The sequence below is a fragment of the Pogoniulus pusillus genome, chromosome 31, assembly GCF_015220805.1.
Source record: "Pogoniulus pusillus isolate bPogPus1 chromosome 31, bPogPus1.pri, whole genome shotgun sequence".
In the NCBI taxonomy this organism is placed as follows: Eukaryota; Metazoa; Chordata; class Aves; order Piciformes; family Lybiidae; genus Pogoniulus; species Pogoniulus pusillus.
In genome coordinates this window covers 5248405-5825120 of record NC_087294.1, presented here as the reverse complement: position 1 = coordinate 5825120, position 576716 = coordinate 5248405, and the positions used below count along the sequence as shown (strand labels likewise).

Genomic DNA, 576716 nt, shown 5'->3' with positions numbered 1-576716 from the left:
CCATCCTCTTGGCACTCACTCCTTACATAAACATTCATGAGGTCACCTCTCAGTCTCTCTCCAAGGTGAAGAGCCCCAGCTCCTTCAGTCTCTCCTTGTAAGAGAGATGTTCCATTTCCTTAATCATCTTTGTTGCTCTGCACTGGACTCTTTCAGTTAGTTCCCTGAGGTCCTTCTTGAACTGGGAGGCCCAGAACTGGACACAATACTCTAGATGTGGCCTCACCAGGGTAGAGTAGATGGGGAGGAGAACCTCTCCCAACCTACTAACCCCAGCCCTTCTAATACACCCCAGAATGGCACTGGCCTTCTTGGCCACAAGAGCACACTGCCAGCTCATGGTCAACCTCCCATCCACTAGGACTCAAAGATCCTCTTCCCCTTCGTTGCCTTCCAACAGGTCAATCCCCAACCTATACTGACTCCTACCAACACCTCCGATTCCCACACACGCTTACAGAGCTCAGTCACAACACCCCCGCTCCGGAGGGAAATAGGTTTTCCTCAAATACAGAGGGACAGATGTCATCTGGCATGAATTAGGGACACTTCCAGGCTGTCCCTGGTGCTGATGCACACCTGTCCAAAGATTCAGTACAGGCAAGGCTGGAGGCATCCCCAAGATCACTCTCCTAGTTTATGAAGTACTGATGTGCCCTCTAGACCCCAAAACATTTAGTGGTATCCCAAACAGCTACCTTAAACAAGACTTTGCTCAGGCAGTTATCTTTTGAACTTCAAAATGCAGATTTCAGCAAGTTGCAAGAGTAAAACTGGCAGGTTCTGCATTGCCCATATGCACCCTCTCAACAGAAGTATCTCTTCCCTCCACTCTGCAAAGCTGCCGCTCACCCTAAGACTCACCACAACACAGTCTTGCATTACAGATTTCCACCTTGACATTGACCAACTTGTTTGGGAGGAAAATGCACCCTTTTTGTAAACACAGTACTGAACATCTGGATCCTGATCCATGCATGTTGCCCTTCCCTAATTCCTTAGCTGCTGACTGTACCTTAGCTGAGCTATTTTTGCTCTTAAGTAGACAGAAATGGACTCCAAAACAGTGTGTAGCTTGACTTCTGCAATGACTTGTATGATCTATTATAGCATAAATACTAGGAGCAGAGGTTTTTATAGTAAACAGCACAAGGAATGGTAGCTCTGAGAATGGTCACTTAAAAACTGACACACAAAGAAAGAAAACTAAGGTTCAAATCCAACAGTCAGTGATAGCACTAGACCCCTACTGGCTCTCTATACAAGAAGGATGTGGACAGGGTGGAAAGGGTACAGAGGATGATCAGAGGACAGGAAGAGCTGTCATGTGAAGGAAGGCTGAGAGAACTGGGTTTGCTCAGCTTTGAGAAGAGAAGGCTTAGGGGAGATCTCATAACCATGTAGTAGTACATAAAGGCTGGCTATCAAGAGGAGGGAGACTCCCTTTTTACAAGGAGTCAGATGGTAAAGACAAGGGGCAATGGGTACAAGTTGCTACTGGGGCGATTCAGACTGGATGCCAGAAGAACATTTCAGCATTCAAACTATTAGACAACAGAATCAATTACACAGACTCCCAAGGCAGACAGTGGCTTCTCCTGCATTAGACAGTATCGAGGCCCAGCTTGACAGGGTCTTGAGCCATCTCATTTAAACTATATGCTTACCCTGAAAGGTTGAACTAGATGATCCTTGAGGTCCCTTCCAACCTAGTATTCTATGAATCCATAGCAGAATCCAGCACCTATCTATAGGAAATCTCTGTAAGATAAGGAAGGCAGAAATACTGCATGATGATGGTATTTTTGTGCCTAACTCAAACAGATGAATAACATCACGTGTAAATCAGTAAGGTGTTGAGAAAGGAATCTTATTCCAAACTCAGGAATTGTGTAGTAGAATTGGGGATTGAAGATCTCAAGTCCCTGCCTAGCCTGCTAGTTGCTAGACTATATTTTCTTTGGTAGAGAATTCAGCAAACACAAGTTAGCTGTGTAGTGTTGTGCTTGTCTGACCACACATCACAGACAGTAAAACATGGCACCTTAATAAACTAAGAGGTTTATTCCATGCATGTGGTGCTGTCATTTTTACATTCAAATCTCAAGTGCAAACACATTCATTAAAAGCAGTTTTACATGTGAAATAAACCATACTTTGAAGCACAGTGTCATTCTAGCCTTCAGAGTAGCTGCCCAAGCAAGCACACTCCATGCAGATAAACCAAATCTTTCATACTGCACTCAGAAAACCAAATTCCATTCAGAAAGCAAATTTTCACTAAAGTCATTGAGAAGGGTCAAAGTCAGGGTCACCTGAGTAAAGAAAGATAAAACACACATTTTTGAACAGCCAAACAAGCTCTCTACAACACAGAAGTGTTGTTGCATTGGTGCCTCCAAAGAAACATGTACGATGGCAACACCGCTGCAGTGTGGAACTCACCTTGGTAAGACTGATGGTGCATTCAACCCGCTCCCCACAGCCAGTCTTGTCTACAGCTGCAGACAAGCCTTTGCTTCTCACCTCCACAAACACCACAGCCATTGTGACTTGTGATCTCTCTCTACCAAAGCAGCAGCATGCTCACATGGGACAGGCTGTGTGGGACTACAGCACAACCAGGCAAGGAAATCCATTCCTGAGGCAGGAGCCAAGACCACATACCTGCTCAGGATGTATTTTATACAAATTTCAGTATTACCTAAGGGCTGATTTCTCACATAGAGTAGCTTAGGGGAAGGCACAGAATGTTTGTGTTTCAGTAAGACAAACTGGAGATCATACACACAAGACTCATAGCATAACCAGAGCTAAGAGAAAGTAAGGCTGTAACAATGAGATGATTCTATTAAAACTCTGCAATCTTAATCTATTCAGACTAAAACTTTGTTTTTATCAGCCTGGCTGTACATTCATCTTCTTTCTTGAAAAACATGCTTCAATCTAGGAGAAGACTTCTTGCAGATGGACTGGCAATGAAATATAAATACAACATGAAACATGACAAATGTAATGTGGAATGTGTTTCCCTCCTTTACTCATTGAAGCATAGCTCCCACCTAGGCATTTTCATGCTGAGCAATCCTTGTAGTTAAATAATTAGTGCAAATTTAATCTTTTTTTAACTTGCTAAAATGGTGAAACAGAGGTGGTAATTATTTCAAGGTTTGCTGCAATACAGAAACAACTTGATAACCAGAAGATACTTCTGGGTTTGAAGGGACAGGTCACTGCCTGCACACATAGCTACATCCCCTTCCCACTCAACCATCACCGCCACTCGCAGCAATTACTTCCTTTCATCTGGCAGCCCCATAGTTGCCTTGGACTCTGCTCACTCAGATCACACTTATTTCAACAAAAACTCCACCCAGAAAGCAAGGCCAGCCCATACCTCCCACAGCAGGTGGTGAACAATCCTTGCTCCCCACGGGTGTCAAGCCCAGCAGTGCCTGTGTGCCGTGGCTCCAGCCTGTGCCTGCACAGACACAGCTCACCGCCTGGCAGCCCTCAGCCCATCCCCATTCAGACCCCAGCCAAGGCCAGCAGGTACAGGCTATTGGCAGACAATGTAACACAGCAGACAGCCAACATCCCCCTTTGCAGCTATGTTCATCTCATGGACTCTACCAAAATGTGGGGTGAAAACTCCCTGGGACTCCAGTGCTCCCTCCTACCTTCCTGGCCTTGGGCATTTCAGCTCTTTACAAAGCAATAAGGACTTATCCATAAAAGTAAGAGAAATTCAAGTCCATTACTCTTAAACCCTCCTAGTTAACCAGATAGGGAAAAAAATTGTGCCCATGTTACTACTAATAGCGTGCACAAAAATGTCAACAATAATATAACATTCACCTGCATTAAGCAAGTAGTGGAGCTGCAGAAGGGACATAAGTATTAGCAAGCCAAAACCCAATACAGACTCAAAAGTAAAGACTACAGGAATGGGCTGCCCAAGGAGGGGTTGTGGAGTCTCCCTCTCTGGAGATATTCAAGACCCGCCTGGACGCGTTCCTGTGTGATCTGTTATGGGTGATCCTTAGATGATCTCTCCAGGTCCCCTCCAGCCCCTAACCTTCTGTGATACTGTGTACTGGAGCTGCTACAAACAGAATGCATGTGATGAACTCTATTTGGTTATCACCATGCAGATTCAGGAAAAGGTCTTACTCCACCGACCAGATCTGGCTGTCCTTATGCACCACTGCTTAGATCCCCCAGCTCTCAGCTTCTGCCAGTGTAACAGTATGTTGGTGGCTCAGTGGAAGCAGCAGTAGCCAAAACAGCAGCCGAAGCCAGCGGGAGAAGGGGGGAGAACAAACTGTGCTTCTAGACATTAAGTTCTTGATGCTCCAATGAAATTATATTAATTTATCTATTGTTGCCATTTATGTGGCCTATCCCTGGAATGTTCATTTCTCCCCTATGTCTGAGCTAGAGGATCAGCTCAAACGGCCACACAGTAACATCACTACATAGAACTAAGTCATTCAGAACAACAAATGAAAATTCTCCTGAAAACTGGAATTTGCTGTTAAGTTCTCATAAAAATAGCAAGCTCCTCCTGAAGGATGCTGCACTGACAGTCCATGAGAAATCCTGCATTTCTTTGGAAGATAAAGACATAATGAGAACACTGCAGCCCCCACTTCCTTGTAGTGCCTTTTGGGCATCCCTTGGCCATGACCTGAATGGCCTCCCATGTGAGAAAATACATGCTTCCATCTGTGCTTGCTCATCTCCTGCTCTCTGCGCTGTGATTATCAGCTGTGGTGCTGCCTACAGAAGCCACTTACAGATGTAACTGTTTCTCATGACAGCATTTCAGCTCTTGTCTGTAGCAATGAATATTCACCCTCTGCGTACCTAAGCACGCAGGGTTAATGTTTAAGGAAACACCACAGATATCAGCACTCATTCTTATTTGTTGCTAATAACAGTAAGAGGCTCAGAATACAGCAGTAAACAACCCCACACAACAGTTCACAGTTACTTATCTATATAACTCACAGTTATAGATGAAAGGAAGGGAAAATATAGAATTATTTGGCCAAAATGAAAAGGAACAGGACAGTTCTAAGGGGAATTCAGGAGCACTAAACCATTCCTTTCCTAAAAAATCATTATTCCCACTCCTTTCCCAACAAGTCATCATACTCACTCCTTTTCCAAAGATCTGTTATTCTCACATCTCTATTTCCTGATATTTAGTATTTGTATCCATGCTACTAAAGCTAAAACTCAGCCCTGGCTTAACAACTCAGCATGACTTTGAAGATTAAAACTGAGTAATTGTCAAGGAAATATCACTAAAGGAAGATTTAACTTAAAATCAATTGCTTTTATTCTAATGTATCCATACAGTCATTTGCTTCCCCTTTCCATAAACTGGTTGCAAACTCTCCTGAGACAGAGGACTATTGTATTGCATACATGTCTAATGACCCTATAGGGGCATATTTAAAACAAGAGATTTATATACCACTTTATAGGGGCAATCACAGCTCATCAGGTTATTTTATTTTACACATGAAATCAGTTCCATTTAAAAGACTTTCCCCATTTATTATTCTATAGTGGTTTTCCAAGGGAAAAACAATTGGGAAGATCTGGGGTGGGGGGAGGGTGTGAGGAATTTGGCATGCACATACACAAAAACCTCCAAGGACTGCACATGCCTGAGCAAATTCACTCTTCTGACATTCCCATCCCACGACTTCGTTTCAAGACACATCCTCACAATGAATAACTGGACCCTGTCTGTACAGCTAAAAGTACCAACACACAATATTTAATTTCAAAACCCAACCATGTCCTATCCCACAAAAGGTTAAATGCCACTATTTCTTTGCCTTTTCTTGCTTTTCCCTGCTTACAAGCATCTCACCAGGCATGATTCATGTTGCATAACTCTGGCTTGTTATAAAAACAACAGTTATTTAGGTAAGTAGCGTGATAAATTAATGAGGTAAATCAGAACTTGGTCATTACAGAACCCAGACAAAAGCTGCTTCTCAAGGAAGATGCCTATGCAACATTAAACAAATTAATAAGCAACAGCATTGTTTACATTCAAAGTTAATTACATCTTTCAAATCCAGGATGCTGCAGTCTGGACTACTCGGTGCTTCTTCTCACCCCACAACAGACATAATTCCTACTGCATACACGTTTTAGGTTCTTTTTAAACAGTGACCCACCCCCCCCACCCCCAATAATTAGAGAATAACAAACAGCTGAATACTCAATCAATTAATCTCACTTGCCAGAACGCTGTATTGCTTTAATGTTTTGGCTGACTTTGATGAGAAGAAATCCTCCTCCCTGAGTCAGCTGCAAAATGCTTGTGTTTCTCAATAACCATTCTTACTCATATCCCTGTTTTGGTTACAAATAGTAAAATCAGCAGCCAGAGAGGGTTAAGCAGGTTTCCTGTCAAGGCTCTGCAAGAATCGAGGCTCTGTAAGAACCAAGGCTCTGTATTCCCAGCAAGGTAAAGAAATCTGTCCAGACTCAGTACGTTCAGCATTATTCAGCACTATCGGGATCGTATTCCAGGCTCTTTCAATGCCCACCTGACAGGGTTGTCCTCTATATTACGCAACTGATGTGGTGTCCCCAAGGCAAAGCATCACCTGACCATCCTGGTCTTTGCAGCTGAGCTGTATCCAGTGACATGCTCCATGGAGCAAGCCATTGCCACATAACTATCCTCTTCTCAGTCACTTCTCCAGGGGAAAAAAAAAAGAGAATAAAAAAAAAAAAGACTTTTAAACTGCTTGTATTTCTGGCATCATCACCACAGCACAGCAATAGGGAGGGCTGCACCAGGAAGGAGGCAGCAGCGATGGGGGCCCTGTGTGAGCACCAGCTGGCTGTCGAGCCCAGACCTGAAACTAGGTCTCAGCCCACTAGACTGCAGGGGAAGAGAAGAAAAAAAAAGAGGCAGCACTTTCTCAGAGCAGGAAGAAGGGGAGGCCATGAGCGTTTCCTGTTGTGCAGCTGAAACAAGCAAAGACGTCATTACATTTACACTCCCTCAGGGTGTCAGCAGATTGAGGGCCAAAGTTCAGTCATTTCCAATGCACTGCAAGGAGGGAGGTTTTGGAGGAGAAACCAGCAGTGGCTTTATTGCTAACAGCAGTTCTCTGCACTTGCATAGCAAAACAGCTAAGCAGCGTGTCACCAGGCTCAGCTGCAAAGTATCGGATGTGACTAGGAACAATATTTGCTCAGGAGCCGTGCTGCTCTTGTTTTCCTTGTGCAGCTTGTGTAGGAATATTACTACAGTATAGAAATGCACTCAGCTCTCGCTATAGTCCATACGGCTGCGAGCATCTGGAAAACCAAGGCTTACGTATTTTTGGATCCTGTGGAGTAAACATGTTTTGTGAATGTGTTTCAGGCACAACCGGAGTGTAAAACTACAGGAGTCCCTTGTCAGATATGGCTGACAACCCAGCAAAGCGAATACAGATGCTTCTTTGCAGCTCTGTCTCTGCCTTTCCAGAGCACGTAAGAGCCTAGCTTAAGGAAAAGACAGAGGAGTTGGGTAGGGGCATGTGAGAGTTTAGCGTTTGCTGATCAATTGTCTCACAGGCTGCCCATCTGACCCGCAGTAAAACGAACATACTTACCTGGCAAGTGTAGGGAGAACCTGGATGGCAGTCCCACCCACTATTACTATCTGCTTGAACCATTAGAAAAGCTTTTTGTAATGGTAAGAATGGTTAAGAATCCAAACAAGATCATCTGGGAGGTTTCAGTCTCCACCACTGGCAGCTTTAAAGAGCAGTCTGAACAACCATCCATAGGAAGTAGTTTGGTCATAGCTGATACTTCCCTGGGGCAGAGAGATGTGCAGGCTTGCAGTACACTCTCTCTCACAAGACACTTTCTAGACCCATTTTTCACTAGTTTCTGAATAACATGTGAAGATACCATGACAAATACAGTCATTCCACAGTACACAGGTCCCAGCAACAACCTCTAGTGTCCAGGCCACTAGAGTTTTCCTCTGTGCACTGAAGAAAACAGTAGCAATTCTCCACTCACTAGAAGCCAGTTTTCAGACAGAGGTACTTCACTTAACAAACCTCAATGAAACAGCCTACAAGCAGATTGGAAAATGCTTTTCCAGGTTTTCATCTCATACCACCATCCCTAGTTGAAGAGGAGCATTTTTGCTGTGTTTCTGCAGTTATCACTCTGTGGTCATACTGAGAACAGACATCAGCCTTTCAGCCCTAGTAACTGAGAGAATCTGAACTAAAACTAGGGAACCACTACTGTGTATCTTGGAGTCATACTAAATAGTATCTTTCACGGGATATATGCAATGCCACTGGCCTACCAAAACTCCTCATTTTACTAAAAGAAGGACAAAGAGAATATTTTTTACGTATTTTATTCTGCCACTACCTTGGAGAATTGATCCTGAAAGTTCTTCCTAGACCACTAACCATTAGGACTTTTTCTCAATATAAATAAAAATAAAGGCAGACAAGAGTCCTTGATGTTGGCAATGATTTGCAGTACACAATACATCTCTGAGGAAGAAAAGCTGATTGTAACTGCATCAAACCAAAGCAGCATTAGCTTCAGCAAAGACAGTTTGGATTAGTTCAATCAGAGCACAGCGATCATAATCTGACCCTTAAAAATATGGATGCTGGATCAGAATCCAACCCATATCATACACATCAATGGGTGTGAATAATGATGTTCTCTCAAGAGAATGAAAAAAGGGATGAACCCTTTCAAAGGACTCTAAGAATGTGCCCACGACGCACAGCACCTACGCAAGACACAAGAGCCATTTGATTTTCCAAAATCTGACCATAAAGTACCACACTCACTCAGATTAAGCTTGGTCAACCAGTTTTAGCCTCATTTGCAAGTTGTACTTTTGACCATACTGAGAAAATTGCTGCACGGCACAACAGCAGCATGCAGCCAGGCTGTGCAGCCATTCAGCACCAGCACACAGGTATTTTTCACCCATCTGTGGCTGCCTCCTGCAATAGTGTCTGTTAAAGAGCAGAAAATATAAGGAATAGCAGCAGTGTTTTCACACATCCATCCACATCCTGAAAGTTAATCTACAGGTAACTGTAGCTTACTTTTACATTAGTTGAAGAATGGTACTGAACTATCTCTACCACAGTTTGAGGATCTTTGCAGTACATTTTTGAGTCCAAATATGGCCCCCATATTTTAAAATATGTGCAGAGTCTTTTCATTTGAAGTCTGAAACTTAAAGCAAAGGGACACATGCAAACTGTGCACCAGGCTCACTATCATTGCCCTTGGTATGCTGATGAAAACACATGCTTTTCCACACCAAAACAGAAGTTGGTTGTGGCAAGTACAAATGCATAGGGAAACAACTCAAAGTAGGCTACCTGAAAATATTTAACACCTTTATAGACTCTCACAAACTCACAGAATCACAAAATATTAGGGGCTGGAAGGGACCTCAAAAGATCATCTAGTCCAACCCCCCTGCCAGAGCAGGATCACCTACCCCAGATCACACAGGAACACATCCAGGCAGGTCTTGAATATTTCCAGAGAGGGAGACTCCACAGGACAGCCTGTTCCAGTGTTCTGGAACAGTGTTCCTCCTCATGTTTCCCTAAAACTTCCTGTGCCTCAGCTTCCACCCATTGCCCCTTGTCCTGTCATTGGGTATCACTCAGCAGAGCCTGGCTCCATCCTCCTGGCACTCATCCTTAACATATTTATAAACATTGATGAGGTCACCTCAGTCTCCCCTTCTCCAAGGTGAAAAGACCCAGCTCCCTCAGTATGTCCTCCTGAGGAAGATGTTCCATTCCCTTAATCATCTTTGTTGCTCTGCACTGGACTCTTTCAAGTAGTTCCCTGAGGTCCTTCTTGAACTGGGAATCACAGAATCATAGAATCAACCAGGTCAGAAGAGACCTCCAAGATCATCCAGTCCAACCTAGCACCCAGCCCTAGCCACTCAACTAGACCACAGCACTAAGTGCCTCATCCAGGCTTTTCTTCAACACTTCCAGGGATGGCGCCTCCACCACCTCCCTGGGCAGCCCATTCCAATGCCAATCACTCTCTCTGTGAAGAGCTTCCTCCTAACATGAACTGGGCACAATATTGCAGATGTGGCCTCACCAGGGAGAACAGAAGGGGAGGAGAACCTCTCTCAACCTACTAACCGCAGTCTTTCTAATACACCCCAGAATGGCATTGACCTTGACCACAAGAGCATAGTTATAGTTTTAGCCTTTACAATCTATCTGCAATGCCTAGAATAAATCCACTACATTGTATCACTCAAATGTATACATGGGAAGGAATGTTTGAGAAGTGGAAAACCCACTGAAATTTTGTGTTGAACTGCCCCATCATAAGCATTCCTTCAGCCCATCCTATAAACAGATAATTAAAATATCCTGTGCCCTTTTCATGAAGAAAATAAAAATCACAAGGTCTAAGCTGCCAAGAACCTTATAGCAGGCAATTATTTATCTTCAAAAATACATGTGGCAGAAAACAGAAGTGGGGCGCTTGGTTTTCCACTGTGTGAGCCTGATACCCAACCTAAATGTGGCAGTACATGGGATGCAGCATTAAAGAGTGCCCATCACTGAAGGACACAATCCAAGCACCCCTAAAGTGGTAGTGATGGGAAATTCCTGAATTATCCCCCACCATCTGTCTTATCTACGACACTCAGCTGTCCCATGCCATGCTCTGCTGCCCCAGGGGGGGTCTCCGCCACCATCGCTGGTCTCTGTCCCTCCACACATGAGGATGTACAGCCTCAGAAGCTACTGGAAAAACACTGTATTGCAAAGAGAAAAACATTTCTGTGATTATGTTGTAAGGGTTGAATATAGGATGAAAATACAAACCTTACATTTCAAATTGTATGATCCCATGCATTTCAGGTGTGTGTGAGTGTCCATAGACATAAGGTGTGAAAGTTTCAATGCAAGCATGCAATGTGTGTATACAATCATGTAGGTGTAAGTGTATGCATGGTAACACATACACACACATAAAAAACACAAATTAATGTAAGAAACTGATATGGCTAAGAGGAACCCAAACCATGTGATTGTATCTTTTATAAATAATGACTTACAGAGATTCTTTGGACAAAATACATTAAGTCTTGGAAGCTAAGTGGGAGAAAAGCTAAGTGGGAGAAGCTATGCAGGAGAAAAAGCCAGTTGTTATTTTGGGCCTTGTTCACATATTTAGTTTATTTCAAGTGCCTACTTGAGATAAAGCAGTATCTAATATTAATTATCTATTCAAGACAAAGCAGTATCTACTATTAAGTATCTATTCAAGACAAAGTACTATCTAATATTAAGTATCTATTCAAGACAAAGCAGTATCTACTATTAAGTATCTATTCAAGACAAAGTACTATCTAATATTAAGTATCTATTCAAGACAAAGCAGTATCTACTATTAAGTATCTATTCAAGACAAAGTACTATCTAATATTAAGTATCTATTCAAGACAAAGCAATATCTACTATTAAGTATCTATTCAAGACAAAGCAATATCTACTATTAAGTATCTATTCAAGACAAAGCAGTATCTAACATTAAGTATCTATTCAAAACAAAGCAGCATCTAACATTAAGTACCTATTCAAGACAAAGTACTATCTAATATTAAGTACCTATTCAAGACAAAGCAGATCTGAAACTAATGCTTAAGAATCTGCAGTTTTCAGCAGGTAACTTAATTTCATGAAACCAAAAGCAAATGCTAAAAATATTTGTTGCTTTCATGGAAACAACAGGAAAACACTATAAAAATCATGAAAATATTAAATCAACTTGACTGCTTCTGTATCTCATGAATTCAAGAAGATCCTAGGCAACAATAATATTTAGAATAAATATTTTTCTTATGGGAATAGTACTTTCACTCAAATTGACCAGATCATATAAATAAAACAAAAAAAAAAAAACAACACAGCAAAGATTAGACACAGAAAACACATCTAGACCTAAAAACAAAACTGTACTCCAGTGAGTACAAAAACCTTAAGACTTTCACTTTTCCTTTCAAAGATCTCCTTTTGCAGGCTGTTTTTCCCTTACAGTATTTGGAACTATAATAATTTGAGTTCCAATGACAAAATCCTGTTCCCTAAAGTCTCAGAAAGCACACACTAATCAGTGTGAAATAGTGCACAAGTACACAAATATAAAGATTCATCTAGCAAATGCAAATCTGATATCAGTTCCAAGTTCTGCACTTATGCTATATGCTCACATTAAAAAAAAAGGGAAGATAAACAGCAAAATAAAGAAAAATCAGTGACACAAAAATACAGTGGGTTTCTACATAATATACCATCTGTCCCATCAGAAAACCTTGCCACAGCAAGCTACAAAGGCTACAGCTGCGAAAAGCCCTGCCAGAAGAACCAAGTGCTGTAATGAGCAGCTTCAGAAGACGTGTAAAACCATACCAGCCACCACAGTAAGGAGTCAGCTGCCACACGCTCTGTGGGAACTCACTGTCACCCAGTCCTCCAGGCTGGAGGAACGCAGGTTGCCACGGTGTCCTCAGAGAGCTCCCCAGACCTTGTAAACCCAGGGTCAGAGATTTACAGTGTACCAGTAAAGCAGGGCAGCAGCAAGAAGGAAGTACTAGTTGTTTGAGGTTGTGGTGTTTTACGATGGCAAAAACAGGATAGTTTTGTTTCCAGAGTTACAAACAGAGTAAACTGGATTTCCCCAACTCCTCCGCAGACCACACCTCCACTGGTGCTACTCCTTGCTCTTGTACTACAAATCTAGTATATGCACACAGAAATAGTTTGTGGAACATGGGAATGAGCACCCTAGTGTGCCTGCTACCCCTGAGGCTCATTAAAAATAGGAGCTGCTGTTGCACGCCAGATGCTTGCTCACTGTTGTGTGCCTTGCAGCAAACAAAGCGCAAGTCTTCCAGCCGCTCAGGCAAAGAGGCAGGCAGCAGAGACCCAGATCAAAGAAGTACTAAGGGGTGCTCTGTTATGGTTAGCAAGGCAAATTAAAGTGTGCATCCTCCTCATGCCAGCTGGCAAAGTCTCAGGTACTTGGGAGTATGTACTAAGAATTTACTTCTGCCACTTCTGTAATTATTCATTAGGCATATGTTAAAAAGGTCCTAGCTACCTTTCCAGCCCTTGGTTGCAATAACACATCAAATACAGGCTGTAGAGCAAGGTCTGAGTTCTTTAAGCTATGCTTGTAAAGCCTTTGCTTTTGCTTTTCATCACCATCCCTGCAACAGAACGACAAAATTGCAGAACCCTGGGCAATCAGGAGACCATACCTGGACTGGAGGGAATTCATGAGCCAACACATTATCATAGCTCTCATTAATAAAATAATAAACTGTGCAATTACAGTGGGTTGTACACATACCTCAGGGTATGCAGCAAGGCACAAATTTAAAAATGGAATGTTTCCAACAACCAACAGCAACTTAAACAGGCAAGGACGCTTATCAAACAATTAGGTTACCCAAGAACTACTCCAATGACTGCCCCGTTTTGCCCAAGGTTATGCATTCTAAAACCATGTCATAAGCTTTGGTTGATCTGGGCTTTTTCCTCTTCCTTCTTTATTTTGCTCGCAGTATTAAAAGTAAGAAAATAGCTCATCTCCTCTCTAATCAACTCATCAGGTGCAAGATTCTTTCAAAATTACATTTAAAAGTGGGCAAGTGCAAAGAGAAACCCAGTTATCAGTGATAAGCAAATTCAGTTTGGTGCTACTAAGCTTCAGAAGGAGAACTAGATACATAGGACAGGCAGATTACACTAGAAAGAAAATCACCCTGGAACCTTGTAAACCTATTGTAAATATTGTTTTCCTGTATCTTTTCAATGCTGAACTATACCAGAAGCAGGGCAAAAAACCAAGAGACAACTCTGAAATCATGTCACTTGAGACAAGAAGATACCAGATCTCATTAACAATACCAAAATGATACCATGCAGAAACTGAAAGTTTTTCATATCTTAATAAGCACTTCCAAACTCAGATACTGGCATTTCACTAGAGAAACAAGCATACAGCACAGGTAAGGTACAGTCCAGGTTCCAAGGTCACAAACTCTGCTGAAACTGTGATGCCCTCAGGAATTCAGCAAATTCCTTTCTCAGAAGGTTATAACTACATATACAGGAAAAAAAATATAAAGAAAAGGCTAAAACCACAGCTCTAAGCCACTGTCCATTCCAACACTTGCACCTTAGACTTCATGCATTTTATATCCAAATCATAATGAAAGCACCTTGGGGTCGATAATATGTTCTTCCTTTTCCTTTCCAGATTACTTTATACCATCTGGCAATGAAACAATTATTTCTGTTGAGAGTGCCTTTTGTAGTATATCTCCTCTGCCTGAAGCATCCAGAGGCTGTTTCCATGTAGACAGGTTTTTCAATATTCTCACCTAGTGTTACTATATCCAATGAAGAGCAAAACCTCACATGCTGAAGGTTTCCATTTATAGCCTGAGACAGTCACGAGGAACACTACTTCAGTAGTAAGCAGTACAAGTTCTATCTACAACTGATGGCAAAATCCTGGCCTCATGAAAACAAAAAAAAAAAAAAATTGAAAAAAAAAAATTCTGCACTTCTGTTGAAGTCAGGATTTGAACCAAAATGAGAGCTTTCATTTTATTCACAAGAGGCAAAGCTGTTCGTATGGTAGCACAAGGTGTGCTGAACAGAGTTTTGTGTCATCTTCTCAGCTGTGGGGCACCAATGACAAGAGTGTGAGATAAGGGCAAGATGGTTTTGCACTCAACACCACTGGAAGTGAAGGTCAAGGAACAGTAAGTTTTGGCATGATGCCATTTACACAGATAGTTTGTTCATTGCTTGACTTTCTTGTCACATTACCTTCTGGTTGGTGTATACTACAGACTACCTCACCAAAGGAAGCCTACTAATGAAGCCTTCTTACTCCAGCTACAGGAGGCATCATACTCACAAGCTCTTGCCCTGCTGGGGGATTTGAACCACCCCAACACCTGCTGGAAAATTAGCATGGCAAGCTTTAGGCAATTTGTGAGGCTCAGGACTGCCTGAGACAGTCAATAACACTTTAGAAACATCACATGGGCAGATTCTGATAACACTGCATCACAGTGAAACCACAGCACTTCATCATGAACATAAAAAAAGCCACGTTAATGCTCTAACAAAATGTGGCTATGTATATGCACTTATGTACACACCTGTGAAATAAATGCTAACACATAACTAATACAAATACATTTAAAGTAATTTATTTTATATTTAAATGATAGCAGAAGTTGAACCAGTCAGTGACAAGTGAGCCAGAGCTGCAATCAGGAGCCTTCATGAAGTTATTCCAGGTACACTGCACCGTGAAGGAGACAAAATATGACCAGAAGCAAAAGCCATGATCACACAAACATACAGTAACTGTATATGAATGCTTAGATATTTCTTCGTGCAGTAAGGCAAAACTAGAAGGAAAAAACCTTGCAATTTTGGCTAAGATAAAAGCACAGATGTCATCCCATCATCTGGATGTGATACAGTCTGAATTATGTAATGAAAACAGCAGTGTTTTCTACTGTGTGAGCCTGTAAATAGCCAGAAAACCTATTTATTACACTCTTGACTTGTTGGACAACCCACTGGACTGAGAAAAAGCTAGTAAAATTTGGTTACATTTATTCCCATGCTTGTTACTTAAGTTGGTTGAACTATTGGCCAGGATCAGATGATACTGCAACTAAATTACATCAAAACAGTGCCAAGGTAGGTATAGGCTGGATATTAGGAAGAAGTTCTTCACAGAGAGAGTGATTTCCCATTGGAATGGGCTGCCCAGGGAGGTGGTGGAGGCACCGTCCCTGGGGGTCTTCAAGAAAAGACTGGATGAGGCACTTAGTGCCATGGTCTAGTTGACTGGATAGGGCAGGGTGATAGGTTGGACTGGATGATCTTGGAGGTCTCTTCCAACCTGGTTGATTCTATGATTCTATGAATACTTGCAAGCATTGAGTAAAAGAAGGCAGCAATGTATTTTGCGTGTAAATTACCTGTGGAAGTGCCAAAGAATGGAAGTTAGAGGATGCCATCACTGTATGCACACCTCATAGAAGGCACCAGCTTAGTTATTCATCAAGATAAACTGCTATGAGTTGCAATGGGACAGGGGTTTTAAAGGCTGTACTACTAAAATTCTCTAGGCTTAAGACTTAACGCTTGAGGAAGACCTGATCTGATAAAAATAACTTCTTGTAGGCACTTGTAATTGTCCTCTAGGCCTCAATCTCAATCAGCATGCATCTAAAAACATGTATTATACATCCTTGGTTTCTTCTTCAGTTACTAAGGTTATGAGAAAGATAATTAAAAGGATTCTCTCCTAGTCTCTCCATTTGTGGAAAATATGCTGCACTAAAGCTTTGGAGAGGTGTGTGGAAAGAATTTCACAGTCACATGGGTCTTTATTGCCATGGAGTGGGGGAATCAGAGGTTCTTCGCCTTGCACACTAATTATTTTTACAATGGCATGTGTCCAGGTCAACCTGCCATCATAGAAGTTCAAGGTTTGTCAACTCTGGATGCTGAAATCTGTACAACCACAAAGCAAAGCAAGAATTTCCAAGGCACTGTATAAATGCACTCTGTCCTTGCTCCAAAAGAGAAGTTTTGGAGGATCCAATATGCTTCCATTTCCTTGTTTATTACTTTAGCACCTCTCTGCCAAGCCTGCTCATAAGAAAAACATACAGAATTGTGAGTTTTCATCCACAAAGTGATCACTAAAGGAATGGAACCACAGAATAGCTATGTGGTAACAGTTTTCAACTATTAGTGAGCTGAGCTAGAAACAAAGCAGAGAAAATGAAGGTATTACACCTCATCCTTTTGTCTCCTGACACTTGACAGACCAAAGCCCTGTCAACGACACATCAAGCAAAAGAAAGGTGCTACAGGAAGCTTCATACTGCTGTATCAGTTCCACCTTACAACCTTACTCCTTTACAAAAACACAGCTGACTCAAAACTGCTCTGCTAATTACTCCAGAACATGTGGTAGTTTTACTAACACATGGATGATTCTCAGATTTTTCACCAATAATTAACATTACCCACTATGCAAAATTAGGTCAAAGATAAGTACAACTTGTGTACTTTTTTAATGAGTAATTAAGTAAATCAGAATTTTCTTTAACTATGGCATGTATCAAGCATGACAGATAACTCACTAAACCAATTTTATTGCCCTTTCTATCTCAACATTTTGCCACTATACCAACCTACTGTAGAGGTAGCAACACTGTATTTGGCATCACCTAAGCCCTACATCCTTGGTTTGTATTTCACTACCATCATACTGACATCACCACTTCCTACTCAGGTGTCTTATAGAAATGACTCCTACCTTTACACTTATCACAAATTTCTGCAGAGGTATTACCAACACTTTGCTAAGCCAGTATCATGATTCAACTGCACCTCGTAAAATTAAATACATGCAGTTCATCCATCATTTAAGCCTTAAGAAAACAAAGGTTCTAGCCAAGTAGCACTGTGAAAATATCCACTGGCTTTTAAAGGAATTTTGCAAGTATTGTAGGACCAAGTACAACATAATGGAATAGGCTGCTGTTTGACACCATTAAAGAATTCACATAGCTTTGCAAAGATTTTAAAGCACTATCTCATTACCCTCAGAGCCTAGTATCGAGTCCTCTCCTGGTGATCAAACTAGACTATCATATCACACAGTTGGACATATCAAGATGTCCAACTTTATGGTCTCAAAGTTCATAATTAAATCCTACCTTTACCAAAGTTTAGCAACTTTTACTGACTTAAATAAAATAGAGAATTTGGATTAGTAGCCTATGAGTGGCCAGCCAAAAATAAATGTATTTTTCCAATGAAAAAATATTTTACCTCAGCCAAATCCATGGAAAAAACTCTCAAAATCAGCTTCAGAAACTGTGTTCATAAACCTAACTGATCTTAAATAAGAAGTCAAAATTAGTCTATCTATATTGTTACATAAGACCATGAATTGTACCCAGTTCTCTCTTCTGCAATGCTAAATAGACCAGTTTTAGAAAATTCAACTCTCTTGATGAACTGCTTTTCAAAAATGTCATAGGGGACTCAAACACTGTCACCATCCACAGGTGTCAGTTAAGCAGGGACCTGAATTACTCTCTAGAGCATCCTTTTTTCATTGCTAGTAATTGGACAGAAGGAAATAAAATTACTTTCAAACTCTACATAAATTGACAACATTTAAAGCAAATGAAGATGTATTTTCCAGCTAACTGAGCTATTTTTGTTTGCCTTTGAAATACAAGGAACATGAAATTCCACATACTTTTAGGACTTTTGTGAATAGACTACACTCAAGTCATGCTGAGCTATGAAGACTATTAATAGATGTTAGCAACTTAGCCTCTGTTGAATACTGACTTTGGTCAGACCTAGACAGTTTTGCTCCACTTGAAGTGTCACATCTTGTTGTCAAGGAAGGGCAACACCATTATTTCATGCAAACACTACATGTTTTGTTTTAATGCAAACCACAAATACAATACCCATAAATAAAGGCACTGGAACATTTATCTTGTTTAAATGAAAGACAAAAAAAAAAAAGAATAGTAATAAATTTCTAAAACACTGTAGTAAGACTAACTCTGATGATCCTGATCCTGTCCTACTGGAATTTTTTTTTTTTATATAAAGCTCTTTTCCATCTAATTGTAGATACTACTCCACAGGAAAACCACTCATTATTTCAACAAAATGAAGCATTCTGCTCTACTGTTATCTGAGATGATATCATGTCCAACAACATGTAATTAGACTTTTCTTTTCAAGCTTTTAAAATGTCTTACTAGAAAACACCCAGTATCACTTGATGAGGAGTGCACCCAGACTCTGATCGAGCTCAGAATAGGGAAATTCCAGGCAACCAACTAGAGTTTGGGAAGGATTAAGGTAGTCCAGTCAAGACAGAAGCAATACTAACCTCTATAGCCAAAATAGTCTAAACTTCACAATAAATTACAATTAAACTGTCTTTTTTTTTCCATGACTATTTTTCCTATGAAGGTCAAACCCTACTTCACTGCATTACCTTTAAAATGTCACCCAACACTCTAATTTTCATTCCCTTTAGCTTTCACTTTTCTATTCAGCAGAACTATACATGCAAATTATCTAACTGCTTTCCTTTGTATGGAATTTCCAATAAATCACTATCTAAAAAAGAAATCTTCTGCAGCAATCAAACCTTGAACTCCTCCTGTATGACAGAAGAGCAATTATAGCACACCTTCAAAAAAAAACACTGTACATGCCTTTCTCCCCCCTTGGCAGTTGACATAAATCAGAGATTTCAGCCAGAGCTGCAGCAGTTTATTAAAATTTACTTGAGTTGCCGTGAAGTAAATTTACTTGTTAAGAACAGAGATATTTTTTAACTGTTTACTATTTTTTGTGTAGACTGAAATTTCTTGTATATTAGAGTTGCATTTTTCAGTCCCTGTAAGCATATTAGGACAAAACTCAAGAAAATCTCAAGAAAAAAAATCAAACCAGTAAAATAATTTCCTGCTAGGCACAAATTGGGGTGCAACAAAACAAACCCATGGGTGCATGAAGTGGCCGTAAGATGGTTAACAACTACACTATTACATTGCTTATGCTTTCCTTGTCATTTTGAGAAAGAACTTTTCTGTTGAGACCAAGTCTACACTGACAGAGATAGAACATGCATAAACAAGATCAGAGAATTTGATGTAATCACTATACAAACTAGTTGTGCATAACCATGCACAGGGGGAGCAATGCCTATCATTCTGTGATAATTACATCAACTTTGGTACTCTGTATAAGTTTCAGAATACTACCATCTAGGTGGTGCATTTTTTGGTAGGTATGTCCTAACATCCCCATCCACAGAAAATGGAGGGGGGAGGAAAAACAACAACAAAAAATACAACCCAAGACATAAAAGTTTTTGCTTACTCACATATCATCTATGAAAAAGTAAATGGCAATATTCAGTTTCAAGAAACAGTTAAGGGAGGCCTGCCCAGGACAGAACAAGGAAATACAGAAATATAAGCAATGTTACAACCATGAACAGTTGTGTTTCACACTCCACTGCTATTACCCTGGCATACAGAGAACAGAGAGTGAGCCTTTTGCAGATGTACAAATCTACCTGAAAGACAAATGAAAATAACCACCCACAATTCACAAAGCTTTCTCTGAGCAAAAAGAAATTCTTATGACTGTATTAATGATGGTGAGAAATTAATCACAAGACAACAACAAATAAATAATAGACAAGAGACTTTTAATTTGACAGGCAAAGCTTGTATGTCTTCTGAGTATTTCACACTGGGGATTTGGAAATGCCTGCATCACGTAGTTTCCCTTACCCATAACCATAATCTCTCACCTCTTTTCTGTGCTCACAGCCTCTTGAGAGAGACTGCTGGGGACAAATTTAACTGGGAGGAATCCGCTACAATTGAGTACTTTGGGTAAAGTCAATTGTTTAATTTATGAACAAAACTTCAGAATGCTAAAATTAAGAAGTATTTGGTACCTTCCATTTGCTATATCAGTAAAAACCTCCAAAATCACATGTTTTTTTTGGTGTCAGACCACCACTTTTACACATCCTAATTCCACTTGAGAATGAAAAATATGGCCCAAATTAATCAATTGTTTAATATTTCCTGCTGAAATAGAAGAGTTGCTGCAAAGGCTTATAAAAAATGTTTAAGCTCCAAAAAGAGAAACAAGACTGTAGAAAGCAGCTATTTCCTATTAAAATGGCACAGACAGCTTGAAACTTTTGTTCTTCTGTGATAATTCTGTGCAACTTTAATTAAGTGTAGCATCCAAAATTACTGATTGAAACTTGTGAAAAATACTATTCTCCACTTTCCATCTAGTTGACGCTTCCCCTTGCTGTTTCTTCACTTCTTCAGGAACTGCTAGACAGTTCCTTCTACTGAAGGAAAAAAAAACATAAAGTAAATTATAGGAGAAAACCAAGGAACTTCAAAATTGCTATTTTAATCTGCAACATACTATTTCGAAGATGATGTTTAAGAAATCTGATAAGAAAAAATAACCTGCCTCTTTAAAGAAAAGAATTTTTAAAGCAGTTTCTTCATAACTTATCAGACCTTTTCCAAGTATCAACGGTATGCAACCTCTGCACTCAACACTTCTGTGGAACTCTCAAGAGTATTAGCAATTAACTCTTGGTGAAGACTTAGCCCATAAGATCCAGTAATAATGCATTCCTCCTACGAAGAGTAACAATAATTTAACTGTCAGATTCACCTCTTCTCAATGACTAAGGTAAGATGGATAAAATGTTCTCTTCTCTTTACCTTGTGTGAAGGCCACTGACGTGAAGAACCAACTTTTGCAGGGCCTGATTTATGTTAGGACCTAAGACAGGCAGAGAAAGTTAGTACTCAGCTCTGGCAATTTACCTGAAATTCTTATGCAGAATCAAGTAAGAACAACACAGAAGTGATACTTGCTGGGCTCTACTTTACAGAGTTGGGTGATTAACTATCAATATAGCAAACCACAACTCATTACACAGCCTCGCCATACTCAAATTTGGAAGACAACTTGCCATATTTCATAATGCAAGTCACATAACTGTCACTTGTACACTGTACAGTAATACTTCTAAACAGCAAGCATTTTTCTCTTTGATGGGTAAGCATTGCAGTATTTTAAGTAAACCACCTCTGCCAGACACACAGCTCCTCTATTTCCATTACCTTTCTCAATATGATTAAATTTCAAAAGTAGTACCAGTAACTAGAATCACAGAATGGTAGGGACTGGAAGGGACCTCCTCCATAGATCAAGTTCAACACCATTAAATCCAATTATCGCTGATGAAGACTGGAAAATTATGAGGACAGGGGCACAGAAACTGCAAGCAATTACTTTTGTTTTTGTTTAAATCAAATTCACCTTATTACAAAATAAAAAAAAAAGGGGGGTGTCATCTGATCAGTGAATAAGCAACCAAAATGCTATATATGTCCTATAAACGTCTTGCTTTAAAAATTTCCAGCTTAGTTACAAATCTGAGGACAAGTGTCATAAGTTCACTCATGCAACTGAGTCCAGCTCATGGCATTTGAAATAGTTAAAAGTCAAAATGGAATGGCTTTGTAGGGTGCCACCACATAAACTAAACATGATACACTGCCAAACGCTCAAGCAGACACATGTACCATTATGCAGCAAGGACCACATGAATGCATATGGCTCTCTGTTTTGTCTTCATAGTAACAAGAAGGTTTGTAAACAGATCTCACATATGAGGCAATCTAGTCACTTGAGAATCTAAAAATCTGCCTTTGTAAAGAAGCATTCTGCACTGTTGCCACACAACTGGACTTAGATACATAATTCATAATTACGAGTCCTCTTCATTTGTGCTTTGGGATAAGTGCTGCTCAATTTTACTATTCTCCATAGCAATGATTTTTTAACATGTCACCTCAGCTAGGCTGCATATAAATGCCATGCTCAATAGCCATTGCAAAATGAAGTCAACAAACCATTAAAATTTTGGATTACTCTATCAACAAAAATGACACTCTGACTTTGTACCATATCACTGCTACCTTCGCACAGCTGAAAACCACAGCAACGTTTAATGTATTTACAGATGACAGCAGCACCTTATTTGAACTTGCATGAAAAAAAAAATCATCTCAACCTATTCTAAACACTAACTTTTTTATTTTTAATAATGAAAAAAGAGTCAAAAATCCATCACCAACCCACCACCTGAACAAAATTTCAGATAATCCACACATGAAGTTTCAGAAGTCCTGACTGGAAGGATAAGGAAAGATTTAACGTCTAACTGTAAATAAATATAACCCCCAGGATACATGTATCTACATAAATATGTCCACATGTTGCAAACCTAACAGGCAGAGACTCTCCTATCTTTAAAAACAGATGCATTTTTTTTTAGCATGTCTGCATATCATTTCCACTATCAAAACACTGAGGATTCTACGCCGTGTCCTGGTAACACGAGGATCAAATTCCTCTGGTAGTCAGTGGCAACTCACAACACCACAATTCAAAAACTGGGCCTGCTGAATTTGTACCGTGTTAGACCAGTAGTTCTTTTAATTCAGCAACTGCTGTAATTAATCCATGTCCCCAGAGCTTCTAATGATGATCGGAGCCCCCTTGTGCTAGGAGCTGCACAAACATGGAACAGCAGGTACCGTCTGCACACACAGCTCCATGGAGTGACACAGACCTAGCGATTAATGCCTTGCTTTTGCCACCCTGACCACCTCATCTACTTCTTTCATAACAATTCACAGTATTGGAAAAAAAAAATGTCCTAAAGAAACAAACATAACATCTTCGACTAAATAAGCACAATGTGGTTTCTGTATTACATAATAAAGTACAAAAAAAAAACCCAGGCAGGTTTTATACTAAAGCTGACTTCATTCTAAAACGAAAGAAGGGAAAATACTTAGCTAAGTATTTCTGCTGAAACTCAATAGCGTTTCTTCTAGTTGAATTTAAAAGGATACTTAAGAACTATCATAGAAAAACCTTAATTTATGCATTTAAGGCATGAAGGAAAAAGGAAAAAAAAAATCACCTCTACATAACGTTTGACCATTACTGTTAAGTAATAAGAAAAAAAAAAAACCAGAGGACTCTTTTTTCTGAGAAATCAAGCTCAGAGGACTTTTATCGTTGCTCCGAGGCAAGCCCTGGCCACCTGTCCGCAAAGACAAGGCCTGCTGGCCGGCGGCCGGACGGCCGAGACCCGGCACCAGGCAGGCTAACTCAGCGGGGCCGCCCGTGGGTCGAGGCTCTTCAGGGCACCACCTGGAGCACAGACATTATCTCCTTCCCTTCCGCCTAAGGCTTCCTCTCACAGATAAGAAGGCCGTGCCGCCCGACAGTTCCCAGCGGGGAGGCCGGAGGGGGCTGCCTCGGTGCGGGGCATCATCCGGGCTAAGCCGGGGCTTTCCCCTCCCCACTTACTCCCAACGACGAGGACGCAGCAAGGTAGCCTGCGGCGTCCCTGCCTGCCTGCCGCCGCGGTGCCGGCATGAGGTATCCTATGCGACAGGCGCGGACGTGCCGCTTACATAATCAGCGACGGCCGCACACGTACCCCGCGTTACATAAGGGACCGTGCCCCCGGCAGCCCCCGCGCCGTCGGCCCCCGCGGCAGCCCCGCAGGCGGGCGGCGGGGGGAGAGGGAGGGCCCCGGCGGTGGCCCCGGCCGAGCCCTTCGTTAACCCCCTTCCTGTGGCGTTTACACGTCATGGAACATTCCCGGAACGGGCCAACGTCCCACCCACTTCAGGGAACAGTCACCGCGGCGCTGCGCGCACACGCACGCTCGCACACAGGCGCACCCCGGCGCGGCGGCGGGGCTCCCCGCACACATGCACATCCCCTGTGACCGTCGGCCCCCCGGCCACCCCACGTGAGGACCTGCTGGCACACACAGTCGCACCACCACCACCCCCCGCTACTCCCAGCGTGCTGCCGGCCTCATCGCAGGGTAGCCTGGGCTCCCCGCCCTCCCCCCCTAAGGGTGCCCCCCCCCCCTACAGGGCACTGGAGGCCGCCGAGAGAGCCCCGGTGGGGCGGCCCCCCCCCGCCAGTGCCTCTCCTCGGCGGTGACCAAGCCCATTCCTCGCCACAGGAGGGGATTACGCAAGGCTGCCTGCTCCTCATCTGCATACACTTACAAGCTGGGTATTCCCCACATTTCCTAACGGCGTGTCACCGGCAAAGGCCTGTCTCCGGCCCCCCTCCGGCGCCAGCTCCGAGGGAAGGGCCGCCGGTCGTGGTGCCCTGGGGACGGTACCGGTGACTGCCAGTGCCCAGAGCCGCCGCCGCCGCCACAGAGGTGACTTACCGGTCCGACGCTTTTACAGCTCCACTGGCTTCCCCCGCCGGCGCCCTCCCCCGCCTGCCCTCCATTTACCCCTGCAACCCCAGGACCGGGGGTCGCCCAGCGGCGTTAGCGCCGACAGCTGCTCGATAGGCACTCGGAGTGCTGTCATCAGACCCCCCTGCTCGACAAGCACCTTCTCCGCCGCGGCTCCAAAGCTGGCCCCACGGCGCTTTGGATCCCGGGCTCCGCCACCGGAGTGACCCCCCAGCGCTGGCAGCCACCCTCAGCCGGCAGCTCGGCGCGGCTGTCAGCTGGTGCCGGTGACAGGGGACGAGCGGCGGGCAAGAGACGGGCAAGGAGTGGGGGGGCTGCCCGCAGCAGCCGCTGCTGCTCACCTGGAAAGTCACCGAGGAGGAAGGAGGGAAGCCCTCCCGGTGCCCTTGCTGTTGTTGTTGCTGATCCCGCCGGGCGCTCTTGTTGCTCCTTGGCTAAGGGCTTGCCTGGAGTGAGGTGGCTCGCGGCGCTTCTTTATATAAAGACAAGAGATATTCCAGCGGCCAAGGGGCGCCCGTTTCACGCATTTATCTTAAGGCAGGTCATTTCTCTCCCTCTTTTTGGAAAGGCTCATCACCATCACCCTGACAGTGGCGAAGGGGCTGGTGTTGCACAGGGGAGAGGCGGAGGCCCGGAGCCGCAGCCCGCCCCGGCCGAGGCGGGAGGGCGCGCTCCGCGCTGCAGGCAGCTCCACCGGGCTATTCCTGGCACCACTTCCCAGAACACAACTTACAGGGCGGCGAGCGCGGAGCGAGCGCGGGGAGCGCGCCGCCCGTGACGTCACCGGGTCCCCCCGCGCGCCGGCGGGGAGCGAGCGGGGCGCGACCGGCAGCGACCGGCCGCGGGGCGATGGGCGCTGCCCGCCCGCGTTGCGTGTCTGTGTGTGCGTGTGTGTGCGAGGCGGCGGGGGGAGAGGTGCGCTGCCGTACAGCCAGGGAGGGGAGGGAGGAGGCAGGGCTTCGGAGGGCGAAGCCGCGGCCTCTCCCCGCCGGCGGAGATCGCCGCTCCCCCTCCCCCTCGCCGCCTAGGGAACTCCCAGGAGAGCCAGTTCCGACTTGCCGCTCACAAGCCGCGCGTCGTCCCGGCCTGAGAATTTCCTCCGGGAGCGCGGGATCCTCCTGCCACCCCCCCAGTCCCTCCCTCCGCTGCCTTTTTTTTTCTCCCTCCCCTCCCCCGGCCCCTCCTTCCCCTCGCTCTTCCCTGGTCAAGATCACATTATCTGTCAGGCAGAACAATACCACGTCGGGGCTCCCCGTGCCGGCCGCTGTCCCTGCCTGCACAGCTCGCCTGCCGGCGGCGCCCACTCAAGTGCCAGCAGGCGCCCCCGAAGCTGACCCTTGCTCGCCACTTGGTACACGGCCCTTTGCAAGTGTTCGCGCAGCACACTGCCACGGCGAGACTCCCCGCTGCCCCGCAGGGCTGGGAGCTCCCCCGCAGCCAGCCGCCCCGGGCTTTGCCGCATTCACAGGCATTTATTTTAACAGCATCTCGCCGCCAGCGCCGCGGCGAACCGCGTTCCCCGAGGGCGGGCGGGAGGACGGACGGTGCCAGCGGCAGCTCGGGGTGACGGCCACTTCAGGCCGGCTAACGGCTGCGCCGGGGTTCGCGCCCCCATTTCCCCCCGCCGCAGCTCACGGGGCCGCCGGCAGCCAATGAGCGCCCGGAATGTCCAGCAGCGGGGCGGGGCCGGGACAGGCCGGGGTCGGGGTCGGTGTCCCGCATCAGCCGCCCCTGCGGTCCCCGCAGCCAGCCCGCCAGCGGCGCAGGAGCGCCACAGCGGGAATGCCCTCTCGGGGGGGGCGAGGCGGCGCTGGCGCCTCCTGAGACCATCTCACCGCATTCTCACGCCTGCCAACCAACTGCTGCTGTTCCAGCTGTCGCTGAATCGGGACCCGGCGCCGGTACCGCACTGACACCTGCGCTGGGTCCTGCTGCTCGCAATGGCTCTAAGTTAGCTAAACCGCGGCGAGATGATGGGGAAAAGCGTTTGCCTTAAATTTCCCATGGCAGCTGTAACACTCACCCGGATGATTCCGTCTTTGAGCCACTTCGAGGGTCCCTTTTCCACTTCGTCTGGGTTGGCTTCGCAGTGGTACAGAGGCGAGCTCGGCTTTGCAGTCAGAGCGAAGTTATTTTCTTTTGGGGAAGCCACTGAACTGCATTTGAAGACTACTGTAAGGTGATTTGAAGTGATGTCAACTCACAGTGCTGGCACTATGACATAAGAAGTCATACTAGCTCCTGAGATTATCATGCTGGTTCACCTCAAGTAAAGAATTTTAGCCTTGTGGATGAAAATGAAAGAATATGCATATAAATCCTGAAAGCAGTAGTTCTTAGGCAAAGGCAAAGAAAACAGTATTTTACAAATTGAGTAGTTAAGAATTTTAGATCCTTCCTGCAGCTTTTAGGGAATGCTAACAATTCATTGCTTGGAGTTGGCAACACAGAGGCATAAAATCTATTAATAAATATCCTGTCACCCTAATACAGTCCTTGCCCCCTGTGGACTTTGGTGGCCCTCGATTCAGGCTCACAGCGATTCCTTGTGCCCAGTCCAGGAGCTGTGTGACAGTCTTGGGATTTCTTGGGACTGACCTCAAGTGATATGGGCACAAGCTACCGTGATAACGGTTTCTGTTGCATAAAAGGTTTGCACCTTCCAGCAGTGCTAAGAGGACTGAACCACGGGTGACAAAGAGTTGCACACTCTTTGTTAAGCCTGTAAATATGTCTGTCTTTTTTTTCTCCCTGGGTTTCAGTATAAGTGACACTGTCATTCCTGACACCAAGTATTGTTTGACTGGAATTATTCTGTCTGAGTAAACATATTGACCTTGGGCTTGTAATCTTGATGTCATGTCAGAATAAGTCAGTGGAAGTGCTTAAGGATTTGTTTAAAATTGAGGTTTTCCCATCCTGCTGCTGTTCACAGCCACTGCATTTACCTTTGCCCCCAAATGATGTTACAGTATCACAGGATCAGTATCACAGTATCACCAAGGTTGGAAGAGACCTCACAGATCATCAAGTCCAACCCTTTACCACAGAGCTCAAGGCCAGACCATGGCACCAAGTGCCACGTCCAATCCTGCCTTGAACAGCTCCAGGGACGGCGACTCCACCACCTCCCAGTATCTTTCCCTCTGGGAAGCTGCAGATGCCTGACCAGCACATTTGACTTCTTGCTGTATGCCCAGCCTTCTCTGCTTATCTTCTGTCTCTTACAAGGCTTCGGAAGTTCATTTTTATTGTCAAAGAAACCAGCCTGCAGAAGCTGCTGTAATAAGGTCCAATGTTTTAAATTATATTAAAGAAAATGTTTAATGACAATTATTCTCAAAGCAAAGACAAAAGACAAAATAAAATCCCGAACAAACAAAAATCCCCCAACTGTTTCTCTGTAATGCTTTTCAAAATAAGGGTCTTTTCCCAGTTATGTTATCTCAGCATCTGAGCCACAGCTGTTGCCTTCACTGTGGCTCCACAAGGTACATGGCTGGAGATACGAGGCTTGGGCACCTTAGTATTTCCAGGGAAGCTACACGTGCTTAGCAACTGTTGTACATAATTGGTTTGCCTCAAGCCCCATTTTGACAGACTGCACAACTTGCAGCAGCAAGAATCCTTACAGCTTGAAGAAGACTTCCTCCAGGCAAAAATGCAGGGAGGTCGTTGCATAGTTCCTTCAGCCTACTCCTCACTTTGTGCAGCGTTGTAGGGGAATAGGTATAACTGAGTGTAAACTGATCTTCATCCCTCACCGATGCCACTTTCTCCTCCTACAGGGATCATAAGGCAAGAGCACTGTCCCACAGAGGGACAGCACCTGCGTTGCCCAGGTGGTTTTCCTTGCAAACTCCTGCCACTAACTCCACAGAGAAGCAGCAGATATACGAATCTTTTCCCTACTTGTGGCAACAACATAGCTTAATAATGATGTCCTTACATTATACCACTCGATTATTTCCCTCTAGATTTTTGTTTGTTTTCACATTTACATCCAGTATTTAATAAAACTATCACTCTAGCTACACTGAAAACTAAGAGAGCTTTCAGGTGTGAGATTTACATCTGTTATTTAAGAAAAGCTTTATTTTTTTTCCCCAGATTAATCAGAAAATAAGTCATTCTTGCTGCTTGGAAAGCACCTTGGCCAGCACAGCTGCTACTAGTAGCAAATGCAATGCGGAATGATAATATTGAGCAATGACGTTCACAGTTTATTAAACACTATAAATTACTCTGAAACTTTGGTTTGATCTCATGACATACAGAACCCACCAGTTTTCTAAACTATGCTGCTCCCAAAGTAGGTAATAGAAAGCATTACATAATTTTTCTATAACCATACATTTGACTTGAAAAGTTAACCACTCCTAAAATAGCTAACAATTTTAAAGCAATTCATCCTTTCTTTGGGGAAAAAAAATTTACTTGATCCCTAAACCTGTACCCCACTCTTCATTATTTCATCACAAAGTTGTTATAGATGGAGCCAAGCAAGAAGAGAAAATTCCTTTATATGAAGAAGATTTATACTATCTTTTGATTTCAATGTGAGCAGTGCAAAGCAAAATGGACCAAAGGTGTCCACATTTCTGAAAGGTTCATAAATTAAAATCAGTTATGTTATTTTGCTGTTTAGCATCCTCTTTATCAAGTTTTGATTAAGAGCAAAGATCTATGGGAGACTCTGGGAATGGCTTTCCTCAAAAATAGACAAAAACTAATAGTTTCCTATCAGTGTTGTTCAAAATGAATCATGCTTATATGTGTAGAAGTTTCCTTCAGTTTTCCTGCGCCCCTTTTTCTGACTGCCTGGACTGCTATGACTCTTGTTGTCCTTGCCCCTTCCACCCCCACGACTGTCTTTTCTAACTCTCTAGTTACATTGTGCTTCTTGTGCTTCCTAATAAAACTGCAAACCACTGAAGGCTGGCTTTCCAGGGCTGGAAGAGAAGTATGCTTCCTGTTCTGTTCTTCTCTTTGGAGGACCTGCTCTTTCCCTGCTCATTAGTGAGAGAAAGACCCTGAGCTGGATGCTGGGGTGATGAGTGGCCAGACAGGGTGAGGGTTCCTGCCACCAGCTCCTCTTCTGTGTTTCCAGCCACAGCTTTGCACTTTCCCAATTGTATCCACTGATTTTATTTTGCTTAAGTGACTTCTTACCTTATGAGAAGAGGAAAAGACACTGCCAGTTCACCCTCCCAATGCCTCTCCCTGTGCGTTCCTTGAATCTTAGCTGCTGTATCTTGTTTGTCTACTCTCTTACGTAAAGGAGAGTAAGCTCTCCTCACAGGGGAGTGTGCCCATGACTCCTCCACAGAACACAAAGAAGTCACAGTGAAGCACTTCTTTGTGCTTACAGCTTCAAGCTCACACAGTATCAAATGGTGAGAAGGAGCAGGAAGCCAAGGTGGTTAAGTTGAACAAGCCTGTGTGTAAATAACTCTGGCAGAGGGCCCAAAGCAAAGAGAGTACTGTTTTCCTGGTAATGAACAAATAGCTCTGTTCCCTGAAGGAAAAAATATTTTTCTGCTATGTTAAGCTTTTTCTCAAGGAAAAATAAAAGGGGGAGGGGGGAAGTTGTTTTCTGCACATAAAGTATTTCCAGATGCAGAACTAACAGGCTGTGTTTATCAACAGCTTGATAATAACATGTCATCACTTGACCCTGGAGGGGGGGGGGGGGGGAAATGAAAAAGGCAGAATTTTCTGAAATCATGTCCATTCATGGGAATATTTTTTAATGCCCATGAATGCTGAGGAAATATTTTAAAATAAAATTCAATTGTTTTTACTCATTTCCATTTTTTTTTTTTCATTAGCAAACTGAACAGGAAAATCTACAATGGTGAGGAACTCAGCCAAGTGATTATATGCACTTCTCATTGGAGATGAATGAGCTCTGTAAGTGCTATGGCCAAATCCTCCTTGATGGTCATTTTTGATATCACAACTCGTTTAAGTCTTTGAAAGACACTTTTAGGCATTTTGAAAACATGTTTTGCATTGCTAACAAGTGGATCATATTATCAGGTATTAGGTATTTCTCTTTAAATAAAAAGGATTTGCTCCTATGTGTTTTGTATACTGCACTCAATTCTCTCCCCCACCTTGACCTACTTTTTCTAGGAGCAGCTGAAGTAAGACCCTGCGAAAGACATGGAGTGATTTAGCAACTTCTGAGTTATATATAACCTGAACAATTAAGCAACTTCATTTTCTAAAAGCTTACCTATTTATATTTCCATTAGAACTGATAGCCTTCCAGTTAGCATTATTCTCATACAGGCAAGTTTCAATTTGCATCATCTTCCAATTCAGAGAAATCTCAAGTCCTTCACGTGCAAGGAATTTCATGTGTGGACTGGAGAGAGACAGAAGGGCAAACTACTCTTAGTGACAACTTGGAAACAGAGTAAAGGAGAGTATCTTGGCATCTCAAATGACAGAGGGCACTTTGAATAAGAAAAATGACATTAAGTAAATTGCAGCTACCCAGAATTTGGCCATACTATCCTATCTGCTTTACTCTTCTGGCACATGTCATGGGATCCTTCCTAACCACATTGGTTGCCCTTCTGGTTTTGCATCTCGGGAATCTTCCCACAGGCCAGCGCCCAGAGCGTCCTTCAAATACCTTCCCTCATAACTGATTCAGAGGGAAGTGTGCCACCTACTGAAGGACTTCAGTCACTTTCTATATGTCTTGGACTTCCTTAAGTTCTTTCCCGTTTATAAACTTTCTGGACCTTCACCCTGCTGTTTTGAATTAGAAATTGGTATTTGGTTTATCAAAGTTTGCAAACTCAGCAATTGGAAGGTCGTGCTGATGGACATGGTCAAGTGCAGTCCAGGTTAGTTCTAATTCACAGGTAAGCAGTGTCATCTGAGATGAAAATAAACCCTCTCTCTCAAAGCAAATATAGGAGTTACCCCTACATCACCACTTTTGACAGAATTGGAAGAAATACCCAGAATTAGCTCCATAACAGTAAAGAGAAGTATTAGATTCCCAAATCTAATCAGTATAAAACATGGATGTGTTTGCAATATTGGAATACATAGTATTTATCATTCAGGTATTAGTTAGGCTTTTTTTACAAATCACAGAATCACAGAATGTTAGGGGCTGAAAGGGACCTCGAAAGATCTAGTCCAACCCCCCTGCCAGAGCAGGATCCTCTATATCAGATCACACAGGGATGTATCTATGTGGGTCTTGAATATGTCCAGAGAGGGAGACTCCACTACCCCCCTGGGCAGCCTATTCCAGTATTCTGTCACCCTAACAACATAAAAATATTTCCTAATGTTTCCATGGAACTTCCTATGCCTCAACATCAACCCATTGCCCCTTGTCCTGTCAATGGGCATCACCCAGCAGAGCCTGGCTCCATCCTCCTGGCACTCACCCTTTACATATTTAGAAACATTCATGAGGTCACCTCTCAGTCTCCTCCTCTCCAAGCTAAAGAGCCCCAGCTCCCTAAGACTCTCTTCATAAGGGAGATGTTCCACTTCCTTCATCATCTTTGTGGCTCTCAGATGGATTCTTTCAAGCAATTCCTTGTCCTTCTTGAATTGGGAGGCCCAGAACTGGACACAATATTCCAGATGTAGCCTCACCAAGGGAGAGTAGAGGGGGAAGAAGAACCTCTTTCAACCTACTAACTACACCCCTTCTAATATACCCCAGAATGGCATTGGCCTTCTTGGCCACAAGAGCACATTGCTGGCTCATAGTCAGGCTTCCATCCACTAGGACCCCTAGGTCCTTTTCCCCTTCACTGCTCTCCAACAACTTTTTTTACTTCCAAAGAGTTGTTAGCTTCAATGGCTCACCTTCTTCAGTTAATTGTTTGGTTGAACAAACTCAAAGGAAACTTTACACAGTTGTTGTCATAACTTGTTAGACACACCTAGAGAGTGTCCTTTGGTTGCCAGTGTCTTATGCCACTGAGTTATTCATGAAAAGTAATGCAATCAGTTTTGCTGTCAAAAAAAAGTTGAAACAGGTGTAAGTGTTGTTTCAGTTCCTGTGATAGTGGAGCACTGTTGAGGAAGCAGGGAACTAACGTGGCTGAGTCAGGAATGTATATAAAAATAGAATTATTTTCTTTTCCTGAAACCTGCCCCCAGAACTATATACAGAAATTAATTTAGTTTTAATTAGCAGATTCAGTTTGATTGAGAAGATCTTACAAGGATACCATAGATAAATTTGACTATTTTAGAAGTCAGGAGATGGAAAAGGCTAAGCTACTAAATGTAGCATTCCCCACTATTAATCAGGCTGAGCCAAGAGTTTACTACTCACAGGTGAGTCAGGCTGGCTGAGAGAAAGGGCAGGCCAGATGCTGTCAGCTCTCTCTCTTTCAAAGGACATCTGAGGCTCCTTAGCTTGCTTAAAGGGTGCTTATGGTGGGAGCCGTCCAAAGCAGGGACCATCCTGTCCCTCAGGAGCTTGTCCTTCGCAGTGCCAGGGGACTCATTCTGCAGGAACTATCCAGGTGGGGGAGAACTCTAAGGTGGGAACCCCAAGGCAGGACGTCCCCCAATATTTCTACCTTTCCTAGACAAAGAGCAGAGTTAGCACTGCCTGGGCGCAAAGAGCACAGCCAATGCCCAGCTCGATCCCAGCATGGGCACTGCAGGGGCAGCTCTCATGCTGGGAGGGCCCTTTGCTCCCCCCCCTTCACGCCTGCAGGGCAGGGGGAGGGAACAGGTTTTTCATGTCTCTCCTCTTCCATTCATACTACAGAGGGAGAGGAATTTTGGGGTATACAGGACTCCAGGACAAGCATAAACATGTGGACATGGCACATGTCCACATGTTTGGAACATGGTTTAATGGCTATGGTGGTCTTAGGATGAAGGTTGGACTCAATGATCTTTGGAATATGATTTAATGGCTATGGTGGTCTTAGGATGAATGTTGGACTAAATGATCTTAAAGGTCTCTTTCAAATGAAACAATCCTATGATTCTCTATTAAATTACAAATCATGATGAGAAGGTGAGCCAGAAGTGAATGCTCACTTTGATATTCTCAACATCTAAAAAGCAGTAGGATACTGTTGGTCATGCCCTCCCTTTAGGAAAAATACCAATTTTAGCAGATTTTAAAGGTGTAAAAAGAAACACTTCTTGACACAGCACACAGGTAAAGCATGGACCTGAGGGCAGAAGAATGCTATGGAGTTACAAAGCATGAATGTCTTCAAACCCAGATTTGCCGCATTATCCATGAGACAGTCCATTATCAGCTATTAAAGCAATGGCCCATACGCATGCAGATGTGCAGGGAGTCAGTCCCTGAACCACTCACTTACTGGCAGAAGTGGATGTATCATGGAAAAAGTATAGGAGACAAAAAGAGTAAATTCTTTCCCCAAGCAATGTAACTGGCCACAATTTGAGGACAATAAATTATACACAGCTTTCAACCAGCTGCAGTAGTGGCAGCTCTTATCTTCCTATCCATTTATGGGGTTTTCTTTCAGTCACAATTAGTCTCTCTTTCTGCAAACATGTGGCCACTTTGGGGCTTTTTCATGAGTTTCAGTCTCAGTTATTACATGGAGAGGCATCAAACTTTCAGTTCATCCTCAAGCTGTTAGATTTTCCACTTTGACAACAGAAATACATTAAAACATCTCCAGCAGGATACCGATTTGTCACGATGTCACTAATTCTAATAGCTCAGAGATCAATATAAACTCTGTTTTATGAATACCACACATTTATAAATGTGAAATACCCAGAGACCAAACTTTGTATGAGCTGATTTTTCTTTAACTTCTAATTATTTTTGAGCCACTGTCAGCCCAATCAGGTGTTGAGCATATGTTCTGCATTTCAGGATCCATATACCATTCATCTGTATTAAAGAGATATGAAAGGGATATGAGTCATTAGTCATAAGCAGGAAGCATGTCTCAGAAAAATTAATACATGACCAGTTGCCAGTAAGTAGCAATCTGCTACATATACCCAAAAAAAAAAAAAAGGTGGTTGTTGGGTTTTGTTTTTTTTTAAAGGTATAAAGCTACATATTTTAATGATAGTCCTTAAATGTTAACATTGTAAACTGTAATGGAAACAACATTCCTCTAATGGAATATTTAATATCACTTAAGACCCTCTAAGGACAACAATTCTTTACATCGATGAGAGATGGGTAAATTGCATAGAGTCAGTATTGTACAGTCAAGTCTGAAATGAAGCTGCTATGTAAAGATGTATTTGTTAAGTGCATAAATAAACCTAGAGGTTTCAGTGATGCTCTCTTGGCCCTTTACAGTTAAATGTTTAAGTTCCTAAACCTCACAATCCTGTACTTTCCATCTTTTCTTACAGACAGTCACATTTCATTACAACACCTCTAGGAGGAGAGGTGTCATTTGGTCAGAATCACAGAATATTAGACGTTGGAAGGGACTTCCAGAGATCACTGAGTCCAAGCTCCTGCCAAAGCAGGATCACCCAGGGTAGTCTGCACAGGAATGAATCCAGGCAGGGCTTGAAGGTCTCCATAGAAGGAGACTCCACAACCTCTCTGAGCAGCCTGTTCCAGTGCTCCATCACCCTCACTTACAAAGAAAGTTTCTCCTCATGTTGAGGTGAAACTTCTATGTTCGAGTTTGTATCCATTGCTCCTTGTCTTATTGCTGCTGACCACTGAAAAGAGATTTGCTCCAGCCACTTGACACCCACCCCTGAGATATTTATAGACATTGATGAGATCCCCTATCAGTCCTCTCCAGCCTAAACACTCCCAGGTTTCTCAATCTCTCTCCATAGGGGAGATGCTCAAGTCCCCCAGTCATCCTCATGGCTCTCCACTGGACTCTCTCCAGTACACTAAAAATCAGTGCAATGAAATCAGTACATTAATAAAACACTTTCCCATCTCCAGTGACTATGAATATGTATGTATACAGTTTTCTTGCTTTTTAAGATGTATTGGATTTTTTCATATGGGTGAACACTACTACATTTAAACAGATTGCAACCATTGGATATTGTTTGTAAGCAATTTTATTTGTGGTCTCAGTATATTTATGAGGAATCACTGGAGATGAGAAGGAAAAGAAAAAAAAATGGAGTCAGGTTGTCTTTTTGGTCATTAAAGACACTGACAGAATAGTTTTAAAGCATTTTTTGCCCTAAAGCTAAAATTTGAAATTGCCAAGGTTTTGTCAAGGAACTGGCTAGAAGGTTGAAGATGAGACAGCAGTGTACCCAGGTAGCCAAGAGAGCCAATGGCATCCTGGCCTGTATCAGGAACAGTGTGGCCAGCAGGACAAGGGAGGTTATTCTTCCCCTGTACTCAGCACTGGTCAGGCCACACCTTGAGTGCTGTGTCCAGTTCTGGGCTCCTCAATTCAAGAGAGATGTTGAGGTGCTGGAAGGTGTCCAGAGAAGGGCAACAAAGCTGGTGAGGGGCCTGGAACATAAACCCTATGAGGAGAGGCTGAGGGAGCTGGAGGTGTGCAGCCTGGAGAAGAAGAGGCTCAGGGGTGACCTCATTGCTGTCTACAACTACCTGAAGGGACATTGTAGCCAGGTGGGGGGTGGCCTCTTCTCCCAGGCAACCAGCAATAGAACAAGGGGACACAGTCTCAAGTTGTGCCAGGGGAGGTCTAGGCTGGATGTTAGGAGAGAGTGATTGGCATTGGAATGGGCTGCCCAGGGAGGTGGTGGAGGCACCGTCCCTGGAGGTGTTCAAGAAAAGCCTGGATGAGGCACTTACTGCCATGGTCTAGATGACTTGATAGGATTGGGTGCTAGGTTGGACTGGATGATCTTGGAGGTCTCTTCCAACCTGGTTGATTCTATGGTTCTATGAACTGATGGACACCAAAATGTATAAACACCTGGGCTTACAGCATGGCCATCAGTATTTCTGGCCCAAGGTCCCTCGACTATAGAAATTACTAAAAGAGCAAATTAAAGTTCTGTGGCATGTTTATTTAAACTATAAGCTGTATTTCAACAAGTCAGAATTTCAGAAACTACATACAAGTTGGCAGTAGTTAACCCTGTGTGCTGTGACCAATGAACACAGAAGACCCACTCACAGCCATCTAATAAATTAAAGGCTATCTTTCTGTCTTTCTTTTCTGCACCTTTAAGTTTCAGAGCAAGAACCAAAATACACCTAAAGGCAGCTGATGACTGTAGGCAACAGATGTTCCCAAAATGTGATTTCATCAGAAGAATAAAATGGGAAAATATTCTGGCAGCTGGATATAGTAGGGAAGTGGGAGGTGTTGTGTGTGTCTGGGGGGAAAATCGTGGACTCCATGAGGTCATATAAAACTTCAGACAAATTAAATATAATAGAATGGTGTGTTAGAGGATGCAATACACAGATCAAAATAGGTGGCTGTGTTAACAGTAAACCAGGCTGGCAGATTTGCTAGTCCTCAGTGCTAGTCATCCATCATCATCCCAGCAGCACTTTGGAGACTGCACAGATAATGAGATACTGACTCCATACACTGTAGTACCCAAGCTATCACAACAGAAGAAGAACAGTTGTGGAAAGGACAACAAACATCTGAGTCCTGAGAAAACACAAAGTTTCAAGTTTGGCTTCAGTGAAGTGCTGTCAGTACAATCAAGGATAAAACCTTCTTCTGATTTAACAAATAGTTGTGACAGCAAATCAGGGAGCTGGTGACCTAAACTTATCTTTAATCAGTCTCGGACTGACTAGCTGACTTACAAAGCAGTACTTATAAGGTTTTTGTTTCCCTTATCTGCCTCTCCTAGGCCACCATTAGAAATGCTGCAGAAGTAGATCCTCCTCTGTACCACAAGGTATGGAACATTCTGATGCCAGAACAGGCTGGTATGGAAGTCTGAAGCCAAGCACATTTAAAGATATTTAGGCTTTTTAATTTGGTTGTTATTACTTTTCAACCAAGAACATGGAAGACAACAAAGATATAGGTATGATAGTCAAGGAACCAGGCTAGGGTCCATTCTCTGTCCCTGAAGACTTGTATCTTTAATACCTGGCACATTTAATGCCTTCCTAAAACAGAACAGTGCCAGCCCTACACAGTGCCTGGTGGGAACAGCCCTGAGCCCATGCTATTCCCCAGCCTGTGCTCAGGTCTATCTGACAGACTGTTATTTGGCACAAACCAAAACCCTGCCAAGAAACACGTTCACTGCTGAACAACAGACCAACAAGCAGAGGGCTAAAGCCATGCCCTGGTCCTGTGTCATCAAGACAAAAGTAGCCTAGGAAAATGAAAAGATGCACAATCAGAAAGCCAAGGGATAAATGGCAATATACAAAAAGGGAAATGAAGTGCATTTGGCAGGGAGTATAAAAAAAAAGTTATGCTGAATGGGAAGAAATACTAAGAAGTAAATTATCTTGATTCAAGAAGCACTTAAGTTAAAGCATATGCTTCAAGATTTTCTTACCAATGGAGTGTGTGCCTCAAGTTAGGCACAAATTTGGGCATCTTGCTGAGCTGAGGCTCTGCAGTGAAGTTTCACAAGCTGAAGTGATGTAAGTCCGTGCTGTCACTGAGGGAGATGAGCTTCCCCTTCCTAATGCCCCTAGCTCTGTTGTACCACCATCTCTCCTCTGCTGGCATTAGTACTTGTGTGAGCTGCACTGTCAGTGGCACCAGCAATGCACTTGCAATGGGAGCTGGAGCACATGAGGTAAGGTCGAAACTGTCTTCTTCCATGTCTGCAACTGAGCTGTACACAAGCTGAAGACCTTTGTCAAACTGCATTCTTTGAATCCTCATTCACTCTGTTCTTTCTCCTTTGGAAAACCTAAAGAGAGATTTTAAACTTGGATGGGCTGCCTGAGCCTTTGCAACCTCTTTCTGAAGTAGTTAAATAAGCACCACAAATCTGTGCAGACATGGTGTAAGAAACAGATCCATCTACATGGCTGGAAAAAAAATTAATTTGCATTTTCAGGACAAACATGTCTAAAAATTGTAGGGTTTTTTTCCTGAAGAAATGCCTGACAGATGGCTCGAGTGAGGAGTGGTGAGATGCTCAAATGGTACCAGTTTCTTAGTGTTCAGCTACCTATTTACAGTTCCTTTTGCACACATGAAACATTGAGAGCATTTCATAAGCTTCAACTTTACCTTTTAATGTATAAGAAAAAAAAAACAAAACCTTTCAGATGGCCCATGCTGATATGACTGCAATGATAAATTCTTGCTCTCTGTCATTCACTATACTGTGCATGTACAGGCCAGACTGATTAAGGAAGTGGAACATCTTCCTTATGAGAAGAGACTGAGGGAACTGGGGCTCTTTAGTTTGGAGAGGGGGAGACTAAGGGGTGACCTGATGAATGTTTCTAAAGATGTGAAGAGTGAGTGCTAAGAGAATGGAGCCAGGCTCTGCTGGGTGATGCCCACTGACAGGACAAGGGGCAATGGGTTGATGTTGAGACATAGGAAGTTCCATGGAAACATTAGGAATTTTTTTTTACACTGTTAGGGTGACAGAACACTGAAACAGGCTGGCCAAGGGGGTGTGGAGTCTCTCACTTGGATATGTTCCTGTGTGATCTGGTATAAGCAGGTGGGATTGGGCTAGATGATCTTTCAAGATCCCTTCCAACCCCAAACATTATGTGATTTTGTGATTCGTCATTCTGTGACTAGATCATTAGTCAGAAAGAGACAGTAAAATAGCACTAACCATTTAAAACCTATTAATCTGGATAGCACCATTAGTGTAAGCAATAATTCATTATTACCAAATTAAGTCCATTATAAGTATCCTGAGCATCCAATCAGGTTAGTAATTAACTGACTACAGCTCTCTACATAAATGACTGTTTTGCTTGATGGAACACATTTTGTACTGGTATACATTTAACCTGACTCCTAGAGTGTTGTACTGTTATTTTCAAGACTGATAAACTGACTTCTGTGACATTTAGAACAGCTAAAGATTTTATGAAAGAATAGTTGAATGTTTTCATAGTTTTTGTGATTAGTTTTGTTTCTCTTCAGGGGCTGTGAGATATTTTCAGTTTCATCAGTCAGACAATTTGCTAGATCACCATGGATCTTAACTACATATTTTTTCCTCCAGAGTTTACAAGACCTAGGTTAAAAAGAAGGATAATGGTGACCAAGTATAATCATTGGAAAAAGTGGGATGCTAAATGGATGTTCCGATCACAGAATCACAGAAGCATCCTGGTTGGAAAAGACCCTTGGGGATCACCAAGTCCAACTGCTAACCCTACTCTACAAGGCTCATATCCACATCCAAATGACTTTTAAACACATTCAGGGTTGGTGACTCAAAAAGCTCCCTGGGCAGCCCATTCCAATCCCTGATCACTCTTGCTGTGACTTTTTTTTCCCTAATGTCCAGTCTAAACCTACTAAGTCACAGCTTGAGGCCATTCCCTCTTGTTCTAGCACTATCTGTTAGAAGAAATCAGCACCAACCTCTCCACAGTGTCCTTTCAGGTAGCTGTAGACAGCAATGAGGTCTCCCCTCAGCATTGTCTTTTTCAAACCAAACAGCCCCAGTTCCTTCAGTCAACCCTCATAAGATTTATTCTCCAGGCCCTTCCCCAGCTTCATTGCCCTCCTCTGCACTTGCTCCAGCACCTCTACATCTCTCTTGTATAGAGGTGCCCAAAACTGAACACAGTACCAGAGCAGAGTACAACAGGACAATCACCTCCAGACTCCTGCTGGACACAGAATTTCTCATCTCAGCCAGGATGCCATTGGCTTTCTTTGCCACCTGGGCACAGTACTTGTGCATATTCAGTTGCTTATTGATTAGAAGCCCCAGGTCCCTTTCTGCTAGACAGCTTTCTAGCCACACTCCCCCAGGCATTGCTTGGGGTTTTTGTGACCTAAACGCAGGTGACAAAGACTATCATATTGTCATTGTTCCCATGAAGTCATCAGACACCAGCTAGCACTGGCTAACCGAGGGTGTGCTACTCTCTTGGGACAGAGTGGGATTCAGACTGCGCCTCAAAAAAGGCTTCAGAAAGGATGGAATAAAGTCAGAGATTTACTAAGGAGAATTTTAAGAAGAATGGTAGTTTTTTAACTGTTTAACAGAAATGCAAATTTTTGTCTTTCTAAGGACACAGGCATTCTTTTTTGTCCATTAACAGATGTGCTAGTTTGAGCCTAGCTAGAAGGTTTTGGTGAGAAGAACTAGATTACAAGCTGTGAAAAGGAAACAATGGTGAGGTCTGCTTCACTCATAGGCTTGCTGAGATGTATAAGAACAAGAACATAAATATAGATAACAGATTCACTCTCTGTCTCTCTAGGGCTAAACTTCTCTTTCTAACGTAATCTGCAGTCTGTGTGACTAATTCATCTGCTTCCTAATCCCCCTGGTTGACGCTCCAAGCTACCTTGAGCATAAGCCAAAGTCTTGGGTAAAGTAGATGGGTGGGAGAAAAGGTGAAGGGCAGTTGGGATCCCCTCCTGGGGACTCAGGTTTCTGGGAGGGCTGTTGTGTTTCTGTATTACCTTTTCCCTTGTCTATTTCTGTCTATAACTGCATATACTGTAAATATCTGCTTGTATATTGTGCTAGGCTGTAAATAACAAGCTTCAATTTCCAGAGCTGCTGAGCCTAGTCGGGGTGATTTTCCAAAGTGCAGGGGGGCAGGGAACACCCAAACCATCACAACAGACTATTTTAAAAGCCTATTATATCTTCTAAGTGCTATATAGGCCAAGTATTGTATATATGCATCTGGCAAAGTGCATGGTAAAACATAGAATTCAGTTACAAATCAGCTTTCTGCCGGTGGGAAGCTGAAGCTAAGTAATTATGACAGGCAAGAAAATCAGGACGAGCAGACCTCCCTGGTGCCCTCTATGAACTTGCTTACAGAGCAGGTGCAATGTTTGCCTTCTTGGTGCATTTCCACCACTGCTGTAGAAATTAATAACTGGTTATGAATTATTAACATTAATTTAGGTCTGAATCTAATTTTTTTGCTATTAATATTTGAAATTTCCCTGAGATTCTTTGGATTTTCGACCGACAGGAAGTAGTTGCACAAAGGGTATTTATAAACACAGAATTAAACAGTTTAAACAATCAGAAGTTGGAAAAGATGAAGGCAAAACCAGGAAAAATTCTAACTATGCTTATGGAGTCTTTTCATTGCATTAACTCTAGCATATTTACTCACAATATGTTGATTCCTGAGTAAGTTTCCTGTACAAAGACACTTCCAAACCCACAATTATGATCCTGGGGTAAAATACAACATATTCCAGGCAGAGGGAAGGAGAGAAGAACTGGGTTAGTGGCAAGCTGCTGTTGCAAGCTGCAGATGCGTGGCTGCCATGATTCCCAGAGAAATGAGCTGTGAAAGGGGTGCTGCTCCCAGCAGAGAGCCAGTGCAGGAAGGGCATGGTTTCCAAATCACCCTCTATTCGAAAGTGAAGTTGGCCAATAGGCACTGGCAGCATTGTTCTGGCTAAGGAATCCAAAGCTTTGTGCCTCCTGTGACCACCTCCACATGCTGAGGGGCAGCACAAGACACTTGAGGTGTTGCTGAGCTGCTAGCCCTCAGAGCTTTGCTGAGGCCAAACCCTCCATTGTTTGCTCACCTACTCAACTCCTGGACCTGCAACAGGAGGAGAGCAAGGGTTAAACTGGCCTAGCAGGATTTATGCCCTACCAGCACAACCACACATGTTTTGATGGGGTTTCTGTATAAGGTGAAAAGTATAATCAAGAACTTGATTCTATTTATCAGAAGTCAAATGTCAAAAAAAAATGGCTGTCACTGTCATCAAATGCCTCTCACATAAACATATATATAATAAAAATGATTTACCAGTGCTGTTCCTAGGGCAGCAGAGCTAAGCTTTCACAGGGACCAAGGTCTGATATGCTGCTCCTGTCCAGAGATAAGAGATTTTTATCACAACCCTGGACTTTCTTCATGCCACTGGAGAAGAATGTAGTAGGATCAGCATCAGGTTTAACTGGCCCCAAGTCTCAGTCTGACATGTCACTCCACAGAGGAGATCACAGGTAAGGAACCAGAACAAATACTCAAGGCCCCAAGACATCAGGAGTGCATGAGATAGCCTAAGCCACAGCACTGCTGTGCTGGCATGGGAAGGACAGCACTGTGCAGCTTTCATTTGCCAACTGCTCCCATTTTTCTGGTATTGGCCATATCTTGGTATGCAGTGCAAGTTTAAGACATTGTGATTGTCTCCCAAATTACTGACAGGGTAATAAGTTATATACACTAATCAGAGTAGTTGACAGAAAAGATACACAGGACACGTTCGAAGGATGTGAATAGTTGCTGCTCTTGTTCAGCCTGAAACAGCTTTCCTCTGCTGAATGCAATATGAAAACCTGACAAGTGGACTGTAAGAGCTGAACATAGCTCAGTGTTACAAGACTGACAGTAAGATATGCCTAGCACTTTAAGCTGACCCCTCACCATTTTTTCCAAGGTTCAGCCATCACAATCATTATTCTAAAAGTCAGATTGTTTTGTGTGAATTGTCTTTGAAATTCAAGAAGGAAAGACTCTAAAGGAACCAGAAGCAAAAATCTACTGACTTAAATTTATGGCCATCTCTTGGGCTCATTTTTTTTCCCCTTAGGCATGGGTAAATAAATCTGAGTATAAGAGATGTAGCTTTCACCCACAAAATGAATAGATTAAGTAAGTGAATTATTTTCTGACAGTCCTTTGAGGATTTTTTTTTTTGGGGGGGGGGAGTTCTAAAGACTGTTTTCTCTGCTAACAATCTTACATGTGCCTCAAACCAGCATAGATGTGGGATTTTTTTTTAACTTTCCCCTCTTTTAATTAATCATTTAAGGGTTAAAATTCTCACCCAAGATACGAGCAACACACATTCAGTTCTTTGCCTTACTACAAAGATAAAAAGTCATGGATACACATGAATGAGGCAGAAAGTAGACTCAAACTAGCTCTCAGCTATCTTCATGTGAGTGCCTGAATGACTAATCTATAGGGTAGCTGAATTATCTGCTGCTGGCACTTCTTCCTTCACATAAAACAAGCTGTCAGCAGCCAAGGTCACAAGTAGCCTTCAGTCTTACTGCAGAGATGAAACCCAAACACTAATATCCCAAAAAAATATTTATAGAAAACATACAGTCACAAAAAATAACTCAAAGAACCCTTCTCACCTAAATACATCCTCTAGAATACTGGAGAGAATAAGAAGTGGCAAGTGCAAATTCTAGTCTGTTCTGCTGCTGGGAAGAACTGAACCAAACTTTCTCATATACTTAGAGATTGCTTTAACCTCTGGATTAGTTGGAAGAAGGAGCTAATGTTCCAGTTGCTTGTCTCCATCCTTTGTTCTGCTCTGGCCTCCCTCAGTCATCTTTCCTACAATATAATGCTTCAGATCAAACAAAATGGTTTTTCACATTTATTTCTGTATCTCCTTACAGAGAAGCAGTTACAGAGTAGCTCACTCTCCATTTGCAGCCATAGGCCTCTCACTATGAACACTAGGAACTGGGGGGGACCATGCAAAACAGGATAGCAGGATTTTAATAGTGTAATGCCCATTAAAAAAAGATTAAATGCAGTAGGCTATCCAAAGTAGGAAGCACTTTAGGAACATAACCCAGTAAATGCAAAGGTACTCTGCAGGGAACAATTAAATCATGAATGAGACTGCTAAAATCTACAAGGGAAGAATTTTATTTCACTAAACCATACACATGTATTTGTAACAACACCATAAGTAAATACCATTTCTCAGTAGGTAAAAAATGGTGTTACACAGATTTCAACCTACACAGAACACCCTTTATGTATGTGCTTATTGAGTGCCCTTAGTGCCATGGTCTAGATGACTGGATAGGGATGGGTGATAGGCTGGACTGGCTGATCTTGGAGGTCTCTTCCAACCTGGTTGATTCAATGATTCTATGTTATACATGTGATCAAATACCTTACTCTATAAGATATGCTCTACTATATATAGATGTAAGTTGCAGCACAAGAAGTCCTGCCTCAACACAAGCGGGAACTTCTTTACTGTAAGGTCACAGAACAGGCTCCCCAGAGAGGCTGTGGAGTTCCTTCTCTGGAGACATTCAAGGCCTGTTTGGATGCATTCCTCTGTGACCTGAGCTAGACTGTATGGTCCTGCTCTGGCAGGGGGGGTGGACTCGATGATCTCTTTGGGTCCCTTCCAACCCCTGATATTCTGTGATCCTGTTATCCTGTGATATAATGAGGAATGGCATCGTTTGTTGGTCTGTAGTTTCACAGATGTCTTTTAGAGCCCTTTTTGTGGGTGGAATTTTCAGTCAGTCTGGCATAGTGGCTGTTTGTGAGACAATTTGGCCAGCAGTTTTGCAATTTCACATTTGAGTTCCTTCAAAATCTTGACTGAATGCCAGCCTGCTCTGGTGACTTACTGATACCTGTCTATTTGGTTGGAATCCCTGTTCCAACAGCTAAATCAAATGGAAACAGACTTGAAACAACTCGCCTTTGTTCCAGTCATAGAATCATAGAATCAACCAGGTTGGAAGAGACCTCCAAGATCATCCAGGCCAACCTCTCCCCTAGCCCTAGCCAGTCAACCAGACCATGGCACTAAGTGCCTCATCCAGGCTTCTCTTGAACACCTTCAGGGACGGTGACTCCACCACCTCCTGGGCAGCCCATTCCAATGCCAATCACTCTCTCTGCCAACAACTTCCTCCTAACATCCAGCTTGTACTTCCCCCAGCACAACTTGAGACTGTGTCCCCTTGTTCTATTGCTGGTTGCCTGGGAGAAGAGGCTACAACCTCCCTTCAGGTAGTTGTAGACAGCAATGAGGTCCCCCCTGAGCCTCCTCTTCTCTAGGCTGCACACCCCCAGCTCCCTCAGCCTCTCCTCATAGGGTTTGTGTTCCAGGCCCCTCACCAGCTTTGTTGCCCTTCTCTGGACACCTTCCAGCACCTCAACATCTCTCTTGAATTGAGGAGCCCAGAACTGGACACAGTACTCAAGGTGTGGCCTGACCAGTGTTGACTACAAGGGAAGAATAACCTTCCTTGTCCTGCTGGCCACACTGTTCCTGATGCAGGCCAGGATGCCACTGGCTCTCTTGGCCACCTGGGCACACTGCTGGCTCATCAGTAGTGATATATTAAAATGGAAATATATGCAAAGGAAATAGGTCTACTGATTCTGTCTGGCTATCCACTAATAATCTGTATTGTGCTGCAAACACTGGATAGAATCCTGATGGCAATTTGTGACAGTAGTAGTGGGGCACCTTTTGCATCGCACACCTGTCACAGCAATGCCAACCTCCTTAGGAGACAGTAAAACCGAGCTAAATTAAGAATGATCAGGGAACCCCATTCACGTTATTGAAGCATCACACAGCAAGTGCAGGAGACAGGTGGCATAAGTGCTAAAACAAAGATGGAGAGAGTATGTGCTGCAGGGAATCAATCTACTGCATTAACTGCTAATGGCACACTCAGTGTTTATCCATTATTTATCACATAAATTAGCGTGTACTGTCTAGACTGCAGAGGTGCTTTCATAACAGAGTTACACTGATTACTGAAAATTAAAAAAATGAGCTGATCTTAATAAATTAATTGAAAATTAGCAAATGGTAACAAACTCCACATGGCGTATGGGCTCAACCTAATAATGCTGGGGTTTGGTTTGGTTTTATGAAAATTACTTGAGCTATTTGAGCTTAGAGCATAATGCAAAAGATGAAAAAAAAAGGGCAGAGGATGCAGGATGCAACCACTTCCTGCCACTATCACATACTTCCATTTGCATGCACACTTTCATCTTGAGCTGCTTTTTATTTTGCTTTAATGTTCTGCTCGTTTCTTTATTTCCAATTTCCAATTACTGGCACATTAGTGAAAACTAAGAATGTCTGCTAGTACTGAGAGAAGAATGATGTTACTCAAACTTTACTGTTTTCCATTTGTGGCATTGAAAGTATACTTTAGGCACTGGTTCTAATGTTGTAGTAATGCCAGAATATTTGCCTGGAATAAATAAGTTGCATGAGCTCAGGCTTGACCATGTATCATTATCCATGGAAGCTATATCACAGTATCACCAAGGTTGGAAGAGACCTCACAGATCATCAAGTCCAACCCTTTACCACAGAGCTCAAGGCTAGACCATGGCACCAAGTGCCACGTCCAATCCTGCCTTCAACAGCTCCAGGGACGGCGACTCCACCACCTCCCCGGGCAGCCCATTCCAGTGTCCAGTGACTCTCTCAGTGAAGAACTTTCTCCTCACCTCCAGCCTAAATTTCCCCTGGCACAGCTTGAGGCTGTGTCCTCTCGTTCTGGTGCTGGCCACCTGAGAGGAGAGAGCAACCTCCTCCTGGCCACAACCACCCCTCAGGTAGTTGTAGACAGCAATAAGGTCACCCCTGAGCCTCCTCTTCTCCAGGCTAACCAATCCCAGCTCCCTCAGCCTCTCCTCGTAGGGCTGTGCTCAAGGCCTCTCCCCAGCCTCGTCGCCCTTCTCTGGACACGCTCAAGCATCTCAATGTCCCTCCTAAACTGGGGGGCCCAGAACTGAACACAGCACTCAAGGTGTGGTCTAACCAGTGCAGAGTACAGGGGCAGAATGACCTCCCTGCTCCTGCTGGCCACACCATTCCTGATGCAGGCCACTAAGTTCAGAAGAAGAAAGGTAAAATTTTCACCTAGGGACCACTGAAAGTGTTAAATTAGGACACAAATTTAGATGGTTAGTTGAATCAGGAAACTGATTATAGACTAATTGTAATAAAAGTAGTACAGGGTTATTTAGGTATGTTAATGTATTCAAGGAGGATAAAAGAACTCTATCAAGTTGAGTGGAAAAAGATGTAGTAATAAGTGTTACTAATATCTTCAAACTCTTAAGAACATGATTTCTACATTAAGATGTTTCATTTCACAGACTAGTGCTGAATGTTAGTAGTTTGCATTTACCTGCATTACACCCTATCTTCATCAGAGATTATTCATTTCCAAGAGACACACCACTGCCTTGCAGGTAACAAGGTTTTAACTAGGCACCTTAGCCCTGAAAGAAACTTGTGCACTTCTTCCATCCAAATCCATCACACCAGTTCTATAAGAGGCAAGCTGTTGTCCCAGAGTAAAAAGGTGAGAAATACATCATTTCCTCAGCTTCCATCAGGTATGTCTTAAAGTATAAAAATCCCTCCCTCTATTTATTGCTGGAAACACACATGATATCATTTACTTTGGTAAGAAGGACACCTCTTGTATTAGCATGCCAACAACAATGAAACAAACAAAATTAACATAATACAATATAACTCTCATACCTCAGACAGTTTAGGCTCAGAAACTGTAAAGAGAGAGGACAGTTTTGTAATTAATCTAAGCCAGTCAAAATCAAATGGAGTCTTCCAAGGATTGGGTTCTGAATCCCACTGTGCCATCTGGGCTGCTCATAAATGGCAAAGCTGCTACATCAGTAGCTGCCTAAGTACATGTAAGACTTGAAGATGCTTGAAAATAAGCTATACTTTTTGCAAAAATGTTAATGGACAGAAATAATTTGTACAAAAATGAAAGTCTTGTGTATTTTCAATTTTCCCTGGCAATTGTCAATTACTAGAACACCTAGCCAGATTTACCAGCTAATATACTTCAAAAAGGCATCTAAGGGCCTTCAAGGTATCCTGACTATCATATTTACAGTATTACTTCCAGCAAAGACATCCTAATTCAGACTCTTCTTTGGTTTGATTGCAATTCATTAGCTAGTAATCGTACTATTAAGCCTTGTAATAGTCCTGTTTCACATCTGCCTAAGCAGCCATCTCTTCATGATGCATCGTCCTCCTATAAACACAAAACAATGGCAGTGACTTGTGGTTGGTCCACACAGTTAGCAGTTCAGGGGCAGCAGCTGTGGCAGCCAAACTTTTCCCAAGCATATGAAGTACTAGTTTTCCTTTGCAAACACCCATTATTCCAGTGTGTCCTCTCATTATGTATATTGTGCAACAGTGCTGGCATTCAGAAAACCAAAGGATTATGGCTATTCCATTCACTTGGAGAGAAATTCCCATCATATGGCTGTCTCAAAATATTAATTTTTATTCCACTAAGTGGGTAGCAATAATCATAATAAGAAAAAAGGTGGTTATGAGAAAGTCCAAAATCATTTCAATGTGTTCATTTATTCACACACGCATTTGTAAAGACTTACTTAGGAGCTCAAATACTCAATAGTTTACAATTGGTTTCTATCTGAATGTTGATTCAGGCATAGAGAGTGTCATCAGTAAGTTTGCAGAAGACACCAAGTTAAGTGGCAGCATTGATTTGAATGAGAGAGGCTCTTCAGAGGGATTTGGATAGCCTAGATCAATGGGCCAACATTAATGGGATGAGTTTCAACAAGGCCGAATGCCAGGTCCTGCACTTGGGTCGCAACAACCCCAAGCAATGCTACAGGCTTGGGGCAGTGTGGCTGCTGGCAGAAAGGGATTTGGGGGTTGTAACAGACAGGCATCTGAATATCAGCCTGCAGTGTGCCCAGGCGGCCAAGAAGACCAATGGCATCCTGGCTTGGATTGAAAATGCTGTGGCCAGCAGGAGTAGGGAGGTGACTGTCCTCTCGTACTCAGCTTTAGTGAGGTCACAGCTCAAATACTGTGTTCAGTTTTGGGCACCACAATACAAGAGAGATGTGGAGATGCTGAAACAAGTCCAGAGGAAGGCAACAAAGCTGGTGAAGGGCCTGGGGAATAAATCTTATGAGGAGCGACTGATGGAGCTGGGGATGGTTTGTTTGAAAAAGAGGAGGCTGAGGGGAGACCTCATTGCTGTCTACAACTACCTGAAGGAAAAAGTTTTTCACAGAGACAGTGGTCAGGCACTGGAATGAGCTGCCCGGGGAGGTGGCTGAGTCACCAACCCTGCATGTGCTTAAGGGTCGTTTGGATGTGGTGCTTAGGGATATAGTTTAAGGCAAGGAGTTGGACTCTGAGGGTCTTTTCCAACCTGGATGTTTCTGTGATTCTGTTGGTCTTGACCTCCTGCTTCTCCCTTACTTTTCTCCTTTAAAGCATATTATCCCTCTATCCTCTGCAATTAATCTCAGATGATCATCAGACTATAAAAACATACAAAGCTGAACAAACAGTAGAGAAAGTTATTCATGGTAGTCTCCCTAAGCACAGTTTGCAATTCAGTTTTTCTGTCACATCACTACGTGTATTTATTTCATTTTCCACATACATTTTCAGGCTTTTACTGTGGAATTTTTTTTTCTTAAGCTGACCCAAGAAGAGGCTTTTAGTTATGGAGTTACAGACACATGGCAGATTAATGTGAGGAAATTACAGGAATAGTTTTCTGTCTAGTATCCATTATGGCTTTATGTGTCTAAGAACAAGATTTGAAAGGAGGCTGGGAGAGTGTAAAGGACTGAAGAAGGAAGGAATTTAATCCATCTGAATAACCATTAAGATACCTTGCCCAAAGATTTCTTGTCCATGGTTTGCTCTTCCAGAATATGAATCAGCTTTGTCCAAACATTTTTGATAAGAGAAGGGACAAAACCCAACAAATCAATAAAATAAATCAAACACAAACAACAACAATTTTAAAAAAATCAAAAGCAAGCATCAGGATCCAGGAAAACCATCCCATGGATCCATCTGCAATGTAATAGTATCACAGTATGCTAGAGATCCCCTGCCATTGCTAGCCCAGAGAAACAAGAGCTTTCAGCAGCAGACTGTACCAAGGCAAAGATACCTACTGAAACACAGTTCCTACAAGTTGTGGAAAAGACATTTTGAGAATCAGCATTAGAATAAAAAGTTAGATAGAGCAGCTTCCAGCTAGTGACAGAGAGGCCCTGGTTACTGCTGTAATGTCTGGCAGGTATTAAAAAGCTTTAAGCGTGGTGTTTCGCTGAGAGTCGCTCCTACCAAGAGAGGAGGAGCTAGTAACAAGGAGCATCTCCTGTAGTGCAGCTAGCAGATAACAGCAGGCACCTCCAGGATTGCTTGGCAGCCCAAATGCAATGCAAGCTTCTGCAAAGTCATCAAAGCCAAACTTTTGGCCAGAAGTTTTGAGGTGCATATTTGGTTGATGTTACCCACGCTAGCCAGTGCTGCTTCTGCTGTGGAATTAAATGCTGTTGTATTAGATGGCTATTACTGTTCTCCCTTAATCAATTAAACCTTACTGCAGCTGAACTAGAAAATCATTCACCCATTCACAGTAGAAAATAGTGTGGTTTTTAATCACAGAATCACAGAATTATTGAAGCTGGAATAGACCTCTGAGATCATCAAGTCCAACCTATGACTTAACAACACCACATTGACTAGACCATGTCACTAAGTGTCACATCCAATCTCTCCTTAAACCCCCAGGGATGGCGACTCCACCGCCCTGGGCAGTTCATTCCAGTGTCTAATTACCCTTTCTGTGCAGAAGTGCTTCCTAACATCCAACCTAAACCTCCTCCTAGTCTTGCTGGCCACACTATTCCTGATACAAGCCAAGATGCCATTAGTCTTCAGTGCCACATGGGCACACTGCTGGGTCTTGTCCAGCCAGCTGTCAACAGCACTGCCAGCTCCCTCTCTGCCAGGCTGCTCTCCAGCCACTCATCTCCCAGTCTGTAGCGCTGCATGGGGTTATTGTGGCCAAAGTGTAGGACCCTGCACTTGGCCTTGTTAAACGTCATACCAATGGCCTCAAACCATTGACCCAGCCTGGCCAGGTCTCTCTGAAGTGTCTTCCTACCTTCCAGCAGATTGACACACCCCCCCTAACTTGGTGTCATACGTGAACTTACTAATGGTAGACTCAATGCCCTCATCCAAGTAATCAATAAAGATGTAGAATAGAACAGGACTCAGTACTGATCCCTGGGGGTCACCACTGGTCAGGTTTCCCCAGAAGCCTGAGCTATACCTGGGTGGTATAAGTACATGTTTGTAATTTTAAAATATATGAAGAAATAGTTCTTACTGAGATGAACTTTCACTCAGGACACAAAACAAGGAAGTTTTACTAGTCCAGTCCTAGGGATGAGAATTTGGGGTAAAAACAGGATGGAGATACATAATTTTACAACTTCTAATTGGCAATTTGGGGGTAGGGATTTGTTTCAATTCCAGTAACATGCATATTATAGTGATACTCTCAAGGGATTAAGGGTGAGTTATATCTTAGTCACGTATGTACCTCCATTTACACTACAGCATCACTGATGTTAGAAGTGACCTCTTGAGATCATGTATCTAGTTGAATCCCTCTGCTCAAGCAGGGTCAACTACAGCAGATTGCTCAGCACCATATCTCCACAGACTCTTCAGGCAACCTTTTATCATGTTCAACCATCCTGACCATAAAAAGCATTTTATTATGTGTTTTTCTATCAGAACTGTCACCTTTCAAGAGGGTGTAAGAGAAGACAGACAGACAGTACATAGTTACATGCAGGGTTTGTAAACATTTGTAGAAATTTTTTGTCCTTCTTTTGCACATATTTACTAAATCCTGCTTTTATAATGTTCACCAATATTCCTGAACAATATTGCATATTCATCCTGTTCAAGAATTTGATGAAATTTGAGCTCTTAAACCAAGACAGACAATAATTGATAACTGCACATTGCATGTACCTAAACCATTTCCCAAAGGCATGCAACAGTGGCAGAATGTTTCCTCTGGTTCACAGGGTGCCACATCACTTGTGGGAAGGTAAAATACTGCTGGTCAGTATAGAATCATAGAATCAACCAGGTTGGAAGAGACCTCCAAGATCATCCAGACCAACCCAGCACCCAGCCCTAGCCAGTCAACTAGACCATGCCATTAAGTCCCTCATCCAGGCTTTGCTTGAACACCTCCAGGGATGGTGACTCCACCACCTCCCTGGGCAGCCCATTCCAATGCCAATCACTCTCTCTGGGAAGAACTTCCTCCTAACATCCAGCCTATACTTCCCCTGACACAACTTGAGACTGTGTCCCCTTGTTCTGTTGCTGGTTGCCTGGGAGAAGAGACCAACCCCCACCTGGCTACAGTGTCCCTTCAGGTAGTTGTAGACAGCAATGAGGTCCCCTCTGAGTCTCTTCTTCTCCAAGCTAAACACCCCCAGCTCCCTCAGCCTCTCCTCACAGGGTTTGTGTTTCAGGCCCTTCACCAGCCTTGTTGCCCTTCTCTGGACACGTTCCAGAATCATTTATTATCCAAGTGATAGTTCATCCAGCTGAAGGCTGCTATATTAAATATATACCTATCAGGGAGCATTTATAAGACTTTTTCTTTGGCACAGGAAAGCTTTTTCTTTTTTTCTTTCTCAATAATTTTTAACTTGCAATGTTTCAATGTTCATTGTGAAAATGCCTAATTTTTGCATGTCTGCCTATGTGGGAGTCACATTCCCACACATCCAAGTACACTTACTTTGTCACAGCTTGTACACTCTGTCTCAGATATTAGAAACTGCAGTACCAGGTGCATTGCCATGAGCACATTGTGATGAGGCAGTATTACCAATTTCCTATGAGTTTAACCATATATTATTATGCATTATTATTGTTATTGATTTGGAGGCAATTGCTTGTGGCATAATTCCTGGTAAAGGGTTCATTTGCTCTCCTCAGAGCCTTCTCTTCTCCAAATTGAACAAACCCAACACTCTCAGCCTGCAAAATAAAACCAAACAAACACCAAACAAAAACCAAGCCCACAAACAAACAACAACAGAAAGCACCGCCAAAAAAATCCTTAGCATTCTCATCTGCTAGCCTGCATAGAAAAGATTAGAGCTTAGACTCCAAGATGTTGCACTTTATTATGCCAAGGTGGCAAGTGGCAAAACTGTGACACTACTATTTATATTAACAATTGGATGGGAAACTCATCTTTTTAGTTCTTTTCCATTCAGTTCTCTGACAGATTTGCAGGCATTTTGCTTCCCTTTGCTAGAGTAGACAGCATTTATTAACACTTCCCATCCAGACATGCCACTTCCTCCTTTCTAAAGTAATTTCTACTGAGTGACAAGTATGACCCATGTCACACTCCCATTTTCAAGTATGTGACTTATGAAAATTCAACTGAGACTTTTCACAGCTTACATGTAAATAGTTTTAAACATCAGGATCTGAAAAATCACAGGCTAGCACTTAATACCATATTTTAGCTGTTCATATTCTACCTTACTATAATTTATATGTTTAATCAAAAACCTGATATGTAAATATTTTATGAAGTATCAAAACATTGCAATCATTTAGCACTATAAAGGGAAAATTAGTAAACTTCTCATTTTCACTATGCTGAAAAAATATTAACCCCAAATTTAGAGGAAAACAAAACTCATTGCAAATCCATTTTAACCAGTCACAAAAGACTTTGGTGCTTGTCTCTCAATAGACAGAATATATAGCCCACAGTTACACAAAAAGGGTAACAGCAATCAACAATCTAATTACTCCTTACTATCATACTGTCCAGAGATTCAACAGATACTTCTTTGAAAAGGACACAGGCACAAAGAACTCATCCACACTTTCTTTCAGATGTCTAGAAATGTGTAGTAAGAGTCTTTCATCAAGAAGAATCTAGGCTGAACCCAACATTTAAGTTAGCCTGCCCTGAGATTTTGACTGAAAGGAAAAAAAAACAGGGAACAAGAGTATTTATACACTCATTTAGGCTTTCACCTTGGCTTACAAAGCTGAATGAAAAGTTGCCCTTTGTAGGAGGTTAAGATTTTCTGTGAGCTTTGCTGAGATTTCAATGGAAGAGCATTTAGCAGAACTGAAGAGCATTTAGCCCGAGTAGTTTTTCACTTTTTAAAGTGTTGAGGATGATGTAACCCTGTAGAACATTTAAATACATGTGACTAAAAGGGAACTGAGAAAAGGTGGTTACTGAGTTATGCTAATGTCTGTGGTGCCTTATTAGTGACACAGGAGTGACCTAAGGAGTGAGATACTGCGCATTGTAGGAGAAGGTGCAGTTAGAAAAGCAGGGAACAGACTGCAAAAGGCTTAGACAGTCCCAAACTATTCTGCTCTGAGGCCTGTAAGAGACATAAGGGTGTGCATGGATATCTGTCAGCCATACTGCAGAGCTTAACTTGCATTTAAGAGTTTACAGACAAGTTCAGCAAGACTTGCACATGAAGGTGGCTTCTGCAGTAGTTTAGATTCTATTTTAGAAGTAAATCTTCTAATTATCTGGACTGATACTGTGCTCTAGTTTATAACAACACAACTTCAGAATGCAAGTTGGACTCCTTTTGAAAATAAAGGGAAAAAAAAAAGATGTACTCCAGGAGGCACATTCCAGCCTCTAATGAATATTCAGTCCACAGGTCCAGAGAAAAACTATTCTGAATTGAAGCCTCCTACAGTACATATAGTACAGACATCAGGCCCTCAGCAGCAGCTGCTTTACAGTTTCACTCATATTGGGTCACATGGCTGATGTTATTAGCCTGGTCTCCCGTTGTATTGCAGACCATTACATTTCACTCAGCTACCTTCTACACTGAACCCGAAGGCTTCAATGAAACCAAACCCTTTGAGCCTTTAAGACTAAAACACCTGCCACAAACACCAGGAGGGTTCACTTGTCCCCAGTGCTTGTTGGGGCTGTGAACTGATATGTAAGGTAAGCCAGAGGATCTGACAGGAAATTCATGTTCTATAGTTTAAAGGTGGGGGGGCACACTTTGCCCACACCTGACATACAATTCCTCTGCATAAGCAGAGATATTAAAACTGTTCTAATTTTATCTAGGATAGCTGCTAGCATGTGTTCTCCTAAAAGCCCTTCATTTTTGCTGAACTTGAGTACACTGGATTCCAAATGAAGAGCCTTTGACTCTATATAATTGGATAAAAGCAGAAAACACATTGCAGAGTTACTGATTTTTTGTGCTGCTTCCTTGCTTAACTATGATGAATGATCTTACCATTCAAATATTTGTTTCAGAAGATAAATATATGGAGGTGGTGTCTATTGAAACAGTTTGTCTATTCAAGTCCAGATGTAACTGCTACTGGATATTTTTCTTTTAAACCCCCTCCCTTTTCTAGATCATGGAGCAATTTAATACTTACGCTGCAATCGAGCACTTCACGACTCCTCCCTCTCAGGATGTAGAAGTCCAAGCACAAGACTCCTTCAATTGCTTCTAGCATCAGGGATACCTTTTGTGATCAACCTCCTGCTGACAGAAATGGTCATTCCTTGTAATGCTTTCATCCAGGGATAATGAGGTCCTCATTTTACTATGGTTGCAGGTACTGGAAAGTACACCTCTAGCAATTGTGTGATGAACAGAAACACCAAGGACTTGTCAGTGCCTCAGAAACACACATAAAACCACAAATCACAGAGTCATTGACTGGTTTGGGTTGGAAGGCACTTTCAACAGTAACTCAGTCCAACTATACTGCACTGAGCATGTTTCCAAGGATGGGGCATCTACAATCTCTCGGGGTGACCTGTTTCAGTGTTTCATCACCCTCACTGTAAAAAAATTCTTCCTCATGTTTAGTTTAAATCTATCCTCTGTTGCTTTAAAACCATTACCCCTTGTCCTGGCACATGCACTGCAAAAAAAGGCTGACATCATTTTAATAAGCCCTCTTTTAAGTAGTGAAAGGCCACTACAGGGCCTCCCCAGAGCTTTTTCTTCTCCAGGCTAAACAACTCCAACTCTCTCAGCCTTCCTTCATTGGAGAAATGTTCCAGCCTTCTGATCATTTTTGTGGCACTCCTCTGCACCCACTCAAACAAGTCTATGCCTTTCGTGTGCACAGGACTTCAGAGCTCAACACAATACTCAAGATGATGTCTCACCAGAGTGGCAGAATCACCTCCCTGGCTATCCTTCTTTTGATGCAGTCCAAGCTACAATTGCCCTCCTGTTCTGTGAGGACACATTGTTGTCTCATGTCCAGCTTTTCATCCACCAGTATCCTCAAGTCCTTCTCTGCAGAAGTACTCTTAGACTCTTCATACCTCAGCCTGTATTGACATCGAGGACTGCCCCAACACAGGTGCAGGACCTTGCTCTTGTCCTTGTTGAACTTCTGAGATTAACACAGGATCACTTTCCAAACTTGTCCAGATCCCTCTGAAAGGCACCCCATCCCTCTATCCCTCTGGTGTGTCACCTGCACTGCTTATCTTGATGTCATCTGTAAACTTGGCAAGTGCACACTCAATCCCACTGTTGCCTGCATCAAGGCTGTTCCCGGTGGGCAAGCTGCATGGACAGTGGACATAAACTGTAAAGCAGTTGCATGGACACTGTGGCCAGAGGCCCCATTTGGCTAGGATGCTTCACTCCGCTTCCTGCTGGGCGACCTCCCACTGCACTCAGCCCCATTGGGCTGCGCTGTCCTCACACCTGCTTCAGCAGCCTGATACCTACTCCAGTAGGCCCCTATAGGGCTGCCGCAGCCTGGCACCTGCTCCAGCAGCCTCACACCTGCTTCAGCGGCCTGATACCTACTCCAGTCGGCCCCTATAGGGCTGCGGCAGCCTGACACCTGCTCCAGCAGCCTCACACCTGCTTCAGCGGCCTGATACCTACTCCAGTCGGCCCCTATAGGGCTGCCGCAGCCTGACACCTGCTCCAGCGGCCCGACACCTGCTCCAGCAGCCTCACACCTGCTCCAGCGGCCCGACACCTGCTCCAGCAGCCTCACACCTGCTCCAGCGGCCCGACACCTGCTCCAGCAGCCTCACACCTGCTCCAGCGGCCCAACATCTGCTCTGGCGAGCGCTGCTCATTGAATCCGGCGCAGTCAGTCGGTGAGGAGGGGACCCGGCCTGCGCTCCGTCGTCCCCCAGCTACTCCCGGCGGGGGTCAAGCACTGCGGCAGGGCTGCCAGGGAGGCAGATACGCTGTACTTTTAGCCTGAACATGCGGGCAACCAGCTTCTGCACATAACTTACTGCCCCTGCTCACAGTCCTGCCCTGCCAGGGGCACCGGCTCCCTTGGGTGGGCCGCGCTGCCGCAGCTCCGGCGCCGCACCGGCCATCGCCGGCGGAGCAGCGCGTCAGGGCCGGGTCGGGCGATGGCAGCGGAGGGCACTGCGCTCCGCTTCCTCCTGAACGTCCCGGCCTCTGGCTGGTCGGTCCGGCCGCAGAAGTGCGGCTCCGGAGCGCGCAGAGTGCGCCGGTGCAAGCTGCGGCCAGCAGCGGCGGCACCGGCGCCGCCAGCCGCCCCCTGCCACGCCGCCGGCCTCGTGCCGCTGCCCCCCGCCGCCGCGCAGCGCGAGCCCTCCGCTCCGCCCCGGCCGGGGTCGACCGCGGCGCGGGGGCGCTGGGAATCCCGCCCGCGCGGGCGCGCCCCGCCACGCACACGCACACTGTGCCCCAGCGGACGGGCGCACAGGCGCGCACACACACACACACACACAGACACACACACAGAGACACACACACACACACAGGCGGAGGCGCACGCTCGGAAGTGCACTCAGAGGTGGCTCACGGCCCGCCGCCACCGAGGCCGCCCCGGCGTAGCTTGCAACATGGCGCTGGTGCCCTGCCAGGTGCTGCGCGCTGCCATCCTCCTGTCCTATTGCTCCATCCTGTGCAATTACAAGGCCATTGACATGCCTGCGCATCAGACCTATGGAGGCAGCTGGAAATTTCTGACCTTCATAGACCTGGTAAGTGTCCCCGGCACCCGTGGCCCTGCCCCCTCCCTCAGGCTGCCCGTTGAACGGCCGCGGCCCTGCGCGGGAGGTCCCGGAGGCGGCGGTCCCGCTCGACGGCAGCGCCATGAGGTGACCTCAAAGCGGGGACGGCGACATGTTGTAACTCCAGGGCCGGCCGTGAAGAGGGGGCAGCCGGACACCGCGGCAGCCGAGCCGGGTGGTTTGAACCGAGAAAGACACACAATGCCGAGGGGCGGCTTCGTGTCAGCGGGGATGGTGCACCTGACGGCCTGTCACCGCAGTGCTGATGCTGTGGTCCGCCTTCGCTAATGGCTGACAGTAAACAGCAGAACCAGCTGCCCCCAGCATTTGGCTCCATTGTGCTGTCAAAACAGAAAACGTCCTGCTCCTTTTTCCCCTTCTAAGGAATCCATCCCTGACAGCTGCAGATGTGTGAGAGTGACACAAATAATGCTGGGTAACACAACTTGATGAATCCACTTAGTTTTGTTTACAGATCCATAAGCGAGCATACAAAACAAAAGACAGTTCATTTCAGCTGTTTTCATAAGCGACCAGATCTGGAGCAGGGATAACCATACTGGCCTGCTGGAAAACACCAGCTGCTGGTAAGGGGCTGGTTTTGCTCTGAGCTTCCCAGCCGTGTTACCTCCGCTAGTGTTCCCCTAGTGCAGGGCGGGAGGAGAGAGGGTGGGAGGAAGACAGGAGATAGGAGGAGAAGCTCACATCTAGTGCCTGGATAGGAAAAAAAAAAAGGCAGAAAGCATTGCAGTGCTTCCCAGTGACAAAATCTCTCTGAGAACCTCATTGTAGGTTCACAAGTATTGCTGCTATTGCTACTTCAGTCAGTAAGTTGCATTTGTGAGTTTGGAGACTCATCTCAAGCACTATCAAAATGGCATGGCAAGTGTGCAAATATCTGTATCAGGGCTAAGCAAAAGTTTGCTGAGGTCTATGTGTTATTTTGAGAGAAGAAGTACCTACTGTATTTTGCATTTAGCTGGGAATTTCTGTGTTAAGTGTCAAAAGTTTGCTGGATCTGTGAGGATCTGCATCTGTACCTAGTGCTTGTGCTGTGATTATTAAAAGGCCTGATGTTTTTATGGAAGGTAAACCAGAATCTACATTACTGAATAGTACTGTCAATAATATTAATAGATAATAGTGGCAAATCTCTGTAAGTTGCTCTCTTCTCTCAGGTGGCCAGCGTCAGAACAAGAGGACACAGCCTTAGGCTGCGCCAGGGGAGATTTAGGCTCGAGGTGAGGAGAAAGTTCTTCACTGAGAGAGTCATTGGACACTGGAATGGGCTGCCTGGGGAGGTGGTGGAGTCGCCGTCCCTGGGGCACTTTAAGGCAAGGTTGGACGTGGCACTTGGTGCCATGGTCTAGCCTTGAGCTCTGTGGTAAAGGGTTGGACTCGGTGATCTGTGAGGTCTCTTCCAACCCTGATGATACTATGATACTATGATACTATGACACTGTTGACTTTAGTGACAGTTGAATTGGAAGCAAGCAAACTGAAGCTAAGAGTTGATCTTGTCTTTGAGTCTCCTTTACCCTTTTTATCTGTTCTAGCCCTCACAGTTGCTTGAGGATTAAGTGAACTAAGGCTGTCATACAGTGAAAATAACACTTGACAGTACATGATATTCATCATTTCCCCAAAATTACAGCCTACTGTCCCTGGCAAGTGCATGTGGACTTGTCCATCAAAGCAGGCATGTGGGTCAGGCTACTTCTATCATGACCCAAAAGGTTAAGGTAAATATGTGGTGCTTTCTAAACTATCTAGAACAGTTATGAACTGCAGCTAGTCATTGCTCTCCTTTATGCAGTAGTTGTCATGTGTTTCTCATAGTCAAGTCCAGTAGTGGATAAAAGGTTAGCAGTTCCATACAGTTCTCAAACCTTCCAAATAACAGGCAATTTAATACCCTTCCCAGTGACTAGCCAGCATATAGAGGTCTCCACTTCTGACAATATTTACTTATGTCCAAAAGGCCCTGGCAGCATCTTATCTAAGAAAATCTGTCTTTCTCTCTCCTGGGACAACTTGGAGACGTGAAGAAACAAAAACTTGGATTCCCGAGTAGGGTACCAGGAGGCATGATTGGAGGATGTTAGGCAGTTTTCCAAAATACTGTAGATTGACTTATGTCTTGAAGAGCTCTTCCATAAGTTTTAGTTTCCTCAACCATGTGCAGCGTTCCTGTGTCAGTCACATTCAAAGGCTGTCTAGACAAAATATCATCAATGCCAGAGTCTTGGCAGACATGTTCTTGCTACAGATTGTACCTCCCCAAGCAGAGATTTCATCTTTGACATCACAGAAGCACGTAGAAGTTCTTTCTGTTTCCAAAAACTGCTAGCAGTTTTTTGAGACATGCGAATTTATAGCTTGAATCTGAAAAGTAGTTTGGATTTTTTTTTCATCTGTTCATTTGTAAAAGGACATTCCTTCCCTGGCTCAAAACTAGATGAATGTCTAGGAGATTCAGGTAGCTGGCTTAGCAGAAGTGTTGTATGAGAACGTATACAGTTATGTGCTGGTAATGCAATTTTGAATCTAATGAGGGAAAACTAGTAGTTTGGACTTGAAAACACAAAACCACAGGTGTTCTGAATGTGTGCGTTGATCTGAACAGTAGACTGACAGCCCTCATGCTGTTTACCAAAGTCAAGCATTGTGAGGAAGTTGTTTAATGCAAAGCTGAAGATTGTAATGTCTCTGTCTGTCTATAGTATTTTGGATGTTCATACCTAAATAAGATATTTTTAAAGCCAATATTGGTGTTTAATCTATCCTGTCATCGAATTAAGAAAGAACACAAGCACAACTGATGACTTCTTTTAACTGTTGTCATTCTGATGGTATTTGGAGGTGGTAGATATTTATCCTCTTTATTCCAAAGACTGTAATGATATCTGCCTGGTACCCCTTTTGTCGTTTATAGAGTGGGAAACTGAAGTACAAAGAGATAAAAAAGTTGCAGCCAAGTCAGTGGGCCCAGGAGAGCAGATTGTTGAACTGAACATTCAGGCTAGCTTAAAGCTACAACACATTGCTTTCATTTAACCTCCCAACACAAACCAAGCCATGAAGTTCCTGTGAGATCAGCAAAGATGGGCTATTTCAAGACACATACAGAAATTTTCTCGTGTACCTGCCTTTGTTATGCTCAGATTCACATTTTGTGCTTTGGTAGTGAACCGCTGCAGGACTGCACAGTCCTGTGCTATAACCCACCAGTTCATTGCTGAGCTAGAGTGAAAAAAGATGCCAGTACAAAATGATTCTTTGCAACAGGTTTGTCAGCTGTGTAAGTCTCTGAGAAGTTTTCCCTACTTGTACCACTTTTTTGTACAGTTGTGTATGTACTTGAAGTAGCTGGATTAAATATAATAATATTTGAATTAAGGTAAGTAGGCCACCCTGCATATGTTACAATCACACACCTGCCTTTGGAAATGCACGTTTGTAGAGGGATCTGTTGCACTAGCTTGTGTAAAATAGCAGGATCTTTGCTATTGCAAGGAGTTAAGTTTCGTCCTTCTGTTTTTCTTACTGTTGTGAGACAGATTTTTTGTTTTGGAATAGAGTGGTACCTGTGGTTGCTGAAAGAACAACAATTCTACTTCCTGTGTTGGTGTGTGTGATTATTAGAAAACTAGCTTAGAGTTGAAATAAGTATGCATCTCCTTAATAAGGGGTGCAATGGTCTAAATAACTTCTAACATTCATTGTGCAGTTTCTGTATAAACTTTATGCCTTAAGAGAAGTTAAAGCAAGAAAATACTGCTTGACTTTTTTTTTAAATGTTAAAATCTTTCAGGTAGGCTGAACAGGGTAGTTACAGATACAGGAAGCAAGGCTAGATTTTTTGGAAGTAGTCTCAAGTGTTATGTTTTATGATTATGAAGTATGATTAATGGCCCTATTTTGAATAACAGAGTGTTAATCTGGTATTGCATCAAGAAAAGTGTGTCCAGGGGGAGGTTCTTCTTTCCCTCTACATTGCTCAAGTGAGACCACATCTGGAATACAGAGTCCAATTTTGGGATCCCCAGTTCAAGAGCAACAGGGACCTGCTGGAAAGAGTCCAATAGAGAGCCATGAGGATGACTGGGGGACCTGAGCATCTCCCCTGTGGAGAGAAACTGAGAGACCTGGGTCTGTTTAGTCTAGAGAATACTGAGGGGAGATCTCACCAATATCTATAAATGTCTGAGGGGTGGGTGTCAAGGGGATGGGGCCAATCTCTTTTTGCTAGTCAGCAGCAATAAGACAAGGAACAACAGGTACAAACTTGAACATAGAAGGTTTCACCTCAACACAAGGAGAAACTCCTTTGTAAGTGAGGGTGACAGAGCACTGGAACAGGCTGCCCAGGGGTGTTGTGGAATCTCCTTCTCTGGAGACTTTCAAAACCCACCTGGATGCATTCCTGTGAGAACTACTCTAGGTGATCCAGCTTTGGCAGGAAGGCTGGACTTGATCTCTGGAAGTCACTTCCAACCTCTAATGTTCTGTGATTTTGTATTCATACAACTTCATTCATGGCAGCCAGAGCTAGAGAGGAATTGATTTTATTCATGAATAAATTTACTTGGCCTTATACTTCTGTTATTCTCTTGAAAGAAATATCAGGATGTCTGTGTATGAACTTTTATACATTGTCTGGCAGATTGATTTCTACAAAAGACAGGTATAAGCTCTGTTTCCAGCACATTTTTATGTTTGCAGAAAAATGCATTTAAATTAAGTTCAGTAAGTCATCAGAATTTAGTTGATTTCATGTCTTTGGAAGTTTCAGAGGGATATGTTAACAATAGAACTAGAAGCTGGAGTTGATAAAGTTGTCATTGAATTATACAATGCAGTTAGTAGACCGCAACAAAAGAACACATCTTAATAATCCATGGCTGAAAATTATAGGCAATTTGTGGCAGATTTGGATTTAGTTATGCTGATAGGGGATATAATGACCAGAATATGTCAAAGACCAGAAGATAAAGAATTAAGGAAATCGGCTGTACCATTGGTACCTGAATCTGAACAAGTTTCACTGCTGTGTGGATTAAACTTACCACAATACTGGACGAAAGTGAAAATGTTCCACACTCTATGGAATATATCTATGACTTCTTTCCAGGATTTCCTTTACTAAAATTAATTTCACCTTCTGCTTTCCTCTTTCATCATCTGTAAAGTTAACTAACCTGATACTCCAGTGTTTTATGGCTTTTGTGTGAAAAGATTACAGAACTGTAAATTAGTAGTATGTCTTATTTCCAGAGGTAATTCATCACCATGTCTAAATATCTCAGTGTTCTTACTATAACAGAAAATAGAGTCAACCTGTTTACTGAGAAAGAAAGAGTTTGCCTCTTGGTGGAGTCGTCGTCCCTGGGGCAGTTCAAGGCAAGGTTGGATGTGGCACTTGGTGCCATGGTCTAGCCTTGGGCACTGTGGTAAAGGGTTGGACTTGATGATCTGTGAGGTCTCTTCCAACCTTGGTGATACTGTGATACTGTGATAACAAGACAGGGTTTCTTATTGGTGCATAATGTATTTGAAAGAAAAGACAATGATACTCGTAAGGGAGCCTGTTAGTAAGTGTGTGGTTTAGAACTTTCTTTTTCCCTTCCAGGCTGTGAACATGTTGACAAAACAGTTAGGTATGGTGCTATTGATGCAGTAATACAAATGTAATAGCATTTATGTGTCTTACTCATACAGCTGTGTTTTCCATTTGCTTTTGGTAGCACTACTACAAATTGAGTGGAATTTGAGTACTACCTTGAAGAGTTCCATTTTCACATTGCATTAGCATGTCCTTATTTTACAGCTGAACTTAAATATATTGATTTGAGAATTTTTAGGAAAGTTATGGCAGTCTTTAAGTACTTATGTTTGCAGTAGGATTGGCAAGGGAAAGGAGAGTGGAGGAGAGGACCATTGGAGTCACTTGCTATGATGATAGATTGGACTCATGTCAGTAGTACTATTTTATAACTTGGAGTATGTAAGTGATAAGTATATTTCAAAGCAGAGTGAACTCTCTAGAGGTTTGCCAGAACAGTTGCAAATTGCAACAGCTTCAAGCAGTTGATTTACTAGTCTTTCTGTTCTCCTATGAAAAAAGAACTGTTTTTATTACAAGTTTAGCATGGTGATAAGGATAATTCATATAATCTTACATGCCTCTATATGGCAAAATTGTTAAATTATTTTAAACAATTGAACAAGGACAACACATCCTGTGTTCTGTGCTGAAGTTGAAGTTGGGGTTCTTTGCTGCCCTAATCTGTTGTGAATGTAGGTATACAACAAAATGTTCAATCAGTGTATTTTTGACCTTACATTTGTGTTATTGTACTGAGACCATGTAAGTTTATACAAGAAATTTTAAGAAATCTATCTGAATTTGTAATAAAGAACTATACAAAAAGCTATTAGATAGTATTTCTAGCTAATATAGAAAATCAGAAACTTAGTCATTTATATTAAAAATATTTTTAATGAAAATCAAATTCCATTTGAATCTTTGCAGTTACATCAGCCTGAGGATGTACAAACATTTGTAGGTTAGAAATCCATGTAGTTAGGTGGAAATTTCAAATGTACCAATATGCTGTCATATATAAAAAAACCCCAAAGTTGTTATAACATAAAAAGAGGAGAAAAAAAGGTATTACAAAACCCTGCCATTCCACAGAAGTAAGTTTGCAGTTTTGAACAAAATGCAATACAATAAAGCATAATAAAACAAAGTTGGAAAATAGGCAGTTCTACAGTGCACAAAAAGTTATGTCATGTAGATTCCTTCGAAGGGGTTACAGAGTGTGTATTTACCTGAACAGAATACCGAAAGCATAACATCCCAGATTCTTTTCATTGCATGCAGTCAAATTCTTCTGTGCTGCAGCTTTCCATGTGTAATAACTGGAGTTTTCAGTGCCTGCCTATTGTAACGCAGTGTTTAAAAACATTTCCTTAATTGTGCTACTTTAATAGAGACTCAGATGTTGGGAGGAGCTCTGCATGGGTGGAGAATTTCTTGTCACTGGGGTTTTAATTGCTAGTGCAGCTCCAGTCAATAAATGTTAAAAAGATCAACAGCAGTGACTGATCTGCATGCTTTCTACATAATCAAGAGTGAAACAAATACTGCTGTGTAATAACTTCACATTGAGCATTTCTGTATTGGAAATAAAAGCAGTGTTGTTGGTCACAATACTGACAAGAAAAAGGTTTCAGATTTCTCTCAACATAAGTTTTTATTCTTTAAGTATCTGAATCTGAGGCCTGGGCTTCTTTACCTTGCATGTCCAGGTGTATATATGACATATGAGGTAGAAATGAATTTGACAATGACTTGGGTTATTTATCCAGAATCAAGACAGTCAGCATTGATTCACCAGGGGCAGGTAATGCAAAATGAACCTAGTGGCCTTCTGTGGTAGAGTGACTACAGCAGTGAACAGGGGAAGAGCTGTGAATGCCGTCTGTTTAGACTTCTGTAAAACCTTTGACACAGTCCTGCACAACATCCTTCTCTTTAAAGTAGAGATAGAAGGGTTTAACAGGTAGACTGTTCACTGGATGAGAAGTTGGAATGTCACATCCAGAGAGTCATGGTGAATGGCTGCAGATGGCGACTGGTGACAAGTGGTGTCCTCTCAGTGGTCCATACTACAACCAGCGCTGATGAATATCTTCATCAGTGACATCATGGAATCGAGTGCACCCTTGGCAAGTTTGCAGATGACATCAAGATAAACAGTGCAGTTGACACACCAGAGGGACAGGGTGATCTCCAGAGGGACACAGACAACCGTGGAAAGTGCTCCTCTGGGAACCTCATGAAGTTCATAAAGGCCAAGTGCAAGGTCCTGCAGCTGGATTGTTACCAATACAGGTTAAGGAGTGAAGGATTAAGAGCAGCTCTGCAGACAAAGACATGTGAATGAAAAACTAGACATGAGCAGGCAATGTGTGCTTGCAACCCAGAAATCCAACTTTATCCTGGGTTGCATAAAAATAAGTTGAGCCAGCAGGTCAAGGGAGCTGATTCTACCACTCTGGTGAGACCTCACCTTCAGTCTTGTGTCCAGCTTTGGACTCCTCTGCACAGGAAAGACACAGACTTGTTGGGATGGGTCCAGAAGGGTGCCACAAAAAGATCAGAGGGTCAGAACACCTCTCTTAGGAAGAAAGGCTGAGAGAGTTAGGGTTGTTCAGCCTGGACAAGAGAAAGCTCTAGGTAGACCTTGTAGTGGCCTTTCAGTACTTAAAAGGGGGCTGTAAGAATGATGAGAACAGCCTTTTTAGCAGTACATGTGGTGACAGGGCAAGGGATGATGGTTTTAAACCAACAGAGAATAGATTTAAACTAAATACAAGGAAGAATTCTTTTAGTGAGAGTGATGAAACACTGAAACAGATTGCCTTGAGAGGTTGTAGACGCATCTCATCCCTGGAATCATTCAAGATGAGGTTGTACGGAGTGCTGAGTGACTTGATCTAGTTAAAGATGCCCCTGCTCACTGCAGGACAGATTACCTTTAAGGGTGCCTTTCAACCCAAACCATTCTATGATTCTATTTTGAAGACCAAAGAGAAGCATACTCTTTGTTCACTCTTTGAATGGGGTATTATGAAAAGATTTCTTCCTTCTAATGAAAACTTTTCCAGATTTTGCCATGTGTGCCTGCATTTATTCAACTAATTAATTTTCCCCCTATACTGTGTTTTCCAAATCTCAGTTTATTATTAGTCTTCAAAGTCCTATGGCCTGTCTTCTATTTCTATCTATTATGTAAGGTTTTCCAACTCACCGTAGCTAAGTCTGCTACCACTGGAAAAGATGTGTTTAACTTTTTAGTGGATAGAGAAGTTAAAAGCAAAAAAATCATTTGGAAGCTGAAGCAAAGCTTCCAGCCTTTTCAAAGAGAAAGAAACTAAAATATATAAGCATGTGTTCATAAGATTTAAAACCAAGTCCCTCTCCCAATTAGAACTGTGCTTATGCATTTAAGGGATTTTCGTCAGCACTTTGCCAGGTACTTGAGGATATTTTACGCTCTTAGCATATAGCTGTCATTGCTTATTGGGTTCTTTTGCAGTATGCTGGAAAACCTAGATATTCTATTGTTTTGGAAACATATTAAGATCATGTGAAATACTGGGAGAAAATCAGAAACTGCTATCAGTTTTCTGAAGGCTCCTTCTGGCAGCTTCATTAGGTCCACAAAGTTTTTTTTTCCGAGTTTGAAGGCAACATTTGAATGCCTCCAGTTGCAGTCCCTGAACATTTTACCTTGCCACTGCCCTTGCAGGCATCCTGTTTATAGTAGCATTTCCAAATACTTGCCAAAAGGATGCCAATTAGATGATTAATTCCATTTTGCTGCAGTTGTCAGGCTAGTTGTTTCAAAGGGTTTGAGGAGTCTTAGAGTCTTCAAGCTTAAAACTAAATGAATACTGCTGGAATTTTGCTAGCTGAATATTAGGTGTCCTGGTAAAAAAAAAATAGAGTACAATGCTCAAAGGAGCAGAATGTTGAATCCTTTGCTACATCCTTGCTAACTTGTAAAGTGAAGTGTCAGAGTAGTGGGTTTTTGCTATTAAAGGAGAACGATTTAAGAGGCTCAGTCTTACCCCTACAAGTACACTTACCCCTGCTCTACACTTCAGAATGTTTCAGGTAGTTGTGAAGAGATTTTACAGCGAATTTTTGTTTTACTGTTAGGAATTGATTGACTTATTTTTTATTTTGGCTGTCTCTATAAGTTTTTTTAAATCCAGCATACCTGAGGGTAGATTTACTTTTTCCTTTTTCCTCCTCTATTTGCATATATTTTATCAGGTGTCCTGAAGCTTTCTGGTCCTGGCAGCACGAAAGTAACAGATCATTACTTATTTTTATTGCTAGTATTATTAGAATTCAGTAGGAGTGGGAGTTCCACATGCAGAGCACAGGTGGCATATGTTCCTTGATGTACTTGATCAGATGCAAAAAGAAGAAAAAGAAACTGCTAACTTTAAATGCTGCTATATAAATTGATAAAATGCCTGAATGCAGAAGGGATGCTTTTTCTGTGAGATGCTTCACAAGCTTGTGGCTGAAGTGGTGGAATCATTTCATACAGGTAGTGTTCAGGCTGTTATCTCTGTGTAATCACAAAACACTGCAGTAGGACCCTTGACCCTAGAGAAGATGCAAGTGGTTTGTGGCCAGTGCTTGTGCAAGTTCAGTTCAGTAAAGGGTGAAAGCAGAGAAGGTGCTAGAGAAAAGGAAGATGCAGCAGATGACAGCACTTTGCACCTGGGGTTGAGTAGGTGAGAGGAATGTACCACGCTGATCAGCCTTGTGCTGTGACAAACTGATTATCTAGGTATTTGACTGCTGGGTATGAGGACAAGGCGAGGTGAAACAAGGGGTGGAGCTATAAAGTGGCTAGCGTATCTTGGCTAAACCAGCATGTGTTATCTCCCTCAGATGCCCTCCCCTTCCTTGTCCTCTCTCTCGTTTCTTCCTCCCACACACCCCAGAGTCTCCATGCACACAACTCACACACTGGTGGTACAGCAGTACTTTCCTGCACCTAAGCTGATGTAGTGTGCTTCTCCTTAACAGAGGGTGCTTGCAAAACTGTGTCCTTAGAAGCCATATGCACTGACAGATGCACAGGTCCCTATTTGCTGTTCACTTAAGCTTGCAAACAAATTGAAACACCATGCTGTGAAAACTTTCTTGACCTGAGTTTGCTTGTTATAGCTGTGTTCCAAGAACTGTGAACTTGTGTGTGAATTAGACACAAATATCTACATTCCTACATCAAGTTAGAGGCCTGTAGCCAGTGGTGTTCCCCAGGGACCAGTACTGAGTCCAGTTTTGTTCAATATCTTTGTCAATAACCTGGATGAGAGCATTGAGTGTACCTGCAGCAAGTTAGCTGATGATACAAAACTGGGAGGGGGTGTTGGCTGACAGCCTGTGTGGCCTTGTAGGGCCCCAGCTGGGGAGGGAGGTTTCGGCTTGCCTTCAGACTGACTGAAGGTGGAAGGAGTGGAGGATTCTAGAAGGCCAGTTTGGGCTTCATAGGTTTTTGTACTTATTCTACCTGATTGCCTTTTGTACTTATTCTCTTGTAAATAGAATTTCTCTTAAACTTCCAGTCAGTGTGCAGTATCCTCAGTCTTACTCCTGGAGAGGGACAGCCTGTCAGGCTGTGCTGCCATCGATGAGATGTGGACCCACTGGAGTGCTGGATGAGGGCTAACCATATGAAGTTCAGTAAGGACAAGTGCAGGGTTCTGCATCTGGGGAGGAATAACAACAGGCACCAGTACAGGCTGGGGACTGCCCTGTTGGAAAGCAGGTCTGTGGAGAAAGACCTTAGAGTCCTGGTGGACTGCAGTTTCTGCGTAGGCCAGCAATGTGCCCTTGTGGCAAAGAGAGCCAATGGCATCCTGGGGTGCATCAGGAAAAGTGTGGCCAGCAGGTCTAGGGAGGTTCTTCTCCCCTCTACTCTGCCCTGGTGAGATCACACCTGCAATACTGTGTCCTGTTTTCAGCTTCCCAGTTCACGAGAGAGAGGGACTTGCTGGAGAGAGTCCAGCAGAGAGCCATGAGGATGACTGGGGCACTTGAGCATCTCTCCTATGGAGAGAGACTGAGAGACCTGGGTCTGTTTAGTCTGGAGAAGAGAAGACCAAGAGGAGATCCTATCAATATATACAAATATCTTAGGGGTGGGTGTCAAGTGGATGGGGCCAATCTCTTTTCACTGGTTAGCAGCAATAAGACAAGGAACAACAGGTACAAACTTGAACATAGAAGGTTTCACCTCAACACAAGGAGAAACTTCTTTGTAAGTGAGGGTGACAGAACACTGTACCAGGCTGCCCAGGGGTGTTGTGGAATCTCCTTCTCTGGAGACTTTCAAAACCCACCTGGATGTGTTCCTGTATGAGCTACCCTAGGTGATGCTGCCTTGGCAGGGAGGTTGGACTCGGTGATCTCTGGAAGTCCCTTCCAACCTCTAATGTTCTGTGATTCTGATCTAGGTCCCAGGAAGTGAGTCCTAAGAATTCATGAGTCACAAACCAAGCCTCTGCTGTGTGGATCTGCCGCACAACACTCTACTTTTAAACTGGACATTGAGGAGGCTGGAAGGGATTTAGAGTGTTTGGAGGTCAATGTGCATCTTTGTCTATGTGCTTGACATAGTAGTTATTTACTTATGCTGCCACAATTTGAAAATAAGCTGTTCATAAAAGCTACTCTGTTCTATTATGTCTCCATACGCAGTGCACATCTGAGAGTAAATTGCCCTGCTACTACTAAAATCAGTTTAGGTGATCAATTAATGAACCATGGATAGAAGATCACAGTGGTTTGAGGTATGAAACACTCTTAGATTCTGAGTGTTAAAGAACTCTTACCTAAGAGGCGAGAGCAGACAGCTTTTGGGTCAGCTGTCTCATCACCTGTCATGGCTAGAAAGGGATATTCCTGTACTAAGAAGCTAACAATGTTTCTAATACTAATGTATCATTATAGAAGACTAATATTCAAATTTGCTTGACTTAATGTCAGTATCATTTCAGAAACTAAACTCCTCAAATATTCCAGAGGTTGTACTCTGTAGCATTAAGTCATGTATTCTCATGGGGCAGAAGACAAAAATTATATTGCCAAATTAATTCAAAGCTGCTTTGAACCCTGTAAGGCTGAGTTAAAATTGCAGGATACATTTTATGAGGATGTGTTTTAGAAAAGGGTGGAGGGACCTCTTGTTACTTTGGGCAGTTGAACCAGTGGGATCTGAACATACAGGCAAAACATGAATGTCTTTGGAAGTGTGCAAGGGATGATTCTACTTGTCCACTGCTGGCTTTGAGAATGAAAGTTCTCCCGCTTTGCCCTGGTCTGTTCATGATCCTTATCACCCAGTCAGGCTGGAAATAGAGCCAGCACTTTGTTTTCTGCCCTTTTTTCACAGTATCACAGTATCATCAGGGTTGGAAGAGACCTCACAGATCATCAAGTCCAACCCTTTACCACAGAGCTCAAGGCTAGACCGTGGCACCAGGTGCCACGTCCAACCTTGCCTTGAACAGCTCCAGGGCTATTTCATGATAGGAACCTCCCTGTGCAATACCCCTTTCCCCATTCCTTCTTATCTCTTCCTCCCCAGCAGTCTCCTTGATCTTTCAGCTCTATATCCCAGACCAGTTGAACACTAAGTCTTCTTCCAGAAGCCTGTGTTTTTCTGTCTAATGCTGTTTTTCTTATCCCATACTTACTGTCTGTACTCCAAGTGCATTCACTGTCTTACACATCCTTGCCCTGCCCTTCCCAAATACCAGACCTCCTCAGTATTCTTCTCTTGTTAAGGTAGTCTGTGTAGACCCAAAGCAATGAAGAATTGGGCATCTTCCATCAGAAAAGCTTGGATTTGGTGTACTAGTAGCCTTAAAGAAACTACTTTTGGAATTGTGCTTTTATGTTAAAGACTCTTAGCTTTGCTCTCTGTTTTTGAACAAGATTTTAAACATCCTGGTTACAGAAAAAAACCCTCCCCTAAGTGTTAAGCATAATGGAGCATGATCATCATGTTTATTTTGGTGCTGGAATCTTGTCACTTCTGGTAGTCTGCTACTCGATTTTTTTATTATAACTTTTCCAGTTCAGAAACAAGTCATTGATAGAAATTGAATTTAGGGTGAAAAATCCAAACAGTGTATGAAATCAACAATCAGTGCTTGTTCAGACATTTTTCCATCTTCTTGTGGTTTTTTTGCAACTTCCAAATTTTAAATAAGATACTGAAATTATTTTAATTGCATTTTGTATTTCTGAATAAGAAAACTTACCTTCTCATGGTCATTGTGTTATTGAGATCTACTGCATTCAGTGAGATGAATAAAACCATTTTTAAATCATTGCTTAGTTTGTTGGTTATTACTGTGGTTAACAGAAGAAACGCTTTTCTTTTCATATGAACAGGTATTAGTACTTACTCTTTGTTTCTGTGGGTGGATTGGGAGTGTGTGCAGACACACCTGTTACAGTTTGGAAGCAGGGGGAGAGAGAAATCTTTATTTTACAGTGGTAACTCTCTTCACAAACCTACCCAAAAGTATATTTATCATTGTTAGGGGCTGCCTGATAAAGACATGTTAGGCTTGGCTCTATGCTCCCACAACCAACCAGTAGCTGAATATATATCCAGTAGGCAGGACTTTTCAGCACCTTGCAAGACAAGACCCTAAAGTACTGATTTTTTTTTCTTACTGTAACTGTAAATTTAGAAAATGTGAATTTGTAATTTGTTCCAAATGGGGGGAAAAAAGTTAATCTCACAATTTCACATGGAAAAAAATAGAAAAGGTATTTCAAAGTAATGATTTCAGTGCAGTTATACTGACTGAATTAAAAAAAACCCACTTTATTAAGTGGACACTTGGACAAAATTACATTACAAAGGAATCAGCTGTTACAGTGACAAATGCAGAAATTCTATGCCAGCTGCATTAGAATCATAGAATCATAGAATCAACCAGGTTGGAAGAGACCTCCAAGATCAGCCAGTCCAACCTAGCACCCAGCCCTAGCCAGTCAACTAGACCATGGCACTAAGTGCCTCATCCAGGCTTTTCTTGAAGACCCCTAGGCACAGTGCCTCCACCACCTCCCTGGGCAGCCCATTCCAATGCCAATCACTCTCTCTGTGAAGAACTTCTTCCTAACATCCAGCCTATACCTACCCTGGCACAACTTGAGACTGTGTCCCCTTGTTCTGTTGCTGGTTGCCTGGGAGAAGAGGCCACCCCCCCACCTGGCTACAATGCCCCTTCAGGTAGTTGTAGACAGTAATAAGATCATCCCTGAGCCTCCTCTTCTCCAGGCTGCACACCCCCAGCTCCCTCAACCTCTCCTAATGGGATTTGTGTTCCAGGCCCCTCACCAGCTTTGTTGCCCTTCTCTGGACACCTTCCAGCACCTCAACATCCTTCTTGAATTGAGGGGCCCAGAACTGGACACAGCACTCAAGGTGTGGCCTGAGCAGTGCTGAGTACAGGGGAAGAATAACCTCACTTGTTGTTTTATTCTCCTTTGGCAAGAGCAAGACTAAGGAGCAACGTAGTACTGAAAGCTGCAACTTACGCATAAATGTTACCCTTGTCTCATAGGAATTGTACCTGCGTTGTGTGAGATAGTAAAAGTAATCTCTCTTTTGTTTTGGGGTTGTTGTGTGTGTTTGAGGGTTTGTTTGTGTTTAGGATTTGGGTTTGTTTTGTGTATGTGTGTATGTTTTTTGATTGTTTGGTTTTCTAAAAAATACTCAGTGATTGATAAGTGTTTCAAAGAAGTAACCAAATAATAACCATATGGTACAAGGAAGGTCCACTTTTTTCTGTCTTGTGCTCAATGATTCTGACTGGAAGTATTTATCAGACATAGAAGGGCAGTGATGGACAGAAAATTGTTTTATTTGATGCTTATTTGCATGGTGTGCCTGTATCTCAGTGGTGTATTTTCAGACAAGATCTCTTTGGCTGGGTTGTGGTGCTGACATGTGAGCCCTCATTCTGAATCACTCCTGTGTCTTCTGTACTGTTCAGGGTGCTGGCCTCGAGTGTATATATCTTGTGTGAGAGAAGACATATCCTTGATATTCAGAATTCCATAGAGTAAAGTGACCTTTTTAAAGAACTCTTTCTAAGCCAGGTAGGTGAGGATTCAGAGTTATGAATCAAACCTGCAACAGCCCCATCTTTTATTAATATGTCTCCTGATTTACTGCAGGAAGCTACTGAAATGATTAAGTGCACCAGCAGTCTGCTTAAAATGCCTGAACGACCTCCAAAGCACTATGACAAATATCAAAGAAAAATTTCAAAAGCTGTGTGATCAGCTTAAGGAAAATTAAGGCCATATCTCAGTTTGCTGGAAATGCTGTTAAGAGGACAAGTGGTGACTGCAGAATGGCAGAAGACCTAGGCCACATTTCTTTCCATGTGACCTAAAATGAATAAGTACTCTGGGCGGAATGTATCTTTTCACTGGAGGGTGCTTTGCAGTTTTTCCTCCTTAGTGATATTCCCAGAGGAACAGCTGAAGAGTGCCTGTTCCAAACAGCCAGTCTTGTCTGTTATCTTTGTGGATACTTGGTTTTGTACCACCTCCTTCCTTCTCCCATCTTCCAAGAAAGAAGTAATGCGCATGTAGACAGAGATCTTCTAATTCCTCTTTAGGACAAAACTAATAAATCCTGGTAGCAGGTATCTTACTAAGAATAAAACTGCTTTGTAGCATCATTGCATCTTCTTTTACAAGATCTCAAAGCACTTAGGAAACATCTCACTAAGCTTCACAGCATGCCTGTGCAGACAGACTCTAAAAACCTGCAAGCCCAGCGTGCAAGAAACTGACTGGACCTGTAATTGTTAGAATCCTCAAGAAATTATTTTAGTTGTGTAGTCTGTGTTAAAACATCATTAATCTCAGGTGGTCCAGGAAGTGATTGGTAGGACAGGGGCTGCCCATACATTCAGCCCCTGGGATTTTTTTACGCTATGGGCTAGGGCTGGAGTTGAGAGCTGCTCTTTAAGCGGCACTGTCCAGGTAATCCAACACCACTTCCAATCTGCCCTCTCTCATCCAGTGATTCATTTGATGCTACTTCTGTCCGCAAAGAGATGAGAAGTGTGTGGACATTCCCCTCAGATGCCAATGAAGGCAAGTGCCTTGATGGAGCAGGAGCAAACTGACTCCACACTAGCTCCTGTTTTGGCTCCACTGTCTGCTCTCTGAGATAAGAGCCATATCCTATTTTAGCCTCACTCCTTCCATTATTGCAACAGTGTTCTCAATCCATGACTACCGAGCTGCTGCAGAACAAGAGATGGAGAGAGGCTAAGCAATCCTATCTTAGCCTCACTCCCCAGTATTGCAACAGTGTTCTCAATCCATGACTACCCAGCTGCTGCAGAACAAGAGATGGAGAGAGACTAAGCAATCCTATCTTAGCCTCACTCCCCAGTATTCCAACAGTGTTCTCAATCCATGACTACCCAGCTGCTGCAGAACAAGAGATGGACAGAGTCTAAGCAGTTGTTTATATGGTTGATATAAGAAAGTTCATTTGATGATACAGGAAGAGAAAGCTGAATCCAGACTGCTGTTGAGGGATTAAAGAAGTGAAACAGCTATTTAAGTTTTGGTAGAGCATAATCTGCTGCTGTGGGTACAGAAGTGGGTGATTGCTGCAGCAGAACATGAAGAGGGATAGCTGTAGCAGGGACAGTTGACCTTCAGGATGAAAACAGGAGGTCCCAGGCTGGAGATCTGGCCCCTGTGTATGCTGAGTTCAGAGCATTCTCAGTGTGCAACAGCCATGGAGATTATTGCTGTATTTCTGAACAGAAGGAAGTGTACCTACACCAGCATAAGTGACATGTTGACCCTACTGAGTGTGTCCTGTGATGTTAATCCTGTGTGAGCAGTAGGTGTTCATCCAGAATAGCCAGTCCTTCAGCAGCCTGGACAAGTACCATGAATCTTCACATGCTGCCTGTGAACACTTTCTAGCTAGAAAGAGGGAAAAATGACTGTAGGATGGCGCTGAGCTACACAGTGAAGATGTGGATTGGCATGAGGGCTTCCGTGCACCTGACCCACTTGTGAAACAGCCTCCTTTCTGAAATAAACAGCGCGATATTGTGCCTCTTTGAGTGGGACATGTATTTCTGTTGGCTGGAAGGAAGGTACAGTTGTCAAGCCCAGATGGAGGCTTTGAAATATACATGATAGTGGCATCTGTGTGTGGGAAGAATGACTTGAAGTGTGTTGAGGAGGAGGAGGAAGCTTGTTTACTGTGCTACTGTCTTCACGTAGCTGTAGAGTTGAATGGGGAGAGGAACGAGGAATACATTTTGTGCTGGTGGACTGTTGCTTCACTACACTGGACCATTTTTTCTCCAATATTCATTATTTGTTTGAAAATTCATGAAGGATGAGTGAGCTGCAGGGGAAGAGATTGCAAAGAAGTATTGTCAGTGTTTCACCAGTGCCAGATCCTCATGGATTAAAACTCTGTTTTGCTGTGCTGAGGCTTTTTTGTGTGTAGGGTCCAGGACCGAGGTGCCTGGGTGCACATTTTGGAGAAGGGCATGTTCTGGTAGCCTTCATGATCCTGAATTTCATTTATGGTCTTATTTATTAGTGTATTTTGTAGCCTGTGGGCTTGTAAATGCTTAAGCCTGTGTGCCATTGGCATTTGTTCACTGGGGCCCTCTTTCATTGCTGTAGTTGCTGCTGGTTGGCAGCAGTGCTCAAGGGATAGCCAGCAGATAGGCCTCAGTTCGGGGGGCAGTTGTGTGCAGTTTGCCCTCTTCCTTCTGGGGCAGGCAGGGCCATGGTGGGCAGATCAGGAAGGCCTCGTGGGCAAGCCCTGCCTGCAGGCAGCCTGCCACTTGGTTTCTGGGCACCTGCCTTTGTGCAGGAGAGCAGAGTCAGGCTGCATGCATCCTCTCCCTGTCCATAAAGTCAGGCCATGGTTGACAGAATGGGGCAGCTCATGAGGAGACTCAGCTTTCATAGCTGTGGAGTACTTCACCTTTTGGAATAAAAGGCAATACAAACCCTAACCCAAAGGTTAGAAAATATGGCAATTGCTTGACTCTTTTGTGGGTTTTTTTGAATATTTACCTCTTAAGTTTATGATTTTCAGTCACCTCATTAATGAACACCTTTTGGGGAGGACAGTATAAGCTCATGGCTTACTCTTTTTCTCAGAAGAATATGAATACATTTTTCCCATTCCCATCCCAGAGCATGGAATTAATCTTTCTGAATAGTTCCCTAGAATCTCTTTCGGCTGTGGCCTGGAAAGGTCTTTGACTTAATTAAATAAAACTGGTCTGAAAAGAAAGTCTGAAGATGTACTCTATTACAAGACTATAAAAAAGGCATGAGTGAACTCTAGAACCAAAATTCTGGAGAGAGAACTTCAGAGAGTCAGTTTTGATGTCAGGCTGTTTTACTCTGTACTACTGCTCAATTTGTTCTGCAGTGGACTTAGCGCTGCAAGACTAACTTTGCTCTTTTACACTCAGATAAGGTTGTGTATATGCCTGTTAAATACAGTAGATAGCTTTCAGATATACCCAGTTTTGGAAGTATCTGCCGTTTTAATCTTTAATCATATGATAATGACTTCCACATTTTTATCATTTGAAGATCTACATAAGTGATTTATCTGGCTTGAGCTATCTGCTTACAACATCACAGTGTCACAGTATCACCAAGGTTGGAAGAGACCTCATAGATCATCAAGTCCAACCCTTTACCACAGAGCTCAAGGCTAGACCATGGCACCAAGTGCCACGTCCAATCCTGCCTTGAACAGCTCCAGGGACGGCGACTCCACCACCTCCCCGGGCAGCCCATTCCAGTGTCCAATGACTCTCTCAGTGAAGAACTTTCTCCTCACCTCAAGCCTAAATTTCCCCTGGCACAGCCTGAGGCTGTGTCCTCTCGTTTTGGTACTGACCACCTGAGAGAGAAGAGCGACCTCCTCCTGGCCACAACCACCCTTCATGTAGTTGTAGACTACCTGCTTGCAGTGAAGCATTCTTCCCTTTTTATTTTCTGGCAGGTCTGTTAACAAACTGTGCTTTGGACCTTTTCCATCCACCAATAATGTCTAGGCATTTTGTAAAGAAACATAGCAACAAGAGGCAGTAACAATACTCATCCTATACTCATGCCTGATCTGCCTTTTCCACAGCTTTAGTCTTACGTTGCCTCAATACAGGACAACAATGTAAAGAGCCAAAGTTAGTGATTATCAAATGTTTCATATGGCCAGTTCTCAGGAAATTGGATAAATCTCTAAAAGCCAGTTTTCCTGAAATCCTAAAGGAACTGCATTGATCAAAGTGTAGAATCATCAAAAAGGGAAATTTACAAGTGTTTGTTTCTGTGTGGGACAAGCACATCTTTACAACACTTCAAACAGAAGATATTGCTGCAAATGGAGTGTGAAAAAAATATCTGCTTAATTAGTAGTAAACAATCATGGCAGCAAAAGAATTTTAGGTGTTTATATTCTTGATTAATCATAGTCCAGATTTGCTTATGACAGTTTTACTTTGAAAATTATGCTACTTCTACTGTTTTTTTTACTCTTCCAAATGAGGGTTTATCTTTGTTAGTGCTTGAACTTCTGTGCATTCTTCATCTGGTTCTAAAGCCTCTAGTTTGCACCCAGTGTTGCTATTTGCATCTAAGTAGTATGAATGCACATCATTATAATTTGATATTGCTAACATCTTCTCTTTACTTTGTATCTAGACATAGACAAGATTAAAGGTTCAAGGCATAGAAAATCAGAACAAGGCTGCTTCATTCTTGAATGTTAACTAGAAATACTTATTTAATCTGGTAAACAGAGGAACTGAAGCATGGGGAAGACTATTAAATTTATAGTGCAACTTTCTTCCTTGTTGCCAGGGTCTGTAACTGATTCCCCCCCACCATTACAGGCCTATCATGTGGGCATAGCTTTGTTAGCAAGAGAAAGATGCAAGGGATGTTAGTTTGTGCATAAAGTATGAACTTTCAAAGATGTCTATGTGAAAGAGAGAGGTTATTCAAATCTTGAAGAATTTCTACCAAAGACAAAGGATTATTTAGTGAATATTGTTCAGTGACAAGTTTTGACTGTCTTCTTCCAAAATACCCTTTAATATGTTATCACAGGATAGTTAGTAAACTATCTGGCAATAAAATTACCTATCATTGCTTCACTGGATGATGTCATGAAGTATAATAAAATCTGATCTTCCAGTCTTTTGTACCCTGTAATACAAATTCTAGGAGGTTTGCTTTTCAGTTTCTTTTGGAAATCCTGGTCATAAATGCTGAAAGGTTTTACAAACATTGCTTTAATACTTACTAGGTGTGATTTTTCTTCAAATAAACTAGTAATACAATATTACTTAACTGTGCTAAAGAATATTTCTCATCTTAATGTGTAGGGTGTGGAGCTAGCATCCACATATTTAAGCAAATCTTCTGTACATCATGGAAAAATAAAAAAAACCCCAAACAAACCAAAACAGCAAATCTGATTTCACCTGTCAGACTTGGTTATGGATCCTCAGTATAACTTATCTGAAAGTCCTTCATATAAGCTTATTCATTTCATGCCACATATGAATAGAAAAAGTGAGATTTTTTCAAAAGCTTTGCTGCAGTTAAAATTAGGCAACTGCCAGCTTCAGTGGAACAGAAAACTCGAGGAACACTGCATACTTGTGAGATCCTAATCAAAGAGGGAAAAGTAACAGGATGTGTAATGACAATGGCTGAATCTTGTTTGCAAAGTGGACTGTGTGTGGCTTAGACAGGGCATGGTGCATTGTAAAGAGTGAGGTAGCAAGAGTCTCTTCTACCACAGTCTCCTTGGTTTTGTTCTCTCTTCTAGCTGAATATATCTCTGCACCCATAATAGATGTGATTATGGTACCTTGAGCAGGTGTTAATGTTCCAGGTATTTTCTCTAGTGTTAAGGAGTAGTAATGAATGGTAGACTCCTTTTGAGGCTAGGCAGTTTTCAAGGTGTACATATATGAAGTGTTAAATTGGACAGGACAAATCAAAGGTTTGATTTCAGCTTTTACCATCAACAGAGAAAATAACTGTGTGACTACACCCGTATCTAGTCTCTTGCATTTTGATTGACAGAAGACAAAGAGAAAATAAAACATAAACATTCTAGTTTATTAGTGTCTTGTCTTCACTGCACACTTGCCAATGACAACCTATACAAATTTAAACCCTTGAAACTGTCCCAATTGATAAGACCTTCAATCATATACCATTAGTTGTTGAAAAGAATCATAGAACCATAGAATCAACCAGGTTGGAAGAGACCTCCAAGATCATCCAGGCCAACCTAGCACCCAGCCCTATCCAGTCAACTAGACCATGGCACTAAGTGCCTCAGCCAGGCTTTTCTTGAAGACTTCCAGGGACGGTGACTCCACCACCTCCCTGGGGAGCCCATTCCAATGCCAATCACTCTCTCTGCCAACAACTTCCTCCTAACATCCAGCCTAGACTTCCCCCGGCACAACTTGAGACTGTGTCCCCTTGTTCTGTTGCTGATTGCCTGGCAGAAGAGACCAACCTCACCCGGCTACAGCCTCCCATCAGGTAGTTGTAGACAGCAATGAGGTCCCCCCTGAGCCTCCTCTTCTCCAGGCTGCACACCCCCAGCTCCCTCAGCCTGTCCTCATAGGGTTTGTGTTCCAGGCCTTTCACCAGCTTTGTCGCCCTAAGACTACCTGCAACGCCTTTTTTAAAGAAGATATCTTCAATACAGATGTTTAAGATACAATTTTTTAATCAACATTCTGCACCTGAGTTGAAAACTGAATTGGTGTTAGTTTGCTGATACCAAGATGTGGAAAAATCCAGGAAAAAATACTGTGGTGATGACTTTGCCCAAAAATGTATAGCATCACTAACGTGAACAGAAAGTTGGGTGCAGGATGTCAGTAAGAATTCTTTGTATGACTGGGAAACAGTAAAATACAAAACTATTGGTTTCAGTGTCTTTTGATTTCAGAGAGATAGAAACAGATTTCAGACAGCCACCAGAGATGTGAAAGGTCAAGCTGTGACCAAACAACAGCTTTAAAAGGCAGTACTGGAACATAGGTGTGTATGTTCCAGCATCCTGACCTGTTTAGACAACAAGAGGTAATGAAGTAACCAGCTACTTGTCTTAGTTCTTTCTGTCAGTAACAGCTGCATATAAAATAGCAATCAGATGGTACCAAGTACATGTTAGTGACAATCTGATATACAAATATAAGCTCAAATCTTCAGTGGGTCTGTGTCCTTTGTCTTCTTTTTTCTCTCCCCAAATTGGGTAATGCATCTTAAGAGACACCTAGGAGACCAGCTGCTACTGCTGCAGTGTCTGAGCACCAGTATCATGTGAAGCTTAAACTTGCAATGACTGTAGAGGCCTTCGGTGAACTCTGAAAACACTGTAGAAGTGTCCAAAATTTTGTGATCACATGGAATAGTCCTAGAGTTACCAGTTTTGAAAACAAGTAAGAAATTCCAAAGTCCTTAACATGACTACACACTTTCCTTGGGTGAAGCCCCAGGTTGATGTTATAAGATTACTCAGGTAGGAGAGTAAACCATGAAGTCATCTAGTCCCATACTTTACTCACATTATGCTCAACCCTGACCTGGGTTTTCTAGGACTTTGTCCAGCTGAGTCCTGACTAGTAGGTTGAAAATATTCATTCTTCAATATGTGAATACTCCTCTGCACTTAAATATCCATCTCTTTCTGTCGTATTGTAGAACTGCTCAATCATGTTGTCTGCTAAGGATCTCACTGGTGATAATGTTTCTTACATGTGTGGTAATATAACACCCTCAAAATCCAGTATATGTCCTGATAAAGCATATTGTTGGATTCTTTTTTCAATATGGACTGCATACTCAAGTTTTTCAGTAGTTCTTGTTAGAGCTAGAGCATGTGTTATTGAAGTTTTTAAGAGCAACACTGCAGAACTACTGAAGGCAATATTTAAGCACCAGAGTTAAGAGTTTGCTTCAGTATTGTTTTATTGACAATACTAGTCTTCTCTGCAGATGCTTCTTGTTATTCTTTAGTTTTGTTCAATAACTATTTCATTCACACATAATGAAGAGAACTTAATCCACCAGGATACCAACTGGGACTTAAAAAGTAAGAAAGCTGGTTTTCCTCCCCCTCGCCCGTGAATAACAATGAGGTGTGGGAGGATAATAGCTACTACCTCTGAAATCTTGTGTGGCATGGTGAAAAGCACTAAATCTAGTTTCATTTACTACAAAAAAAAAATTACAGTTGTTCCATGTGTTAGATTTAAATACAAAATGTATTTTTAAAAGCTTTTCTTTACATGTGCAACACATTCAAAGTAGGTTAATTTATTTAGTTAGAACAGTTCAAAATTCTGCTTGGAGAAATTGTACCATATTCCAGCCTGCCACCAGTCATACTAATTGTCAGAAATAAAGTAAATGCACTGTTTTCTAGTATAATAAAATATAAAGAGCATAGATTAAAGCAATGCTTTTATTTCTTTAGGAGAAATGTTTGTTCTTCTGTTTCTGGGTTGTGGCCCATACAAGTCTGGTTATGTTCCATACCACTACAGAGTCCTGTGTGTGGTTGACTGGCAGGTTGCAGTCAGGGTGACTCTTTGAGATGCTCATGTGGCAGCAGTGCCTCAGGCCTTTACTTCTCAGCAGTTTTCTTCATCCAAAACTGAGAAGTCATGCAGAGTGTATCACTGCTTATTAAGTATATCTGGCCACACAGAAACTGCTTTTGTTTTCCTTTGGACCAGCTACAGTAGCATTTGCTGTGTCTTTTTCAAACTGAAGCAAAAGCCATGATTTGAGCTACAAAGAAGTGAATTGCTGTGAATTTGCTTGCTTTGCTTTTTACTTTTCCTATGCAACAGTGAAATTAACAGATGTACTAATTCTGCTTTCTTCAGAAAGGGCCAGTTATAGGAAACATCTCAATTGTCATTATTGACACACAAGGAAAACCTCTTTCATTGTTGATTTTAGAAAGATTATCATTAAGAAGAATAAAGAAGTGCAAACCAGGGAAGCACACTGTATTGTTTCAGAGGACTGAGACAGATTGTATTAAATCTATCCAGGAAACAGTTGGTGTCTGCTTTACGATTTTCTGTTGATTCTGTTAAAGAAAAAAACAAAACAAAACCTAACAACTGTTCCTCCCCCAAAAAAGAACCCAAAAAAACAACCACTTGATAGAAGTATTACAGTATACAATCAATCTATACAGCCAAATAACCTATGATGATACCTTTAAATAGACTGGCTTCTGACAGTTCCATGTAAAAACCCCTTTTTGTGTGACATTTGGAACCATATAAACATGAGATGAGAAGTAAGTGGATATCTCTTTAATCCCTTATCAGTTTCAAGTTTCTCTAAAAGATGGTAAAGGTCTGATAATATCACAGAGAAAGTCTGCATCTTAAGCTAGCTGTCTTTGCATCTAGGAGCAAAATTAATGCAGGTTTTCTAAGTGCTGTAAAGTAAACACAATCATAGAATGAAGTAGGTAAAGTCCTTCCAGAGTCTGATTTCTTGAGTAGTCATTTAGAGGGGAGAGCCCCTCTAATACTGTCTTCATCTTCAGGCCAAAAATCTGGGAAGTAGGAACAACAACAACAACAAAAAAAAACAGAATAAAGTGTCTGTAGAGAGATATTTAAGGTGCTAGAGAGTGTGTCCGGAGAAGGGCAATGAGGCTTGTGAAGGGCCTGGAACATATGACCTGTGAGGAGTGTCTGAGGGAGCTAGGGTGGTCCAGCCTGGAGAAGAGGCTGAGAGGAAACCTCAGCACTCTCTACAGCTACCTGAAGGGAAGTTAGAGCAAGGAGGGGGCCAGCCTCTTCTCATTGGTGGCAAGTGAGAGAACTAGAGGGAACGATTTGCAGCTGTGCCAGAAGAGGTTTACACTGCATATTAGGAAATATTTTGTCACTGAAAGGGTGACTAAATATTGGAATGGTCTGCCCAGGGCAGCATTGGAATCACTGTCTTTGGAGGTATTTAAGCAGCACATGGACTTGACACTTGGGAACATGGTTTAGTGTTGACCCTTCGGTGTGAGGTTGAGGGTTAGACTGGATGATCTTTGAGATCCCTTCCAAGTGGATGTTTCTGTGATTTATAATGCCATAGTAACATTGTGATACACAGATTGAGTAGTTTAAGTTTAAGACACAATATGGAAGTCATGATATGATTATCTATCTTTTAGCATAAGAGGATGATAAATCCTTACCTAAAATACAGCCATCTCTCCTGCAGATTTTTTGCACTTACTGACTATGTATTGATGTGGTGTCCTTATCTTGGCGTTAATATTGCAACTATAGACATGAAATTCACTGTGTTATAGTTTCCTATTAATAACCATAAGATATTACTGCTTTTAAACAAAAGATGTGTTTTGACTGCACCCATAGCTGGACAAACTTTGTCTTTTAAAAAGAAATTTTTATTAGAAAGTTTAGAAGTTTTGTTTAGTACATATGTGCAGGTTAATGACTGGATGCTAAATATTGTAAAGCAGTATTTTGTTGGTGTTTTCCTCCATAAGATTGACTGATACAATAAAGCAACACAATAAAGGCAAGCTGCAGTGTTTGAACTTCGAGTCAGTGTGAATCTTCAGGGTTATTGCTTTGTTTCATTGTTCTCCTCTCAAAAGAGAATGTTTTCCTACCCATATTAGATTTGCCATACTTGTAGGTTTTATTGCATTTGTTAAAAATGGGTTTATTAACCAATAGTAACCCACTTAAATGTCATGAGTATTCTAAATTGGGTATTTTGGAAGAAGATCCAGGAGTCAATGTTTTGTGTTCCTCAGAAAACCTGTCACTGTGTTGTAACTGCTGCTGTGCTAACTACTAGCTTCTTTATAATGTAGTGTTAACTTTGACTACACTGTGTATGTGCTCCCTAAATAAATAAGGAAAACAATTTTTCAGAGAACTAGTTCCACTGTAAGTTAACACCCTTACTACTCTGAGTGCATATATGTGTGGATATCAGGAGAGATCCCTGCTGCTGAGTGGTATCTTGTTGGAATGAAAGTCATCAGCTACGTTTTCCAGTGCAGTATTACTCTTCCTAAGTTGACATCAGATCTAGTAACTAAATGCAGTTGAGCAACAGGAGGATTAACAAATATAATTTGTATGATCCATACAGTGATTTCACAGTTGTCTGATTTTCAGAACTGCTTTGAACTTTGTGAAGCGGATAGGAGACATTGCTGGAGCTACGATGGAGCTTTGCAGTGGACCTTTGCAGTCAAAAGGCTAGGCACTCAGCTAGTTTGTAATTCAGTGAGACACAATACATTATCTGTTTTGACAGTCTTCATGGTTAGATAGTCTGGCTCTTGTAATACCTGACTGTGTTTATAAATAGAAATGAAGAAGTCAAATGGTCCAGTCTTGACAGCAGAATAATACAGGGGTTTGGATATGCCCAGAGCTCTTATGTGCCTCTTCCATTCAGTGGAGTGAGAAGAATAAGGTAACTGATTGAGTCAAGTGGAATTTGAAAACACCTCTGGCTTGTGTTTTCCGTGAACTTTCAGTAATACACAAAGAAATGTGAGATATCTGTGCTCTGCTCCAAGGCCTGTAAAATGTATTTGTTTTCTGAGCAAGTAAAAACAAGTATTTTAAAAGCAAAATGATAGACTGAGCATGCAGAGACATACTTAAAGAATGGCTGTCGAGTTTGCACGTTGTGTGGAAAAGGAGGATGGGACAGAAGATCCGATTTCTGATACCTATTTCTAGCTCCAGATAAAGTATTTTAGCAAATAGTTTTCCCTGTGAAATCTAGACAAAGGGCTGGAACTTCAGTATAAGTCTCCACAGGCATCTATGGCTCTCTCCTACGCTAGCACAACTTAAGAAGACTGAACATCCTGCTCTTTGGTATTGTCAGCAGTGTGCATCTTCTCGAAAGCAGGAATTATTCTTTAAGCTCATTTTGGTTTGAAATGGGTGCAGAAGGTGAACCCTTCAACAAGTAGTATACTTTGTGTCATGTAAAAGTCAATACCAGGAATTTGTCTTTTCTTTCTGCCATATGTTAACAGTAAGCAGTCCTGGGAGGTAAGGATTGACTCCAGAAACATTTATGTCTTCTTTGGGCTTCACGCTGCAAGCACCAGTCTCACATAACAACTGACCAAAGTGACTTTAGTGCTGCATGTATGTGCCTTACAGGAAGGGGATGGGCTTCCAGAAATACTCCTTTCCTTACTATACCCATTTATGTTTTTTCCTTGAATACCACCCTGCTTTCTGAGCTGCTCCTTGGAAGTGGAGTGTTGTGTGAGAGCCAGGTGTCTAAAACCCCTTTGCAGTGTCACACCTGAATGTCCCTAATCTAAACCAAGCTTTTCTGAAACGTACACCAAACAGCCCTGTGTGGTAGTTATTAGACAGCACCCAAGTTGGACTTCATCAAGTGCTTGGCCTTAGTTTTGTGACAGCAGAGAGGTCCAGACTCCTGATCAGGCTGTGTTGTGTGAAGTTTATAACGTGTCTGAGCCAGGGTTCCTGGCTGATCTGAAGCTAGAGGTTGAACATGACCTGGTTTCACTGTTAGAACTGAATGTCTCAGGACAGGCATGCTGACAGAACTGATCAGCAGCTGTGCTCTGGGCCTCTGGTGTGAAGTTTCATGTTGCATAATTACAGATGGTCTGGACAGGAGAGGTCCTTGTTCTGTTGCAGTGGTGTTTGTGCCTAGTTCTGCAATGGACTACAGCCAGATTACAAATAAACAGGCATGGCAGAGAAACCACCAAGATTTATGAACTTTATCTGTATGACCAGCATTTTTGTATTGTGAGGAACAGGGCAGAATACTGGAATGTACTATTTATTAAGTATTTGGGGAAAAGAGTCTGTATTCTGCAAGCCAGAATTAGAGGCACCTTACATAAAATCTGGCAGCGGTGTCGGATATATTTACTTGGAGTCTGGAATAATGTTTTAAACCAGTGTGTGATGTGACTGTGGGCAGTTTGCATGGTGGTAAGCTCTGATTTTCTTAGGAGACTGTTCTGCTCTGTGTCACACATGCACTGGTTTAACTGTTAGCTAAAGGAACTGATCTATTTTGGTTTTTTGCCTGAGGTACCACTCTGGTGTTGCTGTTGTCACCAGTTCTGGTGTTACTGTTGTCACTGTTGTGACAGTATAGCCAGTTTCTGTCCAGATAGGAATCTCTGTTGCAAGTGCCCTTGCGACAACATTTGGAGGTTGTTTGGATGAAACTCCCCAGATTGTGGTCTGGTGAATTCTTGCAATCTAGCTGGCCTGTGGCCCACGTGAACTCTCCAGGACATAAATGATGAGTTTGTACTTAAAATCCTCTCAGCTATTTGCAAAAAAATGGTCCTCTCCAATGACAGACATAGATAAAGCGTGTCTGTCAGTTCACCGTGCTGGTATCCATCTTCCTGGGCTGGGAAGCAGGCACAGGGAGCAGGTTAAAGCCTCTATAATCCAAGGGGAGATGGTTAGTGACTTGCTACACTACTTAGCTGCACACAAGTCTGTGGAACTGGGTGGGACACTAAGGGGTACTGAGGGAGGTGATGGAAGTGCTCACTGCTTTCAGTCGTTTACTAGCAGTCCTGGCTAACCGGGGAGGTCTCAGTGAGCTAAAATACAGCAAATGTGACATCTCTCCACAGGAAGGGCAGAAGGAGGATCTGTGAAACTATAGGCATATCAGTCTGACTGCAGTGCCAGTGAAGGTTGTGGAGCCATCACATTGCACATCCAGGACAACCAGATGATCAGGCCCAATCAGCATGTGCTTATGAAAGGCAGGTCCTGCTTGACTAACCTGATCTTCTGTGACAAGGTGCTTAGTGGATGAGGGAAAGGCTGTGGGTGTTGTCTTCCTAGATGTCTGTGAAGCCCTTTGACGCTGTCTGGCACAGAATCCTCCTGGAGAAACTGGCTGCTCATGGTTTGGATGGGTATATTCTTTGCTGGATATAAAAAACATGCCTAGGTGGTTGAGTCCAAGGAGTGGTGGTGAATGGTGTTAAAAGCAGTTGGTGAGTAATCACAAGTGGTGTGCCCCAAGGGTCAGTATGGAGGCTAGTTTTGTTTCGTGTCTTTATCAGTGATCTGGATGAGAGGATTGAATGAATGCTCAGTAAATGTGCAGTGGAAGTGTTCACCTGCTTGATGATGGAGAAGCTCTACAAAGGGATCTGGACAGGCTGAATCAATGCTTGAGAACAGTGATATGAGGTTCAGCAACTGCCAGGGTGCTAGGTCCTGCACTTGGGTCATAACAACCCCATGCGATGCTACAGGCTTGGGGGCAAGTGACTGGAAAGCTGCCCAGTAAAAGGATCTGGGGCTGTTGTCAACAGCCGGTTGAACATGAGCCAGCAGTGTGCTCAGGTGGCTGAGAAGGCCAAGAGCATCTTGACTTGCATCAGCAATAGTGTGGCTGGCAGAACTAGGGAAGTGATTGTGCCCCTGTACTCATCACTAGTTGGGGAGCACCTCAAATGCTGCATTGAATTTTGGGTGCCTCACTACAAGAAGGACATTGAGGTGCTGGAATATGTCCAAAGAAGGGCAGTAAAGTTGATGAAGAATCTGGAGAATAAGTCAGGGAACTGGGATTGTTTGGTGTGGGGAAGAGGAGGCTGAGTGGAGACTTTATTGCTCTCTACAACTACCTGAAAGACGTTTGTAGTGATGTAGATGTTGGTCTCTGCCCTGGTATCAATCGATAGGACAAGAGGAAACGGCCATGAGTTCTACCAGAGGAGTTCTAGACTGGATGTTATGAGAAAGTATTTCATTGAAAAGGTTGTCAAGCACTGAAACAGGCTGCCCAGGGAAGTGACTGAGTTATCATCCCTGGAGATATTTCAAAGGCATGTAGATGTTATACTCAGGTTTAGTGGTGGACTTGGCAGTGTTAGGTTAATGGTTGGTTCCTACCTCAATGATTCTATGGTTTACTTTATGTCTGCAAAGCAGGACCTGCCTGGTTCATTCCCAGGACTGCCTGGAGCTCACTGCCTCCCCAGTCCCCATCATGTAGTCGATTTTTCTCTCAACAGGGACTGGGCCGTCTGGGGAGCCCTGTCGATCTCTCAGACCTCTGGTGAATCCAGGACTGCCTCAGGCAGGTTCCTGTAGCTGCCAGTCAATTATCTCATCTGAACAGAAACTAGCTGGGGAGTTCCCGGGACTGCCCAGGGAGTTCCTGGGTGACTCAGCACTCCCAGCTTGTGCAGGGGCACAGCCCTTGTCCCCAGCTGCACTATAATTACAGCTGCAGTGTTAATTCAGAGGGCACATGCATACACTTATCTGGTGCATGCAGGCATCAGCGTTGGAGTACTGAGAGGTTAAAGCAGAATCACAGAATCATAGAAACATTCAAGTTGGGAAAGACCCTCAGGATCACCATGTCCAACCGATAACCCAACTCTACAGGGTTCACCCCTAAACCGTATATCCTCAGATATCACCTCCAAATGACCTTGAAGCACATCCAGGGTTGGTGACTCAGCCACCTACCTGGGCAGCTCATTCCAGGGCCTGACCACCCTGTCAGTGAAAAGAAATTTCCAGTGTCTAGTCTGATAACCAGTTGATGCTTTGGACATATCTTGATTTCATCTGTTCAGCTGAGCAGTAGGCTTTGTCTTTTAATAAGCATGAATGGGTTTGGGTTTACTTTTTTGTGCTAGGCTGCCTTATCTACAGGCTACTACTTGCAAAGTGCTTTTCCTGCCAAGAGGAACTCAAAGCACCATGCTCCCAGTCAGTAGCACCACTCATTGACCTTGTTCATATGGAGCAGAACAAATGATGGAAAAATTAAAAAGATTTATTCAGTCTCTGTGTGGCTCAGAATCAGGATTTGCTCTTATGAACTAAGGTGTAGGAACAAACGAAGTGGGAATGGTGTATTGGGCAAGCCAATATGTTTGAGACCTTAGTAACTCTAGCTGGTTTGCACAAGTAGGTCAGCTAGTCAGAATGGCAATTGTGACCATTAGAAAACTTTGAAAGACACAATGAAGCAAACAAAGTCTTTGAAAATGACAATGAATATAACCTGCTTGAGAAGAAATGTATTTGGATTTCTGCCAACAATAGTATGGCTGCATTTGGTGGGAATGAAAAGGTCCTTGCTGTTTCTCCAATAACGCTGGGAGTGTTTCCCTAGTAAGAAGTGGGAATGGCCATCATGGCAAGTGTGAGTGCAGATGTGTGGAAAACAGCCTGGTCTAATGTCTGACTACTTAGCAATCAAGGCACCAGATTTCATCCCCTGGATCTCCTACTGCCTTGCTGCCTAACCTTGGCCAGCTTGGTTCTCACTGCCTCATTTTCACCAGTGGCAACCAGGAAACAAGTCTGTAATTTCCTTTGAGATTTATTAATGAGAAAGCAAACGAAAGCAGGGAAATGTTACCATCTGGAAATGAAATGTCACACACCTAGTGAATGCTCAACCTCCCTTGTACTGCTTCATTTACATGTAGTATGCTTGTATCAGGAGTTTTCCCAATAAAATACTGAGAATTACTTTTTTCTTCTTTTCTTTTTTCCCCTGAAATACAACTCTTGCCTTGCTTGGAATGTTGAGTTAAAGGTTGGTGTTGTTATGAAGACAGTACAACATGTTAGATCACCTTTCATGGAGCCACATGCTTTATAATTAACATCAAAAATTATGTCCTTCACTGCCTCCCCCCAAATGCAGCTTGAATCTCAACATCTTTTGTTGTGGTCTAATTTCAGAACAGCCTTATCTAAGTGGTAACTTTATTTCTGAGTATACTTTAGCTGTCTCATCAATTTTTCTTCATCTGCTGCAGTAGTGAGCCAAGAGAAACGTTGCTTTAAGCAAAAGCTGAAGATGATTCTGATTGGAAACCTGAGCTATTTGTCACAATGTGGGTTTGCAGCTGACTGGGTTTGTGTGTTGTAGGTAGGCTGGATGGATAAAGAGGTGGGATAAAGCTCTTCAGTGCTTCCTTTCCTTCCCTTCCTGGAGAGAGGGAGAATTACCCAACTGAGACAATATCACTTAATAGCTTGACTTGCTGAACTGGTGTGAGAAGTCATTCATCGCTGCTTTCACAGTGTTCAGGAAAGAGATTAAAACCTTTTATTTCCTATAGCCATGCTAGGACAGCACTGAGACTGCTATGTCACAGAAATCTGTTGTCTTTCTCACTCGCATTTCCAAATCTGTCATCTTGTTGCTGAGATACATCAGTCATGGCCCTTTCTAAATTCAGTGATTTAGAAGGCTGCTGTTCCCTTATTAATTAAAACAGAAAGAAATAAAACCCCAAACCAGTCTCTTTTAAAAACTTCTATGTAGTTTTGTTTTCAAATTTGAGCTGTCAAAATTGCTTCCCTCTAGTGGTTTTCAAACTGTATTTCTAAACATGAATGGTGCAGCACAGAAGTTTCTGAAGTTTTAAGAAGGCTGTTTTTTCATGAAAGTTCTTTACTTAATAAAATGTAATTTCTTTCAAGCATAATTAACTTTAAAAGTGGTAGGGACTTTCCAGCCATCATGAACCCTATCCTAAAGTTCTGTTTAGCCCAGACAACTGCAGAGCAAGTCTTGGCTTCTCAGTTAACTGTCCCAAACATCATCTAGGGATCTGCCATTCTTGCCTGGAAAACTCCAAGGCCACTGCTGCAGAGTGCACCAATCACCCTACAATGTGTAATATTACCATTTAAGCCAAAATAATCACATAGCTCTCTGTGCAGTGAATAATCCTAATAAGATTAATCTTTAGCAAAGAAAAGCATAAAAGATATAACCTAATAAAATAGTAATCTATTCTGAATAAACTGTATTATACATGTTTGCTGAATGGATTATATAAGTTTAATGAAATTACACTGTCTTAAAGCAGGATACAGTAAGTAGTAATGGCAGTTTTTCTATATGCAGTGCAAGAGTGTAAGGAGGAAGATGGGGATTATTAGAAGATTAGTTTAGTCAAAACAATTTAAAATCAAAATGATTAAAGATATAAATAGAACAATAATTTCTTAAATACTGTAACAATGAGGTGCTGGAAGGTGTCCAGAGAAGGGCGACAAAGCTGGTAAGGGGCCTGGAACACAAACTCTATGAGGAGAGGCTGAGGGAGAGCTGGGGGTGTTTAGCCTGGAGAAGAGGAAGGTTGGGGGGGACCTCATTGCTGTCTACAACTACCTGAAGGGAGGTTGTAGCCGGGTGGGAGTTGGTCTCTTCTGCCAGACAACCAGCAACAGAACAAGGGGACACAGTCTCAAGTTGTGCTGGGGGAAGTACAGGCTGGATGTTAGGAGGAAGTTTTTCCCAGAGAGAGTGATTGGCATTGGAATGGGCTGCCCAGGGAGGTGGTGGAGTCACCGTCCCTGGAAGTGTTCAAGCAAAGCCTGGATGAGGCACTTAGTGCCATGGTCTGGTTGACTGGCTAGGGCTGGGTGCTAGGTTGGACTGGATGATCTTGGAGGTCTCTTCCAACCTGATTGATTCTGTGATTCTGTGAATGAACTTAGTGCTTCTGTGAATATATTAGCTCAGATCAAAGTATGATACCCAGACATCTCTAACTCAGAAATATCCAGAAAATACCTAGACTGTTTACAGGAAGAAGGAAGACTGGATTGTCATAGTGTTGGAGAGGAAGGACATGGGTATAAGAAAATGTAACACATTCTCAGCATCTGGTGCAGTTATTGTTCAGATTGCTTTAGTGTATTCTGTATTTGTTCATGCCATCTCTTCATCCAGTACATGGCAGTGGATTCCACACTGTTAGCACATCTGAGCCGGGTGGCATACACTGTGTCATGCTGAGATCATGTTGGAAATGTCATCTATGCAACACAGCTGATATACAGTAGCACTTGAAAATCAATTCCTTAGTTGTCCACTGTGGCAGCCTTTTATTGGGAGTATTTTGCTTATGTAAAAGAATAACTAAACATGCTTTTTTTGCCTTTAAAAATGAAAACATTTCCAAGTGGTTTTGAAATTTACAAAGTTTCAGCTTAGCTTGTTGTAGTAGGGAATAATTTGTTTGTCCATATAGAAGTACTGAAAAGAAAACTGCTTTTAAAGCTGTCTTAACACAATGACATTACCTCTCCAAGACTTGGGATCTAGATTCTTTGAAGCCTTTACAAGACAGTCAAGAATCATGCTAAGACAGAACAGTCTAAGACTTAACCTCTTCAGTAAGAGTAACCCAGTAAGGGCTTTTCCTGGGCTAAATGCAGAGACAAAGGAAGAGGTGCTAGCACTATGGTTATACTATTTATCTGGGTGTTTTTTAATTTCATGTACTGAAAGTTGTGAATTCTAATAGATGCTGAAATGCAGTGCTATGAAAATTACATTTTAGGCACATTTTGGTTTTCTGATTTGTTAATTAAGTTGCATAGTCTACACAAAAGATTGCTGTTTTGTCTCTCCAGACTGAGACACATCTTGTGGTGGTCCAGCAGGCAGAATTGTAAAATGCATCTCTCTTCTCAGACACACAAGGCCTCATGAGCTTACACAGCTTTGTCCCCATTCACAGCTAAGTGATTAGACCTATGCATACAGATACTGTATTACAGTGCTTAAAATAATATTGCTTCTTGGTTTTATTTCTTTATGTCTCTCTTTCTTTGTGACTTGCCTTTTCCTTATCTGAAGTCAGTAGCTTCGCTGAGACAAGAATTTATACTGGATTCTGTGTTGTCCAGCATCTGCTTGCTGTTAGAAACCAGAGATAGAGCAAGGGGAGGAGAAATGACAAGAATAAAAGCAGTGTGTCTCTGAATAACACTGGAATGGCTATGGGCAAGAAGAATCACTAGCTTCATATAGTCAAGAGCAGTAAGATTTAACAAACAGCTACAGCCCATGGCTTTGTTCTGTAAACACAGTTCATTTTCTGTTAAAAATACCTTGTTATTCTCTACTTCACTTGGGCTTACTCTGTATGCTGCAACTAGAGGTAACTGAGCTGTTGCTGCAGGATGCAGACTGTCCACACATGCCAGTGTATGCCCAGACCAAGCATGGTCCCAAAACAGAGTCCAATCAGTTGTGTTTATAGCAGGCAGAGAGATTAAAATCAGACTTAAATTACTTGAGAGTTATTAAAGTGCAGTCTTCTTAATTGCTAAAGCTTAATGCAGTCACACATCAAATAATAATGTCTAGAGGCTGGAGGAATGGAAGCTGAAATGGCACAAGGTAACAAGAAATGGTAACAGATATTCTGAAGTTAAAAATCATATTCCTGTGGTTTAAAAATGAGCATCAGACTATGTTCTGTATATCACACTGTGAAATCTGAAATGCATGAGAAATTATAACTTTCAGCAGTTTTGCATGCTGGTAGAGCTAAACTTTCATCTTCCTGTGGAAAGCTATGGGTTGTCTTAAGCATGAGTGGTTGCTTTGATGAGTCAGGTCATGTCTGCCCCTCACACATGAGCTGGTGAGCTGTTCCCAGGGAGAGGCCTGCTGCCTGGGGCTGAAACTGCCCTGGTGCCCTGCTCCTGGCCAAGAGTGAGATGAACCCTGACTGCCTCCCTGCCACTCCCAGTCCCCAGATATCAGCCAGATCTCCCAGATACTGTAGTGTTAATTAATCCTCTGATAGCACAGACTCTTAAATCTCTTTCCTAAATGCAGTCTTACCTTTAAACAGTGGAGGCTTACCTTGTAAGTGAGGTACAGACACCTAATGTGTGCACACACATGAACATGCACTTCATGTAAGCCCTGACACATAGTATTTTGGAACATGTAAAGGTTATTTTCCCATGCTCTTCTGTTGTTTTGTTGTTTTTTTTCCTTGCAGATTTTCTGAATGTGTCTCCCATGGGTTATTCTGGCTTGTCAGACTACTCAAATGCTCTGTTTCCTAGAGGGGTACATGAAATAATTTGTAAGTGCTGTTAGTCTCAAAAAATAATAACTTGAGGACAGTGTATTCTCTATTTTCAAATGCAGGCAGAGGAAAAGCTACCCATGAATAACAGTAGTGCTTGCACAGACTTCTGCATTTCTTCTACCCTGAGCTCTAAGGAATGCTTTGGTTTACGGGAGTGAGCTTGAAAGAGAATGAGTCCACAGGCAATGAAATCCTAGATTGAGTGAATGTAATGGGAGTGTTCTGCCTTGGAAAGAGTAGTGACAGAATTTCCATTGACCTCAGTTGTGCAGAGATTTAGTCTGCCCTGTGAAACCCCACAGCACAGGAGAGAGGGGAGTGCCTGTGCCCTAAGGAAAAGTTAATGAGGAAATAACGTTTTCTGTCTGTCTCTAAGAAGTAAAATTAGGGGCAATATGGGTATGTCATTAGCTGCTCTCCTGCAGTGTGCACCTTGTGGAAAAACTGTCCTACTGAAGCAAGACTTTATTTCCTTGTAGGAGACAGACATGTACAAGCAGTTTACTTTGACCGTTCTATTTTTATATAAACGTATATGAATACCTATATCCTGGATAGGTGTCACTGCTTCAGAAGGTTTCTGAGCTGCTTGATTTCATCTTCTGTTCATAGCTATTTTCTCCTGAAACAACAAGTGTTTTCACTGCTCAGAGTTTTGTATTACTAAAATACCTGTAGGTAGAATCATAGAATCATAGAATCAACCAGGTTGGAAGAGACCTCCAAGATCATCCAGTCCAATCTAGCACCCAGCCCTAGCCAGTCAAACAGACCATGGCACTAAGTGCCTCATCCAGGCTTTTGTTGAACACTTCCAGGGACAGTGCCTCCACCACCTCCCTGGGCAGCCCATTCCAATGCCAATCACTCTCTCTGGGAAGAACTTCATCCTAACATCCAGCCTGTACCTCCCCCAGCACAACTTGAGACTGTGTCCCCTTGTTCTATTGCTGGTTGCCTGGAAGAAGAGGCCACCCCCCACCTGTCTACAGCCTCCCTTCAGGTAGTTGTAGACAGCAATGAGGTCCCCCCTGAGCCTCCTCTTCTCCAGGCTGCACACCCCCAGCTCCCTCAGCCTCTCCTCATAGGGTTTGTGTTCCAGGCCCCTCACCGGCTTTGTCACCCTTCTCTGGACACGTTCCAGCACCTCAAATCTCTCTTGAGCCACTTCTGTTTCTTGTTATCACAACATTAGGGGTGCTTACTGTAGTAGCAACTATAGTAGCAGTGGCCCCTGTAGGCTTCAATGGAGCAAACAGGGTCAGCAGTAAGTTAGTTTTTATACCTGGTTTAACGATTTGCTTTGTTTTGCATACTCTAGTTACAAGTTTTTGCCTCTGTCACTGTTCCCTGTTACAAGGAAGGGATGGCTGCTTCCTGTCAAGTTTGTATTTGCCATCTTCCGAATCGCTGGTTTTCTTCAAACTCTACTTAGAGGCAAAATTGTAAGATATTTCCTCTGAAGTAATGTTTCTGGTAGAGATTCACCACTTGCAGCTTTTCAAAAGAGAGTCCTAAATCTGAGGTAACTCTAGGGCACTTTGGAGAATATTGTTTAAAGGGAGTTTCTACTCCCTTGCTGTGAGTTTTTCACATCTCTCAGGCAGCATTCGCACCAAGGAGCATGGACTTGAAAAATTCATTTCATACCATTAAGCACCAGGAGCTGTATGCTGCACTTCTCCTCTGCCAGACCCTCAGAGGGTACAAATAGTTACTGACTCTGTTCAGTTTATGCTGCTGAGACTCATGCAGCTCTGGAAAGTCTTTAGTCTAATCCTAGATGTTGATAGGTGTCGGAAGAGTTTTCTTGCACATTGTAGAAAGGAAAGGAAGAATTGGAGTGAAAGTACATAAAGGAAAGGAAGAATTGGAGTGAAAGTACATGCACTATGTTTGTGTAAGTGGGAACTGTTCCTCCCTGAACACTGTATGGTTTTTCATTGGCTGTGAATGTGCTCAGTGTGTAATTGTCTCATTTCTATATGAATTTTTGTTTGTTAATTTTTTTGTAGGATAGTTTACTTCATACCTGCTCTCTGAAATCTTCAGGTACTTTCTTTCCCTTTGAGAGTTTTATTATTCCTTGTGGTGGCCTTTGTTCTCATGGGGGACTTCAAGTTCCCTCATGTTTGCTGGAAATATAACCCAGCAGAGAGGGATCAGTCCCAGAGGTTCCTAGAGTGTGTGGAGGATAACTTGACACAGCTGGTGAGGGAGCCAACTAGGGAATGTGCCCTGCTGGACCTGCTCTTTGTGAACAGAGAAGGACCTGTGAGTAATGTGACAATTGGAGGCCATCTTGGGCACAGTCATCATGAAATGGTAGTTTTTGATTGTTAGGCAAGTAAAAGGGAGCTCAGCAGAACTGCCACCTTGGACTTCCAGTGGACAGTCTTAAGCCTTTTTCAGAGACTGGTTGCCAGACTCCCTTGGCAGGCAGTCCTTTATTGGATGCAAGGGAGAACATAGTGGTCAAGGATGAGGAAAAGGCTGAGGTACTCAATGCCTTCTTTGCCTCAGTCTTTAGTAGCAGGACTATTTGTTTGCTGGGTACTCAGCTCCTTGAGTTGGAAGATAAGAATGGAGAACAGAAAGAAGCCTGCGTGAGTTGGTTAGTGACCTGCTGCATACACAGGTCGATAGGATTGTATGGCATACTCCCAAGGGTACTGAAAGAGAATTGACAGAAGTGCTCACCAAGCCACTCTCCATCATTTACCAGCAGTCCTGACTGACTGTGAAGGAAATTGGCAAATGTGACACCCATCTACAAGAAGGGCTAGAAGGAGGACCCAGGGATCTGCTGACTTGTCAGACTGATCTTGGTGCCAGGGGAAGTCATGCTTCAGATCATCTCAAGTGCTATTATGCAACCTACTCAGGGCAACCAGGTGATGAGGTCCAGTCAGCATGGGTTCGTAAAGGGCAGGTCCTGCTTAATGAACTTTATCTGCTTCTATGACAAGGTGACCTGCATAACGCACGAGGGAAAGGCCATGAATGTTGTTTACCTGAGCTTAGCCTTTGCCACTGTCTCCCACAGCATCCTCCTGGAGAAACTGGCTGCTCATGGTTTGGAAGGGTGGACACTTCCCTGGATAAAAAATTGTCTGCTTGACCAGGTCCAAAGAGTGGTGGTGAATAAATCCAGTTGGCAGCTCATCACGAGTGGTGTTCCCCAGGACTTAGTTTTGGGGACAGTCTTGCTTAATATATTTACCAGTAATCTGGATGAGGGAATCGAGTGCTGCCTCAGTAAGTTTGCAGATGACAACGAATCAGGTGGCAGTGTTGATCTTCTTGAAGATAGGAAGGCTTTGCAGTGGGTTCTGGACATAAAGGAGTTGCTGAAGTACATCCAGAGAAGGACAGTGAAGCTGGTGAAGGGTCTTGAGAAGAGGTCTTGTAAGGAGCAGCTGAGGGAACTGGGATTGTTCAGTCTTGAGTAGAGGAAGCTGAGGGGAGACCTGAAAGGAAGTTGCTGTGCAATGGGTGTTTGTTTTTTCTTCCTAATATCAAGTGATAGGACAAGAGGAAATGGTCTTAAGTTACACCAGAAGAGGTTTGGATTGGATATTAGGAGAAATTTCTTTACTGAAAGAATTGTCAGGCACTGGAAGAGGCTTCCCAGGAAGGTGGTCAAGTCACCATCTCTGGAGGTGTTCAAAAACCATTTAGACACAGCAGTTCAGAACACGGTTTAATGGCCACGGTGGTATTAGGTCTATGGATGGACTCAAGGATCTTAGAGGTCTTAACAGTTCTATGATTTGCTGGTCCTATGATATCATTCTGTTTTCCCTTGACACGATATGTTCATAATAGGATAATGGGAAGAGAAACTGTTTGGTTTGTGATTGATTAGTGGCTGTACAATCTGAATTCCCTTGGAAAGTGGGTGTGTGATTGTTCGAGTCTCTGTTTCTCTGTAGAGAGAGCATTTCAGGGAATCGTGGTTAGAGCAGCAAACAATCCATTAGTCACTTGTCCAAGCCCTGCCAGCATAACACTGCTCCCTGCAGTATGTTATTGAATGTTTTGTCCAATATTGGTTGGAATGACTCAAGCCATGACTCTTCCACCACTTCCTCTGAGAAACTATTTCATGGTCTAATAGAGCTCAGTGTTAGGAAATATTTCCTGGTACTCAGCCTAAACTTTTTAACACTCAGATTGATCTCATCACTGTTAGGTATGTTTTTTTCCCCCCAGTCCCATCTTAAATCTTTTTTTCCTTCTTTGGTATTCACACTTTTGAGTGAATAGTAGCTGGTATCATATCTCCTCTTAAGTCAAGCAAATGCATAATTAGTTCTTCTATTCTTTCTTTCCAAATAGGCCATCTGTTTGGTGGAAAACAAGAACAAGTATGGGAAATTTTTTTTCCCTACTAAGTGCTTATTTCCAAAAAACAATGTAAAAAGGTGCAGTAGGAGTTGATGTGATGATGTAGCTCCAAGGAGCCCCAACTTTTATCTAAAATGCTTTTTTCAGGGATTATGTAAGAGATGGTAACTTTTCCAGGCAGTCATTTGAAGTAGTAATATCCTTTTTTAGCATAATACACAGCTCTAGCACTAGTAGTCTGTCACATTTCATGGCTTCAGGGAATGTTTTGTAATGTTGCTTCATCTATTTATCAAGCAAATTATATGTAGCTGCAGCCTGGAGAGGGGAGAGCAGTGGCAGCAGAATTGCAAGCAGATCGGGGGGCCACTTGAACGTCTGTTGTTCACAGCTTTACAGCCAGCATTTGCAAGTGTTTCAGTCATACAAGGAGGTTTGAGAAAGGGAATGTACTGAGATCCATCCACTGGTATATATCTCTGCATTTCCTTTCTTGTTTCCTTCCTGCCTGCCTCATGGTTTGTCTTTCATCTCATTTTATGGGTAGCAAATGCTGTGGCTTTGGAGCCAAGTTCAGTGGAGTAAAACAGGAAGGAGTAGCAGCAGTTCAGTCCTTGGCAGGTGGCATGTGTCTGAGGTGAGGGTGGAAAATCCCACCTCAGTGGTCCTTCCACTTTAACCAGTTATCCCCATACATGAGAAGCAGTGAACGTTCACGAGTTCCAGTCTGGAAGCAAATCTGGCTTCTATGTGAAGAAACTCTTCTTATATTTAAGGGTCCAATGTTTTGCCACTCTCCATGTCAATTCTGTGGGCAGTATTCCTCGTGTGTGCTGATGTGCAACCTGCTCTATGCCCAAGGTCTGGTATTTTTTTGTGTTCAAGAATGTGTTCTCATTCCATGCAGGTTATCCAGGCTGTCTTCTTTGGTATCTGTGTCTTGACTGACCTGTCCAGTCTTCTCACTAAAGGAAATGACAGTCAAGAACAAGAAAGACAGCTGAAAAAACTCATTTCTCTCCGTGACTGGGTGATGGCTGTTCTAGCATTTCCTGTTGGAGTGGTAAGTATGGCATTAACGTTCATGTCTTTACAAACTGGCTGAGGAATGCTGTTTATTGATTGTTTTCTGCCTGAGAGGCTCTCCCACCTCTACACAATGTAGAAAGTTAAAAACGGTAGAGATGATTTTAGTGCTCCCATGGTTTTGGCAGGTGTAGGGGAGCACTGGTGGTGTTGAAATTATGTTTTGTTCTTTAGTAAAAACAACAACTTTACAAGAGGAACTCGATTGTGCAAATGATTCCAAATGTGCTTTGTACCAGCAGCACCTGGAGAGTCAGTTTGGACTTCTTCTGCAGCATGTGTCATCACCACGAATAGGGAAAGTGCTGACTGTGTCATGTTTCACACTATGGTGACCTGACCAGAGTTCAGGCTGTTAGCCATTTAGTCACAGGCAAGAAGAGAGGTCAGAATCCAGGTTACTTCCTCTTAGTCCTAGAGGAGGTTGAGATCTGACAGAGAAACAGTGTAGGGAAAAAAAAGGTTTGTCAGTAATGTACAAAAGCACACAGAGTTATGGAAAAATCAGGGTTTATTTCACACATCTTTCTGGAGATAAAACTATTTTTGGGGTCAGATCATGCTGCACTGGGACGTCGTATGTCACTTTCAATGGCAAAAGGTGCCATTTACATGTCTTGATGTGATTTGTCCCTGTTATGAAGGGGACTAGTTGAAATCTGAGTTTGGGGTAAAATGCAATGAGGACCGATTTAAAAGTTATTAAATAATTTATTAATTCACACAAAATAATTCCCCCAAACTTATTTACAACTCTCCACACAAGTTCTTTGAGGCAGTTAGCAGAACTATTTTACAGAATGTCTCTATACAATGGAATTTTGAAAGGGTTTAGAAAATGTCTTTAATAGAGTCTGGCAGTTTCATTCATTGCCTGTGAGGTCAATTAAAATCCTTTAGCAACTTGAATAAAGAATGAAGAATACTCACTAGTCCTAATGTCCATGGCCCAAAACATACGAAGGAAAATATTCAACACAAGTCCTGTGGCAAATTCCATGTGGGCTGCTAAGTGGAATCAGCTGCTGGCTAAGGTGGTTGTGGTGGCTGAGGTGGCTGAGGTGGCTGAGGCGATGGGCGGGCGAGTGGCAGGTGAGCAAGGAACGAAGGAACCCCCATTTACAGTATCACAGTATCACCAAGGTTGGAAGAGACCTCACAGATCATCAAGTCCAACCCTTTACCACAGAGCTCAAGGCTAGACCATGGCACCAAGTGCCACGTCCAATCCTGCCTTGAACAGCTCCAGGGACGGCGACTCCACCACCTCCCCGGGCAGCCCATTCCAGTGTCCAATGACTCTCTCAGGGAAGAACTTTCTCCTCACCTCCAGCCTAAATTTCCCCTGGTGTAGCTTGAGGCTGTGTCCTCTCGTTCTGGTGCTGGCCACCTGAGAGAAGAGAGCAACCTCCTCCTGGCCACAACCTCCCCTCAGGTAGTTGTAGACAGCAATAAGGTCTGCCCTGAGCCTCCTCTTCTCCAGGCTAACCAATCCCAGCTCCCTCAGCCTCTCCTCGTAGGGCCTGTGCTCAAGGCCTCTCCCCAGCCTCGTCGCCCTTCTCTGGACACGCTCAAGCATCTCAATGTCCCTCCTAAACTGGGGGGCCCAGAACTGAACACAGTACTCAAGGTGTGGTCTAACCAGTGCAGAGTACAGGGGCAGAATGACCTCCCTGCTCCTGCTGGCCACACCATTCCTGATGCAGGCCATGATGCCACTGGCTCTCTTGGCCACCTGGGCACACTGCTGGGTAATGGCCAAAGCTAATGGCCTCATTGGCCACACAATCACCCAATCACCTCTGGCAATCACCTAAGTAGACCCAAAAATGGAAGAACCCACAGCTGTTGTCTTCCAAAAATGGGGGGCCCATACGCCTTGCATGTGACAGGGGCATGATCCTATGAAACCCCTCTCATGCGACCAGACTAAAACAGACTGGGTTGCCTGGGTTTCTTTTGTCCTGTTTTCCCACCTCTGGCTGCAATGCAGGCAGGCAGGTAAATAAGACAGGACATGCTCAAGCCCCTTTTATGCCCTTTAGGACTATTCACCACAATCCCACACACTGAAAAGAGCTGAAAATCCAGAATTCCATAGGTTTTTACAAGGAAGTGTGATCTGTGTCAATCTAGTGCTAAGTTGAGGTTACATAAAAACATATGAACCTTTCATTAATGTGTTGCTTTCATTGTAAGGGTCACAATAAAAAAAATGAAGTCACTGGAAGTGATTTTTGTCATGGTAGGCCTGCTAGAAGGTTGTCTGGTGTCTCTGAAGTTGAACTGTTTCACAGAAGTTGATCTCTGTCAGTTAACAGCAGTTCACACACCGTATCAATCTGTCCTTTTGACTTTGATGTATTCAGAGATGCTTCATAAAAAATGTGGTTTCACCATTTCTGTGAGCTTTCACTATATGTGAAGAATCACAGAATGCTTTTGGAAAGCTGGAAAGTGCAAAGCATATGTGAAGCACTGTGCAGGTATTTCTTTCATAAAAACCCAGCTGGTAGCCTTCCCTCACTCGACTTTCTGGCTTGCCTCTTGAGAGCTGGCACAGTTCATGTCGGGGTAACAGACTGCAGTTCTCCAGCTCTGATGGAAGAAAATGAATCAACTAATACAATTTTTTTTAATCTGTGTGTGAACAAGTTTGCAAATACATGTTTTATGGGTGCAGAAATTGAGGCTGCATTTGCATTACAAGGGAATTTGTGAATTAGAAGTAGTTGTGATTGTGATTGGCAACAGATGCTTTTCCTACTGTGTTAGTGGAAGAAGGAAGGAAGGAAGAACACCACCACATTATTGTCTTTATAGGAAGATCTTCAGTACATTTTTCAATCTAAAAGTGTGAGCATGCAGCAGAGCACACCCTCCTTGCTTCTCTCATGCTGCTCAGAATTCTGAGGTCTCTTCTGCCTGTTTTAGCTTCACATCGTCTGTGTGCCTCTCCACCCTTGCAGTGCTCCTTCACTTTGCTTTGGCAGTTCTGCACATTCCTTTCAGACATTGTTTCCCTTTGCATCTGTAAGGGAGGAATCCCAGGTAGTCATTGCCTGTGCTAGCAGTGCTGCTGCAGCATATATGAGTTGGTTCACAAAAGACATGTTGCATACCTATAGCTAGCTGCTTTCCCAAGGGTTTCATGTAGAAACAAGATCTGTCTTAAACTAAAAAACCCAAGCCTCATACTCATTGGGCTCTCCATTTCCAAAGGCCACCTTTCTGTGGTGAGGGGGAGCAACTGACTACCACACACTGTTTCACTTTGCTTCTTGCAGTGAAAGTCTAAAAGTACTGCTTTCATGATTGTTTCTTCTTCTGGCTAATGGGAGACAAACAGCAGCACTTCATAACTTAACACTGGTCTTGGCTGCTTCCTGAAACCTGATTATCTCCAGTAGCACCCACCACACTGCAGCTACCACTTGCCAAAGCCTTGGCCAGTGCTGGAGGGGCTGCCAGCTATGGAGAGGGTCTTCTTTGGTGGAATTACAGGTAGGAGGAGTTCAGGGCCTGAAAGTAGAAAACATCTTAACACTTTGTTCTCTAAAGAGTTGTTTATGTCTAAGAAAATGCCCAGTGAAATTTTAGTGTGCCAGAGGTGCTTGTTAGAGGGAAGTTATTAAACATCAGAATGTCTGCAGGAAAAGAAGTTGAAGTTCTTTCACTTACTGTATTCTCTCAACAGCTTCCTCACACCAAAGGAAAAAAAGAACAAAAGTTCAAATGTAGGCTTGATTTTTTTGAGACTCACTTACCTCTCTGTGGAGCTTCTTGACAGTTTCCAGTGGTGACACAAGGGAACCTTCACACATAAGAGTTGGACGGATGTGAATAAAATCCTTGTTGGGTTTCTAAAGTAACAGCAGCGGTCGTAGTTAAATACTTTGTCAGTTACCTTAACATCTAAATTATTTTTATTGCTCAGTGTTTTACACAAGGCATGTTTATGTTTAGGGAATAATACAAATACTAGGGAAACATTTTGAAGCCCACAAAGTGTAGTTTTTCAGGAGTAATTCAACACATTTTTTTTCTGCATTTCCTGCTTACTGGAGCCCTTGAGATGACTTGTTCTGGAAGAACAGATGAGAAAAGGGGTTTCTATTCCCAAGTCAAACAATGATGTGTGAAAAAAAAGGTAACAAAGTAAAGTATTTCATTTTTAGTACTTCCTAAGAAAGTATTATATGTAAACCATCTGGGAAGTCTGACCACCAACCTCCTCTCACCTTCCAGAGGAGAGGAAAGAACCAGCCCGAGGGCAAACAGTCTCCTTGGGTGGCTTTGCAACAAAATAAATCTTGGAAAATCTTTGCAGCATATCACATCTCTCCAGTGCTGTGTTAAGCATTGTGTATATTCAAGGGCTTAGATTCAACTGAATTGCTGACCTGCCATTTTGTACAAGGGCATCAAGACATAAAAATGAACCTCTCTGCGAGTCATAATGACTACTGTTTACCTTATCAAGTTCAACAAGGGCAAATCCTGCACCTTGGGAGGAATAACCACATGCATCAGTACAGATTAGCAGCTGACCTCTTGGAGAGCATCTCTGTGGAGCAGGATCTGGGAGTGCTAATGAACAAGTTCACCTTGAGCCAGCAGTGTGCACTCATGGCTGAGAAAGGTGTTTTAGGATGAATTAAAAAGAGTGTGGCAAACAAGTGCAGAGAGGTTCCTCTCCACCTCTGCTCTACCCTGATAGCGCTGCATCTGGAGTATTGTGTCTAATTCTGGGCTCCCAGGTTCAAGAGGGACAGAGAGCTACTGGAGAGAGGCCAGTGTAGTGTCATGAGGATGATTAGGTGGCTGGAGCATCTTTCATATGAAGAGAGGCTGAGAGACCTGGGGCTCTTCAGCCTGGAGAAAAGAAGCTTGAGAGGGGATCGTATAAATATCTGAAGTGTGGAGGTCTGGGTCTGGGCTCTTGGTAGTGGCTGGTGATAGGACAAGGGGCAATAGATAGAAACCAGAACACTGTAGGTTTCATTTGAACTTAAGGAGGAACATCTCTACTTAAAGGGTGACAGGGCACTGCAGCAGGCTGCCCAGAGAGTTTGTGGAGTCATCGTCTTTGAAAAATTTTGGTACCTTCCCAGAGGGTTCCTGTGCAACCTGATCTGGGCATACCAGTTTTGGCAGGGGATTTGGACTGAGTGATCTCCTGAGGTCCTTTTAACCTGGACATTCTCTGATTCTGTTGTTACTCTTTTTAATAGAATGCTCAATAGAATCGTATCAGAAATCAACAGACCAATTTTCTATGCAGTAAAGCCTTATTCCACAAAAAGCCTATGGACAACACTTCTTAGCTCTTTATTATTTTGGTATAAGCCTGAGATACCATTTAAATGCCTAAAGAGATGAGGAAACATCCATTGAACAAAAATGCTTGCATAGTCATTTTAGGAGTTCATTACCAATTCTCATCTACATTGGCTAACCCCCACCCACCACCCCCTTATCAGTGTAGTAATTTACACTGCTAGGGAAATGTGACACTCACTAGAAAATCAGAGACTGCACCAGTGGTTTAGACTATTCCTATGTTTATCTTTTTGTTTCACACAAACACGAAGCTGCTGAGTTTCTGTGGTTAATTAGTGTTTGTGTAAACTGTATATGATTTTATCAATATGTTTCTTGTAATTGTTACCAAACAAGAGGAAGGAGAGATAAAGCAGACATTTCTAGCTGTTTGAGACTGTATTTAGTAGAAGTAGGAAGCAGATAGAAAATTGATGCTGCTACGTATTAGAAGAGAGATTACTGCCTAGAAACCCACAAACTCTACTGTTGATCTTTTGTATCATGTGGCTTTAATAGCTCCTTTTGGGTCTGAGTTTAAACTAGCTAAAATGTTCTGATGTTTTCCTGTGCTGTATTCAGCAGTACTTTAAATACCTACCACAAGTGAGCTGCTCCATATTTTCAAGCAGTTTCTGTGATCTTCTTGCAAATTCCAGGTTGCCTTTAGTCTGCAGTGACCCTAAATGTTGTAAATAGCAAATAAGGACTCTTCTGTCCTTTTATATGTTGTTTAACATTCTGTTTCACCAAGTGATCTTTGGAAAGTTGGCTCCTGTGTAGAGAACTGTAAAAACAATTGCTGGTGCCTATTTTCTTCCTTGAATTTCAAGCTTCAAGTTTGTCTAAGGAGAAGGTGGAAGGATGACATTTGAGCTGTTTTGCCTGGGGAACAAAATATTGTCCCCTTGAAAGATGTCTGCAGCATATGAGCAGCTTATTCATCCTGGTGTGTACCATGACAGTCTCCACAACAATGATAAACTGTGCCACAAAGAAGACAGTGTGAGCATCAGAGCTCTGATTTTTAATCTAGCCTTACATTTAGCTTTGCATTAAGGCTTGAGTTCTGATTGAACCTTACACAGTCAGTGTAAAGAAGCAGATCAGTTGTATCATCACAGAGTCACAGAATTAACCAGGTTGGGAGAGACCTCTAAGATCATCAAGTACAACGTATCACCTGGCCCTTCTAATTAACTAAACCACGGCACTAAGTGCCTCATTCTGCCTCCTCTTAACACTACCACCAGCTTTGCATTTCATAGAATCACAGAGTCATCCAGGTTGGAAGAGACCTCCAAGCTCATCCAGTCCAACCCAGCCCCATCCAGTCAACTAGACCACGGCACCAGGTGCCTCATCCAGTCTTTTCTTCAACACCTCCAGGGACATCATGGTCTAGTAGTGCTCGACCAGGTGTGATCTTGGCAGAGCCCTGCCCAAACAGTACCAGGGTGTAAGCATAGAAGAGATTTAAAAGTATCAGACTAGCAGTTGGTTGTCAATCAAAGTAAACAATATCAGAAGCAACCAAGGTAGCTAAGTAGTAAGTCCTTGTTATAGTTATCTGTGTCCAAATAGTTCATTTGTGTAGTTCATTTTAAGCCATAGTGTAATAGTGTCATGGATTGAGTTGGAATTTGCTGCTGTAATTCAACACCATCCTACCTCATGCCAGCTTCAAAATGAAAGTACTGGCTAGAGCAAGGTACTGTGGGGCTTGAAGTTCAGGTCGTAACATGAGAGGTTTTATGCTCTGGTTGCTGCTTTTGGATTCTGGGATTTGGGTGTTGTCTTTTCCATGGGAATGGCAGCTGAACAGATTGGGGTTCAGTAGCTTGCTGGCTTGGAGTTTAGTTCACTGACCTCTGCTGCCACTTTATGCATTTTGCTGTGCTGCTTCTGCAATAGGTGAGGTAATTGTGCCTGGTAGTATCTTTTTTTTTCCTCAGTAAAGCTTTTTATCTCATACTCTTTATCTCAACTTGGAGGTTTTTAACGTGTTGCTTTCCCCTCACTTCTGTGTTAGAGGGAAACAGGCCGGTTAACCTGTTGAGAAATAGTTAACTTTTGTAGTTTCTTTCATCCAAATGAACTAGTTGCAAGGAAGGGTAAGGTAAGCTATCCAGACACTGGAAGGAATCTTCCCCAGGGCGTTGTGTCAGTCTCAGATCAGGTCATCCCCCAAGATAGGCTACTTCTGTAACACCTTGGGGTTTGCGCACTTCCTTTACCTTATGTCTGCCTTGTGATAGTGCTTTGCTAAGCAGTGTTTGCCGTCTGTAACTCCAGATGGCTGCAGCTAGCTACGTTGATCCTGTTCCATCCATTGGCTGACTTTTGTTAAGGGACAGATGGCATGTCCCCTCTTTTCTTGTCTTTACCTCCTTGGCAAAGCCTATTGTTTTATTTTACTCCACACAAAAGTCACAGGTTGGAACATGCCATCTTTTTTGTGTTCTGTGTAACAAGGTTCAACCACATCCTAGGTGATTTTTTTGTGCTTTAAGATTTCCCTGGAAAAAAGCTCTATCAGCTTCGGTCTTCATTCATCTGAGAATATGTTTTTATGTCCCAGTTGGGCTTAGCAGGTTCTCAGAGACCCACTGTGATAATACATGACTTCTAGGAAGCCTATAGAGAAGAGGATACTTTGCTTCCATTTCCCCTGCTGTTCAGCTATTCATATCTTGGCACTTACATGTCAGCAGGTGCGTAAAAAGCTAGGCTGTGCCAATGCCAAGGCTGGCCCAGAAGAGAGGTTTCTTATGGAGTACTTTACACTTGCAATGTTTTTCAGGCTGTCCATCATAACTTTTTTTTTCCCCTGGCCTCAGTGCTCTAGTCAAATAGTCCAGGCTTATTCTGAGCAGGTACTGATAGCTATCACTACAGAGGGACAAGTGTGTTGGAAACCAAGAAACTATGTACTGTATTCACACTGAGGGAACAGTGTGGCTGAAGTCTGCATATCTGTGGTTAGAACAAGGTACCATTGATAAACTGCAACCTCAATTTTAGCTTTCCAAAGTCAGAAGCATATGAAAAAAAACTTGCCTGCACTATCACACACGCTAATAATTTGCTGACCTTGCTGGGCTCACCTTGTATTTCTTGCACTTTCTTTTACTGACCCTCCAAATTAGCTGTTAAGTCATCAGCCACGTCAGTTTGGATGTAACTTGAATACTTCCCTGCTGATCCCAGTGAAAGTCCTATCTGTTACTTGTCAGACTTTAAACTTGGACTTGTTACTACTTGTGCAGAGATCCCCAAAAATGGACATTGAAAAACTCCTGGCCCAAGCATTGGGTTTTATGTCTGTAAACAGTAAGACTTTTATTACTAGAAAACTATTACGCTTTCATGGTATGAAAACAATATTACTTACTTTGTTCTTTCCCCAGCTAAGGTAAGCTAAAACTATTATTTCTGTAGTTTTTTGGTGGGTTTCCATTGTCTTGCTTTTCAAATACCAGGCTATCTTTAAAGAGTTTGTGGAGGCTTCAGCCTAGTGGAATCTTTGTCTAAGCCATCCGTCCTTAGTCTAGAGGCTGTAACAGTCGTGCTCTGGGCTCCTGAAGAATGGTCTCTGACAAGAACCAAGCCAAACTTCAAACTGACAAATGACCTCTTTTCTATGAATCCTAGTCCATGAATTGTCTAAAGAGTAGTTAAAGAAAACTTCTTTTTTCTTTTAAACAGTGTTATTTTGATGGCTGTGATGCAAAGATACAAAGATGAGTTTATAGGCTTCTGTTCAGGACTGAATGTTTCATATTTATACGTTTTATGAATTCCAAGTGATGTTTTACCTGATTTTCCATTTGTTTTCTATCCTATTGGTGAAACATTATTTATGTGCCGCATCTGCTACCAGAGTATAGTACTCAGTTGTATTTTGGCTACAGGCATGTGTGTCAGAAAATCAGAAGAGTCAAAACTCCTGCAGATGCTAACCATAATCCAGATTCCCACTGCTGGTTAAAGGATGGTTTTATCAAAAACCAGTAGTGTCTGTGTCTGTCCATAAATCATTTACTAAGTGCCCCATTTTGCTCTCTGAAATGTGTAGCTAATTGTCCAGATGCATGTGTTCTAAAATGTCTTGTCTTTTTTTCTCCTTCATAGTTTGTTGTGACGATGTTTTGGAGCATCTATATCTATGACAGGGAACTGGTTTACCCCAAACTGCTTGATAATTTTATACCAGCATGGCTAAATCATGGAATGGTGAGTAAAGTAATGCAAGCACTTCCTTGCAAAAATAGAAGTGTAAGGCACTGATACCACTGTGCATGCCTCTGCATATGCTTAGAGCTAATCCCCTCAGAAGTAGTTAAGAACATTGTTTGCAAGCAAGAATAACATCTTTTCCTGACTGCTTGAGTCATGTTTGAATTCCTGTTAGGTTGAAATAGTGAATATTTAAACTGATGTGTGTCCTGCATCCCAAGCTGGTTGTGGAGATTGGCTCTTCTCTGTGATAAGGTGTCTTTCACAGAGCAATGTCACCCTGGTCATGAGGAAATTTAACCAAGAGAGACTCTCCCACAAAAGAGAAGTTCTGGATTTGACAGATCTTGTTTTAAAATGACAGAAACAAATCTTTGCCCTTCTACCAAAGTAGAATGAAAACATTTTCCTTAAAGTGCTTGTTCAGAAGATCTCACTGTGCTTTTTGGACTTGTATATTTTTGAGGATATACAAACAAACAAACAAACAAATAAATAAAACAAATTGCTCATTTCTCAAAGTCTACCAAACTTGTGTAAGAAGTATCTCAGTGGAATTCCATGCATCAGTGCAAAGTTTCAAAATTGCTGGTTTGGTAATCACAGAAGCAGTGTCTTGAGAAGAAATCTGACCTTTTTATCCTTCTCTGCTATGTCTGATATTCATTTTCTCAACTCCATGTTGAAATGCTAAGGGAAAGGTAAAACCACACTTTGCCTTCAGGTCGTTACTACTGTTTATGCAGGATTTGGAATCAAAAAGCATCATGTTTGTTTCTCCAGTTGAGTCTGCACAAAATGTTCCATTATTACATTGTTTTCCATATCAAGGCATGGCAAAACACTTGGCAGTGCTGTTGATCAGTAGATGACAGCAGGGTGCAAGTACTGTATCACCAGAGCAGATCAAGATTGGTCCACTACTGCTGGGCTTGATAAATTGGCCCTTTATGGAGTGGTGCAGATGGCAGTGCTGTTTATTTATTCTCTAAGTTGTATGTTAAAGGAGCACTATGAGAATTGATGATGATGAGAGGACCATCAGCTTCTGCTAGATCCTCTAAGTTTTTATGATATTTTGAAAGGAACAGCATGATATTATGTGTGTAGAACTGAGGAAAGAGTCCATGACTCCTGCTGTGTTTCTTCAGACTGTCGTCCCTTGAGTTTTGAGGTTGCAAACTGAACACATGGAAATGTTGCCAAGTCATACATACATTGATTTTTTTTCCCCCATCACCATGCCATTGCCAGCTCTGATGACATTTCTTCCAGGTGACATTCCACATACTGAAAGTGCCTAATCTATAACATTTTTCAGCAGTGTACGTTGTGAAGCACTTGACAACAAACAGCCTTATGTATTCAGGAAGTCTCCTCTGTGCCATAACCAAAAAGCAGTTCAAGCTCATGTGGCTCTGTAGAAATGTATATTTACTGAACTATTTGACAAGGGCTTTTATTTGAGAGTTTTTGACATAACAGTTTCCTGAAAGGAATTGTGTGCAACCATGTTAGACTTTTTTTCAACTTGAAATAGTTAGAAGGCAGTTTTGAAAGTCTTCTGTAAAGGGTTTGCTGTGTCAATGTCTGTTTTAATGAATTCCTTTAGCTCAGTCACTGAGAAGGCTTGTGGCTGATGGGCTTTCCACCACCTTTCAGTCTAATTCTTTCTGATGTTTTATCCATCTTTTTAGCCTCACCAGTTTTCATACTAGTTAATTCTGATGCATTATCTGTCATAATAGGAAGGGGCTTTTAAACTGCTTTGCTGATGCTACCATCTCCCTTAGCTGCAGTTACAATTTTGAGATGGAATATTTTAGAGAATATGGCAGAGGTCCACTTGGTGAAAGGGTAGGACCTCTGGGAATGCAGTTTTAGAGAAGCTGGGATCCCTGGCTGTTGTTTTTACAGAAATAAACATTTATTCCCATCTTTTCCTGCACATTTTAACAGCAGCTGTGCACATAATTTTTCTGAATGTGAGGGTGGCTGTGTTGGAGCCTAACATCATACAACAAAACTCACACATGAAATTCATTGCCTTCACCAGAGAGAAATCTGTCAGTGAGAGGTGTGTTGCTTTTGCTCATGGAGCATTGTTGATGAATCCCTATCCTCTGTAAGCTTTCCTTACAGTGCCTGGTGCAACTCCTGAGGACCTCTCTTGTGAACACTCCAGGGTTTTCTCACAGCCATTTCCCTTAAATGCATATTTATCACCAAAAGAGCCACACAGAGGAAAATGTGAAATGATGCCTTTTCCACAGGAAAAGATGCCTACTTTAACTGAAAAGTTGTATTTCCGAGTTTATATCCAGATGTATTGTGACCAACTGTAATAATCTGCTCAACTGTTAACATGAACCTTCAAAATCCACATCCAGAAAAGGAATTAAATAGTCATGAAACCATGGGTCTGATAATAGCAGTTATATTTCCATTAGTAACATGGGCATGTCTCAAAACATTTGAGAGTGTTCAAACTTTACAAGCATGTAGCCAGGTGGGGGTTGGCCTCTTCTCCCAGGCAACCAGCAATAGAACGAGGGGACACAGTCTCAAGTTGTGCTGGGGGAGATCTAGGCTGGATGTTAGGAGGAAGTTCTTCCCAGAGAGAGTGATTGGCATTGGAATGGGCTGCCCAGGGAAGAGGTGGAGTTGCCGTCCCTGGAGGTGTTCAAGCAAAGCCTGGACGAGGCACTTAGTGCCATGGTCTAGTTGATTGGATAGGGCTGGGTGCTAGGTTGGCCTGGCTGATCTTGGAGGTCTCTTCCAACCTGGTTGATTCTATGATTCTATGATCTTGAATGCCATATGAAGTAATGGCTTGAAGGGCTGGTACCATTCAGTGCATTAGCACAAGCAGAAATGGTTTGGGCAGAAGTGTCCGCTGCTTTGTTAGGTAGTAATAAGGAATTCTCATCCCCCTGTTTCTTCTCTCCCTTTCTCATCCTTTGTGAGTACAATATTGTCTACAGTTAGAAAACCTCTGTTTTCTTCAATGCATAACCTGTCTTCCTAATACACAGAGATATCACTCTTTCATAGCAACACTTTTTCGACATGTAAGCAATTCCTCTCTAGAAATGGGAAATATAAGGGAAAGGAACCTCAGAGCTATGCAGTCCCCTTACCAATTCAGTGTTAAAATTGTTTGTGGAGTTTTGTAGAAAGCCAGAGAAGCTCATGCTTGTGCACAAGGCTAAAAGCCACAAATTATTCACTATAAAATTGCCCAGTGTCAAGAATGCTATTTCTGTTTTATACATATATATACACACACCCTAACAATTAAAAATAGAATTCTCTCTACAGAAAAAAATGGTGTGAAAAGTAGTGGCTTGTGGAACTGGATGGTACCTCATGCATAGAGACTGTACACCTGTGAAAGCCATCACTGATAGAGTTGTACTGTGCCATTAAACTGATAAATTTCAGCATCTCAGTCAGTTGGCTCATCCATTAGCAATGGCATCACTATGACTTGAGGCATGACCAGGGGAAATCAATGGCAGGGTTGCTGTCAGTTTTAGCCAGACAAGGATTTCATCTTTGTTTGTTGTGTGAAGGAGCACATCTGAGTAGCTGCAGTTAAGCTTCTGTCAGTAGAAATAGCTACCTGTTTAAGGAGAACCATTGAAGTGTCAGGTTTGCTTCCTGTATTTATTAGTTACGCAGATTAATTCATCTTTGCTGGCTATGATTTTAGTTGCCAAAATACTGAACTCTTCCATCAAAGATGTCATTCATGTTCTTGAGACTGTCCTGCACTTTGGATCCACATCATCCCTTAGTTTCACAGTTACATTTTCCTTGGGAAATATTATTTCTCTTTTCCCAAGGTCTGTCTGATCTCTGATCTGATCAGTACTGGATATTTTTCATTAAACACTAACTTTTGTTGTTTAAAACTAGTGTGCCATACTAATAGGATGGTTATCAGCTCATTCATTGCACCTTTTTGTGTTGGGATTGGATGGGATGATGCATGGATAACATTGTTTACCTAGAAGTTATGTTCTCTTCAATATTAGCAGAGACTATAAAGCTAGAGGTTGCCCCTGTTCCAACCAATGCCCACACAAAGAGATCTGCAGACTGAATTTAAGTTTGAGCATTGCTGATTTGGAGCCAGGTTACATGGCTGGACTGCATGCAGTGTCTGTCCAAGTTAGCATACCACTGTAGCGAGAATCCTTCTCTGTTTTTCACAGACATTGTCCCAGATTCTTTTCAAAAATCTTTTGTTTGTGGCAAGGAAAGTGAAATGCAGACACAGAAATTACTTACTGAGGATTTTCATGGCTTTGGAGGTCAAAAACAAGGAGGTGCTTTAATATGGAAACTCCAGAGGTCAGAGAAGTGGGAAAAGGAATATGCTCTGCCTCTGTGGACTTGGAAAATTGATTACTGTATGGGTTCTGTGCCACTGACATCTATATGAGCTCTTCCAGGGTTGTATTCTGTTCTTTTTATGCTGCTTTGAGAAAACAAAGATGTTCCTAGAAAGGCATAACCTCTGTACTGTCTTCAAGAGAATGTGCAAAATCTGGGACAAAGATCAGACTAAGACAGGTCATGGAGAGGAATGAGTCTAAGTGATATATCTGTTTCACAAGCTGACTCTTTTCTTGTTGCTGGCTTCTCAGATGAAAAGCTCAGCCCACCAGAGAGTGGTACAGAATCCCTCTGGCCGTCTCTTCAGTTGTTTTTCTCCCAGGCAATCTTCTGTCCAGTGGCCTTGCTTTGTTTTTCCCTTTGTTTTTCTATTAGGAGGCTTTTTCCATGATGGCTCAAAAAGTAGAAAAATAGGAAAGCCATGCAAAGATCAAAATTCACTTGACATAAAAAGAATGAAAGGTCCAAAACTGGTGAGTACTTTTTCAAACTCATTTCTTCATCATTAGTTGGGTCAGTTGCTGCAGAGCACTTGCTGTGATGTACAAACAAGGAAGATGTCCTTTCTTTCAGCAAAATATATCCTTCGAGTGTGGTGCCCTAAACATCCTTTGCAGAAGTGACTCATCTGAAACAGTGCATTCTGCTTCTTGTGGATGCTTTCCTAAGACAACAGCATCCCATGTATGGGCTATTTTTGTACAATGTGCTGCACCTTGCTAATGCCTCGTGGTTATGTCTAGTAGATATCCTTTTCAGAGATTTGTTTCTAAATCCAATTTAAGGCTTTTAAGGATCTTCCAACTCAAGACTCTTCTTAATTTATCTGTTAGTGATGAATAAAATTGTCAGTCCTCCAGGAAGGAGTTCTCACTTTTTACATAAATGCAAGGTTTTCTGATAAAAGCATAGAGAATTTTGTAGTTTCATGTCCAACAGAATGCCCACTACTAGTTTGCTATCATTTCAGCATCTCCCTGATGGAAAAAGCAACAATTGAAACAGTTTCCTGGAGTCTCAGAATATTTGAAAACCTTGTGAAAACAGCATTACTGGATTTGTACTCTTCTTGTATTGTTGTGCTGCAGTTACGTGGCTCCATCTGATATCTGTCCTTACTATCTGCCAATTCTACTGCTGGAACATGAATGCAGCAGTATCAATTACCCCTTACTCTGAGGAGAAAAAGAGCAACAGCTTTGAAGACTTTTTTTTTTCATTGTCTGGTACTTAGATGAAACTGGTAACATGTCAAAACCTGTGCTAGCATAGTGCACCAAAACTGAGAGAAGTTGCTAGGTAAAGAAGATCTGAGCAGGATCCTCTGGGAGCATTAGGAAAACCCCTTTACCTATTACAGTAACAGCACAGCAGATTTGGTGAAGTAGGAAGCTGGCCTGAAACCACCTTATGTATCTGCCAGAGGAGATTCATCAGAGTTAGGTGAAGAAAGTTCTCTAATTGAAGACAGGTGCTGAATGTTTCTGATTATTTTCTGTTTCCAGTGATCTAGAGAAAATGTACACAAAGGCCAAAAGATCCCAAGACGTAGTGATGAGGGACATTGTATGAAATCTCTTGGAGTAGTTAGTGACAGCTAAACGTGTCAGCTCTGTTCTAGACATGAGTACTGCAAATCTGAGAGCTGAAATCCTCAGATTAGATCTTTTGCAGAAGTTTTACATTCTTGTGTTGACAGGGTCATGTAATTCAGTGTTACCACAGAGCATGTAGTGTTGTTACAAATTATGCAAAATTAATCATCAGTATTAATGTTGATATCCAGGCAAAGATTGTTAATAACTATGAAAACTGTTTATTAACATTAGATCTCACCAGAAAACTTATTCACAGTGTTCAAAATGCATGGGTTGGATACTTATACACACAGGGGACAGGCAAAACTAGAACACTTAACTAGCAAATGCAAACATTTAAACTGAAGAGAGAGGTTCTTCGTTTCAATTATACCTCTTGCCCACCAAGAGACTTGAGAGGCTCCTTTCTGCTACTAAGGCAGAAAGGCACAATGGAATCCAGTTACTTAGAGAGAGGCTTTGAGTATTTACTCACAAAATTAGCCCCTGACTCAGGAGGCTAACTACAGCTTCAGACAGCACCCAAACACTTTCAGAGAGTTCTGTCGATGCCTTGTCAGCCACTGAGGCTTCCAATTCTTCCCAGGCTTCACAGGATGCTGGGGAAAGGAGGCAGACGATCTCTGACCTTATTCTGGCCCTTCTGGACAATCTGTGTGTTCCTTCCAGAGATTCTCTTCTTGGCAGGTGTAGGCAGGATGCAATAAGGCAGTGAGACTGCTGCCAGAAGCAGAGAGCAGTGGCAGCAGGCAGCAGCAGCAGCAAGCAAGCACAAATAAAACAGCAGAGCGCATTGTGTTACCTGCTCATCTCTTTTTATCAGTACAGCCCGAGAGTAATGGCCCTTTGGACACAGAATAGCCAATCAGAACGGCAGTTAGCTGAGCTTGACCAGATTAGGTGTAGCCATAGGCTTGCTTTACCCAAATGTAGGGAAACATAAGCCTTGCATGAGGCAGGCACGAGCCAAGTGTACGTGTCTTGTTTACCACGGGGTGTAAACAGGAGCGAAACAACTCTGGGCAAGCTAGAGTCCTTAGTCTCAGTGGCTCCAGGTTCTTTGTCCTCTTTCCTGCAGTTGCTTCTCCCCATAGCAGAAGAAGGAAAAGCAGAAAAACATATCTGGGCAAGCCAGGACATGGATAAGCCTATTATGGCCTGCTTAGGCCAACCATGACAAGTGTCAACACCAAGTCAGGGAGTAACTACTGAAGGGGAGAAGAGGGCAGACTCAGAGAGCACAAAAAAGGAGGGTAAGGAAAGATAGTTGCATGAGAGGAAAAGACAGGCAGGAGGAGAAAGACAAATCACAAAGTCAGCTGGTACTGTTCCACCTCCTACCTAAAAAGAACCCAAAACTCCAACATACAGATGAGACAGAGGAATAAAAAAAGGAGCCACAGAATTATGTAGATATGCTGCTGGAACAGACTCAAAGTGCTAAAGAGGACCTGGAGAAGGATGAGGAAAGAGGCATCAAGGAAATCAGGAAAATGAAGGAAATGAAAAAGAGAACAATGTTTTCTGACTGTATCCTTCCATCGTTTCCCTGGGAAAACTTCCCTGAGGTCTATTAATTAGAGGAGCCGAGAGCAAGGAGATGGCTTATTAATGCTGCTGTGAGAGGAGGAGAGTTGCTTTTGTTGCTGTTGGCTGTAGGTTTACAGGGCAGATAAACTAATATTTGCACAGTGACATACCAGGAGCTTCAAATGCTTGTGAAATGTTTAGGATAAAAACAGTATGAGCCCTGTGTTCATACAAAATGTACCTGTGTAATACCCAGAGAATGGCCTTGATGTCTTTGCATCTCTTTATGCATTACCCAACAATGCTTTGCATTATGTTTACTGTCTGACCCTCAAAACTTCAGCCCTGCTGTTGAAAATAAGCCCATTGAGAGCGTGTCATATGTTTTCATATCAGCTGTGAAATGACAGTTGCATTGCATATTAAACCATGTATGCCATTTGCTAAGAGTTGAAGTCGTGCTGGAAGATAACATTTTTGAGGCACCAGCAGTAAGGAAGGTGTACTGTCTGCATTCCAAACCACCCTTCTTTAACAGACAAAAAAGCTAGGTGTGAATCTGGAAGGGTTGGACTTAATGATCTATGAGGTCTCTTCCAATCTGGGTGATACTGTGATACTTATGATAATAGCAATGGTGCTACATGATTTATCAGGTACATGGTTTGAGGGCTGTAAGTGTAAAGATAGGCTCAACTTTAAAAGCAGTGCAAGATGCATTAATAACTGACATAGATTTTTTTGGTAAAAAGCTGTGTACCCTCCCCTCTTCTCTCTGAGTTTAAATCACTTTGTCTTTTGCCATAATAGATTTCTGGGGTGTATTCCAGGAACACAGACAGATAGGAGAATCAAACAATAAGTGATACATTATTATGATTAGTGATTAGTATATTGGAATGGTATCTTTTATCAAGAAAAGAGAACATTCCACTTGAAAACAAGAATGGATTGGGGTGAGTACACCTTGAGTACTGTGTCCAGTTCTGGGCCCCCAGTTTAGGAGGGACATCGAGATGCTTGAGCGTGTCCAGAGAAGGGCAACGAGGCTGGGGAGAGGCCTTGAGCACAGCCCTACAAGGAGAGGCTGAGGGAGCTGGGATTGGTTAGCCTGGAGAAGAGGAGGTTCAGGGGAAACCTTATTGCTGTCTACAACTACCTGAGGGGAGGTTGTGGCCAGGAGGAGGTTGCTCTCTTCTCTCAGGTGGCCAGCACCAGAACGAGAGGACACAGCCTCAAGCTGTGCCAGGGGAGATTTAGGCTGGAGGTGAGAAGAAAGTTCTTCACTGAGAGAGCCATTGGACACTGGAATGGGCTGCCCGGGGAGGTGGTGGAGTCGCCCTCCCTGGAGCTGTTCAAGGCAAGGTTGGACGTGGCACTTGGTGCCATGGTCTAGCCTTGAGCTCTGTGGTAAAGGGTTGGACTTGATGATCTGTGAGGTCTCTTCCAACCCTGATAATACTGTGATACTGTATTGCATATGTTGAGGATTTCATATGTCAGTTGCCAGCTTTAGTTTCTGTACTGTAAAATGTCACATGTTAAGTCACCCTGGAGGTGATCACTACAAAAAGCTCTGTTGCTTTAGCAGGCCACACAAGCACAAGGAAGGATGCAGATATTCACTTGAAGTTATAGTAGTTTAATATACATTCATTGACTATCTTTATGCCATACGATTACAGTAAAATGCAATGTGTTGTATCCCTGGGCATGCTGGTTACTCTTCATTGGCACTTCCTCAGATAATGGACATAAAATAAAGGGGAATTGTACTACCTTTTTTGTACCCACTTTACTAAACTGTGCTACTGGTGTTCACACATGTGGCAAATATGACTTAATCAGACCACAAATATTTTGCAGCATTCCATGGTATCTCATTTATTTGTTTAATTTGCTGCTATAGCAACTGGATTCCATCCTTTCAGATTCTCTTTTTTTTTCACACAACCTATGATCTACTTGGTTGGAGCTTGGCAGACAATTTTTCCTTCAATTGAAGTCATATGCACTAAGTCAGTGACCAGATTTTTACCTATTTATCCTTGTTGGAAAGTGGGTTATTTCACATGGACACAGTACCAGAAGAATCAGCAGACCTAGTGCAGGAAGGCTGAGCCCAAAAACTTACATGTTTTTTCCAGCCCTTGAAGTTGGAATAAAAAATGCTAGTTGTCCCTGTGTCCTGAGATTATTATTGCTACAGCAATGCTAATAGAAGGGACATATTTTGACATCATTTTTATAACAAATTACCACTTTCAAAAAGTAGCTTACTTCTTTGTTAATTGCTGTCTTTTTGCATGTCTTTGTATTTGGAAACGAACATCATTTCTGCAGAAATCATTTTGCATTCAGATGATTAATATGTTGAAGTTGTGCCACAGCAGTAATGCTGATCAGCAGAGATAAAGGATTTGGGGACAACTTTGGGCATTACTTTTGCTGTTAGTGGGCTGTGAGCTTTGACATAATCTAATGTCTGCACTGCTGTTCAGTTTAATCCCCATAATTTTACTTTCTCACATAGATACAGGTAAATAAAAGTAGTGTACATTCTTAGTAACTCCTCAAATCAAATTCAAGAGACTCAGATTCAGGATGCAACATGAAGAGTATCTTTGACAGACATGTAAGCTGTTGCCGTTACTCATGCAGGTCTACAATTAACCCTTTTACCTTTGGCACTGAAGTCCCAGCCTGATGCCTTACTCAGGAAAAGCCATCACCTTTCAGAGGTGTCTGTTTCAGAGAAACCTTAGGGATAACTGAGGTGACTCTTTCTTTCCAACACCACAGAAACAAGAAAAAATCTCAGACTATGAAGATACCTCAAAATGGCAAAGGCAGACCAATAGCTAATACTTATTCTTACATCTCTTTTATGATATTAACTGGTATTTTCTAACTCTTCACAGATTGCTTTCTCTTCAAAACAAAACTGCATATTTGAAGTGCTGTTTAAACTCTGATTTTCAATTTCCAATTTATTCCTAGTTCTACTGCCGTTGTACTGAATTACCAGAGAGAAAACAGGCAGTGTTTAACCTAAAGGACTTTTTTAAGTCTTCATTATCTGATGTCTGTGTTTAGTGGTGCTTTGTAATGATAGAAAAGCAGTTCTGGGTGTTACTGGGTTTATAGCACTGTGTCTAATGCTGGTTAATGAAGTGTCCCAGGCAGGACAACTGCTGTGTCAAACGATGCTGTGTGTGCCTGCCAGCTGCTCCTTACCATGCTTGGAGCTTGTTGGGTGCTCAGAGGCAGTTCCCTTCTGTGAGCCCTACTGCCCCATGCACTCAGTTGCAATGGACAGACCTCTTTCAAATTATTTGGAGGTTCATGGATGCACAAGCAACTAAGAGTCAGAGTTGGTATTATTTTGCATTCTTCTGCAGAACAGAAGCAACCTCTGCTTCAAATAATATTAGTTATATGCCACATGAGTATTTACCAAATTAAGTGCTCCTGCTATCTCATAAAATACCCTAGTCTGACATGGTTCATGGTACAGAAGTTCAAATACAGCTAGAAAGGAAATTCTTTATCAAAAATGGTTATAATAATCAAATCACATCCTTCTAACAAGAAGCAATATTATTTGCATTGTGGGTCTTTTTATTCTGTTTCTTTGAACATTACCAGCTATCTATAAACCATATATGTAGAGTTCCAACTTGCTGAGTTGCTATCATGCACATTTTTGTGGCTTCCTTTGCAAATACAGTACGTAATCTAGAGTTTCGTAATGAACTTTTAATGGGAAGGATGAAATATGTATGTCAGTCTGCTGAACTTGGTATTTTAAGGCACTTTTTAAAACAAAGAAATGGGAACTGATACCATTTTCTATAAAGGAAACATGCATCAAAATGTCTTTTTACTAATACACAGATTTACTGGTGTTTCCATAAACAAACAGAATGGTGTTGGCTGCATATAGCTGCAAATCATTCTAAGAGATTAATATATCTATTCTTAGATCATAGAATCATAGAATCAACCAGGTTGGAAGAGACCTCCAAGATCAGCCAGTCCAACCTAGCACCCAGCCCTAGCCAGTCATCTAGACCATGACACGAAATGCCTCATCCAGGCTTTTCTTGAACACCTCCAGGGACGACAACTCCACCACCTCCCTGGGCAGCCCATTCCAATGCCAATCACTCTCTCTGCCAACAACTTCCTCCTAACATCCAGCCTGTACTTCCCCCAGCACAACTTGAGGCTGTCTCCCCTTGTTCTATTGCTGGTTGCCTGGGAGAAGAGGCCAACCCCCACGTGGCTACAATGTCCTTTCAGGTAGTTGTAGACAGCAATGAGGTCCCCCCTGAGACTCCTCTTCTGCAGGCTGCACACCCCCAGCTCCCTCAGCCTCTCCTTATAGGGTTTGTGTTCCAAGCCCCTCACCAGCTTTGTTGCCCTTCTCTGGACACGTTCCAGCACCTCTACATCAGAGGCTAAGGTGGATGGTGGCATGTTGGTCTTTTCTCCTGAAGCAGAGAAATGAAAAAGAAAAGGGAATTTGAAGGAGAAAGAAACCCATGTGTCAGAAACTAAGAGAAAAAGTGATATCCTTAGAGATTAAGGAGAAGAAGACAACAATCAAAGTAGAGGAAACCAAATACTGAGGTGATAATAGTAGTCAGCTGGAGAGAGCCATAGAACACAGAGGTGATAATTGTGTGTACTGTACATCACTGAGAAAATAGCTTGAAAGGGAAGTTTAAAGTACCCGGCGTATATTGAAAATGTGACTTCATTTGTTCTAGACTAACTGGCAGAAATTTGTCTTCACTTTGTTCCTTATGACTAATGTTCAGGATCACTTTTTTCAGAGTGAATTTTTCTTCCCTCAGTGTTTTTCTGTATGCAAAAGTCAGAAGTGATACACTCACTTCATTGAATAACCTCAGAGTCTCTGAATCTTCAGGTCTCACAGTTTGCCTGAGCACTGTGCTGCTGTCCTCTCTGGGTTTTATTAATCCATCATGCCGCTCTGGTAGGATTAATATAGTGTGTATATTTATCACAGTATCACCAAGGTTGGAAGAGACCTCATAGATCATCAAGTCCAGCCCTTTACCACAGAGCTCAAGGCCAGACCATGGCACCAAGTGCCACGTCCAGTCCTGCCTTGAACAGCTCCAGGGACAGCGACTCCACCACCTCCCCAGGCAGCCCATTCCAGTGTCCAATGACTCTCTCAGTGAAGAACTTTCTCCTCACCTCAAGCCTAAATTTCCCCTGGCACAGCCTGAGGCTGTGTCCTCTTGTTCTGGTGCTGGCCACCTGAGAGAAGAGAGCAACCTCCTCCTGGCCACAACCACCCCTCAGGTAGTTGTAGACAGCAGTAAGGTCCACCCGAGCCTCCTCCTCTCCAGGCTAAACAATCTCAGCTCCTTCAGCCTCTCCTTGTAGGGCTTGTGCTCAAGGCCTCTCAAGTCTTATATAGGCTTATAGTAGTGTATATATATATAATGTAATTAATATATATTACATATAGTCATACATATATATGTAAGAATATTGGTACCTACTACGTTTTTAAAGAACATCTTCAATAATTTTATTTAAGCTAAACACTCTTGATACAGATATGGAATGCTTAGTCCTCACATTTCTTTCAGCCTAAATGACCAAGGCTGGTAAAGACTGGCAGAAAAAAGTTGCAGAGGAGAAACTCTCTGTTTATAAGGGAGAAACTAAAATGTGGAATTTTTAAATTGCCTGTGGCTGTGGCCACTTTGTTAAAGGTTGATCTGCTGAGTGAATCTGTATCTGCATCATTGGCCAGTGCTTTTATTAAAAGATTATCTTCTGTCTTCAAGCCAGGCAGAGAAGACAAATTCCCAGCAAATGAACAAGCATTCACTCATATTTTAAACTCATACTTGATTGGGAGGAAGAAGTGACTCAGTTTTTGAACTGGATAGATGTTGTTCTAAGCCCTGCTTCACTTAGTTACATAGGCGTTGCATTGTTTTTGTTTTGCTTGCATTACTGGAAGCACAGGTTCATCTCACTAACTGCTTTTGTGTTTGTTTGCTTCTAGTATAGCAACTACTGTCAGCTTACTCCAAATCATTTGAGTTTGGGCGTACATTTTCTCCGTACGGAGAAAAATCCCTTAGGTTTCCACTCCTTCTCTGTTGGTGATTGATTGGAGGAGAAAGATTCTGACTTGTAAACAGAAGGATGATTTAAGGAAGATGAACTTGGAAATTGAAAAGGTATCAAAGGAGGAAAGGTCCTCTCATCTGCCCTATGACTTGGAATTGGTTTTTCCTTTTGTAGTCCAGGAGTACTGCTGGAACCAAAGAGTGGGGTGTAACCACTAGTTTAAATCGAGGGAAATAGGGAATCTTGCTTGCAGATCTCTGAAAGATCTTTCTGACGTTTTATTTATGGAGTCAAAGCTATTTCAAAAGTCAAAAGCTGCAGCTGCACTTAAACGGCAAGTGGAAATAAAAATACCCTTACGACAGAAAACAACTTGTGCAAAACTGTGTCACTGACAGTGAAGTGTAATTAGCAGCCACGAAGAGCTGTACTTCAGTGATTTTGACGGAGGTAACGTGTGTTTACTGGACACAAAGTTACACCAGGATGCGCAGTAACACGTAGAGGCTCGCACCCGCTTCGGGAAGTACCTTTCTTCGGGCGAGAATTCAGTGTTTACCAGTCCTGTCTCAAATCTGAACTCTACAGCTTAACTGGCAGTAATACAAATATTCACAGCTGTATAAAAAATGTTATTTAGTTCACAACAGTAGCTATGGTTACCTGCAGACTTTCATTGCCTTATTCATGTGTCATTTTTTTTTCCTGGAAATACCATTACCCTGTAATATAATACTGTACAGCCTCCTGGTAGGTTTTACAGTGTAAGGAAGAACATCTTGTGGTGAGACCAAAAGCATATTATATCAAATCAGCTTGTACATGGAAGATCCCACCTATAGATTCTGTAATATCACAGTATCACCAAGGTTGGAAGAGACCTCACAGATCATCAAGTCCAACCCTTTACACAGAGCTCAAGGCTAGACCATGGCACCAAGTGCCACGTCCAGTCCTGCCTTCAACAGCTCCAGGGACAGCGACTCCACCACCTCCCCGGGCAGCCCATTCCAGTGTCCAATGACTCTCTCAGTGAAGAACTTTCTCCTCACCTCGAGCCTAAACTTCCCCTGGCACAGCTTGAGGCTGTGTCCTCTTATTCTGGTGCTGGCCACCTGAGAGAAGAGAGCAACCTCCCCCTGGCTACAACCACCCCTCAGGTAGTTGTAGACAGCAATAAGGTCACCCCTGAGCCTCCTCTTCTCCAGGCTAACCAATCCCAGCTCCCTCAGCCTCTCCTCGTAGGGCTGTGCTCAAGGCCTCTCCCCAGCCTCGTCGCCCTTCTCTGGACACGCTCAAGCATCTCAATGTCCCTCCTAAACTGGGGGGGCCCAGAACTGAACACAGTACTCAAGGTGTGGTCTAACCAGTGCAGAGTACAGGGGCAGAATGACCTCCCTGCTCGTGCTGGCTGCTGCTGCTGCTCCTGCTGCAGCAATATAATACTGTACAGCATCCTGGTAGGTTTTACAGTGTAAGGAAGAACATTTTGTGGTGAGCCCAAAAGCGCATTCTATCAAATCAGCTTGTACATGGAAGATCTCACCTGTATATTCACTGCTTGGCAGAGGAGGGCGAGTCTGAACACCATGCGACTGCAGTTTCAAAATATAAATAGGAATATGTAAAACTCCTTGGCATTAAAAGGTCTCTGACACGGTTTTAAGTACACAACTTTTAAACGAACTAGCCCCTGCTTGGTCCTCTCACAGGTGACACAGACTAAGCAGTTCTCGTCAGTACATGTCAGAACAGCAAATTGTTCTCATTTACTCATGCAGGGAATGTGAGCCTCAGCAACCCCACAGTGTCAGTAGGGTAGAGAAGTGCTTTGATTTTACTCCTCTCCTTACTTCTGTCTGTGTAACTCGGTGCACTCAGTGCAGATGCACTGTGCTTAAAACTCTAGTGGGTTTGCTATGAGAAAAGTGCTTTGATTTTACTCCTCTCTCTCCTTACTCTGTCTGTGTAACTCGGAGCACTCAGTGCAGATGCCCTGTGCTTAAAACTAGTGGGTTTGCTGTGAGAAACGTGCTTTGATTTTACTTCTCCCTCTCCTTACTTCTGTCTGTGTAACTCGGAGCACTCAGTGCAGATGCGTTGTGCTTAAAACTCTAGTGGGTTTGCTATGAGAAAAGTGCTTTGATTTTACTCCTCTCTCTCATTTCTGTCTGTGTAACTCAGTGCACTCAGTGCAGATGCACTGTGCTTAAAACTCTTCTGGGTTTGCTATGAGAAAAGTGCTTTGATTTTACTCCTCTCTCTCCTTATTTCTGTCTGTGTAACTCAGTGCACTTAAAACTCTAGTGGGTTTGCTATGAGAAAAGTGCTTTGATTTTACTCCTCTCACCTTACTTCTGTCTTAATTCAGTGCACTTAAAACTCCAGTGGGTTTGTTATGTTTGTGGCAACCAGTCTCTTAAGCATTACTGCAGCAAAACTCCCAACTGTGTTCTAACCTTTGCTAATAAAATAAAATAATCTCTGATCTTTCCAGATAGATAATGTTGCAAACAGATTAATTAAAACTTTACAAGATCATTAAAGACAGTTTACTTAGGCTTATCTATTCTATTTTTCTTTTTAATTGAAAGATACAGCATTCATTCTGAAGGAAGAAACCCACCTATCTCATTAAATTCAGAACAGCAGCAAAAGGAATAAAGGATATTTTCCTTAAATTGCAGAATTTATCTGAACTCTTCCAGTGCAAGATTCCTTACTGCTGTTACTAATGTAGAATAAACTTAATGGGCTAACTGCAGAGCATGGTGTTTAAGATCCCGTTGTTTGGCATTTCCATGTGCACAGTGAAATCTAGGAATCTGATAGGCATTGCGCAGAGGTTGAGCAGAGTTTCTGAAATGAAATGCAAAAAATCACTGCTGTAGCCTTACAAAACCTCGTTGAAAGCATGGCAGAGTTTTAATATACTATCCAGACCTGTTTTCAGTGCGTCTCCCACAGCAAGGAGGAAAATGGCATTAAGATGAAAATTTCTGTAGCGAAGCCGGCTGTTACCACAGTCTGGCTTCTGTTACTGACGTAGCACTGCCAGCTTGCAGCTATTTATAGGCATTAGCTTATATCTATCCATGCATGCACATCTACTACTCTCTTCAGAAGCAGTTACGTTCCTGAAGAAATTGGTCTGAGGTTTCAAGGTTTATTTTTTCGTTCAGAGGTCAGTTGCTTCAGCTCTCCTTATTACCAATTAGTAGGGATTTGGCAGGCGATCCCACCCTGCCAGATCCCTCTTGCATCAGCTTTCCTGCATTGGCCTTCAAGCTGGAAGACTCAGTTGTAATGTTTTCAAGTTTTGTTTTAAATAGTTTCTTACAGTACAGAACTCTTTCCATCCTCTTACAATTTTTCACATCTTTCCCTCCTTTTCTAAAGTGAGAATGTTCTGCAGAACTCTTCAAAAGCATTACTTGGTTCCATTATCTCAAAGCTACAACTTGTCTCAGTGGGGGAAAAAAAAAGAAAAGAAGTCCTCTTTGTCAGAGATCACAGCAAACCTTTGGTTTTCTTCTGACTGCAATGAAGTGTTTTGGTGCTGTGCATGATTCATAGCAGAAATAAAACCTGTTCTCTTTCATTTTCCTGGTGATGAATGCTGGGCAATAAACCCTTTCCCCAAGAACCAGTCCTTGCTAGGGGCAGAGATATTGTTTCAGTTTGCTGCGCCACCGCACAACTCAAGCCTTGTGTGGTCTGCAGCGTTCTCGTAACACTTCATGCCTCTATGCACCCGTCCATAAATTAGACACTAGCTAGCCAAGTGCAGACTTTCTGCTTCCAGCACTACACCACCTTTATCCAGGCCATAAATCCCCAAATGAGATATACTCCCTGGCAGAGGGAATGAGAGCACACTCCCCTGACATAGTTGCTGCAGTAGCAGCAAGCCTCAGGCTGCAGCCTTTGGGGTACATTATGTCTTTTGCCACCTCATGCAACATAGTGATGTAGCACCATGGGCAGGAAAAAAGTTCTGCTAGCTGCTAAAGCTGTAGTGATGGGCTCAAAACTAAATCAAACTGAGGAAGCAAAATAACAGAGTAAATATTTGACTGATATAAAACATCATCTCTCTCACTGTTGCATTCTCAGTTCTAGAGATTATTTCTCTGCCATATGGTTCAGGCACATCAGTGATGTCATGAGGGAGGATTTTTCCTGCTTGAATAGAGTAGGAAGCATTCTGCAACTATTAAGTTGGGTTTTTTTCTTTGCTAGTGGTGATGTTTAGTAAGTATCTGTGTAATGTTTTGGTTTCTCACTTGTGTTAATTTTACTTTTGAAGAGCATTTAATTTACCCTTCTTGCTTTCACCTAAGATTAACTTGAATTTGAAACAAAGATGCTTCTGCAGAAGCATTTTTGCATCAAAGAAGTCTTTGATAAATTCATAACTGGCCTCCTCTGTAAGGTGGTATATTTTACTAAGCAAGACTTGGGTCGTTTTTCTTCCATATGAGCAACTAAAGCCATTTTCCCAGCTCCATTCAGTGCTCCTCTGCCTTACTTACCAGATTTCTTTCTTAATGGAGCTGCAGAAAAGTACATATGCATGTCTCTCTATCTCTCAAGCTCTTTCTCACTCCTGCAGTGTTTTGGCCCTCAAAGATTTGAAGCAGTGTGTTCAGTTTCTGTTAATATCATTCTTTCAATGCAGCAAATTATAACTGCAAAAGCAGAGGCTGCTGTAAGCTGTTGGTATCCAAGGAAAGTCACTGCCTCACAGCATCAAGTTTGAGTTTTTGCTGGGACTTCTACCACTCATGTGTACTTAAGCTCTCCTAAAGAGAGGAGATGTCATGCTTAAATTGTTTTCAGCTTTTGGCCTTTTCAGTTCTGAACTTCTAACCACTAAAGTATGAGGTTTCCCTGGTATTTATTTCAGAGGACAGGTTGAGGTGAAATGTCAATGTGAAGAGGAAGGGAAAATAAAGTCTCCCATACAGTATTATCTGGGTATCCACTGTACAGCTAATACAAATAAATCAGTTTTACTAGAATTTGTTGGAGTGGTTTTGCTGCTAAAACCCAGACCACATGGGAAACAGTTAACAATCTCCAGATGTGAAATGGAAAGGACCATCAGCAGCACAGAAAAATTATATTTTTCTCAGTGAGAAGGGCTACTGCAGCTGGAATTCACGGAGATACAGAGAGAAGGCAACTACTCTGAAAGCGTGAGAGAATCAGTGTCCTTCCTCTTGCTGCCTTCATGGCAGGGCATTTACCAGATCTGATGTCCTTACTCAGATGTGCAGAGAAGGAGCTACCCAGGGAGAACCAAGCTGAGCTGTCTAGCATGCCACTCAGGCCAGGACTGGTTATTTACCTATTGTCAGTGATTGAGGAAATGCCACCTGGGGTTTGATGAGTGAAGCCTCATGGGACTGAAACAAACTTGGAACCTTCTTTCTTTTTCTTGTCTGTCCACAGGGAAGCCTTGGATGGCATTTGGCACTATCTCACTTTTCACATCTTTATTAAACCATCCGCACAGACACTGTGTAAGGAAACTAGATGCTGGGACAAAGAGTGGGTTGGAATCTTGTCTTCTTTCCAGATTACTCTGTGACTAAGTGCATTTCTTTCACTATAACCTTTTCCACCTTACAGATTGAGAAACTAGATAATGATGATACACAGATCCTTTTCCAGAAAATATTATGGGCCTGTTGACTTCTTAGGAGGATCTGGGTGGTTAATGAGATGTCCAGCTTTTAAAAGGCTGATGTTTAGTTGTATTGGTCCCTACACAGGTTCAGGGAAAATGAATGGGCATAAAAATATGTCCATCACCAAATAGTCTAAGGTGCAGTACATGAAACTGTACTTAGAACAAATGATTATAGACATGCTGTCCAGGATTATTCCTGTTGCATGATGTTCTGAAAACATCTTTGTTTGCCTCAAGGGAATGCCTGCCTGCCCTTCTTATGACCCATGGGGAAAAAAAAAAACCTTGTGGTAAAGGCAAATGGAGAGTTTCCAATGTCTAGTATCCATCCTGTTTTTGTTCCTAGTACAGCATCTGAAGTGATGTCTTTGTTAGAATCATACTAGTGCACAGTAAAGACACAAGGAGAGTTTTCAACTTTCAAGGTCCTATGCTTACAAAAACTCTTTAAGGGCATCGTTGTCATTCTAACAGTTTGGAATTAATATGCCTTTTTGAGGTGTTTCTCATGGTTTGTAGTTTATATGCAATAGCTTCCATACTGTTTAAATCCCACCTCCAGTGCCTCTTTCCAAATACTCTGCCCATTCAGCTGGCCACTTGTGATGGTTTGGGTGTTCCCTGCCCCCCCACACTTTAGAGATCACTCAGACTAGTCTCAGTCGGCTCTGGGAATATCAATGAAGCTATTTATTTACAGCTAGCACAATATACAAGCAGATACTGACAGTATATACAGTTATAGACAGAAACATAAAAGGTAAAAGATAATACAGAAAACACAACTCCCCTCCCAGAAACCTGAGTCTCCAGGAGGGGCTCTCAACAACCCCTCACCTTCCCCCTGCCCCTCTCAACCTTACCCCAGTCCTAAAGAAGAATAGAGGTTCAGCCAAGAGGTTATAAAGCAAAGGTGAGTTTGTCCAAGTGGAAGGTGAGGTTAGGGAGATGCAGCTCAGTCAGCAGCCCAAGGCAGAGTGAGACAAAAATTGTGAGTGTTATCTAATGTTTTCCTTTCTTCTTCAGCAAGACTCTGAGGGGAGTAGACATCACCACTGTTTTTCTTTCACAGCCTATGATCTAGTTCTTCTCACCAAAACATTCTAGCCTGCTTCAAACTAGCACACCACTATTCCTCCAAGGACCCATCCACTCACAGAAACTAGTGATGCAGGATGCCCTCAGGAGCTATCCTGTGCAGTAAGTGGTGTATGCTAATACTGCTTATGCACCAGCACCAGTCCTTCTTACCAAATATTTCTTTATATAACCTCTCTGAAATATATAGATAAACCCTTAGCATCCTATGCTGGTGCCAGTATTTTGGGGCTCTTCACCAGGTGTCAGAGGTCAGGGTAAGCCTGCAAGCATTAACGTGAATGGTCAGGCTTAAAAAGACCAAAGGCTTACAAATGTGCAAGTTTTGGAACTTTGCTGTGGTAAGCCTCAGTTTTAAGCTCTTCATCACATCAGGAAGCATTGTAAAACTATTTTTATTGAACAAAAGCTAAGATTTTCAACTAATGATGGAAGTTGAGGATTGGGTGCCTTAAAGAACAGGGGGGCTCAGCCATTAGCAAGAAGAGACTGTCTCAGTGAATACAGCCTGCTACAAAACAGGTTTTGCTTGAAAAGTTAGCTTGTATTTATTGATTTTACTTTACCTTTGTTATTTTTATTGACTTCTCTATATAATATAAACTAATACTCTGCTGCTTCTTACAAATCTTGAGGTATTTCAGAAGTGCTCTTCTGTATTTCTGTTTCTGGAGTAGTGGCTAATCCTTTCTCCCATCTAATTCCTTCCCAGCCATTTGGGAGCAGGTTGTTGCAAATGGCATAAACATGTGAATTTCACTTCTCAGATGGGGTTGAGCTGGCCTCACTGCTGTTGGCTCCAGCATGAGCACTATGGATGCTACCTCAAATTGCTGCATCACCTTCCAGGACAAGGCACAGACACTCCTCCTGTCTCCCTGTTTGCAAAAGTGCTCTGGGTAGCTGGCTTGCTGGGTAGGGGTAGATGTGTCTGTATGGTATTTTGCAGACAGATGCAACTTTATTCTGTGTTGTGAGCTGTCCAGGCATCAGCCACCTCCAAGCCAGGAGCTAGTTGTTATGTTGAAGCTAACCACAGCTATACAGCTCCTGGTTCGCTGTTGGCATGGATTCATCCAGACTCAGAAACAGAATTCTCACCTACCAATAAAATTCCATGCAGACAAACCCACATGTTCATGGTGTTTAAGGTCTGAAAAGAATATTAGATCATTTTGTCTGCCCATTTATATGGCCCATTTAACACAGGCCATAACATTTTGCTTGCACCTGTAGTGAGCTCAGTAATTCATTATTTTATTTATTTGTGCAGTTTATCTTCCCAAAAGGCATTTGCTCATGATCTGAAGAGGTCAACAATCCCCTGTTTTCCTTAGCAGATTGCTCATGTCATTTGTTCTCATTGCTAGTTCTTTCCCAAATTGCTGATCTGTCTGACTTTAGCTCATTAATGCTTTCCACTGCTACAATAAAGAAGCCTTTATTCTTTGATTTGCATCACTGTTTTCCATGCCTGGAGAGATATTGTGAGTGCCTCCTTTTGGATTAACTGATCACATTAAGACCCCTAAGAGTCTCATCTCAGGAGATGCTCTGCAGTCTCTCAGTAGCACTAGTGGCTCTTCCTGTCATATTCCAATACCCTATTTTAACAGGGGACATCTAAGCCTTCAGTGCACTGTTGTTATCATGCCCAGCAAATCAGCATACACATAGGGTGAGATAGTCACCATCTACCTTCCAGTATCTGAAGGGTGCCTACAGGAAAGTTGGTGAGAGACTTTTTAGGATGTCAGGGAGTGACAGGACTAGGAAGAATAGAGCAAAATTAGAAGTGAGTAGATTCAGATTGGATGTTAGGAAGAAGTTCTTCACCATGAGGCTGCTGAAACATTGGAACAGGTTGTCCAGGGAGGTGGTAGAAGCCCCATCCCTGGAAATTTTTAAGGCCAGGCTGGATGTGACTCTGAGCAATCTGATCTAATGTGAGGTGTCTCTGCCCATGGCAGGGGGGTTGGAAATAGATGATCTTTGAAGTCCCTTCTGGCCCTCACAATTCTCTGATTCTACCTTTCATGGAGCACAGTTTATTTTAAGAAGCAAAGCCTGACAGAGGAAATACACTGTTTATGGTAAACCCTTTAACACACAACAGACCCAGCTGGCTGTAACACTTCAACCACTTAGAGTGCTATTAGGGACAGATGTGAACTTCTCACTGGTTAACACCACTTTATGTCTCTGTACAGTTCCCTGGCCTCGGACTCATTTTAAAGCCCTCCCAATCTCTTCTTTTTCTTGCCTTTAGAAATGGTCTTCCCCCCCTTCCCCCAGGAATGGCAGCAAATTCTGCAGCTTAGTTTACTTGACTGGAAGTTTGCATTAATTATTCCTTTTTACCTCTGTGCAGCCTCAAATAACCCAGTCTCTGTTTCTCTCTTGAATAGAATGCTAGATTTTACCCAAGATACATTATATATATACTCATAAATCCAGCACAGAGAAGGCTTTCCAAGGTCTTATGTCTAACAGACCTAAACATGCCTCTGCTATATAGACATGCAGCAGTCTGCATAGCCATTATTTACTAGTTACTCATACAACCTTAGATTGCATTTATTTACTCCTTTATATCATTAAAGGAAGAAAAAAAGAGTAGTGTTTCATTATGAGGTTTATGTTGGGTTTTTTTACATTATTTTGTGCCAATAGATCTTAATTTTGTATGTATTTCAAACATTTTAAAACTGGAAGTCTCAAAACAGTTCATTCTTAGTTTAAACCTGAACTGCATCTTCTCTTCGTGGTTGCACTTGTGTTTCTTCAAGCTGGTCAATCTGAGAGAAGGATATACAATTCTTTCAGCATCTTATGGTTTCAAAGTGGCTCCTGAAGCTAACAGGGAAGTGTAGAAGGGATGATGTTAAATAAACAAGTCAAAGGAAACTGCTTGCCAGGCATGACATGGAATTTTGGATGGAATTTACTGAATCTCAAACTGGGGAAAAGAAGGCTGGGACGTCACTTCAGCAATGATGGAGTCTAAAATGTTGCCTGAATTTCTGCTGCACTGGAAATGCAGTTGCTTGTGAGCAGCTGCTTGTAGTTTTCAGGGGCTTGAGTGAGAACATCCAGCTATAAAGACAGGTTGGTAGATGAGTGAGTCTTCCACCTGCACAACAGTCTTTAGATCAGCCTCACCACACCGGGCTCAGCGATGCACATATTTTTAAAGAATTATTTCATTCAATTGTGGTGTAAAAATGTGTGACCTGTGCACTGTGGGTGGTCAAATGACAATCAGCATGGACTTTCCCAGCCTGAAATCAGTCTGCAAGATAGAATCATAGAATCAGCCAGGTTGGAAGAGACCTCCAACATCATCCAGTCCAACCTAGCACCCAGCCCAGTCCAATCAACCAGACTGTGGCACCAAGTGCCTCATCAGTCTTTGCTTGAACACCTGCAGGGACAACAACCCCACCACCTCCCTGGGCAGCCCATTCCAATGCCAATCACTCTCTCTGACAACAACTTCCTCCTAACATCCAGCCTAGACCTCCCCTGGCACAACTTGAGACTGTGTCCCCTTGTTCTGTTGCTGGTTGCCTGGCAGAAGAGACCAACCCCCACCTGGCTACAACCTCCCTTTGGGTAACTGTGGACTAGCAGATGAACATGCACAGGTACATCTGTCCAGGTGCATATGTTCCTGTGTGTTGCATCTCACAGATTTGCAGTAACTGATTCTCATTGCTCTTGCGGAAGTACCCAGAGCCGGGGTGCAGCTATGCCATTATAACTGTGTGAAGGGTTGGTTGAGCAGTGCATTCATTAACCTTATCCTTCCTCTGGATTATCTTTTAAATCCATTACCAGTCACGTTTGCCTTCCCTGCATATTGCAGGCCAAACTTCCCCGCAGGCTTTCCCTAGCAAGTTGTTTTACGCACAAACAATATAGCTTCGCTCTGAACAGAGATTTCTCCCCAGAGCTCCAGCGCTGAAGTCTAAACAAACAAGCAACCAAAACCAATTTTAGGACGTTTAAAACAAGCAAACAAAACCCCCCTATTCACAGAGTTTTAAGCTATCCCAGGTGTTGCTGTAGTTAAGTTACTGGCTGCCTCCTTGGCTTTGACATTGGAAGTCAAACAAGGGGGTTTTTCCCTTGCTTAGAGGACAGATGAGCATCATCTCATTTCTTTCAGACTTGCCTAAGTTATTAGAAAGGAGGCTGCTTCTATCTTGCACTTCTTCCAAATATGCCTTTCTATGGAGGTCTGCAAATCCCAGCAGATCCTGGGATTATGTTTTCCAGGATTCCTTCTAGATGAGATCGAGCAAAGCTGAGCCCTACCCACGCTGTAGTCCATGCTCTGGGGCACTGCAGGCGCTCAGCAGCCTGGACTCCATCCCAAACCATGGGCTGCCACCCAAGACCGCTTCCTCTTGCTCTATCCCACAGCTCCACTTTGTTTAAGACAACTTATGGAAAGGGATTTTCTGGCCTATGTTGTGTCCCTGTTCTGTCTTAAAACAGTGGTGTACACATGCACAGCTTCCCAGCTGGAGCAAGGAAGACTGACAGACTCTGCTTCGCTCTAGAAGGAGCGTTAGAAATGGCAGGGGTTTCTGTCCTTTCTGTCTCCTTGTCAGAGCAGTGCAACCAAAGGAGACAGAGTTGGAATATGTTGATTTTTCATAGTTTTGGTTTTTTTCCCTGGTTTGCTCTTAACCAAAAATTTCCTGGTTATCTAAAATACCACCATAACTCCCAAAATCATGTTGTTTGTGTGCCTTTCCCCGTGTTGGTTTTGGATTGCAGTGTGAACTGCAGCATAGCAGATGTGTGTGTTCCTTCTGTGCATTCGTGGGTTTTTCCCTTTTTTTGTTTTTTAAAGTTCCTGGTCTGACCTTGTAAAATTTAAGGCCTTTCAGAAAAGATGAATTATAGCCTTTAGCTTCCAAAAATCTCTCTCACACATAGACATCTGGGTACACACACCCATTCTGATTGCATTTTGTTTATGAATCATTTTTTTATATATATAAAATGTTTCTTAATGCATCTTTAACAGAAAATCAAATGTAGTGTGTGGTGTCATACAAGTTATTACATATCTTCTTTACTGTAACTTGGTGGTTACTGAAAATATGACTGACAAATATAAAATGTGCTTGAACTTGAGAACACAGGTCTCTGGCAGACAGGGACATTGGCTATTTGAGCCTCAGCTTCCATATAGCATGAGTCAAGTGAAACTTGGCACTCGTTGTGCTGTTTAGTCTTTAAACATTTTTTGTAAGCCTCCCTTTCTCTCAGTGAGATTAGATCAGCCAGGGAGATGATGTTCTGATCAGTATGGGCTTGTGTTTGTTGTTGCAGTAGTCTGTAGAAGATAATTTTAGAAATGATAATAAATTACACTCTGAAAGGAAAAAAAAAAGGATTAAGAATTTGTCAGGTTTGCCTCCACAGACTTGTAGTTCACTTCTCAAGATTAAGGTCAGAGAATAGCCATGAAAGTAAAACTCTAAAAAAACCCACCCCACTATTATTTTGTTTTCTCATCCTTCCCAACTGAAATCTTCTAACAAATAGCCATGAAAGTAAAACTCTAAAAAAACCCACCCCACTATTATTTTGTTTTCTCATCCTTCCCAACTGAGATCTTCTAACAAAATCAATAGCATGTCTATATGACAATGAACAATGTAGTCAAAGCCTGAGTCACAACAGGCTTTTCAGATTACTAGAAGGAGACACAACTAGGTTTTTGGGTGGAAGATGGCATGGCAGTATGAAAAAGTAACTGAATTAAATATGAAGAAATGCATAGTTCACAGGTGTTGCTGTGGGCAGGTTTCTACACTGAACTTCTGAGAGGTTCAGCTCACATCCCAGAGAATGGACCAGTAATGGCTGTCCTGGAGCCCTCTTGTGTGTTTTGTACACTGCATGCTGAAAAGGACTGTGTTCCCTAAATTAGTGATATATACATGAGCAGCATACTAGACTGATTGTAGTGTGAGGCTGTGTGAGATAGACCTCCACTTTGGTATACATTATGCTTAAGGATAGCCATAGAGGACACTCTAGAGGGATCTTTTCTCCAGTTGCTTCTAGTGCTCCTTTTTGCCACTTCATTCCTTTTCACATAGCACAAAAAAAGTCCACAAACAGATGTAAGGATGTCTTCTATGTTATTTTGGTGAGGTTAAGAAGAAAGCCTCCTGAATTGTTCTAGAAATAAAATTCAAGTTAGTTCTGAGGTGCTGGAAGGTGTCCAGAGAAGGGTGACAAAGCTGGTGAAAGGCCTGGAACACAAAGCCTATGAGGAGAGGCTGAGGGAGCTGGGGGTGTGCAGCCTGGAGAAGAGGAGGCTCAGAGGGGACCTCATTGCTGTCTACAACTACCTAAAGGGACATTGTAGCCAGGTAGGGGTTGGCCTCTTCTCCCAAGCAACCAGCAACAGAACAAGGGGACACAGTCTCAAGTAGTGCCAGGGGAGGTCTAGGCTGGATGTTAGGAGGAAGTTCTTGCCAGAGAGAGTGATTGGCATTGGAATGGGCTGCCCAGGGAGGTGGTGGAGTCACCATCCCTGGAGGTGTTCAAGCAAAGCCTGGATGAGGCACTTGGTGCCATGGTCTGGTTGACTGGCTAGGGCTGGTTGCTAGGTTGGACTGGATGATGTTGGAGGTCTCTTCCAACCTGGTTGATTCTATTCTATGATTCTTTTGTGAGAGGGGAAAGATAGAGGTCATACAAAGTGCTGGATAATGGGCACAATGAAGAAGAACTTACAGAACCTGTAAAATTTGATTCTCATCTCTGAAAGATATTTAATTAATATTATGTCTTTATCCTTCCCATGCTGCAAACCTTACTAACTCTGCAAAACATACTGTTTGATTTTATCCTTGGACTTAATTGGGTTTTTTTGATACATAGGCTGAAATCCCACCCCTTCACCATCAATACGAGTCAGGCCATTCTTTTTAGTGCAGTGAGAAATTACTCAACAGTTTGTTTGTTCACAGGTTTAAGAATAGATGTAATTAAACTTTTCTGATCAAAAATTTTAAATGTTTTTTTTTTTTTCTCAACTTTGTATTAAATTGTGCTTTGGTATTTGCCTGTCTTACTGAGCTCTTTCCTCATCATATGTCATCTTCTGCGCTGTCAAGATGCGGTGTGAATTTCTTCACAGCAGTAAACAAAATTGCAGGAACTTGCTTTTAGTTACTGGGCTTAAAAAAGCCAAATACCTCCAAAATGGTGTGCTTCTTCTAAGCAAGGGATTTGAATCTACCCATACTGAAAAAAATGGATTTGTTTTTACTTCCAGAAATGTGTCATAAGTGAAGGAACAGACCCTGCGTATATGCAGCTGAAACTGGACATTTGCACAAGCCCTACGAGGAGAGGCTGCGGGAGCTGGGATTGGTTAGCCTGGAGAAGAGGAGGCTCAGGGGAGACCTTATTGCTGTCTGCAACTACCTGAGGGGTGGTTGTGGCCAGGAGGAGGTTGCTCTCTTCTCTCAGGTGGCCAGCACCCGAAGGAGAGGACACAGCCTCAAGCTACGCCAGGGGAAATTTAGGCTGGAGGTGAGGAGAAAGTTCTTCACTGAGAGAGTCATTGGACACTGGAATGGGCTGCCCGGGGAGGTGGTGGAGTCGCTGTCCCTGGAGCTGTTGAAGGCAGGATTGGACGTGGCACTTGGTGCCATGGTCTGGCCTTGAGCTCTGTGGTAAAGGGTTGGACTTGATGATCTGTGAGGTCTCTTCCAACCTTGGTGATACTGTGATACTGTGTGATACTGTGTGTTCACAGTACATTCCTCTAGGCCAGGAACCAAACACAGTAGATGAGAGAACTGCACCTCTATAGTTAATCCTGTGTTGGCTTACACATAAATTCCTGATTCTGTTACCTCTTATCTCCTCACTTAGGCACTGACTATCCTTGTTCATTTAACCTCCATCAGGTTTTACAGTTGGTGAACACATGGGTGACAAAGCTGGTGAGGGGCCTGGAACACAAACCCTATGAGGAGAGGCTGAGGGAGCTGGGGGTGTGCAGCCTGGAGAAGAGGAGGCTCAGGGGGGACCTCATTGCTGTCTACAACTACCTGAAGGGAGGCTGTAGCCAGGTGGGGGTTGTGCTCTTCTTCCAGGCAACCACCAACAGAACAAGGGGACACAGTCTCAAGTAGTGCCAGGGGAGGTCTAGGCTGGATGTTAGGAGGAAGTTGTGGCAGAGAGAGTGATTGGCATTGGAATGGACTGCCCAGGGAGATGATGGAGTCACTGTGCCTAGAGGTGTTCAAGCAAAGCCTGGATGAGGCACTTAGTGCCATGGTCTGGTTGACTGGCCAGGGCTGGGTGCTAGGTTGGCCTGGATGATCTTGGAGGTCTCTTCCAACCTAACCTGGTTGATTCTATGATTCTATGGAACACCTTCAGGAGACAGACTACTGAGGAAAGCATTACCTTTACTTCTTTGTTGAAGTACTGACTTTATTTGGCCTGCACTTATTGTTCAGGGCTTTTACTGGCTTTATCTGAAAATAAACATGTGTAAATGGGCTGTCATTTTTAACATATATGAGTAAATTCTGATGACTTCATTCCCTGGCCCAGCAGAAAGATGAAAAGATAAACCATGACAGAGAAAACTGATGTCCTTACACTAATGTAATTTCTAATTTTGGTGAACAGACTGAAATTAATAATAATTAGAAACAGGTGCATGTGTTTCTGTGGCATAGGAGCTCACTGATGTTTCTTCTCAATAGTTCAGTTTTAACACAAAGGGAAAGGACTTCATCTGTTGAAATACTGAGAAGATTTGCACTTGGAATCTCACCAAAATATTGACTGCATACCAGAAAGTGGTAATAGCAGTTTTTTATGCTGTGTCCCTTTTTCTTTGGTGATATTGGAGCTAATAAGCTTCCTCAAGACTTAACAAATAATCAAAATTTAAAGATCAGTTGGAAAATCCAGCAAGTGTCCTGAGCTGAAGCACTGGGAGGCTTGGGTAGATTTTTCCAGTGTTTACTGGCTTTCTGGTCTCTGGTTGAGAGTTGTAAAACCCAGCCAGAAAAGCACAGGAGGGAAAAAAATGGAATGTCTGTTCAGAAGCTTAGCATTTTTCTTTCTTATCTGCAGTTTTGACTGCTTTTAAAGGTGACAAAAAGTCATGATAAAAACTGAAGCTTGGGTGCCACATGAAGCACATTTCATGAGGCACCCAAGTATTCTTCTCTAGACTTGCACTGGAACTTTTATATTCCTTCAGCAGTTGTTTTTTTTTCACCCTGCACTTAGAGACTTGGACATCATGCATCTCCATGCCTGCCCACTGGCTCTGAAGTGTTCTGCTTACCTGGTTGCATTTGGGGTGTACTGGAGAGCCTCAATTAGAGGCAGGTGCTGATACACTAGGTGCAGCAGAAAGGAAAGACATGACCACACGCCTTGTCCTAGGCTTCTTCAGTTGGTTGTGCTATTTCTGCTTTACTTTTGATAAATGAGAAAAGCTCAATACATGAGCAGTTCTCTAGAGGGAAATAGAAACAAAAGTAGGGGAGAAGTGCATAGGAAGCCATAGTCAAGCTGAAGGAGGAGGAGAGGACTCTAAAATGTCAGTGAAGGGACAGTCAGAGCTTCGGGTATGGCAGAAAAGAGCTGAGCAGAACGCTTGTGTTCATCCTGGCAGATGGGGAGGGAAGTGGTGGTATGGAGGAGCCATTGGGCTAAGAGTGTGGTAGGAGGGTCCTTAGTCATGTGGAAAGGGAGGATGGCACATAAAGGACTTCTGGGGTAAATGAGTACATACAACATGATGGTCTAGAGAAGAAGCATGTGCTTATCTTTGGCTGAAGGGAGAAGGAGATAGTAAGCTTATCAGTGTGGTGGGTTAAAAAACAGAAAAGGAAATGTTTTTCACAATGCAGATTGTAAACTTTGTCAAGAGTTACTCTTACAAATCACAATGTGTAGATTTTATCAATTTATGCCTGTATTTATTGCCTGGTGATTCAGTGAGACATTCTGGATGCTGTTGCCAATAGCAAAATGCAGCTGCAAAAAAAGTTCTTTTGGCTGTCTGGTGGTTTTTTGTTATGGCCTTCCCTCGAGGAGTGCTTTGCTTTGCTTTGAGTGTGCCAGAAGTAGCAGAGGTCAGTCACAGACTACAGCTTTCAGCCAGGCTTGATGTGAATGCTGTCCAACAAAATTTCCTGGTTGAGAAAGTAGTACTCTCTCCTCTCCTAGAAAAACCCTACTGGTATCTCCCATGTAAAGCCTGTATTTCAAACTGTAAGCCTGAAAAAATGGAGAAATAGAGGAAGGAGTGGGACAAAAGTGAAAAAGGAGGAAAGGAGATGGAGAGGAGGATGGGAGGGAGGAAGGGAGGGAGGCAGGGAGGAAAGGAGGAAAGGAGGGAAGGAGAGAGGGAGGAAGGGCAGGAAGAAGGGAGAGAGGGAGAAAGAAAGAGAAGATACGAGGGAGGGAGGGAGGGAGGGAGGAAGAGAAGATAGGAGGAAGGGAGGGAGGAAAGGGTGAAGGGAGAGAATAAAGAGATGAAGGGAGAAATGAATGAGGGAGAGAGGAAGGGAGGAAAAAACTGCTATATATATATGGCATAGTGGCAGAAAATTCCTCAAGTATAGCTTCCACTGAGGAAAGCAACATCATTCTCTGTTTCTTTCTTTCTTCTCACTTTGCTTTCCTTGTGGCCCTTTTCATCCTTTGCATCCTTGTAAGCAATTTAGGATTTTTCACCTTGCCATAGAGACCATAAAAGCTATTTTTCTAGCTCCAGCAAAAGAGATGCAGTGTCTGTCTGTCATTCTAAGTTCAAGACTCTGGTTATGTTAATATAACTTCAGCAAAATTATATGAGGCAGGACTCTTTTACTGTAAAAGAAGAAAGTTTTGTATTTTCCTCACTGGTCCAGGCAACAGCACCATATATGTGGATCTACCTGTTTCTTTTTCCCACAGATTACTACCATAGAGATTTTATCACAGTATCACAGTATCATCAGGGTTGGAAGAGACCTCACAGATCATCAAGTCCAACCCTTTACCACAGAGCTCAAGGCTAGACCATGGCACCAAGTGCCACATCCAACCTTGCCTTGAAGTGCCCCAGGGACGGCGACTCCACCACCTCCCCGGGCAGCCCATTCCAGTGCCCAATGACTCTCTCAGGGAAGAACTTTCTCCTCACCTCCAGCCTAAATCTCCCCTGGTGCCGCCTGAGGCTGTGTCCTCCTGTTCTGGTGCTGGCCACCTGAGAGAAGAGAGCAACCTCCTCCTGGCCACAACCACCCCTCAGGTAGTTGTAGGCAGCAATAAGGTCTCCCCTGAGCCTCCTCTTCTCCAGGCTAACCAATCCCAGCTCCCTCAGCCTCTCCTCGTAGGGCTGTGCTCAAGGCCTCTCCCCAGCCTCGTCGCCCTTCTCTGGACATGCTCAAGCATCTCAATGTCCCTCCTAAACTGGGGGGCCCAGAACTGAACACAGGACTCAAGGGGTGGTCTAACCAGTGCAGAGTACAGGGGCAGAATGACCTCCCTGCTCCTGCTGACCACACCATTCCTGATGCAGGCCAGGATGCCACTGGCTCTCTTGGCCACCTGGGCACACTGCTGGCTCATGTTCAGGTGGGTATCAATCAGCACCCCCAGATCCCTCTCTGTCTGGCTGCTCTCCAGCCACTCCGACCCCAGCCTGTATCTCTGCATGGGGTTGTTGTAGCCAAAGTGCAGCACCCTACACTTAGAGTTATTGAACCCCATCCCCTCGGACTCTGCCCATCTGTCCAGGCGGTCAAGGTCCTGCTGCAGAGCCCTTCTGCCCTCCAACTCATGTAACATAAAAAGTACAAGCAAGTGGTTTCCATGACATTGTTGTAGATATACATGGAGCTATGTAGTTGTTTAGTTTTCATTGCCTTTATTTAGTAATTTATAAGTTGAATGTTTTTCTAGCTTAAGCAGTGGAATTCAGTTTTACTTACCAGAACTTCTAGTAATTGCCAGACTGCAGCTGAGATCAAATAAGTATGTTCCTGAAATGAGTCTTTGTTTAGCCTACATTTGTGCCTCCTTTCTACCTGCATTCTAGAGACAGCATGGGGGGCAACCTCTATCTGCATTTTCCTCGCTCACCCCTCACCGGCAGGTTGTGTGGATGTGTCTCTTAACATGAGTTGTTTGCTGTCACAGCCTTGTGTTAGCACCGACCCTTTGCCTCATCACAGTGAGGTTCTCATCCGTTGCAGCTCAGATACTGCTCTTTGCTGGGGTAATGTGCTGCACTGTGGAGCAGATGGGGAACAAGTAAACTTCCCTCTTCATCACTCAGCCCTTTCTGCTGGTGTTAATGATTTTTTTGTCGGTCTTCTTTTTGCAGCTGTGGGGAAAAACATTTTCACTGCTCTGAAAAGGGTTCATTCAGCCTTTCTATAATAGTTCAAGTGGTTGGTTTTCTGCTGGCTTCTGTAATCCATTACAAATAACAATCTGGAAAAAGTTCTAACACAGTTCCAAGTCTTGCTGCTGAATTTGGATACGTTGCTGGGTCTTACTCTGTAGCTCATCCTTAACAACTGACAAAATATTTACTCGGCACAGTGCAGAAAAGGCGAACTTTCTCCAAAATATTATACAGAGCTGGAGTCAGAACACAGACAATGAGGCAAAAAATTGGACCTGCCCACCAGGCCCTTAGCTGAATCATTTTCCAGAATGTCATGAGAAAGAGCTTCATCAAATTGCTGTGGTGCATAGCTGGCTTCTTATGATAGAGGAGCGGAGAGGGCACTCAGGTCCCCAGTAGCAGGGACCATATATTGTGGTGTATATTTGCACAGGCACTACCAGCAAGGAATGTTCTTTCTTTTTATTAAGCAGCAACTTCATAAAAAGATGGCTTCCCTAAACTGATCTCTTGTGTACAAAATGAACAGCAAAAATCTCTAACTCGAGCTGGATCAGTGTTGTTTCCTCTCTGGTAGGTTTCGAGTGTTAGTTTTTCCCAAGGGAAAGGATTATTAAACTATTACAACCAGGTTGAAATTGGAGAGTATTGCTGAGCTCTTCATCTCTTAATCTAGAAAATGTGGGGTTAGTAGTGTTTCACCACTCTTATTTGCTGACTGGATAGGGCTGGGGGATGGGTTGGACTGGATGATCTTGGAGGTCTCTTCCAACCTGGTTGATTCTATGATTCTATGAAATTGGGGAGTGAAAAAATTGTAGTAAATAATCTTCAGCAGAGAAAAGCCCTTAGTGAACTGTAAGCCTAATAATAGTTTCCTCCTGCTTCTTTTTGTTGCCTTCATGAGACACTGCAAAAGTAATTATATTGCATTGTCTTTTTGACTGCAGCCTGTTGTTGGGTTTAGAGCAAATGGTGCAGCATATCTCTTAAGATATCACACCTTGATGCATACTGAAATGCAGCACACTGCAGTTAATATTTCTGGCAGATTCCTTATTTTCAGTGTATTTCTTCCTCACCACCACCCCAAACCCACCCCCAAATGTGAGGAATAATGAAACTGAGTAGAACTGTTTTCATAAAGCAAGAGGTTTTTGACAATCCTACTGCAATCACATCTATATCCACGTGTATGGTGCCACAGAGCAAGGCATAGCTACTATAGCTACTGATACAAGTTTAAGAGCTATAGAGTCAAAAAATCCTCCAGGTACTAGGCAGTCCAGGAGGTGGACCCAGGAAATTGTAGTGTTGTTATTCAGTCCTATAATTCTGTTATCTCTCCATAAGCAAGCAGCAAGGCCAATGCAAGCTCCTTTTCTCTCTCCTGCCTGCTGTCTCTGTCGGGAGCCCCTTATCTGCTAACATGGAGGAGAAGGCTTGTTAATGGCCTGCAGAGGTCTGTTTGGGCTGAAGGGTGGCAGAGGCAGTGGGAGGGAGAAGAGGAGCATTGGGGAGCTTAGTTTGGTTGGGTTGGTGGAAGGTTTGAGGGGGTTTTCGTGTATGCTGTGTATGTATTAGGTGTTAAGGATTCCTCTGTTCTGTCTCTTTCTGTATCTTTTTGAAATACAGTTCTCTATTTCTCACCAACTCAACAAGAGTATTTTATTTTACTCTAATGCAGGAGTAAAATCATATCTGTCTGCTCTTGAAATGAGGACAGCTACAGAGATTTGGAGGGAGGGGATAAAAGTGAGGATCCTTTTCCTTTTATTTTTTCAGTTGCTTGATCATACATTTAGCTTTGCTAATGACAGTCGTATGAACACATACTTGTCTGTTGTCTCCTTTTGTCAGCCCTTAAAGCAGATTCTTTGGTGGATCCTCACCAATGCAGACCAAAGGTGTTTGTAAGGCTAGGAGTATTCTGCCACTTTGGCACTTTCACATTAGTAGTGAAAAAAAAACAAAGAGCAGTCACATACTTATTTAGAAAACTTACAGAATCATAGAATCAACCAGGTTGGAAGAGACCTCCAAGTCCAACCTGTCACCCATCCCCATCCAGTCATGTAGACCATGGCACTAAATGCCTCATCCAGTCTTTTCTTGATCATTTCCTATGCTTCTTACATAATGAGGTATTTTTTAGGGTACAGGTGATAAAATATCAACCAAACAACCCTACCTGTGTAGAGATCACGTTTAGCAATGGTCCTGTCCCACCTTGGCCATGCCTGTCCTGTAGCATTACCTTAATTACTACTTGTTCATGTCAGTCCATCATTTCCTATGCTTCTTTCATAATGAGATATTTTTTAGGGCATGAGTGACAAAATGTCAACCAAACAACCCTATCTGTATAGAAACATAGAATCAACCAGGTTGGAAGAGATTTCCAAGATCATCCAGTCCAACCTAGCACCCAGCCCTGGTGAGTGAGATCGTGTTGGCTGATTCTTAAGCAATGCTCCTGTGTGTACCTGGAAGTTGCTTCCAAACTTCAGAGGATTTCTTTCCTGTTTGTTTGGCTTTAGCTTGAAGCATAATTGGGACAGATAATGTGTAGCTAAGTATTGTAAAATGAAAATGAAGAAACAAATCCCTGAAGACAACACCATTGTTGAATAAAATGCTAGGTAGGGTGTAAAAGATTCATCCTGTGATCTTAATATTAGTAACCATATAGGCCTCTGGGCAACCTGGTCTAGTTGAGGATGCCTCTGCTGACTGCTTGGAGATTGGGCTAGATGATCCTTCCAACCTGGACCATTCTATGAAAAAATAACCTTAGAGGTGAAGGTGTGATGGACAAGGTGGTGAAAAATCCCAGTGACCTTGATGGCTGGCTGCAAGGCTACCTTTGGTGAGTAATTTCCATTTGGAATTCCACTTGTGTTCTGCAGAGGATGGATGCTGCATGATGTTCTTAGAGTGAACATTAGGTACAAAGGAATGGCTAAAATAACAGCTCATGAACCTCAGAGACAGATAGCATCATCAGTTTCCTATATAAATCTTCTTCCTTCCTTAAACTTCATCTGCACAGGAAAACTAGTAAAAAGGAAGAATAAATGACTGTTGTGAGATAGGATCTCTTTAAGGTTGACTCTGTAATGTTTGTGTAATTTCTGCTGGCTGTAAGCTAGAATATAGACATCTCATTTCAGTGTCAACAGCCTAGTCACTAGGTCACTAGTGGTGTTCCCCAAGGATCAGTGCTGGGCCCAGTCCTGTTCGATATCTTTATTGATGACCTGGACGAGGGGATTAAGTCCAGCAGCAGTAAGTTTGCAGATGACACCAAGCTAGGAGCAGGTGTTGATCTGTTGGAAGGTAGGAGAGCCCTGCAGAAGGACCTGGACAGGCTGGATGGGTGGGCAGAGGCCAATGGGATGAGATTGAACAAGGCCAAGTGCAGGGTTCTGCACTTTGGCCACAACAACCCCAAGCAGCACTACAGGCTGGGGACTGAGTGGCTGGAGAGCAGCCAGGAGGAAAGGGACCTGTGGGTACTGGTGGATAGTAGGCTGAAGATGAGGCAGCAGTGTGCCCAGGTGGCCAAGAGAGCCAATGGCATCCTGGCCTGCATCAGGAACAGTGTGGCCAGCAGGACAAGGGAGGTTATTCTTCCCTTGTACTCAGCACTGGTCAGGCCACACCTTGAGTGCTGTGTCCAGTTCTGGGCCCCTCAATTCAAGAAAGATGTTGAGGTGCTGGAAGATGTCCAGAGAAGGGCAACAAAGCTGGTGAGGGGCCTGGAACACAAATCCATGAGGAGAGGTTGAGGGAGCTGGGCCTGTTTAGCCTGGAGAAGAGGAGGCTCAGAGGTGATCTTATTACTGTCTACAACTACCTGAAGGGACATTGTAGCCAGGTGGGGGGTGGCCTCTTCTCCCAGGCAACCAGCAACAGAACAAGGGGACACAGTCTCAAGTTGTGCCAGGGTAGGTATAGGCTGGATGTTAGGAGGAAGTTCTTCACAGAGAGAGTGATTGGCATTGGAATGGGCTGCCCAGGGAGGTGGTGGAGGCACCATCCCTGGAGGTGTTGAAGCAAAGCCTGGATGAGGCACTCAGTGCCATGGTCTAGTTGACTGGCTAGGGCTGGGTGCTAGGTTGGACTGGATGATGTTGGAGGTCTCTTCCAACCTGCTTGAGTCTATGATTCTATGATTCTATGCTGTGAATTCTTATTTCTAAAACTTAAGAGTGGTGTATGGATGACAGGAAACTCACCCTTCCTTCCTGTACTTTGTGTGCAGGAAGTTTCCCCTAAATGGGTAGGCAACTCCTCAGGTTCCTTGGAGAGGAGAGGAAAAAGTACTTTTTTGCTCTCTCCCAGCACAGAGAATTAGAGAAGTGCTGAGTATTAGTCATTGTTGCAAGCCTGGCAAAGCAAGAAGTTGAAGCATGCATTGTCCAACCTCAGGTTATTTGAATAGAGACTATGCAGCATGGCAGGGCAGGTTGCAGAGGTACTTCAGCAGAGTTGTCAGAAGAAGTCCATTACAAGCACATGGAAAAATTACTAATATTGTGTGAGTGGGCAGTGCAAAAGCTTTAGCAGATGCAGTAGCAGCATGCATTGCTGGCCTTGTGTGCCTTTGGAAAAGTGTAAAATACATCTCAATTGACTCAGCATCTCTAGTAGGCAGATGATGAAATGTCATTGTTCTTCAAGCACAACATGTAAAGCCATCGTTGTAATGGCCACTTTGGAGAGATTTGCAGCCTTCAGACACTACTGCAACACAGACAGGGAAAGGTTATCTTCATATCACCTCCTCTGTGTCTGCTGACAGGGAATTGCCTCTCACTGGCTATGCAGAAGAGATTTATGATCTTCACTCTTTGAGCGTATGCAGTGTAACCTGTCTATCCCAGGCTGTCAGTGTTTAGCAGGTGTTTGGATCTGTGGTTTGAGCTGTGACTGACTAAATTTCATTAGTGAGAGACTACTTACACGAAAAGGAAGAGATGTGACATTGCTTTAAGAATTTGCACGAGGTTAATATGGAAGGCTTTCACCTTCTTTAGCTGGGGGGCGTTGTGAGATGGCCCTTGAAGCAGCTCATAACTGTATAATTAGTTGAAGTCTGTACTGTGCCTGTAACTGCTGCAGATTAAAAGGTTTGATTTTATGGTATACTTGAAAAGGCTTCCCTGCCTTTCTTTGGGTGTTCATACAGTTTAGGAGCCTTCTCAATCATTAGGAGGGATTTAGTCATGATCACAAGTAGAGAAGGGAATAGTGGAGGCCAAAGGAGGGTGTGATTTTTCCGCAGTTTTTTTTTTCATGAGTGTGGTTGAAAGTCCATGTCAGAAAGGGATGAAGATCAAAGCATTCACTGAAGAGATGCAGGAATTAGACGTGAATCCTGTCTTGGTGTGGAGTAATACAGTGAAATCAGACTGGTTATTGAAAGACTTGCAGGGGTAGGTAGAGGGTTTGTTAACATTTACATAGAAGAAGCAGGTGTTTGCTTTTTCCTCACCAGCTTGTTCTTTCCACTGAAGAGAAGAGTTCTCTTAGATTAAGGATGCTGCAATCAGCACAAACACCAGCTCTTGGAGTAAGGGGCACAGAGGAGCATGCTGGATAAGCACATGGCTAAAGTCTAGCCTAGAAAATAAAACTTGAAAAGACTGTGACCTTGAACAAGCTGAAAACTGATGAATTTTAGTGCAGTACAGGTGAAAGCACAATACTTAAACACAGACAAAGAGAGGGCAGGTAGAAATGGATAGTGGGATGATCAAAATGTGGCCCATCTTATAAAGAAACAAAAGGGATTGCTATGAAAACAAATGATAGGTGAGTATGGCTGGAGGAACAGAGCATTGCTTTTTTTCACAGATGTCCCAGGCACTTGGAGTACCAGGCAGAGGGAGAATCTGGATCTTGATGAGGATGTGGACAGAATGGATTAGAGACCAGCCTTTATTAAAATGAACAAATATCTGCATCCCCAAAATTACTGCACCAGCCAGTAAGCCAGGGACATAGTTTAAATCAGAGAGAGGGCACCAGGACCTAATTCCTGTACATGCCTGTACTCAGGGAGCAGAAGGAGCCTCTAATCTCCTGCAGAGGTGAGAAGGTGAGAAGGAGTAGTAGCATATTTTGAGGCATGTGTTTCCCTCAAAAACTAACTCACTTGAGGTACAGATAAGCTTCTCTTGGCTGCAGATACAGAGCCTGGATTCCCACTCTTCCTCATGTCCTCAGGAGCAGCTCAGGCAAACTTGTGTTCACTGGCTTGAAGAGCCTAGGCTGTGTTGTGTTCTGCCTCAAACCCATCCTTTCAGGAGGCAGGTGTTGGGATTATTTTCACCTATATAAACAGCTTGAGGAAAAAAGGTTTCTGACAGCCCACAAAAGCCCTAACTCACCTCAGATGAATCAAGCCAGGTAATCAAACTAATAGTGATGCATCAAAAAGATGAATCGCTGTTAGTTATATTGTGTTCCAGCTGGAGTCCTCCACCCCCTCCTGCTTGGCAATGCACAAAGCACATAGTAGAGGATGATCCTTGACCTGAATTCTTGCTGTCTAATGAGAGTTTGGGCTGCTACAACTTGCAGAGTGGGAGCAGAGATGATTTTGCTAGCTGAGATGAGTAGTGCATGTTCACTTCTGGAATTATTTTGCTGTTTGTGTGTCCATGGAAGGCTATGGTAGAAGCTTATGTGGCCAAGCTGTTGCATGTGGTCTTTTGACAAGCATGGCACAAGAGCTTCTGTTCACATTTTAATGTATTAGAGCTCAAATTCCTGTTGACATGATCTGCTTGTCCTGTTGTGTGTTCACACAGAATCTAATTATCCTGGCCATTTGGGTGACTTAATTTCTCCTTCTTTTTCATTCTTAAAGACTGTTGAAAATTGTAGTACTGATGTGAAATATCTGGGGTTTGTGATGACTGTGGCCTGGTACTTAGGAAGAGAGTGATATTATAAATAATGAATCACAAAGCTGAAGGGTAATACCACTGAGATGACCACAGTGCAACCAAATGTTCTGTTTACCATACACATGGAGCCGTAAATCTGTATTTGGACTTTTATAAATGCTTTTTCTTAAAAGAAAAAGAAAATCATCTAACAAAACCAAGTCATCCTAAACATGGCTTGCTGGTACTTGCAAGCTAGGTTTTTCTTAACTTGTTTTCAGTCATGCTGAAACGTGCTTAAATGATCAGTGATCTTTTCCAGCTTTCAAAGCCAAAAACTAATTATCTGTCTGTTTTGGGGACAGATAGCAACTCAGATTCAGGATGTTTCTTCTTCCTTGGTCTTCTAATCATGCACACCTCCAAAGGTACTGATGGTGTTTTGTGTAGCTCTGTTTCATGCAGGGTGTCACATCAGTAATTTTCTGTTCTGCATTTTTGGTTATGACAAGCTTCCTATGTATCTCCATTTCTCCATCCTGCTGTTGGCTCTTGCAGTGTCCTTCCCTTCTGTTCTCTCATTGATTCCTTCCCACACACCTCCCTTTTCCCAAGGTCACAGCATGATTTCAGCCTAAAGCCTAGCCCACATCTGATGTGCAAGAGGATGTCTGTAGGAGTTTTGGATGCATTTTGGAACCATGGGAAGTTGCAGTGGCCATGGTCCAGGTTGACAGCAAGAGTAAAGCATCCCACTCAGTAGTTTTACCTAGAAGCCAGCAGATAACTGCAAAGTAACGTCATGGCTGTGATGATAAGACTGTCTCTGACTTGGTCATAGCCCTGAAGGAAACTAAAGGTCTGGATCCAATGTCAAGAGTGCTTCCTACAGTGTATTTAGATGTCAAACAGGATTCTTTTCTGGACAATGCAGGAAACTTAATGGGCAATCCTAACCTTGCCCACGCTTCTTTTTCTGTTTCCACTGCTTACACAGTTTAGATTTAAATAGGCACAGAGTACCTCTTAGCAATGTGTTGAAAATGGAATTTCTCTTGAAATTCATGTTTTTCCTTCCCATCATGAGCTCCCTGGTGCCTGTACGGACACCTAGATGCCGCTTCATGCCTTAGACCCAATTCCTGAGGCCACAGCCTCTGCTCTGTTTTAGCAGCCTTGCTTGAGCTTACCATTGCTTAAGCTTACCATATGCTGTACCTAACACTCGATGATATTTATTAGCATTGCCCTTATGATGGGTCTGTGTGAGAGACCAGCAAAGAGCCAGGTAGCCACCTGCTTATGTTGATAGTTCTCTGGGGCCAAGCTTTCTCACCCTGTTGTCCCAGCTCTTCCCAGCCAGTTGCGCCATATTTAGGGCAAATCTGAAGCTCAGCCAAGCTGACTGTCAAAGTTCCCCTCAATATAGCCTCTAACAGCAGGAGGCTCCTGATGGTGTTGTCATTCTCATGCCTACTGCTCAGGCTTTTATTTTTTGCCCTAACACATGGGATATGCTAAACATGAGACGAAGCAATGGGTGGTTCTTAGATATGCGTCACGAAATACGATTCCTATCTGAGTGCTACACAGTCTGATTTTCCTTTACCAGTCATAGCTGAAGCAGTGGTCCCTGCAAGTGAAGCTGTGGCTTGCCTTCTAGTCCATTTCCCTCTTTCAAACTGCTTGTGAATTGCTGAAACTTTTGTTATCTGAAACATTCCAGGCTTTGTTTCTGCTTTACTACCTGAAGGCGCATTGTAGCCAGGTGGGAGGTGGCCTCTTCTCCCATGCAACCAGCAATAGAACAAGGGGAGAGAGTCTCAAGTTGTGCCAGGGTAGGTATAGGCTGGATATTAGGAAGAAGTTCTTCACAGAGAGAGTGATTTCCCATTGGAATGGGCTGCCCAGGGAGGTGGTGGAGGCACTGTCTCTGGAGGTGTTGAAGCCAAGTCTGGATGAGACACTTAGTGCCATGGTCTAGTTGACTGGCTAGGGCTGGGTGCTAGGTTGGACTGGATGATCTTGGAGGTCTCTTCCAACCTGGTTGATTCTATGATTCTATGAAAAATCAGCCATTTTTGGCTTGTTGTTTTTGTTTACTTTTACTTTTCTGTGAAAAATTATTGAAGAGGTGAAAAATAAGAGCCCCTCAAAATTTAAGCAAGTTGCAAAGTTTGTTAACTGTACATGCAAAGTGGCTTCGGTGAGATGTGTGTTCTTTGCCAGTGGCTTTGGCTTTGTTAGACTTCCTAGCAAATAGTGAACATGCTGTTCAGTCTGGAGAGGAGAAGGCTCTGAGGAGACCTTATTGTGGCCTTCAATATCAGAATGGTGCCTACAAGGAAGCTGTGAGGGACTTCTTAAGATGTCAGGTAGTGATAGGACAAGAGGGAATGGAGAAAAACTAGAAGTGGGTAGATTCAGATTGGATATTAGGAAAAAGTTCTTCACCATGAGGCTGGTGAGACACTGGAACAGGTTGTCCAGGGAGGTAGTAGAAACCCCATCCCTGGAAGTTTTTAAGACTAGGCTGGATGGGGCTCTGAGCAATCTGATCTAGTGTGAGATGTCCCTGCCCATGGCAGGGGGTTTGGAGCTAGATGATCCTTGAGCTCTCTTCCAACCCTGACAATTCTGTGATTTGGTTCTATGATTCTCTGTGACTTACTGATGGTTTTTATGAACTTAAAAGAAAGGTTTTCCTCTTCTTTTGTGGCCAAGTGATTATAATCACTGTAGGAAAACTTCTCACAGTAGTCCAAAGTATGAGTATGAGTTGCACAGGTTAAACTTCCTTGTTCCACAGTGGCTGTGATTCAGTGTGTGTATGAACTCGGTGTGCTGTAGCATATGCAGTGTTAATTCATGTTCTGAGAGAGGTGCAGAAATTAGCCCTCGGTCCTTCATCTGAAGTTGTTCACATAGCTGTGTGTCAGCCCTCAGCTACCTGCAGCTGAGCGTGAAGAGGAGCAGGGGCCTGGCTGATTGCTGCAGCAGCTGAAGCTTGCTTACAGCAGCTTGAGCCTCCCACAAGGGCCTCTTGATACAACTGAGCAGCCTCTAATCCTGTCCTAGAGGGGGACAGAGCAGGGACTGCCAGCCTGTGTGCAGAGCAGGTTTGCATGGCAGAGTGCTTCACTTGGAAGTACCCTCTGCATCGTGTTCGGTATTGCTGGAGTGGAGGGGCACAAAGGCAGCCCAGTAGCTCCGAGGTTCTGGCTCCCAGACTTCAGTGGTGTGAGGGAAGTCTGGGGGTCAAAGGCCTAGACCCAGCCATGCCTATTTGCTCTTCCTCTCTCCCACATCAGACTCCCATCTCCTTCCCACTTCCACAACAACTCCTGGATGTTTGGAGAATCAGCTGCACGTTGCCTGCCTGGCTGTGTGCTCGGAGGGCACGGGAGATGAGGTCATGTGGGAAAACAAGTCCAGTGGAGCCAAAAGGAATGTGGAATTTGGGCAGCAGCCAAATTAAGATTACTTTTATATGGCCATCTGCACCTGTGTTTGTGGGGGTGGGGATATCGGAGGCTGTTGAACTGACTCAGCAGTTGCACACACAAAGGCTGGCAAGGTTTCTCCCCTCTCCTCTTGTCTGCTCAGTGTCTCTGCCAACACCCTATCATTCCTATCCAGGTGCAAGTAATCTCTGCTGAGAAATCAGAAAACCTCATCTCAGGAGCTGACATGAGCCTGACAGTGGAGGGACAACTGCTGAGTTACTCCTAACAGAAAATACTGGCTACTTATGAAAAGCACATCTGTCCTTAAAGCTCTGGCCTGGAACTGGGATTGTTGGGAAACACAGGACATAGTTTTCTGAAATGCCCATCCTGCTTTCAACATAGGTACATAAAATGAGGAGTTTGAGGGACAAAGGGGATCTGCTGTCTCTGCTGTCTCCAGACTGCCTGTTCTGACTTGTCTGCCACAGCCACCTCAGAAGATGTTCTCTGAGTCTCAGGTGTGACTTGGACCTGTAATGTAAACAGTGTGTTCAGTTCTGGGCCCTCCAGTTTGAGAGGGACATTGAGATGCTTGAGCGTGTCCAGAGAAGGGCGACGAGGCTGGGGAGAGGCCTTGAGCACAGCCCTACGAGGAGAGGCTGAGGGAGCTGGGATTGGTTAGCCTGGAGAAGAGGAGGCTCAGGGCAGACCTTATTGCTGTCTACAACTACCTGAGGGGAGGTTGTGGCCAGGAGGAGGTTGCTCTCTTCTCTCAGGTGGCCAGCACCAGAACAAGAGGACACAGCCTCAGGCTGCACCAGGGGAAATTTAGGCTGGAGGTGAGGAGAAAGTTCTTCCCTGAGAGAGTCATTGGACACTGGAATGGGCTGCCCGGGGAGGTGGTGGAGTCGCCGTCCCTGGAGCTGTTCAAGGCAGGATTGGACGTGGCACTTGGTGCCATGGTCTAGCCTTGAGCTCTGTGGTAAAGGGTTGGACTTGATGATCTGTGAGGTCTCTTCCAACCTTGGTGATACTGTGATACTGGGATACTGTGATAGAAACAGAAACCGATGGAGTTTTTAGTACTTACAGTAATGATTGCTTAACAAGTTCCATTGCTGCAAACTTCATCACAATAAAAAGTGGAGCCTGAAATTTCCACTGTGAGGAGTTACCTTCCTATCTGAATTTTTAGAAGGTAACTTCAGAAACCAGAAAAAAAGGTATCATCAGAAAACAGCTTTTGACATCAGAAGTGTTCCATCACCCTTTATCCTTAGAACAAGGGACTGAATTTTGGCAAAGACACAGTGTCGTGTTAGGGCAATGTCTTTTGCTGTTCTTTAACTTTCAGTCTGTTGTGATTTGTCTAACCTGCAAGCTCCTGCAGTTTTCGTTTGCCCCAGACTCTGGGCAGGCTTATTAGAAATGGACAGAAATGGGTTAGCAGTGGGTTCCATCGGTCCCATAGCAGTAACAGTACCCTTAGCCTCATAGAGAGCACCAAGTCGCACGCACGACTTGTTCTCAGGAGGAGTCAGCATGTTTCTGCCTAGAGCAGGAAGGACAACCCCCATGAATCTTGATGACACTGCTCCCTGGGTCGCTGGGGATTTCTGGGGTTGTACAGGAACTGCAAGTACAGGCAGGTCTTTCTGTGATTTAGCTCCAGATCTTGTGTTAAAGAACGAGGGGTTGACATCTTTGTAGGGTGATCAGTGGTATTCTTGATTTAATAACCCATTTTCTCTCCCTTTGTATCTCCACAATCAGTTTTCCTGGTAGCATCTCAGAGTAGCAGAGATCAAACACAGCTGCAGAATGTAAAAACTGCAAGCTTTTCTAAAAAAAATCATTTGCAATTTTGTTGCAACATGCAGAAACATCTGATGTGATGTCTGCACAGGCTGTCCTGTTCCTTGCTTATGACAAACGAAATAGCAGCATTCAGGCTACTGGCTCAACCGGTGTGATTGTGAACCTTGCATTAAGAGATACCTCTTCCCGGGCAGAACTCCAGTTGTTCCATGCATCTGTGGCTCTGTGTGGTAGTTGGAAGCTGGCTAGAATGTTCTGGTGAGAAGAACTAGATCACAGGCTGTGAAAGGAAAACAGTGGTGATGTCTGCTCCCCTCAGAGTCTTGCTGAAGAAGAAACAAAAACATTAGATAACACTCTGGCCATTTTTGTCTCTCTCTGCCTTGGGCTGCTGACTGAGCTGCATCTCCCTAACCTCACCTTCCATTTGGACTAACTCACCTTTGCTTCTTAACCTCTTGGCTGAACCTGTTTTCTCCTTAGGACTGGGGTAAGGTTGAGAGGGGCAGGGGGAAGGTGCAGGGGTGGTTGAGAGCCCCTCCTGGGGACTCAGGTTTCTGGGAGGGCTGTTGTGTTTCTGTATTACCTTTTCCCTTGTCTATTTCTGTCTATAACTGTATATACTGTAACTATCTGCTTGTATATTGTGCCAGCTGTAAATAAATAGCTTCATTTATATTCCCAGAGCCAGCTGAGACTAGTCTGGGTGATTTCTAAAGTGTGGGGTCAGGGAACACCCAAACCATCACACTCTGAGATATGCCAGAGTGTTTGCCCCATATTCCTTGAAAATACCAAGCATAAGCATAGAACCCAAAATATAAGACTTTATAGGTGGACACATGGCAATCTGTGGCGTTTGAGTTGTTGCAAACTTAGCTTTTCTGTGCCCTTACCAGTGAACATGTGGGACAGGAAACAACCAACCACGTGGAAGCAGGTGGATGAAGATGAAGCACAGAGAGAGCCTTAGGGCATAGATCCAGAGTACCTTGTATTGAGGGTGTAAGCTGGCCAGGGCATCTGGCAACACAGCAAGGAAGAAGGCAACAGAGAGGGGTCTGTGACAGAAAGCCAAAAAAGGAGGTGAGGACTGAAGCCTGCGACCAGAATAACAACATGAAAAGCAGAAGGCATCAGCCTTGGGATTTCTGTGCCTGTGAATCCTAAGACTGAGCATTTCTTTCCTCAGCCTCAATGTTAGCAAATAGCTGTGAGTCACAGTGCCAGAGTGTGCTTCTTCAGCTCTGCTCAGTAGCTGGCCCTCTTTGCCTCCTAAAATAAAGGCCCTGCTTCAGATAGCGAGTGCACAACTGAGACAGAGATTTCTAGGCCCCATGTGCCAACAGTGAAGAACAGAGAGGTGACTTTCATGCCTTCAGGGCACAGTGGACTAATACGAGTTTGTTCAGCTGAAATAAAATCAGGAGCTCAATTTGCTTCCAGCCAGCTTTAGGGAGAGGGTCACTCTGAACTCAGACCAGCACTCCAGGCTGCTGGTGTCATTTCTCTTCATATCAGCTGCACTGAATTCTTCAAAAGCTCTGATTATCTTTTAGTTCCCCTGTAAGCTTTTGGAGAACAACACAAGAATTTCAAACTTCTCCTCTGCCAGCCCTTCCAAAAAAGTGTATATACTGATTGAGATGAATGTAGGTGGTGATACTGCTTGTGTTTTGTGGTTTGCAACATGGGAAGATTTTCCATATGTATGGAATAGGCATTGCTAGCTCCTACACCCTTCTTTGTGTTAGTCAGCCAAGAAGGCAAATCAGGGACAGGCAGAAATTCAGGGAGCTATAACCAGCTCCCTGATGGCTCTGCTGTCCTTTCTGCAGACACCAGCCTGATGCAGAAGCCAGTGAGCCATTGTGATGGTTTGGGTGTTCCCTGCCCCCCCACACTTTAGAAATCACCCAGACTAGTCTCAGCTGGCTCTGGGAATATAAATGAAGCTATTTATTTACAGCTAGCACAACATACAAGCAGATATTTACAATATATACAATTATATATACAGAAATATACAAGGTAAAAGGTGATACAGAAACACAACTCCCCTCCCAGAAACCTGAGTCCCCAGGAGGGGCTCTCAACCACCCCTGCACCTTCCCCCTGCCCCTCTCAACCTTACCCCAGTCCTAAAGAAGAATAGAGGTTCAGCCAAGAGGTTAAGAAGCAAAGGTGAGTTAGTCCAAATGGAAGGTGAGGTTAGGGAGATGCAGCACAGTCAGCAGCCCAAGGCAGAGAGAGACAAAAATGGTGAGAGTGTTATCTAATGTTTTCCTTTCTTCTTCAGCAAGACTGAGGGGAGCAGACATCACCACTGTTTTCCTTTCACAGCCTATGATCTAGTTCTTCGCACCAAAACATTCTACCCTGCTTCAAACTAGCACAGCCATGTATTGATCTCCCTGTCTCTCCATGGATAGTTACTGGAAATAGTGCTAACAGACATACTTTTCTGGCCCCAAAATTGTCAACCTCTTGTTATCTGCCCCGGGAATTACACTGTCTCTAGCGAGGTAGTTGTGTTACCCGGAGATGAACTGCCAGGGAGAGAATACCCGAGTAAACAAACATATGCTTAGTGACCTAATTAAGCAGAATGTTTATATTCCATTCAAGTATGAGACCATTTCAGTTTATTTCCTGCTCCACTTTTTAATGTTGCTGTCAGAAGTAGAAACAACTGGCTGTGGAGGTTTTGTTTCTCCAGCAACTGACCCGTCAGATGCTGAAAATACATCTAAGACGTGAGGTGTCAAAGAGTATCAGCAAACCTTGTGCTTCAGAGAGGAGGGCAAATGAGAGTTCTTTCACTGATCTAATCTTAGCTCCCTGTATTATTTTTCCTCATCATATAGTAACTTAGTTAAGCATCCTGTATGTTTAGGAAAAGTGAAGAGTTTTCAGTGGAGTTCACTGGTTCATTGCAACGTACAATAAAATAGTCACATTATCATGCTTCATTCATAACTTGTTGGGCAATATCAGAACAGTGTGGCATAATCATGATGGCAAAGCAAAACCATTAGAGAGCAGAATTCACAGTATCACAGTATCACCAAGGTTGGAAGAGACCTCACAGATCATCAAGTCCAACCCTTTACCACAGAGCTCAAGGCCAGACCATGGCACCAAGTGCCACGTCCAATCCTGCCTTCAACAGCTCCAGGGACGGCAACTCCACCACCTCCCCGGGCAGCCCATTCCAGTGTCCAATGACTCCCTCAGTGAAGAACTTTCTCCTCACCTCCAGCCTAAATTTCCCCTGGCACAGCTTGAGGCTGTGTCCTCTTGTTCTGGTGCTGGCCACCTGAGAGAAGAGAGCAACCTCCTCCTGGCCACAACCACCCCTCAGGTAGTTGTAGACAGCAATAAGGTCTCCCCTGAGCCTCCTCTTCTCCAGGCTAACCAATCCCAGCTCCCTCAGCCTCTCCTCGTAGGGCTGTGCTCAAGGCCTCTCCCCAGCCTCGTCGCCCTTCTCTGGACACGCTCAAGCATCTCAATGTCCCTCCTAAACTGGGGGGCCCAGAACTGAATTGTTTGAGAGCAATTCCTGACAGGATATGGGATTGTCCTGCCAGACTCAGCACAGTCTCAGGAAAAAGGCTCTTCAGATCCCTGCCAGTGGATGTGCAGAAGTGTGGGTATATTTGAGTAGGCATGCACAGCAGGTCTGTGCACCATTTAACTCAGGCTTCTGTGTCCATGAGCTTAAACTCTTCAAAAACTGAACTTCAAAAGTGAAGAGATGAATGGTGTGAATTTGAGGGGGAAAGGCAGAATTTGCCAGTGATAGGACAAAGATGGAGAAGTTTGGTTCAGTGAGTGTACAATTACTGCAGTCTGACAACGAAGAGGCATTTGCAGCATGTGTTGTGTTGCTTCTTTTTTTCTGGGTAGCACGTTGGTTCCACCTGGTAGCAGAGTGCAATAAATTGACATCTATTTATACATAAAGTAATTGGAGAAGCATGCAGCTGTCAGAAAAGAATGTGCTTTTGGTCTAAGACTGGTGTTGTGGGCCTGACACTAAAACTTGGCTGCTGTTTGAATTACCCCTCGGCTGGGAAGGTGCTTTAGGTCTGAAGCCTGTTAAATCAGCACTAGAAATGTCCATCAGTTAGGAAGTCCAACCGTAAGTCAGTGATCATGCACACTCTGGGGACACAGAAGGCATGTGTGTAGCTGCATGCAAATTCATACATATGCGTTACAGGTTGAGGACTATGTCCTAACCACAGAGGTGATTCCTTCAGAGTAGCAGAGGGTAGAAGGAGCTGAGTGGATGGACACAGGAAATTCTCTCATCCCATTCCCATAATGCCTGCATTTCTCCCTTATAAGGGAACAGCACAAGCTCTCCAGCTCTTTTTCTTATTCCTCTCTCTACCCCATTCCTGGCCTGGGCTCCCTTATCTTTGCTGTACAGGGGAGTGGAGCCTGGAGCAGCCTGGCTGGGGACTGGAGCTAGCAAGCTGAATCACTCAGGTTTGGTATGGGGGCATAAAGAGGCGTGGGGCAGGGTAGGGAGGCAATGGCAGGGGTTTTGGCTTGGTTTGGAGGGAAGTGGATGATGAAACTTTGACCTGAGGAGGTTCATGGAGAACTGTGGCCCAGGTGGACTATGGATTTTGTGCATTTTATATGCTTTATACACAAACCCTAGGAGGAGAGGCTGAGGGCTTGTTTAGCCTGGAGAAGAGGAGGCTCAGGGGTGACCTCATTGCTGTCTGCAACTACCTGAAGGGACATTGTAGCCAGGTGGGGTTGGTCTCTTCTCCCAGGCAACCAGCAACAGAACAAGGGGACACAGTCTCAAGTTGTGCAGGGGAAGGTCTAGGCTGGATGTTAGGAGGAAGTTCTTCACAGAGAGAGTGATTGGCATTGGAATGGGCTGCCCAGGGAGGTGGTGGAGTCACCATCCCTGGAGGTGTTGAAGAAAAGCCTGGATGAGGCACTTAGTGCCATGGTCTAGTTGACTGGCTAGGGCTGGGTGCTAGGTTGGACTGGCTGATCTTGGAGGTCTCTTCCAACCTGGTTGGTTCTGTGATTCTATATGTAGTTATGAATAGTACTTTCATTGAAATGTTCAGTTCTTTCCAATCCTGTGTGGAGCATTTTCTTTACTCCTCTTGGAATGCATAAAGAGCATCTGTCTTTGCTTCCTAAACCCAAGACAATATGAAACAAAGATTTCTTGATTTTTGTGCATCAAATTTGCTATAAATCACTTAAATACAAGAGTAGGGAAGTGTCCTGTGCTGTAAATTATAGAGGAAGTTGCAATCATCATAACAAAGTACAGTTTCATTGAGGTAAATCACATCAGTGAGTCCTTCAGTTAAAAAGTTAAACATTTATGAAGCCCTGTGAGTGATGGTCACTTTGAAATGTGGTACTCTGCTTATTTATATTAATAGGAATAGAGCAGCTTGTTAATAATATACAGGAATATAATTTGTATAGGTCTGTGTGTGATTGCAAGCCTATTTATACATTTATAGTTTACTAAATGAACCAGGAATGCAATCATCCCTTGTGCTCATCCCTTATTTCCAGACTTTCAATATGAGTAGTATTATCTGAGCCGAATCCAAGGACAACTCTGCCTCTCAGACCCCGCTGCTTATACACAAGAAAGCTCCAGGGCTGGGGGAGGAGGTCTTTTCAATTTGTTCTTCAGGCTTCTCCCAGCCTCAATCTTTCTTTTTCTGATGTCCTTAGATGCTCCCAAGGACTTTGGGGGCTGTTTGAGCTCAGCTTGGAGCCGCCTGCCAGTCTCATTGGGTGCCATTTCCTCTTCAAAGAGCTATTCCTGCAGCTGCTCCCTTCTGCACAGGGAGCGGAAGCCTTTGAAATCACTGCAGCTTCGCTGCACAGTCTGTTGGAACAGCTCACATTAGAAAGGAGAGGAGGAGGAGAAGTGCTTGTATCTGTTTAAATTAATTATAGAGGCTCTAGCAGAAATGTGAAGGCAAACAAAGAGAGGAGGCCTAATCTGTGGGGTACTTCTCAGAAAATCAATTGCTAATGTGCACATCGACTTTGTGCTCCCTGAGCAGAATGGAGTAGCCATGCCAAAACTTCTTTTAACAGGCAGGCAGACAGACAGACAACTCATCAGCAGCTCAGTAGCTGTGGTGCTGCTGGGGAGCACCATGGGGAGGTTGGGAAGGTCCAAACCTGTAAACAACATGAGGAATTCACTTTAGAAGTTGTTCCTCAGACAGCACTTTCAGGCTGAGCTCCCCTGACCTGTCTGAGGGGCCACGTTTGGTCCTTCAACAGCCTGGAAATTAGGCACTGTAGAAGTTCCCCTTGTCTCTTGAGATGTCTTCTGCAGGGGAGGTGGTGCAGAGTGGTGGTCATGCTCAGCAGTGCTCACAGATGAGCTGTGGAGTGTCTCTTACCAGGGGAATATAACATGAGCTTTTCAGCCCTGTAATGGAGACAGCAGGAGTTGTCCTGGAATATGCCATAAACGAGGACTGAAAGAAGCCAGGGGGCATGGAGTGGGGTGGGGGAGGAGTGTTGACCTGCAAATCAGCTTTGTTGCTTCCAGGTGTGATGGAAGGGAAGAGAAATCTTTCCCTATGTAAGACAACAGTCAGATTGACAGGGTTAAACCGTTCTGAACCAGGGGAGCTCAAGAAGGCCCTAAGCACAGCAGAATATTTGCAGCTTCCCAAGTAGTCCTGTATGGCTGAGGGTCACAGCACATGCTTGCAGTTCTCTGTGTCATGTAAGAGAGAGATTCTGCAGCATCCACTTTGTGAGGAGTTTGAGCTATGGTGTCCTTGGCTGCGTGGTGCCAGCATTCTTCTTCTGATGTCACCAGAAGCAATAAGCTTAGGTTCAAATGTTATGCTAGAAAGTGGGTTCACCCTTAGCTGTAAGATTTATCAGAGGTTTTGTCTGAAAGGAACTGACTTACAGGAAGATGCCTGGTCTGCATGTCTGATTAGAGGAAAAAGGCAGTATTTCCCCCTCCTTTTAATTCCTTTGGCTTAGCCTTAGCCTGTGTATGTAGGATATATTGTGGAAATTAACTCAGCAGTAGCAATGCTGGTGTTTGTTTTGTTTCAGGCAGACTGGAAAGGGATGGTTTGGGTACAGTTGCTTCATGCATTCCTCAGCCATGGTTCAAATCTGCTGTTGCATTGGTTTAGGGTGCTCTGGGGAAATGATGGCGACTGGTCTGAGGTGCCAGATGCAGGACAGGTCTTGTAATGTGAACTTCTTAACTGGTATCTTCTCACTTACTTATTGCCCTTTGAAAGGATGAAACATTTTCTTAGCCACAGGGTCTATGTTTCCTCTATCCCACTTTGGAGCCTGAGTTTTGCAGTCAGCACAGAGCTGTATATGAGCAGATGCTGTAATAGAACTGTCTTGACATCTGAGCATCAGGAGACATTCAGTGAACCACAGCAGGAAAGGACTCTGGCTATTAGTAAGTGCTGCTATTCAGGAGGCTAAAGCAGGGGTTTGAGTTCCTCTTACTAGAAAGAGCCACTGTTGAAAATGCCACACTTGGATCCTTCAGGAGTTGCTGACCATGGATAAATGCTCTTTACAGGAGGCAAAACATTTTCCAGATTTGCCTTGCAATTTTCTTCTCCTATGCTTTTGCTGAGCTGGGAGAAACAGGTTAGTTTGGGGGCAATGATAGAGGTGGCTTTCCTCAAAATTTACCAGTTCTGATAGTTTTTCAGTGTTTTTCTGTGCCTGGTACATTTGGCTGCACTAGATCAGAGTGAATTTATAATCCTTTCTTTTGGAGGGGGTGGTGGAAAGGCAGATGACTGAAAAACAGAACAATAAGGAAAAAAAACAAACAGAAAAATAAGGGGAGGAGGGGAAGGGGTAGGGCTGGGTGTGACAGGGGCAGGGCTTCTTATAGAATATTATTATCAGAGTGCCTCTTATACAGTACCTCTTATAGAATATTATTATAACAGAAGTGTGAATTACCTCTTAGCCTCTCTTGCTGTTGAGAATTTGACTTGAATGACATTTTCAAGGTGTTGTTTCTAAGACATTCAGCAACTGCCATTCATCCTTGAATAGTTAGATGAATAACAAAAAGTGGGTTTGAATTCATAGGAGGAAGTGTTAAAAAATAACATTTGGCAAAAAAACCAAAAAACACTGGTTATGCTGAATTCTCTTCTATGTCTGAACTGCACCAAGGTTATCTAAGTGGCTTCAAGTAATCCAGTTACTGTGAAAATGGTTGAGACACAGAAATGGCAACATCATTTCCATTTGAATGTGGACTGTTGAGATATCAGATACAACCAAATCCACACAAAATAGTGCTATAATTTTGTGATATGATGACAACACAGTTTTAAGGGAAATAAAACAAGTCCTCCTTCCTGGCCACTCTTTAGGCAGGTGAAATATAACAGCATTGCCTCTGAGTTAACTCATCCTTTTGGCAAGCAATTGGAACATGTCCAGAGAAGGGCAACAAGGCTGGTGAAAGGCCTGAAGCACAAATCCTATGAGGGGAGGCTGAAGGAGCTGGGGGTGTTTAGCCTAGTGAAGAGGAGGCTCAGGGGGGACCTAACTGCTGTCTACAACTAACTGAAGGGAGGTTGTAGCCAGGTGGGGTTGGTCTCTTCTGCCAGGCAACCAGCAATAGAACAAGGGGACACAGTCTCAAGTTGTGCAGGGGAGGTCTAGGCTGGATGTTAGGAAGAAGTTCTTCACAGAGAGAGTGATTGGCATTGGAATGGGCTGCCCAGGGAGGTGGTGGAGTCGCCATCCCTGGAGGTGTTCAAAAAAGGCCTGGATGAGGCACTTAGTGCCATGGTCTAGTTGGCTGGCTAGGACTGGGCTAGGTTGGACTGGATGATCTTGGAGGTCTCTTCCAACGTGGTTGATTCTATTCTGTTCTATTATATTCTATTTAAAACATGAAAAAAGGAGAGGAGGGAATGGAGAGTGAATCTTAGAGGACCTCAGATTTGAGTTGAGAATAATTGTCCTGCTGGAGAACACATATATTTTACTGGATTGTGGCATGCAGGCTGTAACAAAAACGTGCAGAGGGTTTCTTTATGAAGGTGTTACAAAGAAGTGGTATGACTCAAGAAATCAAAATAATCAGGATCTTAAGATCCATCTAACTTTCATGCATACATGCTTATGGTGAGAACAAGAATCTATGTTATTTTGCAGGTGCATGACATTTGGAGATTGCTAATATCTTAGGTTTAAAGTGGTAGATGTTTTATATATGCCAGATACACTGATATGTCTATATATGGTTATTATTAAAGTACATTAATAAGGTATATAATCAATGTCCATTACATATCTTGTGATGGATTGTAGAATTTTACACTATCCAGCACTTCATAGGTGGAAGGTATCAAAAGCAAACTAGAATAATAGAAGACAACAACAACAAAAAACCCTTTTTCTCTTGCTAGAACCTTCTTTTTCATAATTGTGTTTTCATTCTGTTTTTTTCATCAAAACTTCAGCATTTTAGATTTTTACCATTGTGGATTTTCTTCCTCCCATTTTATGTTTCTCTCCATGATTTCCCATTTTTATGTCAGCAAATGCAGAAAAAAAAGAGACTTTCCTTATCTTTCATTCTTTCTTAAAAAGGTATTAGGGTTGCCCAGGGAGGTGATAGAAGCCCTGGCCCTGGCCCTGGCCTTGGAGGTCTTGGTGCCATGGTCTGGTTGACTGGCTAGGGCTGGGTGCTAGGTTGGACTGGATGATCTTGGAGGTCTCTTCCAACCTGGTTGATTCTATGATTCTATGATTTAAAGCCAAACTTGATGGGGCTCTGAGCAGCTTGATCTAGTGCGAGGTGTGCTTGCCCATGGCATGGGTGCTGGAACTGGATGATCCTTGAGGTCCCTTCCAGCCCTGACAATTCTGTGATTCTATGAATTTCTTATGCTTTCTTAAAAATAGATGAAGAAAGAATGAAGAGCTGAATTGAAAATGAGAAAATTCTGGAAAGCTGTGCATCTTCACTTTGTGATACACAGATTGGATGTTACGTACTCAGCCTGAATCCTGTGATTCTATGAAGTACACAGATTGTATGTTAGATACTCAGTCTGTGTCAGCCTCCAAGCTAAGATACATACATCCTACACAAGTATCATCAGCACTGTTGAGCTTTCATCTTAAGAGTTCACTTTCCCAAACCTTGCATCTTTACCATAGCAATCGGTAAAACAAGTATTTTTCTTCTCCTTAGCAGGGGAATTGTTTCCTTTATGGTAAAGAAATAAGGTCCTAAGAAAATGCTAAGAGCACTTAATAAAAAAGTCTTCTTTCACCTATCCTCTTCTGTAATGTCTGTTTACAGAGCATGCTTTGACTCATACCTTCCCCATCTGCTCTGTTATGTCTTATCTGTGTGCTCTTGCCTCGCACGCTGCAGATGCAAGGTAATTTGTTCATCTTTCAGTGATAAGTAAGCAGGGAGCATGAATTGTGCCATATTAATAGCAAGAACCATCAGTTGTGATGTGCAGTGGCTTCTGCACTTTGCCTCTCCCCTTTACATACCCTGAATTCTGCATGTTGGACTAGTTCCTTGTTTGTTTGTTTTCAAGACTGGGAAAATCCTGCCTTTCACAGTGTAGTTGTTATGGAAATTAATAAGAGACTATTAATTATTAATATTAACGTTGCTGTGAATATTAATTCATTTTATTAATATTCAAAAATTCAGGGAAATTCCCTAAGATTCTTTTGGATTCTCAGTCGACAGAAAGTGGTTGCACAAAGGGTATTTATTAATAGTAATTTATCACAGTATCACAGTAACATCAGGGTTGGAAGAGACCTCACAGATCATCAAGTCCAACCCTTTACCACAGAGCTCAAGGCCAGACCATGGCACCAAGTGCCACGTCCAGTCCTGCCTTGAACAGCTCCAGGGACGGCGACTCCACCACCTCCCCGGGCAGCCCATTCCAGTGTCCAATGACTCTCTCAGTGAAGAACTTTCTCCTCACCTCCAGCCTAAATTTCCCCTGGCACAGCCTGAGGCTGTGTCCTCTTGTTCTGGTGCTGGCCACCTGAGAGAAGAGAGCAACCTCCTCCTGGCCACAACCACCCCTCAGGTAGTTGTAGACAGCAATAAGGTCACCCCTGAGCCTCCTCTTCTCCAGGCTAACCAATCCCAGCTCCCTCAGCCTCTCCTCGTAGGGCTGTGCTCAAGGCCTCTCCCCAGCCTCGTCGCCCTTCTCTGGACACGCTCAAGCATCTCAATGTCCCTCCTAAACTGGGGGGCCCAGAACTGAACACAGGACTCAAGGTGTGGTCTAAGCAGTGCAGAGTACAGGGGCAGAATGACCTCCCTGCTCCTGCTGGCCACACCATTCCTGATGCAGGCCAGGATGCCACTGGCTCTCTTGGCCACCTGGGCACACTGCTGGCTCATGTTCAGGTGGGTATCAATCAGCACCCCCAGATCCCTCTCTGTCTGGCTGCTCTCCAGCCACTCCAACCCCAGCCTGTATCTCTGCATGGGGTTGTTGTGGCCAAAGTGCAGCACCCTGCACTGATTTAAACAATCAGAACTTGGAAAACAGGGAAGCAAAACAGGAAAAATCCAGAACTACACTGCAGGACATACACTCACAACCCACTGGTTCCCTAGGTATGTTTCCCATGTAAAGGTGCTTCCAAAACCATGTGTGATGGTTTGGGTGTTATCCACCCCCACTCCACTTTGGAAAATCACCAGACTAAACTCAGCTTCTCTGGAAATGGAATGAAGCTTTATATTTACAGCTTAGCACAATGTACAAACAGATAGTTAAGGTAGATACAGAAATATACAGGTTAAAAAAAAAAATTAACACAGAAACACAACTCCCCTCCCAGAAACCTGAGTCCCCATGAGGGGCTCTCAACCACCTCCCTCCCACCCCTCTGCTTTACCCTAGATCTTGCCTTATGCGTAAGGTAGTCTGGAGGGTCAGTCAGGAGAGTCAGCAAGCAGATGGATTAGTTACACAGACGGCAGGTCAGGTTAGAGAGAGAGGTTCAGCCCAAAGCCCAGACAATGACTCTGTTATCTATGATTATGTTCTTGTTCATATACATCTCAGCAAGCCTATGAGTGAAGCAGACATCACTGTTGTTTCCTTTTCACAGCTTGTAATCTAATTCTTCTCACCAAAACATTCTAGTTAGCTTCAAACTAGAACACCATGATTATGATCCAGGGGCTAAAACCACAACATATTGCAGGCAGAGAGAGGAAGAGAAGAAGTGAGTTGCTGCAAACTGCTGCTGCAAGCTGCAAACACAGTGTGGCCAGTAGGACAAGGGAGGTTATTATTTCCCTGTACTCAGCACTGGTCAGGCCACACCTTGAGTGCTGTGTCCAGTTCTGGGCCCCTCAATTCAAGAGAGATGTTGAGGTGCTGGAAGGTGTCCAGAGAAGGGCAACAAAGCTGGTGAGGGGCCTGGAACACAAACCCTATGAGGAGAGACTGAGGGAGCTGGGGGTGTTTAGCCTGGAGAAGAAGAGGCTCAGGGGGACCTCATTGCTGTCTACAACTACCTGAAGGGAGGCTGTAGCCAGGTGGGGGGTGGCCTCTTCTGCCAAGCAACCAGCAACAGAACAAGGGGACACAGTCTCAAGTTGTGCCAGGGGAAGTCTAGGCTGGATGTTAGGAGGAAGTTGTTGGCAGAGAGAGTGATTGGCATTGGAATGGGCTGCCCAGGGAGGTGGTGGAGTCACCGTCCCTGGAGGTGTTCAAGCAAAGCCTGGATGAGGCACTTGGTGCCATGGTCTAGTTGACTGGCTAGGGCTGGGGGATAGGTTGGACTGGATGATCTTGGATCAAGCTGGTTGATTCTATGATCCCAGTTAAAATGAGCTGTGAATGTGGTGCTCCTGGAGCGAAGGGTCGGTGCTGGAAAGCATGGATGCTAAATCACCCCCCCCCACTGAACACGTTATTTGAACATCAACCTGGCCAGTGGGTGCAGGCATCATTGTTTGAGCCAGTGAATTCAAAGCTTCATGCCTCGTGAGACTACAGAGGCACGTTGAAGGGCAGCACCACACATAGTGGTGCTGGGCTCCTTGCCCTGGGGACACGGCTCTGCAGGGGCCAAGGCTCCTGCTGGTCCACTCAACTTCTGGACCCTGACGCGGGAGGAGGAGAGGAGTGGCCGAAACTCGTCTGCCAGGATTCCTGCCCTGCCAGGACAGTAGTTTGTTTACATTTCTGCCACTCCACATTTCAAACTTGAGCATCCTTTACCAAGAATGCTTTTTCTCCTATCTCCATAGACAATCCTCCTTAGAGGACTGCATAGGTGCTCTATCTCTAGGAAGCCCTCCCCTCAGTGTGGCTAAATTGAAGCAGTAGCTTTTCTTGGTTTTGATACTGGACAAGAACATCACATAAAGAAACAGCACAAGAAAATCTGTCTCTACCAAAAGCTGCACAGGGACATCCACAGGTGAAGCCCTGGTTGACAGGCATCTTCACACTGTGCAGCACAAGTGAAGAGAGAGAATGGAAGAGCAGAGCAGCATCCAGAAAGTGTGAGGCTGGAAGCACAAAGGAAAGGAGAGATTTCATAGAGAAAAGGTAGGGGAAACACAGAAAGAGAAAAGACATTTCAGGTGGTTGTGGCTCATCCCAAATGAAGCCAGAGCTGGAGGATTACCTGCTCTCAATACATTTAAGGCACCAAATTGATATTTGAAGTGATTCAGAAGTCCTTAGATGTCAGGAAGCGTAGTATAAAATACTGAAGAATGTTGCCATGTTACAATTAATCTGATTTTTGTTTTCCCACTTTCAATTTGGAAGACTGTTAAATACATTTGGGGATGATAAATGAATGAACATTTGCAAATGCTCACCCAAAATGAAAGAATGTGGCTTCCTATTAAATGGGGGATTGTTGTTGTCCCAACACAGGCAGCAGAATTAGCAATGAGTCCAGCAGAATTAAAGAGCTTTCTGAATGCTTTGATAAATAGAGTGCTAAAGTCCTTGATGAAAATCACTTTTAGCAAGATTTAAAATTATTTTCTCCTATTTCAACTGTATTTCAGTCCATGCATCTGTTCTGCACAAAAGAATTCTAGTAGGCACTGGGACATTTTTGCAACATCACTGCTCAGTTGGGCTGGTCATATATTATATTTGGACTACCCTTTTTAATGAAAAATGGCTTTTTGTGATGATGTTTTTATTATTAAGGTTTGGGTTTTTTTTTAAGATTAAAAAACAACACAAACCCAAAAAAAAACCACAAAAAGAGGGAAAGCCTAAATCCACACTTTTGTATTAACTCTACCCCAACAAAAGCAGCTGTGAAAAATTGATTTTATACTAGATCTGCAATTCACAACTCTCAGACAAGGATTTACTGACTAGAGAAGCTACTGACTTCTCACAAATGCAGAGTGAGGTGGCCTCTCCACTTCTTGGCCACAGCACTCCATCATCTCTAAGTACACTGGGTGAAGTACAGTAGAGAACTCCCTCAGTCCTACTTAGGCAAAGGAAGGAGTTGCAGCATTATGCACTCAGTCACCAGCAGCTGACCGTGCAGCAGGGCTCAGCTGATGAGGCCCTTGTACCCCATCACCAGCTCATTCTCAGCATAGAGGCAAGATCTTCTCCCTAGAAGAAGGAGCTTGTATCTCAGTTAGAAGTAGAGGAGAAAGACGAGTAAAGGTTTCCTGAAGGCTTGAGGCACAGGTCTTGGTGCTGCCGCTTACATACTGCATACAAAGAATTTACAGTTTCACTAGCTTGGTTCTCTTTTTAAAGCACAGGTGGTGCTTCCTGTGTTGCAGAAGTGCTAGAGGCTGGGTGATGTTTGTCAGGTTCCCAGCAGTTGTGTGGGAGAGACCAAATGAGTATTTCTTTAGACCTCCATTGTGGCATAAAGGTTTATAGTATGGCTCTTGATCCCATCTGAAGAAGGACCAGAGGAGGAGACCAGTTCGATTCCTGTTAATGTTTTCAGACTTGTGGTTATTCCTAAATATGTTGTCAGCTTTACCTGGGAAGGGGAGTTTGGAAATAGTACAGAAACTGCAAATATTATTGTGATCTTCCTGGCTCCCTAACTTACTCCTGCATTGTTTCTGCTTCCCAAGCTGTGCCTAGCTGAAGGCATGCCACGAATCCTTGAATCTCAACCCTGTGAGTCACTGGGATGCATGCTGCTAAGCCTGGGCTCAAATTGATGGATGCTGTCTGAAGTTGTCTGAAGCTGAAGTTCATTAGTTTTAAGCCCCGAGTTACTCTCTGCTTTCACCTGCAAGGGGGGGGTCAGAACAAGAATAAATTTCACAGGCAACAGCCAAAGTATTCCTCTGGCCTTTTTGTGTTCCCTCCAGCATGTCTGCATTGACACTTAGAGGTGCAGGTGGAGTCACATTTAATAAAAAGTATTGAAATAATCTACTTGATTGGGTGCCTAAACTGTTGGAGTTTGTCCACCTGTTTTTGTTCTGCTGCCATGAATGTAGAGGTCTGTGCATTGAAGCCCTTGACAAGGGAGCAGTGTGGTGACGTGGAGTGAGCCTAGCTAAAGGTGTTGCCAGCACCTGCAATCCAGTACAAACTCCATCACTGATCACCTATTGCTTTGGTTGAGACAAGATGCTTTTCCCTTCTTTGTGTTCCATTCTTCACTTGTAAGGTGCTTTTCTCCCCCTGCCCCACCATCCTGTCCTGTCTCACAGGAATGTTCTAAGGGTTAATTGAAGTTTTTGTAAAGCATGCTGACAGTCAGAAGCTATTTTAGTTATTTATAAGACTAATGCTAGGCCATCATCACAAGGAACTGTACTGTGGTAATCCCTGAGGATCCCATACACAGTGACTCTGGGTTATCAAGGGTCTTCTAATGTATGTTTCATTTTACTCTGGGTTTTTTCTTTCAGTAAAAGGAGGAGATAGTGACTAACACTGCCGAGATGAGAAAGCAGTGTCATGCATTGGAGAATGTACCACAGATAGCTGTTCAAAGTGTACAATTTATCTAAGAACCACAATACAGTTTCAAGTCTTTTCATAGCATTTCTGCTGCTCTTGGACATTTTGTCAGTGCAACAAGCTTTTGCTTTTGTTCAGTTGTGGAGAGCATTAAGAAGTTGGTTATAGGGCTAAAGAAGATTGCTCAACAAGGTAGACCAATAGATCAAGTAATTAAAGTACTAAAATCAATCTCCTGCCAGGTACCTTTTGCTGGAGTCATAGAATCATAGAATCGTAGAATGGTCCAGGCTGGAAGGCACCTCCAAAGGTCATTCAGTCCAACTTCCCCTACAGTCAGCTGAGACATCCTCAACTAGATCAGGTTGCCCAGAGCCCTGTCCAGCCTCACCTTGAATATCCCCAGGGATGTGGTCCCAACCACCTCCGTGGACAACCTGTTCCAGTGTTCCACCAACTTCGTAGTAAAGAACTTGCTCCTAATATCCAACCTAAATCTGCTCTTGTCTAGTTTGAAGCCATTGCCCCTTGTCCTATTACAACAGGCCTTTGTAAACATTCTATCTTTCATGTAGGGCCCCTTTAGATACTGGAAGACTGCTCTTAGGTCTCCCCAAAGCCTCCTTTTCTCCAGGCTGAACAATCCCAGCTCCCTCAGCCTGTCTTTGTAGCAGAGGTGCTCAAAATGCCAATATAAAGTTTAGTAACCCACTAAGAATGCACTACAGCAGCAGCAGCAGAGGAGAAACAAGAGGCCTGAGTGTGCAGTCTGGCATGGGTGTACATTGTGTACCCTCTCTAGCCAATGCTGCTGTCAGTCAAATGGGCCAGGTTCAATCACTTAGGTATTCTTGCTAAAAATAACACTGCCACAAGACCCAACAAGATCATTAACAATGAGGAAAACACATGTAGAATTAGGACCTCCCTGGCATCTCTCTGTTCTCCAGCTACAAAGTAGTGACTGTTACAGAGCTGTTTAGAAAGGCATTTTCTAAACATTTGCTTCAGGAGTCTGAACAAGAGAGACTTCTGTAGTGCATGGGGTGGAAATACTGTAGGTCAGGGTGGTTCAACTCTCCTTTTCTGCTCTCGACGCAGAAAACCATGGGGATGGTGTCAGTGACCATATACAAAATGCAACAACTTTTCACAGACCCAGCCTTGGCCAGGAGGAGGTTGCTCTCTTCTCTCAGGTGGCCAGCACCAGAACAAGAGGACACAGCCTCAGGCTACGCCAGGGGAAATTTAGGCTGGAGGTGAGGAGAAAGTTCTTCACTGAGAGAGTCATTGGACACTGGAATGGGCTGCCCGGGGAGGTGGTGGAGTCGCCGTCCCTGGGGCTGTTCAAGGCAGGATTGGATGTGGCACTTGGTGCCATGGTCTGGCCTTGAGCTCTGTGGTAAAGGGTTGGACTTGATGATCTGTGAGGTCTCTTCCTAACCCTGATGATACTGTGATACTACTATACTATGATAAGTACTAAAGACTGGCAAGACTAGGTATGAAAGCCAGTGACCACACCAGCAAGGCAGTCACAGAATCACAGAGTTTCTGAGGTGGGAAGGTACCTGTGCAAATTACCTTGTCCAACCCCCCTGCACAAGCAGAGTCACCTAGAATAGAATCATAGAATAGAATCATAGAATCAACCAGGTTGGAAGAGACCTCCAAGATCATCCAGTCCAACCTAGCACCCAGCCCTAGCCAGTCAACTAGACCATGGCACCGAGTGCCTCATCCAGGCTTGGCTTCAACACCTCCAGAGACAGTGCCTCCACCACCTCTCTGGGCAGCCCATTCCAATGGGAAATCACTCTCCAGTGTTCAGTCATGTTTCGAGTATTGCCAAGAACAGACTCCACAATCTCTCTGCTCAATCATTTTCACAGTTAAAAGAGGTATTTTTTATATGTAAAGAAAAAGTGTCATGGGCCACTTGCATGTGTGAGTGAGCTCAGTCCTAATACTGACTTGCATCCCCAGCACAGTTGAGATCAGGCCAGCTGAAGGACACCATGCAAAACTTTATGAAGGACCGAGTGTACAGCTTTATGAGCAGTTGCTGCAAGGGAAGCTCTCTCTTGAATCCCTCTGACAGTAGGATAATACAGATAAACTTGCTAGTACCAGTAAAATGCTTTATGATGCTACAAATAACCAAACTGATGAACTTCTCAGATCACATTTAGCAGGGTCCTGAGAAGGAGACCAAGGAGTACCTCATATTAACTGCCTCTGACCTCAGCTGATTTTTGTTGCTAGGAGGCTGGAGCAAGAAGTCCTAAGGGCTTTATTCTATGACAGGAGCTGTGACATTAGACAAACTAAGGAGTCTTCCTACCTTCAAAGCCCACCAGAGTATGAGACAGTGTGAAACATCCCACTCCTTGTGCTCCCCTACTGCTCTCCCAGTAACCACTAACCATATAACAGCTCTGCTCCCCTCCTTGCTGGGAAAAACTCTCCCATATGGTAAGAAAAATCACCTCCCATCTCCATCTTGTCTTCCTTTTTCACATCTAAAATAGAAAAGCCATGCAGGTCACTGACAGCTCAGGGAGATCAGTCTGGCTGAGGTCAGAACTGTTGGTGAGGGAAGCAGAGACAGGCATATTGAGGTTAGGGTGAACAGAAAAAAAAATCAGGCCAGACTCTGCAAAACAACCTGCAAAGTCCCATGGCTTTTTTCCAGTGAGTATCACAGCTCCACTGTAATCTGCTCGTCTCAGAGCCCTTTGATACCACTTGGTATCGCTGTCCTCTTGTGATGCTCATATATTGCCTATCACTGCGATCCTCAAACAGGTATTTGACAGCTGGAAATGCCAGGCTGTTTCCCACTGAAAGATTCAGCAGGCTCTGCATTATCTGTTTTAAAGCAAGAGTACTTAGGTTTGCAGAGTTCAAAGTCTAAAAATACAAGGAAATAGAATCATAGAATCATAGAATCAACCAGGTTGGAAGAGACCTCCAAGATCATCCAGTCCAACCTATCACCTAGCCCTATCCAATCAACTAGACCATGGCACTAAGTGCCTCATCCAGGCTTTTCTTCAACACCTCCAGGGATGGTGCCTCCACCACCTCCCTGGGCAGCCCATTCCAATGCCAATCACTCTCTGTGAAGAACTTCTTCCTAATATCCAGCCTATACCTACCCTGGCACAACTTGAGACTGTGTCCCCTTGTTCTATTGCTGGTTGCGTGGGAGAAATGTGGAAGATAAACTCTGTACAGCAGTGTCAGTGTCAGTTCTATTTGTGTGCTCTGCCTTACAGTATTCAGTAAATATGTACAGAAATACATGTACAGGTTATGATATCAGTGTCCACATTTTCCAAGAAAAACAGGTAAATATACATCTGTTCTATTGAAGGAATGTGGTTGAATTTCTCTCTGAGAGAAAACACCATTTCTTATTGGCTGCCATTTGATGCTACAACAGTATCATCTTGAGTTACACGAAGCGTAGTTTGTCTTCAGCTCTCATCACTTGGCAGGGACGGTTCACACAAGATGTGAACGCCTTAGTTCAAGCTTGGATGAAAGGCAAAACACCTGCCAGTCCACCACTATGTTCAGCCTTCTCCCCCAAAGGTGTGCCTTTTCATGCTTGTCTAAACCCTGTTCTATCCACGCAGCATATTTGGATGTTCTAAAGCTGTAATGTTATCAGGACTCACGTATTTAAGAGCAAGGGCAAAGACTTTGATCGTGCCGTACTGGTTAACACTGAGATCTTTTTCAGTCTAAGCATGTATGTGTGTGTGATTGAATGTGACTCCATTTGTAAGAAGCATGCCTCCCCCTTGAGACTCCTGTATTTATTTGCTTTCAATTATATTTGAAGCATTCACAAAGTCTCCTATACTAATCCCATCCAAGTTGGAAGCCACACAGCTCATGCATGAGACTGTCAAACATGAGTAGTTGCAGATGTCAGTGCACCAGTGGCAGGAATCCAGGGAGATAGATCAAGGCTTAGTCACTGAAAAATACACGCCAGCACATCTCAGATCCACAGCACTGTAGCACCTCATGAGGAAAACTTGTTGTGACAGGAAATCAATAACCTCTGGGAGGCGATCTGGTTTGGAAATAGTCTTGATTAATTATGCCAGGGTGTGCTTGGCAACTTTGCCTGATCCAGCATTAACCTAATGCTTTTTGCATGAAGCACTATTGTAACCAGTCTCATAAGTCAAATCTGATGGTTCAAGTCAGGCTTTAAAGGGTCAGGTTATAGATTTTGCAATGTCTTTGTGTCCGACATTGCTGCCTTTACTGTGGTGTGTAGGCTTTTACTATCAATCAAAATAACAATTATTTTAACATGAACAATAGCATTTAGAACTAATTGTGTTTGAAGTGGAATGATTCTCCTAAATAAAGTGTGTCATACAGTGGGTAAACAGGTAGGAAATATCAGTGTGTTTTTGTGGCAGAAGACCTTGATTTGGGATGTTCTCCAGGTTTGCTTGCTTGTGTGCTTTCTGTGTAGAGAAGCAGGGCTGCACCTCTGTCTATATTCTACCTTTACACACAAGCTCACTTTACCCCTCAACAAGTTTTCCAGCCATTACCTGCTGCCTCATCTGCCCCTCAGCAAAAGCAAGATCCCAGCCAAAGCCTTCTGCCTTCCCTACACCCCCATCACATACTCTGTCTTCCCAGCACGTACTGGTGCCTTACCCACCGAATGCAGTTTACTCCTGGTTTTACTAACCTTGTGGTGTCACTAGGCCTTGGCCTGATTTCTGCAGCCAGAGCACAGAATGAAAGACCAACAGTGGTTTTTTTTCCTGTAGCAGATGCTGTCAGCAAAGCTGAGACTAGAGCTGAGAGCTGCTTTGGTGCCTGAACACAGCTTATCACTGGTCATCAGGTCACTCAGCAGTAGCTTTAGGTGTCCAGCTGCTCCTGTACAGCCTAGTCCTGCACCCTTGCACAAACTGGAGGAATGTGGAAATGATCCTACTGCAGCAGTTTGACCAGGAGCATGTGCAGTGTTGCTTAAGGATCTACTCCCTCCTGCCCCACTGCCTGGCAGTGTAACGCTCACTGTTTAGAAAACACAGGAAAATGCATGTCAGGCAGAAGTGGTTACAGATTGCTGGGTGCAGTAATGAGACCACACTCCTGTTAGTCTACTGCTGCTTGCTGTAATAGAACAAAAAAGCTTGGGAGGTTATGGCTTCTAGAGTGATTTATTAAAGGAGTTTGGTTGTATAATATAAATAATTAAATGAAGGTAATGGCAATGTCTCTGAGATAAATTGTTTGAACCAAGTTGCAGATAGTTGCAGTCACCATGTGATAGACCTTTGGCTACCTCACCTGCACAACACCAAATAAATCCACCTCCTCAGTAACCACTTCCAAGATTTTAGATTTCCAAATAGCATCAAAGAGCCACCATTTCAAAAAGAAACTGCCAAATAATGCTTTCTTGATTTTCCCAAATGTGGAATTTCTTTCCCCAAAGTGTCCTGGCCCAGAGCCCAGGACAAGCAATATTTAGTCCTGGACCAGTGACAGGTTCAGAGAATGTCTTCAGGTTAGAAAGAGGATACTTTGGCTATCATGAAGCCAAAAATATCCTTCTATGAAAGCCTGAGTGCTAGCCCTGGGAGACTGCCAGATGTTAGAATTCAACAAGGGACATTTTATGTACAGATAAATTTTCAAGTCAGTTAAAGAGATTTAGAAAGCATATTGATACAGATTATTTTCTCCTTCTGAGGCCTGCTCAGTCAGGCTCATGATGTGGAAGAAGTTGGCTTTTCAAGGAGAGGAATGCTATTTTCCATGTGAGTAAAATCGTGGTAAATCATTCTGCAGGCTTTCTGTAGTGGGTTTTGTGCTAGCAATACAGGAGGCTCAGTGAATTTACTGTCACTTTTTCAGTGTGACCTGCATAGAACAGTCAGCATTCCTTCATGAAAATCAAATCTCAGTGATACATCTTTTTGTGTGTGTAGACATGGATTTTAAGGGTAATTGTAAGACACAAATGCATTCTTTCATCTAGATCAATGTTTTTGCAAATAGTAGTTTTAAGAAATGCTAGGGCAAGTGGTTTGCCTGGTTAAGAGGTGAATAAGCTGAATAATATCACTAGAAAAAATATTTTATATAACATTGTGATTAATGATTGATCCTTGCATGAAACATATGCGTGTGTGCATCCTATATTGTTATTGGCATGATTTTTTTCTAAGGATCTTGTGGGAAAAATAAGAACTTGGGGTTGAAAGTAAATGGGGTTTGCAGGATTTGCTCAACTGTGACTGAGTGCATGGAACCTGGGCTTTGTTGATTCTTCTGTCGTGTAAAACTCTCTTAATGGTACTGAAGTGCATGCTGTTGGGAGCTGAATGAGAAGTTTGAGCATGGCACAGAAGGAGCTGGAAAGCCTAGCTAAGAGATCTCAACAAAAGGAGAGGCATTGCACTTTGCATCTGTTTAATGATGCCTGGATACATGACATTTATTAAAGTAGTTGTATTGAATTATACACTAAACGTGTAGCAGTGCTTGGCAGCATGGCACTGGTTTTGCACGGTTTTGCTGCACCAGATGTTCTCTGTCCTGCCCTGTCCCGTTCCCGCTGTCATCTTGTTTCAAGTCCAAGTGACCAAGATTTTGATGAGTCAAGTCAGGGCATTATCTGTGCCTGCCAAACATATTGGTGGATGTGAAGAGAGGACCTGTGGTGACTTTGAAAGAAGCCAAGACAGAAGAGTGCATGCGTCAGTCACTCTGGGAGCTACTGAATTAGGGCCAGGAGTACACAGAGAGGTTGCTTGGGTTGGTAGGATATGAGCTGCAAGGAAGCAGCTTGAAGCAGCAGGAGCAGAGTTGAGACAGAGAGAGACAGAGAGCCCAGAGGGAGGCAGTATGAAGAAGTCTCCAAAAGCAGAGAGGAGCCAGGACATAGGGTCGATCAAGGTAACTGCTGAGAGATGCTGAAAAGGCCAAGATGTCTCAGAGCTATAAAATTGAATGAGTTGATTTGCTTTCATAGCAGGTTTTTCTTGCTTCTCTATACATGCTTGCTTGTCTCAGACTGACACCCCAGAATGAAACTGAGGAATACAATATGGTTCTGCATTCCTCCGCAGCTACCCTGCATGACCTTGAGTGAGGCATCTCGCCTCCATCATGCCCTCCTGCAAAATGGGGGTAGGATATCCTGCACCTACAGATCAGGGCTGCTGTGAGGGTATGTTTAATAATGCTTTTGAGGTGCTGAAGTGCTTCAGCATTTGGCACTGTGGAAATTCTATAGATAAACACCTATATATAACCTCCCTGACACTAGTAGAGTCACAGGGGTGAGATGAGGTTGACAATGCTATTTCAATACATAGAATGCACTGTGTTTTGTTAGAAACAAGAATCCATCTACATTAGGTATGGGAAAAAATGGCACAATATGGAACAATTCCTCTTAAGTCAGATATGCCATGTCTGCTTTGTTCATCAACAAGAGAAGAGGGAAGGAGGGGGTAATATTAAAACAGAGGAGTGAATTTTCTTTCCAAAGAACTCAATACTCAACACTGGTTGAAAATGGTTGTCTCTGGCTCTTGTGTGTTTTGTGGCATTGTAGGGTATTGGTCTTTGTTTAGATCCTTCCTCCCTCCAACCTACAACAATTAATGAGCTGTCTGTGGCTGCCTTGGAGTGCATCCTGGACATCAGTATGTCTCAGTTAATAGTCATAATTTCTCATTTGTAAAAAGAAAAGTGCTACCAGTGATTCCAGTCTCAGAAGGGCTCAGACTCACTCAAGGATTTCAATTTATTATGCACACAGCTCTGATATCCTGCTGCTCTTTTTATGGATTAGGCTGCCTTGGTGGAAAGTATCATCATTCAGATGACACATAAATACACTCTTGCCAGCTGTTCCTTTCTCAGAAGTTTCTCAGTGAGTAAATCATAAATGTGACCCTTGTTTTACTAGTTTCTTAAGTGGTTCTCCACATTACTGTGCTAGCAGCATACAGAAAACTCAGCATTACTACTGCTATTACTCTATAACCGTAGATATTTTTAGGGCCATTAGTGTTGGTTACTAAGGTGAATGCACCAGTAGTGAATTAAAATTAAGAGTAATGGGCATAGGTCATTTTGCTGATCATTTCTGTAAAACCTTTAATCTCAAGGTGCTGCACAAGCCCCTGTGAGGTAAGGAGGTGCAGACTGATTGCCTCACTGGTTTTGACACACAGCAGCTGTTAACAACGGGTAATCTGGTTGTGAGCTCGGGAAAAAGAGTGAAGAGTAACATCCTACTGATGGAAACTAGAGTTTATAGAGGAATTTAGATAGACAGAAAACAGAGACAGTTAGCAGATACAGCTGTTTGGGTAGCAGGGTGCAAAGAAGGGGGCCTCTGTCAAGTTCATACCAGTAGTGGTACTGAGTGCAGTTTCCTCAGCAGAGGCTGGAGCAGCCTCCTCTGCAAGGACCCAAGCAGGGTATGGCTTTGAGTGGTGGATGCAGCTCTTCAGGTCATGGGCTGCACAGTTTGTGGGTGAAGACCCATCTGCAGCCTTCTTGTTCCAGGCAGTACCAGCACTTCCAGAAGGCTCCCAGTCCATCACTTAAAATGCTAATGGCATCAAAGATGGAAGGCCACCTTTTTGTCACTGGGCTTTCACTGACCCTTACGAGCATGGGCTGAATGTCACACCAAAGCCCTCTCCAAAGAGGTCAGCAGTATTTCCATCGAGCTAAAATGTCCTATATCCTGTAGTTTTCAGTCTGATCAAATTGAGTAACAAAGCACAGTCTTCTGTTGGTTGAAGTGAGTTACAATCACAACTGCTGTGATCCTCAGATGGTTTCATTATCTCTCCAGAACTTCTGCATACTGACTGGGCAACAGAAGACAGATGCCTTTTTAAGACTGAGCTCCTTGTCACAAGGATAGTTTTGGACAGTGTAGTGGTTTAAGGCTTATTGGAATATTCTAATATGAGAAATTGGTACAGAATCTGAATGAGCAGGGCATTGGCTGTAAAGAAAATAGTGACAAGTCTGTATCATTTGTTGGTTTGCTAAGAGGTATAAAAAGCCTCTTGGCCCAGTCTTGGGCTTCTTGTCTCCTGGGCACTGTCTCTCTTCACTCTAATCTCTTCCACTAACCTTGGCTGACCAGATAACACCTAAGCCTGATGGTTGTTTTCTGTCTGGAGAGAGAGAAGAAAGTGGTGTGGTCCCTTCTGGGCTTTCTTTGTCTGGGGAGAACATTTGATTTCTCTCATTTCTAAATGGTGTATAACTGTAAATACATGTAAATAATGTTGTGTATATGCTCATCATTTAGCTCTGCTGTAAAACATAGCTTCGTCTTACAGAGTCACGGAATTACCTAGGGTGGAGGAGACCTCCAAGGTCATCGAGTCCAACCTACCACCTAACCTACATTCCCCTCCTTGTCCAATAAAGAGTGGAGGTTTTCCTTGCCCCTCTTTTTGTCATTAATATATTTATAAAAACATACACACACACACATGTACATATGTACACACATGCACACATACATATATACACACGCATACATATATATGCACACATACAAATACACACATACATATATACACACAGGCACACACACATATATACACACACATACATATATACACATACATATATACACACAGACACATACATATATACACACACATACATATATACACACACATACAAAGACACACATACATATATACACACACACATATATACACACACTCACATACATACCTATATACACACACATACAAATACACACGTACATATATACACACAGACACACATACATATATATACACAGGCACACACACATACATATATACACACAATCACACACACATACATATATACACACACATACATATATACACACATATATACTCACATGCATACATATACACACATACATACAGACACACATATATATACACACACTTACATATATACACACATGTATATACACTCATACATATATACTCATGTGCATACATATACACACATACATATATACACACACAGGCATATATACACACATGCACATACACACATACATAGATGCACACGCACATGTATACACATGTGCACACATATATAAACACACACGTACATATACACACATACATGTACACACACATATATATACACACATACATATGTACACATACATATGTACGCACACACACACATCATACACACACATACATATATACACACGTGCACACACACATATACATGCACATACATATATACACACATGCACACACACACACATCATATATGCACACATATACACATGTGTGCACACACACATATATATACACGCATACATATATGTACACATGCACACACACATATATACACACACGCATACATATATACACACATGCACACATATATACACACATACATATATACACATGTGCACACACACATATATATACACACATACATATACACGCACACACATACATATGTACACATGTGCACACACACACATCTTATTTCCAGTCTGTCTGAGCTGGTCTGGTAAATTTCAGTCGTGTGTGTGGGAAGTTCCTCATCCAGCACAGTCTCTGCAGATCAGGACTGGGTGACATGGGAAGACAGCACTGCCATGTAGGTACAGAAGGACAGAAGATACCAGTACATGAAGCTGTTGATTTAGCACCTTTTGAAAAGCTTTAACTGTCCCTTTAAAACACAGTTAAGGAAGGAGAAAAGGCCAAGCAAGGTATTGATTGAAATAGTGTTAAAACCCCAGCACTGACTGGTTGGAAGATAAGCTATATAATCAGGCTTTCAAGAGTGAGCACTTAATTTGCCTGACGACTATTAAAGAACTCAGTGTACCTGATTTGCATAAATTACTTTTTTTTCCCAACCACCTGTTGGCAGCACACACCTAAAATGGGGAAGCAGAGATCTCCACCAAAGCTCAACTTGTCAAGCCAACACTACAGATGTACTGCTGGTTTGTGAAGTGATTTTCCAGTCTCGAATGTCATTAGACACACACATACCACGTGGGAGGGGGTGCTTCTAAAATACCGTTTGAAGAGTCAATGCCTATCAGAGTTTCTCTCAGGAAGCACTGGCAGTGGTTCTAGGAAACAATCCACTTGCAGCTCTCAGCATGACTTTTTTTGCAGCGTGTACTAATTCAGCTTCACTCAGAGGTCTCTCCGTTGTAGTCAGTCCCCCAAATATTTTCTGGGTCAAATCCAACCAGTGACAGAATGAGGAGACACAGCCTCAAGCTGCTCCAAGAGAGGTTTGGGCTGGATATTAGGATGAAGTTCTTCCCAGAAGGAGTGATTTGCCATTGGAATGGGCTGCCCAGGGAGTCAGCGTCCCTGGGAGTGTTTTCAGAAAGACTGGATGTGGCACTTGGTGCCATGATTTAGTTGATAATGCTGAGTGATAGGTTGGACTTGATGATCTTGGAGGTCTTTTCCAACCTGATTAATCCTGTGATTCTGTGAAATTCCCTATATGATAACCGTCTTGTGAAGTCCACCTGAGCTCCAAGAGTCAGACTGGTTTCTCTGTTCTCGTGCATTGTTACCAATTAACAGTGTGTTTGACAGGAGCACTTGTAGTTGATGGGACCTCGGGAAGCAGCACCGTGTGATGGACACAGGGAGGAAATTGTATCCTGCTGCTCTAAAACAGCCTGGCACTCTCCAGCAGAACTAGAAAGCACAAGGATCTGTCAAAGCTCCCTTTGCTGCAGAAGGGACAATGATGTGACACAAAGGGTATTAGCAGGGCAATGCTTCAGCCAGGTAGCAGGGACTTACGGCCACACTTCAGCTCACAAGGCAGTGATGGATCCTTCAGAGAGGGGTGAAAAATGGCTCTGAAAGCTGCCAGCCTAGCAGTCTAGAGATAAGAAGGTTTGGGAGGGCACCTTGGCAGGTAGCATGGCAATTATGGGAGAAGCTGACTGGTACATTTTCTTTCAAATGGATAGAGTTACTGAGCTCAAGCTAAGAGCTTCTGCTAATGATAGGGTTCATTAGCTCCCTCACAGCTGCTCTAGCAGAACTGGGGGCTGCCTTGAGCCTCTGGTTACTCCAAGGCACACATGCAGCAAGTGCCACTTTCCAGCTAATGGAGAGGGTGCTCCCTGATGTACCCCCAGCATTGTTCAGCACAGATCTCTATAGTGACAGCACAGTCTTACAAGCAAAACTGTCTCACAGGAGCAGCTGATCTCAGTGGGAGCAGAGTAAGATGCCCAGATGACAAAGCAACTTTGCCTATAAATATTAGTCCCTAATAAAAGTGTCTTTATTAAGTTAGCATCGATTACTAATGCTGGCATAGTTTACTACTATTCTAATACTATACTGTTATTTATAATCTTATATTTAAATAGTGCAAAATAACAACTACTGGAAGGCTGTTACAGCAGCTAATCATCCTCACTATTTAAATGTCCTCATTATTTTAACTTCCTCATTCCTTAGTCTTTTCTCAAGTGAGCCCTGGGAGATACTTTGACAAAGAAGATGAGAAATGTGCTTGTCCTCCAGCTTGCCAGTAAGTAAAATGAATCAGTACTAGAGATAGCACTCAGGCATCTTTGATCTGCAGGGTGTGATCTTTAACAAATAAGTTGAGAAAGCATCAGTGGTATTTCCTCTCTAAGCTTCAGATTCCCTGTGCCCCACATTTACTGAGAAATCAAGTGGCAAAAACATTTAAAGAGTAAGAAAATTTTGGCCTCCTGTGACTTTCCCAGCCCTACAAAATTTCATTGTTTTTAAAACAAGGTTTTCAAGGGGCTGAAGTGTAAGAATGTGAAATTCTATCTTGGTTGTAGTTTTGGTAAAGGATCTGAGACTGCTTTTTAGAGTGGCCTATGAAACTGAAGTTCAGCATATTGAGGAACATATTAAACTAAAGTTCCTACTCTGGGTTTGCAGTGTTTGCAGAACTGCTGCATTTGCAGGTAGCATCAACATTTGCTGTCACAAACTAAAGACTAAAGGTGCACGTCTCTGATTTTCCTCTTACATTTTTAATTGCACTGTACTTTTAAACAGGAATTTGTAGAGAGTCTTTAGTGATGAGTTCATTATCCTCTTTGTCCTCCCCTTACCTTTAGAAAAGAGCTGAAAGGAAAAGTTAGGAAAATAATTACCTCTTTTATTATATAACCGCAGGAATTAGGAGGAGGGAAAGGGGGGAAAAGATTCTCGATTAAAGGGTTGATTGCTGGAATCATTTTAACTACTTTTTAATTGGCAAGCTGTTGAGTTGTTATTATCATTGAAGAGTGCATCAACAAACAGTATCTAAAGTGGTAAACATTTCAGTTGAGAAAAGGAGCTCACAAGCTCTGTAACCATCACCCTTATAATGAAGAGTTAAGACTAAGTGACTGGATCACAGGAATACACTATGCAAGCAGTATCAAGGGTGGTGTTTGGAATACATTGTACAAGGAGTATCAGAGTCAGTGTCTGGAGTTACTTCTTGTTGTTTTCCTTTTTTTTTCCTGCTCTGAGAGGTTATGGAGGCAGGGCAGGAGACATAGACACAGCCTCCAGCTACTGTGCTTTGGAGGCTACATAGAGTGAGGTACTGATCTCTATCTGATGACCTTTTCCATACAGATGCAAGATGTACAGGTGACTCTCCAGGGCTCACGTTGCTGTCAATCCCTATAAATGGACTCTGAATTTGTAGAGCAGAGTTTGTCGACCTTTCTTCTAATAGTGGGCACCTCTATTGTAGATTGCATGCAGGACATCTTTGTATTTCTTTGGTGCTGATCTATACTGTTTAAAGGATTGAAGGTGGAACAAGTTGTTAAAAGATGAAGAAATTGAAAGCTCTCCTACCTACTGCATTATCCACCTGACATTCCTCAGATGCTAGTCACTAATTACTAATGCTTTGAAAATCAAAACAGTTACCCAATTCAAATTATGTTACATCTCTGAGCCAGAGCACTTCCATTATCTTATCATTTCCTATTCAAGCAATTCTTATTCTCTGCAGTTGCTCAAGGCTCAGATCCCACTCTGTTTCCTCTCATTTGGACTGGTTATCCATGCAAGGATATTTCTCTTCCACACCTGTACTGTCTTCTGGAAACCAATGTGGGCTTACAGCATAATTACTACAAATTTACAAATCTGGCCCTCCACCTCCTCCCAGAACTACATTTCTGAACCTGACAGCAGAATGTGACCACTGTAAATCATAACCTTCTTTTTCAGTTGTTAATCAAGTACTTGGGGAAGGATTGAACCTGGTTTATGACTTAGGCTGCCCTTGCAGTTCTTGCATCTGCAGATCTCCTTGTGGGCTCAGCAGGAGAGTTCACAGTCACACCAAGCCCCAGGGGCAACCTCTCAACCAAAGTTACTCCCTTTGGACCTGAGTGATAACCTGGCACCATTCTGCAATGTGTGTTTCTGGATCCACCTAAGTGAATGGTGTACTCAGAAATCATTGGTGTATCCCCTAGCATGTTTGTTCTTCATTTGTGTATATTTTCCTGCCTGCCAGCACTCTGAAATATAGACATAGAGTGTTAGGGGCAGGCTAGATGCAATTTTTCATGCTGCTGACATTAATTGGATGAACAGACCTTCTCAGAAGGGGCAATGTAGGAAATGTTTATGGAAAAATGACAAAATAAGGAGTTTCACAGCTAAATAAAGGCAAATGACTGAAAATTATTTTTGTAGCTTTGGCTTTCATGTGTTTCATTGGGAGTCTAAAACCATTTTGCACAACTAACAAAGTAGGATTCACAATACCTCTCTGAAGAAAATAATTGCTCCTGTTTTGCAAGTGGAGGAACAAAGGCATTGAGGCTAACATTTGAAAATATGCCCCCTGTTTTCAAGTCTCCATACTGAGATACATTTAAAGCTCATTGTCAGAAGCATTAAAGACCTCTATGTATATTAATTACTTTGACATTGTTTGTGCTTAGAATCCCTGCAAATCAGATGCATTGCCTGCTAACTTGGATCGAAATAATCAAGGTGATATGGCAAAGTTCACAAAGCAAATTCCAGACCAGAATGGAACTGGGACCTGTGTACCCTCTTGCCACATGCCTTTTTTACTCACTGAGTATCTGCCTTGGATTGCTGGACAAAAGGAAATGCACATTCTCCTCACTCAGCTCTCGAGCCACTGGATGTTATAGCTATGATATTGTTTGGGATATTGATCAGCTTTAGGGATGGTCATTTTGTGTGGTCCTTCTAACCAGCAAGAAATTGTCTTCAGGTTTTTGTGATTAAACTCCTTATCATAGAAGTAGATGGAAATGCAATGAGAATCATTTGTATCAGCTGTTTTTTTCCCCTGTTGTTTTGTTTTTTTTTCAGCACACAACAGTTTTGCCCTTTGTATTAATCGAGATGAGAACAACACATCATCAATATCCCAGCAGGAGCTGTGGACTGACTGCAGTGTGCACCTTTGCTGTTGGCTATATTTTATGGTAAGGCCTGGACACTGTGGGGTTTCACATTGTACTGGGGGCTTTGTGCAGCTAAATTTGGGCACATACTTCATTATGGATATAATCACTAACAGATTCATGCTGCATGCCTCGTTTGGTCCAAGACCTGGGCTTTGTCTGGTTTCCCCAGATGCTTATATTTTTAGAAAGTATATGCCAAACCTCACACAACAGGAATTTGTTGAACAATCCCATGTAAGCAGTGGTCTTTCCAAGGGTACATTTTTCAACTTTTTTGCAAGCTAAATATTTTTCTTGGAGCTTACTTTTATTGCTTAGGGTTTTTTTCCTATCAAGTAAAATTGAGAATAAGAAAATTATTTCCTGCATCAGTATTTAAGTGGCAGAAGAAAAGATAGAACTCTATCTTTTCTTCTTACTGTAAAATTGATTACAGAGTAAGCCAGTAATCCAAATGCTCTGAAGTTTAAGAATAAAAATGTTTGGGAAAAATTAAACTAAATCAGAAATAATCTTTCCTATTCAGCATGGGCTGCCCGGGGAGGTGGTGGAGTCGCCGTCCCTGGGGCACTTCAAGGCAAGGTTGGACGTGGCACTTGGTGCCATGGTCTAGCCTTGAGCTCTGTGGTAAAGGGTTGGACTTGATGATCTGTGAGGTCTCTTCCAACTCTGATGATACTGTGATACTGTGATATGAAACTAAGTCTTTGAGTAGTGTCTATTTTAACACCTGCCTAGATGACAGAGTTCATTGCTTCAATCATTCTAGCATTTTATTTTCCACTGAGCCTTTGCTTTATTTACAGTGCTCCTTTGATACATCTTTTCCCCTTTTTGCAGACATTTCATGTCCTTCTGTTTACTCCTCATAGTCTTTCTTCTCACCTCACAACACTGTTTCCTAAACTAAGATTATTTCCAAAAATTGTGGGGGGTGCTGCTTTTTCCTCTAGTCAGGTGGCATAAAACTAGTGAGAGGAACATGGGCTCAAGGCAATACTGCAATACTGCTTCAAGTATGTAAACTCCCCCCTTTGGTTTGGTGAATGAGACACCATTATTCATACACATCCACACAGACTGAGTAACTAAAATGCTAGTAGTGCAGCTGAAGTATGTTGTGTCTTGGGTCAACAGTCACATTCTGCCATTTGCTCTTATAAACATTCATGTGCTTTTCACAAAACAGCAACATTTGTAAGAGAAAGGCAGCATCATGCAAAAGGCACATAACAGCTCCATCAGGAGAAAGTGATTGATGTTTTTAACCCATAGATAAGATGTGTAGCTGGGTTGAACTTGGTGATCTACAAAGGTCCCATGTAACCATTCTCATTCTATGATTCTGTGATTCTTGACCTTCCTTTGAAGGGCGCAGAGAGGCAAGTTAGCATCGTTATTGCAGCTGTGAACTGACCTCATAGGGCAAATCCTGTTTTCTCAGAATCTTCTGAGTAGGCATAAGCAATACCATTCAATAGCAAGAGAAAATTGGAGCAGTCCAATTCAGCAAGCAGAACGAACCCAGAGGCATCTTACAATCTTCTAAGAATCCATTACAATATCAGTGTGATACTCACGTGGCTCCATCCTGCCTACTAGGGTGCATCTGCATCCTACAGCTACAAGTGTAAGCTAAAAGGAAATTGTGAGACAAACAAAACAGAGGAAGAGTATTCCACATTGATAAATTAACTAAGTAGATACCCAGTTACAACCTGTGATCATCTCCCTTTGCTTTTGCTTCCATTCATTGGTTTTGCCTACATGTACATTATATCATGAAGGGATGGAGATAGTCTCAAGTGACTCACCTTATCCAAGTTGTGATTTCTCTAAAGGTAGTCTGAGACAATTGCTTATTCAGTTCAATTCTGCACTTACAGCCCATTTCTCTGTCTACTCTTATGAAATATCTTTGGGGCAGACTAGGGTAGACACATACTGCACTGTGCCATCGTCTGCAAGTTCTGCATGCCTTCAGCCTGCAGGTGCTACTGAAGCCTTTATAGAAGATTTGGTTGAAGCTGCAAGCCAAATCTTGGCTCAATGATACCAGTATAATCTGTGTTAGGAGAAAATACACAAGAAAGTATGAAAAGTGAGAGATTTTTCATCTCTTCTACTCAAGAGTGTGCTAGCCTTTCAGAAATCCACTGTCTTCCTGCTACAAAGAGAGGATGGTAGAGACGTTGAAGTAGAGACCTTACAGAGGGACTGTAATTGCTTCATTCAGATTTACTGCCCTTATTGGTGTACCATTTAGACACCTCAAGGTTAGCACAGTGCATTAAAATGAGACTAGACCTGCAAATGACCTAGATACATGCAGTCTGGTAGAACTTCCTTCCATTGTATCTTTGATTGTTGCCCCTGCAGGGGCTTAGTTCTTGGGTTATATTTTTTTTACTTAGAATTATGAATGTGCTTCTGGAGAATTTGTCTTTTTCCCTGTGTCACATTTGACTCGGTAGAAGTGTTTTCACTGCAGCGCTCAATATAAACTGGGGACTGTTGCTAATCTGTCTGCCTTAGGTTTTGAACTCTCTCCTCACTTCAGCTGGACCATTCTTACCATGCTACATGATTTCTGTATCATACCACACTTTGTACTGTAAAGGATATTGTATGCTTTTTTTTTCAGCTCCCAGCAGAGGAGAGCTTCTGTTTGATTTCATATGTGAGTGAATCTGCCATATATGAAAGAGATGGTGGAATAGCAAGCTTTTCATGTGTGTGTTTGGTAAATGAGAAAACAGGCTAGCAGCTCTGAATAGAAACACTGAAACTGGGAGGATGTAGCTGAATAACTTGGTATCCCCTGAGCATTACTCAGAGACATTATCTGAGAAAAAGAAAACTTTTCTCTGTTTTTCTTTCAGGTTTGTTGTATTCTCTCTCTTCGGTCTGAGAGTATTTGAGTAGGCAGATTTAGCTCACATGCTCTCTGTGAGGGGGAGCTCTCCCTTGCTCTTAAGGAACTGTGCCCAGGCAGAGCATTCACAGACCTGCATTGCCTGTTGCAGACCATACATGGACTTTCAGGATCAAGGCCATGGGATAAGATGGGGAAGGTTGATTTGCTTTATTTAGCATGGCTCAAAAAGGTCACAATTTGTATTGAATTGTTAAATCTAGACAGTGCTAAGAAAATCCAAGAGCTTGCCAGTACTACCACAAAATACTGCCAATGAGTGTACAGAGTTGGTTGTCAAGGAGCAGAAGAGAGCCAGAAATGTGTTGCTTCTTGTACTAAGAATGACTTCATGGTAACTAGTATCAGAGTCTAATATGTCCTGAAAATAAACCGAGGCAAATATGTTTATTTTAAATGGTTATCTGGTTCCCTCTGCTTTTGAGCACTTAAGGATGCCAAAAAAACAGACCCCAAAAAACTGACTCCACTGCTCTAGTCATGCTGGGGTCTGTGTTTGGGAGCAGAAGACTTGATCTGCTTTCTTAGCACTGTCTCACTAGGAGCTGCCTCCACATATGCCAAGCTAGAACTTGATTGTTTCATTCATTCTTTGATAAATTCTATTTAAAGAGCTCAGGTACCTTTAGACTTTGGTTTGAAAATAAAGTTTATCTTGAAGTGACTTTAGGAGAGTTCTGTAGTTTTGCCAAGAGAGAACATTTAGATGGGGTAATTTGCTGAATTAATTTAAGAAAGGAATGTACTCAGAGGATTTGGAATAAATTTGAGATTGATGCTGTCAGCCTTGCTGTAGGATTTGCTCTAGCAAATCTCCATAGAAGGAGAGGAAGATCAGAAAGCGTAGATGTTGGAGAAGTGATGAGGATGCAGACTGCTGGAACAAACCTGGAAGTTCATAAGAGAGGGGTGGAGAGTTAGAATGTGAAGCTTGGTGGGAATTGACAGCCATGTCAGTAACAAAGGGCAGGATTGAGAAGGCAGGTTTCTGAAATTGCTAGTGCCACAGGAGCATGGAGATGCAGCATGGTTGTGCTAAGGTGTGCTGAGGCTCTTTATGTAGCTAGAGGGTCATGACTGCTTTGGAAGTGAGCACTGGGGGCAGAAGTTTATCAGAGGAATCAGTAGCTGGTGAAAAAACAAGTGAAAAGTTCTTTGGTAAAAGAAATTAACTAGAACCATAGGTTAAAAGTGAAATGTGTAAGGAGATGTGCAGCTCACAGGTCAGAAGCTTGGAAGCTGAACTCATACAAGTAAGTGGGGAAAGCTTTGAGGGAGAGAGAGAGACAGGCTTTGAAATCAGAGCGGAAGGCTGAGGGAGAGGTGTGGGTGATGAGACAATGCAGAGGAGGAGAAAAAAGCTGAAGCCAGAGCTACTCAGAACAGGAAAGAGTAGGAAGAGCTAGAAGCAGCCGAAATAGGCCAGGAGAAGATTAGTATCCCCTGTACCTGACCCAGAAAGGAGTGTGGGAGAGCAGAAGTGCTTTCAATGAGAGAAAGCTGCATTGATCCTCAGCCTGTTAGGTCTGATATAGACATTATGGACTGTTACATTCTGGCTTTCCTCCACCTCCACATCCTCAAATGTTTCAAAGCAACAGTGCAATCACAGATGACATGCGTGGATAATACATTCTCACTTGCTTGTGCAGCTCCTTAAAATATAGCTCAAGAAGGCATAGCAACCACTACTATATTTAAAATGAAGTATTATTTATCAGAACAGATTACTTCCAAAGATGACAGCACCTTGCAGCAATTCTGCAGTTTCTGTCATTTGAGTTACCTGTAGGTAAACACAAATTTCTGCTAAGCTTTGTTCATCTCAAAGGATGCCAGCACTATAGCATGCTGAGTATGTTTTGAGTGTGACATTTGCAGCTGCAGTTTGCTTCTGAGCGCATAAGCCACCCCACACCAGTAGTACAGTCCTATGTGCCATGTGTTGATCAACATCACTCAGATCAACAGAGAAGAATCTGGTGTAAGAAGCTGGAACAGAACAAGATAAGGTTATTTCCTATTTTTTTTGTCCTTAAAATTCCTCAACAATACACATTTGTGGTATGGGTGTCTTAGGCCTGGCTGGTTGGTATTATAAGAAGCCCAGCATCTTAATGTGGCTGAGATCATAGAATAATAGAATCATAGAATCAACCAGGTTGGAAGAGACCTCCAAGATCATGCAGTCCAACCTAGCACCCAGCCCTAACCAATCAACCAGACCATGGCACTAAGTGCCTCAGCCAGGCTTTGCTTGAAGACCCCCAGGGACGGTGCCTCCACCACCTCCCTGGGCAGCCCATTCCAATGGGAAATCATTCTCTCTGTGAAGAACTTCTTCCTAATATCCAGCCTAGACCTGCCCTGGCACAACTTGAGACTGTGTCCCCTTGTTCTGTTGCTGGTTGCCTGGGAGAAGAGGCCACCCCCCACCTGGCTACAATGCCCCTTCAGGTAGTTGTAGACAGTAATAAGATCACCCCTGAGTGTCCTCTTCTCCAGGCTAAACAGGCCCAGCTCCCTCAACCTCTCCTCATAGGGTTTGTGTTCCAGGCCCCTCACCAGCTTTGTTGCCCTTCTCTGGACACCTTCCAGCACCTGAACATCTTTCTTGAATTGAGGGGCCCAGAACTGGACACAGGACTCAAGGTGTGGCCTGACCAGTGCTGAGTACAGGGGAAGAATAACCTCCCTTGTCCTACTGGCCACACTGTTCCTGATGCAGGCCAGGATGCCATTGGCTCTCTTGGCCACCTGGGCACACTACTGGCTCATCTTCAGCCTACTGTCTATCAGTACCCCCAGGTCCCTTTCTTCCTGGCTGCTCTCCAGCCACTCTGTCCCCAGCCTGTAGTGCTGCTTGGGGTTGTTGTGGCCAAAGTGCAGAACCCTGCACTTGGCCCTGTTCAATCTCATCCCATTGGCCTCTGCCCACCCATCCAGCCTGTCCAGGTCCCTCTGCAGGGCTCTCCTACCTTCCAACAGCTCCACACCTGCTCCTAGCTTGGTGTCATCTGCAAACTTACTGATGCTGGACTCAATGCCCTCGTCCAGATCATCAATAAAGATCAATAAAGATCTTAACAGTTTGAATTAGAACAAGCTATCCTGTGCTTTTGGGATAGGGGAAAAGGAGGGAGAAGTCATATGGATTTGTGAAAGTGTGCCTCAGTCAGTATTAGAAACTAAAAGTAGAACAAATGTAGTGTGTATCATTGTGCTCCTGCATCTGAAAGAACTGGGCTGGTCCCTACTTTATAACCACAAATTGTTTATTCAAGTTTTGAAGGACTGAGCTGCATTAAGCATGCCACCTCCTATGGGAGGTGATTAAATGCCACAATTTAATAGTTCTGGGTTAAGTTTCTCACTTCCTGTGGAAAAGATGCTAAAAAAGATCATGAAATAAAAGCATAGAAGATGCCCATGTAGTAGCCACAATAGGAACTGGCCTAGGATTTGTTTGGGACCAAAGATTTAGTTTTCTTATCTGCCAGTCACTGCAAAGCTGTACAGCTTCCAAGCTTGCACACTTTTTTTTAAGTATCTTGATTTATATCACTTTATATCCAAGCTGTGGCTCCTGAGCTCCTTCAGATGGTCCCAGATTGGCCATTTTTGGGTCTTTGTTGGTTCGGGGTTTTTTGGAAGTAGAGAATTCCATCAGTTAATTAGATATCATGCAGAAAGCTGTTTCCATTATTAGATTTGAATTTCTTGTCTCTGAGTTCTGTTTGAGTGCTTCTCCTGTTATGAGGAATAGCACTGGGAGCTCTTCAGTCATTTTATGACATGCATTGTTACAGGATCACAGCATATTAGGGGTTGGAAGGGACCTCTGGACATCCTCGAGTCCAAACCCCCTGCCAGAGCAGGGTCATATAATCTAGTGCAGGTCACACAGGAACGCATCCAGACAGGGCTTGAATGTCTCCAGAGATGGAGATTCCACAAGCTCTCTGGGGAGCCTGTTTCAGTGCTCTGTGACCCTTACAGTAAAGAGGTTCTTCCTCACGTTGAGGTGGAACTCCCTGTGCTGGGGTTTACATCCATTACCCATGTGGAGTCTCATTCACTGGAGACTTGTAAAACCCACCAGGTTGCATTCCTGTGCGGACTACCCCAGGGGATGCTGCTTTGACGGGGAGGTTGGACTCAGTGATCTCTGGAGATCCCTTCCAACCTCTAAAGTTCTGTGATTCTGTAATTTGTCACCCAACAAATGTGGAAATGTACCCTCTGGAGAAAAAAATTGCCACACTTAATTGGAATTTGGGAAGTTAGATGAAATTATATTCACACAAGTAGATTCAATATTAAAGTATAAAAGGCAATTAACATGTAGAAGATATATTTATATATATTTACAGTTCATCAACAGCATAATACCCCCTTGTACAATATTTCTGCTCTCTCTTCCCCCCCCAGCACAGATCTGTGCCTCACAGATCCAAACAAGATCAGTCAGGCAGTATGCAAGGTCACAGGCAGAGCAGAGAAGCCAGAAGCAAGCAGGAGGCAGCCAGAGAGAGAGACAAGTTGTGCTGCAAAATACAAGATATTCAGCAGTACAGTGGAAGGAGATTAACTTCCCTTACATTATTCTGTGTCCAATCCCTAAAACTCTTTATACTTTAGTCTTGAATTCTCTGGAGGAAACAGAAAAAGTAGTGTAGTGAGTTAGGAACTTCTCCCCAACTACTGCAATTTACCAGACCAGCTCAGATGGTTTGGAAGTAAGATGAAGCTGTATTTACAGCAAAGCAAAACCTACAAGCATATATGTGCAATATATTTACAAGTATTTACAATTATATGCACTTTAGAAATAACATAGAATTCCAGACTCCCTCCTGGACAAAGAAAAACTGTCCAGAAAGGCTCAAAGCTGCCCCCTCTTTCTCCCTCTCTATCTTCCTTCCCACATTGGATGCCAAAATAAAAGATGTGATGGTTTGGGTGTTCCCCCCCCACTTTGGAAATCACCCAGACTAGACTCAGCCAGCTCTGGAAATTGAATGAAGCTTATATTTACAGCTTAGCACAATATACAAGCAGATATTTACAGTATATACAGTTATAGACAGAAATAGACAAGGGAAAAGGTAATACAGAAACACAACAGCCCTCCCAGAAACCTGAGTCCCCAGGAGGGGCTCTCAACCGCCCCTTCACCTTCCCCCTACCCCTCTCAACCTTTCCCCAGTCCCAAGGAAGAATGGAGGCTCAGCCAGGGGCTTAGGAAGCAAAGTGGATTAGTCAGAAAAATGGAGAGTGAGGTTAGAGAGAGAGATTCAGCTCAGAGCTCCCCAGCAGGAGAAGTGGTTGTGCTTTATCTATGTTTTGATTCTTCTTCTTGTATCTCTCAGTAAGCCTATGAGTGAAGTAGACATCAGCCTTGTTTTCCTTTCACAGCCTGTAATCTAGTTCTTCTCACCAAAACACTCTAGCTAGCTTCAAACTAGCACACCTCTCTATCTCCCTTCCCATCCAGAAACCAAAACAATCATTCAGCAAAGCTTACTTGTTATTTGTTACTGGAGAGATACTAGAACGGAGTGAAGAGGAAGCAAATAGATCCAGCAGCACATAGCAAAGTGGCCAAAATTGTTTATATTTTAGCTTTTTATCCCTCTCAGCAAACCAGCAAACTTGATCATTGTTTTCTTTTTACAACCAGAGTTAATTTCTGTTATTAAAATATTCCAGTTAGCCTTAGACCACCACAACTAGGCATAGCCTTAAAACTGCAACAACACTATACTAGAAGTGAAAAACAGCTACAAAGGCAGATTTTGGATGTGTTTTTTTTAAAAGACACAGTGTTTTGTGTTTTCAGACACCTCTTTTCTGATTCCTACACCAGCTGGATGAATTCCTTTTGAAATCACCAGTGTTTTTGTCAGGCATTTTCATTTTAATACAATGCATGACTATTTCCATTCCTTCTTAACAGTTCTGACAAATGGCTAAACGAGCTTAATTACCTGTAACACATTCATCTTTGAAAACACAGAGCTGTGACTGTATTGACTGCCACAGAACAAAAATGCAGGGATGTTCATGTTAACTTTATCTTTCTGAAAGGAGCCAGTCCAGTTTTAGCTTAAACTTCTCCTTTTATTTTTATCTAAACGACCCATTTTTTATACCTGTCCAACAACAGGGTCGTAATTTTGATCTAGATTTGCACTCCTATGTAAATTTTAATGTATGCTCCCCTGTGCTTATCTAATAATGTGGTTGGACAGGGATAATGACTACTAACATTGCAACATTGAAAGCATTCATTAACATCAGTAATCAGCAATCTTGTGTGGAAGCTTTATGCCTTCAGTTGATCAGCCCTTTGTTGTGCAACGTCACAATATTCCAGCAGCAATGAGCCTACTAAGAAAGGCCATCAGGTGAGGTTTCCATGGCAGCAGTCGTCCCTTTGCTGCTTCCATCTGTAGTACAGACAACACAGGAATAGTCAGTGTGTCACTGCTCAGTGGAGAGAGGCTAATGCTGCTCCATCCCAGTGTAGTGAGCAGCAGCTCGTTTTAAGGAAGATCAGGGCGGCTGATTGAGTCAGTTTGTGACTGTTGTCTCCTGATCACAGGATCGTGGATGTTAGGGGTTGGAAGGGACCTCCAGAGATCTTCAAGTTCAACCCTGCTGCCAGAGCGGGACCATATAATCTAGTGCAGGTCACACAGGAATGGATCCAGACAAGTCTGGAAAGTCTTCAGAGAAGGAGACTCCACAACCTCTCTGGGGAGCCTGTTCCAGTGCTCCATGACCCTTACAGTAAAGACGTTCTTCTTCATGTTGAGGTGGTACTTCTTGTGCTGTAGTTCATATCCATTGCCCCTTGTGCTATCCCAGGGCACAACTGAGAAGAGCCTGTCTCCTCCCTCGTGACACCCAGCCCTCAGATATTTATAAACATTGATTAGATCCCCTCTAAGTCTTCTCTTCACCAGACCAAAAAGCCCCAGGTCCCTCAGCCTCCTCTCACAGGGCAGTGCTTCAGCCCCTTAATCATCCTCATAGCCCTCTGTTGGACTCTTTGGAGTAGATCTCTGTTCCTCCTGCACTAGTGAGCCCAGAACTGAACACGATATTCCAGGTATATCTTGTACTCAAGCATGAGTTTCTTTGATGTGGCTACACCAGGGAGAGGCCTACAATAGCTACACCGAAGGCAGAAGCAGTGTCATCAAACGCTGAATGGGCTCCTGTGCTGGGCAGCAAAGAGCAGAATGCATGAGCTGTTCTTAAAGACTTTGAACTAAGCAGAGATCACTGACAGCTCAGGATCTCATCAGTGACTCACTGATTTGATTTAGAAACTGATTCCTTTTTCCAGCATAAATACATTCTAGTAACTGCCTTCTACTTGGTTCATGAAGTTGGTTCCTTAGGTGTAACTCAGAAGGTCCCTTGGAAAGTTTCTCTGTGAAGATGCCTTTTAGTGCTGGACAGTTTCATCACACCAGATAATAAGTGAAAAGGAAGCACTGGCCTTTTTATCAGGCTGTGTCCTTGGAGCTTGTTTTTCAAAGAACCATCATAAAATGAAAGCAAATTAACATGCAAAATGCTAGGCAATAACAGACACTCCCTGCTAAGCCAACCTGGCAGTAGTGGGCATCCCATTACCTTCTACCCAGCTGGTCCATCTTTCCTGTTGATCAGGAGAAACATGGTATCCCTTGTTACCTTGGTTTACACAGGAACCCTTTGTTTGTTCCAAACCCTTTGCTTTGTCAGGTTAACTCTGGTGCAGAACGTTGTGCAGAATAACTGTGAAATACTAAGATCTTACTCCATATGTGAAGTTATTTGGAGAAGGGGTTTTTATCTGCGTTTAGATCATGCAGATTAATTTACTGACACATGTAAATTCCTACATGAAGTGTCCAACTGTTAGGAATGTGGCTGTAATAAAAGCTTTTCTAAGGAGGAGGGAAGCTATGACAACCACATTTTCAAGGCGATGGAGAATTGTTAAACAGGGATTCTGTACTCCCTGTTTGACAGTCATGTATGGTAATAGTTTTGAGTGGACTTGTGTGTCTCTGCTCTTAGGAGCTTATGACTGTTGATCTGGTGATCAAAAGTCTTCCTTAAATGAATAGAAGTACCAGCAAGTGAAGCAAATAATATGGGTGTGGAAATTGCCATCAATAATAATCTGTGCAGCTGCTGAGTCTTCTGTAGCTGCGCTTCACTCTGACCTTCTCTCTCAAATTGCTGGGTCAGAAGGAAAGATATTTACATTCTTGAAGACAGACCAGCAGCTCATGGGCCCCAGCCTGTCTCCACTGAGTACTTTTCCTGGTTAGCCTCTGTGATGTTTGCTCAGTTGTTTGGCAACGTTTACCTTGCTTAATTTCCATCTACTGGAACGTAGAATCACAGAATCAGCTGGGTTGGAAAAGACCTTTGCGATCATCAAGTTCAACCTATTACCTGCACCATCTAATCAGCTAAACCATGGCACCAAGTGCCTCGTCCAGCCTTTTTTTAAACACTTTAAGGAACAGTGACTCCACCACCTCCCTGGGCAGCCCATTCCAATGCCAGTCACTCTTTCTGTGAAGAACTTCCTCCTAACATCCAGCCTAAACTTCCCCCGGCACAACTTGAGACTGTGTCCTCTTGTTCTGTCACCCGTTGCCTGGGAGAAGAGACCAGTCCCCACCTGGTTACCACCTCCTTTCAGGTAGTTGTAGAGAGCAGTAAGGTCTCCCCTGAACCTTCACTTCTCCAGGCTACATGTGGACTTGCTCTGCTTTCTCTGACCTCACTACTCACCATGTCAAATCTGAATGCAAAAGCTGTCCCTTCAGAGAGTGCAGGTGTCCATTACAGTTACATATAGTGAAATGACTTACCCAGAGAGCTTCTTAGAAGCTGTGCTACTGCAAAGCTGATATCCTGTTTCTTGGATTAGTGTATCAACAATCTCCACTGTAGCCAAGTGCCAAAAATCTCTCTCACCAGCAAGCCACCATCATTCCTTTTACCTTAGGGCGAGTGTGGAGCTGGGCAGAATTTCACTGATGAGATGTTTTGCTTTGTTTTGTTTTTTTCCCCTAAATGTTTTTCCTACCTAGAGGAAAATTATAGATACTAAATGATAACAGGTAACTGAAAGAAAAGGAGGAGCAATCTAAAACAGTGAAGAGGTCATTCTCTCAAAGAGAAGCTGAGCTGTGTATTTCTGGCAAACCCAAAACCTGGCACATATGCCAGATGTAGCAAGGAAAAGCAGAAGAAACACGCAAGTGTATACAAAAAGAAAGAAGGATGCTGCAGAATGTAGAGAATTAGACTGTGTAGGAGAGCCTGGGGAACCCTGAATGCTCTTTGGACAAAGAACCTACTTGGAATAGAAGGTACCACAGTCCTCATGCTGCTGCACAAAACAGAGATGTGTATTCCTCATAAACATAAATGCAGCAAGGAAATACCTGCTCATGTCAGAACACAAAATCTGGCTAACTGCTCATATCAAATTAAAAACAAAGCAGCAAGGATGTGGAGAATAATAGTTTAATCATTTATGATGTCTGTTCTGGGTGGATGTCATCCAGATGCTCCATGTCAGTTGCAGCTTGCAATCCTCTCAAGTAATTGCTTTTCAGGTTGCAGTAGCTAAGCCTCCAGGCGGAGCTACTTCTGAACAACAGGGCTGTAAGAGTCAGTACTTGTTTGTGTTTTGTTTCAGGGTGTGCTGGATTCACCACGTTACAGGAGTGTGGGTGTACCCACTTCTTGAGCACCTCAGCCCAGGTGTCAAAATAATCTTTTTTGCAGCTGTCACTGTACTAATTAACATCTTCTACTTGGTGGGAGAGGTCCTGAACAACTACATCTGGGACGCCCCAAAATGTGAGTATTATCTTAGGAATATTACCTCACTAAATACACTGACAGGACTTGGTTATGCTTCCCTGAAAGCCAAGAATGTTTTAAGCTGGCTAAAGCAAAGGAGAAGTTCCAGTGTCATGTCTTGCTTCCTCACTCTTAAAAGCAGCCACCTGAATAGAGTAGCTGCTAGAGAGGATGATGAGCTATGAATTATGTCTTTTTTTTATAACTTCCAAAGCTAATTTAAGAGCTGTTGGCAGTTATCTGAGAGGTTTACAACCCACTTGGTTTACAGCCCACTTATTAGCTGATGGACCTATTAAATGCAGCTATAATAAAGTATCATTCAGTGGGAATGCTCTTAATGGCACACTTAGATTTAGAAATAAAAATCTATTCTTTTGGTATTTTCAAGTATAAGGTGTTTTCTGCTTATAAGTTTATTCAAGGGAAATTAATGTGTTCATGTCAATGAAATAATAGGAATGAAAGATCGCCTTAGTGCAGTGCAAATGTAGCTGTGCAGACTCTACATGATCTACCCTGCCTAGGCCACCCATTGCTGAGTAGAGGGAAAGGGGAAATAAGACAAACACAGGATTAAAAATAGGCTCCTTTAATCTATGAAAGATGCTTAGCATCTGAAATAAGCAAACAGCATTCATCATGTCTATAGTGCAAATCACATCTGAATTGAAATCCATGCTCCATGGGAATTCTGTCAGTACATTAGTTGGGCCCATAACACATTGGGACTGTATGAATAACATGTATCCCCATTTGGGAACTTAGTGTGCACTGATTAATACACTGAAAGTCACAGCTTATTGCACGCACAGATCTCTTTTAACAAGTCCTCCCACACTAGGTAGAGCCTAATGCCAGAAGCTCAAAGCAGTTTTGTTTGCCATTGGCTCATATTAGCACCTGGGTACAAGGTCTTTGTGGTCATGCTTCAGTACCAGCAATAATTGGTCACAGTGTTCAGGTCTGATTTTCAGTCCTCAGTTTGATGTTATATTCACGTATTTAAGATAACTCAGAGAAGAAGTTTCTGAAAAAAGGCAGCTGGAAGAAATATTTTGACTTGACAGAAGTCCTGCATAAAGAATAATAATGTGGTGGAGAATCACATGTTCTTACCCAGTCATGAATAAGTAAATGCTGGAAAGTCTCCCTCGCTGTTCCACAGCGTGCATAACAAAAGCTCAGATTTTCATGGCCCTTGAACTGAGAAGAGCTAACATTGGCTGAGTCATTCTTCCAAACTTCATCATGGCTCTCCATCACTTCTTTGATTTGGTTAACAAACGTCAACCCAAAGTCCTCTGTGGCTCAGACACGTGCAAACCAGAAAATGCCATGAGTTGCCTGCTGATTTGCTGTGCTTGACACACTTTGCATAAGCATAACCTTGAAGTACATGTCACCCACAGGCACCAGAGATGTAAAATTATGCTACTCTGTCACCATGTCAGACTTGGGAAGATATTACTTGAAAACAATGATTTGGGCTTTTGAGAAGTTTGCCATTCGAAGCAATCTACCATTAGAAGATTTCTAGGGTGGGAGGGAGTTGTTTTGTGTTTGGAGTTTCTCCCTTTTCCTCTGAAAATGCATTAAATAAAACCTCACTACTGACAAAATGATTTGCAGTTAGTTTTTCCAAGTTAAACCACAAACATGGTAGGCAAGGAAAAATTTGCCCTTTGTACAAGCCAATGTCTGTCCACAGTTTTGAGGGTGTATATGTTCCTGCCAAACTATTTGATGCATCTGCAGTAGAGTGCTTCAAAAGAAATGCAAGAGGCTCTTTTTAAAAGTCTAATAAAACAGCTCATTTAAAACTATTGGAAAAGTTCCTCCCAGCAGAAAGGAGAAGACTCATTATTGGCTCTGGAGCAGCTTTGTAAACTCACTGTAATCTTTTGGATGTGGCCTCTTGTTTTGGTTGTTAAACCTTTGAGTGTGGCTCTTCCATTACATAGGTTTGCCAGCAACTCTCGGGTCCATTGTACTTGGGCTGCTGGCAATGCACAGACCCGTTTGTTTCTGTGTTATTTCTTTCAGCAAGGCAGCTCTGCAGTCGTGCTTTCTAACTGCAGATGGATTTTATTGTTTCCCTTATTGGAATTAAGTAATTATGTTTTTAAAGTGACTTGTGGTGCACCTCCCATCCGCACATGTGTTGCATTAGCAGGTGATATTACTTGTGACTGGATTTTCCTCTAACCTTTCTCAAATACTGCTTCTCTTTTGCCTTCAGTCCTCAGAAGTCTTTCTTTTTTAGCATGCAGCAGGCCCAAAAACCTCCAAAAGTAATATTTTTGTTTGAGATGTCTGGCAGAGAGGGCTTAGTCAGAAGAACAATACTTTTGTCAGATACCAATAGTAATTCATTGTCCAGGAACAGGCGTATGAAATAGCTAAATGTTTTCATTGCCAGAAAAAAAACACAGTCTGCTGTCTGGCCCAGACTTTGCTCAGCATAGAAAAAGACACAGGTCCTGCAGCAAGGGTAAGCTCTTTAAGGAGCCCTCCTGATACTACTGAAAGACATGGCCAATGCAAGAAGAGACAGGCATGCTCTCTGCAGAACTGGCTTTTCATTCTTGCAAAAAAGGGACAGGTACTTGCAAATATTCAAAAGCCCAGCCTCGAAATGGAGGGGGAATTAAAGTTAGTGAATTGTGAAGCACATCTTTTAAAACTTGCTTTCCAATAACGCTGGGTTCGTAGCTTCAGCAATAATAACCTCCACTGTGATTTGCTTGTGGGTGAGCAGAGGAGGTGAGGGAACTGTTTCCAAACCCCTGGAGCAGTCAAAGGCTGAGCGTGTGGCAGGGGGTTAGGCTGATTTGAAAACGGTCCAGAGGGAGGGAGGATTGTGTAGTTCATTAGTGGACAACCACTGCCATCAGGTGTACAGATGCTCTTTTCGTTCACAGCAGGTGAGGTAACATATGCAAAAGCATGTGAGCATGCAGTGAAGGGGAAGAAAAAGATTAATGCCTTAGAAGAACCTCTCTGAGTAAACTCTTCTAAACTAAATTTTTTAGTAATCCAGAGTTTTTTAAAAGTTCCTTTCTGTTCATTTGCAGGTATTGAAGAAGGAAAAGAAAAGCCAAAATCAGACTGAACGATAGAGGCAACATGGGGGATTATTTATGGCTCCATGTAAGATTCCTCATCTCCAACAGAGGCTGGCATGGAGAGGAATCTTTTGGAAAGGAGGACGTTTAAGGGGCTCTCTGCTAAGTGCAAGGATATTTCTGGGGTTTATATGGAGGGAAAATTATTTTACCTAATCATAATGTTTCTATCTCCATTCCTGTTTCTCCATGCTTGCATGTGACATTCACATGATAAATGTATATTTATCTCCGTGGCATTCTCAATGTGCATTTCTTGCATCAAGTAAGTCATTAAATCATTAACTCTTTTCAGTTGCACCAAGAAGAACAATGAGTCCATTCTCCATGTTGTTTGAGAAAAGTTTAACCAGGTAGGACTAATATGGGGAAACAAAACAATCTTTATCCTTCAAAGTACAGTGTAAAAGTACAGTAGAGGTAAATTGCATGAATGTATCCAAGGAAGAATTCAACCAGAATGGAATATTGATGTACCACTATGTAACTGCTGCCTTAAATTGTAGATGTTAATGATTTTATCAATCCAGTAAAGTCTTATTTGCAGTGTTAAACTACCAGAATATGATGGAACTTTTATTTAAAAGGCCTAAATAAAGATCAAATTATCCCTGCATTCCTGTTTCTTCATGCTGATTCTTCAAATTCTAGATGGATTGGTGGCATTTGAAGGAGAAAGTTCTTCACTGAGAGAGTCATTGGACACTGGAATGGGCTGCCCAGGGAGGTGGTGGAGTCGCCATCCCTGGAGCTGTTCAAGGCAAGATTGGACGTGGCACTTGGTGCCATGGTCTAGCCTTGAGCCCTGTGGTAAAGGGTTGGACTTGATGATCTATGAGGTCTCTTCCAACCTTGGTGATACTGTGATACTGTGATGTCTTTTCACTTTTCCAGTGTCAGCTGTGCATGATTTCATGTGAGGATTTTTCTTGTTTTCCTCTTGCAAGACCTGATCCTGCATTTTCCAGTTTTAAGTTCTCAATGGATGTGCTAAGCCATTAGTGTTGTACTAGAGAGAGCATTTAAGCCTTACTTCAGGCTTGAATTAAACATATGCCTGCTTCTATCAGCAACTCAGATGCAAAATACTAGCGATCATTTAAACTTGACCAGATTCTGTTTCATTATCAGGCAATCAAAAACGGACTATAACAGGCAGGTGGGGAAAAAGTGGTGTAGAATTAAAATTTACTGAAGGAAATCATTTGCAGCAAGAAAGCATTTATGAAATTTAAAATCCAAATGTCTTGGTATTCACATCATAGTTATAGTCACTATTTAGATGTATTGACCTTACCACATGCAGAACATTCAACTGAGTGTAATGTTGGTATCTGAGTTTTATTAAAGGGATATCCTTAGAGTTTTGATGTGACTAAACCATGTGTGGTGGTTTGGCTGTTCGTGCCCCCCCACACTTTAGAAGGTACCCCAGCTAACTCAGTCGGACTCTGGGAATATAAATTAAGCTATTTATTTACAGCTAGCACAATATACAAGCAGATAGTTACAGTATATACAGTTATAGACAGAAATAGACAAGGGAAAAGGTAATACAGAAACACAACAGCCCTCCCAGAAACCTGAGTCCCCAGGAGGGGCTCTCAACCACCCCTGCACCTTCCCCCTGCCCCTCTCAACCTTACCCCAGTCCTAAGAAGAAAAGAGGTTCAGCCAAGAGGTTAAGAAGCAAGGTTCGTGGCAGTGAGGTTAGGGAGCTGCAGCTGAGTCCAGAAGCCTAACTTCTCTGACCTCTATGAGTGGATCGTTGGAGTCCTGGATGTCATCCTCCTCCTCTTCCTCTTGTTGATCTGGTTGTCCCTGGCCTAGAAACAAAACCTTCCTCATAGCACTCTTAAATTCATGGGAACCATCCTCTTTCTTGGCAGCCAACTATCTACTTTTTCTTACCAAAACATTCTAGCCTGCTTCAAACTAGCACACCATGTTTCTGCTCTGGAACAGTTCAGGGAGCAAACTGATGTCATGCAACTAGTGACATACCTCCACAGTGGTTTTACAGTGGGTTTGTGTTTACCTGCATACTGTCTTAGTTTAGAGCCAGACAGATTGCTCTTTTACCTCTTTTCTTCCAGAAGGGCTTAAAGAGAAACACTCACAGTATCACAGTATTATCAGGGTTGGAAGAGACCTCACAGATCATCAAGTCCAACCCTTTACCACAGAGCTCAAGGCTAGACCATGGCACCAAGTGCCACGTCCAATCCTGCCTTGAACAGCCCCAGGGACGGCGACTCCACCACCTCCCCGGGCAGCCCATTCCAGTGTCCAATGACTCTCTCAGTGAAGAACTTTCTCCTCACCTCCAGCCTAAATTTCCCCTGGCACAGCCTGAGGCTGTGTCCTCTTGTTCTGGTGCTGGCCACCTGAGAGAAGAGAGCAACCTCCTCCTGGCCACAACCTCCCCTGAGGTAGTTGCAGACAGCAATAAGGTCTGCCCTGAGCCTCCTCTTCTCCAGGCTAACCAATCCCAGCTCCCTCAGCCTCTCCTCGTAGGGCTGTGCTCAAGGCCTCTCCCCAGCCTCGTTGCCCTTCTCTGGACACGCTCAAGCATCTCAATGTCCCTCCTAAACTGGGGGGCCCAGAACTGAACACAGTACTCAAGGTGTGGTCTAACCAGTGCAGAGTACAGGGGCAGAATGACCTCCCTGCTCCTGCTGACCACACCATTCCTGATGCAGGCCAGGATGCCACTGGCTCTCTTGGCCACCTGGGCACACTGCTGGCTCATGTTCAGGTGGGTATCAATCAGCACCCCCAGATCCCTCTCTGTTTGGCTGCTCTCCAGCCACTCCGACCCCAGCCTGTATCTCTGCATGGGGTTGCTGTGGCCAAAGTGCAGCACCAGCACTTGGAGCTATTGAACCCCATCCCCTTGGACTCTGCCCATCTGTCCAGGCGGTCAAGGTCCCACTGCAGAGCCCTTCTGCCCTCCAACCCAGCCACATCTGCCCCCACTCCACACACAGGATCACAGAATCACAGAGCAGTAGGGGTTGGAAGGGAGCTCTGGAGACCTGCGAGTCCAACCCCCCTGCCAGAGCAGGGCTATAAACTCTAGCACAGCTCTCACAGGAATCTTTCTTCCAGAAGGGGTTAAAGAGAAACACTCCACACACAGGATCACAGAGTCACAGGATCACAGAGCAGTAGGGGTTGCAAAGGACCTCTGGAGACCTGCAAGTCCAACTCCCCTGCCAGAGCAGGGCTATAAACTCTAGCACAGCTCTCACAGGAATGCATCCAGGTGGGTGTTGAAAGTCTCCAGAGAAGGAGATTCCACAGCCTCTCTGGGGAGCCTGTTCCAGTGCTCTGACATTGCATGAAGTTCAAACCCCCTCAGACAGGGTTGGATGGGACTGGCAAGTGTAATTGGTAAGTTTAAATGGAAAGGCAACTCGCATGCAACAGCACAGAAGCATAGAAACCACACAAAATCCATAGTCTGGGCTTAACACAGGCTTACCGCTGAGCTAAAGCCTTCACAAAGCTCCCTCTGCACCCGGCTAGCAAAGCCAGGCCCCCAGGCCTCCTCCCACCGCCACCAGCCTCTCCGCCCCCCTCAGCGGCATCGCTCCCATTGAGCTCGGCAGCTCCAGGCCCCGTTTAGGCTGCCCGGGGCCTAATTGGCAACCTTGTCAGGGCCAAGCAGGCCTCGCTCCTCCACGGGAGCTGACAGCCTGCACGTCCCGCCGGGAGCAGAGGGGGCGGAGAAGCAAACTGACTGCAGCCAGCTTCACAGGGGTGCAGGGTTTAAGGGCATGAAATGCACTCCTCCAGTTCTGCTGGACTCTGGAGGTCTGTGACTGTGTAGTGCTCACAGGCACCTAGCCCCAAGGCCTTCAGGCTGTCCTGAGAAGCAGCAGGCAAGTTCTGCAGTATGGTTTTGGGTTGGTTTCCTTCAAAAATGAGGCTTCTGGGGTATTTTGTGGTTGTCTGACCTCTCCAGTTTTAGCTTCTTGATCAGAGTTGCAAAGATTCAGAGCTAGGCAAGCTACTGTAATGTTCACTGAAATAAGTGGTCAGGTACTGTGTACTGTGTCCAATTCTGGGCCCCTCAATTCAAGAGAGATGTTGAGGTGCTGGAAGGTGTCCAGAGAAGGGCAACAAAGCTGGTGAGGGGCCTGGAACACAAACCCTATGAGGAGAGGCTGAGGGAGCTGGGGGTGTGCAGCCTGGAGCAGAGGAGGCTCAGGGGGGACCTCATTGCTGTCTACAACTACCTGAAGGGAGGCTGTAGCCAGGTGGGGTTGGTCTCTTCTGCCAGGCAACCAGCAACAGAACAAGGGGACACAGTCTCAAGTTGTGCCGGGGGAAGTATAGGCTGGATGTTAGGAGGAAGTTGTTGGCAGAGTGATTGGCATTGGATGGAGTTGCCATCCCTGGAGGTGTTCAAGAAAAGACTGCATGGGACACTTAGTGCCATGGTCTAGTTGATTGGACAGGGCTGGGTGATAGATTGGACTGGATGATCTTGGAGGTCTCTTCCAACCTGGTTGATTCTATGATAAGAACTGCTTAAAGTCACTGCTTCTGGAAGCTAAGGTAGCACATGGAAATGCTGATGGACTATGAATACTCAGAAGAATCTGTCTGTGCTTTCCAACAGCTGCAGCAGCAGTGACAGATGTCATGTTGTGACAGATTATCAACTGCAGCTTAGGGTTAGGAGCCCAAAGCAGAAACCCTGTTGGCTTGTTTGTCATTTGACGAACTTGCATAACTCACACTCTGCTGTTAAGTCTGGGCACTTTTGCATTTTTTTTTATTTCACTGGGAGTGTTTCCTTCACTGAATTGAAGAACTCATTCTGCTGGGAAGAATGTGTTAAATGAAAAAGAGAAAGGCCAAAATGCTAGAGCATGCTCTAACATCTCCGCTGTATTTATTGCACCGCTGAATGGCTGAGACCTCAGAAAGTGGCTGTTGATGAACATGTCTTGGAGGTCTCTTCCAACCTGGTTGATTCTATGATTCTATGATTCTATGTTGCTCTTTCTCAGCAAGTTTTGCACCTGCTCAAGTTTTTCTTCTAACACCATGTAATTTTAGGTGACATTGGAAATGTAGTAAAAGTACAAAGAGAAGAGAAACACTGGGGATCAAAAGCGCATCTCTGAATCCACAGGTAGGTATTCAAGTGAAAGTAGACTCCCTTTCAGAGATACAGCATAGGGACATTGTGATGGTTTGGGCTCTTACCCGCCCCCCCACACTTTGTATTTGCCCCAGCTAACTCAGACGGACCCTGGGAATATAGATGAAGCAATTTATTTACAGCTAGCAGAATTTACAAGCAGCTATTTACAATATATACAGTTATATACAATTATATACAGAAATATACAAAGGATAAACAATACAAAAGCACAACTCCCCTCCCAGAAACCTGAGTCCCCAGGAGGGGCTCTCAAACCACCCCAACACCTCCCCTAGCCCTCTCAACCTTACCCCAGTTCTCAGGAAGAAGAGAGGTGCGGCCAAGAGGTTAGGGAGCAAGGTTAGTGGGAGCAAGGTTAATGAGATGTGACCAGGTCTGAAGGCAAAGGCAGAAGAACAGACAAAAAATGGAGAAAGTTTACTTCTTCTTCCCAGAGGTCTCAGCGTAACTGTGAGAGAAGGAGACACAATTGTTTTTCATTCCACTGCCTGTTATCAAGTTCTTTTACCAAAACATTCCAGCTTGCTTCTAACTAGCACAGACATCTAAAATTGTCATCATATCTGTGAATAATCTGTGAATATTCAGCACCTCCAAAGAAAAAGACTACCAAGCTTAGAACTCAGTTTTGCCCCTGAGGTTGGTGGTATTAGCCCAAGGCAATATATGCTAGACAAAATGTGACGGGTTTCATCTGGTTTGGGGAAATTTACAGTATTGCAGGCTTTGAACTCAATTTGTCTTCTCAGATCTCCAAAGGTTCTCCACCTCCTATGAGCTTTGCATCATCGTATTTAAAGTCAAAAACATTTTAGAGCATTAAATCCACCCTGTGATGTATGAACCATGACATAAATAACGTAGGGGCCTGCGTACCCAGAGAGCACTCTTTGTGACTGCATTCATTCCCTTTAGAATTACACAACCCATCACTCTTAAGAACGATGATGGATGAATGATGACTGCAGTAAAAGTCACTTGTAAGCTTGCCAGATTTCAACCATCTTCTCTAAAATTGTCCCTGAAAGGTATTTCTCTTGGGGCAACTATTTTTTTTTTGTGGAATTTTTTTTTGTCAGAACAGGTCATCTGTTTCCCAATGTAAGTGTATGTGGGGGGAAAAAATGGTGTCTGGAAAACTTTTCTTTTGCTGTGGAACTGGGTCTTTGGAAGAAATACATCATTGGTGTCAGTAACACTGCTGAATTCATGGAGAAAATGCGTTCATCTTTGTCCAGGTTTGGAAAAAATGTATTTCTGCTTTCCTCTAGTGCACAGGTAATTCTCCAAAACGTTTGGCAAGTTTGGGAATGATCCATCTTGTGGCTGAATAGGAGTTTCCTATCTATCCCTGATCTGTTGACCTTCTCCAGGCCTGACTACTTAAAACAAAGACCAGAATAGAGACCTTAACCTTCATTCCCATGTATTGCCATCATCCCCCCAGAGCTTTTTCAAGTAAAGCTGCCTAGACCAAATACAGAGGAATCGTAGAATAAGAATGGTCTAGGCTGAAAGGGACCTCCGAAGGTCATCTAGTCCAAACCCCTTGCAGTCAGCAGGGACATCCTCAACTAGATCAGGCTGCCCACAGTCCTGTCGAGCCTCACCTTGAATATCGCCAGAGAAAGGGCCCCAATCACCTCCCTGGACAACCTATTGAGAGTTCCACCACCCTCATAGTAAAGAACTTGTTACTAACATCCAACCTAAATCTGCTCTTCTCTACTTCAAAGCTGTTGCCACTTGTCCTAGCACCACAGGCCTTTGTAAACAGTCTCCAGCCTTCTTGTAGGCCCTCTTCAGGTACTGGAAGGCTGCTATTAGGTCTCCCCAGAGCCTCCTCTTCTCCAGGCTGAACAACCTTAGCTTCCTCAGCCTGTCCTCATACCAGATATCCTCCAACCCTCCAGTCATTTTCATAGCCCTTCTCTGGACCTGCTCTATCAGGTCCATGTCCTTCCTATCCTGAGGGCTCCAGATCTGGACACAGTGCTCCAGGTGAGGTCTCACCAGAGCAGAGCAAAGTGGCAGAATCCCCTCTCTGGATCTGCTGGCAAGGCTGCTTTCCATGCAGCCCAGGATGTGATTTGCCTTCTGGGCTGCAAGCTCACACTGTCTGCTCATGCCCATCTTCTCATGCATCAGCACCCTCAAGTCCTTTTCCACAGGGCTGCTTTCTAGCACTTAAACCTCAATCTGTATTGATAGTGAAGATTATTCCAGCCCAGGTGCAGAACCCTGCCAAAGTTTGAAGAAAACTTTGAGGAATGAGAGCAAGTTATAGATGGATAGACTCCTCGAAGTGAAATTAAATTGATAATGTTTATTGAGTGTGTCATAGCACTGAAAATTCTCTAAAATAATCAGTTTGGGTCTTTTTTGTCAGAGTTTACCACACCTTGAACCACAAGGCTAAAAGCAAAACACAGTTTCATCATTCACTAAGCACCATCCATCACATGTTACTAATGAGGCATAGGGAAAAAAATACCCTGTGATCATCTAATTAAAGGCAATATCATCATTCACACTCACACGGGGCCAAATCGAGGTCGGACAAACAGCTTTAACTCTGACATTACCTCATTCTTGAATGCCTGACTTTGTGATCTTAGTAATATTCTCTTGGCTTAGTGCAGAACACAGGAAAGGGGGCCTTTTATTTTTAATGCTGGTTAGAAGATCTAGCCACAGAACTGCCATAAATTTCAGTACAACTGTGTGTACCCTGTTTGTCTTTGGAAAACTTGTCTGCGCTCTTTGGATGCATTTAGCTACCTGTGCTAGTTTGAAACAGGCTAGAATGGCTTGGTGAGAAGAACTAGATTACAGGCTGTGAATGGAAAACAAGGGTGATGTCTGCTTTGCTCATAAGCTCGCTGAGATGTATAAAAATATAAGTCAAAACATAGATAAGACACTTGGCACCACTCTCGCTTGGGCTGCTGCCTGGGCTGCATCTTACTCTCTAACCTCACCCTCCATTTTGAACTAATCCACTTTGCTTCCTAACCCCCTGGCTGAACCTCCATTCTTCCTTGGGACTGGGGTAAGGTTGAGAGGGGTAGAGGGAAGGTGAAGGGCTGGTTAAGAGCCCCTCCTGGGGACTCAGGTTTCTGGGAGGGCTGTTGTGTTTCTGTATTACCTTTTCCCTTGTCTATTTCTGTCTAGAACTGTATATACTGTAAATATCTGCTTGTATATTGTGCCAGCTGTAAACATAAAAATATAGTGTGGTCAGCAGGAGCAGGGAGGTCATTCTGCCCCTGTACTCTGCACTGCTTAGACCACACCTTGAGTCCTGTGTTCAGTTCTGGGCCCCCCAGTTTAGGAGGGACATTGAGATGCTTGAGCGTGTCCAGAGAAGGGTGACGAGGCTGGGGAGAGGCCTTGAGCACAGCCCTACGAGGAGAGGCTGAGGGAGCTGGGATTGGTTAGCCTGGAGAAGAGGAGGCTCAGGGGAGACCTTATTGCTGTCTACAACTACCTGAGGGGAGGTTGTGGCCAGGAGGAGGTTGCTCTCTTCTCTCAGGTGGCCAGCACCAGAACAAGAGGACACAGCCTCAAGCTGTGCCAGGGGAAATTTAGGCTGGAGGTGAGGAGAAAGTTCTTCACTGAGAGAGTCATTGGACACTGGAATGGGCTGCCCGGGGAGGTGGTGGAGTCGCCGTCCCTGGAGCTGTTCAAGGCAGGACTGGACGTGGCACTTGGTGCCATGGTCTAGCCTTGAGCTCTGTGGTAAAGGGTTGGACTTGATGATCTGTGAGGTCTCTTCCAACCCTGATGATACTATGATATGCTTCTTAGCTCGTTTTTCCTACTGAATTTGCTGTTCAAAGGCTATTTCAAATCCTGACAGCATTTTACTTTTTATTTTCTATAAAGACTGATCAGTCTGCAGGACTCTTGACAGCCTCTGAAGACACAGATACTGCTAGACTGAATGCTGAAAAGATTTATAGTCTAAAACATGAGTTGTGGTCCCGAAGAGGCCATCAGCCTGTGCTTAGCATACTGAGGTAAGTTTGGTGTTCCTGCCCTGGGAGTAAAGGACCAAGTAGGAGAAGTGGAGGTGAAGTTGCCTTTGAATGCAGACTCAGAGAACTTAACACTACTAATCCCTTGTTTCATGTGAACAGGGGGTAAATGTTGATGACAGATGCTTTCCATCTGCAGTAGCAAAAGAAAGCTCCTGATCAAAGAGTAGTGCATGCTAGTAGAAGAGATCATCTCCATTAGGGTATCCCAGCTGCACTGCTCCTGTGGTTGAAAGCCTCAGGTGCTGCTGTATACAACCACTCACTCTGTGGCCACAGGTGTTGCAGGGAAGGAGATGTAGTGGAGGGATAATGAATTAATGTGAGATGATATTTTTCTAAAATTAATACTGTTTACTAATTTTGATATTCAGAATTTTCACCTCCTCCAAACACTGATTTTAATAATAATCAGTTATTTGCATGGTCATGGAAACATTGTACAGATAACAATATAGGATCCAGAAATAACTTGCAAAAATAGAATCATAGAATCATAGACTCATAGAATCAACCAGGTTGGAAGAGACCTCCAAGATCATCCACTCCAACCTAGCACCCAGCCCTAGCCAGTCAACTAGATCATGGCACCGAGTGCCTCATCCAGGCTTTGCTTGAAGACCTCAAGGGGTAGATAAACATTAATTGGGCTGGAAGAGAAGGTTGCTGCTGTTAATATACCACTTGTGGTTAATTAGACTGCTTGTCCACTAGATGGACTCAAGAAGATCTTTTCTGCTTATGGCAGAAGGCAATGGTGAATTACAAGAGACTTTTAAGTATTAACTCACAAAATATTGTCTCCCAACTCACGGGGCTAGCTACAGCTTCAGACAGTACCCAAACGCTGTCAGGGAATTGTTACAGTCTTGTCAGCTGCTGAGACTTCTGAAGCCCAGGCTTCACAGGCTGCTGGGGAAGGAGGCAGACAATCTCTGACCTTATCTCTTGGCTCCTCTGGACAATCTGTGTATCTCCAGGAGTTCCTGTCGTGGCAGGAGACTTTCAGACGTAGGTAGGATGTCTTGCGATGTGCAGCCTTAGCACGATGTCACACTGGTCATGTGGGCTGATCACATGGACACATTTAAAGCCTGTTCCTGGTAAATTCAAGGCAGTGCAGTGTGGCAGAGCTAGCTTATAGCTTAGCATAGCATGGCAGCAGGCAGCAGCAGGCATGAATACAATGGCAGAGCACGTTGCTTTACCTGCTCAGCTCTTTTTATCAATACAGCCTGAGACTAACAGGCCTTCGGACACAGAATAGCCAATCAGAATGGCAGTTAGCCAAGCTTGATTATTTTAGGTGAAGCCATAAGCTTGTTTTACCCAGATTTGGGAAAAAACGTAAGCCTTGCACGAGGCAGGCACAAGCTAAGTGTGTGTACCTTGTTTACCACAGGATGTAAACAAGTTTGGGCAAAACAGAGTCCTTAGTCTCAATGGCTCCAGGTTCTTTGTCCTCTTTCCTGTGGTTGCTTCTCCCCAGAACAGAAGAAAGAGGAGCAGAAAAACATGTCTGGGCAAGCCAGGACATGCATAAGCCTATTTTGGCCTATCCAGGCCTACCACAACAGGAAAGAAGTCTGAAGTCTGGGATGTTTATTTTATATATAGGTCATTATGTTTGGCCCAACATATTCATATGAGAGACAGGGACCTGCTGCAGAGAATCCAACTGAGAGCCACAGGGTTGACTGGGGGACTTGAGCATCTATCTCCCCTCTGGAGAAAGACTGAGACACCTGGAGCTGGTTAGTCTGGAGAAGAGAAGATTGAGAGGAGATCTTATCAATGTGTACAAATATCTGAGGGGTGGGTGTCAAGTGGATGGGGCCAATCTCTTTTCACTGGTCAGCAGCAATAAGACAAGGAACAATGGACACAAACTGGAACATAGAAGGTTTTACCTTAACATGAGGAGAAACTTCTTTACAGTGAGGATGATGGAGCACTGGAACAGGCTGCCCAGAAAGGTTGTGAAGTCTCCTTCTCTGGAGACTCAAAACCCACCTATATGCATTTCTTTGTGGACTACCCTAAGTGATCCTGCTTATGGCAAGAGGAGTTGGGCTCAGTGATCTCTGGAGATCCTTTCCAACCTCTAATGTTCTGTGATTCTGTGATATGTGTGGTAAGAATGCAGGTGTCTTCAGTGTGTTTAACTGCAGTATTAAGCCTGGGCTTTGCCTACTGCAGAAGTCCTAGGAATAAAAAGCAGTTGCAGGTTTGAATGGTCAACTTCTCTTTTTGAAACAAGAACTTGAAGGAGAAATTAAATTAGCCTGGGAATCAAAAAGATCTAATTCTTGACATCTGCTTAGAGAAGTCCTGAGGCATACGATGAACTCAGTGTACACAGAGGTCCTTTTCCGCACAGGGGCTTTGCTGATCGAAGGGGCAGGTGGACTTGTGGGTCAGATGCTTTCTGGAGTGCTTCTAAGGGCATAATGAAATGCAAGAGCTTCTTGTGCTTGTAGTGAAAATAGGTCTTTTGAGTATAGTGACTTCCTCTTGTATTATTAAGTAACCCTAAGAACAGATCTGTCCAATGTACAGACCATAAACATCTTTAACATATATTCTCCAAAATAAGCAATTTTATTTTTATCCAAAATGCACTCTGTTTTGCTCAAGTAACAGATGGAAATCAATGGATTTTAATGTAACCCAGAAGAGCAAATTGTAATCTTATTCCCTTAAGTGCCCTTTTCTTGTTCAGACCACAGCTGTAAAGGGATTTGAACCTAAACACAATAAATGCCAGTCCAGGAATTTTAAAGGTAGGCTGCAGACTTCGTGGCCTGCTGGAGGAGGTATCTGCTGTTCCTTAGAGCTGTGTAAAATGAGGCAGAAGTAAACCAGCATCTTTTTCATCTAATTCATTCTATTTTATATATAGCTTGTGTATTAAAAAGTAAATATCTAACCATTAGGCTGGAGAAATATTTTGACAGTGTCCATTCTAAATATAGAGATCACTGCTGTACAGTCAGTACTAGGACATGATATCTCTCTGCTTTCTTAATATGCAGATAGTCCCCACTGCATATATATTGTGTACATAAAAGCTAAACACACCCATCCATACAGATACACACATGACCTTTTGTAGAAACAAGTAAGGACAGTAGGATGCTAAATGGCATCCACTTGCCTAACATGGCAATAAATCAGGCGCTGTGATAGGTATCATTCTTGATGTGGGCAGCAATGCCACCATAAATCCAAACTGGCAGCTCCTTGTGCTCCTGTTTTTCCCCTAGGAGGAAGGCTGGTGAGCTGCTGGCCGTTGTGCCTATAGCAATAGGGACAATCTGCAGCCACAGTACTCTGCAGTTCTGCATTTCCAGATGTTTAGTTTTTCAGGCAGAGCAGTGCCCAACTAGCTTTCTACATGTAATCATCTTACCTATCTTACTATGCAAAATAAAATGTATTGTTCTTACTTCATTATGGTTCCAAATTTGGCTTCTAAGTTTACACCTGATGGATATAATGGGATAAAAGAGGAGGACGTCACTCCTCTTCTGATACTTGTATTAAGCTGCAAGCCATTTTCTCTAGCTGTTGCTTGACAGAACTGGAATGTTATTAGTCATAGAGTAGGAAGAGGAAATTAAGCAAATACCTAGAGAGGCAGCAAAAACAATGATAATGGAGGACCCCAGTTACCCATACATGGTCTCATCAAGAGTCACCATGGGACAAGGTATAACAAAGTATTGCTTTAATAGCTCTTTCTTGGAACAAGCAGCTTGCACAAAGGCAAGGAGGGCTCTCAGACCTGGGCAAAGCTCAGGAAGTCACTGGAGACTTAATCCCCTCAAATGAACCATAAGCACAACTGACCACAGCATAGTTACATTCAGCCTGCCTAGAGAAAGTAAGTTACCAAACCTTTGTACAGTGACCCTAAAGATTGGAAAGGAATAGTGAGAGGGGCAGGAACGTGGGTGAGTGGAAAGTGTCACCATCTGAAGGTGACTTGCCTCCAGCAAACAGTTACATAAAGGAGCTCTCTTTGCACAGACAGTGGGTGCTTCTGCCACCCGACAGGAACACTCTGCAGTGAGCACTCATGAGGCAGCTCTAGGGAGCTCTGTAAGAAAGAAGCCAAATAGAAGATAAATTAAGATGGTTTGAAAAATCAACTCCCCTAAGTGTAGTCCACAGCTAGGTGCATCTCCAATCCAAAGTAGATTTTGGTCTCTTTCTGCCAAGTCCATAGAGTTATGCAGGATTTTGATCCTGTTCCTTGGGAGGAGCTACTGAGGCCAACCCTTATGTAGAAATAGTGCCATAGGCATGCTGCCAAGGACAGCACAGCATGTTAAATGCCAGGTCTGAGGGAAAAATACACAGCCATGTGACTATATTGTGATACTTGTAACATCAGAACCACTGATGGGATAGGCATGATTGGAGGCATATATATAGTAGTATGATTATAATCCAACTATTTCTAGTGTTAAAGAGTTTTTTTTAAGGGAGCCACAATACTGAGTTGGTGATAAGCTTACAAAGAGGTCCACTGGCTAGCTTGTGATACAATAAATGAAAACCACTTGTAAAGTCAAGTACCTAGTAGCTTCCACTACTGCCTGTGTTCCAAAGGGAGCTTTACTGAACAGTGTCACAGCTTCCCATGTTACTGGCCCACAGCTTAGCTCTATGCAATGTGTGGCACTTTTCTTTCAGTGGGAAGTCCATGTAGCCCAAGCCGTGCTGGGTTTAGCCAGACCTTGGCTGTAAGCACTCAAGAGTATTATGCTCTGCTTGGGAAATCAGCTCCTCTGTAGGGTGACCTGGAGAACTGCATCCAGGTCTGGATCCTTCAGCATAGGAGGGATGTGGACCTGATGGAGCAGGTCCAGAGGAGTCCCAGGAAAATGTTTGAAGGGTTGGAGCACCTCTGCTATGAGGATAGGCTGAAAGAGCTGGGGTTGTTCAACCCGGAGAAGAGAAGGTTCTGGGAAGACCTAATAGCAGTCTTCCAGTACCTGAAGGGTGCCCACATGAAGGATAGAGACAAATTGTTTACAAAGGCCTGTGGTGATAGGACAAAGGGCAATGGCTTCAAACTAGAGAAGAGAAGATATAGACTGGATGTTAGGAACAGATTCTTTACTCTGAGGGTGATGGAACATGGGAACAGGTTGCCCAGGAAGGTGTTTGGGGCCCCATCCCTGGAGATATGCAAGGTGAGGCTCAAGAGGGCTGTGGGCAGCCTGATCTAGTTGAGGATGTCTCTGCTGACTGCAGAGGGGGTTGGTCTAGATGAGCTTTGGAGGTCCATTCCAGCCTGGACCATTCTGTGATTCTATGATATGCATTGACATGTGCCATGGGTATGGTTGGCACTGTGTGTCTGGGGATTTCAAACTAACAAACTAACAAAAAGCCAAAGAACAAATATGTCAGTCTTTGTTTAACAGAACATTAATTATGCAGGTACTGTAAGACTTTCAGTTCCTTTCAGCACTTCTACTTAGAATCTATATTCTGCTAGATATAGTTAATTTTTTTAAAGCCTCTATGTTTTGCAGTTTACCTATTTGCATAGCGTAGGACTACTGTCAAGAACATATATATGCAGATCTGGGGCATGAGCTGTTCTCATCATTTCAGTGGGATGGAGAGGAGAAAACAGTTCAAAGGAGGAGTATGGGGGAAGGGAAGCATTTCCATATTTTTTTGAGGACTCATAAAGACATACAGGCAAATGTGTCAATCATGAGACAGTTCTCTCTTGAATATTGTCAAGAATACAAAAGTTCACAGAGCACATGTGTGAGAGGGTGCTGTGCTGCCTTTGACTACATGATCTGCATGATACATGTCAGAAGATGGGAATGTTGCTATGGCAATACTTCCCTCTCCTGAATACTAAGTTGAAAAAGAAGCCAGTCCACACTCACTCACTTCTGAACTTGACTACTTGGAGATGCTGAATGCTATTTATAGTTTCTCTTAAAAGGAGGCAACATTGTTTTCTGCTCTGCCCTCTTAAGACCCTGTGCCCCAGTCCGGCTGTATTCTCAGTATTTCTGTGACTTGGAAGCTGCCGAAGGCAGAGATTTAACTGAATTTTGTGCTGAAGGCTGTTGAGGTTTTCCTCACCCTATACAGTGTCCTTCTTGCTAAGAAGGCAATAGATGGATTTTTCTGCCTTTCTAAGAGTCATCTTGCTAATCATAGAATCATAGAATCAACCAGGTTGGAAGAGACCTCCAAGATCATCCACTCCAACCTATCACCCTGCCCTATCCAATCAACCAGACCATGGCACTAAGTGCCTCATCCAGGCTTTTCTTGAAGACCCCCAGGGACGGTGCCTCCACCACCTCCCTGGGCAGCCCATTCCAATGGGAAATCACTCTCTCTGTGAAGAACTTCTTCCTAATATCCAGCCTATACCTATCCCAGCACAACTTGAGACTGTGTCCCCTTGTTCTATTGCTGGTTACCTGGGAGAAGAGGCCACCCCCCACCTGGCTACAATGCCCTTTCAGGTAGTTGTAGACAGTAATAAGATCACCCCTGAGTGTCCTCTTCTCCAGGCTAAATAGGCCCAGCTCCCTCAACCTCTCCTCATAGGATGTGTGCTCCAGGTCCCTCACCGAGAGCTGTATTGTAAAGTCCTGGATCAAGTAATCCATAAATCATAGAATCATAGAACTGTCAGGGCTGGAAGAGACCTCAAGAATCATTTAGTTCCAACATGCTTGCCATGGGCAAGGACACCTCACCGTAGATCAGGTTGCTCTGTACTTCCTATCTGCAGAGAAGTAGCCCATTCCCATTGACATTTCCCCTGGCAGGACAGCAAGAGAGTGGGGGGAAACCTATTCATTCCCTCTCTCAACATTTCAGATGGGTAACCATCAAGCCTGTCCTTGCTTGTACTATTGAGCCTTTCCCACTGTGCTGTGCAGGCACTGTGATGGGGAATTATGTCATTACCATCACTTCTCTTAACTGCACCTTTCATTGCCTTAGAAATAATACTCTGGTTTGCTTCCTTCTCTAAAAAGATCTACTGCACTGCTTTGTGGAATCCAAGCAATTGGCAGCTGCAATGCAGAAGTGGCAAATTTCAGCAGATGTGGTGATTCCTGTTAGAGCGTTTACCATTGTCCAAGTTGTATCATATTTTCTAGGAGCAGACTCTGAGTTCAGTTATTTTCCTTCTACCTAACTCTGATTTTGTGGACTGGAATTTTCCCTACTAGGAAAATTCTCCAAGTTTGGTTCAGGATAAATACTGAGGGGAAATTTTCTGAGATGAGTCAGGCATTCAAAAAATGAAGATAAGGAAAAAGAGACTTTATTGTCCGTATTAAAACATTTGCCTTCAAATGAGTTGATCATATTGGCTTTATTTTGGGCTGTTTTATTTTCTGGTCAGGACAGATAACTGCTGTAGGGAACCGTGAGAGGAGAGAGGAGGTTAAAGCTCATCTGATGTACCATAAATGAGGCAGGAGAGCACAGAAATAGAAAGAGAGGGAACGTAGAGTTTGCTCTGCAGAACTAGGTGCTCTGCTTACAGGTACGATGCTGGGTAAGTTACTTCACTTTACCACTTTGTAGCTGCCCAGCAGCTTTTTTATGGACCTAAAAGCACTAAAACAAATGAGCTCTCCAAGAATGTGCAGCAGTGTGCTCTCATGGCCAGGAGGGCCAATGCTGTTCTGGGGTGTGGCTAGTAGGCTGAAAGAGGGTCTCCTGCCCCTCTGCTCTGCCCTGGTGATGCCGCATCTGGAGTTCTGTGTTCAGTTCTGCATCCCCCAGTTTAAGAGGGACATGGAGCTTCTTGAGAGAGTCCAGCACAGAGCCACAAAGGTGATTAATGGGATGGAACATCGCTTTTATGAGGAGAGACTGAGGGAGCTGGGGCTTTTTAGCTTGGAGAAGAGGAGACTGAGAGGTGACCTCATCAATATTTATTAATGTATAAAGGGTGAGTGCCAGGAGGGTGGAGCCAGGCTCTGACTGGTGATGCCCAATGATAGGACAAGGGGCAGTGGGTGGAAGTTGAGACATAGGAAGTTTCATGGAAACATGAGGAGGAATTTTTTCCCTGTGAGGGTGACAGAACACTGGAACAGGCTGCCCAGGGGGGGTTGTGGAGTCTCCCTCTCTGGAGATATTCAAGAACTACATGGATGTGTTCCTGTGTGATCTGGTGTAGGTGATCCTTCTCTGGCAGGGGGGTTGGACTGGATGATCTTTCAAGGTCCCTTCCAGCCCCTAATATTTTGTGGTTCTGTGATTCTGTGACCTCATGAGCCCAATTAGTTGAGCAAGGCAAAAGGTATCCTTGAAAATTATGGCAATCTATAAACCAAATCTCTCAAACAGAGAATGCACTCAGCATATGATCTCATCTGATGCTTCAGTATCCAGCTATAGAGCAACAAAAGCAACAGAAAATGTGATTGTCTGTCGTGGAGGCAAATGTGATCAGAACAGCAATGAAAGACACACTTTATGAGAATTGCAATGTGTGTGCACAAATTCCAGTAAGATCTACCAAACTGCCCTAGACAAGTCACAGGTTGGTGTAGAGGAAGAGCCATCTGCAAATACAAGATGTCTTTGGAAAGTGAGCAGGTGTTCTCCAGAGTAGTGTGCCTTCCTGGTGTAACTTTTTTTGGTTGGTTGGTTGGTTTTGGGTTTTGGTTTTGTTTGGGGTTTTTTTGGTAGGAATGTGAAATAAGTAGGATATTTTCAAAGTCAAGCCTTCATTCTTTGATACATAGAACCACAGAATGCATTGGGTTGGAAGGGACTTTTAAAGATCATCTAGTCCAAGCCCCCTGCAGTAAACAAGGACATCCTCAAGTAGATCAGGTTGCTCTGAGCCACATCAAGCCTGACCTTGAATATCTTCAGGAATGGGGCCTCCACCACCTCCATGGGCAACCTATTCCAATGTTCCACTACTCTCATAGTAAAAAACTTCCAAATGAAGACCTAGGATTCTTAGAATATGCCCTTTCTTCTTTCTTTTCCATCTGAGCTCACTATGTTTCTAGAGATCTAAAGGACAAACTTGAGAAGCCACCCCTGCTGTAGGTATTTTCCATACTTCTGAAAGAGCAGGCAAAAAACACCCAGCAGACAAAGATTATGATCCTACAGTGTTCCACACCAGAAAAGATTATGAACTTGCAGCAGAAAACACTCTGACCATTTTAGTATGCAACACAGCTTGCTAAAGGGGGACCAGAACAAGCTGCTTTGTGATGGGCAGCATCGCCATACCTCTGCATTGCAATGTTGTGCTGCAGTTTGCCCAGAGAAGCTGCATTCAGGAGGACTGAAAAGCTTAGATTTCTCTGTTTAAAAAAAGCAGTTTTTACCTTGTGGCTCCAAAAGTTGTTTGTGACCATGAAGCACCATCTGGGACATGACCATGAGAGTTTCCTTGGCTGTGCTATTTGCACACTGCCTACCTCTGGTGACCTCATCGCAGAGAATTGCTTGCCCATCCTTGGCAGAGCTCCTCAGCACTCACAGTCATGAAGAAATGCAAGAGCTGGAGCAAGAAGAGATTTGTTCTCCAAAAGGGTGCGAATCCAATTAGAGCAAAATAAACAGTCTACGTGAGCCATTTCTTTCTCACCTCTGCAGAAGCTAATCTAGCTGATCCCTTGTGTTGTGAGAGAAAAACCAGCCATGCCTCACAGCCGCGCAGCCAGCGTCAGGACACAGGCAGCACACAGCAGCTGTCTGGGCCTCCAGCCCATCCAGCTCTGCGTTTGCTGCTGTCAGCCAGCAGCTGCCTCTGGTACAGCCTCAAACTTTCTTCCGTGTTGCCTACAGGCAAGCGCTGACTTGAGGCCGCATCTCATTTTCCTATTCCCAAATAAGCAATCTGCTTTGCTGTCATGAAGTGAATTTCCTAAATAAGAAGACGTTCCAGGAAAGAGATCTTCCCGTGGGCTTGCTTTCAGTAAGTGTGGCATTCACAGAGGCTGCACTGACATCCTGTGGCTTGATTTCCCTCCCTGGAAAGAGTGCAAAGGGACAGATTTGCCCCTGCCACCAGTTCCTTCCATGTCTTCTCTGCACCCTGCAGGTCACTAATCTCCCATACAAACCCTCTTTGAGGGGAAGGGGCAACTTCGCCCTTGCTGGCATTTGTGCTGGTTCCTGCCCACTGATCCCACCACAGCTGACACTTCCTCAAGCAGCACTGGCCCGGGGACTGAATGACTGTCCCTCCCCAGCCTTTTTAGCATCCCTTGAATCATTGCCTACAACAGCAGAGCTGGACAAGAATAAGCTGTAGTGACCCATCACTGGGCAGGGTGTTGCTGGAAGGGCAGGGGCTTTTTTAAGGAAAAGCTGATGAAATCCCTTACATCCTCCCCCAACTTCTGCCTGCAAGGACTCCAGGTACAACCCAGATGGTACTTGCCACACAGCTCACAGTGCTGAGCCTTGCCATAGGGCACCCAAGGGTCTGCAGTGAGCTGTCTCTCCCAGCCCCATGCTCAGACAGTGCAGAAAATAACACCCATTAGAGGCTGAGTTTAATTTTACCTTCCCCTAGGGAATAGCATTTATCTGTAACTTATTAGGCATCGCTCCATCAGCTGAATAACAGCTATTAGCTTTGGACTCTAGGCATTTTTATGAGATATTAGTTCCAGGGCTTGTGGTTTGGCATAGAAAGCATATTATTCACACACAAAACAACTGCATTAAAATAACATTAGGAATCTGGCTTAAACTGACAAAACCTAGGAAACTCAGAATTAAGGCTGAAAGTATGTCCTTAACTCACCCACCGTGTGCCTGGTACCTCATCTCAAGTGGTAAGCTGGATGCTCCAGCTGTGGCCTCTCCTGCCTTCAGCCCAGCCTTTCTCTCCTCCCCACTTCCAAGGAGGAAATGGGGCTGCACTTCGACTGTGGTCCCACTGCCTCCCAGGAGCAAAAACAAGTCCATGTGCCATGAAGGCTTTGTCTGGTCAGACAAGGTTTGGGACAGCTTTTTCCTGTGCATCTTCACTTACAGAGGCCAGAATAACTTCCTGTCACCAGCATCATCATGATCATAGCAAAAACTGCTAAGAAAGCAACACAGGCTGAGGAGGAATTTGTCCAGTGTAGGTCAGGGGTGAGATGTGAGCTGGACAAGAAAATCCACATGGTGCTTTGCTTTGACTTGCCCTCGATTTGCTTTAATTGATCAAAGTGTTTTAACCAGAAAGAAAATCAGCCAGGAGAGTGACTGCTGGCTCATGCTGAGGGTAGCACTCAGCTGTGGAGCCTGGAAGGAGGCAATGTTATCCCTGGGAGAAGCAAACAGAGTTTTCTGAAATCCACCAGGAGAAAGTCCTTGGGCCAGATAACCCTTCTAATGTTCACTTTGTGAATCACCTTACTGCAAGGTCAAAAAGTTAATATGGGGACACAGGTTGCTGTCACCAGAGCTGAGGGTGGGGGTGGGAATTCATGCACAAGCTGTGCAGAAGGGTGCCCTTTACACTGGACTTTCAGTTGGGAGAAGCCATGCTGCACATCAAGAAATTTCATAGAATCATAGAATCAAGCAGGTTGGAAGAGACCTCCACGATCAGCCAGTCCAACCTATCCCCTAGCCCTAGCCAGGCAACCAGACCATGGCACTAAGTGCCTCATCCAGGCTTTGCTTCAACACCTCCAGGGATGGTGACTCCACCACCTCCCTGGGCAGCCCATTCCAATGCCAATCACTCTCTCTGACAACAACTTCCTCCTAACATCCAGCCTAGACTTCCCCTGACACAAATTGAGACTGTGTCCCCTTGTTCTGTTGCTGGTTGCTTGGCAGAAGAGACCAACCCCACCTGGCTACAGCCTCCCTTCAGGTAGTTGTAGACAGCAATGAGGTCACCCCTGAGCCTCCTCTTCTGCAGGCTGCACACCCCCAGCTCCCTCAGCCTCTCCTCATAGGGTTTGTGTTCCAGGCCCCTCACCAGCTTTGTTGCCCTTCTCTGGACACCTTCCAGCAACTCAACATCTCTCTTGAATTGAGGGGCCCAGAACAGGATACAGCACTCAAGGTGTGGCCTGACCAGTGCTGAGTGCAGAGGCAGAATAACCTCCCTTGTCCTACTGGCCACACTGTTCCTGATGCAGGCCAGGATGCCATTGGCTCTCTTGGCCACTTGGGCACACTGCTGGCTCATCTTCAGCCTACTATCTATCAGTACCCCCAGGTCCCTTTGCTCTTGGCTGCTCTCCAGCCACTCAGTCCTCAGCCTGTAGTGCTGCTTGGGGTTGTTGTGGCCAAAGTGCAGAACCCTGCACTTGGCCTTGAGAATCATAGAATCATAGTTCAATCTCATCCCATTGGCCTCTGCCCACACATCCAGCCTGTCCAGGTCCCTCTGCAGGGCTCTCCTACCTTCCAACAGATCAACACCTGCTCCTAGCTTGGTGTCATCTGCAAACTTATTGATGCTGGACTCAATCCCCTCATCCAGATCATCAATAAAGATATTGCACAGGACTGGGCCCAGCACTGATCCTTGGGGAACACCACTATTTGTGCTCAAATAAACAAGGAGGTTCCCCCGAAGGGTTGTGTAGTAGGTCAAAAAGCAGCAGTGCTAGGGTCATTCTTAGTCCAAACATCTGCCAATCTCCCCATGTCCTGATCACAGGACACAAACATCAAAATGCTTCTCTGGCCACTGGCTTTCCAGATGTATCTGAGCTTCAGAAAAGGTGATCTCAGCTGCACCATGTGTGCTGCAAAAGCAATCAGAAAAAGCAGCCTTGGCTGTTTCACAGCTCACATCCTCCAAGAGAAGTGTCACCATACGCCTCTAGGAAGGACCAGCTTGCCCACTCCTGGTGACAGACTGGCATGGCCCATTTTAAGACTGTTTCTTTTTCCCAGTTGCAAATTATTTGCCTCCACATTGCAGTAAAATCAGGTCCTCTAAAAGCACGTTGGAAATGAGCTTCACTAACGCTCTGCCTGGAATGGACTGCCCAGGGGGGTTATGGAGTCTTCCTCTCTGGAGATATTCAAGACCCACATGGATGCATTCCTGTGTGATCTGGTCTAGGCAATCTTGCTCTGGCAGGGGGTTGGACTGGATGATCTTTCGAGGTCCTTTCCAGCCCCTAGTATTCTGTGATTCTGCGATTCTGTGATTCTGCCTCTTCCTTTTATTTATGAAGTCTGCCATTTTGTAGGAAACAGCACAAGATGTCCATGCATGAGGCATCTCTCAAGGCTAAGCCACTTTAAAGGAAAAATAAGAAACCAGAGCAGCCAAAAAAAGATTAAAATATCTTTTGTTCGAGTTGCAAGGCTGTCACACTGCTCAGTAAGAACCAGTGCACCTTAACCATATTGGGTGTGATTTTTTTTTTCCCCTCTCACTGAGGTGAGAAAGACATTTGCTATTCCCATCTTGGAAGCAAAACAAATAGAATAATTATTTCCTTTCCCAGCAAAGGCAAATGCAGCTGAACTTAGCTCTGTGCTTTTTGCTTGCGTGCCATAAACCAGCACATTCCCTCGCTGGCTGGCATTTGCAACAGACCACAAACACAGTACTACACCTGGCACCAAATTGGTGTTTCAGGTCAGAACTGAGATGTTCTGGTGGTAAAATGAAAGATGCTTGTTCTTTGGACATCCTGTTCCAGAAAGGCTGTAGAGCTAAATTTACCATACAACAATTCCAGTTTAATTTTTAGGTCTTTTAATGAAAAATAAACATTTTGCTTGTTGAGGAACCTTTCTCCAAATGTAGCTTGGGGTCCTGACATCAGGCTTCCTTGGTCTCCTTTTAAAGCTTATCAGTGTCTCTTTGTCTCTCAGAGTACAGCCCCTGCCAGGGCTACTCACTGCTTCTGAAAGACAGAGCTGAAATAATTAAGTGGGAACTGTATTACATAGGGTCAGTGTCCAAAAGGCACAAGTGATGACCATGTGTGAATAAACCCTAATCCTCTGCCCTACTGCCTGAAGAAAATAAAGTTAAGCTTAAAATAGCAAATAGCAAAATCTCCTTGGCATTGGACCCACTTCGTGCTACAGAGCCAAGGTGACCTGTTACAGACCAAGCCTGTGCCTTCCACTTAGCACAGCCTCAAGGTCCCGTATTTTGCAGCACATCTCCTACCAAGGCACTTTGGATTTCGTAACAGAGATGATCAGAGCTGTGCCAGTGTGTGCCTGCAGCAGGGAAGGCACATGCAGATGCACCCATAAATGCAGTGCATTTACAGAAGATCACAGTATCACAGTATCACCAAGATTGGAAGAGACCTCATAGATCATCAAGTCCAACCCTTTACCACAGAGCTCAAGGCCAGACCATGGCACCAAGTGCCACGTCCAGTCCTGCCTTGAACTGCCCCAGGGACGGCGACTCCACCACCTCCCCGGGCAGCCCATTCCAGTGTCCAATGACTCTTTCAGTGAAGAACTTTCTCTTCACCTCCAGCCTAAATTTCCCCTGGCACAGCCTGAGGCTGTGTCCTCTTGTTCTGGTGCTGGCCACCTGAGAGAAGAGAGCAACCTCCTCCTGGCCACAACCACCCCTCAGGTAGTTGTAGACAGCAATAAGGTCACCCCTGAGCCTCCTCTTCTCCAGGCTAACCAATCCCAGCTCCCTCAGCCTCTCCTCGTAGGGCTGTGCTCAAGGCCTCTCTCCAGCCTCGTCACCCTTCTCTGGACATGCTCAAGCATCTCAATGTCCCTCCTAAACTGGGGGGCCCAGAACTGAACACAGTACTCAAGGTGTGGTCTAACCAGTGCAGAGTACAGGGGCAGAATAACCTCCCTGCTCCTGCTGAGAAGATTATAGATCACAGGCCCAGAGGGGTTTGCAGGGGCCACCTGGAAGAATCTGTTATCTCCCCCATGCACATCTGCAATCCCACAAATAGGTTTTTCCTAGAGAATGAAAAGAGGTTGAGGCTCCAAGTTTATCACCTTATTAAGCACACTGTGTGCCCCTCTACAGATATAGCTTAAATGGCAGATGATTGTTTCATATTAAGGAAGACTTAAGAGTGACTGACAAGATTTGCTTTTGCAGCTCTTATTTCTGCCAGTCAAGTTACTGAGGACGAGAGTGCATATTTAGAAACTGTATTTTTGAAGCTGGGCTTTGACTGAACAGTAACTTCATGAGAAAGTGAAGTCTCTGCTTGCTGGCTAGCTGTGACTGAAACACAGCGAAAGAAACGTGGCAAAATGAAAAGGCATACCAAAGAAACAAAGCTATAAACCAAAAAGGCTGTTTTGCCAGACATGCACCACCACCCTGCACCCTCCCCTCAGGCTTGGGAACAAAGCAAGCTGCTCATATCCACGGGCTCCAATCAGAAAGGATAGGCAAGGAAGGAGAGGCTGTGGGGTAGCTCTGTGTGCCAGGGAGTGTTCTGGTTGTTGAGAGCTTAATGATGGTGACAATCGGGTGAAGTGTTTATGGCTGAGAATCAGGGGGAAGGCCAACAAGGCAGATAGTCATGGTGGAAGCCTGCTACAGATGACACAACCAGGATAAAAAGGTAGGTGAAATAGTCTGTAAGCGACGGGATGAAATCTCGCAGTTACTAGCCCCTGCTCTCATGGTGAATTCAGCTCAGGCAACATCTGCTGGAAATGTGACACAGTCCAGAGTTTCCTGGAGTGTGTGGAGGATAACTTCCTGACACAGCTGGTGAGTGAGCCAACTAGAAAAGGCACTCTGCTGGACCTGTTGTTTACAATCAGAGAAGATGATGTGGTGGTTGGTGGAATTGTAGCCTTGGACTTCCAGAAGGCAGACTTTAACTTGTTTATGAGACTGGTTGGCAGAGTGCCTTGGAAGGCAGTCCTGAAGGGCAAAGGAGTCTGTGAAGGCTGGACATTCTTCAAGAAGGAAATCTTAGATGTGCAGGAACAGGGCATCCTCATGTGATGAAAGACAAAGTGGGAAAGAAGACAGGCCTGGCTGAACAGAGGGCTTTGGTGGGAACCCAGTTAAAAGCAGAGAATTTTTGACCTTTAGAAGAAGCAGCAGACCACTCAAGAGGACTACAAAGATGTCACATCATGAAGGGAGAAAATTAGATGGGCCAAAGGCCAAACAGAAATTAACCTGACTAGTGCCATAAAAGACAATAAAAGGTGTTTCTGTAAAACCAGTAGCAAGACCCCCCCAAAAAAGAGAGTTAATTATCACAGTATCACAGTATCACCAAGGTTGGAAGAGACCTCATAGATCATCAAGTCCAACCCTTTACCACAGAGCTCAAGGCTAGACCATGGCACCAAGTGCCACGTCCAATCCTGCCTTGAACAGCTCCAGGGACGGCGACTCCACCACCTCCCCGGGCAGCCCATTCCAGTGTCCAATGACTCTCTCAGTGAAGAACTTTCTCCTCACCTCCAGCCTAAATCTCCCCTGGCGCAGCCTGAGGCTGTGTCCTCTCGTTCTGGTGCTGGCCACCTGAGAGAAGAGAGCAACCTCCTCCTGGCCACAACCTCCCCTCAGGTAGTTGTAGACAGCAATAAGGTCACCCCTGAGCCTCCTCTTCTCCAGGCTAACCAATCCCAGCTCCCTCAGCCTCTCCTCGTAGGGCTGTGCTCAAGGCCTCTCCCCAGCCTCGTCGCCCTTCTCTGGACACGCTCAAGCATCTCAATGTCCCTCCTAAACTGGGGGGCCCAGAACTGAACACAGGGCTCAAGGTGTGGTCTAACCAGTGCAGAGTACAGGGGCAGAATGACCTCCCTGCTCCTGCTGGCCACAGCAGTAGAATCACCATCATTTAGTGGATGCAAGAGGAAACAGTGACAACAGATGAGACTTCAAGTTGTTCTCTAGGCACCCAGCCCCCTGAGCTGGAAGCAGAATGAATTCCCCTTAATTCAAGGGGAAATGGTTATCAGCATGCTATACCTCAAGTCTATGGGGCTTGGTGCCACACACCCAAGAGTATTAAGGGAGCTGGTGTAAGTGCTCATTGAGCCACTACCAGTCCTGGCTAACTGTGGAGGTCCATATGAACTGAAAGTTAGCAAACGTGACACTCATCTACAAGAAGGGCCACAGGAGAATCTGGAGAACTACAGCTTTATCAGTCTGACCTCAAATTATGGAGAAGATCAGCTTGAGTGCACATACAAGACAACCAGGGAGTGGGGCCCAGCCAGCATGGTGTTATGAAAAGCAGGTCCTGCTTGACTGACCTGATCTCCTATGACACAGAGTGCTGTGGATGTTGTTTACCATCTCCCACATCCTCCTGGAGTAACTGGCTGCTTGGTAGTGTTAGGTTAATGGTTGGACCTGATGATCTTAAAGGTCTTTTCCAACATAAACAGTTAGCTCATCCTATTCCTTTCCTCCCACCCTGGCTACCATCCGCATCTCAGCTCTTCATCAGCTCCCTCCCTCTTCATCTGGTCCTGCTGCCAGGTGGTCTGACATCCCCTTATCATGGCCTCAAAGGACTCTGCAGTATGGGGGACTGCTAAAAAAAGACAAATCCTCCTCCTGAGCCAGACAGGGAGGTCCCCAGGTGCCTGTCCTCATTATGGAGATTGCCTTGGGAGTTAGATCCAGCTGGCAAAGGTTACATACTAAGATGCAAGGCTGAAAATGTGAAGCTGGAAGAAAACTATGCAGTTGTGGAGCAGAGGTGGCCTTGAGGCTGCTTGTTTTATTTGTAACTTTGCATTGTGGGATCCTGTTGGTCACAGAAGTGGCAGCACATTTGAGGTATGTTCAGTTTTGCTTGGATTTCTCTGCTCCTGACCTCTAAAGATGTTACAATCTTGCAAGTGTTAATTTTTGACCAGCTCTAGCATAGACTTGGGACAGAAAAAAAGTCTGGTTTAAGGCTGCTTGAGTCTGGATCTTGTGCAATGTGGGGGAGTTTTGCTCTAGCTATTTTTCTGATAAGTATATGAGGAAAGGCAGGGAGAGTGGGCAGAGCTCGGACTCTGCTTATTTTTAGACTAGAAAACAGCATAGCTCTGGCAGAGAAAAAGGGATTTAAGGTGTTGAGCTGCCATGTTAAAGCCATGGGCAGCTCCTGACAGAATCTTCTCTCTTAGAGATATCACAGGCATATGAGAAGGTGGTCAAGAACATGGCCTGCTGTTACTGCCCTTCTGGCTGGAAAGAGTAGATACCAACAGAATGCAAGAAGGAGAAAGAAATTCAATGCAGAACAATTCCAGAAGCTGTAGAGGTCTCAAGTCCTTATGTTTCAGGCCTGCCAGCCCTGCAGAAGCTCTATCTCACTCAATCTGGCCAGTCAGTCCCCTGTGTGACAGCCCACCTGTGTGGCTGCTAAGAAGCTTTAACAAAGTGCACTTTACGTGGCCAGTTATCAACTCTGCAGTGCTCCTGCAGCAGCACAATACTAGTTGGAACTGTTGGGCCAGCTGGGTTCAAGAGAGACAGGGACCTGCTGGAGAGAATCCAACGAACAGCCACGGGGATGATTAGGCGACTTGAGCATCTCCCCTCTGGAGAGAGACTGAGACACCTGGGGCTGGTTAGTCTGGAGAAGAGGAGATCTCATCAATGTCTATAAATATCTGAGGGTTGGATGTCAAGTCAATGAGGCCAGTCTCTTTTCACTGGTCTGCAGCAATAAGGCAAAGAACAACGGACACAACAGCCTTCTTTTAAGACAACATCCTTGTATCTTACTCTGTTCTTTGCGCTGATGGCATCTGCCACATGCGGTGTGGTCTGGGTGCCAGGTGGCCGTGTGACCCAGCCATTCTTCATCAACTGCTAGAGCTGCTGCTGGCTGCATAGGGCAGGTCAGAAGTAGTGCCTGCTGACGTGTGGTGAGTCTGCACTGCAGCTACTCTTTGCTAAAGCCTATAACCAAGAAGAGGAGATTTAAGAAAAAAGAGGGAGGACCCACATGGACAAATGAAGTGATGTTGAGCTGCAAATAGAGCAGTCTTTTAGTGCTGAGCTCTGTAGCCTAGTTCAGATGAGGGCATAGGAAAGCTGGGCAAACACAGGTGAGCTGCCAAACTTTGAAATTAGCCCACCTCATCTGCCCCTGTTTCCTTCCATTGCAGGAAAGCTGAAAATCACCATAAAGATGAATTATGATCACTGAGTCACTCCAGTAGCTGGGACCCTGACTGCCTGGCTCTCCCAGCCTGCTTCATGACTTGTAGGCTAATGTTTGGATTTTAGTGGTGGGAAATGAATGTTAGGCTCTACTCCCTTCATGCACTGTTGGGCTGTGCTTATGGTTGCTCTTGGCAGCACCAAATGATTAAGCAGATAAAACCATCAGTCTTTTTATTTCCAAACATTAACCTCACTGCTAATAAAGCACAACCCGTGTCATCCTTATGGACTCTGCAGACCTGAGTCACACTAAAAACAGCATCTGAATGCCAGAAAAACCTCATACTTCTTTCCTGTGTGGAGAGGCAATACCTCTCTGTGAACACAGCTTGTCTTGGAGAGCTCTGCCTTGGTGCTGTGGCACAAGAGCTGCGTGGGGAAGCTGGCAGTCATTTCCAAGGGAAACAAGGAGACTGTGACCTGCATGCTTCAGTGGGGGCACAATAGGCTGCTGTGCTGGTGCCCTGGGTGGATGTATGCCTGCCCCTTAGTCTCTCCCTCCCAGCTTCAGCAAGTGTCTTCTCTCAGCCCCTTCCCTGGACAGGTGCAGAAGGTTTGTCAGGCCCTAAGGCAGAGGAGATGGAGTGATTCTCCCTCTCGGTGGACTTGGCTCGTGATGACTGAAGGTATTTTCCCCCACACTTCCCCAGAGAAACTGGAGGGAGGTTGTAAATTCATTATATCACAGAGGAATTTGTTTTTTCCCTGGAGGTACTTTGCACTTAATGAGAGATGTAATGGAAGAAATCAGAATTTATTTACACAAGTTTAGCTTCAAATCCCCCAGATGATGTACAGCTGAGTGCACTGTAACTTAGGGGTGCAAAAGGAGACAGTGAGCAGATCTCACCCTGTCTGCATGGGTCAGTGGCAGAGGCAAGTTAAGCCTCAAGCTCTGTATTGCATCATTCCTTTCCTGGGGGTTATTATGATGTCTTGATCATGATCTGTGCTGCTGTTACAATTTGGCAAACACTTTTACCCTCAGTGCAGTTTGCTGGCTATCCAGCTATTGTTTATCGATGTACAAATACACTAATGTTAAAAGCAGAGAAATTAGCAACATTGCACACGTGTGAGGAGGGCACCAGGAACCTTGTGAACTAGGTAATTAGTGAGACTGCAGAGCTGGAATATGGAATAGTTTCAACTTCAGGTTAAAAAAAAACCACTAATATAGGCTGGGCAGTGACTGGCTTGAGAGAAGCCCTGATGAAAGGGACTTTGGGATGCTGGTGAATGAGAAGCTCAACATGAGCCACCAGTGTGCACTTGCAGCCCAAAAGAGACAACCAGATCCTGGGCTGCATCAAGAGAAGTGTGTCCAGCAGGGAGAGGGAAGGGATTCTGCCCCTCTACACCACCTGGAATACTGTGTTCAGTTCTGGAGCCCCTGTTACAAGAAGGATATGGACATGCTGGAGTGTGTCCAGAGAAGGACCGCGAGGATGATCAGAGGGCTGGATCTGCTCTGCTATGGAGATACACTGAGAGAATTGGGGCCATTCAGTCTGGAGAGGAGAAGGCTCTGAGGAAACCTTATTGTGGTCTTCCAGTATCTGAAGGGAGCCTCCAAGAAAGATTGTGAGGGTAAAAAACTTGTGGGTAGTGATAGGACTATGGGGAATGGAGCAAAACTAGAAGTGGGTAGATTCAGATTGGACGTTAGGAAGAAGTTCTTCACCATGAGGGTGATGAGACACTGGAACAGGTTGGTCAGGGAGGTGACAGAAGCCCCATCCCTGGAAGCATATAAGGCCAGGCTGAATGGGGCTCTGAGCAACTCAATCTAGTGTGAGATGTCACTGCCTATGGCAGGGGAATTGGATCTAGATGATACTTGAGGTGTCTTCCAGCCCTGACAATTCTGTTATTCAAATCTATCATTCTATGATTCTAAAAAACATAAGATGTAAAGTTAACACAGGAAGAAAGGGCATTTAGTTGTTTTCTCTGCCTGCTCACTTTCCCCAGTTGGCTGTACTACACCTAGTCCTTACAGTTAGCTTGTACTCTGCCTTCCCAGTGTGGGGGGCAGGTTGATACAACAGCTTTGCACTACCAGCTTATGTGTAGCAGTGCAGGGTCCTCAGGGAAGTTTGCTCTCAAGGACTCTGTGGATCTGCTCATGCTGTGTCCTTAGAAACACGCAAAGTATTTTATCACTGTGAAATAATTCCTGTTTCAATATCTCATCAGCCTTCACCTTTTAGCTTTTGGGTTGTGGTGGTTTGGTTTTTTTCTGAATGAAGACTAAATTACTTGGAGGAGAGTTTTCCTGCAGCACGATGGCTGTGCTGGCAACAGGCGAGTGTTTTCAGAGAGCACGGGTTCAACACACCTTGCCAAGAGGGCAGGGAGGGTGGTTTGTTTGGTCCACTCCACCAACTGGTGGAACCCATGCTCACCACAGAATCAGGCTTTTTGTGATGCTATGCTGGGAGAGGACCAGCACCCATTGCCCTTCAGCTTTCAAAGTGATTGCCAAGAGTTAAAGCCTCAAAATGTCTGTCTGCGTTCCGGCCCACGCAGAGTCCCAGCGGTCTTCAAATTGAGCTGTTGTGTCTTAGGTGGATATCTGTCCAAAATCATGCCCCAGAGTCATGTTTATTGAAAGAAGTGCAATTCAGTTTATCCAAATGCTGCCAAAGCATCTGTGATAGGTCTTCTCTCAGTGGAGTTCAGTTAAAAAACCAATGGTTTATTACTCATTTGTGTATCATTTGTGTTACACCTCTGTGTAACTGCACGTGTCTTGGATGTAGATATTTAGATTTTGCTATGGCTAAAACTTATCCCTTGGGTTAACTTTATGAAATCTATAAACTGGAATAAACCCAGCACTTTCTCAGAAAGATGAGATGCAGTGGATAGTAAATTAGCTGTTACATTCACATTTACTTTGAGCTGTTAGAAATTATAGTCTCTATACTCTATGCATACGAGATATTTTAATATGGGTTTGTGAGAATGCCACTTATCATCAGTCTGTAACACATTATTTAGAGCTGATTCATGGGCTCTTGGTATCTTTGTCACTTTTTTATTTCAAAGGTTAAAAGGACTGAAAAGGAAAGCACCATTTAGGGTGGAACTGATTTTACATCACCTGGGTTTACATGAAGTAGTATGACGGTATTAAAGAATTGCGTTGTCATCTCTGCATTATGTTCTGTAGCCTTGGCTCACTTATTAATCCTTCAGTAGCAAACAATTAATTGTTCAGCAAATGGCACAACATGTGAAGAAATAATACCCACAATGTGATTTATATCTCTTCCAGCAAAACCACTGAGAACTGGATCATCTGCCTCTGCTTATTACACTGCAGCATAGGAATAGCCAAAGCACCTGAAAACAGTGGCCAGTGAGGACACACTGAAAATACATACCCTGGAAAGAAAAGGTACCTCTGCTCTATCAGTCAAGCACAAGTCTGAATTGCTCTTAAAACTATTAACACATGTGAGATGTACACATCTTGTGAGGGAGAAGAACTGTGAGGTTCTGGGGGTGTAATCACTGAAGCCTGACAGAGTTGCTGTACATTCACTGTAGGGAGCAGGGGTGTGCAGCCAAATGTATTCAGTCTGGCTCCAGTGGGATATAAACACATTGAGCCAGCAGGACTTCTAAGGAAAGAGGGAAGGGAAGAGTGGGTATAGAAAAGTGATTCTTGCAGCTGGTAAGGTTTCCCACTGTGAGTCTACCTGGAGCAGTGAAGCCACTTACCCACACAAGCATCAGTCTGCTGGTTTCTGGGAAGAGGTTAGAAGTGGTGGAGAGCAAAATCTATTTGAAACAGTTTTTACCAGCTAGCTCTCCCACAGCAGAAAGATTACCTCCAATTCAGTGCCAAGCTTTGTGTGATGGTTTAGATGTTATCCACCCCTCCTCCCCCCACACTCTTATGATATCACCCAGACTAGACTCAACCAAGCTGGAAGTTAAGGAATGAAACTCTATATTTACATCTTAGCACAATATACAAGCAGGTGTTTACAATCTATACAGCTATAGACAGCAATATACAAGTTAAAGGTAATACATGAACACAGTACTCCTCCCAGAAATCAGAGTCCCCAGGAGGGGCTTCCAACCACCCTTCCACTTCCTCTCCACCCCTTTACCTTATCCCAGAGTTTGCCTTATGTGCAAGGTGAGATCAGAGGATTGGCAAGGGGGGTTAGAAAGCAGAAGGATTAGTTACACAGAAGCAGGCTAGGGAGAAAAGTACAGGCACCATCTGTGACAGAGACCCACTGCATTATCTGTGTTTCGTGTTCTTGTTTTTATACATCTCAACAAGCCTATGAGTGAAATAGACATCACCTCTGTTGCATTTTCACAGCCTATAATCTAATTTTTCTCATGAAAATACTCCACTTAGGCTCAAACTAGCACACTCTGGCATGCTAGACTTTGAGCCTCCTCAATGCAGAATGTGTTAAAGATCAACAGCTACGAAGATCAACTAAAAAAACTGGAAGATGTGAATTGCATGGCTCATTACGATGATTACACCTCCTTTGGCTTGCTCTCTGCCTTAGAATCATAGATAGAATCAACCAGCTTGGAAGAGACCTCCAAGATCATTGAGTCAAATCTATCACCCAGCCCTATCCAGTCAACTAGACCATGGCACTAAGTGCATCATCCAGGCTTTGCTTCAACACCTCCAGGGATGGTGCCTCCACCACCTCCCTGGGCAGCCCATTCCAATGCCAATCACTCTCTGGCAACAACTTCTTCCTAACATCCAGCCTACACTTTCCCTGGCACAACTTGAGACTGTGTCTCCTTGTTCTGGTTGCCTGGGAGAAGAGACCAACCCCCACCTGGCTACAACCTCCCTTCAGGTAGTTGTAGACAGCAATGAGGTCCCCCCTGAGCCTTCTCTTCTCCAGGCTAAACACCCCCAGCTCCCTCAGCCTCTCCTCATAGGGTTTGTGTTCCAGGCCCCTCACCAGCTTTGTTGCCCTTCTCTGGACATGTTCCAGAGATCTCTTGAATTGAGGAGCCCAGAACTGGACACAGTACTCAAGGTGTGGCCTGACCAGTGCTGAGTACAGGGGAAGAATAACCTCCCTTGTCCTACTGGCCACACTGTTCCAGATACAGGCCTTGAAGGACAAAGGGTACAGCTCTAACCTATTGGAAAGGCTAGAACCAGTTCAGTGTATTTGTTCTCCATCCTGTTCCATGTGTGCCTGGATAGGGTTTTTTCATTAGTATTTATTTTTCCTCCAACTCCACCACTCCCATTTTTCTTATCTCTTTCCAAAGTAATTAATTTTAAACCCAACATGTATTTAGCAAAAGGAAGTTAGAAGATAAATGTATTGGAAACAAGACTGTTGTCTTTCCTTCTAAGTAAAACAGACTCCCATGCATGCCTTGCACGTTTCACAGGCTCAAGGCTTTAATGATGTTGTGTGCATTTCATACTTGTGTCCTTTTGACTTGTCATATATTTTGTGTTTTGGTTATATTATTTCACTCCATTTCTGGTCTTTTTATCTTAAGGAGCAGAAGATAAGTACAATCTATAGGCCAAACTGAAATACCACTTGGATGTTTCATGGATTGCATGAATGGCACTAAATGGAATGTGTTAAGGCAATGGTAGCTTAGTTCAGGCAAGATGCTAAGTGGCATGGAGTGCATGAAAGGCACTAAATGGAAAGTGTTAAGGCAATGGTAGCTTAGTTCTGGCAAGATGCTAAGTGGCATGGATTGCATGAAAGGCACTAAATGGAAAGTGTTAAGGCAATGGTAGCTTAGTTCAGGCAAGATGCTAAGTGGCAGAGTCTTCACACACAGTATAGCTCAACTTTATGAGGTGTTGTAAGTTCATTCACAAGGTCAAAACTTCAACACCATCTCCACTGTTTGTGGCACCTACACTGCATAACTTCAGGCTATGTTCTGGAGATCTCTGAAGTGAAAAGTCCAGGCACATTTGCTGGTTTACTGTGTGTCAAGGATGGTCCAAACGAGTCAGGTATGGGTGGGCTATATTTCAACCCACTAGCAGGTCAGCAAAGCCTGCTTTTCATCTCTAGCATGTGGATGGCCCAAAGTACCCACACAGTGGAGTTGAAAGCTAACAGTATAGAAGGGAACTTGAAGAGGTGGATCACAGAACTTGCTGTGCTCTTCACCTTGTAGTGCTTTTGGATATAATGAAGCTTCAAAACCTTTCCAGGCTTTTACCTGAGTTTAGAATGCCTGATGCTGTGATTTTGTTGATTAATCTGCTCAGATCCTAAACGCTACTGTTCTAACTTATGAAGATATATGGTGATGAAGAAGCAATAGAGTGAGGGTCTCTCGCTTAATGGGACTCAGATGCACAACTACATTGCATTTACAGTTCTATGAGGAGCAAATAGTGAAGAATCCTTTGCTCAGAAAATGTTAGGAAACCAGCAGTTAAGAGTCATTAAGACATGTCTGAGAACTCTTGCAGTGCAGTTCAGGAAGAAAAGCAAGCACAGGGTGTTATGTGACTCCTGCACATCATAATCTGTCATACAAGCCCTGTGGACTTTAAGGACATATGGGTTAGGAGGGCTCTGCAGAGGGACCTGGCCAGGATAAATGGGCACAGTCCAACAGCGTGATATTTAACAAAGCTAAGCGCTTTGGCCACAACAACCACATGCAGTGCTACAGGCTGGGGACAGAGTGGCTGGAGAGCAGCCAGGCAGAGAGAAACCTGGGGTTACTGGTTGACAGCTGATCATGAGCCAGCAGTGTGCCCAGGTAGCCAAGAAGGCCAACAGCACCCTAGCCTGTATCAGGAATAGTGTGGCCAGCAGGATCAGGGAAGTCATTCTGCCCCTGTACTCAGTGCTGGATAGGCCACACCTTAAGAACTGTGTCCAGTTCTGGGCCCCTCAATTTAAGAAGGATGTTGAGGTGCTTGAATGTGTCCAGAGAAGAACAACAAGGCTGTGAGGGGCTGGAGCACAGCCCTACAAAGAGTGGCTGAGTGACCTATGGATGCTCAGCCTGGAGACAAGGAGGCTCAAGGGAGACCTTACTGCTCTCTGCAACTACCTGAAGGGAGGTTGTAGCCAGGTGGGGGTTGGTCTCTTCTCCCAGGCAACCAATGACAGAATGAGGGGACACAGTCTCAAGCTGGTCCAGGGGAGGTTTAGCCTGGATGTTAGGAAAAAATTCTTCACAGAAAGAGTGATTTGCCATTGGAATGGGCTGCCCAGGGAGGTGGTGATCACTGTCCCTAGAAATGTTCAAAAAGTGACTGGATGTGGCACTTGGTGCCATGGTTTAGTTGATTAGATGGTGTTGGGTGATAGGTTGGACTTGATGAGGTCTTTTCCAACCTGCTTAATTTTGTGATTCTGTATATTTTTTTGAGTTCTAAAGTCTTTTGACTAATCTGAGTCATTTGCACAGCTGAACAGACTCAAGGTCTCTTAAGTAAATTGGAAATAGCTATAATTCTGCAGGAAATTAGGGAAGTTAGGTAGTCCCAAAGCAGAGGAAGAAATAAAAAGGAGTCATAAAACCTCTAGTCTCAGGGAAAGCTCTGGGTGAAGATGACTTCTTAATAGAACTTTCTAAACTCTTTCAGTCTCCCTTGGCTCTTGTCATATGGAAAAATTTTTGAATGGCCAAGGCAAAAGGGTTCTGTTTCAGCATTAATTGCAGGGTTGGGTTTTCTTAACTCTCTTTCCTAGGAAATAACTCACTGATGCTCCATTTGCAATAATTAAATTACAGGCCAATTCTTTTGACTAATGTGACTCAGAAGACACAGGTTAAAATAGCATCCAGAAAATGTACGAACAGCATAAGTTATGAACAAGAACTTAAGAACTTATCTTGAGGTTCACATTAATCAGAAAGCTGCTACAGAGTCTGTAGGCCTGTTATTATAATCTGCTATTTTAAAAATTCTCTGAAGTAATCAGAAAACCAACCAGCTCAACATCCCTAAAGAGAGCTGCTTCCCACCCACCAGCAGAGGCTGACTTCACTGTTGACATAAAAGCCATGCAGATCTCAGTCTAGTATTCTGCCATGTAATTGTAGCCTTAATTTTGGCCTTGTTGAAAGTCTGCTGGAAAACTGAGCTCTGTGTCCTCATCAGAAGCAATTCATATGTAAATCATTGAAGATTTTTTTTAACTTAAAAAAAAAAAAAGGAAAGAAAGCAAGCATCCCTCTGACTTGAATATTCTGCAGCTCTTGCTCCTCTTGTGGCTCCCAAGTGGCTGCGACTCCTGGCAAATCTGATGTAGAGTATCACAGTATCACAGTATCACCAAGGTTGGAAGAGACCTCACAGATCATCAAGTCCAACCCTTTACCACAGAGCTCAAGGCTAGACCATGGCACCAAGTGCCACGTCCAGTCCTGCCTTGAACAGCTCCAGGGACGGCGACTCCACCACCTCCCCGGGCAGCCCATTCCAGTGTCCAATGACTCTCTCAGGGAAGAACTTTCTCCTCACCTCCAGCCTAAATTTCCCCTGCCTCAGCCTGAGGCTGTGTCCTCTTGTTCTGGTGCTGGCCACCTGAGAGAAGAGAGCAACCTCCTCCTGGCCACAACCTCCCCTCAGGTAGTTGTAGACAGCAATAAGGTCTCCCCTGAGCCTCCTCTTCTCCAGGCTAACCAATCCCAGCTCCCTCAGCCTCTCCTCGTAGGGCTGTGCTCAAGGCCTCTCCCCAGCCTCGTCGCCCTTCTCTGGACACACTCAAACATCTCAATGTCCCTCCTAAACTGGGAGGCCCAGAACTGAACACAGGACTCAAGGTGTGGTCTAACCAGTGCAGAGTGCAGGGGCAGAATGACCTCCCTGCTCCTGCTGACCACACCATTCCTGATGCAGGACAGTAAGAGGGTTGCTGGCCATGCTCTTGTCTTCTCTTGCCTTAGCTGCTGGAGAAAGCCTCTGTCAAGATACTTTACGATTTGCCAGCCTTGGTTTAGTCATTTAAAGAATGTGAGATGAAGCTGTGCCATCTTCTACATGCCTGTGCCTGGCATACATGCATGGAAGATGCTTCCCTCCCTTTAGTCAATAGTAGCCATCTAGTTACCAACATCTCCACAAATTGGAATGCTCAATTTCTGGACTTTTACATGCAAGGAATAAGCCTGAAATGCCAGCACAGTAGGTATAGTGGAGTGACATGGTGACCAGTGGTGCCAAGTCCAGCTGGAGAGCTGTGACTAGTGATGTTCCCCAGGAATCAGTGCTGGGGCCAGTATTTTTTAAGGACTATGAGGGTGATTATGGGACAGGAGGGCATGGCTGATGAGGAGAGGCTGAGGGATCTGGGGCTGTTTAGTCTGGAGAAAAGAAGACTTAGAGGGGATTTGATAAATGTTTATCTGAAGGCTGCCAGGAGTGTGGGGACAGGCTCTGCTCACTTGCTCCCTGGGACAGGACAAGGAGCAATGGGTGTAAGTTGCAGCAAAAGAGGCTCTGCCTCAACACAAGGGGGAACTTCTTTCCTGTAAGGGTCACAGAGCACTGGCACAGGTTCCCCAGAGATGTTGTGGAGTCTCCTTCTCTGGAGCCTTTCAAGGCCTGTCTGGATGTGTTCCTCTGTGATCTGTGTTAGATAGGATTGTCCTGCTCTGGCAGGGGGGTTGGACTCGATGATGTCCTTGGGTCCCTTCCAACCCCAAACATCCTGTGATCCTATGATCCTAGTGTTCAAATGGAATGACTTTGAGAAGACATTACATAAAGAATGCTCTGATGATCTCTGGACCTTTACAAATGAAACTGATGAAGAAAACAAATGAAGTAACAGCCAAGTACTTGTCTAAGTGCAACTTTGAGAAAGTTTGGGCACCTTTTTTCTTTTTCTTTTTTTAAGTATTTCTGGAGCTGGAAATGGAAGTGATCATAAGTATGTTATTGAAAGTGTTGACAGCAATGTGAAGGTGTAAAGGAATATTGCATTTTACCATCATTTCTGTGCTTTTTGAGTTGGATGAGCTGAGTTCCTTCACACTCTTTACTGTTCCTAAAATATAATGTCTGAGGTATTTGCCTCTAAGAAAGCTGAGTCTTTGTTGCCTCTGAATGAACTATTACTGAAGGTGTTTGGAGCTTCCTTCTGTCATCTTGTTACTGTAGATATATAAAAATGTAGATGGGTGGAACTAGGTAGCAGATGAACTTGACTAAAACCTCTTTGCAGAACTCTGTGTGTTTTTCTTGCATAAAGAATTCTGCATGGAGAGGTAGCAGGGATAAAAATAAGGGTAGAGTCCAAAGTAATCCAGGAGGCAGGTAACTGTTTATTGTTCCTGAATCGTGCAGTTCATTGCAAAGAAAATCTTACAGCTGCTGGGAATTCTGACCTTGTGCCCAGAAATGTGTAAAAACCACAGCTGGCCCTGCCTGGGCTGGAAATCAGCTTTAAGACTAAAGGAGAAGACTTTATTTCAAGGGCATATTTAGCTTTAAAAAATAAATAGGGGCTGCACGTTCCAAATGTCATCTGTCAATTCAATAAGTGGCAACTATATACATGTCTGAACGCCAGATTGCTGTTTCAATAGGCTCCTTGTGGGATACTGGTAGCTGGCATTATTCTAGCTGGAGCAGCAGAAAGGCAGGAGCACAGAGGCTCCTCATTGCTGCTGCTCCTCAGCTACACAGTGCAGCTCCTCACTGCTTTTGGAAGCAGCAGGAGAAAGAAGAGGGCACACAATGATAAAATGTAGGATGAGATCAAGAGAGAGGCACTGTTTCTCAGCAGAGCTTGGTGTGGGACCAGACACAGGTATCTTGAAGCTAGGTTTGTAACTACAGCTTCAAAGCTGCTAGGTGGTGGTCTGACATCTGAAATGGACAGGCAGGTGGCTTCAAATGGGAGCACTCTGCAGCTCCGACACAGGGTGTAAGGAAGGCCTAAAGACTCACCCCACTTGGACTAAGACCTGCAGAAATGAACTGAATAAACTTTCAGTACAGCCTGGTGAAGTGAGTGAGCGCTGAGGAAACACCCACAGCACAGGGCTAGGATGGGAAAGAATCACCTCCTCCGCTTGCTCCAGCTCCAACCCACTGCAATGCCATTCCCTAGCTGCCCTCTGTCACTGCAAAGACTTTACATCTATCAGTAAATCCATAGGTTGAAACTTCTTGAGCTGTAACAGTCCACACCAAAATTGGCAGACCTTCATGGTGGAAGTGCCCTACATAGTAAGTAATCAAAGTTTCGCTGCAGCATGGGTGAGAGCTTTTAGCCCTCCCCATTGTCACAAGCATTTTGAGCATCCTGGTGGGGCTCCCTGATGGGATGAACACATTTAAATACTAAAAAGTGCACTAAACAGGTATAGTTTTGAATGATTGATTCAGGTTGCTGATGCTGCTAGTACAAGGGCTGAGCAGCATGACTGGAAAGAAGTTGCAGAGCACAAGAAAATTAATTTCTTTTAAAAGCAAGATTTGCTCTCTCCAGGCTCTGGTTTAGTAATAAGAAGCTGGGCTCTACAAAGCAGAAAGTTTCACAGAACCACAGAATGTCAGGGGTTGGAAAGGACTTTGAAAGATCATCTGGTCTAACTCCTCACCAGAGCAGGGTCACCTAGTGCAGGTCACACAGGAACACATCCAGGCAGGCTTTGACTGTCTCCAGAGAAGGAGACTCCACAACCTCACTGGAGGGTCTGTTCCAGTGCTCTGCAACCCTCACAGTGAAAAAGTTTTTCCTTATATTTACATGGAACCTCCTCTGCTCCAGCTTGCACTCATTGCCCCTTGTCCTGTCATTGGATGTCACTGACAAGAGCCTGGCTCTATCCTTCTGACAGTTGTCCTTTACATATTTATAAACATCAGTGAGCTCACCCTTCAGTCTCCTCCAAGCTAGACACCCAGCTCCCTCAGCTGTTCCTCAAAAGGCAGATGTTCCACTCCCTGAATCATCATTGTGGCTCTGTGATGGAATCTTTCAAGTACTTCCCTGAGGTCCTTCTTGAACTGAGTGGCCCAGAACTGGACACAATATTCCAGATGCAGCCTCATCAAGAGCAGAGGGGAAGGAGGACATCTCTCGACCTACCAGAATCATAGAATGGTCTAGGTTGGAAGTGATCTCCAAAGGTCATCTAGTCCGACCCCTTCCGCAGTCAGCAGGGACATCTTCAACTAGATCAGGTTGCCCAGAGCCCTGCCGAGCCTCCCTTTGAATATTTCCAGGGATGGGGTCCCAACTACCTTCCCAGACGACCTGTTCCAGCATTCCACTAGACCATGCCCTTTCTGATACACCCCAGGATGCCATTGGATGTGTAGAAGCAGGTAAAGGGACAGCTGAGTAGGTTACACTGACTTCATTTGCTTGTACCGTAGCTTTTGGGGAGTTGATGCTGGGATTCAAACCAGAGGAAGTGTGACCTTCTGCCTTCCTATGCAACAGCACTCCCATTCGGGAGAGCCTCCCTGCTGAAGGGTGAGTGGCTTAATAAATGAGCTGCTGCATTCAGCACCTCACTGAGAGGCTTTTAGGAAAGGAAAAGGTGCTGGCACACCCACTGGCACGTCTGTGCAGAGCAGTGGAGGGGTCTGCTGGGGAGTTAGAAGCAGAGCTTGCCACAATCCCAATTTCCTACAACCTTTCCTCCTGCTCAAACCAGCTGATAGACAAAGTTGTCCAGAGGTTTTTTTGTTTCTCCAAGAAAAGCAAAGTTTGCAGGGAGCTGGTACATGCAAACATGTATTTCTTGTCTTTTGCATTAGGTGTCTGGAAAAAGCTGGTAAGCTTTTGAACTCTGAGCCCCTACAGCTCGTTGTTGGAAAGCTTGCCCTTTGTTTTTTTTCCCCAACTATTATTTTACTCACTAAAAACACTGCCTCACCCTACAGATCTTGTTTCTCTTGCACAATATGGCTGTACAGATAATGGCAGCTGGTTATATTCTCACAAATTAATGTGGCTTTTACCTCCCAGAGTTCAAAAGAGAAAGGAAGAGTCAAAGTCACAGAAGTGTCACATTTTATTACATTGCCTCCTTGCATGTAAAGAAAGCTTTGAAAGTTAGAGAAGAGCCACAGCAAACCTTCCCCCACATGTAACTGTTAAATCCTGACACCGAAAGAATCAGAGCCTTAGCAACTGCCCCTCCAAGAGCACTACAATCTGAGTCACGTCTTCATGTAGGCTTTCATGAGGATATAACCAGGTGGATAGATGATGGTAGAGTTGTGGATGTGGCTTATCTTGATTCCAGTCAAGCATTTGACTCTGCCTCTCACAGCATCCTTCTGGCTGAACTGCAGCAGCGTGGCCTGGATGATCAGGGAAGGTGAATGTGAACTCATTGAAGGAAAGAAGTCAGAGAGTTGTGGTCAACAGGACAGAGTCTATCTGGAGGCCTTTATTTAATGGAGTTTCTCAGGGGTCGGTACTGGTACCAGTACTATTCAATATATTCATCAACAACCTGGGTGAGGGCACAGAGTGCACAGTCAGCAGGTTTGCTGATGACCCAAAACTGGGTGGAGTGGCTGACACACCAGAGGGTTGTGCTGCCATTCAGCAGGACTTAGGCTGAAGAGCTGGGCAAGGAGAAATTTCATGAAGTTCAGCAAAGTCAAGTGTAAGATCTTGCACCTGGGAAAAAACAACCCCAAGTACTCCAGATGGGGACAGACCTGCTGGAAGGCAACAAAGGGAAAAAGCATCTGGGGGTCCTAATAGATGGGAGATTGACCATGAGCCACTAATGTCCTCTTGTGGCCAAGAAGGCTGATGCCATCTGGGGATGTGGTTAGTAGATCAAGAGAGGTACTCCTCTCCCTCTACTCTGCCCTGGTGAAGCTGCATGTGGAATATTGTGTCCAGTTCTGGGCCACTCAGTTCAAGGACAGGGAACTGCTTGAGAGAGTCCAGCACAGAGACACAAGGATGATGAAGAGAGCTGAACATCTTCCTTATGAGGAGAAACTAAGGGAGCTGGGGATCTTTAGCTTGGAAGAGAATGAGAAGTGATCTCACTAATGTTTATAAATAGGTAAAGGGTGAGTGTCAAGAGGATGGAGCCAGGCTATTCTTGGTGGTGCCCAATGACAGGACAAGGGGCAATGGGTGAAAGTTGAGGCATAGGAAATTCCATGGAAACATGAGGAGGAATTATTTCCCTGTGAGGGTGAGAGAACACTGGAACAGGCTGCCCAGGGGGGCTTGTCTAGCCTCCCTTTCTGGAGATATTCAAGACCCATCTGGGTGCATTCCTGTGTTATCTGCTCCTGTGTTATCTGCTCTGGCAGGGGGGGTGGACTGGATGATCTTTCAGGGTCTCTTCCAGCCTCTGGCATTCTGTGATTCTGTGATCCATTTCAGAAGCTGTTTCTGCTTTATCCAGCAGCATGGGCAGCCCCTACAACTGCTACAACAACTGAGGCTGGTGAATGTGACCATAGCTGAGGTCAGTGCGCCACTTCTCAGCTAGACAGCAGCAACAAGTCCAAGCCACTGCCCCTGGGAGGGGCAGAATTCATTACACCATGCTAAATGTTCTGATCCAGAGAAGCCTTCACTTTATCCCTTTGTTTTAATCACTTAGATCTTTAAAAAACAAAAGGAAGGCACCATGTGAAAACATCACTATGGAAACATCACGGGTTCACTTGTACTTGCCTGCCAAGCGACTACCTAAGTTCCACATCCTACTGGATCACCGTTGGCCATCTGCTCTCCTTCAAACTTCTCTGAATTCCACATTTCCCTGAAAAGTTCATTTTTAGAAAGGAAGGAGGAGGAGGCAAGGGGGAATCCAGCATTCTTGGCTAGCGCCGTGCTATTGTGGAAAAGGAAGATAAACTCACTTTGGGGCAGCCCCTTAAAAAGACAAAGATCCATGTTTTGCAAAGTAATTTCATAGAAAATGCCTCATTTCTAGATGCACTTTGATGATAAGGGTATATCCTGGCAGCCAGGGGGCAAAACAAATAAACAGCTGCTTCTAGTAGGCTCCCACTAATTGTCTTCCTCTCCCCTTCCCTCATTTAGCATCAAATGTGTTTTCTTCTGAAACCCAACAGTTCCTGCCTACACTGGAGCTGTTGGCTGCGGGCTCCTCAGCCTTGCTCCAAACCAAACACAGAAATAGATTTCCTGCCAAGCACCAGGGAAGTTTGAAGACTTCAGCTTTTAAAAATATAATCTTTTTATCAGTGCCCTAAGCCTGCCAAAGGTAATTAGGGGCCACGGAGCATTTACATTAATGCATAGGAGCTAGAGCCGTTTGGAAAGCCTAATGGAGAAGTGCCATAAATGTGCATCTCGACAAATTCATTAATTAAATTAAACTGTCATCTAAAGATATCACTTAATTCTGCAGAGCGGAAGGCACTCTTAATGGGAATGGAATGGATCAGTGAGCATTTCAAAACCCAAAGCTATAATTTAAATTCAGGCTCTCCTCTAAGTCTGCAAGTCACAAGACATATTTATTATAGCCTTGGATTGTCAATTGTAATCGCTTTAGCAGAGACAAAGCTGTGTTGTTTTGCTTCCTTGCCCTCTTAGCTGGCTCGATATATTTTGATGTCAGACTATTGACAAGCAAACCAGAGGCTGAAATAAAATGGTGTTTGCCTGTGATAAACTGGCAGAAACGCAGCCCAAGTAAAGATAATGCTGCAGCCCACACATTCACTTCTCAAGCAGCAAAGGGACAAAATGATGCCAAGCATTTCAACTTCTTTTCAATGAAAGAGCGAATGTACCTGCTGCTGCTATTGAGACAAACAGATAAAAATAACTGAGAGCACTGTGGAAATGGAGAGCAACATTTAGCAGCCACTTCTCTGAGTTTTCCAGGTGGCAGTAACAATTGAAGTTGTTGCTCTTGCCACTCTTTCACAGAATCACAGAATTGTAGACTTTCTTAGATTGGAAAAGCCCTTCGAGCTCATCGAGTCCAGTCATTAGTTTCACACTGACAAGTCCTTGACTAAACCAAATCCCTCAGCACAACATCTAATCTCTATGAATCACTATGGTTGGAAAGGACCACCAGGATCATCCAGTCCAACCTTCATTCCAGCATCCTTAATCACTACACCATAGCTTCAAGCACCACATCCACTCTCCTTTTAAACACTTCCCTGGGCAGCCTGTTCCAGTGCCTGACCACCCACTCAGGAAAGAACTTCTTCCCAACATCCAACCTAAACTTCCCCTGACACAACTTGAGGCCATTTCCTCTTGTCCTATCATTAGTAATTCATGAGAAGAGACCACCTCCAGTCTCACTGCAACCTCCTTTTAGGTAGTTGAGAGAGCAATAAGGTCCCCTGAGACCTAGGACCCCAGCAAATAGACAGCAACCCTTCTTCCAGGCTGTGTCTCTTTGCAGGTCTCTATTCCTAGGGCGCCTCTGGCACGGTTTGCTGCAAGGCTTTATTTGGTAGCAAGTGTTAGAAGTTGAGCCTATGCTTCTATAGCCATAAGCAACCATCTCCTTGCTGAATTTTGTTCCAGAATCAGGTCGATTATTTTTCTGATAATCTCCTTTCTTTATTCCCCAGTTCTCTTCCTTGTAAAGTTTTTCTGATCTGGAGCACTGGAACTGGTCAGCTCATCAGGTTGTACCTGTTGTGGCTGCTTTCTGCCTTCTTTCAACCTCTGTGTTGAGCTTAGCCACTGAGACGCTTCTCTGAGCCTGAGCCTAAAGCCCTCTGAACAGGAGCTCTGCCATTTCTTGCAGAGTGCTCAAGACTCTATACAGTGACAAATGTCTGACAACTCCCCACGTGCACCTCTGAGGGCAATGGCAAGCGCAGGCAAACAGGACCAGCCTCCACGGATTGCTGCTGCCAGAGCTACTGCTGCTATGTTTGGAGCCTGCCTGCAGGCAGGGAGAACCACATTGCTTGGGAGGAAAGAGTAGGAGAGCCACTCTCCCCCAAAGCATAAAAAAAACACTACCCATCCCCTCCACATCCAAATGTGTTTCTTAATACTAGCCTGTTAGGGTTGTTTTTTTTTTCACATTACAGTGAAGAGCAAACAGAAGAATCTTCTATAACCTTTCTGTAATAGAAGAGTTTTTAGCTTGCTGTGCTATGATCCTTGACCACTCTCAAAAGAACTTGCTGTTGCCTTCTTCAGTTTCTTTAGGCTTTGACAGAAACTTAAATAGTTTAAGTGAGAGGTTATCACTGAATCCTGTTACAAAATATTTCTGTTCCAGTTTTAAGGATTGTAGAACTGGACACAACTTTTAAAGTGTGTTTTTCTTACTACCAGTAACCTTTCTGCTTATTTATGCAACTCCTACTTTCACAGCATCCAAGTGCTAACAACATTCTTTCAAAGAAGAAGGCAGTGGAGGAAGTATTCTTAGCCTCTCTGCAGAAGAATAGGTGCTGAGAGATTTAAGGTTCTGATCCAAAACAATATGTAGGTTCCAACTCGTGCTGACACTGATGTCTGTGACAGCCAGAAGTCTAACAACTCCTTTAATTTGGACTTCAGTGACTTCAAGATGTAAGAAAATTTTGGTCCAGCTGAGAACTGAACACATGTATCTACATAGATGAAGAGCTATCTTGTATCACCAGCCAAGTATCACAACCACAGGTGTGACTGTTTCTCTCCCATAAAGCCATGGCAGTCATTAAAATGATCTTTTCTAAATAGCTTTTCCAGCTTAGCTGCCTGGTTCACAACCCTCAGAGCTCTGAAGCAGGTGAATCTACAACCCAGTCACGACTTCTTTTTCTTATGAAAGACTCAGAGTGCTGTCAGTAATGGTAAGGAGAACAGAATAGCCACAGAGGTTAGTTAAAGGGCTTGTGTTGAAGGAACACTATTTCTAAAGTCTGAAAATAGCATCTTTAAAAGCACTTTTTGGCTGTATCACCTTGTAAAGAATATGTAAACACACAACTTCTAAGCTATCTGGAGCAATGGTGACAAAGTAATGCTTTTAATGCTGTTAAAAAACCAAAACCTTGCTTTTGAAAGTGTTTATTTGAAATATCTAAAAGGTATCATTGTATTCAGTTTTTACAGCCACAGAATTGGACAGTGCTCTTTTATATGGAAAAAAAAAGGGCATTTCTCAAATTGCTGAATGTCAGCAGTATAAACTACAGTTTCGTGCTTAAGGTAAGCATCCACTTATGGTAGGTAATCGAGACTGAGCTGCATTTGCATTCTTTATTCATTAGTGGAACTGTAAGGCCCTCTTCTGGATTATAAATTACTGCACGGGCAAGCAGTGCACATGGAAATGACAAAGCCAACCAACACTACAAAAGGACAAATGTCTGAAAGGTATTTTCTTTCTACTATTCCCATATAATATTATTGCTGCCCGTCTCAGTTGCTGTAATTTAGCAGCCGAGAACAGCTTCCAAAGCCAGCAGAGTTCTTGACAGTAAAGCATTTCTTATGCTAATGTTCACAAGCAGAGAGTCTGAAGAGGGCTCTGGAGTTTCTCCACAGCTTGGTACAAAGGTGCTGTGCGGCCACATGGTGCTTGCTGACACTAAGCAACAGCAGAGACAGAGACGTGCAGTTCTGCAGATACACCTGTCTACACTCCTATGTGACTGTCAGTGGTGGCTTTAGGACAAACTGTTCTACCAGAGATAAAAGTCCTCCAGAGATCAGAAAGTCTAAGGGGGGCAGAGAGGATACTGTAAATTGTTATTCTAGTCTCCTGTCTTGCATCTCCCTAGAGAAGGAGAGTTCACAACCAGTTCTTTTTCTCCCCCTTCTCTTCTCCGAGTGCATGGGGTGACTTAGCTCTTGGTTTGTGGGGCAGAGTGGCCTTCTGCACCCTGGGATTGCAAGCTGTTTTTTAACCTATGCCTCTAAGGTCCACCAAGCCTGCTTGGGGTGGGGCAGTGAGGCCTGATTTGAGGCCTCCTGAGCCTGCTCTGGGGAGGGCATTGAGGCCTGGTACAGTCTGTGTATATATATATCCTTTGTGCTTTTATACATTTTGTACTTTTTGTGACTTTTGTATTTTCCATTTAACCTCCAATTCTGCTCTTCTGTCCTTTCACTCTGGGCAGCTGATGGCTCAGAGACTGTAAGAAGTTATGTCTGCAAACGTGGCATGTGCTAGAGGGGGTATGAAAACAATGAAGAACTGTTACAATCAGCAGTCTCTTCTCAGGTCTTCAAGGACTGCACAATTCTTACCTGCCTTTTGATTAAACATAGGGGCTGTGGGAAGTCTTATGAAGGTAACCTTTCAAGAGACTTACTTGCTTGCCTGAGCACACGTTCACTATTGAAAAGTGAGATGCTTCTCCACAAACCAAGGGAAAGAAAACTTCCTGGAATGTGCTGTACAGAATGGCATCATTTTAAAGGGCCCATCTGGCCACAAGTAAGTGACCTTGAACCACAGAATTTCTTCTTTCTGGAAAGAGCCACTTACTCTTCTATTCAGTGATGTATGAGGACATGTACACATACTACAGGAACATGTAGTATGAGGAGAGGCTGACGGAGTTGGGGTTGTTTAGCCTGGAGAAGAGGAGGCTCAGGGGGGACCTCATTGCTGTCTACAACTACCTGAAAGGACATTGTAGCCAGGTTGGGGGTGGCCTCTTCTGCCAGGCAACCAGCAACAGAACAAGGGGACACAGTCTCAAGTTGTGCCGGGGTAGGTATAGGCTGGATGTTAGGAGGAAGTTCTTCACAGAGAGAGTGATGCCCAGGGAGGTGGTGGAGTCACTGTCCCTGGAGGTGTTCAAGAAAAGACTGGATGAGGCACTGGCACTTAGTGCCATGGTCTAGTTGACTGGATAGGGCTGAGTGATAGGTTGGAGTGGATGATCTTGGAGGTCTCTTCCAACCTGCTTGATTCTATGATTCTATGTAGTAAGCATCCTATTAGTAAAAACTCTACAGAACATTAGACAAAGTTTAATTGGACTGTTCATTTTAAAAAAGGATGCTGAAAAAACCTTCATGTATCATTTTTGGTAGGCTTCTGTCTCCTCTCAGAGCAGGCTAATTATGATGGTCCTTTTTCCGTACTTTTGATTTTGGTGCTGCCAAGAAGAAACAGAAAGGGAGAAAAAACATCAGAAGTGAATTACAGTAACACCAGTGCCAGCATTCTTTTAAATTAGGTTGGAACCAAAATGGATCCATTAATGTGAAACTTACCATTGGGATTTTCTTGTCTGTAGAAAGCTTTTAACAATCCCACTGCTTCTTTGGCACGATAGCCAGAAATGCACTGTTCAAAATGGAATGATGTTCATCAGCACATCGGACAACAACACATCCCATGCTTCACAATAATGCCTTAAGTACAGAACAATAGTAAACAACTCTACTGTCTGTTCCAATTCAGCTCCTTAGGGGTCAGAAAATCTCTTTTTCAGGTTGAACACCTAATACACTTGAAAAATACTGTGTTGAGGCTTATTAGAGCAAATAATGTGCCTAGTAACTTGAAGTTAGGCAAAACAAGCTGGTTTAGTAGCTTTTGTAAAATTTCTATGCAATCTCCTATTTCCTTCTTATTAATCTGTTTCCAGTTTACTTCAGATACATGTCAAGCACTTGGAAACGTTAAGACAGACACCTAGGTAGTTGTAGGTAAGATTTCTACCAGAAAACATTCATCCACACATATGTTCATTGTTCCTAACAGTCACCTCTCAGACCTTACTGGTCCCTTCAAGAAATATTTCACCAGGCCATGAACATTAAAGCATTTCAATTGTCATTAACACTAAATGAATCCCCACCCACACTACAAAATGATGAATTACACCTATACATCCCACTGCAAGAAACAAAGGAAGTATTTGTAGTAGGAAGAATTTTCTCCTTTCTTTCTTCCTGAGAAAAAGAAAACAGAAAAACTAAATTCCACATGCCAAGGTTAACAAATGGACACTCTTCCAGTACTGACTATACAGAGAAATGCAGGTGCTGCTCTCACAAACACCTTGACAGAAATACAATTGATGTGTTTATACTGGAGTGCCAAACTGTATCATGCTGCTGAGTGAGATTCTGTCTGAGTATTAAGCCCTTAGTGCTTATTTGCAATGCTGAAGTAAGTTACTTGTTTTTAACATGCATTGTATCATAAATGTTAAGTATAGAAAAGAACTCTCGGAGCCTTCATCAGCATCCTTGTGAATGACAGGAGCATCAACAACTGCATACAATGTAGTAAATACAATGCTATAAATGCCCTCTATCTGTGTGTATGTATAGCTGTGTGGATGTGCTAGGATAATGTTGTAAAGTGTACACTGTACCTCCACTGAATGCCTGTCCAGCCTATCTGAAATGACAAAGATGCCTTATTCTCCTCACTCTGATCTAGCCCTTCGGTATCTTTACTGTTCAGCCTCCTGAAACCTAAACTAAATCTCCTTTACTACTTTTGCAGTCTACATTTATTCCGAGATTTTGAACTACGAAGAAGGAGACCTAAGATAATGCATTTTACCTCATATATGGACAGAGTGGGAGCAAGAATACTGTATTTTCCAGTGGCTCAGCTAAAACCCAACAACTTGTAAGCTGCAGTTACTTGATCTTTATTGATTATGTTTGTGCATTCTAGAGTTTAAAACAAATTTTCCCTTATCTCTTCCTGTAGTATACACTTACTGGTCTAAGTATTGCACAACTTTTAAATGTATTTAATCCTTACCTTGATCCATGAGTATAATTCCTTCCTCCTTGACACATGCTTTTAAATATTTTAAGACTGCCATCAGGCTTTTCCTCACTTTCAGGACATCATTTCTTTACACTATTTTCATGTAAAGTCAAGTATACCTGACTTCTGGTCACCTTTCATCCAAGTTCTCTTAAACTGGTGCATAATGTTCTTAAAGCCTGGTAACAAAGCTAGGCACAGTACCCTAGCTGAAAAACAAAGGAAAACACTTCATAGCTTACTTCAAATGGTTCTCCTGTGTTTACCATATCATCAGATGAGATGCTCAAAATTGAGCCACAGCCTCCAAACCGCTCATTTCGACAGCCATATACGACCCGAGGAATTTATGTTGATGAGTTAAGGCATTAAGTTAAAGTCAAAAGCAAGGAAGAAGTGCAGTAGTTTGATTTGTCATTACATTTCAATAACATGTGATTGTACTTTAAAAACTAAATTAGTTTGCACTACAGTTCACAGAATCACAAAATGTTAGATGCTTGAAGGGACCTTGAAAACTCATCTAGTCCAACTCCCCTGCCAGAGCAGGATCACCTAGAACACATCACAGAGAAGCACAGCCAGGTGGTGAATATTCATCTCCAGAGAGGCAAACTCCACAAGCCCTCTACGCTGTCTGTTCCAGTGTTCTGTCACCCTCACAGCGAAAAAGCATTTCCTCATGTTTACATGCATCTTCCTATACCTCAGCTTCCACCCATTGCCCCTTGTCCTGTCATTTGGCATCACCAAGAAGAGGCTGGCTCCATCCTCTTGGCACTCACCCTTTACATATTTATCAGCATTAATGAGGTCACCCCTCAGTCTCCTCCAAGCTAAAGAGCCCCAGCTTCCTCCATCTCTCCTCGTAAGGAGTGTGTCCCATTACCTTAATCATTTTTGTGGCTCTGCACTGGACTCTTTCAAGCAGTTCCCTGAGGTCCTTTCTGAACTGAGTGGCCCAGAACTGGACACAATATTCCACACGCAGCCTCACCAGGGCAGAGTAGAGGGGGAGAACCTCTCTCGACCTACTGACCCTTCTAATACATCCCAGAACACTTCTTGGCAACAAGAGCACACTGCTGGCTCATGGTCAACCCTCTATTCACTAGGACCTCCAGGTGCTTTTCCCTTTCATTGCTCCCAACAGGTCAGTCCCCAACCTATACCAATACCTGGGGTTGTTCTTTCCCACGTGTAAGAGCACACTTGCCCTTGTTGAATGTCATTAAATTTCTCCCTGCCCAACTCTCCAGCCTGTCTATGTCTCTCTTACTCCTGAGTCACCTAAGATGTACTGCAGAAGATGCACATCCTGGTTTTCTCAGGAAAGAAGCCTGAGGCATACAGCCATAGTTTAATGGTTGTACCAACAGTCAACACTGAACACTGAACTGAGATCAGGTCATTTTACATAATAACAGATATCTCCAAAACATCCTCTTATATCCCTAAGAGAAACTGTTGTCATAATTGCACCATTTCTCCTTTAGTCCTCAGTCTCCTACTATCTACTATGCAGCAAATGGTATATGGGTGCAGACTTTCAAACCACAAAATGGTACCCCTGTTGGCTTTGCCTGGCAGCATCAGGCCATTCTCTATGAGCTTACTGCCAGAAGAGTAACATTCTGAGCTACAGTTTCCCAGCACAAATAAGCATGAAAAGATACTCATCAAGCGCAGGGCAGCAGCACACATGATACAAGGCTCTACCGTTACATACAGCACCGAGTCTGCAAACACTTCTGTATAATCTCTGTTGCGTCGCTTGCACCAGTCAAGGACCTGATCAATTACCACCATTTCTGCATGTCGAGTAGCCTAGGAGAGAAAAAGAAACACTCCCTTAAAAGTTTGCATTGATTCACCATTACAAGCTTCTCACTCTTTCCTGTACAGATTACAAATGACACAAAAGGCTAATTTTATGACATGACATTTCAAGTCGAAGGCACGATGGCCTGACATTCATTAATAATGGAACTATTTTCACTTCAGTTTAAAGATGTAATGCTCTTTCTTGAGAAGCCTTCTTTTAGTACGCCCTCTTTGCTCCTCCAAATTGCAGAAGAAACTTTGTGCAGCCCAAACTGCAGAAGAAACACTCAGCCCAAGAAAGAACATACTCAACCTCCGTCTTATACACAGAACATACAAGATCCACAAACTCAAACCATTTGTTCTTCTTCTACCTGTTCCTAGGCAAAAGCCTGTTCTGAAGTTCTGTCATGTTACCACAGTAAGCCAAGCCATGAAAGCTCCACTTGAGGTTCACAGGACACACAAAACCCACTGTAACAACTAATCTAGGCCACTGTTCTTCTAAGAACCAGAATGCAGGCTGGGTTATTTTCTCCAGAAATATTAAGCAACTGCTCCTAGCTGTTACCTTCTACTCCTTCTGTCAGTATTACTGTGCCTGCTCAGAATGAGTACACTGTGACCATGAAGTAATTTCAGCCTGGAATTGCCTGGCCTGCTGTGTAGACACAGCATTCTGATTTTGCACCAGGTATAATGCTGCCTGGCAGACAGCTCCTCAAGAAATAGGCAGGGATTTCAGCATACAATCACAGGAAAGACCGAAGAATACTGATTTATTTTTTTCTTTTAATCCAAGACAACTGAATGATGAGTATCTCAGAGGTCACTGCAATAGGCAACAGCATGAAAAACCTGAACAGAAGTGTTGACTTTTAATTGGAGAGAGACAAGGGCAATCAGTAATGTCCCAGTATTGCCCTGGAATGTGGGCAGCAGCAGGTTTTGCCAATCAAATGCCACAGAAAAAAAAATCACCAAGTATTAGTCATGACAGGACTCTCCAGTTACAAAGCCTGATGCTTATTTGAGTTAAGGCTGCTATCATTTTCCTTCTTTTTAATCTAATCTGGAAAAGAGATATTTTTTGACACAGGTATTAGACTAAGAATCAACCAAAATGATACTTGCACCTTTGCTGTGTATGTCTTTCTGTGACCTTAGGTGACTTGCTCTCAATACATGAATTCGGGTCAATGCTTTACAGAACTGTGAAGATTTATGGCGGTAACCATGAGATCCTTCACACAAAGAGTGATTGACCATTGGGATGGGCTGCCTGCAGAGGTGGTGAAGTCACTATCCCTGGAGTTCAGAGGAGACTGGATGAGGCACTTGGTGCCATGGTTTAGTTAATTAGAAGGCATTAGGTTGGACTCAGTGATCTCAAACGTCTTTTCCAACCTGGCTAATTCTGTGATTCTGTGATCCTCTGCAATATATGGAAAAGGACTCATGTATAAGTCACTTAGTGCTAAGTTTAATACTGTTTAACATTATTTTTTAATCCTCCAGAGACCTATTCTGCCTATGTTGATGTTAGCAAATAGCACAGGGCAAGAGGAATGTACCCACAGAGCAAACCAGGACTCAGCACCAGTTCATGGGAGTTCACGCTAGCCTAACCCCATGCTGGTCTATGAATGGTATATTACTAGCAACAGCAGGAGTGCATTAGGTGCAAGTGCATCTTTTCAGTATAGTTTCCTCTGAAAGGAAGAGTTTCCATCTCTGAGATGTAAACAAACTCCATGAATGCACTCATGATCTGAACCCTCTCTGCACAGGTATGGATGTGAATCAATACGCAGACACGATTCTTTCAGACCTACTGGAGAAATGTTGCCATGAAGGTTCCCCAGTTGAATAAATGAGATCACATCAGCTTAAGTCCCAGTGCATACACCTTACAGAGACAAATCAGAATGCACTGTGACACAGTAATGCCTCAACCACTAGAGCAACTGTAACTCAAAGTTCAAGTTGGGTGCCCCTCAGATCAGAAGAGACATAAAGAACATATTGACTTTTCAAGTGCTGAGCATTAAGTGAAAGTGCACAGAAGCCTTCGTTAGCAAACATCTCTGACCTATGATATTGCTTTATACTGAGTACATCAAGCAGCTTTCAGGCCTCTTGGGAGTGCAAGTTACAAAAACCCATAAAGACAAAGTCATACCAGCTTCTGTGGCAACAGGAGACAGCAACATAAAAGATCACACTAATACAGATTATCACTAGAACTTGGTGCATACATATCTTAAGTAATACGTACTGATTTGGTCATCCTTACCTCATGAAGATGTGATAACACCAGGACAAATTCAACACAGGGTAAAAAAGTATTACCCAAGTTACAGAACAATTTCCATAGTGAGACTAACTAATCTACAGCTCTTCACTTGGGACACTCATGATTGTATTTGTGAGTTAAAATGCCTGCAGCAGAGGTTTAGAAAAACCAAGAAAAATGTGGAAAAGCAAACAGTAAATGGTGATTTATTATTTCTCCTTAACAAGCAGGCACCCAATGAAATTATCGGGCAGCAGATTTAAACAAGCAAAAGGAAGTCCTCCTTCACAAAGCACGTAATTAAATTAGGGAGAGCACTGCCACAGGATGCTGTGGAAGCCAAAAACACAAATGAATACAAAACGCTTTAGACAAATTCATGAAGGATATGTGCACAGACAGCTATCAAAAACAATGATCCAGACACAGCCTTGGACTTTGAAAGGCCCTAAGATGCAGAAAGGATATGCAAGGGGAAGGTTTACACTCACCTCTTGTTTCTTGAGCTCCTTCCTTAACCATCTGCTAAAAGTCTCTCTCAAAAACAAGATGGGGGCAAAAAAAAGCAACTTTCTATGTTTGTTTTAAGACTTTATTTTGTATTGAGCTATGGATACTCTTTTTATTGACTTGCTGTGTGTAAAAGAGTGTACAAAAAAGAACAGGTGACTCAGAAAAATGTCAATTCATAGGCTTCTATACTTATAGAAACTGTTTTTTAACTTGCCCAGTGTCTAAGAATACATTATTTTAAAGTCAAGAAAACAAAAGCAGGTAAGAGTAGCAAGGGGAAAAGAGAACTGTTAGTTGCAAGTGGTGCTCCAAGAAGAAATTATCTGAAGCTGACATCAGTGGGGAAAAAGCCTTGACAAAGCCTTAAAACAGTGCCCCAAACTGTGGCAAATATTTTATAGACAAAAGCTTATCTTCCAAATCTCACACCACCATTAACAAGTGCATGTAAAGAGAGCCAATGCTCAAAGTTCCACATTACTTATGCCTTCATTAGTAATTTAAGAGTGCAAACAGTATTTCATTTTCAATTACTGCATACTGTACTGGCAAGATGTTCCTGAGCAAAGACACATTCCACAATGACCCAACAGGAGAAGTCAAAAGGAAAAGTCTGCAAAGCACCCAAGACAGAGAAGATTTTAGTGGGAAGCAAATGACTGTGTCACACATGGGAAGATGCCAAAAACCCAAAGGGTTATTGATGGCCTAGTTAAGAAGAGTCACATATAAGAAAAGAAAGATAATGCTAAGGTTGGTCTGAGGCAAGACCCACAAGCAAGCGTGGGAGCTGCCAGAGAAACACAAGCCTGTATTGCCAGACTGTTGAAAATGAAGTGTTACACAGACACTTGTTCACTATTGCCTAATGAATACAAGTAATGACATGCCTAACTGCTTTAAAATACTGATGACACAGCCATGCTCCTAAAAAAATAGAACCAACAGCTGTTTATAAGCTTCCCTCTTCCAACAGCAACTTTTTATTTCCAGAAGAAAATGATGATGATGATCAATAACTTTGCAAGTAACTTCCACAGAGTGAGCACCAATTATCTCTGACATTATTACGTTCTGCTATGGACATGCAGGACAGAGATCAAGTACTTTATTGGAGAAATGCTTTCCTCTAGGAAAATAATCTCCAGTCTCACCTCTCTGGACTTCTACAACATATCTGGCACAGCATAACACATGAAATTATTTTTCTGTCTAGGGAAAACAACATAGCACTGAGGGTGAGCAAGCAAAAAGATGCTGCATTGAAAGGCAAAATATTTGTCCAGAGGGAACTAATCAGCAATGATGCTCAAAGGTCATTTTGTTTAAATGGTTTCAATTGTGATACTGGCATCAACTGGAGAAATGCCTAGAGAAAGCAGCTAATGATGCATTATCTTTCATTGCATGGAAGGTATCCCAAGAGACAGGGCTAGAGGTGCACAGCCTTACAGACAAGAGTAAAAATCAAATGAAGAGTAATAAAACAACATAAAAGACCAAGGAAGCTCTACAAAACATGTGTGGAACTACTTCCATGGAGAATAGGAAGTATTATTACTAAACAAGGTACAAGAGAAAAGTCCATCTGCAATAAAGTTACAGTGACATGTTTAAGGAAAATGAATCAAAGCTGAAATGCATGTATGCTAGAATTACTAGAATGAGCACAGAAAGAAAGCCCATCCTCTGAGAGCTGGCTTGGGGAAAACAGAGCAAAACAAAAGCCAAATGACTTTAAATGCATTCAAGCTATGTAAAATCATGGATAATGCTGGCACAAGACAAGAGAGGTATGAACAGACCATGAAAAGCTTAAAACTGGAAATCAGATGTTTCCTAGTCATCTGAGGAATAATGTTCTAGAGAAGTCCTTCAGTATGAGGTGATATGAGAAATTAGTTTTAAAATGAAATGGGCCTCTACAAATTAATGATGTCTGCTGGAACTGCCTCAATTGTTCAAGAGGGGTTATTTTTTTGCCAGGGGTCATTTTTTTTTGCCAGGAACATTCATAAATGATGTCAGAAATCATTAGGAGAAAAGTGAAAACTATTTCCTGCATTCACATTTCCCAGCAAGTGCCTCTCTCAACCTTCCATTTTCTTTTAGATAATATGGAGCAATTAAGTATCTGATACAAAATTTAGAAGCACTGAGTACCCAGCATTTCAAATCACTGTAATACAGGCATTCAGGACAATTGAGCCACAAGAGAACTGAAACTTGAGCTGAACAGAAATAGGAAAAAAAAAGCTTAGTTTTCAAAGATAACAGCAATTTACTCCTCCCAAAACATGGGCTGGAGTGTGTCCAGTGAAGGCCCAGGAGGATGATCAGGAGGCTGGAGCTCCTCTCCTATAGAGGCAGACTGAGGGAGTTGGGGATATTCAGCCTGGAGACAAGAAGGCTCCAAGGAGATCTTATTGTGGCCTTCCAGTATTTGAAGTGGGTCTACAGGAAAGCTGGTGAGGGACTTATTAGGATGTCAGGTAGTGACAGGACTAGGGGGAATGGAGCAAAACTAGAAGTTGGTAGATTCAGATTGAATGTTAGGAAAAAGTTCTTCACCGTGAGGCTGGTGAAACACTGGAACAGGTAGCCCAGGAAGATGGTGGAAGCCCCATTCCTGGAAGTATTTAAGGCCAGGCTGGACAGGCCTCTGAGCAACCTGATCTACTGTGAGGCATCCCTGCCCATGACAGGGGGGTTGGAACTGGATGACCTTTGAGGTCCCTTTCAACACTGACAATTCTGTGAATTTAAGTATGTACCTTCAGGCAACCTTGATGTTAACACCACAAATGTCAGAAGCTTCCCTTATATTTTTAACATCTATTCTGGTTTTTTTAGCAGTCTCATCCATTATGTTGCCTGTTTACTAAAGCATGATTTTTACATGGCATTAGGATCTCTGGCACAATTTTCCCAAGAAGTCTCTGCTTCCCCACTGTGATTTATATTTGCTCCATTACTAGGTATCCAGATGAACTTGTCTCTCACCTGGCTTTCTTGAGTTGTACTTAATACATTATGGATTGTCATAGAATCATAGAATCAACCAGGTTGGAAGAGACCTCCAGGATCATCCAGTCCAACCTATCCCCCAGCCCTAGCCAGTCAACCAGACCATGGCACTGAGTGCCTCAGCCAGGCTTTTCTTGAACACCTCCAGGGACAGTGCCTCCACCACCTCCTTGGGCAGCCCATTCCAATGCCAATCACTCTCTCTGCCAACAACTTCCTCCTAACATCCAGCCTAGACTTCCTCTGGCACAACTTGAGACTGTGTCCCCTTGTTCTATTGCTGGTTGTCTGGGAGAAGAGGCCATCCCCCACCTGGCTACAATGTCCTGTTGTACAAATTAGTATGATGATTCATCTTTATTGTTACATTTGTGAGCTTAAAAGGCTGATTTTTACCTTTAATTATATTTTCAGATTTGAGACACACAATCAGGTCCTCCAATCAGATTCATTTATACAAGATTTCCAGCTGCACAAAATCCCTGTTGGCTTTAATGGGTTTCTCAGCACACGTATGATCTAATTGGAAGTTTAAAATTCCAAGCATCAGGTCTAAAACTTCCAGACAATGTTTTTTATTGTTTAAAGAATAGTTTTGTCCTAGGAAGAATTTCTGTAAACTAGCCATGAGATTTTGGAGGCCTTGAGCACAGCCCTACAAGGAGAGGCTGAGGGAGCTGGGATTGGTTAGCCTGGAGAAGAGGAGGCTCAGGGCAGACCTTATTGCTGTCTACAACTAGCTGAGGGATGGTTGTGGCCAGGAGGAGGTTGCTCTCTTCTCTCAGGTGGCCAGCACCAGAACAAGAGGACACAGCCTCAAGCTGTGCCAGGGGAGATTTAGGCTGGAGGTGAGGAGAAAGTTCTTCCCTGAGAGAGTCATTGGACACTGGAATGGGCTGCCCGGGGAGGTGGTGGAGTCGCCGTCCCTGGAGCTGTTGAAGGCAGGACTGGACGTGGCACTTGGTGCCATGGTCTAGCCTTGAGCTCTGTGGTAAAGGGTTGGACTTGATGATCTGTGAGGTCTCTTCCAACCCTGATGATACTGTGATATTCTATTACTCTACACAAACCCACTTCTCAACTTCTTATCCCTCATATCTTCCAAAATAAGACTGTTTATTATGCATTCCTTTATTTAGATGGTTTTTTTCCCCTAGAAATGCAACAGAGTTGGATCTCCAGTAGTTCATTACGTTTCAGGTACCTTTATGCTATGAAATGCTAGTTCGGTAACAACATGAACTGTTTCTGGAGTGCTGATAGAAAGAATTTCAACAAAGTCGAACCGCGCCCCGACACACGGGCGGGCAGCAAAGCCACCCTCGCCGGCCCCGCTCCGACTCACGTTCTTCGTCTCGTTCACCTCGTTCCTGCCCCTCCCTATGACCTCGCCTTGGTACACCAGGAGGCAACCGACGGGAACCTCCCCATTCTCCAGGGCCTCCTTAGCCTGCAAGACGGACAGACAGACGAACACAAGGAGCAGGACAACGTTACTTGCGGGAGGGACGAACCCCCGCTCTCTCGGTGCTGCCGTGAGCGAAGCCCCGCTCCCCTGCCCGCCTCGGCGCTTCCGCCCCCCTCCGGCTTCCCCCAAGGCTTCCCTCCGCGTTAGAGCCAAGCCCGGCCTCCTGCAGCTCCCGCGGCGGGAGGCGGAACCCCCACCCACACTGACCACGTCGAGGGCCTGGTCCATTAAGGCCACGGCTGCCGCTTCCTCCGCCATGCGCGGCACCAGCAGAGCGCGGGCGGCGTTTCCGGGGGCCTGGCGGCGGAGCACAGCAGGCGGGGCCGCTGCTGCCGCCCCTTCCGCCGACGCGCAGAGGCGAGGGGCGGCCGGGCCGGGCGTGCAGGATGCTCCGGTCTCTTTGGAGCTTCCTCAAGCGGCACAAGAAGAAATGCCTCGTCCTCGGCACCTTTCTCGGCGGTGAGTGTCCGGCAGTCGGCCGAGGGGCCATGGTGGGTGGTAATAGTGCCCAGCGCGAAGCTGGGTGCGGGGCCTCCTCGCTGTCTCTGAAGTGTTGCTGCTTCCCGCTGGAAAGCCTCCCTCAGAGGCTGCGCCCTGCGAACCTCCGATGCTCAGGGGGCCTCTCCGTTGGCAGGAAAGCAGGTCTGCCCCGGGGCGAGCGCGGTTCCGGCCGCTGGCGTGCCCGGCCCGGCGGTGTCGCGGGCCCGGCTGTCCTTGTTCGCACGCCGCTGCCGTTGTGGGCGGTGGGCTGCTGCGCAGGGCGTGAAGCCTCTCTTCGCCTCACCGGTGACACCAGGTGCGCCCACCGACCGCCTCTGGGGGGGGGGCTCGGCTGGCAGAAAGATTTTCCTTGTAGGGAGGGATGGGAAGCTACGTATCGCCTAGTAGGACCTGAAACAGGGAGCCGTGGTGCCTCGGCGTTCTTGTGGCGGTGTTTGTGGTGGTTTGAAATCTCACTTAGCCGGGCAAAGGGTGAGTGACGCATTGTTTTCAGGAGAGACCCGAAAGCTTGTCTTGTTCTTTGCTTTGGATTGTCAGATATAAGCCAACTGCCGGCACAAAACTTCACTGGAGAGGAGGATTTGCATTAATTATTCAAGCCGGTTTTTCTCCCTTAAAGTTCTTGTCTAACCTGTAGGGTGGTTATGGTCTGGCAAGCTCCTCCTTTTCCTGGAGTTATTTTTAGTTGGAACTGCATTTAAAATAATATCCTGACTCTCTCTGTTTAGTAGTAAAATGCATACGTGTGCAGCTGAATATTAGATACTCACTGAAAGGTGCAGGCATGTCTTTGCACGCTTAGTTGTCACATCTACCTCTGTCGTATGCAGATGAAACAGAAGTATTACAGAGTTGCTGAAGAAGGTTCTCATGGTTTAAGGGCTACAGAGTTTTTGCAGTACATCTTGTCTCCTAGCCAAGCGAAGCGTCTGCGAAGGTGAATTGCACATACTTGTGACTTGCCTTGGTTGTTGTGTCCGTGGCATCCTTTCTGAGTTGATTCCTTCTGCATTCCAGAGAGTGATACTATATGATAATAGGTTAGATCATGGTTACTGAAGCATTTGCCAGATTGTTTCTCCATCAGCAGGTTTTCTGCCTCTGCAAGTGCAGCAGAATGTAGTATTTATCAACCTCTGAGCCACCACACTTAGAGCCCACCGTGTCAGTGTACCATGCTGGACCCTGCAAGTTCTTTGCCCTCCCCTTCAGCTGTCTTTGTGAGAGTGATGAGTGGGCGTAGTAAAAACAGCAGTTGTCTAAGTTACAACTAGTAAATATGGATCAGTGTTCACGTGAGCTTGTGGCTCTTTCGAGTCCTTATAGCCTGAAATTCTGAATTCATCATTTGCAAACAGCCTATCCAATAAAAAACAAGATGTTTCTCTTTGACCAAGCATTTCTACTTCTGTCCAAAAGTACTGAACTACTACTGCCTGCAGTGTGGATCAAGTACTTGTTTCCTCAGGTTGTATTTGAGAACTCCATGGAGAATTGCTTTTTTGTATTTGAGACACATGTGCAAATCAGGGCACTCAGAAGAAAGGAGAGCATCAGTAGCTGCCACCGTGGTATTTTAAGGCAACCTGGGAGATGGAGGGATTTACCACGGAGCTCTGCGTTACAGTTGTTCAGCAGCTGATTTGTGTGTGTTTGGCCATCTACATACTGGCTATGGACCAGACCTTAAAACCATAGAATCACAGAATGGTTTAGGCTGGAAGGGACCTCAAAGATAGGCAGGGACACCTCCCGCTAGAACAGGTCACTCAAAGCCTTATCCAATTTGGCCTTGAACACCTTCAGGGAGGGAGCAGCCATAACGTCCCTGGGCAACCTGTTCCAGTGTCTCACCACCCTCACTGGAAAGAACCCTTTCCTAATATCTAGTTTGAATCTCCCCTCTTCCAGTTTAAACACATTATTCCTCATTCTGTCATTACAAGACCTTGTAAATAGTCCCTTCCCAGCCTTCCTGTAGGGCCTCTTCAGATACTGGAAGGCTGCTGTAAGGTCTTCTCGAAGCCTTCCCTTCTCCAGGCTGAGGAGCCCCAACTCTTGTAGTCTGTGCTCATATAACTCCAGGAGCTATGCTAATGCCACCAGCAATGAATCAGAACTCTGATGTCCACAACAAACTCTCCTCAGAAAAAAAAAAACGATAAAACTGGCTAATGTTGAAGGGTAGAATGCAACTTTATATCACTACTTTTATTTGAAGACAGAGTATGTGGAAGTAGCTGAACAATGCAAGAAAAGCATCCAGATTTGCTGATTTAATATCAGCAAATGGCATCTACATCTCTGTGCTTTTTGTTTTGTCTTTTTGAGAGCCATAGTTGCATTTTCTGGGAAGTAACACAAATGAGACATCTCAGGGTTTAATGATTTTTTGTCTTCAATTGGCACATGGTCAGAGATTAATGTGGATATTTAATGACAGTACAGAAGAACCCATTGTTATGGATAGAATGTAACAATGTGTTACTGAAGAATTATTGCACCAACATCCAAGTCAGTTGGTAACCTTTGTTTACCGAGATGGATTTCTGGTCTGTTATCAGTGGCTGTCATGTTTAGTGTAATTTCTCTCAATCACAACACAGCAACAGATTTTTTTTTTCTCCTTTTGAAGATAAAAAGCTCATAAAACAAAAGCTCAAACTGAGGAAAAAGCAACTAAAATAGGTATTGTTTCCCCTTAATTATAGAGTGACATTGAGAAGACCTCAGCTTAGCAAAGTCTCTGTACAAATCCTTTCTTCAGACGTCTATACTTCAAGCAATATACATGCTAAAAAGACTTAAATCTCTGCAGTCAGCCCAAATCTGGAGCTTTGGTATGAAACCCACTGGATATATTTAAAGTAGAGAGCTAGCATAATGAAGCTATGAGGGTGTGTTTTGTGCTTCTTGGATAGGTAGATGTACCTTGAAGTGGATTCTGTCTCGGTGATCCGTGTTCAAAGCAGTTTTCAGTGGATATTACAAAATGATTTACTGTTGATTTCTCTTGCTATAGTAGAAGAGCAAGTTCAGGGTGTGCCTACAATATATGGTTCTGATTTCAGTGGTGAATTAATTATTGCTCAATTTAATCTTTTGAAACCTTAGTCTTGCAAAAACACTACTTCAGTTCAGAAATCTGTCTGCTTAGCAAAGAAAGTTGTTTTGGTTTGTGGGTAAGTGCAGGGGCAGCAAATAATTCCCAGTGCCAAGAGAATAAGGCTTCAACGACTTCTTTAGGTGAACTCAGTGCCAAGAGAGTAAGGTTTTAGTGGCTGCTTTAAATATAATTTTCAACTGTAAGGGGACAGTTGTAAGTCAGTTGATGAATAACTTGCTTGTACGTAAGAATAAACCACAGCTTACAAAACTGCAGGCATCTCTGTGTCAGTGCAGTTTCTGTGTAACAGAATTCCTAAAACTGTTAGTAAAAAACACCCAAGGGAAACAAACAAATTTCTGAGGGAAGTGTGGCAGCAAGGGTAAAGGTCACTTTAGGATGTAAAGAGATTTCTTGGAAAACTGGATGTCTCCTAATTATGTATCCCACCTGTCTGCTCATATCTCCATTTCACTTGTGAAAAAGGAAAAGGTTGAGGGAGAAGTAAGCCATCACTTATGGTGAGAAATACCCTACCTGTTTGAGGCCACAGGAATGAAGATTTTGTAAGCTACTGCCATTACTTAAATTGCACAATGCTACAGCCAAAGAGGGTACAGAGACAAATCCAAACATACTTATCTCAAATTCTCATTAACAGTTGAGTCAAAATGTTGCTTCCACAGGGTATGGGTGTTGTCGATCTCTGGTGTTCCCAGTGTTGTAGAATAGTGTCATGATTTAAACTTTAACAGCAACCAAGTGCCACACAGCTGCACTCATTCCTCCCTGCCCCCCGAGTGGATGAGGAGAATCAGGAGAGCAAAAATGAGAAAGCTCCTGGGTTAAGATAAAACCAGTTCAATCATTTTAAAAATAAATAATACTAATAATAAATTGTAAGGAAAAGAAGCAGGGGAAAAAATAAATAACAGATAAAAAGATAAACCCAGGGAAGAAAAATGATACAATTGAAAACACTTGCTCACCATTGACTGATGGAAGCCCAGCCAGTCCCCAAGCAGCAGCCTTAGCCTCCCCAGCCTCCCCCTCTAATTTTATTGCTGACCATGACATCATATATTAGGGAATATCCCTTTGGTCATTTGGGGTCAGCTGTCCCAGTTGCCACCTCCTAACTCTTTGTGCACCCCCCGCCCACTCATTGGTGGGGCAGTGTGAGAAGCAGAAAAGGCCTCTGCTCAGCAATAACAAAACCATCCCTGTGTTATCAGCACTGTTTGCAGCACAGATGCAAAACACAGCCCCACACGAGCCATCATGAAGAAAATTAACTCTGGCAGCCAAAGCCAGCACAGGCAGTCAACAGAAATATAAACACATTTCACTCTGTAGAGCAATTTTAAAGCAGTATCAATTGTAGCTCAAGGTCCTTACTGAGGTTCCTGTACCTGAAGGCTCTGGTATCAAGTGATGTAAACCTTACTTTGTACCACTCATCTGTTCCTGAACTTTTGGAATCAGAGGGGTGCTGCTGGGACTACAGTTGTTTGCATAGTTTACAGTTTAATGAAAGCAGAAAAAAAGGTTTTGTAGCTGTCTTTTGGGGAATCTCATTATTGCTGAATTTTCTTAATTCCTGGGCTTGTCTGGAACATACAAGAAAGCTTCACTATGACTTCTGATGTATACAACAGTTTAGCTAATTAGGCACAAGTAAAGTCTTTCTTGTGCCACTTTTTAAAGACCTCCTAATCATAGAATCAGCCAGGCTGGAAGAGACCTCCAAGATCATCCAGTCCAACCTATCCCCTAGCCAGTCAACTAGACCATGGCACTAAGTGCCTCATCCAGGCTTTGCTTGAACACCTCCAGAGATGGTGACTCCACCACCTCCCTGAGCAGCCCATTCCAATGCACATCACTCTCTCTGTGAAGAACTTTCTCCTAACATCCAGCCTATACTTTCCCTGGCACACCTTGAGACTGTGTCCCCTTGTTCTATTGGTGGTTGCCTGGGAGAAGAGGACACTCCCCCACCTGGCTACAGTGTCCCTTCAGGTAGTTGTAGACAGCAATGAGGTCAGCCCTGAGCCTCCTCTTCTCCAGGCTAAACACCCCCATCTCCCTCAGCCTCTCCTCCTAGGGTTTGTGTTCCAGGCCCCTCACCAGCTTTGTTGCCCTTCTCTGGACACCTTCCAGCACCTCAACATCTCTCTTGAATTGAGGGGCCCAGAACTGGACACAGCACTCAAATCCTATGCTGAAAGATAAAATTGAATTTTATTAGCTATTGTAAAAAGCTGGTGTCCACTTTGCCTATTTATTACAACAAAGACTTTTAAATGTTGATTTAGTTTCTTACAGATACTTTATGTGACTTGACATTATGATAGTTCCTAGGCTGTAGCTTTCTCTGGTCCTGTTTCCAACTTCAGTGGGATGATGTTTTTATGGGCTAAATTCAGCCTGGACCTTTTAGAAGCAGAGGCTCTGGTGTTGTGTTCCAGCACCAGTGACTATTGGGCAGAAGTTCGTTGTCACAAACAAAACTTGCATTTCCAAAGTGAGGTTCTGTCCCCTCTAGGAGTCTTTAAGGTACTTAAAGCCTTGCAGTTACTAACAGAAGCAGGCTGCTGATATCCAAATGCGTTTGTTGGTTTTGCATAAGCTTTTTGGGTGGTGTAACTTTTACCTTGGTTAACTTCTAGTGCGTTGCATTTCCAAAGGTGAGGATTGTACCGGAGGCAATAGCATGTGATGTAGTGAGGAGCCAAAGTTATGGCTCAGTTCAGGGAAGAGAGAAAGAAGTAAGACTAATAGTAGATGGTGTTGTATCATTGTAGGTAAATGTTTCTCTCTCGAATCTCCTTGTTAAATGTGGATGACTGCTAATGTACCTTTGGACCCTCGAGAGGTATGGCAGTTCTTAGTACAGAGTAATCACACAGCTTTAACGATTGAGCATTAAGCAATTAGCTGTCTCAATCTTAATTATAAAGGTGCTGCTCCAGCATATCACTCAAGGGCACGCACATGATTCTTCTTTAGTTGTTTCCACGTCTGCCTGTGTCCTGTGTGCCTTCAGGAGGAGTCTCCTTTTATACTTATGACTTTTCTGCCACAAAATTTGGAGTTAAAGGATTTATTTTGGGGAGAAAAAAAATAAACAAACAACTATATTGTGAATGTAATGTGAAAAATGCAATGAGATAAAATGATTGGGAAAATCTTGTGTTAAAAAATTTTTTGTTAATACTAAAACAAAAAGTTACTGTTTCAGTTTGTTAGCTGGGGAAAAAATCAGTACTCTGACAGTTGTATTCTTAAAAAATATTCTTGTCAGGAACTGATCTCTTTTTTCAAGAGAAACATAATCTGATTGTTACTTATGAAGTCTCATTTTACTTGACAATCTACAGTGGCAGAATCACATTTTGTGGATGTGGAACCATAGTATTAGAGTTTGCATCTGATGGGGAGAATGAATCTAATGGAGCCAGCAATGGGTAGTTGCAGCCTTCAAAGGAGCCATATCCATGCATCAAAAGCAGAAAGGCCAGCAGGTCAAGGCGGGTGATTCTCCCCTCTGTTCCACTCTGGTGAGACCTCATCTGGAGTACCATGTCCAGCTCTCTAGCCCTCAGCACAAGGAGGACTTGAGGAAAGGCCTGTTGTGACAAGAGAAGGGATAATGATTTTAAACTAAAGGAAGGTAGAATTAGATTAAATATAAGGAAGAAATGTTTTACAGTGAGGGTGGTGAAATGCTGGAACAAGTTGCTCAGGGATGTGATAGATGCCTTATCTCTGGAAACATTCCATGGCAGGTCGGACAGCGCTCTGAGCAGCCTGATCTAGTTAAACATGGCCCTACTCTTTTAAAGGTCCCCTCCAACCCAAACTGTTTGATGGTTCTGTGTGGTAAATGGTCAGTCTGTATGAAGGCTAAAGCAGGTGAGTGTCTTCCCCATTTTTATTAGGCTTTTGGGATACAAATGGAAGTGACCATGGTTGTTCCAGACTGGTCTGGCTTGAAGCTGCCTGTTAGGAAACAGAATGCCAATGTGAATAGCTGTAACTTTTAAGGCATGAAGCTGACAAGCCTTTCAAAACACTGATGATAGTTTTAGTGAATGCATTGAAAGATTTTTAATGACCCAAAACATGTTGCTGAATTGAAACCCTTGTGGATTTAGGTGGGGTTTGGGTTTATGTTTCGTGTGGGTTTTTTTTGGGTTGGTTTTCTTTAGTTTTTGTGAGTTTGGCTTGCAAAAACAGTTACAAAACTTTCAGCATTCAGCAAATGTTAAATGCCTCTTTCATTCAGGTATTTGAAATGCGAAAATTGAACTCTGAAGAAAATTTTGTGGCTCTGTGTGTATGACTTTTGAAAGTGCTTGGTAGTGAAAAGCAAAGGATTTGATATTTGCGTTTCCTCCATTACCAACTTGACAGAGTCAGAGCAGACAATATTCTTCAATACTTGGAGGATCACTGCCCAGTAGCTGGAGGATGATCAGTTACAACAGTCTTTTCTGCCTTGTTTTTTTCCTCTCATTTCCTCTCCCCATCCCCACTCTCCCACAATTGTTTCACCAGAAACCATGAGAAGAGTTTAAGCACCTAAGTAGGTAACAGCTGCATACAGGAGGCAGCAAATGAACTTATACACTAGAAGTGTTATGAGAAGCCCTGAATGAAGGGTGAGAAATAAATGCAAAAGAGCTTGAAGTGGACAAAATTGCTGAGGATAAGTCTAGAATATGTAGTAATATCTTGAGGAATGGCTTAGAAAGGGAGACAGAGCTACGGAAAAATGCAATCAGGGCTGCAGGCAGCCTGGAGAGATCTCTGAACTTTTGGTGGTGTGGAGAGAGCAGCTGGGGGGAACTTCAAAGGGACCTATGTGGGGAGAGGAGTAAATGTAGAATAAGAAAAAATGATGGGAGTGGGTCTTTTTGGAAATGGAGATCAATGATGAGGGTGGTGAGGGATATTTGAATCCTCAAGAGCAGAAGTGTGGGGCTGGAGACCAGGAACCAGGCATGGTAAGAAATAAGAGGCCCTCAGCAAGGCCCACTGAAGTTAAGGTTTTTCCATGGACAAGTTTCGGGAGCAAACAAAGGAAGTGTTAGTTAGTAATGTTTTTCTCTTACATGGTTTTTAAGACCTGACTTTTATCTCTAACTTTTGCTAAATTTAGAGAGATACCTTTAAAAAAATTAATTTCATCCATTTCCAGACCTGTGAATTTCAGTTCCTTTTTTCTGTTCTGTATTACCCCTAGAATTTTTTTCTCTCCCTGGTGTTTGCTTCAGTCTCTTCAGCACTATCTGTTCATAGTGCAGTAGTACCAAAAATGCTGCCTTTGAAAGGCAGGATATCTCTTCTCAGGAATGCTTCTTATCCTGTTTCAAGCTGTTACCCTTGGCATTTTAGTTTATTTTGAAAACATTGCTTCTGAGTATGACTTTGTCAGCCAGTATTAAAACACTCAAGACATAGCCCCATGCGCCCTAACTGTTTAAAATTGATGGAGGAGTCTGAAGGGGCTTTCCTCACATTTTTAAAGCAGGTTGTAATATGAAAATCTCTCTTCTTCAGGAGTCTACTTACTGGGAAAATATGGGCAGAAGAAAATCCGAGAAATCCAAGAGCAAGAGGCAGCTGAATACATAGCCCAAGCACGAAGGCAGTATCACTTTGAAAGCAATCAGAGGACATGCAATATGACAGGTAAGATGAAGAAAGAGCTCCTGGTTTTGGTAGGTGGAATGGTTTGGGGATTTATGCTACATATTGGCAGGACATAAGAATAAGAAATGTAGGTGAATTCAAAATCTTAATTAAATGCTAATGCATGAATTTAGTCATTTTGCATAATAAAACTGTAATCTGAAGACCAGAGGTCAAAGGGATTTCTAGGGGTCATCTTGAGCTTTGGTTTGAATACATCTATCTATAGTGCATACAGATATATATGCAGGTTGCAAATTTTTGTCACTTCAAGACCCTTTCTGTATTGTCCCAAACTGTATGATACTGAGGTTGAGAGAGCACCCAGATTCAAACAATACTGACTTCACAGCAGGATTTCCAGCTCAAACCATTCTGTGATTGCCTTATTATGGCATGAGTTACAGAGAGAGCTGGGTGGGTGGGTTGTACTTACAAATATGAAGAACATCTGCCTGTTGGTTCCCTGCATCTGAACAGTTAAAAGGTGCCTGGCTAACAGGGGAGCAAAAAGTGGAAGTACTTTTGTTACAGCTTTGGTTTTTGGAGTGATGATGGGGTAGAATTTAACAAAATCCTTGTCATTCTTGTAAATGCAGGCCACTCAAATGAAACAAATTGGGCAGCATTTTCTTCTCTGGTTGACATTTGTAGTGGCTTTTTAGGTGGCTACAAATGCATTCTGTGCACTGTTATACTGACGTGAAATACTCTAGTAGTTCACTTTCATCTCTTCCATTTTGTAAAGCTGGCTTTGATTTTACTAAGGACTAAATTTTTCTTTGCCCTTCATTGTACAAAATACCTTCTGTCTGACATCACAAGATTTTTCATCATTTTGTTCTTGGTATTTATTATGTTCTATGCATACTTTCCCACCATATTAGAGCAAATTGGACGTTGAATATTCTCAAAGTCAAGGGTGTCTTTCCCCACCAGCTTCATCTGGTTCGAGGAGAAAGACAAACTTCGGATCTTGCTCTTCTTCATTGTAGAAATGGAAGTGTAGATTTTCACCAGATTTTATTCTGGTCAGTTGAAGATAGGTGCATGCAGCTATGCAAAGTGTGAGCACACATTTGCTGCTGAAGCCAACAGTGACACGTAGCCAGCTAAGGACAGCATTGTGCCCAAACTCGCAAGCAGCATGGAGGTAATTGCAATCCTGAGCACTCCCAGGTTTGCTGTTCTGTTTGCCTGTTGAGCAGTGGGATTTATGTTGTGCAGCAGCTGTTGGGTGATAACTGGGGATAGAAAGGTTTCTGATTCCTTTTTTTTTTTTATGTTGACAGATTGTTTTTCTTTTTTTTTTCTTTTAATAATAGTGCTGTCAATGCTTCCAACATTGAGGGATGCCTTAATGCATCAATTAAATTCTGAGAGTCTCACATCTCTTCTTAAAAACAGGTAAGATTGTTTTGTTAACTGTTAAAGATCACTTGTTTGGATCACAAGAGTTCAAATTTCATTTTTCTAATGTGGAAAGCATCCAGGAGTTTGTCTCTGTGTCCCATTGAGGCACTCAAAGTGTTGAAATACTGTGTCATTTTTGGTGTGTCATTTTAGGTGTATATTCATAGATGGGACTGGTATTTTCTAAACATTACAAGAAATAATAGCTCATTTAAGATGCTGCCCTGAGAGCCATGTGGATTTTTTTGTTGAAGTGTTTGTAAGATAAGCAGATAAAAGCACTTATTGGATCTAATCTTCTCTTAAACAGGACATAGTATCTTGACTGAGTTGTTGATACAGTGTTTGCAAAAATGTTTATGTGATCTCACCAAGGTCAGACATGGATATTAGTGGAAAGTTTCTAAGATGAGGTTGCAGATGGATGTAAGCTATTAGTCTTGGGGTTTTTTTGTGTTGATTTTTTTCTTTCTTTTTGGAAGTGGAACAAATAAGACCTTGTCATATATTCAGAGGAATGTTTCCCTGTCAGAAAACACCTTTGGTTTCCTTACAACTGCAGGAACAAAAAGCATATTTTCAAATGCACAGGGTGCATAACAACATACCTTAAAAGTAGAGTAAACCACTTGGCATTTGGCACTGAATGAAAGTGTTATGTAGGCAGTTAACACAGGGTTTCTGACTTGCTCTAGACTGCCTTCCTAGTTTACGTCCCACTAGCTTATTTATATTGCTATAACTTCAGCTGTCTACCAGTTAATAGATTACCTATCCAGTCACTGTCCTTTTTTCAGCCATAAAACTCTCACAACAAGGCAACAGTGTGCACTATTTAAAGTGGGAGTTAGAACTTGAAATATGTTTTTGTAATAGGCTAAGGATTTGCAGCTGCAATCGCATATTAATTTCCCCAAGCCACAATGAATTAGGAAAAGTTACTTTTATTGGAATATTTAATACAGCTGTGATACAGTTTTATTCAATGAAAAATTAACCTGAATGAAGAAGAGACCTTGTGGATGACCAGATTTGTATTCTGCACTGGATAGCAAAATAGTCTGAAATGGCCTGTAATCCTTGGTTCAGTCGTCAGGATCTGCCTTGTTCTCAGTAGCATGTGTGTGTTTATCCAGATTTATCTGGTGTCTGTCTCTAGTTTGATTAGATGAAACCATTTGTGGCTGTGGTGACATATTTCTGAATTCAGCAATCCCAGTGAGATTTTTTGATGATCACAGAATGATCAGGGTTAGAAGTAACCTCTGGAGCTAGTTTACTTTCAACCTCTCACCATAGCAGGTTTACCTAGAGCAGGCTACACAGGACAGCATCCAGGCAGGCTTTGAATGACTCCAGAGAAGAAGATTCCACGGCCTCTCTGGGCAGCCCGTTCCAATGCTCAGGTTCCTCCTCATGTTTAGATAGAACTTCCCATGTTCAAGTTTGCCCTGTTACCTTTTTTCCTGTCACTGGGCACCACTGAAAAAAGACTGGCCCAATTCTACTGACACCCACCCTTTATTTATAAGATTCCCCCCCCCAGGTCTCTCAGCCTTTCTTCACAAGACAGATGTTCTAGTCCTCTACCTACCTTTGTAGACTTTTGCTCTACCCTCTCAATCAGTTCCCTGTTCTTGAACCAGAGAGCCCAGAACTGGACATAGTAGATAAATCCTCATCAAGGCAGAGTAGAGGGGAAGATAACTTCCCACAACCTGCTTGCCCCTCACCTCCTCACTCACCCCAGTATGCTGCTGGCCTTCTTGGCCACAAGGTTACCTTGCTGGCTCATGGTGAACTTGTTGTCCACCAGCTCTCCTAGGCCTTTTTCCACCGAGCTGCTTCCCAGCAGGTCAGCCCCTAACCTGCACTGATACAGAGTTATTCCTCCCCAGGTGAAGTATCCCACACTTGCCCTTATTGAGCTTCTTAAGGTTGCTCTCTGCCCAACTCCTCAGCCTGTCCAGGTCACTTTGGATGGCAGCACAGCCTTCTGGTGTGTCAGCCACCCTTCCCAGTTTTGTGTCATCAGCAGACTGGCTGACTGTGCACTCTGTGCCCTGATCCAGATTGTTGGTGAATATATTGAACAATACTGGTACCAGTACCGACCCCTGGGTAACACCACTTGTTACAGCCTCCAGTTAGACTCTGAGCCACTGACCACAACCCTCTGAGCTCTGTCTTTCAGTTTTCAATCCAACCCACTGTCCCTTCATCTAACCCACGCTTCCTAAGCTTGCCTGTGAGGGGGAGGCTATAGCTGTGCATTTCTGAAAATAACTACTGTTTTTAAATGCTGGTTGCATGCAGTTTCCTGTAAGCATGGACATCCAGTTTGAGCATATCTTAAAGCAGAGCTTTTTACTTGATGCCTCCTTTATTGACTTACATTGAGGAAGTTTTAACTAGATGCTTGAACCCTTGGAGCTGACAGCCTAGAAAAGGATCTGGGAAGGCACAGATGCTGCCCTAAGGGCACGTTCCACTTTGAAGTGAGTCTTTGAAGAAGCTCTGCATTCTTGTGCTACACATGGAGATACAGATCTGTTTTCTTTCCACTTCCGTTTGAGAAGATGAATCAAATAGCTCCAGACCTTTAAATGCCCTTCTTGTTGTATAAACAAAAGAGTAGATGTGGAGATTTACCTTCCTTAATGTCCCTGAAGAGGTGCATTCTTTATCTCACATAATTTATGTTGTGACTTAACATGTTATGGATCTCAGTTACCACGTGTTACAGATGGTGTTATGGCTAGGGCAAACTCCGGGAACTTAAAATCCGTTCACTTGCTTAACTTCAAAACCCTTTTACACTGGTTTAGTAATTTGGAGTGACCAGTGGTTAGGGTTTGAGTGTCAGCAAACTGAAGACCTCAGTCTTCCTGAGAAACTTTGAAAGAGGGAGGAGTGCAGCAGATGTTCTTGCACTGTCTTGTCCTCATTTCGAAGCCATGTATTTAAAATGAAGTACTTGCTGCTGTAGACTTGCAGATGTTGCTTATCTCCTATCTACTCGGCAGTTAAATATCCCTCCCCTGTTCCGTGGAAGCTGAACGTTGTTTCCTTTTCATCTCCATAAACCGGAGAGCCGTTGGGTAACAAATGTAGCAATCCTATTGCACAGTGGAATTCCAGAAATGCAGAAGGCAGGGAATCTCAGAATGATTTCACAAATAAGTGTGAAATGAAAGTTGAGGTTTAAGTTGCACTTGAGTCTCAGCAAATTACAACAGTTAACAGCTGAAAACCATTTACACTGCTGCAACTAATACTTGCAGAATGAAACTTACCTGGTTGCTGCCTCTTGTGAGGAGAAACTTTGTAAGCATGACACTAGAAAATGCTTTGACGTAATAGGTGCAAGTGTAGCTGGCTGATAGAATAGAATCAACCAGGTTGGAAGAGACCTTAAAGATCAGCCAGTCCAACCTAGCACCCAGCCCTATCCAGTCACCTAGACCATGGCACTAAGTGCCTCATCCAGTCTTTTCTTGAACACCCCCAGGGATGGTGACTCCTCCACCTCCCTGGGCAGCCCATTCCAATGCCAATCACTCTGTCTGCCAACAACTTCCTCCTAACATCCAGCCTAGACCTACCCTGGCACAACTTGAGACTGTGTCCCCTTGTTCTGTTGCTGGTTGTCTGGGAGAAGGGACCAACCCCACCTGGCTACAACCTCCCTTCAGGTAGTTGTAGACAGCAATCTATTGGCTTCTGTTTCTCTCTTCACTTGGCATGGAGAACTTAGCACTTGTAACAGGGCTCAAAATGGCTTTTTTTCCTTAGGTTTTTTTATCTATAGAAGTTTTACTGTACTGTTTTAACAGTCTTTGTTTTGCTTTAGGAGAGCTTTTGAAACTGTTGATTTAGCTTGCAAAAAGTGTGTGAACTGATTTTGCACGTGCCATGGATTCTTGTATCTCTTCCAGCTCTCCTTGCTTTAATCTGTCTCTTACTTTTTGAGATTGTAGACTTAATAGTTGATTATATCTGTTCATTTGTATTATTTGTTAGCAGTGACTTGAAAATTCATTGTTTATGCGAGTGATCCAACGGTCAAACTAATGCTGAAGTGCATGTGTTGTGCCTGTCAAGGGGAGTGATTTCTGGTGAAAAGTGTATTACTTTTTATAAGTCAGGTTACTGTAAAGTCTAGGTTCATCTGAACTATCTGCCCTAAACATTTAAGCATTAATTCTTATTCTAAGAAATGACCAAATGTCTTCCTAAGTGATTTTCCTGGTGAATCTCTTTCATGATACTGTAGCCATTCTTTACGGGCAGTGCTTAACAGGCATTTGGATTATTAGCTTGCTCTTATCTCTGTTCCTGCTGCTGTGTTGCTACCATTTCCTCTGGATAGTAGCTATCAATATGCAGTGCACTTTAGATGCTTCAGGGGTATCTGTGCACTCCACAGTTTGGCTCTTTTGATTGCAGAATGTATAACATTTTGGGCATTGATCGGGTCAATAAATGCACCTCAACAGAAGGAAAACCATCAAATTGCCCTTGTGTAGATGGCTCAGACTTTCCAACAGGTGGTCAAGAGCTCTTTGCTTTGTGATGATCAAATCTGAACCACATCAAGTAGTGGTAAACCTTGCAAGAAAGTAAAACGTAGAAATTTGGATCCTGTGCTTACAGGTGGGTACAGGAAGCCCTGCTGAACTGAGGCCTGCCTTAAGTATATAGGGGATCAAAGCCCCTAAAAGAAGCCATTGTACCACCAGTGGGCTCACTCTGACTGCTTAGTGTAGCAACTCAAAACTGGTAATACAAGTGTGTACAGGGTTAACCCTCCAGGGGGAGTGACCTTGAACCTGACCCTAGGTGGTCCTGACCCCTCCCCAGGAGTGCTTTGAACACCACCAGGTGATTCATGGTTCGCCCACTTCCCCTTGCTGTCTAAAGGTCTATAAAAGCAGGAGGACTTCCTGTTCTTGCTCCCTGCCTCCCTGCTTACCAGCATCACCATCCCGTTCCTGGTCCTCTTTGTTTTACCACGTGGCCATCACCCACTGCCATCAAATCTGGTTGTATTTACACATTTTGTATCTTGTTTTCCCTTCCCTATACCTTTGTAACTTCCCTACCTCAGATACCTTTTTAATTTGTTAAACTTTTCTTCTTTTAACTTCCAAATAGGAGTGAGATTATTTATTTGGGTGTGCTTTACCTTTTCTCTCTCTACATCAAATCCCTTTCTTTTTGGGAAAGAAGAGGTGTGATGGTTTGGGTGTTCCCCATCCCCACCCCCCGACTTGGGAAATCACCCAGACTAGACTCAGACAGCTCTGGAAATTCGAATGCAGCTTATATTTACAGCTGGCACAATATACAAGCAGATATTTACAGTATATGCAGTTACAGACAGAAATAGACAAGGTAAAAGGTAATACAGAAACACAACAGCCCTCCCAGAAACCTGAGTCCCCAGGAGGGGCTCCCAAATGCCCTTCCACCTTCTCTCACCCCTCTCTACCTTACCCCAGTCCCAAGGAAGAATGGAGGCTCAGCCAGGGGGTTAGGAAGCAAAGTGGATTAATCAGAGAAATGGCAGAGAGGCTAAAGAGAGAAATGCAGCACCAAGCTCCCCATCAGAAGAAGAAGCGACTCCCTTATCTATGTTTGGATCCTTGTTCTTACACATCTCAGCAAGCCTATGAGTGAAGTAGACATCATTCTGTTTTCCTTTCCAAGCCTGTAATCTAGTTCTTCTCACCAAAACCTTCTAGTCTGCTTCAAACTAGCACAAGGAGGAAGAGGGAAGGGCGCTCTCTAAACTGTTATTGGTTCTATCAGATATATTTGAGTCTCTGGGAATTTAAATTAGAGCCAACTCAAAGTGTATAATTGGCAGCACTAAATACTGCACTTACATGTTAAAGTTTTCACATCTTTTCTATGACTTTGTGGTGTTTTGGCTATACTCCCTTTCTGCACAAGGTAAATTAATCTGTTCTGAATAATTACAGTAGCTAAATGAGCTCACCTTAGACAGTACTATTTCATTTATTAATTTCCTGGGGAAATATACTTTTTAATGTTTACTATTTCCATTTATTTTTCCCCCACAGGCCAACAAACAAGTTAGAAATATGGGAGGATTTAAAGATAATAAGTAAGTAGCAATGAAAGATTCCATCTGCATAGTATTTATCATGAATGTAAAATGTCTCTCATACCTTTTTAAATGCACACTTCACACTAGCTTGTTGTTCCAGTAGATATGAAGATAGTGTAACACGTTATGTGGTAAACCTGCTCCTTGCTGTGATGGTTTGGGTGTTCCCCACCCCCCCACACTTTAGAAATCACCCAGACTAGACTCAGCCAGCTCTGGAAATATGAATGAAGCTTATATTTACAGCTGGCACAATATACAAGCAGATATTTACAGTATATACAGTTATAGACAGAAATAGACAAGGGAAAAGGTGATACAGAAACACAACAGCCCTCCCAGAAACCTGAGTCCCCAGGAGGGGCTCTCAACCACCCCTGGACCTTCCCCCTGCCCCTCTCAACCTTACCCCAGTCCCAAGGAAGAATGGAGGTTCGGCCAGAGGTTAAGAAGCAAAGTGGGTTAGCTCAAAATGGAGGGTGAGGTTAGAGAGATGCAGCCCAGCCAGCAGCCCCAAGCAAGAGTGAATGCCCAGTGAGAGTGGTTATCTAATGTTTTTGTTTCTTCTTCCTGTACATCTCAGCAAGCCTATGAGGGAAGTAGACATCACCTTGTTTTCCTTTTGCAGCCTATAATCTAGTTCTTCTCACCAAAACATTCTAGCCTGCTTCAAACTAGCACACTTGCCCTCCCCCTCCCAAAAGCTGCTCATGAAAGAATTTTTCATATCCTTGAGAGAAGAAGCTTGGGGATACAGGTGAAGAATTTTAGTGGCCTTTGTGCTACCTTGCATGAAAGCTTTGTGAGAACTTTCTGTGCCATCACAAAAAGATCAAACTATGTTTTCAGAAAAGTTCTATGCTAAACCTAGCAGAAAACATCAATTGGCAGGGTAGGGCATTTGTTTCCTTTCTTCAGGCCTGGTGGAGAGAACCACTGTAGCAGTGGTTATGAACACTTGGTTCATCTTATTTGGCTCATGGAAGCAGTGGAAAATAAAGAGTAGTAAAGTCAGATAATCATGCAGTGAATTGGTACTAAGCTTTTTTTACTACATTTGATTCCTTGGTACCATTCGTTATCCCTATCATTCCCTTGGCTTTGTCTTTGTTTTGGTTTAGTTTCTCCTTTTTCACAACACCTTTAGGGATCCTAATTTTGATCCAGCTTGACATTGTTACCCTCGTTCTTGCTACTCGGCACTCAACTGCATTTATTCATGTCATTTCTTTCAGACATGCTCTGTTGCCTAGTGGCTAGTAGCTGATGCTCACTTTAATTTCCTTTCTTTGGATACTAGCTGCTGCTTTTTTTCCCCCCAGTTTTGTTACACCTTCTGTGCCTTAACTGCATGACAAGGGCTAGCGTTCTCTGTGTATTCCCTGGCCTTATGGAGAAAGATGATCTGACAGTACATCCATTTTCCTCCTGGAGTGACTTAAGTCATTCTTTCCCCCCCCCCACAATAACTTGTACAACGTGTAAAAATATATTGTATAGGACTGTAAATGGGATACTTTAGATGTAAGCTGCAGCACAAATTAGACTCATAACCATCTCGGGTGTGCGTTATGAACACGTGTGATATGACAACCAGTGAGACAAATGTGACTCTGTATTTAAACATCACCAGCCCTCCTTGAGTCTTGGAGAGTGCTTTTCCTCCTTGGCTGTCCCTTGTTTCTTTGTCTTTGAAGTCGTTTTGGTGTCTCTTTTCAAGGTTTCACGAGAAGCATTGTAGCTGTGTATAGTACCTGTATGCTGGTAGTTCTTCTGCGAGTCCAGTTAAATATTATTGGCGGTTACATCTACCTAGATAATGCTGCAGTCTGCAAAAACGGCACAGTAAGTTCCTTGCTTTGTTTCAAAGGTAGGCTTGCCACTTTCTTCAAAGTGAAAGGATTACTTGGTGGTGGATAAAAAGAGCATAATTTTTAGGTGTATTAGAATGAAACCAAGAGCTCTAGTAAGAGTGGGAGATAGGGAAGCATTACTGGAAGCAAGATATACTGATATATGTTTTAAGAGCCTCTAAATCTGGATGATTTGATGGTGCTGTTACTTCACAAAATACCAGCAATACTGAAGGATACCTTTTGTCTGCAGTTTTATTGCTTAAAAGAAGGTTACCTCATATCTAAACATAAAAGTAATTCAGTTGCTTTTAGTTTCTTTGAGAAACAGTAATACTGTGTGAATAACCCAAGGTAGCTATACAAATGTGTATATGTGCTTAGGTCTTCCTAGCACCATATATCCATTCCCCAAGTTACATTTTCCTAGGATTAAATAATGTTTTCTGTGAAACTGTGACTATTCTGTGTAACTCCAAAAGGCCATCTACCTTAAGTGTCCTGTTGGTAGGACTAAGCAAGGTAGATGACTTGGGTTTTGTTTCTATAGAATCACAGAATTGTTTCAGTTGGAAAAGATCTCTCAAGGTCATTAAGTCCAGTTATTGAGGTAACACAACTGTGGCCATTAGACCATGTCCCAAAGTGCCATGTCTCCATCTTCAGGGGCAGTGACTCCACCACCTCCCTGGGCAGTCTGTTGCAATGCCTGATCTCTCTTTCAGTAAATATTTTTTTCCCTACAATTGCTCATTAATAGATAGATCAACCAAGTACCATTGCACAGAGTGAGAGCTGCGAATTGTTGGACAGCTCATCAGAAAATAATGGATACAGACTCTGATCAGTTGTCATATGCCCCCTGTCATAACTCCTGCTGCATGGCAAGGCAGGTCTGAGAAGAGCTTTCATTAGGGAGGTCATGGTTAATTTTGTGAAACCTGAAAAAGCCTTTTTTATTTAAAAAGGGCAAGATTAGTATGGACTGCAAAGGTGTTTCTGATGTTTTTCCTGTAGCAAAGTGGGTTGGCAGAGCCAACTTCGAGGCACTTTGCTGGAGCATAATTGGAATCTCATTGCAGTTCCTGAAAGCTGCTTTTCTGTCAAATAGGCTTTTGTTAGGCTTGAGCATAAATACCCTATTCCATTATGTTTAATTTTTGGGGTAGTGGCAGGTAGAGTTTCCTCTGCAGTGCTGCTTTTTAAGTCGTTTTCCTGTTAATGAAAAGTGAAGTGCCACTGAAGGTGGGAGAGAAATCTATATAGTACTGAAGAATGGCAGAGGACTTAAGAAAGATCCAGAGACTGATGGCAGGAAGAGGGGCAGAAGCTACAGAGTTGTGTGAGCATAGGGGAATCCATCTGCTGCAGGGGATTATGAAGATTAAGGAAAATGGTTGCAACAGGTTGAAAATGATTTCTGCATCTCTTGCTGATCTGTAACGGAACACTTTATTATTTTTGCCTCACAGACACCACTAGCTCCACCTGAAGTTCAGCAGCAATATTTATCAAGTATTCAGCACCTTTTAGGAGATGGTATGATGCTCATTTTAAGCTAACTGCACTTACTAAAAAGCTGCTTTTCTTTTCTAGACTTGAGAAATCATTAGAATAATTTTGACACTTTTCTTGTTCTAGGACTGACTGAGTTGATAACCATTGTCAAACAAGCTGTGCATAAAGTTTTTGGAAGGTAAGAGTCTGTGTTTTTCTGTGGTTAGCTTTGAATGTTTGTTGTGATGCCTGCTCTCAAAACAATGAGCTTTGTTAGGATAAAAGGAAGGCATCTATACCAAGCTATCTGCCAATGCAAACCTATATAGCAGACTGGGATCATGTTACTTGTGAAAGTTATTGGTAAGAGGATAAAGCATCATTGTTCATTTTGCAATCAACACTGTAGTCTTTTTCTTCCTTTCCAGTATTTCCCTTAAGCACACCCTATCTCTGCTGGAGCTGGAACAGAAACTTAAAGATATCAGGGAAGCAGTGGAACATAAGGATTCAGATCAGACTGAATCTTACTCACCCTTATGTCATTATCTGATGCCAGATGAAGAAAATCCCTTGGCTACTCAGGTACTTGTTTCAGTTACTTTCATCTGCCTTTTTTATTCTGCTTTTTTGACTGTTTTGGGGAGGGAAGGATTCATAACAGTTATCTAGTTGTATTGTGTTATCTTTAATAAACAGTAATGCCTTTTTCCATCATAAATCAACTGTCCATATCTATTTAATCTAGACAAAGTTCTTTGTTCAGGTTTGGCTGAAAACAAGTGTGATCTTCAGAACATCAGCACTGAGCTCAGAAACACAGCCTAAGTACTGCTTTTAGCCAGTAACAATGCAGCTTGACTCAGCCCTAAGCATTACCTTGCAGTTGTGTACCAGCAACAATCAGGGGCAGTTGTAGCATCTTGGCTGATGCACAAAAAGGCAATTATGTGCTGGAGTCCTTTGTGGCTTTGGGCTGGAGATGAGCAGGAGTGAAGAGAAAGGTGTCTCTAATCTCAGTGGTAACATTACAGTAATTTTCTAAAGGTGCTTGTCTCCACACCACAGGTTGGAGAAAACTCATCCTTAACTTGGTGTGATACTAGCATAAAGAAAAAAACTTAGGCTTCAGTGATTAACTCCATGCATCTAGCTCTTTAACTGAAGAGGATGTGCAGGCCTTTAGTTTCAGAGGTCAAAAGTGGAAAAGAAGCCTTTGCTCAGTCTGGTATTTCCTGGTTTTAAAGAAATTTAGATCCTACAGTGGTCATTTTAAAGGAAAAGTAGAACATAAAGAATCTGATGCATGACAATCAATCTTTTAGATAGACTTCACTTACACATCTTAATTCCACGGTACAAAGTTTCTGGTTTATTCTTTCACTTGCCAGTGGATTTCTTACTAAATAGTGCCTGTCTTTGCTTTTTCTAGGCCTGTGGACTCACAGAAAGAGACATTGCTACAATTAAATTACTTAATGAAACCAGAGATATGCTAGAAAGGTATTGAAAGATGTCATAATAAACTCACCCTCAGAACTGTTGTTCACCTAAGACAATTACTCTGTCAAAAGCTGTCCATCTCCATTTGTGAAACGTGACCACTTTGCTGCACTGTATTTTTACATTCACTAATTGTAAGCTGAGATATTCAAAATTTGAGAGCTCCAAAACTGTTAATAAACAATCCTGCCTTCTCCACCAGACCCCCTTATCTCTTCCTCGACTTTCCTGTTGTACCCCTCTGTTTCTGGGTAACTTCTCTTCTGCTAAAATGGGGTAGAGTGAGAGTAACTTTACTGGATTTACTTGCTTTGATAAAATGAACAACAGTTTTGGCTTAGCAGAAATTAATGCATGGTTGTGAGAGTGGTTGTATGCATTCTTTACCAGAGAGCTACCAAAGTGAGGCTTCTGTAGTAAACATGAAAGCACCAGGCTAGATGCCAAACTACTCTTAAAATTTAGCTGCTAGTTACTAGTTGAAGAGAGAGGATAGAGGAATGCTTTAGATTTATCTGGGTTTTAGTGATGTTTAGTTTAGGTTTGCTGTGGAGTTCCTTGGGACCTGGCCTTTCTTGAAATGGTTATGCTAATGGCCTTTTCTGGGTCACACATCCTCCCTTAGAGGAGGGACAGCTGGAACACCGAAGGCTTACAGGATTGTGTTGTCTGGGGGGCAAAAAGGAAGAAAAAAACCCAACACACAAATCCCAGGAACCAAAACTTGCTTCTTTTTTTCCCCTGCAGCCCAGACTTCAGTACCGTTTTGCGCACATGTTTAAACAGAGGATTCAGTCGACTACTGGACAATATGGCAGAGTTTTTTAGACCAACTGAACAGGACCTCTCTCAGAGTGGCTCTGTAAATAGGTAAATGTTTTCTTTGTTGAGGTTGCCAGGTGAATAATGCTTTGGGTTCAGAGTGAATTCCAAAAGAAAGGTTGTTGGTTTTCCTGCCTACTGAATTTCTCACACCAGGAAGTTCTGTTTCTTACTCTTAAAGAACAAATGCAGCCTGCTGATTTCAATCAAGTAGGTAACTTAGGAGTGCTGCATGTTTTGCTAGAATTTTCGTGAGGTATCCTTCCCCTCATTCCTTGCAGAAACCAGACCTAAGCTTTTCAGTCTTTGCCTGAGATCTGTACAAGCAGACTACCTTCCTACCTGAGGACTTACCCCACTGGTTAACAGTCTTAACAACCCTTTACACACATAAACACGTATGTGAAGACTCCAGGCAAATGATATTTCTCTTGCACCAGAAGCAAGTATGAAACTGTGCCTAACAGGAACATCCCTTGGCATTTGCTTTGCTATTTTTCTATATTGCATTTATTAGAAACTTTGACAGGGGGAAAAAGTCCTTCAGCTGTACTTCTGGTCTTTCACCTCTCTGATTTTGAAGCAGCAATTACCTGGAATTGTAATAGTCATAATTGAGTGGCTGCTTCTCAGAGCAGGTCTAGGTCAGCTTTTTGTGTTCTTTTCTAGTCTTTCCAGTGTCAGTCTTCCTTTAGCCAAGATAATCCCAATAATCAATGGGCAGATCCATTCGGTGTGCAGTGAAACGCCCAGTCACTTTGTTCAGGTAAGAATGGTGCTTATGTCGAATATCCCCAGCAAAACCTTGAAATTGGTGTTTGTCTTTTTTCTTTCTCTTTCAATTTCAGTGGCTTTACAAAAGCTGAAACAATTGGCATAACTTAAACCTTTTCTAAATCTGTGTCTTCCAAAACAGTGCTATTTTTCTAGAACCTTTTCCCTCTGCTAACCTGGGCAGAAGTAGAAAAATGTCTCCTGACTTGTTTCTAGTGGCACTTCTGCTCATAATCCCTTCTAAAGCAAGAAATTCGAGTTACATCTCTGTGGCAGTGCCAGGTGCTTTTCCTCCTGTTGAATTATGCACTGAAGCAAAGCCAGAATAGTGGTGTGTATGTTTGCTTAATCAGTTTACTCTTTGAATTTCTTCCAGGACCTGTTGATGATGGAACAAGTGAAAGATTTTGCTGCTAATGTTTATGAAGCTTTTAGTACCCCTCAGCAATTAGAGAAGTAAATTGCACATTTGCAGGAATAGATCATGTATTTATAACAAACTCCTTGTGACTACTGATGAGACAGCTTCATTTTATAATGGCGTAGGAGTGGTATGCCTGCAAGAGAGGAAAGCTGAAAAAAGTGGGAGCAAGCCTCTCTTTGTTCTAATAGAATTGTTTCAAACACCCATTAAAAATATTCTTGTTGAAATAATCGTTGTATGTAAAGACTTTTCTATTAAAAGTGTTTAAACTCTTCATAATTAACTTGATTATTTTTATTGCATCTGGGGGCAGTACAAAAAGTTAGTTAAAAAAACTATTTTCTGGCCTGGGGTATCTAAGTTTTGGAAGAAACTAATGATAGTAATTTAAGAATGGCACAGTGGCAGAATGAAGAAAGGCTTCTTTCTTCTTCTCCCAAATTTTTATCTTTATAAAGGAAACTTTTTTCCCCATTTACCAAGGTTATTCCAAAAATCTTTTTTTCCTTAAGGCTTTTACCAACTGCTGAAGGTTCATCTTGAGCAAGCTGGGGCAGTAGTCCTCTTTCTTAATACTAAAAGGAATGTGGATTTTTAGAAGTTCTCCTGTTTATGCTGTTCAAACAGCGACACTGTACACATTACCTTGTAAATATTTTCTCTTACTTTGTATTAATATTGAGCCCAATTGTCTGTATTGTAATAAAATATTTTAATGTAAACATTGTGCATGTATGAACATTACTAGCAGGAAAGGCAGTGACCTAACAGCCCATCACTTCAAATCTTCAGAGTAAGTTTAACCTACACTGTCCTTGTTTTGTGCTTTTTAACATTACTCAGGAAAAAGAAATCTTTCATCTTTACCTTGGAAAAATCAATGGGGTTTCTTGCCCCATACCTCTCCCTCTTTGCAGAGTTCACACTGCAAGTCTGTCCCTACAGCATTCTGGTTGTTGGGACTGGTAGGAACCTCAAAAGATCATTCAGTCCAACCCCCCCAGCCAGAGCAGGATCACCTAGAGACCACACAGGAACATGTCCAGGCAGGTCTTGAATATCTCCAGAGATATTCCCCCCTGGGCAGCCTGTTCCAGTGTTCTATTGCCCTCATAGGGACATAATTCCTCCTCATGTTTGCATGAAACATCCTATGCCTCAACTTCACCCTTGCCTCATCATTGGGCATCACCAAGAGCCTGGCTCTATACTACTGGCACACAAGCTTTATGTATTTACAAACATTAATGAAGTCACCCTGCAGTCTCTTCTAAACAAGACAGGGCCCAGCTCCATCAGTCTCACCTCCTAAGGAAGATGTTCCACTTCCTTATCTTTATGGCTTAGTGGTGGACTCTCACAAGCAGTTCCCTGTCCTTGAACCGAGGGGCTGAGAATATTCCAGATGCAGCCTCACCAGGGCAGAGCAAAGGGGTAGGAGAACCCCTCTCGACCGCTTAAGCACTCTCCTTCTCTCTACCTGCCACTTAAAATACCTCTGCCAAGGCTGAGGCTCCCTAGCACCTCTTACCTTTTAAGATAAGTCAATCACTGAAGTGGATGTTTTGTTTAACAGTTCACAGAAGGCACCACAGTAACTGTGCAGAAACAATGGCTGTAAACAAGAATCAGCTTTAACCATGTAAACATTACTGAAAAGAAGAAAATCTCTCCCCCTTCCTTTGTATCCCAATAAGCAAAGACTGAACATGTAAAATTAATGACTTAAATGATGAGAAATTAAGATGTACAGATGCATTGCCCAGGCCCTTGTGCTGAACTCCTAACTGTTACAGGAGCATTCCAGCAGGTCCATTACCCTGCTCAGCTGAACCTACTGCCTGCCAGCTCTTGCATGCAACTGGAAAAAGTTGTGTGTTCTTCCTCTAAACCTGGCCTTGCTTACTGTACAGTTTTGTGGAAGCTATATTCCTTGCCTTAAAGTATATGACTGACTTGGGGGCACTGCAACACTGGCTTGAGCTAGCTTTGTTCTTTCTCAGGGCTTTAAAAATCTATGGCCTGTCTTCCCTGCCTCTGCCACCCCCTCCCAATCTTCACATAAGTTGGAAAGAAATGGACTGGAAAGAAAAGGACAAGTATGAAAACCCGGGTGTCATCCAAGTTCAAAGAAACAAACTGCATAGAGAATTCAAGTAGCCAGTGCTAGATATCATGTGAGGCTCATTCCATCCTTTAATAACAGCCCACCACCTTTCATTTAAAAAGTGCAATTACTGATGCTTCTCAGTCAAGCAAGAGTTGGAAGCCAGTAATCATCATTCCCTACTAACCCAAGGTTCCAGCAGCACGTGTCTCAGTCTATGTTTGTCAGCTGTAAAGTCCAGCCCCATTGACATGGTAATTGCTTCGGAGTTAATTGAGGTAGAGCTATCATCATTCCCTTTTCTCCCAGTGCAACCCATTTCAGCAGTTCCTTGTAACCAACCAGCGTCACCTGAGAGAGAAAAATTCAGCACAGTTAGAGCAATACTTTTTCAAAGTGCATATAATTGCAATACTGACAAAAGAAATGCTGGTCCATGGCTACCTTACTATCCAACTATCTTTAAATACCACTTGCCAACCCAACTAATTATTTAAAGGTAATAGAAAAATCCTTGTGAAGTAAGTATGTAAGCAATATAGCTACTGCTGTCAGATCTTTAAGTACTCAGGGCTGTAAAAGGTAACAGCAACTCTTCAGCTGTATTTGGGATAGGGCTTGGGTCCCACAGTAGGCAGCTTTGTGTTGCCTGCTTCTCAAATGCCTGTTTCCCAGGGTGGAACTTGTAGTCTTTAATGATTATCACAAGTGCAGCCACATACCTCAATGCTGACCTGGAGAAACCCTTGACTAAATGACACAAATTGACTTTATGGTGAGACTCATATCTGTTAGTGAAATGGTAAAAAATAGCAGAGCAACTGAAGACCAGCCTCTACTGTTCAGGAACAATGTGCACATAGAATCTAGGTACCTCTCCAAAATCCAAGATGCATCTATACCACTTCTGGAATTACTCTTTATTCCTTACCACAGAGCTGCCTTGACAGCAAGTATTTTCATATGGAACTAGACTAGAAGAGACAGTCCAGAAACACCCTTAACACAATTCAGCAGCCTGCAGACATTCAATGCTACACCAAAGTGAATCCCCACCTTAAGTACAGTAAGAGAGTCCTAAGCACCAGGTGTTCTGCTCTATGCTACTTGATAGTGTACATGTAGCATCAGTGTTCTCAAACACATCCAGGGTGGCAGCAACTTACTATTTAGCCTCCCTGGGCAGCCAAAACCCTCACGTGCTTTTGCTTTGTGCACGGCTTTGACTTGAATCTCCTGCGTGAGGGTGGCCACTTGTAAAGAAAGGTCATGCTGAGTTAAGTCTACACAGGAAATGGAAGAGGCAACACAGGGTTTTTTTCACTCCAACTTGGCCTCTTTTTACCATCCTTAGTTTGCAAGGTAAATTATATCCCACCAACAATTCAGACTATGTTAAAGAAAAATATCCCACTGGGAGGACTATGACAAGGAGGTTCCAGAACAAAAACATTTGTCTGGATTTGTTCCAGTGTACTCTGTCTTAAGAGCTACACATTCCCAAAGATGCCAGCAACAAAAATAAACACGATGGAGCTGGACAAATCCTAGAGGTGTTTTCCTTCAGAGATTTTTTTTCATTTCTTGCACTGTGAGTTTAAAGCTTCACTCTTCTAAAGGGGAAGAGGAGAAGTGGGGTGGGGGACACTGTCTTTTACCTGTGTTTCTCCAAGTTTAGCCTGTGGCTCACCAAGTTCCAGAGTCCCTGAGACTGGCCAGTTAAAGAAGATAGCATTGACTTCACCTTCTTTAGGGCTGAAAGTGTACCTAGTTTGAAACAAGGAACAGAAATGCCTGTCATTTTTATATACACTACTTCAGAAAGCTTACAAAGTGCTCCTAAGACTGGAAAAATTAACATTCTCCCCAGAAAATTTACATCCTTTGTTAAAGTACTGTTCCTTAAAAGTATGTTCAAACAAGCAAGAGGGAATAAAGAACCGAATTCAGAGGTAGAGCATCTGGAGTAACTGTAGCGAGCATGTAACTCTGCTGCTCAGCCAGGTAGGAAGTCCTTGCAGGGTATCACACAGTAACTGTGGGTTATATTCAGAACAATAGGGTAATTCACACAAGTACACAAATGTACAGATATCCCACTGAAAGCAAGCAACAAGTGTGTGCTTCCACCTTGCACAGCTAGCTTTCACAAAAATGTAATTGCCACAAACCTTAGCTACCATATGTCCTTGGAAGTCTTGTGGCATATGCTTGAAACATGCCTCCTTCCTTCACTCAGTTACAAATGTTTAATGCTCTTGGAAGTGCTTTTACTAAACAGTCAAGCATTTCAAAGCTAAAGCAGATAGCCAAGTCTTACTGGTAACAAGAACAAAAAGGCAGGGAAGAAGGTCAAGACCAACCCTTGGATATATTATTGAGGTGTTACAGCAGCAATTAGGCACAAAGGCAGAGGAGAGTCCAAAACTGGGCTGACTTTAATGACCAAACAATTGTGTCACCTTATTTTGCAGTTCTTAGAAATAACTGCAGAACACACTAGACTGATTTCCAGTTTCTTTCTCTCTGAACAGTGACAGCAAGTACCCCTTTGTACAGATAAACTCTTCATAGCACTTTTCTATTTCCAGGTTGCAACTTTCCCTTCAGCCTCAGCACCATCCTAAAATTGCAGTCTCCAACACTCACTGTCTACCTACAGTTTGATGTGCACAGAAGGGTTTGTTTCCCCACAGCACACAAACTAAGCTGGTGATTTCTGTAGAATTTCAAAGCTCCACCTCTTTATGCAGCCTGTCTTTTAATTCAGTAGCCTTACCAGACATCTGGTGTGACTGTGTCATTCTGTGCTCTCCATGGCTTTGTCCCATAGATGGCTTCTCCGTTGACCTTCAACCAGGCACCCATCTGCCTCAGGCGTTCCTCAAATATAACAGCGATGCGACCATCGTGCGTGGGCCCAATATTCATCAAGAGGTTTCCTCCACAGGACACTGTTTCTACAAGTTGCTAAAATGTTTTTAAAGACACAGAGCATAGGGTTACAGATAGTGAAATCAGTTTAAGTACTTTCTAAAACCTACTATACTGCTTCAGAATGATGAGCTGAATGGCTTACTCCTGCAGGATTAGACTTTGGGGTCATCTCAACAGTCCATAGAAAATTTAAGCTCTCATAATCTCTATTTTAGGACATAAGAACTCATTTTTGTAACAGAAAACAGTCCCAAATGCATTTTTGCACCAATATCTCTGGACCTGCATTAGAATCAGATCCTTCAACTTTTCAGTATTTTCATGGCTGCACAAACTGCATTGGGCTTTTACCAACAGAATAAGGCTAGCAGGTGCCACTTAATTTTTACTGAAGCTGAGAAGCAACTTCTTTCTGTTTGATGCTCTCCCTTTTTCACAGAGACATCTGTAAAACACAAGGAAGACTTCCAGAGTCCATAAATATTTGTGTTTACATCCACACTGCCCTCCAGAGACCACACACTTTGGTGCACAAGTCTGAGGAACAGACAGCTAGAGATAAGCTACTGAGACAATTTAACCTGCTGCCTCTGAAAAGCAGCTACTTCAATCCAAAATTATCTTTTGTGAGGACAGCACTAGGAACAGATTTAAATTAGCAGCAATAACAATCATCTTCTCACTGGCTTGACTTTGCAATTACATGCATTTATCTGCAGGATTGATCATTCTTCCTTTCATTCATTCTTCCCAGGCTTCAAATCTTTTTTAATACCTTAGGCTAGCAAAGGAGATCAATGTTCTATTAACACCAGCTGTCAGCATCTCCTAGTGTTTGTATGTCTGTAATAAGTGTGCTGGTTTTATCTTTAAATGAAATGGGATGGAAGGAAAGTTTCTCACTAGAAGGTAAAAAGACTATTATGTATGATAACTGTTTCTAGCTAGAAAGGGGGAAGAATGTAGCCTTCAAGCAAGAGATCCTAACCAGGAGCTGTGAAACTGCAGCTGTTTGCTTCTCTCACTGAGGTACAGTTACTAGAAATGGAAATTATCAGACCATCCAGATCAGTCCTTGGCCATTTACTCAAGAGAGGAAACAGCTGCTAAGAAACAGGTGGAATTTTTACTAGCTAATTCTTTTCTCTTAGTCAATTCTATCAAATTAACAAGAATGACATGGATATGACACTGTTAGGCTGCAAATGAACAAAATTATTTCTCCATGGATTCACTATTCAATTAAAATAGCATTTTTCATTAAAAGAGATACATAATTGAAACATTATACAGCATAACATCATCATCAGGAGGGAGAGTCAGCAGTTGCAGGCAAATCCTTCGCCCCACTGTACCTTCACCAAGTCCTCAATTGTGAGGTAATCATCAAGCTCTGCGTTCCTCCTGTACCCCCAGGACCCCTTGTCAATAGTCATACAGTTCTCCCACTTGTGTGGCAGAAGGTGCCCAGGGTTGTAGCGGTCACTGCACGTGAAGAAGCCACCATGCTTACACATGCTGCCAGCTCCCCAGCGATCGTTGGTCACAACTGTGTCCCGCACTGGACTGGAAAAAAGAGAAAAGTTGTTATCCTACAAACTGCAGTCACAGCCAGCGTAAAGCCTTCCCACACACCCCTCTCAGAAATGACCACTTGTGATGACTTCTGTGCTGTTCCGTTTTTACAGTTACACTAAGTGCAATTTCAGGCAGCCTGCCCTCTTCTTTGCTAGTACGAAGTCTGGATTGGTATTTCATAGGGAAGTAGGTTCCAGACTTCCATAGGTGGCCTGCCAGAAAACATACTGTTTCACACTCACTGTCAGATCCCAAATTATCCTGCTACCCCATTACAGAATCACAGAATTAACCAGGTTGGAAAAGACCTTCAAGATCATCAAGTCCAACCTATTACCCAACACCATCTAATCAACTAAACCATGGCACCAAGTGCCACATCCAGTCTCTTTTTAAACACCTCCAGGGACTGGGACTCCACCACCTCCCTATGCAGCCCTATCACACTTTCTGTGAAGAACTTCTTCCTAACATCCAGCCTAAACCTCCCCAGGTGCAGCTTGAGACTGTGTCTTCTCATTCTGTTCCTGGCTGCCTGGCAGAAGAGACCAAGTCCCACCTGGCTACAACCTCCTTTCAGGTAGTTGTGGAGAGTGATAAGGTCCTCCCCGAGCTTCCTTTTCTCCAGGCTAAACAACCTCAGCTCCCTTAGCCACTGTACAGTGGACAATACTTAGGTAAAAGAGCCAGCACCATCTTAACCAATCAATTTGCAAACATGGTTAAAACAATTTTCTTCTAAAGCAAGTTCTGGTACTTCTAGAGAAGCCTTAGATTCTGCATTTCAGGAAAATTAGCATGTAGTTAAGTCCTTGTAAGCAGAAGTAACATGTTCCACAGCATATGCAGAACACGAGGTAAACTAGACAGAGCAGAATTTCAGATAAGCAATTTCAACCAGCATCATCACCTACCTGTCATTATACAGCCAAGCCAGGAAACCAGTGCTGTTCCAGTAAGTATCTGGCGCATTCGCATCCCCATCAGACCAAATTACTTCTGGTTGGTACCTGGTCACAATTTCATAGAGTTCTGGTAATGATTTAGTGGTAGGGAATTTTCTTGTCTTAAAGATATTGGTGGCATCCTCGAGGAAGAGAGGATTAAACCATTCAAAAAGAGAATGATATAACCCAAAATGCAAGTCAGTCCTGTTTCTAACAGATGTTGCTAGTTCAGCCACAAGATCTCGTCTTGGTCCCAGATCAACAGCATTCCAGTTCCAAGAATATTTAGAACCCCAAAGAGTAAAGCCTGAAAAAAAAGTGAAATCAAAGGCTAAGAAATGGAAGCAGAACAGGAGAACTTGGAGTTCTTCTTTCTGAAAAGTCATTAGCAAGTGTGTTGCAATAAATAAATAATAAAAATCATATGTGTAGTAATGTGATGGTATAAAGTATGCCTAGAATCTGTTTATCCATGATGATAGTAGTAGTAAAATCAGAACAGCATGCTAGAGACATTTTTGTTTGGGGGCTTTTATATACACAGATTTGTATTTTCCAGTTCTCTACTACTCAGGATAACTGTACCTTCTTAATTGTTCACTCCATTCATATGTCCCAATTAAATCAACCAGACAGACAGCAACTTTCAAGTTCACTGAATGTATCAAGCATGAACTGTGAATACACTCAAAAACTAGAAGATAAAATTGACTTGCAGAATGCACAAGCTATCACTTGTATTCAAAGACTTCTCCCTTCTGTTTACAGCTTATGCAAATGCTTGCTTTTCATTTGTCTTGACATTTGTAACTGCTGAGACAACCACTTGGTACCTCTATATAAGCAGAGTGCAAAAACTCCTGAGAGAGCTTTTAAAATATCAGTGTTAAATATCAGGAGACACTTAATATTTTGGACATCCAGAAATCCAGCACAAGCACTCAGAAGTACTACTGCACTGCAGACTTAGACCACTGCCAGAGGAGTTCAACTCTCACCTTCAAACTGCTTAATACTCATTGCCTCATAAACCTTGAGGTAATAGTATTAACTAGACAAACAAGCTAAAAATTCTTGCCCAAAGCTGTAGGAGAGACTAAATGAAGCAAGGTTCTTTTGAAGTCACTGGGAATTACACCATGGGCCACTCCTGAACACACATCTCCATAAAGACCAGCTGCATCATTAGATGTACTGTCATACTGCATCTGAGTATTTCACACTTTCTTACTACCACATTTCTTTCCAACTATTTCCTTTTTCTTTACTTTTCTCAGCAAAACATCTTAAAATTACAGTGCCAGAAGTCAATCATGCCTGTGAAGTTACAGACTTTGGAGTTCTATGTACTACATCAGGAAAAGCTATGCCCTGCATATGTTTCTAATTCTGAAGTTGAGTTCTGGAACATGTTCCTAAATTCCTTCAGGAAACCGATGGAGGTCATTAGCTGCTTATACACAGCAGCTTTCCACATGTTGAACTGTCACTTTGGTGGTTCCTTGAGCAATAAATCACACACCAATCCAAAAAAGAAATGATGGCTACTGCAGGAAGCTGAGCTGCCCCACCACTTCAGGCTGTCTTACCTACAGCAACAAAACAATGGCACAATCTGTTTTTCCTTCTATGCAAGCTTCATGGCCACAGCTTTTGTGTAAGTCAGGAAAATGCATGCACAGCTCTTGGGTGGTTTGCTTCCTTTTTGCTGGGCTGGGGTAGGTAAGCCTGCCTGGCTTTTTCTGTCTCTCTTTGCAGGTAGTGAAGTCACCTGGGTACTACTTCTGTTGACAGAAATGCAGTAATTACTAGAATTCATAAATCTTCCACTTACCTTCATGATGTTTTGAAGTTAAGACAACATACTTTGCACCTGAGGCCTTCAAAGTATCTGCCCACTGGTTGGGGTCAAAAAATTCTGCTGTAAAGAGTGGCCCAAAATCTTCATAAGTGAACGCAGGGGGGTAATTTGCCTCCATAAATTTCACATAGGGTGTTCTCTTTTCCTTCTTCCAGTACCACCTACAAAGCATACAGCAAAGCATGTCTGCTGGTGCATTTTTAGACAAAGAAAAGAGAACTGCAATAATTGCCTCCTATCTGAGTTCACACTGAAGGTACAAGACATTGTCAGTAACACAAAATTACTTCAGAACAGTATTTGTTACAAGAGATTTCCTTTTCTCTGTTGTCTTTGTCCATGCTCTACATCTTTCAAGTACTCCACTTTGGATAAGACTCCAGGATTCAATTTGGAGCAACGACACAAAGCAGCTACACCTTGAGAATGGAAAAATGGCAGTCTCAGTAGTACTCAACTCCCAAAACTCTGATAGAGAGCACAGGTAGATAAAATATGAATGCTTGAAATGTTTTTCTATCTCCTATTCTGACCTGGACTCTGGCTTCAGTTCTGCAAGACCACAGTAACTAAATGGATATTGTTGTACCCTTTCCAAACACACTTCAGCATAAACGACCTGAATTTCTGACAGACAATAGGGCGAAAAAAAATCTAGAGGCTGAGACATCCTTCCTCACTGAAAGAGCCTGGGAAAAAAAAAGGCAAAATCAAATAAACAACAACAACAACAACAAAAAGCCCCAAATCAACAACAAACCTCTGATTTTAAAGTAAGTAATTGCATAAAGAATCATAGAATCAACCGGGTTGGAAGAGACCTCCAAGATCATCCAGTCCAACCTAGCACCCAGCCCTAGCCAGTCAACTAGACCATGGCACCAAGTGCCTCATCCAGTCTTCTCTTGAACACCTCCAGGGATGGCAACTCCACCACCTCCCTGGGCAGCCCATGCCAATGGCAAATCACTCTCTCTGTGAAGAACTTCCTCCTAACATCCAGCCTAGACCTCCCCCCGCACAACTTGAGACTGTGTCCCCTTGTTCTGTTGCTGGTTTCAACAGAAATAGTAACATCCTTGTTTCTCTCTCTTTGTGACATGGTTTGGTAGCCTAAGTATTTTTTATGCTGACAGGACTGGTCTGCATAAGCATCCTGATTGAGGCTCTGCAGCTCCAAGGAAAGGACAATCAGATGGATGATATCAGACATAAACCAAACATTTGATGATGAATTTGTGCACCACTCTCGAAGAACAGCAATCACTTTGAATCCAAGCCTACCTTACCCCCATCCCTAGCTAGAAATGCATTAGTAAACTGTCTTGGGTTCAAATGCAGTTTCCCAGAGACTCCAATAAATTAAGTAGACCCAATGACAATTTATAGAATTTATAGAGTGCCCTCCCCTTTTCCCCCTCCTTTTCCCAAAAGACAGGGAGAGAGAGAAAGGTAGGGACACCCAAATAAATCAATCTCACTCGATTTGGAAGTTAAAAAGGAAAAAATTTAACAATAACTTAGAAAAGCCATTGGAGGTAGGGGAGTTTACAAAGGATAAGGAAGGGAAAACAGCAAAATACAAAAAAGGGATGGATACAACCCGAGTAGTGTGATGGTGTCTCTGCCTCGTGGCTGCCACGTGGTGTGCTGGTATGCAGTATCAGTGTGTGTGTGAAGAGTGAACGCAGGAAAAAGAGGAAGAGACAGGAAACTCCTCTGCCTTTTATACCACAGGAAGTGGGGGGAGTGGGCTAACCATCACCTGGAGTGTGGCCCACCCCTGGGGAGGGGCCAAGACCCCTAGGGTCAGGTTCAGGGTTACTCCCCCAGGAGTGTTAACCCTATACATTAAACTGGTTGGGGTTTTTTTGTGGACTCAAAACTCCAATCCTTGAACATAATTCCAAAACCAACAGACCAAATATTGTCAGAAAACAGCAGACTGTTTGTGCTGATGTTGATTTGGTTTATAAATATCGCACTCAAGGTTTACTACAGCTCTGCTGTTGTAAACCACAGTGTGACTCTTAAGTCTCACAGGAAGAATTTGCCAGAGCACAGTTAGAGAACAGCAGAAAAATGCTTACAGCCAAAGGGCCTGTAGCAATGAGCACTCACAAACCAAAGCCTTTGAATTAAAACTATTTGAAAGGTCAGAGCTTTAGGCTATTTTAAGGTGAAAATATTCTTTAATAATTAAAAATATGGAAATCACCAGCAACACAAAACATACACAAGAAAACCGCCGTTTGCCAAGCAAGGTTCGTGGTGAACAACTTCTGCCTGGAGAAGGCTCTGGGGATACCTAATAACAGCCTTCCAGTACCTGAAGTGGGCTAAAAGAAGGCTGCAGAGGGACTGCCTCCAAAGGCCTGCAGTGATGGGATGAGAGGCAGTGGTTCAAAATGCAAGGAGATTTAGATTGGATGTTAGGAACAAGTTCTGCACCATGAGTGTGCTGGAGCACTGGAACAGCTTGCTCAGGGCAGTAGTTGATGGCTCTATCCCTAGTGATGCTCAGTGTCAGACTCCGAGCAACTTGATCTATTAGAGGATGACCCTGCTGATTGCAGGGGAGTTGGCCTAGATGACCTTTGGGGGTTCCTTCCATCTGTGATCAGTGGAAAATCCTGATCAGCAGCAGGCTAAGCTGTACCTCTGCTTTCTTGCAGGCATTTGCTGTTCTATCACAAACAGTTCCTGGAGCATGAATAGCCTTATCCAGCAGCTTGTCTATAAACAAGGAAGAAAATAAGCAAGCCTTCTGAATCGACACACAAACCCACCCGAAATGAAAAGACCCATTAAAAACCAACTCGCACTGAGCTGTAACAGGACCTACTTGACGCTGACTCCGGGACAGGGGCAGGTGCTCAGGCTGGAGCTGTGCCAGGCGCCTCCAGAGGCTGGGAGCGCCCCAGCGCTCACCCCCACACAGCTTGGGCAGAGCCCCTTCAGTGTGGTTTCCTCCTACCCCTCCACCAACTGCCTTTCATCAGCACATCATTCAGCTCTGCCGGCTCTCTGGTTATTCCTTAACGTTAGTTAACACACTCCAGAATGCCAGACCTGGGCAGCCAGACGGTCAGACCCACCAGCGGCACACCAAACGCCGGCTCCTTCCTAAGCGGCGCCGGACAGACAGTGCTCACTGCCCTGCCTCCGGCGGGAACAGCTTTTCCCCACACACCTCTGCAGCAGGGGCTGTGCGCAGAGGGGCTTCAAACCCGACCATCACGTTAGGGACCCCGCCTGCCCAAAGAGCTGCTCTCCAGGCAAACCCCCTCAGCTCGCTAGTATGACCTACGAGCAACACCAGCAGGTGAAGCAGCTCCCCCGGCTGCCTGACGGCGGCCGCGCTCTGAGGCGCTGAGGCCCAGCGGAGAGCGGCCGCCGAGGGGGCCCGCAGCCAAGACCGGGCAAGGCCGAGCCGGGCAGGCCGCTGCGGCTGGCGAGACGGCGGCCTAAGCCTGGGCTGTGCCAGGTGAGCTCACCAGAACCACTCGCTGCCGAAGCTGGGCACCGAGAACACGCCCCAGTGGATGAAGATGCCAAACTTCGCTTCGTCAAACCAGGCGGGCAGCGGCCGGGCGTCCAGCGAGTCCCAGGTGGGCTCGTAGCGGAGCCGTCCGCCGCTGCCCGGAGGCAGTGCCAGCACGAAACCGGGCAACCCCAGCAGCAATAGCAGCGAGGCGCGGGCAGGAAGACCCGACATGGCGGAAGAGAGTAAAGGGGAAGCGGCTGCTCAGAGGAGAGGCCGCGGCGGGGCGGACCGGGGTAAAAGGCGGGCTCGGGCTCTCCCCGCCCTACCGCCCGTTCCGCCAGAGCTCGCCGCCCGCCGGCAAGCACATAGCCTGCTTCCACTGCCTGCAGGTGGAAGGCTCCGTCTCTGCCCCTCGCAAGGCTTACCCCCGCCGCGTCCCGGCTGAGCCGGCAGCACTGCGTCTTTGCCCTGCTCTGTGCGCGTCAGCCATTGGGCCCCCCCTCCAGCCGCCTTTGCGGGGTTCTGGTCCACATCGGCTGTTGCGGAGTCACTCCCGTAGGTACAATTTTATCCGGCTGCTCCATCACAAACTGTAACCTGGATTTTAAGAAAATGAAAGAGCTGCCATCTGCCTTGGCTGCTCCCCACTGTGCTTCTCCCAGCTCCTGCCCCCCGCCAGCCCTGCCGGCTGGGCCCGGTGTGGCCCCTTGCTGCCTTCCTCGTGGGAGCGCTGGCCGCCTCTCGGTGCTCGCCTCAAAGCGGCACACCGAGGACTGCTGGATCTACCGCTTGATCCAGGTCTGAGCCTTGGATTTGCAGACAGAGTCTGTTTCAGAGGAGGCCTCGGCGGCCTGATGGTTTTGCCCTTCCTGCCTGCTTTCAACCACAGGGTCAGCTTTCCTTCCCAGAAAAGACAGTGCTTCATTGTTTGGCAACTCCTTCCAGACTTCCAAAGTGGAGAGGTGCCCCAAAGCCTGTCAAGGGAAGTATTTCCTCCTAAATGGCTTCGGAGGAAGCCTGTGCTCAAGTTGCCTCCACTCAGTAGATGACGCTTGGCATATCTGCTGTGGATCATAGGTGGCTGGCACATACTTTAAAAGATGGCATCTTCCAGCAAATCTGTTATCCTGGCTAGTGCTTCTCCAGTCCTACCTGATGACCTAGTAGTGTATTTTTGCATCAAATCCTAGTCTAATCAAACATTGATCCTCTAAATCAAATGATAGCTCAGAAAGCCTGTACTGGTCTATCACAAAGCTGTGCAAGTTTAGGTGCTAGGGGATATTCCCACAAAGCTAGCACACCAGTTGAAATTCACAGCAGATACTTACACTGTGATACTGTGTGTTAGCCTTATGTCAATACCTACTAATTATCCATTAGTTAGCCTCTTGCTCACTGTCCATTAAAGGTCCAGCTTCTTTTAAATTCATGATGTATGCTCATAGGGTGTGCAGTTCATTTCAGACACACATCTTCTAACTAGAAGGTGTGTTTTTTAACATTATAATGAGGGTAATTTAGTCTAGGACACCATTTTCAAGCCAGTAACCAGCTACATTATTTAGTAACACTTCTAACATATTTGCCTGGGATGTTTCAACCCTCAAGGACATGCTGATTGAAAGACTCTTTCTTCCAAAAGAACAGTTTAACCCTGAGGGTACATGCCTCTGGTTCAGGAGTTTGGATTCCCTCATTATCTTTAACACTAAAGGCTGTCATGGGACAACCTTTGTGAAATAATTTATTTTAATCAGCAAATACTTTCAAAAATTGCTACTGCAAATGGAAATTTCTTTGGCAACATCATTGAAACAGTAAAAAATGAATGAGCAGGCAACTGAATGAATCTTTCTCCATCGGGGAAGCTTGTGTATTTTATTGTTCTATGGAAACAGACCTTGAGCTTCCAGAGCTATTAACCACAGATGTTACATTTCATGGAAAAAGATTTGAAGCAGGAAAGCACATTTTATATTTTTTTTTAGTTTTAATTTATAAACTTTGTTAAATATATAAAAGACACTGTGACTTCAATGGTATAATTCTTCCACACGTGACTGTTCACATTGCTCTGATTTACAAAGCCACTTGATATCACAGTTAGAGTTTCTTATCTCTTTCACATTCAGTGCTGACCTACTTTCTCTATGCCTCCTTTTACCTTCACTCCTGTCACTTTGCCTCTCAAAAGGAATCCTTAAACACTTTTGACCTCTTGCTCTGATATATTTTCTAGCTTCTCTTCAGATTTCTTCATGTTCTCATTTTCTTTTTGATCACTTCAAAGAACTGCAGATACTGAGCAGCTCCTTAATGCAGAAATTTGGAAGTAGACTCTGAAGTATACAACACACCAAAGTTACAACAATTCTGTGTCTCAAAATGGTTTGAAAGAAAAAGAATGTTTTGAAAGGTACAGGTCTGACCCTAAAGCCCTCTGACAACAGTGACTTGCCAGCAACTTTGGTGAGATTTCAAGCAGGAACTATTTATTTCAATAATGAAGTTGAGCACATTTTGAAGTCTACAACAAAACCCTCAACCAACCAACCAAAAAACACAAAACCCCCAAACAGTTCAGTAAATAGCAGTTATGAGCAAACTTCTGATTAAGGTGTAAACAGGTTCAGAAAATGTCAGCAGCCCACTCAAGCACAGCTACTGATCACTCTAGAGAAGGAAAAGGTCTCCGGTGCACAGTCACATTTGTAATGACTCAAGATGCAAAGGATAAATACAGAAAACAGTAGGTTGTAAGACTTTGTGAGTAGCATGAGACCAGTCTGAAGGAAGGTCTCTAAATGTGGGCACGGAATGCCTGCCTGCATGATGTTAGGGCCTCCAGGCCCCTGCAGGAAGGTCTGTAAGCCTTGTCAGGCAAAGCCTCTGCCTCTCTTGTAGCACAGTCCTGACGGGAAATCTCTCCACAGCGAAGGAAAGAGCAGGCTTGTCTGTCACTGGAAGGAAGGAGAGCAAATACTAAAGGTAATTCCCTGGGAGATGTTGAGCAGAAAAGACCTTCTGACCTGACTAATGGCTGACATATGAGACTTACGTACTGGATCGATTGCTTGGACAAAGGCGAAGGGTGCTTGAGCCGAATGACTGCTGGGAACGCTGCAAAACCACCGCACCTGGGGCTTGGCATTGAGAGGACGGTGCTTGGTTGCTTGGGTGGAAGCAGAGGCCAGAAAATTAATTTCACATGGACATGTTGCAGACTGAAGAGGATTTGAGACAGACCCAGGGAATGGAAGTTGCTGAAGTGTTTTCATTCAGCCTGAACGGGGTTTCCATCCTTGATCGATAGATAATGTGACATGGGATGTGTTAAAAACACAGGGCGAAGTTGTGTGTATCGCTGCCGTTATGCCGGTGGTTTCAGGGCAGCACGGATTGTATTCAACACAACATAAAAATGTTTGCCTATGGAAAGCAATGAAAACGCCAAATGTTCTTTTGAAGATGAATCACGTCGTAAAAGCGTGGCTGCAAAAAAAAAACAAACGAAGACCAGGAAATGAATGCACGGGGCTCGATTTTGTTTCGCCAAGGTCGGTGTGCCTCCCGCTAACGATTCGAAAGGCAGGATTGTGTTCCTCCCAAAACATTCACTCACATGCGCATGAAAAGTTGTGACAAGCCTGTGCCGTGCGACAGACTAAGAGGGGGGATGGAGGGAGACTGGGTTTAGCGCCCTCCCGGCTCGGCTGCAGGGGTGCGATGCCATGTGCAAGCTCCCGATTTTGCGGTGGCCAGGCCGAGAGAGGAGGGAGGGAACCCTCCTCTTACCCGGAGCAGAAGCGGCAATGGCCCTTGCTCGGCCTTTCTTCTCTAAGTGGCGCTTATTTTTCCTCCTCCCCCCCCCGAAATGACAGGAGCAGGGAACACGAAAACACCCCGGGAGGATGATGATGCAGTACCACTGCACGGCCCCCTTGCTTTGCCCCCCGTGCAAACACGACATTAGACTCCGACAAAGCTCAAACCCCTGTAGGAGTGCCGGCGGGGCGGCCCCGCTCAGCTGGGGCGGTCGGAGGCGAGGGGCGGCTCTTCCTCTGCAAACTTTCTCTTTCCCCTCCTTCGCCGCCTGTTTCCCTCCTCTTCTCCTTACTCCTCTCAGCTCCCCAGCGGCGATGGCTGAGAGGCCGGGGAGCATCGGAGGAGCACCGCTGCCCGCCTGGTCCTTGCCCGGTCCCCGCGGCCGCTCTCAAAGCGACATCTCCTCCTTCTCGTCGTCGCGGAGAACTTGCCTGCTCCGGTCCAACGTGGGCGGCTCAGGTAAGAGGGAGGGAAGGGAGGTTCCTTGTGTCAGAGCTCACGGAGCTGAGCTTAACTGGGGAATCTGAGAAAATACAGCCTCCTCCACACACTACCCTCCCTTCCTGCACCTAATACTATCTTCTTTTGGTGGCCAAAATGCGGGTCCCTTGTATACGTGGTGCTTGACCTACTCACTTGAGATGATGCTTCTGAAGTTCCTGGTTTTTCATATCTGTGTTCTCAGATTTAATTGAACCCAAGTAACGTCGTGAGTAGTCACCCGTTTGTCAAAGCATCTCAGACTGCAAGGGTAGAAAAGCCCCAGGAAGGCTTCAGGGTATACGGTGGGGAGATAAAAACCCCTCATCTTGCTGCTTCACACATTACACCTCAATTGCATATTAGGATTTTACCTCAAGAAATTTTTCTGCATCAGGCTCCTCTTTAACAGGTGAGGGGGAATGAAAATCGCAAAGCATGTCAGCATCCCACTGTCCTGCAGGATGTAACCACTGCATGTGCACAAGGGATGATTTGGGTTGGAAGCTGGCCCTCTGGAACAGAGTAGGCTTCCTGCGGGACTTAGAATAGCTTTGCTTGGTAAAATTAAAGGAAGTAAGTGTCCTAGTTTACAGTGCAGATATTTGAAAGCAGCTGAAGTAAAATGAATGCATACTCTATTGGGCTACTCTTTACTCAGGCTGCTTCCTGAGGTCAGCTGTTAAGGAAAATTAAATTCTGGTCTCCATGCAGCTGAGCTTGTTTTGAAAATGTGTGCTCACCTGATTGCAAATCAGCCCTGCTCTGCTGAGCAGAACAAGGCTATAGGCAGACTGATTTCAGTATCTGGATGCACTCCCACACTGCGCTGCACAGAGGTACCTGTAAACTACGATGCCATCAGGGGAAGCTCTAGAACACATTGATGGACCTTCACTGCTGCAGCACAAATAGCACAGCATGGCGCTTGGTCAGGTCTGCAATGGACCACAATGTCTTCTTATGTTTGCTCCCCAGAGAGTGTTAAGACAAAACAGACTCTTTGCTTGGGGAAGGCCAAATATGCAGCTATGCCTGCCTGATGAGGAGAAAGGGAGTGAAAACTTGCTTAGTCACATGGGAACACATAAATTCAGCTTGTGAGGCCAGAGGTTGAGAGCAAAACCGACTCTATGTTCCCTCACTTCTACTCTACCTTTTTACATGTCTACTTAAAGTGGTTTGTCCAAATCAGAAAGGACTACTTTTAGATGTAAGATGTGCTTCAGCACTGCCTGGAAGCGTGCTGCGTGACCAATGTCCTATGACTTGATGTGTATGCAAGATGCTTTAGCGTGGACACAGGGCTCACCACAGGAGGCTGACAAGATTGAACCTGTGTCTCAGTGTCAGGCAGTATTGATTGTTAGCTTAACTACAAAGACTACTAACAATGAGCTACTTAGAAGAGACTGGGAAAACCATTTGAGATCCAACAGCGGTGTTTTCAAAGATGCGTTGCTATTTGTATTTTCTTATACACAAAATTTAGGTCTCCTTGTTGCCCTGTGTGATTTTTTTCCCCCCTTTTCTTTTAATTTTGAGGATGTGCTTCCTGCCAGAAAGTGGCAAGAGTTGCTTTCTCTGCTTTTTACTTTTTGACATCTTTTCATTCTGTATTTTCTCTATTGCTACTTCCTGTCTATTTTTCTGGCTGCTTGTTGGGCACGACAATACTTCCATGCTGCCACACAACTGTTGATTTCCTCTTTAAAAAGGAAAGTATGCATTAAAGATGCAAAGCTGTTTAATTTTTAATGTTGTGGTTAGAGAATTGTTTTTATACTGAGATGCCATTAAAACAACCTCCTCTTTCATTTCCCCACTAACCCGGAGAGCAACTGTAACAGGGACGGAAAGGTGAAGCACTTAAGAGAAACAATGTGAGCCTTATTATTTTGCTGCTAGCTCTTTCTCTAGCTGTAGCATTTGATTCATTTAAAGTAGGTCGCTCATTTACATCGGATATTACCTGTGCTCCAGCTGCTCCTTTTAGAAAAGAGCTATTTGCATTTTAAATAACCTACAAAATGTTTGCTAGCTACCTGTTCCTGGAGTGATTCACTTGCAACTGCTGAAGTCACAAGTTGCAGTTTCTGTTGTCTGTTTGTCTTTGTTTTCTAGATCCTGACACTGGCTGTGCTGGGAAGACACTATTGTCTCCTTGCACTCCCTTGGTGACAGGTTGGCGCCCCTTTAGAAAGCTTTCACTGTTGTTTATTCTACGATCACCTAATCTGCTGTTCTCAAGGCAGCATATGTTAAGAGGCAGTATTTTTAGAGGCCCTTCTAGCTAAGGGAAAGCTTTTCTGAAAGAAGCTTTGTCAGTGACTCATTAAATACATGTTTGTTATCCTACATCAGTGCTGTCTGTGTCTTGGTAGTACAGTTAGGCTGGTCGGGTGGTCCTTATGTTAATGCTATCTGTGCTTTTTTACCCCCACTCCTTCCTCTGCTACTACCATATACTAAAAGTAGCAACTTCCTGGTATCACTTAAGAGCATCTTGTTGCATCAGCTGAGATCCAGCTTGTGAGGATGTTCTGCTGGGACAGAACCATAGGTCAGCCAGGGGCTGCAAGCTATTCAGAGTTTTGAGTCAGGTAGGACAGCTGGCTGGAGTTGGCTCACAAGTGTATCCCATAGCATAAACATCACAGTATATAGAGGGAAGTTGGCTAAGAGGAGGATTTCTTGCTTGAGCTTCTCCTGACCACCTCTTGACTCTGTTCATCTTCCTTCCCTTGCTCATCTTCTGCTCTTGATGGCTGCCTTCTTATTTAGTGTGACTGCCATGCCTTTGTTCAGCTGAGTATAACTTTTTTGTACTTTGTACTGACACTGGTATCAGTTTGGCTATTTCCTTAAATCCAATTTCATTTCAACCTGTGTATCTTCTCTCCTGTTTCTGATACTCCTTCTCTGCTGGGGAGGGGGCATTGGGTGACAGAGCAACTGCTATAGCTTAGCCTTAGGTATGGAGTCAGTTTTTTGCTTCTTCCTAATGATGACCTTTTCTTTCAGCTTTTGTGGTAGAATGTTACTTTATTTCCCGTTCTGGGCTGCAACTTCACCCATCCTTGTATCAGGCCTTTACCTTCCAACATTTTCTTTACTTCTGGTAATACCCTGGGAGGAGTAAGGTGATCTTCATAGTAAGTAAAGGTTGCACAACGTACACTTTTGATTTAGACCCTGAAAAAGTATAATGTCACTGAAGTTCAGAGCTTGTGTGGCAAGCATAGTCTGTACATCGCTTCAGCATTATGGTATGCCCCATCTGATAACTGGCTAGCTCATCAGAGCATCTCTAGGAGATGGGAGAAGAAAAAGATACTCTCCTAGAATGTCTGCAAAACACAAGAGTCCTTTGAGGAGAGCTGCTTGAATTACGTACACTTGGGCAGCCTTCCGAGTTTAGTGGTTAGATTTAAACCTACCTTAAAATCTATGCAAATTTCTTAGTTTTCCCCGTGTAGATGGGGACTGAACTGTATTTGAAATGAAAACCCTGATCAAATGTTTTCCTAGAACTTCTCCAAAATGTAGATTTGGTAGCTATGGGGCCGAGGGCAGCACTCAAATTGAGCAGTGAGCTGTGGTGTTGAGGGAAGGTTGCTGTTTCATGTCAGCTGCCTCTGTGCTTTGACTGTGAAAAGGTGCTGGTGGTTCAGCTCATGACAACCTTCAGGCATCCACTTCAGCTACTGCAGCACCAGTTCTTTATCTGCATGTCCACGTAGACAGCTTTCAGTTTGCTCTTTTTAGTGTTGTGGGTTTTGCTATACAGCCTTGCATTTTGTTCTGAAGGCAGTGAGGTTTGTGGCAAGATACCCCTTGGTGAAAAGGGAACTTTGCTGCTCAGACCAGAAGTTAAAAAATCCACCGATTTCTTCACTCAGAGATTGACACTGTCATATTGTTGCAGTTCCTCTTGAGGTGTAGCTCTTTAGCAAGCAGAAGTTTCAGAGAATTTGTTCCATTGCTAAGAAATGCACCTTTCAGGTAAAGGGTGGATGTTTCCATTACTTTCATGCTTTTTTTCCATGCCTTTCTGATGACAGATAAAAAATAGCCTACCTGAGAACTCAGACACCAATTCATCAGCATACCCCAGATGTATGCTACAGCAGACAGCTGAGTGCAAATGGCAGTTCTGCTTCTAACCATGTACATCCCAGGATTATTAAGGGACTTTTTGGCTGGAAAAGTGCTCCTTCACAAGTTAATTTTATTTAAAATGATGAGTAATAGCTACAATTCCTTCTGTTACTAACTCTAGAATAGGGTGGATGAATGAATGGTTTAAACTTGCTTACTTCAGTAAGGAATCCAGGAAGATTTCCCGTAGTCATCAGAGTGGCTGATGTGGAGTGGTAAGAAAATGGATGATTTTTTGAATTATTGAGGTTTTCATTATTTGAGTGCTCTGCTTTGCAAACTTGTGAAATGTCAGATGCTATTCTTAAAGGACAAACATTTTAGCTAATGCTAAGGGAAGAAAATGTTGTCGACAGCAGGAAATGTAGGAATATCTAGGAAAAGTGAAGCCCAAAAAACTCTTATCTAGGTATTGGCTATCTTCAGGCTTGGAACATAGGGTTGGGAAATTGTTGCTGCTGTGTGGCTTCTAGCAAGTAACCAATTAATATCAGACTGCATGTCAAGTAGGAAGCTGGAAGTAGTTGATCTGAAGTGTAACTGAAGAAGAGACTTTTAACTCCTCTTACTAAATGTAAACTTGTTCCACAATAAGATAGATTTTTGGCTAGATAGGTAGCTGTCAAGGTGTGCATGTATTTCCCTCTGCCCTGTGACAGGACAAGGGACAATGGGTATAAACTACAGCACAGGAAGTTCCACCACAACATGAGGAAGAGCTTTACTATAAGGGTCACAGAGCACTGGAACAGGGTCCACAGAGAGGTTGTGGGTCTCCTTCTCTGGAGACCTTCAAGCTCTGCCTGGTTGCATTCCTGTGTGACCTGTGCTGGATTATGATCCTGCTCTGGCAGGAGGGTTGGACTGGAAGATCTCCAGAGGTCCCTTCCAACCCCTAACATCTTATGACCCTGTGATTTCCCCTAATGACCATATTCAGTTTCCATATACACTGAGAAACAGGCCTGCCTGTCTATGGGAGTTAGGTGCAGTGCTTGTGAAAAAGACCTTGGGTGTGCTTTGGGAGGGCTGTTAGCTGTTTTGTCAGTCATCACATAGGGATAAGAGGAGAGCAGCCTCATGGTGTGGAAGAACACTCAAAGCAAAGCAGCTGTGTTTGGTACTTTATATAAAACTATGGGAGTTGTGGAAAACTGTGATTTGCCATTGCACTAAGCAGCTCTAACGTGGCTGAGCTTTTAAGAGCACCATGGAGCTACAGACCTCCAGGAGGTGTACTAGAAAGTGTCATCCTTGGATTTATTCCCATAAATCCTGCATCCCTATATATCTAACTGCAAAGTTAGTTTCTTCCCTTCTCCTTCTCTCTCTCCTCCTGAGAAGATGTGCAGGCTCTGATCTCCTGTGGAGGAGCAGAGACCTGGTCAGCCTTGGCAATGCTGCCAATTAGGCCTGGAGTTGCCAAGCCATATTTTGTGCCATGTCACAAATAGAGTGGTAAGGAGGGTAGGGAGGAGGACATGGAAACCTGGGATTTGTGGACCTGGAATAGAGACAGGTTTGTGTGAAGCTTTGCCTTAATATGCTTCTGTGTTAAGTCCATACTATGGATTTCTCTGTATTTTATATGCTTTGCACTATACCACTGTAGCATTGTAGTATGTGAATTACCTTTCCATTTAAACTTTCCAATTCTCCAATCTTGTGTGTGAGCCATGTCTTTTTGCCCCCACTGGAAGAGGTAAAAGAGCAACCTGTCCCACTTTAAACAAAGATAACTTGTTTGCAACCTAAATCAAAGTTGCAGAGAAGCTCAAGGCAGATAAATTCTACTGTAGTTTTCTACCTCAAATTAAGACAAATCATTGTTGTTGAGGATTTAGAACCTAAACACAACTGTGTGTTTCCCAAGAAGTTGTGCATCCTGATCATAAGTCTACATTAATGTTTTCCCATCAGTTTCTGATAGTTGAAGTTTTCAAAGTGGCAGCAATCTTAACCGTATGAAATTTCACACGTGCTTATCGAATTGAAGCATCTACTTCATAATAACCTGGAAATGAGCTCAGGCTATCATCTCATAAGGTTAAATCTTATTCCAGTCATCCTTACATGAAACTTGTCATTTCAGAAGTGTGCTAAGGAAAAAGCCAGGAATCACATAACATTTTGCACTGCAGACACTGATAGTATTTGTGTCTACCTGAAAATTGGTTTAAGGTTAGGTATGCATGCAGGGAAAAAGTGTGTATCAGAATATGGTCAGGTCTTTCTGAGTTTATATAATATTGTATATGAAATAGGAATCTACCTGCTTTTTCCTAGACCAAAAAATATAGCACTGGTCAGGCCACACCTTGAGTACTGTGTCCAGTTCTGGGCCCCTCAATTCAAGAAAGATGTTGAGGTGCTGGAACATGTCCAGAGAAGGGCAACAAAGCTGGTGAGGGGCCTGGAGCACAAATCCTATGAGGAGAGGTTGAGGGAGCTGGGGCTGTTTAGCCTGGAGAAGAGGAGGCTCAGGGGTGATCTTATTACTGTCTACAACTACCTGAAGGGGCATTGTAGCCAGGTGGGGGGTGGCCTCTTTGCCCAGGCAACCAGCAATAGAACAAGGGGACACAGTCTCAAGTTGTGCCAGGGTAGGTATAGGCTGGATATTAGGAAGAAGTTCTTCCCAGAGAGAGTGATTGGCATTGGAATGGGCTGCCCAGGGAGGTGGTGGAGGCACCGTCCCTGGGGGTGTTCCAGAAAAGCCTGGCTGAGGCACTTAGTGCCATGGTCTGGTTGATTGGTTAGGGCTGGGTGCTAGGTTGGACTGGATGATCTTGGAGGTCTCTTCCAACCTGGTTGATTCTATGTGGATATCCCACACTGCCTCTTGCAGGATAACTGGGACATATTATTGTTATTAACTCTGATTAAGTGTGAAATAGGAAACACAGGGGACACTATGATTTACAAACACAAACCATGTTTGCCCTGGGGTTTGGGGCAGGAAGTGTAAATCAAATATTCAGACTTGGGCTCAGGATTAAAAGGAAAAAAAAATCTAAATGTGTTAATAATCTTCATCGTTGGCTAAGCAGAAATTGGACTGCAAACTTTCAAGAATAGGATTTAGTTAGCCTCTTGCAGCAACTAGTCAGTAGCTGTCTGTGGGACCTGTTTAGCGCTTTGCTACTGTGTTGTAGTTTCTCAAGGCCCTTTGGCATTTAGCACTTCCTGCTGCTGTGTGGCTTTTAGCAAGTAACCATTTAATATCAGACCATATGTCAAGTAGGAAGCCAGAAGCAGTTGATCTAAAGAGCATTTTAGAGTTGATCTAAAGAGACATTTTACTCCTCTTACTAAATGTAAACTTGTTCCAAGAAACCATTTGTCATCCATCAGTTCCAAAAAAGCATCAGTCAATACTACTGTTAGCATAAATAAGTTCTCACTGTTCCCCACCCATAATTTTCTGAGAAAGCAGGCACTATTTAAAGTCAATGAGCTGAGGATAGTTTGCAATTGTTTTAAAGATCTGTGAAGAATTTACATTTTTATTTATTTTTACCTTTGGATGTCAAAATCTTTTCAGTGCCAGAAAGTCCTGTAGGATTTCACTTCTCAAAAGCAGCAGTATTAGTAGCTCTCATCGAATACACTTTGCCATGAGGCAAAGATATCTTAAGTGGTGTTTTTTGTTTTGTTTTTTCATTTCCCCCCCTCCCCCCCTTACATTTTACTCAGCATGTTTCTTTTTTAACAGATGCAGAAGTGAGTTTTTTTCAGGTAAAAATAAAGTGACATAAAAGGAGAAACAGAAAAAGAAGGAAATAGAAAATACTTTTTTTGATGTTCCAAGTTTGATCACTTTTCACTTACTCTCTGAAACTGTCACTCTTAACATTGAGCACCACGTGGAAAATGCTGTCATCTTCCTGAACCATAGGCAGAGTTTCTAGGCAGTCAATACTTCCCTCTGTGGTGAGCTGAGAAAACTCCTTCCCTATTACACAGTTTTGATGCAAAATTAGACTTTCAAGATACTGTGTTGTATAAATTCTACCAGGGGCATTGTTTCAGTTTTGGAAGGTTGAAGCACTGAAATATTTGTAAATGTTATCAGTATCAAGCATTTAGGATAACAACCTTAGAAGCATTGGCACTGCCTTAATACAGCCTGAAGCTTCAAAGCTGCTGCAATTTGCAAGTCCACTGTGCTCACTTCATAACAAAGTAGAGCTGAAGAGCAGCTTAAACCATTGTATGCTTAGGTGACAAGAAACTTTTCCACCCTCTCTCATCTCTTTTCGTATTTCTTATATGCATGTTTTGCATTCCCCTTCCCATTTCTTGTGGCGTTGCTAAAACTTCTTGGCCACATTCAGAGAAATACAGAGCTGAACAGTGAGAGAGCTGGGAAGGAAATATGGAAGAGGAAGCATTCTAGTTGAGGTTGCAACGTGGCAACCCTTCGTGTGCTGAAGTACTGCATGCAAATGGCTTCTCTTTGAAATAACAATCTCATTTTTTACTATAAGTCTCTTCCTCCCCTCAGCCCCCCAGGAATAGGGTATTTAACAGTTATTTTTAATTGAGAACTCAACATGATTTTTCTTTTAACATTTGAACAATTTGCAATATCAAGAAGTAAAACTTGTTTGGAAAGAGTGGATTCCTGTTTAAAGTAGTTACTTTTCCTTCCCCTTCTACCTTAGACATGACTTCAGTCTTGCATGCAAGTTGTATAGAGTCTCACTGTGCTAGTTTGAAGCTAGCTAGAATATACAAGCAGGTATTTATAGTATATACAGTTATAGACAGAAATAGACAAGGGAAAAGGTAATACAGAAACACAACAGCCCTCCCAGAAACCTGAGTCCCCAGGAGGGGCTCCCAACCACCCCTGCACCTTCCCCCTGCCCCTCTCAACCTTACCCCAGTCCCAAGGAAGAATGGAGGTTTGGTCAGGGGGTTAGGAAGCAAAGTGGATTAGCCAGAAAAACGGAGGATGAGGTTAGAGAGAGAGATGCAGCTCGGAGCTCCCCAGCAGGAGAAGAAGTGCCTTTATGTTTTTATTCTTATATCTCTCAGCAAGCCTATGAGGGAAGTAGACATCACCACTGTTTTCCTTTAACAGCCTGTAATCTAGTTCTTCTCACCAAAACATTCTAGCTAGCTTCAAACTAGCACACTGCTTGATTTGAATGCATCTCTCAGCCAGTCACAAGTCTGTAGTTCAGCCAATTCCATTTGGTAAATCGGATCAAAAGAAGGGATGTATTTGAAAGAAATCCTTTTACATACACAGCAAGTTGGAGTATAGGGGGGTCCATGTGAACATAAGGAGATTTTTTTTGCTGTGAGGGTGACAAAACACTGAAACAGGCTTCCTAGAGAGATTCTGAGGTCTTCTTCTCTGGAAACACTTAAAACCCACCTGGATGCATTCAGTTGTGACCTCCTCCAGGTAAGCCTGCTCTGGAAGGGGGCTTGGACTGGATGTCTTTGAGAGGTCCTTCCGACCCCTAAGATTCTGTGATTCTGTGAAATGTAATCCTCCAATGGCTAGTGGACATGATGAGTCATGAGAACAAGCTGCTCTAGACTCAAGGATGAAGCATGGCATGCTGCTTTCCTTACTCTGGCTACAGGCAGCTGGCTGTGTTTCTTTGAATAGAGCCTCAACTCTGTATCCTTAGAAATGAGCCAAGGGGGAGGGTTTCAGTTCTCCAGAGGCATAGCATCTTTATTCCAGCCATTTGACTTTTGAACCCTGAATAGCTGAAAAAAACCACAGTGATGTCTTCCTGTTATGCCTTGCTGCAAACAAAGCTGAATGGCAATATTTCATTAGTTTAGTTTATTTTAGTGCATAGCAAATCCAAAAAAGATGCTGCCAGACAGTTATTAAAGTCTTTGGAGGCACATCTGCTATGAATTTTGCCTTATTCTTTGGAAGTTGAGATAAACAATGACTTTTGATCTGCAAATAGCAAAAATCATTCTCTATAAAGATTTCCAAAGTGATTTTTTTTAAAAGAGCTTCTTTATTTATGTAGTCAGCTTGAGTTTTGCCTCATGGGACCTTCACACAATGAAATGGTGAATGTATATATAATTTTGTAGGTGATTCCAGCTTTCAAGCCAACAGCACTCACTTCACTGTGTGCTACACACATGAGTGTGTTGTATCACATTTGGGCATTTGGTGATCTATTAGAATCATAGAATCAACCAGGTTGGAAGAGACCTCCAAGATCATCCACTCCAACCTAGCACCCAGCCCTGTCCAATCAACCAGACCATGGCACTAAGTGCCTCAGCCAGGCTTTGCTTGAACACCTCCAGGGACGGTGACTCCATCACCTCCCTGGGCAGCCCATTCCAATGCCAATCACTCTCTCTGCCAACAACTTCCTCCTAACATCCAGCCTATACCTCCCCCGGCACAACTTGAGGCTGAGTCCCCTTGTTTTGTTGCTGGTTGCCTGGCAGAAGAGACCAACCCCCACCTGGCTACAACTTCCTTTCAGGTAGTTGTAGACAGCAATGTGGTCCTCCCTGAGCCTCCTCTTCTCCAGGCTAAACACCCCCAGCTCCCTTAGCCTCTCCTCATAGGGTTTGTGTTCCAGGCCCCTCACCAGCTTTGTCACCCTTCTCTGGACACCTTCCAACACCTCAACATCTCTCTTGAATTGAGGATCCCAGAGCTGGACACAGGACTCAAGGTGTGGCCTGACCAGTGCTGAGTACAGGGGAAGAATAACCTCCCTTGTCCTACTGGCCACAATATTTCTTATGCAGGACAGGATGCTATTAGCTCTCTTGGCCACCTGGGCACACTGCTGCCTCATCTTCAGCTACTATCTATCAGTACCTCCAGGTCCCTTTCTTCCTGGCTGGCCCACAAGCCCAATGGAACAGAATTTACGATGCCTCCCCTCTCCCCTTCTCTCTGTATGGAAAAAAGATTAGGCAGAAGTAAAAGGGGTAAAACAAGCAAAGAACAGCCTTGCACTGATTTGGAAGTTAAAATGTAATTTTAACAAAGGAAAAAAAAAGATATTTGAGGGAAAGGAATAGATACAGATAGATATTCAAACAAGGTCAGATGGCAGTGGATTGTCTGGATTGAAATGGATTCTCTCAATGCAAAGTAGCAGGTGTGGCCATGTGGGTAACAGGAGCAGCAGCAGGAGGTATTGCAGAGACAAAGGCAGGAGATGAGAGTGAGTGGGAAGGTGGCTACCTCTTAAATGGGATTTGGACAGGAGGTGAGAGTGGAATAAATTTTGACCCAGGCAGTCTTCCTGCCAGGATGAACCAGATCTCCCTGCTCACCTCAGGTCAGGTTTCCAGTCCAATCCCCCACCCCAGGATGGGCTTAACACAGCACACGTCTAGATAGTGGGCATTGGAACGCTCTGCTGTAGAACCTCAGGGCAGTTATAGCCAAAATTGAACTGCAGGTTCTTCTGAGCATTCTTGACATGGAAGGAATAAGAGCACAGCAGGTATGCCCTGTCCATAGGCACTGATAGATTCGCAGTGTGTATACATGTGCTAGTTTGAAGCAAGCTAGAATGTTTTGGTGAAAAGAACTAGATAATGGGCAGTGAAAAGGTAAACATGGTTGTGTCTCTTCTCTCACAGTCCCGCTGAGAGTTCTGGGAAGAAGAAGGAAAACATTTGATAACATTCTCCATTTTGTCTTTCACTCTGCTTTGAGCTTCAGACCAAGCCACATCTCCTTAACCCCACTGCCACTAACCTTTCTTCTTAACCTCTTGGCTGCACCTCTATTCTTCCTGGGAACTGGGGTAAGGTTCAGAGGGCAAGGGAAGGTGCTGGGGTGGTCGAGAACCCCTGCTGGGGACTCAGGTTTCTGGGAGGGGAGTTGTGCTTCTGTATTGTTTATCCTTTGTATATTTCTGTATATAACTGTATATATTGTAAATAGCTGCTTGTATATTTGCTGCTGTAAAATAAATAGCTTCATTTATATTCCTGGAGTCCCTGCTGAGTTAGCTGGGGCAATTCCACAAAGTGTAGGGGGGGTGGGTAAGAGCCCAAACCATCACAATACACCTATGTGTATATATGATGTGTGCTGTCATGGGTTGAATTAAAATTTGCTGCTGTTATTCAAAACCATCCTGCCTCATGCCAGCTTTAAGACAAAAAGTGCTGGCTGGAGCAAAGTACCGTGGGGCTTGAAGTTCAGATTGTAACACCAGAGGCTTCCTGTTCCGATTGCTGCTGCTGGGTTTTGCGCTTTTCAGTGTTGGCTCTTTTCCACAGGGATGGTAGTGATACAGGAAGGGGTAGGGCAGCATGCTGGGTTTGCTTCTCTGTTTTATGTGGGTTTTATTCTTTCCTGCATTTCCCTGTGCTTTTTCTGCAAGTAGGCTAAGCTAAGGTAATTATGCATTGTGATTGTCTTCTTGTTTTATATTTAACTCTTAAGTCTTTGCCTAAACTCAGAGGGTTTTTAGTGTGCTACCTTTCCCTCACTTCTGTGCTGGAGGTGGGGCATGGGCAGGTTAAGCCATTTACCATGTGTTAACCTGTTACAGTGTACACATGAAAAAATAACTGGCCACCTTCAGTTCTGCCTGGTTCATTTACCACTGGAATATAAGCATCTAGCTATCAGACTGGTGGAGCCTTGCTTTCTCTGCTAGAAAATACAGATTGCAGTCACAGACGAGGAAGGAACCAGGGGGTAGCTGTTAGGCACCTCCAAGAGAAAGGCTGAAAGCTGACCATGTGGACCTTCACTCTGAAAAGGGGAGCAGGCTTCAGTCAGTGCACTTTGAGATCATCATGGAAAGAGAAAGGGATGGGAGTTCCCTACCTTTATCCTCTGCTGTGTGCTGACATTTTAACCTACTATTTCAGTATATTTGATGTAGTGTTAGTGGATAATATGAACATTTTGATTTATCAGTAAATGCACTGACTTTGTAGAAGGGATGAGACCCAACACTTCCAGTAAACCAAGCATTCTCAATACAGTGTGCAGCTTGGGCTATGTCATTGTGGTCCAGCCAAGCCACTACTGTGACTGCAACCCACTTGAGCTTCACCTTCAGCTGCTCTGCAGTCCTCTTCTTTAGACACAGCAGTACACTGCCATTGAAGCCTACTACAGTGTTTCTGGGATTGTGATTTCACTGTCACTTTCCATCATTTAGTACTGCTTTGGCTTGGCTCTTGCAGTCACATTCTTAACTGGTGGTATGTTTTTTTTAATGACTTCTTTGCTTCATTAGTGTTGAAAACTTAAAAAAAATTTCCAATCCTGTCATGCCCAGGCACTCAGAAACTAGGAGAAAGACAGAAAACCCCACTGTTCTTCTTTATTCTAGATGAAGTTATGATATGCTGTGTCATTCTCATGTTTCTGGAGACTTGTTTTATGACAGTGATAAATTTGTGGCTGGCAGTGCTGCTATTTACTTCAAAGGGGTTTGTCTCAGACTGAAATACATTGCTGCTGCTTTTATCTCAGGAAGACCTCTTCACAACACTTTACAAAGGTGAGGTGACCTGAAGTTCAATACCAGTCCTTTTAGAAGGCAAGTGTCCCTTTGGGACCAGTCTGTTTTGTGGTGGCCTCTTAAGAAAATCCTAATGTAAGCAGGCATGAGATGCACCAGCATGTTTTGTGATCATCCAGGCTTGGTTACGATCAAACTAAATGTAAGATTGCTTCCCAAAGGCAGTTAAACAAGGAGCAAGCAGAAGGCATCTACAGCAATTTCATGGTGGGTAATATTATGCAGTAACTTCTACCTTTTTCTGTTGGAAAGGTAGAAGAGCCCTGCAGAGGGACCTGGACAGGCTGGATGGGTGGGCAGCGGCCAATGGGATGAGATTGAACAAGGCCAAGTGCAGGAATCTGCACTTTGGCCACAACAACCCCAAGCAGCACTACAGGCTGGGGACAGAGTGGCTGAGAGCAGCCAGGAGGAAAGGGACCTGGGGGTGCTGATAGATAGTAGCTGAAGATGAGGCAGCAGTGTGCCCAGGTGGCCAAGAGAGCCAATGGCATCCTGGCCTGCATCAGGAACAGTGAGGCCAGTAGGACAAGGGAGGTTATTCTTGCCCTGTACTCAGCACTGGTCAGGCCACACCTTGAGTGCTGTGTCCAGTTCTGGGCCCCTCAATTCAAGAGAGATGTTGAGGTGCTGGAATGTGTCCAGAGAAGGGCAACAAAGCTGGTGAGGGGCCTGGAACACAAACCCTATGAGGGGAGGCTGAGGGAGCTGGGGGTGTTTAGCCTGGAGAAGAGGAGGCTCAGGGAGGACCTCATTGCTGTCTACAACTACCTGAAGGGACATTGTAGCCAGGTGGGGAATGGTCTCTTCTGCCAGGCAACCAGCAACAGAACAAGGGGACACAGTCTCAAGTTGTGCTGGGGTAGGTCTAGGCTGGATGTTAGGAGGAAGTTGTTGTCAGAGAGAGTGATTGGCATTGGAATGGGCTGCCCAGGGAGGTGGTGGAGGCACCGTCCCTGGAGGTGTTCAAGCAAAGCCTGGATGAGGCACTTAGTGCCATGGTCTGGTTGACTGGCTAGGGCTGGGTGCTAGGTTGGACTGGCTGATCTTGGAGGTGTCTTCCTACCTGGTTGATTCTATGATTCTATAAAAGCCCTATGGAGGTGTACATGATGATGTGAGGTTCTCCAGTCACCCAACCTTCATGTAAGAGCTCTGCCTGGGATCCTTGTTAACTAGGTGAGGACACAAAAGGAGGAGGTTGTCCGTGATGCAGAGTCACCTCCAACCTCTTCTGCCTCTTAGTGAGAATGAGTGTTGGCTCCTCTATGCTGTGAGGGATACTATCTCTCTCTGTGCAATTTGTCCTTTTATTGTGCTATCAAAAGGAATAGGAAGGGTAAGGGGAAATCTAGAATGAAAAAAAAAACCAACATCGACTTAGATGACAAAGGAAAATGGGTGAAGTTTAAAATGTGAGAGCTCTCCAAACCAGCAGGAACAGAAATCACTTCATTCCAGGTTTTGATGTTTGCTTTCCTTTTTTGTTACTCTCCCCAGAGCAAATTATGTTTTTAATCTAGAAAAACTAGTTGATTATACTCTGTCACTTTCACTTTAGCTACAGCAAACTACACCTGGGCTCAGCTTCCTTGGCTCCTGTTCAATGGAAAATCTTTGTTTGCCAGATCTTTTGCACTTCAATGTATCACAGTATTATCAGGGTTGGAAGAGACCTCACAGATCATCAAGTCCAACCCTTTACCACAGAGCTCAAGGCTAGACCATGGCACCAAGTGCCATGTCCAGTCCTGCCTTGAACAGCTCCAGGGACAGCGACTCCACCACCTCCCCGGGCAGCCCATTCCAGTGTCCAATGACTCTCTCAGGGAAGAACTTTCTCCTCACCTCCAGCCTAAATCTCCCCTGGCACAGCCTGAGGCTGTGTCCTCTTGTTCTGGTGCTGGCCACCTGAGAGAAGAGAGCAACCTCCTTCTGGCCACAACCACCCCTCAGGTAGTTGTAGACAGCAATAAGGACTGCCCTGAGCCTCCTCTTCTCCAGGCTAACCAATCCCAGCTCCCTCAGCCTCTCCTCGTAGGGCTGTGCTCAAGGCCTCTCCCCAGCCTCGTCGCCCTTCTCTGGACACGCTCAAGCATCTCAATGTCCCTCCTAAACTGGGGGGCCCAGAACTGAACACAGCACTCAAGGTGTGGTCTAACCAGTGCAGAGTACAGGGGCAGAATGACCTCCCTGCTCCTGCTGGCCACACCATTCCTGATGCAGGCCAGGATGCCACTGGCTCTCTTGGCCACCTGGGCACACTGCTGGCTCATCTTCAGGCGGGTATCAATCATGTCCACCAAGTGTGGGAATAGTGGGGTGCTTTCCATCCAGCAACAATTACTGGAGCAGTCCATCTGCCTGTGGTGGCTGGCAGAGCTGACATGCTGGACCACTGCCAGCTCCAGCTCTGAAATGCCATGGAGATGAGAAGAATTATCCATAGGCTGGGATTTTTGAACAGGTCTGTGAAGGAGCTTAAAGCACAGACTATGAACCAGAAGACAGCCAGTGAATAGGTTGGTGGTTTAAACAATTTGTTTGCATTATAGTAATTCCTTGAAGAAAGTCTGACTCATGTGAGTAATCTTATTTTTTTTCCTGTGTAATGAATGCCTGAGGTAATGGAGCTTTACTTTTGCCTTTTTATTTCATTACATATCCTGTTCTTTAAGGCCAAATAGCTTTGGTAGCCTTCCTACTGCAGGAAGAGGGGAATGAAAAAACGTGGAAGAATCAGGTCTTTGGGCTTTCCTGAGGATGCTTAGGCTTACCAGCATACAGTCGAGATGAGATATTTTACCTACCCATGAAGTAGCCCGTTGTAGCTGCTATATTTTGCTGCCTCTTACTTCAGTTATTTTTGGTAGGACTTCAGAGCTAAGAACATCGTTAAAAGTACTGCAGCATCTGGCCTTATTGCCCCTGAAACAGCTTTCCCTGAGCCCAGCTGTATGCCTTATGTGGCTCAAACCGTATGATCCCCATTACCCACCCGGTCTTCTGATCCATTTGCTGCACTGCCCTTGGAATGAGCTGCCCAGGGAGGTGGTGGAGGCACCGTGCCTGGAGGTGTTGAAGCAAAGCCTGGATGAGGCACTTAGTGCCATGGTCTAGTTGACTGGCTAGGGCTGGGTGCTAGGTTGGCCTGGATGATCTTGGAGGTCTCTTCCAACCTGGCTGATTCTATGATTCTATGATCTGTCGCCTCCGCATTTGTTTAAGCGTCTTAACCTCCCCACCTGACTGTCAGAGCGCTGCTGGGTTTAAAACTTGGAAAGGGGAGTTTGTCTGAGGGAGATGCTGCTGTGTGAGGCTGATACACTAGATGGGGTAGTTGCTGTGCTAATCAGCAAACACCATCTCCCCAGTACCAGATTTCTGCTTGCTCACCTGCTCGCAGATGGGAGGATTTGAAATGCCAGCTCCTTGTATGAAGTGAGCAGCCCTCCACCAGCCCAGCTGGTAGACTGACCCGAGCTGGTTTTGCTTGATTTCTGTTCCTCCCCAGATGAAGTCACAGCAGGGTCACCACTGCGTTTAATGTCTTTATGTGCAAACTCATCTGTCTTTAAAGCACAAACCTGGAGTGGGTTTGGGATGGCATGGCAGCATTTTAAATTTCCTGAGGGTCCCCTGACTTAAATCCATAAAATACATATTTATACAACACAAAATGTTATTATCAGCCATTACTCTTCCCCCAGCCAAAGCAGTACTGCAAGCTTGGCATTATTGGTTGTGCTGGTGAAATTAGATCTCCCGGGAGTATTGATTCCGCTGTACTTTGGTTGGGGCTTGCAGGTTTGGTATTGATCTGACAGAGAAACTGCTGAGGAGTGGGCAAGCAAGATGTGTTGTCTCTGTTGTCTGGCAACTAATAGAAGCTCTTAGTATTTGCCTGTTGCACACCTGGCCATCGATTCGTTAGGAGAGAAGGCAGCTTCAATTAGAACCAGGTGTTCCGCTAGTTGTACAGAGTGCTTTGACCTCCATCCACAGCAAATTTGTAAGGGCAGATTCCCAGCTTGGGTTGTTCATTTATTGTGTAGTCTTCTGAAAAAAAAAACCCAACCCAACCATCACAATAATTGAACTAAAATGTTTGTGTGTGCTGAACCTGAGGCACCATTCCTGGAGGTCTTCAAGAAAAGACTCGATGAGGGAGCCAGGTGGGGGTTTGGTCTCTTCTGCCAGACAACCAGCAATAGAACAAGGGGACACAGTCTCAAGTTGTGCCAGGGGAAGTATAGGCTGGATGTTAGGAGGAAGTTCTTCCCAGAGACAGTGATTTGCCATTGGAATGGGCTGCCCAGGGAGGTGGTGGAGTCACCATCCCTGGAGGTGTTCAAGAAAAGACTGGATGAGGCACTTAGTGCCATGGTCTGGTTGACTGGCAGGTGTATAGCAGAGAATCTGCAAGTTGAGGCTAACCACATTAGAATGTTTACCTACTGCATTTGGCTTTTTCTTCCCCATACAATAGAAATGTGATTGTTAAATCTGTAATAGTAGAGTCTCTTTGTGGACTAGTCTAGTTAAAAAAAAAATGTGCCATTTGTTAGTTGCCTTTAAACACCATCTTCTTTTCCTAAGGAAGCATGACAAAGAACCTACAAACACTGAACTGTTACAGGAGTTGTGTAACTGCAGAGAACATCCTGGCTGCATGGCTAATTTCTCACATGCATAGGCATTGACAAGATTGCTGCTTTAATTTATATGGCCTGGCTGCAACATGTGGGGACAGCTCAATCTTCTTTATAGATCAGCTCCATCTCTGCCATGTCATCTGGTAAACCATGTGACAGCAGCTTGAGAGCATGTACCCCCTTAACTGCTTTTTATTTGTGCTTATTAGAACCATTTTCCTTATGCTGTTTTCTTCCCTCCTCTGTTTACTGGGCCTCTCTATGTGTTCCTGTGCTTAGTTTGTAGGGCTTTGCCATCTCTGACAGCCATGGCTCAGCTGAGCAGCTGCCTTGTCTCAGGGTGTGCACATCACATGTGTAAGAAGCTTTTCCCTTTTGGTGCAGCTGTTTGCAGGTCACTTTCCCTGCACTTTGCACTAGAACCAGCTGCCCAGGGAGGTTGTGGAGTCTCCATCTCTGGAGATAATCAAGAACCATCTGGATGTGTTCCAGTGTGATCTGCTCTAGGTGATCCTGCTCTGGCAGGAGGGCTGTACCAGTTAATCTTTCAAGGTCTCTTCCAGCCCCTGACATTCTATGATTCCCAGGATTGGCTGGCAGGAGGTGGAGATGGGCTGGCCAGAAGGGATGAGTGAACATACTATGCTGTTTCCTTTGCCTCCATCCTCCAAAACCAAACAGGAAAATTAATTACCTGGATCTATGTTATTGCTTCCATGAAGGGCTTCCCAGAGCAAGCCATGATCATGCTGGAAGAGCATGCAGCAGAGCACCTTGCTGCACAGCTAAGGGGCTGAGCTTGCTGTGTGGGCACAGGACACCTACATTAGTGGATGACCTTGGATCTCTGGGAGGGTGTTTTGCAGTTGCTGTTGCTTGGCAGTGTCCTGATGTTTGTGTGGTGGTTTATAACAAAAGGCAGAGACTAGTTAGGCTGACACACCTGAAGGCTGTCATGCCATGCAGTGAGCCCTGCTTAGGCTGGAAGGTTGGGTGGGTAGACATTTAATGAACTACATCAAGGACAAGTGTAGAGTCTTGCATTTGGGAAAGAACAGCCCCATGGACCAGTCTATGTTGGAGACTGACCTGCTGAAAAGCAGCACAGGGGAAAGGGACTTGGGAATCCTGGTGGTCAGAAGGATGGACGTGAGCCAGCAGTGTGCCCTTGTGGCCAAGAAGAGCAGTGGCATCCTGGGAAGTATTAGAAGAGGAGTGGTTAGTAGGCTAGAGAGGTTCTTCTGCTCCTTGATTCTGCCCTGGTGAGGCCACATCTGGAATATTGTGTCCAGTTCTGGACCCCTCAGTTCATGAAAGACAGGGAAATGCTTGAAAGAGTCCAGCACAGAGCCACAAAGATGATTCAAGGAGTGGAACATCTTTCTTACGAGGAAAGGCTGAGGGAACTGGGGGTCCTTGGCTCAAGAGGAGCCTGAGAGGTGACCCCTTGAATGTTTATAAAGTGTGAACAGTGGATGTCAGGAGGATGGTGCCAGGTTCTTCTCAGGGATGTCCAATGATAGAGCAGCAGGTGCAAGCTGGAGCAGAGGAGGTTCCATATAAATATAAGGAAAAACTTTTTCACTGTGAGGGTGACAAAGCACTGGAACAGACTCTCCAGAGAGGTTGTGGAGTCTCCTTCTCTGGAGACAGTCAAAACCTGCTTGGATGTGTTCCTGTATGGTCTGTGCTAGGTGGTCTTGCTCTGGCAGGAGGGCTGGACTAGATGATCTTTTGAGGTCACTTCCAGCCCCTAACATTCTGTGATTCTATGAAAATCCATCCCAGGAATATTCCAGAATGAATTACATTGAATGACTGTCAAATACTTAGAAGAAAAACAAGTTAATAAGTAAATGAGAGAAATGATGTGGTGAATTCATCTGACTTTCTACTTTTGGAAGGCTAAGTTGCCTAGTGAAGGAGAACACTGGATGCATCTTGATTTGATATGTCATGACAGAAAGGCTTTTGCAGTGGTTCCATGACTGTGTTTTAGACATAGCCTAAAGAAACATGGCCTAGATTAAATCTCCATGAAGTACATCTACCACAGTTTGATAAACTGCTCTCAAAAGTATTTATCAGTACCTTTCTGTCAGACTAAAAGGGCAAGCAACATCCTGCAAGGGGAAGTCTGTGGCCCACTTCTACTCAGTACTTCAGTTTTGATTTGAACATCAGATTACAGAATACCCTTGCAAAATCTTGGAGCTATTATGAAGGCAGAAATGTTACAAGCACTTTGGGGAACAGCACTGGGAGCCAAAATGATCTTCACACATTCAAGTAAAGAGGTAATGCAGCTTTCTGCCAGTTGCATACTCCTCCTTTGATCTGGTTTTCATGCAACTATGGTACACAGAGAATGTATTATCAAAATCCAGGTAAAATTCCAAAGTACTTGAGAGGTTAATCACTGCCAAATAATTTATGCTGGAAGGTAGGAGAGCCCTGCAGAGGGACCTGGACAGGCTGGATGGGTGGGCAGAGGCCAAAGGGATGAGACTGAACAAGGCCAAGTGCAGGGTTCTGCACTTTGGCCACAACAACCCCAAGCAGCGCTACAGGCTGGGGACTGAGTGGTTGGAGAGCAGCCAGGAGGAAAGGGACCTGGTGGTACTGATAGATAGTAGGCTGAAGATGAGGCAGCAGTGTGCCCAGGTGGCCAAGAGAGCCAATGGCATCCTGGCCTGCATCAGGAACAGTGTGGCCAGTAGGACAAGGGAGGTTATTCTTCCCCTGTACTCAGCAGTGGTGAGGCCACACCTTGAGTGCTGTGTCCAGTTCTGGGCCCCTCAATTCAAGAGAGATGTTGAGGTGCTGGAAGGTGTCCAGAGAAGGGCAACAAAGCTGGTGAGGGGCCTGGAACACAAATCCTATGAGGAGAGGCTGAGGGAGCTGGGGGTGTGCAGCCTAGAGAAGAGGAGGCTCAGGGGTGACCTCATTGCTGTCTACAACTACCTGAAGGGAGGCTGTAGCCAGGTGGGGGTTGGTCTCTTCTGCCAGGCAACCAGCAACAGAACAAGGGGACACAGTCTCAAGTTGTGCTGGTGGAAGTCTAGGCTGGATGTTAGGAGGAAGTTGTTGTCAGAGAGAGTGATTGGCATTGGAATGGGCTGCCCAGGGAGGTGGTGGAGGCACTGTCCCTGGAGGTGTTCAAGCAAAGCCTGGCTGAGGCACTTAGTGCCATGGTCTGGTTGACTGGCTAGGGCTGGGTGCTAGGTTGGACTGGATGATGTTGGAGGTCTCTTCCAACCTGCTTGATTCTATGATTCTATGCTCAGTGCCAAGGTTTTGTAAGGATTTAAATTGAAGATGTTTGAAAGAATTGGTTTGGAGAAATGCTGAAGCTGCCTGATAGAAATTTACTGTTTCAAGTTTGCAGACTTGAAGACTGCAGCATGAGCAGGGAAGTGGAGAATGAAAAGCTGGAGATGTTAGGACTATTCATGATCAAGAAAGGACTGGATGAGGCACTTGGTGCCATGGTCTAGTGGACTGGCTAGGGCTGGGTGCTAGGTTGGAGTGGATGATCTTGGAGGTCTCTTCCAACCTGGTTGACTCTATGATTTTATGATTGTGCCATTTCTCCATGATGATAGACTGAAAGCAAATTAGAGAAAGGAATTGTCGAAAGACAGAGTGCCTGTGCTTGAAAACCAAACAGGGAAATGGGGAGTCAAAGAGGGAGCAATCTTCATTGTAATCCAGGCTGAGTGTAGTGGCAAAAGCAAAATTTCAGCTGTGGAGTAATTAGCTGTGTCAAATTCATTACATTTTAATAATTCAAACCATTAATAATGCAGGTAACAAAGTATTTCAAATGTATTTTTGTCAGGATCCTTCTGTAATATTCTGTTCCTCATTGAAGCAAAGAAACTTACAGTTCTCATCACCCTGCAATGAATGGAGGAGGGGAGCTTTAAAGTATCTAATCACCTTTTATAAGGTCTTTAATGAGCTTATTCATATTGGTCTCAAGGGCAGTTTTCCCCATGCTTCCAAATATACTCTTTGGGCAAATTCAAGCAATATGTTCCTGATGCAATGTTGTTATTTTTAGAAATAAATGAAGCAGGCTACATCAGTTTCCCTCCTACATCTTTGTTGATGCTTTAGTATAAAGACCTGTGTTCAGAAGTTAATTACAGCATCCTGGATTAGACACCAAATAGGCACTGCAATTGCAAGTCAGTGCTATTGTAAAGGAAAAAGAAAGGAACAATGCTGTACAAATGTTGCTTTGGAGCTCTTTTTACGTCTGATTACCACCCCAGGAAAACTGTGCTGACTTGTTTGCCACAAAAGGGATTGAACTACCTCACATGATGCCCTCAGAATAGATGCCCAGGTGAAAGGCACGTTACAATACAGTATGTTGGGTAATAGCTGAGGAAGGAAAGAAGTGTCACAAACCAACTTGCCACGTGTATTTGGCCCCTCTTTGAAACTTCTGTGCAATTTTCTATGCTAAAGAGGAGAAATTGATAACATTGAATACTGTGTTCAGTTTTGGGCTCCCCAGTTGAGGAGGGGGGAGGTGGTGGAGTCACCGTCCCTGGGGCACTTCAAGGCGGGGTTGGACGTGGCACTTGGTGCCATGGTCTAGCCTCGAGCTCTGTGGTAAAGGGTTGGACTTGATGATCTGTGAGGTCTCTTCCAACCCTGATGATACTGTGATACTGTGACAGGGATCTGCTGGAGAGGGTCCAGTGAAGGGCTAGGAGGATGATTAGAGGACAGGAGGGCATGGCTGATGAGGAGAGGCTGAGGGACCTGGGGCTGTTTAGTCTGGAGAAAAGAAGACTTAGAGGGGATTTGATAAATGTTTATAAGTATCTGAAGGCTGCCAGGAGGGGAGGACAGGCTCTGCTCACTGCTCCCTGGGATAGGACAAGGAACAATGGGTGTAAGTTGCAGCAAAAGAGGTTCCACCTCAACACAAGGGGGAACTTCTTTCCTGTAAGGGTCCCAGAGCACTGGCACAGGCTCCCCAGGGAGGCTGCGGATTCTCCTTCTCTGGAGCCTTTCAAGGCCTGTCTGGATGTGTTCCTCTGTGATCTCTGTTAGATAGGATTGTCCTGCTCTGGCAGGGGGGTTGGACTCGATAATATCTTTGGGTCCCTTCCAAACCCTAATATCCTATGATCCTATGATAATAGAAAGAGGAGTGGCTCTGTTTTCTTTATCTGTTTGTACACCAAGTTTTGTTTCCCTAAAGTCAGCAGTAGTCAAACAAGAGGATATAGTTTCATTGCTCATGGCTCAGTCTTTTTCAGCTGCTGTTTGGTGCTTAGACTTTTCCTGAGATATTTTTCCAGAATTTCCATGGCTTTGTGGTTGCCTCCTTGGACAGATTTTCTGCTCTTTCTGCCCTTCTTCCCCAGGCATGCCTGCTTCTGAGCAAAGCATCCAAGCAATTTCAACCAGATTTATAACATGTAGCTGAGTTCCTAGAATCAACCATGTTGGAAGAGACCTCCAAGATCATCCAGTCCAACCTAGCACCCAGCCCTAGCCAGTCAACCAGACCATGGCACTAAGTGCCTCACCCAGGCTTTGCATGAACACCTCCAGGGACAGTGACTCCACCACCTCCCTGGGCAGCCCATTCCAATGCCAATCACTCTCTCTGACAACAACTTCCTCCTAACATCCAGCCTAGACTTCCCCAGGCACAACTTGAGACTGTGTCCCCTTGTTCTGTTGGTGGTTGCCTGAGTTTCCTGGCCACGAGGATGACTGGGAAACTTGAGCATCTCCCCTATGGAGAGAGACTGAGAAACTTGGGGCTGTTGAGTCTGGAGAAGAGAAGACTGAGAGGAGATCTGATCAGTGTGTACGAATATCTGAGGGGTGGGTATCAAGTGGATGGAGCCAATTTCTTTTCAGTGGTCCACAGTGATAAGATAAGGAACAATGGATACAAACTTGAACAGAGAAGGTTTCACCTCAACTAAGGGAGAAACTTCTTTACAGTGAAGGTGACAGAGCACTGGAACAGGCTCCCCAGAGAGGTTGTGGAGTCTTCTTCTCTGGAGACTTTCAAAACCTGCCTGGATCCTGCTTTGGCGGGGAGGTTGGACTGATCTGTGGAGGTTCCTTCCAGCCTCTAATATTCTGTGATCAATGACAGTAAAAGGAACTAGTATTGGTCACTAGCCTCTTTCATGTCAAATACATAACTTATAAAAATCAAAATACACCTATCCTGTCACTGCCTTTGAGGTGCACTGAACCTCTCTTTCACTGCTGGTTTTAGAAAATTATGAAGCTGTGCAAGGTAAAGTGATCCTTTATTTGGTACCTAAAGCAGTTAAGGACAAGAGTTAATAGATGTCAGTGTGAATACAGAAATTCATGTGACTGACAAGGGTACTGAGCATTGAATTACACATGCACCAACAGCCTCTGACTATTAGTCATAGAATCATAGAATCAACCAGGTTGGAAGAGACCTCCAAGATCATCCAGTCCAACCTAGCACCCAGCCCTAACCAATCAACCAGACCATGGCACTAAGTGCCTCATCCAGGCTTTTCTTGAAGACCCCCAGGGACGGTGCCTCCACCACCTCCCTGGGCAGCCCATTCCAATGCCAATCACTCTCTCTGTGAAGAACTTCTTCCTAACATCCAGCCTATACCTACCCTGGCACAACTTGAGACTGTGTCCCCTTGTTCTATTGCTGGTTGCCTGGGAGAAGAGGCCACCCCCCACCTGGCTACAATGCCCCTTCAGGTAGTTGTAGACAGTAATAAGATCACCCCTGAGCCTCCTCTTCTCCAGGCTAGTCATTAAAAAGAAATATCCTTTGCTGTAAATATGAAGCTCTAGCAGCATCTGGAGCTGTGATTCTAGTCTAACTGGATCCCTTGAGAAGGCAGATCACATGGAGGAAGTTCTCATTCATAAATATCTCACTTTTAGTCAGATGAAGTAGACATAGGGAAGAAGGTGTTTTGTTTCAGGGGCCTCTGCTGCACTAAATAGACAGACTCAGTTTAGGTATGCTGGCCACGTTTCAGTGCCACAGCCCATTTAGCTTGAGCTCCTGCCTGTGAAGGAGGAAAGTAACATTTGCAACTATATGGAAACTCAGAGGCTGAAGTAGTAGTAATCCTGATCTTGAGGAGATGAGGTCCATCAGACCTCATACAGATACTAATTGCTCTTATATAGATACTAACTGGACACCATCCCTTGGATAAAGTGAATCCCTTCTGTTTGGAATAGAAGTTGCAATTGAGACTGTAGTCCCAGTACAGTAATATAGACTAAACTTATAAGTATAGATAAATACATTTTTATCTCATTTGGGAGAACACAGTGTCCTTTGCTCTAGTTGGGTGAACCTACCATTCCCCTTTAGAATATTGCAGAACATTTGCAGCACTTAACAGTGCTCCTTCAGTGGTCATTTCTGGCTGATGGACTTTGTATTTTTGATGTGCACTGTGGACTGCACGAGCAATGCAGGCTAGTAGTGAGGTGTATGTGATAGTGTCAGAGGAACAGACAGTAAGGTAACAAGCTGAAGTTATACCTTTCTTTAGTGGATCTTCTCAAGTGTGTCACAGAATCATAGGACTGTTGACGCTGGAAGACCTTTGAGATCATCAAGTCCTACCACTTGCCTTGAGCTTGCAGTCCCACCACTACCACTAAACCATGTCCCTAAGCATTTCATCCATGCATCTTTTGAATACCTCCAGGGATGGTGAATTCACCGCCTGCATGGGCAACCTGTTCCAGTGCTTGGCAACCCCTTCTGTGGAGACCTTTTTTGTAGTACTCAACCTGAATCTCCCCAGTATGACTTGAGAACAAATGCTCTTGTCCTGATACTTGCTGCATGTGTGAAGAGACCAACTCCCTACTCACTCCAACCTCCTGTGAGGTAATTGTAGAGGGTGATAAGATCTCCCCTCAGCCTTCTCTTATGAAGACCAAACAACTCCAGTTCCCTAAGCTGCTCCTTGTGAGTTTTTTGTTCAAGACCCTTCACTAATTTGTTTTCTCTTCTTTGGATGCACTCTGGCACAACAATATCTTTCTTGTAGTGAGAGGCCCAAAGCTGAACACAGTACTGTGGCCTCAGAGTGCCTAGACCTGCTTGCCACACTATTCCTGATACAGGCCAAGGTGCTGATGGCCTTTTTGGCCACCTGAGCACACTGCTGGCTAATGCTTAGCCATCTGTCAATCAACACCTCCGGGTCCTTCTCTGCTGGGGAGCTTTCCAGCCACTCTTCCCCAAGCCTGTAGCATTGCATGGGGTTGTTGTGGCCCAAGTGCAGCACTTGGTACTTGACCTCGTTGAATCTCATACCATTGACCTCAGCCCATCTATTCAGGCTGTCCAGATCTCTCCTCTGATTGCTTCTAATTTACACCCGCTTAGATTTCTGTCTCAAGAATCAAGTTACAAAACACTAATTCCCAAAGAGCTCATATTTGTATGGCTAAATGTAGAGTGCATCATGTGCAATGCCTAACTTCACACTAGTTTTCAGTCTTCAGAGTTTGAAAGACATTTTTTTTCCCCTCAGTGCTTATTTGATCATTTTCCTAAGGGTGGCAATTTGATGTTTAAGTGCTAATTAGCTAGATCTGCCCTGCCTGAACTTTACTCCAAGTAAGGCAAATACCAGTAAGTATCTGAAATGTACTTTTCTATTCCATGAAGTCTTTCTTCATGTGTTTTTACTCATACTACTTGAAACAACTGATGTAGCCAGAATCATCCCTGTTCTTAACATAAGCCTAGTCACGTTTTAGGTCCGGAGATGAAGTCCTGGCTCCACTGAAGTGGAAATGCTGCTGTTGGCTTCACCAAGAGTGGCCTATCAATTCAGGTTCTCAGGACAGGATTTATTCTGTCTCCTTGGTTTCCTTTTACTGAATTATCCATTAGCAGATTTTAAGGGAAAACTGAAATGAAATGAATGCTTTTAAGTAAGCTTAAATTCCCTCTCTCTTTACTGTATGTGAAATTGTGAGAGACAAATCTATAAAACACACAAGTGGTGGTCAGAAGGTAAGATTAAGGTCTTGAGATAAGCAGGGAAAAATGTTTTGTGAATCTATCATATGGAGTCATTAAAGCATGATAAAAGTCTGGTGTTTCACTTCAGCAAAATAATGAAAACATCTATTCATGGCACTTAGGTTATTAGGTCTGACTTGTGCAAAACAAGCCTTTAAATTTACTTGATTCTACCCTTTTGTTCAGATCAGTAACTTGTGTTTGGTCATTATCATCCAGAAAGATACTGAGTCCTGACGTGATGTTCCTCCAGAGGCAGAAAATCCACCAATAGCCTTGGTAGCTTAATCACTCTTGCTGTTGTGATAGGTATCACAGTATCACCAAGGTTGGAAGAGACCTCACAGATCATCAAGTCCAACCCTTTACCACAGAGCTCAAGGCTAGACCATGGCACCAAGTGCCACGTCCAACCTTGCCTTGAACAGCCCCAGGGACGGCGACTCCACCACCTCCCCGGGCAGCCCATTCCAGTGTCCAATGACTCTCTCAGTGAAGAACTTTCTCCTCACCTCCAGCCTAAATCTCCCCTGGCACAGCTTGAGGCTGTGTTCTGGTGCTGGCCACCTGAGAGAAGAGAGCAACCTCCTCCTGGCCACAACCACCCCTCAGGTAGTTGTAGGCAGCAATAAGGTCTGCCCTGAGCCTCCTCTTCTCCAGGCTAACCAATCCCAGCTCCCTCAGCCTCTCCTCGTAGGGCTGTGCTCAAGGCCTCTCCCCAGCCTCGTCGCCCTTCTCTGGACATGCTCAAGCATCTCAATGTCCCTCCTAAACTGGGGGGCCCAGAACTGAACACAGGACTCAAGGTGTGGTCTAAGCAGTGCAGAGTACAGGGGCAGAATGACCTCCCTGCTCCTGCTGGCCACACCATTCCTGATGCAGGCCAGGATGCCACTGGCTCTCTTGGCCACCTGGGCACACTGCTGGCTCATGTTCAGGCAGGTATCAATCAGCACCCCCAGATCCCTCTCTGTCTGGCTGCTCTCCAGCCACTCCGACCCCAGCCTGTATCTCTGCATGGGGTTGCTGTGTCCAAAGTGCAGCACCCTGCACTTGGAGCTATTGAAGCCATCCCCTTGGACTCTGCCCATCTGTCCAGGCGGTCAAGGTCCCACTGCAGAGCCCTTCTGCCCTGCAACCCAGCCACATCTGCCCCCAGCTTAGTGTCATCTGCAAACTTGCTGATGACTGACTCCATGCCCTCATCCAGGTCATCTATGAAGATGTTAAAGTGGATGGGGCCCAGCACTAATCCTTGAGGGTACTTGCTTTACTCAAAAAAGTGTCTATTCTCAGTTTTCAGCCATTCTTCTTGTATCTATTTCTAACAGACTAAAAGGCTTTGTGTTTTTCTTGGTGCTTTGCCCCTTGGGACTCAAACCATTTTCACGTTTTAATATTGCAACAGAAGGCTAAGCATTTTTTGGCTTATATTAACCATCCTCATCAGGCTAGTTACTGAGAGCAAGATGTTGCTGTATCAGCCATGTTTTGAGTGAACCAGAGATGAACTGAGATCCAAAACTGGTGCTCCTTAAATCCAGAGCTTCAGTTTGGCCTCTTCATAGGAAATCTGTCCAAATACAAATGCTGCATCTAGCCAAATATCATGGTGCTTTCAGAACATTAAAAGATGTTCATATATTTTTCAAAGCCAGATCATTTTATGAACAGCCTTTATAATTGTCTAGCTCAGGTGTGGGAAGCCTGAAGACCATAAAATGGCTTTTCACAGAATCATAGAATCAACCAGGTTGGAGGAGACCTCCAAGATCAGCTAGTCCAACCTAGCACCCAGCCCTAGCCAGTCAACCAGACCATGGCACTAAATGCCTCATCCAGGCTTTTCTTGAACACCTGCAGGGATGGTGACTCTACCACCTCCCTGGACTTCATTTCACAAAGCTCATATGGATAGAAATGTTCTATTTCATGTTTTTACCATATAATGCTGACATTTCTATCTGCCTGCTACATTATAACTACACTCAACAGTCTTATTTTGAATCTATCCACCTTATTTCTTATGCCAGATCTAGCCTGGCACTCTGGATAGCAAAGGTCATTATCTGAGACAAGGTTTTGGTTGGAGCCCCTTGCTGTTTCCATAGGAATAGTAGTTCATCTCAATGCATTTGTTTGTGATATTTAAAGAGAAAAGGAAAGGTTATTTCAGTTTGCTTGACAGAATTCACTTATGTGAGCAATATGTTATATTAATGCATGAACACCCACACCATGGTTTGTAAGTGGCTGTGCAGGCCTTGTAGTCTGTCTCCCAGAATACTTACCCAGTTTTTCTATGGCAGGGAAAAATTATCTCTTCTGCACTTTCCCATATCATAGCCTTAATCCCTTCAGTAGCCATTTGCTTTTCCAAGTAATTTCCAGTTCTGGGAGACTCTAAATGCAAACAGAAGTGTGTGTTTTGTTTCTGAGAGCAAATACCTGACAGTTCAGTGGAAGATCTGTGGCAGTTCTGCATCCATACACTTTTCTACTGTTGCAGCCCCACTTGGGTCTTCGTGAGCTGGTACATGACAAGCTTTGAGAGTTTGACTTCCAGGAAGAGTGGAACATGGAGGATTAACCACAGTTCAGTTCATGTGTGTGTTTGTATGCCTATGAGAGGGATAGAGGGGTCAAGAAGGAAAAGTAGTACAGAAGTGGTGGCTAAGAGGGAGGAGAGAGTGCAGATGAGTCTGGCTTTATGAGCTAGTACACGACAAGCTTTGAGACTTTGTGAGCTGGTACATGACAAGCTTTGAGAGTTTGACTTCCAGTAAGAGTGGAACATGGAGGATTAACCACAGTTCAGTGTGTGTGTGTGTCTGTATGCCTAAGAGAGGGCAAAAGGAGTCAAGAAGGAAAAGTAGTACAGAAGTGATGGCTAAGAGGGAGGAGAGAGTGCAGATGAGTCTGACACATGGCGTTTTTATGAGCATGTCATGGTCGTGTTAGGGCATGGCATAAATTGTTCAAGCTTATTCCAGTCCATTAAATCCTCTAAAGATTTCCAGGTGTAAGTAGGCAGCTAGGCATAAGCAAGCCTGCCTGGCTGTATATCAGGATGAGTGGGAAGTCTAAAGGGGGGGGGGGGGGGGGGGGGGGGGGGGGGGGAAATTGTGTTTACTTTTCCAGATGTTGCAAATCAAATATGTAGCACGCCTCCTTCTGGATATGAGTTCACTAAAAGCCAGGATTCAGAAACAAATTAGGACTTAATTAAATAATCAAGCATTTGGAGGTGTTTTTCTTGTCCACACTTCTATCTCCTGCTGAGCACCACTTTTCATGATGTGCTGAAACCCCTTTCTTGACCTCTCCCCATGTCCCTGCTTACCCTCCCACTGCCTCTGTGCCTCCTCTCACTCAACCCTGTCACTCTCTCTGCACTATACACATACATATGCCTGGCCCCTTCCTGCTCCCTCTGAAAACCCATCTGTGCTGTGAAACTCTCCACCTACAATGACTACACATTGCTGTCTGGATCCCACTCTCTTCTTGTTTTCTATTAAGTCTGTTTGCTTCAGTGATGCTCCTTCTCCCCTTGCAGCTTTTGGCAAGAGTCAGAACCTCTGCATCTGGCCTGGCTATTCAAGGCTAAAGTCCTCCCATGGAACAAAAGGCTCCTGTTGTTTGCTCAGCAAAATAAAGTAGTCTCTGCACTTAAAGCAGTATATTAACAGTATTTTCAGGTTGAACCACAGCTTCTTCCCAGAAAAAGAGCATCCCTATTACTATTATGCTTTCAAAGTCTTCTGCTTCTGTGAGGTGGGGAAAAGATGTTTGCCAAAATCTTCTCCTGGTGGTGCTGGAAATTGTTGCTGGGCTTGGGAAAGGGTTTTGCTAGAGATCATTTCTGCCATATGCTGGTAGTGGTTTAAGACTTACTGGAAAATTCCAACAGAGAAATCAGGACTTTCCTGAAAGTTCAGTGCAGAATGTAAATAGATTAGAGGGTTGGTTGTAAAAAGAACAAGAATGATAAAGTCTGTATCATTCATGGGTTTACTAATTGGGATAAAAAATCAGTGCATAAACAATTCTATCTTCTTTCTGTCCAGGCTTCCATCTCCTTGCAACTCTCTGCTCCGTACTACTCCCCTTATCTCTGCCCTAACCTTCTCACTGGTACAAGGTAACGGGAGAAGAGAGGGAGAGGGAGGAGGGAGTGGGTCCAATTGCTGGAAACTCTTCTGGGTTTGTCCAGGGGTATTGAGAACAATTCAGGGGTCCTTGTGTTGCTTCTACCTTGTAAATAGTTGCAAATATATGTATATGTATTTCATATGTGCATACTGCATATATACAAAATATACCCAGGGAAGTTGTGGAGTCTCCTTCTCTGGAGACTTTCAAAACATGCCTGGATGCATTCCTGTGCAAACTACCCTAGGTGATCCTGCCTTGTCAGAGAGGTTGGACTCAATGATCTCTGGAAGTTGCTTCCAACCCTGAAAGTTCTGTGATATGCTTTTAGATTTTAGCTTGCTGTAAATAGGTAGCTTCATTTGCTTCCAAGCCTTCTGAGCTGGTCTGGTTATTTTCTCTGGGGGTAATTTTCAACCCACCACAATGCTGAAACGTTAGCCCTAACTTAGGGAAACGTATTCTATGTGTATGGCTTAGCACTTCCTCAAGAGGCTTTCCCTTTTGCTTAGCAATTTTCAAGCAAGCACGAGAAGAAAGGTGGTTTCCACACACCTACAGCACGAAAAGCACACACCTAGCAACTTTGTGTTCATTGAGATGTTCATAATCAAGGGTTTTGGTGTGGTTTGCAAGGCATCCTTTTGCAGTAGGTGCCAGTCTTTGTTACTGGCTGAAAAACTGGGATTTATCTGTAGTAGAGCCCCAGATGCTTTGCTTCCATTCCTGTGCCTTCAGAATGTTCTTCCCTTCCTCCCTGCTGAACTGCCCCATCACCAGTGGAGAGAGAAGTGTACTTTGCAGAAAGAAGTATCTTCTGGAGGGACACAGATCCCTTGTACTCAACATGGTAATGGTCCAGGACTTGGTGGATGCATGGAACAATTGCATGAAACTGTCTATTTAGAGTGTTGGTGTTGACTATACAAACCCACAGCATCTAAAAACAAGTACAGCTTCTCCCAGAGACACCTGTATGATGGTTTCTGTGTGGGAAGAAACAGACATAGTGAAAGGGAAGTGAAACATTTTGCCTGAAATGGCATCTTGTGGAGTCAGATCTTAACAGTGACAAATCTGCACTGAGCCAAACCAGATTTCACATATTCTAAATGTGTTCTTAGGCATCTTTGTCATGATTGGAAACAGCACAGCTGAAGCTGTAGATCAGATCTGTGGGTTTGTCATCTCAAAGTGTTTTTGATAGCAGGGAGTTGAGGTCTCTCTTTACCCTGCTTTATTTATGACTTACCTGGGCAGATTGCTTTGCCTCGGTGAATCCTCACTGATTTCCCCAGAAGTGCAAATATCATTACTGCAGGAGGCTGTGTACATCAGGTGCATTGAAGAATGGGATAATTAGGGTTCTGTGTAATTAGTGGTGCTTCTGATGTACCCCATAATGCTTTCTTCTTTAGGAGGTCATACTGATTATCTGAATTAGCCGCTCCATCGGCACTGGGGTCTCACAAAACCTCTCCTGTATTTCATAGAATCAACCAGGTTGGAAGAGACTTCAACATCATCCAGTCCAACCTAGCACCCAGCCCTAGCCAGTCAGCCAGACCATGGCACTAAGTGACTCACCCAGGCTTTTCTTCAACACCTCCAGCGACAGTGACTCCACCACCTCCCTGGGCATCCCATTCCAATGCAAATCACTCTCTCTGCCAACAACTTCCTCCTAACATCCAGCCTAGACCTCCCCTGGCACAACTTGAGACTGTGTCTTCTTGTTCTGTTGCTGGTTGCCTGGGAGAAGAGGCCAACCCCCAGCTGGCTACAACCTCCCTTCAGGTTGTTGTACACAGCAACGAGGTCCTTCCTGAGCCTCCTCTTCTCCAGGCTAAACACCCCCAGCTCCCTCAGCCTCTCCTCATAGGGTTTGTGTTCCAGGCCCCTCACCAGCTTTGTTGCCCTTCTCTGGACACCTTCCAGCACCTCAACATCTCTCTTGAATTGAGGGGCCCAGAACTGGACACAGCACTCAAGGTGTGGCCTGACCAGTGCTGAGTACAGGGGAAGAATAACCTCCCTTGTCCTACTGGCCACACTGTTCCTGATGCAGGCCAGGATGCCATTGGCTCTCTTGGCCACCTGGGCACACTGCTGGCTCATCTTCAGCCTACTATCTACCAGTACCCCCAGGTCTCTTTCTTCCTGGCTGCTCTCCAGCCACTCTGTCCCCAGCCTGTAGCGCTGCTTGGGGTTGTTGTGGCCAAAGTGCAGATTCCTGCACTTGGCTTTGTTAAATCTCATCCCATTGGCCTCTGCCCACCCATCCAGCCTGTCCAGGTCCCTCTGCAGGGCTCTCTTACTTTCCAACAAATCCACAGCTGCTCCTAGCTTGGTGTCATCTGCAAACTTACTGATGCTGGACTCAGTCCCCTTCACACAGCTCAGGTGTGGGGATTGAGCATGGTACAGGTTCTGTAGGATATCTTATGTTGGAGCTTGCACAAATCATTCAGAAAGACTGGATGAACAAGGAATTGATCCCAGGTCTTAAGTGCCTATGACAGAAACCAATGTAAGCCAGGACCCACTCATAGCTGAAGAAAATTGGGTTATAGGATGATGGAGTGTGAGATTTTGGGAAAGCAAACAGAGCTCTGCACACTCTGCAGATGTGATCTTCTCAGTCCTTATTCAAAACTGCCCTTAAACAGACTGAAGTATTTTGCTGTCTTACAACTATGGACTGTAATGGAGTTCTGCACTTGTACATCAAGAATATTTATGTCTAGAATATATGTGTAGTTGACTTCTAAATAACAATTGCAGCCTGCTGTTCGACCCCACCTAGTATCTGTATCTTTCTTTTGCCCATGTGTAGCCAGGGAGACATTGCTTTAATCCCTGTGAGAAGTGCATCTGATCGTGCACATTTATTAATTTCCATGTGCTAATCTACCTAGAAGGGGGAAAAAAAAGAAGTCATGTATTTTGTAAAGTTCTTTTTTTGGAAGGTACTGGTGAGTCATTTTCTGTTTAAGCAGGAGAGATTTAGGGCATATGTCATATTAAGTTTCTATTTATAGCTAGCTTTCAAGAGTTAATAGATGGTTACCTCTCATAGCCCTGATGAAGCACCCAAACTCAGTGCTGGTTTCCTCTCTCTGTACCATTGGCTGATGCCTGCTCAAGTACATGCTACCATTTCCCACACCAAGTGAAACTCAAAGCACTCATAATGGATTCAAAAACAGTCTCTCAGCTTTAATCAGCACAAGACATTTGCACACTGGTTAGGATTTAAGATACTGAAAGAGTGGTGAGGTGTTGGAGCAGGCTGCCCAGGGAGCTGGTAGAGTCACCATCCCTGCAGGTGTTCAAAAATCACGTAGGTGTGGAGTTTCAGGATAAAGTTTAGCAGTCATAGTAGTTGGGTTAGATTTGGACTGGATGATCCTAAAGGTCTTTTCCAATTTTAATGATCCTGTGATTCTATCCTGCAGTGGTTGGCTTCTCACTGTTGGTTAGGTTCAGTCAGACACCTGTAGGCTTTGCAGCTCTGCGGAGCTCCGCTTCCAAACCAGGTGTCACGACCTGGTGTCCCAAGACAATCCTGGGCAGCAGGGGACATCTTGATAAGACTTAAAAAATTCCATTGGAGTAAATAAAACGAAAGTGACATCCAAAAGCTGATGAGTTGGGTTTGTTAGAGGCAGTGAAAATGCTCAGTAATGGACCCGAACTGAGGGGAAATGGGAAGAAAAAAAGGAGAGGGAAAAAGAAGATATCACCATTCCTTGGATCCAGCAAGCATAAAAATACAGGAACAGCACAAGTTCTTCCTGGTGAGTGTACATTCCTGCAGGGACTTCTGTGGTAAATGCAGCACCATGGACCTGGAAGTTGTGGTCCTTTCAGGGGAATCTCCCTTTCATGCAGACAGTTTGCTCTTCCCCTGGTTGACTTCATAGTTGAGCGATAGCATCCTGGCACAAAAGCACAATCCTCTGCTTTTCCTTCCCCAGCAGTCTGCCTGTGCTACACTACAGGTCTCTCTGAGACCTGTGAGGCTTTGAAGACCCACCAAGAGCCTCTGCTTTCCCTCCTTCTCTCCAAGAACACAGTGCTCTCCAGGCAGCTACCCTCCACAGAGAAGCTGGAGAAAGCTGGTTGCTTCTGCTGAGTGGCCACTTCACAGCCTCCAGTTTAGTGCTCCCATGCAACTGTATTTCTTCAGATGCACATTAACCAATTACCTAAATTGACACATTAATCAATTGTCATTAACTGGTGCAGAACCCAGTGGATTGATAATTTTTTAACCCTCTGTATTGGTGTGACTGTAGCTCTCTGTAACATAGACTAACTAATGCAACATGTCTATGATAAGTTCTATTTTTATAAGCTCTTTATAAGCCACTTATAAATAGAATCTTAATATGAAGTGTGACAGATTTCTAATCTTTAGTCTCAGCCCTCCAAGTGCTTCCTTTCTGGAAACACAGACTATATCCAGTATGCCCTAGATATTCTCCATTCTTGCTGATGACTTTAGCTCCCAGCCATTGATTCTCTCCACTTCTTAATCAGTGTAAATAGATCAGTGCTGCAACTGTGCTTTTGTTTAACGTTTTAAGAGGACAAATAAGATCAAAGGGGCAGTGAGGGGGTGAGAAATGGAGAAAGTGCTTCGTGGCTGACGGGATGCTGTGAGGCTGAGGGTGATTTGTGTCAGTGTAACACAAAAATCTGTGTGGTGTTGAGTACTGTGTGAATTCACCCTTCCACCAAAGTCATAGAATCATAGAATCAAGCAGGTTGGAAGAGACCTCCAAGATCATCCAGTCCAACCTAGCACCCAGCCCTAGCCAGTCAACTAGACCATGGCACTAAGTGCCTCATCCAGGCTTTTCTTGAACATCTCCAGGGACAGTGCCTCCACCACCTCCCTGGGCAGCCCATTCCAATGGCAAATCACTCTCTCTGTGAGTGTTTATGGTCTCATTTTCACCACTGGGCAAACACTGTGACACAAGATGCTTGTTTAGGGTTATACAGCAAACTATTGCCAAAATGGAGGATGGAACCCAAATTTTCTGGGTACCCTTCAAATAACTCCTTCTGTTCACCACCTGCTGCCGGGGGAGAGATGTTTTTAAATTCAAACTAAAGTATTTTTTCCATTTGTAAGGAGGAAACTCTAGAATTTTAGAGAAGGGAGGTCTTTATGAGTCTTTATTGGGTTTGTTAGCTTGTTTACTTCTACGGGGGAAAAGTCTGTGCATCAGCAACTCAAGTGGTATGGAAAATATAGAATACTTGTCCGCCTCAGCATGTGTCATTTAGATTTTGTCAAGTCTGTTCCCTCCACCATCCCATGTGTTTTTACTTTGACTTTAAGGGAAGTAAATCCCTGTAGTGCTTTTTCACCCTTTCATTACAGCCCTATGGGTGTGTATGTATATACTCAGTTATGAATATTATGATAATTAGAATCATAGAATCAAGCAGGTTGGAAGAGACCTCCAAGATCATCCAGTCCAATCTATCACCCAGCCCTAGCCAGTCAACTAGACCATGGCACTAAGTGCCTCATCCAGGCTTTTCTTGAAGACCCCCAGGGATGGTGCCTCCACCACCTCCCTGGGCAGCCCATTCCAATGGGAAATCACTCTCTCTGTGAAATGTCAATTAATGTCAAGACATTAATATACATACATGCATTTGCAGATAAGCACATCTACTCTGCTTTTCACAAACCATCAGGTGCAGGACTTGCAGGATTTAAAGCACAGCTAAACCAATGTCTGCAGACTGTGATCTAACATGACACTTTCTCAAATATAGATTCCTCCCCTTTTTTTTTCCTCCTTAAAACTTTTGCTGTTGCACCACTGACAAATCACAAGCCTTTGCTCTGCAATCCATTCTCTCCTAAATGTTATTTAAAGTTTTGCTTTCCTACCCATTAAACCCATCCTCCTTACAGATATTTTTGATTTTCAGAAACCTATATTCAGTCTTATAGGCTTGGAGTTCTTTTGTTTTCTCCCTGAAGAGGTAAAACCCTGGGGGATTAAAGTATCTACTTGATAGGCTCGCACAATCCTAATCAGCCTATAATGGAGCTAATGGCTGTTTGTCATCCTTGGAGATATAAATTTCCTGGTGATGTCTGCTGCAGTCAGTGCATGAAGTATGCTCTGACTGCCAGCAAGGTCTAATAACCAGGAGAAGGGCAGCCAGCTTCATTAGCAAGAGAGTGGGAGCGCGCCGGCTGCTTTTCTGGAGGAGAGTGCATTTCTGAACACTGAGAGGGGAAAATGGATCATGCTGGTAAGTGAAATAAACCAGATCTTCCTTCTCAGCGGAGCTGCGGGGTGCGTTTGTGCTCTGCCTCACTTGCTGCAGGAGATACGGTTCGTTAGCCTTCGGAGCTTCTTTTCCAGGGTCCTCTCTTAAGGCAAATTTCTGTGTGTAAAATGTGACACACTTCAGTTGTTAACCCTTTGGTAGTCTGCTTTCTTTTTCTTTTCTTTTCTCTTTTAAGTCTGTATTTCCTGGAAATGTGAACCTAAAACCATACCATAGGAGCTGTCCTTTTTTAATCTTTTCAGCATTGTTTCAGAGGCTGCATGCAGGCAGTGTGGCAGGATATACTGACACAGGATATGTGCATGTACTTCAGGTGGAAAATACCTCTTATAGATCACAATAGGTGTGGATAGATAACTAGTAAAGTAGATAATACATCTCTTCCATGTGTCTTGTTTGAAGCTGTCTCTATTACTTCCATATAATGTCTTGCTCTGTTTTATATTCAGTACAGAAGATCTTTGCACTTTTTGTTGTTTTGTTTGATGTTCTGAGTTTAGATCAGGCATTTTCATGGCAAATAACACACTCTGTGGTTTCTAAGGAGGCAACACACAACACCTACATTGCACTGGTTCGTTATTTGCAATTCCTATTTGCATCACCTTGTAGCATTAAGCAGATCAAAAAGAGATCTCTTTGGGGTGGATATTTTGCATCTTGCTTTGGCTGTTGTAAAACTCAAAAATCTCAGTGTCTTACTGATCTATTAGTGCCAGTACAATGCATATTAGGACACAGAAATCTCAGCGCCCTTTGAAACCTGCTCAAATCATCAGATTTGTCTCGTGCTGACCTTAAAAGTGCTGCTCACTTCTAGAGTGTGTGGAAAAGAAATTATTCTGCAGTAGATTTCAGTGATGATACTAAAGGTGTATATATATATATAGCTTACATTTTGTGGGGGTTTGTAAATGGCCTCTTTTGTTTTAGTAATAGCAAAACTCTTGCTTATGTCTGATAAGCTGTCCAGGTCGATCTCGTCTCGAGTGTATTGCCACCGATTTCTGCCATGTACAGATTAAAGGGTCCTGCTGCTTTTATTTCTGTAAAGTCCAAGATGACAAATAATAATATATTTTTTTCACCCAGAAATGAAAATGTTTGCATCATGGAAAATTACATTACTTAAAAATGGACCTGGGCCAAGTCTAATATTCATTTTTGTGAAATAAACAAGGTTAGAAATACTCTTTGCACTTGATACTTTGGCTAGCTTCTAAGAAACCTTAACATAATAAAAGATAATGACTTGTGCCTGGTATTCCATGATGAGGCAGAATTTTCTGGTCAGAGGGGAAGAATTCCTCTTCTCTGGTACAGTAGCCTGTGGGCATGAGATACTCTGGCAGGCAGTGCTAATTCCTCTAGGTTTTTACACTCCTCAGCCTGCACGACTAATACTGTTGAAGTCTTGACAGAGCTATCACTTTAATCCAGCCATAAGAATCTGTTCTGGAATGACTCACACTTATTTTAAAGGCTAGTTTTGGAGGGGTGAAAAGGGAAGCTAGCGCCTGAAAACCATAGAATCTGATTTTCCTCTCTGTGTGTGTATACAAGGCTAGTTTTGGAGGGGTGAAAAGGGAAGCTAGTGTCTGAAAACCATAGAATCCGATTTTCCTCTCTGTGTGTGTACATAAGGCTAGTTTTGGAGGGGTGAAAAGGGAAGCTAGTGTCTGAAAACCATAGAATCTGATTTTCCTCTGTGTGTGTATATTATTTTGCCTTAGGAAGTTTAGTTGCTACATGCAAAACATGGAGGTGAAAATAAGAAAGTCTGTGCTCTTTGCACAACTTTTTCAACTAGTCTCAAAGCTTCTTAGAACTTTGGCTGAATTACTCTAGGTAATTTTTTTTTCATGCTGAAACAGTGACCCATACTTAGTGCCTTTTAGAAACCAGTTGAAATCAGATAAAATAATCCTTTTAGAAGGGGAATTAGAAGCTAGTTGTAAAAATACCCCCAAACCAACCCAGCAACAGATGGAACTAAGCTTTAGTGAAGACATCTCAGCAGAAGGTAAGGCCATGCTGCAGCTTTCACTGTGGTTACCAATTAGTTTCTTGCTGCCTGAGTCAGGTTGGTCCAACCCCGCAGCAAGCTTCGTCCCTATTTGTAGCATAGGCACACTTCCTTCTCCAGGCAGCATTACCAAGAGTACAGCCACTTCCATGCTTTGAGCACTGTGGAGAACACTTCAATTTCCAAAGACCCTACAGGGAGTGGGTAAACACAGCTAGATCTGCAGAGGTATTTTTAGGGCTCTTGATCCCTAATTGCAATCAAATGGAATCGGGTGCCAACACGGGGACTGTGCATCTGAGCATCTCTCTAGACCCACTCTCTGCCCCCTGATTGCTACAAGGATGCAAATACACCTTTGAAAACCCAGGCAGTGTAATCGGGGCACTTACAAGTTCAAATGGACAGAACCAGGAAATTTGCAACCATAGAACTCTCTGCCTAATTAATTTGTTCTTTTACAGTGTGGCAATTGAAATGTAAACATGGTAATGTATACAAACTGGATACCTGCCTGAGCTCTTCCTCAAGAGATGCTAATTCTGGTGAAATAGAGCTGCAGAATATTAGCACAGCTGCGAGTTTCAGCCACTGAGTGTTAGAAATAACAAGCTGGTTATCAGTGCCAGTGAATGAGGCCTTTGTTATTAAATTCATCATGCTGCCAGAGAGACTTTCAAAGTCAGACCATGGATTACTGTTGGGCAAAATTCCATCTTTCCCTTTCCATAGCAGAAGTATCTCTGTAATTCATCACTCTTCTTCTGTGCCATCACTGAAACAGTTTTCTGCCCCAAACTGTTATTTTAAAAGCTCAGTGTTGCTAATAGGTCACCTGTGTGTGCCTTTTAGCTGTTTCAGTCTGTGCTGTTTTGTGGGTTTTAAGAAACAATGCTTTTCTTTCCTTTAAATCTTTGCTTATATTTTTAATCTGCATACTGAGACAGCTCTACATAATCGTTGTCTTGTGTGTTCTTTTAAAAGCCTTTCCTGGAATAACAATAAAATATTAATCCATTTGTGTGTGACACATCAAGACAGTTCTAGCTGCAATTTTTTGGGTCTATTTTGGCATCAGCTGTTTGTGATGGGCTGGCTGCAGGTATTGAGCCACAAGGCTGTCTGCAACTATGGGCAAGGGAGGACAGCCAGCACCCCTCCACCAGCAGGTTCTGGGCTCTGGCTTTGCTACACAGGTCTGCTTTGGACCAGACATATCAAACCTGGTGAGAGAAATGATATAATAAAACTTGTTTTAAAGAACCAAGGAAGGGCTGGAAATAGCTTATGGGGGAGGAAAAAAGCAAATATGAAAGTAGCAAGAAACTTGCAGTAGCAGGAAGAGAGAAGCTGCATAAACAGACATTCCCAAGTGGTACTTTTTGGAGGGGATTTTGTGGAAGGAGGAGTGAGATTAGCATCATCCCATCCCCCAGAACTCCTAGTCAGCAATGTAGACATGCTCCTCACCTTTAAGTGGACAGCTCTCACACAGACATTCGTACTCAAGGAGAGTGCCCACACAAGGTGCTGAAAGCTGGAGAGGGAAGGATCTCATCAGGGTGAATGGCATCATAGAGAGGTGCTGAGTTGTGCATACTATACTAGTACTGAGCAAAAATGGGAGGTCTTGTTTCATGTTTCTTGGGGATTTACATGACTTCTTTGCACTTGGAATATAATCTCAGCAGTAATGAGCTAGCTGTAGTTAATTGTTACCCTGAATTATGTAGGCTTTATAGCTGTGACTGCAGCCTTCCAGTAAATAACTTGTTGTGAAGGGACTGGATGTCTTGCATATTGAATATCCTACCTCTGAGGAGTATCCAGGAGCACACTGAACTATTTGTCCAGTAGTGAAACTTAGAGCTTTCCATTCCATATTTAACTTGAGGCTTGAAATGTCATGGGGCAGGATGAATAGCAAGTGTCAATTTGGGCTTCTTCTGCACGATATTGCACATCACAGGAAGGATAAGAGACACAGGAAGTTATCTATTGATGCTAATTCCCTTGCTTTTGAAGTAACTGGTCATGTCTTTTTAACTGGCATTGACTTTAAATATAAGAGTACTGGGATTGAATGCTGGTTAAGGATTTGATGCTTTGTGGTCTCTCAGCTGAATTCAAGGCAAACAGGGTGCGTTTTTTCAAGTGTAGGGGAGAAATACATTTAGGTAGTTAGAAAAGCAAGCTGGGAAGTGGGCTTCTAATTACAACCCTGGTTTTCTCATCAACTCAAGAGTGCTCAAAAAACTCTATTGTGGCCCAGCTGATCTGTGTTCAGAATGAGGTTTTATGCCAATCTCACAGGGTGGTATAAGGTTCATTTGTTGTTAAAGGGCTCTGAAATTCTTTGGCCATCTAAGCTTAATATTGGCTCAATTGCCCTTACCAGTTTGGAAGCCTGTTGAAACAATAGCACTTGGAATGGAGACAGTGGCACTGTAACAGTAGGATTGTCAGTTCTTGGAACACAATGACTACTCCAAACTTCAGTGTCAAAATCAGTAGCATCCTACTGGCAGCTTCTGTTTTCGTCTTTGGTGATACTTTGTCCATGCTCTCCCCAGCAGTGTGAAGGTGCTTTTGGAAAGAACAGCATCTCCTTTCTCTCCATCCTACTTTTGTGTATAAGTTTACTCATGGTCCTTGCAAAAGGTGGCTATCAGTGATACCACGTTGACTTTTGTGATGGGTTGAAATTACTCCCCAAATAAATCACCAGACTAGCTCAGAAGGTTTGGAAGCAAGGTGAAGCTGAATTTACAAAAGCAAGCAAAAATCTAGAAGTATAAAATGCAGTGAGTATGTACAAAATATGTTTATATACATTTACAATTCAGGGACATTACAGGGATCTCTCTGTACTGATTCGCACCCCCACAGACAAGGGAAAAGTGAATAGTTCTCCCCCCCAGAAAGAAAGCCCACAGCTACCTAACTGTAACCAGAGCCTCAGCCAAGGTCAGCAAAACCATGCAAAAGCACCAGCCAGCAGCAGCCACAGTGAAGAAGAAACAAGAAAGGAAGAATAGTTTGTGCAGCAAACTATATACTAATCCAGCGATCCAAGGGAATTATATAGACCTATCTATTATTCATAGAACCATAGAATCAACCAGGTTGGAAGAGACCTCCAAGATCAGCCAGTCCAACCTAGCACCCAGCCCTAACCAGTCAACCAGACCATGGCACCAAGTGCCTCATCCAGGCTTTTCTTGAACACCTCCAGGGACAGTGCCTCCACCACCTCCCTGGGCAGCCCATTCCAATGCCAATCACTCTCTCTGTGAACAATTTCCTTCCAACATCCAGCCCAAGCCTGCCTTGGCACAGCTTGAGACTGTGTCCCCTTGTTCTGTTGCTGCAGAAGAGACCAACCCCACCTGGCTACAGCCTCCCTTCAGGTAGTTGTAGACAGCAATGAAGTCCCCCCTGAGCCTCCTCTTCTCCAGGCTGCACACCCCCAGCTCCCTCAGCCTCTCCTCATAGGGTTTGTGTTCCAGGCTCCTCACCAGCTTTGTCGCCCTTCTCTGGACAAGTTCCAGTTATGCTAGTTTGAAGCTAGCTAGAATGTTTTGGTGAGAAGAATTAAATCACAGGCTGTGAAAAGGAAACAACGGTGATGTCTACTTCACTCATAGGCTTGCTGAGATGTATAAGAACAAGAACACAAACATAGATAAGGGAGTCGCTCTCTGAGTCTCTCTCTGGGCTTGGGGCTGCACTTCTCTCTCTAACCTGACCTGCTCTCTTTGTGACTAATCCATCTGCTTCCTACCCGCCCTGGCTGACCCTCCAAACTTCCTTGAGCGTAAGGCAAAGTCTTGGGTAAGATAGAGAGGTGGGACGAATGTGGAAGGGTGATTGGAAGCTCCTCCTGGGTGACTCAGGTTTCTGGGAGAGGTGCTGTGTTTCTGTATTACTTTTTAACTTGTCTATTTCTGTATGTGTTGTAAGTATCTGCTTGCATATTGAGCTAAGCTGTAAATACAACACTTTGTTCAATTTCCAGAGCCCCTGAGTCTAGTCTGGGTGATTTTCCTAAGTGGGGCAAGTGGGGAACACCCAAACCATCACACCAATACCTCAATATCTCTCTTGAATTGGGGAGCCCAGAACTGGACACAGCACTCAAGGTGTGGCCTGACCAGTGCTGAGCACAGGGGCAGAATGACCTCCCTTGTCCTACTGGCCACACTGTTCCTGATCCAGGCCAGGATGCCATTGGCTTTCTTGGCCACACTGCTGGCTCATCTTCAGCTACTATCTACCAATACCCCCAAGGCCTCTTTCCTCCTGGCTACAATCAGCCACTCTGCCCCCAGCCTTTAGCACTGCTTGAGGTTGTTGTGGCCAAAGTGTAGAACCCTGCACTTAGCCTTGTTCAATCTCATCCCATTGTTCTTCTGTATCCAATCCCCTATTTCTTTTACCTTTTACTATTCTCCACTCAACATCTCTGGAATTTTGCTATCCTTGTTTATAGTTAAGACACTAAACTAAAGCATTAGTTTTAAACTACCACAGTACATCATGTTCTATAGATCACAAAGAGATTTGCATATGGGCAGTAAAACACTAAGCAGTAATCAACTCCCTTATATTATATTGTGTATCTTTGTCTCCTATTTGCAGCCATGGCCTCAGTTGAACCGAATCTGAAATGGGCTGCCCGGGGAGGTGGTGGAGTCGCCGTCCCTGGAGCTGTTGAAGGCAGGATTGGACGTGGCACTTGGTGCCATGGTCTAGCCTTGAGCTCTGTGGTAAAGGGTTGCACTTGATGATCTGTGAGGTCCCTTCCAACCTTGGTGATACTGTGATACTGTGAATCCTATAGTGTGTCATAGGTCACTGCTAGAAAGTTGGATTTCTTCTTGTAATTTTAGAACACTAATCATGGCTTATGCCTCTTTACCCAGAAGCTGGAATAGTGTACTCATAAGGCCATGACCTTGGAAAATACTTCTATGGTAATTAGTTTTCCTTGTGATATTGCTGCTTCCAGCATTACTTTCAAGTCTGTGAAGACGTATCCTGGAATAACTCTATAGGACCTGGCAGTGGAAGTGACAAAATACCCTGTAGGTCTAAAACAGGGATGCATTTTCTCATGTAGTGATGGTTCATGCTGGCTCTGTGTTGTGCTGACACACTCTCGTGATATTTCAAGTGACTCTTCCACTGACTATAGTACTACTTATAAAGAAGTGCTCTGACCTCTGTCTCGTTTGGAGAAATGGTATAATGCAGATTTTAATCTCCTAAGAAGTTCTCATTCTGTTTCATGAAAAGAAGCTAGGGAGCATCAGGCCATCAGGTGCTGAATTTGTGCCTTGTGTTTACAACCTCCTGGTTCTGTATGGTTTGGCAAAGTGCCCTCAGGCCCCTGTTCTGCATGCTAAGTCATCACTGCCGCCCATGAGGAAGATGCAAGTGTTGTGTATGGAAGCAGAAATCCAATCTGACAGGTATTGTTTCCCCACACACTTCTGTCAAGGACCAGCCCATAGTTGCAGAAGCTGACCATTGTGACAGTGAGAGGGAGCAGGTCAGTGGAGGAGAGATACCAAGAGGCACTAGTGCAAAACACTCTGAGAAAAGCAGCCTGCTCTCTGGGGGCTTCAAACACCTCAAAGTGAGGGGTCTGGAAGTGATCTGCTAGGGGGGGGAAGCAGGATCCTATGACCAAATAGCAGGTGGCTGATAATAAGGATCTCCTCTGATGTGGTTAATCATCATTCATTGTCTCTAGCTGTGAGTTCTTCCTGCTGGTTGATTGTGGATTGACTTGCAGGAGTACTGCTGTTTGATTGTGGGATGACTTGCAGGGGTATTGCTGTGGGCACTAAAAGCAGACTCCATGAAACTTTACAAAACCTTTTCCCCCCTCTCTTCTCACTATTCCAACATTTTCTAGAATGTGTTTTCACATAAAACATGTATGAGACTTGTTCCCAAAGTGTAATTGGAAAAGATAAGTAGCTTAGGACCGTAACAATACCTAGCATGTCTTTTTCCACCAGACAGAAGTACATCCTAAATAAAGCAGCTGAATTGTTCTCTAATTGCTCCTTCTGCATCATGGGAGGTCCAGGGCCAAACCAGACATCTTCAGCTGGTGCCCTATAGAGAAGCAGTGTCAGAGGAGATGGATCACCTGGATTTGTTCTCCCACACCCAAGGAACCATGTTGGCTTGGCTCTGAACGCAGCTCAGCACTAGAAGGGATGCCCCATTTGCTGCTGGCCATGCCAGAATAAAGAAGTAGCCATATTCATTTGAATAAAACTGCCTTTTTTTCCCCTGCAGGTATTGGGAGATGGAAGCTAATGTGGTCTATACTGATAGCAGTAAAAAAGCATCCTCTCCAAGCACCTTGCGGGGGCGGTGGTACCAGCAGTGGGACTTCTCATAAGCAACAGAAGTAGGGATGATGTTGATGGATGGCTGCTTTGTTCCCTGAGGAGATAAACTCAACCCAGACTTGTCAGAAATGCAGTATTGAGATGCTGGGAGCATGTGGCTCAAATAATGGACCCGAGTGCAGAATTACATTTGATTTGCACATAAAACAAAAGGAGAAGCTAAACTAGCCAGGGCCAAGTATTTGCTTGATCTTGTCTTGCTTGGAACCACCTTTCATAGAATCATAGAATCAACCAGGTTGGAAGAGACCTCCAAGAGCAGACAGTCCAACCTAGCACCCAGCCCTAGCCAGTCAACTTTCCTTTAACATAACTATCAAAATTGCTGTCTACAACTACCCGAAGGGAGGCTGTAGCCAGGTAGGGTTGGTCTCTTCTCCCAGGCAACCAGCAATAGAACAAGGGGACACAGTCTCAAGTTGTGCCGGGGGAAGTCTAGGCTGGATGTTAGGAGGAAGTTGTTGGCAGAGAGAGTGATTGGCATTGGAATGGGCTGCCCAGGGAGGTGGTGGAGGCACCGTGCCTGGAGGTGTTCAAGCAAAGCCTGGATGAGGCACTTAGTGCCATGGTCTGGTTGACTGGCTAGGGCTGGGTGCTAGGTTGGACTGGCTGATCTTGGAGGTCTCTTCCAACCTGGTTGATTCTATGAAAAGTTACTGTGATTACTTATGTCCCAACTTCCTGTATGCTAAAATCACTTTAGATCTATTTCTGAAGAGCAACAAAATATTTCTGTCTCTATAGAGAGGTAGACAGAATGAGAAACAATCCCAGAAACAATCTTTTCATCCATGGCTTGACCATGACTAGGAGAAGCCTTGCACGATGTAACTCAAACACAAACCTGACAGCAGTTGGTATTTCCAGAGGAAAGAAAGTGGTGATGGATTCATCCTAGCTCCAGCTCCTGCTGACTCACAAGTCCCTTCTGTCTTTCTCACTGGGACTTACATCAGTCCAAAAAGCAAGGGTTATTTTATCATGGAGGCTTGCATGGAAACCATGTGGAGAGAGAAACTGAAAATGTGGTGATCTTCAGCCAGCAGAAAATGAATGTTGCTGGGAGCTGCTTGTTGACATTTAGACCATATTCCAGCATTGCTTTGCTGTGGCCTTACTGTCAAAGGAAATGGTTTGCTAATGCAGGAAACCTCTGGAGTTCATGTGCTTGGGTGTGACAGAAATAGCCTATGCATTTTAGCTGCTTTGTTTGTAGCTGCAGTTGTTATATAACCTTTCTTTTTCTTCTCTTTTCTGTTTCTGTTGATTAATATTATTAAAATAGCTAACATGACACATTGCTCTGTTTTAATCTCAAGTGAAATTTGGCAGCTTCTAGTCGTGGCATAAGGTTTAATTGCTCTTGGCATTTTAAAAAGAAATGCAAATGACAAAGATATTAAAGTGACAAATTATGACAGCTCATCTAACACTTTTTACAATGGAGGGTTTTTTTTTCCATGCATCTTTAATACCCAGAATAGTCAGTCTTAATCCTACTATATTTACAATAAGTCATTATTCTAATGGAGACATTCTGCTTTGTCAGGCAACACACAATCAGCAGCTTTCAATAAAGCATCTGAAAACAGTTCAACATGAATTCTGTGACACAAACATATACATGCCAGGCAGCTCGAAATCGGGGCCAATATGCTGCCTTTAAATTGGGAAATAATTAGAGCACAGTAAGGGCAGGTTGCCAAATGTAACTTTTAAACTCCTCAGTTGGTAGCACTCAGTGTGGTGATTGTGAGATGGGGTTGTTTAGCCTGGAGGAGGCTCAGGGGTGACCTCGTTGCTGTCTACAACTACCCGAAGGGAGGCTGTAGCCAGGTGGGGGTTGGTCTCTTCTGCCAGGCAACCAGCAACAGAACAAGGGGACACAGTCTCAAGTTGTGCTGGGGGATGTATAGGCTGGATGTTAGGAGGAAGTTGTTGGCAGAGAGAGTGATTGGCATTGGAATGGGCTGCCCAGGGAGGTGGTGGAGTCACCACCCCTGGAGGTGTTCAAGAAAAGCCTGGATGAGGCACTTAGTGCCATGGTCTGGTTGACTGGCTAGGGCTGGGTGCTAGGTTGGACTGGATGACGTTGGAGGTCTCTTCCAACCTGGTTGGTTCTATGATTCTATGATATACTATATGGCTCTCTCTATGGCATAAGCATGCATTTCCTACGCAACAGCTTAAAGCTTTGAGACATTCCTGCAAGAGATTATATTGGTTGTTTACCATGTCACGTGTGGCTTCAAGAGGCATAGAGCAGCACGGAATTTAGGAGCAAGGATAGTGTTGGGGTTAAAAACAGGAATGAGAGGCAATGGTAGAGTCTACCTGTCCCACTTCTACAAAACTCAGCAATGGAGATTTTTGTTTTCTCCTTCAGTACTCCACAAAGGCCATATCCATTTAATTGGTGCCACACCAAAGTTCCTTGAACTAGCTGTGAGTATGTTTGTATGGTACAGAGCCTTCTCCCTAGCAGACATTAGTCTGAATGTCTCCTAGTTGTGCTGGAGGAAGTCTAGGCTGGATGTTAGGAGGAAGTTCTTCACAGAGAGAGTGACTGGCAGAGTGATTGGCATTGGAATGGGCTGCCCAGGGAGGTGGTGGAGGCACCATCCCTGGAGGTGTTCAAGAAAAGCCTGGATGAGGCACTTAGTGCCATGGTCTGGTTGACTGGCTACGGCTGGGTGCTAGGTTGGACTGGATGATCTTGGAGGTCTCTTCCAACCTGTTTGATTCTATGATCTATGAACCAGTAAACAGCATAGTCACATCAGTACTGGTGGCTGCAGTCAGACTGGTTAGCTGGCATAGGTTAGATGTGATGTAGTGTCTTAAATCTGCATGGTATCTAGCCTGGGACACAGCTTTTCTAGTTCTAGCTGGAGGATCTTCAAACACTGTGATGTTAACTGATGCAAACACACTTCAGAGCCCAAATGTGCCCCTGGTTTTGGAGGTGCCATCTATGCTGATGAGTTACCTGTCTTATTTAGAAGCAGAAGAAGGCTGCACAGTGCCAAGTGATGGCATTTTCTCAGTTTCCAAGGTCAGATGTATTGTCTAGGTAGTGGGGAAAAATACTTTCTTTCTTACATGGGGGAAGTTCTGGGGCCAAGTTAACTGTGATGAAGACATGAGCAAGATTTTGAAGTCCCTCAAGGTCACAGAATCACAGAAACGTTCAGGTTGAAGAAGATGTTCAGAGTGACCAAGTCCAATGGATGAACAATTTATTATTCACCATCACCTGAAGGTAGTAATCTTTACCTTGTATGATTTTATCGTCCTCCAGCTGTATGTAACATCTATTAATGTTCATTGGTTTAGCTCTGGGTGGTGAATACTAAAGGAGATGGAGTAGCTGCACACATAGCTCTCTGTTTTCACACAAGTTTCTGTCACGTTAGCAAACTCTCAAGTTCCAGAAATGTTGTGCATGTTCTTTAACACTATAATTTAGGAAACTTCTCTGCTAAATAGAGTGGGAAGGTAGATGTACTGCTCAGCACCATTTAGAGGCTTATTTTGAAATGCTGAAGGATGAAAATAGCTAATGTTATTTCCACCTCTCTACCCAGAAATGCTCCTTTCTACCAGGGAGGAATAAGGACAGTGGCAAGGTCTCCTTCCTCTCTCAGGTGGTGGCCTGCCTCAATCTTTCTTCTGCACCCCAGGTGAAAAAGCTTATAATATGCCACTTGAGAAAGGGGGAAGTTTGTATGGCTGCTGTTTGAGAGCATGTTTCTGAGAGCAGTGTTTCTCTGCTGCATTGGTAAAACTGCTGCATGCATCAGTGAAGTCTTCCACTGCCCATTGTGACAGTGACACTCCCTGTTAACTCTTATCGACCTGGGGTAGGTGCTTGCTAGTTCAGGACTGGCTGAGGTTGAAATTCCCCTGAGTTAATCTCCTGCATTGGAACAGGCTGCTCAGACAGGTGTCACCAACCCTGGACGTGTTTAAAAGTCATTTGGGTGTGGTGCTTGGGGATATGGTTTAGGGTGAACCTTAGGGTTGTCCTTGGTGATCTTGAGGGTCTTTTCCAACCTGAATGTTTCTGTGGTTTTCTGATTCATCACTGCTTGCAATCACAGCTAGATTTATTTGTTGCCTTTTTAAATCTGGCTTTGAAAACTTGAGGGCAAATTCATCATTTTTCATCTCATGGAGCATACAGCTTCCAAATGGTGACGTCTGTGCATCTCTTCCAGATTCGGATAGAATGTGCAGCTGTCTCAGAGAACTACCCCTGGGCTAAAAAGGTGAAGGCAGAAGTTAGCATCACTTCTATGATCAGCATTTAACCACACTTTAGTGGCACCACTGCCTCTTTGTCTGTGATCAGGGCTTGGGCAAGATGACCTTTGAGGATTTCTTCCAACCTGATGATTATCCTCTGCTCTGCCTTTAAGCTCTTTCCCCAGATCAATAAGTGCTACCTCAAGTAGTAGACCAGACTGCTAATGGAGAAGAGGGTTGGCACTCTTGTGAAGGACAGCTGATATGTGCATGCCTGAAAAAGCAACACAAACAAACTTCTCAGCACATTGTAGATAGGGCTGTGTGACCTCTTCTTTTCTCTGCTTCTGGCACACCACACCTCTTCTGCATCATAGAATCATAGAATCAACCAGGTTGGAAGAGACCTCGAAGATCACCCAGTCCAACCTATCCCATCTTTGCCTTTTACAGTTTATCCAACACAAATAAACTTCTCAGCACATTGTAGATAGTGCTGTGTGACCTCTCCTTTTCTCTGCTTCTGGCACACCACACATCTTCTGCATCTTTGCCTTTTACAGTTTATCCAACACAAATAAACTTCTCAGCACATTGTAGATAGTGCTGTGTGACCTCTCCTTTTCTTTGCTCTGGCACACCACACCTCTTCTGCATCTTTGCCTTTTACAGCTTATCCAACACAAATAAACTTCTCAGCACATTGTAGATAGTGCTGTGTGACCTCTCCTTTTCTTTGCTCTGGCACACCACACCTCTTCTGCATCTTTGCCTTTTACAGCTTATCAAAAGGCATCTCAGTGCTCGTAGGATGCAAAGTGCCACTTCCCACAGCAAAGGCTCTGCTGCCTGCTGCTGTGTTGGATTGTCCTGGTAACTCCTGTGTTACCCTTTACTTTCACATTCACACACTTGTCTGTGCACTCAGTGTGAACCTGCATCACTGGAGTTTCTTTTCTTTTGTTGTTTCCCACTCCTTCTGCTGATTTTCAGAGTCACAGTGTACTATGGGCAGAATGAGAAAGGAAAACAAGTGTTTTGACAATATTTGTAGCTTGGCAACCATAAAGCTTTCCTGTGTCTTTGCTGAGGAGTTTGGAGTACTTATTTTCTGTGCTTCCCCTGCTTGTGCTATGCACTGTGCAGCACCAGAGCTCCAGTTCTGCAACTGAGGCTATGGCAGCAGGTTGCTGTGCTCAAACCTAGTGTTTGCCTGAGTCTTTGGAGTTCTGTTTCAGCTCTGGTAAAACAGCACCAGCTGCATTGCTGGGTAAGGCTGCATTCACCATGGCTCACCCATTGGCTACCTCATACTCTTTAGAAAGAAGAGTGGATGAAATCTTGGCAGCAGTTTGGTTTCTAGAAACACAGAAACAAGATGGCAAGGCAACACTTACCTGTACCTAACTGGGCTGCTTCTCAGCAGAGAGAAAAAGCAAAAGAAGTTTTCATGAGACTCAGGGTTTCCCTCCCAGCCATCTCCCTGGTCACACTGTCAGAAAGTTTCTTTACAACTGGTAGAGAAAGACTCCCCACAGGTGAGAAGTGGTCCCTAAGTTATTGCAGATTTTGCTGTGTCAAGGATGACTAGTCCAAGGTTTTTACCATCCCTAAAAAGCATATCAACACTTCAGCATTGCTCCAGAAGTTTTCCTTCTGTTTCAGTAAACACCACATGCAATCAAATTCTGTTAGGTGTTCACTTCTGGAACAAGCTGTCTTTTCATAACATTTTGGGATGGCTGTGTCACATCCTTAATGCAGGCCAGGAGGCACTGCAAACACATGGGAGCAAAAGTCCTTCCCAAGCAAAAGAACACACTCTTGGGCACAGGGAGGACTGACCTCCATGGGTCAGAAATGGGTGGTGTTCAGCCACAGTACAGAGCCTGTGGAGATTCTACAGTGCTTAGGGACACTATTTGAGCTTAAATACTGGGCTAGGTGGACCTTTCCTATGAGGGTAGGAGCGATGCAAGTAGGGTAGGGAGGCAGAGAGGTCCCAAGGGGTGACCTCATTGCTGTTTACAACTACCTGAAGGGAGGTTGTAGCCAGGTGGGGGGTGGCCTCTTCTCCCAGGCAACCAGCAACAGAACAAGGGGACACAGTCTCAAGTTGTGCCAGGGTAGGTCTAGGCTGGATGTTAGGAGGAAATTCTTCCTAGAGAGAGTGATTGGCATTGGAATGGGCTGCCCAGGGAGGTGGTGGAGTCACCATCCCTGGAGGTGTTGAAGAAAAGCCTGGATGAGGCACTTAGTGCCATGGTCTGGTTGACTGGCTAGGGCTGGGTGCTAGGTTGGACTGGATGATCTTGGAGGTCTCTTCCAACCTGCTTGATTCTATGATTCTAAGAGGATTACATAGTAGTGGTGAGGCAAAGGAAAGAGCTGCAGACGGTTGGCCACAGAAAGGCACAGAGCTGCTGTTTGTTTTGCAGCCCAGAGAGGGAGCTGGCAGAGTTTTCTGGCCTTCTGTCTGTGGGCTCAGAATCATTCTTCTCCTGAGGATAGCCAGATAGGGCACACAATATACCCCCTCGGCCTCCCCTGTGAGACAATTGCATGCTTTAAAATGAATTATTATTAATCTGCATTGTGACCATTTTTAAAGGGAGTAAATTAGGTAGACTGGTAATCATTAGCTGCTGAGTCTGACATCAGTCCCAGGCAAAAATATGAAACAGATGATACACAGACTGAGCCAGAAAGAATGGGAAGTAATTCCAATTAACATGGGTTGGAGGAAAATCAGGTTTGAGGGCATTATTTTGCTACAGCTATCTTGCTGCATTAGAAGATGTTTGGCTTGGTTTCTGCTGCATAGAACTTAAAATGACACCAATCTGTTCTGTATCTGTTATATTTTACCTAAATGCCAGCCTTCAAACTATAAGTGTGTGTTGGGAATTGTCACCACCCATCAGGTATGATTCAGGTGGTATCCAGGAAGAATTTCATTTTTCACTCCAGGTAGTATGGTGCTGCTAACATGGAGTAGCAAGAAAACATAAAGCTATTTTTAGGCAAGGAACCAGTGTCTTCAGTATGGACAAATGAAAGGCCATGTAATCAGGGGGGAAATGAATTAGGACATAGTTACAGATCTGGAGGCTCTGTGTTGGGAAGCAGTGATTTTGAAAGACGCTTGTAAAATAATAGCATTATGCTGGAAGCACATGTTCAGCAGATGAGCTCTGTCCCAGAGAGTTCATGCACTCTTTAAATGCAGCTGCAACACTTAGTAAGATGTTGTCTTACTCTGGTTTGAGCACCAGAGCAACTGTTTCTGGAATATTAGGTCATTTTTGGTGTCCCACCTCTTCCTTGAAACACCAAAATATGGAGAGGGTTCAGGAAAGGCTTGTAACTAAGCAGTCTGAGTCACAGTGAAAGACAAATTCCTTAATATTCTGAACCACCTTTGTGCTTCATCCTAAAATACATTTGCAGCTTTCTAACTATAATAATCCTAGAAGGAAAACTGTCTCTATGTTTCTTACTGCAAAATCCTAGTTTGGCCTTCTTCATGCCCACTTAGAATCAAGTATCACTGAAATCTACTTGTAGAGGTGCACTGTTGGAAACTCTAATATGTGTGTGTATATATTATGTGTGTGCATATTATATTGCATGAAAATACTGGTAATGGGTGATCTTGGATATCTTTCAGGTTAGAAAAAGGAAGGTAACAATTAGCACCAGGGAAAAACAACCTTGCACAACTTACAGCAGATAGACCACTCAAAGGCTGGAAATGAGGAGTTTCAGGTGTTAGAAAGCCACCAGCAGGATGCTTCCTAATCGACATTCAGAATTCCTCCTTCCAGTTTTACTAAAGACTTAGTTCCCACTGGAACTAGCAGCATTTTCCTTAATCACCACCTGTTGGCCACTACAGTATGGCAATGCTGACACATACGAGCCTTAGAATCATAGAATCATAGAATCAAGCAGGTTGGAAGAGACCTCCAAGATCATCCAGTCCAACCTAGCACCCAGCCCTAGCCAGTCAACCAGACCATGGCACTAAGTGCCTCAGCCAGGCTTTTCTTGAAGACCCCCCAGGGACGGTGCCTCCACCACCTCCCTGGGCAGCCCATTCCAATGGGAAATCACTCTCTCTGTGAAGAACTTCTTCCTAATATCCAGCCTATACCTACCCTGGCACAACTTGAGACTGTGTCCCCTTGTTCTATTGCTGGTTGACTGGGAGAAGAGGCCACCCCCCACCTGGCTACAATGCCCCTTCAGGTAGCTGTAGACAGTAATAAGATCAACCCTGAGCCTCCTCTTCTCCAGGCTAAATAGACCCAGCTCCCTCAACCTCTCTTCATAGGATTTGTGCTCCAGGCCCCTCACCTTGGCTCCCCTGCCTCCCTTGCTGAAATGCCTCTTCTCCTGGTTTGCTGCGACGAAGGGACGGGGAGACAGCTTGATGCAAGCTAAGTTCCAACTTTATTAGGCAACATACAGGACTTATATACTTTGTCAGAAGGTATCAGAAGGCTTAACATTTTTACATATTGATTAGTCATTTTATCACATGCAAACCTGTCTCTTCTTCCAATCTAAATTCTTGTCTGCCACATCTGCTTCCCGTGGAGCAACAGTTAGCATATTCATCAGATAAGAAGGACAGCCTTGGCCTATTCATCAGGTAGCAAAGGACCAGTCTCCTTGCTTCTTCTGATATGCAAATTCTCATTCTTTCCTCTTGCACAATGTTCAGGTCCACTCTCACTCAGATGGTTTGGCCAAGGGCTTGTGTTGCAGATGGTCCACTGATTGACCACTGTTACATTAATCCCACACTGTTTTTCAGTGGAAGTGTAGTTAAATGAAAGATGCTCACTTCTTTGTCATCATCCCAGAGTCAGCACCAACCAGGGCTCCTGTACAATGCACTGACTCATGTTTCTTTTATGTGGTAAGTACTAGTGAGTGGGGCTAGTGAAGGTAAGCCAGAACCAATTAAGTCATTTGCTTCCACTTGCACTGATGTAGAGCAGGTTTTGGCATGATGACAACATCTCTGAAATCAGACAATATCCTCATTCCTCAGCGTCGCTCTCAGCCTGACAATGTAGCTGGGATTCATGCAGGGCTTCAGTGAAGTTCATGTCTAAAAACTGCTTTGGTGTTTTGCCTAGTAGGAAGGGTTCACTGGCTGAGTCTGGCTGTTTAGGAGGCAAATGACTGGTGGTGTTCTTCGTAATGTAAGGCAACACTTTCCAGTTTTATCACCATTGCTTTATGCAGATGGTGTAGTTTGCTCCTGGGTGCTCCTATGCCAGATGGCTTTCTTAAATTTCATTTATTAAACAAACAAACAACAAAACAACAAAATCAGTTGGAACCTTTAAGTCTCATTCTTCTTCAGTTTATGATGTCTTTATTTGGGTGGCATCTAAAGATTTAACACCACGAGACAGCCTCTGCCAGGAGAGACCCCTGGGGACAAGAAAGCTGAAGGTGGCGGAACAGGTTGTAGTGAAGGTTGACATTGTCATTGGAACATGGGAACAGGGTCTGCTAACTCCAGGTGCCTAAAATAACAAGCAGTTCATTAGGTCTTAGATAATAATGCAGACTACTGATGAGGAAATTCATCTGTTGTATTCAGTACCTTCTTAAAATGTTGAAGCACCTCTTTTGCTGAAAGGAGGACTAGAAACAAGAGGTCAGCTCATGCCAGAGGGGTGCCAACACTGCTTTATTCTTTATGCAAAAGCATCACCAGTGTTTCACCCCTAATTCCAGCTGGCAAGACAATAGTCTCCAACTACTTGTACTCTACTAGCAAATGCACCTTGTTGTTTTGGCCGTTGGAAAGTGGGAGAAGCAGAAATTAACTCTTTCAAGCAGAAAAAAGAGATTGAGTCAAGATGCCCCCAAACTGCTTTGCATCCTGACCAAGTTACTACATGTATGGGCAGAAAGGGTTTCACAGTATCACAGTATCACCAAGGTTGGAAGAGACCTCACAGACCATCAAGTCCAACCCTTTACCACAGAGCTCAAGGCCAGACCATGGCACCAAGTGCCACGTCCAATCCTGCCTTGAACAGCTCCAGGGACGGCGACTCCACCACCTCCCCGGGCAGCCCATTCCAGTGTCCAATGACTCTCTCAGTGAAGAACTTTCTCCTCACCTCCAGCCTAAATTTCCCCTGGCACAGCCTGAGGCTGTGTCCTCTTGTTCTGGTGCTGGCCACCTGAGAGAAGAGAGCAACCTCCTCCTGGCCACAACCACCCCTCAGGTAGTTGCAGACAGCAATAAGGTCTCTCCTGAGCCTCCTCTTCTCCAGGCTAACCAATCCCAGCTCCCTCAGCCTCTCCTCGTAGGGCTGTGCTCAAGGCCTCTCACCAGCCTCGTCGCCCTTCTCTGGACACGCTCAAGCAAAGGCCAGTCTTGTGTGGATTTGATCTGGAAGGAGGGCCCCTCTCACACAAGGTACCTTGCTGCCCAGCACTGTGTTGTCTAAGCTTACCTCTTGGGATCATCTTCTGAGAGCCCAGTATCACTTGAAGAGGCAAAGGCTTCTCCAGAAGCACAGTCTTCAGGCTTCTCTGCAGGACTCTCTGAAAGGGATGGGACATTATTTATCCAACAATGTAAGTGCTAACTGGGTGTTGCTATGATGCAAACAGCTGTGGTGGCACCCCTAAGTGGGGTAAAATTTCAATGTACAGGTGATTTTGGTGCTGTGTGGTTGAGCAGCGATGGAGGAGAGAGCTGGGGACTATGGAACTGAGCTTTTGGTGATCCAACCACATTTCTGTTAATGGTATAATTTCTTACATGGCTACACTACTGCCTCCTAAACTCTGCCTGTAGCAGGTCTGAGATTTGCTTTACACTGTAGTTGGTCACCTCCCATTGAACGTTTTGTTAGCAAAGGCTGACCTGCCTGCTCCCCCAACACAAAAGTGAGAGGAAGAGTAACACACACAACTTAGGGTTGAGATAAAGAGATAAGATTTTAATATAACATAGGATATCATAAGCACAATGCATAATTACCTTAGCTGATAATCTCATTCTAATAATACAATGCATGGTTACCTTATCTTAGCCTATTCACAGAAGAAGTGCAGTGAAATACACTGGGAAAAAAGAAAGGCATAAAACAGAAAGCCAAACCCAGCAGCTGCCCAACTCCCACCCATTCCACCACCATGCCTGCAGAAAAGAGCCAGCATCCAAGAACCTGGAACCCAGAAGCAGCAATTGGAGCAGGAAGCCTCCCCTGTTGCAATCTCAACTTCAAGCCCCAGAAAATGATTAAGGGAGTGAAACATCTTCCTCATGAGGAGAGACTGAGGGAGCTGGGGCTGTTTAGTTTGGAGAAGAGGAGACTGAGAGGTGGCCTCATTGATGTTTATAAATATGTAAAGAGTGAGTGCTGAGAGGATGGAGTTCTTGGGGATGCCCAGTGACAAGACAAGGGACAATGGGTGGAAGCTGAGGCACAGGAAGCTCTGTGGAAACTTCAGGGAAATTATTTTCACTGTGAGGGTAAGAGAACACTGGAACAGCCTTCTTGGAGGTTGTGGAGTCTTCCTCTCTGGAGATACTCAAGACCCACCTGGATTAATTCCTGTGTGATCTGGTATCCTGCTCCGGCAGGAGGGTTGGACAAGATGATCATTTGAGGTCCCTTCCAGCCCCTAACCTGTGATTCTGTGATACTTTGCTCCAGTTAGCACTTTCATTTGTTGAAGCTGGCATGACTGCAGCATGGTACGAATAACAGCAGCAGGTTCAGTCCCATCCATGGCACTGTAGCAGGTCTGAGATTTGCATTTCACCATAGCAGGTCACCTCCCGTCGAGCACAGGGGTGACCTTATTGCTGTCTACAACTACCTGAGGGGTAGTTGTGGCCAGGAGGAGGTTGCTCTCTTCTCTCAGGTGGCCAGCACCAGAACAAGAGGACACAGCCTCAAGCTGTGCCAGGGGAAATTTAGGCTTGAGGTGAGGAGAAAGTTCTTCCCTGAGAGAGTCATTGGACACTGGAATGGGCTGCCCGGGGAGGTGGTGGAGTCGCCGCCCCTGGGGCACTTCAAGGCAAGGTTGGACGTGGCACTTGGTGCCATGGTCTAGCCTTGAGCTCTGTGGTAAAGGGTTGGACTTGATGATCTGTGAGGTCTCTTCCAACCCTGATGATACTGTGATACAGTGTTGTCAAGATAAACATGCTCCTGCTAAACCTTAGTCTCTTCTGAGCTGCAACAAGTGGCAAAAAGGACTTTGCCCACAGTGGAAAACGCTACCACACACGACATGTGCTTTCTTTATAGTAAAGGGAATGGGAGCAGAGAAGCCAGGTCTGGGTACAGGCTGTTGCTGTGACCTTTTGCTCACATTCACGAACAATGCCCTGTTGTGCTGTTGTTTCCTGTAGACGATCCTAGTACAGCGAGCAGCAAAGCAAGAACAATGTGTTCAGGCATTTCAGAGAGAGTTCTAAGGTGATGAAATGTGCCAGCTTTTTAAGGGGTGGTTGAAAATGCAGAAGATGGCCAACTGGTTACCACTGAGCACATGGAATTCTGCTGTGCCTCTCACAACTTGGAAGCTTCCTGGAAGAAATGGATCTTACACCAGAGGATACATGACACTTGCTTTCTTTTCAGTTATTCAGTTATAATTGGCAACCAGCAATAGAACAGGGGGACAGTCTCAAGTTGTGCTGGGGGAAGTCTAGGCTGGATGTTAGGAGGAAGTTCTTGCCAGAGAGAGAGATCACAGCATCACAGTATCATCAGGGTTGGAAGAGACCTCACAGATCATCAAGTCCAACCCTTTACCACAGAGCTCAAGGCTAGACCATTGGCGTTGGAATGGGCTGCCCAGGGAGGTGGTGGAGTTGCTGTCCCTGGAGGTGTTCAAGCAAAGACTGGATGAGGCACTCAGTGCCATGGTCTGGTTGACTGGACAGGGCTGGGTGCTAGGTTGGAGTGGATGATCTTAGAGGTCTCTTCCAACCTGGTTGATTCTATGATTATCTAAAAGGATATGGGCTGATGTTGGTAGGAGAGATTTCATAAAGGCTTAACTGCAGTAGGATATCAGGGGACAGGATTTTTTTTGTGTAAGGGAAAAGAGCATGACCCAGAGCCTCACACAGTATGTGAGATAATACAAGCACTGATCAGGTACCTCACCAGGGAAGCCAGAGAGACCTGGAGCTCCTGTGAGGTCACATCACTGCACATGGTTACTTTCTGTACAGGCAAGTTTGGAATGTATAAAACTACTTGTCAGTAAAACATGTTTTAGTGCATCCAGTGGAACAGCCCCAGAAAGGATCTGAGTGATGTCTCATTTTGGCAGTTCAGTACCAGGCTATTAGCAGTAGATTAATGATGTGTGCACACAATTGTTCTGTTCCTCTGTGGGGAAGGTTGTGCTCTCCATATTCTTGGTTTTCTTTTGTCCTTTATACTGCTCAGCTTTTAGTGAGCATTAACCTGGAAGGCACACAATGTCATGGCACCTGAAAGGTTTTATAGTCAAAAAGGTCCTTCCAGTCAGACAAATTATGTTCAAGGTGAGAACTAACAGACAGACAAGCCTAAAATAACTGCAGAAAGGATATGGATTTTTTCTTAATAAGAGGTTATAGTCCAGTAACCTGTGTTGCCAGACAACTTATACAAACAGAAAAACCCTTGCATGAACTGTGGATCCAGTTACCTTATATGAGCTTAGTCAGCTTGATGGGGAAAATGATAAAATCACCTCATATTTAACATATGATGAGGAGATGCCAGATTTGTATAGGCTGCTTGCACCGTAGTTTTTCACCTACTAGTTTAATAGCAGAATACCTTCACATTCAGCTATTTCCTTTCCCTTCTATTAGAGTGACAAATAGATCTCTTTGATATATTCCTTCCTTTCTGAACCTCTTCCAATCTATGGACTTGAACTGCAAAAAGTCTCTCTGCTGGAACTCCTATTCAGGCTTCTGAATGTTTTGTAGGATTAGAATCCACATAGAATCAACCAGGTTGGAAGAGACCTCCAAGATCATCCAGTCCAACCTATCACCCAGCCCTAACCAATCAACCAGACCATGGCACTAAGTGCCTCATCCAGGCTTTTCTTGAAGACCCCCAGGGACAGTGACTCCACCACCTCCCTGGGCAGCCCATTCCAATGCCAATCACTCTCTCTGGGAAGAACTTCTTCCTAACATCCAGCCTATACCTACCCTGGCACACCTTGAGACTGTGTCCCCTTGTTCTATTGCTGGTTGCCTGGGAGAAGAGGCCACCCCCCACCTGGCTACAATGCCCCTTCAGGTAGTTGTAGACAGCAATGAGGTCCCCCCGAGCCTCCTGTTCTCCAGGCTAAACACCCCCAGCTCCCTCAGCCTCTCCTCATAGGATTTGTGCTCCAGGCCCCTCACCAGCTTTGTTGCCCTTCTCTGGACATGTTCCAGCACCTCAACATCTTTAACAGGATGTTTTAACACAAACTTCTGAACACTGAGAATGTTTAAGCAGTGCTGGCCACATAAGAAAATCTGTTCCTTTTATACCTGAAGACTGACATAATTTTAGCACATTTAGCACACAGACGTGCACAAGTATAAATATATTCACTTGATAATGAGTTTTACTTACACTGATTCAGCTCTTGTCTGTAGACATGACCTGCTTTGTGAGGTCATGGTTCTTGAGTGGTGAACTTAACAAGGGTTAAGTCTCTATACCTTTGAGAAAAATATAACCTTGAGCTGTGGAGATCTGGCCCACGACAGCATAATGTGATTTTAACCACACTGATTTGAACAGAAGCCTGCCTGCATCCAGGCATAATACCCCATGCTGAAGACATTTGGCTTTTGTGAAACTCATCTACACAAAATGAGGGTGGCCCTGTTTCATCCCTTAACCCAAAGATGATGATGATGGTGGTTTCTCTTAAGGGCTGCTTTCCAAAGGAACAAATATTTTCCTGGTATATCACAGTATCACAGTATCACCAAGGTTGGAAGAGACCTCACAGATCATCAAGTCCAACCCTTTACCACAGTGCCCAAGGCTAGACCATGGCACCAAGTGCCACATCCAACCTTGCCTTGAACAGCTCCAGGGACGGCGACTCCACCACCTCCCCGGGCAGCCCATTCCAGTGTCCAATGACTCTCTCAGTGAAGAACTTTCTCCTCACCTCCAGCCTAAATTTCCCCTGGCACAGCCTGAGGCTGTGTCCTCTCGTTCTGGTGCTGGCCACCTGAGAGAAGAGAGCAAGCTCCCCCTGGCCACAACCACCCTTCAGGTAGTTGTAGACAGCAATAAGGTCACCCCTGAGCCTCCTCCTCTCCAGGCTAAACAACCCCAGCTCCCCCAGCCTCTCCTCGTAGGGCTTGTGCTCGAAAAGGAAAAGGAAGGGTTAAAAACTAAATCAAAAAGGCGCCGCTGTTCTTTCCTAAATACTAATTCCCCATCCTGCACTCTGATTTATGGTCAGCATGTCAGGATAATGGGCACAGAAAGCACAGCACACACTGCCCAGTCACATAAGTATGTTGTAAAACATCCTCAAGGCTTTCAGCATGTCTCCAGCAATGGATCATTAAGCAAGAGGGATAAACAAAGGTGGCACCATCAAGCTGACCTCCATATAATATATTTAATGGCTGCCAGCTACATTCATAACCGTAGAGGCGCTGGAGTTTATCAGCACTGGTGACTCTTCATACTTACTGTGCAGTTCATGGGAAAATGAAGACTCTGACATCTATCTTGTGTGGTACTTTAAGAGTTTAAGTGTCAGAGTGCTTAGTACCATCACAGTATCACAGTATTACCAAGGTTGGAAGAGACCTCACAGATCATCAAGTCCAACCCTTTACCACAGAGCTCAAGGCTAGACCATGGCACCAAGTGCCACGTCCAATCCTGCCTTGAACAGCCCCAGGGACGGCGACTCCACCACCTCCCCGGGCAGCCCATTCCAGTGTCCAATGACTCTCTCAGTGAAGAACTTTCTCCTCACCTCCAGCCTAAATCTCCCCTGGCACAGCCTGAGGCTGTGTCCTCTTGTTCTGGTGCTGGCCACCTGAGAGAAGAGAGCAACCTCCTCCGGGCCACAAGCACCCCTCAGGTAGTTGTAGACAGCAATAAGGTCTGCCCTGAGCCTCCTCTTCTCCAGGCTAACCAATCCCAGCTCCCTCAGCCTCTCCTCGTAGGGCTGTGCTCAAGGCCTCTCTCCAGCCTCGTCGCCCTTCTCTGGACACGCTCAAGCATCTCAATGTCCCTCCTAAACCGGGGGGCCCAGAACTGAACACAGGACTCAAGGTGTGGTCTAACCAGTGCAGAGTACAGGGGCAGAATGACCTCCCTGCTCCTGCTGGCCACACCATTCCTGATGCAGGCCAGGATGCCACTGGCTCTCTTGGCCACCTGGGCACACTGCTGGCTCATGTTCAGGTGGGTATCAATCAGCACCCCCAGATCCCTCTCTGTCTGGCTGCTCTCCAGCCACTCCGACCCCAGCCTGTATCTCTGCATGGGGCTGTTGTGGCCAAAGTGCAGCACCCTGCACTTGGAGCTATTGAACACCGTCCCATCTTCCCCACCCCTGGCTCCTGGAACATCACGTGTGTAGGCAAGACTTTATACAAACCTCTGCTTACTGCTTTGGAAGAAAGCAACAATCTCCTGTGGTAACATGCAAAGAGTTGTCTCAGCTTTTCCAGAAAGGCCACCTGTTTCAAAAGAGAAATGGTGTGGGTATGGGTGTCTTTTTTCCCTCTCTCTCTTCTTAACATTATTCAGGCTTGTCAAATAGGAAGGTCAGCATTTGCATACTCCAGTGACAGAAAAGTACTACCCCACACAGCACAGTTCTCTAAGCGGCTCTACAGGACATACTGCAATGCAAGGCCAAGCTGGATTTTGTGGATCATACCTTACAACCAAAGGCATCTGCCTCCAGCCAGAGAGCTTGGTGGATGCTTTGTAGTGCCCAAGAAGGCACTCCTGCATAGCATGACACCTTGCACCACCTCAGGGTTTTCAAGGGTGCTTGGCATTGCAGCCTTACTGCTGATGACACCAGGAATTGCAGGGGATTCTATGAGGGGTTTCGTGGGCAGGTCATGTTTTTTTGCAATGTGTTATTTTGACTGACCTGCTGGAAGGCAGCTGTGCTAGTTTGAAGCTAGCTAGAATGTTTTGGTGAGAAGGATTAGACCACAGGCTGTGAAAGAGAAACAGTGGTCATGTCTACTTCACTCATAGGCTTGCTGAGAGGTATAAGAACAAGAATCCAAACATAGATAAGGCATTCGGGCACTGCCTGGGCTCTGGGCTGCATTTCTCTCTAACCTCATCTTCCATCTCTCTGATTAATCCACCTGCTTCCTAACTCTGCTGGCTGACCCTCCACTCTTCCCTGGGGCACAAGGCAACATCTGGGTTAAGGTTGAGGGGTGGGAGAAGGTGGAAAGGCAGTTGGGAGCCCCTCCTGGGGACTCAGGTTTCTGGGAGGGCTGTTGTGTTTCTGTATTCCCTTTTCCCTTGTCTATTTCTGTCTATAACTGTATATGCTGTAAATATCTGCTTGGATACTGTGCTAAGCTGTAAATACAAGCTTCAATCAATTTCCAGAGCCAGCTGAGTCTAGCCTGGGTGATTTCCAAAGTGTAGGGGGGTGGGGAACACCCAAACCACTACAGCAGCAAAGGGGAAAAGGATCTGGGGGTCCTAGTTCGTGGGAGGTTGACTGTGAGCCAGCAGTGTGCGCTTGTGGCCAAGAGGGTCAATGCCATTCTGGGGTATATTAGAAGGGCTGTGGCTAGTAAGTTGAGAGAAGTTTTCCTGCCTCTCTACTCTGCTCTGGTGAGGCCACATCTGGAGTTCAGTTTTTGGCTCCCCAGTTCAAGAGGGACATGGAACTGCTTGAGAGAGTTCAGCACAGAGCCACAGAGATGATGGAGTGGAACATCTCTCTTACAAGGAGAGACTGAGGGAGCTGAGGCTCATTAGCTGGGAAAAGAGGAGACTGAGAGGTGACCTCATCAGTGTTTATAAATAGGTAAAGGGTGAGTGCCAGGGGGATGGAGCCAGGCTCTGCTGGGTGATGCCCAGTGACAGGACAGAAGGCAATGGGTGGAAGTTGAGGCATAGGAAGTTCCACAGAAACATGAGGAGGATTTTTTTTCCCTGTGAGGGTGACAGAACTGGAACAGGCTGCCCAGGGAGGGTTGTGGAGTTTCCTTCTCTGGAGATATTCAAGACCTGCCTGGATGCACTGCTGTGTGATCTGGTGTAGGTGATCCTGCTCTGGCAGGGGGCCTGGACTGGATGATCTTTTGAGGTCCCTTCCAGCCCCTGACATTCTATCATTCTGTCATTTTCTTCCTTTGGCAGTGGATCTTCTTGGGTTAATTTTCTTCTGCACTCAAATACTTACAATAAGCACTGTAAAATTATGGGTCACTTTTCTCCCAGTTAAGGTCTTATTACTGGCTTTGCAGCTTCTACAGAGAAATGTAATCCAGCGAGCCACAGAACCATGAAAACATATAATGTTCTATTTCTTTTAAATGGATTTTCCTTCTGGACAAGTCATCTTCCTGGCTATTTCTGTGAAAGCTTCTGTCAGCCCAATTTAATTGGATTGCAGCTGAAAACAACAATATTACGTTTATATTAGCTTTAAAAGTCTCTGCATTTTTCCCCCTCTGTAGCTCATCTGTTTTTAATGCCACTGAATTTTAGTTCAGTGGAACCTGTCCATTTTAACTAATGAAATGTGCTACATTAACGATCTACTGAATTAAGCAGGGAGTAAGTCAAAAGTGTAATATTGATGTTTAGTCTTTGTAAGAACCCTTTTCACGAGCACCACGCAACATTGCTGGCTTTAGTTCACAGAGTCATAGTTGCCTTCTGTGGGGGTTTTGCAGCTGAATGAACCTGAGCTAAATAGGACCTAGATCAGCATGAAAAGCCCCAGGACTAGCATGGTTAAAGTATGCTGCTGCCCCTGCCCATCAGGAAGCAAACACAGGAGCATTTGGAAAGCAGACTGATACCCACAGATGGACACCTGGTTTAAACAACTGCCATGTAGAGACCAGCTGCCATATGTATGGGAGCAGCTCTCCTGGCTTTCTACCTCATTAAACACAGCCTTCTCCAGGGGGATGTTAGCAGGTTACTAGATCAGAATTCCCTGACAGCATGCTGGTAAGGGTGCAAAGCCTGACCCTCTGTAACTCACCCCATGCACAGCAATGTTTGAGGAGGAGAAAGCTGGTGAGCCCAGTGCACAGAGGTCCAAGGAGTGAGTGTCTCCTCTTTTGTCCTCCTGCAGAGATAGAGAGCTCACAGCTGTCCCTGGCTGAGCCCAGGACTCTCTGAGGGCCAGCAGGTGTTTGGAGATATCAAGCTGGAGGTTTTGGTCTGCCTACCTGAGGGAAACAGACTTGAGGCCTCAGGGGAGCTGGCACAAGACCTGGCAGAGGAGAGGCAGCCTGAGTCAGTGCTCTGCTGCTGCCTGTGTGTCTGCAGCCAGCCAGCCCCCGACAAGGCCAGCAGGGAGGGGATGATGCTCCCCTGTGTAATGGGCTAACACAAGGGTTAATCTGCCTGTCCCCCCACACAGAAGTGAGGGAAGAGTCACACACAAAAACTGGAGGATGAGATAAAGAGAGAAGGTAAAGAGTTTACTGGATAAAGGGGATAACATAACTGCACAATTACCTTAGCTAATGAACTCCTCTGAGGACAGGCTACGAGAGTTGGGGCTTTTCAGCCTGGAGGAGAGAAACCTTCGAGGAGACCTTGTAGTGGCCTTCCAGTATCTGAAGGGAGCCTACAGGAGGGGTGGGGAGGGACTATTGACAAGGTCTTGTAATGACAAGATGAGGAGGAATGGGTTTAAACTGGTAGAGGGGAGATTTAAACTAGGTGTTAGGAAGAAGTTCTTTCCAGTGAGGGTGGTGAGACATTGGCACAGGTTGCCCAGGGAGGTTGTGTATGCTCCTTCCCTGGAGGTGTTCAAGGCCAGGTTGGATGAGGCCTTGAGCAACCTGTTCTAGTGGGAGGTGTCTCTGCCCATGGTGGGGGGCTGGAACTAGATGATTTTTGAGGTTACTTCCAACCTAAACCATTCTATGATTATAATTAATCAAAGAGTACAATACATGATTACCTTAGTGTGTCCTGTTTGCAAAACAACCACAGTGAAAGACAGGGGACAAAAGCCAGTGAAAGAACCCCAGTGTGCTACCCCACTGCCACCTGTCTCACCATCACGCCTGCAGAAAGGAGCCAACACCCAAGAAACCCCCAAAACCCAGAAGCAGCAGCCACAACAGGACTTCCCAGGCTACAGTCTGAGCTTCAAGCCTTGTACCACTTTGCTCCAGCCAGCACTTTCCTTTCTGAAGCAGGCATAAGGCAGGCTAATATGAACAGCAGCAGGCTGAAACTGAAGCTGTGATACCCTGTTAAACCTCTGGAGAATTCGGGTGTCAGAGGAGGATGCTCCACAAGCTCTGCTCCTGAGGAAACTTTCAGTTGGTGTTTGCATTTTGTTGTCAGGTGAGAACTGTAAGCAAAAGCCACACATCTGCAGAAAAAAAACAGACTACATAGAAACAGAAGATTTATTTTATGCCCTTGATTAGGATACTGGTTGTGGGTTTTTCTACTGATGTAGCAAAGATGCAGGCCAAGCACCATAACTGTAATTGTGGTAGGTGCAGAAAGAGTTTTTTTGCATGACAGAAAATTGCCCAAGGCCAGGCCAGCTTCCTTGGAGCAGCTGGAAGAAACAGGCTGAAGACAGCAAGAAGAGTATGCCAAGGAGAAGTACAGCTGAACAGGATGCCCTCACACCTTTTGTAGTACCCTCCCTCCCCCCATCACTCCAGATGAAATATGGAAATCCTACCTTTGGGATAATGAGACTTCCTTAGGAGCAGTGAGAAGTGCTTACATGCTATAATAATAGAGGCTGTATAAATGCTGGAGATGGAAAGTGGATATTGGCTCAGTATTTGCAAAATGGGAATAATAAGCCCAGTCTTGCAGAACACCATTTGGGGAGCATGGTGCAGGAAAGAACTCAGCCCCAGGAAAGGAGAGCCTGTCTGCCACTGCCCTTCTACTCTGTTGCTCTGCAGACACTGATGAATTAAGTGGATCGTGTTGTGCTGTGCAGAGTAAGTGGAACAGACACAGGGAGGTGTCTGACACATATCTTGAGGTGTATTTAATAGTGTAGTGCTTCTGGATTGCACTTGCATGCTAGGGGTTTGGGCCTCAGATCAGTGTTTGCAGCAGTACCACGTGTCTCTGGAACAGCAGCGCTTACTTTAAAGCTGGCTATGAAAATAGTTTCCATTACAACCCCTTGTTTTCACATGCTCCTTAGGCTTTATTTTGAAAATCCTCTTCTGAGTCAAAAATTTCCATTCAGTATCCTTGCCAAATGTGAAGTTTGCCCTCCCCTTTTTTCTGAAGCTTGGAGGGAGAATCTTTCAGATGTTTTTAACTTGTGAGAGAGTGGGGGAAAAAGATGCAGTTTCCCAGGAGAGTGAAAAAAAGAAAGTCCCATTTACATAGTAGTAGAAATGAAACTGAAGGCCAAAACTGGTGTCTTGGTCTACAGATGTATGTAGAAAAACAGCTTCACTGAGAATTACTTTGATTTTCCAATGGCTGAGATTGTTCTGATTTGGGGCAGTTAATCAGGCACAGGTCCAGCTTTAAAACTTTTCTGTCATTTAGGGTATTGTTTAAGGTAGTGTCTTTACAGCTGCCCATTTAAAGAGTAAAGAGTCACTCCCCTGTGGTCTGCTGCTCTGCAGAGCTAAATATAGCCCAGCAATACATTTAAATTCATTCTAAAATCTGACTGAATGAGGAGGAATGAGACAAACAGCTGTGACAACTTCAAAACTCTTTGTCAGTTCTCACGCGAGTCAGCAAGAGCAATGGGATGCTACTTGTGGTGGTTTGGGTGTTCCCAACCCCCCCACACTTTGGGAATCACCCAGACTAGACTCATACAGCTCTGGAAATGTTTGAATGCAGCTTATATTTACAGCTTAGCACAATATCCAAGCAGATATTTACAGCATATACAGTTATAGACAGAAACAGACAAGGGAAAAGGTAATACAGAAACACAACAGCCCTCCCAGAAACCTGAGTCCCCAGGAGGGGCTCCCAACTGCCCTTCCACCTTCTCCCATCCCTCTCTACCTTACCCCAGTCCCAGAGAAGAGTGGAGGGTCAGCCAGCAGAGTTAGGAAGCAGGTGGATTAATCAAAGACATGGCAGAGAGGCTAGAGGGAGAAATGCAGCTCAGGCAGTGCCCCAGGAAGAAGAAGTAGTGCCTTACCTATGTTTGGATTCTTGTTCTTATACCTCTCAGCAAGCCTATGAGTGAAGTAGACATCACCCTTGTTTGTCTTTCACAGCCTGTGATCTAATCCTTCTCACCAAAACATTCTAGCTAGCTTTAAACCAGCACGCTACTGAAGCATAGATAGGCTTGGGCACTTTGAAAGGGCCAAAGTGAATAACAGGAGATGGACACATGAATGGTCAAGAAACTGAGAACTTCACTTAGTGTATTTGCCAAATGTTTTGTTGAGATTCTTTTTTCTTCTCTCCTTCACGCAGATTTGGAGGCAGCAGTGTAAAGTTTTGCTCTGCTATGTGTAGTTATACTGAATTAGTTAATAAACAGAAGAGAAAAGAATGATGTAGGCATCTAACTGTCATGCTGATGACTTACCCTGCATCCTTATGCTGATTTCTCTTGCTGCTTTTTCCTTGTGAGAGCTGTAGCTGATAACACTAATAGTAATTAGGGAGGAATAACAAAAGGCAGCAGTACAGGGTGGGAGTTGCCCTGCTGGAAAGCAGTCCAATGGAGAAAAATCTTGGAGCCCTGGTGGACAGCAAGTTCTCTATGGTATAGCAATGTGCCCTTGTGGCCAAGACAGCCAATGGCATCCTGAGATGCATCACGAAAAGTGTGTCCAGCAGGTCTAGGGAGGTTCTTCTCCCCCTCTACTCTGTCCTAGGGAGACTGCACCTGGAATACTGTGTCAAATTTTGAACTCCCCAGAGACTGGCTGGAGAGAGTCCATTGGAGAGCCACAAGGATGACTGGGGGTGTTGAGCATCTCCCCTACAAAGAGAGAGTGAGAAACCTGGGGTTGATTAGTCCGGAGAAGAGAAGACTGAGAGGAGACCTCATCAACGTCTATAAATATCTGAGGAGTGGGTGCCAAGTGGGTGGGCAAATCTCTTTTAGGTGGTGCACAGCAATAGGACAAGGAGCAGCAGCTACAAACCGGAACACAGAAGATTTCACCTCAACATGAGGAGAAACTTCTTTACAGCAAGGGTGACAGAGTCCTGGAACAGGCTGCCTAGAGAGGTTGTGGAGTCTCTTTCTCTGCAGACTTTCAAAACCCACCTGGATGCATTCCTGTGTGAACTACCCTAGGGGATCCTGCCTTGGCAGAGGAGCCGGATTCAATGATCTCTGGAGGTCCCTTCCAACCTCTAATGTTCTGTGACTGTGATTCTGTGAATTCCCCATCACTTTGTTCTAGAAGACATACAAGATGTGAACGACTGTTTGGCTAACAGTACTGTTGTGACCTTCAGATTCTCATTTTCTGGCTTTTATGCAACTTTTAGCTACACAGCCTGCACATTTCCTTAAACCTTTTGCTATGGTTCAAAATCTGCTCTAAGTGTACATTCATTCGGCAAAGGCATCCAGAATGATGTGTTTGTTTTGCTTCAGTGCCAAAAAGCACTGATTCATTAAAGAGCTTGGAGCCATAGAGAGAAAGTCTCAGCCAGCAACCACCACACGTGCCCTGAAGAGCAGAAAGTTGTGTTTTCCTAGGGAAAATGGTTAGTACAGCTGGACTAGCATTATGGCTGACTTCTCTGAAGTGTGGAGGTACTGCTGACAGACTGGAGGGCACAGAAGGTCCTCTGTATAACATGCCAGGAAGCATCTGAAGGCTGCCATTAAGCCCAGATGGAAGAGAGAGGAAATCCCTAGAGTTGGTCCAGCTGGTAGGAGCCTTTCCATGAAATGATGAGTTAGGCAGCGTCAGTACTTTGACCACAGCTATGGTGAACACAGTGAAAGGTGCAATAGCCCTTGTGAGAAGAGGTGGAGAAGGTGAGGCAGTGTTCCACAGTAAGAGCAGACGCCCAGCTGCTTTTAGCTGTACTACTGCATTTTCTCTGCTGGGTACCCGCCAGCTTCTATCACTAAAGGCGCCAGTCCGCTCTGCTTATTGTCTCAACCGATACAAACTTGCAGCAGCTAAAGCCTTTGAAAACCTGGCAGAAACCTGACTCTTGAGGAACACTACGCTCTGGCAGGTCATTTTTACGCCGCTGCTTTCTTCTTCCCCAGGGGCTTGAACTAGGACAGGCAGAATTCTATTTATAATTTTTAATGTAGTCCTTTTTGTCTTTCATCGTAAATCTGGAACCCCGGACAAGATTGATACCTGGTGACAAACGGGCTCTTGATTGGAAAATTTGTGATGGCTGTTTTCTGCCTGGCAAAGGCAAGCTAGGAGCAGGTGTTGATCTGTTGCAGAGGGACCTGGACAGGCTGGATGGGTGGGCAGAGGCCAATGGGATGAGATTTAACAAGGCCAAGTGCAGGGATCTGCACTTTGGCCACAACAACCCCAAGCAGCACTACAGGCTGGGGACTGAGTGGCTGGAGAGCAGCCAGGAGGAAAGGGACCTGGGGGTACTGATAGATAGTAGGCTGAAGATGAGGCAGCAGTGTGCCCAGGTGGCCAAGAGAGCCAATGGCATCCTGGCCTGCATCAGGAACAGTGTAGCATATTCATTTCCAATAAATTCAACCTTTAAAAGCCCACCACTGTGTTTGGAGGGTGAGAAGGGTCTGATTAATCAAGATCTGAATCTCTCCTTCCCTCATCTTTTATAATCATGCACAAGAGATTTCTGCTACTTATCTCATAAGTCTTTAGGCAGCTGATAACTTTTAAAACTGTTGATGTGAAGGTATTAATATCCCAAATGATAAGTGAAATACTCTGAGTCATGAGTACAAGAAGGTGCCTCTGTAGGCCAAGCTTGCTGAAGCAAAAGAAGGGAACTGACTCCAGGTCTTTGCAGGTGAAGTAAACAAACATTAGCAACAAATGTGGATGGGATGGGGGGAAAGTCAACAAACTCAGATGTATACAAAGTTTTAGAATGTGTCTTCAAGGAGCATTAGAGAAGGAAAGCTGTTTTGAAAGCCATTATGGAACAGAACTGGTATAGAGATGAAGCATGTAGAAACGGAAATGTTAGCAGAAAGAGCAGTGTGGGAGAAGGGCAGTTTCTGAAGCAGAGGAGCACATGCAAGAGACAAGTTGATCTGCTCTCCATGACTCCCAAAACGCTTGTGTTGGAACCATTTTCTGTCTGTTTTCTACCACATGCATTATGTAAATGACTTTAAAAGCTCAGGGCATACACTACCACAAGATACTGGACATACCCAAAATGTTCAAGTCTGTAGAAGTCTTTCTCAGAACAACTTGCCAAGCAGTTATTTCCTACAGGCAAGAGTAACCCAGATCAGGTGACAAACCCACATGAGTAGATCTATAAGCACTCATTATTAACCACTTCCAATCATATTGATGCAGCTGTTGTGAAAGTTTCTTGAAGGTACAGATAGCACTTCAAAGTCAGAGAGCACAAAGAGAGGCTTACAGCTAAGAGCACCTAGCACACAGGTGGGGTAATAAATTATTGAACTGCTGTTGCTGTGAATTGTTTACCTGCCTCGCTCTGGCCGAAATTGGCTTACAAACTGTTATGGTGAATTGAGTAGCAAACAAGTTTGCAAGTGAATAACCTACTTGCAGATATTCTGTGAACAGAAAGAAATCCTGTCTGTGCCACATCATCAGGAATGAGTTTGCCCAGCTGTTCTCTTTTCCCAACTGCAATGGTGAAGAGCTGGTGAAGATGAAAAAGAACAGACACTGAAACAGGATTCAGTGTCACTTGAATACTAAACAACTCTGAGCCTCTCAAATCTTTCATAAAATCAACCAGGTTGGAAGAGACCTCCAAGATCAGCCAGTCCAACCTATCCCCTAGCCCTAGCCAGTTAACCAGACCATGGCACTAAGTGCCTCATTCAGGCTTTTCTTGAACACCTCCAGGGATGGTGACTCCACCACCTCCCTGGGCAGCCCATTCCAATGCCAATCACTCTCTCTGGGAAGAACTTCCTCCTGACATCCAGCCTAGACTTCCCCCAGCACAACTTGAGACTGTGTCCCCTTATTCTATTGCTGGTTGCACTAGGTAAGGGCCTTGCTACCTATCTCCCCATGTGGTTTTAATCTGAACAATCAAATCTCACCCAAGAAATATCTGCTCTGTGTTTTAATCAGAATATCCCTCATTGACATATTAACTCCCCTGGTTCAAGCCCTCGAACCTCTAGCTCTCAAATTGAGAGGCTGAACTACAGCAGCTCCTTTCAGTTATTCTACATAGATGCTTTTCATGATACTATGTATACATAGAAGGTAGAGTAGGTTTTTTGAAGGAGGAAGACTCATGATCACTCACAAAGACAACAGCCTCTCTTTTAAGATTTCAAATTCCTTTTCTTTTTTTGCCATATATATTTTGGAAATAAGAGGTGACACTGGGAAAAGAATGCAGCATTGCTGAACCATTACAATTTTTGAAAGGACACATAAAAATATTTTCAAATATTTCCAAATGGGAGAATAATCTAAGGTTTTTACCAACTCCCTGGTTATTGAAAGGAAATGGCCTAAATTCCCCAAACAATGCCCACAGAATTAAGGAATTTGGCCTGTGATTTTATTTTGGTAGTGCCTGTGAAAGAACTGCATTTAGTTTCCCAGAAAACAGAATTAGCTTTTTGCTCAACCAGAGTTGATGCTCTAGTCACAGAATCACAGAACATTAGAGGTTGGAAGGGACCTCCAAAGATCACTGAGTCCAACCCCCCCTGCCAAAGCAGCATCCCCTAGGGTAATCCACACAGGAATGCATCCAGGCAGGTTTTGAAAGCCTGCAGAGAAGGAAACTTCACAATCTTTCAGGGCAGCCTGTTCCAGTGCTCTGTTACCTTCACTGTAAAGAAGTTTCTCCTCGTGTTGAGGTGAAACCTATGTTCCAACTTGCATCTGTTGCTCCTTGTTTTATTGCTGCTAACCACAGAAAAGAGATTGGCCCCAGCCACTTGACACCCACCTCTCAGATATTTATAGACATAGTCCTAAGCAAACAAAGTGATGTTGGTGGTGCCCTCCCCACACTCTTCTCCTTTGTAACTGTAAGTTCTCTGTGGGCAGGTACAAATTCAGTGCCATAGTTCTGAGTACTAGCATGACCCATCATTAAAAAGGAATTGCTTGGCTTCTTGCTCATGCTTGCTCATGTTACAACTTTTGGTTTATTCACTGGATCGTACAGCTCTCCACTCTGCAGGACACAGTGCTGCTCATCTTCCAGCAGTTCTGCACTCTAGCAGGCCTCATGATTGGGTGTGGAGCAGCAGAAGGAACACAGAAGAAATTACCTATCCGGGTCATTTCTGTTCTGGACTCAGTACCATCCTCTTAGTTTGAGCATGTCTGTCCAGTAGGATGAGGGAGGTTATTCTTCCCCTGTACTCAGCACTGGTCAGGCCACACCTTGAGTACTGTGTCCAGTTCTGGGCCCCTCAGTTCAAGAGAGATGTTGAGATACTGGAATGTGTCCAGAGAAGGGCAACAAAGCTGGTGAGGGGCCTGGAACACAAACCCTCTGAGGAGAGGCTGAGGGAGCTGGGGGTGTTTAGCCTGGAGAAGAGGAGGCTCAGGGGGGACCTCATTGCTGTCTACAACTACCTGAAGGGACATTGTAGCCAGGTGGGGGTTGGTCTCTTCTGCCAGGCAACCAGCAATAGAACAAGGGGACACAGTCTCAAGTTGTGCTGGGGTAGGTCTAGGCTGGATGTTAGGAGGAAGTTGTTGGCAGAGAGAGTGATTGGCATTGGAATGGGCTGCCCAGGGAGGTGGTGGAGGCACTGTCCCTGGAGGTGTTCAAGAAAAGACTGTCTGAGGCACTTAGTGCCATGGTCTAGTTGATTGGATAGGGCTGGGTGCTAGGTTGGACTGGAAGATCTTGGAGGTCTCTTCCAACCTGGTTGATTCTATGATTCTATGATTCTGCCAGTCCTGCATTAATAAATCCTGGGATTAAGTGTGATAAGCCCTCTTTATAGCTTCCATTATGTCTAGTGACATAAATTTATCTCAGTGACTGAAGGAAGAATAGTACAAATTTTCCTTTCTAAAACGCTTCCTACTTTACACACAGAAAGAAACGTAACTGTTCTGCATACCAGTGTTGTTTTACATAGTCAAGTAGTATTCTCTGTTCAGAATCAATCAAGTATTTGGTTTTGCCTACTTCACAAAAGTTGAGTGAAGAACCTATGATGATGTCATTGAATGCTCTCAGTATCTTGTCTATCATGAATGAAAAATTCCCTTACAGAAACATTCGTTCAGGTTGGAAAAAGACCCTCAGGATCACCAAGTCCAACCAACAACCCTATTCTACCAGGTGCACCCTAAACCATACCCATATGACTTCTGAACACTTCCAGGGTTGTGACTCAACTACCTCCCTGGGCAACCCATTCCCATGCCTGACCACTCTTGCTGTGAATTTTTGTTTCCTGAGATCCTATTCTAAACCTACCCAGTTGCAGCTTAAGGCCATAAACTCTGAATAAGATCTTTACATTTTCTAATGCATTCTAATTTGTTTTTGGTTTATTACAATTTACTCTTTTGGATAAACTTTAAGCAGGAGCTTTTTAAATTATTATTCTATATAACATGATGCCTATAATCTGTTAGTGCTATACATTAACATTTATCTTCCCTACTAGAACTGCCATGCCCTACTTTCTAAAGCAGTAACCATATCTTGTTAGTTCTGCAACATACCACTGAGCATTGCTGAGGTATGAAGTCAAGACTCTTAAATGAGGTGAAAAGGTAGAAAAGAAATTCACCACCAGCAGTTAACTTAGGAAAGAAAAAAAATGGAACAAACAGAACAATCAAAGCAAAATAAATTAGCACCTAATTTAACAACGTTGGAGGATGTGGTATCTATACCCATTCTATGAGCTTACAAATTGACCTTGAAGAGTTTCTTTCTTCATGGGAGTTGTTGCAGACAGATGATCTATACCTTTGCATTGTAAAATGGGCTTTTATCTAGCAGAGGCACACAAATCCCTTTGATAAAATTGATGAGACTCACAGGAAGCAGAGAAGAACACTTTTATGTTTCTCTTTTTCAGTGATTCCAAAGAGGTACCTCAAGTTTCTCCAAATACACTCTTTAAAAATGATTTTTTCAGCTTAAGAAAACCAAATGTAGGGAATTGATGAAAAAAAATCTCCTGAGAATTAAGTGGTAGGAGTCAGTTGTTTAACAAGCCACCCTAACTTTCCCCTAGTTCCCTAGCTCCCACTGTGTAATCCAGCTTGGTGCCTCTGTACTTGATCCATTTGTCTTCAGTTCCACTCTTTGTATGGGGCCTGGATTTGGAGGTGTCAGACAAAGAGCCCTGCCTTCAACATTTGAAGAAGCAGGAGTATTGCAATGCTACTTTGTCCTCAGAAAGGCTTTTTAAGGTTAAAATGCAACCCATCAAGTCTTTCCAGAGTGCACTGGTACCAGCCTTCCTCAAGCCATTTGTTGGAGAGCACTTTCTGCACTTCCCATCTCATCTTGTGGATCAGTTGAAAGCTGTTTCCCATCATTCAGCATTTTATTAAGGAGCAGACAGCAACACTGGCCATGGAGCAGCACTTTTTGTCTGATAAAAAGCACAACGATGTAATGTGATTTCTCCCTACCTCTCTCCTGTTAGCACATCTCTTTGTGAATGTTGGTTCCCTATTGTACCAGCACTAGGTCTCTAGGAGCTCATGCTGAATTTCTCCATGGTCCTACATGGGCCAGATTAAAGACATCTTCCTTAGCTCTGTTGTCTGTGTTACTCTGTCTTGCAAGTCTGATTTTCTTCTTCTTTTGACCCTACTAAAAGTTACTTGTTTGAAAGACCTAAGTTTATTAAATAACCCAGACAACTCTGTGACATTATTGTCCTCATCACTGGTAATATTTACTCCATTTGAAACTGCTGCCAGTGGTGATTTATTTAGTCTCTTAAAGCTGTTTGAAATAATACTTCTCTAGATTGCTGATGAAAACACTGAAAGATCCTCCCTGCAGCTGCCCAGCAGAAATACCCTCATTAAATGCTAGTGCTGCTAGGGCAATTGATCTGCTTTTCATTTAGTTCCTCCTCTGTTTGTGCTTTATTAATTTTGTGTTTTCCTCACTTTTTTTCTCTCCTACTAAATCAAGGTTGCAGTGGAAGGCTGTTACACTCCAGCCTGTACCTCTGGCAATTTAACATGTAATCATATAAAACAAGGAAATTAAAGACCTGATTACCAAGACCTGTTTTCTATAAAAACCATGATGTTTGGCATTAGTTGTGTTTTTCTCTATTCACCATGTTTTAGCTGACAACCAGATCCCTCTTTTAACTGATGCCAGGTTATCCAGACTGCTGCTATCTGGGGTACTCCATTTGCTTGGAAGCAAATCCACACAAACACAATTCTCCATTTCTGAAACATCACCAAAGTGATGATATAAAGATCAACAGGTCAGAAATCTCATTATCCAACCCCTCTAGGACTTCCAGGCCACTCAGAAACATTATGTCTTGCCAATAGATGTTCTTCAGGTGAGCAGTGAATGTCCTCTGTGATGCACATTTGTCTCCCTGCCTGCTTCTAGATACTGCATAATAATAGCTATTATCATACAGTCATAGACTCACAGAACAGTTTGGGTTGGAAGAGACCTTTAAAAGCAGTCCTCTTCAACCCCACTACAGTGAGCAGAGGCATCTCTAACTAGATCAGGTTGCTCAAAGCCCCATCTAACCTGATCATGAATGTTTCTAGGGATGGAACAGCCACCAGCCTGTTTCAGTGTTGCACCATCCTCACTGTAAAATATTTCTTCCTTATATCTAGACCAAATCTACCTTCCTTTAGTTTAAACCCCTTATTAGGCTTTTGATCTTTTTGTTATCACAGTGTCACCAAGGTTGGAAGAGACCTCATAGATCATCAAGTCCAACCCTTTAGCACAGAGCTCAGGGCTAGACCATGGCACCAAGTTTTGCATTACTGCTGACAATTATCCATTTGCTCTAACACTAAGCTTGTGTCACTGCTTAGAGTACGGTTATGCATTAAGAAAAACAAAAGAAACCACCATTCTTTTTGCCCTTGTGCTCCATACACTGTCTTTCCCATCTTCCCTGTCTCCCCTTTAATTTATCACAGTATCACAGTATCACCAAGGTTGGAAGAGACCTCACAGATCATCAAGTCCAACCCTTTACCACAGTGCCCAAGGCTAGACCATGGCACCAAGTGCCACGTCCAACCTTGCCTTGAACTGCCCCAGGGACGACGACTCCACCACCTCCCCGGGCAGCCCATTCCAGTGCCCAATGACTCAGTGAAGAACTTTCTCCTCACCTCCAGCCTAAATCTCCCCTGGCACAGCCTGAGGCTGTGTCCTCTCGTTCTGGCGCTGGCCACCTGAGAGAAGAGAGCAACCTCCCCCTGGCCACAACCACCCTTCACGTAGTTGTAGACAGCAATAAGGTCACCCCTGAGCCTCCTCTTCTCCAGGCTAACCAATCCCAGCTCCCTCAGCCTCTCCTCGTAGGGCTGTGCTCAAGGCCTCTCCCCAGCCTCGTTGCCCTTCTCTGGACACACTCAAGCATCTCAATGTCCTTCCTAAACTGGGGGGCCCAGAACTGAACGCAGTACTCGAGGTGTGGTCTGACCAGTGCAGAGTACAGGGGCAGAATGACCTCCCTGCTCCTGCTGGCCACACCATTCCTGATGCAGGCCAGGATGCCACTGGCTCTCTTGGCCACCTGGGCACACTGCTGGCTCATGTTCAGGCAGGTATCAATCAGCACCCCCAGATCCCTCTCTGTCTGGCTGCTCTCCAGCCACTCCGACCCCAGCCTGTATCTCTGCATGGGGTTGTTGTGGCCAAAGTGCAGCACCCTGCACTTGGAGCTATTGAACCCCATCCCATTGGCCTCTGCCAATCTTCAACTGATTACAGCTCCATCTTGCACTTGTGTGGTGGTTTGGGTGTTACCCACCCCCACTTTGGGAATCACCCAGACTAGACTCAGCTGGCTCTGGAAATTGATTGAAGCTTATATTTACAGCTTAGCTCAACATACAAGCAGGTATTTACAGTAGATACAGTTATAGACAGAAATAGACAAGGGGAAAGGCAACACAGAAACACAACAGCCCTCCCGAAAACCTGAGTCCCCAGGAGGGGCTCCCAACTGCCCTTCCACTTTCTCTCACCCCTTAACCTCACCCCAGACATTGCCTTGTGCCCCAGGGAAGAATGGAGGGTCGGCCAGGGAGTTAGGAAGCAGGTGGATTAATCAGAGAGACTGAAGGTGAGGTTAGAGAGAAAAAGGCAGTCCAGAGCCCAGGGGGCTCGAATGCCCGAATGCCTTATCTATGTTTGGATTCTTGTTCTTGTACCTCTCAGCAAGCCTATGAGTGAAGCAGACATGACCATTGTTTCTTTCACAGCCTGTGGTCTTGTAGTTCTCACCAAAACACTGTAGCTAGCTTCAAACTAGCACAACTTGTTACAGCAGACTACTGTCAGGATGCTGTTGCTGTAGGCTGTCTTTTTTCGTTGAAAAGTAGCTGCTGTCCTAGGTAATACACTGAGTTGAGCACTTTCCCTGACCGCTCTCACAGCCAAGCAGGGGCTGGTCCCGACCTCCCGAGCTGCCCTGCTCTGGCATTCCTGCTCCGCTGCCGGCGGTAGTAAAGCCTTGAAAACTGCGGCCGGCAGAGAGACAGACGCCTCGGAGCCGGGCAATGGGACCGCTCCGTGCAGCTCTCACATGGTTTCCCTTCGCCTTCAGAGAAGAAGGGGAAATAGTTTCATGTCTGGACGAACGTTTTGGACCTTGGGGTTAGGGAAAGGACGTTAGCAGCCCCAGCACGCTTGCCCCCGAAGCACCGCCTGCCGCAGCCTCCGTGCCGTTAAGGGTGCTTTTCCTTTCTTTGTCAAAGTTGGTTAAAGCTTTCACAACGCCTCCTGCAGCGCTCCGGCGCAGCGCGGACCCGGGCAGAGGGCGGTGCGGCGGAGCGTCGCCTCCCCCAGCCCGCACGACGGCCGGACGGGGGCGAGGCGGCGGCCGGGGCGGGGGTTGCGGCGCTGCGGGGACGGGCCCCAGCCGAGCGGCGGACCGGCAGCATGACAGGCAGCCGGCGGCCCGCAGCCGCCCCCCGCCAGCCGGCGGGGAGCGCGGCCCCAGCGCAAAGTGAGATGGCCCCCCGGAAACAGCCGCGGCGGAGGCTGCGCGCCCCGCGGGCGGCGTGACCGCCTCCCGGCCAAGCCATGGGCCAGACCTCGGTCTCCACGCTACCCGAGCCGGCCAGCGGTGAGTACCGGGCTACGCCAGCAGCGGGACGGCGCGGCGGGGGTGGCTCCCAGTGGCGGTGAGCAGGGGCGTGCGGCCGGGCCGGCGTTGGGGGAGCAGCCCGGGCTCCCCGGGGCCAGGTTGCGGTGCCCGCGCACCCTCAGACGCTGCCGCCGCTGCCCGCCTGCCCCTTCGGCGCGTAGCGGGGATGGCGGCGGCGGCCGGGGCAGACGCGGTCGGCTTCTCCTGTTGCCCTGTCCGGCTCGGCAGCCGCGAGGGGCGAGCGACTCCGCCGTGCCCCTCACCTCCCCGCGAACTTTGGGCTCCTGTTTCCCCCTCTTTAACAAATAAATAAATAAACGCGAAGGGGGGAAAAAGAAGGGGGGAGGAAAGGAGCGGAGCGCTGGCAGCTGGCCCAGCAGCGCTGCTAGTAACCCGCCCATCTGGTTGCTTTTGGCTGCAGGACGTTTTGTGTGTAAGCGTACTACTGAAAATAAATACAGTGCGTGTGAGCGGAACCTCCACCGCCCCCCGGAAAGCGGTTTGGAGCTTGGTGAAACAAGTGCGGACTGTTGGGGAATGTGGTTCGGAGGCACATTAGCATAACTCAAACTCTGTTTTAGTTACTGAAAAACAGAGCGGGGCCATCCCCGCCATAGTAGGATGTAGATGCTCAGTTTTAACTCCGGAGAGGTCGAAAATTTCCTGCAAAAATGTCCCGGCACACATATTTGTCCTCTGTGCCTGTTTGCTTTGCGTCCGTTAACACTCATGCACAAACACAAGGCAAATCTTATTCTAGACTTTAATTCACAGTATTACTAGGATTGGAAGAGACCTCACAGATCATCAAGTCCAACCCTTTACCACAGAGCTCAAGGCCAGACCATGGCACCAAGTGCCACGTCCAATCCTGCCTTGAACGGCTCCAGGGACGGCGACTCCACCACCTCCCCGGGCAGCCCATTCCAGTGTCCAATGACTCTCTCAGTGAAGAACTTTCTCCTCACCTCCAGCCTAAATTTCCCCTGGCACAGCCTGAGGCTGTGTCCTCTCGTTCTGGTGCTGGCCACCTGAGAGAAGAGAGCAACCTCCTCCTGGCCACAACCTCCCCTCAGGTAGTTGTAGACAGCAATAAGGTCTCCCCTGAGCCTCCTCTTCTCCAGGCTAACCAATCCCAGCTCCCTCAGCCTCTCCTCGTAGGGCTGTGCTCAAGGCCTCTCCCCAGCCTCGTCGCCCTTCTCTGGACACGCTTAAGCATCTCAATGTCCCTCCTGAACTTTATTCTTCATTTGCCTATTTGCTCTTAACGTTTTGGGAATGTTGTGTCAAATAGGAGACAGCACAACACATTTTACTTCCCCCTTTTGGTTTTATTTTCTTGGTAGGCGTTTCAAATAACAGTAACAACACATTTCATGTTCAGAAAGGCTCCGTTATATTGCAGTGCTACAATGTCCCAGGGGTACCATCCCAGTCAAAATCTTGGGTGGTTTTTTTTGTCTCTTGCCAAACACTGCGTGGAAGAAAAACCTGACCAGTTCCAGTAGGTTTCACCATCCTGCTGAAGGGTTCACACAGTAGCCTGCGGGTTAGAATTGCATCAAGGTAGGCATCAGGAAACACATGTAAGGAAACGGATGGACCTGTTAAAAGTCATTGTTAAACTTCCCGTTCAAAAGTGTGTCCAAACTCTTTATGGGCAGGAGTCTGTTGTGAGGGTGTTTTGCCTGGGGAGAGAGCCTGCATCTTGACTAATGAGGGTGCTGGTGCCTGTGTTCCCTGAGCAGAATGCAAGCAGTAATTGGGATGGAGTTCTAGTTTTACCTAAACAAAAAAAGAAGCCACCCTCTGATCTTTACTGACTGAAACCAAGATTTTCAATCAGGAGCAACAAGAGACACTCATCTAAGGGTGAAAATGATGGTGGTGCTACCTCAGTATTGCCCAGTAAATTCTAGTTATCGCTATTTCAAGAGCACTTCTCTTGTGATGAGATACTGGCAGTGCCTCTTGAGGGTTTCACAGAAGAGCTATCCCACTGCACTTTCAGACCCTGTTTAAATTGTTGGGAGAGTATATCCCCAACAAGAAGCCGTGGAAGCAAATAGGTTTCTGGGTGGCATGGATTCTCGGGGTGCAGTCATTTGTTTTCTTTAGTCTGCTAGGTTCTGAATGCTTCATAAGGTGAGGCGAGGCTTTGTCCAGCTCTGATCGGGGCAGGAGAATGACTTCAGTTGGTTCTGGTTCAGATGGGTTGCCCTTTAGGCAAGCAGCCCTGAAATCTTGGTTGATTGTGGCATGTTGGCCAGCTACAAGCCGTTTAAGTCTTTGACAGCTGCCAGAGATTAGAGTTGAAGGGGATTCCTGTCTTGTACACGCAGGGGCTACAAATCTGTTTTAGTGCTAAGGAATCAATAGTGCATTCAGATCCCCAGTGAGCCACACAAAAGCAGCTGTGAGAAGTTAGTTGCCTGTTTGTTCCTTTCTTTTTTTTTTTTCTGCAGCCATGCCAGCCTGCAAGGGCTCAGATCCTGCCCTCTGATTCCTGCCATACCCCTGCAGGATTCAAGGGGGTTGATGGCTAGGCACAGGGGGGGCACCACTTGTAAGGTACCCTGGGGCCTTCAGGTGGACCAGTGCAGTGAACATGGGTTAATGGAGAAAAACTGAATAAAAGGTTTTTCCTAAAGTCACAGAGTGTTGGAAGAGATAAAATTCATGCATGGTGTGATTCTCTGTGTGGACTCCAGCCAGTGTCCTGTGGGTTTCTGTGAGATTTACTCTAAATGGAAGTCTTTACTCTTGGAAAGTGAAATATATACTGAAGTGCTTAAACAGACCAAAGATCTACTGGGTTAAGGGCAAGACTAAGGTCTAACTGTAAAACTCAAAGTCGTCCTCTGCTGGGTAAATGTATACTCATACCAAGTGGATTACATAGTGCCTGTGAAGAGAGGAAGAATCAGATTTTCATGACCTGTTGGAACTTTAGCAGCAAATATCTCATGCTGGAGTTTGCCATCAGCTTGTGGGTGTTGGAAGTATTTTGCACAGGAGGATCAGGATTAAAGAGTCATCTCCCATAAGTATGGGAGGTAGATGGGCAGCAAAGCAGGGCTTATCTTTTTGTGGACGCCCTCTAGGCAATCTTTGCTCCTTCTCTTCCTTGATTCCAGCTTTTTAGTCATTTGAATACATTTTCTAAAACTTGTTTGTTACTTGTCATAGTGAGCTAATGTGAACAAACAGTAATGGCAAGAGGGGCTTGGGGAGACAGTATGGATATGTGGGAAAGGTGGAGTGCATCCTTCTTTACTCATCTTCCTTCCTCTTCTTTGATCTCCCCATGCCTGGCAGGCCTAGATTAGTGTGTCCTCTCCCTGCCCTTTGGCAGGAGTTCAGCACTTTTAGGGGTTATCAGCTATCATGTGCAAAGGCTGTCACTTCTGTTTTCTGATCTACTAAGGGCAGAAGAGCTGTGTGCTTTTTTCATGTTTTTTTTTTTCTTTTCTTTTCTGGATTTGTCCTTGTGTAGTTCAGTACCAGCCACAGTGCTGGGAAAAAGTCATTTCCTCAAGTGGAAGAATAATCAGCATATTGGGAAGATTAAAGCAGACCTAGGTAGACAGTGATAGATTTTTTTTGTTGTTGTTTTTTTGTGTAGCCATGCCAAGAATGAATTGGAGTAAAACCAGAGCCTAACAGTGTTCTTAGGAAGAAGTCTGGCAGTTTAGCAAGGGGTCTGAAGCAGAAGAGAGGGTATGCTGAGGGGAAGGACAAGCTGCAAATGGAATCTGTTGCCTCTCTGGTCAGTGCTCAGTGGGGCCAACCGAAGCTTGAGGTCAGATCTCTGTGCTGACCTAAAGCACCAAGTATGTAATCCATGGACCTGTTTACTCTGGGGTGGGTGGGAGGGAGTGCTTCTTGAGTGCTTTGCAGATACAGAGCACAAATTTCCTGCGTTGCATTTCACCTTATTACAGACCCAAATTTTTTTCAAGGACACAAAAATGTACTTTGACAGCACAGGAAAACTATTTCCCACCCAGCTCCCCCCATGAGATGAAAGCAGTCCCTGGTAGGAGCCTGTTGTTTGTTGACCTTGGCACTGGACGAAATGATTCTCATAGGTCAGAAGTGAGCATGTTTCTCAGACTGCTCTTTTTCATCTCTCACGGCTTTGTGGGATTTCCTGTTCATTGACAAGGGAAAAGCAGCTTCACCTGTGTCTGTGCAGAGGAATTGTAATTGCTTTCTCTGGGCAACCTTATATTGATCCTGAAACAAAATGGAAAACTGCCATTTGTTCCTGCAGCTCTTAAGTGTTGGCAAACAAACTAATTGGTTATCAGTGCAGCAATTAGAGGGCTTGTCCAGGAAGACACAGTATTCCAGTAGTGCTCTTTGGTGGTAGCTGCTTGTGAGCCTTACTGAGAGTGCTGTTCTGCAGCAAACACTTCTGTTCCTGTGGAGCTGGACATGGAGATACTCGGTCACAGACTTAAATTCTCAGCTTGACTCAGTCCACTACAAATCTGAATGTGCAGACAAATCCCTACAGTAATAGTTCTTAATGAGGACAAAAATTAAACTGTTGTGCTGGGGGGAAGTAAAGGCTGGATGGTAGGAGGAAGTTGTTGTCACAGAGAGTGATTGGCATTGGAATGGGCTGCCCAGGGAGGTGGTGGAGGCACCGTCCCTGGAGGTGTTCAAGAAAAGCCTGGATGAGGCACTTAGTGCCATGGTCTGGTTGACTGGATAGGGCTGGGTGCTAGGTTGGACTGGATGATCTTGGAGGTCTCTTCCAACCTGCTTGATTCTATGATTCTATGTTTCTCCTCCAGCTTCTCTTATTTGCAAAAGTGAAAGAACTTTGACATGATTGCACTTTAGGGGAGGGCACCCAAAAGCATTTACAGGTGTGGTGAGCTACTCAGAACACACCTGTTAGCTGATCATTTCAGTTACTGGTGCTCTTGAAAGAGTGGAAAGCAGAACTACTGAGCTGAAATGTCAAGTTCTGTTTGATGTGAAGTCCTAAATAACTTGTCCATAGCCACAAAGGACCTTCTGAGCAGAGATCCTTATGTGGCTTATTTTTTCCCCCCCAAGGCTTGAGTTAGCTGGGAGCTCAGTAGCTGAATTCCTGTGATACTGCTCTGGGAATCCTGTTGCTTTTTCCCTCTTCTTTATGCTTTTGTAATTTGTGGAAGTGGCATAAGTACAATGTAAATGCAACTCTTTATTTTCAGTTGCTGCTAAATTCACCTTGAGAGCTTTTCAGGTTTTGTAGATCTTGAGCATGGAAAACTCTTTCTTCATCCTGCCAGCGTTGTCAGATGGGGCTACAGCTGTGACAGTATTGACAAGGCTTTTTGCCCCAGACTTTGGGTGATTATTTTAGGTGCCTAGAAAAAGGCAGGAAAGGCCCTCAGAGTGGTAGCCATGGATGTGCCTGCTACTAATGGGCACTGCAGCCACTCTTAAGAAGCTGGTCCTTGGGTGTCTTGGGCTGGAATATCAAAAATAAGAGCAACTGCTGAAAGTGTAGTATCAGCATTTAGAGCCATGATTCTGGTTTGTGCTGGTGGTGAGGGTCTGATCATGAGTGTGTGGAACAGTTCATTATTTATAGGGAGAAAATGGCACACATTTATGACACATTTATAGAATACATGGTGTATTTCTGTGTTCATGGGTTCTGCTCTATACACACTGCAATCTGCCAGAGCAAAACTCCCCTGCTTCCAAAGCAGCTGCTGCTGGTTGGCCCAGACTGAGCTCCTCAGCTGCAGTAATAACTCACTGCAGGGCAGGTTGCAACTCGAGCCTTTGCTAAGGGGCATGGCCAAGAGCAGAGATCTTGTAAGGACTTGGAGGACCAGGCACATCACAGGAACTGTGTGAGCCACAGGAACATGTGTGTGTGAAAATAAAGGCCTCATGCTCAAAAGGTTCCAGGCTGGTGTCTCACTTCTCACTCTGAGGCTGCTTGAAGGATGAGCAGGAATTCTCCTCATTTAGCTGCCAGGGTACATGAGGGTTCATGTCAGGCATGCAGACTGAGATGCTTTCATGTGCTCATGTTCAGTAGCCACTAATCACCTGCTCACAGTGGTAATCATCAGCCTCCTTATCTGCTATGAGCAGAATGAGAGCTAGCTCCTGGCAGGTCAGTGTGGCAGGGTGGCAGAGTGCTGTGAACTGGCAGGGTTTGTGTAAGGTTGTCTTCTCAGATGACCACCCACTACTTCCCCCAGATGAAACGCTCACAGGGGATCTTGTTTCCTCCCGAGCCCCCTGTGCTAAGCCCCACTGACAACTGATCTCACTCCTTGCTGGATCTCAGCCACCCCTTGGATCAGTTGTTCTTCCTTCCTAGATCCTCTTCCTTAGCTTTCCTGCTGCTCCTGGGTAATGCAGCCTTGTTCTTGGGTGGTATTTTATGTTACGAATTTCAAAACACTTTCCATCCCTTTTTTACAATATTCCTTGATCTGAATGGGAGGACTGAGCACAGGGAGGCAAGGCAGCAACTTAAAACAGCCAAGAGGAAACCAAAGAGCTCCCAAGTCTTCACTGGTCTTTAAGCCATATTGCAGTCCTGCCTATTAATAGCAGGAAAGACTTGGACATTTATATCTTGGTTTTGCCTACTTAAAGTTGTGTTTTGTTCATTTTGAACACTGATGCTTTCTGAGAGTTGAAAAAGGAAGAAATATTAACAAGGCTGAAATGCTTCTGGGCCAGTGTTGGATTTGTTTTTCACTTTGTTGTCTTAAAACATAGTGATGGTGATGAAAAAACATAGAATGTACTTAATGCTGTGAGTAAATCGCTTCATCCAACAGCCTGCTTCCAGAACTTACTTCTGCCTGTTGTATTTAAATTGTGACAGTGGATAAAAAATTACTTCTGATCCACAGAATGTCTCTAGTAGAGGCAGTGGTGGCTCTGGTCTGCTTTGCACATGGCAGATCCCAGGCAGTGATGCCAGTTGCTGGTGCCTGTTTTGAGACAGCAGCCAGGGCGCAGGTATGTCAGGGAAGGACGCAGTTCAGTTTTGTCTGTGCCTCTGAGTTGGCAGCTTTGCCAGTGATGCTGAGAAGCCTTCAGTCAGGTCTGGTTTCAAGGCAACATAAGATACTGATGTTAAAAATATATGCATAATTGAGGAAGGAAAGGGAAGAAAGCATGGGTACAAATGATCATCAGGGAAGTGAGGCAGATGGGAAGGCTGCTTATTTTATCTTGTGCCCCCCAGAACAAAGGCAAAGAGCCAAATCAAGGAATTTATATCCCCTCTTAGGTGAACTCTACAACCCCTAGACTATCAAATATATTTGGGGGCAAATGTAATACTACAGTGGGACTCCAGATTGTGCTATTTCCCACCACGCTCTAAACCAGAAATGGTTCAGTAGGAACTAGGTAGGAAGGTCACTGTGAGCCTCAAGGTGATGTGTGGTGTGAAGATGGGCAATTTTCTCACTGTCTCTGACTGGAGTCACATGGATAACAGTGCAGGATGTCCCCTTTTGGATTTGCTTCTTTTCCCCCCATTTATGATATATGAATCAATATAACCTTACATATTTGCAGTCTATGAAATGGTTTGGACTACCAATCTGTACAGACAATACAATTACCTTTGTCCATCATGTTCATTACTAGGAAATTTGATTTAAGGCTTGAGATTCTTTCAGGCTTTATTCAAGGTTGCTGCTGTACCCAGCTTGATTTTTGGGCACGTGGAAATAAAGTCTCTGCCAAAAGTGAAGGTCCTGTTTACCTTTGTGTTCTCTCACTGCTTTGAAGAGCTGTGGTTAGTGTAAGCAGAGAGAAAAAGCTGGGGAGAAATGAGGGTCTAGATTACTCTGTTACTGTATGGAAGTCTAGGGTGTGCTGTCAGGTTTCATGCAAGTAAAATGAAAAAACAAAAGGGAAGATCATGACTGTTTTGAATAGGTAAAGAACTGACTCAGTGTATGTTCAATAATACTATGAACTGTGAAAACACTGTGCTATTTGGCAGGTCAGAGTGTAGTACAGACTCCTGTCTCAGCAGTGGCTTTGTGATAGTGGAGTTTTACATGAAAAGATGTAAACAGTGAAGGATGTGTTGCTTTTTTCTTTCTCTGATTCCTACTTTAGTTTGATATGAATTACAGTGATGCTTTGCTGAGCAGAGTTAGGCTGTGATAGAGCTGTCCTAACATTTGAAACTGTAAGGAAAGCAGTTCTGTTCCCAAAGATCAACCTGCATCCCTCACCCCTAACGTTATGCCTCTTTTAGTAAGTGGTGCAGAATGTCTTCACTCTAACCAGCTGCCCAAACCATCAGTAAATTCTAGTCATGTAGATGGACCATCCTAGTTTCACTGTTACTTGATCCTTTTTGTGTTCTCTGGACATCTGAATGTTTTTATCTGTTGGCTGGGAAATCATAGAATCGTAAAATCCACCAGGTTGGAAGAGACCTCCAAGATCATCCAGTCCAACCTAGCACCCAGCCCTGGTCCAATCAACCAGACCATGGCACCAAGTGCCTCATCCAGGTTTTTCTTGAACACCTCCAGGGATGGTGACTCCACCACCTCTCTGGGCAGCCCATTCCAATGCCAATCACTCTCTCTGTGAAGAACTTCCTCCTAACATCCAGCCTAGACCTCCCCCAGCACAACTTGAGACTGTGAGTCCTTAGATGCTTGTTGGACCTCACACCTGGGCTGTTACTGCTCTGTGTAAACAAATCACAGACTTTATAGAGTAGATAATTCGTGAAAGATACAGACAGTCTCTCGTGGTCTTTGATTTAAGATACATTGGCAATTTACACAATTAGTGTAACTGTGTAGACCATAAAACTTCACTGCTGTGATGTAATTTACTTCTCCAGCTTATGCTGCTCTTGACAATCCTTAGGGGTGCACAGGGACTCTCTTCCAGGCTTAAGAATTTTTCTTTAATTGCTTTTGAAGCTTCAGCTCAGAAAATTAACTCTGAGGATTTGCCATGCCTGATTGTTTTTCTGGGATTTTTCAACCCAGAATTTTGTTGATGCACATTAAAATTGTTGACATTTCACTTTTCCTTTTCTGATGAAGAAGAGAGGGTTCTTCTTCCCTCCTTTCTGCCTGAGTAGCTGCAGAGCAAGGGCAGGCAAAAGCAATTTGAATCCTAACTTCTGTTTGATATCCAGCTAAACTAAGTGAAAGAGCATTCATCATGAGTGAAATTTGGTCTCGGTGCTCAGCAAACTTCATGGGAGGGCAGCTTTTAGCTGGAGAGAACTGCATGTTGGAGAAACAAACCACAGGAGCTGCGCTCTGTGCTTCAGGTCAGCCCACTGCAGTCAAGTGTATCAACCACCTCCCTTCTGGAACCAAGAGCTGGGAAGACAGTGCTGTCTGCCACTGTCTGTGTCTGCATCCTCAGCAAACTGCAGCCTCTGCTGGTGTATCCCAGAAACCAATATAAACCAACGTGTGCTGCTGCATGGATGCCAAAAAGAATAGCACTTCATGGAAGAGTAGCCCTAGTTATGTCCATCTGAGCTCCAAGTCAGTTTTTGAGTATACCATAGGGAGCAAGATGCCTGAGATACTTGCTTCTAGCCTGTGTTTACTCATGAAGCTGTAGCTTGTAGGTCTTCCACCTCTACTGCCTGAGGCATGCACAGAGAATTTTAATGCTTGGGCATCAAAGCAGTGGAGTTCACCAAAGGAGCAGCACCCCAAGTTGCAGAAGTGGTGTGACTGTGAATAGTGACCAGTGGTCTGTTTTGTGTCTTCTCTTCTGGTTGCTCTCTGTGCTTGCAACTCCCACAGATCAGCTTACCTGGAGCATTTATGAGGATTCATGAGGGCAGCTGAGGAACTTGAGCATTTCCCCTACGAAGAGAGACTGAGCAAGCTGTTTAGTCTGGAGAAGGGAAGACTGAGAGGAGATCTCAGCAACGTCTAAACATATCTGAGGGGTGGGTGTCAAGTGGATGGGGCCAATCTCTTTTTCCTGATCCACAGCAATAAGACAAGTTAGAAGGTTTCACTTCAACATGAGGAGAAACTTCTTTACAGTGAGGGTGATGGAGCACTGGAACAGGCTGCCCAGAGAGGTTGTGGAGTCTCCTTCTCTGCAGACTTTCAAAACCTGCCTGGATGCATTCCTGTGTGAACTACCTTAGGGGATCCTGCTTGGCAGGGAGCTTGGACTCGATCTGTGGAGGTCCCTTCCAACCTCTAATGTTCTGTGGTTCTGTGATTTATGTCATAACAAGCAATAGAAAGTCACTCCAGTGGGTTTTTCTCTCTTTTCTTTCACCAAGACCCTGGGTGAGTCGACAAAGAGATGACTCTTTCATTCTGTACTTATCAAACACAGATTCAGAGGGGTACAGTCAAGTAACTTTGACTCATGTAACCACTTAAAGTTCTTGTAAGCTGGTAGGAAATTATTTTAGATGCTATCTGTCTTTACAAGGAAACTAGGCCTGTTTAAATTACACACACAGAATGTGTTACAGTTTTATTTCATTGGTAATAATTCTAAACTGGCTGTGCGTTTCCTTTCCTGTAAATTCATTCAATGTGTCTGAAGGTTAATGGTTTGTTTCTTGAGTTTTCAGAGATTTATCACATTTCTGAGAGGAAGGAACTGTTGGGTTTGGCGTGGATGCTAAGAGTTTTCTTGTTATGAAGGTGGTGTTATGGAATCATAGAATCACAGAATTGTCGGAGCTGGAAGGGCCCTCAAGGATCATCCAGCTCCAACCTCCCTGCCATGGCAGGGACACCTCACAGTAGATCAGGTTGCTCAGAGCCAAATACAGCCTGGCCTTAAAAATTTCCAGGGGTGAGGCTTCTACCACCTCCCTGGGCAACATGTTCCAGTGTCTCACCACCCTCATGGTGAAGGACTTCTTTCTAATATCCAGTCTGAATCTACTCACTTCCAGTTTTGCTCCATTCCCCCTAGTCCTGCCGCTCCCTGACATCCTAAAAAGTCCCTCACAGCTTTCCTGTAGACCCCCTTCAGATACTGGAAGGCCACAATAAGGTCTCCTTGGAGCCTTCTCTTTTCCAGACTGAACAGCCCCAGCAGCTCTCTCAATCTGTCTCCATAGGAGAGGAGCTTCAGCCCTCTGATCGTCTTCATGGCCCTTCTCTGGACACCCTCCAGCACTTCCACATCTTTCCTGTAATAGAGGCTCAAGAACTGGGCACAGTGCTCCAGGTGGGGTCTCACCAGAGTGGAGCAGAGTGGGAGAATCACCTCCCTTGACCGGCTGGCCAAGCTTCTCTTGATGCAACCCAGGATCTGGTTGGCTCTCTGGGCTGCAAGTGCACACTGGTGACTCCTGTTGAGCTTATCCACCAGAACCTCCAAGTCCCTTTCCTCAGGGCTGCTCTCAAGCCAGTCACTGCCCAGCCTATATCAGTGCTTGGGATTACCCCAACCCAGGTGCAGGACCTTGCACTTGGTCTTGTTGAACCTCATGAGGTTGGCTTGGGCCCACATCTCCAGCCTGTCAAGATCCCTCTGGATGGATCTCTTCCCTCCAGTCTGTCAGCCACACCACAGAGCTTGGTGTCACTGGCAGACTTGCTGAGGGTGCACTCAGTGCCACTGGCCATGTCACTGGTGAAGGTGTTAGTGCACTGCTAATCTGGCCTCTTTTATGTTGATGCTGAGAAAGGTGTAGTGTTTTTTTCTGTCCTACATAGTGTACCATGGTCCTCCTCTCTGATTAATTATTCAAGTGATAGGATAAAAACAGTATTGGTTTTAGTAATTGGTACTAAAAATCCATCTGTGCTTCAAAACAGTTGCAGTAATTGCAGAGTAGCTCATGCTTAAATCCTTGAAGTTAAAAGTTTTGAAAGGCTGTTCTGACTCTTGTAAGAAGACACCAAATTTGATATCCTGGGAAGAAGATGCTGCTGTTGTTTCCTACTTGAATATTGCTGCTTTTAATATATGGGACTAGTGTGTGGAAGAGATACTTAAGAGATACTTAAGTGTCTCTGTGTGTGTGATGGTTTGGGAGTTACCTGACATGGCTCTTATGAAATTACCCAGACTAGGCTCAGCTGAGCTGGAAGTTAAGGAATGAAGCTTTATATTTACAGCTTAGCACAATATACAAGCAGGTGTTCACAATATATACAGCTATTAGCAGAAACACAGAAGTTACAGGTAATACAGAAACACAACACCCCTCCCAGAAAATCAGAGTGCCCAGAAGAGGCTCCCAACCACCTTTCCACCTCCTTTCTACCCCTCTACCTTATCCTAGAGTTTGCCTTATGTGCAAGGCGAGCTGCAAGGATCGACAAGGGGGGTTAAAAGCAGAATTAGTTGGGTTACACAGTAAATGGGGCAGGGAGAAAGCACAGGCACTGAGATACTCACACACACTGTCTTATCTATATTTATGCTCTTGGTTTTATACATCTCAGCAAGCCTATGAGTGAATTAGACATCACCATTGTTTCCTTTTCCCGGCCTTTAATCTAATTCATCTCACTAAAACTTTGCAATTTGCCTCAAACTAGCACTGGTGAGACATGAAAGGGACCATGTCTCTAAAAGAGAGCAAACAATAAAATGGACAATTTAGAGTATGGATAGTGCCAGCTTGTCAAGAGATGGACAGGGACCAAGCAGAAGTGAAAAATGCTCTGTACTTCAGTTGGAGGAGAGAGAGTAGCAGAATGTGAGCCAGGAAGAGAGAGAGCAAGAAGTTAACTACTCTGACCATGACACTTGGCTTTTAAAGCCTGCTGTTGGCCAATACCATCATGTAACTGTGTCATATTAGTGAACATGATTCTGGAGAAAGGAATAAAGTTTTTGTTGGGAAAAAAAATTGGGGAATTCACAGAGACCTGAAACTAAAAAGGCAACTCTCTTGGACACTTAACAGCAACACCTCTCACCTGACTCTCCTCTGGCACTGGTCCTCCTCCTGATTTAATTTTCCTGTCACTATTGGATGCAAGATAGAATCATAGTTCTGCACTTTGGCCACAACAACCCCAAGCAGCGCTATAGGCTGGGGACTGAGTGGCTGGAGAGCAGCCAGGAGGAAAGGGACCTGGGGGTACTGATAGACAGTAAGCTGAAGATGAGCCAGCAGTGTGCCCAGGTGGCCAAGAGAGCCAATGGCATCCTGGCCTGCATCAGGAACAGTGTGGCCAGTAGGACAAGGGAGGTTATTCAGCCCCTGTACTCAGCACTGGTCAGGCCACACCTTGAGTGCTGTGTCCAGTTCTGGGCCCCTCAATTCAAGAGAGATGTTGAGGTGCTGGAAGGTGTCCAGAGAAGGGCTACAGAGCTGGTGAGGGGCCTGGAACACAAACCCTATGAGGAGAGGCTGAGGGAGCTGGGGGTGTTTAGCCTGGAGAAGAGGAGGCTCAGGGGTGACCTCATTGCTGTCTACAACTACCTGAAGGGACATTGTAGCCAGGTGGGGGTTGGTCTCTTCTGCCAGGCAACCAGCAACAGAACAAGGGGACACAGTCTCAAGTTTTGCCTGGGGAAATACAGGCTGGATGTTAGGAGGAAGTTGTTGTCAGAGAGAGTGATTGGCATTGGAATGGGCTGCCCAGGGAGGTGGTGGAGCCACCATCCCTGGGAGTGTTCAAGCAAAGCCTGGATGAGGCACTTAGTGCCATGGTCTGGTTGACTGGCTAGGGCTGGGTGCTGGGTTGGAGTGGATGATCTTGGAGGTCTCTTCCAACCTGGTTGATTCTATGATTCTATGACCCTGTTGGTGTGGGCCATATACATATTCACAGAGATGATACTGAAGAGTTTTGGTTTAAGTGCACATTCCTATAGAATTTGTTCCTCAATGACTGCTCTTCATAAAAGCCTGAAATATCCTAGGATTTGCCAAAATAACATTAGTTACATCATGCATCCCTCTGTTGTTCAACTTTAGCATATTATTCCTGATCTTACAGAGGGGTTTGAGAAAACAGGCTATTTAATAGCTGGCTTTGATTTTATTCCTTCTAGAACAAGGAAATATTTGGTGAAGGTTAATGATGCATTACTAGCAACGTTTTTTAGCCCAACTCAGGCTGTGCTGTTGTGCTTACCTGTGTTCCTTGTGCTAAACATCTGTATTGGTAGACAGAAAATCTCTTGCCAAATATGTGTGCATCTGCAATTTCACTCCTGTGGCTTCTCTGCATTGTCATCACAATTCCACATTTTTCCCTGGAATACTTTATCTTATGTGAGCACTGTGTGTGTGAAAGTTTCCATATGACCAGCAGAGATGCCCTTCTGTGCCTCCTGCATGTAAAGGAGAAGACAGGTCCATGATACTGGGCTGCTGCCACTTTAGCAGCTGCCTGGGGTGCTGCACTGGTTCCTCTGTGGATCTCTCCAGAGGTGAAAACCACTGCTCCCTTCCAGAGATCAGCATTTAGCTAGCGTGAAAATCAAATACAGGGTCTAAAACTGTCCAATATACATGCTGAGTACTTCAGTGTTCTCAAGAATGGGAGGAAGGTTTTGGGGAAATCAGAATCCTTTTTCCAAGAGAAGAAAAGTGACTGAACCCTTTATCACTTCTTTTCATTTTGAGAATGTCACACCACTCACCTGAGCTCCAGAAAGTTGCTGTCATTTGGTTGTAAGCTGTTTGGAGACACTTTTTTTGCTGAGTAATTATTAACCTCTCTCTCTTTCCAAACCTCCTCTTACAAAAAGGATGCTTTGCTGGAGATGGAGTTATGAGATGGCTTTATTCAGCATGGGGAAGAGAACTTCCAAGGAGGTTATTTTCTGAAGGAGGTAGATTGCTGGAGGCTGCAGGAAGACCTTCCACTCCTTTGGTCAAGGCTGGAGCTGAACGGGCTTCAAACAAGGCAGTAGGAGTGTTGCTGGGGAATGTGGTTTGGAAGATGATGTGCCTTGTAGAAGTGCTCAGGGACTAGGTTCAACCTTTCATTGCCAGCCCAGAGCTGCAGTCTGCCAGCATGGTGGCAAGAGAGTCCATCCTCCATGGGCTGGGCTGGGCCACCTGCCACTGGGCAAACCTTTGGAAAAAAGACCTCTCTGGGAAGACCACCAGTGGAATCTCAGCATTTGCTTGTTTCTTTGTAGGAGACTATCCACACATTGGTTGTTAAATGCACAGATAAATAGTCCTTTTACCCCCTTGTTGGCTGCATTAACTGCTGGGTGAGTTGCAGAAGGCCCAGGGTGAGAGTACAAGAAACAGTCAGGACAGGCAAGAGCTGCCATCAGGAATTTGTGAAGTATTCCTATGGGCTTTCCAAAGGGATGGCTTGCTTTCCCAGGGACTGCTGGAAACAGGCAGGCATTCTGTCACAAAATGTTCCCTCTCTAGGAAAACATTTGGTAGTAGTTTAAAAAATAAAGACATTACAGAGCTTAAATAAAGCCAAAGATGAATTCAATGAACTCTGATGCTGTACATGTTTTGCTTGGGAGAATTTGGAATTTCCAGTGCTGCTTGGAGTTGCTAGGCATAGGTGCAGGGCTTGCAAGTCCTATGCAGGTGGCTTTGTTGGTTTGGGTTTTCATGCTGAATTGTTATTGTTTTGGGTTTGTTTTTTGGTTTGGTTCTTGTTTTTTTCTTTTGTGGGGGCTGTGTTTTACCTCCTTTTTTGTTTGTTTGTTTGTTTTTATTCTGTTTTGTTCTTTAAAAGTTCTTGCTATGACACTTTTATGTTCAGTTCATCTGTATCAGCATGGCCATAGAATCATAGAATCAAGCAGGTTGGAAGAGATCTCCAAGATCATCCAGCCCAACCTAGCACCCAGCCCTCGCCAGTCAACCAGACCATGGCACTAAGTGCCTCATCCAGGCTTTGCTTGAACACCTCCAGGGACAGTGCCTCCACCACCTCCCTGGGCAGCCCATTCCAATGCCAGTCACTCTCACAAAGGTGCCACCATGGCAACTCACAAAGGTACCGCAAGATTTGGGTAATCCTGAAATGAATGAAACCCAAAGAATTGTGAGAGCAGCTGCAATTTTATTGCTTTTCAAGAAGTAAATAGTTTTGCCTTTTAGAATTTGTTTTGTAATTACACAAGGGACATGGAGCCTTGTATATAAGGAGTAAGTAAAAAGAAACCCAACAAGTGAATGAAAACTGGGTTTAAAGAGAGTCTTTAAGAAAACGTGGAATACAGTGAGGTGTGTCATTCCATTCAGCAGGAGTGACCTCTGTCAGTATGGCGTCTGGCTAAAGTAAGCTAAATGATTCTTGACCTATATATTGGGTTTTGTAGAAAGCAACTAAATCTTCTTTAATGGTAACTGGAAGACTTAAGGGCTACAATGGCTGCTAACTTCCAGAGCCCCTGGTTCAGCAGGGAGGTCATTCTGCCCCTGTACTCTGCTCTGGTTAGACCTCACCTTGAGTCCTGTGTTCAGTTCTGGGCCCCCCAGTTCAGGAGGGACATTGAGATGCTTGAGCGTGTCCAGAGAAGGGCGACGAGGCTGGGGAGAGGCCTTGAGCACAGCCCTACGAGGAGAGGCTGAGGGAGCTGGGATTGGTTAGCCTGGAGAAGAGGAGGCTCAGGGGAGACCTTATTGCTGTCTGCAACTACCTCAGGGGAGGTTGTGGCCAGGAGGAGGTTGCTCTCTTCTCTCAGGTGGCCAGCACCAGAACAAGAGGACACATGTTGAGAAACACGTTCGGTGGAGCGCTATGGGAAGATGACTCTTTGTTCACCAATATGGTTAGATGGTCAAATCCCCTTTATTTCCGTGATACAGTGACTTATATGCATTCTAGCAAGAGGCGTGCTCAGCTTAAGATTGGTTACAGTCAGAGGGTCCAGAGTTACATGTAAGGTGTGCATAGGTTAACTTATCACAACATTCTAAGGGTCAGCCTCCCAGACCACCCACTCCAGCCCCCTTGGTTATCTAGTCTCTGCCCACTGCAGCTGTGTGTGGGGTGCTCAGTTGTTTACATCTCGATTTCCTAGCCTCGCTGGGAACCAAGGACGTTCTCAGCGCCAGTTACCCATGTTTGTGACTTTATGTCCTCGACTGGTGAGAAATTCTTCCACAGACACAGCCTCAGGCTGCACCAAGGGAGATTTAGGCTGGAGGTGAGGAGAAAGTTCTTCCCTGAGAGAGTCATTGGACACTGGAATGGGCTGCCCGGGGAGGTGGTGGAGTCGCCGTCCCTGGAGCTGTTCAAGGCAGGATTGGACGTGGCACTTGGTGCCATGGTCTAGCCTTGAGCTCTGTGGTAAAGGGTTGGACTTGATGATCTGTGAGGTCTCTTCCAACCTTGGTGATACTGTGAAAAGAGAAGGAAAATTGTTTACAGGTGGCAGGCAAGCACAGTGTGTGTGCTGGTGTAGCTGGGGGGGCCCAGAGCCACTGCCACCAAATCCCTGGTGCCGTTTGAAACTCTCATCAGTGATTTGTGATGAAGCTAAGTACTGAATGAATATTTGTAGGCTCTGAGATTCATTGGTGAGGAAAAGATGGAATTAACAACAGGAGAAGAGGAAATGGAGGTGTTTAAGAGGAGGCTGGATGAGGCACTTAGTGCCATGGGTTAGTTAATTAGAAGGGTTAGGTGATAGGTTGGACTTGATGATCTTAGAGGTCTTTTCCAACCTGGTTAATTCTGTGATTTTGTGATTCTGTGAATCTAGTATTTCTTCTCTGGGTAGTTGCCTTCCAGCTTGAAGGATGCCCTTCAGCTCCATCTGAAGAGTTCAGTTTAAACTGGCAGATGGAAGCTCAAGTCAGCAGTTTGTTTTAGCCTACAAACAACAGAAATAGATTTTATAATTGGTCAATGCCAGTGCCTGAATGAGAGAGGTGGTAGGAAAAGGACATACTGCAAACAAGTTCATGTAGACATTTGGATAGCTACAAAGACTTAAAAAAGCAATGCCTGAGCAGGTAGCAATGAAAACTTAGCAATCTGTTGTTCAAACTGCTCTGTTTTATTCTTTGAGCTGGAGCAAGAACTGTCTTTATAGCTTTTGCTTGTACAGCTCTTGTCACAAAGAGATCCTGATCTGCAACCAGCTCTCTCACACACCTCAATAATACAGTCATTCATTATTAACAGAGCAGAGCAGTGGGAGCCTCCAATGCAGCATGAGACAAGCAAGTGGGGAAATGAAGGTATCAATTATGTATCTGCCCTCTTGTTGATGCTCCTATGGAATAATTGTTTTTCCCTAAGGGAATAATCTTCTGGAAGAGCTGAGCACATTCTCAGTGCCTCCTCTGACAGTATCACAGTATCACCAAGGTTGGAAGAGACCTCATAGATCATCAAGTCCAACCCTTTACCACAGAGCTCAAGGCCAGACCATGGCACCAAGTGCCACGTCCAGTCCTGCCTTGAACAGCTCCAGGGACGGCGACTCCACCACCTCCCCGGGCAGCCCATTCCAGTATCCAATGACTCCCTCAGGGAAGAACTTTCTCCTCACCTCCAGCCTAAATTTCCCCTGGCACAGCTTGAGGCTGTGTCCTCTTGTTCTGGTGCTGGCCACCTGAGAGAAGAGAGCAACCTCCTCCTGGCCACAACCTCCCCTCAGGTAGTTGTAGACAGCAATAAGGTCTCCCCTGAGCCTCCTCTTCTCCAGGCTAACCAATCCCAGCTCCCTCAGCCTCTCCTCGTAGGGCTGTGCTCAAGGCCTCTCCCCAGCCTCGTCGCCCTTCTCTGGACATGCTCAAGCATCTCAATGTCCCTCCTAAACTGGGGGGCCCAGAACTGAACACAGCACTCAAGGTGTGGTCTAAGCAGTGCAGAGTACAGGGGCAGAATGACCTCCCTGCTCCTGCTGGCCACACCATTCCTGATGCAGGCCAGGATGCCACTGGCTCTCTTGGCCACCTGGGCACACTGGATGTCTCCCCATCCAAAGCACCACCAAGCCTTTTTCCCTCCCAGGAGGGCTTGACACTTTGATTAGTTCTGGGCCAGTGCTTAGTCCTAAAAAGAAAGAGCTGCTGGCTCTCACAGGGAGGCAAGATCCTACTTTCCAAACCTGTCTCCGTGAGTGTCTGCACCCCTGGGATGTGCTACAGACAGAACACTGTCCCAGTGTGTTGTCCTGGTGCAATGAGCTGGAGTGGAGCAACTTTGTTATTTGCAGTTTGTTCCAGCTAAAGCTGTTTTAGTTATCCATGCCTTGCTTCCATAAACACTGTTTCCATGAAAAACTGAAGGTAAAAATGTGGATGAATACAGGCTTCAAATCTGTGTAAAGATAGTACTAGTGAGTTTGGCTGCAGATTTCTGATGCCCCCAGCTTGGCTGATGGAATGGCTGTTTCTTCATTGTGTAGGAAAGGGGACATGCTGCCTTTCAAAGGTGTGACTGAGTCCCATCACAAATTGGACACGGAACTGTCTTTTTATGTAACATGCTCCTGACCTCTGAGTTTAAATTAGCAAAGGAAGAGCAGCTGGGCTGACAAATATGTCAGCTTGTGCTTGGTTTTCCCCACTCTGGACCCGATCAAGATGCAGGGAATAAAACAGCTGTTTGCTGTGAGGCTGGAGGTGGAAAGAGAAATGAAACATGATATAGAATAGAAGTCAGCTGCAGCCTTGCTGGCATTGCACCCTGGATTAAACGACTCTTGGGCCACCAGTATGGTTAGATGGTTCTTCTCCCTTTATTTCCGTGCTACAGTGACTTATTGGAAGAGGTGTGCACAACTATTTAGTTTCAGATTGGTACATGTGGAAAGTACAGATTGGTCCAGGATTATGTACGTGATACAGATAGGTTAACATTATATCAACAACCTGTAGTGTCCATCCCCTGCAGCTGGCAGAACCTGCCCCCTGCAGCTGCATGTGGGGGGTGCCACCCCCATGCCTCTGAGATGGATTCAAGGACACTCGCAGCGAGGTTGCTCATTCTTACCAGTTCATGTCCTGTGTTAGCAAGAAATCCTTCCACACAGCTTGGTAGCTCTCATTTCCTTACAGCAAAAATGATGATCAAGAGAGTGTATTCAGAGTTGTGATACTACAGGTACAGCATGATGGGAGCAGTACTAGTAGATAGTAGGCTGAACAGGAGCCAGCAGTGTGCCCAGGTGGCCAAGAGAGCCAATGGCATCCTGGCCTGCATCAGGAACAGTGTGGCCAGTAGGACAAGGGAGGTTATTCTGCCCCTGTGCTCAGCACTGGTCAGGCCACACCTTGAGTGCTGTGTTCAGTTCTGGGCCCCTCAATTCAGGAGAGATGTTGAGGTGCTGGAAGGTGTCCAGAGAATGGTGACAAAGCTGGAGAGGGACCTGGAACACAAACCCTGTGAGGAGAGGCTGAGGGAGCTGGGGGTGTTTAGCCTGGAGAAGAGGAGGCTCAGGGGTGACCTCATTGCTGTGTACAACTACCTGAAGGGAGGCTGTAGCCAGGTGGGGGTTGGTCTCTGGCTGTAGCCAGGCAAGCAACAACAGAACAAGGGGACACAGTCTCAAGTTGTGCTGGGGGAAGTCTAGGCTGGATGTTAGGAGGAAGTTGTTGGCAGAGAGTGATTGGCATTGGAATGGGCTGCCCAGGGAGGTGATGGAGTCACCATCCCTGGAGGTGTTGAAGCAAAGCCTGGATGAGGCACTTAGTGCCATGGTCTGGTTGACTGGCTAGGGCTGGGTGCTAGGTTGGACTGGATGATCTTGGAGGTCTCTTCCAACCTGATTTGATTCTATGATTCTATGATTTTACAGGCTGTGGTTTTAGAGCTGACAAATTGGTGCTTTGACTGAGAGCAACTGTGATTAATTATTAATAGTTACTTCTGAGCGTGTTGGAGTTTTATCATTGCTGTTTTTCCAAGCTGGTATCTAGCAACAAAGGCAAACATTCTAAAGGCAGCTCAAAACTGAACTTAAAAAATAAACAGTTCTCTCTACAAAGACTGCAGAGCTAACAGCTTGTACAAACATTTGCAACGACAGCAACACTCAGAGTTTTGCTGGTTGGATTTAAGTGTTCTCGACCTCCTTAGCAGGGTCCTGAGGCCAGCAGGGTCACCAAAAGAAACTATTTGCTTGGTGTTTGACTTACATGTGTTTGGACAAATGCAATATGCTGTTTCCTGTACTAGACAAAAAAAAAGGTGTTGAAGTGGTGCCAATATGAAAGAGAATGTTGGTTTTAAAAGGCAGCACAGTGAGCTCCAGAATGTCCCGCGTGGGGGATTTCATTACATGACTGATCTAATTGCTCCTGAGGTTTTCTGTATGTAACTATTCTGTTATTTGTAGATCAAGAGCACCTTGTTGCAGTACTTATGCATGAGAAAGCATTGGGCTGGGTGCCCACTAACCAAAACCTACTCAGATGCATAAACATGTCAATTGTCAAAGATCTGGTTGGAGATAATAAAGGGAAATGCACATACGTAGTGTTCACACAGAGCTGGGTTTGGCGTGAGTGTGGGGTAACCTGGAATGAATTGGGGTGGGACAGAAAGGGGATGTGTGCCTCCTTCCCCAGCTCTCTTCATGTGCATGAGAAAAATAGTTAATGATTCCAGCACTTTGCTTCAGTATTGGGTGTGGTGGAGGGGTCAGGCTGCGCTCTCATACCTGTGGCAATGAGCTCAAGTGCTGACTTCATGCCAGAAGTCTTCCATCTCTTCCCAACTTCTCACTCATCCCCTGCTATTCTGTTCCTGCCTCAGCTCCATGGCACAGCATGCAGCTCAGCCTGGTCAGCAGAGCTGTTTCCTTGGCCCTCCTGTGTCAATAGTAGGAACTAACTTGGTTTTAAGAGCTTAGGCAAAAGGTCATTCTTTTCCTGACTCGGTGCAGTGATAAAGTATCACAGTATCACCAAGGTTGGAAGAGACCTCACAGATCATCAAGTCCAACCCTTTACCACAGAGCTCAAGGCTAGACCATGGCACCAAGTGCCACGTCCAGTCCTGCCTTGAACAGCTCCAGGGACGGCGACTCCACCACCTCCCCGGGCAGCCCATTCCAGTGTCCAATGACTCTCTCAGTGAAGAACTTTCTCCTCACCTCCAGCCTAAATCTCCCCTGGCACAGCCTGAGGCTGTGTCCTCTTGTTGTGGTGCTGGCCACCTGAGAGAAGAGAGCAACCTCCTCCTGGCCACAACCACCCCTCAGGTAGTTGTAGACAGTAATAAGGTCACCCCTGAGCCTCCTCTTCTCCAGGCTAACCAATCCCAGCTCCCCCAGTCTCTCCTTGTACCTCACAACTGGTCATCAGTGTGACTGCTGGTTTAGCTGACGTTTCCACTGTGGTGATGTGAAAACAGGCTGAGGTGACTGGAAGCCTGCTTGTGTGGACAGAGTCTCTGTAAAGCCATACCTGTGTGCTTTCTGCTGACAGCTTATGGGATGCAGCTGACAAGCTGCGGGGAAATGCCTCTGTTTCCAGGTACACCAAGGAAGGGAGGAAAGGCATCTGAGAGGGATCAGTAGCTGGGTTTGCAAGGTGAGCTGTTGAGTTGGCCTATCTTCTAGGCCATGGGGAGAAGGAGAGACATGGACTTGTGTGGTGCATAATGGTCAGTCTGTTTATTGAAGCCAAGCCTGATACCTGTAGAGTGGAGTTCGGTACAGGGGCCTGTACTTTTGACAGGCTTACAAAGCAGAGATGACTGTCCACACACACAGGGCCAGACCTGACCAACTACCTCCCTTAATCCCCCTTTTGGGCAGCTTAGCCACAACGTTGCTTGTTCCCTGGGCTGAGCAGCCTCTCTTCTTGCGCAGCTCAGCTACAGATAGCAGCCTTTCTGCCCGCCTCCCAAGGCCACTTTTCTGCAGCTGTGCCTCCTTGTCAGAATGTCCTAAGTCTGTTAAGTTACTCTGCCTGTTCTTTTCACATCAGTTCTGCACAAACCCCAACAGTGAGCAAAGTCAGACTGTCCCTTAGGGTGGTGTATGCTTCCAGAGGAGCCAACCAGGTGAGATCTGAAGCAGCATCAAGCTTACAATTGCTTACAGTATCACAGTATCATCAGGGTTGGAAGAGACCTCACAGATCATCAAGTCCAACCCTTTACCACAGAGCTCAAGGCCAGACCATGGCACCAAGTGCCACGTCCAACCTTGCCTTGAACTGCCCCAGGGACGGCGACTCCACCACCTCCCCGGGCAGCCCATTCCAGTGTCCAATGACTCTCTCAGGGAAGAACTTTCAGGGTGAGCATAGGCTCCCCTTCTTCCCTTGGGTAAGTTCCTCTGTAGCAGCATCTGTGCTTTCTGCAAAGCTTAGGTAGGAGCTTATGAGAGTAGAATGTGTCCTTCTGAGCTGAATTTTCCATCCCTTGCAGTGTTTGACTTTTCTGCAGCAAGATAACATTTTGCTTGTCCCGAGGCAGCGGTTTCAGAATTCTGCCTCCTTAAGCTCTTTCTGGACTCAGTCACTGCCAGTCCATCTGTGTCACTCTGACAACCTGAAAAGCATTTGTGCATGTCTCCTTGTAGGCAACTGGATGCATTCAGGCAGTTGTATCCATTGCTGCTGTGGTTATTGGTTATCTCAGGAGGATCACAGTATCACACAGTATCAGAGTATCACCAAGGTTGGAAGAGACCTCACAGATCATCAAGTCCAACCCTTTACCACAGAGCTCAAGGCCAGACCATGGCACCAAGTGCCACGTCCAATCCTGCCTTGAACAGCTCCAGGGACGGCGACTCCACCACCTCCCCGGGCAGCCCATTCCAGTGTCCAATGACTCTCTCAGGGAAGAACTTTCTCCTCACCTCCAGCCTAAATCTCCCCTGGCACAGCCTGAGGCTGTGTCCTCTTGTTCTGGTGCTGGCCACCTGAGAGAAGAGAGCAACCTCCTCCTGGCTACAACCACCCCTCAGGTAGTTGCAGACAGCAATAAGGTCTCCCCTGAGCCTCCTCTTCTCCAGGCTAACCAATCCCAGCTCCCTCAGCCTCTCCTCGTAGGGCTGTGCTCAAGGCCTCTCCCCAGCCTCGTCGCCCTTCTCTGGACACACTCAAGCATCTCAATGTCCCTCCTAAACTGGGGGGCCCAGAACTGAACACAGTACTCAAGGTGTGGTCTAACCAGTGCAGAGTACAGGGGCAGAATGACCTCCCTGCTCCTGCTGACCACACCATAGCCAGATCCCCTCTGGCTGTCTCAAGGCAGCAGCCAGCGTCTCTCTGAAGTAGCCACTACCCAGCCTGTTTAGCTCATTGCCAGCAGGAGGTTCAATTAGCACTTGGCAATGTTGGCAGTTCCATATGGAAACTACCATTCAGCTGGCTACATTTGAACTGCAGCTTTTTCCTTTCATTTAATTAAAACACAATCAAGTCAATGAACTCATGAGAGAGTTTCCCTAAAGTTAAACTCCAGATACATGGCAAGCAAAAGCATTCAGATGCCAACTCATTGTGCTGCTCAGAGGTATAGTATCGTTTCCCCACCTGTGGGTTTATCCACTGGGAGTCAGTTGCATTTTTCCCTTACAAGTTAAAAAGGGAAAAATAAAGTAGACTCATCTGTCCATCTGGATCTGGCCAGGAAAATTTGATGTAAAGATAAAGAATTTGAGATATTTGTTGAAAATAGCATTGATAATATCAGAATGACTTTGTCCCCTTGTACTCAACTCTGCTGAGGCCACACCTCAGGTACTGTGTTCAGTTTTGGGTACCTCGTTGCAAGAAGGATGTCAAGGTGCTGGAGCAAGTGCAGAGGAGGGCAACAAAGCTGGTGAAAGGCCTGGAGAAGAGATCTTATGATGAGTGACTGAAGGAGCTGGGGCTGTTTGAAAAAGAGGAGGCTGAGGGGAGACACGAGAGGACACAGCCTCAAGCTACGCCAGGGGAAATTTAGGCTCGGGGTGAGGAGAAAGTTCTTCACTGAGAGAGTCATTGGACACTGGAATGGGCTGCCCGGGGAGGTGGTGGAGTCGCCGTCCCTGGAGCTGTTCAAGGCAGGATTGGACGTGGCACTTGGTGCCATGGTCTGGCCTTGAGCTCTGTGATAAAGGGTTGGACTTGATGATCTATGAGGTCTCTTCCAACCCTGATGATACTGTGAGACCTCATCACTGTCTACAGCTACCTGAAAGGACATTGTGAAGAGGCTGCTGCTGGTCTCTTCTCACAGGTAATTAGTGATAGACCAAGAGGGAATGGCCTCAAGCTGTGACTGGGTAGGTTTAGACTGGTCATTAGGAAAAATTGTTTCACAGCAAGAGTGGTCAGGCATTGGAATAGGCTGCCCAGGGAGGTGGTTGAGTCACCAGCCCTGGGGGTGTTTAAAAGTCGTTTGGATGAGGTACTTAGGGCTATGGTTTAGTGTGCACCTTGTAGAGTCCAACCAAGTTGGACTTGGTGATCCTGTGGGTCTTTTCCAACCTGAATGTTTCTGTGGTACTGCAATTCTGATTTTTTAATGACCACATCATACATTTTACAATGCAGTGTCTTGGATTTTCCCAGCAAGCTCCAGGAATAAGCAGCTTACCATACTCTGTAGCAAGTCGATGATTTATTCTTGTCACTAAATGGGAGTAGTGTGCAGCTGTGTAAACATATTCATTTTGCTGGCATAAAAAAACATGACTTGCAACTGTACCCTTTGTATAAAAAAAGTCCTAACACCATCAGAACAGGTTTTGTGGTCTCTGTAAAGCAACACAGGTTTTGTGGCATGTCTGCAGGGCAGCTGGGTGCAGTGAGAGGAAGAGGCAGATAACTGTACTAGCTAACTGGTAGTTAATCAGCACAGAAGTCATTCACACCCAAATCCACCCATATGATGGCTTTGAACAGAGGCTATTTCTCATTTGGTTTATGGTGTGGCAGTACTCTGAGTCATCTGTGTTCCAGAAGAAGAAAATACCCTGACTCAATTTAAGGGTGATGTGGTGGTATCATGGTAGTACTGTGAGATATCCAATGCTAGTGAAAGTATTGGGTGCTGGTACAATCTTAGTGAAAGTATTGGGTGCTGGTACAATCTTAGTACCTCAGTATCAGTGGAGCACTTAGTTCTGTGCCTTTCCCCCTCTTGTGTTCCCTAGCAGGAGGAGGGAAGAGCCTGGAGGCAGACTTTGCCTTCGTATGGCCATGCTGTATGACCAGCATCCAGAGCAGTTAGAGTGTTCTCTGAGAAGTGGAAGATGGCAGATTTTAACACTGTTTACTCAGGAATGTAGAGTATGGAATCATAGAATGGTTTAGGTTGGCAGAGACCAATGGGATGAGATTTAACAAGGCCAAGAGCAGGGTTCTGCACTTGGACCACAACAATCCCAAGCAGCACTACAGGCTGGGGACAGAGTGGCTGAGAGCAGCCAGGAAGAAAGGGACCTGGGGGTGCTGGTAGATAGTATCACAGTATCACAGTATCATCAGGGTTGGAAGAGACCTCACAGATCATCAAGTCCAACCCTTTACCACAGAGCTCAAGGCTAGACCATGGCACCAAGTGCCACGTCCAATCCTGCCTTGAACAGCTCCAGGGACGGCGACTCCACCACCTCCCCGGGCAGCCCATTCCAGTGTCCAATGACTCTCTCAGTGAAGAACTTTCTCCTCACCTCCAGCCTAAATTTCCCCTGGCACAGCTTGAGGCTGTGTCCTCTTGTTCTGGTGCTGGCCACCTGAGAGAAGAGAGCAGCCTCCTCCTGGCCACAACCTCCCCTCAGGTAGTTGTAGACAGCAATAAGGTCACCCCTGAGCCTCCTCTTCTCCAGGCTAACCAATCCCAGCTCCCTCAGCCTCTCCTCGTAGGGCTGTGCTCAAGGCCTCTCCCCAGCCTCATTGCCCTTCTCTGGACACACTCAAGCATCTCAATGTCCCTCCTAAACTGGGGGGCCCAGAACTGAACACAGCACTCAAGGTGTGGTCTAACCAGTGCAGAGTACAGGGGCAGAATGACCTCCCTGCTCCTGCTGGCCACACCATTCCTGATGCAGGCCAGGATGCCACTGGCTCTCTTGGCCACCTGGGCACACTGCTGGCTCATGTTCAGGTGGGTATCAATCAGCACCCCCAGATCCCTCTCTGTCTGGCTGCTCTCCAGCCACTCCGACCCCAGCCTGTATCTCTGCATGGGGTTGCTGTGGCCAAAGTGCAGCACCCTGCACTTGGAGCTATTGAACACCGTCCTCTTGGACTCTGCCCATCTGTGCAGGCGGTCAAGGTCCCACTGCAGAGCCCTTCTGCCCTCCAACCCAGCCACATCTGCCTCCAGCTTAGTGTCATCTGCAAACTTGCTGATGACTGACTCCATGCCCTCATCCAGATCATCTATGAAGTGTTTCAAAGATGAGGAGTAATAGCTTCTGAAAAGATCTTTCCATAAATGCTCTGGAACAGCACTGCTGAAATGGTTTCTTTCTTTGTTTTTCCTTTTATTCCCCATACAGTTTATGAGTTGGTAAAATGTGCTACCTTATGATTGCTTTTGAAAATGGATTAAGTCCTTCTTCCTAGAAATGTTACTTTATCTTAGACTATTGCTAAAATTAATCTATGATCCACAAACATGCTTTCCAGGTAACATCTTTGGGTCCCTTTTTTCAAATCCAGGAACTGGTACAACCATCAGTGGTTTAATAAATTCCCAGTTATGAGCCCTTTCTGACCTCATTTGTTAAATATCTCCTCATCTTTCATCACCAGAAGGAGAAGATATTGAATCCTGTTTTCAAAAGTTGCAGTCTTCCCAAACTGAATTATTCAGCACTAAATGGGTCCTTTTTTTTTTTCATATCATAGCTCATTTGAAGCAAACAGATTTCTGTAGCTGGCATGAATATCATTGTTTTTGACAGAGGGCAGAGCAGAGACTGTTGCAAATCGCTCTTTCTCTGTAGGGAGCTATTGGAGCCATAATTCTCCATTCCTGCCAGTAGGCACAGGAGGAAATAATCTAGATAAGGCTTTTGTGAAGAGTGGTTGCCTGCAAAAAAAGTGGACTCCATGACCCAGGAGGACTTGAAAAGATCTGTGTTCTAGTGTTTATAAAGACCACAGTGTGTATCACGGAACTGCAAGCTCTGCACATCAATAACTGAGTCTTTCTGAGCTGTCAGAGGCAAGAACATGGGTTTTGTCCCATCGCCTCCAAGGGGCGGGTAGCTTTTTGCTCTAATGAGCTGGTGGACTGCCTCTGCCACTGAAATAATGTCTGGCTCCTGTCCCAGGACAAAGCTCTTCAACCAGCAGATCTTAGTCTCTCTGTTGAGCACTTCACTTCTGATTATATGTATTTACTAGCGCAGATTTCACAGAGCATCTCTGTCTTTCTAGCACAATGGAAATCTTGATAGGGAGGGACTTTGGAAGGTCACTCAGTCCATCCCCTCACTCAGAGCAGGACCATGACTGACAATAGGTTAGGTCAGCCCTGGCTTGTCTGCCTGAGTCCCCAGTACCTCTCAAGACCCGATGTGATGCTGCAGCACCCACCTTCTAGCAGTGTTTTGCATACGTGGCTCCTAGTTCTTCCTGGCTGCAGGCTTGCCCCTTCTTACCTCAACTGGAATTGCTAAGGTAAATTCAGGGCTTTTACCTTTCTAACTATATGTCAAGTAAATGTACTTCTCCCTTTGATCCACAGATCCCTCTTCTGTGTTCCACGTTCCATAGGCAGTGTTTAGAAGCCTAGCCAAAACAGTAATCCCTAAACGCAGGCAAGGCACACCTGCAGGGGTCTTTCTGCTGTTCCATGCCTTTCTGCAGAGCTGCTTGCTGCCTTTGGTGATCCTCTTGCCTTTATCTTTCACTCAGCTTCTCTGGGTCTGTATGGCATTTTTGATTCATTGTAAGGGAGCATCCCTAAAGGCCACCCTGTCCTTTATGATGCATGTGTAAGGAAGCTGGGGTTTTGCACTCGTGCAGGAGGTAGGCATAGCCAAGTCCTTACCAAAAAGCTTTGTCCACTTAAAGTCTATTTGCATGCCTTTCTTCCATCTTATCTCTGTGCTACAGAACAGAAGATACCCAAGGAAAACACTTAAAGAAATACCTCAAACTCCAAGGCATCTGAATAACAGTAATTTATGCTGGAGAAGCTTTCTGTCTCTTTGATATTAGAGAATCAATTGCATTTTTATGGCACAACTCACTCGTTTATTGTTTTAAATGCTATCTTTTCCATGCAAATGTATCTCTGGTTTTAACTTCACAGACAAAAATGAAGCTACACAATGGATCTTTTTTCCCCCCAGTACTTAATTTCCTTGGAAGTAAAGATTCTCAGGCTGGGTTTGCATTACATCAGCTTTCTCACAGAAAAGATTTCATTTCTTTATTTTTTAGCATCCTGGAGCAATCCAAAGTCTAGGACAAATATAGGACTCATTAAATGCCATTTGTCTGAGAAACACAATAATGAGATTGCACCATGATGTTATATGTCTGAATATGTAGCTTTTGAGCAGCTAGGACACAGGACCAGGATTCAGGCAACCATTTTGCAAATACAAAATTAGGCACTTAACAATTCTGTGCCTCATATTTTCCATCTGTAAAATGGGGACAGTGATATTTCCTTCTTTGAATAGCACTTTCTGATTTAATGATCTCTGATTATCATTATTACTGTTCAGAGTGGCATCAACTCTGTTCTGACTTGGCTATAATTAGAATGTTTAGATGAATGAAAGCAATTCCAGAGCCTGTATGCCACAAACATTTAAGCTGTGATTAATTTTCTGTACATAAGTCATTGTAGTTCCTTCAGTGAAGCTGCTTACGTGAATAAAAATAAACACATTTTAAGTGCTTGCAGCACTGTGAGTGGAAGGGTCTAAGAAGGCCTCATCCTCTTTAACATCTTCATAGATGATCTGGATGAGGGCACCGAGTCAGTCGTCAGCAAGTGTGCAGATGACACCAAGCTGGGGGCAGATGTGACTGAGTTGGAGGGCAGAAGGGCTCTGCAGTGGGACCTTGACTGCCTGGACAGATGGGCAGAGTCCAAGGGGATGGCTTCAATAGCTGCAAGTGCAGGGTGCTGCACTTTGGCCACAACAATCCCATGCAGAGATACAGGCTGGGGTCAGAGTGGCTGAGAGCAGCCAGACAGAGAGGGATCTGGGGGTGCTGATTGATACCTGCCTGAACATGAGCCAGCAGTGTGCCCAGGTGGCCAAGAGAGCCAGTGGCATCCTGGCCTGCATCAGGAATGGTGTGGCCAGCAGGAGCAGGGAGGTCATTCTGCCCCTGTACTCTGCACTGCTTAGACCACACCTTGAGTGCTGTGTTCAGTTCTGGGCCCCCCAGTTTAGGAGGGACATTGAGATGCTTGAGCGTGTCCAGAGAAGGGCAACGAGGCTGGGGAGAGGCCTTGAGCACAGCCCTACGAGGAGAGGCTGAGGGAGCTGGGATTGGTTAGCCTGGAGAAGAGGAGGCTCAGGGGTGACCTCATTGCTGTCTACAACTACCTGAGGGGAGGTTGTGGCCAGGAGGAGGTTGCTCTCTTCTCTCAGGTGGCCAGCACCAGAACAAGAGGACACAGCCTCAGGCTGTGCCAGAGGAGATTTAGGCTGGAGGTGAGGAGAAAGTTCTTCCCTGAGAGAGTCATTGGACACTGGAATGGGCTGCCCGGGGAGGTGGTGGAGTCGCCGTCCCTGGAGCTGTTCAAGGCAGGATTGGACGTGGCACTTGGTGCCATGGTCTGGCCTTGAGCTCTGTGGTAAAGGGTTGGACTTGATGATCTGTGAGGTCTCTTCCAACCTCGGTGATACTGTGAAGAAACCTCAAATCTTAAAGAGAATTAAATAGTTGTAAGTTTCTCAGGGAAGATTCCAGGAAACATATTTTAACTGTATGCTAGGACATGGTGTAGCAGGGGCCTTAATGTTGGTCACAGAACTCGGTGTTACAGCCATTGATGATAAATATTTGCTTTCATACCCCTCAACATGATGTGCAGAGGAGTGGTCTTCTTCTGATCTTTCTAGCTGCAGTCCAAAAGATTATTGTTAAATAGATTTTGTTAGTAAGAAGCCTAACTCATGACAGGCTGTGCTGTGAATGGCTGGTTACCAGCGATACCAAGCAGACCTAATTCCATTCCACTGCCAGAACAGTTTTCTTTAGAGCTTGTTTAAGAAAGGATTAGTTTCCCTCAAATAGTTTATGCAAGGGATTTTGTTTTCTGTGTGATGACAGCTAGTTGTTCAGCTTTACCACAGATAGGGAAGAGTCACCCAAATGTATGTTGAAAGAAATTCTCTAGCAGCTCTGGAAAAGTGCAGAACTGTGCAGGGGTGCTGGATGGGTGTCATGAGAAGTGAGTTCTGGCTGGCTGCTATTGAGGTGCTAAGCAGCAGGGTTGGCTAGGGTGGGAACTGGCTTGCGATCATGGGCTGCAATCACATGCCCCTTGGCCGCCTTCTGGAGCAGAAAACACGTGGACCCACACACAACCTGTTGCAGTCTGATAGTGGAGGAGTTCAGCTGTTTGGTGCTGTTTTGTTCTCCAGCCTTCAGTTACCTTTCCTTTTCTTGTTTACGCAGTGGATGGTTTGGATAAGGCTTCAATCGCTAACTCGGATGGACCAGCCCCAGGATCCCAGACACCCCCCTTCAAGAGGAAGGGAAAACTTTCCACCATTGGTAAAATCTTCAAACCTTGGAAGTGGCGGAAGAAGAAGACCAGTGACAAATTCAGGGAAACATCAGCAGGTATGTGTGTGGCCCTTGGGTGGCTGATGGTAGAGAACGGTGTGATGGCTTCCCAGAGTAAGAGTTGAAAAGCTCTTAGAGCTTGGTAGGTGGCAGGGATTGTTTAGACACTATTTGACATGCAGAAAAACAGTTTGGTCCTTGGCATGGGAAAACTTAACCTTGGTCATTTTCTGTCCTGAGGCTGTCACCAAAAATACACAGGTTTTGTTTATGATACATTATGTATGATACACTTTTTGATGTTGACAGTACTCTTTTTCCCCTCAGTGAAGAATTACTGGACTCTACATTACAGATAGACTGGAAATGTTTCTGTGTCCTCCCAGTAGTCCATGACTTGGATAATGAAACAAACCTTGCTGACATGGGGCCAGAAGTTCTGTCTGTTCAGAGGGGAGAAGCAGGCACAGCTGTGCCCAGCAAAAGAATGAGAATCAGCTTTGTGACTACTGCCTTCACACCAGTCTGCTCTGCCCCTTCGCTCCCCCACTGGCAGGTCCTGAAGGACAGTCTGAAATGAAATGCTGTGATTGAATTCCATTCCTTCTGAAAGAGAGGAGAACTGAGGGCTGCAATTCAGTTAGCTAAACACAGTTGCAAGGTGCCACCTGAGATGCTCTGAGGTGTCTTGGCTTCTCTTCCAGAAGGTTCTTCGTCATATTTGCCATTGCTGTGCAGACATCTCCAAAACCTAGGAACATCTCAAGCATCTGTAGGCACCCGTGTTTAGGAAACTGAATGCTCCCCTGCATGTGTGTGTGTGTCTCTGTGTGTCACATCTCTGGCCAAGCTTTCTTCAGAAAAAAACCCAAACTTTTGGGTTTGGATTCAGACATTTGATGCTGTGCTTTTATACACATGAGTCTAATCAGAGTCCAGTGAGCACCTATGAGCAATTCAGATTCGTTACCTCAGTGCAAGTTTTCTGTCCCCTGTCTTCCATGGCTCTAGGCCCAATACTAATCTCCTAAAGTTGTTCCTAAAGTAGACTCTCCTGAACTCTTAGGAGTACACTGCTTGGCGTTTTAAACCCATAGCAACCCCTGACAATTGCAACAAGGAACTCTGGTTTTGCAGTGTAATTTCTCCCAGGCAACTAGCGACAAGACAGGAGGGCACAGCCTGAAGCTGCACCAGGGGAGGTTTAGGTTGGATGTTAGGAAGCACTTCCCTTATGGAAAGGATGATTAGACGCTGGAATGGACTGCCCAGGTTGGTGGTGGAGTCGCCATTCCTGGAGGTGTTTAAGGAAAGACTGGATGTGGCACTTAATGACATGGTCTAGTCAATGTGGTGGTGTTAGGTTGTAGGCTGGATTTGATAATCTCAGAGGTCTATTCCAGCCTCCATCATTCTGTGATTCTAAAACATGCTTTCTTTTCACAAAGGGCAAAAGCAGCCATCGTCTGCAGCGACTGCATCACTCCAAATACCAAGTGAAGTTTTAGACACTTCAATTCCTTTTCTCAGTCTCTCTTTCTTTCTTTTGTTAATATTTCCCTTTTTTCCTTTTTGATTTACTTTTTTCCTAACAAACAAAACTCCCACAGTTTCTTCCACTACTGCAATCAAAACCAAGTTGCCTCAGTGCGCTGTCTCCTTCGCTTCCAGTTTCCTGTGCTCAGTTATTCTTCCCCTGTACTCAGCACTGGTCAGGCCACACCTTGACTACTGTGTCCAGTTCTGGGCCCCTCAATTCAAGAGAGATGTTGAGGTGCTGGAATGTGTCCATAGAAGGGTGACAAAGCTGGTGAGGGGCCTGGAACACAAACCCTATGAGGAGAGGCTGAGGGAGCTGGGGGTGTTTAGCCTGGAGAAGAGGAGGCTCAGAGGTGACCTCATTGCTGTCTACAACTACCTGAAGGGAGGCTGTAGCCAGGTGGGGTTGATCTCTTCTCCCAGGCAACCAGCAACAGAACAAGGGGACACAGTCTCAAGTTTTGCTGGGGTAGGTCTAGGCTGGATGTTAGGAGGAAGTTGTTGTCAGAGAGAGTGATTGGCATTGGAATGGGCTGCCCAGGGAGGTGGTGGAGTCACCATCCCTGGAGGTGTTCAAGCAAAGCCTGGATGAGGCACTTGGTGCCATGGTCTGGTTGACTGGCTAGGGCTGGGTGCTAGGTTGGACTGGCTGATCTTGGAGGTCTCTTCCAACCTGTTTGATTCTATGATTCTTTAGCTTCCCCAGTACTTTTTATCATCTCTCTACAGCAAAGTTTTTTCTAGTTAATGGCCCCTGAATGTTCTGCAGCTACTCCTGCACAGGTGTGTGACTTTATATGCAGTGAATTCTTAAGAATAATCACCATTCACAAGCTATGTGTACCCAGATTCTCCAAACTGTCATAGCATACTAGCATGTATCAAATTGTTATGCCCCTAAATGAGAGTGCCTGTGTCAGCTGGAAGTTATTTTTCACAAATGAGTATCTGGTTAATTAATACATTATTTATAAGTACAGTATTTCTTATATTGTACTGTCTGTCTGTCCTTAAAGAGCCTCAATCCAGTCATGTGGTACCAAGAAATCCAGCAAAATATAACAAGAGGTAGTTTTTACTTCTTCTGCAAGGGTTGCCACTCGCATTTGTGTCTTAGCATTGTGATTGCTATCAATAAAGCACACTGAAGCAGAGTGAAAACCAGACCTGCTCTTTTGGATTGCATCTTAACATTTAGGCAAACTGATTAGGAGGAAGTTCTTCCCAGAGAGAGTGATTTGCCATTGGAATGGGCTGCCCAGGGAGGTAGTGGAGTCATCATCCTTGGAGGTGTTCAAGCAAAGCCTGTATGAGGCACTTAGTGCCATGGTCTAGTTGACTGGCTAGGGCTGGGTGCTAGGTTGGACTGGATGATCTTGGAGGTCTCTTCCAACCTGGTTGATTCTATGATATTTTTGTTTTTCATTTCAAGTGTGGTCTTGCAGCACTGTAATATAAACCTCTTTGCCTTCTTTCAAGTTTAAAGCTTTGTTTTGTGATCAGTCTTCTCTTGAAAACGAGAGGACAGCAGTGTGCAAACAGAAGTTCATAGAAGTTCTCCTAAGAAATATGAGTGCTCTATTTTTAATAAGGTTCTCATAATCCATCCTGCTTATTTATTTAAGAGTAATTATACAAATGTAGTGACAAAGGGAATTCATGCCATGTTTTCAAAACTATTGTATGATTTAGCACCTTCAGCTTGGGAGCCTATATCCATGTGCCCCAGTTTATATGCATTTTGTCAGCCAGCACAATATATTTGGTGCCTTTTCTTTTTCCTTCTAGTGAAACTCCAGGAGTTAGGTAACATCTGAAAATCTTGACTTTCACCTCCAACGTAGTGAGACTGCTTCTCTAAGCTGGGGAGAGGAAAAGAAAGTAAATCTGAACAATGTGGGTTGTAAGAGTTCTAAAAATAAATGAATCGGTTCCCAAATTATTTTCCACCTAAATTTCATATGAGAGTTTTACCCCTTGTGACTCTCTAAGATGTAACCTACAAATCCAAGTCTTTCATTGTATGAAAGTGGCACAAGAACAGTTCTGACAGCTTTTATGTTCAGAAAAAAGAATTTGAGTAATGACTACTCCCCACAGAGGGAAGATTTGAAGTACCTCTTCAAGATAAACTGTTTATAGCTTTGCTTTGGTGTTGCTGGTATTTACCCTTATATCTAGAATCATAGAATGGTTTAGGTTGGAAGTGACCTCAAGGATCATCCAGTTCCAACCCCCTGCCATAGGCAGGGACACCTCCCACTAGAACAGGTCACTCAAGGCCTCATTCAAACTGGCCTTGAACACCTTCACGGAGGGAGCAGCCACAACCTCCCTGGGCAACATGTATCTACATACAAGATGTTTGTCTGCTTTCTGCCCTATGTCAGCAGCCTGTTGTAGGCTAGACATGCCTTTTGTTCATGCTGATTGCCCAGTAGCAGTACTTTAGTGCTCATGGGACTGGGCAACAGTAACTAATTGATGTTGACTTACAGTGCCTCCTCTAATTCTCCCTCTGTCTGGGCTAGAAATGCAGGTCATAGAATCAACCAGGTTGGAAGAGACCTCCAAGATCATCCAGTCCAACCTAGCACCCAGCCCTAGCCAGTCAGCTAGACCATGGCACTAAGTGCCTCATCCAGGCTTTGCTTGAACACCTCCAGGGATGGTGCCTCCACCACCTCCCTGGGCAGCCCATTCCAATGACAAGTCACCCTGTGAAGAACTTCCTCCTAACATCCCCACATGTGTTTCTCTATAGAAAATAAGGATCAATTGTACTGTTCTTGAGTACTGAGGGGAAAGGTTGTGTCTCCAGAAATCGTGCAGGGTGCTGGCCCCAACTGCACTGTGCAAAAGCTGTAGCTTTTCAGTGCACATCAGGTAAACTTGCAGTGGAAGTGTCTCTTTACTTGCTTGAGGACTGTTTCACCATCAGGAGATAGTGCATAGGGAGCTACAGGAAGATACCAGTTTTTTTTTCATGTATATATATGTACATATAAGATTTTTTTTCTTTATATATACAAGTCTGTCCGTGGAGTTGGATGGCACACAGCCAAGGGTACTGAGAGAACTGGCAGAAGGGCTCACCAAGGCATTTCCCATCGTTTACCAGCAGTCCTGTCTGACCAAGGAAGTCTCAGGTGACTGGAGATGAGCAGATGTGTTACCCATCTACAGGACGGGCCAGAAAGAGGACACAGGGAACTATGGACCTGTCAGTGTGTCTTTGGTCTCAGGTTATGGACCAGATCATCTTGAGTTCCATTATGCAGCATGTGCAGGGCAGTTAGGTGATAAAAGTGCAGTCAGCATGGATTCATGATAATGCTTGACAAGCATTATCTCCTTCTGCAACAGGGTGACCTGCTTAGTGGATAAGGGAAAGGCTGACCCATGGGGAGCATCAGTAGCTACAGACCCCTAGTTGGACCTTTCTTTGTTATTCACAACCTTCTGTGCTCTGTTGTTCAGCCAGTTTTCAGTCCACCTCACTGTCCACTCATCTAACCCATACTTACTGAAGGTACACTCAATCCCCTTAGGAAGTTGGCAGATGACACTGAGTTGGTAGGGGGTGTTGATCTGCTTGAGGATAGGAAGGCTCTACAGAGGCACCCAGACAGGCTGGATCAATAGGTTGTGGTCAGTTGTTTGAGGTTTAACAAGGCCAAATGCCAAGTCCTGCATGTGTGTCACAAACAACCCCATACAATGCTACAGGCTTGGGGGAGAGTGGCTGGAAAGTGTCTTGGCAGAAAAGGACCTGGGACTGCTGACTGATAGCTGTGTGAACATGAGCCAGCAGTGTGCACAGGTGCATCCTGGCCTGTATCAGGAATAGCATGGCCAGCAGCAGTAGGGAAGTGATTGTGCCCCTGTTCTTGGCACTGGTGGGGCCACCCCTTGGATACCAGGTGCACTTTTGGGTGTCTCACTACAAGAAGGGCATTGAGGTCCTGGAGTGTGTCCAGAGAAGGGCAACAAAGCTGGTGAAGGGTCTGAAGAACAAGTTTTGTGAGAAGGGAATTGGGATTATTTAGTCTGGAGGAGGCTGAGGGCACATCTTACTGCTTTCAGCAGTTATCTGAAAGGAGGTTGTAGTGAGGTCAGTGTTGCTCTCTTCTCCCTGGTATCAAGTGATAGAATGAGAGGGACTGGTCTTAAGTCATACCAAGGGACATTTAGATTGGATATGAGGAGAAATTTCTCTTCTGAAACAGAGTGATCAGGCTTGCAGTATGCTGCCCAGGGAGGTGGTGGGGTCAGAGGTGGTCAAGATACTGTCTCTGGAGGTGGCACTTGGCACTTTGGGACATGCTTTAATGGCCATGGTGGTGTTAGTTTGATCGTTGAACTCAGTGAACTTAGAGATCTTTTGCAGCCAAAACAATTCTGTGCTTTACATATATACACAGTATGGAATCATATTTGTATATGGGCTTTGTGTGCATCAAATTTGAAGTGAAAACTAGTTTGGATTACATTCATCCTGCTTCACATCCCAGTTTCCAGGGCTGGGCATGGGGAGATGAAACAGTATTTATCATTGTATTTCATGAGGAAACAGACCCAAGAGACTGAGGAGATGCATTTACTTGGCAAGCTGCCCCTTGTTGCATGCTAACTGACACAGGAGAAGAAACTTGAGAAAGAAACAGGAAAGCATCCATACAAACCAAAAACCTTACAGGAAATCCTCTTCCTCACCAGAGATATATTTACACTGCAGGACGGGGGCTGCATGCGTATGTGTGTGCCTGCATCTTGCATGCAGGAAGCCCATTTCCTGCTCTGAAACCATGGGAGGCAGTAGGATGATTGTCACATTGATTGCCTGTCCTCTTCAGAGGGCTACCATTTGACAAATCTGTATGCAGCTGAAGAAAGAGTTTCTTCTAAGACAGAATGCAAGGCTATTGGGAAGAGCTCTTTACTACTTTCTCTGGGTTTTCAATAGGCTTTTTGAAGTAGGTTCTTGCTGCAGCCTTGCCAGGTCATGTTCCATGCAGTGCTTTCACAAGGTCTCACGTGACACTCTTATGCTAGCAACCAAAAGATGTTCATAAACAGCAGATACCACAAACATCACCAAAAAGGATGGAGGGCTACACGTGGAAGTGTTTGTGCCAGTGTGGGAATGGTGGTTGGCATTTAGCGACATATTTTCCGTGCTCTATCTCAGGAAATCTGCTCTCTGGGCACTGGTTGAATACTTTCTGCCTAGAGGGCTTTCAAAATTAAGTAAAAACAAACAGAAAATGGCATCATCTCAAGGGTTTCTCCCCTCTGCAGTGTTTTGCTGTGGAGGAAAAGGCAGCAGTTTGTGTCTTGGCACAAGGCAGATGCCACTTCAAAGCTCCACCGCAAGAGTATACGCAGGCAGGGAGCAGTAAGAAAGTTTAGCTCTTAGTAGGTCAGAGAAAAATTAAAAATCAGATTTCTCCCAAGCTTCTCTTGGAAGAGCAATACCAAAGGCTGGAGAGTGTCCAGGATCTCACAGTACTCTTTGAGACAGAAAAAGGCTTTAAAGACTGCCTGAGGTTTGTAGCTGTTTGGTGTCACTAAGCAGTCCACTGAAGGAGCAGGGAGGGAGGAAGGGGCACAAACTGCTTTGTGAGCTGCTCTGTGTTCTTATGAACAGTGTTGTGATTATTTGTATTGGGCTAAAAATACAAATCTTTGTGGGATCCTTTGGACAAGTTAAGATGTACTCAATAAGAGCTGCATACCATAGGATCGATTTACATGCTTTATATCAGCCAGTCTTGAAGTCAGGGAAAAGCTTTTCTTTTGGCTGGAGTAGGGAAGGGTTTCAACATGGTATTTTTGAGTTTGCTGGAGCATGATGTCTGAGAGTGGGGCCTGCCTCACGTGAGCCTTCTGCAGCAGGAAGGACCAATAGCCAATGTCACTCACAGTCAGGATCAGCTTCTTTGTGTAATTGGTCTTATTGTATGGAGAAACTACTTCAGTTCTATTATTCCTTAATAGTATGACTGATATGTTGCCATCAGTGTTGAAATATTACATGTACTCATACTTTAGTATATACACCTACATGTCTATCTACCATATATATCACAGACATATGCTGAGATAAATATATTTACAGCTGTGTCTCTCTCTATGTAGGTACACAATATATCACACACAGAGTATCACCAAGGTTGGAAGAGACCTCACAGATCATCAAGTCCAACCCTTTACCACAGAGCTCAAGGCTAGACCATGGCACCAAGTGCCACGTCCAATCCTGCCTTGAACAGCTCCAGGGATGGCGACTCCACCACCTCCCCGGGCAGCCCATTCCAGTGTCCAATGACTCTCTCAGTGAAGAACTTTCTCCTCACCTCCAGCCTAAATCTCCCCTGGCGCAGCCTGAGGCTGTGTCCTCTTGTTCTGGTGCTGGCCACCTGAGAGAAGAGAGCAACCTCCCCCTGGCCACAACCACCCTTCAGGTATTATGATACATGCATATGATAGAAAAGTTTTAGAGTAATAACATCAACTGGTCACGTCATAGGATCACAGAATGCTGGGGATTGGAACTCCAGAGATCAAGTCCAAACACCCTGCAAAGCAGGACCACTTAGGGCAGGTCACACAGGAACTCATCCAGGCAGGTTATGAATTTCTTTAGGGAAGGTCTCCTTCTCTGGAGACTTTCCAGGCCTGTCTGGATGTGTTCCTCTGTGATCTCTGTTAGATAGGATTGTCCTGCTCTGGCAGGGGGATTTGATTCGATGATCTCCTTGGGTCCCTTCCAACCCCTAACATCCTGGGATCTTGTGACTCTCCGTAACCTTTCTAGGCAACCTATTCCAGTGCTCCATCACCTTCACAGTAAAGAAGTTTTTTTCTCATGTTGAGATGGAATTTCCTGTGATTGAGTTTATGTCCATTGCCCCTTGTCTGGGTATCACTGAAAAGAGACTGGCTTCATCCTGCTGACAGCCACCCTTCAGATATTTGCAGACACTGATATGGTCCCCTCTCAGCCTTCTCTTTTCCAGACTAAACAGCCCCAGGCCTCTCAGTCTTTGCTTGTAAGAGAGATGCTTGAATCCCTTAACCATCTTTGTAGCTCTCTATTGAACTCTCTCAAGCAGTTCCCTGTCCCTCTTGAACTGGGGATCCCAGAACTGTACACTTGACTTAATGTCCATATGATGGTGGTACAGCTGGCAGTATTTATGTGTTCCAGGGCAGTACTAGTTGTTAACTCTCAAGGGAGGAATAGGTAAAAGCTTAGAAGATGAGAGATTGAAGAAAAATATAGAAAGGATGTTCAGCAGGAATAGAGAGACAAAAGTGTGCTTATGGAGGAAGCAAATGGGTAGTGTACTGTGCCAAGTTCTACTGGAAGGAGAAGAAAGAGAAGAAAGGTAGGTCTGGAAGCCAAAGATAAGAATTTGAAACTCCTTGAAGTGAAGGAGGAAGATCCAAATGATGAAGTGATAAAGGAGGTGGTGAGAGAAGGGAGCACATCAAACAGGACAGTGGTGAAGGCACCAGGCTGCAGTCCTCTCTCCATGCTGAACTGAACTGTGTCTAAAATGACAGGTAGCAATACCCATCCCAGGTGGTTCAGGTAGATGATAACTGTTTCTACAGCTGTCTCTGCCATTAGCTCAGCAGCAGATGGCCACTACTCATAGCTTCACATCTGTTTGTTATGTATTTTGGGCCTTAAGAGGAAATTCAACTAGAATTCCTATGCTTTGAGTTGTTTGTTTTGCAACAGTTTTCATGTGGGAAATTACACCTGGGGAGGTGTCTCAAAGTAAACACTTAACAAATATCAGCATGTTTGCTAATATCACTTTATGTCTTCAGCTGCCTATGTATGCAGCAATAACACCTTCACATCTCACATGGGCATCAGGGAGAACAACACATTATCTTTGTGTTTGCTTGGTTGACATTAGGGAAAACCTAGAACTTTCTGCTCCAGTTAATATTTAGATTGTTCCTTAGATGAGGTCTGGGCCATAGAGTAAAAGGTAAGGTTAAAGATTTAGATGAAGAAACTGTTCACTGGATGCAGTGCAGTCTATACCCTAAACAAGGCAGGGATGGCAAAGGCAAAATACATAACAAGGAAATAAAAGCCATAATGTCTGCCCTCCTGTCAACATTTACTCTAACAGTTCTTGACTCTGTAACTCTTCATTTCAAGAGAGTTTACTGAAACATAACAGTAGTCAAATATGATCATAGAATCATGGAATCAACCAGGTTGGAAGAGACCTCCAAGATCAGCCAGTCCAACCTAGCACCCAGCCCTAGCCAGTCAACCAGACCATGGCACTAAGTGCCTCACCCAGGCTTTTCTTGAAGACCTCCAGGGACGGTGCCTCCACCACCTCCCTGGGCAGCCCATTCCAATGCCAGTCACTCTCTCTGCCAACAACTTCCTCCTAACATCCAACCTAGACTTCCCCTGGCACAACTTGAGACTGTGTCCCCTTGTTCCCCTTGATTAGTTCAGCTAAGTCAAGTCATATGAGCCCCTTGAAGCTCAGTGCAGCTGGAATATGATAATGAAAATACCTAAATGTGTAGATGTGAAGTAAGTAGTCCAAAGTCTGTAATGAGCAATAAGTTATGCTGATGAGTCCACTCTGCCTAAATAGCACCCAGTGTGAGTTCCTACATACACACTCTATTTACTCCTTTTGTACAGGAGACAGATTTTTGGTCACTTTGATTTAAATTAAAATTCTGCCTTTTTTCTTTGTAGAAATTCAAATGTTGATACTCATAGTGAATGAGTATCAATGAGATGCATTTCTAATGTTCTTTCCATGGGCCAAATAATACTTTAAATAAATTATCTTTTCAGGCTAACTGAATTTAATCACTTTAAATGTAAATACTGCTCATGGCTAGATGAAGGATTTGGCCTTAAGCTTCTTGTTTGTTTGTAAGATTTCTAATCTGTGAAGCAGAGATAGTTGTGTCTAAGAGATGTTTTGAAACCTATGTAATGTTAATGAAATCCTTTGAGATCTTCCAGCAAAAATGTGATCATAGAATCAACCAGGTTGGAAGAGACCTCCAAGATCATCCAGTCCAACCTAGCATCCACCCCTAGCCAGTCAACTAGACCATGGCACTAAGTGCCTCATCCAGGCTTTTCTTGAACACCTCCAGGGATGGTGACTCCACCACCTCCCTGGGCAGCCCATTCCAATGCCAATCACTCTCTCAGGCAAGAACTTCCTCCTAACATCCAGCCTAGACTTTCCCTGGCACAACTTGACACCATTAATACCAGTTGACATTTCCCACTATAGTAAGTTTAATATGATTGTTAGTTCAGTGTGGCTGAATAGAAAACATGCATGATCCTGAAAACCAGAGAGAGCTATTGGTCAGGAGTCTAATTGGATGTTCTTGAACTTCACTGAAAGAGCATCATTCTTTTGAAGACCCACAAATAAATCTGCAAGAGATCATCTCATTTCACTGTCCCCAAAACCAAATGTTGTAAAAAAGAAGCAGAAAGGAAAAAAGAATAGGAAGTAAATAATATTTATAAGGCTTAAATAAGAGAATATTCATGTTGCCAACAGTAAAACAGGTATAAAGTGTGTGCTTAAAGTGATCCTCCCTGGGGTGTGTGTGAAAGGAGGTTGCACTTTGATCATAAATATACTTGCTGTCTAGAAAGATTAAGACCTTCCATCTGTGTCTGCCTACATAGTGCTCTGGCTTCATGGCACTCTGTCTCTTCTAAAGCAGTCTTTGTGAGACTGAGTGTTCAGCTACATAAATAAGAAATGCTTTTTTGCAAGCTCCTGTGCTTTGTTTGCCATGCCAGTGTGTGGCACAGCTGCAAGGCATATACCTCGTGAAATAACAGGGGGAAACTGGAAGAGCTGATGAATAATTTGGGATTGGGACCTGATCTGAGTTTGGGCTACCACACTCTTCCATGGAGGCTGACTTGTATTGAGAGTCTGCAGCCACACTCATGTGCTTCGTTTACGTTGTCAGATGGGACTTGAACACCACAAAGGTCTGACCTTTACTGGACAGATCCTGTAAAGCACCTGTGCATCTAAACACAGGCCTAATGCCAACCTAGATGTTCTTGAGCCACTACCATTTGTGTTCACAAGCTGTTGATTTCACAGCCATGGGTAACTCAAGCTGGGACAGTCAACGTGGTGACTGCCCTTGTTTCTTCTGCTGGGAGTTGGTGCTATTTTGGCAGAGAAATCCATCCCAGGGGGAACAGTTGTGAAAACCCTGGCACTTCACAGTGAGAAATGTGCTATAAATGTGAAAAGCTCAGAATCTTCTTCATCTTTTGTTCAACCATCCCTTTCCCTGGTGGGGAAAGAGAGTAGAGAAGCCATGAGCAGGCATCTGAGGTCAACCAGTCTATTTGTGAGTCAGATACTGGAATAACATCACAGAGTCACAGAATCGTCAGGCTGGAAGGGACCTCAAAGATCATCCAGCTCCAACCTCCCTGCCATGGCAGGGACACCTCACACTAGATCAGGTTGCTCAGAGCCAAATCCAGCCTGGCCTTAAAAACTTCTAGAGATCAGGCTTCTATCACCTCCCTGGGCAATCTGTTCCAGTGTCTCAGCACTCTCACAGTGAAGAACTTCCTTCTAACATCCAGTCTGAATCTACCCACTTCCAGTTTTGCTCCATTCCCCCTAGTCCTGCTACTCCCTGGCATCCTAAAAAGTCCCTCACAGCTTTCCTGTAGACCCCCTTCAGATACTGAAGGCCACAATAAGGTCTCCTTGGAGCCTTCTGTTCTCCGGACTGAATAGCCCCAGCAGCTCTCTCAATCTGTTTCCATAGGAGAGGAGCTTCAGCCCTCTGATCATCCTTGTGGCCCTTCTCTGGACACCTTCCAGCACATCCATATCTTTCCTGTAATAGAGGCTCAAGAACTGGACACAGTACCCCAGGTGGGGTCTCATCAGAGAGGAGCAGAGTGGGAGAATCACCTGCTGGCCAAGCTTCTCTTGATGCAGCCCAGGATATGATTTGCTCTCTGGGCTGCAAGTGCACACTGGTGACTCCTGTTGAGCTTCTTGTCCTCCAGAACCCCCAGATCCTTTTCTTCAGGGCTGCTTTCAAGCCACTGTCCAGCCTGTATTGATGCTTGGGATTACCCTGACCCAGGTGGAGGACCTTGCACTTGGCCTCATTGAACTTCATGAGGTCGGCTTGGGCACATCTCTCCAACATCCTATGGAGAAAGCCATTTTGCTGTGAAGGAAGGGTAATTTTCTCAGAAGAGCCAAGCTGCCTCTCTCTGTGCCTTCATAGGAGCCATCACTTTGCCAAGTGGCTGCTCGCTCCAGCTAGGGTGATAGAAGTGTGACTGACAATACTCTCATAGCATTACATCTGCATATAGCACTTAGACTGACCCTAGAGAGTAATTGGATTGCCAGCATGTTTTGATTAGTTGATGAGATAACCCTCTCCCTCAGCATTAACAGGATGAAGTCCAGCATGTCTGAAGCAGCTCTTGGGTTTTGATGTCCAGAAATAAGCAGAATCAGGATGGCAGATTAACTTTTACTGACAATGGAGAAAGGGTTTTACAAGTGATGCTCACATCTTGTGGGCAAATCATTACAGTGACCTCCCAGATTACTGGCTAAAACTGTATTGCTTTTGGGGTGAGGATGCAGTGGGGGGGCTGTTCTGTTTTGCCTCAATAAATGCTTTTCCCTAGGAAACTATTTAGCATTTTTCCCATGGGAAATAAACTTAATAATGAAAATGCTTCCATGTCACAGTCTTTTTTTGTGTGTTGTATCCTCCTTTTTTTTTAACCCAAAACCAGGATGCTGCATTTTTTTCCATGAAAGCCAAGCAGACTGGATGAGGATGTAGTTCTCTTTTAGAGCAGAACTTTGTAGCTTATGTTTGAGGTTCTGGGGTTTTTTCCCTTTAAAACAGATTGTGTGTCACAAAGGCTACTCCATAAGTTGCTTGCTCTGAGTAGAATTTATCTCTTTGGACTGAAAACATCTCTGAACCAGGTGGAAGTTTCTCCTGCTGAGCTAGTCAGCCCAGACAGTGGGAAGGTGGTGCTTTTGCATGTTAAATGCCTGTACTAGGCTGAGTTCAATTTCACTCTAAAAGTACCTTTTCCCATTGATTGATTTTCCTCATGGGGCTTCATTCAGCTGAAGATACTGCATCATGTGAATCCTCACCTTCTGTGACTGAAATTGTAGGAGAATATTTCCAGAGAGCATCCATTTGTGCTGCTCCTGCACAATCAGAGGAAACAAGATCTCTTAGGGTTCTGTGATGGTTTGGGTGTTCCCTGTTCCCCCACACTTTAGAAATCACCCAGACTAGACTCAGCCAACTCTGGAAATAAGAATGAAGCTTATATTTACAGCTTAACACAATATGCAAGCAGATAGTTACAGTATATATACAGTTATAGACAGAAATAGAGAAGGTAAAAGGTAATACAGAAACACAACAGCCCTCCCAGAAACCTGAGTCCCCAGGAGGGGCTCCCAACCACCCCTGCACCTTCGCCCTACCCCTCTCTACCTTACCCCAGTCTCAAGGAAGAATGGAGGTTTGGCCAGGGGGTTAGAAAGCAAAGTGGATTAGTCCAAAGTGGAGGGTGAGGTTAGAGAGATGCAGCTCAGCCAGCAGCCCAAGCCAGAGTGGTTATCTAATGTTTTTATTTCTTGTTCCTATACATCTCAGCAAGCCTGTGAGCAAAGCAGACATCACCCTTGTTTTCTTTCCACAGCCTGTAATCTAGTTCATCTCACCAAACCATTCAGCCTGCTTCAAACTAGTACAGGTTCTTTAAAATAAAATTATTTTTCTGCATTTTTCACAGGCATCAGCAGTATAAGAATAATTCTGTTATTAACTGTGCTTTTTCTTTAGTGTTGGAAAGGAAGATTTCAACAAGACAAAGCAGAGAGGAGCTGATAAGAAGGGGAGTGCTGAAGGAAATGCCCGAGCAAGGTGATAACACATTAACTAGAATTTGGCTCTGAAGTTCCAAACATGGATGATAAAAGCATTATTGCAGTGTTTACATGTAGTATTAGTAGGTATGAGGAGACAATGCTGAAGAGTATGAGACTTAATTTGGGACAGTCAATAAAGAACTGAAGTTGGAGTAAAGACATTTGCGTTCTGTACCTGCTCTGTCGTAGGTACACAATCTGACTTCTGACTCCTCTGGTTGCCACTTACTCTGTGACAGATGTTTTTTCTTTTGAGTCCAAGTCTGCTATCTAAAGCAACTGGAGTATAACAATGAGAAATTGTAACTGAAACTTTAGCCTGGGGACACCAAACAAATCAAGAGCATCTATTTCAGGTGTTGAAGAAGTATCAGTGTTGGGATCGTGTGGATCCCACCACTGTCATGCAAGCCACGTTCACAAGTGGCACAAACATTAAACTGTGGGGAAGACATCACTGGAATCTTTAGTGGCTGGTGTTAATTAGAGGTTTGTATTCCAAAAAGCATGAGTAAACCATGAGCTACATTTGATTATGTTTCTAGGTATATTCTTCCTAATGTTGATTTTCTGTTAATCTGTAGATCAAACAAAAGTCCATCAAGTAGAATAGTTTTCTGTAGCTTAAAATCAAACCATTTGTCATTTTATGAAGGAGTCTCAAGAAGTTTGTGATTTCCAGAAGTCTTTTTCTCCTATAAAGTGCACTGAGCTGAAGAATCATGAAAATATCAGTGTGCATGGTTTGTATCATACACAGTGATATTAGAAGCAAAGGGCTTCTTTGTTGACATGTGACATGTCTTTGCAGCGTCTCACTGGTTCCCAGACTATGGCATTCCACATAGCTGGCTTCTGAACTTGTCTCTGCCACTGTCTTTGACTTAAGACATGCAAACTCCCCAGACCTCAGTTTGTCCATCTGTGGATTCATTATGTTTTTTTGTTACTTATGTCACTGGGGAGCTGCCTGACTTTGTCCACTGATTGTTGTGAACTGCGTTTAGACTGCTGGGATGTTAATGAAATGAGTTAACATTTCAGGTTGGTTCCAAACAGTCTGAATGTAGGTACTGTCATTCCTACTAGAAGCATGTATGCTTTGGTCATCAGTGTCCTTGACTCTATTCCAATCTTAAAACAGGATGGGGTTTTTGTTCCCTTACAGAGATTGAGCAAAGTGAGACAAGGAAGGAAAAATGAGCAATTTTCTCCCTCTTCCTCTCAGGTTAAGTAGGATGCCAATCCAGTCTGTGTTGCCTTCATCACACTCTGCTATGAAAACCATAATTTTTGAGAAGCCTTTTCAAAGAAATACAGGATTGTTTTGAAGGTGCTAAAAACTGGGATATAGGAAAGACAGTGGATGAGCAGTGTGAAGGTAGTTAGAAGGAATGACTATGGAGATGAAAGCTAGATGAGGCTGTTCCATGGAGTCTTGAAATGTGAGCAGTAAAGTAACTGTTTCATGTGGCATGGAGAAGAACAAAGTGGATACCTCCAAGAGTTACTTGAGGCAGGAGTGTTCTCAGAACCATGACATGAATAAGAGGTGGGAATGCCACGTGTAAAAGCAGAGAGGAAAAATGGATTTGTGAACAACAGGAAGTGAGAAAATGAAACTGAATGTTGTGGTAGGCTGGGAAGAAAGCCTTGTGCAGCTGTCAGCTATAGTGAATGAGACAAGGTCAAGAAGGTAGAATTTAGTTTTTACACTTTAGTTGAAGTTAGTATAGGGATGAGAATGAAACCATCAGCTTAATCCACAGAGCACGCCAAGGTTGTAAGAGAGGCTGCATAACTGTGTTCAGACCTGGGCTAGACATCCAGATCCAGTAGCACACAGCAAGAAAGAGGACTAGAAGAAGAGAGTGGAATTGCCACAACTAATGAAGAATCAGTAGGAGGAACCAGAAGACACATCAGGTAGATTTGCAGAGTTTTTGAATGGACAGCAAGACAGTCCTGCAGAGGAAAAGCCATCGTCTGTATGAACTGCAGGTGGGGTGTGAGCAAGAATAAGAATAATAACATTACCTATGGTCACCACCATCCAACCACCCCATGGCCATCCATTACCCATGGCCACCACCATCCAGCCACCTCATGGGCACCCAATACCCATGGCCACCACCATCCAACCACCCCATGGCCATCCAATACCCATGGCCACCACCATCCAGCTACCTCATACCCATGGTCATCACCATCCAACCACCCCATGGGCACCCAATACCCATGGCCACCACCATCCAGCCACCCCATGGCCACCCAATCCCCATGGCCATCCAATCCCCATGGCCACCACCATCCAACCACCTCATACCCATGGCCACCACCACCCAACCACCCCATGGCCACCCAATACCCATTAGTATTTTCTAAGGTTTGTTTATCTTTGAGAAGAAAATTAGCAGCACTTTTAAAGTGTGTGGAACCAAGAACAGAAATGACCAAATATGAGAAGAACCAAAGCTGTGAGCAAGCAAGAGTATGTACCATTTTTCAGCCATATAGCAACAAATGGCAAAGAGAAAGGCTTTTTTCAGGGTTACAGAAACCCTGATAGCTGAGGTCATCTGGGTGAGTAAAACATGAGATATGGGAAAGACTTTGGCAGAATTTAATAGTGGTGCAGAAAGAGTTCACCTTTATTTTTACTGATGGACTTGACTCATATATTCTGAGATCTTCTGTGTGAAGTCCTGGCTGATTTGCCTACAGGGATGCACCACAGCAGTCCTGCAACTCTGTCTCCTAATTGCCCAGATTGAGGGCATGTTGGAACGTGTTAACAGCTCATTGTGGTCCATATACACATTACTTTGCTATGTAAACCAAGATGCAGAGAGGAAAAGAATCAGATGCCAATGTTTACAGACATGAAGCTGGACTTGAAAACCAGAGTGCACTTCCAGGTCTGCTACTTCAGAGGTGTCCACCCAAGGAATGTAAAATTCTTTACAGAGTTACTTTTCAGAGCAGATCTGCAGCCTGATGTTTCACATTTCAGTAAGTCTTTCCCCTTTGCTTCCATGAAAACTTGAAAGCAGAGGGCTGCTGTGTGTTGTCAATAGGTGCTAAGGAAGCAGTTGAACTAGGCAATAGCTTTTTCATTTGCATTTCAGATGGTGATGTAACAGTAAATTTTGAAAGCTCAAATGGACACACCATAGCCATTGGTGAAGAAGCTATACAAGAGGAAAATGTGGCAAAAGCCAGTGGAGATAATGGGACTTCAGCAGAGAAAACATCAGCACTGGAAGGAAAGAAAGAAGATCATAAAGGTAAATGAACACATTCTTCATAAACTGTGTTTTACCTACTGAAAACATTAACACGTTCTTCCATTAGCATCAACCATGCTGTGAGTTCTGTTCTGCCACAAGTGTCCTAGCAGAACCTGCCAAGAAGATCAGGCTGGTGAAACATCAGTATTTCATCTCTGGTTGGCATGCCTTTTACTGTGGACATTGTAAGGCCATAAAAGGAGCATGGTCTGAGTGTGAAAATGCGTGGAGCGCTGCTCAGTTTCCAGATTCAGTGTGAGCCTTTCCTTGTAGCCATGGGCAAGCTTTGATTTCAGGTTTCCCTTTTGTGAAAATAACAAACAAACACTTAAGTGCCTATGCATCACCTTGCAGTGTCGCTGTAAAAGTGGCTCAGGGATTGAAGGTTGGTGTTAAGCCACTTAAAACCCACATGGTTTTGAATGTGACTGGTTCCTATGGGTTGTCATTAAATCTTAAACACTTGCAGTCCAGTTCTTCAGAAGTACTCAAGGGACTATAACACTACTGCAAACTGAACCTAAGTCACTGATGGAAAATGTGCTTTGTCACCACAGGGTTTTCTATAGTTGAATTGCAATCAGTACTGCTAAATATTTAGTTGTTGCAGAGCCCATATTATTTTTGTTGCCTTTGCTCAGATCTACCTTGATAACAAGAGTTTCACTGAGTAAAGGTGAGTGTGGAATCACAGGACTTTGAGCAGTTTTCTTTCTCTAGCCTTTTGAATAATGCTTTCATTGTTTTCCCTGTAAAAAAAGAAGTGTTCTTAAATCCTCTTCCACTTAACTGGATATTCCTAGAAGAAAAGCAAGGATACAGAAGATCAAGGATTTTATCCTTGTTAGACTGAGCATCCTTTTTGGTGTCTTCTGGTAACCTCTACCTAGGGATGAACGAGCCTCTAGAGGTTGAGAGGGTCAGTTTGGCTAACATAAGAATCTGAATTCTTCTCTGAGCTGTGTAAATCAACTTGACTATGTAAAAAGTGACTGAATGTCCAAGGAGAGCTGCCCTTCTTATGAGATTTCTGGCACTTCCTGTCTCCCAACAAGACAAATGTAAGATTAGCCTTTCTCCTGACAGTGAAATATGTCCATCTTTTGCTGCCAACTAGAACCAGATGTGTCTTCAATGAGGGGAAAAGAGTTGTAAAAGCTGTGGAAAACTCCTTTAAAATGGTTCAGGTTAACTTTGGGGTTAGATCCAACCACTACCTATTTTATACATCCCTAAACTGGATGCCTTCCCAGCCTGCTGGAACTGCCAGCTCTTGGGAGATTCCTAAGGTACAGGTTTTTTGTAGAAGCACCTATTTCTAACTATGTTGAAATCCCCTCCAGCTGACTTTGCAGAACTCCAGCAAAGCAGAAAAGGTTCAATATCTATTTCAAACACATTTTGTTACACTCTGCACTCCCTATATATTGTGTTGACCTTACAGGGAGAAACTGAAAGTGATTGCTGTAGACTCAGTACAGAAGAATATATAGCTAGGATGAATTAGGGAGGAGAACAAAAAATGAGCAAAGAGTATTCTAGGCTTCATAGAATGTCAGTATGACCATACAGAAGATACAAAGCACTTCAAATACTTCCCTCTTACATTGAAACATGAAGTTCTCCAATGTGTAAATACCTTGAACCCCCTGAGAAGGAGCAAGATAGATTCATTGCCAAGAATAGGTGTTAAGGGTCAGTTCAGCAGTGTTTTTAACACTACAAATCCAGTACAAATCACCAGATACACTTTGTAAATACACTTCAGTTACTGTCTACCTTTATAGTACATTAAGCAAGGAGGTGAGCCAGTCTGCTGAACTTGTGGAAGTGTAAGGCCCACTGTGTCTCCCAGATGCATCTCACCTTGGTGTTTTTTTAATGGCAGATGCAGTAGGTATGCATTACACCCACACCCACTGGCAGAGCAAGGAATTAACAACCAGAGAGTAGATGTTTGCTCACCTTTACAGAGATGAGGCAGGAATACCTGGCTTATTGGCATCTGCTCAGACCATAAAACATGCTGGTGTTTCAGATCACAGCCCTCCATCATGAGAACAGAGACATGTGGAGTGAATACTCAATGGACAGTCAGGATGCTAGCAGTTCATCTTTAGTGATGCTACTGTTAGGCTTTACAGAGCCCTGAACTTCTATTTGTAAATCTTGAAGGAAGTTCTATGCACTTTCCATGTTTATAGAACCTGAAGACAGGATTAATTCCTGCTGTTCAGTAGCACAATGTGCTGCTGTTTAAACTCTGGCTGGTATAGGCTGGATGTTAGAAGGAATTTCTTGCCTGAGAGAGTGATTGGCATTGGAATGGGCTGCCCAGGGAGGTGGTGGAGTCACCATCACTGGAGGTGTTCAAGAAAGGACTGGATGAGGCACTTAGTGCCATGGTCTAGTTAACTGGCTAGGGCTGGGTGCTAGGTTGGACTGGATGATCTTGGAGGTCTCTTCCAACCTGGTTGATTCTATGATCTCAGGCCCTGAAAGTTCTGAAATGATTTTAAAATGCTTTTATGAAATGGTGGCAGACTTTACTTGCTCACTCGTTCCAGTAGATCTTGAAAATGGCCTTCTATTATAAATGTGATGATGACTGCTGCTTAGAAAGAGTAAGTGATACAGGCACACTGTGATGATATGGTGAGAGTTGACAGCAATGTGTGGTAGAATGTGAAATGTTTTAGGAATTGAAAGAAGTTAAAGGTAAAAAGTTGTTCTCACCTGAGCCATAGAAGTACAGTACCAGCAGGGCAAACATCCTTCAGTGGAGGAAGCAGTTTGTAGTCCTGTTTCTGAAGGACTTTGTGAGATACATGCACATCATGTTTTTTCCCCACAGGATAACTCTAATAGAAGAGCTGGCAAAAGTTTCAGGTCTTCATATGTTTTTTCTGCTCTTCCTAAATCTGCTACTGAATTTAGTTGTTTCTTTTTCTCATGAGTAATCCAAACCAAAGAAGGTTGGAGGGACTGGCTCTGGTCCTCTAAGCATGTGTTGTTGCTCACCAGCACTAGTTTGTCTATGAGGAATGTTCTTCAAAGTTAGATTTTATAGGTTCATTTTCTAAGAGGTCTTTGCTTTGTTTTCCTAAAGTGGAACAAACCCACCTTAATTTTCCAGTGTGCCAGACAAGAGCCTTCTTTCTCACAGAAGATCAATCCTGCAAAGTACTCACTGAGAGTCAAGGCAGACTTTCTTCCCTCTTCTTGTCAAGGTGACTTCCTCCACTCCTCAGCTCTTTAGATCATCGATGTGAGTTGGGCTTTCATTTTGCTGCCTGACTCCCAAAGAGTCTCTCGCTCCAGCTGAGTTATTTGCTGGCTAAACCCAGTTCTTCTAAGAATAGTACATCTTCAATTCATCACCTGAACTATGTAAATGAGACTGAATCCAATAGTCTTAAAAGGAAAGCTACTGTAAATAAAGCTGCATTTGGGCAGAGCTTGTCCACTAAGTCAAGACAGGCTGGCTCATGCTAGTAGGCTGACATGAGAGACACAGGCTTTCACCCACAAAAGTTGAGTGGCAGAGGAAAACTGATTTTCAGAGCTGCTATTTTCCTTTTTTTTTTCCTTTTAAAGGAAAGATATAGCAATGTGGCTCCAGAAATAATATTTTAGATCATGATTTTAATGAACTGACCTTTGAATTATTTGAGCACACCTATATAGAAAGCCTAAGGAAATGTTGAAACCTACATGCCTTTCACTCTCCATTAGACCAAGAGATGGTAAAAGAATGCAATGACAGCAAAGATGGTTCAGGTATTTGCTTTTCATTTAGCAGCTTGCTTTTTCTTCTGAAGTTGGACAATTAAAAATGTAAAATTACTATCAGTGGTTGGATTTTTTCTTCCTGCTTTATCACCTAAACATGGTTGCTTTAGGTCAGATGTTACACCTGTCCCTTTCTCCTCTCTCCTGTTTTCTCTTGCACGTGGTGCTGTTGAAATCATAAAGTAAGATCTGGAAGTCTGCAGATGTACAGATCTGCTCATCTGTCTTCAGGAAAGATGGATTCAAAACTGCAGAGAGAGCTGCAAAGAGCATTGTGAGACAGCTGTTCTTGTTTAGCCTAGCAAAACAGAGCCTGAGTGCATTTCATGAATGCAACAAGTTGATACTCATCCAGGAGAGGGCATGGCTAAAGGACAATGCTGGCACAAGTAGAAAGGAGTAAACAGTGGCTTGAAATACATTCAGATTAGAAATTAAAGTAAGCCTTCTGACCATTAGAATGGGTCTTTCATTGAATAGAATTTTAGTAGAAATAGAAGGCACAAAAAAATGGAGCTGATTAAAATTTATAAAAGGATTTGTATGGTTTGACCACCTGCATCAGCACAGTCAATGAGTCTAAAAAAAACCAGACAAAGGACACTTTTGTCTTGCCCTGCATCCCATGTTTTTAAATGTTGGCTTCCTGAGTTTTGGTTAATCAAAACACAGCACTCTGCATAGGCTGCAATGGAAATGAATGATTCTCAAAACTCTGACTTGAGTTTCGTTTTGCACTCCTGCAAAAGACAACAAATCCTGTGTTATTTCCAACTTCCCCTTTACACAGAGCTATTTCACTGCTTCGTGCTCATCTTCCAGGAGAAGGCAGCTTTGCACTCGGTGTAGGTGATGCTGTCTGCTGCAGCGCTGCTGGTCTGCCGTGAGCTGACTTCATGTCACTGCTTTAGCTGTGCAAACAGAAATACCAGTACTAAATGACAAAACCCTGGCTAGAAAAGCTTTCACCAAAGTTCCTTAGAAATACACAGAAGTTAACAAAAGCAAAAAAAGGTTAATGTATTATACAGCCCAATCATGTGGTGGAGTCACCAGCCTGGAGGTGTTGAAGAAAAGCCTGGATGAGGCACTTAGTGCCATGGTCTGGTTGACTGGCTAGGGCTGGGTGCTAGGTTGGACTGGCTGATCTTGGAGGTCTCTTCCAACCTGGTTGATTCTATGATTCTGAAACCATGTCCAGGATTTTCATAGATCCATTTGATCCAGAGCTTGCAAAAAGTCTCACATTTAGCCTCCAAAAAGGTAATCTGATTTTCCAGTGCATATGGCACACTGACATCTTTCTGAAGGGTTTTGAGGCTTGAGGTCTCCCTACAAGAGCTGTTGTGTACTCAGTGCTCTGTAACCGTGGATGTTTTTAAGATGATTACATGAGAACTTTCCTGAGAGTCTGGCCCCAGTTTCTGGAAACTGATGTCTTGGAAATCTGGCCTTTGGAAAATGTATTCTAAACATAAACATATTATTGTTCCAAAAGCTTAGTGAGACACTGCTTTGCTTTCCTCTTTAAAGGGTATTTTATAAGTGGATTGCTTTTACAGCAGGTGGCTTGATCAAAAGCAGTGAATAAAACATTCCTCTCTGATGGTCTTTTGGAGACCTTCTGTTAAAAGCTCAGTCTGTGATGAACAGATGTCTACATTAAGAAAAACAATAACAGTAAAAATATGTGGCAACAGGTAGCGACATACCCGAGGGATTGGTTTAAATAGGTGGGCAGAAGCCAACGGGATGAGATTGAACAAGGCCAAGTGCAGGGTTTTGCACTTTGGCCACAACAACCCCAAGCAGCACTACAGGCTGGGGACAGAGTGGCTGAGAGCAGCCAGGGAGAAAGGGACCTGGGGGTACTGATAGATAGTAGGCTGAAGATGAGCCAGCAGTGTGCCCAGGTGGCCAAGAGAGCCAATGGCATCCTGGCCTGCATCAGGAACAGTGTGGCCAGTAGGACAAGGGAGGTTATTCTTCCCCTGTACTCAGCACTGGTCAGGCCACACCTTGAGTACTGTGTCCAGTTCTGGGCCCCTCAATTCGGGAGAGATGTTGAGGTGCTGGAAGGTGTCCAGAGAAGGGCAACAAAGCTGGTGAGGGGCCTGGAGCACAAACCCTATGAGAGGCTGAGGGAGCTGGGGGTGTTTAGCCTGGAGAAGAGGAGGCTCAGGGCTGACCTCATTGCTGTCTACAACTACCTGAAGGGAGGCTGTAGCCAGGTGGGGGTTGGCCTTTTGTGCCAGGCAAGCAGCAACAGAACAAGGGGACACAGTCTCAAGTTGTGCCAGGGGAAGTCTAGGCTGGATGTTAGGAGAAAGTTGTTGTCAGAGAGAGTGATTGGCATTGGAATGGGCTGCCCAGGGAGGTGGTGGAGTCACCGTCCCTGGAGGTGTTGGAGAAAAGCCTGGCTGAGGCACTTAGTGCCATGGTCTGGTTGACTGGCTAGGGCTGGGTGCTAGGTTGGACTGGCTGATCTTGGAGGTCTCTTCCAACCTGCTTGATTCTATTATTCTATGAATAAATAGATGGGTCTGAACTGATTTAGATATCTCCATGTTTTGGCAAAACATGCAAAAGAAGGAGCAGATATCATAGAATCAACCAAGTTGGAGGAGACCTTCAAGATCATCCAGTCCAACCTGAAGACCATGAGGCAGAATCATGACATTTACAGACATCAGACCATCCCTCTTCCTGATCAAGATCAAGCCACTGCTTCCATTATTAGTTATTCATGTTACTACAGTACTTATTTATATACAAACAATGTTTTTTCTCTACTAATACAACTGGAAACAAAACATGGGTGATGGTATATAAGTACACAACTTCTGAATTATTTCTTCTTAATAAATACAATTCTACCATGCTAGGACCCATCAGTTAAACTCAGAACAAAGAATTGCTTATACTTAAATTTCTTCCTGGTTATTATGTCCTTCAAGGGTCTTCACAATGCAAAATCTGATCTTTTCTTGCCCTGTCTGTTACTAATGGAATGAATATTTTTTTTAATGTCCTGCCTTTTCAGAATTAAATCAGGGTTTCAACTTTGAATGAAGGTAGGTAGAATTTCACACTATAAAAGAGGAGACCAAACTGTAACAAATATGTATGCTTCTTTCTTCTTTTCACATTCTTTTCTTGGAAAACAGAGGCAGTACAAGAATTTGTGTTCCAAAGAATCTGTTTGAAAGCTGTGAGAGGTTGCTAGACAATGGTTCTTGCAAAACCATAGCAAAAACTTTTTAGTCTACAATAGGCTGGAAATAAAGGAGGAAGACAGGGGTCAGTTACCTCTCTTCATGAGCTGAAGGAATTATCTGTGCATGTTGCTTTTAATAACTGCAGGTGATGTAGTTGGTTCATGTTCACATGCCTTAGGCTAGAGGTTGAAAAAAGCTTTGTTTGTGAGATGAAGAACATCATTGTCCAACACATTATTTGTTTTTCATCTGCTAATCTTGAAATGAAAAGATGCTGCTTGACTCCTGGGAATCTTTTACACAGGAAGGAGAGCTGGGAACAGCCATTTAAGATGTGTAAAAATGAGGTTCTAGTAAGAATATACTCCAAGAAACTAATTGATTACCTCTTGAGTGATAAAAGAGACTGTTAAAAGTCCTGCTTACCTTTCTTTGATTTGCAGAGCACACAAACCAGGTCTCCTTTAGATGAAATTAAGCCAGTAGAGCATTTAGGAACTTATGCTTCTACACTACTGGGCATACAATCTACAGAACTAGTCTGAAGCTTATCCAAAATCAATTCTCCTGAAATGCATATTGTGGACATTGGATCCTCAGTGCTGCCTTTTTCAATCTGCAGAGCAATTCCCATTGCATGGCACAACATAGATACAGCCAGTCCTGTAATGGTACCCAAGGATCTTGCAGGAGAGGAGACCATTCCTGTGGCAAATGATACCCTATGTGATTTAGCATCCTCTCCTTCTGAAGAGTAGAAATACCCTGGGAGAGATGCCCAAAATAAAGTTGCTTTGAGCAAGCACTTTGCATCTTAGGAGGGTTGCTTCAGAGGAAGATTTCATCTGCACAGCCATATTTGAACCTGTGGCTGAGAGAACAGCCCTATTCACGTTCAGATTCCTGTTAATCTTAGTTTCTAGCTTGTTGATTTCAGAGGGCTGGAATGAAGCCAAGGTAATTTGTTAGAAGAGTAAACAGCATATTCCTTGCTCAGTTTGCAACCATAAGTTGAGGATGCTGAATATTAAGGATGACCCTTGGGGGTCTAGAATAGGAAAGAATGAGAGCAAAAAATCTTCTGTGAGAAGTACTTGAAAAGGGACAAATGATATTTTTTTTCCTGAGGTAATACTTCAGTGAGAGGCAGAAGATGAAGTCACTCTTGATTCCCAGGAGCTCAAGCAGCAGAAAGTGGTCACTGTTGTCAGGCTTGCTGTTGAATATATGTGGCATATGTCTGTGTCAGTTGGCTTCTGTTCACTTTCTTATCCATAGAGAGCACTACTGACCACTGCCCAGAAATGCCAGCATCTCATGCTCCACCACTACCCAAGCCTAAGCCTAAGCCTAAAAAAGCTCCTCTACCACCAAAAAATGCTATTGCTGCTTCCACCACCACCAGCTGTAAGAGTAACGAAGCACCTCATACTAAAAAAAAGGGGAAGGCTCCTGCTAAGCAGCCTCCTCTCCCACCGCCCAAGCCAACAAGTCACAGTGCGAGCCGAGAAGCTGGTGAGTACTGCACAGGCAGTGCCAGTTACAGTGGGTGCATGTGCATGGGGGTGCTTGGCTTGCCTTGCCTTTAGGAGAACATCTGCATTTGTAGTGTGAGTGAAGAGCATGCCACAGGGCTTTTTAGCCAGCTTCTTGGTGAGCTCTGGTTCTGCTGTCTGCAAACACCACAGGCCATGCACAAATCACTTTGCTGTTTAATGAACACGTGCACAACACCAAGCATAGCTGTGGGAGTTTAAGGCTTACTGGAAAACTCCAGTGAGAGAAATTGGTGCTTGCCTGGAAGTTCTGTGCAGAATCTGAATGAGCAGGTGTGGTAGTTTGGGAGGGGGGCTAAGTTCCCTTAAGAAAACTACAAAGCCCTGTCCCAGGGGATGGACCTGGTGGTCCCAGCATCCTGTAACGTTGCTGGGATTCTATGATTCTGTGAATCTGAACTGATTTAGATATCTCCATGTTTTGGCAAAAGATGCAAAAGGAGGAGCAGATATCATAGAATCAACCAAGTTGGAAGAGACCTTCAAGGTCATCCAGTCCAACCTGAAGACCATGAGGCAGAATCGTGACATTTACAGACATCAAACCATCCCTCTTCCTGATCAAGATCAAGCCACTGCTTCCATTATTAGTTATTCGTGTTACTACAGTACTTATTTATATACAAATGATGTATATATGTGGCATTGATTCCACTGTGGTGGTTTGGGCCATAACCCACCCCCCCCCACTTTTGGAAATGCCCCAGCTAACTCAGATGTACTCTGGGAATATAAATGAAGCTATTTATTTACAGCTAGCACAATATACAAGCAGATATTTACAGTATATACAGTTATAGACAGAAATAGACAAAGGATAAACAATACAGAAGCACAACTCCCCTCCCAGAAACCTGAGTCCCCAGGAGGGGTTCTCAACCACCTCAGCACCTCCCCCTGCCCCTCTCAACCTTACCCCAATCTTGAGAAAGAATAGAGGTGCAGCCAAGAGGTTAAGAAGGAAGGTTAGTGGCAGTGAGGTTAAGCAGATGTGGCTCGGTCTGAAGGCAAAAGCAAAGTGAGAGACAAAGTGGAGAATGTTATCTAATGTTTTCTTCTTGTTCCCAGACTTCTCAGCGAGACTGATGAGGGAAGGAGACACAACCATGTTTTCCTTTTTCAGCCAATTATCTAGTTCTTTTCACCAAAACATTCCAGCCTGCTTCAAACTAGCACATCCGCTTCCCCTTGTCACAGCTTATAAGGCAGTGCCTGGCTGATACCACTCTCTTCTCCCTGCCTCTCCTCCCTCCACTTCTCTCTGCAGGAAGAGCAGCAGCCCACCTTATCTCATGGTTTGTGCTGGGGAGATGGCTTCTTGCTACGAAGGGGCTAGTTGAAATCTGAGTTTGGGCTGAAATGCAATGAGGCTGATTCAAAAGTTATTAAGTAATTTATTAGTAGACACAAAGATAATTCCCCCAAAACTTATTTACAGCTATCCAGACAAGTTCTTGGATGCAGTTAGCAGAACTATTTTACAGAATGTCTCTCTACAGTGGAATACTTGAGTGCTGTGTTCAGTTCTGGGCCCCCCAGTTTAGAAGGGACGTTGAGATGCTTGAGCGTGTCCAGAGAAGGGCAACGAGGCTGGGGAGAGGCCTGAACAAGAGACATGACAGAAAATTGTCAGCCAGCCCAGGAAAAAGCAACAATAGCAACAGCACTTTTGGACATTTCCTCAGCATCAGCTATAGTCTGGCTGTATTATGCTGGAGTTCCCAAGTGCAAGCGTGTGACTGGTTCTGCTGACCTCCAGCCTGTGTTGCAGCGGATCAAAACCAGGGCCCTTGCTACCATTCACTTGCTCAGTAAGGTTCCTGCTAAATAATACGCAGGTTGGAGCCACCATCTTCTTCCCACTGCAGTTATGAACTGCTGCCTGTGCCATTTCTTTGCTTCCCCTTGATTTGCTGGTGAGTGAAGTCAGTGATTTGTAGTTGCTGTGGATGATTAATCAGTAGGTTTGGTCCGGTGCCCGTTAGAGTCACCTTGCGGCACAAAGAGGCACCATAATCTGCCTGATTTCTGTGGACTTTGCCAGAGGCACTGAAAGCCTCGTGGGACTCTCCCTGTTTATAAACCCTATCACTCAGACTCAGAAGAGAGTGGTATCATGTGTCTTTTGAATTATTTTCCATCTTCTTTGAGACTGAGAACAGTCTCACTGTGAAAGCTGTTTTTATCTCGTGAACTTATTGTGTCCAGTATCTTTTTGTCAGTTCTCTCCTAATCTGCTGGGGTTTTGGGTTTATTTAAATGCTTCTAAGTAAAGTAGACCTTTCAGCAGATTTCTGTTACAGCTGTCTCTTTCCCTTGGTAAGCTTAGCCACAAGGCTGCTTGCTGTGTAGCTTCAGAATGCTTTCGTTTGTTCTCTGGAGGTTAGTGCCTCTTTACTATGGCAGAAGCTTTAGAGTTGGATGTATTGTGATGAAAAGATCTGAAACGTAAGGTGGTTGTCATTTTTATTGCTTTTTAAATGAAAGAAGTTTGAAGCTCCCAGTCTGGATGATGAGTGCATCAACACATCAATCAGAAATGTGGCTGGAATGCACATGGGCATGCAGGCTAGCTGAAATCTTTTGCAGACTTGGTCATTATACCTAAAATGCTTCCGTATGGTAAGTATCACAGGATTAAATGGCAGCTTGCACATCTAGCATCACAACCTTGTTTCACTGTGGTTTGGAAGGCTATCTGGGCTGCTTACTGATAAGAGGGCATCGAGTCAGTCATCAGCAAGTTCGCAGATGACACCAAGCTGGGGGCAGATGTGACTGGGTTGGAGGGCAGAAGGGCTCTGCAGCGGGACCTTGACCGCCTCGACAGATGGGCAGAGCCCAAGGGGATGGCTTCAATAGCTCCAAGTGCAGGGTGCTGCACTTTGGCCACAGCAACCCCATGCAGAGATATAGGCTGGGGTTGGAGTGGCTGGAGAGCAGCCAGACAGAGAGGGATCTGGGGGTGCTGATTGATACCCGCCTGAACATGAGCCAGCAGTGTGCCCAGGTGGCCAAGAGAGCCAGTGGCATCCTGGCCTGCATCAGCAATGGTGTGGCCAGCAGGAGCAGGGAGGTCATTCTGCCCCTGTACTCTGCCCTGGTTAGACCACACCTTGAGTGCTGTGTCCAGTTCTGGGCCCCCCAGTTTAGGAGGGACATTGAGATGCTTGAGCGTGTCCAGAGAAGGGCAACGAGGCTGGGGAGTGGCCTTGAGCACAGCCCTACGTGGAGAGGCTGAGGGAGCTGGGATTGGTTAGCCTGGAGAAGAGGAGGCTCAGGGGAGACCTTATTGCTGTCTGCAACTACCTGAGGGGAGGTTGTGGCCAGGAGGAGGTTGCTCTCTTCTCTCAGGTGGCCAGCACCAGAACAAGAGGACGCAGCCTCAAGCTGCGCCAGGGGAGATTTAGGCTGGAGGTGAGGAGAAAGTTCTTCACTGAGAGAGTCATTGGACACTGGAATGGGCTGCCCGGGGAGGTGGTGGAGTCGCCGTCCCTGGAGCTGTTCAAGGCAGGATTGGACGTGGCACTTGGTGCCATGGTCTAGCCTTGAGCTCTGTGGTAAAGGGTTGGACTTGATGATCTGTGAGGTCTCTTCCAACCTTGGTGATACTGTGTGAAGACAAAGACTTGTAGTACATACAGGATGCCTTGAATGCTTCCTGTCTTCTGGAGGTTGTTTGTGCAGAGTCAGGTCAGTGGTTTCTGCCTGTTTCGTGAACATACCCAGCTGGACTTGAAAGTGCATCTTGTTTTGCTGTCCCTCTGCTGCTTGCCATTAACTAAGAACAAACCACTTGCAGTAACACCTTGAAAGGTCCTTGACTGATAACTGTAATGGTCGTTGAAAAGCACAAGGAAAATCATGGAGTTCTCCTAGTGCTCAGGTCAAAAGTTCACATAATAGAAAAGGTCAAGTAGCTTCCTCTGTCTGGTAGCTTTTTTTTCTTTAAACAGGGCACTAAACACATTTGGGGTAAGCAGTGGACTTTTGAGATGATGTTGGGGCAAACCATAATGGGCCAGTGCAGAAGGCTAGAATCAAACTCTCACTTGTTTGTCAAGTTGGTGTCCTCCACTGTTCTTGGGTGTTTCAGTTTTTTCCACCTCAAATGTGACTTTTGTACTGCAACCTTTACTTGCCTCAAGCATTTAAATGAAGTATCTAAATGGAATTACCTAGTGCTACCTTTTCATTTTTTAAATAGCAGCACACATTAGCTGTGCAGAAAGAATGGCTCAAAAATCTTACAGTGGCAAGACTGTAAAATGTTTTCTCTTTTCTTGTTTCAGCTAGTTCCTCTCATGTGAAAAAAACACCAGTCTCCAAGTCTTCTTCATCCCCATGCCCTTCGTCCACATCATCTCAGCCCAAAGCCTCCAAGGAGACTTCCAGCAAATCAAGCACATCAGGGACTTCCAGGGGCAAGAAAAAGCCTGGGAAACAGTCAGCCCCACGAACAGCGCCAGATGGGGCTGCCTCTTCCCCCTCAGGTGCCACAACCAGCAGGTTGGAAGTGAAGGCAGAAAAATCTGAGCCTGAGCAACCTTCCGTAGTAGTTTCCGAAACGGAGGATGCAGAGCAAGCAGGGAAGCTCATTGTCCCCCCGCCTCCCACTGCTGCCCCTCCTCCACCTCCACTCCCACCTCCTTTTCCTACTGCACTTGTTCAGCAGACTATCTCCTCAGATGCCCAAGCTGTGTCAGACAGCTGTGTGGGAGGGCTGGCAGTCTCTGGATCAGATACTAAACCTCTTCTCTGGACTGAACATGGCACAAATGGGGACCTAAGCAGTGCAGCCCTAGACAGCAGTCGGGATGCTAGTGGAGAAGACACAGAAAGGTAAGAGGGTATGTCTGTCCTAGAATCATAGGATCATAGAATCACCCAGGCTGGAAGAGACCTCCAAGATCAGCCAGTCCAACCTAGCAGCCAGCCCTAGCCAGTCAACTAGACCATGGCACCAAGTGCCTCATCCAGGCTTTTCTTGAACACCTCCAGGGACGGTGCCTCCACCACCTCCCTGGGCAGCCCATTCCAATGCCAATCACTCTCTCTGCCAACAACTTCCTCCTAACATCCAGCCTAGACCTACCCTGGCACAACTTGAGACTGTGTCCCCTTGTTCTATTGCTGGTTGCCACCTGGCTACAATGTCCCTTCAGGTAGTTGTAGACAGCAGTGAGGTCACCCCTGAGCCTCCTGTTCTCCAGGTGAGTGGTAAGACCCACAGCCAAGGAAGCCACATTTCTCTGTGTAAGAAACACTGCAGGCACATAAGAATCTCCTCTCTTTCTTCTACTCACTTGTAATAGTTTGTGTTGCATCCCAGTACAATTTATTCCTTGCCAATGCTTTTGACTCATAACCTGCCTCCTGTGTTATGACACTTAATGTCACCACTGTAGTACCTAGCAACACTTCTACTTCTTTCTCGTAAAGGCAAACAAGAAATTATGCTGAATTCCAAGGGGAGGTTATCTTTCCTCTTCCATGGATATTAAATATCTCACTGCTGAAGCTCTCAATTCAGTAGCTGAACTGACTTGCACACTTGAAAGTGGCAGTTTCGGGCTTCCATTAGTAGGTGCTTGGTCTGTCAGTGCCTAATAGCTTGCCCAAATCTCAGATACTACAAAATCCAGTCAAGGGAAAGGTTATAATTACATTTTTTAATCAAAATAGGTGGCAACAGCAAAGAAGCTGCCCTATTAATCTGTCTTTTCCTTGCCGTGAGAACCAGCAGCATCTTTCATAACAACCCAAAAGGATTTAGTCTAGGTGCCAGCAGCCTAGAGACTTGCTGGCTGGTCCATCTGTGCCAGCATTACATTCCTGTGCTGCTTCTCCCCGTGCTCTACCCTTCCTTTGCATAAAGGTTTTCCCAAGGCAAAGGGCACTCTGCTGCTGCTATCCATGTTCACCAGCGATGAATGTTCTAGTCTCAGCAGCAGTAAAACTGCATTTACAATACACAAAGTTAGGCTTCAGGAAAGAGCAGGAAGCTTTGCACTCCTGTGTGCTCTCTGACCTGCTCCTCTCACCCCCAAATTTATGAACATAGCAGTATCTCTGTGGTAAAGGGATGGACTTGATGATCTGTGAGGTCTCTTCCAACCCTGATGATACTGTGATATTAAGATTGGAAAAGACCTCTGAGATCATCAAGTCCAACTGTCAGTCCAACACCACCATGCCCACTAAACCATATCCCAAAGTGCCATGTCTACATGTCTTTTGAACACCTTTAGGGACGGTGACTTCATCACTTCCCTGAGCAGCTTATTCCAAAGCTTATCCCGTGGTTAAAAGTCTTCAGGCAAGTTTTTAACACCAGCCTAAAGAAACCAAAAGCTGTTGATAAATGTGGAACAGAAATGTGCTGACACCTGGACTTTGTGCCCTAACTCTATCTTCATATTTGCTGAAGCAGCTCTGATACTTCAGTTTTTCTCTTCTTAGTAGCTTTTTTGTGCTTTTGTTTCTGTCCCACAAGAAACAAAAAAGCATTAGGCCATTACTCTAGAGACTTTGCAGCACGTCGTTCCAGATTGCTTCCATCATTTGTCCTGGCACACGTGCATGGACCTGTACACATCCATGTACTGTATGTATGTCTGACATCTTCCTCAGGAGAGGCTGAGGCAGCTGGGTCTCTTTAGCTTGGAGAAGAGGCCTGAGGGGTGACCTCATTAATATGACCATTATAAATACAAAAAGGGTGAGTGCCAAGAGGATGGAGCCAGGCCCTTCTTGGTGATGCCCAACAACAGGACATGGGGCAGTGGGGGGAAGTTGAGGCATAGGAAGTTCCATGGAAACACAAGGAAGAATTTTTTCACTGCGAGGGTGCCAGAACACTGGAACAGGCTGCCCAGGAGGGTTGTGCAGTCTCCCTCTCTGGAGATATTCAAGACCTGCCTGGATGCATTGCTGTGTGATCTGGTCTAGGTATCCTGCTCTGGCAGGGGGCCTGGACTGGATGATCTTTCAAGGTCCCTTCCAGCCCCTACCACTCTGTGATTCTATAAGTTAGTTTGAATAACAGAACTTCCATTTTCATACTTGCTCGTACAGTCTGTTTTCCACTTGTGCTCTGTACTGCTTGCATCAATGTCACACTGTGTCTGCTTATGAATTAACAGCCTGGCTGCCAAAGAAGATCAGGAAGTGGAGGCACCTGACCAGGTGCTCTCTGAACCAGTGGAGGAGGCTCCTGATGCTGCTGCCCCCCATGAGAGTGAAAGCAGCAGAGACAGCCACAGCAGTGACTCGGACTCAGATGGGCCAATACTGTACACAGATGATGACGATGACGACGACGATGATGATAATGCAAGTGCTGAAAGTAAGCATTCTTCTGAGAAGTTGCAGGCTACCTTTTCCACACTGCTTTGTGTGAATGTGCCTGATCCATGCTAACACGAGGCAGAGAGAGGTAGGGCTGTACGTGGTAGTTTTAGGTGATTTAGGATTTTACTGCTACTGACGAATGAGTGTTCCACTTCTCTCAGGCAGCTGTGAAACCTTCCACAGCCTGTGCAGTGGGGAAAGCAGTTAAAACCTTGCGTGGATGGAAGTGAAAGTGGGAGATACAGGTTCAGAAGAACATGAAGATGAAACAAGACCTCCATGTTAGGGCATCAGCAAGACACTGATTTGCAATCAGTTGAAATGCACTGGAGATCCTCAGTTTCTTAATGGCAGTAGGCAGCTGTGCTGAACAGCAGAGGAAGCCTATAAGTCAGCAGCTTAACTGTCTGAAAGTCATTTCTTGCTCTCTGATCAGGATGTTTTAAGTATTGGAGCACCTTAGCAGACACAGCAGATCACAGTAGATTATGTTTGAGTTTGCAGCTTTAAAATTTCATCTAGGGTCATCGCTATATCATCTCCCTAATTTGGCAGAAATCCTGCTGCTGCTGAAGGGGGTTGTCCTGCCCACCTTCTGCCTAATCCCTGCTCCCAGCTGTTCATTCTTAGGCCAGTGCTCGTGTTTGTTTTTGCAGCAGTGGCTGATTTTCAGTAGAAGTTGTTCCCTCACCTGAACGGTGCACCTTTGCTGAGGCAAAGGAGGGGGCAGCAACAGGTTATCAGGGGTAGAGGGCAACTCTACATCCACCACCTGCAGGATGGCTTTATGTCAGAATAAGCATTGAACAATGGCTTGAGAGGTGCTTTCTTGTGATCAGTGAAGAAGCATTGAACAATGGCTTGAGAGGTGCTTTCTTGTGATCAGTGAAGAAGGCCTGAACACAAGTGGTGTGTACTGAGAGGTGATGCAGATGAACACAGGGCTTTTTACCTTGGTCTTTGGTGCAACAAAAAGTAAAGTGCCATGTAGCTCAGGAGACTGACATCTTCTGCAGCTCTGTGTTTGTTCTGAATAGGATCCAAAGTGGTAGCAGCCAGAGAACCATGTATTCAGACAGCAGCACAATGTCTTATGCCAAGTGAGCTAGGAACTTGTGGCCAACCTAGGACACTTGTAGCCCTCTGTGGTGATTTGGCCCCAGATGCCTGCCAAAGCTGCTCTATCACTCCCAGTCAAGATAGAAGCAATTTAATAGGATGAAAAGCAAAACAAAGGCCATGTGTGGAAGCAAAAGCAAGCAAAGATGTTACTCTTTCCTTCCCATCAGCAGATGATGTTGAGTCACTCCCAGGAAGCAGAGCTCCAATATGCATAGTGGTTACTCCAGAGCACAGTCACTAACAAATGTCCCCACACTTCCTTCTCTTGCTTAGCTTTTATATCTGAACTGATGCCATGTGGCATGGAATACCCCTTTGGTCATTTTGGGTGAGCTGGCCCAGCTGTGTCCCCTCCCAAGGTCTTGCCCTGCCCACCCTCCAGCATACTCTTGGGATTGGGAAATGTTGGAAAAGTACAGCCCTGATGCTTGGCTCAGCAGTAGCCAAATACCTGGTGTGTTACCAACACTCAACCACAGCACTACATAGCACAGCACTGGAAATGTGCTTTGGGAAGAATTAACTCCAACTCAGCCCAACCTAACCTAATAGACCCTCTTGGTCAGAACATCAAGAGACAAGGGAAGGACTAAATGCCATGGAAAATACCATACTTTCCACAGCTGGCTGAAGCTAATGCTGACAAAAGCCCATAGCCCTTGTTCCTCTTGCAGTTGAAAAAGCACTGTGCAAGAACTAAGTGATATTGGATTGGGAAAGAAATGACAGCATGAGGGAAATGAAGAGCAGGAGACTAAACCGTTTAAGTTTGAAGAAAAAGAGCAACGTGTTGCCAAATATACTAAACAGATAAATAAACCAACTTGTAGTGCATCAGGCTGCAAAGGCTCTTAAGTGAAGATCTGTTATTTTATCCTACCACTTCACAGGTGACAAGTGATGTTTGTAAAACTCGGTTTGGTTGATAGCTGTGTCACCCAAGCCTCTCAGGTTTTCATTGTGAACCGATTTAAAACTATTCTTCTTGTCAGTGTTAATTAAAATTCCTGTCCTACATGCAGGAACAAGGCTGCTTTGGGGATTAAAGTTGTTACTCAGAGTTTGTGTCTGTAACCTAAGTGTGAATGAGCTAAATCTACCCTCCTCCTCCTCCTTTCATCAGGCTCTTTGGCAAGTAAAATTCGTCGCAGGGATACACTTGCTATCAAACTTGGCAACAGACCATCTAAGAAAGAATTAGAAGACAAAAACATCTTGCAGCGTACATCTGAAGAGGAGAGGCAGGAAATCAGACATCAGATTGGAACGAAGCTAGTGAGGTATCAGTCACACGGTAAATGTGGTTTCACTGAGTGGAGGTGGAGGAAGAGAATCAAGAACACTGAGTTCACGCTTTAAATGCAGCCCAGTATGCAGTGCAGGATCTTTGTGGTACAGATGCCTGGGAAACTGGTTTTTATTTCTCTACAAAGCTTTAAAATGTCAACAATGCTTTTTTTGTTCTACAAGAAACAAATCTGAGAGCTTCTGGGGTTTTGAGTGTTTGGTTTTTTTTAAGCAGAGAGTCCATAATAGTCAGTGCCACGGTTCAAGCTTTTTCACAAATGGGTTAGCAAAGACTTGCACCTGGATGTATCTCTTTCAGTTGGGTTAATAATTCCTGACACATACAGCATGCCTGGACATGTTCATCTCTTCTGGCCTTCCCCATTCTCCTCCTGTTCTCTTAACTCCTTCATTATTCATGTGCTGCTTCCAGGAAACAAAGTGGAGGGAATCTGCCTTTGTACATCAGCGTTTAGTGTTTTGCCCTGCCCACCTCTCAGCACATGTTGTTCAGCTTCTATGAGATGTTACATTCTCTTCCCAGACTTGAGAACATTGCACGAAAAAAAGCAGTTTTTAACTTGCATTTTTGCAACCTTAAAAAAAAAACAAACTTCTAAGTGCTCATTTTGGCTTTCATGTTCTCTGAGAATAGACTACAACATGTCTGAATTTGCCCAGACCTGCCCTTATTTCTCCTGTGCTCAAAAATGTTGTCCACACAGACCTGGAGGATGTGCTTATGCCTGAGATCACAGTCAAGTTTGATGCCAGTGCCTTAAAAATGCCTGGCATGGTGGTCAGCACCTGGCAGCATTGAGTTCTGATGGGGAACCTATTTCCACAGCTCAGTCAGGGTTGAGTCAGGTCCCAGCCTGGGACTTCTCACAGCGGAACCTGATTTCGCTGTTGTAAACCTGCCAGTCTTCCCTGCCCAAGCACGGTTTGAATCAAATGGGTTTTATGAGGCTGAATCATAGAATCAACCAGGTTGGAAGAGACCTCCAAGATCAGCCAGTCCAACCTAGCACCCAGCCCTAGCCAGTCAACCAGACCATGGCACTGAGTGCCTCATCCAGGCTTTTCTTGAACACCTCCAGGGACGGTGCCTCCACCACCTCCCTGGGCAGCCCATTCCAATGCCAATCACTCTCTCTGCCAACAACTTCCTCCTAACATCCAGCCTAGACTTCCCCTGGCACAACTTGAGACTGTGTCCCCTTGTTCTGTTGCTGGTTGCCTGGAAGAAGAGACCAACCCCCACCTGGCTACAGCCTCCTTTCGGGTAGTTGTAGACAGCAATGAGGTCCCACCTGAGCCTCCTCTTCTCCAGGCTGCACACCCCCAGCTCCCTCAGCCTCTCCTCATAGGGTTTATGTTCCAGGCCCCTCCCCAGCCTTGCTGCCCTTCTCTGGACACCTTCCAGCACCTCAACATCTCTCCTGAATTGAGGGGCCCAGAACTGGACACAGCACTCAAGGTGTGGCCTGACCAGTGCTGAGTACAGGGGAAGAATGACCTCCCTTGTCCTACTGGCCATCTCTAGTGAACTGTGTGAGGTCTGCTGCATAGAGAGAAATCTGTCTTTAACACATCTGCACAATAAATTTCCCTGCTGAATTTTTTCATATGAACAAGTGAATTTGTTTAGTAGACATCAAGAAATCATCAACCATGTTCTCCACTATACAAACCAGGAAATGAGTATGTCAGATTTTGATGGGGTTTTAATTACAGTTGTTATGCAGAGGCAGCTAAATAAATTTCCATTAAAACTTGTCATTGTATGGTGTGTACAAATCAGTAAGGAATGTACAGCATACATTGTGGGCTTGGGAAAAAAAGAAGAAGGAAAGGCTTTGCATTCAAAATCTCTGGGAATAATCTCACAGTTGCACAACTTCTCATTATAATGGTCCCTGGGAAGAAAAAAGCTTATGAATTCTTTTACAAAATGAAACCTTTAACCAAGAAATTTTATTTTGCTGGTACAATTTCTGCAATGTTATGCAAGCTTTGCTTATTTTATGTGTTTGAGTGGCAGTAGCACAGCTTTTAAAACAAATGGCCACTCAGGATTGCAGTTGCATGCAGAGATATTTTAACTACCTGGAAATCAGCTGTGTTGTTGTATACCTCTGCTGGCAAAGAACAGCGTGGCCATGTGAGAAACACCTTCTAAGCTGTCTTACAGATCTGTAGTGTAGTGTTTTAGGGCAACAAACTGGTGAGGGTTCTGGAGCACAGCCCTGAGGGAGCTGGGGTTGTGTAGCCTGGAGAAGATGAGGCTCAGGGGGGAACTTTAATTGCTGTCTACAACTACCCAAAATGAGGTTGTGGCCAGGTGGGGGTTGGTCTCTTCTCCCAGGCAACCAGTGACAGAATGAGGGGACCCAGTCTCAAGCTGCACCAAGGAAGATTTAAGATGGGTGTTAGGAAGAAGTTCCTCGCAGAAAGAGTGATTGACCATTGGAATGGGCTGCCCAGGGAGGTGGTGGAGTCCTCATCTCTGGGAGGTGCTTAAAAAGAGACTGGATGTGACACTTGGTGACATGATTTAGTTGATTAGATAATGTTGGATGATAGGTTGGACTTGATAATCACAAAAGTGTTTTCCAACCTGATTGATTCTGTGATTTAAATTAATCACTTCCTTTGTTCTCACAGGAGACTTAGCCAGAGGCCTACAACTGAAGAGCTAGAGCAAAGAAATATCCTGAAACGTAAGTATTTTTATCCAGGTATCCACTGCTATTCACTGAGCCTGTGTTGAACTCCTATGGAAGCCTATCATTGTTGCTCCACTGTTAGATCTGTAACTGGAGAGAAATGATGTTCTAAAAAATAATGTGTCAACACTAGATTTAGAGGCAGATTTGTAGTGGTAGTGGTGAAAAGTTTGTCTATTCAATATGCTGAAGTTGGGTTGTCACAAGCCTGCTTCTGGAAGCTAGTCACAAAGACCTGGAATGAGTTAGACACCCCTTAGAAAAGTAATTCTAGGCTGGTTAAAAACTTCTGTCACAAGCCTGCTTCTGGAAGCTAGTCACAAAGACATGGAAAGAGTCAGATACCCCTTAGAAAAGTAATTCTAGGCTGGTTAAAAACTTCTGTCACAAGCCTGCTTCTGGAAGCTAGTCACAGACCTGGAATGAGTTAGATACCCCTTAGAAAAGTAATTCTAGGCTGGTTAAAAACTTCTGTCACAAGCCTGCTTCTGGAAGCTAGTCACAAAGACATGGAAAGAGTCAGATACCCCTTAGAAAAGTAATTCTAGGCTGGTTAAAAACTTCTGTCACAAGCCTGCTTCTGGAAGCTAGTCACAGACCTGGAATGAGTTAGATACCCCTTAGAAAAGTAATTCTAGGCTGGTTAAAAACTTCTGTCACAAGCCTGCTTCTGGAAGCTAGTCACAGACCTGGAATGAGTTAGATACCCCTTAGAAAAGTAATTCTAGGCTGGTTAAAAACTTCTGACACAAGCCTGCTTCTGGAAGCTAGTCACAGACCTGGAATGAGTTAGATACCCCTTAGAAAAGTAATTCTAGGCTGGTTAAAAACTTCTGTCACAAGCCTGCTTCTGGAAGCTAGTCACAAAGACATGGAAAGAGTCAGATACCCCTTAGAAAAGTAATTCTAGGCTGGTTAAAAACTTCTGTCTAATTTTTATGAAGAGGAAGATAAAATATCAGTAGGAGGCAGAGACAGGATAAAAGGACAGAGGTCAGAAGGAAGTGTAGGGAGAGGAAAGATGAAGTGCTCAGAGGAAAGTGAATAGGAATATGCCGTTCAGCATGCTGGGCTTCACACCCACTTCTGACATAGATGTCTTCTGTACTGAAACCTACATGAGGCATTCTTACTGATTGTCTTCTTATTGATTAAATTCTTCCTTAGTATCCCTGATGAACATTTTTGAGGTCTATAATTCAAATAGTCAGGGGCAGAGGATTGAAGTACATTGGATGTTTGCCATCTGTACCTGTTCTTCCATTTACTTATGCTGGTTTTGCTCTCAGGCTGGCAAACATTTTGGAACAGACATTGTTTGTCTTCTTTATGAATCTCTCCATAGTATGAAGGTTACCTAAACACTGTAATTGTTGCCATGCCCCGTTCCAATGAGCCTTGTGTTCATTCTCCAAGGTTAGCTAGTACTTGATGCTTAAGTAGAAGAAAGAAATGAAAAAAGTCTGTGTGCATGTCTTTCACATGTACCAACAAATCAAAATCTCACCTGTACTCCAGGTACAAGAACTTGCCACACTTGATGAAAGAGCAGGTATAGCACCCTTATTCCCAACAGTCATTCAGAAAAGTCACAGTATCACAGTATCACAGTATCACCAAGGTTGGAAGAGACCTCACAGATCATCAAGTCCAACCCTTTACCACAGAGCTCAAGGCCAGACCATGGCACCAAGTGCCACGTCCAATCCTGCCTTGAACAGCTCCAGGGACGGCGACTCCACCACCTCCCCGGGCAGCCCATTCCAGTGTCCAATGACTCTCTCAGGGAAGAACTTTCTCCTCACCTCAAGCCTAAATTTCCCCTGGCACAGCTTGAGGCTGTGTCCTCTCGTTCTGGTGCTGGCCACCTGAGAGAAGAGAGCAACCTCCTCCTGGCCACAACCACCCCTCAGGTAGTTGTAGACAGCAATAAGGTCTGCCCTGAGCCTCCTCTTCTCCAGGCTAACCAATCCCAGCTCCCTCAGCCTCTCCTCGTAGGGCTGTGCTCAAGGCCTCTCCCCAGCCTCGTTGCCCTTCTCTGGACACGCTCAAGCATCTCAGTGTCCCTCCTAAACTGGGGGGCCCAGAACTAGACACAGCACTCAAGGTGTGGTCTAAGCAGTGCAGAGTACAGGGGCAGAATGACCTCCCTGCTCCTGCTGACCACACCATTCCTGATGCAGGCCAGGATGCCACTGGCTCTCTTGGCCACCTGGGCACACTGGTCCAAGTACCTTTGAGCAGGCCTGGTGTGCAGCATGCTAGTGGAAAGAAAGAAATGGTCTGTTTACCTGACAAAGTCCATAGATCACTCTGTCACTGGCTCAAACCAGCAAATCAAGAAGGTACAGCAAGTTTTAGCTTTCAGGCAACCATCCATGCTAATCAAATCTTACTGCTGCTGTCCAGGCTTTCAAAAGCTATATAGTGCCATATATTACTGAAAAGGGAAGCTACAGTTCCTGCTTTATGGTGTATGATGCACAAGAGAGAGATCAGGGGACTTCTGTTCAACAAACCATGTGTACAGACTTTCAAAGACTATTAATTTCTGAACCTATAGATTGCATAGATAAATAAATCTAAATGTTGACATATGAACTTCTTTTTTATGTCAAACCACTGATGGTGGACTGTGTGAGAAAGGTAATTCCAAAGCATCTTTGATGGGCAGGATGTAGCCACTGAGCTGGGAGCACCAGCTGAGAGCTTACTTGAAGCCCTCTCGAGCTCCTTCATCTCTAGATAGCTGATCTAGCAGTGAACCCAGGATGTATCCAATATCCCTTTTGCCATTGTTTATTCTGGTCACTGATTTTGCAATAAGTACCTCAGGACTGCAAAGAGATTTCTTCTCGTTTGCTTTAAACTTTTGGCAGAGTGCTAGGCTTTGCACTCAATGCCTCCTGCCATCCACTCCTGCTGCTGGCAGGGGACTGTTTTAAAGAGGCAAGGGAGGGCAAGAAAGAAAGGCTGGCAAGCAGCATTATAAATCACAAAAACTCACAGAGTCGTTTGTGAGCTTGTGGAGAATCCAGGGCTGCAGTTTGCTCATCATTGCCATGCAAACATTTCCAGTTGATAGTGATCTGTAAAAACAAAGCAAACCAAAGTAAGCTGGGGGTTGTGGTGACAGTCTGACTCAGAGCCCCTTCAGGGTGCAAGGGTTGGACTTGATGATCTGTGAGGTCTCTTCCAACCCTGATGATACTGTGATACTGTGATTCTCAGCTCTAAGGCAGTCATATTGTTTATCAAAACTTGTTACCTTCCCTTCCTGTGGATCATTCTAGAATGTTTACATCTCTTCTGTTGTTGTAGGCAGCCTTTGTGAGTTAAGTTGGGATTTCTTTCATAGAGTAAGTTTGGATCTGAATCATAGAATCAGCCAGGTTGGAAGAGACCTCCAAGATCATCCAGTTCAACCTATCACCCAGCCCTATCCAGTCAACCAGACCATGGCACTATATCAGACAGTTCTGTCAGCTTCCATGGTACCATGAAATAATTTTTGCTCTGAAGACAACTTTGAGGCCATGAGTTTCTGAAAACACTTGCATGGGCTTAGAATGCCATTTGTATCTAATAATGCTCTAAACGCCCAAGAGCTCATTTCCAAAGCCATCAAGACTGCCTTAATCAGTCAAGAGTGGACTAGTTCCCAGTCTGGTTCCCCACATGCAACTTCCTTCCTTCTGTTTCCTTCCTTCTGTTTCCAAGGGTTGAAGGGATTGTTGCATGTATGCAAACTGCAGCTAGGGGAAGGTATTGTTTTGAGTAATATTTATCAGACATTGAGGTTAAATTAAGTGCTAAGTCCAAATATTTACTTCAGGATTAAGTTTAGCCCAAATCTTTTCAGAAAAAGTCTGTATTTCTTCACTTTCCAGTTAGCAAGGAAATCTGTCTTGCAGGAATTCTTGTTTTGATCATATGTTCAGATAAACCAGTTACAGAAAATCCTGTGACTTGACTATGATCACAAGACATTGCAGGCAGATTTCTGTAAGAACAATTTGGATAAATCTACTCAGATTTCTGAGCCTTCTCACACTAAAACAAAGTTACCACAACTCAGGAGTCCACTTGAAGGAATAAAGCCCTAGGTGGGTTTTTTTTTAATAAAACCAGGTTTCTTGTGTACTGGCTTTGAGCCAGGAGTATTTATAGTATTGCATTATGGCAAAAGAAACATTTTCTTCTTCCAGGAACTTCAGATTAAGAGAACTGTTCTTTCCAGTATTTCCAAAGGCCACTGAACTTCTCATGCTTTGCACCTGCACGCCTGCCAGTACTGGCTTTGTGGAAAAGAGAGTTTAGGTCTTGGTGCCAGTTGAGGAATATTAATAGTTACCTTTGCTTGTAAAACCAGGAAAGAGAAACCACTTTGTGCATTCCAGGGCACTGCAAGAGGCAAGCCCTTTGCCTTCTCTTTTCTCTTTTCCCTAACAAGCCCACAGAGAAGTCTAAACATAGCTAATCCCATAGGGACACAATGGAAAGTTAGGCTTTGCGCTCCGAGAGTACTTTGTGGTCAAGAACGGAGCAGTCCTTAGGCAGAACAATGTCTCTCTTCTCATTCCCCCTTCTGCTCTGCAGCACATAGAATCATAGAACCATAGAATCAACCAGGTTGGAAGAGACCTCCAAGATCATCCAGTCCAACCTAGCACCCAGCCCTAACCAATCAACCAGACCATGGCACTAAGTGCCTCATCCAGGCTTTTCTTCAACACCTCCAGGGACGGTGCCTCCACCACCTCCCTGGGCAGCTCGTTCCAGTGGGAAATCACTCTCTCTGTGAAGAACTTCTTCCTGATATCCAGCCTATGCCTACCCTGGCACAACTTGAGACTGTGTCCCCTTGTTCTATTGCTGGTTGCCTCAGAACAAAAGGTGACCAGATTTAATATGTCAGAAGTCACAGGAACAATAACAGACATACCTGGGAAGCAGTGCTGCTTTGACCAGTCCGGTTTTTTAACTCAAAAGCCATGGGAAGTGATCCTAAACAAAACTGTTTCAGTTAGGAGTCAAATCCCAATTTGACCTCCTGAAGGAGCTGAAGGCAAGGAAGGAGGGAAACTGTAGTTTTGCTGGGATCTGACTGGGGACCCCTGCAAGCAAAGGGTGCTTGCTGGGCTGGTCCTTTGCCAATACAGCAGCAGCCGTGCATCTGAGGAGGGCACTTGCAGCTGGGAATGTTGTGTTTATATTTTCTGTCTCCACATCACACAGATTAGATCTGCTTTTAAGGTGGAAAGCAGTCAGATATGTGCTCCTATGCATTAATGTGTTCTTGTTTGGGCAAGTGAGTCAGTTCATAGCTGCAGCCAAAACCCCTCCCTCTGGCTGGAATTTTCCACAACACCTGAAGGGAACAGGAGCACCAGAACCTTTATGTTCAGCATCATACATCTTAACTCATTATGGCCACTTTCAAAACTTTGACCTCAAAAGACCGACAATACCCTGTAGGTTTTACTGTTGGCAGGAATTTGTACAAGGGCAGTGTTTCTGTAGCACTGAGCTTGAAGCAACACTCAACCTGCCCATATCCTCATCTCAGCAGCTAAGGTGCTGGAATGTGTCCAGAGAAGGGCAACAAAGCTGGTGAAAGGCCTGGAACACAAACCCTATGAGGAGAGGCTGAGGGAGCTGGGGGTGTTTGGCCTGGAGAAGAGGAGGCTCAGGGGTGACCTCATTGCTGTCTGCAACTACCTGAAGGGACATTGTAGCCAGGTGGGGTTGGTCTCTTCTGCCAGGCAACCAGCAACAGAACAAGGGGACACAGTTTCAAGCTGTGCTGGGGTAGGTCTAGGCTGGATGTTAGGAGGAAGTTCTCCACAGAGAGAGTGATTGGCATTGGAATGGGCTGCCCAGGGAGGTGGTGGAGTCACCATCCCTGGAGATGTTCAAGCAAAGCCTGGATGAGGCACTTAGTGCCATGGTCTGGTTGACTGGCTAGGGCTGGGTGCTAGGTTGGACTGGCTGATCTTGGAGGTCTCTTCCAACCTGCTTGATTCTATGATTCTATGATTCAGCAGTGTGAGCCCCTAGTTCTTACCAGGCATCTTACTGCTGCCTTTTAGGACACATGGTGGTTTAGATAGCAGAGAACTGTCAAGATATGAATAATGCAGAATGTATCTGGCAAACCAAATTAAGGAGAAAGCACTGCAGCAATGTGTATATCCAGCTGCATTTTTTCTACTCTGTGTGCTGCTGGAGAATTTCTGAGTCAGCACTTAAGCAGCTCAGTTCATGAATGGACAAATTCTTTTTATATCATATGATTCCCACGTTAATAATTTCTGTTTAATTATCTTGGTTACTATGTCTACTGATTGCAAAGATGGTATGTTTAAATAAATGCCTACAGATGATTTACCAGTCCTAAAACAGCTAGGGAGCTTTTGATTTTGTTGGGTGAAGGTGTTATAAGGATTCTTATTTAAAGCCAGTAGTCTAGAGATACAACCAGCTTCTTTAGCAATAGATATAGTAATTAAATTTAAATTAAAGTAATCTTTAAATCTCCATTTTTCAGTTTTAGTCACCTAGTACTTCCTCAGTGGAACAGGCCATTCAGTTCCTCAAAGAAAAGCTGTTATTTCTTTATTCAGAGAAAAGCTATTAATGAAGCATAAATTACATCCACATCTCACTATCTCAGTACAGTCATCACTGACACAAGATCCAACCTGATCTTGGCAGCAAGCCTGTGCAATTGCATCTTGCTGGCAGAAACCTGGGGTTGGTTTTGGACTCTCCCACAGATCAGATCTTGGAGTGCCATTGCCTTTTTCCTACTACAACTTTTCTCTTTTTTATCCTTTGTTCCTCTTTCCTTTACCTTTGTATTCATTCATGAACATGAGCCAGCAGTGTGCCCAGGTGGCCAAGAGAGCCAGTGGCATCCTGGCCTGCATCAGGAATGGTGTGGCCAGCAGGAGCAGGGAGGTCATTCTGCCCCTGTACTCTGCACTGGTTAGACCACACCTTGAGTGCTGTGTTCAGTTCTGGGCCCCCCAGTTTAGGAGGGACATTTTGATGCTTGAGCATGTCCAGAGAAGGGCAACGAGGCTGGGGAGAGGCCTTGAGCACAGCCCTACGAGGAGAGGCTGAGGGAGCTGGGATTGGTTAGCCTGGAGAAGAGGAGGCTCAGGGCAGACCTTATTGCTGTCTACAACTACCTGAGGGGAGGTTGTGGCCAGGAGGAGGTTGCTCTCTTCTCTCAGGTGGCCAGCACCAGAACAAGAGGACACAGCCTCAGGCTGTGCCAGGGGAAATTTAGGCTGGAGGTGAGGAGAAAGTTCTTCACTGAGAGAGTCATTGGACACTGGAATGGGCTGCCCGGGGAGGTGGTGGAGTCGCCGTCCCTGGAGCTGTTCAAGGCAGGACTGGACGTGGCACTTGGTGCCATGGTCTAGCCTTGAGCTCTGTGGTAAAGGGTTGGACTTGATGATCTGTGAGGTCTCTTCCAACCTTGATGATACTGTGATACTGTGATAGATAAGAGCTTTTGAGTTAATAAAAAATGATCAAGTACCACAAAGAGGTCCTGTCGTAGTGTTGCCTCCAGTGTATCAGCCATGATGCAGAAACTCCTCTGCAGCCAGACTGGCTATGCTAATGCAGCAAGCCATAGCAGAGAGGGCAAACAGGACTCTACCAGGGTTTAAAATTACCTTTTTATCTACACAGGGCTGCATCCACAATAAAAAAACAACTAATTCCTTTAAATTTATAGTTAGCCATGAACTGCAACTTGGACTCCGTAACACCCAGTAAAAACTAGGCTGTGAATTTTATGGCTATCTCTAGGTGGGATATTTCAGCCACAACAAAATTAACTTTGCTTATAACCATCAGAGGTAGACCAAAAGGGCAAATAATACTCTTTAAAATGTTTATCAATTGAAAAAAAATGCTGAGTCCATATGAACATGCCCTTGTCAATGTGCTTTTCACTAGCACTCAAGAAATCAAGTTTGGTTAGCTCAGATATTTGTTAAAGCACATTTCAGTCTCCTGCCCAAATTAAAAATGCATATGATTTTCTGCTGCACTGCTTGCTGATTTGATCTAGCTAGTGGCCCTGAATCAAGGGAGCTTGAGTGCTGCATCATATCAGAAAAAAACTTAACCAGTTTACACTAACAAATGGCAGTGAAAGTTGTCCAGTAGCGTTCATTGTCCTATAGCAGTAGAAGACGCTTGGCTGACTCAGTCAGAGCAAAGTTTCATGTTGACACTTGACAAATAATTATACTCTTAATTGACTCTAACATCAATAGGTGACATGATAGAACTCAGAATCATAGAATCATAGAATCAACCAGGTTGGAAGAGACCTCCAAGGTCATCCACTCCAACCTAGCACCCAGCCCCAGCCAGTCAACTAGACCATGACACTAAGTGCCTCATCCACTCTTTTCTTGAACACCTCCAGGGACGGTGCCTCCACCACCTCCCTGGGCAGCCCATTCCAATGCCAATCACTCTCTCTGTGAAGAACTTCCTCCTAACATCCAGCCTATACTTCCCCTGGCACAGCTTGAGACTGTGTCCCCTTGTTCAGTTGCTGGTTGTCTGGGAGAAGAGACCAACCCCACCTGGCTACAACCTCCCTTCAGGTAGTCGTAGACAGCGGTGAGCTCACCCCTGAGCCTCCTCCAGGCTGCACAACCCCAGCTCCCTCAGCCTCTCCTCATAGGGTTTGTGTTCCAGGCCTTTCACCAGCTTTGTTGCCCTTCTCTGGACACGTAAATGCAACAGTGAATTCTGTGTTAGGGCAAGTAATTGAAGCTCTTTCAGCTTCTAGTTTGTTGTTACATAGAAAGCAAATGTCAGGCACCTCCTCTTTGCTGTGTTCCTGACCCACAGTGGTGACTTGAGATGTCTACACAATCAGAAGAGATGAGGATAGGCAAAAGAAATAAAAGCACACAAAGTCCCCAAAGCAGATAACAGATCATGCAGAAACATGAGCCAGGGCCTGAAGCTTTCAACCCCAGCAAATAAAGTATGTGCAGTTAAAATGCTGAAATATTCACTCCTTTTTGTCTCTTCTGAAAACAGAGAAGAATGAAGAAGAGGAACAGGAAGCCAAAAGAGAAATAAAACGTAGACTCAGTAGAAAGGTGATGATGTGTTTTTTCTATTGTGTGCTTGTGTACCTAGGGTTATTTTTGACAAGGTTCTAAAATTCAGTGTATATACATTACTGCAAATGTCCATCAGCCATGCCCTCAGATAAGGAATCTGTTTAAAAGTTAACTGAAGCCACATCCATCTTGAGGGAAACTCCATCCTGTCCACTTTCCCATACCTGGAAAAGTGTATGGAGTCTGGCAAATGCTTATTATCTATCTATGTGAGCAGGGGGGAAAAATGACACTCCTCTTCCATTAGTGTCACCTCTGCTCTCATGTATGTTTGAGAGCAACCACACCTGTAGGTCCACTCTTCCCTAGAGCAGCAGAGAGGCATGGGCCCCAAGAAATCCCTTGGTTGCTCTAACCTTGTCAGTAGTCTTGCCACTGCAAATGGCATTGCTCTCATTGTCCCTGGAGATAAAGCAGTTCTGCTGCCTGGACTTCAGTAGCTCATTCTGGTGGCGGATGGGAGGAGTTTTCATACGTATCCCTAGCCCGCCCTTCTCTGATGAAATGGAGTTTCCTTGATACATTTCTCCTTAGTTAAAGCCAATATAGTTTGAGCTGACTGAAGACATTTGGCATCATAACGACCCCAAGATGTTCCAACCCATTTTTTTTTAGTTAGGCAGGCACCTCCAAGTCCTTCTTGTTTTCAGTGTAATAGCTGAACATAGCAGACTGTGTAATTGTTAACGCAGATGAACCTGTCGCCTAGTGGGTTGAACAATGTGACAGTTGCAAAGTCACAGTTAATATTCCAGGCATAACTGCCACGATTCTTTGTGACCTGCCTGACAAAAACTAATTTTAAAATTGAAGAAATTAGGTTGTGCTGCTTCCCCATTCCTGTGCAGTGCTCCCAGGATGCTACCTTTTTTTAGACGCCTGAAAGTGACCCGATTTCGAAATGCAATTAAAGTTCTCCTGACATGACATCATAGCCACAGCTTTATTTGGTTGTGTTTTGTTTCATCTTACTAAACCTACTGTCTTCTGCCTTCCACTTACAGCTCAGCTTGAGGCCTACGGTGGCTGAACTTCAGGCAAGAAGAATCCTCCGATTCAATGAGTATGTGGAGGTCACGGATTCTCCCGATTATGACCGGCGTGCCGACAAGCCTTGGGCCAGGTTAACTCCTGCAGACAAGGCAAGGGACAAGCGTAGAACAGTAGAAAATGCTGGTGTCTCTCACTTCTGGGGGCCCTTCCCCTGTGTCAAGGTCCAGAGGAGCAGAGATGAACAGTATCTCTGTCCACAGGAGCTAGACCAGTTCTTATGGATTCCGTGTTGTGAAATTAAGGTGCAAACGAGACCAGATATCACCATGAAACTGTTTATTAAAGGATAAGGCTGGGCAAAATGGAGGGAGAGAGGGGAGAAGGGGGGGAGAGAGAGATCAGAACAGAGGGAGAGGGGAGAAGGGGGAAAGAAAAAGATAAAGAGATCGATGGAGGAGAGAAGAAGGAGCAGGGAAGGGAAAAGAGCTGTGATCATATTACCCTCCGTCGCAGGTGAAGGGGAGAGAGACAGATGGGTGCGTGGCCCAGGGATGATCTGCTGTGGAGTTTGTCAGAGGTTCTTCAGGTGGTGTGCAGCTGTGGTGGTCTGGTGATGGTCTGCCCTCGGTGGTCCGGTGGAGGTGCCACGCTTGGTCTGGTGGGGATGCCACTGGTGGTCCGGTGGGAATGGCACTGGTGGTGCGGTGGGAATACCACTGGTGGTCTGATGGAAATGCCACACTTGGCAGGCATTTCTCCTGCCTTTTTATACAGTTTTCTTTCTCAGTGTCCAGCTGCAGCCCCCCCCGGGCATCTTCCTGTGCATTCTCATGCATTCGCAGGGGTCCAGCATCGCCGGGGGGAGGGCCTCCACTCTCTCTCCACTACACCTGTCCACACCCTGCATACACATCCCTTTGGGGGTAGCTGAGATAAGAGGTAGGCTTCCTGGGCAGTCCAGCCAGGGGCAGTCCAGCCAGGGTGAGGTCTAGGAGTTTCAAAGGTATTGTCTGTTGATTTGCATCCCTGAGCTTTGGGCTAAGCACAGAGTCTGAGTCCCAGGAGTAACAAGATTGAGGAGAGATGATGCAATCTTTGTTGATTAAGGAGGGACGATGCAATCTTTATCTTTGTTGATTAACAAGAGAGAGGATCAGACTCTCACACCCTGCTTTACATTATCTTATGCCAGCAAAACTGGCACAACAATGGGATGACGTCCAATAGCTCCAAGTGCTGGTGCTGCACTTTGGCCACAACAACCCCATGCAGAGATACAGGCTGGGGTCGGAGTGGCTGGAGAGCAGCCAGACAGAGAGGGATCTGGGGGTGCTGATTGATACCCGCCTGAACATGAGCCAGCAGTGTGCCCAGGTGGCCAAGAGAGCCAGTGGCATCCTGTCCTGCATCAGGAATGGTGTGGCCAGCAGGATCTGAAAAGCAGATCAGTATGAAATACTATTCCATTTCCCTCCTTCATAAAAGGAAAACTGTAGGATTTATGTATTGAAAAGTGCTGGTCCTTTTAGCACTGTGTCTGGTCCTATGAGATATGCTTGGCATGAAATGTGATATGTGCAAGAATCCACTCTCTTGTAGCTAAGGACTGTGAAGCACTGATTTTCTTTCAACTTGTATTTTAATACTGATGCCAGCTTATGTGACTATCAAAGGAATCTTATATGAAGTCAAGGTGGAGATATGAAAAATGTATGCAGAAGTGTTTGTAGATGATGGTTCTGCAAGGTGCTGAGCATTCCCTAATCCTCAGGTGGTCTGTAGGAGGTTAGAACATCCAGCACTTCCAATTTCACCTAGATCCAACCAGGGTAAACTGCTCTAGAAAAAACAGTGGAGTTTCCTACCTACTTAGGGCAGCGATTTTTAATCTCAATTAATTTTGTAATGAAGAGGTGCCCAAGGATAGTTCTGTCATCCTCATGTTTGTTGGCCTCAGCAAGAAAGTGTACTCCAGACTGCCTGGAAAATCCCTTGCCCTTTTTTTTCCCAGGGAAGTATTTTTTTCTGATTTCAGTGGGAGCAGCAAATTGTACTGTAACTATATTGTGGAGCTGTAATGTCCTCACTGCTGATTTGGCCCTCAGAAATACCTGTCTCTCTCCTAGCTATTGCAGCAGCCTCACATGCAGCAGCATGCTGTTGTGGCTAAACAGAACCATCAGTCATCTTCTGCTTCAAAAGAAGTTTCTCATCTGGGAGACTGCAGTCTGGTGATGCCATCATTTTGCCACACTGCTTGTCTGTTCTGCACTGAAAGGCCTGCACACCAGATGAGATTAATGAAATGATACTGCTTTTGTTTGAAAGGGTGAAAGGAAAGAGCAAGTAAGAATGAACTCTCATTTCACTTCACAGTGAATGCAGCCAATCATATGGCATAGAAACAAAGGCCTTTCTAGAATATTCTAGAAATTAGGTTTTCAGTTGATTAAGTCAAGTTCTTATTACTCTTCCAACACAAGCAACAAGGCATTTACAAAGTGCAACAAATTTCTGCTGTTCTTTAGTGTCTGCCCACTGAAAACACAACCCTGAAATGTCCAAATACTTCATGTAATTGTACAGAAAACTAATCAAACCCAGTGACTAATTGTACTCTAAAAAATGCCAGTGATCTTACAGTCCTGAAGTGCTGTCTCCAGTGGGGAGATACAAAGCCCCTGCTGTGTGTACAGAGCCTCTACAGGCAGCATGATTCACCAGCTCCTCTGGGGCTGTGCCTGGAGATGTGATCCCCTCCAGGCTCCACACTCAGCAAGCAACTGTTGATGTATCACAGTATCACAGTATCATCAGGGTTGGAAGAGACCACACAGATCATCAAGTCCAACCCTTTACCACAGAGCTCAAGGCCAGACCATGGCACCAAGTGCCACGTCCAATCCTGCCTTGAACAGCCCCAGGGACGGCGACTCCACCACCTCCCCGGGCAGCCCATTTTTGTCTGTAGGGTATTTTGGTAGGGGAATGGTTCACCCATTGCAGTAGATGTGTGGTGTTTCTTTGTTTGTTATTGGTGTTTGATGCTTTCAGTTTTGTGTAGTATGTTTGCTGTCTACAGCTACCTGAAGGGACATTGTAGCCAGGTGGGGGTTGGCCTCTTCTCCCAGGCAACCAGCAATAGAACAAGGAGACACAGTCTCAAGTTGTGCTGGGGGAAGTCTAGGCTGGATGTTAGGAGGAAGTTGTTGGCAGAGAGAGTGATTGGCATTGGAATGGGCTGCCCAGGGAGGTGGTGGAGGCACCATCCCTGGAGGTGTTCAAGAGAAAACTGGATGAGGCACTTAGTGCCATGGTCTAGTTGACTGGGTAGGGCTGGGTGCTAGGTTGGCCTGGATGATCTTGGAGGTCTCTTCCAACCTGGTTGATTCTGTGATTCTGTGATTCTATGTTACTGCTCCAAATAGCTGTTTCTGAAAGAAGTCATTCATGTGGATGATGAGAAATGTGTGAGAGTGACAGATTATGGACAAGGAGACTATAAAGGGACTATAAGGGGATCTGCAAGAGTTCCTTTCAGACTCTTTACTTAAGATTCATAATTCTTAATGGTTGCATTTGTCTTTCTTGTTTATTAGGCAGCAATACGGAAAGAACTGAATGAATTTAAAAGCACAGAAATGGAAGTACATGAGGAGAGTCGGCAGTTTACCAGGTGAGTGAATTTACCAGCTGCTGCATAAGCTGGAGTGTGATGGGTTTAGGAGATTCCACAGCCCCCCACATGAAAATTTACCAGATCAGCTCAGACAGCTTACAAGTAAGATAAAGCTATGAGTGGCTGGAAAGCAGCCAGGAGGAAAGGGACCTGGGGGTACTAATAGATAGTAAGCTGAAGATGAACCAGCAATGTGCCCAGGTGGCCAAGAGAGCCAATGGCATCCTGGCCTGTATCAGGAACAGTGTAGCCAGTAGGACAAGGGAGGTTATTCTGCCCCTGTACTCAGCACTGGTAAGGCCACACCTTGAGTACTGTGTCCAGTTCTGGGCCCCTCAATTCAAGAGAGATGTTGAGGTGCTGGAATGTGTCCAGAGAAGGGCAACAAAGCTGGTGAGGGGCCTGGAACACAAACCCTCTGAGGAGAGGTTAAGGGAGCTGGGGGTGTTTAGCCTGGAGAAGAGGAGGCTCAGGGGTGATCTTATTACTGTCTACAACTACCTGAAGGGAGGCTGTAGGCAGGTGGGGGGTGGCCTCTTCTCCCAGGCAACCAGCAACAGAACAATGGGACACAGTCTCAAGTTGTGCCAGGGTAGGTATAGGCTGGATGTTAGGAAGAAGTTCTTCACAGAGAGAGTGATTGGCATTGGAATGGGCTGCCCAGGGAGGTGGTGGAGGCACCGTCCCTGGAGGTGTTCAAGCAAAGCCTGGATGAGGCACTTAGTGCCATGGTCTGGTTGACTGGCTAGGGCTGGGTGCTAGGTTGGACTGGCTGATCTTGGAGGTCTCTTCCAACCTGGCTGATTCTATGATTCTATTTATTAACTTACAATATTTCAACTCTCGCCACCCCCACCCACTGAACTTTAACATCACAGGGTTTTTTACACAATTATGAAGACATTCTAGGATATATATCTATCTACAGGACTTATTAATAACTAGCAAACGTTTAAACATTCAAACTATTAACAGAGAGAGAGAGTTTCCCTGCAGCTCAATGCCACCTGAGGTCTTGTACTGTTTGCCCAGCAAAGCTGAGCTGAAAGCTGCTCTCTGCTTTATGGCAGAGGTAATAGAAATTACAGAGGCATCTACTCACAATTCTTATCAATTATTAATCACCCTCCGGGGCTGCGTCAGCTTATTGCAAGTGTCCAATTCTGCAGGGTCTCTGCCTGTAGACTTCTAGGCTGGAATCCTCCGGCATCAGGGGAACTGGCAGGCTCTGCTCCTTGCTGCTGCTGGCTCCTGCTGGCTGCTCTCTGCAGGGGTACGCAGGCAGGATCTCCAGGTGCAGAGGCAGGATTCCGTGCAGTCTGAGCAGGGGTCCAGGCTTGCTCGTCAGGCCAATTGAACGCAGACAAGTGGCTCTGCTCATGGCAACCCCTGGCAGTGCGCACACCAGGCACTCATACAAAGGCAGGCAGGCAGGCAAGAGCTGCAAGTAATGTGGGGCAGGCTGCATGTGAGCCTGTGCACCCCTATTTATCAACTGTGGGCCGAGAGTCAATGGTCTCATTGGCCACTCGAATGAACTCGAATGGCAGTCAGCCCAACCCTACCACACTGGGTAAAACCCACGGGCCTGGACTCCAGGTATGGGAATCACCTGGGGCCAGCACCAGGCAGGCCCAAGCTGGGCGTGTGGGGACTTACACAGTCAGGTGTCCCTTTGTTCTCGTTTACCGCTGGTGCAGGCTGAGACATGTCCAGGCAGAGCAGGCACAAATATGCCTGCTTTCGGTCCTGCAGGCCCTCCACAACAAGGGGCCAATGCCACCTTCTTCTCTCTCCCCAGATAGAAAGCCAGCATGTGTTGTGTGCTCACTCAAGGGTAGTGGAAGAGTTAGAGAGCAGCAAAATAAGAGCGAACAGAGCGCGGTGTCCGAAAGCCAAGAGAAGGGAATTATTTATACAGTGGCTTTGTATGCCAATCAGCAAACCAGTGAGTGATACAGGCTTTATGAATGTTTTACAACCAATACCCTGCTCGTTCAGATTCTGCACTGAACTTTCAGGAAAGTACCACTTAGAATTTTCCAATAAGCCTTAAACTACCACATGGGAGATGAGTATGGCAGTGACCCTCTCTGCCTTTCTGCAAGGGCTCTGCAGTTGTGTCATGACTCATGCCCCTATACTCTGCACTGGTTAGGCCACACCTTGAGTACTGTGTTCAGTTCTGGGCCCCCCAGTTTAGGAGGGACATTGAGATGCTTGAGCGTGTCCAGAGAAGGGCGACGAGGCTGGGGAGAGGCCTTGAGCACAGCCCTACGAGGAGAGGCTGAGGGAGCTGGGATTGGTTAGCCTGGAGAAGAGGAGGCTCAGGGGAGACCTTATTGCTGTCTACAGCTACCTGAGGGGAGGTTGTGGCCAGGAGGAGGTTGCTCTCTTCTCTCAGGTGGCCAGCACCAGAACAAGAGGACACAGCCTCAGGCTGTGCCAGGGGAAATTTAGGCTGGAGGTGAGGAGAAAGTTCTTCCCTGAGAGAGTCATTGGACACTGGAATGGGCTGCCTGGGGAGGTGGTGGAGTCGCCGTCCCTGGAGCTGTTCAAGGCAGGACTGGACGTGGCACTTGGTGCCATGGTCTGGCCTTGAGCTCTGTGGTAAAGGGTTGGACTTGATGATCTGTGAGGTCTCTTCCAACCTTGGTAATACTGTGATACTGTGATGCGTATCCTACAATGAGTCCCCTTTTATCTTGCCTTTATCCCACCACTGATTTCTGCTGGGGTTCCCAGTGTTGCTGGTGCTGTTCCTGGTGATGTAGCAGTGAAGGAGACTGCAGTGGAACAGTTGCTACATGAAAAAAGGTTATTTGGGAAATCTGAAAAAAAAATAACCCTTTAAATGGACTCAGCATTTTGCACAGATAAAGTTAAGAGTTTTCAAGCATTAAAAAAAAGGGATGTCCTTCTGTGGCAGTACTCCCTGCCTACTCCCATCTGGTTCTGAACACCAGATGATGTATTGAACTTCAGAAAAGCTCACTGGTGTTTTGGGAAGCTTCCTAAGAGTCACACAGGCTCCTGGCAGCGGTTTCTGGGGAGCAAGACAGATTCTAATGTTCCCTCTTTACTACTTCTGATGTCTATTAATTGGCACCTTTGTTCTGTTCTCTGCTTTGGATTACACCAAGATGTTGTCCAAAGCATTGCTATTTCAGTAATGAACTCTGAGGTGTCCACAGTTTTCAATGGGATTCCAAATCAGTCCGAGTTATTCCTAGAGGGAGGGGCTGCTTCCTGCCATCCCTGTGGCATCTGTGGAAGTTACACAGGCTGTTTGGATCACCTGGCATTGCACACAGTATTGTGTTCACCTCCTGTCTTAATTTAGGCAGTGAGACAGATGCTCTTTAACCTTTCTCAGAGGAGTTAAAATCACTTCACAGGATCGAAGAGAAATACAGAATTGTGCTCAAAAATATATGTGTAAAATACAGAATACATAAACCCATAATACATACTACACACCAGGAAACCTTCCCCCAGCCATGCCTTAATTCCCAGGCCAAAGTGCTCTTTTTCCCCCTGCCTATTCCTTCTTGCATTAGTCCCAGCCAGGCTAGGATAGCATTGTTGTGGGTTGGATTTGGACCCCAGCAACTTGGAATTGGACCCCAACGACTTGGAATTTGCACCCAGAGTAAATTACCTAACGAACTCAGAACCTGGAAGCAAAATGAGGTTATGTTTTCAAAGGTGGGCTAAATATAACAAGCATAAAAGGCAGTAAACATATACAGGTATATTTACATATACTAACAACTTAGCAACAACACAAGAACCCCCTTATACAATTAATTCAGCTTTCTCCCCTCCCTGGGCAGCCCAGAGGGACTGCTAGCAACCTCCCCACACACTTTCCCTTCCCAGTACCACACACACACAATCTCACACAGAATCACAGACTGTTAGGGGCTGGAAGGAACCTCAAAAGATCATCCAGTCCAACCCCCCTGCCAGAGCAGGATCACCTAGACCAGATCACACAGCAATGCATCCAGAGGCAGGTCATGAGTATCTCCAGAGAGAGAAACTCCACGAACCCTGGGCAGCCTTTCTCATGTTTCTGTGGAACTTCCTATGCCTCAACTTCCACCCATTGTCCCTTGTCCTGTTGTTGGGCATCACTGAGCAGAGCCTGGCTCCATCCTCCTGGCATCCACCCTTTACATATTTGTAAACATTGATGAGGTCACCTCTCATATGAGTCAGTTGAGCCAGCAGAAGGTCAGAAGGGAGGTAAGGGAGCCGTGCACCAAGTAATGCCATAGAGAGGAAAGAGAAGGCAGCAGAACAAGTTTGTGCTACCATGTATAAGCTAACCAGCAAATGAATGGGGTGATATAAACCTATCAGTTGTTATTATTCTGTGTCCAATCCCTAACTTTATTTGTCTTTTACTCAAAGCCTCTGGAAAATTCCTATTCCTGAGTGCAATTAGGAACTAAAGTACTAGCTCTAAACCACATGTGTAGAAAACATTTATCCAGGCTGCTGAAGGCTGCAGATAGGCTCCAAATCCTCTCCCATACCAGAGATGAGAACTCCTGTGTTCCCAGGAGGAGAGAGATGGGGGAAAAGACAGAGAGCTGGCTGTAGAGACATCTTATAAAGAGATAGTGGAATTATGGGATGGAATAACAATTTACAATTTCCTGGGTCCTGTCTAGCCCTCTGGAGGTCTGTACTGTATGGTTTAAGACATACCAGTGCCTTAAAGCCACACATTTGAATTTGAATGAAAAGGCACACTTTGAATTTGAATAAAAACACCTGCCCCAGGCTGAGTGCCCTGCTTTTCTTGTTACTATTTCAATCAGACTCAGGATCCAAGCAAGTGAATCCTCTTCAATTAGAGTGCCTGCAAGGAAAATGTACCATGGGGGATGGTTTTTTGGTGATTCCTGGTATCTGCCAGTTCATTTTTTGATTTCACAACTTCGGTGTTTTGGTTTTGTTTTTTTTCTCACCAAACCCTGGATTTGTTTAATGTCAATTCACTCCAGCACAGATACTACACGAGTAAATTCATTCTCATAAAATCAAAGCACTTTTGCAGATGGCAAACCTAAGCCAGAGGCTGAAGCAGGAGGTGGGGTTTTAATCCAGTGTCACTTTCTGACCATTAGAAAATGTCCTTTTCAGACATTTCAGACACAGATATATCTTTTTCCGTTTGGATTCTGATGTTGTCTTGATCTAGTAGGTGGTCTGTGTTCTTCAGAAGATATAAATGTGCTACATTAACAAACTGGGCATCCCCAGGGAGAGGAAGAGAGCAAGCAAGAATAGAGACCTGGCTATGTACTGAGAGAGGTGGAGTGCAACCCTCTGCTTACATTGTTAGTTCTTTTTCTGAGTTGCATTGAAATATAGAAGCATAAGTACAGATAGGCAGGAGTCATACAAAAAGAATCATATTATTTCCTGAGACTTGAAAACAGTTGAGACTGATTACAGTTGGGCTCTTGAAAGCTGAACAAAAAAACAATCTCAGGGATCCAGTGGAGTGACAAAGTAGTTAATTTTTGAAGGCTTTTTTTAAGAGCTCATTTGAAAACTGAGTACAAAGCTAGGCACAGCCAAGTCATGATAACTAAAAGCTGTGATTCTGTAGGGTTTTAGCAGAATTAGAACGCTGTGGAAATCAGGCTCCCTCTCTGTTCCCTCTCCACTCTCTTTTTCCCATCGGTCATGTTGTGTAGGTGCTGCACAGGAGTCAGCAGAGTAACACTAGGAACAGCTAATGAAGAGCAGAATTAGATGCAGATGTTTTAAGTCAACCACAATTTTGAAAATAATGAGGAAATCCATTTCCTCTGGGACTTCTCATTAAAAGTTACTCTATTTTTTTTTCAAGGGGATCACTGAGGTAATGCAAACCCAAAGGCATTAACAAAGCTGGTTAACAAAGGCTTCTTTGTGAAGTTTAGTGATAGACTGAGAAAAAGAAGCTGTTTATTAAACAGCAAGAGTTTAGAGCATATAGTCTCTTATATTATTGCATATTCAATAGGAGACACTTTAACAGTACAGAATCACAGAAACATTCAGGTTGGGAAAGACCCTCAGGATTACCAAGTCCAACTGATAACCCTACTCTACAAGGTGCACCCTAAGCACCACGTTCACAGTATCACAGTATCACCAAGGTTGGAAGAGACCTCATAGATCATCAAGTCCAACCCTTTACCACAGAGCTCAAGGCTAGACCATACGTTCAAACACCTCCAGGGCTGGTGACTCAACCACCTCCCTGGGCAGCTCATTCCAATGCCTGACCACTCCTGCTGTGAAAAGATATTTCCTAATGTCCAGTCTAAACCTACCCAGTCACAGCTTGAGGCCACTCCCTCTTGTTTTATCGCTAATTTAGTGCCATCATATTTTTTATCACTAATTACCTGTGAGGAGAGACCAGCACCAACCTCTCCATGATGTCCTTTCAAGTAGCTGAGGTCTCTCCTCAGCCCTCTCTCTTTCAAACTAAACAGCCCCAGCTCCTTCATTTGCTCCTCAAAAGACTTACTCTCCATTGTGCTTAGTATTTACAACATATTTGAATTGTTTAATCTTTATATTAAGCCTGAGAAATAGAACACTGGGGTTCATCGTTTGTCATTTACTGTAATGACTGCCAGTTGAACTGGTTTTCTATTCCTAGTGATTTACACTTAAGTCCTGCTGCTATTTCATAACAGAATCCAAGAAACTGAGTTTCTAAAACCAGAGAAATCAAAGATGGAGAGGAGGATATTAGTATATGTTTATGAAGCGCTTGCACAGATACAACCCCCTGTGTCTTGTGTGCAATGTACTGCACTCTCACTTAGCAGATAAGCTGCATACTTGTTCATGATTCTATGATTCTATGATTCTATGTCAGATTTTGTCTGTATCCCCTCTATGTGGAAATGCATCCCTGTGTTGTACTGTACCACATTACAGAGGTAATGAGCAGCTTGTTTTCTCTTTTCTGGAGCTGATTAAATAGGTACATCTGCTGTGGTAGGTTCACCATTACCTATGCTTTTTTAAAGTTGCTGTATCCTTTACTACTTTGTATTTTTAAGCCATTTAAACAGATGTTTAGAAGTCTGGTATTGATGTTCTGAGCACCTAACACCAATGCCCTTCTTACTGTTTTGCTTGGATTAATTACACTTAAGCTGTGTTAGAATTTCAGTTGCTCTAGACTTAAGTCCATTGGTGCAGCCCACTTCTCTATCCATCTGTGTTCATGCAGGCAATCTGGAATGAACTACATGTCCTACCTAAAAGTTTCAAAGCCAGTGATGTCTCTTTGGGCCTTCATGTGACCCAGTGGGCTACTGTTAATTGGAAGAAAGCATCTACACTGCTATAAAATTTGCTGCTTACTGAAAAGAACTCAACAATTTTGTTAACCTCGTTTTGCCTAAGGATTAAACTCCCAAAATTTAAGTTATATGGCTTGACAAAGGCTTTTGTGACTTACTGGTAGTGTCTCCAAATAGGGGGAGGCCACAGTGTCTCACTGGGTTCAGTTGTGGCTAGATCTATACTGGCAAGCAAAGCAGACTGGAGATTGTTCTCTGGCCTTCAGGCCAGCAGGCTTGGCACAGCTTGAAGTCATACAGTGAACTCCTTCCCCTCATCCCAAAACAGAGTGACACTCCTGCCCCTCAGTCTCAGACTGCTTGTAGGTCTCTGCTAATCCCAGCTATGCCCAGGCAGCATCTGGAAGAGCCCTGCTTGACCCAAATAAATCTGTGCTGAAGACTACAGTAAGAGGTTACTGGTATGGACAGACAGACATACACCAGTCCCTGGGCCATGCCATAGCCTCGTTGGGTTTTCTAGGTGAGCAGTGGTGGGTAATGGGCTGAGACTAACCCACACAGACCAGGGAAATGAGAACTAATTCTGTTCAGCACCAGCCGTAAAGAGCTGTGAGAGCAGGGTGCAGAGCAGCATCACTGGCAGCTGAAATAATACCGCTCTCATCTATTTCATGTTCTATCCTTTCAGGTTTCATCGTCCATAACTGTTTGACCACATCACATAGTTCATGTGACAGTTTTCTTTGGGGAAATCACTTTGTCCTGAAGAGCTGAGATTGCACTGGAACTTGACTGAGTATGAGCGTGTGCTGGAGCTTAGCCTGAGGTTAAAGAAGGATGTGGCCCTCATCTTTATCAATGGACAACTGAGCTGTCTAGGAGGAGAACCTACATGAAGTGTTTGCTGGTGTTAAGAAAGACCACAGTCTGTGACTAGCCCACACAGATGAGTCACTGGACTTCTTCCTCGGAGCTCCACGAGTCAGGAAGTGCTGAAGACAATCGCTTGAGGGCCTCTTACCAGGAACTCACCAGACTTCACAGGGTTATGACTGAGGGTAACTGAGAAGTGGGAGGGTGAAAAGAACTGAGTGCATGGGGGAAGAGAGACTTTGCTTTTCAGTGCACAGAGAACAAATGGGACCTGCTTAACAATAGACTGGGCCAGTGGGAGGGACTGTTTTTTTTAACTGAGAGTGCAAGTAACTGTGCATGTATTTTTTTAGTGGCCTCAGCCTGTCTTAGAAAGAGAGCAAGCCATGAGCCCTCGTGTCATCCATACTTTAGTGAAGAACTGTAATTCTCTCTGGTGCCAGCAAGTGCAGTTGCCAGACATTAGTCCTAGTAGAACTCAGCTGTCTTTTTTTTAAGTCCTGATGAGCATGCTTCAAGAAAGTACACTGAACATTCATACAGAGTAAGTCATCTGGTTTTTAGTTTTGAATGTTGACATATTCTGGATCCGCAGAAATACTTAAACAGGAGTTGAAGGACAAATAATGTGACACTATGGATGCAACTAAATGCTTGATGTGTAGAAACGCTCCTTGCTGCCTGCCACGTGCCATCCCAAACAGAGCCTGTTCTTTCTCACCTATGGCAGGCAGTGGTGACAAATTTGACATCATGCTAGTCTGAACCCAAAATCAGAACTGAAATTAGGCACAAAAGCCTTTACTAGTAGGCATGGGCAGTGATTACTAATGCAGCCTTTGATGCTGAAGGACTCTTGCACTACTCTGAGGAAGAACTCCCAAATTAATCAGTATGTCTTCAGCCAGCAGTCCTGTAAAAGGGAATGGAAAATCCTTAAAGAGTGTCTGTAGCCTGTTTTTGTTGAGTGTGAAGAATGGTTCTTAGATTGGTCATTTTTTTATACTCTCTTGAAATTGTACCTGTGAATACAGTACTACTAAACTTAAGTGGTATGAAGTGTGAAAGGCAATACATGGTTTTTGTAAGCTGGCCCAAAGGCCTATTAAAAAAGCCTGTGGCGTTGTTTACACTAAGAAATTCTCTGTCTTGTATTAGCACTTATTTATCCTTTGAATTAATGTGCACAGCATTTGGGGGGGGGTGGTCTGGAATTCACAGATGCATACAGTTAATGCAGTATTAGAGTATCTTTGCTATTTATCCTTTCTAATGTGTGTACATATTACGTTTTCTTTTTGTCCTTTATGTGCCCTGTTTAGTTTTTAATTAAGAAGTGTAAGTATTTTCTTTTTCAGGCAATAAAAGGTCTGCGTAGATGTGAGTTTTACCTCAGCACCTGCAATAGATTATTGTAGTTTATAAAACTGAAGGTCGTTTTGGTTGTCAGTCTAAAGTCAGGAAGGCAATTTGGTGGCTAAAATCAGACCTCCCTCCTTACTGATACTTACAATAAGACCAGGTTTGCATAAATGGGATGGATTGTTGTAGCAAAGAGCACTTCTAGTAGCAGGAGAGTATTTTCCAACAGCTGGCACATGCTTTTTAAGAGATTGACCAATGCTTTTTAAACAATATAGATTTATATGTGTGTTAGAATCCCTGGCATTTCAGTAAAAAAAAAAATCATCTACAGGCTATAAAATATCAACAACTAAATAAAATAATCATCCACATGCTTGTAGCAAAGAAAAGGAATTTAATGGAATCAATAAGAGCCATTAGTAACCCATTTGCAGAAAACCTTAGCCCCTGTGAGGCCCATCATTTTATAAATGCACTACATGAAGCAAGCAGTGAAAATGTAGTCTTTGGCACTAAGTCATGCAGGAAAGGTCAGGCCATTAGAGTTAAGGTCTGTCAGCAATTCTAGTACAATCCTAATTTGCATTTTTAGAATGTGAAGTGTAAACTCAAAACTTAAACTAAGCACTTACTACAGTAGTTAGCCTGCTTAACCTTCTTGTCGTTGCCAGATTCAGAAATGTGTGCCCAGAATTCTAGGACTTTGAAGTACAAAACAGCATTTCTCCAAACGAAGCTAGTGGAACAATTGAACAGACCTCAGCATTGCCTTAATAACTTCAAAACATTTGATAACAGCCAAGATTCTAAAGACAGAAAGAAGCTGTTGCACAGGCACAGTAACCTGGACAAAGGTAAAGTCAGACTCTATTCACCTTGTGTAGTAGCTCCACTGATGTGCTCGGGAATGTACAAGTTACACAGGCAAACCAAAGCTTGTTAAACTCTTAGGATGAAGTGACTGGGTTGACTTTGCAAGACAACACTCCTCCATACTAGGCTTGGACCTGGAGCATAGATGGAAATACATGTGCCATCTTCTCATTTTAAGAGTTAAAGATGAGGCTTGGACTTCCTCAAGCTGTGTTTTGCCATCTGTAGGTGAGGTATCACTTAGGCTTTCCCTATCCTCCTCCTAGGGTTTGGACAGATCTTTGCAGTATTTACTACAAGCCCATGCTACCCTGGATAGAGATGTTGAGCTGAGCTGTAATTTCTTATGTAAATTCTTAGTGTTTTGATGATGAAAGATCAGATGCAGCCTTTGGCTCACAATTCAGCAAGCTACTTAAGCAAATTTATGTAACTGGACAAAAAATGTTGCCCTTATTGGAACTTATGTAAAAGTACAGTCTACTTAAAGAGTTAGAATTATAAACTATTGGTTGTGTATTGTACCCACACACAGACTTCAAATTGTATATACTATTTTTATATTCTAAATATCAACTGGCAGAGAACTGACAGCTGTAAAGTGTTATCCTTGCAATAAAAGATAACAAGACTTTGTAGTAGTATGTCATTATGTGCAGTGAAGCAAGTTTGCTGTAGCTTATTGAGCTGCCTGAAGTTGGTTTCTGCTCTGTGTCCCAGTTCTGTGTATTGATGATTTCAAATGTCTTCAGGTTGCTACAGCAGCCTGTTGAAAGTAATGCATCATGTACCTGTCGATGATGCTGCATGCTTGTTAGAAGGAATAAGTCAGGATAAATTCTGGGAAACTCCTGAGTGTGTAATCCCTGAGGGAAACAATAATATTTGTTCAAAAGTTAAAAAGGGAAACGGGAAAAAATACTTTCCATGCAATACATAGCACAGTCCAGCTGGCTAAACCAGATAAATGTGCTTATTTATATCGAGTTGGACAAATCATTTAAGTGGCACCCACAACTTATGACAAATCTTACACACCTACCTCTCTTCCACAAACTCTGATGCCTACACACAAAGAAAATGAGTAGCCTGAAGTAGTGGTTTCTGAAATTACCTCGTATATCATGTTGTTTATCAGCAGGATCATGTCTCACAGCATGTTGCTGTGGGTGCTGAAGAATGGATGTTTAATCAGATCCTGCTTTCTTCTTTGCTATAACAAATTGAAGTGGTTCTGGAACATCTCTCATCTCTTCTTTAAGGTAATACATACTAATCCTTGTAACTGAAATCAGTTGTTTGAAATGAAAAACGGTGTGCCTGAATTTCCTCAGGTTGTGATATATATGTTGACTGAACAAGCACCAAAAAGAAATAAATTATTTAAGCTAAATTTTATCATTTAAGCTGAATACCATTTCAGTTTGGGATCTGAAATACAGTAGGACCAGGAGCTGTGTCTCTTCAAAATCACTGAAAGTATTTGCAGACATTTGTAGTTCTACTAGGGCTGTATTTGTGGGATTTAACAGTGGTGCGTGCCCCTTGCTGTGGTGGACTCGACCTCTGATGTACAATCATACAATACAATCATAATCATACAATCATCTTGGTTGGAAAAGACCTTGAAGATCATCAAGTCCAACCATTAGATGGGTTCAAGGCTGTTGTCAGGGTCACCATACACAGGACAGAATCACAGAACTAACCAGGTTGGAAAAGACCTTTAGGATCATTCAGTCCAACCTATCACCAAACCCTTCTAATTAACTAACTCATGGCACTAAGTGCCTCATCCAACCTCCTCTTAAAACACCTCCAGGCAGGGCAACTCCACCACCTCCCTGGGCAGCCCATTCCAATGCCAATCACTCCCTCTGGCAGGAACTTCCTCTTAACATCCAGCCTGAACCTGCCCTGGCACCCACTATAGTGTGGGGCTAGGCAGCTCCACCCTGGCTACACCAAATAGCTCCTGGAGAGAGAAGCAACAGAGCCCCAGTGGGGCTAGGCAGCTCCACCCTGGCTACACCGAATAGCTCCTGGAGAGAGAAGCACCAGAGCCCCAGTGGGGCTAGGCAGCTCCACCCTGGCTACACCGAGTAGCTCCTGGAGAGAGAAGCACCAGAGCCCCAGTGGTGCTGCCGTGGAAGAACTGTATCAGATTAGCACTTCTTTTTTTCTTTTCTGCTTTACTCTGCTGTGCACAATTCCAAGTGCCTTAGACAACTGTTTAGCTCTTTGAATTATATATATATATATATATATGAATGTTTAGAATATTTATACATATAAAATGAAGATAATTACCTCAATAAAATTATCCCCAAAATCTTTACAGAAATTATCTTGCTCTTGAGTCTTTAGCAAACACATGGGTGTGTACAACAGAGTTAACTTCAGGAAGCTGTTAGTTGTTGGAAAGTGGCTTCCAGAGAATCAGTTAGAAGTCCCTCTGTGTGGAAATGAGATAAAACCTCTCTGAACCTTGAGAGCCCTTCAAATGTTACCTACTAGCTCTGCTGTAGGTGATGCATTCATGCAGAAGTGTATTCAAAGATGTGATATTTATTTTTAAAGTCAGTGTTGCAGCTCAATGGTCTGGAGACCTAATTGACACTCCCAGTTTCACCAGATTGTTTTTATCAGCAAGAAGTGGTTTTCACTGGTTTCAGTTCTGTTAACAGATCTGCACCACAATTACACCTACTGCACGTGGACAAAACCAACCTGCGCAGCAGAGGATTCAGTCTGGTCTCTGGTATGTCTGCCAATCTTTGAACATGACAAAGTGACTGACAATAACTTTTGCTTTTTAATTGCTTTGTACTAAGCACGTGGACAAAACCAACCTGCGCAGCAGAGGATTCAGTCTGGTCTCTGGTATGTCTGCCAATCTTTGAACATGACAAAGTGACTGACAATAACTTTTGCTTTTTAATTGCTTTGTAATAACTTCTGCTTTAAAGGAAAGAAGGGGGAAATTATTGGCATAAATATCCTCAGATGGAAGGTAAGATGTTGATTATGTTAAGGAAATGTGTGCTTCCAGAATGTTATTTTTCTACTGGCTGCATTAATAGCAAGACCCTTCCAATACTGACCATTCTTCCTCCATAGGCATAAAAAGAAGTGCCTAATGACCTGAGTGCTTTTCTTCTCAGTCTCTTTAGATGCTCTTTGCTGACTTTAAACTGCAAGGTATCTTAGAATGCCATGATAGAGCACAGTGGGATAAATGGCCTTGTAAGGCTTAGATGAAACGAGAAGCTGTTAGGAAGGGGAAATTAATTACTGTGAGATGGTTAGTTTTTTCCAAAATTAATATTGTTTATTAATTTTGATATGCAGAACTCTCACCACCCCCCACCACTAATTTTAATAATAATGGGTTCTTCGCATGGCCATGGAAATGTTATACAGATAATAACTAGATCTGGAAATAACCAGCACAAATATAAACAGTAATTGAACTGGAAGAGAAGATTCTTGCGGCCAAATGCTGCTTGTGGTCAGTGTACTGCTTGCCCATTAGATGGACTCAGGGAGCTCCTTTCTGCTTATGGCAGAAGGCAATGGTGAATTAGAAAGAGGCTTCAAGCATTTACTCACAAAATATTATTACCCAACTTGCAAGGCTAACTACAGCTTCAGTACCCAAACGCTTTCAGGGAATTGAGCGTGTCCAGAGAAGGGCGACGAGGCTGGGGAGAGGCCTTGAGCACAGCCCTACGAGGAGAGGCTGAGGGAGCTGGGATTGGTTAGCCTGGAGAAGAGGAGGCTCAGGGGAGACCTTATTGCTGTCTACAACTACCTGAGGGGTGGTTGTGGCCAGGAGGAGGTTGCTCTCTTCTCTCAGGTGGCCAGCACCAGAACAAGAGGACACAGCCTCAAGCTACACCAGGGGAGATTTAGGCTGGAGGTGAGGAGAAAGTTCTTCCCTGAGAGAGTCATTGGACACTGGAATGGGCTGCCCGGGGAGGTGGTGGAGTCGCCGTCCCTGGAGCTGTTCAAGGCAGGATTGGACGTGGCACTTGGTGCCATGGTCTGGCCTTGAGCTCTGTGGTAAAGGGTTGGACTTGATGATCTGTGAGGTCTCTTCCAACCTGGGTGATGCTGTGATACTGTGATACTGTGTGAATTCTGTTACTGTCAGACACTGAGAATTCTGATTCTTCCCAGGCTGGGAAGGGAGGCAGACAATCTCTGACCTTGTCCCTTGGCTCCTCTGGAGGATCTGTGTATCTCCAGGACTTCCTGTCTCAGCAGGAGACTTTGCAGTGCAGGCAGGAGGTCTTGAGATGTGCAGTCTCAGCACGATGTCACGCTGGCTACGCAGGCTGATCGCATGGAGGCATTCACAGCCTGTTCCTGGTAACCTCCCAGCAGTGGAGTTTCCAGGCAAACAATGAGGTAGTAAGCAATGGCAGCAGGCAACAGCAGGCACAAATAGAATGGCAGAGCACACATTGTGTTTACCTGCCTTTCTCCTTTTATCATTGTGGGCCGAGACTAATGGGCCTTTGGACACAGCCAATCTGAATGGCAGTTAGCCAAGCTTGGCCATATTAGGTGAAACCACAGGCTTGCTTTCCCAAATTTGGCAAGAGCATAGCCTTTGCACAAGGCAGGCACAAGCTAAGTACGTGTTCCTTGTTTACCACAGGACCAAGACAAGTCTAGTAGGCCAGAGTCCTTTGACTCAATGGCTCCAGGTTCTTTTGTCTTCTTTCCCGCACTTGCTTCTCCCCAAAACAAAAGGAGGAAGAGCAGGAAAACATTTCTGGGCAAGCCAGTACATGTATAAGCCCATGCTGGCCTATCACGACAGAAGCTTAAGTCAAGTTTCCATTTGAAAGACTCTCTTGCACATTTCACATACATGTGTTGGTACATCATAAATCATTAGGAGGGAGATGACATGCCCTAAGGTATCAACAAAGGCTGCAATGTGATGCCTATTATTACTAAGCCCTCAATCTTAAAACTAATCTTCAGATGCACTGGCGTTGACATGCACTACCAATCTTCTGTGATAAGGGAGCCTGTTGTTTTAATCACAGTGTTGATTTATAGAATAGGTCCTTCCCCCCCAGAACACTTAAGACTCTAAACAGGAAATACAGGGTGGGGGTGTGAGTTAAAGCAAGACAAACAACGCCGAGAAGTAACAGCCAAAGAGAGAAATTTAGCTTCTACACATAAAGCAGATGATTAGCAACAGAGCAGAGAGCAAACCCTATTTTTTCACACTTATGGTCTTCCATGATGTTCCTAGACAAGATTTGGGGTATACGAAATGACAGAACTATTAAGCAGGGGGGTCACTAGGCTGAGGGGATTGTACAGGTGTAAACCTGTTACTAAGTCTTGTGATGGTTTGGGGGTTACCCCGCCCCCCCACACTTTGTATTTGCCCCAGCTAACTCAGACGGACCCTGGGAATATAGATGAAGCAATTTATTTACAGCTAGCAGAATTTACAAGCAGCTATTTACAATATATACAGTTATATACAATTATAGACAGAAATATACAAAGGATAAACAATACAAAAGCACAACTCCCCTCCCGGAAACCTGAGTCCCCAGGAGGGGCTCTCAAACCACCCCAACACCTCCCCCCAGCCCTCTCAACCTTACCCCAGTTCTCAGGAAGAAGAGAGGTGCAGCCAAGAGGTTAGGGAGCAGGGTTAGAAAGCAGTGATGTTAGAAAGATGTGTCTCGGTCTAAGGCCAAAGCAAGAGTGAAGAACAAAATGGAGAAAGTTTACTTCTTCTTCCCAGAGCTCTCAGCGAGACTGTGAGAGAAGTTGACATCAATTGTTTTCATTTCACTGCCTGTTATCTAGTTCTTTTACCAAAACATTCCAGCTTGCTTCAAACTAGCACAAGTCTACATACAAGTACTCTGCACTTCTATGGATGTCAGAGCTGACACAGGGACCTAGAAGAAACAAAGAGTAATCTAACCTACATCGTTACCCACCCCACAGATAAATGCTAGACACAGTATTTTAAAGAGTTGGGAAATTCTGTTCTCATCAAAGGCTACCTCTGCCACTCCACTTGTTGCTAGGCTTGCAGTGTAGGCATACTACAGGGAGCCTCTCCTGCTAGGTGCAGCCCTTTAAAAGCTATTCACAAGCAGTCAAAGGGTTGCTAACGTTCCTGTAGCATGAGTTTACTACTGCCTTCAGATGGGTGACAGCAGTGCGACACCATAGAATCACAGAATCATAGAGTCATAGAATCAACCAGGTTGGAAGAGACCTCCAAGATCATCACAGTATCACAGTATCATCAGGGTTGGAAGAGACCTCACAGATCATCAAGTCCAACCCTTTACCACAGAGCTCAAGGCTAGACCATGGCACCAAGTGCCACGTCCAATCCTGCCTTGAACTGCCCCAGGGACGACGACTCCACCACCTCCCCGGGCAGCCCATTCCAGTGTCCAATGACTCTCTCAGGGAAGAACTTTCTCCTCACCTCCAGCCTAAATCTCCCCTGGCACAGCCTGAGGCTGTGTCCTCTTGTTCTGGTGCTGGCCACCTGAGAGAAGAGAGCAACCTCCTCCTGGCCACAACCTCCCCTCAGGTAGTTGTAGACAGCAATAAGGTCTCCCCTGAGCCTCCTCTTCTCCAGGCTAACCAATCCCAGCTCCCTCAGCCTCTCCTCGTAGGGCTGTGCTCAAGGCCTCTCCCCAGCCTCGTCGCCCTTCTCTGGACACGCTCAAGCATCTCAATGTCCCTCCTAAACTGGGGGGCCCAGAACTGGACACAGTACTCAAGGTGTGATCTAACCAGTGCAGAGTCCAGGGGCAGAATGACCTCCCTGCTCCTGCTGGCCACACCATTCCTGATGCAGGCCAGGATGCCACTGGCTCTCTTGGCCACCTGGGCACACTGCTGGCTCATGTTCAGGCGGGTATCAATCAGCACCCCCAGATCCCTCTCTGTCTGGCTGCTCTCCAGCCACTCCGACCCCAGCCTGTATCTCTGCATGGGATTGTTGTGGCCAAAGTGCAGCACCCTGCACTTGGAGCTATTGAAGCCATCCCATTGGACTCTGCCCATCTGTCGAGGCAGTCAAGGTCCCGCTGCAGAGCCCTTCTGCCTTCCAACTCAGTCACATCTGCCCTTAGCTTGGTGTCATCTGCACACTTGCTGATGACTGACTCGATGCCCTCATCCAGATCATCTATGAAGATGTTAAAGAGGATGGGACCCAGCACAGATGCCTGAGGGACACCACTTCTGACTGGCCAACCTAGCACCCAGCCCTAGCCAGTCAACCAGACCATGGCACTAAGTGCCTCATCCAAGAAGGTCTAGCTTTTGTGCAGATACATGCAGGGGAAATCTGAATGCTCTTAGGAAGGGAGTAGTTACAGCTGACAGGGCAGATCCCAGAAAGTAAAAGGATGGAACTTGAGGTAAAGATAAAAAAGTTCTGGAAACAGTAGCCAGAAGAGTGACATTCTGAGCTTTTGGAGCTTTGGTGACACCTACTGAAGAACACTGAAATCTATTACAATTTGATTAACACTAATATTTTAAGGCATAGATGTCTATGTAGCTGTGAACATATGCACACTTCATACACATACCGTAGTTCCTTCCATAGCTGTTACTGTCAGTATGCACACAGAAGGAGCTGCTATCTTCGATGTTCTTTGGGTTTTTTTCTTTTTAATGTAACAAAATGTTTTAAATTCCTAAATTAGCAACCATATTTTTCCTCTTAGCACAGAGAGCTTACCTATATGCCTGCGTGTTTGTGCACAGGCATGCCACATGGCATAGGTATGGTCTTTACAGAGTGTCCTATCACAAGAAGTGAAACTCGTGTGTGGTCGAACATTTGCGTCTTTGCACAAGCCTTCAAATCCAGGCTGGATGTGAGCTTGTGCAGAGCCAAGCTGCAGAGGTGTGTGTCAGAATGCCCTGCAGCACAGCTAGCTGAGAAGGCCCTTCCTGCAGGGACGGCTGAGCGCTACTGTATTTTCTGTCTCGCCCCAGTGCTTCGTTAATGTATTGTACTGTAGCGTCAGAGCGCTAGTGCAGTAAGTGAAATGATGAGCGTCTGCCGTGCAACCGGCTGTCCATCCCGGGCTTACACCTCCACGTTGCGGGACGCGCCGGGATGGTCTCTGCGCGGAGCCTGGGCAAGCGTTCGGCCCTGCTGGCAGGGGCCATCGCCTCGGCGAGCCGCGCTGCGCCGCGCAGCACTTTCGGCTCCGCCGAGAAAGCGAGCAGGCGAGACCGCGACAGCGGCAGGCAGAGACCGCGACAGTGGCAGGCAGAGACCGCGACAGTGGCAGGCAGAGACAGTAACAGGTTGGGGTACGAGGCAGACAACTAGCAGGTAACTGTCAACTCGCGGAGATGCCTACTCTTCCCAGCACAGCCTCACGACTTCTGAAGGCGCTCCGTCCCTCCCGCCTTCATCCGGCTCGCAGACCAGAGCAATACCCTCCACCCAGCAACTTAATCCGACTACAGGAAGCGCGACAGGCCCCTCGGACGCCCGCCCCCCTCGGACGCCCCGCCCCCCTCGGACGCCCGCCCCCCTCGGACGCCCGCCCCCCTCGGACGCCCCGCCCCCCTCGGACGCCCGCCCCCCTCGGACGCCCGCCCCCCTCGGACGCCCGCCCCCCTCGGACGCCCGCCCCCCTCGGTCGCCCGCCCCCCTCGGACGCCCGCCCCGCCCTCTCGGACGCCCGCCCCCTCGGACGCCCGCCCCTCTCGGACGCCCGCCCCCCTCGGACGCCCGCCCCCCTCGGACGCCCGTCCCGCCCTCTCGGACGCCCGCCCCCTCGGACGCCCGCCCCCCTCGGACGCCCGCCCCCCTCGGACGCCCGCCCCCCTCGGACGCCCGCCCCGCCCTCTCGGACGCCCGCCCCCTCGGACGCCCGCCCCTAGCAGCGCCCCGCCCCCTCGGACGCCCGCCCCTAGCAGCGCCCCGCCCCCTAGGACGCCCCCCCTCCGACGCCCCGCCCCCTCGGACGCCCCGCCCCCTGGACGCCCGCCCCTAGCCGCGCCCCGCCCCGCCGGGCCCGCGCGTGCTGCAGGGCAGCGGGTGGGGCTAACCCGAGGCCGCCCCTCCCCGCGAGGAAGGCTCAACCCCACCAGTGCGCAAGCGTCTGACCTGCCGGCCCTCTGCCGGGCGGAACCATTCTCCGCTAGTTTGGGAGGAGTAGTGGAACTATATGATTCTGGAGCACAGGAAGAAGAATGGAGCTTGCGTTCATAGATCCCGCACTTTAATTAATATGCTACTTAAATGCTATTAAACGCTTGTCATTTTCTTTCGCTGGGGGAACCCCCTCTCTGTACGGACTAGTAGCCTACCGGCATCCCCCTGTTGGTCACTGGTTTGCCCCAGGATGGAGGCCTGCGGCGGGCGGCGCTGACGCTGCCGCAGCGTGGGGGAGGACGCGGTCAGGGCGCCTGTAGCGGCCATCGCAGCGCTTCTCGCCGGCGGGCAGCGGCTTCTACCGGGCCTGCGATCGCGCCATGGTGAGGTGCAGGGTTAGGGGGCGGCCCTCGCGTTTGGGTTGAAGTCGGGTCGTTTCCGTAGCGCGGTTCGGAGGGCAGAAATGGCTCGTTGAGCGCCTTGCTTGCTCTGCTGTCCGAAAGCTTTACCAGGCCCATCTCAGTTCGTGGGATCTGTCTCGGCAGCTCCGGGCCGGCGGCGGGGAGCGGGAGGTGTGACTGGGGGAAGCCTGCCTGCTCAGCGGCAGCTGAATGCCGTTCGCTTAGCTTTGTTAGTGTTATTTCACTGCTACAGGCTGTAAGTGTGCATTTGTTATGCATCCGGGTTTGCACTGAACGTTCACTTCACAGCTGTCTCGATATAGGAACTACTTGTAGTAGTTCTCTCTGTCTTGGTGGAAAGATACTGAAAACAGTAGTTGGTAGTAGAGAGACATTTTCTGGCGACCTCCCGAGGTGTGTGCTTTGAGCCACCCAGAGAGTGGTAGAGTACGGGGGTGGCAGCTTTCCTGCTCAACATAGAATCAACCAGGTTGGAAGAGACCTCCAACATCATCCAGTCCAGCCTAGCACCCAGCCCTAGCCAGTCAACCAGACCATGGCACTAAGTGCCTCATCCAGGCTTTTCTTCAACACCTCCAGGGACGGTGCCTCCACCACCTCCCTGGGCAGCCCATTTCAATGCCAATCACTCTCTCTGCCAACAACTTCCTCCTAACATCCAGCCTATACTTGCCCTGGCACAACTTGAGACTGTGTCCCCTTGTTCTATTGCTGGTTGCCTGGGAGAAGAGGCCACCCCCCACCTGGCTACAATGCCCTTTCAGGTAGTTGTAGACTGCAATGAGGTCGTCTTCGTGCGGCGTGGCTGTGCTGCCAGCTGCTCCCTTTTACCATCAGTCACCAGCAGGTGTGTTTGTGGGGGCAGGACGTTGCCTGCTTCAAAAAACTTAATTGTATTGTTTTTTAAGGATGCTCATTTTAAACCTGATTTTGGAGGGTTTACCACAAAACATATGATGGCAATTAAGACACTGAAATTTTATCACGGTATCACCAAGGTTGGAAGAGACCTCACAGATCATCAAGTCCAACCCTTTACCACAGAGCTCAAGGCCAGACCATGGCACCAAGTGCCACGTCCAATCCTGCCTTGAACAGCTCCAGGGACGGCGACTCCACCACCTCCCCGGGCAGCCCATTCCAGTGTCCAATGACTCTCTCAGGGAAGAACTTTCTCCTCACCTCCAGCCTAAATTTCCCCTGGAGCAGCCTGAGGCTGTGTCCTCTTGTTCTGGTGCTGGCCACCTGAGAGAAGAGAGCAACCTCCTCCTGGCCACAACCACCCCTCAGGTAGTTGTAGACAGCAATAAGGTCACCCCTGAGCCTCCTCTTCTCCAGGCTAACCAATCCCAGCTCCCTCAGCCTCTTCTCGTAGGGCTGTGCTCAAGGCCTCTCCCCAGCCTCGTTGCCCTTCTCTGGACACGCTCAAGCATCTCAATGTCCCTCCTAAACTGGGGGGCCCAGAACTGAACACAGCACTCAAGGGGTGGTCTAACCAGTGCAGAGTACAGGGGCAGAATGACCTCCCTGCTCCTGCTGACCACACCATTCCTGATGCAGGCCAGGATGCCACTGGCTCTCTTGGCCACCTGGGCACACTGCTGGCTCATCTTCAGGCGGGTGTCAATCAGCACCCCCAGATCCCTTTCTGGCTGCTCTCCAGCCACTCCGACCCTAGCCTGTATCTCTGCATGGGGTTGTTTGTGTAAAGTTACCAGGTAAAGATAGGTTAACCGCCTGGGGTAATTCCCAAGTTGTATATATGTGCTATTACTGTGTTTTGATAGGTAAGTGAAGCCAGAAATCTTCACTGAGGTATTTCCCCAAGCTTGATGTGCTAACTGAAAGCCCAGTTAAGAGTATTTCAGAGTTTTGTTGACCTGGAATGTAGGTATATTTTGACGATACAGCTCTGTGTGTGTAATGATGCAGTCAAGTCGATAGTGAATTACTGGGGCAGGAACAGTTGTCTATATTTTCAAGTCGTGTCTAAATGAATTTCCTTATGCCAGTTTTCTGTGTTCCTTAGGCGAAGTCTCTCAGATTTCACCCAGTATTCTGAAAGTAGTCACTTACAATTTTCTTTATAAGATTAGATGTTAACGTGTCCCTGCTGTAATCAAATATTTGCTGTACTGATGCCTTGCCATTTTGCAGCTGAATACAGATGCATATGCTCTTAGATCCTATGAAATGGCTGCTGTGCATGTGGTTGGAAGAGTTAACCTACCACTGATTTCTTTTTGCACTGTCTTTAGGTGTATATTCATAATACATTGCCTTTAAAAGGAATACTTTAGCACACTTGAGGCAAATGATTCTTTTCAGGTCCATTTAATATTTCTGTTTTCCCTAGTTACTAACCAAATGTCCTTTTGCAGCCTCACAAGAAGAAGAAACCCTTCATAGAGAAGAAAAAAGCAGTAACTTTTCACTTGGTGCACAGAAGTCAGAGAGATCCACTTGCTGCTGATGATACTGCACCCCAGAGAGTTCTGCTGCCTACACAGAAAGTAAATACTTGCTTTAAGAGGTTTCTGGGAGGGCTGTTGTGTGTCTGTATTACCTTTTCCCTTGTCTATTTCTGTCTATAACTGTATATACTGTAAATATCTGCTTATATATTGTGCTAGCTGTAAATAAATAGCTTCATTCATATTTCCAGAGCCAGCTGAGTCTAGTCTGGGTGATTTCTAAAGCGTGGGGGGGAGGGAAACACCCAAACCATCAGAAATGTTGAGGTTCATTCAGATGAGAATTGCTGGAGGAGAGACAAGTGGTTATGCAATTGTATAATTGAAAAACATGGCCTGGGAGAAAGTAGTTTTCAGTCCATTTTATTAAAAAGGGGCTGTTGTAGGGAAATTAATAGTTGTCATTTATGTGATGTGTTGAAGGATGGTTAGCTGACATTAGGGATACAAATCTATATGAAAACCAGCAACAAGAATTTCCTGAGCCATCCTGAAAAAGCAGGCTTCGTTAGTTAATGCTGCCATGGAAAAGGTTCATGTCCACCAAGCACTGCACCAGATGGTTACAGTGTTCCAATTGGCTGTGTGTTATAATGAGTGGGGAGAGGACCACTAAGACTCCAGAATTCAGGCATTCTCCAAAGATGTGTTCCTTTATAGTCTGCTTAGTGGACCTAACTACTAAACATATTGTGCTAGTTTGAAGCAAGCTAGAATGTTTTGGTGATCATAGGCTGTGAAAGGAAAACAATGGTGATGTCTGCTTCCCTCAGAGTCTTGCTGGAGAAGAAAGGTGAACATTAGATAACAGTCTTGCCATTTTGTCATCACTCTCTGGCTGAGCAGCATCTCCCTAACCTCACCTTCCATTTGGACTAACCCACCTTTACTTTATAACCTCTTGGCTGAACCTCTATTCTTCTTTAGGACTGGGGTAAGGTTGAGAGGGCAGGGGGAAGGTGCAGGGGTGGTTGAGAGCCCCTCCTGGGGACTCAGGTTTCTGGGAGGGCTGTTGTGTTTCTGTATTATCTTTTCCCTTGTCTATTTCTGTCTATAACTGTATATACTGTAAATATCTGCTTGTATATTGTGCTAGCTGTAAATAAATAGCTTCATTCATATTCCCAGAGCTGGCTGAGCCTAGCCTGGGTGATTTACAAAGTGTGGGGGGCAGGGAGCACCCAAACCATCACACATATTTCTCTTTTTTCAATTCCAAGGGTCACGAGGAGCAAAGGCGAGAAGAGCAGCGGAAGTATGGAGTCTTCTTTGATGATGACTATGACTATTTGCAGCATCTAAAAGAAGCATCTGGTCCTTCTGAGCTTGTCCCTTCTGTGCGTGGACAGCAAAGCAGAATTGTTGTCACAAGTGATGGGCACATAGAAGATGAAATTCAGCGAGTCCCTGTAGGTAGTATTTCCGCTAATCATAATCTCATGCTGTTCTTTGGGTTTTAGCATCCTGTAGGCACATGCACCACGTTCAACAAGTGTTATCATGAGAGTGATATCTTTCTGTGTACATATAGGATTTTTTTTGACCCACAGTCAGACTTTGCTGCAGGTGAAAAGAAAAGCTGAGAAGCCAAAGTGTATTCAGAGAATCACAGAACACCAGATTGGAAAGGGACCCCAAGGATCATCTGTTTTAACCTTTCTAAGTAATAGTGTAGTTTAAATGAGATGGCCCAGCAGCCTGGCAAGCTGAGTCTTTGTGGCTGACCATTGTAGAGAAATGCAGTACTTCCCTTGGGAGATTATTGCAGTGACTATTTTCATTGTGAAGAATTTTCTTCTGGATTCCAATTGGGATCCACCTGTGATGGTTTGGGTGTTCCCTGCCCTCTCACACTTTGGAAATCACCCAGACTAGACTCAGCTGGCTCTGGAAATTGAATGAAGCTTATTATTTACAGCTTAGCACAATATACAAGCAGATAGTTACAGTATATACAGTTGTATACAGAAATAGACAAGGGAAAAGATAATGCAGAAACACAACAGCCCTCCCAGAAACCTGAGTCCCCAGGAGGGGCTCTCAACTGCCCCTTCACCTTCCCCCTACCCCTCTCAACCTTACCCCAGTCCCAAGGAAGAATGAAGGTTTGGCCAGGGGGTTAGGAAGCAAAGTGGATTAGTCGAAGAGGCTAGAGAGAGATGCTGCTCCGAGCTCCTCAGCAGCAGGAGTTCCTTATCTATGTTTGTTTTTTTGTTTTTAATACGTCTCAGCAAGCCTATGAGTGAGGTAGACATAAGCTTTGTTTTCCTTCCACAGCCTGTAATCTAGTTCTTCTTACCAAAACATTCTAGCTAGCTTCAAACTAGCACACCCCCCAGAAGTAAAATGTACACATTATCCCTTAACTTTTCCTTGTAAAGAGGAAGTCTCTGTTCTGATAGCCTGGTACTGGTGAACAGTACTTTGTTAGCACAGCTTTAAAACCCTTTGAGTAACCATGGCAAGCTTTTTTACAAGCCATCTCTGTCAAGAAGTATTTGAGCAACTGTTCAGTGGCATTGACATTTGTTTTTAAAATGTTTGGAACTTTGGAATGCTCTTGGAATCGTGAATATATCAGTTCCTATTACTGATCTGTAAAGTGGAATGCAACAGAACCCAGAAGGAGTAGAAAAGGACATTCATTGGCAGACATAACTTGAGAATTTCATGATATTAGATCACATTGAAATGGAAAATCAATAACTAATTTCAGCCAGTGAAGTATGCTGCTGTCAGTTGCTTTTCATTGAAGGAGTTTGGTTTAACAAATACTGTAGTTTTAGCCTAAACCAATGTTCTTAGTCAGAAACACATTTCAGGTACAATTTGGTGATGTTGTATAAGATTTCAAATTACTTCAGATGCATCTTTTAATAAGCCTTTCAGTGAAGGGATAATTGCAAATCTGTATTAAAAACCACTTGTTATGCTTGCTGTATAGCCATTGTCTACAGAGCTTCAGAGATGCAAAAACACTGCCTCTGCACCTGCACCTGGAGGGTACTGACCTGAGAATTAGCACTGCCAACACTTTAACCTAGCTTTCATTGCATAACATTGAACATTTGCACTTGTCTTAATATTTAAGTAGCACTCGTGGAGTTTCTTTTGCTCATGTTTTTGTATATGCTAGCTCAGATGAGAAACTGAGAACAAACAGGTTGTAATGGGTTATTTTCTTTCTTTTCTTAAGGCTCCCTCCATTAAGTTGCCTTCCTCAGTATTTGCCACCGAGTTTGAAGAGGATGTGGGCTTGTTAAATAAAGCTGCTCCTATTTCAGGTATCATTGAATCTCCCTTTCTGTAAGATGAGTTTTCATTTAGCTACTAGATAGTAATTATGGCCTTGATTGCAGTGTCTCATCGGTTTTGGTTCAGAATAAGCTCAATAGCAGGTGTAAAGAGTGATCTATAAGAGACCCATGATTCAATCATAGCTTTTTAGCTTTGCTTGTAGGGGCTGGAATCCATGAGCTCTTACTATTGTGTAGAAAATTGGAACCAGTATCAGGGGAAAACTGTAGGTAGCAGTGTCTTTTTATTACTTTGTTCAACCTAATTCTGGAACTGGATTTTAACTCAAAATATCTCTTCTAATGCTGAATGCTGTTCTCTTAGCTTTGTTAGTGTTATTTCACTGTTACAGGCTGTGAGTGTGCATTTGTTATGCATCCAGGTGAACTGAACATTCACTTCACAGCTGTCTCTATAGGAAGTAGTTGTAGTTCTCTCTGTCTTGATGGGAAGATACTGGAAACAGTAGTTGGTAGTAGAGAGGCATTTTCTGGCCTTTTGTAGTGTAGACAATTCTAGGGCCTGGTGGCTAGCATTGGTAGGTGGCCTTAAAGGGTATTTTTTCTTGTAAAGTAGCCTTGTATGAGACATCACAGTATCACCAAGGTTGGAAGAGACCTCATAGATCATCAAGTCCAACCCTTTACCACTGAGCTCAAGGCTAGACCATGGCACCAAGTGCCACGTCCAATCCTGCCTTGAACAGCTCCAGGGACGGTGACTCCACCACCTCCCCGGGCAGCCCATTCCAGTGTCCAATGACTCTCTCAGGGAAGAACTTTCTCCTCACCTCAAGCCTAAATTTCCTCTGGCGTAGCTTGAGGCTGTGTCCTCTCGTTCTGGTGCTGGCCACCTGAGAGAAGAGAGCAACCTCCTCCTGGCTACAAGCACCCCTCAGGTAGTTGTAGACAACAATAAGGTCTCCCCTGAGCCTCCTCTTCTCCAGGCTAACCAATCCCAGCTCCCTCAGCCTCTCCTCGTAGGGCTGTGCTCAAGGCCTCTCCCCAGCCTCGTTGCCCTTCTCTGGACACGCTCAAGCATCTCAATGTCCCTCCTAAACTGGGGGGCCCAGAACTGAACACAGCACTCAAGGGGTGGTCTAACCAGTGCAGAGTACAGGGGCAGAATGACCTCCCTGCTCCTGCTGGCCACACCATTCCTGATGCAGGCCAGGATGCCACTGGCTCTCTTGGCCACCTGGGCACACTGCTGGCTCATGTTCAGGTGGGTATCAATCAGCACTCCCAGATCCCTCTCTGTCTGGCTGCTCTCCAGCCACTCCGACCCCAGCCTGTATCTCTGCATGGGGTTGTTGTACTATTGAGGAACTTTGTGATTCTTAGCTTTAATCTTTCTTTAGTGCAAATTAACAGTCTAGTTGGATTGCATTGTAGCCAGGAACAGAGCTGTGCAGTGGCAGATAAACTTAACATCTTCTGCTTTGTTTTTTTGACTTTTATTAGGACCACGGCTAGACTTTGACCCAGATATTGTTGCAGCTCTTGATGATGATTTTGACTTTGACAATCCAGAAAATATCTTGGAAGATGATTTTGTTCTACAAGCAAATGAACCACAGAAAGGGTAGACAAAGCTCTGCAGAACTATCTATCATTTGTAAATAAGAATGATGCTGCTTGTTAGTTCGTGTGGTGTAGGAAGCAAGAATGGTTTCAGATTTCCAACTGAATACTTTGATGTGTTAAAGGACAAACAAATTACATTGTGTTATATGGATGGGATCTTACAAAAGCAAATTTTCTTGATGCAACATAGAGGATACAACTCTTCAACTATTCAAAACATTTAAAGTACATTGCTAGTAATACTGATGAAGGCTAACAAGGTTTTCTAGCACCTTTATGAATGCTTTACATGATACTCCACTGCCTATTATTTAAATTTCAATGTATCATATGAAATTTTGCTGTTGCTTTCCCTACTTTGACATATATTGCTGAGCATACACATAACCTCTCTCTCATTGCACAGATGTGTGATCCAGCAGTTAGCAGAAACATTTGCAGCTTTCAGACAGGAGTAGTATTATGCTGACTGCTGTGGCACTGTTACTGAGAAACTTCTTTTACTGATTTGAAAGTAATAACTTTTCATTTTCCCCTCTCAAGTTTTCAGTCTGTCATTGCTGAATTGTTTCAGGTGAACCAGATGTGGAAGTGTATTGCTGTAAGTCTGTTTTATGTGTCTGTTCAGGGGATCATATGCTGAGGATGAAGATGAATGGGAAGATGTGGAGGATGATAGCGATGAAGAGGGTAGTTGCAGTAACGATAAAGACTACGATTCAGAAGGTCCTTTATCAGATGATGGAGTTGATGGACAGACTAAAGAATTTCTCTTTATGCAAGAAGAAACCAAGAGTCGTTTCACAGAGTATTCTATGACATCTTCAGTAATAAGAAGGAATGAGCAGTTAACCCTCTTGGATGACAGGTTTGAAAAGGTGAGGCAAATCAAAAATCTTAAACATAGGGTGCTAAATGCTGTTTGGTCTTTTGATTCTTCTTGTAAGATGGTGTCCTGTATGCCTGTGTAAATGCTTACTGCCTTGGATAGCCAGGGTATCAAACAGCTGTTCTCTGCACGTATTCTGCCTGAAGGGGATTGTGTTAAATCGCTGTTAAAAGGGCTAACAGTGGTACAGTTAAACAGAATTGCTGCAGTGGAAGAATGCTCTGACTTTTGTCCTGAGCAGTGACAGACTTCTCAATGTACAGATTGAAATAATGCCTCAGAATAAGAAACATGCTCTAGGGGATGAATAAAAGATAACTTTCTGACTCCCAGGCTGAAAGGATACTGATAGTAAGGAGGAAATCCTACTGCAGGTGTTTTTGGCAGTTGATTGGCAAATGAGAGAGGAGAAGAAAATTGTTAATAGAAAGAAATGTGTACATCTCCTTGAGGCCAGCCAGGAGCTGCACAGCAACTGTGATCTAACTACAGGTTCTCACTTCTTCATTTTAGTTTTTTGAACAATTTGATGAAGATGAAATTGGAGCCTTGGACAATGTGGAGTTGGAAGGCTATATTGACACGGACAACGCTCGCTTGCAGGAAGTCCTGAATGATTACTACAAAGAGAAAGCAAAGAAGTATGCATTCCCAGAGTACTGCTTCACATAAGCAGTTACATAACCCTGTGTTGATACTGAAACTTTGAGTATGGTGTTTCCAGTTCATGTACTCAAAGGTTACATCCCACAGTAAAAGCAGCTGCATAGGAGGGTTTTTTTAGTGTCACTCAATGTCAGCCTTAACATACTGTTGCTGTCTACAGCTATCTGAAGGGATATTGTAGCCAGGTGGGGGGTGGCCTCTTCTCCCAGGCAACCAGCAATAGAACAAGGGGACACAGTCTCAAGTTGTGCTGGGGGAAGTATAGACTGGGTGTTAGGAGGAAGTTCTTCACAGAGAGAGTGATTGCCATTGGAATGGGCTGCCCAGGGAGGTGGTGGAGGCACCGTCCCTGGAGGTCTTCAAGCAAAGCCTGGATGAGGCACTTGGTGCCATGGTCTAGATGACTGGCTAGGGCTGGGTGCTAGGTTGGACTGGCTGATCTTGGAGGTCTCTTCCAACCTGGTTGATTCTATGATACGATACAGTTAAGTGAAGCTATTCTGCAGGTTTATGCAGAACTGGAATAACTCTACTAAGTTCATTATAACCCCTAAGTTACAGTAAAAAGGGAAAGAAGAAATGCCTCACCTTTCTCCTTGTACTTTCATTCCTGTCTGTAACAGATTCTGTAGCCAAGTCTGTTCTGTGCTGCTGCTATGCAGTCTGGAGCACTGCAAAAATCAGTACAGATAAAGCAACCTCATGTCGATGTGAGGTTGTATTTCCATGGTATATTCACTCTGTCTGAAAGCAGGTGATAGTATCCCAAAATTAAGTGGCTATATATTCTCTCATTGAGCTTGTTTCTGGATTGCAAGGTAGTGTAATGTGTCCTTTGTAGTGAAAGATGGCTGGCTGCTCTGCAGCAGAGTTTGGAATCCCCCCTAGAGCTGCCTTACTTACAGACTAAAAACTCAATCCTCTTCTCTTCCTGCTTTCCAGGAAGAATGCAAAAATACTTCAAATTATCAAATGCAAAAATACTTCATTTTTGTTTGCTGTGTTTCTTATACTATGTTTCAGCTTATTTTGGAGATGCCTACTTCAGGAAACTTACTTTTGCTGTAGGAGTCATTGGGAGTTCCTTTGCTTTGGGGTATTCCCAAGGAGAGGCTGGGTTTACACAATGACACATTTTCAGGATGGGATAAATGTTGGATTTTTTTTTCCTTTGGACTTTTTGCAGTTGTGTGAAATTGGATGCTCTTGAACCCTGTGAAGAATTAGACTCTGCTTTGCATGAAGAAAGTGAGGAAGAAAAAGAAGAAATAGTAACTGTGGTTATTGAGGAACCAAAAGAAAAGTGGGATTGTGAATCCATTTTGAGTAAGTGTTCTGGAGTTTGCTTGTTTGGTCCTAGGGTTTCAAAGTCAATGATAGGTGATCTTGGAACCTTTCTAACAGTGTTGTAGGTAAAATGCTTTATGCTTCTGGAGCAAATAGGGGGAGTTCTTGCTAGATAAAACTGCTGCTATTGTCTGCATAACTTAATTCTTGAGGTTTAGTATCTTCAAAGACTAAGTAGTAGTGCAATTCATAATGAATTGACCTTATTTCAGTTTGCAAGCCTTCACTAACTTTTTTTTTCTTTGCTTGTGACCTAGGTACATATTCAAACTTATATAATCACCCAACACTTATTAAAGAACCATCAAAGGTAAAAAAAAATAATCATTAAACTTACTCAACTAACAACTTGGACTGGGAAGACTTGAGACAAAAGTGGTTATTTTTTTTTCAATGGACATCAGTTTTTAAAAGGAGGGAGCAGAAAGGAGAGTTGGGGAGATTGTTAGTCTTTGGCATACTTCACTGAAGAAAGGTTTGGATATATTTTGTTTTATTAGAAGGAAAATTGAGAAGAACGTTGGGGTACTGATAGATAGTAGCTGAAGATGAGCCAGCAGTGTGCCCAGGTGGCCAAGAGAGCCAATGGCATCCTGGCCTGCATCAGGAACAGTGTGGCCAGTAGGACAAGGGAGGTTATTCTTCCCCTGTACTCAGCACTGGTCAGGCCACACCTTGAGTGCTGTGTCCAGTTCTGGGCCCCTCAATTCAAGAGAGATGTTGAGGTGCTGGAAGGTGTCCAGAGAAGGGCAACAAAGCTGGTGAGGGGCCTGGAACACAAACCCTATGAGGAGAGGCTGAGGGAGCTGGGGGTGTTTAGCCTGGAGCAGAGGAGGCTCAGGGGGGACCTCATTGCTGTCTACAACTACCTGAAGGGAGGCTGTAGCCAGGTGAGGGTTGGCCTCTTCTCCCAGGCAACCAGCAACAGAACAAGGGCACACAGTCTCAAGTTGTGCCAGGGGAGGTCTAGGCTGGATGTTAGGAGGAAGTTCTTCCCAGAGAGAGTGATTTGCATTGGAATGGGCTGCCCAGGGAGGTGGTGGAGTCACTGTCCCTGGAGGTGTTCAAGAAAAGCCTGGATGAGGCACTTAGTGCCATGGTCTGGTTGACTGGCTAGGGCTGGGTGCTAGGTTGGACTGGCTGATCTTGGAGGTCTCTTTCACCCTGGTTGATTCTGTGATTCCATGAGTTCAACATTCCTGTAAATAGCTAGGCATAAATGTAGAGAGCAAGGAATTGCTTTCTTGCTATCTGTCATATAGCCTTGTTTAATCTGTGTCTCACAACCACATCTTAGGTTTTTTTCCTTGCAAATAGATTTCTGTTTCCCTTCTACAGTTGGAAACAGTTTATTGTAGTTCTTTGGCCTTTCAGACGTTTCACATCATTAGAGCACAACTTGATGTTCCAGATGTGTGAGACTTTGAGAGGAAAACTTATTCTTGAATCTTTATAAAGGAACATGAAGTGCCTACTTGAGGGTTGGTGGGTGGTTGGTTCTTTCTGCTAATATTTCATAGAATGTAGAATATTTAAAAGGCAGAAGCTTGTTCTGGGAGGCCAGATTCTGCTCACAAGAATGTTGAATTCCTTTTTTTTGGAGATCATTGTGTAGTCTTCTGAGGGAAGAAAATAGCATGAGGAAATTGACAGGTTTGTTGCTGTAAAATCTGAATCTAATGGATCAAGCTGATGAGTCAGTACGACGTGGGTTTCTTGAAGGGAAAGTTAGGGACCACTAATGCATGTTTTGTCTGTTTTAGCCCAAACCAATAAAAATTTCCCAGAAGACTGGAATTCCCTTACATGTCCTGCCTCAGAAAGGTCTGACTGCTAAGCAGATTGAACGCATGCAGATGATTAATGACAGTGACCTGCCAAGAGCATCGACGCAGCCCCGTTCCAAAGATGAGAGCACAGAGGATCGCAGAGCTAGGAAACAAGCCATAAAAGAGGAGAGGAAGGTAAGTTGTTTTAAGCAAAGCCTTGCAAAAACATATTCTATTATCTGAACTCTGTCTTAAAATAGGTTTTTTAAGCTCGTTTGTTCTTCTGTCTGGAGCACAATAGGAAAAGCCTACTGGTCTCAAAGGACTCGTTATTGCTTTTTTGTAATATCTACTGGAAATAAAGTTACCCTTTTAACTTCTGTCATCTTAATTTCCTCTCTGGAAATTTTGCTGTGGCCACTAGTATGACTTTGGTAGGAGCCTTCATATTTCCTTACTATCTAGGTAAGCAAAGAAAACAGCTGTGAAGTTTCAAAGAATCGCAGAATGTTAGAGGTTAGAAGGGACCTCCAGAAATGAAGTCCAATCCCCCTGCCGAAGCAGGATGTCCTGGGAATGCATCCAGGCAGGTTTTGAAAGTCTCCAGAGAAGGAGACTCCACAGGATCTGTGGGCAGCCTGTTCCAGTGCTCTGTCACCCTCACTGTAAGGAAGTTTCTCTTCATGTTGAGGTGATACCTTCTGTGTTCAAGTTTGTATCCCTTGTTCCTTGTATTAACACTGTGCACCACCAGAAAGTGATTGGCCCCATCCACTTGACACCCACAACTCATATATTTATAGACATTTATTGGATGTCCTCTCAGTCATCTCTTCTTCAGACTAAACAGCCTCAGTTTTCTCAGTCTTGCTCCTCAAGGGAGGTGCTGAAGTCTCCTAATCATCCTTATGGCTCTCCAGTGGACTCTCCAGGAGGTCCCTGTCTCTCCTGAATTGGGGACCCCCAAACTGAACACACTATTCCAGGTGTGGTCTCACCAGGACAGAGTAGAGGGAGCAGAAAAGCCTCCCTAGACCTGCTGGACACTTTTCTTGATGCACCTCAAGATGCCTCTTGGCCACAAGGACATGTTGCTGGCCCATGGAGCACTTGCTGTCTCCAAGGTCTTTCTCCCACACAGTATCACACAGTATCATCAGGGTTGGAAGAGACCTCACAGATCATCAAGTCCAACCCTTTACCACAGAGCTCAAGGCTAGACCATGGCACGAAGTGCCACGTCCAATCCTGCCTTGAACAGCTCCAGGGACGGCGACTCCACCACCTCCCCGGGCAGCCCATTCCAGTGTCCAATGACTCTCTCAGTGAAGAACTTTCTCCTCACCTCCAGCCTAAATCTCCCCTGGCACAGCCTGAGGCTGTGTCCTCTTGTTCTGGTGCTGGCCACCTGAGAGAAGAGAGCAACCTCCTCCTGGCCACAACCTCCCCTCAGGTAGTTGTAGACAGCAATAAGGTCAGCCCTGAGCCTCCCTTTCAGATCAGAGTGAAAAGCCTCTGAAAGAAATGTGACAAATCTAATTGGCCACAATGATATCCTGACTGGTTTGTTTAGGATCAGAAACTGCCAACATGTTAGAAGCTTCAGCTAATTAAAGACTATGATTCTGATGGTACATATTAGTTTGACTAGTAGTAATTAGTGTCATAAATAATAACCTTGTCCAAATTACTGCTGTTTTCATGATCTGGAGCTGTTAATTAGAATGGTTTCTTTTTGCATGGTTTGTGTATTTGGTAAACTTGTAATTATTTGTACTTACAGGAACGCAGAATGGAGAAGAAAGCCAACAAGCTAGCCTTCAAACTGGAGAAAACAAGGCAAGAAAAGGAGTTGCTCAATCTGAAACAGAACATGCAAGGACTGAAGCTGTCTTGATGAAAGTGAGGGAACTTATCCCTAAGTTTGCATTTGTAATGAAAAGGGAAGCGAGATCTCAGTTTTGCCAGTTATGCACAAAGGAGTATATTCAGGTGCTACTGGAACAAGAACCAGTTATCATTCTTTCCCAAATGAGGTCATACATAACATCATCTATTCATGGTGACTCTTCTGTCAAAAGTGACATGAAATCTGCTGGAAAGTGTAATTGCAGCAAAAATGTGTTAAAGTTACAAAAAATATTTTCTGGTACAAACTATTACTGAACAAAGTTTTTTATATATATGTTGAATGTACTCAATAGATGAGCAGAATCCTGCAGATCTGATTAGATCCTGCTATTAAATTATTTTGGTTCACAAATCAATGTATCCATTTATTTTCTCTCTTGTTCCCCAAGGATCAGTACTGGGCCCAGTCCTGTTCAACATCTTTATTGATGATCTGGACGAGGAGATTGAGTCCAGCATCAGTAAGTTTGCAGATGACACCAAGCTAGGAGCAGGTGTTGATCTGTTGGAAGGTAGGAGAGCCCTGCAGAGGGACCTGGACAGGCTGGATGGGTGGGCAGAGGCCAATGGGATGAAACTTAACAAGGCCAAGTGCAGGGTTCTGCACTTTGGCCACAACAACCCCAAGCAGTGCTACAGGCTGGGGACTGAGTGGCTGAGAGCAGCCAGCAAGAAAGGGACCTGGGGGTGCTGATAGATAGTAGCTGAAGATGAGGCAGCAGTGTGCCCAGGTGGCCAAGAGAGCCAATGGCATCCTGGCCTGCATCAGGAACAGTGTGGCCAGTAGGACAAGGGAGGTTATTCTTCCCCTGTACTCAACACTGGTCAGGCCACACCTTGAGTGCTGTGTCCAGTTCTGGGCCCCTCAATTCAAGAGAGATGTTGAGGTCCTGGAAGGTGTCCAGAGAAGGGCAGCAAAGCTGGTGAGGGGCCTGGAACACAAACCCTATGAGGAGAGGCTGAGGGAGCTGGAGGTGTTTAGCCTGGAGAAGAGGAGGCTCAGGGGGGACCTCATTGCTGTCTACAGCTACCTGAAGGGACACTGTAGCCAGGTTAGGGTTGGCCTCTTCTGCCAGACAAGCAGCAGCAGAACAAGGGGACACAGTCTAAAGTTGTGCTGGGGGAGGTCTAGGCTGGATGTTAGGAGGAAGTTGTTGCCAGAGAGAGTGATTGGCATTAGAATGGGCTGCCCAGGGAGGTGGTGGAGTCACCATCACTGGAGGTGTTCAAGAAAAGCCTGGATGAGGCACTTAGTGCCATGGTCTGGTTGACTGGCTAGGGCTGGGTGCTAGGTTGGACTGGCTGATTTTGGAGGTCTCTTCCAACCTGGTTGATTCTGTGATTCTCTCCCTTATACTGGTGATTAAATAGTGTTGTGATATAGCACACTTGTAAGTTAAGGGGTTTTCAACCACTCATATACTAGCTTTGTTATTTGTTTGGGTAATACTACAAAAGATGGCAAATAACCTTTTGTAAACAGGTGTCTGAACAGCTCTTGAGTAGGTACATATCCCTGTTACCTAACCCAAGTTGTAGTTTCTTAGCAAACAAAACCTGTCACAGCAAGTGTCAGAGGTGCAGCAGCTGATGACTGTTACTTTTACTGTTGAAATCAGCTTTGCTGAAAGTACTCAGCCCTAGCAGCATGGCAGATGAGCAGCAGATAGAAAAATACTGTGGGTTGCAGGCAGCCACTCAGTAGAGTGGCTTAGCTACTACTACTGCCACCTCCAATGGGAGGTTACACTGTGGCCAAGCCAGAGAAGGAAAGCTTTGGGAAAGGGATGAATGAAGTTAAGGGACAGCAGGGCTGGTGGCGCTGCTTTTGGCTCTCTGGTGCTGGAGCTCATCCTCTCTTGGTTTTGTTGATAGGCACTGTGGTTGTCAAATGCTCCCTGTGGGTGCCTGAAAGGATTCCAGCAGGTCTGGAGTGGGATGGAAGACGATCAGAGAAAGAAAGCTTTAATTACTCAAATGAGTCTGCCCTTAAAAAAGGCAGGTACTCCTTGAATGCCACACAGTGGGTATCAACAGGGTGAGGATGGGAGAAGGAGTTTTAATGTCTTTGTCACATAAATGTGTTAAGAATACATTAAATATTCCTTAAGTAGCTTTGTGAAAATGAGATTGAGAAGAGCAAATGGGAGGAGTGGTGAGACCTTTGAATGTAATGCACTGAAATAGCTCAAAATAATTGCTTGTTTTGGACAAAGGCTTTGATAATATATCTTAATCAAGTAACACGGGTTTAGAAGAGGCAATGAACAGGAACTTTAGTTCACAAGGATCTTGGTCACTGCTCAGAAAACTTGAAACATCAGTATAGTGTTCACATCCAGATTAAGACTTGTGTGTTCTAGAACTGTTCAACCAAATCTGTAGAAATCATCTGTCAGGATAGAACAAGTTTCAGGGTTTTGGTTTGGCTGATACCTGTATGAGTTTTCCTAGGTTTCACAGGCTGAAGCAGGGGCTGCCTGTGTCATAACAGTCAATTACATCATTGCTGCTACATGGCAACTTGGAGTTGTGAGCTTTAGAGGTGATGAAGGCTGACCACTCAAGACTCTTAACAGCAATGCAAGAGAGGAAATTTGGGAAACCATTCTACTGAGATGAGTCACCTACTGGGAAAGGAGTTAAGTGGAACAAGTGAGTAACAGATGCTGTTCAGTGGTTAGGGTGGAATGAGATTCTGTGATTCACTGAAAAGGAAAATGTTTTACTGCAGAGTGCACATATTTCTTTGCTAGTCCTTAATTCATCCACTATTGTATCTGTCTAAAGTAACCTTCTGTGGCAAATTGTCCTTTTGCTTGAATGCTCATTGCTAATTTGCTGATACTGTGCTTGTACCAAAATTCCCCTCCCCCTTTTTTTGTCTCCTGTTGTTGGTTTGGTTAGTTATTTTGTTTCTTAAAAAAAAACCCCAAACCCTCAGTTATCAGTGAAAACTTGGAAGCAGTAAAAACAGAATAAAAGGGATGGTGGAGGCTAAGGAAGCTATTTGGAAGGAAGAGTATAGTCCGGACTAACCACAGACACACAGATGCTGTGTGGGAGCAAAAGTGGAAAGAGGTTTAAAGAGAAGAATAAAGATCCTAGAATTGCTTTGTTCCTCTACACTTGTCCTGAGTGAAATGCTGTAGTGACCTTAACTCTGTGCCCTGAAGGATGGTAAAATCTGAAGGCAAAGGTAAGAAACAAAAGCAGTCACACATCTGCTTCTGCTCAGCGGGACAAGGATTTCTTTGGTTTGTTGCAAGAGCAGATAAGGACTACGTAAAGGAGAAGTCTTTCCCTCTCTGGGTTACAAGGCTCATGAGAAACGTTCAGGTCATCCCAAAAGTTGCTTTTGTTTAATACAAAGATGTCCCTGCACTGCAATGAGACTGTGACTGCTCTTGGAGCTGGGGTGGCTTAGAACTACTTTGTATGTAACTTAACCTGATTCCCCAAAACATTACTGATTTGAAAACAAACAGACAAAAAAAAAATCCCACAGATGTGACATTTACTAAGTAAGATCATCTTGGAATGCTGTTTGGCATACAATGGAAGTGTTCTGCCTTGAGAGTGATGTTGTCACACTAACTTTCTGGCATAGCCGTGGTTTGCCTTGAGCCGTGACTGGGCAGAACTGGCTCCTGGTTCCTTACAAAGCAAAGAGAATAAAACCAGCTGCAGGTCACCTGCTCTTGCTTCCCAGCCCCACCTTGCCTGGCTGTGATGTCCTTGTGAAAGCACATACCTGAGCAGTGGTGTGGAAAGCAAAGAGCTGTCCATCACAGCAAAGGAGAGCTTGTGCCTCACAGGAACGAGGTAAAGAAGGTCGTTCTGTGCGAGGCAGCCCTGGCACAAGACTGTAGGTGTCCTCCTCTGACAAAGTGCTGTTAGAGCAAGAGCTCAGTCCAAATGCTTACTCTGCTGTAGTCGAGCTGTCCTGGACAGTGTAACCAAGACTTCCTCTGGTTGGAATTTTGCACAGCTGCCCGAAGTCAAGATCTGACTCCCTGTACAACCTGTGGAAGACGTTTTGCAGGAGCTGTTCTGGTAAAAGGAAACTCGTGTGTTTTTTGTCAAGTGGGAGTGTGAGTGTGTGCAGCTGGGAGGGGTGGTGAGCGCCGGGGGCTGAGGAGGTGGCTCCTGGTAGAGCAAGGGGTGCATTTTAAGGAGCGAGTGATTGAATAACTGGATTCATCAGTGAGCTTGATTAGAAAGTTAATGAATGTGCACAGACATTTTGGGACTTAATCTGCAGTCCTGCACTGTTTTCATTGACCTGCCTGCCCAAACCTAGATGTTTACTATATATTGCACTTCAAAATAACCTATCTCTTGGTGAGACATAAATGACTCAGCTGAAGCTTTCTTTGTGTTCCAAGTTTCTAGGCAGAATTTGGGTTTTTTTCAGGCTTCCTGGGAAAAACAGACTTATAAACCATCTGATAAGTAGTCCCTTTGACAGCATAATGCGGGCACCAGGCTCTATTCCAAAGCCTACTGAAGTGAATGAAAAGATTCCCCCTGACCTCCCTGATCCCTGGATTACAAACTAAATGGGTGTCTGCACAGTTTGCCTGACACAACCCAACTGTGGGGGTTTTATTATGAGGCAGGGGGCTCTGCATGCACCCCTCCCCTCCTCTGTTTGCATTACTGGTCCTGTGGCTCTGTGGTAGATCAGTTCAGCCCTGAGGTAGAACTAAAAACTAATTAAAAACCAACACCAAAAAAAAGAAAAATACCCTGGGAACTGCCTGACTATGAATGCTGAGACAAAGGTGGAACTACCTGGTGTTAACAGCTCCATGTTTGGTATCTCAGATCAGATACATAATGGTTTCATTAACAAAGTGAAAAGGCAGTTGGCTATGGTTGGAGGAATGCTGTGGGTTGATTGTCTCTATGGCTAGCCTGAGATACAGGTCCTGTAATGTCCTGATGGGACAGGACTTGTATGCTCTTGATGAGGAAGACGCAGGTATCTGCTGTCGTCTTGGTGTTGTAGAGAAGTCCTCCTCTGAAATTTGCTGTCAAAAATGTCTATAAACAGAAGATAAGGATGTGAAGTGCATGAGTAGAAAGGTTCAGAGGGACAGAAGAATCCAGGAATGTGTGTTGTACTAGACCAAGGTGGTTTTTAGTGCAGCTGAGCTGTAACCAAACTGCTTGCCAAGCAGACAGCTGCTTGATTCCTCTGGGAAAAGTGAATGGCATAGAAAAAATAAGGAGAAGATCAAGAATAGTAACTCAGAACTGGAAAGGGAGAGCAAACAAAGGAATACAGGAAAGAGATCTTTAATTTAGCAGCTGCAGCTGGGTTCCAGTAGGTGCTATCCACAGAAAAAGGGACATAGTTTGGTCCTTTCTGTCCCGGTGCTCCTCACAAAGTGGATTGTCGTGGAAGAGTGAGGTTGATGATAAAAGTTAAGAGCCTTCTGAATCTTTAAACCTCCTTTGTTGTGAGGTGTGGCTCTTCCACAAACTTGTTGCTGGATATCTACCTAAAATTCCCCTCTGCTTCCAGCAGCAGGCGTTATCCCTAGCCCTAGTTTTCTGCCAGGTTAGCCGTGCAGTTAAGCAGCTGCTCCCTTTCAGCCTGGGGGCTGTCTGGTTTTCAGTAGTGTCAATGGGATGGGCAGTGCTGCCGTTTGTCAGAGGAGCCCAGGGTCTGCAGTGAACGTCTAAACTCAACTAATAATGTAAATATCAGCCCCTTAAACTGGATCAGTCTGCTCTCTTAAACGAGAAACAAATCCCATTCTGGTGGTGGTAAGGGAGTCCAGTGGGACCCTTCCTGCTCACAGACCCAGTCTGTTTTTCTGTGCAAGTCATTACTCATGCTGGCCTCCAGCACCAGCTTGAGCACAACAAAGTGGAAATGGCTTCTCTTTCTTGCTTGTGTCAGGCTACAGCTGTACTTGGCCAGCTCTTTAAAGTTTTGTGAGCTGCAGGAGTTAAACTGAACTCAAAATGAGTACTGCTTCAGCTGCCTGCTCCCGAATCAGAGTAGTTTTAAAGGCTGAGTAAAGAGGCACCATTAACAAAGCTTGACTTCAACCCCTAAACGGCTGCTTTCCTTTGTGCTGCAGCTGAGACACGATCCCATATGCAAGAAGGTCTTCAACAAGAAACGCAAGCCCTTCAACTCTTTGAAACAGAGACTGCAGGGAACAGAAATCACCACTGTAAAGACACAGCCCTCCCAAAAGGTATAGTTAAAATTGAAGCTTGCATTATCTCCACATGAAGCCTTTCATTCACCAACGCTATTGTTTCCTCTGAGGACAAATCCTGGATGTTGTGGATGAGTCTCACATATGTGCTTGACTCGCTGCCAAGTCCTTTCCTCCCCCTCCCTGTGCTGCTAGCGCTTGAGAGTTTCTCCATTCAGAGACAAACCAGTAGGTGTCACGCCTACTATGGCACATCAGTGTCTCAGCTTGTCTAGGCAATGTTCACCTATGTATTTTTAAGCCTTTGAGAGTTTTCTGATGACTTCCTCTTCACTTAAATCTGAAAGGGAGAGTGATCAGAGATGGTTGGTGCAGGAATGTCTCAGAGTGAATGTGAAAGGTCTCAGTAGCCCAAACCTTGCACACATGGAGCTGTGGAGATTCACTGCTGTTGAACTCAAGGCTTTAAAACATCTTTAAACAGAACTTACATGCAGAGCTGGAGGGCAAGAAGCTTAAGCTCTTACTGAAAGGAGTTTTTTTCCACACACTGTTGTGGAGGAGAGGAATACACAGGGACATGCATGTGTATAACTGTACCCAGCTGTGCCAAAGCACTGCCGATACTGTGTCCGTGCAGACTGCCATTGTAAAACAACCTTTAACACCAGATGTGAAAAGAAACAGAAGTGCACAAAGGTTTAAAATGAGGAGAATCTGACAAGTGGAAGAGTAGGGAAGGCCTTAGCCTCTTCTCTGTTGCATTTTAAGCACCCTTTGGTCTGCCATGACCAGAGTGTTTTGTTGGAGGCATTGCTCTTTTAAGGGTTTCTGGGTGCTGCCAGTTGACAGTGAAGGGCTCAATCCTGTGCCTTTCAGAAAAGGGCAAATTTCTTTGGGTTGTAACTTTTTTTCCTTTCCCCCAGAAAGGAAGAACCCACACTGGAAGATGTGACTCTGTCCCTTGCAAGGGGAGAATGTAGCTTGCACCTTCCTTTCCTTATTTCCATTACAGGAAGAGCCAGGGAAGAAATCTAACTGGAGGCAGCACCACCAGGATTTTATTAACGCTGTTCGATCGGCCAGGCAGGTCACAAAGGCTCTGAGGGAAGGCCTTCCTCTGCCACCTCCTCCCCCACCAAGCATCAATCCAGGTTTGTGCACTCTTAGTGCTGTTCTCATACTTATCTTTGATAAAGCAGTGAGCTCTTATGATCAATAGCTGGGCTCCAGTTTTGTGCTCCCTGGCACAACCCAACAGGAACATCAATTCCCTCCCTACACAAGAGGGACATGGAACTGTTGGAGCAAGCCCAGAGGAGGGCCATGAGGATGCTCAGAGGGCTGCAGCACCTCTGCTATGAGGGCAGGCTACGAGAGTTGAGGCTTTTCAGTCTGGAGAAGAGAAGGATTCAAGGAGACCTTGTAGTGGCCTTCCAGTGTCTGAAGGAGACCTACAGGAAGGCTGGGGAGGGACTATTGACAAGGTCTTGTAATGACAGGATGAGGAGGAATGGGTTTAAACTGGAAGAGGGGAGATTTAGATGAGATGTTAGAAGGAACTTCTTTACAGTGAGGGTGGTGAGACACTGGAATGGGTTGCCCAGGGAGGTTGTGGATGCTTTCTCCCTGGAGGTGTGTAAGGCCAGGTTGGATGAGGCCTTGAGCAACCTGCTGTATTTGGAGCTGGATGATCCTTGAGGTGCCTTCCAACCTAGACCATTCTATGGTTCTACTCTTTAATTTTCACCTGTATTTCTTGGGTTAAACTGAGTAGAAGTGCAGTGCAGAGGGGTAGGGAGGAAGAGGAAAGTAACTGCACTTTTTAAGTTGAAAGGCAGCAAGTTTAGGGTCCGATATTAGATAATGCTTTGGAAGGAGAGTCAGGATGCCTGCATCCAGCACAGGCTGGACCACAGTGTAACAGAGGTGAAATACCTCCCCTCACTATTCAAAACAGCTGTGGTGTGGCTGGGCTTGCCCACTCCCATGTGATGGCTTTTCCAACTATCCCCTACCCCTCCTAACTGTGCAGATAGAGGAAGCTGTTTAGAAAAGATGGGACTGGTTTGCTATTGATAGCAGGTGTGGTCTCTGCACAAAGCTCACCACTTTAGAAGTTACAGGCCCCAAAAGATGCACATACAGCACATTTTTCTCATGATATGTGATTTAAAAAACATGGGAATGGGGCTCAGTGGAGTTTTGCCTGCATTAGGAAGGTGAAGGGTGGGAGAGTGAAGCAAGGGCTCTCTGGGCTCACTTCCAGAGTAGGAATTCTTGACTGATGGCAAAAACAGCTGCTGTGATTCCAGCCTTTCTCTTCTAGATGACAGCAATGCAGTCAGTACAAGCAGCAGGACACATCTTCCTTCCTTGATTGGGGTCAGGCTCCTCTCTGAATTTCCACTGCTGAATTCATTAATGACTTTGTTATTTCTTGTCTGTCTCTACTGACTCTAAGAGCAGACCCCTCCCTTTCCTTCTCTCTCTTGGAGGAAACTGATTTGTGCAAGAACAGCACTAGTTAGAAAGGAATTTGAGACCTGCTTTTTGGGAAAGACAAATTGCTGAGGGGCCTACTCAGGATGTGAATCTTTACCACAGGGCTGGAGAGAAATGATGTGGGTTGTGGGGAGAAAAGAGAGGTATTCCCTCTCTTCCTCCTCCAAATAGAGCCCAAAGCTCCCCATTCTCCCCTCAAGTGTCAGGTCCCCCTGCCAAGGCAGGTGTCTGTCTTATCCTCCCTCCATGCTGCTGGTCTGGAGCTGGCTTCTGGTGGTCGTTTGGGCCACTTTTTCAGGCTGCTACTGAAAGAAACAGTTTTTAAAGCCAACCTATCTGTAGTACTCCGATAAGAACACTTGGCCTTCCTTTGTAAAAGGCACTGGGTAGGGAGGAAAGGTCTGAGAATGGCAAAGGAAAATCAGGACTGTAAGACTGTCAGAAATGACTCTAGGAGGCACTACTGTGTGTTCTTTACAACGCTGCTTCACCCCCAGAAACCTGCCTCTTGGATGTGCCCCAGATGGTAGGGCACAATTTCTTCAGCAGCATTTCACCAAAAGAAATCTTACTGATCAGTCTCCTAAAGAGGTCTTAAAATCCTTGGGATTTGACTGCTCCAGGAATTTCTAGATAGTTGTGAGGTCGGTGGTGGGAATAAGCAAAAGAATAAAATCTGATTTGATTTATTCCTAGGGCTTTATTGATGAAAGCAATTCCTGTTTGCTGCGTTAGTGCTGTAGCCCTGTATTTTAGGATCCCAAGTGCCTGCCTAGGGGAGATGTGTCTAATTACAGTATCACAGTCTCACAGTATCACCAAGGTTGGAAGAGACCTCACAGATCATCAAGTCCAACCCTTTACCACAGAGCTCAAGGCCAGACCATGGCACCAAGTGCCACGTCCAATCCTGCCTTGAACAGCTCCAGGGACGGCGACTCCACCACCTCCCCGGGCAGCCCATTCCAGTGTCCAATGACTCTCTCAGTGAAGAACTTTCTCCTCACCTCAAGCCTAAATCTCCCCTGGCGCAGCCTGAGGCTGTGTCCTCTTGTTCTGGTGCTGGCCACCTGAGAGAAGAGAGCAACCTCCTCCTGGCCACAGCCACCCCTCAGGTAGTTGTAGACAGCAATAAGGTCTCCCCTGAGCCTCCTCTTCTCCAGGCTAACCAATCCCAGCTCCCTCAGCCTCTCCTCGTAGGGCTGTGCTCAAGGCCTCTCCCCAGCCTCGTCGCCCTTCCCTGGACACGCTCAAGCATCTCAATGTCCCTCCTAAACTGGGGGGCCCAGAACTGAACACAGTACTCAAGGTGTGGTCTAACCAGTGCAGAGTACAGGGGCAGAATGACCTCCCTGCTCCTGCTGGCCACACCATTCCTGATGCAGGCCAGGATGCCACTGGCTCTCTTGGCCACCTGGGCACACTGCTGGCTCATGTTCAGGCAGGTATCAATCAGCACCCCCAGATCCCTCTCTGTCTGGCTGCTCTCCAGCCACTCCGACCCCAGCCTGTATCTCTCCATGGGGTTGTTGTGGCCAAAGTGCAGCACCCTGCACTTGGAGCTATTGAAGCCATCCCCTTGGACTCTGCCCATCTGTGCAGGCAGTCAAGGTCCCGCTGCAGAGCCCTTCTGCCCTCCAACCCAGCCACATCTGCCCCCAGCTTGGTATCATTCTCCTAAGTCTGGGAGCCAGTGCAAGCTCACCATGGTCACCTGCTGACAGAGCCAGGTTTTGAAGTGCATCTCAAGCACTCCAGGAGAGCAGAGCAGTTCTCCTGCAGTGTTTCAGCTGTGACCCAAGCGGTTCCTTTCTTACGGCCAGACTACGTTCGGTGCCCGCACTGCTCCCGAAGATTTAATGAGGCTGCCGCGCAGAGGCACATCGAGTTCTGCGCAGAACAAGCTGCCCGACGCCCCCTCGCTGCAAAGACCACCAGGCAGGCTTTGGTAAGCACACACAGCCACGCTGGGCTTGTCCTGCAGGAGTGAAGACCTGTGTTAATAGAAAAATTAAGAATCCAGGGAAGGGAGTAGCCTCTGGAGACAAGCTACATGCAGAAGATCAGATAGGAGTTCTTGTCAGCTGTGATCATCCACTTAGTGCCATGGTTTAGTTGATTAGAAGGTGTCAGGTGATAGGTTGGACTCGATGATCTCAGAGGTCTTTTCCAACCTGATAAATTCTGTGTGAGCAGTGACAGAACGTGATTGCATGGAAAAGTTAGACAACAGTTTCTTTAGACTCTTCTGGGGTTGGATTCCAGCTGTAGGGAAGCACAAACCTGACTGATCTCGCAGCACACAGGGAAAGCTGCTCTTGTTCATTAGCAGTCCCTGCTGTTGGCAGGCTTGCTGCTTCCTGCAAAGGTAGAGCTGATTTAGTCCCTGATTGCTGGGCACAAAGCCAAAGGGCTAAGACCCTTGGGGGAATCAGAAAAGTGGAGTCCTGTGTTTTTAAAAAGCTGTTTGAAACTCCAACTACTCTTTTACCTCTTTGGGCAGGAAAAAAAGTCTTCCAAGTGTGTGGAGGGGGTTGCACTTCTTTCCTGTTTCTTCCTAGTACTGCTTCAACAATGGTTTGGAGAGTTTTTTTACTGGGATTCATAAGCTCCTTGCTGGAGTCAGGTATGGATTGTGCATCTTCTTTACTAGGGCAAGCAGCCAGTGCCTCAAAGAAAACCTCAAGCCTTAACAACTGCGGCTGGACTGCTTCAGAAGAGAGAACAAGGTGGCAGTACAGATGATCCTTGGCCAAGTAAGGAGTTTACTTAGTCGTATTTATGGTCTTCTTGTAACAAGCTCTGATGCATTTGAAATGAAGGCTTCTAGTTCTAAAGCAAATCTTAGTCTTTGGAATACAGGTTTCTGATAGAAAAGGCTTGCTTTAATTTTTCTCTTAAGTTCCAGCTATGACATGAAAGCCTAAACTCAATTCTGTAGAACACTTGGTAGAAAGAAGGGTGAACATCTTTCCACACAGATGTAGGTGACACTGAATGGCTTTCCAAGTCACTACCTGATCCATTGTGTGCCAAGTGTGTATCCTTGGCACAATGTTTATGTATCATGAACCCACAAGGCTTTTATGCAGCTCCTCAGGAAGGCCTTCTTAGCCCTTTCAATTAGAGGTCCTCACACACAAATATCTACATAGTACTAAAACATGCAGCCTGGACATGGGGTTCCCTCTATCTGATAAAGGACTCCATAACCTTTAATCTCAGTTTTTAATACTTATTCCATGGTGTTTACCTTTTCTTAAGTCTATTTAGATGAAGCTCTGTATATTGTTTATTCCATATGACTTTCCCCTTGCTGATTCAACCTTAATGTTATGACCACTTCAAGTTCCCTCTAAGAAGGTGTGCTGGTTTGAAGGTGTGCTGGTTTGAAGGTGTGCTGGTTTGGATAGAATATGTTTGCCAGTACCCATTGCTACAGGTAATGATTACATCCCCCATGCTCAGTTAATGTTCAGAAGATGTTTCATAAGGTTACTTTAATGGCTATTTGTAGTGTAACCTGTGAATGATAATACATAGTGTTCTCTGTTCCTTTGATCCCCACATTTCTGGGTTTTATGCTGAATTTATCTAGGTTAATTATTTCGATCACCTCCAGGCACACAGCAGAATAACAGAAAAGCTACTGGAAAAAAGTCTTCAGGAGACTCTGGGTAAGAATTTCTTTTCTTTCATTTCAACATCATAACACAAAATGACATTTGCCTTTGTGTATGTAAAATACCCTGTTGCTATGGTTGCAGTATGAACTTCTTTGTATTAAGTGAGAAAATTAATTGCACTGAGAACTTTTGCAGAGTTCTTCACATCCTCAGTATAAGCTGCTGAGCATATTCCTCTTGCTGCTAAACAGTCCTTGCTCTGTGTCAGGTAGGCAGTGACAGTGGTGTGCCATGTAAAATACCCTGTTGCTATAGTTGCAGTATGAACTTCTTTGTATTAACTGAGAAAATCAATTGCACTGAGAACTTTTGCAGAGTTCTTCATGTCCCCAGTATAAGCTGCTGAGCATATTCATCTTGCTGCTAAACAGTCCTTGCTCTGTGTCAGGTAGGCAGTGACAGTGGTGTGCCATGTAAAATACCCTGTTGCTATAGTTGCAGTATGAACTTCTTTGTATTAACTGAGAAAATCAATTGCACTGAGAACTTTTGCAGAGTTCTTCATGTCCCCAGTATAAGCTGCTGAGCATATTCATCTTGCTGCTAAACAGTCCTTGCTCTGTGTCAAGTAGGCAGTGGCAGTGGTGTGCCATACCTATCTGGAGAACTTGTGTTCTCAGGACAGGCTTCTGCTGTCCAAGTGAGGAAGCTGCCAGCATCCATCTCAATAGTCATTATGTCGGAATGATGATGTGGAGGTTCTTCTTTCGCCTCGATGTTTACTTTCCCAGACCATGAAGTTTGGTGCTTCCATGCTTCAGATGGCGCAGTCAGTGAGTGTTGTTCCCCTCCTGGGACATGCAAAGCTGTGTTAGAACAGCAGGAATGCCTTCCAGCTCATGCCTAGGGTGCTTGTGCTGCTGCTGCTGTGTGAGGGGACGACTCAGATTATGAGTATCTTGTATCCCTGTGTGATGTTTACAACCACAGGTTGGAAAGGTATTTTGAGCCTGGGAGACAATATTGTACCAGTGCTTAGAGCGTGGGATGAACAGTAAAATGCACAACAGAGTCTGTTGCAGAGACTCACTTTCAAAGGCTTTGCAGGATCCTTCTATGTGCAAATCACTGGTGACTGTTACCAGCATAGTAACTATTATGCAGGGTCTTGTGGATAACCAAGAGACTTGCCAGGTTTAGCCATGAACTTTGAAACTCAGGGCTTACAACCTTGGGGAGGAGACACTTCTTTCCCTAGGGAAATCGATGTGTCTGGGTATCACCAGGACTGCAGTTGCAGCCAGTGTACAGAGGCTTGGTGCTCCCAGCAGGTCCCCAGAGACAGACATCCATGCTGCCATCCAAAATGTAGGACTGCCTTGTATACCCCACAGAATCGTGGAAGTGGCTGGCCTGGGTGAGCTTGTACGTGCTGGGCTGCTGCATTTTCTGTTACGAGCTGAGCTTTGCAGGTGCTTCACACAGCACTTTAAGCTACTGAAAAGCAGTTTCAGTTCTATGCAAGAGTGCTTTTTTAGTTAAGAAAGCAGACATGAGAAACCATCTTTGAGTGGTGCAAATGAATGTTCTCATCCTTAACGTGCCTGGGAATGGTTTCCAGGACGAGCAGCTCTATCACTTTGCCAGGGATTAAGGCTTACTCTTTTTAGGTAAAGTGGAATAACATATAAAAACTGTTTCTATACCAAATAACAAGCATATGGCTTGTTGTTGCTTTTAGACCCCAAATGCACAACAGAAGATAAGAGTGGCTGGTCAGCAAAGGTGTGGTCAAGCTTTCTTCTGATGAATTTATGGAAGACCTTAATTAAGCACCACAATTTTCCAGCACATCTTCCACTTAAGTGCTAGAGCTACTCTGTTCAATAAAACAACAAAGCTGAAATTGACTCGTTCTGTTTTGCTTTGTCCCCCTAGGCTAGCGAGTTCCTTATGCTGCCAGTTCTAAAGCTGTGAGGTTATTCATATTGGTTGCCAAAATGTATTTAAATGATTGCCTGTGAGGGGATGGATATTGCCAGTGATTCATTCAATGCTTCTAACAAAAGGTAGGAAGATCCAGTGCCACAGAAACATTCATGTTGGAAAAGACCCCCCAGGATCATCAAGTCCAACTGTTATGCCTGCTGTACAAAGTTCAGCTCTAAACCATATTCTCAAGCATCACATCCAAGCGACTTTTAAAACACACCCAGGATTGGTGACTCCACCACCTCCCTGGGCAGCCCATTCCAATGCCAATCACTCTCTCTGGGAAGAACTTCCTCCTAACATCCACCCTGTGCCTCCCCCGGCACAACTCGAGACTGTGAGGGTGACAGAACAGCGGTACAGGCTGCCCAAGGAGTTATGGAGTCTCCCTCTCTGGAGATAGACAAAACTCACCTGGATGCATTCCTGAGTGATCTGGTATAGGTGATCCTGCTCTGGCAGGGGAGCTGGACTAGATGATGCTTTGAGGTACTTTCCAGCCCCTGACATTCTGTGGTTCTGTGCCTTCCAGGCAGACTTCAGACAAAACAGTACTTTTATGTCTATCAGGATGTGAGGTAAAATAGCACAAGCTCTTTCTTAGCTGCTATACCATGAGCACTCCTGCCTTCTCATGTTCTCTGCCCTTGCAGCCTCCTCTCCCATTTGGAGGAGGAATGGACTATGCCAGAGAAGAGACAGGATCAACCACTTATGGGTTCCACATACCCACAGCATGTGTGGGGCTGCCCTTCCCCATGCCAGTGCTGCTGCAACCCTGTATGAGCTAAGTACAGTGTCACCAGGGAGATGTTCTGCAGCTTCTCTGTCACTGCTTGAAGTCACACATGCCTGCCCACTGCAGCCCCATTCTCTTGGACTCCACAGGTAAGCCCAGAGAGAGCCCATGAGGACTTGCTGCCATCACCACACCTCTCTTACAGCATGGCCTTGCCTATGATCTTACCCCCCACCAAAAGCAAACTCTTGCTCCTTCAGCAATGTGATACTTAGGTCCACAGGAGGTCTACACAGCCCAAAGAATTTGTGTCCATAAACAAAGCATTCTTGAGCCTCAGCTACTGATGGCTTCTTGAAAACGCTCACAGAAGTCCCCTTAAGAAAAGCTACAGCAAAGTCCAGGCCTGCTTTAAGGAGTAGGTGACTGTGAGCTATTTCCTGAGTTGTGAGAACTGTAAGCCCATTTTTCTGCAGACATAACCTTTTGCAATAGCTTCCCTTCCTTTGTGACATGACATCAGCAGCTTCCTCTGCATTTATGATGTCAAGAATCTTGGGTGGACTGCAGGGTTAAAGCTGCAGTATTACACATGTAAGGTTTGTTTCTATGCTTAACTTCTAGACATCAATGTGTGCTGTTTAAAGTAGTTATTTCCTCTTGACTTAAATTAGACTTGGTCTTTCATCTGTAGTTACATATGATAACCATCTCTCACCAGTGCAGCTTGCCACATTTCAGAAGAGGTTGAGGTCAGACAGAGCACCTCTCCAGGCAGCTCAGAGCACAGGCACCTGCTAGAGTCAAGCAGCTGAAAGAACGTGGCTGCCAGTCCAACTCAATGTTTGCACAACATTTTGTCTTCTTACCATCACATTTTAATTCAAATGCAAGTATATCAGTAATCAGTTACACCTCTTATAAAAGCACAAACCAAAATAACACAATGTCTAGTAAAAGTACAGGATCAGGCAGTGGGATGAAATTCACAGGGATTGTGTTTGCTTTTTCTTAATGAGTACATAAGCTTGGCTGAAGCCAAGCAGCCACAATTTGCATGACCAAGGAAAACAATGTAGTAAGTGAATATGCACACACCTGTCCAAGTCCAGATCAAAGCAGCAACCCAGCTGGAGCGTGTGCATGTAGCATTGTTTGCACTGTTTCCCCTGTTCTAGAGCTCCTCATTTAAACAACCAGTAACTGGGTATGACTGTGCAGCAGCACCTCCTCTTCCTCCTTATCCCTGGAAGAATTAGCTTAGATTTCCTTCTGCTTTGTCTTATGCCAAATCATTTTTGTTAACAAAAAAAATAACCTCTGAGCAGTGCATCTGAAGAAGAGATTCTCCCATGAACTGCAACAGCACAACCTTTCCTTCATCCAAGTACTGACAAACTTGTAAGAATATCCAGCTCATTGTATCTGTGCAATGCCCTTGAAGTTCATTACCAGCAGCACAGCAATCATTTTAAAACCATTTTTTAATCTGAGGGTGTCTGGCAATATTCCTGTGATGAATGAGGGGTGAAGACGCTTCACGCTCTGTCAGCAGTGATCTTTAGGGCTTATTAACTCTCTTTGGATTGCGTGGAAGAGTGGCTCTCAGAGGGTGGGAATTTGCTCAGGTTCAGAAGAATTCTGTGTCTGTTTGAACTGCAGTAGAGCCCATCAGTAACTGCATCACCCACTAAAAGCAGCCGGGGGGGGGGGGCTGCAACTTCTGCTAGTTCATGCATCAAGTGCTAGGACTGCCACACCAGTTGGCTGGCAAAGTAGGTGAATTGTTTACCCCAGGGACCGAACAAAAGTCCCCACGGTTCTCTGCTTGGAAAAAACACAGGCTGGAAAGCCAGCTGCAGCTGACCCCTCATGAGCAAAATGGCTCAACCATTAACACACCCACTGATTTCAGAGGACACTTGTGAGGTGGGTTCATTACCTGGTTTTGAAAAGAGCTCTGCATCAGCTCTCACCACCACAACCCTTTCCTGTGTGGACCTGCCTTTGGCCCCACAGAGATCCTGCTTGGCCAGAGCTTTCCCTGGGCCAGGGCTGACCTTCCATGAAGGAGGCCATGTTTCAGATGACTACGAGTACTAATAATTTCCTCCCTGAAACAAGGCCATTTTTATCAAGAACAGGTGACTAAAGGCCCCTTAGACAGGAAGCATTATTTTTCACTGTGTGTTAAATCAGTCAAGCTATTGACCCAACAGGTTAACACACGCTTAAATTTAAGCAAATGCTTAAGTGCTTTATGGGAAAGGGAGAGACTGGTGTCTGATAGCTTGCCAGATCCAGCTTTCCATGACAATTAATGGTTTTCCTCTAACCTTTGAGACAATTCCCTTTCCATTCTGAACACTGCACATAGACAAGAATACAGTTCCTTACAGAGTCATGCAAAGTGGCAGTTGTTTCCAGCCCCAGGGAAAAATGCCAGAGGTGCACGCAGTTGGAGTGCACTTCAGAAAACAACAACTTAAACACAATCACAAATCTTCTTGATTTAAAAACAAAAAAAGGTGAAACAAGGAGCTAAGATTTACTCCTGGAATGATTCTGATTTAAAGTAAAGATTCATAAAGTTCAGTAACTAAGTCCTTAAACGAAATCTAAGCGATGCTGGTTTGTTACATTTGCCATGTGTATAAATTTGCTGTGATTGATGGCTCAAAATGATTTTTTTCTATGATTTTTGCCATCTTCCCATCCACCCTAACCCTATTTTTTCCTACCACAGCAGCATTAGTTTCACTGTGCCTGATGTTTCTCTGTCACTGAAGACATTTGTTTAGCTGTTGGCATGAAAGGTAAGAAACAAAAATATAGGGGGTGCTGAGTGAAATATGTTAGTTCAGCTATGATCATACACTAAAAAACTAATAGTAGTATGACAAAATAGAGCTTCTTGTTTATTAACATCCTAAATTTAACTACCATCTTCATAATGTGCTTTGAAAACATTCAGGGCAGGTTTTCTTCAAAACAAAAACCAAAACCACCTCATCCTATCAGATTTAGGTAAGCACAGTCTTAAAAAAATATAAAGGGAAAAACCCAGCCCCACAGGGAGAGTTATTTGAAGGCATGGTGAAAATGAGGCAATGTTACAGAACTTGTAGTGGAAGGGAAGGAGCGAGGAAGGTGATGCAGCTGGTTTATGGCCATCCCACCAGTTGCAAGCTGAAGACTTTGCTGTTGGCCAAGGCCATTCAGCCTATGTGATGGCTCCTCTGGACCAAATGCCATTGTGATGTCCCCAGTCGTGTTCTGGTTGTCACCTGGTGGGAGCTGCCAGAAACTCATCACATGAGTGAGATCCATGAAAGGCATGCTTGTCGTTTCAGCTGCTGCTTCTGTCTCCTTGTGCACCGGGTACTTGTTAGTATCCCCTGCAGGCCCTGAGGAAGCTTCTTCCAGATGGATTTTGTGGAGAGACTGAGGTTCTGGTAACGGCAGGTCCTCAAGAAGATGCACGTTATAACCCTTAACGTCCACTTTTATTGGTAGATTCTTGAGGGATCCTGCTGCAAATGAGGTAGAACTAAGGTCATATTTATTAGGCTGCTGAAGGTTCAGGTTGGCAGGAATGGCTGTTGAGCATGGTATGGTATGGACAGAGGGAAGGCTGTCTGGACAGCCCATCCTTTGCAAATGAGGAGAAGCTTCAAGAGGAAGAGCAGTTTGTAAGCCTGGCTGGGAGTGAAGATGTGAACAGTTGTACTCCTCTGACTCCGAACTATTCAGTAGTCCATTCTGCACAGAGACCCTTTCAGGAAAAGAAGATAACATGCTGGCATCTTCCTTCAGCCTGAATGGAAAAAGCTGGTCAAGGATGCCCACTGAATCACCATTCTGCAACCTGCTCTTCAGCAGTTCTTGTGGATGAGTCTTCCTGGTATGGCGAGTCAGATGGTCCTTGCGCCCAAACCTCTGGGCACAGAACTGGCACAGGAAGTCTTTGCAGCCCGTGTGGACTACCATGTGCCGCCGCACGTCTTTGCGGGTGTAGAAGTGACGCTCACAGTGGTCACATTTGTGTTTCTTTTCCTTCACACTGCCAGTTGGTTTCCCTGCATGGGTTTTGAGGTGCTCCAACAAAACTTCAGTACCGCTGAACTCCTGGGCGCATACCCTACAGGTAAGGTCCCCGCTGGTGGCTGCATGAAGAGCCAAGTGCCTCTTATAGCCTAGTTTGGTGTTGTATTTCTTGCCACACTCTTCACATTTGAAGGCCATCTTGTTAGGGTCATGAGTCTGAAGGTGATTCTTTAGATGGTCTTTCCTGTGAAAGGTCTTTTCACAATAGCCACACTGGTGAGACTTCTGTGGAGAATGAGTGGCTGAGTGCCTGAGACAGGAAAAAAGAAGTTATTTGCATTGGCATAAACACTCCTGCAGCTTCCAAACTTGGAAATGCTGGCACATATCGAGGCAGCAATTTTCACAGGTTCTCAGATTATTGTTAAGAGCCTAACATTTTTTTATGGGAGAGGAAAGTTCTTAACCATAAAACACAAGGTAAGGTTAAAAATGCTCAATGTAATCTTTATGAGCAGTTTTTCTCTAATTCTACCAAAACAGGAATAATAAACACTGGAACTCGGAGATTAACTGTCAGCTGGGACACCCCAAAGGCAAAAGATGTCCTTGCTCTTTCCCCCCCACACCCACCAGCAAAGGAGTGCCTTCAGAGCTGTACCTGAGCAGTTTATATTTGGAAATGAAGGCTTTTGTGCATCCTTGCTGCGAACACTTGTAGGGGCGCTCCCCTTTGTGCATGTAAGTGTGGACTGTGAGCTTGTCAATGGAATCAAATATCTTCCCACAGAGCCGGCAAGGGTAACTGTCTGGCTGCTTCACTTCCCGTCCCTTCAGCAGCGCAGAGCGGCCGCTTCTCCATTTAGGGATGAGCCTCGCCAGAGCATCGCAAGTGGTTCCCGAGCTGGCACAGCTAAGCTTTGCAGCAGAGGAACAGGAAATGGTCCCCAGGCACTGAGCAATGCTTTTGCCTAACGCCGCTCCTCTCAGTTTCCCTTTGAGTTTGCTTTTTGCTTTCACGGGTCCCAGTTTATTCTGTGGTCTGAACCTGGTGGTAAGGACTCGGTCTTTATGGATGCACTGGTGAGATTCCAGCAGAGCAAAAGTTGCAAAACTGCTTCTACAGCTGGAGCATATCCAAGGGTCTACAGGCTCTTTCTGCAATGACAACACAAACAGGTCTTTCTTATTAAGCAGGCTAAGGAAAGAGCATCTTCTTCTCACTGACCCTACATCTACAGCTTTCCCAAGACCTGTCATTGTTCTTGGTGATATTTACTTCAACGTATCATGCCACAGCGGTTCAACTGGAAAAGGATTCTCTCTTGGAACCTAAAACTTGAAGGAGAAAAAAAATGGTTGGCTAAATACCAATTTCCATGGTTTTGCTTAGCATATACTGTAACAGTCCTGAGTCCTTCACCTTTGTTTATCTGTGCTTCTTGAGTCTCAACGTCTCTATACTTGTTCCTTTACCAAATTACTTACAAAGCTGCAAACTGGCCTTTAGCCTTAGGCTGATGGTTCTCTGCAATTGCAGCCATAAAAAGAATAGGTGGGTTTCTGCACACAAATGTACTTCAGCCATACAAGATTTTCCTATGTTTTGGGCTTGTGCTAGTTTGAAGAAAGCTAGAATGTTTTGGTAAAAGAACTAGATAACAGGCAGTGAAATGAAAACAATTGATGTCAACTTCTCTCACAGTCTCGCTGAGAGCTCTGGGAAGAAGAAGTAAACTTTCTCCATTTTTGTCTTTTTCTTCTGCCTTTGCCTTCAGACCTGGTCACATCTCATTAACCCTGCTCCCACTAACCTTGCTCCCTAACCTCTTGGCTGCACCTCTCTTCTTCCTGAGAACTGGGGTAAGGTTGAGAGGGCTGGGGGAGGTGTTGGGGTGGTTTGAAAGCCCCTCCTGGGGACTCAGGTTTCTGGGAGGGGAGTTGTGCTTTTGTATTGTTTATCCTTTGTATATTTCTGTCTATAATTGTATATAACTGTATATATTGTAAATAGCTGCTTGTAAATTCTGCTAGCTGTAAATAAATTGCTTCATCTATATTCCCAGGGTCCGTCTGAATTAGCTGGGGCAAATACAAAGTGTGGGGGGGTGGGTAAGAGCCCAAACCATCACAGGGCTGATTCCACACTTCACCAGACAGCAATGGGCAATGCCTCCAGGGGAGACTTCCCCACTTAGCTTGACATTTGTCATTAGACTTCCTTAAACTGGCTAAGAAACAGCTCAGGTTTGGGGGTTTCAAGCCTCCCCTAACTTAAAGGCATTAAAATATGTTTGGGGAAGCAATGCTTTATTTGGAAGTATTATTTCTGTGGAAATGAGAGCTCCTCTTGATTGGGTTGAATTTGATTCAAATACTGACATTCTGAGAAGTCCAGCAAAAACCAGCAACAGAACAAGGGGACACAGTCTCAAGTTGTGCCAGTGTAGGCATAGGCTGGATATTAGGAAGAAGTTCTTCACAGAGAGAGTGATTGGCATTGGAATGGGCTGCCCAGGGAGGTGGTGGAGGCACCGTCCTTGGGGGTCTTCAAGAAAAGCCTGGATGAGGCACTTAGTGCCATGGTCTGGTTGACTGGCTAGGGCTGGGTGCTAGGTTGGACTGGATGATGTTGGAGGTCTCTTCCAACCTGGTTGATTCTATGATTCTATGAATTATAGAGTAACACTGCTGAAATGTACTTCCAGTTAATACAGAGCTGTCTACTTCCTTGGCTGCCTCCACATTTAGTGTAAGCTTCTCATAAGCTGTCTTTGCTTTCCCTTGCTTTTGGGCTAGCTTACACTGCAAAGCATGATGAGGCTGTGTCCACTCTATTTAATGCAGCTGGAATGCTCTTCTCTCTATGTATGATGGCCTCACATACAAAAGCAGCAAAAGGATTATTTTCTTCCCTGGAGCACCTATGAATTCCTGATTCTTTTGTATTCCCTGTATAGCATTTCCTTCTAGCTTAGTTACCAATCTTCATGGCCATGTTTTCCACACTTCACAGGCTTTTCCTATCAATTTAGGAATTTCTACTATCATATGGAAGGGGAAGGTACTGGGATTAGAAGAGAAAGGTTACTGCATGGGGAAGACTGAAACAGTGCATTATCTGAACAATTGGTCAGAGCATAACAAGAGGGAATTGGTGAAAGAAGTTCGAGGCTTAACACTTTAGTTACCTACAAATTAATGCCAACCTTAAGTCTTTCCAACACATCTCATTGGTACCACTTGTTTCTGACTACAACTACTGATTCCATTAGATTACAAACACAACAGAGGAAGAGCAACCTTTCCCTGAGTAGCTTTTTGGTTAAAATTGCTCTTGGCTTTGTGTTAGCCAACTACCATACAGTCTATCACCAGTCACATAAACAGACAAAGACCCATAAATAAAGTGTGATTTACTATGTCTGTTGATTGCTTGAATGCAGATTAGGAGTACTTACTGCTACTGGAGGCAAAGAACAGACATCAGATTCTTCTTTAATGAAGACTGCAGAAGCTTCCATAAATTTGGCATAATCAGCAGCATACCATACTTTCAGTTCTGTGTGAGGTTCAATTGGCTGTGAGTGGAAGAAAAGAGCATGTTTACTTGGGCCAATTTTCCTAAGTGGTGATTGGAAGGGCAGGAGTTCAGTTTGTTGTCCTTAACCAAGTGGAATTCTCTGAATCTGCTTCAATTACTCTTAATTTAATTTAAAAGTTCAAGTACTTCAGAGCATTACCATCCACTGGGGTTTGACACCTTCACAGTTTCTAAAAACACAAATGTGGATGTGCAGAGACTTTGAGAGGACAGTAGCATAAGGGCTACCTCAGCCCTCATGACCTTTCCTCAGTATGTTGTCCACATATCCCATTGCTTGATGTCTTGAAGCCAACTGGAAAAATGCATTGTGAATGCACAACAGATTGGATGCCTCCTGGATATGCTGTACTCAATGAGCACAGATGCAGAACTGATCAATAAGTGGACTGCAAGGCAAATTGACGTGTTTGCAAGTGCTGGCACTAATGTGCTCACTTAGGCATGTGCTTTGTCATACCTCTGCCCTCCCTTCACTGTAGCCTTCCCATATAGGACTAAGGAAATACATAATATGCAGCCTTCCATTCAGTCACGCCTGCCCAAATGTTTCCTTGGACTGGAATACTGACTTCCTCTGATAAATACATTCAGTCAATAACACAGCAAATAGAGAAAGAGAAGAATGGTTGCACTCACTGGCTGAAGATGTATTAGTTATTTAAAAGCAAAGGAGAAAACTCTGAGGTCATGATTTACATGACTCCCTGGCTCTGCACACAGCTTTCTTCATCTATAAGGAAACCCATCATTGTTGCAGTAGGGGTAGAGCAAATTAACACTGTGCTTGTAGTTTTATTTTAACAAAGATAAACTTGTGCCACTGAAAAGAATAAACTAGCCTGGAAGGAAAGCAGCTGAGTCTTATTCCACAAAATGTGACATCTTGAAATGCACTCATTTTGTAACATCAGTGTTGAATAAACACAGTAAATGAAAGATAACTTAGACTGTAAATGCTGGCAGGTGACAGGTAATTGTGTCTCTACTGTTGAAATCAGAACTGCTGAACTCACAAGCACAAGCCAGCTTGCTTATGACAAGCACTATAGGCTGACTGCACGTTTTGGTAACATCTGGCCTGAACAGAAATGGTATGTGCTGAGTTTACTCAGTAGAGCACATGAGGCCAGGCATGCATTGTGCTCAAGCATATAGTCTGATCAGGTGGAGAAAACCAAGCCTAGGGGAGCTTCACAAAGACAAACGGCTGGGGAAGCCCCAGGACCTTGCCCAGTGACACCTGACACCAGAACCCAACAAACAGCTGCCCAGCATGACACTGTCATTATTTTCGGTTCAACATTCCTAGACCAGCAGTAAACTCTGTGGGAAGCTGAGGTCTAGTCAATGTGATTTTGGAGGGACAGAAAATGCATCAATATGTGCAATAGTTGAGTATGGCACTGGGATCAAACACCAGTACCCAAATCCACTAAAAGTTGTCATTTAAACTGGCTCACTGGTGACAGTAAGAGAAAGCTGTGGCAGCACCCCCATGAAACTCTTCTGTGACCAGACAGCAGCTGTGAATTGTTTTTACTTCCTCATAATTGCATCCTTTTTTAAAGCACTTCTTTCAAGGGACTGCAGTCATTAGGTCAGCAAACACACTAGCAGTGCTGTTAGGATACCACTTACATGTCTGCTTTTGTAGCTGCAGCCTCATATTACTGAGACCCATTTCTTTGTAAAAACAGTAGGGAAAGAAGCCAATCTTTTCACTCCCAACCTAACAGACTGTTGAACAGATCTTGAAGAAATATCTTCATAACCAGCCCTAAGGCAGCCTCATCCCATAAGCAGCCTAGGTGGAGTAAAAATCCATCACTTTCAATAAACAGGACATCTGCAGGATGCCACAGTACCATGAATGATACTGAGACTTAGGAGAAACAAAACCAAAGTCATTTCCTATGATACATAGCACAGTAAAGGGTCTAAGACACATTACTTATCCTAAGAAACTCATTAATGCCAATGAACAGAGCTCTGCTGAAGGCAGCAGAGCTGGTTCAATACTATTTAATTTTACTGGAAACTGTTAAGCTACCAGCTCACAACTACAACTTCTTAGAAAAGCATTTTTTCATGCTTCCCAAACATAGCATTATTGATCCTGTCAGTTTTAAAAGCACACAAGCATTCAAAAGCAAACGAATCTCAAATGGTACAGACTGCATCAGAATCTCTAACACAGCCTAAACAACGCCTCAGGTTTGCATGTGGCTCACAATGATACACAAGCATTTATGTAAGAATAAAACAATGACTGTTCAACATAAAGACTTGTTTCCTAAGTGTACAAAAGAGTAAGTTCTAACTAAAACAAGCTTTGTCTGTGAAGGTGGCCTTAAACCAGCAAAAGACAAGACTGATGCTTATAAATTCTGTCCCTCCCTCCTCAGATGAAGATGCAGTCCAGAATCTCTAAAAGAGAGTGATCTTTTTGTAGCAACATTACAATATTTAAGGTCTTCAGATTTATTGAGCGTGGAAAACAGTATGCAAAGATTCCACCTAACACCTTGCTCCTGAGCACCTGGTAACGTGCTCAGAATACAACGTGTCCAAAAATGTAGTAAAGGTTAAGGAATGTGTTTGTTCTCTGCAGCATGCAGCACTGTTGAATGTAGCAATGCTAAAATCTACCCGTGTACCTATTTGGAAATGGAGAACATTACAACACTGATGATTAAATGCTGCCACCATGATTACTTCTCCTGCCCCCTGCTCAGTTTCTTCACTACCCACAAAGGCCAAGTGCACACACCCTTTCACTGGAGCACTGCATACACTGCTTGCCTTACTACAGATTAAGCGCTATAAAAGATGGCAATCATCAAGGTCCAGATGGCAAAATATAATCCACCTTTCACCTGTACAAGGGTTAGCCTTTTGGAGCCTGTGCCTATAGATTTCCATTTGGATGCCAGGTGAAGCAGTGTGGGCTTATCTACCTTCACGGTTGTGAAGTAGACTTCTCCGCAGTGCTGATAAGCCACAAGGGTCTGTTCTTCTTGGTTCCGGGCTAGCCGGACAAACATCATCCAGTTTCCACAGTCTTCATTGGGTGTGTCCAGAAAGTACTTCCCTCCATCTTTCAATACCTGAAACAAAAGGAGAGGACAGGAGAAAGAACATGATAAACCCAAGTCCTGTATAGAGGCACATTAGTTTTCTTTAACTTGGAATCATGGCTATCAGTTATTTACCCTCTCTTGGTCATATGTCCTTTGAAATTGTGGTTGTTTTGAAATAGATCACTCTAAAAGGACACTGAGTGTAAAAGAAAGTGAAAAACTAGTACCTGCCAAGGCAGTCAGCTACTAAAATAACTGTAGGCCTTTGTATGTATTTCCAGTTTATATTTCATCATTTTTATGTTCTATAAAGATAATGCTATAAGAACTAAGCACGGGCAGGTAGAAAGATAAGCTTTAAGCCTTAATGTACTTCCTGAGTACTTGATAATCTCAAACTTTAGAGTCATATTAATGCAACATTTTGCATTGAATGATTGCATAACTTGTGTAATAAGTCCAGGGAGGTAACATACAATATAATGGCATTTTAACAGTCTTCTCCTTTCCCCCTTAACAATGCAAAAGTAAATACAAATGAGCAACTGTGCCAGAAAGACTTCTTTCTTTTTGCCTTACATCATTCTTCCTAGAGTCCTTTCCAAGACAATATCTCTACAGGACAAATGCTCCCAACCTTGTACAAGACATTTGCTTTCCTGCAATACCCACTTCAGCAGAGACAGCTGAAGGTGCACAACAGCCATCAGCACAGCATGTACCTTTTCTACTAACCATGTAAGTGAGCAGCTAACTGCAAAAATAAAAGTTGCATTGACATTGCTTCTGAGAACTATTTTATCCAACTTCATGTTTCCAGCGAAAGCGCTTGTCTGTTGGACAAGCTTGGTATCATACTCAGAATGCTGCTAGAGAGACCTCAAAGCAGCTGCTGCTTTCATGTAAGAAACCTGGGACTCTAGTCTCCTCTTGTGAAGAAACAGTCCATTCATCAGCCAGAGTTGTGCTTATCACTGTATACTTTAAAGCAAACTAGGCTGACTGATAGAGGATAGGGTGTGGTTTACAATGGCTTGGTGAAGAGGAAGGAACTGGGTGCTTAGCTCATCCACGCTCACGAGCTCATTAGAGAAGTATGTTTTCTTCATTCGTAAGAATTAAAGTGCCTTGTAGAAAGATGGAAGAAATTTAGTCATGGGCAAGAGCAATTTCTTTCTGGTATCAGTATGTCATAAACATCCCAAGGAAAGACAGTAATACTTTCCTGGCAGACCGTTTACCTGACTTCCATAAGCAATCAAGTTTACAGCAATTACTGAAGCTATTGCTGTTGCTGTCAAAGAAACAACCAAGTATCTGTATTTATGCCTTACTCCACAACACAGTGGTTTCCAGACCACACTTCTGGAGAAAGCTCAAATGAAGGACATAATGCATGTCACAGGAGCACTGCTGCTGGTCCCTCACTCCTGGAGGTGAGAAATGTAGGCTCTAGAAAGAGCTCAGAAATGTAAGCTCTAGAAGAACCATGACCTGTCAGGAAGCCCTGACAGAGGCAGTGGTTTGACCACATACTTGCCGTATGACAGAGAGATGAGCCATGCAGCAAAATGAAGACTAGGGTGTAAAGGATTAGGATCAACTGTCACTCCCAAGGAGTTCCTGTGAAAAAGGATGTGCATGCAGACATCTCTAAGCTAAGCTAGTCCCTAGAGGCCACTATGTGTGCTGGGTGAAGCACAACCAACAGCATGTCACGGTCCAGATGAGACGATCAGTATCCACACAAGCAGCACAGGATGGTACCAGCCCTAAACAGCAAGCTGGCTAAATAGACTAAGCTTGTGTGCTGTGTGTCAAAGTTTATACATGTAATCACATCTTTGAAAAGTGCTTCCCCATCCCTGCACTCTTCCTTCCTACTAAGTGAGTGCCTTAGCATATATTTCTACCACTGCTGCTAACTCGGTGCACAAACTTAACCTTCCCAGTGGCAGACTGTTAAGCACAACTCCTTTTGTTTTACCAGGGATGACAGTACTATCCTTGGATACTTCAGGAAGCTGTGCTCTGTGAAACACTTCTTAAGAGCTATTGGATTGGTAGATAAATCACTCCAGACGTGGTAAAACTAGAAAGCAGAGAAGCAAACTTGTAGAAACACAATATGCAGGAACATTTTGGTATTTCAGGTTGTGCTGTGCTGTCTAATAATGTGATTTACATTGATACACACAGGTCAGAAGTGCTGTGATTTACATTGATACACACAGATCAGAAGTGCTGTGATTTACATTGATACACACAGGTCAGAAGTGCTGTGATTTACATTGATACATACAGGTCAGAAGTGCTGTGATTTACATTGATACACACAGGTCAGAAGTGCTGTGATTTACATTGATACATACAGATCAGAAGTGCAATTATTAACTAGATCAGATGTCAAATGGTAAAAATACATATAAACTGTTAAAGACAATGGATAGTAAGATGCTGGGTTTTTACCTGCAGGACTAGCCTGCTCTCATCATAGCGGGTAAGTTTTGTAGAGAGTTGACCAACATAAGGACCAAACTGTGTTCTCTTCTGTATTACTTTCTTTGCAAATACTCCAAGGACTGTGAATCAAAAAAAAAAACCAAAACAAAACAGTCTAATGTTAATGCAGACATCACAAACTCTTGCTTGTATATTTACAGTTGTGAAAACAGATAAACACACTAGTGTGGAACACACGGATTCTAGATGAATAACCCAGGCAAACAACTCTTAACTAGAACAATCTAAACTGCATGTAAATATGTTTAGATTTTGTTTTAATGGGCATTACTTGCAATACAAAAGTGCCTAAAATCTATGATGGTATTAAGCTGAGGATGCGTGCTAGTTTGAAGCAGGGTAGAATGTTTTGGTGAGAAGAACTAGATCATAGGCTGTGAAAGGAAAACAGTGGTGATGTCTGCTTCCCTCAGAGTCTTGCTGAAGAAGAAAGGGAAACATTAGATAACACTCTCACCATTTTGTCTTCACTTTCTGACTGGGCACTGACTGAGCTGCATCTCCCTAACCTCACCCTCCACTCACCTTTGCTTCTTAACCTCCTGGCTGAACCTCCATTCTTCCTTGGGACTGGGGTAACGTTGAGAGGGGCAGGGGGAAGGTGCAGGGGTGGTTGAGAACCCCTCCTGGGGACTCAGGTTTCTGGGAGGGCTGTTGTGTTTCTCTATTACTTTTACCTTGTCTATTTCTGTATATACTGTAAATATCTGCTTGTATATTGTGCTAGCTGTAAATAAATAGCTTCATTTATATTCCCAGAGCCGGCTGAGACTAGTCTGGGTGACTTCTAAAGTGTGGGGGGGCAGGGAACACCCAAACCATCACAGGATGCAACACAAATATGTTGGTGCTCTTCAATCTACAAGCTGATGTTGTAATAGTGCTCTGCTTGCTGATGTAGTTTAGGAGGTTGTTCTCTCCCAATATGAGTGGAAAGAACCTATAAAACACAACATTAGCCATCTACTCTTGTTAGTTATTCCCCTGCCTAATAACAATGGTGAGGCACCTTGCCATTTTGTTTCTGGAAGGCAGTCTAGGCAGAACTAATTGCACACAGGTAGCTGTGGAAAACTTTCACACTAAGGATGTTGTTCCCGTGTTCAAGTTTGGGTGTTCAGGTTGCCCTGCTCTCAGAAAGAAAGAAGTTCTTCTATAATAATGAACTGAAGATACTGCAAAGGTAAATTAATCCCTGTCTTAAGTTTGCAGGGGATGGATGAGGGATGTGATCTATCATTTTGTTTCCCACCTCCTACTGAATACTCTTCCCTGTTCTGCATGTTTGGGGATCAATTAAAAAAGATATAAGGTGGTTACCCCAAGACACAAATTCAGCATTCATTCAGCTTGCATTGACTGAACAGAGCTGATTGCTCGCAGCTAAATGTCACACCTGCCTAATGTCCCACTCTTAGGTTATGCACTGAAGTTACTAGAAATGGGTCATTAAAAAGCAAAAGCTGAATGTGAGCATTAACTGTGCTCAGCTGAAAACACAGCAGTCCTCACACCATTAGTACCTAATGATTACACCATGGGGTACTCATGAAAGCAAGCCACTCTTAGCACTTCTGCCTCCTCTTTCTCAGATGTGGGGAAAAAGGCTAAATACTTACTCTGCTGGTTTCCAGCTCGCAACTCCAAGACTCGCAGAGTGAGGTAATGAGGTAGGGTGAGACGGGCTCGGCTAGGAATAACCCTATCTTTAGCCCTGATGAGTGGTCCGTGGAGCTTGCATTCTCCTGTAAGGCTTTTACCGCAATCCTCACACCCTACAAATCCAGAAAAGGCAATCTGTTACTAAAAATGACATACTGCTCTCCAGTTTAGTCTCTTCTAATTTTGTCACCTTGAGAACATGTCTTCATTTGGAGATGTGGCTAAACTGTGCCTTTGGAGACGAGGGTAGCAGCAAAACTGTAGCTTGCAGGATACACACCTACAAACCATGGTGTGCGTATGTGAAAAGGGTTGAGTTGCTAGTAACAACCAAGGCAATTTGCAGATATCCAAGGAGCCCAAGAAGGACCACTCACAGTAGTAAATGAGACCCTTGGTGCATCCTGAAAAATGAGCATGGCACATCTTACAATCACAGCTCAGCTGACAATCACACAAAGGCAGCTCTTACATAGAAGTAAGCAAACGAGGCATGTTGCATCTCCCAGACACCAGCTTACAATAATGACATCTGCAGGCTGAATATAGGAACCATCCAGAGAAGTCATTATTGAGAAATACATGTCTGCAAACCGACTTTCCCCCAGCACAGTGAGATATTTTTGGTTCAGTGTAGCTCAGACTGGTTGCCAGGAAATTCATAGGGAGCAGTGACACAACTGAGCAATGAGACTCTCCAACAGAAGGTCATCCTGGCACTGCTGTCACAAAGGGTGGTGGGAAAAAGGGGACTTCTTGCACAAAACCTTTTTAGAGGCAGTAGAAGCCAAGCCAGTGAGCCAACAATGCTTTACAACTGAGTTAAAAGGAAAAGCTGATACTGGTCATCCATGACTACCTCGTTTTGTTTTACTTCTGAAAACTCTGCTGAGCAAGTCTATTCAGTAAACTACAATAAGGAGCAAAGGCAGGAGACACAACAGCCAAGGGAGTCCAAGGGAGCCATGGGATAGACACTGTAGCGGGGACTGGGGCAGAAGAGATGAGGCCTCACCATAGATGGTGGGGCTTAATGCCAGAGTTTGGTCAAGAGAAGTGAAAGGACTCAGGAGACCTGAAGACACATTGAAGATGGTCTTTGAGAAAGGACAGTAGCATCACTACTGCTGGAGAGCAGCCAAACAGAAAGGCATCTGGGGGTGCTGATCGATACCTGCCTGAACATGAGCCAGCAGTGTGCCCAGGTGGCCAAGAGAACCAGTGGCATCCTGGCCTGCATCAGGAATGGTGTGGTCAGCAGGAGCAGGGAGGTCATTCTGCCCCTGTATTCTGCACTGGTTAGACCACACCTTGAGTACTGTGTTCAGTTCTGGGCCCCCAGTTTAGGAGGGACATTGAGATGCTTGAGTGTGTCCAGAGAAGGGCAACGAGGCTAGGGAGAGGCCTTGAGCACAGCCCTACGAGGAGAGGCTGAGGGAGCTGGGATTGGTTAGCCTGGAGAAGAGGAGGCTCAGGGGAGACCTTATTGCTGTCTACAACTACCTGAGGGGTGGTTGTGGCCAGGAGGAGGTTGCTCTCTTCTCTCAGGTGGCCAGCACCAGAACGAGAGGACACAGCCTCAGGCTGTGCCAGGGGAAATTTAGGCTGGAGGTGAGGAGAAAGTTCTTCCCTGAGAGAGTCATTGGACACTGGAATGGGCTGCCCGGGGAGGTGGTGGAGTCGCCGTCCCTGGAGCTGTTCAAGGCAGGATTGGACGTGGCACTTGGTGCCATGGTCTGGCCTTGAGCTCTGTGGTAAAGGGTTGGACTTGATGATCTGTGAGGTCTCTTCCAACCTTGGTGACACTGTGATCACATAGTCACCTTTCAGTTTGTAAACACAAGTAGGCACCTGACTAAATTACACACCTTTAGAGTCTGGTCCAAAATCTACCCCAACAAACCTAGTGTTTCCACTGAGTTCTTTGGGCTCTCCATCAACCTAAAGGAGGAGGTAAACTGGCACACTGGTTAGGCTGCAGGCACTGCAGTAGTCTCTACTTTTCAGTAGTTTGAGGACCCAGTATTAATTTTCTCCTGCCACAGCTCCCAGACTGCACACTTGACTACGAATGGCTTTTAAATAAATTCCCAACAATCTGTGTCTGCTGAGGGCAACAAAACGTTGAGGGCTTCCTGAGCTTACCTAGAATAATAGCGACTTTGTCTCAAGTCAAACAGCTCCTGCATGGAGAGTCGTTGTATGCAAACTGCTGAAAAACATTACCAAAAGCAAAACGGAGACAAAGAACTGCTGTTAGAGGGAGGATGTATCTAATCCTAAAGTACACGACCTTATCAATCCCTGCCATGCCTCTGTGATTCATCACTATCGAGCTCCTGAGCAAACCTTCCAGCCGCCTGCAGGCAGTGCTCATTGTGGAGGGCCAGGGCAGGCAGCTCAGGGGACAGCTGGAAAACGGAAGGAGAAAAAAGGGTCTCCCTTGAACTGGCCTCCAAATTTCGGGCTGGAACCTCACTAGCTAACCTCCCCCTCGGCCCTCTGCAACTACGAAGTAAGGTATGAAAGCGTTCCTGTGGTGTGGCTGCTGGGGAGGCACTCAGCCCGGGGACTGCTTTGCATGTGAGTGCTCAGCGGTCCCGGAGACAGCTCCGCGGTGGCACACCCAACTGGCACCACAAAGCGCCACCCAACACCCAAGGAAATCAGCTGCAGAGCTGGAAGTAGCTTTTAAGCATCTTGTTAGTACTGCTTGAGACTCTAACCTGGCACTGCAGCACAGCTTCTTGAAATACCCGGAGCTGCTCAGGGCTTATCCTAGGATTTTCTATGTTTCATTACACGGGATACAAAGATAACTACAGGACTTAGTTATTCAACAGGCATCCCAGAACTACACTGACCACACGGTATTATGACCCCACACCGGCATGCCAGTACTCTGACTCTGCATTTATTACACACAAAAAACTGCCAGCTGTGCCAGAAGCACAGGATTGAACCACTGTAAATAAAACAACTTCAGGGACTACCCTGGGAAACTGGACGTGGCACTTGGTGCCATGGTCTAGCCTTGAGCTCTGTGATAAAGGGTTGGACTTGATGATCTATGAGGTCTCTTCCAACCCTGATAATGCTGTGATACTGTGAAGTCTTAGTAGCATCTTCCTCCCAAATGACTGTTCAAAACTGTCAAGTTCACATTCTCCCTCTGGGATCATTACAGACTGAGTTACAGCTCTTTGTATTTCAGTGCTAAATAAGAGATGCCATTGGTGAAGTAACATATTAGGCATTATTGTAACTACAGCCTGGCACCAGTTTGCAAAGCTCACACAAATTAATGCCCCCTTTTAACTTGGCTGCTTAAGCAAAATGTTAGTTTTTCAACAACAGTCTCAGAACACATTCTAACCTGTTCTGAAATACAGAGCATGCAGCTACTGGAAACAACATATACTTTGTCATATTAGCACTGGGAATGAAAGACACTTGGTTATAAGAATCTCTTTCTGCAAGGATTTCTTCTGCTTTTTCTTAGGCACTTCAGTACCTCACTGGATGTTTTTAGTCTCCCAGTTCCATAAAACTGCATGTACACAAAATGTCATGTTTACAGGAACACTTGATAATACAGAAGCATACAAGAAAAAGCAAAGCCCTTTCCATTCCTCTGCTTTTCTGTGATTTAGATGAGTAGGCACCAAACAGAAACAGATGAGATTCTCATGAGTTACGAGCTGTTAAAAAACAAATGGTGCCACTTACAGTATCTTCAGAGCTGCAAGCTATATTGTCCTCCAGAGGGTATTTCTTAGTTATTTCTCTATGCATTCAGAGTGATTCTTTAAAAAGCTCCAAATAATGCATTTTTTAATCTACCTGTAGTCAAAACTACATAAACTATTAAATCCTGTAGATGACAAGACTTTTATTTTGCTGATCTCTACTGCAGCAATGGGGAGGTAGGTCTATAGAAGAGAGCCAGGCACAGGTGGAGCTGCAGACTCTGGGTTGCAGGTGTGCAGCCACCACCCTAGCACCTGGACAAGATGCTCATGCCCTGTGAATCACCACGGGACGGGATAATAGAAGTGTACACCTCCTGTAAATCCCCAGCCTAGTACCCCTTCCCATTAATGCATCTGCTCGCACTTCTGCCCAGCAACCAGGAGGGACAGTCAGCAGCCATGGCTTTCCTCTGCTCTTTGGGTCACTGGATAAATTACACTCGCAGCTTGCAGGATGCGCTCCCACCACATGGGCTAACCAAAACCTTGGCAGCTACGTTCCCAAGCAGCAGAATGGGCTGGCTCACCTGTGCAGTCCTTGACACGCTGACACTTCCCTCAAATTCAGGTCTAAATCACTGCTCTCCTTTGCTGCAGACTACAGCCTAGCAGCCTTGGTGCCCAGCTTGCCTCGTCCTCTGGACTGCACTGGGGCCGGCCACGCTGCACAGGGAGAAGAAACTCCTGCGGCCAGGCTGGTGCAGTGGCTTGGGCAAACTGAACTCGAGCACAATGAACAAATTGGAGTTTCCGAAACAGCAGCACCGTCGGAATGCCGTGCCACCCCCACAGGCACAAGCCCAGCCTCGGGGAGAGCTCATTAGCGTGGGCAAGGAGCCACAGCCTGCGGTTACACAAAGTCCTGCTGCGGAGATAACGGGAGCTATACATAGCCTACTAGGAACTGCAATCACTATCGTGATAGCTTGAACATACCACCAGCTCCTCACCCAATCACCACCAGCACACTGCTATGAAAAACTACTTTCTAAAAACCAGGTGCCCATCAGACAGTCCTTCCTGAGCTCCATCCAGCTGCTATTTAAAAAAAACCAAACCTTTTTGGTACCTAAGGATTTCAGTGGCCCAGAGGATGCCCGTGGTACAATTTATGTGTCCTGTCAGGGCAGAGGTAAGTTATTCCTTTTAAAACATCCACTTGGAGCAAAGACAGCTGCTAAGAAAGGACTGTGGGCTGAGCAGCACTCAACATTTGCCGTGCTGTTTTGCAGCATTAGAATGAGCTCCTGTGCGCAGAGGGAACAAAGACCAGCGTACACAGCAGTCCAAATCCCAGCTAATTACAATCATAAGATTTGCATAGCAAACAACAGTAATTTATCCCAGAGTAGATCTGTGCTGCTCCATTAGCTTTGTTCAGCTTTCATCTAGAGCAAGGCTGCAAAAATACCTTGTGGACATTTCCTAAGACACACAGGATGTGCAGTATGCCAGTCCCGGCTCTTCTTACACAAGTACATGAAGTTTTCCTGTCTCGTGGTTTCTTCTGCAGCAGTTTTTTGCTGAGAAAGCCTGTTCTACAACACAATTTATTTGGCAAAAATGCAAAATACTCACTTAGCAGCTAATCCTAACTTATTTTCTCGTTATTGCAGGCCACTGCCACACATTTACTCTGCAAAAAATGTTTATGAAAGAAGCCTTACACGTCCAAGGTTTGATGTGCAAAGTGCATTTACAAAGAAGCTGAAGATCTTAACTGATTAACAATTCATCCTATTTATATCACAGCAAAATAGAACTTGTTTTAATTGCCAGAATTCAGAATAATTTTATTCAAATCCCACTAGCTTCTGATATTTTGTCACATTACAGTTTCTACTGAGTGATCTTCACTTTTTAACTCTAACAACTCATCCCTAGTCCAACACAAAAATAGGTGAGTATTTCTTCAGTGTCTCCTCTTCATGACTCTTCTTTCTCATACAACAAAACTTTGTATTAGCAAACAGCTACTACTGCTCAGCTCTGCATGGAAAAAAATAGATGGGGAAGCTACACTCTGGGTGACTTTGCAATCATCATTGCTCACCTGAGCACAGACTGAAAATGTGCACTTTCATGCAACACATAGTGTATTTGGGAAGCAGGGGCTGTATTTTCCCTAGCCCCACAGCCAAAGTAACACCCTCCCAAAGAAACAATGGGAAAAAATGGTGGCCAAGAAAGCCAGTGGCATCCTGGCCTGCATCAGGAATGGTGTGGTCAGCAGGAGCAGGGAGGTCATTCTGCCCCTGTACTCTGCACTGGTTAGACCACACCCTGAGTCCTGTGTTCAGTTCTGGGCCCCCCAGTTTAGGAGGGACATTGAGATGCTTGAGCATGTCCAGAGAAGGGCGACGAGGCTGGGGAGAGGCCTTGAGCACAGCCCTACGAGGAGAGGCTGAGGGAGCTGGGATTGGTTAGCCTGGAGAAGAGGAGGCTCAGGGGTGACCTTATTGCTGTCTACAACTACCTGAGGGGAGGTTGTGGCCAGGAGGAGGTTGCTCTCTTCTCTCAGGTGGCCAGCACCAGAACAAGAGGACACAGCCTCAGGTCTAGCCTTGAGCTCTGTGGTAAAGGGTTGGACTTGATGATCTGTGAGGTCTCTTCCAACCCTGATGATACTGTGATACTGTGAAAAATAAACAAACCCACAAGAGCTTCACTTCTAAGCACTTGAGAGGGAAACTCGTTAGATTTTAAAGTACAGAGCTGTCAGCCTGACCTCAGTGCCAGGCAAGGTGATGGAACAGGTTGTCTTGAGTGCCATTGCAAAGCACCTACAAGATGGCCAAGGGATCAGGCCCAGCCAGCATGGGTTTAGGAAGGGCAGGTCCTGTCTCACCAACCTGATCTCCTTTTATGATCAGGTCACCTGCCTGGTGAATGTGGCAAAAGGCTGTGGATGGAGTTTGCCTGGACTTCAGCAAAGCCTTTGACACTGTCTGCCACAAGAAGCTCCTGGCACAGCTGGCAGCTCATGGCTTGGACAGATTCACTCTGATATTGGTCACAAACTGGCACTCTCCCATGACAGTGGTGGTGAATGGTGCCACATCCAGTTGGCAGCTGTCACTAGTGGTGCTCCCCAGCCCTGTTCAATATCTTTACTGGTGGGCCCAGTCCTGTTCAATAGCTTTACTAATGATCTGGACGAGGGAATTGAGTCCAGCATCAATATGCTTGCAGATGACACCAAGCTAGGAGCAGGTGTTGATCTGTTGGAAGGTAGGAGAGCCCTGCAGAGGGACCTGGACAGGCTGGATGGGTGGGCAGAGGCCAATGGGATGAGATTTAACAAGGCCAAGTGCAGGGTTCTGCACTTTGGCCACAACAACCCCAAGCAGCACTACAGGATGGGGACTGAGTGGCTGGAGAGCAGCCAGGAAGAAAGAGACCTGGGGGTACTGATAGATAGTTGCTGAAGATGAGCCAGCAATGTGCCCAGGTGGCCAAGAGAGCCAATGGCATCCTGGCCTGCATCAGGAGCAGTGTGGCCAGTAGGTTGAGGGAGGTTATTCTGCCCCTGTACTCAGCACTGGTCAGGCCACATCTTGAGTACTGTGTCCAGTTCTGGGCCACTCAATTCAAGAGAGATGTTGAGGTGCTTGGATGTGTTCAGAGAAGGGCAACAAAGCTGGTGAGGGGCCTGGAACACAAACCCTGTGAGGAGAGGCTGAGGGAGCTGGGGGGTGTTTAGCCTGGAGAAGAGGAAGCTCAGGGGGGACCTCATTGCTGTCTACAGCTACCTGAAGGGAGGCTGTAGCCAGGTGGGGTTGGTCTCTTCTGCCAGGCAAGCAGCAACAGAACAAGGGGACACAGTCTCAAGTTGTGCCGGGGGAGGTCTAGGCTGGATGTTAGGAGGAAGTTCTTCCCAGAGAGAGTGATTGGCATTGGAATGGGCTGCCCAGGGAGGTGGTGGAGTCACTGTCCCTGGAGGTGTTGAAGAAAAGCCTGGATGAGGCACTTAGTGCCATGGTCTAGTTGACTGGCTAGGGCTGGGTGCTAGGTTGGACTGGATGATCTTGGAGGTCTTTTCCAATCTGGCTGATTCTATGATTTCAAGCAGTGAGTTCCCACACCTTCCCACATGCAGACCTTGAAGCCTCAGTCTCTACCTTGCAGCACCACCACAGATACTTTGGAGTGTGCTGCTGGGACATCAGCTCCCTTACCAAGGCCTTCTGCTGCTGACTACCACTCCTGGGCTTCCAGGTGAGTTCATCAGATCCTCTGTGACGCTGATTGAGGGGGAGGAGTGAGCGGCACCCTGTGAGTAAATCTATGCCTCTTTTGGGGCCCACTCTCCCTTTGGAGAACAGTAGGTGGTTTGCAAACATCCTAGCAATCATTCTTATCATTAAACATACTCATAGGATCATGACCTCACTCTACTAAAACGTAAAACTGAAAAAATTAGTTGCTATATTTGGAGACAGAAACAGAGAAATAAAACAGCAAACATGCTTTATTACTTCCCTGTACCTTCAGTCACACCAGCAGGTCGAGCTAATTCTCTAGAACTGGAACCCAACACTGCAGGTGAGCCCCAGTCTTTGGGGATCCTGACCCAGGCACTGATCTGCAGTGACACTTTCACACCTTACTTCCATCCTTTGTTCCTTTGTTCCCAAGAGAAAAAAAGATTTGGAGGGAGGGTACATCCTTGAGTCTCCAGAATCAAGTGATCATCTGTCAGGGTACCCACTCAGGTCTCACAGCAGTACCATCCTGCCCAGCAGAGCAGTTCTTATGGAAGCATGTCTCTACAAGGGAGGCTCAGCTGTATCTGAGGGTAAAGAAGTTTTCTAATGCAAAGCACATGTGCATTCTGCTGGCAGGCACAAGTTCCAGTACAAAAACTCTTCTGAACTCCAAAACTATTTGTAACACAAACATACAAAAGGTAATAACAACCACAATTCATTACTAGTTCCTAATAGGGAGTAATCATGATGACAGCTGAGCACAGCTGGGAACACTAAGTTTTTCACCTGGTGACCATGAAGTACTACAACAGGCATAGCCAGAAGGAGTTTAACCACCTTCTCACAAAAAGTCATCCTCCCACCAATCCCAGTGAGGCCTTCTACAGTGGTCCTTCTATCTAGCAAATCTTAGGAGCAAAACCTGTTGAGAATCCTCAAGGAGCACAGATGGGCTGTGAAATTTGTCCATGTGACTGCATGCAGCAGCTTCAGGAGCTTCCCACAAAGCCTGTGCTGCAAAAGGGTAGCCAAGCTCCGCTGTATCCTACCTTCACTGTTTGAACACTTGAAAGGGCAGTAACTTAACAGGACTTCCCTGCAAACTTAAAGAAAAGAAAACCCAAACGAACAACAAACAGCAGGGAAAATATGTGGGTGTGTTTATCAAGTTAACTTCGCCCTGCAGTCTGAGCAACTGCTTTATCTAAGTTCTTGGTAGGTTCATTCATCTAAAAATTACTTGAGATCAAAGCACTGATTGATTGATTGCACACCAATTAAAAGAATAATATTTTTCTGGTTATTCTTGGGACTAAAATGCATGTGTCACATTACTGGTACACCACATGGGGTTTAGTCGCTATCAGAACCCATATACATAATGAGCACAGTTCAAGTGAAGTCACCTCCCATAGTTTACTTGTAATAGCTTCTAATCAGTGTGAACAAAGAGACTTCTCTCGTTGCTGAAAGCTGAATACATTTCAAACAATCAAACTGAAAAATGCAGTTGCATTTCTCAGTTGGGTTTTTTCCCTTCTCTGCCTCTCCCTCAACTAGCTTGGCATGAAGTCATATAAAATTAGATCGAGAAACAGGGAAGGAGGTTAACAGAAAACTCACTGAAACATCTGCTATTTTTAATGAGAAACAGCCTCAGTCAGCATAGCCTGGTCCTACAAAATGCCCAGCAAAAGCTTTCTGAGAGCCAAGCTTCCTGTCACACTCTGCCCATCTCCCCCAGCAGCCAGTAGCAGCTGGTCCTAGCACAAGGCTGTGGGGCTCCTGGGTTGTAACACCTTCTTGCTTTAGAGCTTCACTGTCCAAACTGCACTGCTCCCACTCTGCAGACAGCAAGACCAAAATCCTCCTGTACAAAGAAATACAGCCAGTCACCAAGACAGTATATTCAAACTGCTTAAAAGCACTCTTGTGGCTCCTGGGCCATGTGTTGGACCCCTAATCTACACCTGCCATAGCACAAACTTTACTTCCCACAGCAAAAGCAGCTTTAATTTGTCTGCCTGGAGAAGAGGAGGCTCAGGGGTGATCTTATTACTGTCTACAACTACCTGAAGGGGCATTGTAGCCAGGTGGGGGGTGGCCTCTTCTCCCAGGTAACCGCAATAGAACAAGGGGACACAGTCTCAAGTTGTGCCAGGGTAGGTATAGGCTGAATATTAGGAAGAAGTTCTTCACAGAGAGAGTGATTTCCCATTGGAATGGGCTGCTCAGGGAGGTGGTGGAGGCACCGTCCCTGGGGGTCTTCAAGAAAAGCCTGGATGAGGCACTTAGTGCCATGGTCTAGTTGATTGGTTAGGGCTGGGTGCTAGGTTGGACTGGATGATCTTGGAGGTCTCTTCCAACCTGGTTGATTCTATGAGTCTATGATTCTATGATTCTTTTGGGGAGATTACTGGCAGGCCAGTCGATGAATTTTGATGTCAGACCATGCAGGGGACAATATTAATGCTACCACTGCAATCTAACACAGACACTAAAATCTTCTATCTTTGTTCTAGCAGAAAAAAACCCAAGCACTTAAGTGCTCCTAAATATATATATTTATAAATACACATGCATGCAGCCACATGCACCGTATCAGGTGCATTGATACAGTTGACGGTTTGATTCATGGCAGGTCAACACCACAGTTTCAATTCTGATAAACAAGGTGCAGCAAATCTAGTGACTAATGCTCAGTATTAATTAGCTGAAGTGTTTCCAACTCTTGCAACTTTCCCTTAAAAGGGAACCTTAGGTTCACTGGCCACCAAGTCCAGATGTCATGTGGAGGAGACTGGTGCAGGGCTGGTGACAAATGCCATCTTTCCTTAGGAAACAACCCAAATTTGGTGTTTTCCTCTTCTACCAGTGACACACCTTTCAACACAGACTTGTGGGAACTTCCTCAGCAAAGATGCTCAGAATCAGGCATCTGTCATCCAAAGACACACTTTGGAGAAGGAAATGTGAGTTACTGTAAAATGCAATGAGGGAGCTTAGCATGACAGAGTGAAGAGATGCTGTACCCATCTGATGGCTGAAGAACTTGAGGTCTTTCGAGGCAGTTATAACTAAATGAAGCAAGTTACAGCTACTGGGAATAAAAGCACAGCGCCAAGACCGTGCAACCCACTTCTGCAGGTGTAAGTCCATACGCTTAGCTCTACTGATGTGTGTGAGTTGCTATGTTATGAAAGAATGAAGTCTGTATGGAGAAGTCAATACATGGATACTCAGCAGTGATGGAGGCTGAGACCCTAGAGGGCCAATCCTGAAAGAACACTCCAATCCATATCATATTCAGTGGACACTAAGTCTGAATAAAACTGGAAAATCAGTTAACTTTTTCAGTGAACCGTCCCAACCTCCTACTGGTATTCCAATTCACCCAAGAGAACAAAGTTAATTTCTTTTTCTTTTCCCTTGACTAATGAAATCTAAAGCATGTATTTAAAATACAGAAGTCTTCTTTTAAAAGCATTAGAGTTCGTAAACGAAGACCCATTAACAGCTTAGCAGAATAGCTTTAGTTTTCACTATGCCATGGTCTAGCTGACTGGATAGGGCTGGGTGGTAGGTTGGACTGGATGATCTGGGTTGATTCTATGATTCTATGTCTCACCTTTGTAACAAGAGGATACAGCAAATAACTTGTGTTACTACTTGCCTAATTTCCAGCACAAAAAGGATGCTTATTGCCAGCTTCTCTGGGAACAAAATGGGCAAGAGATTCTCATCTTCAACTTTTCTGATCCTGATAGATGATTATTTTTTTAAAGTATGAAGTGTTTTCTTAAAACAAAAACAAAACAACAACATAGGCATTGGGAAGCTCTGCTGCTGAACAGACAGAAAAATGTATGTTTGTACCAAAAAAAAAAAGTCACATGTCCAAGTGTTGTAGTCACATTTCCATTAACTTGTTCTCTTTTCCCTAAAGTCTAGCATACACTACTTTTTTTCTGCTGCAAAGAAAATGAATGGGAACCATGAGATAGTTATCTCATGTCTTGATCGATACTGTACTAAAGAAATGATGTCCACCTGAGCTAAGAAAGGACAATAAAATTGGCAGCAACAGTATAGTACAGCTCTCTTGCAATTACTATTCTCAGGCACAAGCAAAGCTTCAAGACTAGTTTTCTAAAACAGAGAACTGGAAAGTATGTGATTATAAAGCATTATTGGAGGATTAAATCTAACAGCTGCAAAAATTTGTGGATTTAGAACAAAAAAAAAAAAAATCTATGATTTTCTCCACAGTCTTTTCTAAGATTTCTTTCACTCTGCAGGTAGAGTCAACGTCCCTGGAGCTGTTCAAGGCAGGATTGGACGTGGCACTTGGTGCCATGGTCTGGCCTTGAGCTCTGTGGTAAAGGGTTGGACTTGATGATCTGTGAGGTCTCTTCCAACCCTGATGATACTGTGATACTGTAATGTATCTCCATAAAGCCTTATTTATTACCCTGTTGAAAGGCATCTCAGTTTGAGATTAAACAAAATCCAAACAATTTCTACATCTCTGATTAATTTGTAGTTTCTTTAAACTATTTCCAAAAGTCACAAAAATGAAACAAAAACCCCCAAATTAGTCTCCTTTACTAGAATCTAGGCTAGATTCTAAGGAGCAACCTTGCAAAGCAAAATTGCAATGAATTAGTTCTCATTTTCATACTTTGCTATGAACAAGATGAACAGATAATAAAGTCATTGCCTTGAGAGAAATACACCACTCCTCAGATAAGTATCTGTATAACCCATGTCATTCAACATGCATGTTTACTTACATGCTGCTTTCTCTTGGGTATATACTATTCCACTGTTTGGAAATGAATTTTGTTCTACTTCAGCATTGCCAATAGGTCACAATAATAAAGATCCCTGATGCCAGAAGAGGCAAAAGGACAACTGTCTTGACAAAACATCCCCACCTATTCCCCTACACACATCTGGCTAAAGAGACCTCCAGTCTGGTAAGTGAAATGTAACACACTCTGCTTATTGCCAAGTAACAGAGAACAAATGCCACCTTCTGTGCCACACATGAATCATCTGCTTTCCTCTCCATTACACTAACTAAAAAAGTTTTGATCAGTTCAGCTTTCCTCAACTGTAATTCTTTTGTCTTCACACCATTACAGCTACCCAGAAACCTTCACCAGTCAACACTTTTGTAACGTATCTAGATTACAGCATTAAAATTACCTACAAGTGTATCTCCTTTCCAACTTAAATGTTAACTTTAAATTAGTTTCAGCTTTAAATTTTAGTTGCTTCCAAGGCCTATCATGTATAAATACACTTAAGTGAGGTCATAAAACACTCTTGACACGTTTGGATAACAATAATGACAGAAGAGTCCACAAACATCAATATCAGCCTGCTTGAGCTCAGTGTTTTTACATCTGTCAAAATCATAAACGCATTTGGTTTCGTTGTTTTCCTGCTTTTCCACCTGAAAACCTTAGAAACTCGAAGGCAGAAGCCACAGGCAAAACTGATGATGCTTTACAGCCAAACCATGTAATTTTCATTTTCCAGATCACATAGTACTCTAAAGGAAGTCTGTTTGCATACGGAGCTCCAACGCTTCTAACAAAACCAGATATCTTATCTGCTGCAGAGAAGAGTAAAATGAGGCAAAACTAGAAGAATTCTTAGCTCAAAGCTACTCAAAGAAAAGTGCCAGGCTGAGGAACGCAAACTACCCTGATAAAACACGAAAATTCCCGAGCACTTCCCCCGAAATCAGAGGACTACTGAGGAGTTTTCAATCAACTGCACACAGGCACAGACACTGTTGATCAGGTCTGCCCCACAAACCCAGCAATTCCTGCTGCCGCACAAGAAAAAGGCAGCGTGACAGCAATTATTCTGTTTGGAGCTTGCCCTTCCACTTACACTGACGAGGAAATGACATTACTTACCTTTTTTTTTTACTGCAGTTGTTATGTGGGCCACACCTGAAAGTTGCAGCTGTGAGCTCACACAGCTTTTTCTTCAGATGCTACAGAAACTAGACAGAGAAGCTCTGGTGATTTGTTCTCCTATTTTCAGTAGAAAATTTACATATGAATTGCACACCGAATTCCTTTGGTCTGATAAACTGTTCTGCACTCGAATAAAATACTTCTTCATTATCATCCTCCTCTAGCTATTCTTTGCTGTCTTTATAAAGACACTGCCCACTAAAACCAGGAAGCGTAGTGGCAAGTCCATCTCTTGCCTTGAGTCTGGACAGACAAACAGAGGTTTGGAAATACAGTCTTAGATTTCAGCGGGTTTTAGAGTCTCAGCTCCTCTGCCAGACACTGTGTAGTGTGATAAGTATTAACACAACAATCAGTACTAGTCAAGACATCATCTGATGCAATTCTTGTTTTCAACCACATGAAGAATTGCATATATAGTAGCCTGCATAAATGACTGATGTTCAGGACCTGACTGATGTTCAGGACCTGACTGTAAGGCCCAAATACCAAATTATTTCCTATTACTTTTCATATTCATTCATCACCATCACATAAAGAACAAATGAATACACAGAGGTGAGAAACAGTACGAGAGTCACTTAGGTGTTTCCCAGGACAGAATACAATTCAAACACTGTTTCTGTGCTCGAGAACACAAAAGCAAACATTTCATAATGTAAGGGAAATCAAAACAATCCTTACCTTATTTTAAAGAGCTTTTTTAGTAAAAAGCCAGGCTATGCTAGCCCAAGGTGACAGGAACTGTGCCATCCTCCTCGGGCAGACCTTTTCCCAATGCCCCTGCCTTCAACTAAGTCTAACTCTGCTGTGTTTTGTTTCCCCAGGAGGACCCATTCAGCACCATGCGCTCCTTTTCAGCTGTCAATAAACAGAAGCTGTGAATTCCTAGGCGTTTCACAAAGCTAGTTAGGCATAGCCATTCATTTCTGCAGGAAAACAGGGCATTGATTTCAGCAAATTCCCAGGGAGCAGCTCCAACAAAGAGATCAAAGACCCACCTCCCTGCCTGCCCCGCTCTGGCCAGCCGGGCTGAGCCGAGCTGCCGCAGCTCTCCCGAAGCGCAGGCCTGAGCTCCAGCGCCCACCGTGCGCTCCATTCATGGCCATCGCCTTCCTGCATTCCCGGGACAGCCCCTGGCGCTAACCGTGACAAACCCCTGCACTCAGGCAGCATAATACACTGCACGCTAGTTCATCCAAGGATAGAAAGAGAAACACGTTCCAAGGCAAGTCTGCTGCTTGCCTGAGCAGCCGAGCCCCGGTAGCTGCCAGACATCTTACAAACTTCACTCTTTTCCCATAGCTTCTCCACCTAAACCAGAGAAACTCTCACTAGCTCCAATTCATCGTGGGCAAGCTTCACTGGAATGTTGCCTGCTTTGCTTTGCTTCCACAGGCTTGAACGCTTAGCTGCTAGCATTTGAGGTCTAGCTGCAGCATCCCTCGTGCTGTGTGGCCATGGCACTTTGCCCCACACTGCAGCATTTCACTCCTAGGAATCTGAAAGATTTTGTTCCATTTTGGTCGATCTTTCAATATAATTTTTTTTTTGTTTAATTATACATGTAGTCTTCACTAATATGACCTGGAACAAGCTTTTTAATCTGACCTTATATTGAACCAAGCATTAGTGAAAGATGATGCTGTGGTCAGGCTTCGAGACTGGGTAGCTAGGCTACACTTCTACTACTAAACAGTAAGAACCAGAGATTGCTTCCTGGTACTGAGACCACCTGGCATCAGCTCCATGTGTTTCAACAGTCCTCACTTCCTTCCCTTTCCCCCTACTAACAGTTTGGTTACATCCAAATTCCTTACCTAGAACAGAACCTTGTAGATGTTATCTCCAAAGCACGCCCTGATGGCATTTGTTAACACAAGTTACCAGACATGAAGTCATTTTACATCTGTACACAATTGCCATGATATTGTTTAGTATTCTCCTGTGCACTGACATTTTTCCAAGGCATTACCTGCCACAAACCCCACATAGAATCATAGAATCAACCAGGTTGGAAGAGACCTCCAAGGTCATCCAGTCCAACCTAGCACCCAGCCCTAGCCAGTCAACCAGACCATGGCACTAAGTGCCTCATCCAGGCTTTGCTTGAACACCTCAAGGCACGGTGCCTCCACCACCTCCCTGGGCAGCCCATTCCAATGCCAATCACTCTCTCTACCAACAACTTCCTCCTAACATCCAGCCTATACTTCCCCCAGCACAACTTGAGACTGTGCCCTCTTATTCTATTGCTGGTTGCCTGGCAGAAGAGGCCACTCCCTACCTGGCTACAATGTCCCTTCAGGTAGTCGTAGACAGCAATGAGGTCACCTCTGAGCCTCCTCTTCTCCAGGCTAAACAACCCCAGCTCCCTCAGCCTCTCCTCATAGGGTCTGCGTTCCAGGCCTTTCACCAGCTTAGCATGACTGTATCACAGGACCTGCCACAGCACAACTGGTACAATACTGGGAAAACCAAGGAGAGGAGGTGGGGATGACCAATTGCTGGACAGAAGACATCTGAGGACACAAGAAAATACAGAATTGCAGGACTATGGAAGTTGCAAGACACCTGTTGAGATCAATTAGCTCAGCCTCTTATTGAAAGTAGGTCCATAGACTAACACTACCCAGGGCCTTGTCAAGCCAAGTATCAAATCTCTCCATTTGGTGATGGAAATTCCACCACCTTCCTGTGCAGCCTGTACAAATATTTAATCAATCCCACAGTGAAAATGTCCCTTACACACAGGGGCATCTCTCTTGAAGCAACTTGTGGCCTTCACCTCTTGGTGCATGCTTGAGAAAAGAACGTTTCTGCCTCCTTCTCCAGAGCTATCACTTTTGTACTGTAAGACCACAACTATATACCCTTCAGCCTTTTCTTCCCCACCTGCAGATACCTTCCAGCTCCTTCAACCTTTACTCAGCTGATCAGCTCTCTAACACACTGATCATTAGGAAAAGCATGAGAGAGATGCTAACACTGAACTGAAGAGAGAAAAGTGGAACCTCCAGGGCGTAAGTCATCTAAAACAGTCAAACAAACTTAAACACCTGAGGAATCTTAAATGATTTCAACAAGGACCACTGTGCAGTTACCCCATTCTCTCTCCTTTCTCCCTTTACAACGGTTTTGCCTGTTGTATACAATACAGTCAGGCAACACAATACTGCATGCCTCGTTTTAGAGTCCTTTCTTTATCTAAATGACATTTAAGCATGCCTCAAAATTGCCACTTAGCAAATAAAGCTTAAAAAACCTCACCCATTCACAGTAATTCAGCCTTGAAGTACAAGGTATCACCTCTGCAGATAGCTGCTCTCTGCCAGTAAACCACTGACATTTCTAGATTTATTATCTGATTATGGTTATTGATTTAACAAACTACAAAATAAAAAGGTATTTTTTTGTGTTCCTCTGAGGCAGTATTGGAGATTGGGTTTCTGAAATTCTCCTCTCCTATAGTATGCAGAATGCAGCTGAGCAGCCCCCATTGACAATGATAAAATACAGAAACTGAGGCACTTGAGTGACTCTGAAAGGAGATCAGACCAATAAACATCCAAACTGTGGTTAATGCTGCAAGTTTAGGCTGGAACGAGTGAGTGCAGCTACGGACCAGAACTGAGAGCAGTTGTTTATGGTGGTTACAACAGCAAAGTACCATGATACACCATCTGTATTTCATGTGCTGTTGAAATAGGAGGATGGATAGCAGTGATGAGGCATGTGACTTGCATAATGAAGCCCTAGAAACACAAGAGTTAAATTCACAAACTGATTAAAAAAACTCCAAGCACATCACTGAGCAGTAATCTGAGATGCTATTTGCACCAAAGATAGAAAAAAACCATTTTAGACAGTTTGTTCTTATACATGGGCCAGATTATTACAATTTCACTCCTATTAAGTCATGCTTCACTCCAAGAATAATCCTGCTGATTATAATGGTAATATTGCTCCACAGATGTCTCAGAAGAAACACCAATGTAAAAGCAGACTCTGCACTGAAGATAAAAGGCATCAATCACGAGCACATCTGGGAATCTGACAAAAACATATGGCACACAAAAATCACTGTGGGATGACAGAAGTGTACTTACATAGCAGGTCTGTAGACATGTTTACAGATCAGGCAAAGAAAACCTATGTAAAATAAATGAGAAAAGAATGATCAGTTTTCTGAACTAGCACTGTTCACGTTTAAACCTCATGCTAGTCATCATACACAGCTCTTTAGGAAATTAGGTGGAATGTACCTAGTGAAATCTAGCTAGGAAGAATTTCAATCTGTAGAGGAAATCAGTAAATCCATCTATATTTAACTCCTTAATAAGTGCTTCCACTTCATTTCACAAACAGTGTGAAATGACAGTATTAATGCAATGCACTTTAATTAAGAGCAGTTCACTGTATCCCACATTTCCCACATCTCCATTAACATTTATTAGTAGACCAGGATTTTACCCCACTGCATGCCATACTGTATTCAAACCTACTATTTCTGGTATTACAGTATCACAGTATCACCAAGGTTGGAAGAGACCTCACAGATCATCAAGTCCAACCCTTTACCACAGAGCTCAAGGCTAGACCATGGCACCAAGTGCCACGTCCAGTCCTGCCTTGAACAGCTCCAGGGATGGCGACTCCACCACCTCCCCGGGCAGCCCATTCCATTCCTCTTAGGAGTCTTCAGCCTTGCCAAGTCAAAGTAAATATTAGTTAGGCAGGAGACAAACTTTTTATTTGCTCTCTTGAAAGACTCCTGGAGACTTCTAGCATTCTGATGATCTCTCTTCCTGTTGTTTCCTTCTCACTCATCTGCTGGTTTTTTGACTGAAATTTTACTCTAAGCACATAGGAGCAGAGTCTGAGCTTTCAGCAGATGCCTGAGCAGCATCCACACAGTGGGATCCCAATGTACAGACAAGGCTACTTGGAACAACAATAATAACAAGGCACATAATAATAACAAGGGGAGGGGTGCCTATAACAATACCAATCGAATCAGCTCATGCCACTTTATGGTGTCCTGTACCAATCTTGGAAATGCTAGGAAGTGTGTGAAGATGTGTTTATATGATTTAGGCTGAAAATTTGAGTCTGATGAAGTCAACAGTACACTGTGGCTGACTGAAATGGGTCAAAGAAAACATCTTTGTTCTTAAAAAAGACAATGTAAGTTACTTCCAAACTAAGTGCAGCTGGTTGGGAAAACCAAAGGTAGTGAAAGGACTGTGGAACAACACGATAAAGGTGACAATAAAAATAGAAAGCAAAGAATAATGAGAGCTGAGGAGGAAACAGACTCGTGGAGAGTAGAGGAATCCTAAGGTTAAAGCACAGCAAGATGAGGTAAAGAAGAGGTCACAGCCTGCTGATGAGAATTTGCCAGGGAAGCAGCTGTAACTCTACCAAGTTGCCCATAAGTGGGATGAGGAAGCAAAATCCAACTATCTGCTGAAATCTAGGATCACACTGTAGTGCCATTTTCAGGTTGGAGGAGACTAAGGTAACACTTCTAATGATCCACTGCAAGCACCAAAGTTGTCACCTTAGCATGAGAACCTGCCCACAAAAGCAGCTGTGTTAAGCACTCCCTGCAGCATTCAGTCAACAACGATGTAAATACAGATCATCATTACTGAGCAACATAATAAGTATGATAATTACATTAGCAAATTAACAACTGATATCCTTATTTAAGTGCTCTCAGATGCAAGAGCAAGACACACAAAATTAGTAAGCCACACTTGCTATCTTAACCCTGTGTGTCATTACAACATAATTGTCAATCCTACTATAAAAGACAGTATGTAAAGAAAATATATTTTATAGATGCTCTGCACTCTGGAATCTGGAAGAGTTCTGTTGTCAAAACAGAAAATGCTGCCTGGTCTTTTCTTCCCACATGCTTAAAACTGCCTTTCAAGCCTATGCTGCCTCCACTAACAGAAGACAAGCACAAGCTTTGCATTTTAAAGTGTGATTTGCAGTGATGGGTGCTGAGGAGTAGTTGACAGGTACACCACAGAGTTTATTGCAGAAAAATCCTATTTCAATACAAAACAAAAATAACCCTCCCAGCAAGGAGTTGCACAAATTCCCTAACATCAGTTGCAGAAAACCAGCAGGGAGCAGCTCATCAGAGATCTTCAGCAGGAAAAACATTACTAAGAAGGTACTCCAACTGCCCATGCACAAGGGTCCTCTGACTTTTGAGGTGCCTTTGGACATATGAAGCACCCACATAAGGCTAAAGGGTGTAATATTGGTTATACAGGTAAAAGAGTTGCTCCTGGACCAGAGCATCTTGAATAGCACTAGACACTTAGGTTTCAGCAAATTAAGCCTTACAGTATTGCAGCTTGTCTGTTCTCACAAGAGACCAGGCAGGCTGCTGGTACATCACTTCCGTGTGAGATCAAGCAGGCTGCAGATGAGGCACAGAAAACAAGTTCCAGCACATCAACCTCTCTTCTGCAATCTCTGCCCTCTGCCAAAACAGATGGGCAGAGTCCAATGGGATGGGGTTCAATAGCTCCAAGTGCAGGGTGCTGCACTTTGGCTACAACAACCCCATGGAGAGATACAGGCTGGGGTCGGAGTGGCTGGAGAGCAGCCAGACAGAGAGGGATCTGGGGGTGCTGATTGATACCTGCCTGAACATGAGCCAGCAGTGTGCCCAGGTGGCCAAGAGAGCCAATGGCATCCTGGCCTGCATCAGGAATGGTGTGGCCAGCAGGAGCAGGGAGGTCATTCTGCCCCTGGACTCTGCACTGGTTAGACCACACCTTGAGTGCTGTGTTCAGTTCTGGGCCCCCCAGTTTAAAAGGGACGTTGAGATGCTTGAGCGTGTCCAGAGAAGGGCAACAAGGCTGGGGAGAGGCCTTGAGCACAGCCCTACGAGGAGAGGCTGAGGGAGCTGGGATTGGTTAGCCTGGAGAAGAGGAGGCTCAGGGGTGACCTTATTGCTGTCTACAACTACCTGAGGGGAGGTTGTGGCCAGGAGGAGGTTGCTCTCTTCTCTCAGGTGGCCAGCACCAGAACAAGAGGACACAGCCTCAGGCTCTGCCAGGGGAAATTTAGGCTGGAGGTGAGGAGAAAGTTCTTCACTGAGAGAGTCATTGGACACTGGAATGGGCTGCCCGGGGAGGTGGTGGAGTCGCCGTCCCTGGGGCACTTCAAGGCAAGGTTGGACGTGGCACTTGGTGCCATGGTCTAGCCTTGAGCTCTGTGGTAAAGGGTTGGACTTGATGATCTGTGAGGTCTTTTCCAACCCTGATGATACTATGATACTATGATAAAACAGCTGCCCCCAGAGAATACACAGCTCAGAAACTAGCTTTTGTCTCTGACTGGCTCTGTGTGCAAAGATGTGAGAGAGAAGCAGTGAAGGGGCTCACATTTTAAAAGGACAGCAGTGAGTCCTCCTTCCAGGTGAAGAAATCATGCTGAGAACAGGTTTTCTGAGCAGCAAGTGTCCTAGCCCAATTCCTATTAGTGGCAGAAAACACTTTCTGCAAAAAACCCACTGTGCACTTTAGCTCCATTTGGGCTGAGAGCCCTGTGGACTTTAGCCCATTTGGGCCTTGCAGAGGAAAGTAGATTTTAATGGCATCCACATGTGACCATACACTTGTCAACCTTTGTCACCAGCAGACACAAGAGGGTACATATTGCCAATGTCAAAAAAAGTGCCATCAATTAATAAAGATTTCATCCCCCCCACTGAACTGCTAGGCAAAATTATTTAACTGTGCTGCTATTCAATCTGCAGGGCAATTACAAGCAAACCACCACAACACAAGTCCTCCCCTTCTATGTTGTTCCTATCAGTGGTATACCTTCATTCTCCCACACCTGGACCACAGCAGTCTTCTGTCATGAGAATGTCCAACCACAGTCCAACCTGCCCCTGTTCCCCACGTGTGCCATCCACCCATGACACTGTGGTCAATGAACACCTGTCATACCCTGCTGAGGTGAGACTGGTTGAATTGTTCTATAGTGTAATTTTGGTGGTAGAAGAGGGGGCATGAAGAAGCAGCACATACACATATATCTCAACACAGACTGTGACAGGTCAGAATGACATCAGAGGGACTCATATCAAGAGCAGCACAGTCCAGAGCAACATAAATGCCAATGGGAGACCTCTCCACTGCAATCAGGCTAATCTGCTTCTGGGGTGGGAGCAACTATCAGAAGCATTAGTGGATACTCTATCCACTTACCACTCAGAAGCAGCTACAAGCAACACAGCAGAGAAGCACTATTGGACAGGTTGGCTCTTCCCTCCCAGCCCTTTTGCCCATGCTGACAGGGCTGCCATCTCCTGTGATCTCAAGCCAGTAGGCTTGTGGTACTACCTACCTTCATGGCATTAAAAGTGCTTACCAGTACAGGCAGATCACCTTGTACAGAACTCTGCTCCTAATAACCCTCCTAGGACATGGTCAAAGGCACAACATCACTGCAGAAGACTTGCCCCAGAGAAAGAGGACACTGTGAAGAGGATAACCATAAAACTGTGTTTTTCTCCACAGGCCAAAAAGCTTGATAAATTTTTCCTTTTTGCTCCCTGTGTGGTTCTCTGATGAAGAAGCCCCAGCAAAGGCAACCCTGTAGTACCAAAGTCTAGGCCACAGAGAGGGCACAGGGAGTACAGAACAAGAGGAAACAGCTCTATGAGGGCATCCCAGTCACTGCAACTCAAATCACGTGCAGAACAACAGAGCAGCAGGCGCTGCTACACAAGGAACTGCTAGCAGCCGTTCAGGACGTTACCTTTGACGGAGCGAGGATAAGCACAGCAAGGTGTATTTGCAGAGGCAAGAGTCTGAGTACAGCTGTGAGCTCCTTCATAGGCTACACCAGCTCTTCCCTGCAGTTACCCTCAGAACGAATCCTGAACCGCCTCTCCCAGCTGCAGAAAACTCTCACCATAAATCCCTCTCCTGCTTCAAGGTCAGCTCTCTGGTGTGTGAGCACTGCACCTCTTGTGCAGTGTACTGCCCCTCCAGCCAAGGGAGCTGCAACATATGCAGAGTCATAGTAGCCACTTATGCTGTGCCAACTAGGCACGGTGCCTGGTGGTTTCTGGCCACATCTGTCACTTGTCAGTCTAAACCTAGGTGGCTGGCCAACTGCCATGCTGGCCTGAGTTTTGCCAGTCTCTTTGGCCAACCCTCTGTATTTTTATTCCTTGTAAACCACCTGACCTTTATACAAAATGTTGCAGGTATATTGGCCAAATCTGCTGTACTGCCCAACACACCCAAAAGAAGGTGTTTGGGGTTGCTCTTAAATACCATCCTTTCTCATCAACAAATAGGCAGATGAGGTGAAAAGTGGGGGATGCTTTCCATACATGAAAATTTCAGCCATGAAAATTTGAGGCAAAGTCTTAGGAGGTTCTTAGAGGCTTTCAGGTATCAGCAAATTAGCTCATGCATTTAGGTTGAATAGCACTTGATGGGTTAAGTGTAACAGATGGTTAACAGTCTATAGATGGGAAAGCAGTGATTTCAGGCACATTAGATAATGAAAAGTCCAATGCTTTGTGGTGGCAAAAACTGATTATGCACCAGTCAGAGGACATGAGGATGGGTTCTGCACTGCCTATTAAGGAGAAGGACATGTTGCAGAGTATGTTTATGTTAAGGGGTTTTCTTAGTTGTTCCCCCACTGCCACTAATTTACAAACTATGCATTTTGTGGATGAGAAGTGACTACAGTGGGCACACTGCAGGCATGTATGACCTGGAATGGGTATGCATTATGTATGTGGGATTGTCCTGGGATGTCCAGTCCCCAGTGGGAAAGGCAATGTCTGTTACCCTTCTGTTGTGATGCACAGCACGAGAACAATGAAATCAGACATCTAGTTTCCAGGTATGGTCTGTGAAAAGGACCTACACGATGATCATGGCCACTGCTACAGCAGAAGAAAGGCAACTCCCACAAGGAAATGCAAAGTGATGGAAGCCAGATGATATGTGTCTTCTGCGGCTGCTGCTGGTGTACATGATCCATGAAGGCTGCCCACAATGGCCTAAACAACGACCTCACTTACCAGTGGTTTGCACTGAGAAGCAGCAAAAACTGCAGCAAAGGCTCCACTTTGTAATCTTCCTGTGCAAAGGAAACACTTTGATGACACCTGGCTATAGCTTCCGAAGGCAGTTCACACCTAACATCCTGTATCCACTGCAAGTCACTGCAGATTGCTAGGATGACACAAATTTACCAACCAGTACTTGCTTTACTGGCCCTGAGGCTCATCTTCACTACAGATGACAAACTCCATGGCAAGGGATGCCAGAGAACTGCTCTGTGAGGGACCTTTGCAAAATCTGCAACTAGTTGTTCATGACAGCTCTTCTGCGTGTAACATGACAGCATTCTCATATGGGGTGGTGTGACAGAACTCTTCCACTGACCTGACACTCTTCCAGAAGAGATAAATCTATCTTGCCTGGCATCACGCCCCAGAAAGTCAGAGGAAAAGCAGGCACTGATGTGGGAAGAGATGTAAGTAGCAGCAACAGGAAAAGCCTTCACGCTGCCACACTGACGCTGTGGGTGATACACTTCTGCTTGCATCGTGATGCCATCTGCAGATGACAAGGGAACACACTGTCCACAAAACAAACCTATACCATGCAGAGACAAGGACCTGAATCCCATGATTAGAAGTACGAGCAGAAACACAGCTGTTCTGAACCTAGCAGTTAGCCCTCAGAGATTACTAGAGAATTCCTTATTTTCTGCACAAACCCAATGCAAAACCAGCTGCCAGCACAGGCTGCCTCTTCCTAGTGCTTATACAGATCAAAAATGCTACATGCCAAAGAGATGCATCAGCTAACCAGTCACTGAAAGAGTCTTCTCCTGCTGCTGAGAAGTCATTTCTCCCCCTAATCTCTGCAGCTGAAAAGGCAATGTTGCTATACTTCAGAAGCTCAGAAGAGTCCATGACAACCTGTTTACAGATTCACAACGGCCTCGTGTAGATGACATTGTTATCTAAGTACTTCTGTCATATTTCAATCAAGTAAAGGTAAAATCCTAAGTGAAAACATTTTTTCCAGACATCAAAGGTAAGTAATACAGTTGCAGATGTTTTTAAAACACACAAGCAAAGATGTGACAGGAAAACCACACTAAGCCTACTTACACTGAGATCAAACCAGGAAGAGCTCTCTTCCCCCATTACAGACATCAGTTGCTGGGGGGTAACGTTCGGCATATCTTATGCCTTAGATTGCATCCATCAGAAGAAAACATACCTTCAGGAGGGAACACATCTATCACACAGCATTAGCATGCCACTAGTATCACAGTATCACCAAGGTTGGAAGAGACCTCACAGATCATCAAGTCCAACCCTTTACCACAGAGCTCAAGGCTAGACCATGGCACCAAGTGCCACGTCCAGTCCTGCCTTGCACAGCTCCAGGGACGGCGACTCCACCACCTCCCCGGGCAGCCCATTCCAGTGTCCAATGACTCTCTCAGTGAAGAACTTTCTCCTCACCTCGAGACTAAATTTCCCCTGGCACAGCCTGAGGCTGTGTCCTCTTGTTCTGGTGCTGGCCACCTGAGAGAAGAGAGCAACCTCCTCCTGGCCACAACCTCCCCTCAGGTAGTTGTAGACAGCAATAAGGTCACCCCTGAGCCTCCTCTTCTCCAGGCTAACCAATCCCAGCTCCCTCAGCCTCTCCTCGTAGGGCTGTGCTCAAGGCCTCTCCCCAGCCTCGTCGCCCTTCTCTGGACACGCTCAAGCATCTCAATGTCCCTCCTAAACTGGGGGGCCCAGAACTGAACACAGTACTCAAGGTGTGGTCTAACCAGTGCAGAGTACAGGGGCAGAATGACCTCCCTGCTCCTGCTGACCACACCATTCCTGATGCAGGCCAGGATGCCACTGGCTCTCTTGGCCACCTGGGCACACTGCTGGCTCATGTCCCTGCTTGTCCTCTTTTGGCTAATGCTAGTGCCCATGCTGGGCTAACTGCATTTCTGCTGACAAAGTTTCTCTTCTCTCAAATGAATGAAAAGGAAGGAAAATGATGATGGATAAATTATTTAAATATTAACAAAGTGCAATCAGGGAAAAATTAATACACAGGGCCAAAGCTTCCACTCAGAGACACCTGTGCAGATTTCCAGAAATTTCTATTAGTCCCACATGTGCATCCACAATCAGAATTTGGTACATGTTAAGTACAACTCTACCGCATGTAGAGTCTCTCACTGAAGAAAACATCAGATGATGAATTTCTTTATAATTTATCATATAAAACAGCATAAACTTGTACTTTTTTAAAAAAATACATGTTCTTTTTAAGTCATGGACTTCAGCAAAACCTCTGACACTGTCTGCCACAACAAGCTGCTGGCAAAGCCAGCTGCTCATGGCTTGGACACATTCACTCTGATATGGGTGAAGAACTAGCTGGAGAGCTGGGCCTAGAGTGGTGCTGAATGGTGTCACATCCAGTTGGCAGCTGCCACTAGTGGTGTCCCCAGGGGATGAGTACTGGGCCCAGTCCTGTTCAGTATCTTTATTGACGATCTGGATGAGGGAATTGAGTCCAGCATCAATATGTCTGCAGATGACACCAAGCTAGGAGCAGGTGTTGATCTGCTGGAAGGTAGGAGAGACCTGCAGAGGGACCCTGACAGGCTGGATGGGTGGGCAGAGGCCAATGGGATGAGATTGAACAAGGCCAAGTGCAGGGTTCTACGCTTTAGCCACAACAACCCCAAGCAGTGCTACAGACTGGGGACAGAGTGGCTGAGAGCAGCCAGGCAGAGAGGGACCTGGGGGTACTGGTAGAGGGTAGCTGAACAGAAGGCAGCAGTGTGCCCAAGAAAGCCAATGGCATCCTGGCCTGCATCAGGAACAGTGTGGCAAGTAGAACAAGGAAGGTTATTCTTCCCCTGTACTCAGCACTGGTCAGGCCACACCTTGAGTGCTATGTCCAGTTCTGGGCTACTCAATTCAAGAGAGATGTTGAGGTGCTGGAAGGTGTCCAGAGAAGGGCAACAAGGCTGTTGAGGGCCCTGGAACACAAACCCTCTGAGGAGAGTCTGAGGGAGCTGGGGGTGTTTAACCTGAAGAAGAAGAGGAGGCTCAGGGGTGACCTCATTGCTGTCCATGAGGTGGTGGAGTCACCGTCCCTGGAGGTGTTGAAGAAAAGCCTGGATGAGGCACTTAGTACCATAGTCTAGATGACTGGACAGGGCTGAGTGATAGGTTGGACTGGATGATCTTGGAGGTCTCTTCCAACCTGGTTGATTCTAAGAGTTTATAATTATAAAAGAGAGCAGCTCTTCTGCCATCATCATGGTTTTTGTTCATGTACAGGACTCTGCATCTTTCCTTTGACAAAGCAAAGAACAACACCTGAAGACTTGTGACCCTGCTTCAGAAATCTGGCTCAATGATATTGCAGAAACTTTTCAAATGTGTCTTATGTGTGAATCTGAAAAAAAAAGAGGAAATCCCAGAAGTATATATGAAACACCTCTCTCTTTTACAGAGCACTGTGCTGATGTAGAAGTACAGTGCACAAAATCATAGGGCAGACTATGGGTAGATAAAAGTCATGCAATCAAGGATATGCATTCTCTGCTATGCTTAGAATTATTGAATATATTGAATTAGGAATATATTGAATTATATTACAGAATTATATTATTATAAGATTCTATATTAACTGTAGAATTACAAAGAATATATGGAATTATATTAAAGCAATACCTTCATGGTATTGCTTTAAAGTGTGTATACACACAAAGAAGTATTATACAACTATATAAGCTATTCCTGCTACTGAAGGAAACTTTATATATGGATCTCTACAGATTAAATGCCTTGGTATGCAAGCTACCAAGACCCTTATCAGTTTCCAGTGCATTCAAGAGGTGAGCCAATAAGTCATCTTATCTGCCTTTGTCTTGTTTTTTTGATCAATTTGCCATTATTTTACCAGAGCTATATTGTTAAATTTGGATACATAAAATATCCTACCTTACTGTTCCCTGCATAAAGGGAACAGGTCAATATTCTAGACTACAGTGACCTCAAAATGAAGCATCATCAAATATGGTCTGCATATGCACCTAATCTATTCAAGTCTTTTTTCAGTTTAAAGAAAACTCCTCAAAAAAGCCAACCAAATGAAAAAAAAAATCACTAAATGTCAATCCATTTTATACCCTGTGTCCTGATACCAGAAAAACACAGACCAACAAATCCCACTCCTCACTTCGATGAAAGTATTTCCCCTTCTGGAACATGGTACTGCTTCTCGTCATAATTTTTCTAGCCTTGTATCACTTGATGTTGGTCTGTTTCCATCACCAAAAGACCTAAGGCAGACAAGGCATCAAGTACAAGCCTTTGCCCGTATTCAGTGCCCCGATGCTAGTGATTTTTAAACGACAGTAACAAAAGTGAGAGAAATCCCTAGGGAATGATGTCACACAGCATCTCATGCCAGCCTGCCTTGCTGAGGGCTGTTCTTGTTTGCCTTTGCAAAGCACTCAGCATTTTGATGGCAATCCAGCAAAGCATTTCTGCATTTCCCATGTCTTTCCACCACTGACTTTCAGGGAACTGTTTGTTCACGTGAACACAAACCTACACTTCCTATTTGCTGGTTTTGTTAGGAGAATTGGTTCAAATAACCTAAAAAAGGTCTTTAAAAGTGCGGATTTTAAAAAGCCCCAAGACCTAGGAACATTCCTAAAATGATTTGCATTCCACAGCAGAAGGCAAACCATTTCCATTTCAATGAGCCTGTGGAGAGGACTCTGCTCTACTGCCTGAAACTCAGGATTGAACCACACCACAAAACAAACACGGAGTCCACTTGTAGGGGATCATGTGAAAAGCACTTTTCCCTGTTCTCTCCCAATACCTTGTCTAAACTCTTTCCATCGTTGCTCCTAACACTCAGTTCAGGAAGGGCATTGCCACTCATCTCTGCTGCATAGGCTGGTGGCAAGGAGACTTTCTTTCCCATCACTGTATCCTCAGGCAGTGCCTTACCCAGAGAGTCAACAAGTCTGTTGTGACCTCAAAACCCTCTGGCTTTAACACTCTCCCCCTTCATAAGCTTACTACAAATGAAACATGTTAGCAGGTGCCAGTTTTCCAAAGGCAGTGCACAAAATCCACAGTGTGACAGACAGATTGATGAGTTCAGCACAGAACAGCCACTCCTGTGACCAGAGAGAGGGGCACTTCAGCCATGCCAGTAAATTTCAGGATAGCCATAAATACAGAGTTGGTAGCCAACACCTTACCCCACCACTTCTTGCTTAGGTTACGATAATCTAGAACCTCACAGTCTGAGATGCTCACAAACCTTGCACATAGCTACAGTACCACGGAGACACATCCTACAACACTACTGCAATAATCACAGAATAATCACAGAATCACAGAATGTCTCTGTTTGGAAGAGACCTCCGAGATCATCCAGTCCAAACTCTGACCCAGCACTACAAGCTCAGCACCAAACCATGTCCCTAAGCACCGGGTCCACACTCCGCTTGAACACCTCCAGGGATGGTGACTCCGCCACTGCCCTGGGAGGACCACCCCAATGTAATGCAATGCAATGCAATGCAATGTAATGCAATGCAATGCAATGCAATGCAATGCAATGCAATGCAATGCAGTGTGTAGTGCTGCTGCTATATTATGTAAATATTAATAGTCAAATCATGTGGTTGAAGTCCACTTTTACAGTCTTGTTCTCTCTCTGTCACAGCTTTAAATTTCAACACTGTAGAATGTCCACTTAATTTAGAAACTTGCAAAACCGGGAAAAGTTTTACCTAAAAAAGGATTTCAGGTCAAGAATAGTGGTATTTTTACAGGCATTTTAGATGGAACATATGATCTTAAAGGTAATTTCACCAGGTTCAGCAGCTTTGTCTCTTTAGCTGCTTCATAAAAGCTGGCTATCTCTATACATAAATTATGTATCAAAGCACAATTAATGCTCTTTCATAATGTACCCCATTGTTTGTTAACAGTGTCTTAGTACAAATGTTTTCTTTCCTCTGTCCACTCCTTAAGGCCTCAGATGCAGGGAACTGCTTAAGCCATCTGAAGGGAGCAATGGTAACAGTAGTACTTGCTCAAAACTCAAACTAAATCCTAAGTGAAGAGTTTTCACTGAGAGCTCACAATAGAGTGGTAACTGTAGTTGATTTAATTAAAGCCACAAGCCTTGTACTGGGTAACAGCTGCCTGTCACATCCCCACACACCCAGATTTTCTGTGAAGAGCAGCTGGATTTGCCAATGGCAAACTTGGCAGCAAAACCACCCACATCTTTTCACTCCTGCAGGCACGTGTGGACTGGCTGGAGTGGGATGCAGTCTTCCTACGGCAGAGACACAAAGGCCAATTATTAAAACTAATTCACTGAAACAGAACCAGTATCACAGTATCACCAAGGTTGGAAGAGACCTCATAGATCATCAAGTCCAACCCTTTACCACAGAGCTCAAGGCTAGACCATGGCACCAACTGCCATGTCCAATCCTGCCTTGAACAGCTCCAGGGATGGCGACTCCACCACCTCCCCGGGCAGCCCATTCCAGTGTCCAATGACTCTCTCAGTGAAGAACTTTCTCCTCACCTCCAGCCTAAATTTCCCCTGGCGTAGCTTGAGGCTGTGCTCTGCTGGAATTACCCTCTGACTTGAGGAGTTATTTTTTTCCATCTTTTCTTAAAGGGCATGTAGTTTCAGGGGTTACATTTTCATAATGCTGCTTAAAATGTCTATAGTGCCCAACTCTACAAATCCTCCAAACAGTGCATATGTACTTGATGAATGAAAGCTACACACATTCCCAAATACTACCTTATCTGTTTTCTTAATTTTTCCTTTGCTTATGAAGCCATCTGATGATTCCAAAAATCAGTAAATTGTGTCTCACAGACTGCTGAATAAATGTAACTAGAGATGCAGATTCAACACAAATTACCATTCATATTCATCACAGCAACCTGCTTCTCAAATAAAGGAGAGAGTGAAAGTTCCACCCTGCTGTTAACCAAGGATTAGTTAAATTCTTGAGCTCTCATATGCCAGCTTCTAACACTGGACTCCTGCCTTTCCAAGGCTTGGAAATCTTCTCAGTAATTGTCTGGTATACAAATCTTCTCAGGATCCTGCTCCACTTCTTGCACACCACTCAAATAAAATGTCATATTACATGCACAGTGTTCACAATTGCTTAAAATTACAATGTAGTTCTTACCCTTTTCTGCAGCAAACCTGAAACTTGAATAAATTCAAGGAGACTGACTCTTGCCTGTGCATGCTTCTTTTATTCAGTGTAGAAGACAAAAGAAATTGTGAAATTAGAATAAGAAGGCAAACGCTGCAGAGCTCTGTAGAGACTAGTGAAGAAATGGTTCAGCCACTATATACACAGTATGAAAATCCCACTTACAAGTGACCACTAACTCTACATGGGTATCAAATTAGGACTTGGATTAATGAGTGGTAGATATAAAATACATCTCGTATGTCAGCAGTTTGACACTTTTATTGCAGGCATCTGTCTGTAGGGCATCTTTTTAGAGATGGTCTTGGAATCTGTTTAATTTCTTCAAGCACTCCAGTAAGAGAGGCAAAGACCATCATTTCTTCATTTAAAACTTATCCTGATATAGGAAAGCCCCTTACAATAACATAGAAAAACATCCTGTGATCTCTAAACTTTCACTGAGAAAGTTCACCAAGAGGTCATTTGTTCTTCTTCACTCAGTTGCATGACCTCTTCAACTCCATCTTCGACATTTCAAACATCCATTCAGTATGGTTCAGTGAGTTAATGAAAAATAACCCCAAACAACTCAGATGTTTGACATTTGCACCCCAAGTTACCAGAAGGTCACTTTAGCAATTTATAAAACCTATATGAACACATTGTGTCAGATGTTTATATGGAATGTGTTATCTACAAGTATTCACTATTCCATAATTAGGTGATTTCAGCTAACAAACTATTAAAGTTTATTTCACTTGTTGCACCATGACGTTCTAGTCTTCAACATCTACCTGAACGTTAATAAAACCACAGCAGATTTCTAATAAATGGCCACTGCTGGTTGCTAATCAGCTTCAGAATGGGAGATTCAGTATGATTCAAGAGTCAGTGCTCTTCATAGAATCATAGAATCAACCAGGTTGGAAGAGACCTCTAAGATCATCCAGCCCAACCTAGCACCCAGCCCTAACCAATCAACTAGACCATGGCACTAAGTGCCTCATCCAGGCTTTTCTTGAACACCTCCAGGGAAGGTGACTCCACCACCTCCCTGGGCAGCCCATTCCAATGGCAACCTACTGGGACATACTGAAGGCATAGGTCACACTTTCCCCCAAAGACGCCAGTTTAGGTTGTTCGGTAAACTCCTAAGATTTCAACATTTGAGGAAACATTCTTGTCAAAATGTATGAAATTGAAAATTACAATTTAATGCAATTTAAGGTTCTGGAACCCAAACACACCATTAGAAGTGTGCCAGCAACCTTAGCACCTAAGTAGACACGTGACAATTTCTGCTATTATGTTGAAACTTAATTAGCAAAACCCATAGTGATGTTTTAAAAAAGTAGATTAGTAAAATGAATCAGTGCAAATCACTGTCCATAAAGATAATCCAGAGACTTGTCTAGTCTAAGAAATGAATGCAACAAAAAATGTGAAAGTTTTAACAGAACATATGTTGCTAACACTTTTCAGATTATCACACACAGTCTCACAGTATCATCAGGGTTGGAAAAGACCTCACAGATCATCAAGTCCAACCCTTTACCACAGAGCTCAAGGCTACACCATGGACACTCGTTGTAAATTGTCTTCAACTGTTTTGTGAACTGTTTTACTAATCTTGGTGCAAAATATTGTAAATGACCTGTCCTGAGTTTGGCTAGGGTAGGGTTAATTTTCTCCATAGGAAGTTAGGGAGGGAGGTGGATGAGGGGCAAGCCTAGGACAGCCAGGTGAGCCAGGCAGTGGGATATTCCGTACCGTACAGCCCCATGCCCACTATATATAGGGAGAAGTGGGGCTAGTTCAGACAAGTCAAAGGTTATCTGGTGGCAGGTAGCTTTGGCTGAGCACACTGCATACTCTATGAATTGTTTTCCAGATCACATTTTTCTCTTGGTGCTGTTATTCCAGTTGCTCCTGGAGCACAAATCCTATGAGGAGAGGTTAAGGGAGCTGGGCCTGTTTAACCTGGAGAAGAGGAGGCTCAGGGGTGATCTTATTACTGTCTACAACTACCTGAAGGGAGGCTGTAGCCAGGTGGGGGGTGGCCTCTTCTCCCAGGCAACCAACAATAGAACAAGGGGACACAGTCTCAAGTTGTGCCAGGGTAGGTATAGGCTGGATATTAGGAAGAAGTTCTTCACAGAGAGAGTGATTGGCATTGGAATGGGCTGCCCAGGGAGGTGGTGGAGGCACCGTCCCTGGGGGTCTTCAAAAAAAGACTGGATGAGGCACTTAGTGCCATGGTCTAGTTGATTGGTTAGGGCTGGGTGATAGGTTGGACTGGATGATCTTGGAGGTCTCTTCCAACCTGGTTGATTCTATGATTCTATGATTCTCTATTTAAATCCCCTTGACTCAAACTGCAGGGTTTGCATTTTGCTCCCAGTTTCTCCCTCCCATCCTACCAAAGGACGGGGGTGAAGGGGCCAGTTGTGTGAGCAGCAGCATGGTGCTCAGCTGCAGCTGGGCCTGAAACCACAAAGTCTATACTATTTTTTGTAATATCCTTATTTTTAAGTGATTTTAAAATGTGGGTATTTTCAAGGCTGAGAAAAGTGGCATGAAAAACTTAGCAAAAATCTGACCTTTTTTTTTGCTGTCTTTAAAGGGCTGAGACCGACAACCTCTTCTCAGCTAAGTCACTTTGATGACTTCTAACAGCCTCTTACACACCCTGTAACTGAGTGTTTCATCTTTGCTAGGGTTTGAGATTTGTAAATATTTGCCTGTATGGGTGGGAGGCCCACAGAGACTAAAGAGTTCTGAGATTCAGACTTAAATGCTGACAAATCACTGAAACTGTAAGAACAACTCACAGAAATAAATCACTTACTGTCTTCTCTCATTTAGAATAAGATGAAGAAAGCAAGCTAGTTTTGTCTCCCATTAGTCTTTGTTTTGCTTTTTTCTTTGTCAATCTCTGTTTTGGTCGGGGCAGCATCTTTTCATTTTGTTCAGTATGTGGTTTAAAGCTAGGATAGATTTTTACCCACCAAAAGCCTCCATATATCATAGCAAACAGCAAAAAATCTGTCTGGCAAATTGTCGCATTAAAAAAGTAGATGGTTCCATCTATCATTCACACCAAGAATATTTTAGAGAGAACAGCATGTAAATGTCCACAGGTCAAGTAAAGATGATTTCCAAGCGTGAAAAGTATTCTTGTCACAGGCAGCTGTTACGCGAGAAGCAGTAAAGCCCAAGAGCCTTGTTGGGCATGACCAGTGACAAGAATATCATTATGATCCATCTGCAACCTCCAAGAGACCCAAAATGCCTCCACAATCTTTTGTTCTAAGGAAAAGTAAAATCCAACAGGTTTCCAAACCAGGAAGTTCTGGATGTCAGTACAGTGATATGAATCTTTCCACAAGCCCTACGAGGAGAGGCTGAGGGAGCTGGGATTGGTTAGCCTGGAGAAGAGGAGGCTCAGGGGTGACCTTATTGCTGTCTACAACTACCTGAGGGGTGGTTGTGGCCAGGAGGAGGTTGCTCTCTTCTCTCAGGTGGCCAGTGCCAGAACAAGAGGACACAGCCTCAGGCTGCGCCAGGGGAGATTTAGGCTTGAGGTGAGGAGAAAGTTCTTCACTGAGAGAGTCATTGGACACTGGAATGGGCTGCCCGGGGAGGTGGTGGAGTCGCTGTCCCTGGAGCTGTTCACTTGGTGCCATGGTCTGGCCTTGAGCTCTATGGTAAAGGGTTGGACTTGATGATCTGTGAGGTCTCTTCCAACCCTGATGATACTGTGAGACTGTGATACTGTGATACTGTGAACTCTCTCTCCCACAATGGATTCACAGAAGGCAAAGCAGGGAATCAGAATACTTTTCAGAATTTCATATTTTGTAGTAAATAAAGTGCTTGCTTTCCCTATTTGAAAAGGAGTGCTAGGCTTGTAAAAACAAGTGACTCATGAACAAGTCAAAATATTTCCAGTAAAACCTTTTTTTTTTTCTCATCTGAATAGGCTGAGTTAAGTGAATCTAAAACATTTTGCAGAAAGACTGACTGTGCAGTAAATCAGTGCTGCAAGCAGTGTTACATATGTCTCACTGAAACTCCAACAGGTATCTTTGTGCATCCTCAAGAGTCCCTCAAAACCATGCACAGCAAAAGGAGCCTGGAAACAAGAGCTGGAGTGGAAGAGCAAAGTATAATATTGCTCACTACACTACATTTGCTTGCTGTTGTACATGCTAGCATGGGTTAGATACTGCTACTCCAATATTTTCCTAAGTGCAGTTCTACTACATGCCTCAAAGAAAAGCAAGGCACAACTAAACTGACTTTGTTACCTGTGTCATGGTACAAGAGTTGTGTATAAATGCTGTGCCCTGTCTTTGTCTGCTCGGTGTATCGGATGGATTGCACAGAGGCAGAGTGGCTACCTCTGCACTCTCTGTGTCTATGATACACTACCTATGCCATGTCCCTGAATTGCATTCCCAGCACACACAGTTGTCCACACTGGTGGCAGCACCCTATGCAACCTAACAGATGGTAGTCTGCGTTGGCTGCAAACACATTTCTTAGTCCTTCAGACAACGGTTCAAGAGGCAGTGACATCTCAATGTTGACAGGAGATAGTCCATGATTTGTGAGTCATAAAATCAACCAGGTTGGAAGAGACTTCCAAGATCATCCAGTCCAACCTATCACCCAGCCCTATGCAATCAACTAGACCATGGCACTAAGCGCCTCATCCAGGCATAGCTTGCATACCAAGGCATTTAATCTGTAGAGATCCATATATAAAGTTTCCTTCAGTAGCAGGAATAGCTTATATAGTTGTATAGTATTTCTTTGTGGGTATACACACTTTTAAAGCAATACCATGAAGGCATTGCTTTAATATAATTCCATATATTCTACATAATTCTATAATTAATTCTGTAATATAATTCAATATATTCTTAATTCAATAATTCTAAACGTAGCAGAGAATGCAAATCCTTGATTGCATGACTTTTATCCACCCACAGTCTGCCCTATGATTTTGTGCACTGTACTTCTACATCAGCACAGTGCTCTGTAGAGGAGAGAGGTGTTTCATATGTAATTCTGGGATTTCCTCTTTTTTTTTTCAGATTCACACATAAGACACATTTGAAAAGTTTCTGCAATATCATTGAGCCAGATTTCTGAAGCAGGGACACAAGTCTTCAGGTGTTGTTCTTTGCTTTGTCAAAGGAAAGATGCAGAGTCCTGTACATGAACAAAAACCATGATGATGGCAGAAGAGCTGCTCTCTTTTATAATTATAAACTCATAGAATCAAGCAGGTTGGAAGAGACCTCCAAGATCAGCCAGTCCAACCTAGCACCCAGTCCTCTCCAGTCAACTGGACCATGGCACTAAGTGCCTCATCTAGTCTCTTCTTGAACACCTCCAGGGATGGTGACTCCATCACCTCCCTGGGCAGCCCATTCCAATGCCAATCACTCTCTGGCAACAACTTTCTCCTAACATCAAGCCTATACCTACCCTGGCACAACTTGAGACTGTGTCCCCTTGTTCTCTTCCTGGTTGCCTGGGAAAAGAGACCAACCCCCACCTGGCTACAGCCTCCCTTCAGGTAGCTGTAGACAGCAATGAGGTCCCCCCTGAGCCTCCTCTTCTCCAGGCTACACACCCCCAGCTCCCTCAGCCTCTCCTCACAGGGCTGTGCTCCATGCCCCTTCACCAGCTTTGTTGCCTTTCTCTGGACATGTTCCAGTATCTCATCATTTCTCTTGAACGGAGGAGCCCAGAACTGGACACAGCACTCAAGGTGTGGCCTGACCAGTGCTGAGTACAGGGGAAGAATAAACTCCCTTGTCTTACTGGCCACACTGTTCCTGATGCAGGCCAGGATGCCATTGGCTCTCTTGACCACCTGGGCACACTGCTGGCTCATCTTCAGTTACTATCTACCAGTACCCCTATGTCCCTTTCTGCCTGGCTGCTATCCATCCACTCTGTCCCCAGCCTGTAGTGCTGCTTGGGGCTGCTGTGGTCAAGTGTAGAACCCTGTACTTAGCCTTGTTCAATCTCATCCCACTGGCCTCTGCCCACCCATCTAGCCTGTCAGGGTCCCTCCACAGTGCTCTCCTACCCTCCAACAGATCCACACCTGCTCCTAGCTTGGTGTCATCTGCAAACACACTGATGCTGCACTCAATCATCAATAAAGATATTGAACAGAACTGGGCCCAACACTCATCCCTAGGGGATGAATCCAGCAAATTTATTAATCTGTAGATAAATCTTGTCATTCTGGAGTAACTAGTGCTCTGGAACTGGGAGTGGACAACCTTCTTCAACACGGTTAGCACTGCTGTAAAGACAGAATATGGTGCCACCTGTGCAATGAATGTGGTAAAGCATTCCACAGTGTGCCTGAGTCACGCAAATCACGTGCAACACCCCACAGCACAGACAGCTGATGTTTAGAACTGAAACAGCTTTGTGTGCCACATGCAGGTTTGAGCAGTCACCAGCTGAACTACTGTAACCATAAGCAGAAGGACTCCCTGTCCCACGTATGGCAATAGGAATGTCACCTTATACAGCCAAGAGAGAACTGCTTTCTTACTGTATTTCTACACACAAGAGACAACTTGCCTACTGCCCCAGGATACAGCAAATAGGCAATGGAGAAGCATCATCCTATGACCGACCCATTCCCACCTCTAATGGAACAAGGGAGGAGAGAAAGATGAAAGTCAGGACAGGGAATTCATCCACATAAGATAAAGGACTGTCTCCCAGCAGTTGGGCTGGAATGAGCATTGCTACTTACTCTGACCTCTGTGGTCAGACATGAGCTGGGAGATCTTCTTGTCCTTTACTTAATCACTGGAGTCAGGACTAGGTGGTGATATTCCCAAGGTATTCCCTACATCTTCATTTATACTCCAGTAGCAGCCAAATGCACAGTTCTACACAGCTACTTTTTCAGGCTCTTCACTGATACAGACAAGAACTAGGAGTTTGTCTAATATCCTTAAGGATTTTTGTTGTAACTCAAGGAAACAAATCTTTCTCTACTTGAAACTTAAGGTCCTCCAGAGGAAAAAAAAAACACAACAAACAAGGATGTTGACTTAACCAACACAGCGTGACTGAGCTTGCTTTAAACCTTTAAGTGACCCACCAAAAAGATTAGAAATGCACCCTTTTCTGCATTTTATTTCCACTGCAGTTGTTTTGGGGGTTAAACAAGAGAATACACAGTGTGTATTCAGAGATGTCCTTTGAAAAGCCACAGAATCACAGAAACACTCTGGTTGGAAAAGACCCTCAGGACCACCAAGTCTAGCCGATAACCCTACTCTACAAGGTTCACCCCTAAACCATATCCCCAAGCACCACATCCAAACCACTTCTAAACACGTCCAGGGCTGGTGACTCAATCACCTCCCTGGGCAGCTCATTCCAATGTCTGACCACCCTTTCCATGATTTTTTTTTCTCTAACGTCCATTCTCAACCTACCCAGTTGCAGCTTGAGGCCATTCCCCCTTGTATCACTAATTACATGTGAGAAGAGACCAGCACCAATCTCCCTTGTATCACTAATTACATGTGAGAAGAGACCAGCACCAATCTCTCCACAACAACTTTTCAGGTAGCTGTAGACAGCAATGAGGTCTCCCCTCAGCCTCCTCTTTTTCAAATAAAACAGCCCCAGCTCCTTCAGTTGCTCTTCATCAGATTTATTCTCCAGGCTCTTGTTGCCTTCCTCTGCACTTGCTTCAGCACCTCCACATCCCTCTTGTACTGAGGTGCCCAAAACTGAACACAATACTCAAGGTGTGGCCTCACCAGAGCTGAGTATAAGGGGACAATTACCTCCCTACTCCTGCTGGACACAGCATACATGGAATAAGTCATGGAAGTTCAGTGGAAGAAAACATTGGGAAGCTGTTTGTGAAACAGTTTCTTCTATAATAGAGTTCTAGGTGTAGGAAGGAGAAAGATAAAAGGTCTACACTGTCCTCCAAGAAAGAATTAGTTTACAAAGGCATCCCTGATCCTGATTTAGCACTGCAAACTTACACGATTTTACAGAACAGTTACTTCTAGGTTGTCATGTCAAAGATATCTGGAACATGAAATGCTCTTTTACACCACACAGCCCATACTCAGAAGAATGCATGGAAGAAAGAGGTAATTCAGCTAAAAAGCAAAGTCAGAAGCAAAATATTTTATTATCTTCAGGGTGTGTGGAACTAAATTTAATTACCAACTTTCAAGATTTTCCCATATCAAATTCAAGTGGACTGACCCTCTTTCTGTCCTAACTCTTGTTATTTCCTAGTAGCTATCATAAAATAGCAGTATCCTTGGCATCATTTATAGAGATTTCCTACTTCTTTCCACATACACAAGAAAAGAACAAACAGTTTCTTCTGAGTTTGGTGATGATTAAATGATATGGTTGCTTGCATGTGGTATGTGCTTAAGTAAAAGTGTGTGACTGCTGTTCCCTTGGTGTTTGGAGCAGTCTTGTTTGCTTCATACTTATCTTTAAAAGCAGGAACATCTTAAAATAAAAACTCAGTAGAGCCCGTAGGGAACCAGTTGGCAATGTGTACTTTAAATACATTCTGGTTCTGCAAACATCTTGTGAGCCAGACTGCTCTTACTGAAGAGGACTATTTAGGTTTGTAAAGTCAGGGGTAATGTCAGCTGCCCCACACAGGAAAATTTGTATCAAACACAGGAAAATTTGTATCAAACACAGGTTCAATTTACTGCATTCAGTTTTGGTCTCCCCAGTTCAGGAGGACTATGAAGATGATTAAGGGGCTGGAGCATGTGCCCTGTGAGGAAAGACTGAGGGAGCTGGGGCTTTTTGTTCTGGTGAAGACTTGAAAGAGATCTAGTAAATGTTTATACATGAAGGCTGGGTGTCAAGAGGGAAGGGATAAACTCTTCTCAGTTGCACAGTGTGATAGGACAAGGGACAATGGGTATAAACTACAGCACAGGAAGTTCCACCTCAACATGAGGAAGAACTTCTTTACTTAACACTGTAACAGGCTCCCCAGAGAGGTGTGGAGGTTCCTCTAGAGACTTTCAAGACCTGTCTATGAGCATTCCTGTGCAACCTGCACTAGATTGTGGTACTGTTCTGGCAGGAGGGTTGGACTCAGTCTCCAGAGTTCACTTCCAGCCCCTAACATCCTGTGATGCTGTAAACACCAGCACTGACTGTCTTAAGAAGAGATTGTGTATTCAGTTATGGGCAGGGGGTTAATGGTTTTGATTTTTAATCATCAGCCAAGAAGTTAGGAGTTTGAGTGAACAAGTCCCTGAAGCACACTGTAGAGTAAGTAGGTCTCAACAGTCACAGCAGAGAAATTGTCACACTGTTACCTTTCCACTGAGGGTGGAGAGTAGGGCAGAAGGGCAGGCAGGGAAAGAAATGCATGCACTCACAGAGCTTTGCAGCAAGGAGATTCTCACTGCAGAGCAGATCACGGAATTGAAAGGAAATATAAGTTATTGTCTTTGGTTAGAGAGCATGAATCTGTGACCTCCTGAGTCAAGTGTCTGCAAAATTAACATAAAACAAGTGCCCATGTTAAGTCTACTTACAAGCAATGCACTTTAAATAGTGGTAGCTCTTCATTTTAAAAACTGAGTATTTTAAGTAAATCTGAAGATGTCAGTCTAAGCCTTCAGCCTGATTAAAGTTGGGAGAACTAACTCCATGATTTAATGGCCCTTTCTGCCTTGAAGAAATTATTACTTACTTTATTGTTTTCCTGTGCATTCTTGTGTTGAACTCTCCAAATGTCCCACTACTGTTCTCACTCTGATGTACAGAGCCAGAGAAACTAGTACAGTCCTTCTGGTTTTATTTCTAGCTTTTATTTCTAGTCACCTTGTATTCTACTGCTTACACAATCTTATTATCAACTTGCAGCATCTGCATGATCAGTTCCTGTTTAAAAGTTAGACATACACCTTGAGAGCATTCAACAATCCAAAACACAATCAGCCTATTACACACTTATACAACTCCAGGATCTACACCTTGCTCCTTGCAAATGAGAGTCTGACTGCTCTGACTTAGAATGCAGAGCAAGTAAGTGCACACTAACAGTAGAAAATATTCTGCATATACAGTGGCACCACAGCAGCAAGTAAGCTGAACATGAGCCAGCAGTGTGCCCAGGCGGCCAAGAGAGCCAATGGCATCCTGATCTGCATCAGGAACAGTGTGGCCAGCAGGACAAGGGAGGTTATTCTTCCACCTGTACTCAGCACTGGTCAGGCCACACCTTGAGTGCTGTGTCCAGTTCTGGGCCCCTCAATTCAAGAGAAATGTTGAGATACTGGAAGGTGTCCAGAGAAGGGCAACAAAGCTGGTGAGGGGCCTGGAACACAAACCCTATGAAGAGAGGTTGAGGGAGCTGGGGGTGTTTAGCCTGCAGAAGAGGAGGCTCAGGGGGGACCTCATTGCTGTCTACAACTACCTGAAGGGAGGCTGTAGCCAGGTGGGGTTTGGTCTCTTTTCCCAGGCAACCAGGAAGAGAACAAGGGGACACAGTCTCAAGTTGTGCCAGGGGAGGTATAGGCTGGATGTTAGGAGAAAGTTCTTGCCAGAGAGAGTGACTGGCACTGGAATGGGCTACCCAGGGAAGTGGTGGAATTGCTGTCCCTGGAGGTGCTCAAGAAGAGACTAGATGAGGCACCTAGTTGAGGTCCAGTTGACTGGAGAGGACTGGGTGCTAGGTTGGACTGGATGATCTTGGAGGTCTCTTCCAACCTGATTCTATGATTCAAATAATAATCACACAGTTTGTCACTAATCCTGTCACTGCACCTGTACTTCTGTTTAGCAGAATAACTCGCATTCCCCCCAGAGCCACCTGCCCTGACAGCCCCATTTCATGTTGTACAGTATGACTACTTCCCCAGCATAGAGGTGGAGCAGTGCTCCATGTACTTCTCCAAACCAATAATCAGGATAGAAAGCACTGATGAAGGGAAATTCCCAGCAACACTTTTTTTTCTCCCCAGCAAAGGGTCTGAGCAGAACAGAGCTGCTGGACACACAGCATCAGGGCATTACAAGTAAGAGAGGTGTTCTCATCTTGCAGAAGTTGCCAAGTCAGGATGGGACCACTCGACACGTTGAGCCACTGCCTGTGGTTAGGTATCTCAGACTTAAACTGCCAATCTTTCTGCTAAACACTGGGACAACCACCAATCAGGTCACACATGATGATGTTACTTCTACAACTGCAATACCAAGACATGCAAGTGTTTAGATTGGGAATTTCTTTCTTCCTCATTCCATCAGATCTGATTTTGCTAATCTTCCGTCAGTAATGCCAGGCACATCTCCTACAACTTTTTAGGAAGAGAATGTATAAACCATTTGTATTTATTCATGAAGACCCTCATCATCACAGTGATATGAATAAACCTGTTGAGAGCAAGGTTTTAACTCCTCGATTGATGGTCCTTCGAGCCACAATTCTGAATAATGAGGGCTTTGCAAGAGGGCTTTGTAACCCTCCACCACACCTGTATATCAGGTCAAGCAATGACACACAACTATGTAAGTAGATATATTACGTACTCAAAAGCATAGTTTAGGTCTGTCCTACGCTGTACTTTAGAAATTAAAAACATAGAATCATAGAATCATAGAATCAACCAGGTTGGAAGAGACCTCCAACATCATCCAGTCCAACCTAGCACCCAGCCCTAGCCAGTCAACTAGACCATGGCACTAAGTGCCTCATCCAGGCTTTTCTTCAACACCTCCAGGGATGGTGACTCCACCACCTCCCTGGGCAGCCCATTCCAATGCCAATCACTCTCTCTGGGAAGAACTTTCCCCTAACATCCAGCCTAGACTTCCCCCAGCACATCATCTGAGGCAAAAGACTACATTTCAAGTCACAATTTAAAGTTACTACTTTATGCTCTTCATCAACTACTTTAAATTGGACTTTAAATTGGACTGGATGATCTTGGAGGTCTCTTCCAACCTGGTTGATTCTATGATTCTATGAAGTACATCCTACAAAAGTAGTCACCCTGATTTGCCCTCCTTTCTAAGAAGGAACATCCCTGTCATGCCCAAATCACACAAGGAAATCAACAGCCCTTGGAGAAACGTTTGACTGACCCAAATTCATGTTTCTAGAAAAAAAATGTTATTTGGCTAGGGGGCAAATAATGGGGAAATAAAGAGCAACCGAAAGCCAAACTTTACTGAAGTTAGTTAAGAAAAACCACACGACCTGGTAAATCCCTCTTCACAGGAAGAAAAAAACATATCCCGTAGGACTCACTGACAGCTCGGGCACAGCAAGCCGTTACCCCGTTGAAGCGGGATGAAAACCGGCGGCAAGCCGTGCTGCGACCGCTTTTGTCGGTGGGGACTCTGCCGGAGGCGTCGAGCCCCGCTAGCGAGCGGCAGGCGCACGCTGGTGGCCGCCGATGTTTTCTCGGGCGGGAACAAATCCTCCCGGCCGCGGCGCGGCTTTCAGGCCGGAGGGAAGCCGCCGCAAGGCGTCCGCTGCCCGACACCCCACCCTGAAAGGACCGCCAGTGCCGCGGGGTTGAAGACAGGCGCGAAGTGCAGATCAGGAGACCTGCCCCCTCTCTTAGCCCCCCAGTCCTGAGGCCTTTCTGTTCCCGGAGGAAAGAGGAGCTGGAGTGGGCCCGAGCGCGTTAGCTCGTCTTGGCGCTCCGGTGTGAGCCTCCCCGGACCGACAGGCGGGGCAGCCTGCGCGGCGGCCGGGGCTCGGGAGAAGTTGAGCGGTAGAAGTGGAAAATAAACAAACACAAAAGTCTCCTCCTGAAGGCGGGCACATGTGGCGCAATTCGCCTTCTTGCCGCGGCGGGCGGCCAGCCAACGCCGGTGCTGGGCTCTGCCGCCCACCAGCCCCCGCCCCTCAGACCGCCGCCACCGCCGGCCGGCCCGCCCGCAGCGCGGCCCTCGCTCCCCTGAGCGGCCTGACACCGCAGCGGCGCGGCGAAGCGCCCTCGGCCAGGCTCCACACGCCGCTCCGGCTCACCTGCCACCCCCGGCGCGGCGCAGCCCCACTCACCTCATGGCCCAGCTCCGCGGGCACCGCCCGCTTCCCCAGCGTCGGGCCGGGGAGCACAGCGGCGGTGGCTCCTCCCGTCCCAGCTGCGGTGCCCGGCGCCGGGGAGACGCCTGGCGGCGGGGCGGCAGCAGGCGGGGCGGAGGAGGGCCAGGCCGAGGGGCGGCCGTCCCCGCCCCGGCGCTCCGGAACGGCGGGACACTGCGGAGTGGTGGGCAGACAGCGGTTCTCAGGGGCCGCTGGGAAGGGCAGGGCCGCGCCAAGATGAGAGCGGGGCTGGGGCGGGCCGCGCCTCCGCCGGTGATGCCTGCAACACCACTGCCGGAAAACTTGTTTAAAACGAAGCGGGAGTATGCCAGCCCGCAGTGGCCGCACGGAGTTGTCCGTACGGTAACCTCCTTCACCGGTTCATTACCCCCCAGGAAGGTATTTACAGCGTTACGAGTTTCCTACGGATTTCGCTCCGTTATCTCGGGGCCTTGCTGCACTTGCACCGCGGCAGGCTGAGCGGCACCCGGAGGGAGCGTGTCACAGTGTCTATCCGCCACCCCAGCTGGCGCTTGCCCCGAACCAACAAGTGACTTGTTTCTTCTCGTCCTCTCACGAGTCATCCTTGCCGAGATACTCTTACCTTCTCCATAAGCACCATTTCAGTGCTGCAAACCCACCACCAGATCACAGTATCACAGTATCATCAGGGTTGGAAGAGACCTCACAGATCATCAAGTCCAACCCTTTACCACAGAGCTCAAGGCCAGACCATGGCACCAAGTGCCACGTCCAGTCCTGCCTTCAACAGCTCCAGGGACGGCGACTCCACCACCTCCCCGGGCAGCCCATTCCAGTGTCCAATGACTCTCTCAGTGAAGAACTTTCTCCTCACCTCCAGCCTAAATCTCCCCTGGCATAGCTTGAGGCTGTGTCCTCTTGTTCTGGTG

The 576716-nt window shown here is 44.5% G+C and overlaps 9 protein-coding genes and 2 long non-coding RNA genes across 25 annotated transcripts in view; 6 read left to right on the top strand and 5 right to left on the bottom strand.

Moving 5' to 3' along the window:
- HIVEP2 (HIVEP zinc finger 2) overlaps positions 1 to 26121 on the bottom strand; it is a 187511-nt gene extending 161390 nt beyond the window's left edge. For 2 of the 8 annotated variants that reach the window (XM_064169422.1, XM_064169426.1), the window contains exons 1-2: positions 24117 to 24226; positions 21446 to 21506 (exon numbers count right to left, since the gene is read on the bottom strand). The gene's annotated coding sequence lies outside the window, so the exon portion shown is untranslated. Of the gene's footprint in view, positions 1 to 6089; positions 6170 to 6578; positions 6705 to 21445; positions 21507 to 24116; positions 24227 to 24249; positions 24335 to 25379 lie in introns of those variants that run through there. The other 6 variants (XM_064169424.1, XM_064169427.1, XM_064169423.1 and 3 more) reach the window with 6 other exon arrangements.
- Positions 26122 to 58374: 32253 nt separating this feature from the next.
- On the top strand, positions 58375 to 203525 carry AIG1 (androgen induced 1). Of its 2 annotated transcripts, XM_064169129.1 has the most exons (6): positions 58378 to 58764; positions 100687 to 100842; positions 110322 to 110423; positions 186858 to 186973; positions 199615 to 199778; positions 202859 to 203525. In XM_064169129.1, exons 1-6 carry the CDS (start codon positions 58624 to 58626, stop codon positions 202894 to 202896), a joined length of 717 nt encoding a protein of 238 aa, XP_064025199.1. In that variant the 5' UTR covers positions 58378 to 58623; the 3' UTR covers positions 202897 to 203525. The 2 variants fall into 2 exon arrangements, with proteins under 2 accessions (XP_064025200.1, XP_064025199.1); XM_064169130.1 differs by lacking the exon at positions 110322 to 110423 and having other exon boundaries at positions 58375 to 58764.
- A 26255-nt stretch (positions 203526 to 229780) lies between these two features.
- LOC135189146 (uncharacterized) lies at positions 229781 to 252844 on the top strand. The gene is made up of 3 exons (XR_010307937.1): positions 229781 to 229868; positions 234538 to 234660; positions 252645 to 252844. It is a non-coding gene; the product is annotated as an uncharacterized LOC135189146 (long non-coding RNA).
- ADAT2 (adenosine deaminase tRNA specific 2) lies at positions 251133 to 262365 on the bottom strand. The gene is made up of 6 exons (XM_064169173.1): positions 262256 to 262365; positions 261926 to 262030; positions 254597 to 254747; positions 253163 to 253269; positions 251399 to 251471; positions 251133 to 251280 (listed from the first exon to the last, which is right to left on the bottom strand). The coding sequence occupies exons 1-6, from the start codon at positions 262304 to 262306 to the stop codon at positions 251240 to 251242; spliced, it is 528 nt and encodes a 175-aa protein (XP_064025243.1). The 5' UTR covers positions 262307 to 262365; the 3' UTR covers positions 251133 to 251239.
- Positions 262302 to 286499, top strand: PEX3 (peroxisomal biogenesis factor 3). The gene is made up of 12 exons (XM_064169172.1): positions 262302 to 262507; positions 271224 to 271355; positions 272681 to 272762; positions 278858 to 278901; positions 280625 to 280749; positions 282230 to 282296; positions 282399 to 282453; positions 282683 to 282839; positions 283687 to 283757; positions 284505 to 284627; positions 285249 to 285345; positions 285730 to 286499. The coding sequence occupies exons 1-12, from the start codon at positions 262435 to 262437 to the stop codon at positions 285811 to 285813; spliced, it is 1110 nt and encodes a 369-aa protein (XP_064025242.1). The 5' UTR covers positions 262302 to 262434; the 3' UTR covers positions 285814 to 286499.
- Positions 286500 to 287639: 1140 nt separating this feature from the next.
- FUCA2 (alpha-L-fucosidase 2) lies at positions 287640 to 298940 on the bottom strand. Of its 2 annotated transcripts, XM_064169169.1 has the most exons (8): positions 298705 to 298940; positions 295181 to 295368; positions 293314 to 293653; positions 292177 to 292387; positions 290664 to 290854; positions 289543 to 289651; positions 289051 to 289120; positions 287640 to 288235 (listed from the first exon to the last, which is right to left on the bottom strand). In XM_064169169.1, exons 1-8 carry the CDS (start codon positions 298923 to 298925, stop codon positions 288057 to 288059), a joined length of 1509 nt encoding a protein of 502 aa, XP_064025239.1. In that variant the 5' UTR covers positions 298926 to 298940; the 3' UTR covers positions 287640 to 288056. The 2 variants fall into 2 exon arrangements, with proteins under 2 accessions (XP_064025239.1, XP_064025240.1); XM_064169170.1 differs by lacking the exon at positions 289051 to 289120.
- Positions 298941 to 301094: 2154 nt separating this feature from the next.
- Positions 301095 to 302538, bottom strand: LOC135189145 (uncharacterized). The gene is made up of 2 exons (XR_010307936.1): positions 301760 to 302538; positions 301095 to 301657 (listed from the first exon to the last, which is right to left on the bottom strand). It is a non-coding gene; the product is annotated as an uncharacterized LOC135189145 (long non-coding RNA).
- A 255-nt stretch (positions 302539 to 302793) lies between these two features.
- Positions 302794 to 476864, top strand: PHACTR2 (phosphatase and actin regulator 2). Of its 4 annotated transcripts, none has more exons than XM_064169165.1 (13): positions 302794 to 302981; positions 414675 to 414842; positions 429243 to 429323; positions 432457 to 432615; positions 440907 to 441143; positions 445477 to 446026; positions 448330 to 448532; positions 450783 to 450939; positions 453614 to 453669; positions 462760 to 462821; positions 463850 to 463987; positions 467438 to 467514; positions 475540 to 476864. In XM_064169165.1, exons 1-13 carry the CDS (start codon positions 302837 to 302839, stop codon positions 475553 to 475555), a joined length of 2049 nt encoding a protein of 682 aa, XP_064025235.1. In that variant the 5' UTR covers positions 302794 to 302836; the 3' UTR covers positions 475556 to 476864. The 4 variants fall into 4 exon arrangements, with proteins under 4 accessions (XP_064025235.1, XP_064025236.1, XP_064025238.1 ...); XM_064169168.1 differs by lacking the exon at positions 302794 to 302981 and adding an exon at positions 340530 to 340831; XM_064169167.1 differs by lacking the exon at positions 302794 to 302981 and adding an exon at positions 382892 to 383218.
- A 10294-nt stretch (positions 476865 to 487158) lies between these two features.
- Positions 487159 to 501629, top strand: LTV1 (LTV1 ribosome biogenesis factor). The gene is made up of 11 exons (XM_064169353.1): positions 487159 to 487484; positions 489905 to 490036; positions 491218 to 491406; positions 493194 to 493281; positions 494758 to 494878; positions 495509 to 495758; positions 496283 to 496410; positions 497622 to 497761; positions 498040 to 498092; positions 499546 to 499746; positions 501335 to 501629. Exons 1-11 carry the CDS (start codon positions 487482 to 487484, stop codon positions 501446 to 501448), a joined length of 1419 nt encoding a protein of 472 aa, XP_064025423.1. The 5' UTR covers positions 487159 to 487481; the 3' UTR covers positions 501449 to 501629.
- A 1757-nt stretch (positions 501630 to 503386) lies between these two features.
- Positions 503387 to 519304, top strand: ZC2HC1B (zinc finger C2HC-type containing 1B). Of its 2 annotated transcripts, XR_010308007.1 has the most exons (9): positions 503387 to 504117; positions 505454 to 505518; positions 507561 to 507680; positions 508660 to 508798; positions 511973 to 512097; positions 512803 to 512905; positions 513772 to 513826; positions 516421 to 516655; positions 519253 to 519304. XR_010308007.1 is itself a non-coding variant. In XM_064169456.1 (8 exons), exons 1-8 carry the CDS (start codon positions 504081 to 504083, stop codon positions 515539 to 515541), a joined length of 669 nt encoding a protein of 222 aa, XP_064025526.1. In that variant the 5' UTR covers positions 503387 to 504080; the 3' UTR covers positions 515542 to 515758. The 2 variants fall into 2 exon arrangements, 1 of the variants encoding a protein (XP_064025526.1); XM_064169456.1 differs by lacking the exons at positions 516421 to 516655; positions 519253 to 519304 and adding an exon at positions 515517 to 515758.
- PLAGL1 (PLAG1 like zinc finger 1) lies at positions 519279 to 575951 on the bottom strand. 2 transcript variants are annotated; one of them, XM_064169453.1, is made up of 8 exons: positions 575782 to 575951; positions 549494 to 549536; positions 531383 to 531538; positions 529710 to 529822; positions 527118 to 527267; positions 524015 to 524134; positions 521215 to 521711; positions 519279 to 520863 (listed from the first exon to the last, which is right to left on the bottom strand). In XM_064169453.1, exons 2-8 carry the CDS (start codon positions 549510 to 549512, stop codon positions 519588 to 519590), a joined length of 2331 nt encoding a protein of 776 aa, XP_064025523.1. In that variant the 5' UTR covers positions 549513 to 549536; positions 575782 to 575951; the 3' UTR covers positions 519279 to 519587. The 2 variants fall into 2 exon arrangements, with proteins under 2 accessions (XP_064025523.1, XP_064025525.1); XM_064169455.1 differs by lacking the exon at positions 575782 to 575951 and adding an exon at positions 558811 to 558863.
- Between the last annotated feature and the right edge of the window lie 765 nt (positions 575952 to 576716).

Excerpts from the sequence above, each read along its gene's own strand:
- PEX3 (XM_064169172.1), top strand. The coding sequence starts at position 262,435 with ATGCTCCGGTCTCTTTGGAGCTTCCTCAAGCGGCACAAGAAGAAATGC. Across the intron at positions 271,356-272,680 it reads GAGGACATGCAATATGACAG|TGCTGTCAATGCTTCCAACA; the intron begins GTAAGATGAAGA and ends TTTTAATAATAG. Across the intron at positions 284,628-285,248 it reads CAGAGTGGCTCTGTAAATAG|TCTTTCCAGTGTCAGTCTTC; the intron begins GTAAATGTTTTC and ends GTTCTTTTCTAG.
- PLAGL1 (XM_064169453.1), bottom strand. Across the intron at positions 527,268-529,709 it reads AGAGCAGGCTAGTCCTGCAG|GTATTGAAAGATGGAGGGAA; the intron begins GTAAAAACCCAG and ends CTTTTGTTTCAG. Across the intron at positions 520,864-521,214 it reads TCCAAATATAAACTGCTCAG|GCACTCAGCCACTCATTCTC; the intron begins GTACAGCTCTGA and ends TTCCTGTCTCAG.
- LTV1 (XM_064169353.1), top strand. Across the intron at positions 490,037-491,217 it reads TTCTGCTGCCTACACAGAAA|GGTCACGAGGAGCAAAGGCG; the intron begins GTAAATACTTGC and ends TTCAATTCCAAG. Across the intron at positions 499,747-501,334 it reads CCATAAAAGAGGAGAGGAAG|GAACGCAGAATGGAGAAGAA; the intron begins GTAAGTTGTTTT and ends TTGTACTTACAG.
- ADAT2 (XM_064169173.1), bottom strand. The coding sequence starts at position 262,306 with ATGGCGGAGGAAGCGGCAGCCGTGGCCTTAATGGACCAGGCCCTCGAC. Across the intron at positions 262,031-262,255 it reads TGGACCAGGCCCTCGACGTG|GCTAAGGAGGCCCTGGAGAA; the intron begins GTCAGTGTGGGT and ends TCCGTCTTGCAG. Across the intron at positions 251,472-253,162 it reads ACACAGGAGAACCATTTGAA|TGCATTTCTGGCTATCGTGC; the intron begins GTAAGCTATGAA and ends CATTTTGAACAG.
- AIG1 (XM_064169129.1), top strand. The coding sequence starts at position 58,624 with ATGGCGCTGGTGCCCTGCCAGGTGCTGCGCGCTGCCATCCTCCTGTCC. Across the intron at positions 110,424-186,857 it reads CATGGCTAAATCATGGAATG|CACACAACAGTTTTGCCCTT; the intron begins GTGAGTAAAGTA and ends TTTTTTTTTCAG. Across the intron at positions 199,779-202,858 it reads CATCTGGGACGCCCCAAAAT|GTATTGAAGAAGGAAAAGAA; the intron begins GTGAGTATTATC and ends GTTCATTTGCAG.
- ZC2HC1B (XM_064169456.1), top strand. The coding sequence starts at position 504,081 with ATGAGTCACCTACTGGGAAAGGAGTTAAGTGGAACAA. Across the intron at positions 508,799-511,972 it reads CCCACCAAGCATCAATCCAG|ACTACGTTCGGTGCCCGCAC; the intron begins GTTTGTGCACTC and ends TCTTACGGCCAG. Across the intron at positions 512,098-512,802 it reads AGACCACCAGGCAGGCTTTG|GGCAAGCAGCCAGTGCCTCA; the intron begins GTAAGCACACAC and ends CTTCTTTACTAG.
- FUCA2 (XM_064169169.1), bottom strand. The coding sequence starts at position 298,925 with ATGTCGGGTCTTCCTGCCCGCGCCTCGCTGCTATTGCTGCTGGGGTTG. Across the intron at positions 295,369-298,704 it reads TTCGGCAGCGAGTGGTTCTG|GTGGTACTGGAAGAAGGAAA; the intron begins GTGAGCTCACCT and ends TATGCTTTGTAG. Across the intron at positions 289,652-290,663 it reads ACAGTCACACCAGATGTCTG|GTACACTTTCAGCCCTAAAG; the intron begins GTAAGGCTACTG and ends GTTTCAAACTAG.
- PHACTR2 (XM_064169165.1), top strand. The coding sequence starts at position 302,837 with ATGGCTGAGAGGCCGGGGAGCATCGGAGGAGCACCGCTGCCCGCCTGG. Across the intron at positions 432,616-440,906 it reads AAAGAAAGAAGATCATAAAG|AGAGCACTACTGACCACTGC; the intron begins GTAAATGAACAC and ends TCTTATCCATAG. Across the intron at positions 448,533-450,782 it reads TGATAATGCAAGTGCTGAAA|GCTCTTTGGCAAGTAAAATT; the intron begins GTAAGCATTCTT and ends TCCTTTCATCAG.